Source organism: Lepisma saccharinum, chromosome 5 (assembly GCF_977018435.1).
Source record: "Lepisma saccharinum chromosome 5, izLepSacc3.1, whole genome shotgun sequence".
Taxonomy (NCBI): domain Eukaryota; kingdom Metazoa; phylum Arthropoda; class Insecta; order Zygentoma; family Lepismatidae; genus Lepisma; species Lepisma saccharinum.
In genome coordinates this window covers 84,713,594-85,290,309 of record NC_139233.1, presented here as the reverse complement: position 1 = coordinate 85,290,309, position 576,716 = coordinate 84,713,594, and the positions used below count along the sequence as shown (strand labels likewise).

General features: G+C 38.3%; 1 protein-coding gene across 1 annotated transcript; it reads right to left on the bottom strand.

Moving 5' to 3' along the window:
- Positions 1–300,101: 300,101 nt before the first annotated feature.
- LOC145988126 (cilia- and flagella-associated protein 70-like) lies at positions 300,102–510,384 on the bottom strand. Its single transcript, XM_083122956.1, has 20 exons — positions 510,262–510,384; positions 475,170–475,277; positions 456,098–456,281; positions 440,427–440,558; positions 420,096–420,346; positions 402,507–402,625; positions 394,952–395,104; positions 389,690–389,916; positions 386,389–386,534; positions 371,648–371,784; positions 369,962–370,277; positions 367,161–367,346; positions 363,593–363,726; positions 356,997–357,169; positions 353,800–353,942; positions 346,178–346,339; positions 325,244–325,374; positions 314,000–314,120; positions 312,638–312,787; positions 300,102–300,456 (listed from the first exon to the last, which is right to left on the bottom strand). Exons 1-20 carry the CDS (start codon positions 510,280–510,282, stop codon positions 300,343–300,345), a joined length of 3,108 nt encoding a protein of 1,035 aa, XP_082979082.1. The 5' UTR covers positions 510,283–510,384; the 3' UTR covers positions 300,102–300,342.
- Between the last annotated feature and the right edge of the window lie 66,332 nt (positions 510,385–576,716).

The window sequence follows — 576,716 nt, the reverse complement described above, 5'->3', positions numbered from 1 at the left end:
CTATTAATAATGGAAAGAGTAGTACAAAGAAGTAGAGTGCTAAAAACTAATGGAAAAAGAAGACAGGAAAAGCAAAATAAAATAAGAATAAAGACATACAAATTAAAAGATACAAAAGTTAAAGAAAAATATCAGCAACTAATAGAAGCAAAGATACAAGAGAAACATGAAAAGGAAGAAAGAGACGTAGATAAATTGTGGGATGAATTTAAGAAGATTTTGCTACAGTCTGCAGAGGAAAGCTGCGGGACAACATACATTGGAAACAAAATGAAAAGAACGGCATGGTGGACAGATGAGCTGAAAGAAGAAGTCACGCATAAGAAAATACTGTGGAAAAAGTACCTATCAATTAATGATTTAGAAAGCTTCGAAGAGTATAGGAGGCAAAGGGATATAGTTAAAAAGAAAGTGTTAGAGGCTAAAAAGAACTCGTGGAGAAAATTTGGGGAAAATATGGAAGAGAACAGCCGAGAAAATCAAAAACTATTCTACAAAGTTTTAAAGACCTTGAGAAAAGATAAAGAGAGCCCTTAAAATACATAAAAGGAAAAGATGGTAAACTAAGAACAAAACCAGAAGAAATCATGCAAATATGGAAGGAATACTTCGAAGAATTGCTGAAGGATGAAACACAAACTAACAGGACGGAGGTTCAAACAGGAAACGAAAGAACAGAAGATATAGAAATGGAGGATGAAGAAGAGGAAATAAATGATATCAAAGTAGAAGAAAATGAAGAAGTGTGAGTAAAGCAAAATGTATGCGTGTTTTGGTGAGAGTGCAGGAAAAGAGAAGTGAGGAGAAAGACTGGAAGAAGAACTACCGAGGGAGGGGAAGAATGTGTATATAGGGAACAAAGTAAGAGACAGCTTAAACGAAAACTAAATGTAACAAAATAGTGTAGAAAAATCAAAAATATGTAGTGCGTACAGCCTATGGCTCGCACAAAAAGAAAATATATCTAATCTAATCTATTCGGGGGTGGTCCCTTTGACAAAACATCAATATTCTCAAAATTCTTCGAACGGACTGTGTAAAACATTGCAATACTCCAAAAACTGAACCTGCTCTGCAACACAAGGAAAATGCCTCATTTAGCAATCAATGTGCCTTTGTTAAGTTGGTAAGTTCAGTATGTCACTACATTTTAAATAATGCTGATGGAAAAAATTAATAAAGTTTGTTAAATGACAACGACTCCTTACTACAAGAATATAATTATTCTTTACGGATATCCCCTATAACGGTTGGGAGTTCGACGTGCTGACCCCACGTCACCCCATTACTGGTTAAAGATCTCCACACCTCTAAATTTTTAGGTAGGATTGTGGGAGGGACTGGCAGTCGGGAGATAGACCAAGGCCCTTCCAGGGCTGTCGAACCACGGGTTATTATATATTTATAAATGCTTAAATATATGTGCAACCTCACATGTCTTTCCAGTGACGTATTGCAAGGGTTTGTTATTGTACTTGACTCAACAAAATAAGCTTACTGTGTGAGGCAGATTCATACGAACCAAAAATACCCAAAATAATAACAATAATAATAATAATTTACTTCAAAATTACAAAAATGTATTTACTTGTTCTTGTTTAAATTTTCGATTCTTCGAAAAGTTTGTTAAGGAGTTGAGTTGAGTTTGTGTTTTTAGTCCAATTTATGCACAGTAAGGCTAATCAGGACTGGACCTACAGTTTAAAGTAAGATCCGGACCACTGTGTACCTCCACCCATGTATCGAACCCGGGACCCCCCGATTACAAGGCAACAACGCTATCACTGCGCAATCGGGGAGGCATCGTTTGTTAAGGAGGATTCTCAAAATCGGTCTTCACGATATCGAGAAAAATATGTGACTCGAGAAATCGTACAGTTTGTGAAGATAATTACTTTTAACACGTTGTGTGTTTTAGACTGTTTCAATAGTAGAATAGATATTTGGTGCAAATAATACTACTTACCCAGAGATATGAGGCATCCTGCCACCATTATACTTATTTAGCGTGTATTGCGCTCTGATTCGGGACCAGTTGTAACTGTTTGCATATATGTGGTTTACCGCTGCACAAGCGGTCGTTCTTCAATCTACCAAGCTCAAAACATTGTTTGGACGCAACGGCAACACTAAACGCCCAACCCTGCCTGTTGTTGACCTGCGACTGCTAGGGGTGGAAAGATCGCTCCCTCAAAATTTCGAGAAACAACGAAGTTCTAGGTTCCTACACTGACATCCACTATAGCTAGAACCAGGAAAACGAGAAAGAAATGTGGTTTTGGGTTCGTGCCACTCAAATTAAGAACAGTGTTTCTAACTGAAACAAAAAATTACTGAAAAACTATTTTGCAATATTTGTCATGAAAGTAAAATTTTCAGCAAATGTAGAACAGTTTGCCGGGGCCACGTGAACGTTTCGGGGGGCCAGTGCTCCCCCGTGCCCCCCCTTAACGACGTCCCTGCTTATCAGTTGGTCTGTAATTGCTCTTTTGATGCTCTTTGACTTTAATTCTTTTTTTCTCTAATTTTACATTTGTCCACAACAGAATATGATCAATAATGTCGTCATCAAAAATTAGAGACCAAATATCTTCCATTTGAGGATTTTCACCTAAATTTCTAACAATCTTTGTCAAGCTTGGAATTCCTCGTATTATATTTTGACGAGGAACACGTCTAGTCTTTGTTGGTTCTTTAGATTCCCAAGAATATCCTTCCTTACCTTGAAAGAAAGCTGGAACGTCATTCTCTTTATTTGTCCTGCAACTTACAGACGAAATACTAGCTTCGATATTGCGACAATCTTCATCATCAGTGGAAGAACCATATGTCACAAGAATGAACATGGAGTCCACATCGGAATCATCATCAGAAAATAGACCTTCCATCTCCTCTTCTAGCCCGTCTTCTTCTTCCATTTCTTCCCACATTTTTTGAAACCTTGGCGCAAAAATTGGGTTCACCCACTTTCGCTACATCGCTTAGTTTCCTTTTCCTAGATGTAGAAGGTCCTTCCTCCATTATAACTAAGTTCTAATCATCAACATCAATAATACTTGTGTGCAAGAAAACTCCACTACTGGAAGTATGTGTCCAAGGGACACGCAAAAAACTTACGTTATTGGAAGTATGTGCCTCTCAGACACGGTAGGTTACAAAAAAGCTCTTATCAGCTAACACACAAGCGTGACCGACAACAATGAATCACACCACCAAACTAAGAAGAAAAAAATATGAAGGTATTGAGGAGCTCGCTTCACAGAAACATACAGGGATGCCAGCACAACGAGAGAAAAAAACCATGCGTGTCTGTCAGACACATACTTCCAGTAAAGGGTTAAAGATGAAAACTCTGAATGTGTAGGCAAGTTGTTTTCTGTCATATTTATCTTATTTGTCCCATCATCTTTACTTCTAGCTTTCGTTCGGTGTTACCTCTACATTTGTATTACACCCTCTTCATTAATCTAATAAGTCTTGTAAAATATAAAAATACAAAGAGAATGCCAAATGAATTCAAATTGAAACACATAGTGCAACACTGGAAGAGAGAAGAGCGTGATTCACTCCAGCTCGCTGGTGATCCTACGAACTGCGCATGTTCGTTTTGACGAGACGGCCTTCCTCCAGTCTCAGACTGCATGGATTTTCGCCATATGTACGCGTCGAGCTTCTGCTAGCCGTCCTAAGCTTTTAGCATGGTAGGGGTTGCCTTGCGGCGGTTCAGCGGAGACTTTGCACGAAACGGAACTAGAGGGGAGCTGAGTGGCTCTGGCCCGCGGTTTCTTCTTCTCACTAAGAGAATTTGCCACTCTACGCTTATGAACATCTCAGTTATTGTTTATTTTGTATATTACTGGAGGTTCACTGCACATTTGCGCTATACAGCCAACCGCGCCTGGGGAGCGGTCTTTCCACCCCTAGCAGTCGCAGGTCAACAGGCAGGATTGGGCGTTGAGTGTTGCCGTTGCGTCCAAACAATGTTTTGAGCTTGAGTAGATTGAAGAACGACCGTTTATGCAGCGGTAAACCACATATATGCAAACAGTTACAACTGGTCCCGAATCAGAGCGCAATACACGCTAAATAAGTATAATGGTGGCAGGATGCCTCATATCTCCGGGTAAGTAGTATTATTCGCACCAAATATCTATTCTACTATTGAAACAGTTTAAAACACGCAACGTGTTAAAAGTAATTATCTTCACAAACTGTACGATTTCTCGAGTCGCATATTTTTCTCGAGACCGATTTTGAGAATCCTCCTTAACAAACGATGCCTCCCCGATTGCGCAGTGATAGCGTTATTGCCTTGTAATCGGGGGGTCCCGGGTTCGATACATGGGTGGAGGTACACAGTGGTCCGGATCTTACTTTAAACTGTAGGTCCAGTCCAGTTAGCCTTGCTGTGCATAAATTGGACTAAAAACACCAACCCAACTCAACTCCTTAACAAACTTTTCGAAGAATCGAAAATTTAAACAAGAACAAGTAAATACATTTTTGTAATTTTGAAGTAAATTATTATTATTATTGTTATTATTTTGGGTATTTTTGGTTCGTATGAATCTGCCTCACACAGTAAGCTTATTTTGTTGAGTCAAGTACAATAACAAACCCTTGCAATAAGTCACTGGAAACACATGGGAGGTTGCACATATATTTAAGCATCTATAAATATATAATAACCCGTGGTTCGACAGCCCTGGAAGGGCCTTGGTCCATCTCCCGACTGACAGTCCCTCTCACAATCCTACCTAAAATTTTAGAGGTGTGGAGATCTATAACCAGTAATGGGGTGACGTGGGATCAGCACGTCGAACCCCCAACCGTTATAGGAGATATCCGTAAAGAATAATTATATTCTTGTGGTAAGGAGTCGTTGTCATTTAACAAACTTTATTGATTTATTCCATTAGCATTATTTAAAATGTAGTGCCATACTGAACTTACCAACTTAACAAAGGCACATTGATTGCTAAATGAGGCATTTTCCTTGTGTTGCAGAGCAGGTTCAATTTTTGGAGTATTGCAATGTTTTACACAGTCCGTTCGAAGAATTTTGAGAATATTGATGTTTTGTCAAAGGGACCACCCCCGAATAAATATCTGTGGATGTTTTACAGGTTTCATCGTATTTAAGAAGGTAATTTTTCCTGTACAACTTTCCTCCGTACAACATGTCTTTTGCCACTCAAGCTGAAGAGCCGATTCATAGGTGCAACGACCTTGGCAGAAAGAAACTCTGATTGGCACCATGTTGACAAAAGACTCAAGAAGTCCCGCAACCGACCGAACTCGAAGCGCTCGGATCCTACGGTGACATACACTTTGGTTGAACACAAACGGATGCATTGGTAGGAAACGCAGTGATTTTATGGGCCGTCCCTTTCTGGGAAGTCGGGGACCTTTTGAAAACACACTTTCCCTTCATGCACACCAGGGGGCCTAAGCCAGGTCACCCCCTCCCACAAAATCTTCTCTTCATCTGGCTCTGGTTATCGGCCGCGCCGAAACGCACTGCAGGTAGCTAGGACTTTCTGGGTTAATTACTTTATGGTTCACCATGGACATATGCTTTTCAAATTGCAAGAGATAAAATTCTACTGTTTGTCCCTTTTCTGGCGGGAGATGAATGACAATGATGTCGCGGTTCCTTCAGGTTCCCACACTCAACCCTTGTGCTCATAACATTGCAATGGAGGGAAAGGCCATAATAAGCCTTTGTAATGTATCCAGTTTATATCCTTCCTTGGTAACTTTCCACTCATTTTCAAGAAACATCTGCTTCTTTTTGCCCTACTGTGTTGATTGGTCGACAATTGATGACTGCCAACTAGTTCGAGGAACGGTTTGATCCTAGAAGTAGTTTCATAGTTAGCTTCTGTAAACGTGAGATTCCGGTAGGATCACGGAGTGCTTGAGATCTCATTTTCATGCTTTGCGAGTGAAATTTCGATTGATTTGGTTCATTTTACTTCGCTCTTCTGGCACATTTGGCTAATTGCGAAGATGGGGATGAGTGATGATATGATTACATTGATCAATGGACACAACAAACACCCATGCTCGATCCGGAATTCGAACCCGGCACACCTGGCATCGTAACACAATGTGCTAACCACTCCGCCACGGGGGTAGGCGAAGTGAAATTTCGAGTGTGAAGCTGCCAGCTTGTTTTCCTCTCGAAAAAGGTGAAGTAGGATCGACTGATCAAACAAATGTCCAACACATTGACTTTCTAAATTGGTGTCCGACTACCACACAGGAGACCGCGTTTGACTCCCAGGGCGGTTGATCTCATAAGTTACATTTCAATTAAGGAAGGAAACGAGGTATGTGGTCAACATTTTATAGTAGTGTGCATGCTCTAGAAATAATACGTTTCAAAATTCTGCTTATTTTGTGATTTTTTTTTATTTAGCCTCCACCAGGGTTGTCTACCCATAAGTTCTATGGGTTTTATTGGGTTCCGTTGCAGGACCGGAACCTTTCTGCTCGCACAATTTAAATTCGGTCCAAGTAGGGTATTGTTTCATTAAAAAAAGTTACTGGATCGTATTTAAATTGATCCGGAAAAAAAATCCTGCTCCGAACTTTAATTGATCCTGGAAAAAAAGTTATTGGACAGTGTTTAAATTCAGCCGCAAAACAAGGTTCCTGGACCGTATTTAAATTTTACCGAAAAAAGAGTTCCTGCACCGTATTTAAATTTATACGGAGAAAATGTTTCTGGACCGAATTGAGGCCTAGAACACATTTACACTTGCTGATTTTCTCTCCCGGATGTGAAATGAATTTATTTACAATACCTGAACCATTAACAACCCTGGGATTGTTAAAGATTAGGGAACGCATACATTCTAATCCCATTATAGGACCGGAATCTATTCTCTCGCACAATCTAAATTCGTACCAAGCTGCGAATTGTTTCATTTCAATACGGAACTTTGACCCTATTTAAACTGATCCGGAAAAAATGTTCCTTGACCGTATTTAAATTCATCAAGAAATAAGGTTCCTGGACCGAAATGAAATTCATCTGGGAAGAATATTCCTGGACCGAATTGAAAACTTTACAAATGAAAAGGTTCATTACGGTCCAGAACCCATTTACGCTTGCTGATTTTCTCTCCTGGACCGGAATTGAATTTATTTAAAATTCCTGGACCCTTAACAAACCTGGCCTCCACCCGCAAATGCAGACGCTGTGGCTGCTGCTTAGGCGGAAAAGTTGACTAGACGTACAAATAAAATTTGTCCAAAAGTATATAGCGAATAATAGTTGCTTACATAATAATATCATGAAATACGGAGAGCCAAATTACTTATCAAGCATTTTCTGTTATTTATCTATCCTAGTGGGAGCGAAAATCATTCGCCCTTGCTGGTGAACTCGGTTCCTGCAAATTCAAGACGGCGTTTTCTAATTTACATTTCTATTTGGGCCGACAACTCCATGTTGGAGTGGTTAGGAGGTTACGCTACGAAGCAGAATGTCCCGTGTTCGAATCCCGACCTGAGAATGTGTCTTCTTTGTGATGATCCTTTCATCAAGTTAATCTTAACTCATTGTCATCTTCACAATTAGCCAAAAAGTGTCAGAAAAGTGATCCAAGTCAATTAATAATTTCTGTTTCGTTATTTTACGCCGCTTTTCTACCTCTGTGTTAAATGCAACGATGAGACTGAATGATGATCCGAAGGAATAGCGATGCGAGACATGATGCAACCACACCTGTCCAAGGTCCGAACCTTGGACCTCTGGTTTCGTAGTGGGTCATCCTCATGCTTCGGGAGTGGAATCCTTTGAATGAAAACTATAAAAGTAGGGTGAAAGAAAACAACATTGTACTGTGCAAAAAAACCATGTTTAGGTCCTCTAAAGAAAACTCCAGTTATTCAGTAAAATTAATTTTGAAGGACAAAGCCTCCGAAGTGTTTTTCTATTCGGTGACGCGTGGTCATCACATCGAGTCCCATCTAGTTTTGAGAGTGGAATTCGCTTACATATTGATTTCAAGTAGCTTCTCAATTGTCCTCACTATGTTAGGCCATCAAAGAAATTTTGGAGTTTCTACCAGGGATCCAACCTTGAAAGACTAGAGCGCAATAATTTGAGCGCGCGGGAATTTTGTTGTTTCTATTGCCATCATATATTCAGTTTTGCACGCGCAAAGAAGATTACTTTTAAGAAACTAGATGTGAGCATAAAATTTCGTATATATCGTCATCATTCTCCAATGTGAACAGTACGACGCCACAAAAGACTCGTGCATGTCCCATAGAATAGTGGTTAAGGGTGTCGCCTTGCACTAAAGGCCGCCGGATTCGATTCTGGTATAAACAACATACATGGGATGTCTATCTTGAACTCATTACACAAACATTTCATTTTCGGACCGTTGTCATAATTGTACACCTGATTCCAGCACCCTTTTATATCTAAACCCACGGAAGAGAGTTTTCTCTACTTTTCAATTTTCTTCGAGCAAATTTACAAATCTAAGGAGTAACGACTAATGCCATTGTTCTTGCTATCTCAAATCTGACATAAGAGAAAATACATGGACTTTTAAAGACTGTCTAGATGCCATTAAGTTAATGCGTTCATTGTGCATTTAGATTCCCGAATAATGGCCGTGGATTTCGCGAGTCTATATTCGTAAATTTTAGGAGGCTACAGGAGAATATAATGTTCTCTTTCAACAATATATATGAATAAATAAAGCACACACACATACTGTACATATATGTAGGCCTATATGGTATATTAATAGTTTGTTAGTTTTTAATGGTTTGATAGAAAAAAATCTTAAGTTTTGCCCCCCCCCCCCGAACTAATCAGCCTAGCAACGTCCTCGTTTTACGCTAATTGGAGGGGCTCCCCATGAACATTCCTTTGTGTACTTCGGGTCCTGTTTTCGACCGCTCACCATTAACAACGTGTTTGACCTGACGGAACGTGTACCATAAAACTCAAGAACCGGGATACGAACTCAGTTTCCCCAGGGCAGTTTTGGGTCGGACAATAAACCCAACCTTCCCCGAACTGTACATCAAACTCAACACTTCAGGTTTTCGCGTGTGCATGGACAATTGACACATTTGGGCTGGACTTTCTTCCCCCAGGAACGAAGTGTTTCAAGATTTTGTATATAGTGACAAACAACCTCATGGCAAGTGAACATATCCTTTTCATATTCTTTATTATCTTCGTGTTGTTCTGGGTAGCAAATATTGAAAGTATTGAAGCGAACAGACATGGACGTCCGCAGGATTTTTTCCAGGGAGCGGGAAGGAAGGTATTTTTTTCCAGCGGGGGCAAACAAGTCACATTTTCCCCCAAAAGAGTGAAGTTTTCTAAAAAAACATTGCTTAAATTTGAATTTCTGGTGTTAATGCAATAATTAACACATATTATTGTGGCTAAAATGAAATTATATGTGTGAAATACAAAATTTTTGGTTGACTTTTATTTTCCAGGGGGGGCACGCCCCCCTTGTCCCCCCTTCCGGACGGCCATGCGAACAGAATCATCACTGGTAGGACCCGCGTAGCCATCTTGGAACTCCATACGCTTCGTCAGCACTAACGATAGTGCTCATACAGGGTGTTTCGTAAGTTCGTTTACAACGCTTTGGAGGTGATTGTACGAGTGAAAATAAGGTGGAAAGTTCATGTAACGAAATTCCGGAAACGGCTTTGTTGCCAAGTTATTGACGTTTGAAAACGTGGGAAAATGATTTTCCGAAGTGAATAATGGCAAAACGGGTGGAGAGAAGTCGTCGGTGTTGGGCGGTCCACTAAGAAATTGGGTACGCTCTTGTCAATAAATCACGCGGCAATGTTGTGCAATGTCGGCGCAAGGGATTCCCCAAAGGACGCGAACGAAGATGTTGACGGGAGTGGGGTGCGTGTGCGTTCTGCATGAGGTGGTATCGACGAAAATTGGCATGTGTTGAATGGCACCAAAAAAACAAAGAAAATTTCCTGAGCGAAGGGCACCATGACGTAAAAACGAAAAAAATGAACTGAGAACAAAATCCTCTCTCGAGTGTTGACTATGTGTCAGCATTTTGCTCAAAACACTACCAGCGTGTGTGACGAAGGAAATATTTTCCTTTCGTACAGTTGTGCCTTTCAAAATTTAATTTTTTTGGTGGAGGATTTAACCCACAATTTTTCATTTTATGTAATACTTATGCAATAAACTTCTACTGTTTCTTTTGGGGTGGGGGAATGGCAGCCCCTTTTTTTTAACAATTTCAATTTGGGAAATTGTTTTGTAAGCTGAGGATCATAACATTCCCGTCCGATAACGAATAAAAACCTGTCAGGACTTCCTCCTAGAATTCTATTGAATAAAGAGTTTTACACAGGAAGCGGTAAGGACGCTTACCTTTGTTGAGTAAGTGAAGTTCGGCGAAAGCAACAAAAGCAGGTGAGGAGAGTAGCAAGGGGTATTTTGTTGGAAATCATCTGGAGGAGCAAGAGCTGGAGCTATAGTTATTCGTTACCGAACGGGGTGAGTTACTCCTTCACCCTAATCTGCCATTCTCATTGCTCAGTCAGAAGTGTTTAAATCTAAAACATGGGTTATTGCATGTATTACTTAATGCTAAGTTAGGTATTCACACCTGGCCCTTTTATGGGCCGTCTTTACCATCAAGTGCTACAATTGGGGGTGGGGGAGTGAGTTACATCCCTTGGTTCGATTCCCGCGTTCTACAGGGTGGAACGCTACGAAAGGATCACATGTAAGAAATGTGCATACAATTCTTTACAGGGTATCTGATAATTTTGATAATATTGTTCACTGGCATAGAATTTAAATGGGTTTTTGTACATGAGGTTGGTTGTCAAGCACATAATAAACATAATGTCTTATGAGAAATTGCATTGCACGTGTTCTTGTGAGAGGAAAATACTGAAACTCTGGAGTTAATATATGGTTCACTGTGAAGTCGTTCGAGGAGCGGCGGCATATGATTCCAAGTAACTTCTTGAGGTGTTTACAATGTTTCACTACTTTCACACATACCGTCAGTCGATGCACTAAGGTGTCCTGTGCACATTTGGTACAATGGGAGTCGTCTGACATAAGGAATCTCTGCAATCGTACTCTGGTGACGATAGCATCGTGTACAGTTAAGTACCATATGGAGCGCACTCGATTGGGGAGGTGGGTCGCCGCTATGTTTCTCCACAAGATGTTCCAGCGCACACTGGGGAAAAATGGGACAATACAAGGGATATGCTTCATCCGGGTTAGTAGCATTTTTGATACATATTTGACTGTTACATCAGAAGGATCTACATTTGGAAAGAGCATCAACATGTAACAAATTTCCACTATGGTTGTTCGTAAATAGAGAAATTTAGTGGGTATAACACCTGGGTAAATTGGGGCACATAGTTCCACTTCATCTACCATGGAGCGTAGCACATGAGCAGTAATGCTATCTTGATGTTGGACTTTGATGGTGATATGGCGGTGCAAATATAAGGCTTGTGCTTGTCGAGCTATACTCAGCAGGTTTAGTCTTTCAAGGCGAGTTGGTAAGCATAGTGTGTTATGAGCTACATGGAACCGGTGACCGTGCCAGAGAAAGAGTGTGATCATTCTCAGGATTCTCGCAGCAGTTTGGGTACGCACGGGTAGTATTTGCGCCACATACCATAGTTTCGAGAGTGCATAAGTGTTGACATATTTGATTCCAGCGCTTGGTGACAGTTGGCGGAGTTGGTTCATGTATAATACCGCCTGTATTTTGGGCACTATGGCTTGAAATGTGTGGTTGGAAGTCTCGACCAAGGTTCTAGAGAAGGGGATCCCAAGTATGGTCAATGGGACCGATTCTGTCCAATTCCATGCCATTGTCCCGAAGGGCAGTATTTTTTTATTTTTTCAGGTTGAGACACAAGCCTATATTTACTCGTAATTGTTCCAAGATTTCCATTAGGTTAACATAAGCTTGGTGATCACGCACTGCGATATCGTCGACGTATGCAAAAACTCGGTAGGTCATGCCATATGCTTGTATTCCTCGTAGTCGTTGATTTATTTGGTGTAGGAAGGGCTGTATAGAAAGCGAGGAGTGCCTAACAGAGCGTTGAAGAACAAACGACGAGGGTAATGTTCCATTTACACACAAATGTACCCTGGCCTGGGTGTATAGGCTCTCTATCGCTTCTACGAAGGATTCTCCGCATCCAACGTGAGTTAAATGCCGAAAAAGATAATGATGGTACAATGAGTCACATGCTCCTTTAAAGTCCAGGGCCACTAGAGCTGCTTCCAAGTCAGGGGCTTCGTTCATTACAGTAATGATGTCTCGTATGTTAGTGAGAACAGTAGTTATATTACCATTAGTTCCGTGCACAAATTGATGTGATCCTAGTAAGGTAGGTACATAGTGTTGTAGTCAGCGCGTTAATACTCGAGAAGATATTTTATAATCGGCACATATCAAAGTTATGGGACGATAATATTTTGGTGTTAAGGGGTGTATTACTTTCGGGATTAAGACCATGACACCTGTCGAGCTTGTACGACGTATTTTCTTCTGCGCCAAACAGGCATTGAGCTACCGCATAAGCAAATGTGCCATGGTAGGCCAGAATGTTTGAAATAATTCAATCGGTAGTCCGTCTATACCCGGGATTTTTCCTTTTGGTGCTTGTTGGATGGCCGCATCCAGTTCTTCCTTAGTGAACGGTTGGTTTAGGATGGCTTCATCTTCACCTGATAGCGTGGGAATATCAGGGTATGACATGTGTTCGTCTTCCACCAGGGATGCCGGGGGTGCTTTAAATTTTGCTGCAAGGTGTTCATATAGGCATGCACGAATGTCAGGGTTGTGTGAGGCTCGTCCCCTTGTTGCAGTCTTGTTATGAGTTTTCTGTTGCCACTTCGCTGTTCTACGCTTACATGGGCAATACTGGCTTGTTTTTGGGGGTCAGCCGTTGGGAGACGACTTCTCACCACGAAACCTACCATTCGCTCGTGGTGCATCCTCAGTAGGACCGATTGTATACGTTTCAGTTCCTGCAGGACTGGGTCGCCCCGTATGAGTTGTGTCGTCAACGCGTGGAGTACGCGATAATAGAAGTTGTATTTCTTATAGAAATCCGTGTGCATCATACGTCTGAATGCTCTACAAAAATGCTTGATTGACGGCTTCAGGAACATGTCCCACCATGTAATGATGTCCGTTTGGCGCCTGTCATATTTTCTCATTCCTTCCACTTTTGTTTGAAGGCTGTTCGAAAATGTTCATCTTGAAGAATCCGACTATTAAGTTTCCAAAATCCCCGTCCCCGAACTGCAGTTTTGGCGTCTTATGCCATGGCTAGTTGCACACTGAGGTGGTCGGTGAAGCAAGTAGGAAGAATCTTTATAGATGACACTTTGGGTAAGGGTAATAAGTTCGTACTTACATAGAAACGGTCTAATCGGCTGGCTGAGTCTGGACTATGAAGGTGAATCCTTTCAGTTGTTGGTGCTTGGTTTCATAGACATCTTTTAGGTGAAAGGCCTCGACCAGAGTAGAGAGACTAAGGGATGAGTTAAACCCCTGGATATTGATCTTGTCGTCGTAACACACAGTTAGAATCCCCAGCAATGACAATATGTTGGTGGTTGTCCTCTAATGCTGCCGCCACTTCTGTTGCATGGAAAGTGTTTCGTGCCTCGCGGGCCACTGATCTTGAAGGTGCATAGATATTACAAAACTAGGTTTTACCTATTTCGACGCACGTAATTCGCCCAGATGGAAGCAGGAAGGTTTTGTTAAGAGGTATACCTTGTCGCACCAGGATGGCAGTACCTGTGGCGTTGTATGTGAAATTATTATATATAGTGTAGCCGCTTGAAGGAAAAGAAGATCGAGGGCACTATGTTTTATATAATCAGTTAATGCATGGCGTTTGGCTGTAGAGGATAGTTTGTTCAGTTTTAGTGTGGCAAAATGATACAAGGGAGCCGTCATATAACACACTAATGATATAAACAACCAAAACCTTGCGTGCACACAGGTTTTCTAAAGAGCCAGTATTTAAAGTGTTCGTCATCATAAGGTTGAGGGGGTGTTTCCGGAGGGTTGGGCACACTTTGGGCCAGGGTATACTTCATTGCCGATGATGAACGCTGGTCGTTCGTTTTCTTCGCCGGGTGGGTGTGATTCGGGTCTGTGCTGCGTGGCTTCTTCCTTTTGTTCTTTCCCTGTTTGGGTGAAGATACGGTCGGCAATGATGGGGGTTCTAGAGTCAGGTCCATGTTTGTCGTCTGCGAAGAAACTGCATCTACTGGTCCACAGGAATCATTTGCGTAGTATGGATACTTAGCGGAAAGATTGTAGTCTCGTCATTGAGAGATACTGGAACCTCCATGGTATCGACAGAATTTATATTACTAGGCGGGGTGCTGTTTTCTTCGGTCGGCATTAAACGGACGTCCTGTATTGTATCGGAACTGGCGTCTACAGTTGATTCAGTTTGCGTCTTGGTTATTGTAACTGGAAGTACTGTTTGCTGATTGTGTATCACTTGTTCAGGGTTGAATTGTTACAATGAAATATTTTATGGTGTATTAGAACGCCGCTATGCAATATCAACCATTACAATACAATTCCAGCCTTGTCCGGAAAACAAAAATCCTGCGTACGCTAGTGGCAGAAACTATCAACCTTGAGAGAAAATTCTGCATTTTTGCTGGGTATTACTTCTTTCCAGTCTTAGCTATAGTGAATCGATTTTTAAACACTATGAATTCTCCAACGAAGAAAGAGACTGAAAAACAAGTTAACAATGCTAAAAGGCAGAACGCTCCGTCGATGTGTGTGAAATTTAGAGGTCGGAGTGCACAGTCAAGATCACGCTCATAAGTCAATGGCAGTAGAAATTTCTTGTCTCTGAAGTTTCTGATAACTTCCCTTTCCCACTGAGGAACAATTCCCGAGTCACGAATCCACCTCGTGACTGAACTCACCTTCTCCACAAAAGGAGACCCCTTCTCCATCATCAAGCTCATGTAAAATGATTCTGTATTTTCCTTCATCAGGTAAAGATTCTTTAGCGAGTCCTCCTCTAGATAGTCTGCCATGCAAAAGTGACCCGTATACAGTTTCTCAATCAAAATTGCAAATTTACCATCTCTGGTAAGTTTATCGAGTTCACTAGTGTTTGCAAAGTATTTATATCTATCTTTCATTCTCACAACGTCCGTGTCCGTAGCATGGATGAAGAATTCCACCCAACTCAGATCGTCAACTCCCCATTGCAGTTCCGAATCAGCAAAATCTTCAAGTGTGTCGATTGGTTTCTGAAAAACGGGGACTGTTAGATATGAAATGAGATTAGAGTTATAAGCAGTTATTAGTACGATGCATATCACAGAGTGCCATGTTAGTATGTGCTTCAGAGGTGACAGTGTAGGTCTTCTAACCCCTACACCAGTAAGCAAACTCGTGAACTGCAACAGGAAGTAAATACATTGAAAGCGTCGCTTTTCCCCTGAGTATGGGAACACATTCCAATAAACCACTGAAAGAGCATATGAAATAATCGATGCAATGAGTGTGTAAGCAATTACAGCAATCCACAAGCTGTAGCAAAACGGATAAAATATCTCCCACATAAGATGTTCAGTTTTTGGTTTTGGTGTGAGGAATGCAAGACCAGATTGCATGTGAGATTCAGCCAGGTATACCATTTCATGGTTGAAGTGGGTGCTGTACACGGATGGTGCTGCAAAGTGGAACTCTCCACTTATTATCGAGCCAAATAAACCAGTTATGTTGCCTGGCACGAGTCCAAAACCACCATCAACAATTGCAACGTCCCAAGTTATGTTATATTTTCTACCCACTTCAGTTACAAGTCTGAAGTCTGTCCCTTCATAGAACTTACCTAAAACAATGGAATATGGACTGTACTCTATGAATGAAAGTTTAACTCTCGCACCTTGTAGATCGTGAAACTTATCAGGGAATAGGTTATTGTTCTTAAGAAATGTATCATCTTCCCAAATGTCTATTACATAAAAATCCTCTGATTGTAAGTTGTACCCTATGTTTCCTGTTATCAGTTTGTAAGCAACTTCATTTGAAATCTTCGAGTGTGTTGTTTTTCTCACAAACAAAGTTGAAGGGTACAATTGTAAAAACTTATCACTCAGTGCTTCTGAAATGTTGTATGCTGATCGATCTACAATGATACACTTTCTTGGTCTCCTTAGTTGAGTATGTCTCGCAGCTTCGACTAGAGCCGTGGTTTGAGTTGCAATTTCCTTGGAATGTATAATAATTGTACTGCAACCTTGATCCATTGCATCCAATATCAAGTAACTGTATTTTTCAGACTGATTGGAAACCAAGTGAACTAATGGAATATGTTCAGAAATACTGTGGATAGCTGGTCCAAGGGAATTGATATTCTCCAAGAGTATTATGCACAGGTCGTTGTTACTGTACATACTAATCAGTCGTTTAATTAGTGAACATAAGCTAGACATGTTCAAGTTAATTACGTCTGGACGTAGTAAATTTGTTTGCACAGTCCATGAAGTGCACATTATGATGAAAATTAACTCAGCGAATATCATGTTCCCGAGAAAGTCTGAAAAATAAAATGTAGGCATTCTCTAAATTACTTGGTAAGACCTCGGATTTTAAGTTTTTAACATATTTTTTTACTTTACACGTATGTAAGAAATAATACGATATGTCATCGTTTCTAGGCGTAGGGATGTGACGACCTCATCGCCCAGTGACTTCTTCACTGCAGTTAGTCAACCAACAGAGTGAAATGGTCAACATTTTGCACTGTTGGGATTTACAGAGCTGTCCTGCCATGGCTCTAAGAGAATCCCACAATCGGCAGAAGTGGGGTATGGTTGTGGACTACAATGTGATCCTCCCAGCTAGATCCGAGGGATCCGCTGACCAACGACAGTTGCGGTCCTCCATTCATATTGGGGGTTAGGCGTAGAGCTGACAACTCTGCACTGTAAAAAGACATGTCAAGATACAGCAATATGAGGCCATGGATATTCCCAAGGTAAAATATTCCGGAGGTAAAATAGTCTCCCATTCGGATCTCCGGACGGGGACTACTTTGGGAGGTCCCTGGACTAAGGATAAGATCTACATTAAGAATAAGGATAATAAATTTGGCACCTGGAATGTTCTGATCCTTTACCGGCCTGGGGCATTTCAGTGTACAGTTAATGAGATAGTTAAGTATAAATTAGATGTAGTAGCTGTCCAGGAAGTTAGGTGGCCAGGAGAAGGAAATTGTAAAACTAAAAATTATAGTCTTTTCTATGATGGTACTGAAAATCATAATTTTGAAACATGTTTTTCATAAATAATAAAATTATCTCGGCTCTTAAAACAGTAGAATTTATTAATGATAGGATATCATATGCAATTTTAAAAGGGTAGATGGTGTAAAATTATTTTAATAAACATACATGCACCAACGGAAGATAAAGATGATAATGCTAAATATGATTTTTATGCAGAGTTAGAACGGTTCTTTGATAAATTTTCTCAGTATGATATGAAAATTCTGTTAGGTGTTTGTAATGCACAGATTGGCAAAGAAGAGACATTTAAACCCACGATTGGTAAATAATTAAGTAATGATAATAGTATAAGATTGATTACTTTTGCAACCTCAAATAATTTAATTGTGAAAAGTACAACTTTTAAACATAAGGATATCCATAAATATACCTGGTCTTCTCCAGATGGCAAAACTCATAATCAGATATATATCATATTCTCATTGATAAGAGAAGGCATACTAGTATAATTGACGTTCGTACACATAGAGGTGCTGATTGTCCCAGTGACCATTATTTAGTAATTGCTAAATTAAGAGAAAGACTCTCGGTGATAAATCATAAGCAACAAAATCTAAAAGTTCTAAAATTTAATACAGAAAATTTGTGATGAAAGAATTAAGAAGGATTACAAAATTAAACTGTCAAATAGATTTGATGTTTTGCAGGATTTAAATGATGATGAAATTATAAATGAAACAGACGTAAATAAGAATTGGGAGCACATACGTAATGCAATAGAATAAGAACCTAAAAAAAGTGTAGGATACCATAAACCAAGAAAAAGTAAGCCATGGTTTGATAATAAATGTCATAATCTAATTGAAATATGAAATCAGACTAGAGTTAGGTTGTTAAATAACACTGTTGATACAAATCTAAGAAATTATACTAGAATAAAGCGAGAAGTTAACCGCACTTTTCGAAGTAAAAAAAGAGATTACTTGAAAAGCAAAATTAACGAAATTGAAACAAACAGCAAAAACAAAAATATCAGAGATTTATATAAAGGTGTAAATGAATTTAGAAATAAGTGGCAACCTAAAGTCAACTTGATAAAAGATAAAGATGGTGATTTTCTAGCTGACCCAAGCAATATTCTAAATAGATGGAAGAACTACTTTAATGACCTTTTAAATGTTCATGTAGGAGATAAATCAGAAGTAAATGAAGTGCACACAGCAGAACCTTTAGTTCCATTCCAGAACCTAACTTGACTGAAGTTAAAGATGCTATTAAAAGGCTAAAGAATAACAAAGCACCTGGCATTGATTTAATACCAGCTGAGTTAATTAAATATGGTGGAAATTCGTTAATATGTCAAATTCATAAATTAATTTGTTTAATATGAAATAAGGAAGAAATCCCTGTGTTTAAAAAAGGTGATAAAATGAACTGCAATAATTACCATTAAATTTCTCTACACTCAACAACATACAAAATATTATCTAACATTCATTTAACAAGACTAACCCCATATGCTAATATAATTAAAGGTGATTATCAATGTGGATTTAAACGTAACAGATCGACTACAGATCAAATTTTTCACATCAGACAGACACTTGAAAAAAGTGGGAATATAATCAAAATGTCCATCAGCTATTCATTGATTTCAAAAAAGCATATGATTCAGTCAAAAGAGATAAATTATATAATATATTAGTAGAGTTTGGAATACCTAAGATACAAGCTTTGTTAGTATGATAAGAGTATGCACCAGTGATACGGAAAGTAAAATTCGTGTGGGTATTAATGTGTCTGATAAATTTACAATTCATGATGGGTTAAAACAAAGAGTTGCATTATCTCCATTGCTCTTTAATTTTGCCTTAGAATATGCTGTTAAGAAGGTAAAAGAAACTAACGAAGGACTAAAATTAAATGGTGTGACTCAGTTGTTAGCATATGCAGATGATGTAGACTTATTAGGGGATGATATAAATAAATTAAGAATAATGCTAAAATGTTTATCAAAACTGCTAAAGAGATAGGTTTAAAAGTTAACTAAGAGAAAACTAAATATATGCTTACAGGCCGATACCAAGTGTTAGGTAATAATCAAAATCTAATTTCCAATTCAAATAATTAGGAGTAATATTAACAAGTGAAAATTATATTAAAGAGGAAATAAAAAGTAGACTTAATTCAGGAAATGCATGTTACTTCTCTCTTCATAAACTTTTGTCTTCTCGTTTAATATCTAAGAAACTAAAAGTTAAAATATAGAAAACAGTAATTGCCTGTAGTATTATATGGGTGTGAAACTTGGTCCCTTACATTGAAAGAGGAACATAAATAGAGAGTATTTGAAAATAAGATCCTTTGGAAAATCTTTGGACCTAAAGGGATGAGGAGACAGGTGAGTGGAGAAGGTTACATAATTTAGAACTACATAATTTGTATTTATGTCCAGATATTATTAGAATAATTAGATGGGTAGGTCATGTGGCCCGAATGGGAGAGGAAAGATGAGTTAACAGGATTCTTGTTGGGAAACCTGATGGTAAGAGACCAGTAGGAAGGCCAAGACGAAGATGGAGGAACAACGTTGAGATAGACCTAAAGGAAATCGGTAGGGATGGAAAAGAGTTTATAGATCTTACTCAAGATAGGGACAGATGGAAGGCCTGTGGTGCTGCAGCTTTAAGAAGGCTAGGGAGTTAGTTAGTTAGTTGTCAGCGTTTCTTTAAAGAATTCAACTTGTTTTAAGTCTATGTGCCTAAATCATTTTTTTAAGGTTTTAATATATTTTTAAAGGTTTTACAGGATTTTTATGTCACACAGAAGCATTTGCTTTGTTTGGGCACGAAAAAATTCAATGGCGAACGTGTTTGAAACGTAGTAAAAATATCTCTCTTAGTTGTTCAAACCAAATAAAAATCAAAGTTAAGTTTGCACTAAAAAAGGAAGTCTATTTTACTTCTTTGCAAACTAAATACTTATATTTCTAACATATAATCCATGTCACTCAAATAAATTAAACTTCTTATAACTCAACTTGATGCCTCTATTTCCTAAAACCGAGCCCGAACTTCCAAGTCAAGACAAAACACACTCGTAATTTCCATAGCAACAGCTCTTAACAAGATAAGTACATACCGGTTAGTCAATATCCTGACATTATCAGTAATAGGTAAATTACAGAAATTAAGAACAATAAACATTTGTACAAGAGAAAAGATAATTAATAACAATAAATATTAGTGCAATGGGAAAGGACGTGTCAATTGCCACCTCCGAAGAAAAATCAAAATCGACGACGAACTGGAAAACTTTAAACAGCCTAGGAGATTTTGGTCTCAATCTGTGGAAAACAGTTTACAATTCTTCATGTATTTAGTTCACAAGTTCCCAGATAAAACTGGACGCTTGAAGAAATATTAAACTATTTGTACAGCATTGGACATCTGATACAACATAAATAAACGATGACACTTCATACAAATAAGAAGACCAGATCAAATAAACATTCAACAGCCTATTCAAATATGCTCTCGTTCTACATCATGTCGTAACCACAAACTCATAGAGAAACGTTTCCAGTGCCAGGCCTTTCCAAATACACCTTCCTATGGATCGTGAAAATTTCAACTTAAATCGGTTCTTCGTTCCATTTTCAGTAATTTACTAGAATCAATCTTCTTTTTCATATCTTCTGGTGAAGGAATCCATTTCTAATGGCTAGCTTTAAATTTCCGTACCCTCAATTACTTGTCTACGGAATTTTTATCTTCTAGCTCCTTTTAAATCGACACTCCATCCACCATTAAATATAATATTCTATGTATAAGACTGATCTCAGTATTATATATCGCAAAAACGAATAACCTAACAGTAGATTTTTATATAAAATCTTTAACAATTAAGATTTCCATTAGAATGGTGCTTTCAGTAGTTTCGAGCACTGAGTTACGTATGCCTACAATTCAAGTTCTGAATTCTAGTTCTAGCTCACTGAAATTTTATATTGAACGATCTGCCTTAATGTACAGGTTAATTCCGGTTTGTTACGAATATCAGCATAATATCTTTCTCACCAGACTGTAAAATCTCTCTTCTTGTCACCAGCTCCCTCCGAGACTGCCTAACATATGGAACGTTTCTATGTCAAGCGAGGGGTGAAATTCCGCACCTGGTCCAGATTAGATCCGGTGTCCCAACAGAAGTTCCTCGTTACTGCCACACTAAGCTGTTGCTCATCGCTGGGATATGGTTCAACAATGTCTGTCTGCACGCCACTGTTCGTCATTTGAGTCCTTGGAGAATTATTGTTATCTCTCAAGAGAAAAACGTTGACTTGGCGAAGAAAACCTACTGTTAGGATACGGTCTATCGTAAGGATTACCTCTGGAAGCTGGATATTCTCGTCGTGACCTAAACCGACGCTGCTGATGATATCGATATCCATTTCTTGAATCTGAACTGTCAATTTGGTTGCTGCTGTTTTGCTGCTGAACTAGGGAACTCTTGAAATTATTTGGCCATCCCTGCTGTTTTGTTCAGCTCCAATATCTCGTCTCCATGTAGACCGCCAAGGATCTTGTTCCTCTGCTTGATCATATCTCTTGACAAAATCCGCTAAGAGATCCACGGTGTTCAGAGGATGAGCCAAACACAATTGCTTTACTTTCCAAGGAAACTGTCCGATGATTAGATTAACTACTTGCTGCTCGGTGTAATGATTACTCAGATTCCTATAGGCAGAGTACACGGACCAAACATATTCCTCCACATTGTTATCATTCTGCTTATTGTACCGCCTATTCCTCACAGACGCCAATTCTCTTTCGCTTCTGTTGAAGCAAAACGCTTTTTGAACTCTCTGCAGAAATCATAGTACGCGTAAGTGCGGAAATCATTCTTATGCGAATAAAACCAGTGATAGGCCTTTCCAGTTAACAAACGTGGAATGATTTCAAGCCTATAATGTTGAGGTATCTGTAGAATTTCAAGGTTTGTGTTCAATTCCTTTAAATATATTTCAGCTGAAGTAGCGATAATATTGCCGTCGAACTTTTTCATAGAATTGATGTCTGCCATCCTAGGAGTTACACAAGTGTGTACAATGCGTGAAGAAGGCTCTCTTCTGTTTCTTCTGCTGCGAGAAGTTGATTCACTGTTTGAATAGCTGGATTCGTTCATATTCTTGTACCTCTTTTTCCGTTGGGTTTTTCTTTTCAGGTTTGAAGCTTCATCTGAACAGGTGGGATAAAATGTTGATCTTCCAGAACCTTCATCAACACGATGGATTTTAGGATGATCAGAGTTCGTCTGGATCTGTAACCTATTCAGCTGATCAGAAATATGAACGATTTCACTACAGATATGACCAACATCTGAGGAAAATTTGTCATGTTTAGTTTCAACTGTTTTCTCCATTCTTCTTCAGCTTTTCTGTATTCCTCGGTTTCATTTATATTCTCAGCAAGTTTCTCTGCCACTTTTTGGTTAATGATATCTTCTAAGTTATCTGTATAAACAGTTACCTGATGATTCATCTTTTCAAATACTTCTTTCCTGAAACTGCTCTGTTCCTCAGCAATTTCCTTACGGAAGTTACCCTGAGATTGTTCAACCTCTACTCTCAACAGGGAAATTTCGTTTTGCATATTTGATTCCACTTGTTGAGTTTGTTTCACATGTCTGACGTAAGTTAACGATCTCTGTTTGAATGCTCTCTTTTATCTTCTGTTGATTTCTTCCATTTTTACAGTCAAATTGTCCAGCCTCTGTCCCATCTCCAAAGCAGATTCTGTGAGTTTCGAATAACCCTGTGAAAACTTTTCTTCTAAGCGCCTTTCTGATTCCACCTGATTTCTACCACTTTCCTCTAACTTTAAGTTCAAACTGCGTTCCAACATGGCTACATTCTCCTGAAACTTAGCTTCCAGACTTCTAGAGTTTTCTTGCGTCTTTGCTTCCAGCCCACTGGAGTTTTCTTGGATCTTTACTTCCAGATTGCTAGAATTTTCTCTAATGTTTTCCTGAATTTTAGATTCCAGAGCACAGGAGTTTTCTTGCATCTTTGTTTCCATAGCCCTTGTACTTTCCTTCAACATAATCCGTATTGAAGAAAGCAGGTCTGCTGTAACTGGAACTGACTGCACTGGAAATTCATTGTCCTCAGCCGACGATTTAGTTGCACTTCTCAACATCTTCTTATCCATATCCTTCTAGTACAGAATTTCCATCACAATCACAAATAAATTACACTTCACGAACACACAAAAAATAAACACTAAAAAAACAACATATTTCGAGCCCCGCGTTGTTGCGTGAAAATCTTGACACGTTCTTTGGTCAAAAGAACATGATTTAACTACCAGAGCAAATAATAAGTTCACATGAAAGACTCGAAAGCATACACGTGATGCCTCTCAGGGTGTAGGGCTAATATCATTAAATAAATTACAGAAATTAAAATTAAAGAACAATAAACATTTGTACAAGAGAAAAGATAATTAATAACAATAAATATTAGTGCAATGGGAAAGGACGTGTCAATCGCTGTCAATTTCCCTTCCTCCAAATCCATGGTGATTTTTTAAAGCTCTAAACAAAGCAAAATGCCTGGTGTAACTGTTACCTGTACAATACAAAGTGGTCTGATCTGTGGTCCTGCTTACTTTCGAGTCACTTCGGTGCTTTGTATCATTCAGGACTTGCAAACTAACATTTCAGCATTAAAGTTTGGACCACTGACTACGTTTTTGTAGAAATATTATTTTCAGCATATAAGATGATTCTCACAAAAAAAAATGTGGAGTTAGACTGTGGATAACATGAAACAAGATTTTTGCCTAACTATACGGCGAAGAGTGGATTTTAATACCAAATGTCCAATGGTAAGTTCTGCCATCGCCTTAGGGTTAGGCAACACACATAACGTTATACAAGATAGTGCGCATTTCAGTACATGGGTGTCCCATTTTCATTGCCAGTGACTATACCTAATCAGCATTTTTCAGGAGTTTTGAACTATTTTAAGATTTTCTGAACCAACTTTAAAATGTTTCGAGGCTACCTTAAAATTTAGGGTTTATCGAGCCTATTTTGGCATTTTTAGAGCCTATTTTAGGAACCAAAAAGCACACTTTTTAAAACCTAAAATTTCGAGGTCTACTCATGTATTAAAATGAAATACTTGAAATATATTTTGCACTGTGAACGAGTTGACTGAATAATAGATTTTAAATATTGTAAAATCTCCATAACATATTACATTATCTACCTATTGCACTAAGGTTTAGACTTCTAGCTTATGAGGTAAATTGCACAAAACAATAAAAAGTGAACTCTAATACGTCAGGTATATACATAGGGTGTCTACAAATGAAGCATATGCTATAATTTCGGATTGTAATAGAAATAAGACTTCAAGAATGAAGATAGTATATTTCTACAATACATATCAACTGTGGAAGTTTTATATAACATGGTCAGTAGACCTCCAACTGTGCTCTGTTTGTTGCACGGACGATATTTAGAAAATTTGGGGAAACACTGACCAATGAGTAATGCTCTTTCGCGTCGGTGGCTGTTTGTTGTACAATCTATTGAAAATATGCTTCACTAGAGTTAGAGCTTTTGTCTCTGCAAATCAAAAGACTCACGCACACTGCTTTGTACCGTGGAGACAACATATCTGTTAACAATACAACTAGCTCTGCCACTCACCAGGGTCTTGAACTAGCGCAATGTTGCCAGCCTTCAAAGAAACTCCCATAGTTACCAACTATTGTCTCATGACAAACAATTTGCTATATATTGCCATTTAATTTTTATTACACTCCGAAGTTGTATACTTTAGTTGTGGACACACTGTACACACAAACACACACAGACACACATTAGATAGATGTTACAGTAATACAGTACAAGAAGTGGGAGAAATGTATGGAGCTCTTGTCCTCCAGCTCTAACCCAGTTACTTTTTGTGATAACTGAACTGAGATCAATGGTTAATTTTCTCTCTTTATCAAAAGTGAAATATTTCAGTTGTTTGGATGCACGACTGTCAGCAAAACCCCGAAGTTTCACTGCATTGTCCTTTATCAGTGAAAGAGAAAAGGTCTCTCTTCCTCAGGATTTCCGTGACAAGGAGGTTGATTTTTCATTGTGCTTGAAATGTGTGATGCTTTTAGATAACATTGCTGGGGTATTTGATTAGGGCGTCCTATTTTTCTAGTATTATTTCCAGGATCCGGGAGGAATGAATATTCTACATTTTTTGTTTGTTTGTTTGATGTGGTTTATTATGGATTTTATGCCACTGTTGGCTAATCGCGATGATGAAGGTGAACGCTGATGATATGGTATGAGATGCGATCGAAGGACATCGCAAACACATATGAACAACACTACAGCAACCTCACAGAGATTATATTGTTAGTCTCCAAATTGCACTCCCGGGTGTACTGCATGAAAGAGAGGCTGATATTTGAGTCCTCAACTACACCCCTATGCTAAATTTTAACATCACATATTCTCTATCCCTGGAATCTATGGAGCAATGTTGCGCATAGCGGCAAAGGGGATCGAGTGGGCAAAGCGAAGCAGTACACACTGCTGCGAAGGCTGGTAACTTCAGTCGCTTTCCCATCCTCCACGCAATCCCGTTCCCTCTTGCGTGTTCATAGGTGCTCTCTGCGCGTCACTACCTGCGCAGAGACTTGTTTTCGTTCGCTTGCTCCAGGGAATACCGGGACGGAGTATAGTGTGTATTTGAGTTGGAGAGACAGAACAAAACGAACAGTGATATTACTGATATCTTGAAGTATACTTTTACCCACCTATATATACATTTAAGGCAATTGTAAAGGAACCACTACATGGTATGGGTATGTGGATGTAGGGTTCTACACATTCCCTATCTCGGTCATTGTGGAGGCGATGTGATCAACAGCACACTCTGGTAGCATTTACCCCAGGCACCTATTTATTAGTGGTTTTGGGAATCCCAAAATGACGTTGCTGGATAAATTCCCATCCGAAATCACCCGGTTCGGGAACTGAAAAAAGCAGTCAGGCTCCCTAACCGACTGAACCACTGCGGGATTTCCTAATAATTTAATTGTGTGTGTATGTGTATGTGTGTGTAGTACTGTTTAGTTATGTTATAGTATCTACAGCAGATACTCTATTGACTATGATTATGTGATGATTCTGTAAAAGATTTGTTATTTATTCAGTACTCTTTCAAATATATTAACTGATCAGAGATTTATAAATACCGTATATTTCGACCCAAAATGAAATTTTAAGATTAATTTGCTGCTCTGAGTTTTCTTCAAAACACATTTAATATTATTATTGAATATAGATTTGGGAATTTGTATTGAAGAATTTATTTAAATAAATGATTATATTGGACCGAATTTAAATTGTGCGATAAAAAAAGGTTCCGTTCCTGTTCCGTAACCCAATGAAATCCATTAGAATTTATGGGTTCCTGGACCTTTAACAACCCTTCGTAGAAGATAGAAAAAGCAGTTTTTCGAGGGTTTGTGGTGTGTAAGGGGCGAGCCTTCCACGTAGTAGACTCCATTGTCAACCTCACTTCCACGTAGTACACACTGGACTGCATTTTGCAGACTAACGAGGCTCTGGCGTCTGGAACTAAAGCCAGTATGATCTCATAGGACTGTGTGTGTGTTGTCCTGTGTTTTGTCTTTATATGTGTTGAGTGCCTTTTTACAGCCTCAGCTTTTTACCAAGGTAAGAATATTTTAATCCTCAGAAACATCTTTTATTTTTGTTATGATAAGGGGCTGGGCCCTGTATAGTGTGACGGGTGCAAATAGCCTATGTGCTGACGCACCCACAATTTTTAATTCAAATTCAAAATTCGAGGGTTTCTTAGCTTGTGAAAAAGCAAAGCACTACTGTCGTCCACCCTACATATATGCATGTACGTATGTACGCACACATTGGCCAATCTATCCAATTGTGTTGCTCATTTGTTCCCATTTTTGATACTGTAGCGCACATTCTGGCAGTTTTCTGAAAGTCTACTGTGTCTCTCAATAATTGACAATCTTCACTTAGAGTGAAGGAAGATGATTTCCTTGAGGAAAGTGAATAAACATGCAGATCACTGTGCTTTGGAACAAAAACAAAGACCATAAAATCAGTACTCTACACCTTTGGCTAGAAATCGCTTAAATCCGGTGTGCCAATAAAAGAAGAAGAAAAACAAGGGAGCTCAATAGAACGTTAATTTTTCTATTGAATTTATCCCTTAATGCTCATGTCACGAAATATTTGATCACCCCTTGTGAAACTCGTTAGTGTCAAAGGTATTAAAAATGTACTTTAACTTGTGTAAGAAAACGTTTAAAACTGGTTCTGAAACTAACACTCTCCCCCACCCTCCCGGACCATGGTCTGGAGAAAAACTGTAATGTTGCTAAAAATTGTTTCTTCTTGTGACATTTAGATAATTGTATGTAGGAGTTGCTATGCGGAGGGTTTCTACGTTACATGGTTTTGTTTACCCTTGGTAAATACCTCTGGATTAATATGTATTTTTAACTTTCTTACCTGCCCCCGTGGCGGAGTGGTTAGCACATCGCGCTACGACGCCAGGGGTCCCGGGTTCGAATCCTGGCCTGGGCATGGATGTTTGTAAGTGTCCAATCTTCAATTTTATCATCACCACTCTCCAGAAATTTGCCAAAAAAGTGGCACAAAAATCGAAGTAAAATAAAGCAAATCATTCAATCATCCATTCATTAACCTTCTTAAATACAGTATATATTATGCAGTAATTTAATACTTTTTAATTAAACCTAGTTGGATCTACAATACTTTGTTCACTTACCACCATATCTTTCCAGGCCATTGCACGACACATGTGGTAGTGTGCTGGGAGAATTATTGATATGCATGTCTGTCACACAACGAAAATATCGCTCAACAATTATAATTTTTTTCTCAACACAGAGCTAGTTATTACGTAGTTCGCATTATTTATGTTACGTGAAGTAGATATTGACATTGATAAATTGCACACGGCAAGTTGATATCAATATGATTGCTCTTGGTAACACCTTCGAAATATGGCTTGTCAGAATAAATATAAATTCATTCATTAATTCGGGTCGTGTCACTTGGAATTGCATGTCAAAAAGTAATGCTTGTTGGTTTAAGGCAGAAACTCGTAGGTGTAAGAAATATTGTACGACGCCGTTCTTACATCTGAAGTACACTTTATTTGTTGTTATTTCTGAACAACCCGTGGATTACTTTCCATGTTAACACTAGAACCACTGAGGCGATCAAATAACCCATTTTCACTTTTGTTGTTTTGTATTTCTGGTGTAGGTTGATATATTTGAATGATATCTCTGACTTTTAGTACGTTTTTATTGTAATCTTGAGACCAAATTTTGTATAATTTACATGCATACTTTCTATTAACCACCGAGGTGGTTCAACTGATCCAGGCCAAGTTTTGCACTCAAGAAGGATACTTCTCGCAAATGTACAAGGTCATTTTGACACATGTCTGCAAGAAGGAGATGATGGGGCTACAGCCCCTCCAGAAATTTTGATAAGAATTTCATTTTCAAATGAAAGCAGTAAAGAACCTCGGAAAATCATTTTTTTTAAAACGAAGGTTAAAAGTTCTAATTACGAAATATTTTACACTGTATCATCCCACCCCAGAACGCAGATATTTGCTAGCCTCCTCCGAAAAAATCCTGCGTACGCCAGTGGATGAATATGCAAGGTACGATGATAAATCTTAAAGATAAGATATAAGGTCAATCCGTACTAAATGACCCAGCACTGGTTGCTCGATAGATAGAAACTCAGCTGGTCCCGTAAGATGCTATGTTGTTCATGCGAGGAAGTCTAATTATAGGGGCAAGCATATATATAATATTCAAGATGTGTTTTCTACTAGAACGAACAGACTTCCTGGAACGTTCAATTCCAGACAGGGATAGAAACTTATTGCGATATATCATAAAACATTGTTAAGTTGATCTTAGCAATAAAGTTTACTTTCAAATTAACTTTTTATTGCTCGAAGTATAGTACATTTTTTTTGTATATTCTTGTTCCTTCAATAGCAATGATTTAATTTTAATTCTTTTTTCCCGTAACCAGGAACACAGGGAGACTACAGATGGCGCTTACGATGTGCATACCTCATTCGGCTCTTGCGAGTTATCCACGACTGCAGTCTCAATAAAACATACGGTCTCTGAATGCGATTTAACAGGTGGTTGGTTCCTTTCTTACAATGCAACGGTTCTTAACTCCAACCTGTAACCTATACTCTGTCCCGCCTATCTCTGGAGCAAGTGAAGGAGAAAAAAGTCTCTGCGCAAGTAGTGACGCGAGACCGGTCGACCAATAAACACTTGAGAGGGAATGGGATTGCGTGAAGGGGGAAAGCGACTGCAGTTTGCAGCAGCATGTAGGTACTGCTTCGCTGTGTCCACTCGATCCCCTTGCTTCCTCTGCCGCCATGTTCGGCCTTGCTCCAAAGAAAACGGGGACAGAGTATAGTTTGATTTCAACTTAGAAGAAAGATAAGAGTATTTAAGTTATCATGCTCCTGCTCGTCTGTGTTCCTTCGCCAGTCGCGGAATAAACTTTATCGAGGGAATCATCATTCAATGATTTACTCTGTAGCATGGTTTGGAATATGATCAATGTTTTAAAGGTTTCACTTTATACGCTGGGGATTGAAGAAATATAAGGCGTTGTAGTGTTTACCCAGTAAAAGTTATTTGTAATGTTCAACGAAAACGAATGCTTGATAACAGAATCGGTATTACAAGCTGTGTTAGACCAGCAAGCTAGGTGCATTCTGGGTACGCAAAGTATGCAATGCCTACCCACAACAATGTAAGAAAAAAAATATGTGTTTCTTCCGCATTCGATAGAGTAAAAAGTCAACTACTCGTACATTTCCGATCCGAGGTCACTCCGGTGCGGGGCCAGAAACTCACTTTCCGCACAAAGACGTATTAGCAAACAAGTTCGTCATCAAGTTTATTCTCTTTTATACTCAATGAGAGTTTCAAGAATAGAAACAAAACGCTAAATATGCTGCTAACACCATCTGCACCAGCATACGTAAAAATCAAGTCATTGAAAGAGAGGATGCAAGATAAAAGTTAACTAAAATAGTCAGGGACAATTTGTTGAGCAATACTTGTACATTCCACTGTACCTGGGTCTTCTGAAGGTAATGAGAATAATCCCGATCATGGTTTTGGTACGTTATAAGTGTCGGTGCCCCTCCGTGGTTTCTTTCAATGGTCAAAAATCACAGGGTACCAATGAATTATACAGCGTTTGAGAGGTTGCCAGGATTCAACAGATATGTAATGTGGACTAACGTCTCGCACCGTGGCCGTGCGGTCTATGGCGTCATGCTTTAAGCTCCTGTTATGGGACGTGCGCAGGTTGGAGTCTCCTGAGGTAAGCGTAACAGCTCTTCTCCTGAGATTTCGGCCTGTATGGGACCGGTGGCCACCCACCATCATGAGGAATGGATACCGTAACCCGGTCATGGAAACCTACAACAACGATCGGGATTCGTCGTGCTGACCACACCTCATCCCGTAGCTGGTTGGATGATCTTCCACCTCGGTATGTGGGAGTGAGGTCGGCAGTTGGTAGGTGGTTTGTGTCCTTAAGGTGTGTTGAGCCATGTGCTATTTATTATTAATTTTAATGTGGACTAACATTAGCCAGTCGTGGATATCAGCTTAGCGAGATCTCCAGAGACCAGTGGCGTCGCGTGCGGTTCACATACGGGTGTTCACAATAATTTTTTTATACTGAATGGATATTTACTCCTCTCCCCTTGTAACTTCATATTCAATTGAAAAAGTAAGAATAACAGTAGAACTTATTTTCAACTATTTCCCACAAAAATCACGCTATATTTGAAGTAATACAAGATTTTTTATTCAATTAACACTCTTTTAATTACGCAATTTAAAATTAGTAATGTCTAGTACAAATTAATTAGTATAACATGCAAATCTCAGGTATGTACAATGCAAGACTACCATACTTCGCAATCTACTTTCTATTTCACCGACCATATGTTAACCAACGACATTCATTCAGCATTGAAAGCACGTGCATCGTCAGCGGGACAGAGGGGAGGACGCATCCAGTCCAGAAAAACATATTTTGTGTATGTAAGATATTTGGGTATTATACAGAATGCCCTCGCCCCGCCCACAATAACTCGGTTGGGATGCTTATGATTGAAGTTTGGGAGTACTTACCTCTTGTACAATGCAGAGGTCCGGCTGGTGAGGGCCCATCCTTTTTACTTCCGTTCGTTCTGCTTCGCTCATTCGCGAAAATGAAGCTTCTTTCAAACTCCTAACAGTAGGTATTCATAGTGTACAAAACACAACACTACACTACACACACACACACACGACACAACACATACACACACACACATGCACGTCTAAAAGCCAATGCACATAAATTCATCGAACCGCTTGCCAATAGATTTCGCCCTCTCAACAGTGGACACCATTCTAACCGTGTTTTGCTGTTTCCGCCAAAGAGCATAGGCTTTTTTATTGCCCCGCAAAATGAACGGAACTTGACCTTTCCAAAAATAACGTGTCCCCTTTGCAGTTCTCGTGCAGCAACAGTGTTGCCAACAATTGAAACGCAGAAGTTGCTAAATCTTCAACATGCACTAAAAGTAACTGAATCAAATTTACAGGTGAAAAATGCAAAATATATTTTTAAAAAGTGCTGTAAAGAACAACTTACATCAGGTTTATTCCAAACAATAAATTAAATTTCAATGTTTGTGCGTTTATATGTAGATTAAAAAATAACTTATTTTCAAATAAGATAATTTTATGCATATTTCATTTTAACTTTCTAACTTCAAAGAAGAAAATATTATGTGTAGCAAAAATGCATCTCTAGTATTCTGAAAGTTATATTTTGTTCTTCACAATAAGCATATTCTAATAACGTAGAGAATAGTAAAAATAATTTACTAACATCAATTGATAACTGTTTTCGGTAACAGCTATTTAGGCCTAGGACTCCATACTATTCTGAGTATAGTTACCAGAAAAATGCGCGTTCAATTGATGTAAATATAGTCCGCACTTTCCTTTACAATTTAAGTTGGTGACCGTTCTTTTTTTTTTGCATTAAAAACGTCGATTACTAAAAAAAAGTTGCATAGTCTGAATGGCCCTTAGACGCACATGCGCAAATCATATAAACCTTGAAATATATGTAACTCAAGCAGACTAGTTTCTAAAGAAAAGTCCCTCGTCACTATTCCGTGAACTTTAGCGCCCACTAGAATTTAAAATCCGCCAGGTTTAGTGATTTCTCACTAAAGTTTGCAACTATGTAGCGCAGACCGTCTCGAGCACAGAGTTCGCCTAGACATGCCTTGTATATGTTGCACTCTGGTGCCGAATGCAAGAAGTATTGCCGCTTGAATCAGGGCTCCCTGCACCATATGTTCGCACAGCCCAGTGAACATTTTCGCGGTATAGTGGCCAACAGTCCCTTAGCTGTCAGTTTTGATGCGAAACGCACCGCAATTGTATTCAACGCAATCCGTGGAACACCGTGGGAGTCAGTGTTACCAACTTTCTAAAAAAGTTATCAGACGTGAAAGACGTCAACTCTGTGTAAATTGTGTGTATATATTCGAACATCACAGAGGCATTTTTTTCGAATAAATATATGTGTGTGTATGTGTGTGTGTGTGCATTTAATATGTACGTAATTTAAAACATTTATATGAGTGTTCACGTGCTCATGCAAACATTATCATGCGATGCGCCTGCCAGAGACGTATGCAGAATATGATACAGGATATTTACATGAAAGAAAAATGGACCTAAGATTCTTCAGAAAACATATTTTTGACACTATTTGCCTGGTAATCCAGCCACCGACCGTTTTGGGTTCGAGTACTGACAAAGATATTAATTTGTGTTTGATCCTTTGTCAATTTTATTTTATTATTTCTCATACTCACAAATATAACCAACAGAAATATAACTAAGCAAACAAGGAAAATGCTATCCATTTTGCATAACATTTGCAAACATTTTCACGAACATTTTGATAGTTACGAATTGATTGATTGATTGAGTTGGTGTTTTATGTCCCCTTTATGCAGAGTAAGGCTAATCGGGACTGGACCCACAGTTCAAAGTGGTATCCGAACCACTGTGTGCCTCCACCGGGAATCGATCCCGGGACCCCTTGATTACAAGGCTACGACTGCGCGATTGGGGAGTCACTGTTACGAATTGAAACAAGGATGAATACAAGCATCAGTTAGAAAATGATATAACTTTAATTTTAGTTGTATACAGTAAATAATAATGTGACTAGACAGCTAACATATCCTATGCTAAGATTTTTCTTGATATTGCCATATCATAAATTTATATACACAAATTTTTCGTGTTCGATTTGAAGAGTGTGCGAGGTGTTGTTTTCTGCGATTTTTCTTCATTTATGCAAATCAGACCAGTTAGCGGCATCCTTATTAAATGCCTATCCATTAGCAAGACTTGTCCGTTCCACGACAGCAGACCCTTCTGAGCGCGGGATGTTTCCCTTTTTGTTTTGTAGTTGCCACAATGTGCGTGGTGTTCCTATATGATCCATTTATACCGGATGCATCAGCAAAATCCGGAAAAAACAAAAGTGTATTATAAAAAAAGTAAAGTAAAGTGCACCCCTGTGCTTTGCATGACGCCATGAAGGCGTATAGGGGTGTGGAGTTAGGGCCCCACACTTTCTTGATCTCAGCCGAGCTGCGAGTGATGTGATCAGCACCACGCCCCTAGCCAACTTTACCCCCCAGAGTTTCCTTTACGTACCCACTTTATACAATGCTGGGTGGGCGCCGGAGCCGTTTGAACAGGTTGAAAAAAGTCCCGGTTCTTCCCCGCCGGAGATCGAATCCCAGTCACTCTTAAGCAGGCGCCTATATTCTAGGCTACCTAGGTTATTGCCGATACCCATATTCAAATACAGGAAGTAATCGACTCGAAATTTGACCGATGCTTCACTCTCAAGTAACGACCAAGGGGTAAGCACTAGTGTAAGGTCGTCTTTATTTATCGTCAGGCTTCTTCGTCTGAGGGAAAAGTCTTTGAACCAGCAGGCGGTCCTTTCAAACAATGACGTATTTGTGCTGGAAGGGACGACCTTGGTGATCCCTCGTGCTTGCTGCCAACCCCAAGCGCTGGAGACTGAAGGCTTCTCTGCATCCTGGCGATGTTGTAATGTGGCCAACAATGGAAATACGAAATTCGCTAAATCGCTGGAAAAAAAATATTCTAGGCAAGGGAACCAATGCAAATTATCCAAGCTAGGGAAATGCCTCATGAAAATTACATCACCTCCCCCCTCCATCCCTTCGAGCATTGCCCGTCTCTCTTCCAGTTCCATGAATTTCGTTACATACAGGCATTACAAATCCGCCAAATTTAGTGATTTTCCCCTGAAGTTGGCACTCTTCTCCTCGTTGGAATTCCTCTGTGATCGCAGCTATATGGGACATTCTGATGATGTAAGCCATGTTGCCGTCCTGTCTACTTCTGTTTCAAGCAACCCCCCTCCCCCCTGTCAAAATGTCAAAACCTTTGCGCTCGCGGTGGGGTTTCGGCCAGAGCCATCCCTTCTGAACGGAAATACGTTTGACAACATAAACAATCCTTGTTGTCATAGCAACTATTCACCGCACGTGTTTTCAACGACGCGGGTCGATGTTTTTAGCAAAGTGTGTACATATGGTCAAACGTGTCCGAGATCCGAGTTCCTTGTGTCGCCCGCGTAGAGTGTTCACCATTGATGGGTATGCTTTTTTTTTAAAAAAATTCAGTGACTGAGGCCGTTTTGTTGTGTTGTTGTTGACATGTGTTGTGTTGTTCTGTGTTTTAGTAATCTGGCTATTCATGGGAGGACACATTCTTCGATAAAGTGACCAAAAAATTCACGCAAAAGGAGAGAAGAATGGAGTTTACCTTCAAGTAAGGTAAGAAGTTAATAATTATTATTATTATTTCATACTCGCATGTAGATCCTCCATATTGCATGTTATAGCCCAGTCAACACACTAATGTTGCCACAACGTTGTACGCATGTTGCATTTATGATGAATGTTGTATGTAGGGGAACAACGTTGTGATAACGTTGCATCAACGTTACAAAAAAAAAAAACATTCCACTGAATGCGCTTTAGTTTGGATGGTCACCACCATGAGTACCCCAAGCGTCAGATCGGAGTGTTTTGTTTAATCTGAATTTGAGTTTGCATTGTCCACCAAATCTTATATTTCCTACAGCGTACCCTAGATGGCAGTGCGACTCAAATGCAAAAGAAACATAAGTTTTAGTAATACAAATAAGGATATCTTCGATTGTAATTAGTGCAAAAATGTGTTTTATTATCCTTCGAAAGATGTGTGAATATTGAAGTTGTAAGGAAGATCAGAAAATGAAATGTGGTGAATACAAGTGAAACTCCCATGATAAATATTTTTATCCCAGACTATATAATCAGGAGCTAAGTACTCCAAAACACACGTCAGTGCGTCGAGAGAAAACCCCCTTGGAACATTCGCTGTGACTGTAATTTCAGTACGTTTGGAACGGACGACTGGAGGTAATTGCAGTCTACACAGTGGTTTGGTGTTCCCGAGGTACTTTGTTGAACGCCTTGCTGCGAAGGGATATCTAGCTCGAACGACACTTTTCAGGTGGCCGCAACTAGGTTGTAGCCCCAAACATTCCCCGTTGGAGCTCTGGTCACAATAGCTAGAGATACCAATCCTTTCTTTCTTTCGTTGGCTCTGGTTTCTGTCCTCGTTTCTCATTGGCTGTTTAGTTCTAAAAATCTTGTTTGGATTTGCGTTTGTTCTATTGGATCATATAAACAACTCACGGTTGTGGTCTTCTGATATGCATCATGGTCTTCCTGCAACGCTGCTACGACAGCGAGAAGGGGTGAAAACCTTCACCGGAGGTACTAAACGGACGGACGGTCCAAACTCCGAGACGATGCTAGATTCACGAAGTACCAATGATCCAATGCAAACGTCCAGCTATTCCACAAAACACCGACGTCGCAATTCCTACGAAGGATTACCTCTACCTCAACGTCAACGATCTAGATCACCAATTAAACGAGATACAGGAAATACAGCTCATGCAACCCAACTAAAATCCAAACAACAGGATACCAGCTTATATAACTTCCTGCTCACCAACTACGACACCAAATTCAACACAGCAAAACATGTGTTCCAACAAACATCTAAGTATGTGCCAAGGGCACAAATTGCACAAATACTGTTCACCCGTAATGGCATCATATTGAAATCACCAGATCCAGACTTTGCAAAACTAATTAGAAACAAAGCTTCTTTTGAAATCTATGGAGCCAAAGCAAACATCCAAACACTAAATGCTTCCATTCAAAAACAACCACCACCACCACATAAATCCCCACTACTATCAGTTGTCATCAGGGGTGTAGAACCTAGTCTAACAGACGAAGAGATTTTTGAGGAACTGGAATGCGAAGGTGTACAAATCCGCAAATGTATCCGTATTCGCAATAACAACGGACCCACATACATGGTGCGGGTCCTAACAGACTCACAAAACGCTGTAGACACCCTACTACACAGTGGAGCATACATATACAGACGCAGGTACAAAGTTGAACCATCCCGTTCTCAACAACCTCTTCCATTGCGGTGCGAAAAATGCCAACAGTATAACAAGCATACTACTGCTGCATGTCCAAACCGAGATAAATGCGGATACTGTTCAGGACCCCATTCAACCAGAGAATGTCAAAACCAAACTGCTGCACCAAAATGTGTCACATGTACGGAAAACCATCCTACATACAGTTACAAATGCAAAGCCAAACCAGATGCAATACCTGAACACCCTGATCTAACAGTTCCCCTGCGCACCAATGACACTGCTACAGAACCTGACAATTCACTACGACATCCAGTAACAGTGGAAGATCTAATACGTTTCTTCACCCTGACTCTCCAAAATGTGCACCCATTTTTAAGAACGCACATATTAACCCAAGTAACAGCATCAGCAAAAACAATTTTCAACTTGCAACTCCATGCAACATACTCTGGTCCTCATGTGCATTTCCACATATCCCACTTGGAAACTGCGGTTTAAGGTTTTGAATATGGCAGTACGGAATATGTATAATTTTCTATTTTTAAATATCCGATCTGTTTCTAAACGAAAAGCTTTATTGCAACACCTGCTTTTGGAAGAATCTGTTCACTGCTTTGCGCTAAACGAAACCTATCTTGCTCCAAAAATGATCTGTCATATTCCACCATACAACATCTTACGCCACGATGGTCCGCCGGGATTAAGAGTAAACGGCGGCACAGCAATTGGAGTAGATAGAAAATTACCATATCGAACAGTTACCTTCCCACCAAACTTCCACTTGCCAGAACATACTGCTAGTACCATCTATTTTCCATCCCGGGTCGTTACTTTTGCTACCATCTATGTAAGACCAGGGGAGACTATTCCATACCAATTCTTTCAACATATCCAAACCCTTAGCAAACATTATATCATAGCAGCGGACATAAATTATCATAGTCGAACCATGCAAGACAAAACAAACTTTTTACAATTTCTGGACCAAAACACTACAGCAGAATTCCATGTACTGCCCAGAGCCACACGTCCCATAAGTAACACTACCCCTGACGTTGTAATAACATCAACATCTCTAAGTGCCTGCTTGAACATATCTGTGCTGGATTCCATCGGCAGTGACCATGACCCAGTGAAAATTACCTTAAATCTTGGTAACCGCAATACGAGCAGTACAATACAACCTCGAAAAATCTGGTGTTACAACAAAGCGAACTGGGAGGCATATAGTGAAAAGCTACAGAATGCTTTTTCTCACCCGCATCCACCACCAAACAATTCAGAGGAACTCGATACGGCGGTGGAACATCTTACTGCTCAGATTACCAGTGCGGCAACCACTAACATACCTACGACCACTCTGAATAGTTACAATCCAAAGCTACCTCCGCAATATCTTCACCTAATCACAGCATCACGACGAGCATACAGGGACTACCTCCAGACCAGAAATCCTGAATCCCTTAACTTACACCGTCAATGGCTGCGTTCCGTACAAAACTATATAAAAGCTTTTAAACAACGTCGATGGATTGAAACGTGCAACCAATTGAGTGATGAAAGCCATCCCACCAAATACTGGAAACGTTTCAAGGTGCTCACTGGACAATCCAGTAGTACTCCTTATCCAATAACAATCAAGGACGCAGCCCTAAACACCGACACTGAAAAAGCTTATGCCTTCGCAAATGTCTTGCAAGACACTTTCACTCCAACACCACAATTAGCTCCAAATCTCCGCCTCCAGACCAAAATTGACAGAGTCACCAACCCCAATAACAGGCAACTGCAACCCAGCAATACGCACGATATTGATCCTAATAATGCTCTAACTGTTCCTATTACAACAGACGATATTATCAATACTGTGCGTAGGAAGAGAAACACCGCTCCCGGCTTGGACAATATCACATATGTATTGATCAAACAAGCCCCGCTTGCATTGCTGTCCTTTCTGGCTATTATCTACAATTTTATCCTCCGCACAGGACACTACCCGACAGACTGGAAGATTTCGAAAGTTCTAATGTTTCCAAAGCCACGCAAAGATAGTACCAACCCCACAAACTATCGACCAATTCAGCTCACATCAACATTTAGCAAAATATTCGAACGCATCATTGTTCGACGCATACACATGCACTTACAAGCACACAGTTTACTTCCGTCGCACCAAGCAGGCTTTAGACCTCAACACAGTGTCCTTGATAATTTGTTAAAACTAACGACTCGCATCACAAATCACTTCAACACTTCCAAACCATCCTGTCTAGTACTATTCGACCTGGAGAAAGCATTTGACAAAGTATGACATACTGGACTCATTTACAAGCTCCATAAATTCCAACTACCGCTTTGCTATGTCAGATTAGTACACAGCTTTCTAACAAATAGGGTCGCTTATGTCACTGTAAATGGAGCGATGTCATACCCCATTTTCCCTTACTCTGGCGTTCCACAGGGTGCTGCTTTATCACCATTACTCTACATACTATACGTTGCCGATATGCCAAAACCACCACAAGTTTCTATCTACCAATTCGCTGACGACATCGCATTTCTCGCCTGTTGTTCAACCATCCAAGCTATACACAAAACTCTCCAACCAGCTATAAACTCCTTCCAAAGATGGTGTGACACATGGCGTCTCACAATTAATGCTCTCAAAACACAAGCATTGGTGTTTCTACAGACAGGCTGTCGCTCGAAGATCCAAAGGAACCCAACATTATTAAACATCAAAATACGGGGAACGCCAATTCTGCCTGCCACCACTGCAAAATACCTAGGAGTCATATTTGACTCCAAGCTAACATGGAAACCTCAATTGCTCAACATCGTCCAAAAAGCTACAAATCGTCTGAGCTTGCTCAAACGGCTAATTGGAACATCCTGGGGACTCAACCCCCAGGTTGTCCTACATACCTACAAGGCTTTCCTTCGACCAGCAATAATTTACGGCCACACTGCATGGATATCAGCGCCAGACTCATTCTATCACAAACTACAAGTTCTGGAAAGACATGCTCTTCGATTGGCCTTCAGAGTAGTCCTACCAAGTCCTACACGACTAGTGTACGAGCAAATAACCTTCCCGGAAATCACAACCCACATCGAAGCCATCCGTCACAAATATATAACTGGTCGAATGAACTCGCACCATCCACAACTTCTCAGCACAATGTACGAAGATGCTCTACACGACTGCCTTCCCACTTACCACTGCACACCATTACAGCATCTCTTAACCATGCATACCTTCCTGATAGATCCACAGCATCCTGATTATCAGCTGTATATAATCCATCATCCTCCGGAACTACGGCACGTGATATATCCAACACATGCCGCACCATAGCAAATTATTACTTTCCTAACAAGTAATTTTCCCACTACTGAATAAATACCATCTAAGTGAACTACCCCCAGAATAAGTAAATCTGTACCACTTCAATACTGAAAACACACTTAGACCATCACCTTGCAAGGGAAAACATTTATGAAAACAATTCACTTACCAAAGAGAAGGTGTAGCCTTCTAAATAAAAAACGAGGACAAAAAAAACTCCAAAAAACATCAAGGAACGTCAACACGATCCAAGGAGGGAGCCCCTGGTGTGGTGGATACCAAACCACGCCAGGGGAATACGGAAGACGTCGCCTAGTTGTGGAACCTGTGCCTAGATGTCGGACAAGCAGAAGATTTCATTAGACGACCGCATTCCTTCCGGTGTGCTGTTCATCTCTTCAGCCATGGGTACCGAAGGAAGACGCGACTGGTCAGACGAGGTCGAGATGGAAGAGAACCTATCAACAGAGACTGCCAACCAGGATGGCATGCCAGCAGCCCAGATGACTCCACATTTCCAAGATCTGAAATCCAGAAATATCGGCGCCATCCCTCGGCATCATCCCTACCCAAGAGGTGGTTTTCGTGGTGGCCCTGAACCCCAGACCGGTGAGTAGGCTAGATTTTGAAGAATCTCGCAAGAGAGAACGTCAACAGTCGATTTCCAGTGCAGACCAAGATACCAACTCCGATGGTTTTCAGTTAGTGAATCCAAGGAAAGCTGCGAAGCCTAGTCAATCTGTGCCGCTTGCTGCCTCAGTGCCAGTGTCCAACGCATACCAGCTTCTTCAGACTTATACCAAGGACTCTGATTCTATGGCAGGAACTTCTGCCACCAACGGACATCAAGATGGAATTGAATTCGCGGGTGAAACAACTTCGTCCAATCGCAAGATACCTCCGATATTTATTTACAATGTCTCGTCCCCGCACATTTGTGGCTACGCTGCACAATATTCTGAAATCCGAACCGCGAATTCGATATACAGCTAGCAGTATCCGAGTTCACTGTCAAACGACTGCTGACTTCGAATCTCTCGAACGCAACCTCACCACCAAGAAGATTGAATTTGCAAGTGCACCGGTTCGACAAAATCGTCCTCTGAAGGTCGTAATCAGGCAATTACCTATCGTCGTGCCCTATGATACTTTATTTGCGGAGTTGGCAAAGAAAGGCTACGATGTGCTAAATGTACAACGCATGACGCAGAGGGACCGAAAAACTCACGTCCGGAAGCAAATACCTCTGTATCTGGTCACACTTCGCAGGAACGAAAAGTCTGCTGACATCTATACAGAAGAGTATCTTTCCTATAATCGGATCAAGATTCTGGCATATCGACCACCCAGCATCCTACAATGCCACCGATGTCAGCACCTGGGCCACACCCAAAGTACCTGTGCAGCTCGACCACGTTGTGTGAAATGTGGAAGTGACCACCTTACCGCAGATTGTCCAAAGAAGGACAGAGAAACACCCGCAGTCTGCTGTAATTGTAAGGAAAATCATCGGGCAAATTACCGTGGTTGCCGATACTTCACCGCCATAGAGAAACGGCAAACAGTACAACCGACACAGTCTACACGTGCGTCGAATGCGAACACAAAGTCCTTGACCACTCCAGCCGTAACCTCCTCTCAGGATGCCACCAGCTATGCAAATACCGTGAGTGGTGTGGCAGACAACAGACGACGTCAACTTCCTAAGGCTAATGAAGAAAACGAAGAAGATGTGGGTTCCATACTCAAATCTCTACTGGATATGGTTAACAAAATGCACTTCGAGAAGATATTGAAGCACATTAATAGAGGACTCCAGCGAATGTCACGCGCTACAACCAGCATGAACTATGTCACGATTGTTCTACAAACACTCATCGAAATGCAAAGCGATGGGTGCTTTTAATCGCAATGGACTTCTACGTCAGATAAATTTGCTTGTCTTTAATGCAAATGGCATCGAAAAACAGACCTTATTGCTTCAACATTATTTATACTCACGGAATATAGATGTCGCTCTTATCAATGAGTCTCATCTTAAACCTCATATCACATGGACAGTTCCCAACTATAAAATATTTCGAGAAGATCGAATTGGTCGTCGCAAGGGAGGTCTGTTAATACTTGTTAAACGTGGCCTCACTGCTATCAAGATACCAGTTCCACCATTAGCTTCGTTGGAAGCCTTGGCGGTGAAGCTCCATGCACCAAATGAAGACCTAGTTGTTATTTCAGCATATAAGCCTCCACAAGAAGCCTCCACACTTTGGCTGGTATAATGGATCAGCTGACTTTTTCCATCTCTGCTCCTCACGAACCGACGCATTATCCACGCAATGGAAGTCGTACCGATGTGCTAGATGTCATCCTGACCAAAGATGTCGGCCTCAGCACTATGCCATTTGTAACTTGGGACCTCGATTCCGATCATCTCCCTGTCGCTGCTTCCATTGGATATGGTTTATATCAACATCAGTTCCGCACCTTACGAGAAGCTATTACTGATTGGACTCTCTTTACCGCTCGTGTCCACAATTCCGTTGACCTAACTACTCCATTGTCATCACCTGCAGACATCGACAGGGGTGTTACTATCTTCACCAACGTCATCACAGATTCCTGACGTCAATCCACGACATTCACAAGAGATCCACTCTCTACTCATGCTACTCCAGATTTGTACATATTAACACGACTTGTGCGTTGGGCTCGCCGACGATGGCATCGCTCCAGATCGCCCATCCACCGGGGAGACTGGATGCTCCTTCAGCGTCATCTTCATCAATACTTACACCGTGAACGAATCCACCAATGGGATCGCAAACTTGGACAACTGACAGAGCTTGATCCTACATTTTAGAAGATTTCTCGTAACTTAAACCAACGTCAACAGCCTACTATGACGGCCATAAATAGCCCTGCAGGCCCAATTATGGATCCCCAGAGGCAGGCTGATCTTCTAGCCGATCATTTTTACGATCAGTTTCAACCAAACAATGATCTGCATGACGCTGTTACAGAACAGATCGTCGATGCTGCTTTCCAAAGTCTTCAACGCCAGCCTCCGTCGTTGGATGTTCCACCTGTCTCGCCTCGCGAGGTGGCAAATGCAAAACAACTCTGCTGCCGGCTTAGACGGGATATCGCCAGCTGCACTGAAGCATCTGTCCCGTAAGGGCTACGTCTTTTTGGCGAAGTTATTTACAAACATCTTGAAGCTTGGTTACTTTCCACTTCAGTGGAAATTGGCGAAACTCATCGTACTACCAAAGCCTGGCAAGGATCCACAAAATGCCAACAATTATCGTCCCATCAGTCTGCTTTCTCATCTTAGCAAGCTTTTTGAACGAGTTATGCAACGACGACTTCATGAGCTCATAGAAGCTAACCATCTACTCCCAGATCACCAGTTTGGTTTTCGCCGTTCCCATGGGACGAACGAACAACTTGTTCGCGTCGTTGACTATGTAGCGATTCGTCTGGATTGGAAGCGCCGAGCATTAGGATTATTTCTCGATGTGCAAAACGCGCTCGATCGAGTTTGGCATGCTGGACTCCTGTATAAACTGCGACGAATGAGGTTTCCACTCAGCTATATAAAGGTCATAGCCAGCTTTCTGTCTAACCGAAGTTTCATTACGTCCATAAATGGGCAGAAATCGACGCCAAGACTGGTCCGTGCTGGGGTACCTCAAGGATCTGTGATTTCTCCGATACTTTACTCTTTGTATACTGCAGATGTACCCACCCCAGATAAAGGGATAATTGCCACATACGCAGACCACACTGCACTATTCACTACCGGCAAACGTGTACTTCAGTGTCAGAAACAGATGCAAACTTTCCTGCCGATCTTTGAACGTTGGGCTCAACGGTGGAAAATCAAGATAAATCCAGAAAAGAGTACTTCAGTCGTTTTTAGTCTATCCAATGCCAAAGAAGGGGCCAGCTTGCAACTATTTCAGCGAGATGTACCCAGCGCTGAACAAGTTAGATACTTGGGGGTGTTGATTGATAAACGCCTTACCTTCGAACCACACATCAATGCCCAGACTAAGAAGGCCAAACAGAGGATAGGATATCTATACCCAATGTTCCGGTCCATGGCACTCACACTCGAGACACGCCTGCATTTATATAAAATGATGGTGCGGCCGATATTACTATACGCCAGTCCCGCCTGGCAGCATGCAGCGAAGACTCATTTAATTAAACTGCAAAGAGTCCAAAATCGAGCTGCCAGAGCAATTGGAAGGCATCCTCCTCTTACTCGCATAATCCAGATACATGAAGATCTGAATTTGGAGCTTCTTGATGTAGCACTACGACAAGCCAAACTATCCTTTTGGAATAAAATAAGAGGACACACAAATCCACTAATTAGCAAGCTAGGGTCGGAGAGGCCTCGTCATTTCCGCACTAAACTCCCGAGATTGGAGTAAATTTTTTATTGTTGTGTTATGTATGTGGTGATTGTAATTGTTTTGTTCACTTTGGGAACACAATATTTTAAACTTCGAGCGACAGTTGCCGAAGCTTGTTCTTGTTATTATGTATATGAAGTTAATTGTTAAAGATGTTGTCTACAGAATATAACAGATTGGAGTCAAATATAAGTATGACACTCCATATCGATTATGACATATTACCGCACCGCACCGCTCCAAAAAAAACAGGCCAACCAGGAGAGGGAGTCCCTGGTGTGGTGGATACCAAGCCACGCCAGGGAATTACGGAAGACGTCGCTTGGTTGTGGATCCTGTGCCTAGATGTCGGACAAGCAGAAGATTTCATTAGACGACTTCATTCCTTCCGGTGTGTTGTTCATCTCTTCAGCCATGGGTACCGAAGGAGGACGCGACTAGTCAGGCGAGGTCGAGATGGAAGAGAACCTATCAACAGAGACTGCCAACCAGGATGACTCCACATTTCCAAGATCTGAAATCCAAAAATATCGGCATCATCCCTACCCAAGAGGTGGTTTTCGTGGTGGCCTGGACCAGACCGGTGAGTACGCTAGATTTTGAAGAATCTCGCAAGAGAGAACGTCAACAGTCGATTTCCAGTGCAGACCAAGATACCAACTCCGATGGTTTTCAGTTAGTGAATCCAAGGAAAGCTGCGAAGCCTAGTCAATCTCTTTTCTCACTGGCTGTTTGGTTCCAAAATCTTTGTTTGGTAAGTGTCTGTTCAGAGACTCTGACTCTCCTTCACGTGAAAAGTGCAGCTTCCACACTCGCCGATTGCAAAGTAATGTAAGCGAAGCGATGCATAAAGGGTTCCCCCAACAAGTTGGGAGTACTGTCCCTAGAGATGTCAGAGCCAGAGGCCGGAACAAGCTTGAAAACCCAAATTCCCGAAGCTTTTCCATGGATTCCCGCGATCGATCTAGGTCACCACTTGCCAACAAAAAGCAGAAACTTCCAGGGCGAACAGACTCCAGACAGAACAAGACCGAAGTAAACACACAGACACCAGTGCTGTACAATTTCCTTCTTTCGAACTACGACACCAAATACAAGTCGCCAAAACATATCCTAAATCAAATCCTAAAATATGTACCAAGAGCTTCAGTTAATGAAATAGTCTTCACCAGAAACGGAATACTTATAAAATCTACTCACCCACACTTCTCCACCATTATCAGAGACAAGGACTTCTACCAAATTTTTGCTACAAATGCCAATATGAAGCCACTTACCTCTACACGTCCAAAGCAACCTCCTCCGCCTAAACGAGCACCAATGCTATCGGTGTGCCCCCTGAATACACCGACGCAGAAATCGCTGAAGAAATTCAGGCTGAAGGACACACCATCCACAAGTGCATGAGAATTCGAAATTACATCGGACCAACCTATATGGTTCGCATACTGCCAGTAGATAAAGATACCGTGGACGAACTATTGCACAATAGAGCCTATATATATTGTCGAAAGCACAGAGTCGAACCTTCCAGGACGTCGACACCACTGCAAGTGCGCTGTGAACGTTGTCAAACATACAATCAGCACACTACAACCAACTGTCCGAATGCAGCCATTTGCGAATACTGTTCTGGGCCACATTCTACCAACACTTGTACAAACATCCAGAACCCGCCTAAATGCAACACATGCTCTGAAGGACATCCTACTACCAGCTATAAATGCCAAGCCAGACCAAACCCAGAACCAAATCACCCTGAGCTTGTTGTTCCCATCCGAACTATAGATAGCTCAACCAAACCGGCAAATTCACTAATGGACCCAATCACTGTGGAGGATCTGCTACGATTCTTTACTATTACAACTCAAAACATCCAGCCATTTCTGCGCACACATATTCTGGACCAAGTCATACTCGCTGCTAAAACACTTTACAAACTGCAGTTACACGCTACGTATACGGTACCACATGTCCATTTCAATATCAACCCTATTGAAAACACAAGTACATTCTAAAACAGCTTTCAGACTCTTCATAACAATCATGGGTTATTCTTTTCTCTTTTTAAATATTCGCTCATTAACAAAACACAAAAGTTTATTTGAAACTGTCTTGCAGGCAAAAAATATATCATCTTTCGCTCTCAACGAAATATTCTTAACGCCAAAACTCTAACCTAAGATCAGCGGATATATTATGATTCGACATGATGGGCCAACGGAAGCTCAACGTGCAAATGGAGGGACTGCAATTGGCTTTCGAAAACCATATCCTTATAGAGAACACACATTACCACCGCATTTTAACCTGCCGGAATACAGCATGGCAACAATATATCTGAGGAACAGAAGCATTACCCTACAACCATCTATGTTCGGCCTGGACATCCTATACCATACAACTTTATCAATTACATTGTAAACAGCTACAAGCATTACATAATCATGGCCGACATAAATGTCAATAGTCGACCACAAGCCGAAAAGCGACAATTTCACCAAAGTATAGTCAGCTGCCAAAATTGCCATTTCCATCAACTTCCGAAACCATCTAGACCAATCAGCAGTACTTCTACAGATGTTATGCTTACATCGACTTCCCTCCTTGCAAATAGCAACGTGGATATACTTGAACCCATTGGTAGCGATCACGCACCTATAATCTTTACAGTTGACACACCTGCACCAACTCCTCACAAACCCTTTCTCATAACAAGGTACTCCTACGATCAAGCAGACTGGGAAAAATATCGTAATGCAATCGAAAACGCTGTACAAAACGCAGATACGCCAACAAACGATAGGGATTTGGATGATGTAGTCCCATTACTCACTTCTGCCTTAACTGAAGCTGCGAAAAGTACCATCCCACTTCAAACCATCAATCTATTTATACCAAAATTACCGCCGAACTATCTGAAACTGAGTTCAGCCTCCAGGCGAGCCTTCCGAGAGTATGTTGTAACAAGCAATCCCGAAGCGTTACAGCATCATAGACAACTCCTCCGCACGGTACAAAACTATATCATTGCATATAAAAGAAGGAAGTCGATAAAAACGTGCAATACATTTCTGAAACATCCCATCCATCCAAATACTGGCAGCAATTTAACAAACTCACAGGGAAAAGGTCAAGAACTACATATCCCATTATAGTCGATGGAAAATCCGTAGACGATGACCAAGAGAAAGACAACGCCTTTGCACACCACTTCCAAGATATCTTCACACCACAAACTGAACCATTACACAAAAGAACCCTATCACGTACAGTAAAACGTGTCTCAAACCCACATAACCGAGCTCTCAAACCTAAAAATGACCATATTATGGATGAAAACGATCCTCTAACTTCCCCTACAACACCAGAAGATATCGCATGCGCCATATCTCGGAAAAGGAACACTGCTCCAGGCTTCGACTCGGTAACCTACCGAATCGCCAAAGAGAACTTTTCTTCTAATCCTAGCTACCATATATACCTACCTATATACTACGAACAGGCAACTTCCAGACAGAATGGAAAGTATCCAAAATGCTGCTCTTCACCAAACCCGGGAAACCTGTTCACGAAGTATCCTCTTACAGACCAATGCAGTTCACATCGACCCTCAGCAAAATCTTTGAAAAAGTACTTGTACGCAGATTGCACCAACACCTTTCATCCAAGAAGCTCCTTCCTGCACATCAAGCAGGCTTCCGACCATCCATCAGCCTCAACGACCAACTTCTGAGATTGATAACAACTATCACAAATCACTATAATAAGTCATTGCCATCGTGTCTTCTTTTATTCGATTTGGAAAAGGCGTTTGACAAAGTATGGCATTCGGGATTAATATATAAACTCCACAAATTCCAAATTCCACAATGCTACATTCGCCTTATCCATTCGTTCCTGGCAGGCCGCATGGCATACATCTCTCTGAACTCGGTAACATCCTATCCAATCTTCTTGCACACAGGAGTCTCGCAGGGGTCTGTTTTGTCGCCACTGTTATATTTAATGTATGTAACAGATATGCCGACCATGGATAACAACACACAGGTATTCCAATTTGCAGATGACACTGCTTTCCTAACTCTTGGAAAACCAGTTCAATCAATTAATAAAACACTCCAAAAGGCCGTAGACTCCTTCAATCGGTGGTGCAATCAATGGAAACTATTAATAAACTCTGCAAAAACTCAGGCAGTAGTTTTCCTAACTCCCCACTATCGCTCCAACGTACACCAAAAACTCTTGGAGATTAAAATAAAGGGGAGACACATCTTACCTTCAACTCACGTAACGTACCTTGGCGTTACCATAGATGAAAAACTGACCTTGCGTCCACACTTAGAAAGGATAAAGAAAAAGGTTAAGAACAGCCTAAATCTATTATGGTAACTTGTGGGTACATCTTGGATACCATAAAGGATTACCTGCCATCATGCCAGAACCACCTCCCTGACCACCATCTGGAAGTGGCGCCCAAGAGAAGCGTTCCCATTAAAAAAAACGTAGGAGAAGAGACTCAACGATCACTTGTGACAGATAGATCTCGATCCAAGTCCCCAACTAAGAGAGTGGCAACAGAAACCAACAACCCAGCCATCAGAAGACTTCCACTCAATACCATGAAAACCAAGTCAATCCCATTCACAACTTCTTACTCACCAATTACGATCCTAAATTTTCCAATCCAAAACAAGTCCGAATATCTACCACGAGCCATGATTGAACAGATAGTGTTCAGTAGGAACGGGATTATCATAAAATCCCCTGATGCAACCCTCATGACCACCATAAGGAACAAGGTCAGTTACGAAATATTCGGCCCTAAGGCCACCTTTTCTCAACTCAAGCAGGCTACACAAAAACAAGCTCCCCCACCAAAGCGGACACCAATGTTGTCGGTAGTCATTCGAGGAGTCGATCCATCCCTTGCCGATGAAGAAGTAACTGAAGAACTGAAACTTGAAGGACACACCATAGCTCGCTGCCTGCGAATCCACAGTAACCACGGTCCTACATATATGAGCCGGGTTTTAACACCGGATCAACACACCATAGATAATCTTCTTCAAAGTGGAGCTTATGTATATATATAAAGGAAAATATCGAGTGGAACCATCCAAATCACAAACACCACTTCCAATGCGCTGTGAAAATTGTCAAGAATATAATACTCACCACACCAACCAATGTCACAAACAACCCAAGTGCGGCTACTGTGCATATGACCATAGCACCAAAGAATGTAGAAACTTACAACAACCACCAAAATGCGCTACGTGTAACGACCAAAACCCAACGTACAGCTACCGCTGCAAATCCAGGCCGAAACCTGAAGAAGATCACCCAGAGCTGACGGTTCCAATTCGAATTCCAGAATCAAACACGGAAGACCTTCTCAACACACCAGTTACACTAGGAAAAATGCTCAACTTTGGGACGGTGACTCTTCAAAATATCCACCCATTTATAAGACCCCATATATCACAACAAATCACCTATGCCGTTAAGAGCATATTTAATGTTCAATTTCATGCTACCTATTCTGGTCCGTATGTGCACTTTTACTCGAACCAATATGAAACTACAGTTTGAAGCTGTTTATAATACATTGATAATGGATTTCAAGGTTTTATTTTTGAACATCAGTTCACTTCCATTCCATAAAATTCTATTTGAACAACTATTAGTAGAGGAAGGGATAACAGCATTTCTCTTGAATGAAACCTTCCTCACACCATGGACACCCTGTCGTATACCATATTATACGCTACATCGATGTGATAATCGACAACCAGGACTAAGGGCAAGTGGAGGTACTGCAATAGGTATCTCCCCAAAAACCCCCGTTCGACATCACCAAATTCACTTATGAATATACCAGAACATAATGTAACTACATTGTATCTAAAAAATATGAGTATTACCTTGGTCACAATTTACGTGCGACCAAAACATCCAATTCCTTACGACTTTTTGCAGCATGTATCACACAAATTTCGGAATTATATCATAATGGCTGACATCAATATACATAGTCGACCTCTCCTAGAACGAACGCAATTCTCTCAGTTCATTACCACTCAAACCACTGGAATAAAACATCATATTCCAGAGCATACAAGACCCATCTCTCAGTCAACTCCAGATATTGTTATCACTTCTGCAAACCTCGCACAGAAATGCACTATTAAAGTTCTTGGTACACTAGGTAGTGACCACATGCCAATAAAACTTACACTTCACTGCAGAAACAATGTAACCACTGGTCCATCACGGTCTCGATATGTTCTCCATTACGATAAAGCGAATTGGCCAGCCTACAGAGATCATATCCAAGAAGCGACATCGGATTTAATAATTCCTACCACAGAAGAAGACCTTACTACTGTGGTCGATTGGATTACCCAAAAAATTCAAACCGCAACTTCTCTGAATGTGCCACGGTCTAAAGTTCTTCCCTACAAACCAAATCTTCCTCCTCGATATCTAACCATGATAACTCGTTCCCGTCAGCTGTACAGGGATTATATTCGAACCGGTAACCTTGATACCCTGCGACATCATCGTCAATTACAGCGCACTGTGCACAATTACATCGTTGCTTACAAAAGGTTAAACTGGACTCATGCTCGCAACCAGCTGAATAGTTCTTCAAATACAACCCAATTTTCGTATCGACTCAAAGGTCTAACTGGGCAAAAATCATCCACCTCATACCCTGTATTTCTTCACGAAACACCTCTGCAAACTGATGAAGAAAAAGCTGACGCATTCGCTGGCAATCTGCAAGACATATTCACTCCGACTTCTCCAGAACCACCAATACGCCGTCACCTGGTGGTTTCCTTTAATTTCATTGATGATAATCTAAAACCTGCAAATAATCACACTCTACCAGACGATAATATATTAACCAACCCTATCAGTGCCGGAGATATACAACTGACGCTACAACACAGACGAAATACTGACCCTGGATTCGATACTCTTTCTTACCGACTTATTAAATAATGCCCCATTGCTGTCCTTACCATCTTGGCAGGGATATACATATTCATCCTTCGCACTGGTTTTTTTCCTATAGCATGGAAAGCATAAAAAACCTTGATGTTTCTCAAAGCCAACAAATCCCCACAATCGATAAACTCCTATCGACCAATACAACTTACCTCTGTGTTCAGTAAAATTCTCGAAAAGATTCTGGTAAAGAGACTCCATGCACACTTGACTACAAAAAACATACTTCCTCTCCAACAAGCAGGATTTAGACCTTCTTTTTGTATTAACGATCAACTCCTTCGACTTACTACTATGATTACCAATCAATACAATGCCTTAAAACCATCCTGCTTATTGTTATTCGACCTAGAAAATGCATTTGATAAGGTATGGCACCCAGGCCTCATCTATAAACTAACCAAATTTTAGTTACCTTCCTGTTATATTCGTTTGATTTATAACTTCATATCAAATCGAATATCCTATGTATCTATCTACAATACCTTATCACACCCAATATTTATCCACTCGGGAGTCCCACAAGGTTCAGTACTCTCACCGGTGTTATAATTACTGTATGTGGCAGATTTACCTTGTCCCCCACCTGATGTTCATACATTCCAATATGCTGACGATACAGCCTTTCTGACGTTAGGGCGAGCAATCCATCAATTGAATCAGCACCTACAAAGAACAGTCGATGTCTTCGTTTCCTGGTGCCGCCGTTGGAGACTCCTAATAAATTGTAGCAAGACAAAAGCAATAGTATTCTTGCCAAAGGGTTGTCGTTCACGGGTCCATACAAATCCAGATTTGCTAGCTATCAAGGTTCAAAACTCCATAATAAGATCTTCCAAAACATTAACGTACCTCGGTGTTGTTTTCGATCAACAACTTACTTGGAAAGCTCACCTTGACATTTTAACCAGTAAAGCCAAAATAAGACTAAACCTAATGAAACGAGTGTGTGGGACAACCTGGGGCTTGAAGGCTGAACTGCTTATCATGACATACAAAGCTATGCTCCGTCCAATTCGTACCTATGGTTTCACAGCCTGGACATCTGCAGCACCATCCTTCTACGAAAAACTTCAAATACTAGAAAGACATGCTCTTCGCACTGCCTATAGGATATCCTTACCCAGCCCCACCAGATTGTTGTATGCCAGGATGACTTTTCCACACATCCTGTTCCATCTAGAAACACTTCGCATCCGCTACATAACCTCACGGGTCGCACAGGAACATCCACTATTGCAGAATACGGTCTATTATGATGCTCTTCACGACAATCCACCCCGTTATTACCATACTCCGTTATCACTGCTCCTCACGCTTTATATTAATACCTTACCTCCAAATCATTCCTGATAGAGACCGCTTCGAGATATATAATGTTGATGCACCTCTTCCGCATATATACCCCACACTCGCCTAATATTCCATACGACCCTGTCTTCAAACCTGACAGGCTTAATATTTTTCCTGACTCAAATATATAAAATTACACATTAACTTACGATGCACAGTTTTATTTATTTCTTCACTCAACCACGTATTATTCAAAATACACATACATCAACAATCGTATTTTCAAACACAAAATCGCTAAATATCACTTCCCTTACAGAGGGCGTAACACTCTAACAGGTAACTAGCTTGGCTAGAAAGGGAGAAAAAAAACCTCCAAAAAGAAACTGATTACCAGGGTGTAGTTAGAGATTGGTTAATTCATTAAACTCTCCAAACTAACAATTGCCTATTTTTGTGGAGCAGGAAACGTTTTTATAAGCTGTACAGAGAAACTGTAACGTTGCTACATAATGTTCAGTATATGTTGCCACAACGTTGTCAACCTATGTTGCAGCAACGTTGTCAACCTACGTTGCAGCAACGTTGAAATAAATGACCCTTAAACGTTGACACAACGTTTTCACAACGTTGTATCAACGTACACTGAACATTGTAACAACGTTAGGTATGTTGTGGGCTAACGTTGCCACAACGTTGTGGTAACATTACCTTGTTGACTGGGAGACCGCTCCTTTATATAAATATGCATGAAATGGTTGTTTTGATTTGATTTGCTTTATTTTACTTAGCTTTTTGTGCCACTTTTGGCTAATTTGAGGAGATGAGAATGAGGGATGATATTATGAAATTGATGAACGAACACTCAGAAATATCCAGACCAGGATTCGAACCCCGGTACCCCTAGCGTCGTAGCACAATGTGCGACCTCTATATATATATATATATATATATATATATATATATATATATATATATATATATATGTAAAAGGAAAGCTCCTATGCGGAAGCTTCCCCCATCAAACGTCATTCACTGATACGAGGGGGGGCTGGAAAGTTCATGAAATCACCCAGAAGAAATAAAAATTGAAACAAATTGTTGTAGCCATTAGAAAGAGCATATATTGTAAACCTCTTATCCTGCATATGATCCTTTTTTCATTGTTATTTTTTTTGTTTCACGTTCAGTAAGAAGAGATGGCGGAGGACCTAAGGAAATTTGAGAAGAATGAGCTTCGCAGTGTCATCAAGTTTTTCGTGTTGCAAGACAAATCCCCCATGGATATCCATAAAACTTTGCATGAGACTTTGGGGGAACATGCCCCAGGATATACAACAGTAGCCAAATGGGTGAGGCGTTTTAGGACTGGACATGGTGAGACTGAAGATGAACCCCGCTCTGGCAGGCCTGCAAGTGCAGTGACTAGGGAAAACATTGTTAAAGTGCACGACATGTTCATGGAGGATAAGCGCATATCCACCAAAACCATTGCTGCGTATCTGGGGATATTGCGTGAGTGTGTGGGTGTCATAATATCAGAGTATCTGGACATGCGGAAGCTCAGTGCGAAATGGAACCCAAAATGTCTGAATGCTGACCAGAAGAGAACACGAGTGCAGATGTCACGGGAGATCGTGCGCAAATTTCAACACCCTTATGATTTTTTGCGCTGTCTGGTGACTGAAGATGAAACATGTATTCACCATTATGATCCACAGACTAAAAAGCAACCCATGGAGATGCGCCACAGTGGGTCTCCTCGACCGAAAAAGTTCCGAAGTCAAAGGTCAGCAGGGAAGGTTCTGGCATCGGTCTTTTGGGATAAGGACTGTGTCATCCTCATAAAATATCTTAAACAGGGTGAAAACATCAGTGCTGCTGTTTATTCCCAATATTTGATTGAATTGAAGGCGGCTCTGAAGGAAAAACGTCGGGGAAAAGTGAGCCGTGGTGTGCAATTTCTCCAGGACAATGCGCCCTCGCACAAGGCCCATCAAACCATGCAATTGCTGGCGGATCTGGGCTTTACCTGTGTACCCCACCCACCCTATTCCCCTGATATCGCCCCATCCGACTATCACCTCTTTCCAAACCTCAAAAAACATCTCAAGGGCACACATTTTCCGTCCGAAGAGGCACTGGTTGAGGAGGTGGAGGGCTGTTTTGCATGGCAGGACAAAACCTTCTATTTGAAAGGGTTACAAATGTTGAAACATTGTTGTGAAACGTGTATTGAGCTTCGGAGGAATACCTTGAAAAATGTATTAAAATGGTTGTTCCAGCTGTATTCCTTCTGGGTGATTTCACGAACTTTCCAACCCACCCTCGTAACATTTCATTCTAATTTCTATTTCAGGACTTTTCAGGACAGACAAACACAAATACCCATGCCTTCCCCGGGATTCGAACCCGGAACCCCTGGCGTTGTATCGCACTCTGCTAACCACTTCGCCACGAGGGTAGACACCACTCCATCACAGGGGCCGGCTATGAAATAGATTATGTCCATTGCTTACTTTGTTGTTTTTAATGGTAAGATTTCGATGTAAACAAAAACAAACCCAAAATGAATGAGGAAGAGTTTTTTTGCCGGACAGATTTTCATTTAAAATTCAAACACTACTATATTTGGAGATGGTCCTGGTGTTGGTCTCAGCATACGCCACTGCTCGTAAGGTAGTCAGACGCCCTAACGACTGAGCTACCGTGGATTGTATACAGTGTATTATAGCAAGTATTTATTCGTAAGTAACTTACACTTACCTTACCAAACAATATTTTATATAAATGTATGTATGTTACTGGAGGGACATTTCCTGAGTCCTGTCAATTAATGTAACCACTTGTCACTTCGATCGAAGTCTCGATTCTCTGTCTGAAGCAAGAGAGCACAATCTTTAACAGCTTTCTGGCCAATTCTGTGACTGTTGCCTCAATAAGTGGCCTAGAGTGATGCCTAGACTTGGGAGTAAGCCTTCCAATAACGCTCTTCACATAATAGTTTAGATCAGTGGTTCCACCTTGAACGATATTATTACTTCATGGGACCCATAAGAATGGGCGCCAGAAGAATTGCTTGTAGGGGTGTGCATCCAGTTTATAATCATATTTTTGCTAACATCGAGTATTTTAAAAAGCCTTCTTTTACGCTTGTTTAACAAATTAAACATACTGCATTCTAGGAAAGTAAATATGTAATTTAAAGGACTAATTTACACTAGCCTAACATCTAACTAAACACACATGCTGAAATTGAGACTCCCCATAGGTTGAGAAACGATGGTCTAGAGCAGGAATTCCCAAACTTTTTCGTTTCACGGCGTCTTAAGTGTTTCAAAATTTTTACGCAACGCCCAAGTCTGAATGTAGGTCTATCTAACACTTGCAACGCTCATTTAGTGTGGTTAGGTTGCTTGCTTTAAGTAAAAAATAAAAATAAAAAATTCAAATTCAGAAACATTTTATGTGTAAAAAGTACTAAATAAGCACATATTTGGAACGATTATATTCATTTCAATCATTCAGTGAAAATATTGCAACATTTCGCGGCGGTCCACACTTTGAGAGCCACTGGTCTAGAGTCTTTAAATCTATTCGGAGGCCAGAATTCCTTTGATAAAAACATGTCTACGTTGTCGGAGAACCAGTTTTGCATTAAATGACTTGTGGGCCGGTGCTCCATCCTGTTGCAAGCAAGATGTACCGCAACCCGGATGTCTCGGTTTCCATCCACGGCTTCACTACCGTCCTGAGAATCCGCGTAACGCTTCTGGGTCTTTAGCAATGAGCTTTTAGGCTCTATTAACAATTGCAGCAGTCCTTGCCGTTTTCTCCTTTCAATGCATTTTTTTCTCGCCGGGTTAGAACTCGAACTCACTAACTCGGCCACTTCAACGTTCTGAATGCCTTACACACACAACTGGTCCCTCGATTCTCAATAACCAACTACTGCTGAAGTCAAATTTAGTCTCATCAACAAATGCAATGCATGTCTATGGTCATGGGAATTATTTTCTTTTGTTGGAGGTCTTCGTCCATAGAGGACGAGGAGAATAACCACTTTATTCATCCAAATCATGGTATTCGAAAAATGACTAGACAGGAAAATATTGCAAACGAAATCCAAGTCGGCTATTGTGATTTACTTTTCTTTTTCTTTTTTACGGCTTCTCTTTCCTACACAGTGGAAAAGTCTGCACAGTCAAACATCTGTGACAATAGTAACAATAATAAATATTGGAATTATTATTCCCATGCAGCACGGAGAAAAGCAGAGCATTCCAAACACACGTGTCTTTAAGAGTGAATGTCTTGAAAATAAAAATATGATGGCACCTTTGATTTTAAATAGAAAAAAATATATTTGGTATCTCGGCTGCAACAATGTTCAATGAACATGCATTTTTTTTGTAAGAACAATGAGCAGCAAATGAAGAAAGTTTTTGGTTCATTGTAAGCGGCTAATGCAGACAAAGATTAGGCCGACAAGAATACATAATCACCAGTACACCTTTTCATTGTTTAACGCGGCCCGTTTGAATTTCTGAATTCGAACAATGAGCTTAACTATTGTGAAATGTTTTGTTGGTAAGATCAGCGAGACAATCCAGATGTGAATTATTGTGCACATGCATAGTAGATTTTGAGAGCGGCATTGGCGCGTTTCTCACTTGATCATAAATCTTGACAGAGTCGTTTGGGATTCGTCGATATGTTTACAGAATCTAAGCGACTGAATGGTTCAATTTTGCAATTTTCTTTGCAAACACCGCGTAGTGAGTGACTCTCGCGAGAATTGTGAAAATTCCACGCCATTGGAACGTGACGTTATTGTGAACGTTCTTCCCTGTACTGATTTCGCATCCTCTTGTGAATTCTCAAGTGATGCTGAATCGACATCTACTTCACTTCTTGAAGATGTGAATCACCTAGAAGTGATAAATGTGTTTCTCTCCAAACCGACTTTCGAACGAGGGCCTGCTCGATGCCATAGTGGTAACGTCATCATATTATCAAGGGCTTGTTGAGGCACATTGCACAATGTGCATAAAGTGCACTTAAAAGATCAACCCAAACTCAACACTTTTGAATGCAAAAATAAAGTCAGTGGAACTGAGCAACATGTATAGAGTGAATGTGAATTCTACATCGTGCCTCTTCATCATCCTGTGAGAGTTCCATACTTTGGTCATTTCAATTTATTTTTAATATATTTGCTTGTTCTCATGGATTTTTTTCACACTTAAAATGTTACCTATCATATACTGTTGACTCGAGAATTTATTTCTCAAAAAAGTTAACATGCTCAGTAGCGTACGTAGGATTTCGTCAAGGGGGGGGTTATTTCTAAAACTTTCTCCAAATTCACATTACCTTTGATTTATTATACTTTAATTAAATAATAATAATCACAATTAATTAATAATACTTATAGTTAATTAATTAGCTGAATTACTACTAATAATACTACTAATACCACTACTACTATTATGTAGTAGAGATCTACATAAATATACCATTTATGAAAACAATAGAAAGAAATTACTTTCTAATCATTAAATTTTTATCAAATCCTGGGTGCATTTTTTTTTTTTTTTTTTTTGTCTGGTCAACGAGGTGAGACATTTTAAGGGTGAAAAAATCCATAAAACAAGAAAATATATTAAAATATATTGAAATAATCAAAGTATGGAACTCATCCAAGGAGCTGCGGTGGTCTGGTCGGTAGAGCGTCTGACAATCACGCGGGAGATCCGGATTAGATTCCCGAAATTGGTTGAAATTTTTCCGGCTTCTTCCCCGCATAAATGTCCCCGATAATTCACATCTGGATTGTCTCGCTGTTCTTACCAACAAAACATTTTACAATAGTTAAGCTTCTTGTCATTTGAATAATTGTCTAGTCAACAAGGTGAGACATTTTAAAGAGAGACATTCAAACGTGCTGCGGTAAATAATACAATGGGAAAGCAGACTGGTGACTGTATTCTTGTCCGCCTAGCCTTTGTCTATACATTAGCCTCTAACAACGAACCAAGAACTTTCTTTAGTTAATTCTCATTGTTCACACAAAAAAAATACATGTTCGTTGAACACTGGCGTACGTAGAGGCATGGCCGATGGTTAGAGGCACATACTTTTGGTATATAAAAAAGCAAAATTTCAGTATAAAAACAGAGTCAATTTCGGGTTCAAAAGCTGTAAATAAAATGAAATTTCGCTGTTATAGCGGTGAAAAAGCGGTATATAAAATTACATTTTGGTTATAAAAATGTGAAAATAATCCCAAATTTGATTTAAAAACTGCACTATTACACAAAATAAACACATCCCTTCTAATAGCACATTAAATCATTAACAGAATATTAAGTTTATTCCTGTATAGAGGAGTCCATTTTTGTTTTTCAAATATTTACAGCAAAATTAATTAATTTTCCGTTAATTGCATAACACACAGGATACTTCAGACTTCAGAAAGTGTCGCGTAGGTATATAAACGGTAAATTTCGTGTTTAAGAGTCTATTTCGCATTTTGTAGTTCATTTCGCATCATTTCGTGACAAAACAGGGTAGGAAAATGCACCTCACACCTTTCAGAAACCTTAAAAATTAACATTGCAATGTGTTATTTCAAATTTCGTTTTCTTTTTGTCAAAAACGAAATATGCATGCCTCTACCGATGATGCTACAGCCCCTACCAAAATTTTGAGAAAATCAGAATTTTAAAATAAAAATCCGTTAAGAACTTTAAAAAATCAAAATGTGTAAATACGAAACCTCTTATAAAGTGAGTCCCGATTACCATTTTTGTCTTTGAATACAATTTTAATAGACTGAAAAGCTCCAAAAATACGAAATATTTTATTATGCATCCTGCCCTCCAAAACAAAGCCATGTGTTATCCACATTTACTATTCCGGCCCCTCCCCCCCAAAAAAAAACTGCGTACGCCAGAGTATTGAACATTGTTGCAAATGAAATACAAAACATTTTATTTCTCTTTTAAATCATAGTTACCCTCATATTTCACTTTCAAGAACTTGTGCTTATTTTCAAGGCATCACTCTGAAAGACGCGTGTGCTTGGAATGCTGTGCTTTTCTCCATGCTACATGGAAATAATAATTCAAATTATTATTATTATTATTATTATTATTATTAGTGGTAGTAGTAGTAGTAGTAGTAGTAGTAGTAGATGTAGTAATAGTAATAGTATTGTCCCAGATCTCTGACTGTGGTAAATTGGCCATTTAAATTATTTTTTCACAGCATTTTTCATAATATTTCACAAGATCAAGGGGGGGGTTTAAACCCCGTAACCCCCCCTTGCGTACGCCACTGAACATGCTCCTAGAATTTGTTAAAAATCAAAGCACTTGAAAGTAATTTCATTATATTGCTTTCATAAATACATTTATGTAGATCTCTATAACTTGATAGTAGTAGTGGTGGCACTGGTATTAGTAATATCAGCAGCATTAGTAGTAATACTAGTAGTAAGTAAACTAAAATAAAACACTGCTAAGTAATGTGAATTTGGATAAACAGTGTTAGAAATAACCCCCCTGATTAAATGAAATTCTGCTTACGCTACTCTTCCTACTTAATTATATTTTTTTCTAAATTGTAGCAGTGTTATTGGTTTTAGCTAAAAAAAAAATTGTAAGACAATTGAAGATATTATTTAGAGTATTCAATTTTTTTTAAAAAATGAAATCGGTTGATAAATAGCTGAGAAAGAAGCAATATAAAACTATGAAATTCACCATTTTGAATGTAATATGGCAAAGCAACCAAAATGAGACACAAGGTTTCTGGTAAGTCTTGAAGCTTTCTGGCGTCGAATGATGAATAAATTATCTTGGGAACTTAGTCAACAAGGTATCTAGTCAACTTGTATGTTCTCTCTCCAGTGATGCTAACAATGATTAAATTAGCTATGTCACAAATTTATGAACTTTTAGGGGGGGAGATTGTAAGTGTGCAGCACGGAGAAAAGCACATCCTTCTAAACACACGTATCTTTGAGAGTGAATATCTTGAAAATAAATACGAATGCTTGAAAAGAAAATGTGAGGGCATCTATGATTAAATAGAAAAAATATGTTTCGTATTTCGGGTGAAACAATGTTCAATGAGCATGCATTTTTTTGTATGAACAATGAGCAGTAAATATAGAAAGTTTTTGGTTCATTGTAAGCGGCTAATGCAGACAAAGATTAGACCGACAAAAATACACAGTCACCAGTCTACCTTTCCATTGTTTAACGCGACCCGTTTGAATTTCTGAATTCGAACGACAATGAGCTTAACTATTGTGAAATGTTTTGTTGGTAAGAACAGCGAGACAATCCAGTGAAATATTGTGCACATGCATAGTAGATTTTGAGAGCGGCATTGGCGCGTTTCTCATTTGCACAGTGGTTCGGATACAACTTTAAACTATAGGTCCAGTCCCGATTAGCCTCTCTGTGCATAAAGTGGACTTGAAAGATCAACTCAAACTCAAAATTTTTGAACGCAAAAATAAAGTCAATGAAATTGAGCAACATATACAGAGTGAGTGTGAATTCTACATCGTGCTAGAGAGAAAATTCTGCTTTGCTTCTCGGTATTACTTCTTTCCAGTCTTTGCTGCAGTCAATCCATTTTTAAACACTATGAATTCTCCAACGAAGAAACAGAGTGAAAAACAAGTTAACAATGCTAAAAGGCAGAACGCTCCGTCGATGTGTTTGAAATTTAGAGGTCGGAGTGCACAGTCAAGATCACGCTCATAAGTCAATGGCAGTAGAAATTTCTTGTCTCTGAAGTTTCTGATAACTTCTCTTTCCCACTGAGGAACAATTCCGGAGTCACGAATCCACCTCGTGACTGAACTCACCTTCTCCACAAAAGGAGACCCCTTCTCCATCATCAAGCTCAAGTAAAATGACTCTGTATTTTCCTTCATCAGGTAAAGATTCGTCAGCGAGTCCTCCTGGAGATAGTCGACCATGCAAAAGTGACCAGTGTACAGTTTCTCAATCAAAACAGCAATTTTACCATCTCTGGCAAGTTTATTAAGTTCACTAGTGTCTGCAAAGTATTTATATCTATTTTTCATTCTTACAGTGTCCGTGTCGGTAGCGTGGATGAAAAATTCCACCCAACTCAGATCATCAATTCCCCATTGCAGTTCCGAATCAGCAAAATCTTCAAGTGTGTCGATTGGTTTTTGGAAAACAGGTACTGTTAGATAAGATATTAGATTAGAATTGTAAGCAGTTATTAGTACGATGCATATCACAGAGTGCCATGTTAGTATGTGCTTCAGAGGTGACAGTGTAGGTCTTCTAACCCCTACACCAGTAAGCAAACTTGTGAACTGGAACAGGAAGTAAATACATTGAAAGAGTCGATTTTCCCCTGAGTATGGGAACACATTCCAATAAACCACTGAAAGAGCATATGAAATAATCGATGCAATGAGTGTGTAAGAAATTACAGCAAACCACAAGCTGTAGCAAAACGGATAAAATATCTCCCACATAAGATGTTCAGTTTTTGGTTTTGGTGTGAGGAATGCAAGACCAGATTGCATGTGAGGTTCAGTCAGATATACCATTTCATGGTTGAAGTGGGTGCTGTACACGGATGTTGCTGCAAAGTGGAACTCTCCACTTATGATCGAGCCAAATAAACCAGTTATGTTGCCTGGTACGAGTCCAAAACCACCATCAACAATTGCAACGTCCCAAGTTATGTTACATTTTCTACCCACTTCAGTTACAAGTCTGAAGTCTGTCCCTTCATAGAACTTACCTAAAACAATGGAATATGGGCTGTACTCTATGAATGAAAGTTTAACTCTCGCACCTTGTAGATCGTGAAACTTATCAGGAAATAGGTTATTGTTCTTAAGAAATGTATCATCTTCCCAAATGTCTATTACATAAAAATCCTCTGATTGTAAGTTGTACCCTATGTTTCCTGTTATCAGTTTGTAAGCAACTTCATTTGAAATCTTCGAGTGTGTTGTTTTTCTCACAAACAAAGTTGAAGGGTACAATTGTAAAAACTTATCACTCAGTGCTTCTGAAATGTTGTATGCTGATCGATCTACAATGATACACTTTCTTGGTCTCCTTTGTTGAGTATGTCTCGCAGCTTCGACTAGAGCCGTGGTTTGAGTTGCAATTTCCTTGGAATGTATAATAATTGTACTGCAACCTTGATCCATTGCATCCAATATCAAGTAACTGTATTTTTCAGACTGATTGGAAACCAAGTGAACTAATGGAATATGTTCAGAAATACTGTGGATAGCTGGTCCAAGGGAATTGATATTCTCCAAGAGTATTATGCACAGGTCGTTGTTACTGTACATACTAATCAGTCGTTTAATTAGTGAACATAAGCTAGACATTTTCAAGTTATTTACGTCTGGAGGCAGTAAATTTGTTTGCGCAGTCCATGAAGTGCACATTATGATGAAAATTAACTCAGCGAATATCATGTTACCGAGAGAGTCTGAAAAAGAAGAAGTAGACAGTCTATAAATTACTTGGTAAGGCTTGATTATAGAGTAAGATTACTCATGTATAGATTTCGGATTTTAGTTTTTTAACCTATTTTTTTTCCTTTACAGATATGTACAATATAATTAGTATTGTCAGCGTTTCGTTAAAGAATGCAACAACTAATGAAATTTTATAGTGCCTAAACATTTTATTTTGCTTGTTATAACCTATTTTAGGTTTATGCGCCTAAATTAAGCCTTTTTTAAAGGTTTTTATATATTTGTAAAGGTTTTACAGGATTTGTATGTCACTCAGGCATTTCCTTTGTTTGGGCACGAAAAAATGGCGAACGTGTTTGAAACGTGCTAACAGTCTGTTGCCATTGTTATCTGTACAATACAAAGTAATCTGATATGGGTTCTTGCTCACTTTCGAGTCACTTCGGTGCTTTGTGGCATTCACGCCTCGTAAACTGACATTTCAGCATTGAAGTTTTGCACCACTAACTATGTTTTTGTTGAAAGATTATTTTCAGCATATGACATGATCCTCACAAACAAAATTGCGGTGTTTGACTGTGGATAACATGAAAAAAGATTTTTGTGTAACTATACGGCGAAGAGTGGATTTTAATAGCAAATGTCCAATGGCAAGTTCTCCCATCGCCTTAGTGTTAGGCAACACACGTAACGTTATACTAGATATTGCGTGTTGCAGGATATAGGTGTCCCATTTTCATTGCCGGTGACTATATATATATCAGCATTTTTCAGGAATTTTGAACTATTTTACGTTTTTCTGAACCTACTTCAAAAATTTTCGAGTCTAACTTAAAATTTAGGGTTTTTCGAAAATATTTTATGATTTCTAGAGCCTATTTTAGGAATCTAAAAGCACACAGTTTAGAACGTAAATATAAGAGGTCTACTCATGTATTAAAATGAAATACTTGAAATATATTCTGCACTTTGATCGAGTTGACTGAATAATAGTTTTTAAATATTGTAAAATCTCGATAACTTGTTACATTGTCTAGCTCTTGCACTAAGTTTAGACTTCTAGCTTATGAGGTAAATTGCACAAAATAATAAAAAGTGAACTCTAATACGTCAGGTATATACATAGGGTGTCTGTCTACAAATGAAGCATAGGATACAATTTCGGATTTTAATAGAAATAAAACTACAAGAATGAAGAAATTATATTACTACAATACATATCAACTGAAGAAGATTCTATATAACATGGTCAGTAGACCTCCACCTGCGCTCTGTTGGTTGCACGGACGATAATTAGACATTTAAACTCCGACCTTCAAGAGACCATTTGTTCACGTACACTGCCTTGTACTGTGGAGACACCATATCTGTTAACAATACAACTAGTGCTGCCACTCGCCAGAATCTTGAACTAGCACAATGTTGCCAGTCTCCAAAGATACTTCCACAGTTACCAAAGGCGAAGCGTTCGGCCATCAGGAGATGCGGCGATGTCAAAGCAAGATAATAAAATTTCTATTTGAAATGTTTTTGAGAAGAAGTAAAAATAATAAGTCAGAATATTCGCATATTTGTGCAAAATAAGTCAAGAGACAGCATGAAACAGCTCAAAATACACAAGAGTCTAATCTTAGCACATCGAAATGAGGACTCAGTACTACCCCTTGCGCTGAACCCTCCCGTCAAGTTTCCTATTGAATGGAATATATATTTCTGATTAGAATATAATATTTAAAGTTTCCTATTGAAGGCAATGGTGTTAGAAGCCTCGGCTCATCGCAGAAATGGTGCGAATCCCTCTGTCTCTGCCGCTGCCGAGAACAGCCGAACGCTTCCAAACAGGCAGACCTGGGTCATAACAGGCCCTTTTTTAGGCCCCATCCCCGTATTCACATACAAGGCAGGGTTTATCTGGAGCCATCAAGATTATTCCGCGTGTCCAGTGGTGTGATCAAGGAAGGGTTGGTGAGGGTCATAATCCCTGCTTAGGCTCAATATTCTTAAAAACGAAAAAGAAGATCGTGACAGGCAGGATAAGATGGCAAAATGAGGAACTGAGGAATGACTATTAAAAAGTACATGTAACCGCCCCCCTTCGAAAATCCTCAGCACTCCACTGCGAATGTCTGCTATTTCAACTTGTTAAGAGGAAAAGCCCATATTGAACTTTAAACGAGACAATTGAGGAGTTTGCATTTCAGTTTCAATCATATTTAATAAATCTCTTCGTATGGGATAGAATTATGGCCTTTGGAGTCGTAAGGTCTGTGGTATGAGCTTTTACATTGAATTAGCAGTGACCTTGACGTTTATCACAGAGAAATATTGTGCCCCACCCCCCTCTCCGTTAAAGGATCGACCCTGACGTTTGGCAAAAAATGTCACACTTCGCCACTGACAGTTACCAACTATTTTCTCATGACAAACAATTTCCTATATTCTCGTATTGCCATTTAATTTTTATTACACTCCGAAGTTGTATACTTTATTTGTGGACACACTGTACACACAAACACACACTCATACACACACATTAGATAGATGTTACAGTCATACAGTGCACGAAGTGGGAGAATTGTATGGAGCTCTCGTCCTCCAGCTCTAACCCAGTTACTTTTTGTGATAACTGAACCGAGATCAATGGTTACTTTTCTTTCTTTTTCAAAAGTGAATTAATTCAGTTGTTTGGATCCGGGAACTTTTCTAACGGTGAAAGCGGCCCCGGCGCCCACCCAGCGTCGAATAACATGGGTACCTGGGGGAAACCCCGGGGGGTAAAGGCGGTCAGGGGCGTGATGCTGATCACATTACCCCCACTCACGACCGGATCAAGAAAGTGTGGGGCGTTACCCCCACACCCCCTATACGCCTTCATGGCGTGGTGCTATGCACAGGGGAACACTTTACCTTCTTTTTTTTTGGATACACGACTGTCCGCAACTGAAAATTTGTGGGGGTGAGTGCCTCCTTGCTCCCCAAGTGTCACTTGCGATTAACCCCACCTCAGTGCATTTTGAACTCATTCTGTGTGCTCCTGCTAAGATCGAGAAAGAGGTGTGAAGCACTGGCGTCCGGAATATGAATGCCAACCTAATATTTTACACATATTACATAATTTAAGTCCCAGTAATTTATGTTTATTATTATGTTCATGTGTCTTTTAGCTGGAGAGACAGAAAAATACGAGCAGTGATCGAAGTAGATTTTTACCCAACTATACATTTAAGGCAATTGTAAAGCACCTATTACATGCTATGGGTATGTGGATGTAGGGTCCCACACATTCACAATCTCGGTAGCCCTTACCCCAGGCACCCATTTATTAGTGGTTTTGGGAACCCCAGAAGGACATTACTGGAGAAATCCCCATCCGAAATCACTCGATGATACACGAAAACATGTCTAAATGACATCCATAGAATGTCCAAAACATGTCCAAAATGATCCCCAGGATCTCCAAATCACGAACAAAAATGGTCCAGGGAATCTGCAAAACATTATCTTTCCAGGATTTCCTATGGATGTTCTCTGGATGGGCATATGGATATCCAAGGGAAATCCAATGGATGTCTACTGTACATTCATGGATAAACTGTAGATATCCATAAGTTATCCTTTTGATGTATCCTGGATATTTGTTTGCTCTATGGGTGGTGTCGCAGGAAGCTGTGCTAACCACTTCACCACGGAAGCCGGCAGTTTGTCGGTGTTGTATGAGATGATGCTGTATACGTATATTACTAATAATATTATATATATTATAACATGAGGTAAAATACATACAAATATATAAATTAGTCTATGTCCTACATGTGACCGAACGAAAGTCACGGCACAAATGCTCCCTTAATAATCTTATGGAGATTTTCAGGGTGACATCTGACATAAAATAAAATTTTCTAATTTTTTGTGTTAATTTTTTGCACGGGTCCTACCATTTAATATTCAATACTCAAAAATAAATTATTGACGAATTCTATATGTTAAAATCCAATAATATATTAAAAACTATTCTTGTTCTAGTCTGCTCGAAGATATATTTGAAGACTTCGAAATTTTCTTAGCTCAAGCCATGGTATGCATGAAATTTCCATGTTTTGTAATCACGGAGGAAAACATTATGCGACATATCTGATAAATACTGATTTTTTTAAAAAATAAATCAGGGTAGTTTATAATTACTTCAAGGGTTTCGTAGTACAAGAACTGTAATGCATAAAGCATTAAGACGCATACCAGTACATAAAAAATCCCTCCAAGCTCGAAGAGACAATCAGTAACCTTTTCACTGCAATTCACTGTATATATCTACGTTGTATATGATTACTGTGCACATTACTTTTGAGACATAATTTATCAATGATTCATGCTATCAGCAGTATTGTTAATTATGTTGTTAGTAATGGATTTTGAGTGTAATAAATAATTCAATATCAAACATTACATATTGTCAAAATTGTAAAAGCAAATACAAGTAATATTCAGTGAAATATTTACTCACGTTATTGGATAACTCCAGTTTCAAAAGCCAGAAAATAGTGGTATGGGATTCAATGCACTGAAAAAGTGTTACACATTAGAAGCCACTTGTCAGACTTTAGTTGTTGTGTCACGGAGTTCAGTTTAGTTCGATAAGGGGTAAGGCTTAATTGTTTCTACGTGTAAAGCTGGAAATTTACTGCAAGCTTGTGAGATAATTTGTAAACTGAAACATTTTCTTAGGCACTTCCTTGGGAATACCAATCGACCGACCTGAAATGCTAACAACTTGTGTGAAGGTGTATCATGATAGCAACAGGCAGTGGCGCCATTTTGTTATTACGCATTCAAGAGGTAAACATCACGCAATTATCATGTTGCTCAATTTCAGAAGATATTTTCGTTCGATAAGACTCGAGGCCTCGTTGCATGTTTGCAAGAATAATGAGGAATATGAACAAATATATGTTTATAAAATATCATATTCACGAAACAATAGCACGCACAATCTTGAAAATGGTTTAGTTAGTAATAACTAAATCGATATATTCACGCAATAACTAAATCGATATATTCACGCAGGTTTTATTCAAAATTGAAGAAACCGTTTTCTAATGTGATTAAGGGCCTGTTTTTCAATGTTCAGTTAAGGTTCATGTTAGCACTTAACTGGAAGTTTGTGAAAATTTCGGTTTTTTCAATGTACAGTTAGCTCGTAACTGGAACACTGGTGGCGATTATCTTTACTGCTACTCCTTCTTGCAGTTACCAGCCTGACTGGATGCCTCACGCAGCTATCGAAGTTCCACACTCGCAACTTCACTGTCAGATTAAACAAGATATGATTCATAAAACTGTTAAATTGGTACAGAAAAATACTTGTTTTGTTTGGCAGAGATTACCAATATCCATGTTACTAACAAACTAAACTTTCTAGCCTTCTTAAACCCGAAGGTTCATGGCTGCAGCAACACAGGCCTTCCATCTGCTCATATCCTGAGTAAGAACTATATACTTTTTTCTATCCCTACCGATTTCCTTTAGATCAATCTCAACGTTATCCCTCCATCTTAGTCTTGGCCTTCCTACTGGTCTCTTAACATCAGGTTTCCCAACAACAATACTGTAAACTCTTCTTTCCTCTCCCATTCGTGCCACATGACCTGCACACCTAAGTCTTCTTGATTTAATCATTCTAATAATATCTGGACATGAATACAAATTATGTAGTTCTAAATTATGTAACCTACTCCACTCACCTGTCTCTTCATCCCTTTTAGGTCCAAATATTTTCCTAAGGATCTTATTTTCAAATACTCTCAATTTATGTTCCTCTTTCAATGTAAGGGACCAAGTATTGCATCCATATCATAATACAGGCAAAATTACTGTTTTCTATATTTTAACTTTTAGTTTCTTAGATATTAAAGCAGAAGACAAAAGTTTATGAAGAGAGAAGTAACATGTATTTCCTGAATTAAGCCTGCCTTTTCATTTCCTCTTTTCATTTGTTTGTATTACTTCTAAGTACTTGAATTTGGAAACTGGTTCAAACGAGTTGTTATCAATAATTAGATTTTGATTATTACCTAACACTTGGTTTCGGCCTGTAAGCATATATTTAGTTTTCTCTTTGCTAACTTCCAAACCTATCTCTTTAGCAGTTTTGATAAACATTTTAGCATTATTCTTAATTGTTTTTATATCATCCCCTAATAAGTCTACATCATCTGCATATGCTAACAACTGAGTCACACCGTTTAATTTTAGTCCTTCGTTAGTTTCTTTTACCTTCCTAACATCGTATTCTAAGGCAAAATTAAAGAGCAATGGAGATAGTTCATCTCCTCTTTGTAACCCATCATTAATTGTAAATTTATCAGACACATTAATACCCAGATGAATTTTACTTTCTGTATCACTGGTGCATACTTTTATCATACTAACAAGCTTCTTAGGTATTCCAAACTATACTAATATATTATATAATTTATCTCTTTTGACTGAATAATATGCTTTTTTTAAATCAATGAATAGCAGATGTACACTTTGATTATATTCCCACTTTTTCTCAAGTGACTGTCTGATGAGAAAAATTTGATCTGTAGTTGATCTGTTCCGTTTAAATTCACATTGATAATCACCTATAATTAAGGGCTGTAGCGCTGTGGGTTATAATCACCTATAATTTCATTAGCATATGGGGTTAGTTTTGTTAAAAGAATGTTAGATAATATTTTATATATTGTTGAGAGTAGAGAAATTCCACGATAATTACTGCAGTTCATTTTATCACCTTTTTTAAACACAGGAACAATTATGAATTCTTTCCACTGTTGAGGGATTTCTTCTATATTTCATATTAAACAAATTAATTTATGAATTTGACATGTTAACGAATTTCCACCATATTTAATTAACTCAGCTGGTATTAAATCAATGAAAGATGCTTTGTTATGCTTTAGCCTTTTAATAGCATGTTTAACTTCAGTCAAATTAGGTTCTGGAACCTGCTGCGTGCACTTCATTTACTTCTGATTTATCTCCTACATGAACATTTAAGAGATCATTAAAGTAGTTCTTCCATCTATTTAAAATATCGCATGAATCGGCCAAAAAATCACCGTTTTTATATTTTATCAAGTTTACTTTAGGTCGCCACCCCTTTCTAAATTCATTTACACCTTTATATAAATCTCTGATATTTTTATTCTTGCTGTTTGTTTCAATTTCGTTAATTGTACTTTTCAAGTAATCTCTTTTTTTTACTTCTAAACGTGCGGTTAACTTCTTGCTTAGATTTGTATCATCAGAGTTATTTAACCACCTAAGTCTAGCCTGATTTCTTATTTCTATTAGATTATGACATTCGTTATCAAACCATGGCTTACTTTTTCTTGGTTTATGGTATCCTATACTTTCTTTACCTGCTGATTCTATTGCATTACGTATGTGCTTCCAATACTTATTTACGTCTGTTTCATTTATATTTTCATCATCATTTAAATCCTGCAAAACATCAAATCTATTTGACAGTTTAATTTGGTAATCTTTCTTAATTCTTTCATCAGCAAATTTTCCTGTATTAAATTTTATAACTTTTAGATTTTGTTGCTTATGATTTATCACTGAGAGTCTTTCTCTTAATTTAGCAATTACTAAATAATGGTCACTGGGACAATCAGCACCTCTATGTCTACGAACGTCAATTATATTAATGGGTGTCCCACTCTAAAGGGAACCCATAAATTGTTACGTCATTGGGTAAGTATTTAACCGAATGGTATAAAATTTGGACAGATTGCAGTTCAGTACATGAGAAAGTTGACGTAGCAACACTGTACGTCGTAAAGACAGAAGAAGTGGGTCAACAGGCAGGTTCAGCGAGTCGCCGTGTTTCAGTGAAGCTTAAGCGGAGGAAGTGGCTTGATGTGACTTTGTCATTGCTCTTGAAGAACGCGTGTTTATTGTCAGACTAACACTCGGATGGTACCAACAAGACGGTGCAACGTCACACACCTCGGGAGTGAGCATGGCTGAGGTGGAATCTTTTTGCCCTAACAAAGTCCTTTCCAAAGGATTGTGGCCCCCAAGGTCACCGGATTTGACCCCACCTGACTTTTTCCTATGGGGGTAACCTTAAAGGAAAAGTCTTCAAGAACAAACCACGCACCCTCGATAAGCTATGGGAAAACGTCCGCCGCGAAATCCATGCAGTAACAGCCGAGGTTCTGACAGCTACATTCACAAACTTGCAACTTCGTGTTCAACTGTGTTTACAAGTTGGTGGAGGTCATTTCCAACAACTTTTGTGATGTAATTTCTTTTCCCACAAATACAGGTAGGTCATGTTCAAATTTCGCTTCCTTTACTCTTAATTTCTATTTTTTACAAAACAAATTGAGGGTTCCCTTTCGAGTGGGACACCCTGTAGTATATCTTCTCTTATCAATGAGAATATGATCTATCTGATTATGAGTTTTACCATGTGGAGAAGACCAGGTATATTTATTGATATCTTTATGTTTAAAAGTGGTACTTTTCACAATTAAATTCTTTGAGGTTGCAAAAGTAATCAATCTTATACCATTACCATTAAACCAATCGTGGGTTTAAATGTCTCTTCTTTACCAATCTGTGCATTACAGTCACCTAACAGAATTTTCATATTATGTTGGGAAAATTTATCAAAGACCTGTTCTAACTCTCCATAAAAATCATCTTTAGTATTATCATCTTTATCTTCCGTTGGTGCATGTATGTTAATTAAAATAATTTTACACCACCTACCCTGTAAAACTTCATATGATATCATATCATTAATAAATTCTACTGTTTTAAGAGCAGTGATAATTCTAATATTTATGAAGAAGCCTGTTCCAAAATTATGATTATCAGTACCATCATAGAAAAAAGTATAACTTTTAGTTTTACAATTCCATTCTCCTGGCTACCTAACTTCCTGGACAGCTACTACATCTAATTTATACTTAACTATCTCATTAACTGTACAATGAAATGCGTTAGGCCGGTAAAGGCTCAGAACATTCTTAATGTAAATCTTATCCTTAGTCCAGGGACCTCCCAAAGTAATCCCCGTCCGGAGATCCGAATGGTTGACTATTTTACCTCCGGAATATTTTACCTTGGGAACATCCATGGCCTCATATTTCTGTTTCGTGACATGTCTTTTTACAGTGCAGAGTTGTCAGCTCTACACCAGATCAGAAAAGACTGGAGACGAGAGGAGGGAAGATGTAGTTGGAGAAAATATCGTCTCGGCGTCAAGAATTGATGCATTGATCAAATTATAGACATGAAACATTCAATAACATTTTAAAATGTATTGGAGAATGTATTCGATGGGTGCGAAATGCCTTTTCGTTGGGTCAGAACAAGATAAAATCTTCCACGCAAGATCTTTCATTTTACCTGCGATTATACCACTAAAAACATTAATGTAATTTATAAGAATTATACAATTTTTCTCCACTTCTCGGTTCGTTGAAATGTAGATTTTGTTATTTCCCCTCCCCCATCGTTAATTCCAAACTGAATCATTCCGTTTCACACGGCGTGGACAATGAGCACGCAATGGGATATGTCTAAAACTTATGAAAATTTTCTGCCACCGGAGGGGTTTGAAACCACGACCGTCAGGTTGACAATCCTTAACGATATCCACTACCCTACAAGCTTACTCTCCTGAAAGCAAGTAGAAGCAGCTGACCAATGTGAAATGTAGATCAAACTCTCTTTCCTACATGTAATGTGCAATGAATACTTGTTTGTAAGAAACAAAACGAAGGCAGTACGAATCGGCGAAAACACTTAATGGAGAATTGCGCATGATGAAAACTTTTCATTCGATATTTGCGGAGGTATTCTTGCATTGCACTGGAGTGGGTAAAGGGGTCAAATTAGTAGTCCTGAATTGCCACAAACATAAATAGTTATTTCATTAATATTTGTCAATGCCTTTGAAGCAGTAAACAATTATCGTTAGAATATCATCAAGAACTCTGACCAATACACTACTCCCTTGGTTTCCCTTGGAGCAATATATCTTAATTATTCTGTCGCCTCAATATTGCAAACTTTATCGTGCAAGAAAAAAAAGTTCAATACTCTCATACAGATCTTTACTTAAAGAATTACTTTATACACATACATTTGAAATTTAAGTCTGAATTTCTTTCTTCGTGTTAGTATATCTAAGCTTGTGGATATTTTATTTGTAATTTTATTTCAGTTACATGAACATTTACGAAATAATTCCTTATAACTTGGAATCTAGTAAATATATACTATCAAGTCTTCAAATGAATTTTAGACCACTAGATTTTGGCAACAGAATTATGTATGATCAGTCATTCATTGCTGAAGCAAAGGTTTTAATACTCTCTGGAATTTTCATTCTGAGATAAGTTTGTTTACTTGCTACATGTATGCGAATTACACTCTGTCCCACTTATCTCTGGAGCAGGTGAAGGAAAACAAGTATCTGAGAAGCGATGAACACGTGAGAGGAACGGTATTGCGTGGAGGGAGGAAAGCCACAGCAGTTACCAGCCTTCCCATCAACGTGTACGGTTTCGCTCTGTCCACTCGATCCCCCTTTCCCTCCTCTAATTCACTTCCACTATGCGCGGCTTTGCTCCAGAAAGGCTGGGTCAGGGTACTGTTAATTGATTTCGCAAAAAGTGTCTCTGTGTGCCACACATTTAATTCTTACTCACATCAAAAAAATAAAAAAAGATTGTCAATTTGCATTCTGGGGTAGTTTCACCGTTACAAACTATTTTGGCCTTGATGAGAAGTTTACTGTAAATAGGCATTTTGTTTATAATTTTGAAATTGAGGTCTAAGGTTGAAATCCTCATATTTAGGGCTTGAACTCGTCACCTAAGATTTTGAAGACCCGTCCTGTTCTTCGTGCGTGACCTTTTTTATTATTTTTAATTCATTATTCATCCTCATCCACGCGATTAGCCAAAAGTGAAATAAGAGAAATCCTCCTCCGTGGAAATTTGGAAGCTACGGGTGAGTAGCGTAACCCGGTCTCGGAAATATCCTATGGTGGACGTTCCTGGGTAAACGAAAAATAATCGATCAGATAATTCGATTATCGAAGGCGATAAAAGAATATCCGGGTTGACCAAGTTTCCAATATAAGCAAATGGAATACAGATTGTCTTCGAGCTTGCTTTGTTAAAAAGGAGCGGATACAGGGACGTAGTTAGGGGGGACCCGGGGGGGGGGCTCTGGCCCCGGCAGTTGTAGCTCTGGCCCCCGCAAACAAAATTTGATCTCTTAAAAATTATCCTAAATTAATACTACGTATTATTTTCTGGTAAATTTGTAGCAGAGTTGGAAACACTGAGCGGGAACAAACCTGCTATTCCGAAGAAAATCTTCGGAAGCAAATGTAGGACAGCAAAATTCCACCCTTTCTTTGCTTACCAGTTTATAACCAAAGGCATAAAATCTGCCTGTTTTGAGGTTATTACCCTTGCCCTACCCTAAGTTCCTGAAAATCTTTTGCCTTTTGTTGCAAATGACCCTTCCAATACAGATGGAATCAAAGACTCCGCCGAGGCCGAGTGGTCAACAGTAGGGGGTCGAGCGACATATGGAGAGAGTTCTCCAGTACTGACATTGTTCTGAGATTTAAAATTGCTCCTTGCTTGAGCTTCAGAGCCACAGATTAGCTCTGTGTTCTTGCTTGCGAGAAGGTTTGCTATCGGGTTGCTACGGTCACTGAGTGTTTGTTCGTGTGTGGGAAGAGTTCTAGCATTGTTGTGCATTTCCATTTTGAATCGATAAATTTATCAAAACTGGATATTTTAAAACTATCTCAAAACATGTGGAACATGACGACAATGAAGATGATGTTGATCCAAGTTCTGACGTTCCAAAGTTAGACAAGACAAGTGAATGTACTAATGTGAAAATTATTACTGATCTTGGGGTAGATAATCCTAGGCAACCACTTTTGCAAAACTATCCAAATAGGCTACTACGTTCGGAAAGCGAAAGCGATCATTTCAAAAACACTGGTTTGCATCTGCGCCGTGGCTAGAATATAGTGTGGAACTTGACGCGTGCTTTTGTTTTCCATGCCGTAAATTTGGCGCAGGTTCAGCATATGCAGAATCAAGTTTCAGGAAAATAGGGATGCGCAACTGGAAGAAACCATGTGAAAAAATTAAGGAACACGGAGGAACGTCCTATCATCTAAAATGCATGGAACTGTGAGCGAATTACAAAGTGAGTACCAATCAGTTTTGTAAAACAATTATATGTGTGTGTGTGTTCGTAGTCTAACTTAAATAATGAAATATGTATATGTCTGTATCGAGTGTTCAAATTGAAAAAAATGCTGAGGAGAAAATTTTACAGCTTCCCTTTTCAAATTTTGAGATTTGTACCTGATAGGAAGCCAACTGCGTTGGGCAGAAATTTCTCTAGGGGAGGGGTTTCAAGAATCCCGTACCTAAAACATACGGACTGATGGTTCAAGGTAAATAACACAAATTTTCCAATTAATGTACAAGAGTTCAGTAATCACTGATCTCGTCTCAGCGGACTTTTATTTAATATCAGAATTATTTTCCTTAGAGGAAGGCAAATTATTCAGGAAATATTTTCTCATCAAATACATATTGTAATTTGCAAACCAACAACAGTATTAATTTTAATGTAAAATTCAGTACAGAAACTGACAATTTATATGCTGATATTAATGTAATATTTACTTGAAGTTGAAAGAAATGATTACGTCAAATTCTTAGCAATAGCAAAATATGATCGAGAATATTTAACAGGGAAAATTCTTTACCTGGTCAGGAGTTTAATAAAAAACTTCTCCCCCCATTTCAATTCGAACACTGGATGTACTTTCATTTTCGTTTCCTGATTTTACGTTACTTTACTGACACTTCTGGCTAATGTCAAAGATATGCAACGCTGATACAAGAAATTAATGAATGGACAGTAACAAAAGACACGCCTGCCTCTCCAGGCGAGGATATCGCTTAGTGGTAACGTCGTCACCATATAATTAAGAGGTCCTGGCCTGGGTTCGATATCTAGTGGACGCACATAATGGTTCGGATCCTACTTTAAACTGTACATCCAGTCCCGATTGGCCTATCTGTGCATGAAGAGGACTTGATACAAAAACTCACGGACTCGAACTTAGAACATTTTGGGACAAAATCGTAATTAGGTAGCTAACGTGCTCAGCCACTGAGGCGGCTAGAAATCAATAGACGGTGTTAAAGGCGGAGCTACTGCGGAGCATGCACACTCGTCTGGTCCCCCTCGAACATCCGCTATGGACGTTAATATGAAAGCAAAGTGGAGCAAAGTGGAGATTCTTTTACAAGGAAATAGGGTGTCAGCTGTGTAGCACAGTGGCGTACGCAAGGGGGAGGTTACGGGGTTTAACCCCCCCTTGAGCTTGTTAAATATTATGAAAAATGCTGTGGAAAAAATAAAATGGCCAATTTTTCACAGTCAAAAATCTGGAACAATAATATTACTATTACTACTTCTTCTACTACTACTACTACTACTACTACTAATAATAATAATAATAATAATAATAATAATAATTTGAATTATTATTTCCATGAAGCATGGAGAAAAGCACAGTATTCCAAACACACGCGTCTTTCAGAGTGATGCCTTGAAAATAAACACGAGTTTATGAGGTTAGGTTAGGGTGACTGTGATTTATAAGAGAAAAAAGTTGTTTTGTATCTCAGTTGCAACAATGTTCAATACACTGTCGTACGCAGGATTTTTTTTTCCGGGAGGGGCTGGAATAGTAAATGTGGATAGCACATGGCTTCGTTTTGGAGGGCAGGATGCATATTAACTAACTACTAACTCTCTAGCCTTCTTAAACCCGAAGGTTCATGGCTGCAGCAACACAGGCCTTCCATGTTTCCCTATTTTGAGCAAGTTCTATATACTCTTTTCCATCCCTACCGATTTCCCTTAGGTCCATCTCAACGTTGTCCCTCCATCTTCGTCTTGGCCTTCCTACAGGTCTCTTACCATCAGGTTTCCCAACAAGAATCCTGTAAACTCCTCGTTCCTCTCCCATTCGTGCCACATGGCCTGCCCACCTAAGTCTTCTTGATTTAATTATTCTAATAATATCTGGACATGAATACAAATTATGTAGTTCTAAATTATGTAACCTTCTCCACTCACCTGTCTCCTCATCCCTTTTAGGTCCAAATATTTTTCTAAGGATCTTATTTTCAAATACTCTCAATTTATGTTCCTCTTTCAATGTAAGGGACCAAGTTTCACATGCATATAATACTACAGGCAAAATTACTGTTTTGTATATTTTAACTTTCAGTTTCTTAGATATTAAACGAGAAGACAAAAGTTTATGAAGAGAGAAGTAACATGCATTTCCTGAATTAAGCCTACTTTTTATTTCCTCTTTAATATAATTTTCATTTGTTAATATTACTCCTAAGTATTTGAATTTGGAAACTGGTTCAAACGAGTTGTTATCAATAATTAGATTTTGATTATTACCTAACACTTGGTTTCGGCCTGTAAGCATATATTTAGTTTTCTCTTTGTTAACTTCCAAACCTATCTCTTTAGCAGTTTTGAAAAATATTTTAGCATTATTCTTAATTGTATTCACATCATCCCCCAGTAAGTCTACATCATCTGCATATGCTAACAACTGAGTCACACCATTTAATTTTAGTCCTTCTTTAGTTTCTTTTACCTTCCTAACAGCATATTCTAAGGCAAAATTAAAGAGCAATGGAGATAATGCATCTCCTTGTTTTAACCCATCATGAATTGTAAATTTGTCAGACATATTAATACCCACACGAATTTTACTTTCTGTTTCACTGGTGCATACTTTTATCATACTAACAAGCTTCTTAGGTATTCCAAACTCTACTAATATATTATATAGTTTATCTCTTTTTACTGAATCATATGCTTTTTTGAAATCAATGAATAGCTGATGGACATTTTGATTATATTCCCACTTTTTTTCAAGTGTCTGTCTGATGTGAAAAATTTGATCTGTAGTTGATCTGTTATGTTTAAATCCACATTGATAATCACCTATAATTTCATTAGCATAGGGTGTTAGTCTTGTTAGAAGAATGTTAGATAATATTTTATATGTTGTTGAGAGTAGAGAAATTCCACGGTAATTATTGCAGTTCATTTTATCACCTTTTTTAAACACAGGAACAATTATGGATTCTTTCCACTGTTGAGGGATTTCTTCTTTATTCCATATTAAACAGATTAATTTATGAATTTGATACAATAATGAATTTCCACCATATTTAATTAACTCAGCTGGTATTAAATCAATGCCAGGTGCTTTGTTATTCTTTAGCCTTTTAATAGCATCTTTAACTTCAGTCAAGGTTCTGCTGTGTGTACTTCATTCACTTCTGGTTTATCTCCTACATGGACATTTAAAAGGTCATTAAAGTAGTTCTTCCATCTATTTAGAATATCACTTGGGAGCATTCAGTCTATTAAAATTGTATTCAAGGACAAAAATGGTAATCGGGATTCACTTTAAAAGAGGTTTCGCATTTACAAATTTTGATTTTTTAAAGTTCTTAACGGATTTTTATTTGAAAATTCTGATTTTCTCAAAATTTCGGTACGGACTGGAACACCATCGGCCACCCCTCTACGTATGTCAGTGTTCAACGAACATGTATTTTTTTTGTGTGTGAACAATGAGAATTAACTAAATAAAGTTCTTGGTACGTTGTAAGAGGCTAATGTATGGACAAAGGCTAGGCGGACAAGAATACAGTCACCAGTCCGCCTTCCCATTGTATTGTTTACCGCAGCATGTTTGAATGTCTTCTCTCTTTAAAATGTTTCACCTTGTTGACTAGACAATTATTCAAACGTTAATAAGCTTAACTATTACAAAATGTTTTGTTGGTAAGAACAGCGAGACAATTCAGATGTGAATTCACTGTGTAACAAAGGTTTCTGGATGGTATGTAGTGACCATAATATCCCTAGGTACCCTGATGTAGGAGCACTAGTGCATTTGTTTGTATCAGCCTCCATTTTCCTGCAAATGGGAAAAAAGGGATTTTTAAAATACGAAATTTCCCTTTTTGAAGGTGGCAACACTTCCCCTTCTGGAGTTGCAACACTGCGTGAAAATCCGTATCAGACGCCGGTGGTACATTATTGAGAGTGTGTTTGTGTGTTGTTATTCATTGTTGTTCTGGATGTTTGTTCCGAGAACTCTTGTATGAGTTCACACAGTGTTAAAATGTACTGCTCAGAAGGTACTGAAAGCTGGACTTGCAGCACAAAGATTTCAGTTTCTTGCTACGTGTGACTGTTAGATATTCCTGTTCGGATGTAACAAGTATCTCCAGTTCTGACATTATATGTTTGATGTGTCTTTATTGTAAATCATGCCAAGAAGTTGTGTAAATAACCCAAACAAGTTCTGTTACATATGTGGAAGAGTGACTGTTAAGTCCAATCTGCTGTGAAAAAGGCTTATGAATTGTATTTTGTACTTTGCCTGCAAAGTCGGGGACCAGGATAAAAAATGGGCTCCGCACGTGTGTTGTAAATCCTGTGCTGTGAACCTTCGGGGATGGTTGAATGGAACACACAAGGCAATGCCATTTGCCTTGCCAATGGTGTGGCGTGAGCCACAAGACCACACCACAGACTGTTATTTTTGTTTAACAAACATTCGTGGAATAACTGCAAAAACAAACAAGCCAATCAACTATCCATGTGTACCTTCTGCTATTAGGCCTGTTCCACTCTGTAATGAGTTACCTGTTCCTGTGCCACCAAATGCTTGGATGTTGAGTGACTGTGATACTGAACGTGAATCCGAAAGTGAAGATCAAGTGTATATGTGGAACGCAAAGGAACCACATATAAGCAGAACTAAATGATCTCGTGAGAGATCTGCAATTGCCCAAATCACAGGCTGAACTACTAGCTTCCAGATTACAAGGTTGGAACCTTTTGGAAAAGGACACGAAAGTAACAATGTATCGCTGTCGTGGAAGTGATCTAGTGATTTTTTTCAGCTGTCAGGAAGGTTTGGTGTACTGTACAGATGTGTGTGGACTTATGTCTGCATTAAACATTGAGAATGACATGAATCAATGGCGTTTATTTATTGATTCTTCAAAATTCAGTCTTAAAGCTGTGTTATTACACAATGGCAATAGTCACCCTGCTATTCCAGTCGTCTATGCTGTAGGTATGAAAGAATCATACCAAAATATGAAGTTCTTGCTTGACAGAATGAAGTATGCGGATCATCCTTGGCACATTTGTGCTGATTTTATGGTTCTTGGTCTGCTTTGGGGAATACAGTCAGGATATACAAAACACTGTTGTTTTCTGTGTGAATGGAATAGCAGGGCGAAAGAGAAACACTATCGTGTGAAACACTGGAACACATGAAAGTCGATGGTTCCTGGACAGAAAAGTGTTAGTTACACGCCTCTTGTTGATCAAAAAAATGTGTACTTACCACCATTACACATAAAATTATCATTAATGAAGGTGTTTGTGAAGGCACTAGATAAAGAGGGTGGTGGTTTCCAGTACCTAAAGACAATATTTCCACATATCACAGATGCAAAGTTAAAGGAAGGAATCTTCGTCGGAAGACAGATTAGAGAACTCATTAAACATTCAACATTCGACGAAATCCTGCATGAAAACGAGAAAGGAGCGCGGGTTGCACTGAAGAATGTGATAACAAATTTCCTTGGAAACCGAAAATCTGAACATTATGCCGAACTTATAGAAGAACTGCTACTGAGCTTTCATGCAATGGGTTGTCACATGTCCCTAAAGCTTCATTATCTACACAGTCACTTAAACTTCTTCCCAGAAAACTTAGGTGTAGTATCAGATGAACATGGTGAACGATTTTATCAGACCATTCGTGTCTTGGGAGAAAGGTACAAGGGAAAGTGTGGGATTGCTATGTTAGCTGACTATTGTTTGAGCTTGAAACGAGAAAACGAGGGAGCTCAGTACAAACGGAAGCGCCGATAAGACTACCTTGAACATCTTTATATATGTTACTTTATGTATCATCCTTTCCATCCTTGGATGTATGTACATTACATAATTTGATCTGTATTGTTACCTATTGGAGTAACATTGAACATCTTTATATATGTTACTTTATGTATCATCCTTTCCATCCTTGGATGTATGTACATTACATAATTTGATCTGTATTGTTACCTATTGGTGTAATACATAACATATTTTGTTCATAATATATATTTGTAGTTCTTGAATTGATGTTAATTTCATTTAGGCATTTACATAGGTACCTTTGGCTCAGGGTGGGATAAGGGAGCAGCTAGGGATGTGGGACAGGGGTCGAGTAGGGTATATATTTCGGTACCGGTACTGGTATTCATGCAGATCGCTAGCATTGTCGTCATGTAATCTTTGCTTCTTGTACTGTGTAATTTCAAAAACGAATTACTTTTAGTTTCATTCTTCGTTACATCCCATGTCCTGCATTGCTTCAAATAGCATAGCATTTACATTACATAATAAAATTTTCAACTATTATTTCTCGAAATCAGAGGCTGATACAGAAATTTCAGTTACACCACTGTAATCAGCGTGACAAGTTCTATCGGAAACAGTTGCATTCATTTCGGAAAGAGAAAAAAGTTGTAAATTTGTTACACAGTGTTATCAGGGACATTTATGCGGGAAAGAAGCCGGAAAAATTCCGACTAATTCCGGGAATCGAACACGGATCGCCCGCGTGGTTGTCAGACGCTATACCGACTAGACCATCGCAACTCCTTGGATGAGTTACATACTTTGATTATTTCCATTTATTTTAATATATTTTCTTGTTTTAAGGTTTTTATTCACACTTGAAATGTCTCACCTCGTTGACCAGACAATTATTTCGTAACAAAGAAACAAAAAAATGCTCCCAGGATTTGATAAAAATCGAATGACTAGAAAGTAATTTCGTTCTAATGTTTTCATAAATACTATATTTATGTAGATCTCTACTACTTAATAGTAGTAGTAGTGGTATTACTAGTATTATTAGTATTAATTTAGCTAATTAATTAATTATAAGTATTATTAATTAATTGTGATTATTATTATTTAATTAAAGTATAATAAAACAATGGTAATGTGAATTTGGAAAAAAGTTTTAGAAATAACACCCCCCTTGATGAAATCCTGCGTACGCTACTGCTGTAGCATATTGTTGATCAGTTCGATCGGGAACTAATTTATTGAGTCAAGTATCACTTCGTAGGTTTCCGAAGGACGTAGAGACGAAACCTGTTAATACAAGCAGAACGAGAAAGGAGTTTTACCCGGAAAGGATGTTTACGACTTGCATTTTGTTATAAGCATGTTGATCGTTTATCTGCGTATTGTCTTGTGGTGAAAAGCACGTCTCTTAGTGAGGTTTCAAAATGAAGCGACACGCGACAGCAGTGGTTCGAACCGAAGTGACAAGCGACACAGGCCCATTTAGTCTATAAATAAGCATTTACCGCTCATGGGAAATCAAGTCTCAGGCGGCACAATACACGCCATTGAGAATCTGAGCGACACGTGTTAGCATGTCGTGTCGCTTCGATTCGAAAAATTTCATTGATCACTGACGATTCACTTTATTTTCAGTGGCACGGAGATTACACATCAAAGCGACAAGCAACAGCCCCTTTACTCTAAAGGAAACACTTCACCTTTCATACGAGTACAACAGAGTGAGACGACACGATGTATGGTACTGAGAAAACAACAGTCCAGTCCAAGCGACATGTGCATTTTCTCGTGGTGAATTGGTTCAAAAGGAAGCTTTCAGACTGCAGCGATACGTGTCTCTTGGAAACCAACATTAAAAAATAAACAACACCTTCCGATCGACAAATTGCAGGTGTCGCTCGGACTGGGCCGTTTTATCAATACCGTGCATTGTATTGCCCCGGCCTGTTATTTGCGCAAGCGTGATTGGTGAATGGTTTGCTTTAGATCGAATGCTTCTGTGCGAAATCGATATCGTTTGTCGCTTCAGTCTGAAAACTGCCTTGTTGCTTGAAGTAAATTCTGTTACCCTGCCCCCATGTCAGGGCAACAGTGTTTTTTTCTTTATTGAAATATTTATTAATATGTTAATTAATTGGGTAATCAAGTGTATACACATATATATGTGTGTTAGTGTAAATCAATTTATTATGCATTTTTAGGTTCGTATTATTCCATGTATAAATACCATGTAGCTCTCTGTTCTTTCTTCGTGTTTCGAACGTTCAAAAGAAAGGCGGGCAGTTAGCTGTTAAAGTAAAAATTTTGAAAGAAGACGCCAACAAAACGTATATAAACCAGTGGCGTAGCATGGACATTTCGGGTGGGAACGCCGAGTCCGAAGGAAGAGTCGGCCCTTCCTTGCTTAATAATTTACTTATGGTATTAGTCGCCACAGGTATTATTTGCCTGAAGTAAGATGGGTTTTCAATAAAACATCATCATTGCATGTTTTAGTTAGAAAATTAGATGCCTCACTATGCCACAGATGTTTTGAACTCTGGTGTTCTATACCTTTTTTATATCTTTCTGCATGACGCAAGTCATTAAAAACCTACCTGAATCACAAGCGCCTCTGCACAACAGTAGACGTCATTGTTGTGGATGATCCAACTACTGATTGATTTGGTTTATTTTATTTCGCTTTTCTACCACTTTTGGTTAATTGCGAATATGAATATGAGTGATGATATTGATGAAGGGACACTGACAAAGAACACCCGTGCTCACCCCGGGATTCGAACCAGGGACCTCTGTCGTCTTGGCGCACTGTGAAAAGCAGAGTGGATGATCCAAATATCGTACACTCTACTGACGTAACAGTGCCGATTAGTAATTCAGACCACTGTTTATTACATCTTGAGAATGTTGATAAACATTTTAAAATAATTTTCTCCAGAGACCATTCGATGTTAAGAGTTTTCAAATGAATGCTAAACATTTCCATTCACACAATATTAAGTAGTTAGATAATAACGAAAAAATACAATAAGAAAATAATAGTTTTGCGTGTTAAGTGGTAGAGCAGCCACAGGCTGAATTTCTATCACGAGGACTTCACCAACTTATTTGACAAAAACTGTGTTGATCTTTTAGTTTCTAATACACATCGCTGTTCGTGCGATAAATTATACAATGCAGTGGCCATTAAGAGGCAGTATATTTGAGATCGGTAAAGTTACGTCAGTCAATATTGCGTATTGTAGCATCACATAGCACGAGTTGCATGAGCGCGAAGAACGAAGAACCGGGTAGGAATTCTGCCGCTGTCGTCTCCTTCAGAAGGCAGGAAGGGTCACATGAACCAATCACGGTAGACCTCTCGTACGCTGGCGTAAGAGAGCCCATTTACGAGCGTGCTGTAGAAATGGAAGCTTTCACTCCATAAAGGCAGCAAGGAATATAGGAGTCCTGTACGCCGAACCTGCTCGGCGTCCGACCGGGAAAGGCATTGAAAAGAGATGCTAGAACGAGTGTTGAGAGTGGAGCGTTGCAAGCGGATCGCGAAAAATAGCCATTATAATGCCATGAAGGTCAAACATATATGAAATTAGTCACGTTTTACTTTATAATCACAGCATTTAAGCATTTTTGAAATTTTAAATCTGGGAACGCCGGGCGTACGGGCGTACTATAATGCTACACCACTCATAAACTCCCAGATGAGAGTGGGAGAGGTCGGCTGTTGGAACTGAGACTTGGAAGGGAGAGGCTGTTTTTGCTTCGGTCAGCTAGGACCGGAGGACAGGTCTCCTGAAACGGATGCTGTAAGATATTGGATTGCCGGGCAACCTAGTGCCTTGGTATCCAGTTTACAGGTAAAAAAGGTAGTTTGTACTGGATGTTATTTTGAAGTAATTACGGTGCGCCGGGCAGCCTAGTGCCTTGTCACCGTGAAGGTTGAGAAATGTACACGTCGGGCGACCTCGCGCCTGTTAAGACGTTTCTTGGAGTAACGCGAGTCTACCTTGTGTTAAGCGTACTCCAGATGTAATTCATGAAATGTAAAGCATCCAGGTATAAACAATAGAGATTTCCAACTTCAAAATTAGAGTTTTGGCCCGATAATTAGAGAAATGAACGTTCGGATACGACTTGTATATACTTCAAATTTTACGTTAATTAAACTATAGAAAATATCCAAAAATTCCGCTTTTAATTTCACAGATGCTGACAAGGTAATTTAGAAAGATACCTCTAGACAAATCTGAGCCGAGTACGAAGTGCACCGAACCTCGAGTGCGGAGGTAAAGTGTGGGGGTCCAGTATAGTAACAATTCGTGTAAGTGAAAGTGGCATGCCATATCATAGGTTTTTCCTAAATCCCTCAGGTGGAAAAGTAACGTTGAAAGCACATATATTTTCTAGCCAATGTTATGTGTCTTTACTTCTGCAGATTTGTTGGCAAAGATCACTTAAGCATACTTTATAATATAATAATAGCACTAGTTTTATAGAATTATCTTTCCCTCACTTTTCCATTTACAAAATATTTGAATATATCTAAACGTTCGTCGTTCGTGTACGGACATGAGATATTTGTATGTACGTACGTAGTGTGCTATACAACTGGCGGCCACAAAGACACGTCATACTTTAATAATCTGATCTGCAGTTGATCATCCGACGGATTCTAGACGTCCACTCCTTCATAGTAGAACTTTAACAAATACCTTTCTTGACTATCGTCGCAGACCTGATGAAAACAAGCGCTCATTTCTTACTTCGTCTGCCGGTGAATTTGCACTGGCAACAACGGGGACTGGCCTAAACCGGAAGTTCCGGGGGGACCGGGCAAGACCTCAGCAATGTTTATGTTTACATTTTTAACACGGTCTATAGGTTTTCATTTTGGCTATTTTACCTTTTTTGCTACCTCGTAGGTTAATTTTTACAAGTCGATGTGGATGGATGAATGATGGACGGATGGAAAGGAAATGGGAGCATAGACAAACAGAATGAGTAATGGTGGAGGTTTGAACATGGGATCTCTGATTTCGTAGCCCTTTACGCTTACCACTCCGCCACGAATACTGGAATAAATTAAATAAGTAATGCCATTGTTTAGAATGGATGTCGGGGAGAGTGAAAGCCTAGCTAATAACAATGTACACTAATGCATTGTTGGCATTGGTAGCAGATGTTAACGGTCTACCGATACCTCACACAACGGAGAAATAATCTTTACCTATATTTGCATTGTTTTAAAAAAAAATATGTATAGCACTGACGAACGAAGGAACAAAGCTAATCTGTATGGTCTAAAGCAGGAATTTCCAAACTTTTTCGTTTCGCGCCACCCTTAGTGTTTCAAGATTTTTCCACGGCGTCCAAATCAGAATGTAGGCCTATCAAATACTTGCTTTGATTGATTGAATTGATGTTTTAAGTCCATTTCATGCACAATAAGGCTAATCGGAACTGGACCTACAGTTTAAAGGGGGATCCGAACCACTATGTGCCTACACCGAGTAACGAACCCGTGACCCCTTTATTACAAGGTGGCGACTCTAACACTACGCCACCGGGGAGGCCCTATCTAACACTTGTAACGCTCTGTTAGTTTGCATAGGTTGCTTGCCTTAGATTAATTGAAACTGGATTTATAATTTAAATTTGACTCCGACCCATTGTGCAATGTCTCTCCATCGGGACTTGAACCTGGCACCCTTTGGTTACAAGGCAACGTGGTAAACCACACCGGGGAGGTCCGCCGTGGTAAACGTGACGTTATAACAAATATGCAATATAAAGCAAAAACGTAAACGAACAACAACAACAAGAAACAGAACATTTGAGTCGCCAATAATATTCTGCATATTACATATCAGAATATTATTTGATATGTATTTGTGTTTGTCTTCTGTAGTAGTTCCTCCATTCATATTGGGGGTTAGGAGTAGAGCTGACAACTCTGCACTGTAAAAAGACATGTCAAGAATCAGCAATATAAGGCCATGGATGTTCCCAAGGTAAAATATTCCGGAGGTAAAATAGTCCCCCGTTCGGATCTCCGGGTGGGGACTACTTTGGGAGGTCCCTGGACTAAGGATAAGATCTACATTAGGAATAAGGATATTAAATTAGGCACCTGGAATGTTCTGAGCCTTTACAGGCCTGGGGCATTTCAGTGTACAGTTAATGAGATAGTGAAGTATAAATTAGATGTATTAGCTGTCCAGGAAGTTAGGTGGCCAGGAGAAGGGAATTGTAAAACTAAAAATTATACTTTTTTCTATGGTGGTACTGAAAATCATAATTTTGGAACAGGCTTTTTCATAAATAATAGAATTATCTCAGCTCTTAAAACAGTAGAATTTATTAATGATAGGATATCATATGCAGTTTTACAGGGTAGGTGGTGTAAAATTATTTCAATAAACATACATGCACCAACGGAAGATAAAGATGATAATACTAAAGATGATTTTTATACAGAGTTAGAACAGGTCTTTGATAAATTTTCTCAGTATGATATGAAAATTCTGTTAGGTGACTGTAATGCACAGATTGGCAAAGAAGAGACATTTAAACCCACGATTGGTAAAGAAAGTCTTCATGAATTAAGTAATGATAATGGTATAAAATTGATTACTTTTGCAACCTCAAAGAATTTAATTGTGAAAAGTACCACTTTTAAACATAAAGATATCCATAAATATACCTGGTCTTCTCCACATGGTAAAACTCATAATCAGATAGATCATATTCTCATTGATAAGAGAAGGCATACTAGTATAATTGACGTTCGTACACATAGAGGCGCTGACTGTGCCAGTGACCATTATTTAGTAATTGCTAAATTAAGAGAAAGACTCGCAGTGATAAATCATAAGCAACAAAATCTAAAAGTTCTATAATTTGATACAGGAAAGTTTACTGATGAAAGAATTAAGAAAGATTACCAAATTAAACTGTCAAATAGATTTGATGTTTTGCAGGATTTAAATGATGATGAAAATATAAATGAAACAGACGTAAATAAGAATTGGGAGCACATACGTAATGCAATAGAATCAGCAGCTAAAGAAAGTATAGGATACCATAAACCAAGAAAAAGTAAGCCATGGTTTGATAATGAATGTCATAATCTAATAGAAATAAGAAATCAGGCTAGACTTAGGTGGTTAAATAACTCTGATGATACAAATCTAAGCAATTATAACAGAATAAAGCGAGAAGTTAACCGCACAGAAGTAAAAAAAGAGATTACTTGAAAAGCGAAATTAACGAAATTTAAAGAAACAGCAAAAATAAAAATATCAGAGATTTATATAAAGGTGTAAATGAGTTTAGAAAGGGGTGGCAACCTAAAGTAAACTTGATAAAAGATAAAGACGGTGATTTTCTAGCTGACCCAAGCGATATTCTAAATAGATGGAAGAACTACTTTAATGACCTTTTAAATGTCCATGTAGGAGATAAATCAGAAGTGAATGAAGTCCACACAGCAGAACCTTTAGTTCCAGAACCTAACTTGACTGAAGTTAAAGATGCTATTAAAAGGCTAAAGAATAACAAAGCACCTGGCATTGATTTAATACCAGCTGAGTTAATTAAATATGGTGGAAATTCATTAATATGTCAAATTCATAAATTAATTTGTTTCATATGGAATAAAGAAGAAATCCCTCAACAGTGGAAAGAATCATAATTGTTCCTGTGTTTAAAAAAGGTGATAAAATGAACTGCAATAATTACCGTGGAATTTCTCTACTCTCAACAACATATAAAATATTATCTAACATTCTTCTAACAAGACTAACACCATATGCTAATGAAATTATAGGTGATTATCAATGTGGATTTAAACGCAACAGATTAACTACAGATCAAATTTTTCACATCAGACAGACACTTGAAAAAAAGTGGGAATATAATCAAAATGTCCATCAGCTATTCATTGATTTCAAAAAAGCATATGATTCGGTGAAAAGAGATAAATTATATAATATATTAGTAGAGTTTGGAATACCTAAGAAGCTTCTTAGTATGATAAAAATATGCACCAGTGAAACAGAAAGTAAAATTCGTGTGGGTATTAATATGTCTGACAAATTTACAATTCATGTTGGGTTAAAACAAGGAGATGCATTATCTCCATTGCTCTTTAATTTTGCCTTAGAATATGCTGTTAGGAAGGTAAACGAAACTAAAGAAGGACTGAAATTAAATGGTGTGACTCAGTTGTTAGCATATGCAGATGATGTAGACTTAGTGGGGGATGATGTGAATACAATTAAGAATAATGCTAAAATATTTTTCAAAACTGCTAAAGAGATAGGTTTGGAAGTTAACAAAGAGAAAATTAAATATATGCTTACAGGCCGAAACCAAGTGTTAGCTAATAATCAAAATCTAATTATTGATAACAACTCGTTTGAACCAGTTTCCAAATTCAAATACTTAGGAGTAATATTAACAAATGAAAATTATATTAAAGAGGAAATAAAAAGTAGGCTTAATTCAGGAAATGCATGTTACTTCTCTCTTCATAAACTTTTGTCTTCTCGTTTAATATCTAAGAAACTGAAAGTTAAAATATACAAAACAGTAATTTTGCCTGTAGTATTATATGCATGTGAAACTTGGTCCCTTACATTGAAAGAGGAACATAAATTGAGAGTATTTGAAAATAAGATCCTTAGAAAAATATTTGGACCTAAAAGGGATGAGGAGACAGGTGAGTGGAGAAGGTTACATAATTTAGAACTACATAATTTGTATTCATGTCCAGACATTATTAGAATAATTAAATCAAGAAGACTTAGGTGGGCAGGCCATGTGGCACGAATGGGAGAGGAAAGAGGAGTTTACAGGATTCTTGTTGGGAAACCTGATGGTAAGAGACCAGTAGGAAGGCCAAGACGAAGATGGAGGGACAACGTCGAGATGGACCTAAGGGAAATCGGTAGGGATGGAAAAGAGTATATAGATTTTGCTCAAGATAGGGACAGATGGAAGGCCTGTGTTGCTGCAGCCATGAACCTTCGGGTTTAAGAATGCTAGAGAGTTAGTTAGTTTTAGTTATATTACATATCATAATTGTGATGGCGAATTGTGAGTTTTCCTTCATTAATTGCCATTCATGATCGTCAACATTCCGATTAACTAAAAGTAACAGAAAAGCGGCACAAAATTTAAAAAAATATAATATATGTAGAATAAAAAAATAGGTGTGAAACTGAAAAAGAAAGGTAATAACAAATTGATATTTACTACCTATTTTTTGTCCTTTTTAAGTTGTCAAATTTTATCAGTTTTGGCGCCAATTTACCTGTCTATTTAGCATGCTTTGTGGCTATTATAAATCCGCTCCCTACTGATAACACGAACTCAAGACAGAAATAAACAAAGTGTGAAAACACCTACTTCAGTGTCTTCGTGCGTGATACTTGCACAAACAATCAACGTCGTTTTGCGAGAATGCAGGGTGCAAGTTAAAAGGTGCACAATTTTCGAAATTGCCGCAAAAAAAGTGACACGCGTCTATTTTTCCTACTACATCTCGAGGCACTGGTGTACACATGGGGGAGCTGATGGGGCTATAACTCTCCCGAAATTTCTGTCTTTGAACATCTTTCAAAAGGAAGCTTAAAAGTGGTAATTATAAAATATTTTATACTGTCTCTCCTCCCTTCCCCTAAGAAAAAAAAAAAACTGCACACGTTAGAGTCTAGAGGAGAGTTACAAATCGCTCGCATAATTTAAAGTGCTGTTTGCGCTGGAATACTACTAAATGTGCTAGAATTTAAATTTGAAAATAATTTAAATCATTATTAATATTATTAATAATGTTTTTATAACGTCCTATTATTGTTATAATTACGTCCCTGCTTAAATTCACAGCCAGAAATAAGATTGATTGATTGATTGATTGAGTTGTATTAAGTCCACTTTGTGCACAGTAAGGCTAATCGGGACTGGACATACAGTTTAAAGTGGGATCCGAACCACTATGTGCCTCCACCGGGTATCAAACCCGGGACCCCTTAATTACAAGGCAACGACGCTACCACTGCGCCATCGGGAAGGCCCAGAAATTAGAATAAAACGCGATCTTCTTTCTTCAGGAAAGCAACATCTTGACAGGCGGCCCTAAGACCAGCACAAAGCTTGAATGTAGACAATACAACAAGCTTGTTCAACAAATGTTGGCGCGATGGTTGCGGACAACCAAAGGCGGCACTGCGTCCCAAATACTCTCTGAACTGCCTGTCATAAAATGTTCCTGCGAAAGGACAGTCGTCACAATCTGTGGTCGTCACTGTATGACTTAACCCCTTTGTGTCGAACCTGACAAATTGCAGGGAGCGGTCTTTCTTGCTTTAAGGGATCAAGGGAAGGAAATGGCAATCAAATGGCGGGGAAGACTTATCCCTGGGTTGAGTTATTGTACCCCTGCTGTTTCAGTGCACAGTTTCTGTAAGGCAATACGCAAATACGGTTAAATTTTCCCTTCCCCAGTAAACCTTTGTTTTCGATTCATTTTGTTCATTCTCATAGATTTTGCTTCTATCCAGGGTGCCAAGTACCAGAACGGTCCAATGACCTCGCTGCCCTCGAGCAAGCAATAACTTTACTGAGGAGGTAGGAGGGTTTGGGGGAGGGAGGAGGGGCAGATCAGGGGGGTGAAACTCTAATGCCACGAGCTGTGGTCTTCGTGACGTCTGCGATGTTAGCGACATCTATTGGCAGTGCACCCAAGTTATGCGCTTCTCAGTCGCGAAGTATTTCATAGTTCTACGCTAGATGTCACTCCATCGCCAACTAACAGTGAAACCAAACACAATATACATTTGCTGATCCTAGTTACATTGAACGTTTTTAGGACATCTACTTGAAAGTTCTCGCAGGAATATCTCCAGAAGAAGTCTTGAATTTTAAGTTTGTTTTATGCACAGATAGGCTAGTTGGGACTGGCCCAGCAGGTTAAAATGGGATCACACCATTAAATGCTTGAAATGGACAACGATGTGCGGGGTATCTCCAAGGTAGAAATATCTACGCAAAGCATCCCAATCTGTCCTATTTTATAATTTATTATTTGAAAATATAGGAGCATTCAACAACTGAACTGACGGCTCGAGCTAGCATTCCCTCATCTAAAAACTTCCATTTCGAACACACTCTCCAGTCTCCACCAGTGTGATATCGAACCCGACACACCTTGATTACATGGCAACGAAGTTACCATTACGCCATCCGGGATGCGACATGGTCTTATTCATCATGTGCATTATGTAATACAGTGTTGAACTTCTTTCCTTGAATAAGAAACTCGAAATCTGGCCCTGAGTTCCCAAAGAATACTGTAGACATCTTAGAACTAATTATTTATTAATTAGTATTAATTATGAATTATATCTAATCCTTGGTATTTGCTGCTTGCAATATGAAGCTTATATTACACAGCGCTTCACATTGATATTTATTTCCACAAAACATTTTTTTCTGTCATCCAGTGCTTAGCTCATTTTCTGCGGGTAGAGTTAGCAACACTCATTCAACGTTCGCCAGCCCCCGCGAGCTCAGCTTTGAATTTGAAACGGCCGCAGCGATGCCAACCCTAGCATAATGGTGCTAAACCTAGCATAATTTAACCGCCATTGGCACCTAGCACCCTGTGTTTGGCATAACAGCCAAATCTAGCATAATCAATAATCTTCTGTGTCTGAGCGGTGGAAGTTTAATTCAAAGGAAAGAACTCTGAAGAAGAAGAAGTAAAAAAGAAAAAAGTACCTCCACATCTCTATTTCAGGAGTGGACATGTTTCCAACAAAATAGAGTAAACCGGTCCAGATCCCACCACTTACCAATGTCTTTCATCTCTTCCGCATCTTCCTGTCGTAAAATCGTAGAAGAGGGTGGAGGAGGCTCACTCACTGGTTTGTCCTTTCTCAGCACCGACGCAAGGGATCAGCCATTTGTGGTGCCTTATTTTCCAGAGGAATATTTATGACAGGAAATCTTAGAAAGTTGGATTCGCAAATAAAGCTAATGTGCTGCCTTTCCTTGTCGGCGAATTTTGTGACAATGTTTCAAGTCGAGTGTTAGCAAATCAATTTGTCTTCTGCTGGTGTTCGGTTCGGTCCGCATCTTGCCATTTTGGAAACCGTTCTGTGCCATTGCCCCTTGCAGAAAAAAAGCGTTTAGCAAATATTGTTTGTGTGTGTGTGTGTGATTTTAATTTTTCATGTGAATTTTTTAGCATGAGTTTAAGTGTATCTGTGCTTCTTTTTTTCAGATTCTTTTTATTTGTGTTTGTAAATATATTTGGAAGAATTTCTAAACACGAGTACTAACACTCCTTGGTGCGCATCCCTATACAATGGTACAAAGTACCACTTGCCTGGAAACGAAACAAGTCAAGATTTCATGTACAGTAAGAGTGGCAGTTTTTTATTTGCTCTTTAATAATAATAATAATAATAATAATAATAATAATACCCTTATAATAATAATAGTATTATTATTAATAATAATAATAATAATAGTAATGAATGTTCTAGCACCATTGAGTACCATTTTGGCATAATTTCACTGTTCAATCAGCACTTTTCGCAGCTGAGAGGTTGGCAACGCTGAACGGCCGTCACCGCCAGTTGGACAATAGACGTGGATAGACAAGGGTCGAAGGTGCAGCGTGATGTATGGAGGATGCTTTGTTTTGGACTCGTTAGCAACGGCAGTGGGTGGATGCAGTTTAATGCACTGTTATTGTAACCTATAGCTGCAAAATTAGTTATTTCGCTCATGCTTTCACTGAAGAGAAGATGATATTAACAGTAGGATATTTAAAAGGTAAAAAGGAGAAACAGAAAAATATTTGAAATATATTTGTTGGTACAGTGTCTCTCAAAAGTTTTAGGACAACGACATTTTAAACTAGGCAACCCAATTTACACAAGTCGTTGGTGGGTTGCGTGCAGAGTTAGGCTCAATTTCAGGGTTGCCACATGCACAATAGATATTTATAAAATACGCGAAAGAAATATAAACAAGTATTATTGTATAAAATTATTAAAAATATCACTATTATATCGCAAATGACAAAATTCTTTCTGAAAGAAGAAAATAGGTTTTCTAGTATTTCATCGCTGATGAGTCTACAGTAAGGAAAAGAGGTGAGAGGAAACGAAAGGTTACAAAAGAGAGGAGATAGAGAAAGCGAAATGAGAAGAGGAAAAGTAGAGGAGAGAAGAAAGATAGGATAGACGAGGAGAGGAGATGTAGTGAGGAGAATGGAAAAAGATTCGAGGGGAGATGAGGAAAAAAGAACGAAGAAGAGAAAAGAGGAAGAAAACGAGAGGAGAGGAGAGGAGGAGACGAGAAGACGGAAGTGGAGAGTAGAGTAAAGGAGAGAAAAAGAGGAACGAAAAAAGAGAGAACAGTGCAATGGAGTCGGAAATCTAAGACAGGAAAGGAGATAAGAGGAGTGGAGAAGAGTGGGATGGATATAAGATGCGAGAAAAGTAGGGAAGGCGATATGAGATAAAAGCAGAACGGAAAGAGGGGAGAGAAGAAGGAGAAGGAACTGGAGAGAAGAGGTAGTTGCAGAAAATATCGTCTGAGCGTCAAGAATGGATGCATTGGTCAAATTATCGACATGAAACATTCAATAACATTTTGAAATGTACTGGAGAATATATTAGATCGGTGCGAAATGCCTTTTGGCTGAGTTCAGAGCAAATTAAAATCTTCCATGTAAGATCTTTGATTTTACCTGCGATTACACCACTAAAAAAATGAATGTAATTTTTAATATTTATAAGAATTATTCAATTTTTCTCCACTTCTCGGTCCGTTGAAATGGAGATTTTGTAATTCAATATTTCCCCTCCCCCCATCGTTAATTCCAAACTGAATCATTCCGTTTCACACGGCGTGGACAATGAACACAATGGGATATGTCTAAAACTTACGAAAATTTTCTGCCACCGGAACGGTTTGAACCTACGACCATCAGATTGACAATCCTGAACGGTAGTCACTACCCTACAAGCTTTAGCTCCTTAAACCAGGTAGAAGAACCACTACACCACGCCTTTACCTTCGAATGAAACAACAATTTATTTTAAGTATTCTGTCCCTCTGATATTGTAAATGCCGTTTGGTATACGTGTAGTTGAACTTTTACTTTAATTTTGATTTGCTTTCTTGTAGTGTAACCGATATCTTCGAGAAATAATTTTCGAAGTGATTAAAAACGAGAATATTGGTAGTTGTGAAAATGCGAGTTATTTCTTCTAACTTATTATTGTGATTAGACATTACTAATGGAAAATAACTAGAGGCTTGAACATTACAGGACGATGTTCTTTTCCTGTGATACTGTAACAGACAAAATGCTTGTTTACTGATGCAAGTCTTGTGTCCAGAACAGTCTTATGAAATGTATTTGCTGTTGCGTAAGATAACACGAAATAATTACACCGTGTGCGAACTACCAAATCTGTGCAACGTTATACGTAAACAGGCGGAAAATTTTATTCATAAAATCAATTCACATTTGACAGTGTTAGTCAAGAGAGACTCGTGGGACACTGTGTTAAGGTGCTGGACTAAATCCTTCTAATTTTTCTTCCTCGAAGAACAACAATTTCTAAGAAAGAGAAACAGTGATGATCTTTCTTATATCTTTTAAATGCTTACACTTTCCTTTAATTGGGTTAAAAATAAATAAGAATATTGCTTGCATTTCTGTCATTGACGTAGACCAGAGAGAGAGACAGACAGACAGACAGATATTACAAAATAGTTCATATAATGCGAGCGCCATTAAAAAGTCTCTCAAAAGAGCAAGAAAGGAAATTCGACCAATATTCTCCCGTCGTTTAAAACCAAATATTATCTATTAAACGAAAAGTTCACGATTGTCAATAAACGGTTTAACCTATGTGAGCATAAGGTGAATGTAAATACGAAATTTAATAGAAAGGTTCTCCAAAATTTCTCTTCCACTGTCTACGTAAGGTCAGTACCCAGGGGAGGGGCCATGTGGGCCATGCTTCCTCCTCGAACCCTAAAATATTTAAATGTGAACCTATAAATAAATAAATACGAAAATAACATCGTCGATTTTTTAAATGAGTAAAAATTTCAATTTTGCTTTTGTATAAATGAATCTGTTTCTTGCGCAAAAGTCTTCAAGCTGCAATATTGGGTGGTTTTAGTTTTATAATCATTGATGCAAGGCTACCAGACGTCCGATTCACAGATTTAGTCAGGACAGTGCGTTACTTTCAATCCCTGTACCTACATTTTCGAACTGCAATCGTGATGCGAGAATGTATCTTTATTATTGTTTTTTTTTGTTAACTCACAATTAGACATGTTCTTTATTGTATGAATAATTCTAAGTACGCAACATAGAATTATCATGACTTTTTAATGGCGCTCGCATTATATGAACTATTTTGTAATATCTGTCTGTCTGTCTGTCTCTCTCTCTGGTCTACGTCAATGACAGAAATGCAAGCAATATTCTTATTTATTTTTAACCCAATTAAAGGAAAGTGTAAGCATTTAAAAGAAATAAGAAAGATCATCACTGTTTCTCTTTCTTAGAAATTGTTGTTCTTCGAGGAAGAAAAATTAGAAGGATTTAGTCCAGCACCTTAACACAGTGTCCCACGAGTCTCTCTTGACTAACACTGTCAAATGTGAATTGATTTTATGAATAAAAGTTTCCGCCTGTTTACGTATAACGTTGCACAGATTTGGTAATTCGCACACGGTGTAATTATTTCGTGTTATCTTACGCAACAGCAAATACATTTCATAAGACTGTTCTGGACACAAGACTTGCATCAGTAAACAAGCATTTTGTCTGTTACAGTATCACAGGAAAAGAACATCGTCCTGTAATGTTCAAGCCTCTAGTTATTTTCCATTAGTAATGTCTAATCACAATAATAAGTTAGAAGAAATAACTCGCATTTTCACAACTACCAATATTCTCGTTTTTAATCACTTCGAAAATTATTTCTCGAAGATATCGGTTACACTACAAGAAAGCAAATCAAAATTAAAGTAAAAGTTCAACTACACGTATACCAAACGGCATTTACAATATCAGAGGGACAGAATACTTAAAATAAATTGTTGTTTCATTCGAAGGTAAAGGCGTGGTGTAGTGGTTCTTCTACCTGGTTTAAGGAGCTAAAGCTTGTAGGGTAGTGGCTACCGTTCAGGATTGTCAATCTGATGGTCGTAGGTTCAAACCGTTCCGGTGGCAGAAAATTTTCGTAAGTTTTAGACATATCCCATTGTGTTCATTGTCCACGCCGTGTGAAACGGAATGATTCAGTTTGGAATTAACGATGGGGGGAGGGGAAATATTGAATTACAAAATCTCCATTTCAACGGACCGAGAAGTGGAGAAAAATTGAATAATTCTTATAAATATTAAAAATTACATTCATTTTTTTAGTGGTGTAATCGCAGGTAAAATCAAAGATCTTACATGGAAGATTTTAATTTGCTCTGAACTCAGCCAAAAGGCATTTCGCACCGATCTAATATATTCTCCAGTACATTTCAAAATGTTATTGAATGTTTCATGTCGATAATTTGACCAATGCATCCATTCTTGACGCTCAGACGATATTTTCTGCAACTACCTCTTCTCTCCAGTTCCTTCTCCTTCTTCTCTCCCCTCTTTCCGTTCTGCTTTTATCTCATATCGCCTTCCCTACTTTTCTCGCATCTTATCTCCATCCCACTCTTCTCCACTCCTCTTATCTCCTTTCCTGTCTTAGATTTCCGACTCCATTGCACTATTCTCTCCTTTTCGTTCCTCTTTTTCTCTCCTTTACTCTACTCTCCACTTCCGTCTTCTCGTCTCCTCCTCTCCTCTCCTCTCGTTTTCTTCCTCTTTTCTCTTCTTCGTTCTTTTTTCCTCATCTCTCCTCGAATCTTTTTCCATTCTCCTCACTACATCTCCTCTCCTCGTCTATCCTATCTTTCTTCTCTCCTCTACTTTTCCTCTTCTCATTTCGCTTTCTCTTTCTCCTCTCGTTTGTAACCTTTCGTTTCCTCTCACCTCTTTTCCTTACTGTAGACTCATCAGCGATGAAATACTAGAAAATCTATTTTCTTCTTTCAGAAAGAATTTTGTCATTTGCGATATAATAGTGATATTTTTAATAATTTTATACAATAATACTTGTTTATATTTCTTTCGCGTATTTTATAAATATCTATTATGCATGTGGCAACCCTGAAATTGAGCCTAACTCTGCACGCAACCCACCAACGGCTTGTGTTAATTGGGTTGCCTAGTTTAAAATGTCGTTGTCCTAAAACTTTTGAGAGACACTGTATAACCCCCTCCCCTCCCTCTCCTCTACACAGCCTGCCATCTAGCGTGCCCACAGAGAAGCAAATCGGCAACGTAGTTGGATGCACTGCCAATAGGTGTCGCTAGTTTCGCCCTCGACGTATTAAGGCCACAGATTTTAACTTTGAGTTAACAAGTCTCTCCTAGTAGTTTGTCTATGGGGCAGATGCAAGATGACGAAGAAAATGTAGCCGTTTACTTACATGATGACTCGTGAAAGTATTTGTTATTGCCTGTTTGAAAGAATGAAAGGTATGAATTTAGTAACATTTTCATTGTTCGCTTCGCTCTCAATATAAGCGTTTCTAATAAGTAACAAATTATAATTGTTACCCCAAAAAACTGTGTATATGTGTGCGTGTGCGTGTATGTAATATGATTTGTTATTGATGACGTACTGGATACCAAATAATGAAAAAAGTAAAGTAATGTGTTCCCCTGTGCTTTTCGCCATGCCATGAAAGCGTATAGGGGTGTGTAGTTAGGGCTTCACACTTTCTTGATCACGGCCGAAGGTGGGTGTGATATGATCAGCACCACACCCCTGGCCGCCTTTACCTGCCAGAGTTTCCTCCATGTACCCACTGTATACGAACGGCGCTGGGTGGGCACCGGAGCCGCTCGAACAGGTGAAAAAAATCCCGGTATACTCCAGAATGAATAGGAAAGATCCTACACAGAATAATTTATCAGATGTCACGAAATCAGTTCCACTTCCACAGGGGATATAGTTTCGATAAAAAAAGAAGAGGCTGTCATTGAGACAGGCAGAAGGTAAAATACATTAAGGAAAACTGTAAAGTAATAGTTTAATAGTAATTACATAAATTGATTTGCTTCCTGAAAATTGTTGAACTCTACTTTTTTATTTGACCTCCAGTATTCACATATATATAATATAATATAATATATATGTATATATGTGTATGTATATATATATATATATATATATATATATATATATGTGTGTGTGTGTGTGTGTGTGTGTGGGTGTGTGTGTGTGTGTGTGTGTGTGTGTACATTACACACACAGAGTTATTTTACTGTCTGGTAATATTTACATAGGAACAAATTTCAGATTTGGCCCCCCCGAACTGATCAACCTAGCTACGTCCCTGAGCGGATACAATATGCATAACTTGTAATTTTTAAGTGACATAGAGAAACAAAGATACCTCGAAGAAATGGGTCAGTTCCCGGAGCCTTTGGACGAAGATTTATGGAACAATAGTAATCTTCTCCAAGACAATGTTGATCCTCTACCAACGGTTTCGTTGGTATATATACATGTATTAAACAAGAAAGTTCATTCGCTTATAGATTAAAAGATTTTTTACAATAAAAATGAAGTAAATAAGAATAAATTCTTAAAGGCAAAAAGAAGATTAAATACACCAACGCAAAACAAAGATATTCTACATAGTAGTTTTAAAGTGCACATTTAATTTCTCATTAGTAAAACTACAGATCAAGTTTTACATAAACGTGTATTTTAAGTAGGTTCTAATTTATGTTTGGCCATTTATCATTCTTCATAATTATCATTCCAATTAATCATTAACATATATATGCCAGTTGAAATCACGAAAACGAAAAAAAACAGGCACTTCCACACATATGCAGGTCGTTTACAAAAATTTACAAAACTAAATAAATGAATTGACACACGTTCAAAGGGATATTTTCCTGTATAAGATCATGAATTAGTATGATATTCTAATGATAATTGTTTACTGCTTCAAAGGCATTGACAAATATTAATGAAATAACTATTTATGTTTGTGGCAATTCAGGACTACTAATTTGACCCCTTTACCCACTCCAGTGCAATGCAAGAATACCTCCGCAAATATCGAATGAAAAGTTTTCATCATGCGCAATTCTCCATTAAGTGTTTTCGCCGATTCGTACTGCCTTCGTTTTGTTTCTTACAAACAAGTATTCATTGCACATTACATGTAGGAAAGAGAGTTTGATCTACATTTCACATTGGTCAGCTGCTTCTACTTGCTTTCAGGAGAGTAAGCTTGTAGGGTAGTGGATATCGTTAAGGATTGTCAACCTGACGGTCGTGGTTTCAAACCCCTCCGGTGGCAGAAAATTTTCATAAGTTTTAGACATATCCCATTGCGTGCTCATTGTCCACGCCGTGTGAAACGGAATGATTCAGTTTGGAATTAACGATGGGGGAGGGGAAATAACAAAATCTACATTTCAACGAACCGAGAAGTGGAGAAAAATTGTATAATTCTTATAAATTACATTAATGTTTTTAGTGGTATAATCGCAGGTAAAATGAAAGATCTTGCGTGGAAGATTTTATCTTGTTCTGACCCAACGAAAAGGCATTTCGCACCCATCTAATACATTCTCCAATACATTTTAAAATGTTATTGAATGTTTCATGTCTATAATTTGATCAATGCATCAATTCTTGACGCCGAGACGATATTTTCTCCAACTACATCTTCCCTCCTCTCGTCTCCAGTCTTTTCTGATCTTCTCTTCTTCTCTCCCCTCCTTCTCCTCTGCTTTATCTCATATCGCCCTCCCTCAATTTCTCCCCTCGTGTCTCCTTCCCACTCATCTCCACTCCACTTATCTCCTCTCCTGTCTTATATATCCGACTCCACTCCTCTTCTCCTCTTCATTTCGTTCATCTCTTCTTCTCTCTTTCACTCTATTTTCCACTCCCCTCTTCTCGTCTCCTTCTCTCCTCTCCAATCTCCTCTTCTCTCATCCGGATCGCCTTCCTCTCTTCTCTCCTCTTTGCTCCATGTTTCTCATTTCTTCTCGGATCTTTCTTTTGCCTTTATCCTCATTACTTCTTCTATCCACTTCTGTCCTTCATATTCTTCCCTCCTTTGCTTTTCTTCTTCTTCTTTTGCTTTCTCTCTTATCCTCTCTGTTGTCCCCTTCTGTTTCATCTCTCATCTTTTCCTTTGTGTAGACTCATCAGCTATGAAATACTAGAAAATCGATTTTCTTTCTTTCAGAAAGTATTTCTCATTTGCAACAAATGTAATACTGATATTTTTTTCTAGTTTTATACAATAATACTTGGATTTCTTTCTTTCGCGTATTTTATAAATATCAATTGTGCATGTGGCAACCATGAAATTTAGCCTAACTCTACACGCAACCCAACAACGCCTTGGGTTGCTTAGTTTAAAATGTCGTTGTCCTAAAACTTTTGAGAGTCACTGTCCAAAGCGTGCAGTCAAATGTACAATATTTATCCATAGTGTTTATATCAACAGACAGGTATTATTAATGTTTCGATTTTCGAGTACTTCACGCTTCTTCTACAAGAAAGTATCTGCGCTTGCGCCTCATAAAAGCATTTCCTCCACGATGAATTGTCCGTTATTAGAAGAAAGTCAAATTTGAGTGCTGGCTTTCGTTAATTTATTTTGTAAGCATACAGGCTGGATACGCAGTCATTGTTCTAGTCTTTTCCCAATCCCAATGCAATAACGTGCTTTCGAGCGCGGCGCGCTTGTAGTTCTGTATATTTAAACGGCAGGCTGAGTGCCAGTCGACGCGGTTTGAAACTATAGGCTACTAACAAATGGTGCGCAAATCGATTTGCTGTAATTTCCTTGCTTCAGAATTACCAACACACTGTTTTGGATTTGATTTGATTTTGATTTGATTTAGTTTATTTTACTTCGCGTTTTATACCTCTTGGCTAATTTGCGAAGATGGGGATGAGTGATGAAATGATGGAATTGATGAATGGACATTCACAAACAACCAAGCCCGACCGGGATTCAAACCCGGGACCCTTGGCGTCGCAGCAAGATGTGCTAACCACTCGGCCACAGGGTCGGGCGCACTGTTTTGGAGAACGAGCCATGGTTTAGTTAACTGGCAGTTACTTTCACATTGAAAAACCCGGTGCTGGTTAAGACTGTCTGTTATCTCCAACTGAGTGTAATAAATAATGCAATACCCAGCATCACATATTGTCAAAATAGTAAAAGCAAATAGAAGTAATATTCAGTGAAATATTTACTCACGTTATTGGATAACTCCAGTTTCAAAAGCTAGAAAATAGTGGCATGGGATTCAATGCACTGAAAAAGAGTTACACATTAGAATCCACTTGACAGACTTAGTTGTTGTGTCACGGAGTTCAGTTTAATTCGTTAAGGGGTAAGGCATAATTGTTTCTACGTGTAAAGCTGGAAATTTACTGCAAGCTTGTGAGATAATTTGTAAACTGAATCATTTTCTTAGGCACTTCCAAGAGAATGCTAATCGACCGACCTGAAATGCTAAAATGGCGTACTCAGTCTTTATCACAGACTAGAAACGAATACAGATTGTAATTTCCTATTAGTCCCGTGGAAATTCACTTGACGTCTGCTAGCTTCTCGTTACGTGATTTGCCATGTTTATAATTTCTTCCACAGTAGTGCTAGTATTACTGAGAGCGTGACGACACCTGCATACGTCAAGCCGTTCCCATGGCAACGCACAGCATACTGGGAGGGCGCTTTTCGTCTGCTCCGCTCGTTTCTTAGCAACGACTTTTATTCAAAATGTTTCTCGTTCGAGACAACGATGCAGGTGTAAATTCTAAAAAATCCCAGAGGTCTAGAATTCCTCCTAGAGCACTTGATGTTCATTTGTACCAGTGTTTGGAAGTAACTAGTGACAAGTAACTCAGTTACTAGCATGGACGTCCGCAGGATATTTTCCAGGGGGGCAACCAAGGTACATTTCCCCCAATAATAGTGTTCTTCCCTCAAAAAACATTGCTTAAATTTGAATTTATCATATTCATGCCATGGTAACGATAGTATAAGCCGGAGACGGATTTCTTAAAATTTACAGGAGAAAAGACGAGAAAGAACTTACGGAATTGCGTTCTTGAGGACTTTCTGAAGCCGGGGAAATTGTTTTTTAGAATCGTGCAACGTATTTTGCCTGTAAATACTGTATTTTTCGTCAATCATGCATCTCCGTTGTACGATAGCTCGTGCTGCCATTACCGTCGACTACGTGAATCAAATGTTCCGTGCGTTCGGTTATGTAAGCCCCTCGCAGTGTAGCAACCACGCGGAAGTTTGACAAGATGACGTGTGAGCGGTTTTTTTTTCCAACGTAAGATAAGACTCTAGTTTACGTCCTTTTCCTAAGGAATACGTGTCATATATCGTTGGAAAGCTTATTTTATAAGGAATTCAACAACGTAAATCCCAAAGCGAGCAAAAATTTCCTGAAGGAGTAAATCGAGAAAAACCGATGTTGTCCGGATGTGCGCAATTGAACGTACTGAGGAATTTTTTAGATTATGAAGCACATATTTAGGGGTGAAATGAGTGCTAATGGAACCTAACCTAACAGGCCTAACCTAACCTCGTAGGCATACCTCGACCCCGTGAATGGATAGTGGGGCTATCGTGAACAGAAAGTGTAAAAAGAAAAAGGTACTTACCCGACGAGATGCCGGGTGCCGGACCACGATCGGTTATACACTTGATCGAAAAAAATATGTTTTTTTGCAAATTAGCAAGGACATACATACGTAGGTTAGATTAGTCCGTAAAAGATCGTAATAAACACATCGTAAAGGGCTCTGTGCTTCGTCGAACACGTAGAGAAAGGGCCCACGAGGTTTAAGCACGTCGTGAAAGGTCATGAACATCCCAAAAATACATCGTAGAAGATTACTCTGAGGGCCCTTCTTACTTATGGTGAGATTCTTATAAATGGTTAATTTGAAAATACCATTATATACTACTACTCTCGTACATGGTGACTTTGAAGCGGGGTTATTTACGTACGTAAAAGATCTTAAAAAAAATAATCATGACCGGTTACAACTGGAGGGAAAGAGAACGATCTGTATGTTACATAACTCGTGAAAGATCGTAAAAAAAAAGGAAAAAGTGAATAGGTTAAGCTATATCACGTAAGATCGTAGAATACCTACAAAGGATGAGGTATGAAAAACAGAGTTGCAGTGAAAATTGTACTGGAACGTCGTCGAATGCCATAAAATCCAGAAACAAATCGTCATAATATGATACCACTGAGGCTAAATCCACAGAAATAGTGGTTGCCTACAAAGGATGTTGTGGAACCGGCTAAAATACACTACTTATGAAGGTGGACGGAACGTCAGGGTCGTAATCGGGCATGTACTTGTTGTTGGCCTTGACGTATCTGAGCGGTGCCTGGATGATACCTCCTCGGATGGCGTACTCGACGAAGAGGTGCTGGTCGTAATCGGTGATGAGACGGATCTCCACTTTCGTGGCTTTCAGCATGGCCTGCCATGACCATCCGGGGGTGGTGTAACTGTAAGCAGGATCCAGTCCGTGTGTGCTCATGCACCGACGTCTGTGGGACTCGAATACGTCCGCCAACAAGGTTATGTCAAGTTACAAATATATGTCGTGATAATAACGTAAATTCCGGCACCCGAACGCCACAAATACTTTCTTTGCTTGGAGGTAGTCCTCCAGAGGGCAAGCAGTACCCGTCAGGCGTCTGTTGAAAGCTTTTCGAGGTGGGAGTTGAGGCTCGTCGAACCTTGAAAAACTGTCCATGTACTCGTAGGGGTACACGGACTTCTGCTTGAGAAGGTCCAGATGATCGTCTCCAAAAAACTGCCTGGTGGACAGGAGTTCGTCGCCGGTCAGCTGCTTGGCTAATGTTGCCAATCTCGAAAGCAGAAACTGGTAGCTGTCCAGGAATCGGATCTCCACCGACATTTTTCGGCCCTCGACCCTCACCCATTTGCTGAAGGAGACATACTTCTCTTTTGTTTGAGGGATGACATGGATCCGTTTAGTGTCGCAGCCGAGCTCTTTCACGAACAGATGAGCGTCGTAGCATTTCAGGTTGTGCAGGAAAACCGGTACGAATCTCGAAGTCCTGATCTGCAAGTTACAACGGTTGCTGAGCGTACCGATGAACTCGACGCTCTGGTGGTTGTGCTGGCGAACTTTGCAGTTCTCCCTGGAGAAAGTGCACTCGCAGAATTCGAAAGTGGTAGCGAGATCGTGCTTTACTTCCTCCACCGACGTCAGAGGCAACATCGACACAATGCGATCCAGCAGAGGGGCAAGTTGCATAGCAAACTTTTTGAGCGTCTCCATAAACACCTTGGGTGCATCTGCGCCGAAATACAACGTAAATTCAGGCATGCTGGCCATGTCGTAGGAGTATGCATAGGCAGGTAGCACAGCAAAACTACATGGGGTGTGGTGACTGACGTGAGTCGACTTCGGCCCCGCCTCGATGGATGTTGGCCGTTCCAGTTGTGACGTCTTGTTCAAATAATTCGATGTTGTTCTTGACAATCCGTCACAACCCATTATTATTATTTTGGAAGTACGTGCGTTTTCCTCGGTTATCTCCCTGTAATAAAAAAAATTAAAAAAAACAACACACCCCCAAAAAAATACATAAGGATATATATATATATATATATATATATATATATATATATATATATTTAGTTTATCACAGGTGGTTCGCGTGCTGTAGGGAGAAAAATAAGGATCAGACAATCAAAATGGGCAAAAAGTCAAAACTACTAAATCCCAGGTTTTTTTTAAGGTATTAAATAGTGCGTCGCTTCAAGCCCTTCTCGCATATACCGCCATAAATATGGAAGTCCAGCGTCATCTTGCGAACAAAACAACGTAGAGCAACGCTCATAAGAACATGAAGAGTGCTGGAAATCTAGTCAAGCTTCGACCAAACCATGTCGAAGGAAACAAGACAATAATACACTTTCCAAAACACCATACTGAAGATCGCAACGACGAAGATGCGAAGATGCTTGATACAAGAACCAGGGCAAAAAGTTTGTATAAGTAGTACTGCCCAAAAACACAGGAGAAGGTGGAGTACCACCACGATCGAAGCACTAAATATTCACTTGTGTGACTCCAAGGAGAGTAAGAGCCAAAATTCACACACAAAAAAAAACACAGGCGTTCCTCAAGACATACCTGAATTCCCAAAATAATTCATCTGTTTGATGCAATCCATGAACACCAAAGTACCGTTGCAGTGGGAGATCCCAAAAATCCAGTCCAGATCCAAACATGCAATATCCATGCAGTATACCAGGAATCAGGGGCGTACAAATGTACTAAAGCAAAAATCCATAACAGCGACGAGAAGCAGGTGGAAATAGAAGGCGCAGCGTAGCATGCAGAATCTAGTGGCACTGGTCACTGACAACAGGTTGATAAGCCACATCATCAACAATCAAAATTCTCCAGGAAATGTACATGCAAAAAATAAAGTAACCAAAATTACTAAATAGAAAAGGGAAGAAGGAGGAAAAGATATAGAACAGACAGAGAAAAAATATACACTCTGGAAAACAATATTGAACAGATAGAAATGACAAGATTCTACAGAGCAAGACATACAAGTTAACAAAACTGCTCTTATCGTCGAACATTTTGGGGGGTTTCATTAGGCATACGAACTCTACAAGTAGCCTGTACATGTCCCCATTTTGAACAGCGACGGCACTGAACATTATGCCTAGACATACCATTTACATTATAATTACCACCTTTAAAATTGGTGCCTGAAGCCAATTGATTATTTGAAGTCGTCGCCATTAACCTATGTGTATTTGGATTCATAGTCCTTTCATCCGATGGCGGAGCGCTATAAAATTTTCGCTCCATGGGAGAAATATCCTCAGAAAAGGGTAAATAGAAAAGGCAAGCGGCCACATCTGAACCAGCTTCGGAAAGAACATCATCCAAAACATTCTCGTCCCGAGAATGATAAGCCTTGAGGTGCATAACATGCATTTTTCGAAGATTGACCTCAGTTTCTGGGTCAACTAAGAGGGCAGTAACTGGTCCTAAAAATTTTAGAATCCTTGCGGGACCTGCCCATCGTTCCTTTAACTTAGCAGCAACATGGTTTAAGGCATTACTTTTTGGAAAGACCTTGTATAAAACCAGATCACCCACTTTAAATTTAACAGATTGACGTTGAGGATCATATCTGGCTTTCCTTTTATGCCAAGCCTTAACTAAATTTTGAAAAACTTCAGCCCAAAGGGTAGCTCTATCTTGAGTAAGATTAGCGCCTAAATCATCCTCACCATGGAGTTCCCAATGGAAACCAAGCGGTCCATCAAGATCCCTTCCAAACAAGATTTTTGCCGGCGAAGTTTTAGTGCTTTCATGGACGGCATTATTAAAGGCAAAGGCAATTTGTTGGAAAGTTGTATCCCACTTTCGATGATCAGCCGAATGATAACAGATAAGGGAAGACTTTAAATTGCGGATGAACCGTTCAGCAAGTGAGGGATTTGGATAATGAACACTAGTGTATATGTGCTTTACAGACTGTTCAAAAAGAAAAGTATTAAAAATACTAGAACGGAAGTAAGACGCGTTGTCAGAAACTAATTCACAAGGACTTCCAAATAGAAGAAATAAGGTACGTAATTTCTCAATAACTTTTGCAGAAGTAGCAGCACGTAGGGGAGATAGAGACACCCATTTTGAAAAACTATCAACTACTACTAGAATGTAAACGTTGCCTTTGCAGAACGTACCAAGGGGCCTACAAGATCAATGTAAAGCCTTCTCCAAGGGTGACGGATAATCTCTGAAGATAAATAACCCGAAGGTTTTCCCACCGCCAACTTTGCACGTTGACAAAGATTACAAGATTTAACATAGTTGCGAATATCAGCCTGTGCTCCTTCCCACCAAAAGAAAGACATAATTTTACGCATTGTTTTGGCTATACCAAGATGAGCTCCTCTTAATGGAAAATCATGATAGTAACGACATATAATGTGCTGTAACATTTTAGGAAGAACAATACAAGCATGATTAGCTCGAGGAGGCTTCCATACTAACAAATTCTTATAAATAGCATAGTGTTTCACTTGCTGACCCTCCAAGAGATCATCTCTAATCCTCTTTAATACAGGATCATGAAGTTCAAGATCAACTATATCTGATGTACAGAAAGGAATAAGTGCTAATTTGGGAGCAGAACAAACCAGGTGAGAAGAACTGTTTAAATTCGAGGGACATAATTGGAATTCTTCAGGGGAATGTATCCTTGACAGACAATCCGCCACTGGGTTTTGTTTGGAAGTAATATGCTGAGTCTGAAAGGTAAAACGCGAAAGGTACAATATCCAACGTCCAAACTCGCCATACTGGTCTGGATGTTGCAATAACCAGGATAAAGCCTGGTTATCAGTCTGAAGATTAAATGGTTTACATGTAAGATAGATTTCAAACTTTTAAAACCCAAAAACGATAGCACTACATTCCGCGTCATAGATGGATTGGCGGCGTTCTAAAGGAGTACGCTTCCTGGACGCAAGGATCCATCGCAGTCTCGTTGGTGCAAAACAGCGCCTAACGCAAGCCCAGAAGCGTCACACTGCAAAACAAAATCCTTAGAAAAATCTGGCAAGGCAAGAACAGTATCTTCGATGAAACTCTGTTTTAAACGCTGGAACTTAACATTATCTTCTTCAGTCCAAACAAATGGACATCCTTTTTTCGCTTATCAGATAAGAAGGCTGTAAGGTCAGAATATGCGGGAATAAATTTACTGAAGTAACCCATTAAGCCAAGTATTTTCATTGTTCCTTTGACTGATTTTGGAGGCGGTAACTCTTGGATGGCCGCAACGCGGTCTGGATCCATCACAAGTTGTCCCTGCTGAATAATATATCCGAAATATTTAATACGTGGTGACATCCAAACACTCTTGGAAGGGTTAACTGTTAAGCCAGCCTCTCGAAAGGCCTGGATAACAAGGGTTAGATGATGCAAATGAGACTCGTTATCAGGGGAAAAGATAAGGACGTCGTCCGCATACGTAACTAGAAATTGATATTTAAATTTACCTAGCACTTCATCCAAAGCTCTACCCAGCAACTGGGTACCCAAATTAATCCCAAATGGAACCCTGGTATAGCGATAAAGACCCCACGGGGTACAAAACGCAGTAACATCCCTACTAACTTCATCCAGTTCCAACTGATGGAAGGATTTATTGAGATCCAAAACAGAAAAAATTGACGCATTTTGCAAATGTTGTAAAAGCAAATCAACGCGCGGAAGAGAAAATGCGTCATAAGAGATCAAGTTATTAAGAGCTTTATAATTGCAAACCAAACGTTTGGACCCATCCTGTTTATCAACCAAAAAACACGGGGAAGCGTAAGCCGACCGAGAAGGTTCCACAATATTCTCACGAATCAAGTCATCAATAGCTTCACGCATAAGCGTAAGGTGATTCGGATTTAATTGATAAGGACGAGAACGGATAGGTATATCAGACTTAGGGATATGAACTGGACCAAGACGACATTTACCCACACTCTCTGTAACCACATCATCAAACAATGCAAATAGTTTATTCAACCTAACACTAAAAACATCTAATTGCAAAGAACAAGATTCATTAACAGGATCGCAATATGCCAGAAGTATGAGGTAGACATTCTAAAAGGATGGATTCCGTATCAAAAATATTTAATTTAATTACTTTTTCAACAGTCAAAAGGAAAGGAAACAATTGACGAAAGTCCATACCATCAATGTACTTTAAATCCTGCAGTAAATACAAAACTGTATTGTAACGTAGTTTGTGTTGCACTTCCGAAAGGTCACCATTACACAAGGGCTGTTTAACAAAACCTGAAAAGGGACTAAGTTTAGGATTAAGTAAATGCGGTGATTGCTGCAGTGGCGAACTCTGAAAGGCCACCGGTGAAGGAGCAGGAGGGGCGTCTCAACAATTGGACTTTGAGGTAAGGTATCTAAAGATCTACTAAAACGCTTGGTACCAGCCAAGGTAGTGGGCATCTGAAAACTAAAGGTACTGGATTCAAAAATATGAGCCATAATAATAAAGAGGCAACGAAATGAACTGAAATTTAAACAATTTAAAACCCTGAAAAAGAAATTTTATTAATAATCAAAGATAGTGAGTATAGGAAAATTCTGCAATTCGGCAAGGCAATACATTAAGTTAGCAACAAATCTCTAATGAATTCAATTCCCCCCAAAAAATTTCACTGCAAACCTGTTTAACAGAACTAAACGCAGCTGGTCAAAGTCGGAAGTCCAACACTGTAGCTAAAGCACCTCGGGAAACGTGGCCGTGCCTGCTACCATATACGTAGTTTGTGACGTCTTGTTCAAATTCGATGTTGTTCTTGACAATCCGTCACAACCCATTATTATTATTTTGGAAGTACGTGCGTTTTCCTCGGTTATCTCCCTGTAATAAAAAAATTTAAAAAACAACACCCCCCAAAAAATACATAAGGACATATATATATATATATATATATATATATGTGAATGTTTAGTTTATCACAGGTGGTTCGCGTGCTGTAGGGAGAAAAATAAGGATCAGACAATCAAAATGGGTAAAAAGTCAAAACTACTAAATCCCAGTTGTTGTTTTTTTAAGGTATTAAATAGTGCGTCGCTTCAAGCCCTTCTCGCATATACCGCCAGCTGGTCCGGAGTTTTGTAGCGGGCTCGTCTAGTCCCACTCCCGACAAACTAACGTGTATATGACTGAAAACATGCAACTGCTTTTTTTTGGGCCCTTCAAAAAAATAATAATAATAATATCTGCTAGCCAAGAATAGTAGTCCAGTTTAGAGAGTTCTGAAACATCTTGTGGTGAGCTGAAGTGGTGAGCTCGCCTTAATGGATTTCTCTCGTAAGGCAGGAGCTCTATTTGATGGCGCAGTGTTGCTAGCTTCTTACTTGAAAAAATCACCAAGGTTTTTGGGGTAACCTAACCTAAAACAAGGAGCTGGCAACCTTTTTCTCGCAGTGTTGCCAACTCCTCACTCGAAAAAATCACCAAGGTTTTTGGGGTAACCTAACCTAAAACAAGGAGCAGGCAATTTTTTTCTCGCAGTGTTGGCAACACTACACCCGAAAGTAAAGCTCGGTGGGGCTTTTTTTAATGGTTTGCTCTTGTAAGGCATAAACCCCCCCCTATTTTCGGACACAGTATTAGCAACATCTTACTCGAAAAAAAATCACCAAGGTTTTTGGTCTAACGTAACCTAAAGCAAGAAGCTGGCAACCTTGCTTGAGGCTTGTTTTACAGTGCATAAAGCAAGGTTGCCAACCTGCTGGTATTTTTGCCATAGCCTTTTACAAAAAAGAGAGAGAGGAGAGAGAGAGGGAGGGAAGAGTTAAACGGCCGACAGCCTACCTACAGCTTTTTTTGTCTAACCTAACCTAAAGCAAGGGGCTGGCAACTTTGCTTGAGGTTTGCTTTACAGTGCATAAAGCAATTTTTGGTAACCTACATATACTAAACAAAGAGAGCCGGCACTGCCGTAAAAGAGAGAGATTTATGGCTGGCAACAGTAATGAGCAAATGCGCCATATCGTAATTTTCCAACTCCGTATATCGTGACCTTTGTAAACCTCTCTCTCTCTCGGGGGAACGACGTGTCGCGCACACACACACGCACACACACACACGCACGCACGCACGCACGCACGCACGCACGCGCGCGCGCGCGCGCAGGCCAAAATTTTTGAATTTACGGTTGGAAAAATGTTTTTCTATGACATGTTTTCGTTCGAGGCAAATTCGTAGGTAGATATTGTTAAATAAATATTAATATTGTAAATATATATCTATATATACTTATTGTATTTAGTTTTTCGGTACCGAAAAGCGACTGTCATATTGTATTTGAAAAAATATTACGCTTTTGCCTGTGGATATCTAGAAAAACGACAATTTTGTTCCCTCTCCCTCTCTGTATTTTATACGGAAAGTATCTCCCGTCAACTAGAAAGAGTTGCCAACACACACATGCTATTGTAAGAGAGATGGATGACTGGGAGGGGGGCAGTATTTCTGGCTATTCACAGTGGCGGATGTACTTCCTGTTTTTTAAAAGCTAACAATAATAATGTTGACGCAATAACACAAATTCAACAAATACGTTTGCTTGGTGGCAGAGAAAAAATACAATGAATTTTCCGGTTATTTATTTCATAGCCTTGATAGTCATTGCGTGCGTCACAGATTGCCATCTGCCGTTTGCTTGGTGGCAGAGAAAAAATACAATGAATTTTCCGGTTATTTATTTCATAGCCTTGATAGTTATTGCGTGCGTCACAGATTGCCATCTGCCGTATGCCTGGTGGCAGAGAAAAAATACAATGAATTTTCCGGTTATTTATTTCATAGCCAGTTAACAGCATAGGTAACAATGATGCGATGCATTAACTTGTGAATTTTCGAACACAACGCGCAAAATGATGTGGCTGAAATGTAGGGGGGAGGGAGGAGGGGGAGAATATTCTAGAGAATTTGGTTCTTGGATTTCTATTGGTCCACGTTGCGTTGGCTAACATATCATTTTTGACGTTATTAGAAAACCGTATAAAACTTAAAGCGCTGGTGTAGAAAGTTGTGTTTTATTTTCAGTGTTAGTGAAGAGCATTTCTGCAGAATTTCTAAAAGTAAGTAACTTTGTTTCTTAGCTCGCATGAGTTGGTTTTGATTTATAAGTATGGCAATGCTTTTGCGGAAGAAAATATACTCACAAAACATGCAAAAAGAGAGAGAATATAGAAGGTGTTTCATGTCTCTCTCTGCTTTTATATATTTGAAGCATGCATCTTGGTGTCGCTGTTGGTAGGTAGGAAATATGTGTGTGGGGGGCATATTTCAAAAAATAAATGTGTTAAATTGTTAGAGGAAGACATGAAAAATAGAGGAGAGTTGCGTGTTTTTGATATCTAGTGGAAGTACTGATTAATTGATTGAGTTGGCGTTTTTTTTGTTTAAGTCCATTTTATGCACAGTAAGGCTAATCGGAACTGGACCTACAGTTTCAAGAACCACTTGTACGGGTATCGAATTCTTGATTACAAGACAACGACGTTATTGCTACGTCATCGCAGAGGTTAGTGGAAGTACTGATTGATTTGATGTTTTAAGTCTATTTTATGTACAGTAAGGCTAATCGGGACTGGACCTATAGTTTCAAGAACCACTTATGTCCCCACCTGGTATCGAACCCTTCATTACAAGACAACGACGTTATCGCTACGTCATCGCAGAGGTTAGTGGAAGTACTGATTGATTTGATGTTTTAAGTCCACTTTATGCACTGTAAGGCTAATCGGGACTGGACCTACAGTTTCAAGAACCACTTGTACGGGTATCGAACTCTTGAATACAAGCCTACTGCTGTGCTAACGCAGAGGCTAGTGGAAGTACTGATTGAGTTAACGTTTTTTTTTGTTTAAGTCTATTTTATGTACAGTAAGGCTAATCGGGACTGGACCTACAGTTTCAAGAACCACTTGTACGGGTACCGAACCCTTGAATACAAGCCTTCCGCTGTGCTAACGCAGAGGCTAGTGGAAGTACTGATTGAGTTAACGTTTTTTTTTTGTTTAAGTCTATTTTATGCACAGTAAAACTAATCGGGACCGGACCTACAGTTTCAAGAACCACTTGCACGGGTATCGAACCCTTGAATACAAGGCTACCGCTGCGCCATCACAAAGACTAGTGGAAGTACATAGTTATTCGAATCTTATTTATTTAAAATATTTAGTTTTTTTTTTATGCACGCTTATTGATTTTAAACCTAAAATTAAATAAAATCCGGCAATTATATCCAATTATACTTATGGCTACAACGAGCATTGAGATTTTTTTTGCTACGTAAACAAAATGGCTGACATGCCAAATATGAACAGGCTATATAGATTTGAGAGAGATGGATAAAAAAAATTAATTAAAATTTAATTTGATGATTGCAACACGGAACTTAATGATTGATTTAGTTTATTTTATTTTACGTTTTGTACCTCTTGGCTAATTTGCGAAGATTGGGGATGAGTGATGAAATAGACATTCACAAACAACCAAGCCCGACCAGGATTCGACCCTGGGACCCTTGGCGTCGCAGCGCGATGTGCTAACCACTCGGCCACAGGGTTGGGCAAGTGTTGGTATATACATAGACCAAAGTTACATGGTTCTAGGCCCCATAGGAGCCGAGAAAATCAATGTCTTGGAAAATGTCTTAAGACAAATATCTCAATCTTTAAGAAAGTCGACTTCCGGTATCTCAAGATGTTACTTCCGGTCTGTCAAGAAAATTTTCTTAAGACAAAAATCTTAAGACGTTTTCCAAGACATTGATTTTCTCGACTCCTAATTGAGCTAGGATGATGATTTTAGGTTTGTTGGATAGGATTCGACGAGAACTATTCGACTAGCAAATAAAATCGATTCTACCCCCTCAAGTTTCGGAAATACAGACAATTTTTTATTTTTTTGAGAAACTTGATTTGCAGGCGTAGTTTTTACTCTAATTCGAAAATTTTAATAGCAGTCGATACAAAATTAGAAGTACTCTACAACTTATTGGAGGGGTGATGACTACTGCCTGCTGTTTTCGAGTTATTTTGGATTAAAATTTCAAGATGCAATTTCTAAGATGTTTTGTAATTCATCAACTATGGGTTGTACGAAAACGATTCTTGCTCTATCTGCTATCGCTCGACGAATACTATAAACATAAATAATGTTTATGGTTTGATTTTTAAAATGGCGAGCGGAAAATAACCATGTTTTCTGAAATTATGATTTATACTTCATATGCCGAGAGGGCCGAGGGTTAGAAAAAAAAATTGTTTGGTAGAATTATGCACACATAATATTTTCGCGTTTTCTATACACAAGCTTAATTATTTTTTTTCAATTATTTACAGGATTCATTAAGAAGCAAGAAGTAGCATAAATAACACACTCCCATCAAACCCAACACTATTGTGAATTATTGCACAGTATTTATTTTGTGGCACTCCACTATATATATATAATAACATACCCACAAATATTTTCAACAAGATGCAATCTGAGAAAAGTTGCCCTGTGTTCAAGATAACCATATCAAGCGCACATTTTGCAAGACATTGTCGTACCTGCACACCTGGTAAGCGTGTAACCGCTAAAAAACCATGTCCCAGGTGCGGTATACCTATTACCATTAATAATTTGAAGAGGCATATAACATCATGCAAAGTTGTCGTCGAAGCACCTGTCCCCCAAACGTCGACCAGCTCGACCAAGAGGAAAGCGGAAGCCGACTCGCCACCACCCGCCAAACGCGTCAAGCCTGTGACAAAAACAAACCAGTCTGCTTTCCAGCAGTTGTTAGAGGATTTTGTCATCACTTCGGAGGGCTCATGCGACGTGCGTAGCTTTTTGGAGAACGTGCGAGCCGAAATTATTTCCATCCTCGGCGATGCACTGGCTACGTACTCCACCAAATTCTACGCTTCGCTACGTTGCCAGTACAAGAAGCCGTCCGATGAAATTTACAGCTTCTGCCACAACACCAAGGCGAAGACGCTGCATCTGGCGGATGTCGACAACCTCGAGGTCATCTACAACCAGTTTACTGATGAGCTTGTGGCAAAACAGGAGGAACATCAAGCTAAAGGCTCGGGGGGTTCGCTGTGTGGCGAGCCTCACGAACTGTGCGTCAAACTTTGTAAGTTCGTGCCTCTCTCCGCCTCCAGCTACGTCCCCTTACCACCTACCATTGCGGCAAAGAAGGCCGTCCTGAACATCCAAAATAAAGATAACAAGTGCTTCGTATGGTCGGTGCTTGCAGCATTACACCCTGTCGACAGGAAAAACCAACCACGCCGAGTTAACCACTACCGACCCTATGAGGCAGAGATGGAAGTTGCGATGGCTGGGATCAACTACCCGGTGGCGCTTTCGGACATTCGAAAGTTCGAGGCTCGTACGCGGTTGGCCATCAACGTTTACGGTCTCACTGACGAAAATGCGGTGTACTCCATCCGGGTGAGCGACGTAGAGGACGATGGTGCGCAGGAAATTCACCTTCTGCTCATCAAGGACGAGACCAATCACCACTACACCCTCATCCGTTCCCTCTCCCGGTTGGTGTCGAGCCAAAAAAGCAAGCATCATGGTGGCATAGAAGTTTGTCGAAGGTGCTTGTCAACTTTTGACAATCAAAAACAGCAGGATTATCAGCACATCAAAGGTTCCAACATTGCTGTCGAGAAGCTCGCCAGCCACAAGATCTACTGCAATACCAACGAGCCGGGTGTGGCAGTCTTGCCCAAACCTGGCACCGTGGAGCGTTTCCACATGCACGGTGCCATGGTGGAGCATCCCGCTATCATCATCGCGGATTTCGAGGCCTTCCTCAAACCCCTGTCCACTTGTGATCCCGATCCCGAAGTTTCCTCCACCACCCCTTACCAACTCCACGAGGCATCCAGTTTCGCATATGTTGTGGTGCGACGTGACCAGCACATCGCCCCCAAGCCCTACGTGTACCGTGGCCCCGACGCAGCCAAACACTTCCTCGAGAGGATGGTTGTCGAGGCCAACGAGATAGGGAAGGTACTGTTGGCCCCCAAGCCTATGGAATCGCTGTCTTCTGACGACAAAATCAAGCATGAGGAAGCTACTACCTGCCCTGTCTGCGTCAAGGAGTACACCGCCAACAACCGTAAAGTCCAACACCACGATCACTTTAACGGTAGGTATGTTGGTCCTTGGTGCAACGGATGCAACCTCATGGCCCGGGACCCGCGATTTATCCCTGTGTTTTTTTCATAATGGCTCGGGATACGACTTCCACCACCTCGTCAAGCATCTTGGGTACGACGACATGCGAATCAACGTCCTGGCGCAGAACGAGGAGCGTTACATTAGCTTGAGCAAGTGGGTGCGAATCTCAGGATCACACTCTACCGTCGACTTCGCTTCCTCGACTCCCTGAGGTTCCTCCCGGCCAGCCTCGATGCTCTCGCAGGGAAGCTTAGCGACGAGCAAATGCCCATCACCTCCGGAAACTTTCCGAACTTGGACGCCGGTCTCTTCAGGCGTAAGGGGGTCTATCCCTACGAATACATCACAGACCCTTCCAAGTTCGCGGAGACGTCGCTACCTCCCCAGGCGAAGTTCTACAGCAAGCTGCGAGGCTCGAACATCACCGACGAGGAATATCACCACGCCCAGTCCATGTGGCGCGAGCTGGGCTGTCGAACTCTCGGGGACTACCACGACGCCTACCTCAGACTTGATGTGACGCTCCTCGCCGACGTGTTCCAGACGTTCCGTGCGATCGCCATGAAGATCTACCAGCTGGACCCTGCCTACTTCTACAGTCTCCCCGGACTGGCGTGGTCAGCCATGTTTCTGGTGACGAAGATCGAGCTGGAGCTTCTTTCGGACGTGGACATGATGCTGTTTGTGGAACGTGCCGTGCGGGGTGGAATGGTCCAGGTGTCGCAGCGACACTCGCGCGCCAACAATCACCACATGGCCACCGGTTACGACCCCTCACAACCGTCCAGCTACATCATGTACACGGACGTCAATAACCTCTACGGACACTCCATGATGCAGCCACTCCCTTTTAGAGGCTTCGAGTGGGCTGACCCTTCCAACTTCGACGTCGAAGCTTTCGACGATTCGGAACATGGGTTCTTCGCCGAGGTGGACCTTGAGTTCTCCGAGAAGCTGCAGGATTTGTTCTGCGATCTTCCCCCTGCACCCGAGTTCAAGTGTCCACCCGATTCCAACCAGAAGAAGCTCGTCATGGACTTCGAGCCCAAAGAGCGTTATGTCCTGCACTACCAGAATCTCCGGTGGTTGATGCAGCGAGGGGTCGCGGTCCACGCAGTTCACCGCATCCTCAAGTTCGAGCATTCTCCATGGTTGCGTCCATATATTGAAGTCAACACCAAACACCGCACCGCAGCCACGTCCGAGCTCGATAAGGATTTCTTCAAGTTAATGAATAATGCAGTGTTTGGCAAAACTATGGAGAATGTACGGAATCGCATGGACATAAAATTGGTAACGAGCAAAGCACAATGTCGCAGGCTCGTAGCAAACCCATTATTTAAATCGAGGACCATTTATAACGAGCAGCTTGCTCTGGTGCATATGAGGAAGAGTGAGGTGAGGCTCGACAAGCCAATTTATGTTGGTGCCTCAGTATTAGACCTGAGCAAGCTGCACATGTTCGAGACGTACTACGACATATTACGTCCACATTATAGCCACAACATCTCGCTTCTCTACACGGACACGGACAGCTTGGTGTACCACGTTCGCACGGACGATGCGTACGGGGATATAGCCACAGCTCCATCTTTGGTTAACCTCTTCGACACCTCGGGCTATCCCCAGCAAAACAAGTACGGTATCCTGCCCCGAAACAAAAAAGTGCCTGGCAAACTCAAAGACGAGAAGGACGGTGATGTAATTCTCGAGTTTGCAGGTCTTCGCGCCAAGGCCTATGCCATCAAAGCCGAGGGCAGCGTTACCAAGAAGGCCAAGGGTGTCGGCAGACAGGTGGTTCGGGAGCATCTCGCATTCGAGGACTTTGTCGATTGCCTCAAGACCAGGTCGTCGGTTCTAAGAGAAGAACAGCGCATCCAGAGCGTCGACCATATCATCACCACAAACAAAGTTAGAAAAATTGCCCTGGATCCCAACGACGATAAGAGGTGCGTCCTCGAGTGTGGTATTCACACATTGCCGTGGGGGCACTATCGCTTAGCAGAAAGCAAAACCTGCAACATATGTCCATCTTCAACAGAAGATTCATAAAAACAAAACAAAACAAAAAAAAGACAAAAAAAAAACATTGACTGTCATTACAAAAAACTTTGACCGTATTCTTAAATAACCAGCATGCCTATGAATTTGTTCGGTTTCAAAAAACAGATCATTATGGAAACCATACCAGATCATGAAGTCTTACCTTCCGTGTTACCTAAACTCAACGGTCTGTTGATCATTCACCTCAACAGCATTTGGACGAAACTGAATGACGATGTGGGCAAGATGTTTTATGTTTTTAATAACAATTTACATTTCTACGAAATTCCGATCGACGGGAAACTTCAAATCACCGTGAATCCGGAAAACGCAGGCGAAATCAAAATTTCTACCGGCAAGAACATTTTTCGAATTAAGCACGACAAGATGCTTTCTAACATTACGTACGATGTTTCCGCAGGAGATTATCTTTACATGGAACTCCTCGGAGATTACGACAAACTTATTCCTCTCTTCGTAGAATTACGAATCGTCTATCCTATTATAAATAACCGTTAACCAAAAATGCCTAACGACATTTTCGGCAACACCAAGCGTGTAAACCATGCAGAAGAGATTCTCATGTTGGACATTCGAGTTAAGAAGTTGAGGACCGATTTGATCGCTTTGCAGGAAACCTTAAACAAAAGTTTAGAGTCGGAAATCGCTACGCTCCAAACGCAATGTCTCGACCCCATTCTGAAAATCGATTCCGAACTGAAAACGCTCATAAAAAATTATGTAGACGTACCTTCTTACGACAGCGTTCAAAATATACAGTTGAGCGTGGATTCGCTTCAAAATGATTTGGCCAAATTACAGCAATTTCAATCGAAAAATGAAGATTTGGAAAAATTGAAACTCGAAATCGAAGAACGAACTTCCGCAATAGAAAAGAATTTCTCTGAACTTCAAACCGTTGTGAACGATATAGACGCAGAACGCTTGCATGTCGTTGTTTCCAAATTACAAGAAGAATTCACCAGCACGTTGGAAGAAATTAAATCCAAGTTGCAGACTTTGGAAGATACAATGACGAACCTACCATCGTCGGACGAACTGCAGGTCATCGGTAAAAGCGTCGCGAACATAAAAATTCAATTGGAGGCCTATCAAGATTTCGAACACATTCAAACCACCATCGCCACGCTTCAGGCGTCCTTGGAATTGATCAACGAAGAAATTAAAAATATTCACGCTGAAGCGAGAGCGTTGACGAGCATTCAAGACACGTTAAGCACGGTTCAGCAGAAGATCGAATATTTAGAAAATTTGAACGTCGAAACGAATCTCGCTCATTTTCATCACGTACTCGACAACATACAGGGTGACTTGGAATCGTTACGGACGAGCGTACCTTCGAGCGAAGATTTGGAAAAATTGAAAACGGCGGTGACGGCACTATCCGATTCGAGCGACATCAAAAGTTCATTGAGCGATCTCGAGAGTAAAGTGGCCAATCTCCCCACCTCCAAAGAATTGCACGTTTTGAAAAGAAACATATCTCGAATGCTGAAACGACTAGAAACGGAAACGGCGAACGTGGAACAGATTCGAGACGAAATCAGTTCGCTGGTGTCGACGCTGCCCACTTCGCAGAGCGTCGCCGACCTTCACACGCAGTTTACAGAGATGCGAAGCATCGTGAACGATCTTACCGAGAAGAGCTCGAAATTGAATCAAGTCGAGAACCTTCAGAACATTGTCGTCAACATCAGAGATCAAGTTGGAGTGCTGGAATCAACGCAGGAATCGACGCTGACCTCTTTCGGTGCCAAGTTGCAAGAACTCAACGAAAGCTACAAGCAGTTGAACGTGGAAGTGAAAATCAAACCGTCATTTTCTACCGTAACGGATACCATAGTCGAGCATTTGGTGCCCGTACAAAACACACTGGGTCAGCTTCACAGCAACCTCGTTAGCATCGATAGTAAATTCGCTAAACTGCATTCTCTGCAAGCCATCGAAATCAACAGCGTTCCCAATCAACAGAGAATCTCCACGTTCGTCGAAGGTAACAAACTGTACATGTTGCATCCTTATCATCCGTACTACAAGTTTCTCCTCGATGGCACGATTCAGATAAACGAATTTTCGTACTGGTCTCACGGCAGAAAAGCTAGCGTTCCCACCATGACCTTGATATCGAATCGTGGTGTCCAGAAAGCGGGAAACATTCCTCTGGCACGTTGGAACGAAACGCGCAACATATATGAAATACACGAAGACGAAGATCTCACCGTTTTCGACGTGAGTGCCGGCGATAAGCTGATCATTCAAAACACGAGCGAAGTGCCACCCTCTTTGAATCCCATCACGCTTGTGCTTCTCTTGAAACGTAATCTCTAAAAAATGTCTAGGCAAGCCATCGTCGAAGAATTGCATAAACCTGCACGCCGCAACTACGAACGTTTGGCTGTGGTAACCAAGGGCATCGACGACCTCTGGCAAAGTGACCTCGTGGAGATGAGTAGCGGCAATTTGAAAAACGTACATAAATTGAACAAGGGCAACAAGTACCTCCTCACCGTCATAGACACGTTTTCGAAATTCGCATGGGCTCTACCTTTGAAGGCGAAAACGGGAACGTGCGTCACGGAAGCATTCAAATTAATTTTTCGCGAAAGCGGCGGCAGACGACCACGGTTTCTGCAAACGGACAACGGTAAAGAATTTTACAACGCCGTATTCCAAAAGTTTATTCAAAAACACAAGATTCGACATTATTCGAGCTTCAGTCACATCAAAGCCAGCATCGTGGAAAGATTCAATCGAACCTTGAAAACACACATGTGGAAACGATTCACGCTTCGGGGAAATTACAAATGGGTCGACATCCTGCCGGAACTCGTCGACACCTATAATGATACGTCACACAGAACGATAGGCATGAAGCCAGTTGACGTTACCAAATCTGACGAGCAACGTTTAATTTCTACCGTTTACTGCCCAAAGTACACTCCCACGACAAAAAAAGCTAAATACAAAATTGGAGACCAGGTGAGGATCAGCAAATTCAAACGCACCTTCGAGAAGGGATTCACAAAAAATTGGAGCACGGAACTTTTTACGGTGGTTCGAGTTCTACCTGGAAACCAACACACGTATATAATAAAAGATAGTAGCGGCGAGATTTTGAAAGGAAGATTTTACGAAAAGGAACTCTCTAAAACAAAACACCCCGACACGTACCTCATCGAGAAAGTATTGCGTAGGAAAGGTGACAAACTGTTTGTCAAATGGCTGGGACTTCCGGAAAAGAGTTGGATCGACGCGGACGAAGTGATCTTGTGAGTACGTGGAACGTGGTGAAGCGTCTACCGGATCCGGAAAGTCAAACGAAGAAAAAGAACGGTGAGTTGCTCCCCGACAGCATCCGCTGTCTGATCGTAGGTCCTTCGGGGTGTGGGAAAACAACACTGCTCGTGGACAATTTTCTCCTCGCACCGAATTGGTTAGATTGGAAGAACAGGCACCTGTACGTGTTCTCGAAAAGTTTGGAGCAATCCAAATACCAGCAACTGATGAAACTGTACGATGGTCTGGACATTGCAACGTTTGCCTCGGAAATAAAACCACTCGACGATTGTCGTGAAAATTCAGTCGTTGTGTTCGACGACGCCATCCTGGAAAATCAAAATGAAATTCGCAACTTTTTCACGCAAGGTCGTCACAAAGGAATGGATTGCTTTTACCTAGCTCAAACGTTTTCCAAAATTCCAAAACAGTTAGTACGCGACAACGCTAATTTCATATGTTTGTTTCGTCAAGATCACACCAACCTCAAGCACGCGTACGATGACTACGTAGGCGGAGACATGAACTATAATCAATTTTCGGAAGGCTGCTCTACTTGCTGGAACGGTGACGATTTCGGATTTGTGACGATCGACATGACGAGGAAACCCAACGACGGAAAATACAGAAACAAAATCAACGACTTTCTAAACGTTGCAACGTTGTGAGAAACGACGTATATAAATAACGTCATGACGAAACGAAAAATCGAGGACGAAAATCTCAAGCTTCGCGATTACCTCGCGAAACGCTTCAAAGGTTGGAAATCCGAGAATCGCGGATTCTACGAAGAGAAGAAACGTCAGGATCAACCCGTGATCGATGCCATCAGCAGTCTAGGTAAAGAAATTAAAAGTGTCACGGAACAAAATAAAAATTTGATTAATGAACTCGTGCCGCTCGCAGCTAAAAGTTATGCTGTACCCACGCCCATTTCGAGCATTCCATCGACACCGTTCGAACTGAAGGATGCACCGGCACGACGTCGAGCCATAGGCAGCACGTCTTCGGATAAAATCGAGTTGGGACCTTTGGCACGAGACTACCTGAGCACGGGGAAATTCGACAAGGATGAAGTGTTCGGATTGTATCCCAGCATGGAAACCAACGAAGGCGGCGGTGTGGTGTGGAAGATTGGGAAATCGAAGGTGACCTTCGAAGGCAACGACATTAAAGTCAATTTAGGCGACAAGGACAGTTGGAACAGGTATCCGGGTACGGTGGGACTGTGGGAACTCGTTGCCAAAAAGCAGCCGAAAGATTACACCGACGAAGATTACCAGAGTTACAAGGAAATTCTGATCATGACGGATGCCTTGTACCAGAACAACGACGCCTCGCAGAATAGGGTGAAATCGAGCAGCGGCGAGAAGTACAGGAATCTCATCAAACCGATTTGGAACCAGGTCAAAACGGGCAGCGGCGTCAAACGCTACAACACGTTACCCAAAGAATTCGTTTGGGTGGACGACGTTAGGAAACTCGTGGACCGATTGTTGGTGATAGCCGGCGAAGAGAATGCAGGCAACCGTAATTTCTACAACGAGAAGGTTGGCATCGTGGACATGATCAGCACGAAACTTTCCAACTTCATCGTGAACGACGACAAGGGCATAGGTTACCTGATCAAAATCATCAACACGCTGCCTCCGAAATTTTGGAACGTGGCCGAAGGAAAGGGACTCGTGAACGACATCATCAACAAGTTACCTTTCGAGATGCATCTACCTGGCTACCAGTACTGCGGACCGGGCACCAAACTCGAGAAAAGATTGGAGAGAGGAGACAAGGGTGTGAATCCGTTGGACGCCGCATGCAAAGATCACGACATCGCCTACAACACCACGCAGACGGATCTGGACGCACGTCACGAAGCAGACAGAAAGTTAGAGCATGCAGCTTTCGAAAGGTTCGTGAGCAGAGACGCATCGCTGGGTGAACGGGTCGCCGCACTAGGCACCTCCATCGCCATGAACACAAAACAAAAATTGGGGTGGGGTATATAAATAACATACAGTAAAAAAACAACATGGCTTGCATAACTGATTTGCCGCACGAGCTACTATCTAAAATATTCAAGAAAGTAGTTAACGGAGATGTTAATAAACTTGTAAGCATGGCAAAAACAATGCCGGAATTTCGCATCCCTTGTGAAATGGTTCTCAAGGACCTTCTTCGGGAGATCAGCGGCCTGAGGTGCGGTGATCTCAACATTCTGCTTTCGGCTGCAGGGGAAAAATTAAACGATAGGTCGGACGAACTGTACGAGGCGATGCAGGGAAGAAGACAGTATACTGATGATTGGTACAAGTCTATGCAGGAGAAGGAAGATATCACTACGCACATCCTCGCGTTTTCCGAAGCACGAACTTTCTTCCTCTGTTAAAAAAATAATAATATATATACGTGTCAAAAAAAAAAAAACTTGATATATAAATAACACACATCGTGAAAAAAAAAATAATCTTCGGTATATATAAATAACACACATCGTGAAAAACAATTAAATTTCTCTCTAACACTCTGAAATTTTTTTTGATATGACGACCGAAAAAATAAGTGATCTCCAAGCATTAAAACAAATGCTAAATTTGTCAGTCGAGTATGTAAAAATTCAGGAATTGGAAGTCGACAAACCTTACACGATAACTTCCGGTTCAATCGTTTCTACCCAGTATGGCCCCAAGGTACGTCTGTTGCTCAACGCACAATACAGTCTATTTTTACCAGATCGATACGCTAACATGTTATCCGACGAGAAGCTATCTATTTTAATCGAGAACAAAACTCGAATCGTGTACAAGGGGACAAAGGAACTTCTTGGCAAGAAAACAAAGCACGTAATAGAATTTGTGTAACGACTGCGAGGCCTTGAAAATATATAAATAACATACCGTAAAAAACTACACAAAAAAAATCTCAGAATATATATATAAATAACATACCGTGAAAATAACACATAGAGCATCAACATGAAGCCCAAGGGTGTCGTGTACCAGATACCATACTCCAATCTAAAAAATCTAGGTGCCCTCGATGGGTTACTCACCAAGAAACAACGCGAGAAGAAACGTTCTTGCTTGTCGAAAGGACACGGAATGAAATTACTTCTCAGCACACCTCAATTGAAAAGATTGCAGCGTTCGCGGAAACAGCAAAAGATCGGAGGTTTCATATTCAGCATCCCGGCCATCCTGGCAGCATTGGGGGCCGTTGGAAGTTTGGCCGGCGGAAGTGCCGCCATCGCGAAAACCGTCATCGACTCAAAGAAGAACAAGGCCGAGTTGGAAGAACAGAAACGTCACAACCTGGCCATGGAGAAGAAGGGGAAGGGCGTGATGAAAAAGTTTAAAAAAAAGAAACAGAAGCACTCACCAACTGAGACATTGAATCTCTGATCGAACCGTTACAAATCAAACACTTCAGAGGAGTTTTCATGTCCGACTCGTTACCTTCAACCGTCAAAAGAAGAGAATGCGGCGTAGTCAACTTGGACGGTCAAGAAAATCCAGGCACGCATTGGATATGTTACCACAAAAACGACAATGATAAAGCATTCGTTTTCGATTCTTTCGGAGGTGTTCCACCTACAAATTTAATTCATTATCTGAAAACGAACAAAACCTCTATATACTACAACGACGAACGCATTCAAAATTTCGGAGACGTGAACTGCGGTCATCTCTGCCTCTCCGTGCTCGCGTTTCTCTCTAAAATAAATAACCCTACGATCGAGGATTTCCAGAAAGCATTGTGGAACCTCAAACAGCATCACTAGGATGGGCGTGTTTCATCTCACGAGCGAATCTTCAATCTTGAAACTCACGCTGCACGACGACATCGTCTATCCTAAATCCGTGGCTCTGCGTGCATTCTACAGCATGTACCTCATACCTAATGTTACGCATCACAACAACAAAATTAGCGTCGGAAGCGAACACATCGTCGTCACGCCAGGACAATACAATCTTTCCACTTTGCAAGCTCAATTACCCAAAGGCACGTAACTTTCTCAAAATTCGGTCACTCACAGAGTGGAAATCCTATCCGCGACGGAGACCGTGGACCTGGGCACCATGGGAGAACTTTTAGGTTTCGAGAATGACACCAAACTCGAAGCTGGCATCAAGCACGTGGCAACCAACATTCCTAAATTTTTGGCCATAGAGACTCTGAACGTACACTGCAACGTGGCGGAAGGCATGATCACGAAATCTTCGGACGGATTATTAGGAAGTCACAAGCAGACGGGAATCATAGCCACTTTCAAACCAAGTTCCGAGTTTATGGAACCGATCATCTACACGCCCTCTTCGCCGATCTATTTTCCAGTATGTCGCAACCGCATAGACGACATAGAGTTGGTGGTGACGAACGAGAAAGGAGACGTGGTAGATTTCGCAGGTGCAACGACCACTGCCATCGTGGAGATCAACATATAATAAATAACCATACATGTAAAATGGAGCAAATCGAAAGTTACGAATTGCAATCTTTCCCTCCCAACCGTCGCACGTTCGCCAATCTGAACGAAGCGAACAGAGAGATCGAATACGACGTGGACGTAGGCGACGGATTCGTTCATCCTCACAGAGCGGACCTCTACCTTCAATTCGACGTGGTGAAGAAGGAAAGCGGAGATGCGTTTCCCGCAGCAGCAAACTTGATACTCGTGGACAACTTCGTGCCTCACCTGTTCTCCCAGGTGGAGGTGAGGAAACACAACACCGTCATCGACAGAATCGATTATCCAGGCATCACGTCGACGGCAGTGGGAACATTGAAATTATCCAAAACGGACGCAGCGTACTATCAGGCCGGGGGATTCGAAGCAGGAACCAAAATATCGACGAAAAGTCACACGGTGCTCTTTCCCATGCGTCTGCTGCCTGGTTTCTTCTCGGACTACAAGGAGATCATGTGGAAGGGAGGACTGCGCGTTACGTTTCGAAGAGCGGCCAACGACAACGACGCACTGATGCGATACGCTACTTTGGGTCCGGACGGCACCACGCCGATAGCCAATACTTTACCCGAAGCAGCGAAATGCGTCATCCGGAGCATGGAATTGAGAATGCCGGTGGTGGAATACGAAACGAACTACGCCCTCAAGTACAAAGCGGAGATCTTGAAAAGTCCGCAGGTGGCGATTCACTTTCACGGTTACCAGTGCGTGCAGAAGTTGGCGTCGGGAAGTCACATGGAATTCGACGTGACGACGCAGTTCAACAACATACAGTTCGACATGCCAGATTTCGTCGTAGTGCTCTTTCAGACCGGGAGGGACAAGAATCAGGAAAAAGATTCCAGCAAGTTCGACGACTGCAAGATCAAGAACGTTTATCTGAAGAATGGACGCAACGAAGTGTTCCCGCGCGAGAATTACAACCTCGACGTGACAAAAAACGATTACCTCAAACTTTACGAAGCGTTCTCGGCTTACAAACGCGTGACCGAGGGAAGCGTGGACATGTACTACACGCCCAGCGAGTTCAAAACACGGAGACCCATGACCGTCATCAACACATCTAAGAGAAAGAAGGTTGTGGTCAACGATCGAACCAACATCAAGGTCGTCTGCGAGTTCCACGATGCCTTGCCCGAGGATACCCTATGCAGTGTCATCCTGATTGCAGAGAAGTCCTTCGCCTACGACGTGAAGAACGAGAGGGTCACAGAGCAGTTTTAACAAGTTTTTAACATCTATTTTCTTGCACAATAAGAAATTTTCTGCACTAGCACAATCAGTTACAATGGCACAATACGAATTTCACTAGTTCAGATCAGTTACAAATGTCAATTTCGTTAGCTATCAGTTACAATATCTTTTTGCACTATAGCACGAGAGACAATCAGAAAATTTGCACAAAAAAAATTTGTTGTTGTTTTTACACGTGAAAATTAACAATAAATTTTTTTTTTTATCGTTTCAGATGCTGTCGAAACATCAAAAACACATACACACACACTAGAAAAAAAGCATGCAACTTTATTTGTAACACGCACATATTCTCCATCTTCATCAAGAAAATATTATAATAAACATAATTATTTTTATCTATATCTCACAATAAAACTCTATATCCAAAAATATCACAACATCAAATAACACTAGAGTCGTTAGTACACGTTGCATGCATTACGGAGGTCCTCTGTAGGGTTTCATGGAAGTTTGGGGGAAAAAAAAAAACACGTGAAACTCTACAGAGGTGCGGTAATCTATAACCGCAGCCGTTAGAACCTTTTTGGGTTGGGCACCACGCACCCTGGCGGGGTTAGGGGCCAGGTATTCTAAAAAAACAACAATTATTATTTTGTTTGTTTGTTTGTGTTACAATACATAAGCGCGCGCGCGTGCGTGCGTGCATGCATGCGTGTGTGTGTGTGCGTGTGTGTGTGCGCGACACGTCGTTCCCCCGAGAGAGAGAGAGGTTTACAAAGGTCACGATATACGGAGTTGGAAAATTACGATATGGCGCATTCGCTCATTACTGTTGCCAGCCATAAATCTCTCTCTTTTACGGCAGTGCCGGCTCTCTTTGTTTAGTATATGTAGGTTACCAAAAATTGCTTTATGCACTGTAAAGCAAACCTCAAGCAAAGTTGCCAGCCCCTTGCTTTAGGTTAGGTTAGACAAAAAAAGCTGTAGGTAGGCTGTCGGCCGTTTAACTCTTCCCTCCCTCTCTCTCTCCTCTCTCTCTTTTTTGTAAAAGGCTATGGCAAAAATACCAGCAGGTTGGCAACCTTGCTTTATGCACTGTAAAACAAGCCTCAAGCAAGGTTGCCAGCTTCTTGCTTTAGGTTACGTTAGACCAAAAACCTTGGTGATTTTTTTTCGAGTAAGATGTTGCTAATACTGTGTCCGAAAATAGGGGGGGGTTTATGCCTTACAAGAGCAAACCATTAAAAAAAGCCCCACCGAGCTTTACTTTCGGGTGTAGTGTTGCCAACACTGCGAGAAAAAAATTGCCTGCTCCTTGTTTTAGGTTAGGTTACCCCAAAAACCTTGGTGATTTTTTCGAGTGAGGAGTTGGCAACACTGCGAGAAAAAGGTTGCCAGCTCCTTGTTTTAGGTTAGGTTACCCCAAAAACCTTGGTGATTTTTTCAAGTAAGAAGCTAGCAACACTGCGCCATCAAATAGAGCTCCTGCCTTACGAGAGAAATCCATTAAGGCGAGCTCACCACTTCAGCTCACCACAAGATGTTTCAGAACTCTCTAAACTGGACTACTAAGAATCTATACGGGGAAAGGGTGAACTTATCCTAAACTGCCCCCCAGCGCTCTGCTTAATTACGTGAACAGTAAGATTGGGTATTTTCTCAATAGCTTTTTATTTCCTTAACAAGTGCAGTTTATTTTTTTGATTTCTTACAACAACAATAGTAACAACGTGTTCTCTATAAATAAGTCGCTTCACAAAGAAATCTGTTAGCAATTACCCCCCTTGACAGATTTTCACAATGACGATCAACGTCGACCATTCATTTTATTTACTTTTTTTTGTTCCACTATCTCTTACCACACTTGTGCTTACAAAAGGATGTCCATAATCATTCCTTCCATTCACTACTTATGCATTTTGCAGGAATTAGCCCCGGCGATAGAAAATTTATTTGCAACTGAAGTCACGATCTATTTTAGACTTTTAAGTAAAAAAAAGGGGGAAAAGGGAGGTGAAAGATTCAAAATTATCAATTAAAGTAACGCGGTAAACTAAACACTTTTAGTAAAAATACTTAACTCCATATCCGCAAAGGTTCCACGTTCTAGACGACGTTCCAGGTGTACGGGAAGATAAGATATGAGTCACGCCCACATTGACTCAGGCGGCTATCACGTCGTGGAACGCCGTTGCTGGAGTTGATGTTATCGGGGTCGGCTGGGAGAGAACACTGGCTCGCCCAACAAGGAAAACGTCAACCCCGAGAAGCTCGCTAGGTGGCAGTCTCGTCGCCCCCATGCGAGTTTCTTAGGAAACAAACGAAGATTCACAGCGAACTGACAATCTCTAATTCCTCTATACAGGGTGTACCGAAGAATGTGGCGAAACGGGATAAACAAGTCCAGATTCACCACACAGTAGACTCTCGGAATCGGCGTAGAGCACCACAGGGTGCTTCACCATCGCGTAAAGGTTGTGAAATTTAATCGTTGCTTCTGAAGTTTTCGGCATCTTGAGCGTCGTGAGCGGATGCTTATTGCACCGCGTCAGGTGCTCCCGCAGCTGTTGGTCAGCCGACTGCCCTGGTTTGTAATGAAATTTTGTTGAACTTGGGTCCCAAAATTCGATTTTATGTTAATGCTTAGTCATTTGCCCCCGAATAAGTCTAGACATATTTTGTATCAGGCAATAGCGCTGGACTTTTTCCTTCTCAATAAGGAGGAGACGGTTGATCTTCTGCGGTTTGGCCACTTTGCTGACTCGAAGAATGCATATGTCGCACATGTCGTAGGTGAAAACATTGACTGTGATCTTGGAGTCGCATTGCCTCTCGAAACGGTCGTTGTCATCCAGGATGACGGGGTAATCGATTTCCACCATCATTGGTTTAAATTCTGCAATGTAATCTGGTTTATTGTAGTGGTACAATGTATCCCTGTGATTCCTCGCTGGATGGTGAGCCGCGATGACGCACCATAGGAAGCACTGATCATCCTTATTTTTTATGTTGAGGAGAGCTTTTTTCTCTATCCAAGAAGATAGCTTGACATAACTACTTCCGCGGAGAGTCTTATACTTGGCCACCTTCACGTTCAAGCAAACGAATGAAGAGTCCTGGGATATGTAAAGTTTCCAACCTGAACCTCTCTCCTCGAATGTTTCGTGCTTCGCCAGCATCGTCTTGTACAAATTTTCGACGATGTCGTCCAAATTTGCTGCATCGCTGGCGTACAAGCGTTCGGTGTTGGCATGATGATAGAAGGTCTCTCTCTCCTTACGGGGGTTCTCGTAAACCCCTGAGAGTATCAAACTCAGTTTGATAGAGCAGCTCAAAAGAAACTCTCGCACCTTGTCGATGACATTCTTCTTGATTCCGGTCAGGAAGGTGCTGAAATCGCTGCTCTCATTGGCTCAATAGGTAATATCAAACACGATGTTGAGAGCGCTTGGTACGCTGCAACCGTCCCTACTCTTCGATTTTTTGTTCGGGCTATGTGGTTGGAGAGCTTTCAGTTTGCGTTTCCCTCCTGGTTGGTGCTGGATGCACCCTCTTTGGCATGATTTACGATGCCGTGCTATATGCGATTTTGTAATTGCGGCTTTGCAATTCTCACACTCTATTGTACCCTCCACCGTAGCTTGTTTCTCCTTGCTCGGGTCGCATGTTCGAAGATGGCGGGACTTATTCGATTTTAAAATCACCTTGCCACATTTACAGCATGCAATTTTCGGGGATCATGACGATCTGTTATTTATATATAAATTTTTCCCCCTGTTGTGATCCTAAAAAATAGGAGCAATCAATAACAAAATTTTTAACCTTGCTGTAAAATTAATATTTTAAAATATTGTGTAATTTTTACAGTGTTTTTTTTAGGTTGGACTGCCCAAGAATACTAATTATATGTGTATTCCTAGTAAGGCTGTTCCGCCAGACGATTTGCTCACAAGTATCCGATCTCCTGGTGGGGTCTGTTCGGATTTTTTCGCCCAAAAGTTCATTCCCTCGCCGATCCAGCGAAGGTGAGGAAATTGGATAGTGCGATCACTTATAAGGGTGTTTCATAAAGTGCGCAGTTTTTACATCGCTTGTCATTTTTTGTTTGAAGATTTGCAACACTGTTCTTGTCATTTTCGTTATCACTGATCACTCCGATTATTACTTGAGCAATTTCTTGTCATTTGCTCAGTTTAGTTGCCATGGAGCGGTTCACTATGGAGGAACGCGTCGTTATCTTGAAAACACATTACAGAAACGGGGAGTCTTATGCACAGACAGTTCGTAAGCTTCGCGCGATCACTGACCTCACTGCAACAACAGTTAGAAGGTTGGTGAAGAAATTCGAGATATCTGGGTCAGTTGCAACCATAAATTCGCCTGGGCGAAAACGTAGTCGTCGCACATATGAAAACATTGCAGTAGTGCAAGACGGTGTGAATGTTAGCCCCGCGAAGTCACTTCACCGTCGTTCACAACAGTTGGGAATATCGGAATCCTCAGTAATACGAATACTGAAAGAAGACCTTCATATGCACCCTTACAAGATTCAGTTGACGCAAGAGATCAAAGCAACCGATCATGCGAAACGAAGGAATGTTGCACAGTGGAATGTGACAAAACAAGAAGAGGACGGGAATTTTGCAAGAAAAGTAATCTTCAGTAACGAGGCACATTTCCACCTCTCAGGTTTTGTTAACAAACAGAATTGACGCATTTGGGGTAAAGAAAACCCCCAGAGTGATCCAGGAAAACAAATGCATTCGCTACGTGTCACAGTTTGGTGTGGATTTTGGTCAGGAGGTGTGATTGGCCCCTTCTTTTTTGAAGATGGGAACGAAAATGCAGTTACGGTGAACGGTCCTTGATATCGGGTCATGATCAGAAATTTGTGTGACTTGCTCTGGATGAACTGGATACCGTGAGTATGTGGTTTCAGCAGGATGGGGCTACCTGCCACACGTCCAACGAGAGAATAACCTTACTGCAAGGAAAGTTTCCTGGCCGCGTGATCTCACTTCGTTTTGACCAGGAGTGGCCTCCGAGGTCTTGTAACCTCACCCCCATGTGATTTATTTTTATGGGATTGTGTGAAGTCACAAGTGTACATGAACAAACCTCAAACAATCCCCGAATTGAAGAGAGAAATCCAACGAGTAATTGGTTCAATCGACAGGGACGTCTGCACAAGAGTCATGGTGAACTTCCCAGATCGAGTTACTGCCTGCTTACAAAACGGAGGTGGGCATATCCCAGACATCATTTTTCACTTTTAAATCGCATACGGGGATATGCCGGACACTTTTCAATTATTAAATCGTAGTGAGTTTGTAAAATAATAAAAATAAAAATATCAACTTTTATGTAATTTTGGCTGAGTTATTGCATTTTCAAAAACTGCGCACTTTATGAAACACACTTATTACTATTGCATTAAAATCCCAGGATGTAGGGAAAGACGCTGATTGATTGGCAATAAATAGGGGGAGGTAGGCAATCGAGTATTGAAGATGAAAAAAACTTCATCAAAGTTACCATGGAGAGATTTACAGTAGAAGGATAAAAAAATTTAAAAAAATACGTATACCGTTTAAGAGATATACCCACATCCTGTCACCATATTGGATTTCCAAATATTGGATGTATTGAGAGTTTTACTCACATCTAAGTGCTTATTACAAATTCGCAAACACATTTCGCTTAACTTCTATTGTTTAAGAGACATACCCACATCCGGTCGCCATTTTGGAGTTCCGAGCATCGCTTGTATTGAGACTTTTACTCACATCAAAGTCTATAGTACAAATCCGCAACCAGATTCTGTCTAGCTCCTACCGTTTAAGAGATAGACCTACATCCGGTTCCATTTTGAATTCGAACAATCAACATCATGTTATTTTTATAGTGCTCATCGAGCAATAGCAGATAAAAAAATATTTTTTCTGCGACCCATAGTTTACGCGTTACAAAACATCTTAGAAATAACGTCTTGGATTTTAAATCTAAAATAAATCGGAAACAACAATTAGTACTTGTTGTCTTGTTGCTTGGTTATAGCCCATCTTTCCTCCTTTATCAAATAGAATTAAAATTTTCAATCTAAGGTTAAACCACAACTCACAAAATGAATTTATCTTAAAAAAGATTTTCTAGTTTATTTCCCTAAGTTGCATGGATGAAACCAAATTCCCTCGCTCGTCGAGTAGCTTTCATCAAACCCTATTGAGAGCAACACAAATTATCGCCCTAGCTTAATCAGAAAGCGAGATATTGGACTTCTTAGAAAACGTCTTAAGATTAAGAAAATTTTCTTGGTAGACCGGAAGTTGACTTTCTTAAAGATTAAGAAAAATATCTTAAGACGTTTTCCAAGACATTGATTTTCTCGGTCGCTATGGCATCTGGGACCCACAGCTTCGGGCTACATGCATGATAAGACCACCCCCTATTTGTCCACCCACCTGAGAACCCCCCGAACAAAAAAATCGATAGGTAAAGTTCAACCCTGTGCACATGTGCACATACACAAATTAAAAATGGGGAGGCCCAACTTGCAGCTATAAGCTACATAGCCAGCAGCGTGTGGTGCTGTTCACATCACATTTGTGTTTATCCAATTTAGTGTTATATACAATAGTTGCTTTATAATCAAAAAGTCCTAGGTTTGATACCCAGTAGAGACAATAATTAGTTCCCATTTTAAAAAACTATAATTCCAATCCCATTTAACTTCTCTCTCCATCTCTCACTCTATGACCTGTTCATATCCGGCACAGTCATCGCGAGTCGACCATTTTGTTTGCCTTGTGAGTTATGTAGCAATTGGATCACAGGGGACAAGGCCTCGAGCCACACCATCGCCATTTTGCAGATGCTCGTTGTGGCTATAACCATAATTGGATACAGCATACAGTTGTCATTTTGATCATATTAAAATTTATATATGGAATAATAACTATTAATTAGAGTTTTGCTATTTTGTTGATAATTTTCCCATTCTTTTAATTTTCTGCACAGAAAAGCTAAACAGGACTGGGCCTACAGTTTAAAATAAGATTCAAAGCACTATATGCCTCCTTTGTTTTGTTTAAAACATGTTTAAAACATGTTATTTTAACTCATGTTTAAAACTGTTTAAAACAAAAAAACATGTTTTAAACAAAAGACAGTTTGTTTTGTTCTTTTTTTTAAAAAAACACAAATTTTGCCAACCCTGCTCCAATTCCATCCCTCCCTCTAACAATTTATTTTCAAATAGGAATTTTATCAAACTTTTATCCATATCATGGTAGGATAGAAAAAATAGGCCTAATAGTGTGTCCCGAACACACACTAATTAACATAACGGCACACAGAAATAAGAAAAGAAACCTACAACCTACCCACAGAGGGGCATGAAAAAACACACTCAAAAACTTTTAAACCCTATCTCTCTTTGCGTGTTCTGTATGCACCTTTCTTCCACAATCCAACAAAGGCTGTTAGGCTTTTCATTGAGGTGTAATCCCCAATCCACAATCCTCTGTGGCTGTTAGGCTTTCATTGAAGAGGCCCCAGAACAACACAGAATAAAATTTACCAAAGCAAAAATATGCAGGCTAAAATAAGTTAACTTACTCCCGACGCTATTGATGTGTTCACTATTGCTGATCTAGATGAAATATGAAGCTCCAAATATCAGAACTCCTACATATATGATAATTCCAGCGATGATGTGAACCAATAGCAGTGCACCACGATCTGCTCTAGGGGTAGGTCGTATGAACCAACCACAAGCCGCCAGACAAGAAGAAACTTTTCCACATCTTCCGCCCTTTCCAAAATTCACAGGCTGGTGTACCGCTGATGTACGCTTCAGATTTTCGAATTTTCACCAATGCTCACCGATGCTTTCACCTGGTTAAACTGTGACATCATCATTTTGCATCACGTCTGGAGGCTGATGTGAAATAGCGAAATCAAGATGGCGTTGTCTGCACTGTAACATGAATTTTTGAACAACAAAACAGTGACGTCAAATTTATGTGTTCCATCAGAAAAAAAAGTAATGAATATTTCGAATATGCTGCATTCTCCCCTCCCTTCACCTGACACAAAGCCGGAAACTGTATTTCCGTTCCCCCAAGGAACATTTTGTCATGCAACAAACAAATTCATAGGCATGGTTATTTTATATATGTTCTGTGTGGAGCATGGGCGCCAGGTTTGGCAAAATTTGTGTTTTTTAAAAACAGAACAAAACAAACTGTTTTTTTTGTGTTTAAAACATGTTTTTTGGTTTTAAACATAGTTTTAACCATGAGTTAAAAAACATGTTTTAAACAAAATGAAGTCAACCTTTTCCAAGTAAATCATAGTTAAAGTCGTTAAAGTGAAAATACTCATTTTTGTACAGTGGTCGGCAAGGACAGTTTATTTCTCTTTGGAGATAAGGTTTACCATACTGCAGGGTAGGGGTATGCGGGACAGAAATTTTTGGGTCGGGACGGGAAATTCTTTAAATCCCGACATTCGGGACGGGAAAGATTCTCAATTTCACGACAAAGTCGGGAAATTTTCGGGACGGCATATGTTTGAAATTTCCCAAAGCTCTTGAAATCTCGAATTTTACACTTCTGGTACACATACTAACAATTTCCGATACGTTACAGACATTTACAATGCAGAAAACATCGTGAATTGACGACTTTTTAAAATGACCATTCGGCACTTCCCGACTGCTTGGGGGTGAGGGGGCTTAGTAGCGAGGTCATTTTCATCTCATCATTTCATCCATTCTTCCTGTCCATCTCTCACATTTTCACAATTCCATCTCATCATTCATCTCCATTCCGTTGACCTCCCTATAACTAAGGGTCCTGCTAGAGAAGACAGCCTCGATAAAAGAAACCTATCCCAAGGTGTTAGTTGCACGTGCCGATGAAACAGTGTTGGCTGCAGGAGAAGGTGCAGTCGCGAACGTTGGCCTCGGGGATTTCGGTTTGGTCCTCGAGTAGCCTTCATTTTTGGGGGTAGGCCTTCCTCGGCATAGAGGGCATGTCGAGGCGACAATTTATGGACCCTCCACACTAAATATTATTTGTGTATGGGTACAAAAAACAACAGAAATGGGGGGAAACCTCCAAAACGAGCGCGGCCTTCGAGCCCGCTTCATTTGGTGAAAAAGACAAGTGCCACGTTATCTCGTAATTAGCATAGTACAGAATACCGATAGTAACGATGATTCTGCAACAACAAAGAAACATGGAGCTGCTACATTAAAGGACTTGTCACCGTTTCTGATCAAGAAACAGCTAGACTACGCCGCTGGTTCAGATGTACCAGAAATAAAAAAGCTACGAAACGGGAGTCTACTTATCCAGACCAGCACAGATCGCCAGACAAACAACCTTTTAAAGTTAATATCTTTGGGCGACTTCCCTGTTAATGTTGAACCTCACCGTTAACTTAAGAGTAGTAAAGGTGTAATTCGCCACTGGGATCTGCTAAATGCTGAGGAGGAAGATGTTCTTGAAGCACTCTCAGACCAACATGTCACCACAGTGCAGCGAATAAAGACGCGAAAGTCCGGAGAACTTGCACCAACTGTTTCAATTATACTGACCTTCCAAACGAACACTCTCCCAGATAGGGTACGGGCTGGATATTTGAGACTGAACGTTCGGCCGTACATCCCTAACGCGATGCGGTGTTTCAAATGATAGCACTTTGGGTACACTCAGCCTTCCTGCAAGGCCACTACCGCCCTTTGTGGTAAGTGTAGTCAGCCTGATCATGGGACCGAGCCTTGTTCTTCTGGTCCGAAATGCATTAATTGCAATGGCGAGCACCCAGTCTTTCATCGTGATTGCCCCTCTTTCCAACAAGAGAAGAAAATCAGAGAGTTGGTCGTCACAGAGAAAATCTCTGCTGGTGAAGCAAAACAACGTCTCCATGAAAGTGTACGCACCTCTTTACCTGTGCCATTCGCTACAGTTGCTGCAGCTGCTCTTACCCGTCGCAGTGTAGGTGTACAAACCAGCGACGTGTCCACTCAAACAACAACGCTTCCCGGAGTAGCTCGCCCTGATTCGAGGAAACCAGCAACCACTCCTCGCTCCACAGAGAAGAAGTTCAAGCAGATACACACGAAATAATATTTTCTCAAGTCCAGTAGCTCTCCAGTCAGGGCGGCATTGACCACCCTGAGACTTAAAGCGCAGCTGAAAGCTGCCAGGCGGGCGCTCAAAGCACCCGCCACCACTTCCCCTTCCCCATCCCCTTCGCCCTCTGTATCCTTACCCGAGGACATGATACAGTACGAAGCTGCGGAAGAAGAATTTATCAAGGTGACAGGGCCTAGAAATAGAGTACGCCTCAAAAGGTAACTATCATACCTATTGTCTCCAATGGAACCTTAACGGTTTCCGTACACATCTCGAGGAACTGCAAATCTTAATATCTGAATTTGACCCTGCCATTATATGTCTCCAAGAGACACATTTTCGTCCAAATGAATCAGTGATTCTAAACGGATACACGGTTTACCGCACCGACAAGCTTCCTGAGGGTCGTCGTGCACACGGTGGTGTTGCAATCGGTGTTCGAGATACCATCCACTCAACACAAATCTTTCTCACCACCCCCCTCCAAGCTGTCGCCGTGCGGGTCCATCTACCTCAGCCAATATCTGTGTGCTGTGTCTACATCACGAGGTAGGAGCGATTCTCTCTTGAGGACCTCCTTTCTGTATTCGAACTACTTCCGTCTCCTGTAGTTCTTTTGGGCGATTTTAATTCTTACCATCGCTTGTGGTGCTCCGTTCGTACAGAGCCCCGGGGTCAAATCGTAGATCAATTCCGTGAGGCGTCACGTTTAACGTTGCTGAACGATGGGACTCCCACATATTTCAGTCCTTCCTCAGGCAAACACTCTGCACTGGACTTGTCCTTCTGCAGTCCAAATCTTGCTCCTACCACATCTTGGAGCCTTCACCCTGATCTCTGTGGGAGTGTTCACTTCCCACTCTTTCTTACTTTCGAACATCTTCAGCACTCACGTGAAAAACACCCCCACTGGCATCTCAGTCGGGCTGACTGGGGTGCCTTCGAGCCTGCAGTGGACCTTGAAGACGATCTTGCGTCGACTTTGCCAGCCATCGACGCCTTAGATATCTTTGTGTCACGAGTGCATGATGCTGCACACAAATCCATTCCACATCCCAGTGGACCTCCGAGACGACGCCCAGTCCCCTGGTGGACTGCGGAGATTAGTGCAGCCATCAAGGATCGGAATCATGCCCTAGATCGATTCAATAGTAACCACACTGGCGCAAACCTCGGGCAGTTCCGCATTAAGCGTGCTCGTGCCCGTCGGCTCATCCGAGCCAGTAAGAAGGCGTGCTGGGTCCAATACGTGTCTTCTCTGACGAAGCAGGCTTCGTCGAAAGCCGTTTGGAACAAAGTACGTCGCATCCAGGGGGTAGCATCTACTCCTCTGAGTGCTCTGGAGCACGATGGGACGTTATACACCGATTCCGGAGATATAGATAATATCTTGGCCACGCAGTTTTCTGATGCGCCTAGCTCGGAAAATTATGAACCACGATTCCGCCGTGAGAAGGACCGTCAGGAACGATGGCCCCTAGTTTTTGGAAAACATTACACCGAGTCATAAAACTCTCCACTCACTGAATGGGATTTCGATCAGGCGCTTCGAGATTCTAAGAATACAGCTCCTGGAGTGAACAAGATCCACTATGAGATGCTTCGTCATCTGCCCATTGGAGCATGAAATTTCCTTCTGGCGGTATTCAACAGCCTTTGGTTGGAGGACACTTTCCCCACATCCTGGAAAGAAGCTATTATTGTTCCCATCCTGAAACCAGGTAAACAACGCACCACAGCCTCTAGTTACAGGCCTATTGCCTTAACTAGCTGTGTGTCGAAGTTGATGGAACGCATGATCAACAAGCGTCTCACCTGGTTTTTGGAGGAAAACTCTTTGATAAGTAATTTTCAATGTGGTTTTCGCTCCAACCGTTCCACACTGGACCATCTGGTTCAGCTGGACACACATATTCAGGACGCATTCTTCAATAAGGAACATTTAGTTGCAGTTTTCTTTGACCTCCAAAAGCATATGACACAACGTGGCGCTTTGGCATCCTAAAGCAGCTCCATTCTTGGGGCGTCCGTGGCCATATGGCGTACTTTATTCAAAACTTTTTATCAGATCGTTTTTTCCGCGTACGTGTTGGGAACTCTTCACGAACAAGAAAACGGTATCCCGCAGGCAGCGTACTTAGTGTGACTCTGTTTACCATAGCAGTGAACAGTGTAATGGAAAGCATTGTTGCCCCTGTACATGATCTTCTGTATGTAGACGACCTCACGATCTTTTGTCGCTCACGGAATCTCGCGTCATCTTCACGTCAACGACAACTGACGATAAACTGTTTGGTTGAGTGGTCCTCCCAAACAGGTTGCACCTTCTCATCCGATAAATCCGTGTGTGTCCACTTTTGTCGTCAGCGTACATGTCATTTAGATCCTGACCTGTATATTGGGAAATCCCTCCTGTGCTTCGTAAATGAGGTCCGCTTCCTGGGCCTCATTTTCGATAAGAAATTAACATGGCTACCTCACCTTCGCCAGTTAAAGTTCTCTTGTCTTCGAGTTCTCAACCTTTTACGTGTTTTATCTCATACTTCTTGGGGTGCTGATAGGACGGCATTGCTTCGCCTGTACCGTGCACTCATCAGGTCGAAGCTCGATTATGGATGTGTTGTGTATTCTTCTGCCCGCCCATCTAGACTTCGCATCCTAGACACCGTCCACCATGCTGGTATACGTGTGTGCTCTGGTGCCTTTCGTACCAGTCCAGTCGTCAGTTTGTACGTAGAGGCATCTGAGCCGTCGCTGTCACTGCAAAGACAGAGGCTGGTAGTGAACTACTTCCTCCATCTTCGCTCGATGCCTTCAAATCCTTCATTTCACACCATCTCAGACGAGAGTAGGCTGGCAAAGTATCGGCTCCACCCTAGTGTCACTAGACCATTTGGTGTTTGTGCAGACGAGATCCTGTTAGCATTTTGTGTTGACAGTGATCTTCCTGGCGTCTCTCCACTCATTCCGCCTTTACCGACCTGGGAGTTTCCTGGACCTTCAATCGATTTCTCTCTGAGTGCTCTTCCACAGGCAGAAACACCAATAGTTGTATACCAGCAACGGTTTTTAGAACTTCGTGCGAAGCACCCCAATTTTAATGTGTTTTACACGGATGGGTCCAAGACAGTCGAATCAGTAGGTTGCACCTTCGTCCTAGACTCTCAAAGTTCCAGTTACTCGCTACATCCTGCCTGTTCCATCTATACGGCAGAGTTGTACGCTATTCTAAGGGCACTGGACTTTGCAGACGTCAATGGTCTGAAGAAAGTCCTTGTGTGCTGTGATTCGACCAGCGTGTTGCAGTTTCTGGATTCGCCGTATTCCAGGCATTCGGTGGCGCAACGCATATTCAGACGGCTTGTGTCGTTATCATCCAGCGCGGATGTACACTTCTGTTGGGTCCCTAGCCACGTGGGCATCCAGGGGAACGATGCAGAAGATGCTGCCGCCAAGTCTGCTGATGCAGATGGCGACGTTCTCGTCCACCTTTTGCCAGCTAGCGACCTGCAGAATGTATCCGTTGTTGCCTTGTTGACAATTGGCAGGCCGAGTGGGATGCGGAAACGAGGAACAAGCTTCACTCTGTTAAGCCCACCATAGGTGCTTGGCGTTCCTCGTCCCGTCCCTCTCGGCGAGAAGAAGTTATTCTTACCCGCATGCGCCTAGGACACAGCAGTCTAACGCATGGTCACTTGCTGCAAGGGCTGGACCCTCCGTTGTGTCGTGTGTGCAATGTTGTTTTAAGCATTCGACACTTTCTCGTTGAATGTGTTGATCTTGCTTACCTCCGGCAGACTTTTAACCTTTCCGGCTGTTTGTCATCCATCTTGGGTGATGACAGCAGTATTTTATCAAATGTTTTTAGTTTTATGCGAAGAGCAGGACTCTTCCACCGTCTGTAAGGAGGTTTTTAGTTTGTTTGTTCTGACTTTTTAATGTGTTGTGTTTGTCTCGTGTAGGTCTTTTTACAACCTTGCACTTTTAGTTTTTCCCAAGGGGCTATTTACACCCCTTTTTTAAGTTTTCAGTCAGAATTTTAGATAAGGGGATATTTCCCCGTATACATAGAAGGGTGCGAAATGGCCTTAAGTGCCGACGCACCCAGAAATTTTAAATCAATCAATCAATCAAACAAACCGACTGCTTGGGATCCCGAAGAGTCGGGAAGTCATTTCCCGAAGTCGGGATAGGGACGGGAATTTTTTTTCCCGATCTCGCACACCTCTACTGCACACTGTAAAAAAAAATACACTTCTTGTACACTTTTGGTACACTTTCTTGCCTATAATATGCACAAGATGTGTACTGAAGGTGTTGCAAAAGTGTACTTAAAGTGTTCTAGATGTGTGCGACCCGAAATGAGGAAATTTTGTACACTTGTTGCACACTTTGGGGACACATTCAAAGTTGTGTGCACTTCTTCAACGCTTTCTGTACACTTTTGTTTAAAGTAAGTCTGTACACTTCTTGTACACTTTTGTAGCACATTATTTCATTTTGTGTTGTTGGTCATATCGATTGTTATTTTATACTTTTTTGACAAATGAATATCTTATGAACATAAATCAATTTCATTATATAAAGCAGTAACACACTTGAAAGCAAGCAACATTAAACAATAACAAAATATAACCATTTTTTTCCTGGAACACATGGAAATCGCATTGCATCATGAAACTATCAATACTTTTTTGTTTAATGTACCAATTTGATAATTGGATAAATCTCATTAAAATTGAAGAAGGAGCAAGTTGAATGTTCCGAAGAAATTAATAGATTTTCTTAAATCGAAATATTCATCTTTAAAGCACACCAAAACAGATCGTTAACTTCGGGGGGCTGGTTGTTGCTGGAAACTTGTCATCATCATTATTATGTAACGCCACTTACTTCGCCTTACGGAATCGGGACGATGAGAAATTAAGAATAAATTTAAATTGCGGGGGTAACCGGAACAGACAATTTAGTCCGTGAAACAGTCTGTGCGTGCTCAACGACCATTGTGTCTGTATGTTTTTGTGTGACTATAGAAAAGAAATTTGCAGTATTAAAAAGAAGAACCAACTACAGAAGAAAAGGAGCAGTGAGTATCATTTTATTTTACTCTGGAATGTAATGACTTGTTTGTTTTAATGTACTGAATAGTAACTAATATTTTGTGTAATTTCAAAATAAAATCGTGATCTTAAGAAAAACACATGTATGACACTGTGTATTGCAACTTCAGGTTGCTTAACAACAATAAAGCATTCTATTCTAATATCTTTATGAAAAGTTTCAGAACGTATAGTTTGTTAGCAGCCATGAAACTATTTTCGCAAGAGTCGCTACGCGATTTTCTTGCTACAAAATTGCAAAATTTAGGAATAAATCAGATATTTTTATTTGTTTTTGGTTGCAGATAATGTTACTTTGTAATGGTGAAAAAATAAAATGAAAGATAGTAAAGGATACAAAAATATGAAACTACCAAATTTATATTGCCAAAATTCAAACAATTTGGTTTCCATTTCCTTTGGCGGGGATAAAAACATCCTTGGCAGGGATAACAAAAAAATATTGTACCCGGGTTTAATCACGGCATCCAGGCCCGTAGCTAGAGGGGGACAGGAGGGCAATTGCCCCCCCTTGAGACCCTTCTCTGCCCCCCCATGTGAAAAATCAAGGAAATGGTTTTCGCGATAACAATTACGAATTAGAAGAATGAGTTAAGATTGAATGAAGGAGAAAGTTACGGAAACTATTTATGCATGGACGAAGCTTGTTGCTTCGAACTAATGGGAAAAGTTCAACCTTTACTGAAAAGCAAGCCTTGGTGTCCGTGACTTGACCATGTGTAGCGAAACTTCCAAATGTTTGGAATGCCAGGATCTTTTGGGTCAAACTGAAGGCATCCTGTAACTTGCCCGCTCGCAACCTCCCAACCAAGGTCCGTTGACCTGTGTTTGCCGCTCGCTTTTGGGAAAGTTTCCCCCCAACCATTTCCACATCTGGTTCCAACGCTGACGAGAGCCGTTGTTGAGGGAGAGAAAGAGACACATTCTTCTTTGCACATTGATGTGCTACGGATGTCTTAGTGTGTTAGAGAAACTTGGAGATACTTTCTTCAGAAACGAGTTGCAAGGTAAGTTTGAGTTTATTTACCTCATCTAACATTAAGTAAAATTCTGTCATGTCACGTCAGACTGACTTTTCAATTCATAGTGGCATGATGGGGCCTCGACCGAAAGGAAGTAATTCCCACCATTTGCCGTCAGTGGCGAGCCCAAAGGGGGTTGGTGGGGGTTATAACCCACCCTTTTGGCCCAGTATTCCTAAAAAAGGAACATCAAATGCAGGAAAAGATGGCAAAATGAGGGCTGACTACTAAAAAATGTATACCTAAACCCTTCCTTTCGAAAATCCTGGGCACGCCACTGTTTGCCGATACCGATGCCGATGCTTGTATAATTCCAGTACAAAGTAACAAAGGCTAGTTACCGAGTCATATTAACTCGTCACATCACTTGGCACGTATCTAGAAATATATAATTTGGGGAGCCAGTCCGAGCCAAGTGTCTCAGAAATATAGCCTAATAATAGAAGTGTTTCTATTTAATACGTTAATAATTATTTGTAACATGAAAATTCATTAATTAGTACTTAATTTCTCCGTTGCGTATGGAGTATTGTTGTATGTAACGACAGGCTAAAAAACGGAGGAAAGACAACGTTTATACTTATTTTGTTCTTTCTATATCTTGACTAAAAATATTGTTATTACATAAATAGTAAAAAGACGCTATAAAATCAGAGATAAAACAGCAAATATTTATCGTCTGGCTTACGTGTAGTTAAGATCGCTAATATTTGTGTAATAACAACAGTCATGGCAAGGAAATTTATGTCAAAGAAGTAAAAAAAATTGAAATTTATTTAATAACAAAAAGAATGATGGTACGTCCATTTGATGAAAAGTAAAGTTCCTGGTAAATTTTTTATGTACATTATTGTAAGTGGTGGTGTACATAAATCTTTAGAAGGGCTTCTCCGATGGTGTTGCCATCTCCTTGTAATCAATAGACCGCAGGTTCGATACTCAGTGGAGGCACATAGGAGTTCGGGTCAAACTTTAAAATGTAGGCCCAGTCCCGATTAGCTTATATTTCTTAGTACTGTCATTCAAAACCGTATGTTCCCAATATAATCTCGGCGGAAATTATTGATTGATTTATTTGGTTTATTTTACTTAGCTTTTTGTGCCACTTTTGGCTAATTTGCGAAGATGGGGATGAGTGATGATGTGATGAAATTTTGAATATACACTCCCGAACATCCATGCCCAGGCCGGGATTCGAACCCTGACGTCGTAGCGCGATATGCTAACCACTCAGCCACGGGGCCCGGCTTTCGGTGGAAATAAATAGCCATCATTGGCCGATACTGCGGTGGGATTTTATCCAGTGTTTCTAGGAATATCTATGGAACTTCCTGTGCTGGTCTCCCAATCTGCCAGTAGGTGGAATGCTTCGTTCTGGGCCGGTCCTTTGACCTACTTTTGAAATGACAGTGTTGCCAACCCCTTACTCGAAAAAATCACCAAGGTTTTTTTCTTGGTCTAACCTAACCTAAAGCAAGGAGCTGGCAACCTTGCTTGAGGCTTCTTAATGCTTCGTTCTGGACCTGCTTTTTGACCTACTTTTGAAATGACAGTGTTGCCAACCCCTTACTCGAAAAAATCACCAAGGTTTTTTTCTTGGTCTAACCTAACCTAAAGCAAGGAGCTGGCAATCTTGCTTGAGGCTTCTTAATGCTTCGTTCTAGAACGGTTTTTTGACCTACTTTTGAAATGACAGTGTTGCCAACCCCTTACTCGAAAAAATCACCAAGGTTTTTTTCTTGGTCTAACCTAACCTAAAGCAAGGAGCTGGCAACCTTGCTTGAGGCTCCTTAATGGTTTGCTCTTGTAAGGCATAACCCCTATTTTCTCGCAGTGTTGCCAACACCTTACTCGAAAAAAATCACCAAGGTTTTTTTCTTGGTCTAACCTAACCTAAAGCAAGGAGCTGGCAACCTTGCTTGAGGCTTGCCTTACAGTGCATAAAGCAAGGTTGCCAACCTACTGGTATTTTTGCCATAGGCTGCGTCCGAATCGGCAGCAGATGTCACCTAGAACACCGTTCCATCCGGGGACTCAGCCAACCTCCGTTGTCCGAATTTGCGGCAGACGTGGAGTCGGAGGGGAGAGCAGAGAGGAGCGACAGATGCATGCTTGAACTTGCTGTGACGCTGCGCTTGGCAGCCATATTCTAATTTTCACTTTGTACAGACAATATTTACTGATTAGAGGATGTAAAACTCAGTTATACTTTTACATTTTATCGATAATACTGAATGCAGAAAAAATGTAAATGATGAAATAGCGTGTTACATTTTTAATATGATTAGTAAATAGGTGGAAATTATTGTCACGTTTGTTTGGCGTCTGCCTTCTGCTTCCGTGCGATGCGCCTGCGCCCCAGAGCGCGGTGGGTGAAGTTCGAGCTGACACCTGGCGGGAAAAATGACAACCGTACTACAAGGGGGGCATGTAGATTCGGACGACTTGGACGTGACTTCGACGGCACGCGAGAGCAACGGGAGAGAACTGGACGGTGTGCTTGCCAATCCGGACACGGCCATAGCCTTTTACAAAAAAAAGAGAGAGAGGAGAGAGAGAGAGGGAAGAGTTAAACAACCGACAGCCTACCTACAGCTTTTTTTGGTCTAACCTAACCTAAAGCAAAGAGCTGGCAACTTTGCTTGAGGCTTGCCTTACAGTGCATAAAGCAATTTTTGCCAACCTACACACACTGGGCAAGGAGAGCCGGCACTGCCGTAAAAGAGAGAGAGATGGATGGATGGCAACACTGCACGGGTTCAACGTCGGAAAATGGAGCTCGGTGGAGCTCGCCTTAATGGTTTTCTCTTGTAAGGCATGAGCTCCATTTTCTCGCAGTGTTGCCAACTTCTACCTACACCCCTTTTTTTTAACTTGGCAAGGGCTAGAGAGAGAGAAAGAGACCTATAGCTGGCAACAGTGGTGAGCGAATGCACTTTATTGTAATTTTCCAACTCCGGCAATGTTTATATATCGTGACCTTTGTAAACCTCTCTCGGGAACGATGTGCCACACACACACACACACACACATATGCGCGCGCGCAACAACAAATTTTGTGCAAATTCTGATTGTCTCGTGCTATAGTGATGAAAAAAAGATATTGTAACTGATAACTGATGAAATTGACATTTGTAACTGATCTGAACTAGTGAAATTTGTATTGTGCCATTGTAACTGATTGTGCTAGTACAAAAAATTCCTTATTGTGCAAGAAAAGATGTTAAAAAACCTGTTAAAACTGCTCTGTGACCCTCTCGTTCTTCACGTCGTGAACGAAGGACTTCTCTGCGACCAGGATGATGCTGCATAGAGTATCGGCGGGCAGCGGACCGTTGAACTCGCAGACGACCTTGATATTGGTTCGATCGTTGACCACCACCTGCTTTCTTTTCGTGGTGTTGATGACGGACATGGGTCTGTGGGTTTTGAATTCGCTGGGCGTGTAGTACATGTCCACGTTTCCCTCGGTCACGCGTTTGTTAGCCGAGAACGCTTCGTAAAGTTTGAGGTAATCGTTTTTGGTCATGTCGAGGTTGTAATTCTCGCGCGGGAACACTTCGTTCCTACCGTTCTTGAGATAAACGTTCTTGATCTTGCAGTCGTCGAACTTGCTGGAATCTTTCTCCTGGTTGTTATCGCGCCCGGTCTGAAAAAGCACTACGACGAAATCTGGCATGTCGAACTGTATGTTGTTGAACTGCGTCGTCACGTCGAATTCCATGTGACTCCCCGACGCCATCTTCTGCACGCACTGGTAACCGTGAAAGTGAATCGGCACCTGCGGACTTTTCAAGATCTCCGCTTTGTACTTGAGGGCGTAGTTTGTTTCGTATTCCACCACCGGCATTCTCAATTCCATGCTCCGGATGACGCATTTCGCTGCTTCGGGTAAAGTGTTGGCTATCGGCGTGGTGCCGTCCGGACCCAAAGTAGCATATCGCATCAGTGCGTCGTTGTCGTTGGCCGCTCTTCGAAACGTGATCCTCAGTCCTCCCTTCCACATGATCTCCTTGTAGTCCGAGAAGAAACCAGGCAGCAGACGCATGGGAAAAAGCACCGTGTGACTTCTCGTCGATATTTTGGTCCCGGCTTCGAATCCCCCGGCCTGGTAGTACGCTGCGTCCGTTTTGGATAATTTCAACGTTCCCACTGCCGTCGACGTGATGCCTGGATAATCTATTCTGTCGATGACGGTGTTGTGTTTCTTCACCTCCACCTGCGAGAACAGGTGAGACACGAAGTTGTCCACGAGTATCAAGTTTGCTGCTGCGGGAAACGCGTCTCCGCTTTCTTTCTTCACCACGTCGAATTGAAGGTAGAGGTACGCTCTGTGAGGATGAACGAACCCGTCGCCTACGTCCACGTCGTATTCGATCTCCCTGTTGGCCTCGTTGAGATTGGCGAACGTGCGACGGTTGGGAGGGAAAGATTGCAATTCGTAACTTTCGATTTGCTCCATTTTACATGTATGGTTATTTATTATACGTTGATCTCCACGATGGCCGTCGTAGTGGCACCTGCGAAATCCACCACGTCTCCTTTCTCGTTCGTCACCACCAACTCTATGTCGTCTATGCGGTTGCGACATACTGGAAAATAGATCGGCGAAGAGGGCGTGTAGATGATCGGTTCCATGAACTCGGAACTTGGTTTGAAAGTGGCTATGATTCCCGTCTGCTTGTGACTTCCTAACAATCCGTCCGAAGATTTTGTGATCATACCTTCGGCTACGTTACAGTGTACGTTCAGAGTCTCTATGGCCAAGAATTTAGGAATGTTGGTTGCTACGTGCTTGATGCCAGCTTCGAGTTTTGGGTGGTTGTTCTCGAAACCTAAAAGTTCTCCCATGGTGCCCAGGTCCACGGTCTCCGTCGCGGATAGGATTTCCACTCTGTGCGTGACCGAATTTTGAGAAAGGTATGTGCCTTTGGGTAATTGAGCTTGCAAAGTGGAAAGATTGTATTGTCCTGGCGTGACGACGATGTGTTCGCTTCCGACGCTAATTTTGTTGTTGTGCTGCGTGACGTTAGGTATGAGGTACATGCTGTAGAATGCACGCAGAGCCACGGATTTAGGATAGACGATGTCGTCGTGCAGCGTGAGTTTCAAGATTGAAGATTCGCTCGTGAGATGGAACACGCCCATCCTAGTGATGCTGTTTGAGGTTCCACAATGCTTTCTGGAAATCCTCGATCGTAGGGTTATTTATTTTAGAGAGAAACGCGAGCACGGAGAGGCAGAGATGACCGCATTTCACGTCTCCGAAATTTTGAATGCGTTCGTCGTTGTAGTATATAGAGGTTTTGCTCGTTTTCAGATAATGAATTAAATTTGTAGGTGGAACACCTCCGAAAGAATCGAAAACGAATGCTTTATCATTGTCGTTTTTGTGGTAACATATCCAATGCGTGCCTGGATTTTCTTGACCGTCCAAGTTGACTACTCCGCATTCTCTTCTTTTAACGCTTGAAGGTAACGAGTCGGACATGAAAACTCCTCTGAAGTGTTTGATTTGTAACGGTTCGATCAGAGATTCAATATCTCGGTTGGTGAGTGCTGTTTCTTTTTTTTAAACTTTTTCATCACGCCCTTACCTCCTTTTTTCTCCATGGCCAGGTTGTGACGTTTCTGTTCTTCCAATTTCGCCTTGTTCTTCTTCGAGTCGATGACGGTTTTCGCGATGGCGGCGCTACCGCCAGCCAAACTTCCAACGGCCCCCAATGCTGCCAGGATGGCCGGGATGCTGAATATGAAACCTCCGATCTTTTGCTGTTTCCGCGAACGCTGCAAGCGTCTCAATTGTGGAGTGCTGAGAAGTAATTTCATTCCGTGTCCTTTGCTCAAGCAAGAACGTTTCTTCTCGCGTTGTTTCTTGGTGAGTAACCCATCGAGGGCACCTAGATTTTTCAGATTGGAGTATGGTATCTGGTACACGACACCCTTGGGCTTCATGTTGATGCTCTATGTGTTATTTTCACGGTATGTTATTTATATATATGTTCTGAGATTTTTTCTCGTGTAGTTTTTTTACGGTATGTTATTTATATATAAATGTTCTGAGATTTTTTTTTTCACGGCCTCGCAGTCGTTACACAAATTCTATTACGTGCTTCGTTTTCTTGCCAAGAAGTTCCTTTGTCCCCTTGTACACGATTTGAGTTTTGTTCTCGATTAAAATAGATAGCTTCTCGTCGGATAACATGTTAGCGTATCGATCTGGTAAAAATAGACTGTATTGTGCGTTGAGCAACAGGCGTACCTTGGGACCATACTGGGTAGAAACGATTGAACCGGAAGTTATCGTGTAAGGTTTGTCGACTTCCAATTCCCGAATTTTTACATACTCGACTGACAAATTTAGCATTTGTTTTAATGCTTGGAGATCACTCATTTTTTCAGTCGTCATATCAAAAAAATTTCAGAGTGTTAGAGAGAAATTTCATTGTTTTTCACGATGTGTGTTATTTATATATACCAAAAATTATTTTTTTTTCACGATGTGTGTTATTTATATATCAAGTTTTTTTTTTGATGCGTATATATATTATTATTTTTTAACAGAGGAAGAAAGTCCGTGCTTCGGAAAACGCGATGATGTGCGTAATGATATCTTCCGTCTCCTGCTTAGACTTGCGCCAATCTACTGTGTACCGTCTTCTTCCCTGCCTTGCCTCGTGCAATTCATCTAACCTATTGTTTAATTTTTCCCCTGCAGCCGAAAGCAGAATGTTGAGATCACCGCACCTCAGGCCGCTGATCTCCCAAAGATGGTTTTTGAGAACCATTTCACAAGGGATGCGAAATTCCGGCGTCGTTCTTGCTATGATTACAAGTTTCCCTACATCCTCACAATCTCCGTTTACTGCGTGTTTGAATATTTTACATAGTAGCTCGGGCGGCAAATCGGTTATACGAGAAATGTTGTTATTATTATTATTTTTTACTCTATGTTATTTATATACCCCACCCCAATTTTTGTTTCGTGTTCATGGCGATGGTGGTACCCAGTGCGGCGACCCGTTCACCCAGCGATGCGTCTCTGCTGACGAATCTTTCGAAAGCCGCGTGCTCTAACTTTCTGTCTGCTTCGTGACGTGCATCCAGATCCGTCTGCGTGGTGTTGTAAGCAATGTCGTGATCTTTGCATGCCGCGTCCAACGAATTCACACCCTTGTCTCCTCTCTCCAATCTTTTCTCGAGTTTGGTACCTGGTCCGCAGTACTGGTAGCCAGGTAAATGCATCTCGAAAGGTAACTTGTTGATGATGTCGTTCACGAGTCCTTTTCCTTCGGCCACGTTCCAAAATTTCGGAGGCAGCGTGTTGATGATTTTGATCAGGTAACCTATGCCCTTGTCGTCGTTCACGATGAAGTTGGAAAGTTTCGCGCTGATCATGTCCACGATGCCAACCTTCTCGTTGTAGAAATTACGGTTGCCTGCATTCTCTTCGCCGGCTATCACCAACAATCGGTCCACGAGCTTCCTCACGTCGTCCACCCAAACGAATTCTTTGGGTAGCGTGTTGTAGCGTTTGACGCCGCTGCCTGTTTTGACCTGGTTCCAAATCGGTTTGATGAGATTCCTGTACTTCTCGCCGCTGCTTGATTTCACCCTATTCTGCGAGGCGTCGTTGTTCTGGTACAAGGCATCCGTCATGATCAGAATTTCCTTGTAACTCTGGTAATCTTCGTCGGTGTAATCTTTCGGCTGCTTTTTGGCGACGAGTTCCCACAGTCCCACCGTACCCGGATACCTGTTCCAACTATCCTTGTCGCCTAAATTGACTTTAATGTCGTTGCCTTCGAAGGTCACCTTCGATTTCCCAATCTTCCACACCACACCGCCGCCTTCGTTGGTTTCCATGCTGGGATACAATCCGAACACTTCATCCTTGTCGAATTTTCCCGTACTCAGGTAGTCTCGTGCCAAAGGTCCCAACTCGATTTTATCCGAAGACGACGACGTGCTACCAATAGCTCGACGTCGTGCCGGTGCATCCTTCAGTTCGAACGGCGTCGAAGGAATGCTCGAAATGGGCGTGGGTACGGTGTAACTTTTAGATGCGAGCGGTACGAGTTCGTTGATCAAATTTTTATTTTGTTCCGTGACACTTTTAATTTCTTTACCTAGACCGCTGATGGCATCGATCACAGGTTGATCCTGACGTTTCTTCTCTTCGTAGAATCCGCGATTCTCGGATTTCCAACCTTTGAAGCGTTTCGCGAGGTAATCGCGAAGCTTGAGATTTTCGTCCTCGATTTTTCGTTTCGTCATGACGTTTATTTATATACGTCGTTTCTCACAACGTTGCAACGTTTAGAAAGTCGTTGATTTTGTTTCTGTATTTTTCGTCGTTGGGTTTCCTCGTCATGTCGATCGTCGCGAATCCGAAATCGTCACCGTTCCAGCAAGTAGAGCAGCAGCGTTCCGAAAATTGATTGTAGTTCATGTCTCCGCCTACGTAGTCATCGTACGCATGCTTGAGGTTGGTGTGATCTTGACGAAACAAACATATGAAATTAGCGTTGTCGCGTACTAACTGTTTTGGAATTTTGGAAAACGTTTGAGCTAGGTAGAAGCAATCCATTCCTTTGTGACGACCTTGCGTGAAAAAGTTGCGAATTTCATTTTGATTTTCCAGGATGGCGTCGTCGAACACAACAACTGAATTTTCACGACAATCGTCGAGTGGTTTTATTTCCGAGGCGAACGTTGCAATGTCCAGACCATCGTACAGTTTCATCAGTTGCTGGTATTTGGTTTGCTCCAAACTTTTCGAGAACACGTACAGGTGCCTGTTCTTCCAATCTAACCAATTCGGTGCGAGGAGAAAATTGTCCACGAGCAGTGTCGTTTTCCCACACCCCGAAGGACCTACGATCAGACAGCGGATGCTGTTGGGAAGCAACTCGCCGTTCTTTTTTTTTCTCGTTTGACTTTCCGGATCCGGTAGACGCTTCACCACGTTCCACGTACTCACAAGATCACTTCGTTCGCGTCGATCCAACTCTTTTCCGGAAGTCCCAGCCATTTGACAAACAGTTTGTCACCTTTCCTACGCAATATTTTCTCGATGAGGTACGTGTCGGGGTGTTTCGTTTTAGAGAGTTCCTCTTCGTAAAATCTTCCTTTCAAAATCTCGCCGCTACTATCTTTTATTATATACGTGTGTCGGTTTCCGGGTAAAACTCGAACCACCGTAAAGAGTTCCGTGCTCCAATTTTTTGTGAACCCCTTCTCGAAGGTGCGTTTGAATTTGCTGATCCTCACCCGGTCTCCAATTTTGTATTTAGCTTTCTTTGTCGTGGGTGAGTACTTTGGACAGTAAACTGTAGAAATTAAACGCTGCTCGTCAGATTTCGTAACGTCAGCCGGCTTCATGCCTATCGTTCTGTGTACCGTATCATTATAGGTGTCGACGAGTTCCGGCAGGATGTCGACCCATTTGTAATTCCCCCGAAGCGTGAATCGTTTCCACATGTGTGTTTTCAAGGTTCGATTGAATCTTTCCACGATGCTGGCTTTGATGTGACTGAAGGTCGAATAATGTCGAATGCCATGTTTTTGAATAAACTTTTGGAATACGGCGTTGTAAAATTCTTTACCGTTGTCCGTTTGCAGAAACCGAGGTCGTCTGTCGCTTTCGCGAAAAATTAATTTGAATGCTTCCGTGACGCACGATCCCGTTTTCGCCTTCAAAGGTAGAGCCCATGCGAATTTCGAAAACGTGTCTATGACGGTGAGGAGGTACTTGTTGCCCTTGTTCAATTTATGTACGTTTTTCAAATTGCCGCTGCTCATCTCCACGAGGTCGCTTTGCCAGAGGTCGTCGATGCCCTTGGTTACCACAGCCAAACGTTCGTAGTTACGGCGTGCAGGTTTATGCAATTCTTCGACGATGGCTTGCCTAGACATTTTTTGTTTAGAGATTACGTTTCAAGAGAAGCACCAGCGTGATGGGATTCAAAGAGGGTGGCACCTCGCTCGTGTTTTGAATGATCAGCTTATCGCCGGCACTCACGTCGAAAACGGTGAGATCTTCGTCTTCGTGTATTTCATATATGTTGCGCGTTTCGTTCCAACGTGCCAGAGGAATGTTTCCCGCTTTCTGGACACCACGATTCGATATCAAAGTCATGGTGGGAACGCTAGCTTTTCTGCCGTGAGACCAGTACGAAAATTCGTTTATCTGAATCGTGCCATCGAGGAGAAACTTGTAGTACGGATGATAAGGATGTAACATGTACAGTTTGTTACCTTCGACGAACGTGGAGATTCTCTGTTGATTGGGTACGCTGTTGATTTCGATGGCTTGCAAGGCGAACAATTTGGCGAATTTAGTGTCGACGCCGAGCAGATTACTGTGAACGTGCCCGAGTTTATTTTCGATAGGCAGCAAATGCTCGATTATGGTATCCGTTACGGTAGAAAATGACGGTTTGATTTTCACTTCCACGTTTAACTGCTTGTAGTTTTCGTTGAGTTCTTGCAACTTGGCACCGAAAGAAGCCAGCGTCGATTCCTGCGTGGATTCCAGCACTCCAACTTGATCTCTGACGTTGACGACAATGTTCTGAAGGTTCTCGACTTGATTCAATTTCGAGCTCTTCTCGGTAAGATCGTTCACGATGCTTCGCATCTCTGTAAACTGCGTGTGAAGGTCGGCGACGCTCTGCGAAGTGGGCAGCGTCGACACCAGCGAACTGATTTCGTCTCGAATCTGTTCCACGTTCGCCGTTTCCGTTTCCAGTCGTTTCAGCATACGTGATATGTTTCTTTTCAAAGCGTGTAATTCTTTGGAGGTGGGGAGATTGGCCACCCTACTCTCGAGATCGCTCAACGAACTTTTGATGTCGCTCGAATCGGATAGTGCCGTCACCGCCGTTTTCAATTTTTCCAAATCTTCGCTCGAAGGCACGCTCGTCCGTAACGATTCCAAGTCACCCTGTATGTTGTCGAGTACGTGATGAAAATGAGTAAGATTGGATTCGACGTTCAAATTTTCTAAATATTCGATCTTCTGCTGAACCGTGCTTAACGTGTCCTGAATACTCGTCAACACACTTGCTTCAGCGTGAATATTTTTAATTTCTTCGTTGATCAATTCCAAGGACGCCTGAAGCGTAGCGATGGTGGTTTGAATGTGTTCGAAATCTCGATACGCCTCCAATTGAATTTTTATGTTCGCGACGCTTTTACCGATGACCTGCAGTTCGTCCGACGATGGTAGGTTCGTCATTGTATCTTCCAAAGTCTGCAACTTGGATTTAATTTCTTCCAACGTGCCGGTGAATTCTTCTTGTAATTTGGAAACGACGACGTGCAAGCGTTCTACATCAATATCGTTCACCACGGTTTGAAGTTCGGAGAAATTCTTTTCGATTGCGGAAGTTCGTTCTTCGATTTCGAGTTTCAATTTTTCCAAATCTTCATTTTTCGATTGAAATTGCTGTAATTTGGCCAAATCATTTTGAAGCGAATCCACGCTCAACTGTATATTTTGAACGCTGTCGTAAGAAGGTACGTCGACATAATTTTTTATGAGCGTTTTCAGTTCGGAATCGATTTTCAGAATGGGGTCGAGACATTGCGTTTGGAGCGTAGCGATTTCCGACTCTAAACTTTTGTTTAAGGTCTCCTGCAAAGCAATCAAATCGGTCCTCAACTTCTTAACACGAACGTCCAACATGAGAATCTCTTCTGCGTGGTCCACACGCTTGGTGTTGCCGAAAATGTCGTTAGGCATTTTTGGTTAACGGTTATTTATAATAGGATAGACGATTCGTAATTCTACGAAGAGAGGAATGAGTTTGTCGTAATCTCCGAGGAGTTCCATGTAAAGGTAATCTCCTGCAGAAACATCGTATGCCATGTTAGAAAGCATTTTGTCGTGCTTGATTCGAAAAATGTTCTTGCCGGTAGATATTTTGATTTCGCCTACGTTCTCCGGATTCACGGTGATCCGAAGTTTCCCGTCGATCGGAATTTCATAGAAATGTAAATTGTTGTTGAAGACGTAAAACATCTTGCCCACCTCCTCATCCAATTTCGTCCAAATGCTGTTGAGGTGAATAATCAACAGACCGTTGAGTTTAGTTAACGCGGAAGGTAGAAATTCATGATCTGTCGTCGTGCGGTGTACAGTCTCCATGTTGGTTTGCTTTTGGAAACCAAAAAGATTCATGTTGGTTATTTAAGAAAAAATTGAGATCGTATCTAATATAAATAACACCACAAAAAAATGTGCAATTTTTAGTAACTTCATCTTTTTTTTCGTAGCAAAAAAAAATGGAGAAGAAGGAAGCGAAACGTGCATGCAACCAATGTGGGAAATATATATCCATTTCTAACTTGAGAAGACATCGGAAGAATGTGCATAGCGAAGGATCAAGTAAGAGAGAGCTCGATGTTGACGATCAAGCGCCACGAAAGAAGCAGAAGAGTGCCGGCGAAAGTATTCGAAATATTTTAACCGAGGAGACTTTCCGATCTGAAGAAACATCTGATCTAAACAACTTTTTTCGCTCGGTCAAAAGCAAGTTAATTTCGTCTATCACCGAAGCTTTGTCGCAATGCTCGTTGAAAATCCACCTCATCGTTTCCGTCATTTACGAAAACATGAAAAAAGAGCGAGAAACTTTCCATCATTACACTGGTGTAAAGAGCCTCCACGCCGCTGACGTCGATGAGGTGGATGCCATTTGCAACCAGATGTTTGGCGCTTTGTTGAACAAGCACGAGACTTTCCAAAAACGTGGATCGGGTTGGACACTTTGCGGTTCGCCTCACACTTTAACTTTGAAGGTGGCACGATACAACCCGATGGGAGCATCCAGCTACATAAATTTGCCTCCGGAAATAGCCAGAAAAAAAGCCGTCATCAACATTCAAAATGAAGATAACAGATGCTTTTTGTGGTGCATCATTGCCGATCATCACCCAGCCAATAATCATAAGCATCGTTTATACCACTACAACAAGCCAGAATATCTCTCAGAATTTGAAAAACCTATGGCTGGCATTAATTACCCTGTAAATCTACGAGACATTAGTAAATTTGAGACACAGTACAAGACAGATAAAAACGAAAATATAGCCGTACACATATTCGGATTAGACAAAAACAACACCATCTACGTTCTCAGACATAGCAACATTAAAAGTAATCGTGTCATCAGATTACTCCTGATCGAAGATGATGATAATTATCATTACTGTCTAATTCAGAATCTTCCAAAATTAACAAGAAGTCAAATAACCACAGATCACCATAAAATTCGAGTATGCGACAGATGCCTGAGTATATTCTACGGTCGAGGAAAAAAAATGCTGATGAAGAACTCCGAGATCATCATGAAATGTGTAGTAAACATCCGGCTACGGCTATCAAAATGCCCTCTCGAGACATGACATTTTCCAACTACAAGGCATTACTCTGGCATCCCATTGTGATATGCGCCGACTTTGAAAGTTTCCAACTTCCAATCGCCATATGCGAACCGAATCCCAGCGTATCGAGCACTACCGAAATTCTACATCACGAAGCCTGCGCTTTTGGATTGATGGTCAACAACACAGGCAATGTTATTTTACATCGTGGCAATGATGCTCCACAAAAATTCGTTCAAACCTTGAAACAGATGGCCATACAATTCGCTCCTCTACTAAGAGAAGACAAAGCAATGGAGTCTCTTACCCAGGAAGAGAAGGAAGCATACGACCTTGCCTCTCAGTGTGGTGTGTGCGAAAGTAACTTCACCCTCGAAAATGTCAAAGTTCGCCACCACAATCATCACACGGGAAAATATGTGGCCCCCGTGTGTAACAACTGTAATCTTCAAATCAAAAAACCAAATTTTATTCCTGTATTCATTCACAATTTGGAGGGCTACGACGCCAAAATCTTCATAAAGGAGATGGGATGCGACGCTCAACCCATTAGCGTCATAGCTCGCACCAACGAGAAATTCATTTCATTCAGCAAGAAGGTGGACGTTGGAAATGGCAATCACGTAGAAATTCGCTTCTTGGACTCCTACAACTTTCTGTCTTCGAGTTTGGCGACACTCGCGTCTCAACTCACCGACGATGATTTGGTCGCCACCAGGAAATGTTTCGGCGACCAACATTTAGCACTGTTGAGACGCAAGGGTGTTTACCCCTACGAATACATGACGGATGCTTCCAAATTCTCAGAAACATCGTTACCACCGAGAGAAGCATTCTACAGTCGTCTTAGCGACACCTGTTGCACCGAAGAGGACTACCATCATGCTCAGCTCGTCTGGTCTACATTCTCTTGTCAAACCATGGCCGACTATCACGATCTGTATCTGAAACTGGATGTTACGCTATTGAGCGACCGTTTTCATCTCCATCGCTCGAGAGGAATGGCAGCATATGGTTTGGACCCCGCTTTCAGCTACACCACACCGGGTTATTCTTGGCAGGCGATGTTAAAATCCACGAAGGTAAAGATAGAACTCATCAAAAACGTCAATCAACTTTTGTTTGTTGAAGAGGCAAAACGTGGTGGAATCGTCCAGTGTCCCCTTCGATACGTCAAGGCCAACAATCCATATGTCGCCGATTTTGATGCAAAGAAACCGACAAACTTCTTGGCATACTGGGACATGAACAATCTGTATGGTTATGCCATGTCCGAGCCTCTGCCCATCGGAGAATACGAATGGATGAGCGAGCAGGAACTTCAAGATTGTTTGGAATGGAGCGAAGATCATGAAAATGGATGTTTCCTGAAAGTAGATTTGGAATATCCTGCATCGCTTCATCGAAAACACCATGGATTTGCGATGGCACCTGTGATGGAATCGGCTCCGGAGAAGAAGCTGATGCTCACCTTCAAGAGCAAAGAGAATTACGTGGTGCATTATCGTCTCCTACAATTCTACCTCCGGCATGGATTGGTTTTGAAGCGCGTGCACTCGGGATTGAAGTTTAGACAGACCAGGTGGCTAGCACCCTATATCGACGGCAACACTCAACGTCGAGCATCAGCTTCTTCTTCCGCAGACAAAAACCTATACAAATTGATGAACAACAGCATCTACGGCAAGAGCATGGAAGATGCGAGGAAAAGAAGAAATATCAACTTGGTCTCCAACCCGAAGAAAATAAACAAGCACGTCGCTCAGCCCACGTACAAAAACTTCACGATACTGAGCGACACGTTGGTATTGATCGAACGTGCTCTCCGCCACATAACATTCGACAAACCAATCGCCGTGGGAGTCGCGATCCTCGAGTTGTCGAAGCTGGCCATGTACAAGTTTCACTACGACATCATGAAACCACGCTATGGAGAGGCGATCGAGGTGGCGTACACCGACACGGACAGCTTCGTGTACAACATCCACACCGATGATCTATACGAAGATCTGAAAAACATGAGCCAGCATTTCGACTTCTCTAATTATCCGAAAAATCACGCTCTCTTCGACGACAGCCAGAAAATGACGATCGGGAAGATGAAGGATGAAGTTAACGGCCGCATCATCACAGAGTTTGCGGGTCTTCGAGCGAAAATGTATGCCATCAAAGTTCAGGATGAGACCGAAATAAAGAAGGCAAAGGGGGTGGGGCGTTCGAGCACAAACAAACTAACCGTAGAAGATTACAAGTCGTGCTTGTTCGACAAAAAAATCAAACGCATGACCGAACATCGGATCACGAGCACCATCGACCAATTGCGTACATCCACGATCAACAAAGTGGCGCTTGATCCCCACGACACCAAATTGAGGCTACTGGACTGCAACATCCACACCCGAGAATGGGGATACCATGACGAGGAAGAAATCTGCTCGCACCATTAGATTTCTACATCAAAAAAGTATGTATTATTTCTTGCACCACTTTTTATTTTTTTTTAAAAAAAAAACAATCATTCACACTAATTTTTTGCATTCACACTTTTTTTTTATATTTTTGCATTCACACTTTTTTTTAATATTTTTCTATCGTTTTTTTAAAAAAAACAATCATTCACACTAATTTTTGCATTCACACTTTTTTTTAATATTTTTCTATCATATTATGTACACTATTTTGAGGATATTTTTTTTCTTTCAGATGCTGCACCCTACGGAAACTTTTTTAGTTTTTACACATTCCATTCTTAACCAAATTTTTTTCTTCTCTTCAATCATAAAACACACACATTACACACGGAGGTACTCTGTAGGGAGTCATGGGGGGGGGGGTTAAAAAAAGAACCCATGAAACTCTACAGAGGCATGGCTTTGTTAGCCGTGGCCATTAGAACTGTGTTGGGCACCACGCACTCCTGGCGGGGTTATAGGGGCCAGGAATCCTAAAAAACAACAATTATTATTATTTTGTTTGTTTGCTTGCATCACAATACACGCGCACGCATGTGTGTGTGTGTGTGTGTGTGGCACATCGTTCCCGAGAGAGGTTTACAAAGTTCACGATATATAAACATTGCCGGAGTTGGAAAATTACAATAAAGTGCATTTGCTCACCACTGTTGCCAGCTATAGGTCTCTTTCTCTCTCTCTAGCCCTTGCCAAGTTAAAAAAAAAGGGGTGTAGGTAGAAGTTGGCAACACTGCGAGAAAATGGAGCTCATGCCTTACAAGAGAAAACCATTAAGGCGAGCTCCACCGAGCTCCATTTTCCGACGTTGAACCCGTGCAGTGTTGCCATCCATCCATCTCTCTCTCTTTTACGGCAGTGCCGGCTCTCCTTGCCCAGTGTGTGTAGGTTGGCAAAAATTGCTTTATGCACTGTAAGGCAAGCCTCAAGCAAAGTTGCCAGCTCTTTGCTTTAGGTTAGGTTAGACCAAAAAAAGCTGTAGGTAGGCTGTCGGTTGTTTAACTCTTCCCTCTCTCTCTCTCCTCTCTCTCTTTTTTTTGTAAAAGGCTATGGCCGTGTCCGGATTGGCAAGCACACCGTCCAGTTCTCTCCCGTTGCTCTCGCGTGCCGTCGAAGTCACGTCCAAGTCGTCCGAATCTACATGCCCCCCTTGTAGTACGGTTGTCATTTTTCCCGCCAGGTGTCAGCTCGAACTTCACCCACCGCGCTCTGGGGCGCAGGCGCATCGCACGGAAGCAGAAGGCAGACGCCAAACAAACGTGACAATAATTTCCACCTATTTACTAATCATATTAAAAATGTAACACGCTATTTCATCATTTACATTTTTTCTGCATTCAGTATTATCGATAAAATGTAAAAGTATAACTGAGTTTTACATCCTCTAATCAGTAAATATTGTCTGTACAAAGTGAAAATTAGAATATGGCTGCCAAGCGCAGCGTCACAGCAAGTTCAAGCATGCATCTGTCGCTCCTCTCTGCTCTCCCCTCCGACTCCACGTCTGCCGCAAATTCGGACAACGGAGGTTGGCTGAGTCCCCGGATGGAACGGTGTTCTAGGTGACATCTGCTGCCGATTCGGACGCAGCCTATGGCAAAAATACCAGTAGGTTGGCAACCTTGCTTTATGCACTGTAAGGCAAGCCTCAAGCAAGGTTGCCAGCTCCTTGCTTTAGGTTAGGTTAGACCAAGAAAAAAACCTTGGTGATTTTTTTCGAGTAAGGTGTTGGCAACACTGCGAGAAAATAGGGGTTATGCCTTACAAGAGCAAACCATTAAGGAGCCTCAAGCAAGGTTGCCAGCTCCTTGCTTTAGGTTAGGTTAGACCAAGAAAAAAACCTTGGTGATTTTTTCGAGTAAGGGGTTCGCAACACTGTCATTTCAAAAGTAGGTCAAAAAACCGTTCTAGAACGAAGCATTAAGAAGCCTCAAGCAAGATTGCCAGCTCCTTGCTTTAGGTTAGGTTAGACCAAGAAAAAAACCTTGGTGATTTTTTCGAGTAAGGGGTTGGCAACACTGTCATTTCAAAAGTAGGTCAAAAAGCAGGTCCAGAACGAAGCATTAAGAAGCCTCAAGCAAGGTTGCCAGCTCCTTGCTTTAGGTTAGGTTAGACCAAGAAAAAAACCTTGGTGATTTTTTCGAGTAAGGGGTTGGCAACACTGTCATTTCAAAAGTAGGTCAAAGGACCGGCCCAGAACGAAGCATTCCACCTACTTCTGCCACAAGGAAGGATGAACAAACTTTTAAAAAGGACAAATGTTGAGACGAACCGTTGCCTTTGCCCGCTCTTATAGCCACTGAAAATCTTTGGTATCGGATGGTATCGGTAAAAGAAAATCAACCGATACTCACCGATGCTGATACCCTCGGTATCGGCTCAGCCCTAGTATATGCCTACACAAAATAACACATTACAAATATTACTTCCATAGTACATAGTATTTTGAAACATTGCTCCTCCCCTACATACACAAAATACCGTGCGTCCATTTCGATCTTCAGCCGAGAGATCGGGAGAAGCGTGGCGGGCGGCGCTGGCTGAGAAGCCGACATTTGCGGCCTGTAATGCCCGATTATTTTTATGGACATATGCAGACATTTATATAAATATTGCAAAACGAGCACTAACCTGTGTTATAATTTATCATCTGTAATTCATCCAAGTTCTGCCCTTATATACACAAAAAATACGCTTTAGAAACGATGTTAAGAGCCACAGATAATAGAACATTTTAATCATAATTTTGACCAGTAACGTCCTGCTTAAGTTTATATCCTTGAAAGAGTTTTGTGGCGATGGGAATCGTTTGGAGGTTTCGAATGTGCAACACTGTATCAAGATTACGCTGCAGACGAAACCGTTAAAAGTGAATGGTTTTCGTAAGCTTCCTTGCAATCCGATATCTCCGAGCTCGAGTTTTTTTTGTTCCTTCGCGACTAGATGAAGACAGAGTTGTGAATATAGTGGCGAGCAATGTAAACCAAGAGCGTGTTAATTTCGTACTGTGCGCAAGAGTGTTATCCTTGGTTACTTACAGTTACTTGTTTGTGTTATTGCAGTGTGTAGGGTATGTGTGTTGTGTCAGTTAGACGATTGGAATGCCAGCCGCAAGGTTCACGTTAGAACAAAGATTTATTATGTATGACACGTACATGAAAACAGACTCGTGTCGAGACGTGTTTAGGCAATTTGTACAGAAATTCCCAGGCGTTTCAACTCTACATAGAGATACGGTTAGACACCTTGTCCTTAAATTACGAGAAACTGGATCGTTAAATATTAAAACACCTAAGCAAAAACGACGGATTCTAACCGAAGCAAAACTCGATGATATTGGTGCAGCGTTAGAACGTTCTCCAAACAAACCTCTACGCCGTGTTTCACAAGAGGTGGGCGTGTCAAAATCATCGGCACATACAGCCACTAAGCTACTAAAATTAAAACCGTACTCTTATAACACAGGTTAGTGCTCGTTTTGCAATATTTTTATAAATGTCTGCATATGTCTATAAAAATAAGCGGGCATTACAGGCCGCAAATGTCGGCATCTCCGTCAGCGCCGCCCGCCACGCTTCTCCCGATCTCTCGGCTGAAGATCGAAATAGACGCACGGTACATGGATTATAGCATTGCATCGAAAACAAGAAAGGATTTCAAGATTTCATTGAAAGTAATAATTTGATTCATTGGTTTATTTCATTCATTACTTCTCTTTCTGCCACTTTTGGCTAATCACGAAGATGAGGATGAGTGATGATAATAATGAGATGAAACTGGTGTAGGAACGCTCACAAGGAACACTCATGCCCAAACCTGGATTCGAACCAGCAAACTCTCGCGTCGCTAACCACTCTGCCGAGGAGTTCGGCAAGTGATAATTTGGCCAAACCTATACATTTATGTATTATTCCGTGTGCGCCTCTGTATTTTTTTTAAATGTAATATGTACCTATAGATCTTGTTCATTCTTATGGCGGGCACTCTACATGCTGGCAAGGGAAGCGGGGAGCGGGGAAGCGACCAATCCAGCACGACAAGAAACACAGCAGCCTGTAGAACGAGGTGCGCGTAGTACTCCCTCCCTCCCGGTCATATTTCAAATTGTAAGACAATACATTGTTAGGAAGACTTCTGAGTGGAAAAGCAAACAAGTCAACAAATATCTTGCACCTGTTAAAATTATTTCTGTGGCCCGTCAATTTCAAGCTTATTGTGTATCTCCTTTCCATGCTGTTGATATTTTCTATTCTATTTCAGTTCCTGTATGAGATGAAATTCTTGTTTGGCAACAAAAAGATGCATGAAATGAAACAAAAACTGAAGGAACTTGCATCATTCATTGTGTCAATTTATTGTGGACAAACCAGTGATGATTCTGTGAGTACCTACATATATGTATTTACACGTAAGATCATGCATATTTCATTTTTTTTATTAGAAACACAGTATTTGACATAATACATTATTAATTTTTGGATTTTTGAAAAGTGAGAGATAAGCAATGATATGATATCAAGGGCAAAAACTGGGATAAATTTCTAAACGCGAAGTTTTAAATTTAAATTTATTTACAGGCCCAACAGTTTCTGGAGTCTTCATTTTCCTAAGAATTATGTAAAGCAATGTAACATAGATTCCGAACCAAAATGTGTGATGAAAAAATCTACAAAAATCCAAGTATGCATGTTGGTAGGAATCGTTAAAAAAAAAATCTTCTTTTTCACTGAACTTCCTCAGAATAATCCAGAACGTTTCTTCAGTGCCATGAAAGCTATTTGAGGTGCTCTATTTAACATTAATTTTGTGTATTTTTTTAAAAACCAGATAAACTTAATGTATTGTGCGTTTCACAAAGGTGAAGATAAGAATTTCCATTCTAACAGCATATTCATTATCTTGTGTAATAACTGTGTATATTGACCCAAAATTTGAGATTTTTATGTTTTTATATTGGAGAGGATAATACAAGTTCATGAATAGAAGAATAGCATGCATTATCTAAATTAATTGTGATTATAATTTCCTCTTTCGTGTCATTATAATTTGCTAATATTACCTTTAACTTGTTGCATTTGGCTGATACAAATAAATTATTAAAAGTAATAATTGTCTGATTAGATATATAGCAGAGTGGCTGGGGACAGTTGATAGGAGTCCCTTTTGGCTAAATTCTCTTTGAAATAATACTCATCAATGCAGCAAAACTTGCCAAAATACAAGTCTGGCTGCTAAATAACAACTCATAGTATGGCCATATTACCCTTTCCCACTTGGTTTTGGTCTATTGTTTCCTACTCAGGGACTTCCAGAACTATGAACTTTGCTACTTTTACAAATGTCATTATTGTTGATTGCATTGGCATCATCTGTCCATCAACCATGTCAAAAATATGCTGAATAAAAAAATGTCTGGTATGTTTCATGGATAATTGATGTTATTGTTTTCTTGTGCAGCAACTACAGATGTTAAATGGGTTTCTGGGCCTGTGGAGAGAAATGCAACACAGAGAAGAATGCCTGCTTCTGCGATGCACGAAAAGTGAGTGCATACAAGAAATTTCCAATGTTGTTGTAGTTTGCATTAGTTAGTTGGCACCCAAAATGTTACTAAATTTGCCATTGAACTAAGAAAACATGCCTCCCTGGTGGCTGAGCACGTGATGTTTAATTCACTGTATTTCCCCCAAGAGTCCTAATTGAATCAAATTTCTAACCATAACTTACGCTTTTGTTTTTTTTTGTTTCATCCATATTGTATAAGCATGATCACATAAAAATATAGAGAGTAATGTATGAATCTGGAAAGAAATGAACCTTAGAAGAAGTTTTCATGGACAGAAACTGCTTTTTTAAACATGGTTTCATTTTGTTATATGCAAACACTTTGTGTACGTATATATTTATATATTTATAGTTGCAATTTGTACATTCTTATTGGTTCTTTTTCAATTATACTACAGCATTATCTTTTCACTGAGTTAGTGTTTATTACTCCCAGTGTTGTGTGTTTTATATTGTAACATTATAATGAAGTTTTTTGAAATTAATTTGTTGTCCATTTGAATCACACATAAGCTCTTAAAAGAATTACAGTTAAGTGTAATGTTATTTATATTTTGGACTACTACTAAGCATTTTTTGGTTGATTTAGATATAACTTAATATTCAAGTAATGTTTTCTATAAGAAACCTGGCATTTATGAATGTTACATGTACATATATTTCCAGGATGTATCAACTTTTCAAGGTGTTACAAAGGGTTTCGAAAACGAAGCGCCCTACCTTGCGCTGCTCATGGAGGGAAAGGAAGTGAAAGATGTGGTCCTCGTTGCAGGTTTCTTCAAAGTGAGGGACGAAGAAAATCACTCCAGCCTGCTGACATTTTTACTTGCACTTGTTGGTGCATACTACGTTCTTGAAGTAGAACCCCTTTGATGGCAGTGTTGGGGTTTATTTTGTTGGGACATAAATATAAAATGCCTCGGAAGGCTACAATTTTCTGCCAAAAGTTTGCAGATTGGCAAAGAGTGAATGTGTAGTTTGTAGCAATGTATGTTGATTGATTGATTTGGTGTTTTAAGTCCACTTTATGCACAGTAAGGCTAATTGGGACTGGACCTACAGTTTAAAGTGGGATCCGAACCACTATGTGCCTCCACAGGGTATAGAACCCGGGACCCCTTGATTACAAGGCAACGACGCTACCACTGTGCCATCGGGAAGGCTAGCAATGTATGTGTATGTGTGTGTGTGGTGTGGGTGTATAAACATATAAATGGAAAATATAACCTTTGTCTTGTAAAAGAGCTTTTTGTATAATTTGTCTCTATTAATTTCATATAATTACTCATACGTTGTCCATTGTCAAAGGCTTCCAGTAATTTTTCAGTGCCGGGTGTATATAGTTAAAGAATGTGTTTTTTTTACCTCCTCCTTGACAGTGTCTTTTCAATTCTGTAGCATCACACAAAATTTAAGGTTCACAGTTGAAAGTTGTTGCTTTTTCCTCCTTCAATTGTCAAGTTAAAGTGAGTCAACTGTATTTTTATTCTAGAAACTAAGTATGAGTACTGAATTGCGATATATCTCATGTGTGCAAGAAGTGTTTTCAATGTGTTCTGAAAGTGTCGCTCAAGTATTTTCACAAGTGTTCCAAATGTGTAAAGTGTACCAGAAGTGATCAAAAGTAGTTTCTGCAGCACACTTCTTACACACTTTTGGGACACCTTTATATTGGAAGCACTTCTTGCACACTTCCTGTACACTTCTTTTGCTGCACTTTTTGTACACTTCCTGTACACTTTTGAAGCACTTCCTGTACACTTCTTGTGCACATTTAATGTGTACAAGAAGTGATCAAAAGTAGTTTCTAAGAAGTGTTCCAAAAGTGTGCAGAAAGTGTATTTTTTTTACAGTGCAGGGACAAAAGTTGGGGGTAGAAGCCCCCCTTTTCCGCCACTGCTGAAGTAGGTTAGGATTCATATTCATCTAAATTTCAAGAAACTAAGTACTATAGAATTACTATCATCGTCCTGGAAAAATCAGGGTGAAATATTTCCTGGTGCCTTAACAGTTTATATAACAGAAAACAAACTGCAGTGTCATAATAGATTCTCCAGATCAATTTATCTTTCCAAGTACAAAATTATGTTACCAAAAGTAAGCATCTGCGCTTCGGTCAGTTATACAAACCAATGAATCGTATTTCAAGAGAAAAAAAAATCACGTCATGATCATGGACGTCTGCTGGATTTTTCCAGGAAGGGGCAAGGAAGGTATTTTTTCCCCAGGGGGGCAAACAAGGAAAATTTCCACAAAAATAGTGTTGTTCCCTAAAAAAATATTGCTTAAATTTGAATGTATGGTGTTCATGCAATAATTAACACATATTATTGTGCCTAAAATGATATTACATGTGTAAAATACATAATTTTTGGTTGACTTTCATTTTCCAGGGGGGCGACGGCCCCCTTGCCCCCCTTCCAGACGTCCATGGCCATGATCAAAATCACGCATCGTGTATTCAGATATTAGTTTCCAGCTTCCACCAGTCTCAAATTTATAGGACGGTACGAAACAAAGAACTGAGAAGTTTTTCGAATTCCACAGTAAAGCACGGGTCTTTCTTGTCGCACAACAGTTTTGCTACCTTGTGCATACATAGCTAGCCTGCCTAACCTAACAACGTAGGAATTTAGCCTAAAATTAAGAAACCTTCTCCTGTGACGTCAGAACATAAGGTTGCTCAAGTCTTGTGCGATAAGAGAAATCCGTAAAGCACAGATTAATTGACACAGATTCAATGAAAATAGAGGGTTGCCAAGCAAAAAAATTAACAGACTATAAAATATCAAGTACCAAAATGTGTTTTAAACACTTCTAAAAAAACATGTTTAAAACTCATTGTTTTAAACGTTTAAAACAAAGTGTTTTAAACACTTTTTGTTTTAAACATGCCAACCCTGATGGGCGCCAAAATGTTGCCTTAACTCGTAGAAGTGTTGCCAACCACTAGTTGCATGTTACAGATTAACCCATGAAAGATTGTACCTGGTAAACCACTGCCCCAGAGAACTACTAAGAATTAAATTTTTCTGTCACACAACATTTTCCATGATAAAGCAAACGCAAAAAAGTGTAGGAAAATAGAAGCTAATTACCAAATAAGTAAAAACCATACCGAGAATATAGAAAAAAACTATTTTTTATTTCATTTTTACTGTTTAAGCCTACTTTATACACAGAAGCTTATTGATGCTTGGACCTACAGTTTAAAAACATGAAGGCATCATCCGCAAAATGGCGACTTCGCGAGTTACGTTAGCTTATAGTCTCCAATGTTGCGATTGATCACATAATTCGCAAAATATTTTCAAAATAACCACTGTGCCTGCAGCTTGTTTCGGCCAATCGATGGCTCACGGCAATTATCGTCCACAAAATGGCGACCGCCGTCAAACAAGCCCTCTTGCACCTCATCCAATCAGGGACCTACTGGGGAGGTCCTTTCAGTTCTCATCTTTGACATCCTTCCAGGTTCTCGACCAATCAGGGGCCTACTGAGGGGGGGGGGGGGGTGCTGGACCATGCCCTCTCGGATCTCGTCTTTCACCTACTTCCAGGCTCTAGGCCAAACAGGGACTTTGTCTTTGAGACGTTCCCTTCCATCTTTGAGGTGAGAGGACCCCTCGACCAATCAGGGGCCTCGTCTTCGAGGCGAGAGGACCCTCTCGACAGGGCTCATGAGGTTTAAACACATCGTGGAAGGCCATGGGCTATCGGCGTAGCCTTCTACGATGTATTTTGAGGGCCCATGGCCTTTCACGATGTGTTTAAACCTCATGGGCCCTCAAAAATACTTTGTAGAAGGCTACGCCGAGGGCCTCATTTTCAGGGCGAGTCATTTTCATCTCTGAGGAGGGGATCAGAAAAAGATGTAAATAAGCCTGTTTGGGACGTTTTTGGCTCAATTTTGGCATATTTTTTAGAGATTTAGAGAGTGCCAAAAATAAGCCACACCCCCTTTGAGGGGCCAGAACCGCCATTTTCCCTCTACTCACATTGCTATCCATTTTGCATTATATTTGCAAACATGCTCACGAACATTTTGATAGTTTCGAATTGATTGATTGATTGAGTTGGTGTTTTATGTCCCCTTTATGCACAATAAGGCTAATCGGGACTGGACCCACAGTTCAAAGTGGTATCCGAACCACTGTGTGCCTCCACCGGGAATCGATCCCGGGACCCCTTGATTACAAGGCTACGACTGCGCGATTGGGGAGTCACTGTTACGAATTGAAACAAGGTTGAATATAAGCATCAGTTAGAAAATGATATAACTTTAACTTTAGTTGTATAAATAATAATCTGACGAGACAGCTAACATATCCTATGCTAAGATTTTTTTCTTGATATTGCCATATCATAAAGTTATATAAACAAATTATTCGTGTTGGATTTGAAGAGTGTGCGAGGTGTTGTTTTCTGCGATTTTTCTTCATTTATGCAAATCAGGCCAGCGTCCGTGACCAGTTAGCGGCATCCTTATTAAATGCCTATCCATCAGCAAGACTTGTCCGTTCCACGACAGCAGACCCTTCTGAGCGCGGGATGTTTCCCTTTGTTTTGTAGTTGCCACAATGTGCGTGGTGTTCCTATATGATCCATTTATACCGGATGCATCAGCAAAATCCGGAAAAAACAAAAGTGTATTATAAAAAAAGTAAAGTAAAGTGCTCCCCTGTGCTTTGCACGACGCCATGAAGGCGTATAGGGGGTGTGGGGTTAGGGCCCCATACTTTCTTGATCTCAGCCGAGCTGCGAGTGATGTGATCAGCACCACGCACCTGGCCAACTTTACCCCCCACAGTTTCCTCCGCGTACCCAATTTATACGACGCTGGGTGGGAGCTTGAACAGGTTGAAAAAGTCCCGGTTCTCCCCCGCCGGGGATCAAATCCCGGTTCCTCGCAAGGTAGTCACACGCCCTAACGACTGAGCTACCGTGGCTTGTATACAGTGTATTATAGGAAGTATTTATTCATAAGAAACTTACACTTACCAAACAATGTTTTATATAATTGTATGTATGTGTTAAGTCTTATTATTTATGACATAAACAGAAATAAACATCTCCGAATTGGAACTTCATAATTAAAATATATTAAACTTGTAGCAAGGTGGATTACACTATTAAAACTTAAAATCATCCATAAGACATATAAACAAGATACATAATCGTTGCTATGCACAGACTATGTACATTGGCCATAACTGCTAATTCACCAGTTATAAAAATATATTTTATAATATATATCAATCTTCTCCCTTTCAAGAGAAAACAAACTTATGGGGGGTAAAACACTCTTGTCCTTTTTACTCTTTGAGATTTCCTTCTTCCCCTCGAACTACGTCCTAGACCAAAACTATTCCCTTGCTTCGAAGACGAACTGGTTTCTGGATCAATATTAATTCCTCCCTTCGAAGACGAACTGGTTCCTGAAGCAAGTCTGTTCGCTTCCTTCGAATATGAGCTACTTTCTTGCTTCGGAGACGAACTGTGAGCATTGTGTTCTTCACTGTCGCTTAGTTCCTGCCGATGCATTTCATTTTTAATTGGAGGATATAAATATGCATGATATGCACTATCGTCATATTCCTTAGGTCTTTCTGACTGATTTCAATATCCTCCAGTTTCATGAAGAATCTTTTAAAATGAAAAGTGTACATATCTGTATCTGTCACTTTCTACATCCCTTACTTTTAAACAGCAAAACTGCATCTTTCAATAATTTCTCCTTTACGATATATCTTTCTTTCAGGGCAGTAATAATATACATTACTTACAATTGAAAATCTATCACATTCATAATGAACATTTTTAGTGTCATCTTTAATGATTATATTACTTGCAGTGTTGTAAGAAAACATTGATGAACTTGGAGATGTTCCAGTTGATGGCAATGGAGTATTGTTATGCCAGCGTATTACTGTACGCAGCAATGATTCTACTTCAATATTTAATTTTCTAACATCCCCTTTTGGAAAACTTCCTATGAGGGTTAGATACCTTTTCACGGTATTGACTGTTCTCTCAGCCAACCCGTTTCCCGAAGGTTTATATGGGCAGGAATGCTTTAGTTCAATGCCCAACCTTTGGCAGAACATCTTAAATTGTTCACTTGCAAAGGGTTGTCCATTATCTGAGACTAATTCTTTTGGAGAACCAAGTATGTAAAATTGGCTTTTTAAATATCTAGTTGCTTCTAGTGTTGCCCACGAGACGAGACTTTGATCTGTCTCGTCCCGTCTCGTGAAAATGCTGTCTCATCTCGTGTCTCGTCTCGAAAATATTCGTTTGTCCCGTCTCGTGTCCCGTGTCGAAGAGTTCTGTCCCGTCTCGTCTCGTCCCGTCTCGTTTTGTCTCGTCTCGTCTCGTAAAAGTGTTCCGGGATATCATGCCAACAAAAGACAAAAGTAGCAGAAACACAATATTTTTCCGGAAAGTGGGATAAAGCTCCAAATATTTTACCCATTGCGTGGTGAGAATAAATAAGGTTCGTTAATCATGAGGACATTAATATTAAAAATGCTGTTTCTTGGTTACTGATTGCTAGGTATCTTATGAAATCTACCTTGTGTTTTTTCTCGCTTCCATACAACTGTCTATCCTTTTGAAATGTTTTCCCCAGACCATCTTTCTATCTGAATGTCGAACTTTCGTGCACTATGAAAATTTACCTTTTTTCTTTAAATTCTAAATTATTATTATTATTACAAAGACGGTACAAGAATGGTAATATAACAGCACGAATATTAGCTAATATCTAGCTTACGTGTAGTTAAGATCGCCAAAATTTGCATAAAAACAGCTGTCCTGGAGAGAAAATTAATGTAAAAAAAGGAGATGAATTGAATATTTGCTGAATAACAAAAAAGGATGTTAAATCCAGTTGAAGAAAAAAAAGTTCCTAATTAATATTTCTGTACATAAATCTTCATTGATACTGTCATGCAAAGCCGTATGGTCGAAATAGAATCCTTGTTCGGCAGGAAGTAACCCTCGATTATGCTAAACAAATATATTTTTTGGTAAGCTAGATCAAGACCTCAGGCGGATGCAAGAAGCCGTTCCAGCAAAAGTGTCTTGTTTCACGAAGGGAAGAAACGTGATAAAACCATTAGCTACGTATGGAAGGCAAACCTGCATTTATTTTATATCGCATATTTTCAGACCCGTGTCTCCTGAAGTTATAAAAATTCAAACTTCAATGGCTTTTTTAGACATGCTATAGTTGAAAAAATATGTTTAGATGCACCAAAAGTGCATCATTATCAGATTATGCACATAACATGTTATTAGAATCAACATATTTGTGTAAATTGGATGCCTCCCCGATGGCGTAGTAATAACGTCGAGGTCTTGTAATTAAGGGTCCTCGCGTTCGATACCCAATGGAGGCACAAAGTGGACCGAACGCACTTTAAACTGAAGGTCTGTTTGCAATTTAGTCTATTTGTAAATCAAGTGGTCTTAAAAAAATACGATATCAACGTTAAGAATATTAGAATCCACTAATTCACCCGCAGGTAAGTCAAATTTCACATATCCCTCTTCATCCTTGTTCATTGACTTCCTGCAATGCTCTTTTGCATGTGTGTTGCATCCCATCAGGTGCGAGAAATGTGAAGAGTTATTTATTCTTTCCCTGTACTGCGTTCTTTCTTTTCATAAGAGTAAGGCTAAATTCTCGTTTTATCTGAACTTTTAAAAAACGTGCAAAATACTTCTCTATCTTTAAACAACAACCCTTTCTCATGTATGTGTAAAATAATCCCACTCTTTCTCAGAACCCTCTTCCTATGATCAAATCGCGGAAACAACTCTCAAGTCTCAACAATTATAAATGTATGCTTAAATTTCCTATCATTTATACAAACAGTGGCACATATCATGTCCTTTGGTGCAACACTGTCAACAGGTAATGTTACTGTACTCGTCCTAATAAATTTACTTCCAACCAGTGATGGCGCCAGGAAAATGTGCTTCGAAGAATTTAATTTCTTGCAAAATGAACATGACGTTGGAAGAAATTAATCTTCTTAAGTATTATAAACAATGAAAGTCACTTAGTGAAGTGCAATTCTCTTGTAGGAGAATTCTGCTCTATGTGTTTTGGAGAACACATTGCCCACCTTTGGAACGACCAGGACTTGACATTTCTTCTCAATGCCAAAGACAGCCAAATGAGACAGTTTTGCATCCAGCACCCTGTTTCGAGCAAGCCTTTTCAAAGATTTTAAGGACGAAAAGGTTCTTTCACATTCACACGCTGCATTGGAAACTGGAATTGTTACAGAGCATACAACTAGAGTGTGAACCTTGTGAAATGCCTATTTATATTTTCCTAGGATTTCAAAGAAATCCATTAAGTGGAGTACTTCAGTGCCATCTTCGTAACGCAGAAGAGTTTTGGGCAAAATTTGTGTTTCACATTTCAGGGAAATGTTATCACAGGATAAAAAAATCTGAAAAAGAAATATTCTGACCCTGGTATTACTTACTCTTACTCTGCCACTCCAACGTATGTCTGTGCTACACAATTACAGGCACCTATGGAGTTCGTGGGAAGATGTTCTTCGATTTTGATATGTACGAGAAAGAACGAACCTGCCCGCGATGTGTTTTGAATCGAATTCCAAGTGTAATTTGCATTTTAAGGTTCAAGTTCAATACATTTCCGAATAATATCCCCTCATTTTGAAATTAACTTCAAGAGTATCGAAGAAATTCCCTTTGTTAAGGTTTGCCTCAGGCTCATCATCTCGAAATTCAAGTCTCTGAATAGTAAGAAACCGCGATGAATCCACAACAACTGACATGTAGTGTCGGTTATTCTCCGATCGCCTTTGGTCCCGGGTTCGATACACAGTGGAGGCACTTTAAACTGTAGGTCCAGTCCCGATTAGCCATACTGTGCATAAAGTGGACTTAAAACACTAAATCAACAAACCAGCCAAATCTTGAATCAACTTTCAAGGTATTTTACTAATTAGCGTTGTCACTAACGACCCACGATTAGAATAATCTGCCCGTACTACAGATGATGTTTTGTGGTCCTCAAAATATCCGTGATGTTTATGAAACCATCCACATTCAACGCTTTCTCCCAGTTCTTAAAACTGGTTAAAACTTAGTTTAATCGCGACGATTACGGGACGTAAATGAATGAGAAATCACCTATGCCCAGGTCAGCGCTGGAATCTTGAACGAAAGGCGCACACACACATTCGAATATATACTAAAACAAATTTAGTCAAGTTGGTATTATAAGCAGGAAAGTGATATCATGCAGAATACACCACTTTGATAAGGTGAAAATTGTCATACTCTTATAAATGAACTCTCTTATCATTCGATTTTTAATTATCTTCAGTTGGGGGTCACGAGGGGGGGGGCGAAGTGTCTGACTTGAGGCGCCCCCTGCCCCTCTTCCCTTTGCCGTCGCCTCTGCTTCCAACCCTCTAATAACTTCACTGCTGAGAGCTTCAGCTTCGAAATGGAAGCCTGCGTGTCTGCGAATAATACAAAGGGCTTATTTATTTTACAAGGGGTTCACTGTCCTTCTTTCATTCAAAGTCTACCGTTTTCCATTTCTCTCAGCTTTTCCTAGCAGCTGAAAAGAATCCTATATAAGTGTCCCTCGTATTATTGTTCCTGCAAAACTTCCTGTCGGCAAGCAAAGCAAATCACAGAATTTTTACCCCCTCCATGTAGGACTGCCTTGACGGGGCGAGGGGGCTTAGTAGGGAGGCCATTTTCATCTCATCATTTCACCCATTCTTCACATGCATATCTCACGTTTTTCACCATTCCATCACGTCATTCATCTCCATATCTTTGACCTCCCTCTAAGAAACTAAGGTAGGGAGGTCATTTTCATCTCATCATTTCACACATTCTTCACATCCATATCCCACGTTTTCACCATTCCATCACGTCATTCATCTCCATATCTTTGACCTCCCTATAACTAAGGGTCCTGCTAGAGGAGACAACCTCGATAAAAAAAACCCTATCCCAAGGTGTGAGTTGCACGTGCCGATGGGACATTGTTGGCTGCAGGGGTAGGTGCAGTCTCGAACGTGGCCTCGGGGATTTCGGTTTGGTCCTCGAGTAGCCTCAATTTTTGGGGGTAGGCCTTCCTCAGCATAGAGGGCATGTCGAGGCGACAATTTATGGACCCTCCACAATAAATATTTTTTTGTATATGGGTACAAAAAACAACTCAAACGGGGGGAAACCCCCAAAACGAGCGCGGCCTTCCAGCCCGCTTCAAATAATGGAAAAGACAAGTAACGTGCCACGTTGTCTTGTGATTAGTATTGTGCAGAAGACCGAGAGTACCGATGCATCTGCAACAACAAAGAAACATGGAGCTGCTACATTAAAGGACTTGTCACCATTTCTGATCAAGAAGCAGCTAGACTACGCCGCTGTTTCAGATGTACCAGAAATAAAAAAGCTGCGAAACGGGAGTCTACTGATCCAGACCAGCACAGATCGCCAGACAAACAACCTTTTAAAGCTAAGATCTTTGGGCGACTTCCCTGTTAATGTTGAACCTCATCGTCAACTTAACAGTAGTAGAGGTGTGATTCGCCACTGAGATCTGCTAAATGCTGAGGAGGAAGAGATTCTTGAAGCACTCTCAGACCAACATGTGACAGCAGTGCAGCGAATAAAGACGCGTAAGTCTGGAGAAGTAGTACCAACTGCTTCACTCATAGTGACGTTTCAAACGACCACTCTCCCAGACAGGGTACGGGCTGGATATTTGAGACTCAAAGTCCGTCCGTACATCCCTAACCCGATGCGGTGTTTCAAATGCCAGCACTTTGGGCACACTCAGCCTTCCTGCAAGGCCACTAACGCCCTTTGTGGTAAGTGTAGTAAGCCTGATCATGGGACCGAACCTTGTTCTTCAGGTCCCAAATGCATTAACTGCCAAGGCGAACACCCAGTCTGGCATCGTGACTGCCCCTCTTTTCAACAAGAAAAGAAAATCAGAGAGTTGGTCGTCACAGAGAAAATCTCTGCTGGTGAAGAAAAACAACGTCTCCGTGACAGTATATGCACCACTTTACCTGTGCCATTCGCTACAGTTGCTGCAGCTGCTCTTACCTGTCGCAGTATAGGGGTACAAACCAGCGACGTGTCCACGCAAACAACAACGCTTCCCGTAGTAGCTAGACCTGCTTCGAGAAAACCAGCAACCACTCCTCGCTCCACAGAGAAGAGGTTCAAGCAGGTACATACGAAAGAATACTTTCTGAAGTCCAGTAGCTCTCCAGTCAGGGCGGCATCGACCACCCTGAGACTTAAAGCGCAGCTAAAAGCTGCCAGGCGGGCGCTCAAAGCACCCGCCCCCACCGCCCCTTCTTCATCCCCTTCGCCCTCTGTGTCCTTACCCGAGGACATGATACAGGACGAAGCCGCGGATGAAGAATTTATCAAGGTGACAGGGCCTAGAAATAGAGTACGCCTCAAAAGGTAACTATCATACCTACAGCTATGGCTTATTGTCTCCAATGGAACCTTAACGGTTTCCGTACACATCTCGAGGAACTGCAAATCTTAATATCTGAATTTGACCTTGCCATTATATGTCTCCAAGAGACACATTTTCGTCCAAATAAATCAGTGATTCTAAACGGATACACGGTTTACCGCACCGACAAGCTTCCTGAGGGTCGTCGTGCACACGGTGGTATTGCAATCGGTGTTCGAGATACCATCCACTCAACGCCAATCTTTCTCACCACCCCCCTCCAAGCTGTCGCCGTGCGGGTCCATCTACCTCAGCCAATATCTGTGTGCTGTGTCTACATCACGAGGTAGGAGCGATTCTCTCTTGAGGACCTCCATTGTATATTCGAACAACTTCCGTCTCCTGTAGTTCTTTTGGGCGATTTTAATTCCTACCATCGTTTGTGGGGCTCCGTTCGTACAGAGCCCCGGGGTCAAGTTGTAGATCAATTCCGTGAGGCATCAGGTTTAACGTTGCTGAATGATGGAACTCTCACATATTTCAGTCCTTCCTCTGGCACATACTCTGTGTTGGACTTGTCCTTTTGCAGTTTCAGCCTTGCTCCTACCACATCTTGGAGCGTTCATCCTGATCTCTGTGGGAGTGATCACTTCCCTCTCATTCTTACCTTCGAACATCTTCAGCAATCACGTGAACAAAACCCTCACTGGAATCTCAGTCGGGCCGACTGGGAAGCCTTCGAGCGTGCAGTGGACCTTGAAGTCGATCTTGCGTCGACTTTACCACCAATCGACGCCTTAGATGTATTTGTGTCAGGAGTGCATGATGCTGCACGCACCTCCATTCCACATCCCAGTGGATCTGCGAGGCGACGCCCAGTCCCCTGGTGGACTTCGGAGATTGGTGCAGCCATCAAGGACCGCAATCATGCTCTGGATCGATTTAATAGGAACCACACTGGCGCAAACCTTGAGCAGTTTCGCATTAAACGTGCCCGTGCCCGTCAGCTCATTCGAGCCAGTAAGAAGGCGTGCTGGGTCCAATACGTGTCCTCTCTGACGAAGCAGGCTTCGTCGAAAGCCGTTTGGAACAAAGTACGTCGCATCCCGGGGGGTGCATCTACTCCTCTGAGCGCTCTGGAGCACGATGGGACGTTGTACACAGATTCCGGAGACATAGCCAATATCTTGGCCACGCAGTTTTCTGATGCGTCTAGCTCTGTTAATTATGAACCACGTTTCCGCCGTGAGAAGGACCGTCAGGAACGACGCCCTCTAGTTTTTCGAAGTCATAACACCGAGCCTTACATCTCTCCATTTACTGAACGGGAGTTCGATCAGGCGCTTCGAGATTCTAAGAATACATCTCCTGGAGTGGACAAGATCCACTATGAGATGCTTCGTCATCTGCCCATTGGAGCAAGAAATTTCCTTTTGGCGGTATTCAACAGGCTTTGGTTGGAGGACTCTTACCCCACTTCCTGGAAAGAAGCTATTATTGTTCCCATCCTGAAACCAGGTAAACAACGCACCGCAGCCTCTATTTATAGGCCTATTGCCTTAACTAGCTGTGTGTGCAAGTTGATGGAACGCATGATCAACAAGCGTCTCACCTGGTTACTGGAGGAAAACTCATTGATAAGTAATTTTCAATGTGGTTTTCGCTACAACCGTTCCACACTGGACCATCTGGTTCAGCTGGAAACACACATTCAGGATGCATTCCTCAACAAGGAACGTTTAGTTGCAGTTTTCTTTGACCTCCAAAAAGCATATGACACAACGTGGCGTTTTGACATCCTAAAGCAGCTGCATTCTTGGGGCGTCCGTGGCTATATGGCGTACTTTATTCAAAACTTTTTATCTCATCGTTTTTTCCGCGTACGTGTTGGGAACTCGTTTTCGGATCTTCACGAACAAGAGAACGGTGTCCCGCAGGGCAGCGTATTAAGTGTGACTCTGTTTGCCATAGCAGTGAACAGTCTTATGGCAAGCATTGTTGCCCCTGTACATGGTCTTCTGTATGTAGACGACCTCACGATCTTTTGTCGCTCACGGAATCTCGCGTCAGCTTCTCGTCAACTCCAACTGACGATAAACCGTTTGGTTGAGTGGTCCTCCCAAACCGGTTTCACCTTCTCATCCGAGAAATCCGTGTGTGTTCACTTTTGTCGTCAACGTACATGTCATTTCGATCCTGACCTGTACATGGGGAAATCTCCTCTGTGCTTCGTGAATGAGGTCCGCTTCCTGGGCCTCATTTTCGATAAGAAATTAACATGGCTACCTCACCTTCGCCAGTTAAAGTTCTCTTGTCTTCGAGTTCTCAACCTTCTACGTGTTTTATCTCATACTTCCTGGGGTGCTGACAGGACGGTACTACTTCGCCTGTACCGTGCACTCATCAGGTCGAAGCTCGATTATGGATGTGTTGTGTATTCTTCTGCCCGCCCATCTAGACTTCGCATCCTAGACACCGTCCACCATGCTGGTATACGTTTGTGCTCTGGTGCGTTTCGTACGAGTCCAGTCGCTAGTTTGTACGTAGAGGCATCTGAGCCGTCGCTGTCTCTGCGAAGACAGCGGCTGGTAGTGAACTACTTCCTCCATCTTCGCTCGATGCCTTCACATCCTTCATTTGACACCATCTCCGACGAGAGTAGGCTGGCAAGGTATCGGCTCCACCCTAGTGTCACTAGACCATTTGGTGTTCGTGCAGACGAAATCCTGTCAGCACTTGGTGTTGTCAGTGATCTTCCTGGAGTCTCTCCACTCATTCCACCTCTCCCTACCTGGGAGTTTCCTGCACCTTCTTTCGATTTTTCCCTGACTGCCCTTCCAAAGGCAGAAACACCAATGGTTGTATACCAGCAACGGTTTTTAGAACTTCGTGCGAAGCACCCCAATTTTAATGTGTTTTACACGGATGGGTCCAAGACAGTCGAATCAGTTGGTTGCGCCTTCGTCCTAGACTCTCAAAGTTCCAGTTACTCGCTACATCCTGCCTGTTCCATCTTTACGGCAGAGTTGTACGCCATTCTAAAGGCACTGGACTTTGCAGACGTGAATGGGCTGAAGAAAGTCCTTGTGTGCTGCGATTCGACCAGCGTGTTGCAGTCTCTGGGTTCGCCGTATTCCCGGCATCCGGTAGCGCAACGCATATTCAGGCGGCTTGTGTCCTTATCTAGCAGTACCGATGTACACTTCTGTTGGGTCCCTAGCCACGTGGGCATCCAGGGGAACGAAGCAGCTGATTCTGCCGCCAAGTCTGCTGATGCAGATGGCGACGTTCTCGTCCACCTTTTGCCAGCTAGCGACCTGAAGAATGTGTTCCGTTGTCGCCTTCTTGACACTTGGCAGACCGAGTGGGATGTGGAAACGGGGAACAAGCTTCACTCTGTTAAGCCCACCATAGGTGCTTGGCGTTCCTCGTCCCGTCCCTCACGGCGAGAAGACGTTATTCTTACCCGCATACGTATAGGACACAGCCGTCTCACGCATGGTCACCTACTGCAAGGGCTGGACCCTACGTTGTGTCGTGCTTGTAATGTTATTTTAAGCATGCGACACATTCTCGTTGAATGTGTCGATCTTGCTTACCTCCGGCAGACTTTTAACCTTTCCGGCTGTTTGTCATCCCTCTTGGGTGATGACAGCAGTATTTTTTGCGAAGAGCTGGACTCTTCCACCGTCTGTAAGGAGGTTTTTAGTTTGTTCTGACTTTTTAATGTGTCGTGTTTGTCTCGTGCAGGTCTCTTTACAACCTTGCACTTTTAGTTTTTCCCAAGGGGATATCTACACCCCTTTTTTAAATCTCAGTCAGAATTTTAGATAAGGGGACATTTCCCCATATACACAGAAGGGTGCGAAATGGCCTTAAGTGCCGACGCAGCCATAAATTTTAACTCAATCAATCACAGAATTTTTATTGCCCCTCCCTTGCATCAACCTTCTCATAGGTCTGGATTTATGGCACTTACCCGCTACTGCAGGTCAACCTCGCCCCTGAAGCAACGGTGTCCATTGTTCAAAGCGAAACCTCTGTCAGTGGTGAGCGGCGAAAAATAGTCTCGGAATACACCCTGGCCGTAACCAGGCAAGGGGTGCGCTGAGCCCCCCCCTCTTCCTGGCATTGCTGTCAGCTTCCCTCTGAAGTTTGATAAAAAACTACTTTGTGAAATTTGTTTGGTAACGAGTGAAAATGTAGACAATAGGCACTACATGTATTTTGCTCAAAAACTTGGCTAAATTCACAGAATAAAAAGAACAGATACAACATTCGTTCATCTGATTTACAGAAAGGCTAATCGGGACTGGACCCACAGTTTAAAGTGGGATTCAAATCACTATGTGCCTTCACCGGGTATCATACCCGGGACCCCTTTATTACAAGGCGACGACGCTATCACTGTACCATCGGGGAGTCCTCTCATAGAACAAAGTTTCCTCCTACGACAATTATAAAGAACTTAGTTATCTTCCTTCACTTGAAATCTATTCTATTGTATTTCAGCCTCAGTATTTCGTTATTACAATCCAAGGAATAGTATTCTCCTTAAATAGAAATAAAAGCATTGGAAATAATATTCAAACGGACGTAAAATAATCGAATCCAACCACCTGTGGAATGCCTGAGGGAAACAGCAATAATTTTCTCAACAAAGACATTTCCAAAATTTCCATAACATTCTAATAATTTCGCAACCCGTGCAAATAATCATGTATTAAAATCTTGTCATGGTTCCCTGTAAACGCTAAAATCACCAAATTAGTTCTTTCCAAATTTCCCGTATTTTCTCCTCCTCTTGAGCTCTCAGCTGCTCGGAGTGGGATAATGCAAGATTATTTGTACCTAATTATCTCCTTCTCTTAGTCTTGCCAATATCTTGGACTCCCTAATAACTTTCCCAACAACTCCTCATCAATTTGTACTGGCATGTTTCCTACAATACTCGAAGGTAGAATTCTGTGTACGGTGTCAAGTGGATACGGTGACAGAGAAACGAAAATCGGAAGCGGAGGTAAAGCAAGGATGTGTTCTGTCACCTCTGCTCACTCTCTCTATATATTATATAGTGGCGTATATAAAGAGTGAACAAGCCGACACCCCCAAGGTGGGGACGACAAGGGTACCGGCGCTCCTGTTCGCAGATGACATGGTTCTCATCTCGGAGACAAATGCCGGCCTAGAAAGGGCTCTGGACGGGTTGGAAAAAAACAGCAGAGAATCCAAGCTGCAAGTAAATCTCAGAAAAACAAAAATCATGGTGTTCAAAAACGGATATGTATATGGAAAAGACGAAAGGTGGACTTTCAGAGGGCAAGAATTGGAAAGGGTAAAAATAATAAAATACTTGGGACTATACCTTTTCCGCGCTTAGAAGGGACTGCACTGTAAACACAAGGGCAAAGGTATTACTCCGCCAGGCTTCAGCGATTGGATGATCAAAAAGCTTCTGCTGCTTCCACCACGTGTGAGAGAAAGTTGGCACGAAACCAATGTTACAAGCAACGAGAAATTAAATAAAAAGGAAAACTATAACTCTTCACAAGATAAGCTGAACTTCTGTACTTAAGAATTTAATTTGAAGATATAAAAGTGTTTTACTTGCCTAAGCAGAGTCAGATAGAAAGTCGATACCTTCCATAGATTCCTCCCTTCACTGCTGGTGCCGCCGCTACTTATATCAGCTGGATTGATAACAAGGCGGTCAACAACCGTGTCGCACATGTAATCTGATTCCCAGAAGCGTTCCTCTTCTTTCTCCAATATGCAATACAATAAGGGTCTGCCTTTGCCGGTCGGGTTTCTTAGCCCTGTGGTTAATCCTGAGAGGAAAGCCTGTTTTTTTAGATTTTACGGCAGAATCTACCCACACCTTAGAAACAGTATGACCTTCATTCAGCCACGTTTCATCAAGGAAAAACAACTTTCGCCCCTCCCACCTGTATTCGCGTATTTTCCTCAGGTAGTTCCGGCGCCACAACCATATGTCTTCTCGGTCAACAATAATATTTTTCTGTTGAGTTGCATAAAGTCGAAGTTGATTTCTTTCAGAAGTGTGTGGAAACTTGCTTTCTTAAGGTTCGGCAGATCCGGATCACTATTCACACTCACCAACACTTTATTTATTGTTGGCGCTTCGTTCCTATCCAAAAAGTGATGAACCTTAAGACGGATCCTCGCAAACTCATCGCACTGAACTTGTAACACAGGCTTTTGACGTTGACGCTTTTTCCCTGGTGATGTTAAAATGCCCTTATTTAGAACCTCGCTGCGCGGAGATTTTACACTCTTAACAGACACACCAGTAAACTCAGATGTCAATTTCATCACGTCCTGGATAACCATAGTTGGATATTTCTCGCAAAACTTTCCGAACACATTAAATACAATTTGTTTCTCGCCGCTTTTCAACGGTTTCCTGCTGCAGTGTTTAACGTAGCCAACGCAAGCATCCATCTCGCACAAATTGAAATTCCCTCCCGCCTGCCCAACCTTTACGCATGCGTGTTGTACCCAGAGTAAAAATTGTCATGTCTTGTGTATTTATGCCAACCTGGAGTTCATTTACATACTAAATATTGGTTATGATAACACTGTGTAACAAATTTACAACTTTTTTCTCTTTCCGAAATGAATGCAACTGTTTCCGATAGAACTTGTCACGCTGATTACAGTGGTGTAACTGAAATTTCTGTATCAGCCTCCGATTTCGAGAAATAATAGTTGGAATTTTTATTATGTAATGTAAATGCTATGCTATTTGAAGCACTGCAGGACATGGGATGTAACGAAGAATGAAACTAAAAGTAATTCGTTTTTGAAATTACACAGTACAAGAAGCAAAGATTACATGACGACAATGCTAGCGATATGCATAAATACCAGTACCGGTACTGAAATATATACCCTGCCCGACCCCTGTCCCACATCCCTAGCTGCTCCCTTATCCCACCCTGAGCCAAAGGTACCTTCGTAAGCACCTACATGAAATTAACATCAATTCAAGAATTACAAATATATATTATGAACAAAGTATGTTATGTATTACACCAATAGGTATCAGAAGTAACAATACAGATCAAATTAAGTAATGTACATTCATCCAAGGATGGAAAGGATGATACATAAAGTAACATTGAGCACCCTCGTTTTCTCGTTTCAAGCTCCAACAATAGTCAGCTAACATAGTAATCCCACATTTTCCCTTGTACCTTTCTTCCAAGACACGAATGGTCTGATGAAATCGTTCACCATGTTCATCTGATACTGCACCTAAGTTTTCTGGGAAGATGTCTAAGTGACTGTGTATATAATGAAGCTTTAGGGACATGTGACAACCCATTGCATGAAAGCTCAGTAGCATTCATCTACAAGTTCGGCATAATGTTCAGATTTTCAGTTTCCAAGGAAATTTGTTATCACATTCTTCATTGCAACCCGCACTCTTTTCTCGTTTTCATGCAGGATTTCGTCGAATGTTGAATGATTAATGAGTTTTCTAATCTGTGGTCCGACGAAGATTCCTTACTTTAACTTTGCATCTGTGACATGTGGAAATATTGTGTTTAGGTACTGGAAACCACCACCCTCTTTATCTAGTGCCTTCACAAACACCTTCATTAATCCTAATTTTATGTGTAATGGTGGTACGTACACATTTTTTGGATCAACAAGAGGCATGTAACTAACACTTTTCTGTCCAGGAACCATCGACTTTCTTGTGGGCCAGTGTTTCACACGACAGCGTTTCTCTTTCGCCCTGCTATCCCATTCACACAGAAAATAACAGTGTTTTGTATATCCTGACTGCATTCCCAAAAGCTGACCAAGAACCTTAAAAGCAGCACAAATGTGCCAAGGATGATCCGCATACTTCATTCTGTCAAGCAAGAGCTTCATATTTTGGTATGATTCTTTTATAACTACAGCATAGGTGACTGGAATAGCAGAGTGACTACTGTCATTGTGTAATAACACAGCTTTAAGCCTGAATTTCGAAGAATCAATAAATAAACGCCATTGATTCATGTCATACTCAATGTTTAATGCAGGCATAAGTCCACACATATCTGTAGAGTACACCAAACCTTCCTGACAGCTGAAAAAAATCACTAGATTACTTCCACGACAGCGATACATTGTTACTTCCATGCCCTTTCCCAAAAGGTTTCAACCTTGTAGTCTGGAAACTAATAGTTCAGCCTGCGATTTGGATTGCAGATCTCTCACGAGATCATTTAGTTCTGATTGGCATATTATATGCGGTTCCTTTGCTTTCCCCACATACACAGGATCTTCACTTCCTTCACTTTTCGATTCACGTTCAGTATCACAGTCACTCAACGTCCAAGCATTTGGTGGCACAGGAACAGGTAACTCATTACAGTGTGGAACAGGTCTAATAACAGAAGGTACACATGGATAGTTGATTGACTTGTTTGTTTTTGAAGTTATTCCACGAATGTTTGTTAAACAAAAATAACAGTCTGTGGTGTGGTCTTGTGGTTTACGCCACACCATTGGCACGGCAAATGGCATTGCCTTGTGTGTTCCATTCAACCATCCCCGAATGTTCACAGCACAGGATTTACAACACACGTGCAGAGCTCATTTTTTATCCTGGTCCCCGACTTTGCAGGAAAAGTACTATTCATAAGCCATTTTCACAGCAGATGTCAGGTGAGTAACATTGGACTTAACAGTCGCTCTTCAACATATGTAACAGAACTTGTTTGGGTTTTTTACACAACTTCTTGGCATGATTTACAGTAAAGATACATCAAACACATATAATGTCAGAACCGGAGATACTTGTCACATCCGAACAGGAATATCTAAAGTAGTATAAAAGTATATACTACTGGGACACTTATAGCGTACAAAAGAAGAGCTCATATGATTAAACAGCCCGATTTGCCCACACTTGAAATTAAGCCAAGATGCCTATAAGCCCCAATTCTTCAAGTGTGATATGCTCTTAATTCTAAGAATTTTGAATCCTAGTGTACAAAAGAAGAGTTCATATGCCCCGATTTGCCCACACTTAAAATTATGTCAAGTACCCATATGATTTTATTGTTTATAGTGTGTTATTCTCTCAAAATCCCAAGAATCTTGAATTCTAGTGTAGAAATGAAGAACCCCCCTCAGACAGATTTGCCCATGTGTGTAAAAGCTACATCTGCCAGATTGTTGTCCATAAACTTGTCAAAAATATGCCCCTCTTGATATTGGTTTGGCTACACTTAAAAACTAAGGCAAAAAGTCACTCTCACCCACCCACACCCATTTATATTTACTTCCGGTCCGGAAATATGCAGAAATCTTCTAGAATTGCTCTGTGACTCTCTCATTTCTTACATCACAAACATATGATTTTTCACCTATGAGAATAACACTACATATAGTGTCATCAGGGAGTGTATTGTGGAATTCACAGATAATTTTAATGTTTGTCCTGTCATTAACCACAACTTGTTTCCTTTTTGAGGTGTTGATGACAAACATGGGTCTCTGTGCTTTGAATTCATCTGGTGTGTAATACATGTCAGTATTGCCAGTAGTGACCCTTTTGTATGCTGTAAATGCTTCATATAATTTAAGGAAATCATCCTTGGACATGTCTAAATTATAATTTTCTCTGGGGAACACCTCATTTCTGCCATTTTTAAGATATATGTTCTTGATGTTGCAGTTATCAAATCTACTTGAATTTTTTTCCTGATTATTGTGTCTTCCAGTCTGAAACAGTACCACCACAAAATCCGGCATGTCATATTGTATACTGGAGAATGAATTTGTAGCATCAAACTCATAATAAGTACCAGTGGCAGGCTTCTGTACACATTGATATGTATAAAATTGTAAAGGTACTTGTGGATTTTTATTATATCTGCTTTGTATTTAAGAGCATAACTGGCTTCATATTCAACAACTGGGATTCTTAGCCCCATAGTCTGAATAATGCACTTGCCCTCATCAGCTAGGGTATTAGGCATAGCTTCCCCTGTAGAGTTTAATGTACTATACCTCATCAAAGCATTATTATCATTGGCAGCTCTTCTAAATGTAATTCTTAAAACACCGTTCCACATTATATCTTTGTAATCTGAGAAGAATCCTGGCAACAGGCGCATAGGGAACAGCACTGTGTGGCTCTTAGATATAATTTTATCACCAGCCTCAAATCCACCTATTTTGTAGTAAGAAGCCTCGGTTTTGGATAATTTTAGTGTGGCCAAAGCTGTGGAGGTAATGCCGGGATAATCTACTCTGTTTATAACAACACCATGTTTTCTGATCTCATTTTCAGAGAACAGATGTGGCACAAAATTGTCCACCAATCTTATATTTGAATTTGCCGGATAATCTGTACCATCGAGCTTTACAACATCAAATTTGATGTATAGATCTGCTCTGTGGGGGTGTATAAAGCCATCCCCTACATAAAGATCAACCTCAATCTCTGTGTTGGGTTGATTTGAATTTGCAAATGTCCTCCTGTTTGGGGGGAATGATTGTAGTTCATAACTCTCAATATTTTCCATTTTTTTGTATGAATTTTTATTTAAATATTAATCTATATGATTGCAGTTGTTGTGGCTCCAGCAAAATCAACTAATTCTTCTTTTTCATTAGTGACCATCAATTCAATGTTATCTATTCTATTATGGCACACAGGAAAATATAATGTTGGGGATGGAGTGTAGATGATGGGCTCCATAAATTCAGAATTAGGTTTAAATGTTGCAATGATGCCAGTTTGTTTGTGAGTGCCTATGCCATTTGATTTGGTGATCATACCCTCAGCCACATTACAGTGAATATTCAGAGTCTCTATGGCTAAGAATTTAGGTATATTAATAGCAGTGTGTTTGATGGCTGTTTCAAGTTTTGTGTTGTTCTCAAAGCCTAACAGCTCTCCTATAGTACCCAGATCCACTGTTTCTGTAGCAGATACAATCTCTACTCTGTGAGTGACAGAATTTTGAGTTAATACTATACCTCTGGGTAACTGAGCATTTAAAGTAGATAGATTATATTGCCCTGGAGTGATGACAATTTTTTGATCACCAACTGCAATTGTGTTGTTGTGGTGTGTAATATTAGGAATCAAGTACATGCCATAAAATGCTCTGAGAGCTATAGTTTTGGGATACACTATATCATCATGTAATCTAAGTTTCAATATTGAATTTTGGCTGGTGAGATGGAATACCCCCATGATGTTTCAGATACCACAGGGCTTTTTGAAAATCTTCAATTGATGGTTTATTTATTTGAGACAGATATCTAAGAACAGATAAACACAGATGTCCACAATTAACATCTTTGAAATTTTGAACACGGGCATTATTGTAATAAAGATTAGTTGATTTTAGATATTTTACTAAATTTTCAGGTGGAATACCTCCAAATGAATCAAACACAAATGCCTCATTTTTTAAATATTTAAGATAACAAATCCAGTGAGTGCCCTGATTTTTGTACTTATCCAAATTAACTATGCCACACTCTTTGTTGAGTGGTTGCTCTGGCAAAGAATCAGACATGTACACACCTCTAAAATTTTTGATGCCCAGTGGCTTGATTAGAGCTTCAATATCTTGGTTTGTAAGCGGCTCTTGTTTTTTTTAAACTTATTTATGGCTCTCTTAACACCTTTGCCTTGTTTCTCCATGGCCAGGTTATGGCGCTTTATTTCATCTAATTCTGCCTTATTTTTCTTGGCATCTATTACTGTTTTTGCTATGACAGCTGATCCCCCAGCCAAGCTCCCCACAGCCCCAAGTGCTGCTAAGAAAGCCGGGATAGTAAATATGAAACCCCCTGTATGCAATTTTTTTCTAGATTGCTGTAATTTTTTTAATTGGGGGGTACTAAGCAACAATTTCATACCATGGCCCTTTGCAAGACAAGAGCTTTTTTTCTTGCGCTGCTTTTTGGTTAAAAGACTATCAATAGTTTTAAGATATTTAAGACCTGCATAAGGTATTTGATACATAACACCCTTGGCCTTCATTCTAGTTTTATTATATATATATATTCACAGCCCCCACCCCAGTTTTTGTTTGGTGTTCATAGCTATGGTGGTCCCCAATGCTGCTATTCTCTCACTCAAAGAAGCATCTTTGCTTACAAATCTACCAAATGCAGCCTCTTCTAATTTCTTGTCTGCAACATGTCTCTTGTCAAGATCAGAATGTGTGTTGTATGCTATGTCATGGTCTCTACAAGCAGCATCTAGGGGATTAACACCAGTGTCCCCTCTGTTTAATCTATGGTCCAATTTTGTACCGGGACCACAATACTGATAGCCTGGAATATGTAGTTCAAATGGCAGCTTGTTTATAATGTCATTAACCAACCCCCGACCCTCAGAAATATTCCAAAATTTAGGTGGTAGAGTATTAATAATTTTTATAAGATATCCAATCCCCTTAGTGTCATTCACTATAAAATTAGACAATTTAGTGCTTATCATGTCCATAATTCCAACCTTTTCATTGTAAAAATTGTGGTTGCCAGCATTTTCCTCCCCAGCTATCACCAATAACCTATCTACAAGTTTCCTGACATCATCAACCCACACAAATTCTTTAGGCAGGGTGTTGTATTGTTTGATTCCACTGCCTGTCATAATTTGTGACCATATGGGCTTGATTAAATTGTTGTATTTTGCTCCACTGCTAGACTTGACTCTTTTTTGTGTGGGATCATTGTTCTGGTATAGAGCATCTGATTTTATTAATATTCTTTGTAATGCTCATAATCTTGATCTGTATAGCTGCCAGGCCTTTTCCTAGTCATCAGTTCCCACAATCCAGGTGTGCCGGGATATTTAACAAAAGCACCTCTTTCTCCAAGATGAGATTCTGAATATACAATTATATCATCTCCCATAAATGTTACTCTGAAATTGCCAATTCTATGTATGATGCTACCATCACGCTCTGTGTCAGCATATAAGCCAAAGACCTCATCTTTGTTGTCTTTAGGTGTGCTTAAATATTTTTGAGCAAGAAGACCCAATTCAATAGAATCCTGAGTAGCTTCAATTCTTCGAGGAGCAACAGGACTAGGTGTATGGATACTAGAAAGTGGGGTGATTGGATAATCTAATATGTTCCTTGCAGCTACAGGTACAAGCTCTGTGATCAAATTTTGATTTTGCTCTGTAACAGTTTTGATATTTTTACCTAATTCACTAATAGCATCAATAATAGGCTGTTCTGTTTGTTTGTGTTGTTCATAAATTCCTCGGTTCTGTGATTTCCATCCCTTAAATCTTTTTACAAGATAATCTTTTAATTTAAGATCATCAATAATTGGCCTTTTTCATGTTTATTTATATATGTTTCAATGTCTAGAAAATTGTTGATTTTATTTCTGTATTTGCCACTATTGGGTTTTCTTGTCATATCAATTGTGAAAAACCCATAACTGTCCTGGTTCCAGCACCTACTGCAAAACTTGGAAAAATCATTGTAGCTCAAGTCCCCACCTACATATTCATCATGTATGTGTTTGAGGTTGGTATGATCTTGATGAAACACACATATAAAATTGCTGTTGTCTCGGATCAGCTGCTTCGGAATTTTAGAAAAAGTCTGTGCCAGGTAGAAACAATCAATGTTTTTGTGTCGCCCCTGTGTAAAAAAATTTCTAACCTTGTTTTGATTATCCAGTATAATGTCATCAAACACAACAACAGAGTTATCGGAGTGGCTTAACATCTGGTTCAAAAGTGGCTATATCCAATCCATCATATAGCTTCATCAGCTGCTGATATTTTAATTGTTCCAAGCTCTTAGAGAAGACATACAAGTGCCTATTTTTCCAGTCTAACCAGTTGGGTGCCAATAAAAAATGATCAATCATTAGTGTAGTTTTACCACAAGCCGATGGCCCAACAATAAGACATCTAATATTTTCAGGCAGCAACTTGCCATTTCTCTTAATCTGCTGTTCAGGTTCTGGCAGCCTTTTTATAACATCCCAGGTGCTCATATTATCACTTTGTCTGCATCGATCCAGCTGTGTTCTGGAAGTCCTAGCCATTTGACAAATAACTTGTTGCCTTTTCTGCGGATGATTTTTTCTATGAGATATGTGTCAGGCTGTTTAGTTTTGTTGAGTTCTTCTTCATAGAACCGGCCTTTGAGAATTTCTCCTCGGTGGTCTTTTATTATATATGTGTTAAGGGTCCCAGGTTTAACTTGAACCACTGTAAATAATTCAGTGCTCCAGTTTCTTGTAAAGCCTCTTTTGAATAAGTGCTTATATTTGCTGATTCTTACTTGATCACCCACCTTGTATTTGGCTTTTCTTGTTGTTGGCTGTTATCTAGGATAATAAACAGTCCTGATCAATTTTTGCTCATCAGATGAAGTTACTTCAGAGGGTTTCATGTTGGTTGTGGAATGGACCGAGTTGTTATATTTATGTAGAAGTTCTGGAAGAGTATTAAGCCATTTATAATTACCTTGAAGTGTAAATTGTTTATACATAAGATTTTTTAGGGTTTTGTTGAATCTCTCTACAATTGAGGCTTTGAGATCACTGTAACTCGAATAATGTTGTATTGACTGGCTTTTAATAAATTGTTGGAACACAGAATTATAAAATTCTTTGCCATTATCTGTTTGCAAATAGCGCGGTGATCTTCCACTCTGATTGATGATTGTCCTGAAGGCTTCTGTTACACATTTTTCAGTCTTGGATTTGAGTGGCACAGCCCAGGCAAATTTTGAAAATGTATCTATGACAGTGAGTAGATACTTGTAGCCCTTGTTGATTTTGTCTAAGTTTTTCAGCTGTCCACTTGCCATCTCAATCAAATCGCACTGCCATAAATCATCTATGCCTTTTGTGACTACTGGCAGTCTCTTATAATTATGTCTGGCTTGTCTGTGTAATTCATCAACAATAATTTGTCTAGACATAATATGAAAACAAGAATATTGCAACTATGGGGTGTTCAGCAGCTGATACTACAGGATTTTCTAAATATAATTTGTCTCCTATTTGTATATGAAATTCCAGAGAGCCATCATTTTCAGCATAAGATGTTTCTAATGGATTGGGATCTGTAAAATCCTCTAACTCTACACTGGTGATTTTTGGTTTGTTGTCAGCATTTGTTATTGATAAGGTGGGGTAGTGGTGTGCCTGTGGTTGAAGCCAATATTTGATCTTGATTGGTCTCAGTGTGCCCCCAACAAAAAACTGGTAATAAAATTGTGCAGGGGACAGCATATATATTTTGCCACCTGGTGTAAATGGTGAATCATATTCTTTGTTGGGTATGCTGTACAATTCAAAAATTATTATATGTTTAGGATTCTCGATTATGCCGGTTATTTCTTTTTCTGCTGTAAGCAATCTACTTGTTACAGATTCAAGGTGCTCATTGATGGTCCTAACAACATCATCATGGCCTGGCTTGATTTTTATGTCCACAACAAGTTTTTTGTATTGTTGCACAATTTCTTGAAGCTGGGTGTCAAAAACAGACAGAGCATTTGCTTGATTGGATTCCATGGTCCCTAGCTGTTGCTTGATATTAGCTACAATTTGCTGTAAATTTTCAACAACTGCCTTTTTTGAATTTTGAGCAGTAAGATCATGGACTTGTCTTCTGATATCCTCAAACAGAGCATGCAGTTCATTAATATGTTGATTAGTTGGTAGAGTGGCCACTGTCTGAGTAAGTTGTTTGATCTCTGTCTGGATATTCTTGATATCTTCTGATTTCAATATGCGATTCACAGCTCTCTTAATATTTTTAAGTTCCTGTGATGTAGGCAGATTTGATACAGTATTTTGCAAAGATTCAAGTGCCAATTTCACATTATTTAATTCAGAAGCATCAGCCACATTTTGCATAGCATTTTGGAGCAGGGCTATATCAGCCTGAGTGGGTGTTGATTGTTGTAAAATTTCAAGCTTTGTTTGGTTATCATCGATCAAGTGATGAAAATGAGATAGCTCAGATTCAATGTTGAGGTTTTCAAGCTTTGTGATCTGTTGCTGGACACTGGCAAGGGTGTCTACAATACCAGGCAGGCGAGATTCTAGAGATTATTGTACATTTGTCAAATCACTTTGCACTGCTGCTATTGTACCCTCAAGATGGGTTATGGTACTTTGAATTTTTCCAAAATCTTCATATGTTTCAAGTTGCAGCTTAATATTGGCAACACTCCGAGTTATTGCACTCAAAGCATCAGAAGATGGCAAATTGTTCATAAAATTTTCAAGTGTCTCAATTTTTTCTTTAACCTCAGCTATGGCATTGTTCAAGGGGTCCAGATTAGATATCTGGAGTGATTGAATCTGTTCCTTTAGAGTGGAAATCACTAGATCAAAATCTTCTTGTGATTTTATGCTTTTGACAATTGTTTGGAGCTGTGTCTGGACATTATTTATCTGCTCTTCCAATTGTTGTTTCAATTGCTCAGAGTTGGTGGCCTGGGTCGTAAATTTGGCTTGAAGAGCTGCTACAGCCTCTTCTAAACTTTGAAAATTATCTATTGTGGCCAAGTCAGTATATTTTTGAAGCAGCAATTTGAGTTCAGAATCAATTTTAAGAAGAGGGTCCATGCATTGTGATTGTAAATTTGTAATTTCTAGTTGAAGACTGGCATTCAGTGTGGTTTGTAAAGCTTGTAAATCACTTCTTAATTTCTTGACTCTGACATCAAGCATCAGAATCTCATCACTGTGATCTTCATGTCTTGTATGGCCAAATATATCATTAGGCATTTTGTTTTAGTGGTTATTTATTATTGAATATCTGATTCTTAATTCTATAAAAAAGGTATAAGCTTGTCATATGATCCCGGGACCTCAATATATAAGCAGTCACCAGCAGAAACAGTATATACAGTGCCAGAAACCATGTTTGAGTGCTTAATTCTATAAATATTTCTCCCTACTGAAATCTTGACATTACCCTCAGGGGTTGTAATAAATTGCAATTGACCACCTACAGGTAATTGGTAATAATTTAAATTATTGTTAAATATGTACAATGTTTTACCTGTTTCATCATCAACATCTGTAAGTATGCTGTTCAGATGAATAATTAACAAAGCACTTAGTTTAGATATTATATCAGAAGAGGGTTGTGGTGTTGGCAGGTTCATAATAGCCTGTTTTTTGAACCCAAATAAGTTCATAGGCATGTTTATTTATTTCAAATCATGCTCTGCAATTGGGCATTGATTACCACTTTTCAAATCACAATGACCCCATGGTAGAGTATGTATGCCACATGATAAAATGCATCTCTTATCATCATGTGGGTCCAGAGCCACTTTTCTTACAATATTTGTAGTCAACAAGTGATCCACACTCTGAATTCTGGATTCTGATGTTCTGATTGTGCTACATGATTTGAGGCAATTTTTGTAATCTTCAAATTCAAGCTCTTTGTCTACAGTCACTCTGCCAATGCCCTTGGCCTTTTTGGCAATAGCGCCACTACATGTTTCAAAACTGTACATCTTGGCCCTTAACCCAGCAAATGCCACAATAACATCACCAAGTGTCTCATCTTTTAACTTGCCAGGCACCTTTTTGTTGTGGGGTTTAATTTTTGAATGTTCAGTGGTATCAAAATATTTAAACAATTTCAGGCTGTGTTATATCTTGATAAACATCTTCTGTTTGAATATCAAGAACAAAACTATCTGTGTCCATGTACATCAGTTTTACACGATCCTTATAAAAAGGCTTCAACACATCATAATACAATTTTAACATGTGTAATTTGGCCAATTCCAATATCACAGCCTCTACATAAATAGGCTTATCAAACTTAATCTTTGTTTTTTTCATGTTGAAAAGTGCCATATTCTCATCATAAATTCTTCTGTAATTGAAGTTGGGCTTTGCAATCAATTTTTTGCTCCGGCTGGGGTCAGTAATTATTTTAACATCAATATGTTTTCTGACATTTTCTATTGTTTTGCCATACACAGAATTGACCATCAATTTAAACAAGGTCTTATCAAATTGGCTCATTGCAGATGTTCGAAGCTCTGTGTTTGTATCAATATATGGCTTCAACCATCTTGAGTGCCTGAACCTCAAAACTTTGCCAACTTTGGTCACTTGAACACCATGATTCATCAGGAAATGGAGGTTTTTGTAATATATGACATAATCCTGTTTCGGCTCTACAGTCATCATCAATTTCTTCTGTTTAGAGCCAGGTGAACACTTAACCTCAGGAATTGGGGGCAGATCAGAAAATGTGTTGTGTAAATCATCAGGAATTGTCAGATCAACCTCTAAGAACAGGCCATAGTTACTGTCATCAAAATCCTGAAGATCTTCAATATTAAAATCTTCAACCCACTCAAGCCCTGCATATGGCAGTTTTTTCATCATAGCATAACCATAGAGGCTGTTGGCATCTACATACAGTATATAATTTGATGGCAGTGCTGGATCATAATCAGGAATATATTTGTTATTTGCTCTGGCATATCTCTGAGAACATTGCACCATGCCTCCTCTTATACATTGTTCCATAAACAGATACATATCTTGATCCTGTATCAGATCCAATTGCATTTTAGTGTTTAAAAACATTGCAGACCATGCTAGGCCCGGAGCACTGTAAAAATACATTGGATCCAGCTTATAATTTTGAATGGAAGATTTTCTAAATGCCTGAAGTATATCAGCTAAGAGGGTCACATCAAGTTTTAAATATGCCTTGTGATAATCACCAAATTTCTGGCATTTTAAATTGTTCCACATCAACTGGGCATGGTGATAATCTTCATCAGTGATTCCAGATGCTCTGATTTTGCTGTAAAACTCTTGTTGTGGTGGCAGAGAACACTCATCAAATTTAGAAAAATCTGTAACATAATCATATGGATATATACCCTTCCGCCTAATTAATTTCAGCTCCTGATTTGGAAACAAAGCACATGTGATTTTGAATTGATCATCAGATAATTGAGTGGCCAGTGTAGCCAGGCTAGCAGACAGAATTCTGTATGAATCAAGAAATCTTAAGTGAATAGGAACACCATTAACTTTAATTATTTTGCTAATGGCAATATATTTTTCATTATTTTCAGCTAAAATATTTAAATTCTGCTTGTCAAACCCCTCGTACCTGATCAGATGATGAAAATCATAATTGGATGCACCATGGCAAAATATAGGGACAAATTTTGGTCTCTGGATCTTAATATTACAGCTATTACACAGGGCCATTAGGAATTTACCATCTGTATGAGAATGGTGTTTCACCTTGATATTTGTATATGAAAATTCAGAATCACATACCGGGCATTTTTCTGCATTGTTGAAATCTTCAATCTGTTTCTCTGTTAAAGGCAACATGGGTTTTGATTTTAATAAGATATTAGATGCTATGTCATGGCACTCATTTTCTATTCTATGTGCAAATTCTTTGATGGCATCTGCTCCCATGTATAAATATTCTTTACTAACATCACCATCCTGTACAATCACATAATAAAAACTAGAAGGTTCATGTAACTGGTATGATGTAATTGAAGGTTCATCAGGATCTGGGCTGCAGAATGCAAGGGGTTTGAGGTTTGATTCAAAATCACAGACTATATATGCTGGGTGTTCCAACAAGGCTTCAAATTTTTTGAATTTGGCATTTTCATTTGGGTTAGGCATAAGCATATGAACAGGTTTATGGTTGCCACAGTATTTCAGATGCTCAATTAACTTGTTTTTAGCAATTTCTGCATTCACTTCCCGAACCCCATTTATTATTTTTTTACCATCAAATACAGTCAAACATCTTCTGCACAACTTGAATATTCTATGAGTTTTGACTAGTTGTTTTCTGACTAAAGCTTCAAGATTATGTATCAGAGTATAATGGTGTGTATCATCCCCTTCAATTAAGAGCAGATCAATCGGAACAGCAGAATCATCATCAAATGTACTGATTCTGAGAGGTGCTATCAAGCAATTGCCACGGCCAGTAGAACAAATAAATACATTAATAGATAATTGTTTACCATTAATATCCCTGGCCTTTTTTTCAAATTTATCAATATTCTGAACAGACATTGGATATTCTAAACCCTCCATTGCTTCATCAAAATCATTTTCATGTGGTTTATAATAACTTATTCGCTCAGGATGCCTTGAAACTGGATACAAAGCAGCTAAAATACACCACAAAAAGCATTTCTCATCATTATTTTTTATATTAACCACGGCTTGTTTGTTTTTAATATTGGCAGGTAATGGCAAATATGTAGATCCTTGTAATGGGCTGAATTCAGAAATATTAACATAGAGCTTGTGTGGAGATCCGCATAGGCTCCATCCAGACTCTTTTCCAGCAAATTCAGAGTGTTTAATATTCAATTGATCTATCAAACTGCTTATTATTTTGTCTGAATTTGCATTTGAATATACCGGTACAGTTTCTGTTATGTGGGGCTGTGTAAATTTTGTGCCATTTGGCTTCTTATATTGTGTAAACAATTTGAGGGACAGCTTATAAGAGCCATTTTGTGCATTTAGAATTGCCTGCACATCTGGATTTATACTGTTCAAAAAATTCTTAATATCACATTTTGGCTCTGATACAAACCGGTAATCCCTAAGTTGGCCATCAAAACTGCTATGGATAGGTTCATAGCGTGGCTGCTTTGCCGGTCCAGCATTAACAGGTGTTTCATGCTTCCTTTTCAGACCAGATGTAGATGGTTGTGGGGGCAATGTTGATGACTGTGCAGAACAAATACACTTATGCCTTTTGTAATATGCCTTGCTTAATACTTTATGGCATCTTGAACACATTTTTGTAGCCTTTCTGCATTTCTTAGGGTCACAAATATGGCGATGCCTAGACCAATTAGAACTAGATATATTTTTTTTGCATTGATTGCAATATTTTTGATTTGGCATTTTTATTTTTTATTTATATAAAATTTCTTGGTCCAAAAAAACAGAACTATGGACAATATGCCAAAACAATTATAACAGCAGTTAGTGGCTGAGCTGGTGCTTTTATACCCAAACAACAGCAATAACTAGGCTTTGGTGAACCCCAATATAAAATAGTTTTGCTCTTTTATGCTGTTGTACAACACACTTTACCAGGTTTCAAACCTCAGCTGTATATCAGCTAGCAGTGAATATTCTCAAAATCTCACGTGTGGAGATATTATTTTGCCACATGTATTTCAATCTTTCACATTTTATCAGGACTCAAACCCAGAGCTCTTGTTTACAAGGCAACAATATTAACACTTTGCCATCAGAGGAGACCTCACATTTTACCAGGACTCAAACCCAGAGCTCTTGTTTACAAGGCAACAATATTAACACTTTGCCATCAGAGGAGACCTCACATTTTACCAGGACTCAAACCCAGAGCTCTTGTTTACAAGGCAACAATATTAACACTTTGCCATCAGAGGAGACCTCACATTTTACCAGGACTCAAACCCAGAGCTATGAACTCTATATCAACTAAATACAGTCAAAATTGGATTTTGAACTGTGCAATGAATATTCTCAGTTTCTCACTAGTGTTTATATTATCAGAACAAGGCAAAACCTGAAATGGGTTCAGGCATTCATGACAACATGCAAGCACAGACATATCAATAATTCCCCTTTTAGCTGTGTAGATTATATCTCATGCATGCTAGCATATAAAATCTCCCAGGCGTGTATAATTTATTGCTGGCCGGGACATGAAACTGATCAAAGATTAGAAAGAACATGAAACATTGTATTGATCTGTAAGTTGTATAGCAGGAGAATATATGCATTTTGCCTTAGTTTTTAAGTGTAGCCAAAACAATATCAAGAGGGGCATATTTTTGACAAGTTTATGGACAACAATCTGGCAGATGTAGCTTTTACACACACGGGCAAATCTGTCTGAGGGGGGGTTCTTCATTTCTACACTAGAATTCAAGATTCTTGGGATTTTGACAGAATAACACACTATAAACAATAAAATCATATGGGTACTTGACATAATTTTAAGTGTGGGCAAATCGGGGCATATGAACTCTTCTTTTGTACACTAGGATTCAAAATTCTTAGAATTAAGAGCATATCACACTTGAAGAATTGGGGCTTATAGGCATCTTGGCTTAATTTCAAGTGTGGGCAAATCGGGCTGTTTAATCATATGAGCTCTTCTTTTGTACGCTATAAGTGTCCCAGTAGTATATACTTTTATACTACTATCTAACAGTCACACCCTAGCAACAAACTGAAATCTTTGTGCTGCAAGTCCAGCTTTCAGTACCTTCTGAGCAGTACATTAACACTGTGTGAACTCATACAAGAGTTCTCGGAACAGACATAAAATCCAGAACAATGAATAACAACATACAAATACACTCTCCATAATGTACCACCGGCTTCTGATACGGATTTTCACGCAGTGTTACAACTCCACAAGGGGAAGTGTTGCCACCTTGAAAGAGGGAAATTTCGTATGTTAAAAATCCATTTTCTCCCATTTGCGGGAAAATGGAGGCTGATACAAACAAATGCACCAGTGCTCCTACATCAGGGTACCAAGGGATATTATGGTCACTACATATCATCCAGGAAAGAAAACCTTTGTTTCACAGTGTAATTCGAGTACGATAATTACAATTGTGTTGAAGGAATGTTCTATTCTTGCAAGTTAAAAGTGGACTATATTTCGTTGCGCGTGGCAGGGTCTCTTGTTCAAGCAGACTCGACGAGAAATGTTGCCAATCCTCCTATTCTTTTGCTAAAATTAGCTGTTTTGAACTTTTTGGTCCTGCATTGGTGACAATAATGGCTTTCAGATATTTGCACAGTAGTATCATACTTATTTGACTTCATTCAAAAATAGACACGGAAGTGACCTATTTTTCGTTTATTTATTTATTTTCTTTAACAGCAGTATTAATCCTTGTGGTATTGTTGCAGATGTTCCTATTCGAACGTTCTCTACGTCGCTGTTTGTAAATATGATGCTAGATTTTCAAAATTTTGAAAAATGGAAGAAATAAAGTGGCTGAAGTTCCATTTCGTTAGTAATTTTCGATTCGTCAAACCTCTTACGATTTTTGAGTAAATTAGACGAAATTCTGCACATCTATTCTCTACGTCCATTGCAAGACAGGGTCTACTTCATTTTTTGATAGCATAAAAAAAGAAAATCGCGGATCCACGATATTGGATTTTTTTTCAAATTCTCTTGCAATTTTTGTCCAATTTGCGTGAAATTTGGAAAACTCTAAAAATGTATGCAAAACTACTCCAGTTATGTGAATATGTTTATACTACGTATATATATATATTTAATAAACCTACGGATATACAAAGATAACACTCGGAAAGAACTGGCCATTCAAAAAATGGCTTTTCTTGTGAGGGAAGTGAGGAGGAAAATTTGTATTCTTTATTCTATGAAAACTAGCAACAAATAGGATATGACATGTCCACATTGTGATTATGGTGATTATCCATAACAAGCATTTCTACAATATAATGTAGAACCCTACACACTGTGAGAATTCGCTTTTTGCTATATTCTGCAGTTATTAGTTGGCAACACTGTATTCATACACGTGCATTTGTTTACAGTACAGTCCCTTCTAAGTCATAAAAAGAATTTCTACAATATAATGTAGAACCCTACACACTGTGAGAATTAGCTTTTCGCTATATTCTGCAGTTATTTGTTGGCAACACTGTATTCATACACGTGCATTTGTTTACCGTACAGTTCCTTCTAAGCGCGGATCCAGTATAGTTTTCACTATGGCAGGGACATGGACAAGACTATGCAAACGGTACAAGGAAAGACTGGGGCAATAACAAATGAAATAATGCGGACAGTATGGAAATTGGAGAAATGCGATATACATTTTGTGGAAGAACTATATCGTACATTATTAATAGCGTCAATTGGGTACGGGAGGGAGATATGGGGAGCAAAGGAGGGGGATGTACTAAACGGAATCTAATGCATATTTTACAAGAGGGCTTTGCATATCAGCATGGGCACTGCAAACTGCGGCGTACTCGGGAACTTGGATTGGTCAGGGAGCATACATGGGATATGTTGAGAAGGGTTAAATACTGGGCGACATTAATATCGAGAACGGAGAACTCGGTAAAAGGGCAAGCGCTGATGCAACGGGTACAAGGGGAGGAAATGAGAACATGGGCGAAAGACATCAGAGGTAAACTATACGAAATTGGACTGGGATGGATCTTGGAGGGGGACACGTCGACCAGGGGACATTGCAATTAGTGAAACAAAGATTAGAGGATATAGATAGGCAGGAAATAATAGCGGAATGTGAAACCAAGAGATCGCTCGAACTCCAAAGAAGGGGACCGCGGGAATGGGGACAAGTACCGTACATCAAGAAGGTGAGCATGGTGGCATGGTGGATGAGGCTGGGGGGATGGAGACACAATACAGTAAAAAACGAGGAAGGGAGATATAAATGCGTATTACGCAATGGTAATGATAGGCCAGAACATTTATTCTTATGTCAGGACACGCGCGTTCTGCAGGAGGAGAAGCTACGCAACATAAGCTTGGAGAGAGTGTTCGAATCAATTGTAGTGCAAAGGAGCATGGAACTACTGTAAAAAGTGGGGGTGTATTTACAAACATTTAGGAGTAGGGATAAAAAGAGAGTTCTGCAACAGAAAATGGTGCGTTTTTTGCAACCTTAACGGAAAATATCGTAAGGCAAACGCGAAAGTGGTGCGCTCGCAGTGTTGCAAGCCCACCTAAAGAAAATTTCACCATGTGATATTTTACAGGCGAAGCTAACCTACAAATATGAGTTGGCAACACTGACTAGTTGCTTCTCAGCGTCTTGGAAAACGTCTTAAGACAAATATCTTAATCTTTAAGAAAGCCGACTTCCGGTATGTCAATTCCGGCTTCAAGAGGCTAATCTACAAATAGGAGTTGACGGCGTAATATATTGTAGCCTTCTAAGATGATAAGTATGCAGTAAGATGAAGAAGAGTTGGTGACGCTAACTGGCAATAGTGGAGGTGGTGCAGTGTTAATATCCCCCCCACTTCCTCTATTTTTTTCTAGCATACTGATGTATTGCAAAGTAGTACAATCTACCCGCTTGACAAACTTCAAGTGAGTCTCAGTGTTGCCAACCCACCCCAAGAAAATTTCACCATATGATATTTTACAGGCGAAGCTAACCTACCAATAGGAGTTGGCAACACTGACTAGTTGCTTCACAAACCTTTTGTTTATTTTAAACATTTTGCCATATGATATTTCACAGGCGAAGCTAACCTGCAAATAGGAGTTGACGGCGTAGCCTTCTAAGATGATAAGTATGCAGTAAGATGAAGAAGAAGAATTAATGAACTTAAGGCTTAATTAATCTGCATGCATGCTTGATTTTTGACTAGTTCGACATGAGATACACACAATTTTACTTTTTGATTAATTTTACTGTCCCAAAGTGTGATCTATTGTAAACTAAACTAACCTCACTCACTCACCCACCCACATATAGCCTTACAGGTGACTCAAAGGCAGAAAGTGATGCATAGCGTGACAGGTGAACTAAACTAACCTCACCAGCTCACACACACACACACACACACACACACTATGCCTTACAGAGTAAGGCTGCTATTTCACTTGTAATGGTCAACACACAAGATCTATTGCAAACTAAATTAACCTACGACACAAGCCATGGACACGCCTTCCAGATAGGGTATAAGCAACTCACCTCTTGCAATTATATAACGGGGAAAATCAACCTACAGCTTGCAACACTGTTTGACCTGCTTTCGACGAGTAGTGTTACCAAACTTACACTTTGCAAATAGGCAAAAGCTAATGCTCTGCAGCTAGAGGCTTGAAAACATATACCCCTAGCAGAGTATGCTAACTTACCTCATGTAAAAATATTACCTAGTACGGGTTAAGCTGTGACATACAACTAGCGATCGACACGACCACCTGACACACAGACAGAGAGAGAGAGTGAGACAGCTTATACGCAGTTTTTTCCTACACATGTACTGGGTTTGAAAGGTAACTTGCAACAACTATTTCACTCACCTCCTATCATATAATAAAATATCCACAGGTTTTTGATACTTGGTGCCAGAACATGGTGGTTTCAGCCCGATTATTCTATTTGTGCATGATGCCTGCTCCAGTAACCTTGCAATCGATTCACGGAAGCTATGACGTGTATTTCCTGTTTTGCGAACATGCGAGAACTTTTCACAATGTCGCATCAGATAATATATTGCAAGAGCGAGTTGGTTGTGTATATAAATCTAGTCTTGGGGAATGGACATGAATGTAATGTCAAAATTATTGCATAACTTAAAACATTGACAATTTATTGCACTAGCAAAGGTAAATGTGGAATGCCCTGGCCCCTCAGCTGTTAGGTTAAACAGCATAAAAATTTCGTCACTGACAGCAAGCATTGTCATATGGACAAAACAGATCTAGTAATGAGCTGTCTTGCAAGTCTCTCGAGTGAAGGAATATGATGCCACTATAAACTGTACACAAGATATGCAGTCCCTGGCATGAGATGGACGAGGACCTATACAGTTGTACAATGCTTGTTCTCTTTATTAAAGCATAGCGCTTATTTCCATGTCAGCGCAACATGCATGCAAAGAAGGGGAGGGAGACCATAACGGATAATTCTTATTTCGATTTCAATATTTTTGCTAGTCACGCTATCTAGACGAACACTGGAAGATGGCTAAAAGCGAGGGAAGGAGAGAAATGTTACCTTTTTACCCCTTTGATTGTGTGTGATATACTAGTTTTACATGCATACGGCTGTATCGTGATGTGAGGCCGAAAATAATTTCGAAAGCAATCTCGAGCATCTTCGCGTTCAGCCAACAAGAGAAATAAAACATTACACATGGGTGTGGGGCGCAACAGCCACAGTACGGTAACGTGCATGGATGTTAAAACTTTTGGGTTTTTTCTGAATAGACATACATATCAGTTTTGCAGTCTCCAGATGGGGCCGGAGCTTACTCTTCTTTTGGACAAGGGGATTCAGATCAATGCATGGACTAAAACTTTTCTTCACATCAAGAATTTTACTCCACTGCTTACTTGTTCAATATTTTTATTATTGTAAAAATGGGGCCCCGTATAGTCTTCCAAGAGCACACCTCGGGGGCGTATATTTCTGCGTCTGCATTTATGCAAAATATAGTTAACTTCAGTTGTGAAGCGAATGGAGAGTTTGTTTTGCTGGTGTGATTAAATACTAAACCAAAACGGGGATCACTACGAAAATTGTAAAAAAGAAGAAGCGAGGCTATTTTGGCTAAGGGCAACGATGAGGATGAATAATGGTTGTTTTGATGAAATTGAAAAAATGGGGCACGTCTGCTTCGAAGTGGATTACCCCAACAACTACAATTGTCCCCCCTCACCCACACGAGGCGATTAACAGTGGTGTACTTTCGTCGGTCTACGACTCTGAGGGCTCAAGTTAAAATGTTCACCTATAGCTGTACATATTTAAAAAATGACCTGAGCAATTAAATATTACAATACCGATCCTGATCTTTGTCGGATGACGTAGGTTGCAATCCCACCCCCGATGGCGTATAGACTTCAATGTTTCCATAACATGAAATACTGTTAATGTCGTTTCTAATGTTCCATATAGAAAATCATATAACAAGAAAAAGAAGAAAAAAAATGTTGCGAACAAATACGGAGCCTCAACCCAAACACACAAATGATCAGTCAAGATGTCAACGGTGCGTTCATAACTTACATGTGATTATTCAAAAATTGAAATAGTGCAGTGGGAAACAACCAACTAACTCTCTATTTTTGTTTCCAGCTTTAAAACGAAGTAGGTGTGGCCAATAAGTTACCGAAATTTGTATTAATGAGCGCGGTGACCACTTTCTATTCGCCAGCACTTGCCCCTCCCCCCCAGCGCACGTGTTAGCTTCAGTGTCAGTATTTTCCACCTTTCGAAACTAGAGTGACTTTTAAAAATGAGTAAATATTAGTTTTTAAAATGAACACTGTTGTAAATACGAGAGATGAAGAAAATATAATAAAATAGAGGTAAACACTTACGATGTCAGTTCTCGTCAATGTAATATACCATGTAAGAAGAATTCACACAGCTGGCCGTCGTAGCGGAGTGGTTATCACTGTGTGCTACGACGCCAGGAGTCCCGAGTTTGAATCTTGGCCTCGGCATGGATGTTCTTTGTGAGTGTTATTGCATCAATTTTACCATATCATCACGCATCCTCATCCTCGCGATAAGCCAAGTGTGGCAGAAATGCGAAGTAAAATAAACCAAATAAACCATGCAATAATTTAACCAGCGTAGACAAACTCATATCCATGAAAAAAAGAAACATCACTTTCCTGCTGACGGTAGCAAGTACTAAATCGGCTAAAATGTGCCATCCGCGTTTTTGTTCGGCTGATTTTCCTTGCGGACCGCCTAAATTCTTGTTTTTAAGACACATGTTCAGAAGTTAACGATTCAACACAATACTCTGGATTCACCGCAATTTTGGTATCGCCACTTGTTGAAGGTTTCAAATGTAGATGTTTTGTAAAACTTGCTGTTGAAGCCACATCAACATTCAATGATACATACAACCTATAAACACTACGCAAAATCTCGAGAAATGTAAAGGTCTTATTACGTACACGCGTGTTGGAACATTAATAGAACATTGTGGTTGCGAAGTTGGCTATATAGCAATTAGATACGATAACAGCTTTGGAATATTACCGAATTGTAACGATGTTTCTATAAAGGTCGGGTAGCAACACTGAATGGCACAGTTTGCCCATCTGTAACTTGCGTCCTCGCCCTCTACGAATTTCTTCTTGGAAGCACTTGCCAGTGTATGCATCTGGCATATTTCTTTGACAAGCTGGGGGAATTCAGGTTCCTGAAATCTGAGCATGTTTTATGTGGGAAGTAAAGGAAAGGAAGCGTAGGTGGATCATTTAATAAATGCTAAAGTAACATTCCGTACGATTTTAAGCATCACTGGTTGTATTTGCACCAAGCACTTTGGCTTTTCTCAAAGGTTTCCCTACAATCTTTTGCAGTGTGTTGATTTTACCATTCTAGATAAAACGCATAAAGTTCAAAATAGTGTGTGCGTGTTTGTGATATATACATCAACACGTGTGTAATCTAGAGATTCCCATGTCAGTCACTGTCAGTCTAAATCATGTTTTCTGATTCTGTCTAGTCCGGTATTTCAAGATTATAGACTTGACTTAATATTGTGAATTTGCAACACTGCACAACACAGAGTAACGGACAAGTAGCGGGAATGTTGTTAATTTGAATGAGTAAATGTCACCGTAGGTGCTTTACTAAAGAATGGTTATGAATTCATAAGCAAGGATAAGGCTAGTATATGCTTTGAACAGCATACAATGCTGTATTACTCTAGTTTCAAGACGGCATTGAATGGACTATCTATCAGGGTGAAAAAGGTCTGCGGAGGGACTACTGCCAGAAACCACCAATAGGGCTGCACTGGCTTTCTCTAGAACACGTGCTTTTGTTTACATCCACATCGTAGTGAAAAAAAATGGACTTTAAGCTTCTTAATTCCAGAGAGGACAAATACAAACCCATCCTGATCTGTGTCTACTCACTCTTTTTTCCATCCTAACCGATTTTGCTTTTAGGTCCATTCAACCCCTCATGGTATACGAGAGTAGTTATGGTCCCGGATATAGGCCGATAAATCAATTGATTGGAAAAGATCGATGAAAGATCAATTGATGATAAAGGGCAGTGGACATGGAAGCATTGTTTGTATTTGGATGGAGGCCAGAAATGGGCGGGGTTTGAGATATGGGGATGGGTTTTGATTGGTTGTTTGGACGAGGAGATGATGACGTCATAGGTGTTTTGTGTTTTGATTTGTTGAAGAGTTTTTTGACCCCGTAACGGGAAATTCCCGAGCTTGATTTCGACAGGAAATTACTGAGACAGTTGAATGATGAATAAAGTGTTGTCTGAGAAAGGTGAAAGCTTATAGATAAGAGGTTGAGGTTTAGAAAATGCTATGTGAATCACGTGAAAATCACGTGATAGGAAATTGTTGATTCGGGTCGATTCTGAGAATTTCCCGCCAAAATCACGTGAAAGTCACGTGACCGGAAATTTCCTGCTCGGGTTAATTTTCGAGTGAACAAGCAGGCATTGTTATTATTTGGCAGGGTTCCAAAAATGTGTGGAGTTCGAGATAGATATAAGAGGTTAAAAGGTTATAGATAACGGATGGGGAATGTTGTACTGTTGTGTTTTATTTTATTTATTATGTTTGTTTTTTCGGTACAGAGGTTGATTTAGGTTTTCGAACTTAATGACTCATTCAGTATAGAGGTTAACAACCTGTCTTTGAGAAGCCGGGAAAATGTTGCTGACTCATTTGATTCAAAGATCGTTGTATTAATTTAAGAATACAAAAAGTTGTTTATTTGGATATGTTTAAGGAAAATGACGTAATAGGAAGAAGGGTATATATATGTAGACGGTATAAAAGAACAAGAGTGTGTCACAATGGCAGAGTATTGCATAACGTTACCGGAGAAAGCTCTGAATTTCTACGAGATAAGTTACAACGAGGTTTGGGAAGTTATAGAATCCTGCGGCGATGTCGATACCAATCGTGAAGCTGTACAGCGAGTGTTGAAACATTTCCCGTTTATGTACGTAGCACTACGTGAAGCTCCATGGTGCGGATGTTACCTGTTCAATAGATCGGGAGAAGCGGTCCATCATTCCTGCGAGACGTTGAAGGAGATAGTGGAAAGAAAAAAGTTTACGGATGGGAGAACAGGATTTCCTAGTCACAAATGTTCGTGTGAACTCATTCAGAGGAAGGATGAAGATGAGGTTGCTGAAGCTTTAAAACAAAGAGTGAGAGAGTGGCTCGCCGTGTTAGTGAACAGAACTATTTTGTGGTGTACTAACTGCAACCGTTCTCTACTACGTAAATTAGAAGGACATCCCTGTTTTCCAGTGGTATCTTCGAATCGTCTTGGTTTTTCCAGATCTTTGTTCGATAGTGATGTAGAAGATACTGTGCCGGTACCGTTATCACCAATACCTGAATCTCCATCACCTATTGTATCAGATTGTTTTTCTTTGGCTGATTTATGAAAGTGTTCAGTTACCCCTGCTACCGATTTTCGGGGCATTGTAATAACTACCTATCAGTCGATTCTCGATACAAAACTTACGAAAAGTGGCCTGTAGGATTACAACAGACACCTGAAGAGTTAGTGACTGCAGGATGTTACTATTCTGGCCACGGTGATAGAGTACTGTGTTCATATTGTTTTTATGGATTTTGTGATTGGACACCGGAAGATTGTCCTGTTGTAGGACATCTGGCATCAGTGCCCCATTGTAGTTTTATACGAAGTGTTGCATTACTACATTATAAGGCCGAATGTAAATATTGTGCTAATAGAGAAAACTCTGCAAAAAGAGTTATTGAAAAAATGCTGATTCTGTAATTATTTGTAAAATCTGTTTTTTGAATGTTTGCGATATAGTGTTTCTCCCGTGCAGACATTTTGTCAGTTGTCGATCCTGTGCCTCACAACTCGATAAGTGTGCTATATGTCGTGGATCTATTAAAAATACATTGACAGTTTTTAACTGTTGAACAATGGATGTATGTTTTTTGGACGTTCAAGGTTTACGAGGAAAAGACGGTGAATTTGTGTGGAAAGAAGTTGGAATATTCAAGTCTCCTTTTAAATGTACATTTGATTATTTAGTAAAACCTCCATACGGTCTACATTTGATAAGTGAAAAATATCGTCGTGTGAATTATTGGCTCCGTGCAAACAAACACGGACTCTCCTGGGAAAATGGTTGGGTACCGTATGAGAAGTTAGGAGATCTTTTATAATCTGTACTTGTAAATGAAAATGTGTATGTTAAAGGTACTGAACAAGCTAAATGGCTGGAAAAATGTATCGGAGAAAAACGTATGAGTACGTTAACCGTAGATAATATTGAAGAATTTAGGTGTCCAAAATTGGAGAGTGTGAAACTTTCGGTAGAGAAAAAGAAATGTAGAGAACATAGTGAATCAAAAAATGTGAACAAAACCTGTGCAGTTGAAAATGTTTGGAAAATGTACCTTTTCTACTGTAATAGAGAAAAATAAAAAATGTTTAACCTTTTTTCAAATGTTTTATTTACAATTTAATAATATACATATAAAGATATACATTTACAGTAAAAATACATAATGGATAATAAAGTTATTTATAATAACAATGAATGTCCAAGATTGTGTCGAAGATATATTTCAATCATCAATTCGTTGTACCAGAGAACGTGAAAATGGCTTATCAGATTTTCCGGTACTTCTTTTCTTTCTGAAAACATATTCTTTTCGATACAATGCACAAAAGTCTGTATATGTGGCTGTAATTTATGATAACGTTCGTTCATTAATTTTCTTAATTGTGTGAAAAGTTCACAAAAAAATAAATGTAGTTCCGGGGGTGTAAAAATAAAAGCATCCGGTGAGAAATGTTGATAGATGGAAATACAACGTTTTCCGAAAAAATTTACAGCACTGACAGTAACATTCCCTGTGACGAGATAATTAAATCGTCGACCTGTTTCGATGTAATTAAGTACATCAGATTTCAAAACACACAATTCTCTAATCTGTGAAGAATTAATTCGTACGGGTAATCTTCCTTGTTGCGAAAACTCCCATACCAGATTGAAAGGTGTTTGTTTTTCGAATCCTACTGCTACATATTTGGTTTTTTCGGTGTTCAGAAAGTATATATTTGCAAGATAAAGATCCAAACAGACATGTATGTTGTGTAGTTCCGAACATTCGGTTTTATTTTGGGAACAACTGTTTTCTTTACGTATTTTTATGAAATCACAATCCTTTGTCACATCCGGTTCACTCCCGATCGGTTCAGTTTTTATAACAGGAATCTCAATTTTGGTAGGGGGCAGACGTCTACGTTTTCTGCATCTAGAAACACCATCCTTATGAGTAATACGGTCTAGAAGCTGATCATGTTTTTCCATTGTAGAATTTTTGACCGGGTCCATCATGTTTTCACTAAAGGTGTCAAGATGATACTGAGAGTGAGCAGAATCATCATACATATTTTATATAGAAATCACCTTATACACTCCCGAACTGGTTTGATGGAACGACACACTTGTGCTCCTTTAGGACACTTTGAATGCGGTAAACATTTGAAGATCTGACGAAAACGGTGTAAAATATATTCATCTTTACTGACACCCGGTGGGAATATCCGGATGAAATCCCTGGTTGTGACGTGATGTGCTTTATAATAAGCATATACACAACAGTAATGTCCGCAAGTTGTAGCAAATATTCCTTGTAAGGGGGTGTTATTGTGAGTCCAGATAGAGGAATGACGGTTCAAGAATGTTATGAATTCTGGGTAATAGGGGTGGAAACCGTATGAATCAAAATATTCTGCCTTATTGTTTTTGTCGAAATAGAAAGCAACCCAGTGTGTTCCTTTGGAATCGGAAGTATCCGTGTTTGCGATTATCAAAGCAGGGGTGGAGAACGTTCGAGGCAGAAGATCTCTCGGGTAAACACCACAAAAAATTGTTTTGGTGGAACAGTTGTGAGATAAAATATGTCTGATCTGTGATGTGTTCATGTTGGATACATTTATAATAAAGTACACAAACACGGTAGTATTTTTCTATTACGATACAGGTAGGTTTCTGTGGCAGAAAACAGGAACACACCAAATTTATAGAGTGAAATTGCTAGGTTTATTAGTGAAGGATAACACCTCTGTCTTTTGTCACATCCAAGGCCACTTCGAATTCAGCATAGAGAAGACAGGTAACATTTTCCGACAGTTGTGGAGAAAACTGCATTCTACTCCTAAGGTACCTTGTTCCTGTAGACTGATGTGTGTATCGTTTCCTGAAAAATCTGGTGTAATGTCGTAAATCAGAAAAAATGATCCGTTTTCAAACATCTTCCTTGTTATCTGATGTCCATAATTATTGTGATGGATACCTGTGCCGGAAAAGAGAGTTTGGTAGGCACGTGTTACTAAACCGCCATTTACTCCTGTACTGATTCGTAAAGGTTCAGAAGGTGTGAGTTCTCCATTTTTTACAAGATGGAAAGAAGTCGAACGGATTTTTTTTACTGTCTCCGAGAAAGCTGGCGGTGGATACCATAGTAAAAAGAATAACATTTGGAAAAGGACCTTGAAAAGCATTGTCGATAGAAATCTGCTGCGTTCCTGCAACGTAAGAGTATGCCTTGATAATACTTCTTGTGAACGGATAATGTGCAGGAGCATAAGAAAGTGCTCTGTCTATAGCCAAACTGGTGCTAGGAGTAGGAATGACGTGATTTATTTCGAGAGCAGCTTTTAAAATTTTTATTTGTACGCTAGGTGAATCTTGATCTCCCCAGATATAAAAAGCATCACGTGACTTGATAAGTTCGATACGTACTTCCACACCATTGAGTAGATATTTAGGCTGATTGAAAAAATCTATGTGGAGTTTTCCCATAAGTTCCATTTCGGCTGTTACTTCCATAGGATTTCCTGATGACGGAACGTACTGGAAATTTTTTTTCGGGTGGTGAAACCTTCGTTATTGGTTGTGATTTTATCTTGGTTTCCAGGTGTGTCCAGGTACCATAAAGAATTAGTAAGATGTGTATTTGCAGCATCGGTACCGTAATTGAGAAGTACCTCAAAAATTGATTTGTATGCATAATTGTTGTCAGCATTTGTTACAGATATACCGTTGATAGCAACGTTACATTGTGAAAATATAGTATTTAGGAGATAATTTACTACCCCACAATTTTTTGTGGTTGCATTATCGGTCGGCAAAGCACTCATACGACTCCCATCTTGTTTAACCATCTCCACCTGTAAACGAAGATAAACAGATGCAAGATCCAGAAAATCTGTTGCTGTTGCAGGTATGAGAAATGGCATCACGTTCTGGTTATCGATGGATGCAATAGGTTTGTAGGTAACAGTGTAGGTTTTTTCGACATTTTGTTGAATAGGTTTTTTCCGGAAAAAAATCGAACTGTGAAATCATACACGTGTTGTCCTGCATCATTGTGTAAAAATATTTTTGACTTTGATATTCTGTCTGATTTTTCTGATCCTCGAGGTTCTAACACGGGTACCTGAATGTTTTAACATCGAATGAGTATTTTTTCTTGTAATTCTTCTTCTTATACCCGAACCTGTCAGAGAATCGATTTTTTATCGGACGGTAGAGTTCTCATACGACTTCCATCTTGTTTAATCATCTTCAGCTGTAAGCGAAGATAGACAGGTTCGAGAAACGAAGTAACATTCTGGTTATCGAAGGAAGCAATAGATTTGTACGGAATAGTATGTTTTTTCTGAAAAAGGTCGAACTGTGAAATCACCTAGGTGCTGTTCTGTATCATGATGTAAAAATATCTCTGACTTTGATATTTTGTCTGATTTTTCTTTTACGTGTTTTCCTAGATTTCGATGATGTTTTTCGACGTTTTACGGATGTACGTTTTTCTTGATTTTCGAGGTTCTAGCACGGCTACCTGAATGTTTTAACACCGAATGGGTATTTTTTCTTGCAATTCTTCTTCTTATACCCAAACCTGTCAGAGAATCGATTTTTTGTTGTGCTCTAGTTTTAAGATTCTGACCAGCTTCACGTATTCGCTGACGAACAATAGTTTTCGGAGTCTGCTGACTTGTTGCAATATCTGTAACAATATTAGCTCCAGTTTTTAAAGCTTCTTTTTCGATAGCTTTTGCACCACTCCAGAGAAGAGGTTTCATCATTCTGAAAAGTCCAGCAAAAAGAGAACCTAATCCTCTTCCTTTTTGAATTCTGTTAGAACGAAAAATGGGTCCGATTCCTCCATGTATTTGGGTTGTGTAATATTCTGCTTGCGAATTCATGATGACTCATTCCTTTACCAATATAGATTGAGAAAATAGTGTTATGTCGGTTTTTAAAAGGATTTTGTTTTTTTACGAAAATGTAAAACAGCGATAGTAGGAACGGAACCGTTTCTTAAAGGTAAAAAGTTTCCTTTTTGATCGTTTAAAGTAATTTCTATTGTTTCGAAAGAAGTTTTATCCAGAGAAACATAGTGAATCGGATTGAATGTGTGATGAGCTACAGGTATCGTACATGTGGTATCTACTTCTGAACATTGTTTTCGAGTAAGACGTAATAGACTATCATTTCTTCACCGACCAACTGTTGTTTTACAATATCTGAATATACAAATATGTAAGGATTTTTATCGACAACGTTACTAGATATTACGTGCGAAGAATAGATAGATTTTAATATATCATATCGAAATTTATCATAGTCGTCTGTTAAATCTATTGGTGTTATTGTATTGTCTACAGAGGCATCGAGTTCAGGGTCGAGCATTCCTGTTTCGGACAAGTGTTTATATACGGCAGCTTTAAAATAGAATCGAAGATGAGTAGGAATAGCTACATTTGCAGGGTTGGTTTTCAGGAAAAAATAAGATCATCTATTGTATAAGTAGCTGCAGGAAAATAAAACGGTTGATCGTTAATATATAGTGTGTTATCTGTAGAAACAGATGACTCGAATGAACTCCATTGCGGGTCGGCCAGAAGATGCCAGAATTTGTAAAGCACAGATTTTCGTATTTCTCGATTATCGGGAAGGGAAGTTACGATCGACGAAATCAAGTCGTCAACATTTGTATATGTTCGAACAGGAAATGTTAGTTGTGAAATACTAGAATCACCATTATCCTGGATAATAGGAATCTCTAATGGTTCTTTCGATTTTCGACTCAACCATAAATACTCATCCAATTCTTTTCTATAAAGACGCCATTTTTGGTCATCTGGTATACTTTTCATTTTAAAAATTTCGTTCATTTTTTTTATCCAGAATAGATAATTTTTGATTTATAGACTGTTCGAAACCGCGAATACGTGTCAATTGTTCTGGTGAAAGAACAATCATTTTCTTGTAAACAGGTGTCATTTTTAATGTGGAATGAGAGTTCCGAGAAGACCTGATAGTAGAGATCCTAAAAGTAGGGGTAGAAACCCTCCTCTCTGAACAAGAATTTTTCTTCGATTTTCGATATCTACTTTAGGTTTTACAAGTCTACGTAAAACAGTTTTGTAAGGTGTTAGACGATGTTTTACAGACGGTCGAAGTTTTATATTACCTTTTAAAACATTCAGACAACTTTCACTGATAAAACGGATTGTTTTTTTTGGAGCACTTTTCAGTAATGTTTTACGAACTTTTGTTGGGGATTTTTTCAATATGTGCAAAAAAGGTGAATGTGTTTTAAAAGAAATATTCTGTTTAGAACGTAAGTTGGTACGTCTCTTCCTCGTTTTCTTCATCTCGAGGTTTCAGGCATTCCTGAGGAAGATATATGGTTGAATGATCTGTATTAAAAATATCTATTTGATATCGTAAAGGATCCGGTGTTGACTGGGAAATATCAATATACAAATAACTGTGAGGTTCCATTGTTGCATCTATATATACTTTTTCTAGTTCCTTCATGCGATGAGGTTGAAGTTGTCGTGCAAAAACAGTAAATTGATTCATATCTCGTGGATTTTTAAATATAACAAAATGTTTTACGTTCAAAGAAATATCTCTACAATTTTTTCCTTGGTGAAAAAGATTCTGTGTTATAAAAACAACTGAAATATTTTTGTGGTGACTACCTTTCGTAAAAAGGTCTGCAACTTTTTATCCTTCAACAACCATCATAAGATCATCTAGCACTATAAGGGTGGGAGTTTTTCCGTTCCATGATTGCCAATTAACAATTCCTTTATGATATTCCACATCACCGATATTTTTTGGGATACTATTTTCCTGATCGTAACACCATACTATTTTTTTAACAGGTTTTTCGACAAATGAAAAAATAGAATTAACAAGTTTTGTTACAAAAGTGGTTTTTCCACTTCCTGATGCTCCACAAACCATCATCGTAAAAGGATGGATAAGTTTAGGAAACATTTTATGTTAAGCAAAAATTTTTACAGATTTGTATCCAGGAACTTGAAAGAAAATGACGGCTTACCAGACTATTAATACATTTTATATTTATTTTGTACAAGGTTATATAATACAAGTATACAATATAAAAACACTGGAACAAAAACTTGAACTTTGGACCTATAGGTTAAAACCTATTACAATACCTATTACAGATTAGGATTACAGATATATTTATAACCTAGTCTGTACGGTATCCGAAAGGAAATGATAAATGTTGGTGGTCAAAAAAACGTTTCATTAATACTGGCTGAAACAATTTCTTTTCATTTGTACTGATAACTTGAAACTGTTTTGTTCTTCTAATTCTAAAGATATTTTCTACTGTAACGTCAGATTTTTCATTGTTCATCATATCACACATAATATCAAAGTTGACCAATTTTGATGTGGAAGTGTTTAAAGTGATCCCTTTAACTTTACAGATATATTGGGGTTCAGAAAGAGTTTTTTTTAATTTTCATACTGTAACTTTTCGGTCCTGTTGAGACAAACTCTTCACAAATTGCATCGGGACCGAAATTACTCAATTCATCGGTGAGGTCTCCTAATTTATCACCTGTTTGGGGATGATATTCCATTTCAGGACTATCTACATAAATCACCGAATCTGTGTCACAATAACATACTCTGTCATCCAATTTTTCAAGAAGTTCATACAGTTTGAAACGAGCATGACATGTCGTAAAAGCAGCAATAGGAACGTTTATTTTCTGTTCAGGGTGATGGCCTCTTCAACATATTTCCAGTTTACTATAACAGTATCCTGATTGATAAATATAACTCCTCCAATAATTATATTAGGATCAGTCATTTTATCGAGAAAATCTTTCGACTCCTTGATAATTGATGTTTGGGAAAGGTTATCTCGTTGACAAAATTTGCCCCATAAAGAATTAAGACAAAGTTTAACCAAAGTACGTTTTCCAAGATTGATCTCAATATTGTCTTCCTCCAATAGAATTCCCTCTTTGTCAAAATAGTCCTGTAGGTATTTCTCTTTATCCGTTCTGTTTTGACACCAAGTAGGCCACCCACTAGCTTCCTGTTTTATTTTCAAAAATGTGTTGACATACTCAGCAAACAGTCCTCCAGTTTGTGTAACAGGATTGTACATATATGTTTCATATTTCCACACTTCCGACATCTCCAACATTCTGTAACCTAAACTACAAGCTTTACGTACTTCTGCGATAACCCAAGTTCCTGAAAGTGCACGCTGTTCATCTGAATGTTCACAAATACCTTCACATTTTAGCGTGATAGCACATTCTTTACATAATACAAACATCAGTTTTCCATTTATTTTGGAGGGTAAAACAGGGTGGAGAAGGGTTGTAGGGGGTAGAATTGTACATTTAACAAGTCCTTTCATGTTTAAAACTTCATCGACTGGAGGAATAGAATTTCCTAAAAATATGGTAGGATGTCTTACAGGATACGTACAATATTTGTTCACATAAGGGTACAAACTTGTAAAATCGTTTTATTGTGATTTCTCATTTTCCTTGATTCTGTAATAAGTTCTGACTGTTTCAACTCTTCCACCATATAAGGCATCTCTCGGATTTAAAGGAATACAGCAGTCAATAGGGTGTGTAGATAGATGTCTATCGAGTTCAGGATCAGTCTTTAATATTCTATCAAAATCGCATTCCCACATTGTGACAACACGGTATCCTTCAGAACGTAAAGCTGCAAGTTTACGACATGTTGTTTCGTATCCAAAAGCTGCAGTGTTTAGCATGTCACTATCGGTTTGATCGTCATTTTTCTGGGTGTTTTCATCTTCCGTGATATCTTTAGGATACATATCCCTGTTTGTTGATATGCATCGTCTGCAACCGTACCAGAAGCAGCCAAGCGCATCGTACACTGTATTTGTCTCCTCGTGATATCCATCTACTTTATAACGTCCTCCTAAAACATATTTTTCACGAGTACGTCCACCGTGGAGAAGTATTATGTGATTCTGTTCTTCAACATAGGTCAACCATATCAACGCAAATTTTGACATTTTATCTGCATGATGGTAACTTCCTTTAGGAATTATTCCTATAGTGTCAGCGGGCATAAATTTATGTCTGTAAATTAATGAACACGCTGATGCTATAGTGATACAATTTCTAAAAATATCTATTTTACATATATCCAGAAAATTCTGTCTCAGTTTCAGACATCCTTGTCTTAACAGAGTAACATCTTTAATACAATATTGGAGTAGTTCTGTTTTGTTGTTAAAAGGCATATTTTTTTGCATTCAGTATCATACCAAGACATGAAATTTGTTTGATCTTCAATTGTTTTCATATATTCATATCCGTATGCAGAAGGAGGAGGTGTAGGTCCTATGTAATTCCGATTTTTGTATGTGTTCCACAAATGCGGATAATATCCTTTCTGTACTGGTAGACCGAACAGTTTTGAAAACCCTGCAAGATTCGTCTGAACGTAGTTAAGACTGTCGATAAAGTAGAGATTTTGGTACGTCATACTGATGATTTTGGTTGCATCCAAGATTATACGAGGTTTCATCCCTTTTTCCAACATTTTTCTCAATAAAAACGTGCAATCATAACCTCGTGCATTGTGTGCACAAATAGTTATATTGGAAAACTTATGTTGCAGTTCGAGATAGGAGAGAAAAGTTTCTACAGGATCATCCCAGAATATAAACTGTCTTGTACCACAAACAGAACATGAAACTGTTAAATTCTCTTTGTCATGACATGCATTGCAGGCTGTCTGTACCACGATAAGATTCGGAACATGAAGAAAAGTTTTTTTCTTTATCGCAGTATGGAATATCAGTATAACATTCGAAATCATAAAACACAAATAGAAATTTCGAATTCTGTTCAGATTTTGGAATAGACATGTAACACATGTGATTTATAGGTTTCACAGAGTTACAGACAGTACAGTATTTCATGTTACATCTATGTACTTTCTCATACGAATTATTTGTGAGAACAATTCTAAAACTTCGAGGACACTGTTGGATTTCACTACATACTGTACCGTTTCGAAATAGCGTAGAAACATGATTTGTAAAACATTTCTTATTTTTTAAAATCCTGTGACATGTTTGACATGTTTTATAAACTCCTGTTTCAGGTACGCATGGAGTGATTGCGCGGCACATGGAACACATTTGTTTGCACTGATGAATATGTGGTTTACGAAATATAAGTTCGTTACATCCCTGACATTCCTGTTTTGCTGCAAAAGCTCCAACACGGTTCACAATAACATCGTAATGCTGTCGAGTACTGTCGTATAGAAGATATATGTATTTGGAGACGTTCTCGACCTCTCCTTCAAAAAGAATATCTTTAACATCACGAAGGTTATTGTACACAGTGATTTTATATTCTGTAAGAACTTGTTGAAATTTCTTGAGTTCAGGAATTCCACTTCCGACACACGTATTGTCTGTTAGATTTACACCTGCCTTTCGCATTAGTTCAAAAACAGGTCTAAGAAGATTTCTATTTTTTTTATATTGTGTATACGATGGATCTTTATCTACATAAGCTTTCCCTATAACCAGAGCTTCAGCTAATCAAAGAGGTTTTTTCTATTTGGTACACTGACAACACTTCTCTTCAGTGTACTTAGTATATAATTTGGTAAACAATAGGCACGTTTACCGTCTCCTCCTCCTCCGACAGGTATATCAACACGGTCAGCCCGTAAAATTAGATGGTCTGTACTTGAAAATGTTTTTGCACTTTGTAGTATTTTATGCATAACAGTCCATACCATATCACTATGTAACTGATCACTTCTATGCCATCCGATATAAATATCTTTGACATTTGGGTCGGATATGTTAGATAGTGTTAAACCTATTTTATCTCCGTCCTTAGCATTCTTTTTCACATAGGTGAGAATGTTTTCAACACCTTAACGAATCCAACTGTGAGGGTCAACATTTTCTGGAGGATGTGAGAAACTGAATTCCATACGTTGTCCCTTGGAACGAAATTTAGGGTATTCACGTTCCTGAATATTGTGTACCAATATATTTCCTATGTGTTCACGAGGCATTGTATCACGTTTTCTTTTCTTACCTCTTCTATTTGATTCAGAAAGATTCTGAGGTGGCTGTTCAACTGTCGGTAAGGGGTCCTCTCTCCAAGATGGTCCAGGTAGAGGTTCCGGGTCTGGTCTGGATACGGCATTCCTTGAAGTTCCTTGAGATGATGCAGTATCGGATGTGTGGATATTCGGTGGCGATGATGCTCCTTTTCCGAAAAGTTCGGGTGTAGTTGTTGTTGTTACTGCCCGTAGTAATTGATCATACTCTTCAACTAAAGAGACAGTCTCTCCTTCAATTATCCTTTGTGCAATGTACGCCAGCAGTTTTCGTAACTGGTCAGCTGTTTTGTAATACCCGTTACGATATAACACTAACAATTCGTCAGCAGATAACTGTAAGTCCATGATAGGAGGATAATACCATTCCAGAAACTACTCACGAAAGAGGGTGTCTATGTTATGTGCTTCAGCATCACAATACTGATTCTAACGGTTTTACTGTCTGATTTATAAGTTTCCAGGAAATGAGTAACAATCTTTCCGGTATCTACGACCCCTTTTTGTTTTAATGATTTATCTAACGGTTTACCGGCTGTATTGTAAACTTTCTAGAAATGTGTAACGGTTTCCTGGTTCTTATTTATAAACAAGGTTAAAGTCTTTGATAATGAAAAAATATTTCTAATAAAATAGAACAACAATTGCAGAGGTCGAATTGTCTGATAACCTAAAATTTGGCAAAATTTCAGAAAACCTAAACATTTCAAAGGGGCATAGTCGCGTTGCTGATCGAGTTACCCTGAAAACCGTTACAGATTTGGAATCTGCACATCGAGACTTTTTAGTAGAGTGGACTTTTCAACATACGTACAGGAATAACTTTACCGACGGTTATTAACCATTTTCCAAAGGGTCCGGGCCGGCCCTGGTTTTAACATACAGCGATAACTTCACCAAACGTTGTTCATCATTTCCTGGGGCCCGGGCCGGCCCCGGTTTTCAATATACGTACAGGAATAACTTTACCGACGGTTATTAACCATTTTCCAAAGGGTCCGGGCCGGCCCTGGTTTTAACATACAGCGATAACTTCACCAAACGTTGTTCATCATTTCCTGGGGCCCGGGCCGGCCCTGGTTTTCAATAAACATCATTTGACACAGAACCCGGTTCCATATTTTTAAAGTGTCTGTTCTGTGTAGTTTCGTAAAAGATCGACCGCAAATAACCTCCTTAGGGTTTATTCTTCTTGTAAACCTTTAACCCTCATCTCAAAACTGTTGATTACAATTTCATCCTTAACTTTTAAACATTACGTCTACCGTGATATTGAAACACAGAATTTATAAACACCGGAGAATGAAAAAGACTCGAGAGTTTATCGACTCCTTCATTATTTCTCAATACTCTCAAATGTAACAGAGAATCACTGTGAAATTCTTCTCGAGACTGTTAATTGCTACGTAACCCCTAACCTTTAGAATGATACATAGAGATACTTTCAGAGAACGTCAAAACAGCTTGTAAAATATGTTTCCCACTAATTGCTACGTGACCTCTATAACCTTTAGAATGTCAAAACAACTTGTAAAATATGTTTCCTGATTCCCAATTATAATTTGACCACTAACCTTTAAATGATACACGGAGGATGTTACAAAATTTGGATCAAACTATACCGTCAATATATATGGAATATTTATAGCAGCCTTTCCTCACATTTACCGTCTGCAGCAGAACAGAAATGGAGAACGGAAACTTGGTAAGTAATTTGCATGTTTTTCTGTTTCAAACTTATTTTATGTAAAAAGACTAATCACAACTAGACCTACAGTTTACACCGGGGTTCGAATTGCTAGACCTCCCCGATGACGCAGTGGTAACGTCGTCTTGTAATCAAGGGTCCCGGATTCGATTCCCGGTGGAGGCACATTTCGGATCCCACTTTAAACTGTAGGTCTAGTTCCGATTAGCCTTAATGTGCATAAAGTGGACTTTAAACAACCAATCAAAATCAAGAGTTTGAATTTCTGTGTATTTTTACCAGGTGTCAAACCCGGGACCTTAATTATGAGACATGTCACCATAGTGTCACGGAGACCGGACCTACAGTTTAAAATCGGATTCGAACCATTTTTATGGAATAGCAGATCCGGAACTCTGATTATAAAACAGCTATGTCACCAATGTATTATGAGAAAAACGTAACTAACATACAGGTATTTCATATTAATATAAAAATAACATATTTTCTGAATATATTTTATTATAAACATTTCATATCCATCTAGTTATATTTTAAAATATATACATTTCATTTACTAAATCACCTATACACTTTCTCATTTAATTTTTCGGGTGTAGACAAACGAAAATCGGACAAAAGTGTTAGTGTATTAGTGGTGTTAGTATTTATTTGTCCAATTTTCTTTTCTTTAGAAGTTCTGACATTTTACTCTCCATCTCCTTTTCATCGTTCTTTTTTTGTCTCCTCCGTTTTTTGTTTTCTAATATTTTTGAAAACTTCCATCATTTCGAAACATACACGAAGGGATAAATGAGATGGCACATACTGTGCCTGTTTTACATTTTCCAAAAAATCCCCAAATACTGGGGACGTGTTCTTTTTTTCTGATATGTAACTAAACATTTTAGTGAGCGTGTCGATTTGGACTTCCATATCACGGCAGACCTCCTCCAGGTTCTACATCAGGTTCTCTGCTAATCCTTTCTCCTCGCAGAAATCTATGTAGCATGCGATCTGTCTCTCCACTTGGCGAGCTTGGACCTTGCTCCACAGATTCCTTCGTTCCCCAGAATGTTCTGTATCTTTTAGATTCCCATGCAATACATTGAATTCAAATGGTAGGGATGCCATATCTGAAAATATAAAGAAAATATGTTAGATATATCGCACGTACACCTTGATTACAGTTATAGATTTTTGTTTTAGAACAATCGGGGGTTGGCTCTTTTAGAAGCCTTCCTTCTGTATGTGGCTAACGTCGATGTGCAGGAAGAAATCCTAAACCTGCAGAGGGCATTTCGCCGGTACACGGATAGAGTGGTAGGAGTCAACGTGGAGGAGCAGGCAACCGGTGACCGTTTAGGCGGTGAATTGGAGGGCGTAGGACAACGTTTGGTGGAAATACTCCAGCGTGTCGTTACCGCAAACAACGGATTCATCGAAAGGCGGGAACAGTTTAGGAGAGAGTTGGAGGCAGAGATCGACGAGATCCAGGAAAAGTGATATATTTTTTCAATTATATCTATTACATCATCACCCCCACGTATATAAATTCCGTAATTTTCAGATTTATGTGTGAATATGAAATATTATTATTCTAACTCCCTTCTTTTTTCAGGCTCCGTCGTACCCACGAAGAACGAGCTGCTCGGTTCTTCGGGTTGTTGCCGGAACCTCTTCAGGAACTCGTCCGGAATGGTGCTGCTGCACCACCACCTCCTCCTGCTGCTGTGCCACCCCCTCCTGCCGCTGTGCCTGTCCCTCCTGCCGTTGTGCCGGTCCCTCGTGTTGCTACGCCACCGTCCACTGCTGCTAGGCCATCTTCTCCTGCTGCGGCGTCACCGTCTCCTCCTGCTACGCCTTCTATTATAGATATCACGGATGAAGAGGATGGTGATTTATAATCTATCAATAAATATAGGTAATATTTTTTCTCACCTTTTATTTTTACACGTCTTGCACTTCTGATGTATCGGTTTCCTCGATGATGTCAGGGAATTCACGGTGAGGTGGGGTCAAAGTTCTGGTAAACTTTTCTTCTACTTTATGAAGGCTAGAAATAAACAAATATTTATTTCTTACATCATCTCGTCGTAATGGATTGTAACAATAATCCGATAACTCTTCCAGATCCAATGTAGGACCTTTTACCCCTAATATTTCACCTATCAGGTCCTCAGGGGTCACACTGTATCTAAACCAACGGAATATCTCCCCCAGTGTTAATACAGATTCTCGGTACTCTCTCCGAAATATCTGCATTAACGTTGCAACATCGCAATGATCTACCATCATATACTTACCGTGGCAGCCGACCCTATATAATTGAGGAATTTCGTTATTCAGCAGATTTTCCAAATTTTCGTACCGTGTCAATTCGACATCGGTACGGTCGCAATTCAGTCTTTCATTTGCCATCATGATATATTTTGTTGCCCGGCAACGTGGAGGAGCATGTAACTCAGATGTATCTAAATACTCCGAATTTAATTCCGATTCTGTTTCTATACAGATGCAATCTGATGAGGAAAGCCCTGATACTAAAATAAAAGGTCCTGCATTGTATCCGTGTGTCGCTATTTCACTAGCTACACGACTTGTCCACATACCGTACGACAGATGTCCGTATACAGGTGCTCTTTCGAACAGATAGTGTGTCTCACATAAACCGACTCTGCGATTATTAATGAAACGCATACTGATCGGAAAACCGTTATTTTCAACTTCCAAAAACGTTTCAGACACTAAATTTTGATTGTAGACGGTAATTAAAAAGGATTCTCTGAACCTGACAGGAGCGTCAAAAATAATCAATTTTGTATTCTGATTTCCAAATATTTCCGATTTACAACTTTTAAATTTCTTTAACCTATTAACTGTTACAGGATATGTCTGATACACAGTCTTTTCGGGAGAACACTCTGTATACCCATACATAGGATTGCACTTTACATTATTATACATATCACGTTTTCTTTTCCTCGACAATTCACCAGCATCATCGATACTGTTCTTTCTATAACGTTTAATTTTTTCGTACCCGTGTTGTGCAGCGTTCTTTTCTTCCCACACCTTTCGAAATTCATTCTCCGTAAAATATTTAGGGACATTCACATATGTCTCTTTTTTCGACAACATTCCTGACCGCATCGATGATCGTGGTGATTGTGGAGGAGTCGGTAACGGAAGAACTCTGTCTAGTTACCGGTTTCTGTAATCGATCAGGAGATGAAGTCATCCCGATCATTCCTCCTATAAATTTCATCATCCACGATACTATACCCATTTTATACTTACCTCCGGATACCGTTATATACCTGCTAAATCACTTCGAAATCGACTCTGAAAGGTAGTCTCTGGATCTCTGGAAGAAGACGATGGCCACACAGGGTGCTCACTGTGATGTAAACATAAACAGATCAATCGTCCTTATATACCTCATCCTCCCTGCTTATCACGCACCTATTTTCTCTGCGCATCCTCTCGCGCAAAGCGTCCAACGCCCACGTACCCCTCCTATCCTCTTCCCACCCCGGAATACTATGCACACTATCCTCTAACGCAAATTGTACTTTTTTTCTATTTACTTTATTTACTCCCTGTTTCTCCACAACTTTTTCCTTTTTCACTTCTCCCTCCATCGGTCGTTACCCTATACGGTCGTTACCCTATACCAACCACACACATACAATGACGCCACTATCGATAAACACGCACAAACATTTCCCGGAAACATACAACGAACTTTATCTCCAACCTTTACACCGTCCACAATACCTCCTTTGTTCTACACCACTTCCAAATCACCCAACAGTCCCACACTCACATCCTGATTTCGTCATTTCAAACTCTCATCTGTAACCTTTCACCTTTCTCAGACAACAATCTCACTCACCATCCCACGCCACCATCTCCCCATACCCCACAAACCAATCAAAACCCATCCCCATATCTCAAACCCCGCCCATTTCTGGCCTCCATCCAAATACAAACAATGCTTCCTTGTCCACTGCCCTTTATCATCAATTGATCTTTCATCGATCTTTTCCAATCAATTGATTTATCGGCCTATATCCGGGACCATAACTACTACGAGCTCCCAGTGCCCATCCTCCTGATGGTGGAGGAAGCGAATCTATTTGGACATGAAAGAGCATTATGTGTGGGAGACTATAATTTATACATGTGGTTGCTTGGATGCTTACAGAGGATGACAAGGTACCCAAGGATGCCATAGCTCGTGCATACCAACAGAAATGTAACTACTGATAACTAGTACACTTCCATGGAATTTGTAGATGTACTGTTAAAAAAACTGGGCTAACTATTATAGGAACAACAAATAAGAACAGAAAAATTTCACCACAATTTCAGGCTCAAAATAAAACGAAAAGTTGGAAATAGTATATACAGCTTTACGAAGAGTGTTACAATAGTTTCTCAAGTACCTAAAAAAAGCCGTAATTCTTATTTGAAAGTTTTGTGTTTTGTCTAACAATTGATTAAATTAAGTACCGAAAAGCAATTCTCGAAATATTATACTGAAATGTTTATATTATAATAAGTGTCCTTGCATAGCCGTTCCAGTCTTCAAACTGCTCCCAACACGGCTTCTGCTTGCTTTTCAATAAAATCTAAATTATGTGCAGTTCAATTTACGGTGCTAGCGTGTCGCACTGCTACACGGAAAATCCTACAGGCGTTTATTTTTCCTGGAGCTCTGAGACTCACCAAACCCTATATGGTACTGAGTATCCTCATTATTGTGATGTAAAAAAAAACAAAAAAAACGTGAGTGTCCGTGTTGTGAATTGAAGGGCATGTCACGGCTTTTGATGTTATCTGTAAAAAAGCATAACGAGAGCGAGGATCGTGTCGGAAATAAACATGTAGAGGGCGAGGCTTGCAGCATGCAGTTTCGAGGATGCCAGTTCCTAATAGCTCGGTATTAACCAACTAATTCTCTTGCTTTCTTAAAATCGAAGGTTTAGCAACAGAAGCCTTCCATCTCTCACCCTATCCATGAGCAAGATCAACCCAATTTTCTTTCTAATTCTGTGAAAATCACACGGCTCGAATCTTGCGTGTATTACCTTCACTGTTTATTCTGACCTTGACTATTGATCATGCATTTTTTTATTGCATGTTTCCCATGTCAGCACAATATATTTTTCTCTTGGATCAATTGTGACTACGAGGATGAGAAGATCAGAACAACAATATTATTTAACAAGAAGTATATATGTTAAATATTCCTAGAGGGGGTTGTACTTGACACAAGACTATAATTACCAGAGAATGATAGATTGAATTGCAGCTTTAAGTCTATTTTATGCACGGAAAAGCTAATCGGGATTGGACCTGTAAATCGAACCACCATGCGCCTCCAACAAGTATCAATCAAAACCTGGCACCTTTTGATTACAAGGCGACAACGCCATCGGCAAGGCAGTGAGAGGGGTCTTCATATTGTAAAGCGAGTTTATTTGCATGCTATTTAAAAAAAAATGCCGAATCCTGCAGGACACCGGGAAGCCTTGAACTGTTCTTGTTGAAACTAAGTGTCAGTACTGTGAAGTAAGTCGCTCGGTGGATTTTAATGTTCAGTCACCAAGCCCGTGGTAGCCATTCTAGGTAGTTGAGTCGATATTTAACTGGAAATAATATGTTTTCCATTGTTGAAAAAAAGCAAGCTTCCAGTTTTGTATGAATAAGCTATTTCGTCCACTCCTGTTTGGCCACCCAGCGAAAAACTAAAAAACTTTCTTGACGAGTAAAAGAAAAAGAACATATTGTTTCTTGTTACCAAGCGTACGTACATGAAGAATATACATGAGTTGATTTATTTCTTCTTCTCTCTTTCTGAAGGCATACGCGCTTCTTATTCAAGAACCGAAATATTTGTGCTTTTCGAATCGAATTTAAGGAGGGGGTACCATGACAAATATCTACTGAAGTTTTAAGATGAGCCCCGCAGAGTTTTTGCATGTCCTCTCCTAAGTTAGTGTCTCGTACTTGTGTTTTCGGTTTCCAATGTGGACAGGTTAGAAACGAGTGTAGTAAATAAAAATAGTGAATAAGAATCCCTTGGGCCTAATCCTTAATATATATAATATTGTCATTATTATCCTGCTGAAAATGATGTTATGATAGCCGTCGCCATTTCACAGTGGCAAATGTTTAACTCTATTAATTGTTGCATTTTATTTTAGGTTAGAGAGAACTGTTCTGCATATTCAACTAATTCTTTTTTGATTACAATGCAACAATATTTTACATTTGAACGTTTTCGAAGTCGTCTAAACGTTTGAGAAAACCTTTTTTTAATTACCGAGATGATAGAAGAAGAAGAGAGAGAGTGATTGAATAATTTTGAGAAGAACTTCTTAATAGGGGACAGTGTGTTCCTTTTTGGTATAACCACTATGTTGTCGATGGGAACGAGGCAAGAACAACATTACCACTATGCTATCGGGGTGAACGGCATTTTTCCATTATCATTTGTGTTCACACACAAAACTTCGTGTCTGTCTGCATCCATACCTAGATCGAGAAATTCGAACCATGCCTCAGGCTCTTGTGACTTATTTTAATTATTTACACTCATCAAAATATGTGCTTAATAAAATGCCTCAATCGCACGAGCTATGGCATCCTTGTGTACCTTGTCATCCTCTGTAAGCATCCAAGCAACCACATGTATAAATTATAGTCTCTCACACATAATGCTCTTTCATGTCCAAATAGATTCGCTTCCTCCACCATCAGGAGGATGGGCACTGGGAGCTCGTATACCATGAGGGTTTGAATGGACCTAAAAGCAAAATCGGTTAGGATGGAAAAAAGAGTGAGTAGACACAGATCAGGATGGGTTTGTTTTTGTCCTCTCTGGGATTAAAAAGCTTAAAGTCCATTTGTTTCACTACGATGTGGATGTAAACAAAAGCACGTGTTCTAGAGAAAGCCAGTGCAGCCCTATTTGTGGTTTCTGGCAGTAGTCCCTCCGCAGACGTTTTTCACCCTGATAGATAGTCCATTCAATGCCGTCTTGAAACTAGAGTAATACAGCATTGTATGCTGTTCAAAGCATATACTATACCGCGTTTGGTAGAACCTGTCCCGCTTCCCGCGCTAGGGAGCGCTCAATAGTTTCGGTGTCAATGAGAAACGAGGAAAAAATCGTCTGCTGGGCAGCGAGGAGCGAATGAAAGCCAGAAGAGAGGCGTTTACGTAGACGCTGTTGCGACGTTGTGTATTTTAATTGGCTGCCTGGCTTTGACTTTCCCCAGCACGGAAACTGTTGAGCGCTCCCTAGCGCGGGAAGCGGGACAGGTTCTACCAAACGCGGTATAGCCTTATCCTTGCTTATGAATTCATAACCATTCTTTAGTAAAGAACCTACGGTGACATTTACTCATTCAAATTAACAACATTCCCGCTACTTGTCCGTTACTCTGTGTTGTGCAGTGTTGCAAATTCACAATATTAAGTCAAGTCTATAATCTTGAAATACCGGACTAGACAGAATCAGAAAACATGATTTAGACTGACAGTGACTGACATGGGAATCTCTAGATTACACACGTGTTGATGTATATATCACAAACACGCACACACTATTTTGAACTTTATGCGTTTTATCTAGAATGGTAAAATCAACACACTGCAAAAGATTGTAGGGAAACCTTTGAGAAAAGCCAAAGTGCTTGGTGCAAATACAACCAGTGATGCTTAAAATCGTACGGAATGTTACTTTAGCATTTATTAAATGATCCACCTACGCTTCCTTTCCTTTACTTCCCACATAAAACATGCTCAGATTTCAGGAACCTGAATTCCCCCAGCTTGTCAAAGAAATATGCCAGATGCATACACTGGCAAGTGCTTCCAAGAAGAAATTCGTAGAGGGCGAGGACGCAAGTTACAGATGGGCAAACTGTGCCATTCAGTGTTGCTACCCGACCTTTATAGAAACATCGTTACAATTCGGTAATATTCCAAAGCTGTTATCGTATCTAATTGCTATATAGCCAACTTCGCAACCACAATGTTCTATTAATGTTCCAACACGCGTGTACGTAATAAGACCTTTACATTTCTCGAGATTTTGCGTAGTGTTTATAGGTTGTATGTATCATTGAATGTTGATGTGGCTTCAACAGCAAGTTTTACAAAACATCTACATTTGAAACCTTCAACAAGTGGCGATACCAAAATTGCGGTGAATCCAGAGTATTGTGTTGAATCGTTAACTTCTGAACATGTGTCTTAAAAACAAGAATTTAGGCGGTCCGCAAGGAAAATCAGCCGAACAAAAACGCGGATGGCACATTTTAGCCGATTTAGTACTTGCTACCGTCAGCAGGAAAGTGATGTTTCTTTTTTTCATGGATATGAGTTTGTCTACGCTGGTTAAATTATTGCATGGTTTATTTGGTTTATTTTACTTCGCATTTCTGCCACACTTGGCTTATCGCGAGGATGAGGATGAGTGATGATATGGTAAAATTGATGCAATAACACTCACAAAGAACATCCATGCCGAGGCCAAGATTCAAACTCGGGACTCCTGGCGTCGTAGCACACAGTGATAACCACTCCGCTACGACGGCCAGCTGTGTGAATTCTTCTTACATGGTATATTACATTGACGAGAACTGACATCGTAAGTGTTTACCTCTATTTTATTATATTTTCTTCATCTCTCGTATTTACAACAGTGTTCATTTTAAAAACTAATATTTACACATTTTTAAAAGTCACTTTAGTTTCGAAAGGTGGAAAATACTGACACTGAAGCTAACATGTGCGCTGGGGGGGAGGGGCAAGTGCTGGCGAATAGAAAGTGGTCACCGCGCTCATTAATACAAATTTCGGTAACTTATTGGCCACACCTACTTCGTTTTAAAGCTGGAAACAAAAATAGAGAGTTAGTTGGTTGTTTCCCACTGCACTATTTCAATTTTTGAATAATCACATGTTAGTTATGAACGCACCGTTGACATCTTGACTGATCATTTGTGTGTTTGGGTTGAGGCTCCGTATTTGTTCGCAACATTTTTTTTCTTCTTTTTCTTGTTATATGATTTTCTATATGGAACATTAGAAACGACATTAACAGTATTTCATGTTATGGAAACAATTAAGTCTATACGCCATCGGGGGTGGGATTGCAACCTACGTCATCCGACAAAGATCAGGATCGGTATTGTAATATTTAATTGCTCAGGTCATTTTTTAAATATGTACAGCTATAGGTGAACATTTTAACTTGAGCCCTCAGAGTCGTAGACCGACGAAAGTACACCACTGTTAATCGCCTCGTGTGGGTGAGGGGGGACAATTGTAGTTGTTGGGGTAATCCACTTCGAAGCAGACGTGCCCCATTTTTTCAATTTCATCAAAACAACCATTATTCATCCTCATCGTTGCCCTTAGCCAAAATAGCCTCGCTTCTTCTTTTTTACAATTTTCGTAGTGATCCCCGTTCGCCCCTTGGCTTTTCGTAGATTAACAAAAATTGTCTGAAGTTTGAACTCTCCATAACGTTGCAAGCTGTTTTTGTGATTGTTCGGCTCGATTATTCAAAGTGCCTCATGTTCGCATATTCAAATACACACAAGTAAAGGGGGTTCATATCACATCAGTGATTTTAAATTGTATTCTCTGGGCCATGCACACATTTCCTAACATTGTTGATTTGTTGTCGATGAGTTGCGCAGGTACAGCTGTGAAGTTGTTAATAAGACCCAACACAGACAATCATTGCTTTTCGACATAGTTGTTGACTATCAGTATATCAGTATAGAATAACATGGTGCCATTTTTCTGTTTCTGTTTGCCAACAAAGCAAATCTACAGGCCACAGGTTCGAGAAACAAGACATTTTTTAAAAAAATTCTCCTGTGCATAACATGGACCACCTATAGCGATGATATAATATAGATCGATTTTAACAAATATAATTCAAAGTTATGTAGTGAGATTTTGGTTTAGTATTTAATCACACCAGCAAAACAAACTCTCCATTCGCTTCACAACTGAAGTTAACTATATTTTGCATAAATGCAGACGCAGAAATATACGCCCCCGAGGTGTGCTCTTGGAAGACTATACGGGGCCCCATTTTTACAATAATAAAAATATTGAACAAGTAAGCAGTGGAGTAAAATTCTTGATGTGAAGAAAAGTTTTAGTCCATGCATTGATCTGAATCCCCTTGTCCAAAAGAAGAGTAAGCTCCGGCCCCATCCGGAGACTGCAAAACTGATATGTATGTCTATTCAGAAAAAACCCAAAAGTTTTAACATCCATGCACGTTACCGTACTGTGGCTGTTGCGCCCCACACCCATGTGTAATGTTTTATTTCTCTTGTTGGCTGAACGCGAAGATGCTCGAGATTGCTTTCGAAATTATTTTCGGCCTCACATCACGATACAGCCGTATGCATGTAAAACTAGTATATCACACACAATCAAAGGGGTAAAAAAGGTAACATTTCTCTCCTTCCCTCGCTTTTAGCCATCTTCCAGTGTTCGTCTAGATAGCGTGACTAGCAAAAATATTGAAATCGAAATAAGAATTATCCGTTATGGTCTCCCTCCCCTTCTTTGCATGCATGTTGCGCTGACATGGAAATAAGCGCTATGCTTTAATAAAGAGAACAAGCATTGTACAACTGTATAGGTCCTCGTCCATCTCATGCCAGGGACTGCATATCTTGTGTACAGTTTATAGTGGCATCATATTCCTTCACTCGAGAGACTTGCAAGACAGCTCATTACTAGATCTGTTTTGTCCATATGACAATGCTTGCTGTCAGTGACGAAATTTTTATGCTGTTTAACCTAACAGCTGAGGGGCCAGGGCATTCCACATTTACCTTTGCTAGTGCAATAAATGTCAATGTTTTAAGTTATGCAATAATTTTGACATTATATTCATGTCCATTCCCCAAGACTAGATTTATATACACAACCAACTCGCTCTTGCAATATATTATCTGATGCGACATTGTGAAAAGTTCTCGCATGTTCGCAAAACAGGAAATACACGTCATAGCTTCCGTGAATCGATTGCAAGGTTACTGGAGCAGGCATCATGCACAAATAGAATAATCGGGCTGAAACCACCATGTTCTGGCACCAAGTATCAAAAACCTGTGGATATTTTATTATATGATAGGAGGTGAGTGAAATAGTTGTTGCAAGTTACCTTTCAAACCCAGTACATGTGTAGGAAAAAACTGCGTATAAGCTGTCTCACTCTCTCTCTCTGTCTGTGTGTCAGGTGGTCGTGTCGATCGCTAGTTGTATGTCACAGCTTAACCCGTACTAGGTAATATTTTTACATGAGGTAAGTTAGCATACTCTGCTAGGGGTATATGTTTTGAAGCCTCTAGCTGCAGAGCATTAGCTTTTGCCTATTTGCAAAGTGTAAGTTTGGTAACACTACTCGTCGAAAGCAGGTCAAACAGTGTTGCAAGCTGTAGGTTAATTTTCCCCGTTATATAATTGCAAGAGGTGAGTTGCTTATACCCTATCTGGAAGGCGTGTCCATGGCTTGTGTCGTAGGTTAATTTAGTTTGCAATAGATCTTGTGTGTTGACCATTACAAGTGAAATAGCAGCCTTACTCTGTAAGGCATAGTGTGTGTGTGTGTGTGTGTGTGTGTGTGAGCTGGTGAGGTTAGTTTAGTTCACCTGTCACGCTATGCATCACTTTCTGCCTTTGAGTCACCTGTAAGGCTATATGTGGGTGGGTGAGTGAGTGAGGTTAGTTTAGTTTACAATAGATCACACTTTGGGACAGTAAAATTAATCAAAAAGTAAAATTGTGTGTATCTCATGTCGAACTAGTCAAAAATCAAGCATGCATGCAGATTAATTAAGCCTTAAGTTCATTAATTCTTCTTCTTCATCTTACTGCATACTTATCATCTTAGAAGGCTACGCCGTCAACTCCTATTTGCAGGTTAGCTTCGCCTGTGAAATATCATATGGCAAAATGTTTAAAAAAAACAAAAGGTTTGTGAAGCAACTAGTCAGTGTTGCCAACTCCTATTGGTAGGTTAGCTTCGCCTGTAAAATATCATATGGTGAAATTTTCTTGGGGTGGGTTGGCAACACTGAGACTCACTTGAAGTTTGTCAAGCGGGCTGATTGTACTACTTTGCAATACATCAGTATGCTAGAAGAAAATAGAGGAGGAGGGGGGATATTAACACTGCACCACCACCACTATTGCCAGTTAGCGTCACCAACTCTTCTTCATCTTACTGCATGCTTATCATCTTAGAAGGCTACAATATATTACGCCGTCAACTCCTATTTGTAGATTAGCCTCTTGAAGCCGGAATTGACATACCGGAAGTCGGCTTTCTTAAAGATTAAGATATTTGTCTTAAGACGTTTTCCAAGACGCTGAGAAGCAACTAGTCAGTGTTGCCAACTCCTATTTGTAGGTTAGCTTCGCCTGTAAAATATCACATGGTGAAATTTTCTTTTGGTGGGCTGGCAACAATGCGAGCGCACCACTTTTGCGTTTGTCTTACGATATTTTCCGTTAAGGTTGCAAAAAACGCACCATTTTCTGTTGCAGAACTCTCTTTTTATCCCTACTTTTAGGGCGAAAAGAAGTGCTGCAAAGAGACGGGATAAGGAAGAGGAATAAGTGTTAATTTACCAGAACTGCTATGTTAACATCTATACGGAATGTAACGGATAGTGTAGTCTGTAGGGAATCATATTTATGTAATAAGAATAGATGTAGTGCGCACAGCCTATGGCTAGCACACGAGATGAGCAATAAATACTTATATAATGTTTTTCCTACTTCCTAATAACATTAACTTCTGTACAACCTTTGATGTAAAAATTAAATAATAATAATAATAATAAACCCTATCCTGTCCGTTTATCTTTCCAACCTATAGAGCTGAGACTATTCTTACAAGATAAATCTCGGACTCAGATACTGCACGATGTTTTGGCCCCTCCTTCCACCTTCTCTACCTGCCTTTTTACTTGATGTTATTCAGAATTGTTTTAGTATCTGGAGTGCCATCGTAACATAAAATTATTAATCTGGAATATTTTTTTAAAAAAATGGGTAGTATTGCTGTGTTTCGAAAGAGTATTGAAAATAAGTTTAGGTATTCAATTCATTCATTATTTTCTTTTGACTTAATACACGCTTATCAACGTTTCTAATTAAATACTTTATTCCAAGCAAACAAGTATTTGCAACTGATTAAATATTTTGCTTTTATTTTTTCGAGACATTCGAGACGAGTAGAGACTTTTCAAAAGCCGTCCCGTCCCGTGAGCAACACTAATTGCTTCCTGAGCCGTTAAATTAGAACATTGCCAAACATTCAAAAATTTCGTGTGAGCATCAACACACAACAGGAATAAATAACCATTTAAATAGAAATGATCGACATGTACACGTTCCATGGGTTGTGATGTCGTTGTCCATGATATAAATTGTCCTTTTGCTGGAGCTCTTGCATTCGTCTGACAAGTATCACATTTTGCAACAAAACTTTCAATGTCAGAAATCATTTTAGGCCATCAAACTATATCTCTGCAAAGCTGTTTTAATCTCACTACGCCACTGTGCAGACCATGAAACTTGCATCGCAGTGTATCTGGCAATACAATTTTATTTCCCCACATCAACAATCCATCTTCTGTTGACAGTTCCAAACGTTTCTTCCATAAAGCTACTGCTTCCTCATTGATTTGTGGATCAATTCCTCTTGGAGAACCATTCTTAACGTAAATTATTACTTTAGACAACAAACTATCGCTTTTTGTATGCTCCTTGATCTCAGATATGCGTAATGGTTGTAACTTTTGTTCTAGATCTGCATACGGTGTCAAAACAAAATCTGGTTGCAATTCTTCAGGTAGTGGTAATCTTGACAAAGTGTCTGCTATTGGAACCTTCTTAGAATACACTATTTCATAATTCAGAGATGCCATGAATATTTTCCACCTCTTCCAACGTGCATTGTGTTGCACTGGCACCGGTGTATTCGAATCAAGCAATGATTTTGGCAGTCGTTGAATCAGTGTATATTGTAAATTTTTGACCTGCCAGATATAAATAAAAATGCTTAACAGACGAAATAATGGCTAATGCCTCTCTTTCTCCCTGACAGTAATTCCTCTGAGCAGGTGAAAGTGTGGCTGAAAAACACGCCACTGTTCGATGTTCACCATCTATCCTGTGTCCTAATCGTCCTCCAACACCGTAGCAAGAACTATCCGTTTCTATGATTATTTCTTTTGAAGGATCGAAAGGAATTATAGCAGGTGTCTGAACAATCTTATCTTTAACAGCCTTAAATTCCGATACACATTGATTAGACCACAACCATTTTTCGCCTTTCCTCAGAAGTCGATATAGGTGTGGTATTGTAGATGATAAGTTGTGTAGAAAACGGCTTTGAAATGCAACCATCCCTAAAAAATGTGTAGTTAAACCTTATCCTTTGGCTCTGGATTTTCTAAAATAGCACGTATACATGCTTTTCAGTTGGTGTGATTCCATTTGCCGTAAAACGTCTTCCTACGTAAATCACTTCTTGCACTAGGAATTCAGATTTACTTAAATTGACTTTAACATTATAATCTTTAAAGCGTTCCAGAACTTGTTTTGTTATTAGGAAACATTCTTGTAGACTATCTCCAGAAATGATAACATCATCAATAAATGCTGCAACTCTTTCCAATCCTGTTAAAATTGAATCAATTACCTGTTGGAAAAGCTGAGACGAAACATTTGTACCAAATGGTAAACGTTGCGTTCTGTACAAGTGAGAATCATAATTTAAACACAATATGTTTTGTGAGTCTGGATACAAACTAACTTGTAAAAATGCTGAACGTAAATCAAGCCTGGTGTAGTACTTTCCACTTCTAATAACCTTGGTACTTTCCCAGGGGGTGCTCGTTGCTATGTGAAGTACGTATGCATTACGTCATCTGGGAGGATCGGGTTTGACGGTGCTCATTGCTATGTGCAGTAAGTTTGGTGCGGGGTATATTTAGCTACTAACACGTCGCAAAAATCGGAACAAGCAGGTTGTTGATTTTGTAGCGTTCGATTTATTTTTATTGTATTTTTGTACTTCTAGACTGCAATCATGTCTAATTGTGCTGTAGCAAGCTATGAAAACTATAACCAGAAAACTAAAGGAACTGACATAAAATATCATAGATTTCAAGTCGATAATTGCGTAAGTAAACAGTGGATTCATGCTTGTAGACGAAATGTAAAAAATGCAAGTGTGCAGTGCCAATTATTGTGAAGAAGACTATGTGCAAGATCTAAAAGCAGAATTTCTGTATTTTCCACCAAAGAACGGGCTGAAGCCAACTGCAGTGCCATCGCTAAAATTACATCCAATTACTTTAGTACCAAATAATCGAGGAAATGGTGTAGTTCTCCTAAACACTTATCTTCACAATATGCTTCGCTTGTAGGACGTGCTGATAAGGTTTGCAGAGCTGTACGCTACGAAAGACACGCAATAAGGAAACGTGCCCTAAACAGGCTAAAGACTATGCTGCCAAAAAAGTGAAAAATATATAGATGTTGGTATATACACAAACTGCAAGCAATGTTTCGTTGTTGGAAAACATATTCGATCTATTACAAAGGAGAAATACACATCTGCATAATGAAGCAAATAAATTAAAGATTACAAACAACCTCTTTCAACCGCTTTAACCAAATAAAAAAGTTCAAAATCTAGAACGTAACCTCACCGACAGTACTACAAGAGAAGTCATCAATATCTTGAAACTAGTGCGAAGTACGTAGTGAGCCTAACTGATTTGTTAAGTGCATTTTATGTAAGTCGGATTTATAATTATTAACAATTTCATTTAACACAGACCGATGTTGATTGTGATTTGTATGTTCACATTATTGTGAAAAACGTTGTCGGAAATGGGCATTTCGAAGATCGTGTACTAACTTTCACGCTATTCGAAATGAAATTCACTTAGTACATCTTCAATTCGAGTTACATAGCGTTGTATGCACGATGGTAAATATTGCATAAGTGAATATTACACCCATCATTAAAATGTTTGCAACTTTGTTCAATTTTGGTATTTCACAAATATATTGTGAATAATTTTGTACCCTTGTACTCAATATAAACCAATGGATGTTACATTATTTCTTTGTAGTACATTTCTGTCAAAAAGAGCAAGATCTAAGATTAGTGTAATGCAAGTTACTTCGTTAATGTACAAATGTGTGTCGCATATCAGCCTTGGAGTATATTTTCGGGTTATACAACTCAGACACGCATGGGAATGGAAATGGAAAATCTGCGGACAAAGTCCTTTAACGAATAATGATTCGTACAGTTGCACGGTCAATCATTGTGAGTTCATGTAACTTTTCTCCTTTATTGTTTAATTAAACTAAGATATTTTCATCGATATTCTCAAAGCGTTTCATTTACAGTGTGATAATAAATCTATTTCTATAGGCTTGAATTAGTAGGTTAAGACATTTAAGTTTGATGTTCCTAGTAGGTACTCATCAAGTATTTCGAGTAGGTTAACTTAGTTAAATTAGTACTTGTACACTTTGACTCATCTTCTGCACGCGTTTGTATGTAAAGTTCTTAATGTAAAAAATACTTTTTAGAACTATGACAACGATAACTTGCAGCCAAATTTGAACCAGAGAAATTAAAAATATCTGCAAATTACAAACTGGAATTGCGTTTTCAAAGTCTGAAACTACTATCTTACAAACTATTTCATCATTCTTCCTCCACATAAAACTTTTCAAAAAATTTTTGCATGTGGAACTTTGATCCGTACGTAAATTATTGTACAGTAAATAAATATATGAAGAAGGTTGGGAATTCTTTCGAATTTAGAGTAAGTATCAAATGCAGAGTAAAAATTTATCTAGATTGTATATTGCTTCTTTCACTCGATAACTTCAAAAATAAAGTTACATTATGGTGAATGGTAAAGATTGGATTTTAAGTATATCAGTATAATTTTAATACTTTCTGATGTTATGTAAAATTTGAAATGTTCCTGGAAATGATTGCAACTTTCTGAATGAATAAGAAGGAACTATTTAGTCAGAAAACTAAATATTAGGCATTTGTACTGCGTTGTGTTAAATGTTGTAAATAGATTATACCGGACTACTATCGGATTAGAAATTACGGTTATTCAAGTTTGGACTCCAATTAAAAGTTAATCAGTAGAACCACATAAAAACGAGTTACATCAAAATTCAGCTTATTCAATTCTGTGTCAATCTATAGTTACCAATTTATTTTTTATTATGCCTTCTATTTTTATTATCGTGAGAACAAGATAGGATTATTTTTTAGTTTGGCAAACTATCGCTCTCTTTGAGATTCTATAAATAAAGAACGGGTGTTTTTTATTTATAGATTATATATTATATAATTTATTTATTTATTATCCAAACTCTAATATCCATAATTTATAATCCGATAGAACTCATGTGACTTTCTGTGAACCCGTAGTACCTCGGAGGCCTCTGTCGATCTCCTTGGCGTAGTGCTTAGCACATCGCGCTTCGACGCCAGGGGTCCCGGATTCGAATCCAATCGGGCAAGATATTGATTTGTCCTTAATGGGAAAATTGAGAATTTAGTAAATGTGATAGTATATGTGAAAACAAATTTTTTTGATTGATTTGCTTCATTTTACCATAATTTTACTTCGCTTCTTGTGCCACTTTTGGCTAATTTGCGAAGATAGGGATGAGTGATGAAATGATGAATGAACACTCACAAACATCCATGCCCAAGCCAGGATTCGAACCCAAACCTCTGGCGTTGAAGTGCGATGTGCTAACCACTACGCCAAGGAGGCCGGTTTGTGGAAACAAAGAAAGAGATCGAAAGGGGGGATTACCTCTTATGGGTTTTCCTTTCATATTTAAAAAAAGACAGAAAAGCAAAAATAAACCAAATCTATCAATCAATTCTTTCTTTGTAACTCTTTCACTATGCAATTCTTCTTTAGCATGCAACGTTTCTTATTAAAATCATAATACGATTTATGAAATGATGAAATCTGAAATTCTTATTAGAACACGGACAACCTTCTTTGTAATATATCGCTCATGTTTCAGAAAAATGAATTTTTACAATACTTTTGCATGTGCAATTTTCCCCTCTTTTAAAAGTAGCATGTTTTAATTATGTTACTAATCATTAGAGGAATACCTCAATACCATCCCGAAGTATGATAATTAATATTTACCCCTCAAAGTAATGAAACACTTTCCCTCTCTGAAACTCGCATAGAAATGATAGCGGCCGTTTGCTTCTGCCAAGCCCCGAACGAACATAACCGAAGGGGCACCGAGCATAACCGATCCTCCCACATGACGTCACGCGTTCGTGCATGATCGGCAATTTCGGATGGCGCTACCTTATAGTATATTAAGTTACCTTGGTACTTTCCTATTTTAACTTTTTGTAAAATATCAGGAAAATCTGGTAGAGGATACACTTAACCATCGGTTTGAAAATTGACCGTTTTCGAATAATCTACACAGATACGTATAGAATTATTTGATTTCTTAACTGGCACAATAGTGCTAGCCCATTCTGAATGTTCTACAGGAGCTATAATATTCTGTTTACACATATTATATATTTCTTGTTTTATTTGATCTCGTAATGAATATGCTATTCTATACGCTTTCCTGAACACAGGCCTAGCATTCTTCTGTAATGGTATTGATACCTTGAAGTCTTTAATGGGTGTACTAATATCCTCATTATACAATTCTGCAAAAGATGTCAGCAATTGTGAACGACAGTCTTCAATGTTCATTTGTTCTAAATTACTTGAATTATCTACGTCGCCCTTATGTTTGTTCAGAATCATGACTTTGCTATTTTGCCCTTGCACATTTGATGTTCCTGAACATTCACGCACTTCACCAATCTTCTGTTGATGTACCTTTCGAGTATCCATTATGCCTGAACGCTGAATTTTCGAACAAGTATGTGGTAGCGAATCTTTTGATTCCAGACCTAAGCAAGCATGTGTGGAATCTTCATTTTGAATGTAATCAGTTTCAGGAAACACATTTAGAAGTTTGCTGTCCCAATCACCAAATAATATGTTCATTCCAGCTCTCCAATTAATATATTTGTATTAATCTTATCGCCAGCAACGAAAGTCATCATGTACATTTTGCCCTGATAGTAAAGTTGTAAGCTTAATTCTCCTAATAAACACAGTCTTTCACCTGATATCGACGTATATGAATTTAATAACGGACTCAGTGTGAAGTTGCCTTTAAGATTAGTTAACAAATTTTTGGAAATGAAATTAGCAAAACTACCAGAATCGACAATAGCTTCTAACGATTGGGCTTGTATTATAATATTAATGTACAAAGGTAAACGTTCATTTCGCTATGAAATCTGATCAGATGCGTGTTGCAAATTAGAAATAGATTCGTTTGCTTTTTTATTGTACATTTGTTGCCTGTTTGTAGTTAAAAAAGTATATGTACTATCTTCTTTCACAGATAATAAGCTATTTTGAGAGTTGTATTCTCCATAACCATTAGCTTTGGTATCTAAATTACTGTTTCTCATTTCACAATTTCTCTTATACATAGTAGATAAATTGACTGCAGGTCCGTTCCATTGTTTATTTCTTTCGAAACATGCAGCCAAGAAATGTCCTTCCTTCTTACAGAAACTGCAAATAGCATTGAATGCAGGACAGTTCTCTTTGAATGTACAACCTAACCTTGCACAGCGCTTACATTTTATATCATTTGCCTGATTTTGCCGTGATACAAATTTTTGGCTAAATGCAGTATGGGGTTTAGATTGTGGCATGCCTTTGTATGCATTATTTGTTCCGAATCTTGATTCTCTTGTATCTTATTGATTCTTTGAAAAATGAGCTTTAGCAAAAGAATTGTTTGTACTGAATTTACGTGAGCCTTGTATTTGTTTATTTTCATCTACCAAAAATGCATTTTGGTTGAATTTATTTTTATTTGTGCGTATTATCTCATGTTGGAGTACTACATCACCAGTGGCGAAGATATAGTACAAGCAATGCAAGCACTGCTTGCACTATTAAAATAGTATTTAATGTTGAGTGTCTTATTTAGTTTCTATCGCACTCGATTTCGCGAAATTTTAGGGCCGCAAACTCTCTCAGCAGCCCGTTGGCAAGCACCAAACTCTCTGCTTGCAGCCACTGCGCGGGAAACCAACGCTTCTGAAGTATCATATGGCGAAGGGTAGATGCTGGTGAAGGTACGGTCCCCAAACCACTAATAAAAGCTCTGCTTTTCGGAGCTTTTCGGCTTCTCGAAAACAGCCGAGCCAAGCAGACAGCAGACACTACTAGCAGAAAGCATATAAGTGTTAACACGATATCGAAGATGGATATTTGCTTTATTATAAACACAGAATTATTGAAATAAATCATTATAACTGTTCCAATTCCACGTAAACATACTTTAAAGCATTACTTTAACTTTCACGATTTGTAAAACGTGCAGATAAACATGTTGTCCCCGGCGCTGGAGAGCACTGGAATCTGCAGAACAGCTGGCTATTGTCCGCCTCACACTCTCTCATCTCAAATTGCAACGCCACACCAGTGTTGACAACTACTACCAAATAATTTACACGATATTTTTCGTGAGTTTCCATACAAACAAATTCAATAAACTGATGTTTTTTCGATAACACTTATGTCAAGAAAGCAATGAAACACTCTTCTGAGACCTGCAAATAGCAAAAACGTTAAGTCCTAAATGCTATCAAACTCAAAATACTATTTTTATTAATATGATACATAGTCAAAAAAAAAGAACCGGCGTATTTTATTTCTGTTCTAATGACTTATTATTCCAATGCTTCATATAATTTTAAGCTTCAAGTCAGTTATTTTATTCTACCGTGAACAATAATTTTTACAACGAAGTTGGTATCACTTTTCTGTTAGTTTCGGAGCTTTTCGGAACATTTTCCATTTGTGTGGGAAGAACGAGTGGTTCAAGTAAGAGTTCTCTTTTGTTTGGTGTGCTGAGAATTTACCAAAACAAACATGGATATTTCAAATTGTGTACGGGAAACTCTAAGTAATAGCAAGTTATATCAATAACGTGACCAAGAATTTGAACTAACAAGCATGGCTGTTGAGAGAGGAGTTGGGGATTATTATTATTATTATTATTTAAAATGCCCTTTCTCTCCTAGAAAAACTGGGGCAACAACCCCCTCTCCCACTCTTTCGGAGTACTGCATTGCTTGCCTTCCCCTTAAGACCAAGCTTCGCCACTGTACATCAAAAACCTTTTCGAATGTGCTGGGCATGTCTGACAGTAATCTATCTTTTAGTATACTATCGGGTAGTCCGAACACGAGTTTTTCTCTAAGACGAGTGTCTAATTCATCTGTTGTAAACTCACAAGTTATTGCATCAACTTTTAAACGATTTATGTACGATGTAGCTGTCTCACCTTGCTCTTGCTTTATTTGCATAAAAGCGAATCGTTGAATCCATTTATTAACCTGTGGTGCATATATTTTTCGCAATGTAGCAAAGAGTTCCTCCAAGGTGCAATCAGGACCCTTGCACCGGCGGCAAAAAGCCGAACAAGGTAAATTTCAGAATTCATTTGTCTGTGCATGAACGAAGTCGCCACCATCGATGCCAAATCCTAATTTTCTCATTAAAAATTTAGTTTAAGTCTCTATTAATCAATAATAATCAATTGAACGTGATTTTGTATTTTATTAAATGCATTTTCCTTCTTAAACATGTATAAGAAAAATCGTACTTTTAAAGTCACTACTTCTACTTGAAGATTCCTGTGACGTAACATCGTTCCATATGATCTGTGATGACGTGCACTAACTAACTATAAGGAGCTAACATCACCGACGTCTACGAAAGCATCTTAAGTAATCGCTAAAACTTCGGAGTATGTGTTAACAGAAGTAAATCGAAATCGAACCATGTTAAAATTGTATTCGTAGCATAATGAAATTGCAATAAAACAAAAGGAACTTGGGCCAACCCTGACATACTTAAAACTTACAGATTGGTACACATAAGGATGAAAGTGTGATGAAACTAAAGTTCTGCAAATAAAACAAAGTAATCAGAAAACTTATAGACATGAGAATCCAATTAATGTTGGAATATTGGAATTTCATAATCAGTACCTTTCCCACTGATTGAGGTATGAAGTAACCGTGAATGTAAATTCACACCAGATTATATTGTTTTCTTTCCTGGTATCTTCTTCAGAAATACGTTGTGTCGTAACTTTTTTCTTGATAGCACTCCCAGGAGTAGTTTTCATGATTCATTCAATGACAAAAATTGCATTGTTAGCCAGTTGTTAGGTTAGGCAGTAAGGTTAAGTGACTTTCTAAAAAATAATGTGGTAAAACTTTGCTACATATGTTAGGAAGTTTAGTGCAATATCTATAATAATTTTTGTATTTGTATTGCCACACACTGTATGGTACCACAAGAAGGATGAATTAGTTAGGATGAGAATAATGTTAAAATTGAGTAAAAATAAATCAATTGAATGTTGACAAGCACATAACATTTTCCCCAATAGTTGAAGGAGCTATCGTAGAATGGACCCTTATACATTTGACACTACTCTTGTACTTTATTCAACAAATACAGTTAGTGATCTAATGCATATTCATTTTCAGTAACTTTTCTTTGTGATGACAAGCTTTGACCTTAGTTCGCAAACAACTCTTGCACCATGGAATTTATATTTTTTGAGTGACATAAAATGCATAATGCTTTGTCTTCCATAGTTATATGTTTCTAAAACAATTTCTCATCTTTTATGTTTCTCGTACAGCTGAGATATGGTTGGAGAAAATATGGCGACAAGACTTGAGGCACAAAAGATACAAAATTTCAGTTTATACTTTTACTTGCCTAATAAGCTCTTTCAATTTAAGTCTGTAGGACCTCGAAGAGATTAACATACCTTATGCAAAATATATTAATTACTAGTGATTCAATAAATATGTGTATACCTGAATAACAATATGTTTGTTTATTTTCCCTTACGTTTGTTATTAGCAATAGAATATAATGTTTTACTTTTCTACAGATTCATTAATAAATCATAAAGTGTAGTGCATTTATTGTGAAATTGTTATTTTCTTCGGGAATGTTTCTGAGAATTCCACGAGAAATAGAACATGTCATATCACCATAGTGAGTAGTAAATGGTTTATTTGATGGACTTTCATTAACAGTATTAATGTTAATGTATTTTCATTAACAACCTTGCTTGTATGACATATTCCTACTCCCATTCTACATTAAAAATTAGGGATGTTTGACAAATACTAAATGAATAAGAATGCAGTGATTAGTTAATAATATATCTTACAAACATTCACACGTTTTTAGAAATGAGTTGAAATTACTCTCATTCAAACCAGAAAAGTGAAATTTTATACAACTTTGAGATGAGGTGGTTGCTAATAGGCATTCTAGGTTAACTTGTGTAAGGCGTGACATTTCATAGTCTATTTTCCAATAACTATTCATTATCATCATCATAGTAGTTTTTACAGAGAAATAGACTGATACAATTAAAAACAATTACAATTAAATTCCAGAAATTATTCTGTTTGATAACTTCCCCAATGAGCTGTGTCACTCATAGCTATTATTTTATTCTATTCTCTCATGGCAGATGGCACTCAACTAGTTTCTATATTCTATTTTCCAAAATATTGTTTCATCTACAGAACACTGAATGTAAGTTATGATGGAAATTAACTGTAGTGTAAAATATTTACTTTCATGTACAGCATAGCATAACCCATGATTCTACAGAATAGTTTCTGAACCTATAGGGTGCGACCCACTCCTGGGTCCTGAGGGGACATTTAGTGGGTCAGGAAGTTGGGCTCAAAACTTAGTTAACTGGATCTTAAAAACCTATTACATTAAATTACTTAGAGATATTGTTTAAACAATTTAAATTCAGGCCGTGTTGTTGTAAAAGAGCAAATATATGAATATAAACTGGGTTCACACCGCTACAAAGTAATTCCGCTGGTGCCAATCTTATGGGTCCCATGAAGTGTAAGTAGTATCGATGTGAGATAGTGGCTGTCGCTATTTAATATTCGCAATTAATTTGTATGTACTTATAACTAATTTGCACGTACTTAGAACTAATTTGCATGTACTTAGAATTCATTTGCAGGTACTTAGAATACTTTACATTTAAGTATTTGCATGTTTATAACTTTTTATGAATATATAATTATTTATTTTATGAAAAATATGTATATAGAAGGTAATTAGAGGTACTAAACGCTATGCATATGTTTTTATATTCATTACTGCAAAGTATGTAACGTATCAATCGATAATATTAATGTTTATAATATTGAAAATAAGAGTTTATGGTTTATGAACCGCTATGAACGGTGGTAATGGCTGTAGGTACAGGTCCAATTACGATTTAGGATGGTCCCGGTACTCGAACCCGCGATATGTAACTGTAATAAACAGTTAGGCTTATAGTGTATACTACGTATGTAATAATGTATGTTATTATTGTATTGAAGACGATGGTACGAGATGCCAGACAGACAAGGGTGAACTCCGCTCTGAGGGTAGACGAGAAAGGAATTTGGGGAGTGTGCGTTCAAGGTCAAATGACGTCAGAACGTCAGAACAAAGGAAGAACCTGATTGACCAATCAGAGAACGCGTCGGTAGATTTTCAGAACCGGTTTTTCCAAGGTTAACCAGTACGCAAGAACAGGGGAAAGCTATGCAATACTGTAGGGCAGGGGAGGGATTGAACCAGACAACAAAGGATGTCTGGAAATGCGCAGCAAGGGCCAAATCTCTGAAGCTATGCATCGCTTGTAGAACTGGTTTCAGCCGCCAATTAATATTCTGCTCAGGGTTGCCCCCAAGGCACAGGACGCTTTAGCGAGGGTTTTAGGGTAGAAAGCTTGCATGTTAGAACAGGTTTCTGTCAAAGTAAGCCAAGTTTGCCCAGAACACAAGAAAAAAGGATTTTTGGATACCGAATTAGATTGGAGCGAGAACTTTACTTTGAACAAGGAGAACGAAGCGTAAGGGTTTATTATCTGTACTAGGAAGAAGGGAGAGCTCTCAGGGACTGGGCCTACAGTTTTCATCATTTGCTTTTATCACGGGGTAACGAACCTAGGACCCTTTGATTATTGATTTAGGTAGTAAATGTATGTTACTGTGTGCTATTTAACATATTATCGAGTTTATTTTTTACCAAACTTTGACTTTATGTCAAACATTTTACAAGTTTTTATGTATTTTTACCAAAATAACACTATTTATACTATTCAGGCAACATTTTTTATTAAATTTTGGACTCGCAAAGACATTTTTTCAACTTTTAATTTATTATTTTACAATTTTATGTTAATTTTTTTTACCAAAATAACACTATTTATACTATTCAGGCAACATTTTTTATTAAATTTTGGACTCACAAAGATATTTTTACAACTTTTTAACTTATTATTTTACAATTTTATACCTATTTTTAACCTAAATAACACTATTTGTACTATTCAGGCAACATTTTTTATTAAATTTTGGACTCACAAAGACATTTTTTTCAACTTTTAACTTATTATTTTACAATTTTATACCTATTTTAATCCTAAATAACACTATTTATACTATTCAGGAAAGACTTTTAGTTACATTTTCGACGCACTAAGTGTGTGTTCTCAACTTTTATCTGTTTATTAGGCTTATTATTACTCAAATAACAGAATTTCAGCTGTTCAGGCAACATTTTTTATTAAATTTTGGACTCACAAAAAGACATTTTCTAAACTTTTAACTTATTATTTTACAACTTTATGTTAATTTTTTACCAAAATAACACTATTTATACTATTCAGGCAACACTTTTTATTAAATTTTGGACTCACAAAAAGACATTTTCTAAACTTTTTAACTTATTATTTTACAATTTTATACCTATTTTTACCAAAATAACACTATTTATACTATTCAGGAAAGACTTTTAGTTATATTTTCGACACACAAAGTGTGTGTTCTGAACTTTTATTTGTTTATTTCACAAGTTTAGCCTAATATTTACTCAAATAACACGATTTGAACGTGTTTTTTATTACATTTTGGACACACACACACACACACACACCTACACACACACACATTTACACACACACACACACACACACCTACACACACACACACAGAGAGAGAGAGAGAGAGAGAGAGAGATTTCCAAGTTTAGGTTTCTTTCCACTCAAATAACACAATTTAGATGTGGTTTGAATTAAATTTTGTACACATGAAGTGTGTTTCGTCAAGTTTTACCCTTTTATTTTACAAGTTTAGGCTTAATATTATTCAAATAACACAATTTAATCCAGTCAGGAAGGATTTGTTATTATATTTTGGATGCACAACGAGATGTTTTCAACTTTTTTACTGATTTTTTGCAGGGTATGTATTAATTTTTATTTATTTTGTTTTGTATTATATATACATTTACAAATTTTTAACTTAGAGTTTAGTATTTACTTAAATCTTTTCAAAATCACTAAAGAAAAAGTACTTTTAGCTAAAATGTAAGCCACAGAATATATTATTATTATTATTATTATTATTATTATTAGGGTTTACTGATTTCCACTATGCTATTTTTGGTTCTGTATTTCTATATGTATTTATTTAGGTCAGGTTACGCCTGCTACGTAGGAAAGTTTGTTTATTTTAGAGTTTGCTGAGTATTTTGTTACTTTTATACTAGGTAAAGTTTCCTAAATATATCAGGTAGGGCTCCATCCATATACTTTTGTTTTTGCTGTTTGGAGATGATGCGATCAGCATCACTCTCCATCTGCTTTTTATTTTATGTACCCAATATTATTTTGAGGCTTAGTGAATTCTAGAGCCTATTTATGCAGGAGAGAGGGCTTGAAAATTTTGATCTCAGATAACCCACAACTATTTGTCAGAGTATTTTAAAGGATATTTTATATTTATTATGTGCCACTAGAATATCAAATATTGCTTAATTTTTATGTCTGTAACGCTGTTATTGTATTTCTAGGTAAGCCTTACTGGATAAAGTACAAGAAATGTTTATCATTTCGACTATTTACCTTTATACGAGGCCAAATTTTTAGTGTAACGAAAATTATTGTGTCTCTATAAAGACTGAAATTTCTTTACCGATGGGTCCATAACTGGACGCTTACCAACATTGTTCCTTTCTTTTTTTTAAAAAAAACAAACTATATATATATATATATATAACCATTTATCAATATATTGACAATTCACAGGACAAGACGAAGTTCACAGACGACTGACTATATGGACCATAGGTCCACTTGCTAAACTTTTTTTCTAAGCTAGAAGAATAATTTAGCCTTATAGCCTTTTTCAAGGTATTTTTGAAGTATTACTGGTTTTTTGGGTGCATCAACACTTGGGTTATTTCCATTTGGTTTATTACACTAGGCTACAATCACTATCTGAACACTGAAATCCTCTGATTGAAACTAAAAGCTTAGGCTGTAACTAGGGATTTAGTATGTATATCGACAATTTATAGGACAACACGAACCTTACAAAGGATTATAGGTGACGTAGGACCACACGCCTGAGCTTTGTTAATCTGCAAGAAGCACTTACAGCTAATATTACGAGGAAATGAGGTTGATTTTTACTGTTTCACAGGAATGATATCTTTTATACACCCAATATTTGTTTTTTCAAGTAACTACTTGTACCAGAAGCATTTACAGGCCAACTCTAACTAGACTTCGACTTATTCTATATCAGGTGCTAAATTTATAAAGAACTATGATTGTGTATATTTCTGAGGAAGTACGCAAAAGCAGATTACCCGATTAAAGTATCTGAAAAACAGATTTTTCTATGCAAGTATATTTTTATTGACTGGATTATTTAACAGATCAAACAGGAGGACTGCAAAATTCATTAAATGTAGTTCTATAGTATAGGTGGTTTCAGAGATATAAAAAAAACAAATATAAGATTTCGCTTTTTTTTTTTGCTTCAGAGGCTAATCGCGACGCTAAGGGTAAATGGCGAGGAAATGTAACGGAGGAGAAACAGTCCCAAACGTTATGGGCTGCATGTAAGTTAATACCACAGAGATATTACAGTAGGTGTAGGTTCTACCACCAGAACTTTTCTATCATAATAATACTGGTTATGCTGTACTGTTAGCTAAAGATGCTGATATTTGAGAAACTTGAAAGCTTATTTGCAAAATTATAAGATAAATAATAATCTGTTAGACTGTAAACATATTTTATATCCATTCTGCGCAAGATCCGATGACAAAATTTAAAAATTGTAATCGCCCAGACAGGGACTCGAACCCTGGACAGATAGGTTAAAAGCCTAACGCTATACCAACTAAGCTATCTGGGCACAAGGTATTCTTTTTTTGAAAAGTTAGTTATGTTAAGAAATATATTGAAACATTTGAGAACACTCTTGGTCTGGTTCGACAGTGAAGGAGACAACATTTCCAAATTTTTACAGACTGGGTGTATTTTTCCACTATAGAGGCCTTCACTATATGTAATTCGAAACGCTAAAGTTCAGCTAGCTTCCAAAATTGAGGCAAAGATTGTGTTTGGCGAGATTAACAAGTTACAATTATATCCAGTTACGGACAAATAAAGCTAAAACTCTCAGATTTACTGTACTAGCCAAGTTTTAGTAACATTTTCTTCACTTTAGTACAAATACCAAAGAAATAGGTATATTTTATTTATAATTTGACATAATGTACTAGTATTTAATTCACAAAGTTAGGTAAAAAACAGTATTTTTTAAAAATATTGTTACTGCCTTCAAATTTTATGTTATTTAGCCACTAACAACTGGTTTACACTGTTTGGCATCCTTTAAATAGGAAAAGAAGGAATTATTTGTTTAGTATTTTTATATTTATTTAAGAAAACAATTCTACAGTTTAACTTAATTTTAACAAATTGTTACTAATTTATATATCAAAGTTATGTTATTTAGAGTGTATGAAGGCGTATAAAGTTAATATTTGTACTTATCAGTTCAACTTACAATTATATTTTACACACAAAAGATAATGTTTACAGTTAAATTATTTGAATCAGAGAATAATATTTTACAGTAATTGATTCATTCAGCAGTAGTCAGTACTTTTATGCATCAGAAAGTTTTCTTAATTTTCTATTACGCATGCTATTTTGGGCTATTCTTAAAATGTATTTCTAGGGCAAACTGTTTAATTTTCTGCTTATAATGCAAAGTTGACAGTTTTCGCAAAATGCATTGTACATTTGTTATATTCTCTACTTACAATCCAAATATTATGCTTATTTAATGTATAACTAACTAACTCTCTAGCCTTCTTAAACCCGAATGTTCATGGCTGCAGCAACACATGCCTTTCATCTGTCCCTGTCCTGAGCAAGATCTATATACTCCTTTCCTTCCCTACCAATTTCCTTTAGGTCCATCTCTACATTATCCCTCCATCTTTGTTTTGGTCTTCCTATTGATCTTTTACCATCAGGTTTCCCAACAAGAATCCTGTATACTCTTCTTTCCTCTCCCATTCGTACCACATAATCTTGCAAAGGATTATTACTCCCTACATCTACAAGTCAATAACAATTATTCTAAATACTACAAACTTGGACAAAATATAGTCAAATACACAACACAAGAAGGAAAATAATTACAAGTAAAACAGCAGACACTCAATATCTCAAAACAATCCGGTAAAAATATTCTACAACAAACTGCCTCATAACATAAAACTGCTAAGTCCCCAAAACATATACAAATACAATCAATAAAAACTACTTGAAAAGGGAAAACTGACTACAGTCTCACAGACTTGATGTAAAATAACAGCAAAACTTAGAAGCATGCACAGTCAATAGTGCTCAATTTGCATACAGTTCACATGCAAACTATCATGAAAATGTTCAAAACAATCTCCCAGCTCAGTTCTCATCTATACTTGGACAACAAAATCTTGCAACAAATTCTCAGAATTCCTACCTTTCCTACCCTTGCTTAAATAGCTAAAGTGCAATCTTCATACTAAAATATTGAAAAAAGGCATATATATTTACATAAACGTGCGTACACATGTGTTTGTCTGCGTGTACTCTTAGATAAATTGATAAAAAAGCAATATAGTTATAAATCAAAGACTATAACTAATAATATTAATTTCAAAATAAGCTGATAGAAAAAGATATAATAACTACAGTATAAGCTTTTAATTTTTGTTAATTACAAAAAATAAAAGTTAAATACAGTAAATAAACCTGGTCCCTTACATAGAAAAAGGAACATAAATTGAGAGTATTTGAAAATAAAATCCTTAGAAAAATATTTGGGCCTAAAACAGATGAGGAGACAGATGAGTGGAGAAGGTTACATAAATTAGAAGTACATAATTTGTATTCATGTCCAGATATTATTAGAATGATTAAATCAAGAAGACTTAGGTGTGTAGATCATGTGGTACGAATGGGAGAGGAAAGAAGAGTATACAGGATTCTTGTTGGAAACCTGATGGTAAAAGATCAATAGGAAGACCAAAACAAAGATGGAGGGATAATGTAGAGATGGACCTAAAGGAAATTGGTAGGGAAGGAAAGGAGTATATAGATCTTGCTCAGGACAGGGACAGATGAAAGGCATGTGTTGCTGCAGCCATGAACATTCGGGTTTAAGAAGGCTAGAGAGTTAGTTAGTTATACATTAAATAAGCATAATATTTGGATTGTAAGTAGAGAATATAACAAATGTACAATGCATTTTGCGAAAACTGTCAACTTTGCATTATAAGCAGAAAATTAAACAGTTTGCCCTAGAAATACATTTTAAGAATAGCCCAAAATAGCATGCGTAATAGAAAATTAAGAAAACTTTCTGATGCATAAAAGTACTGACTACTGCTGAATGAATCAATTACTGTAAAATATTATTCTCTGATTCAAATAATTTAACTGTAAACATTATCTTTTGTGTGTAAAATATAATTGTAAGTTGAACTGATAAGTACAAATATTAACTTTATACGCCTTCATACACTCTAAATAACATAACTTTGATATATAAATTAGTAACAATTTGTTAAAATTAAGTTAAACTGTAGAATTGTTTTCTTAAATAAATATAAAAATACTAAACAAATAATTCCTTCTTTTCCTATTTAAAGGATGCCAAACAGTGTAAACCAGTTGTTAGTGGCTAAATAACATAAAATTTGAAGGCAGTAACAATATTTTTAAAAAATACTGTTTTTTACCTAACTTTGTGAATTAAATACTAGTACATTATGTCAAATTATAAATAAAATATACCTATTTCTTTGGTATTTGTACTAAAGTGAAGAAAATGTTACTAAAACTTGGCTAGTACAGTAAATCTGAGAGTTTTAGCTTTATTTGTCCGTAACTGGATATAATTGTAACTTGTTAATCTCGCCAAACACAATCTTTGCCTCAATTTTGGAAGCTAGCTGAACTTTAGCGTTTCGAATTACATATAGTGAAGGCCTCTATAGTGGAAAAATACACCCAGTCTGTAAAAATTTGGAAATGTTGTCTCCTTCACTGTCGAACCAGACCAAGAGTGTTCTCAAATGTTTCAATATATTTCTTAACATAACTAACTTTTCAAAAAAAGAATACCTTGTGCCCAGATAGCTTAGTTGGTATAGCGTTAGGCTTTTAACCTATCTGTCCAGGGTTCGAGTCCCTGTCTGGGCGATTACAATTTTTAAATTTTGTCATCGGATCTTGCGCAGAATGGATATAAAATATGTTTACAGTCTAACAGATTATTATTTATCTTATAATTTTGCAAATAAGCTTTCAAGTTTCTCAAATATCAGCATCTTTAGCTAACAGTACAGCATAACCAGTATTATTATGATAGAAAAGTTCTGGTGGTAGAACCTACACCTACTGTAATATCTCTGTGGTATTAACTTACATGCAGCCCATAACGTTTGGGACTGTTTCTCCTCCGTTACATTTCCTCGCCATTTACCCTTAGCGTCGCGATTAGCCTCTGAAGCAAAAAAAAAAGCGAAATCTTATATTTGTTTTTTTTATATCTCTGAAACCACCTATACTATAGAACTACATTTAATGAATTTTGCAGTCCTCCTGTTTGATCTGTTAAATAATCCAGTCAATAAAAATATACTTGCATAGAAAAATCTGTTTTTCAGATACTTTAATCGGGTAATCTGCTTTTGCGTACTTCCTCAGAAATATACACAATCATAGTTCTTTATAAATTTAGCACCTGATATAGAATAAGTCGAAGTCTAGTTAGAGTTGGCCTGTAAATGCTTCTGGTACAAGTAGTTACATGAAAAAACAAATATTGGGTGTATAAAAGATATCATTCTTGTGAAACAGTAAAAACCAACCTCATTTCCTCGTAATATTAGCTGTAAGTGCTTCTTGCAGATTAACAAAGCTCAGGCGTGTGGTCCTACGTCACCTATAATCCTTTGTAAGGTTCGTGTTGTCCTATAAATTGTCGATATACATACTAAATCCCTAGTTACAGCCTAAGCTTTTAGTTTCAATCAGAGGATTTCAGTGTTCAGATAGTGATTGTAGCCTAGTGTAATAAACCAAATGGAAATAACCCAAGTGTTGATGCACCCAAAAAACCAGTAATACTTCAAAAATACCTTGAAAAAGGCTATAAGGCTAAATTATTCTTCTAGCTTAGAAAAAAAGTTTAGCAAGTGGACCTATGGTCCATATAGTCAGTCGTCTGTGAACTTCGTCTTGTCCTGTGAATTGTCAATATATTGATAAATGGTTATATATATATATATATATAGTTTGTTTTTTTTAAAAAAAAGAAAGGAACAATGTTGGTAAGCGTCCAGTTATGGACCCATCGGTAAAGAAATTTCAGTCTTTATAGAGACACAATAATTTTCGTTACACTAAAAATTTGGCCTCGTATAAAGGTAAATAGTCGAAATGATAAACATTTCTTGTACTTTATCCAGTAAGGCTTACCTAGAAATACAATAACAGCGTTACAGACATAAAAATTAAGCAATATTTGATATTCTAGTGGCACATAATAAATATAAAATATCCTTTAAAATACTCTGACAAATAGTTGTGGGTTATCTGAGATCAAAATTTTCAAGCCCTCTCTCCTGCATAAATAGGCTCTAGAATTCACTAAGCCTCAAAATAATATTGGGTACATAAAATAAAAAGCAGATGGAGAGTGATGCTGATCGCATCATCTCCAAACAGCAAAAACAAAAGTATATGGATGGAGCCCTACCTGATATATTTAGGAAACTTTACCTAGTATAAAAGTAACAAAATACTCAGCAAACTCTAAAATAAACAAACTTTCCTACGTAGCAGGCGTAACCTGACCTAAATAAATACATATAGAAATACAGAACCAAAAATAGCATAGTGGAAATCAGTAAACCCTAATAATAATAATAATAATAATAATAATAATATATTCTGTGGCTTACATTTTAGCTAAAAGTACTTTTTCTTTAGTGATTTTGAAAAGATTTAAGTAAATACTAAACTCTAAGTTAAAAATTTGTAAATGTATATATAATACAAAACAAAATAAATAAAAATTAATACATACCCTGCAAAAAATCAGTAAAAAAGTTGAAAACATCTCGTTGTGCATCCAAAATATAATAACAAATCCTTCCTGACTGGATTAAATAGTGTTATTTGAATAATATTAAGCCTAAACTTGTAAAATAAAAGGGTAAAACTTGACGAAACACACTTCATGTGTACAAAATTTAATTCAAACCACATCTAAATTGTGTTATTTGAGTGGAAAGAAACCTAAACTTGGAAATCTCTCTCTCTCTCTCTCTCTCTCTCTCTCTCTCTCTGTGTGTGTGTGTGTAGGTGTGTGTGTGTGTGTGTGTAAATGTGTGTGTGTGTAGGTGTGTGTGTGTGTGTGTGTGTCCAAAATGTAATAAAAAACACGTTCAAATCGTGTTATTTGAGTAAATATTAGGCTAAACTTGTGAAATAAACAAATAAAAGTTCAGAACACACACTTTGTGTGTCGAAAATATAACTAAAAGTCTTTCCTGAATAGTATAAATAGTGTTATTTTGGTAAAAATAGGTATAAAATTGTAAAATAATAAGTTAAAAAGTTTAGAAAATGTCTTTTTGTGAGTCCAAAATTTAATAAAAAGTGTTGCCTGAATAGTATAAATAGTGTTATTTTGGTAAAAAATTAACATAAAGTTGTAAAATAATAAGTTAAAAGTTTAGAAAATGTCTTTTTGTGAGTCCAAAATTTAATAAAAAATGTTGCCTGAACAGCTGAAATTCTGTTATTTGAGTAATAATAAGCCTAATAAACAGATAAAAGTTGAGAACAAACACTTAGTGCGTCGAAAATGTAACTAAAAGTCTTTCCTGAATAGTATAAATAGTGTTATTTAGGTTTAAAATAGGTATAAAATTGTAAAATAATAAGTTAAAAGTTGAAAAAATGTCTTTGTGAGTCCAAAATTTAATAAAAAATGTTGCCTGAATAGTACAAATAGTGTTATTTAGGTTAAAAATAGGTATAAAATTGTAAAATAATAAGTTAAAAAGTTGTAAAAATATCTTTGTGAGTCCAAAATTTAATAAAAAATGTTGCCTGAATAGTATAAATAGTGTTATTTTGGTAAAAAAAATTAACATAAAATTGTAAAATAATAAATTAAAAGTTGAAAAAATGTCTTTGCGAGTCCAAAATTTAATAAAAAATGTTGCCTGAATAGTATAAATAGTGTTATTTTGGTAAAAATACATAAAAACTTGTAAAATGTTTGACATAAAGTCAAAGTTTGGTAAAAAATAAACTCGATAATATGTTAAATAGCACACAGTAACATACATTTACTACCTAAATCAATAATCAAAGGGTCCTAGGTTCGTTACCCCGTGATAAAAGCAAATGATGAAAACTGTAGGCCCAGTCCCTGAGAGCTCTCCCTTCTTCCTAGTACAGATAATAAACCCTTACGCTTCGTTCTCCTTGTTCAAAGTAAAGTTCTCGCTCCAATCTAATTCGGTATCCAAAAATCCTTTTTTCTTGTGTTCTGGGCAAACTTGGCTTACTTTGACAGAAACCTGTTCTAACATGCAAGCTTTCTACCCTAAAACCCTCGCTAAAGCGTCCTGTGCCTTGGGGGCAACCCTGAGCAGAATATTAATTGGCGGCTGAAACCAGTTCTACAAGCGATGCATAGCTTCAGAGATTTGGCCCTTGCTGCGCATTTCCAGACATCCTTTGTTGTCTGGTTCAATCCCTCCCCTGCCCTACAGTATTGCATAGCTTTCCCCTGTTCTTGCGTACTGGTTAACCTTGGAAAAACCGGTTCTGAAAATCTACCGACGCGTTCTCTGATTGGTCAATCAGGTTCTTCCTTTGTTCTGACGTTCTGACGTCATTTGACCTTGAACGCACACTCCCCAAATTCCTTTCTCGTCTACCCTCAGAGCGGAGTTCACCCTTGTCTGTCTGGCATCTCGTACCATCGTCTTCAATACAATAATAACATACATTATTACATACGTAGTATACACTATAAGCCTAACTGTTTATTACAGTTACATATCGCGGGTTCGAGTACCGGGACCGTCCTAAATCGTAATTGGACCTGTACCTACAGCCATTACCACCGTTCATAGCGGTTCATAAACCATAAACTCTTATTTTCAATATTATAAACATTAATATTATCGATTGATACGTTACATACTTTGCAGTAATGAATATAAAAACATATGCATAGCGTTTAGTACCTCTAATTACCTTCTATATATATATTTTTCATAAAATAAATAATTATATATTCATAAAAAGTTATAAACATGCAAATACATAAATGTAAAGTTTTCTAAGTACCTGCAAATGAATTCTAAGTACATGCAAATTAGTTCTAAGTACGTGCAAATTAGTTATAAGTACATACAAATTAATTGCAAATATTAAATAGCGACAGCCACTATCTCACATCGATACTACTAGTGTAATATCCCTCAAGGTGGGTCCCCGCCTGATTAAGGTTGATATCCACTGCTCTACAGCCCTGGAAGGGCCTTGGCCTATCTCCTGACTGCCAGTCTGCCTCCCACAACCTTACCAGAGGTGTGGAGATCTTCAACCGGTAATGAGGTGACGTGGGGTCAGCACATCGAACCTTCAGTTGTTATAGGAGATTTCCCAGACTGGGTTACGCTACTCACTTGTAGGTCTCCAATTTTCTCAGGATGGTGGGTTGCCACCAGTCCTATACACAGGCTGAAAACCCAGACACTGAACCCAGGTGGACTCAAGCCAATAAGAAAAATCTATGTGATGAAAGTCCACTTAATATATTACATCACATTTTAAGTTTGGAAAACAAGTGCAGGCTATATGTATATACCTTTTATTCCAGTATATTTCATACCTACAAGCCCCCAGCCGATTTGTAATGGTTTCGTAATATGAATAGTGCTAATGTTTCATCAGTAGTTTTTATAATACATTTTATGTTTTATTCTTATTTCCTGAGACAAAAACTTCGAATCCTGTCTTGTTTCCCTGGCATTTTCAGCATCAAATCTCCCCCCTCTCAGGGTACTCCACTGATATCAATTGCAGAGAAAGTGAAAGCATTTGACTTTCGTTTTATGAGGCCATAGACAGATGAATGGAATTTTCTACGTTGGTAAATCAGAAGTGTCTACATCTTGCGATTGAATTTGGTACACAAGGGAGAAAATTACAGCCGATCCCCCTATAATACTAGACATTCGGTGACGGCACCAGAAACAGTTGCTGATATTAAGTATGCTGTATCCTGCAGATTGCCACCCACATTAAACTGCGTAGCAATTGTTATGAACAGAAAGAGACAATTTGGGAAATGTTGCAAGATGGCTCGAGCACCCTTTAGAACGCTTTGGGTAGCGCAATGATCCGCTCATCCCACCCTTCCATTCCTGCTTTTATTTTCTGCTAATAATTCGGACATATCTCGTAAGGTCGTATTAATTATTCTATTTAAGTGCATAAAAATGGAGTAGGGGGGATATTAACACTGCACCACCACCACTATTGCCAGTTAGCGTCACCAATTCTTCTTCATCTTACTGCATACTTATCATCTTAGAAGGCTACAAAATATTACGCCGCCAACTCCTATTTGTAGATTAGCCTTTAGAAGCCGGAATTAACAAACCGGAAGTCGACTTTCTTAAAGATTAAGATATTTGTCTTAAGACGTTTTCCAAGACGCTGATAGTCAGTGTTGCCAACTCCTATTTGTAGATTAGCTTCGTCTGTAAAATATCACATGGTGAAATTTTCTTGGGGTGGGCTGGCAACACTGCGAGCGTGCCACTTTCACGTTTGCCTTACGATATTTTCCGTTAAGGTTGCAAAAAACGCGCCACTTTCTGTTGGTGAACTGTCTTTTTTACCCCTACTAATTTATATCCTGGCTTGGGTCATAAGCCTCAAATGCAGGTATAGAACTTATGTGTTTTTCCATACTGGCTCACTTGGACTTAATTACTATAATTCTACTTACAGTAGTAATTATTTATCTTCTTTAATCCTCGTTGCCATTTTGTTATGTCTTATTATTTATGATATAAACAGAAATAAACATATCTGAATTGGAACTTTATAATTAAAATATATTAAAACTTATAACAAGGTGGATTACATTATTAAAACTTAAAATCACCCATAAGACATATAAACAAGATGCATAATCGTTGCTATGCACAGACTATGTACATGGGCCATAACTGTTAATTCACCAGTTATAATAATATATTTTATTATATATATCAGTGGCCGCGGTGGCTCAGTCGGTAACGCGTCTGACTACCATGCTCAAGGTCCCGGGTTCGATCCCCGGCCGGTTCAAATCCGGGAACTTTTCTAACGGTGGAAGCGGCCCCGGCGCCCACCCAGCGTCGAATAACATGGGTACCTGGGGGAAACCCTGGGGGGTAAAGGCGGTCAGGGGCGTGATGCTGATCACATCACCCCCACTCACGACCGGATCAAGAAAGTGTGGGGCGTTACCCCCACACCCCTATACGCCTTCATGGCGTGGTGCTATGCACAGGGGAACACTTTACCTTTACCTTTTTTTTATATATATCAGTATGTTACTGGAGGGACATTTCCTGAGTCCTGTCAATTAATGTAACCACTTGTCGCTTCGACCGCAGCCTCGATTCTTTGTCTGAAGCACGAGAGCACGATCTTTAACTGCTTTCTGGCCAAATCTGTGAATGCTGCCTCAATAAGCGGCCAAGAGTGATGCCTAGACTTGTGAGTAACCCTTCCAATAACGCTCTTCACGTAATAGTCTAGATCAGTGGTTCCACCTTGAAGGATATTATTACTTCATGGGACCCATAAGAATGGGCGCCAGAAGAATTACTTGTAGGGGTGTGCATCCAGTTGTAACGACCCTGCGTGGTCGCCACACTTAACGACCCTGCGAGGTCGCAATATTATATTTTCTTAAGAAGGTATGGATGAAGAATGCATGCTAAATGTTTAAATGTGTTAACGGATCCACCTCTACGGTTATTAGTTTCGCTTATTATTATTTGACCCTGCGTGGTCGCTGTATTCTGTAAATGTTAACGGGTCCAGCTCTACGTTTATTAACTTCGCTCATTATTAAACCCTGCGTGGTCGTTGTATTTGGTAAATGTTATCATTTATTGTCATTTACACTGTTCAACTCGATGTTTAGAATTGCAGAGTCCTGCGAGGCTCATTATTAATTGTATTGTATGAATGCACACAGTTTTAGTTTATATTGACACGTGCAACTAGTGGTTTTCCCACTAGTGTTTTCTTAATGTTACTTCTTGGATGTTTCTCAGTACGAAGTTTGCTATATGTAAAAAAAAAAAGAGTTAGCAACGCGTACTTGTAGTTAAAATTTTCACCACCCATGCGCCACCGCGAGTATAAAGCCAGCACAGCGAGGCCCGGAGTTCCTCTGTCCGAAGGGACCTGGAGTGGAAACCTCACGGTGCCCAACGAAGCTCCAGACCATCGAACGTCGAGATCGCCGCGGCATAGACACGCATTCGCGCGATGTCAGTGAGGAACTTCAACCTACCCGACCCCGTCCAGGGAAATAATGGAAGACGTTCAACAACCCAATCATGCGATAGGCCAACGAGCTCAACCATTCAGGGGGGACAATTCGTGTTCCCAATTCCTCCGTCTGATAGGCTATCGAGCCAACCAATGGTAGATACAGAACGCCTTAGCGATTCTGAAATGAACAATATCGACAACCGGGAACCTCAGGGCACTGCATCGGAGTACGGTTACACATCAGATTCTGTTGTAAATGAAGAGAGAAGAGTATCCGCTCACACGGGAGCCATCCCCAAATCGCAAGGAGGGAAAATGCACCCACCACGACGAGTATATTCCAGATCTTCCGAAAAGTTATTTATGAAGCCAACGGATAGAAGAGAACGTTATATGCAATCCACACAAAACAAGACCGTTGATCCCGATGGGTTTCAACTCGTACCTCCAAGAAAGACAGTTCCGGCCAGTACTGTGACTGCTGATCCACCATCAACAATTGAAACATCAAATAGATATGATGCGTTCAGATCAGACCAACCGGAATTACCACCTGAAAATATGCAGATTCAAACAGAGGGAGAAAACGAAATACCTTCCATTTCCACACCAAAACCTACCAGAGAACCGTTGATCTATGTATATCATCAACCGGCACCTAATAATTTTGTCATGAAAACTATCGAAACTACCAAGATTAACCCAAGGGTGCGTTACACAATGGATAGTATACGTTTCCAATGTACTTCATCAAATGATTTCAACAAATTGAAAACATATCTTCAAACAAACAGAGAAAGATTCGCCATAGCTCCGAATCGTCAAAATCGTCCACTTCGGGTTGTCATTCGACATCTTCCTATAGATCTAGATATGAAGTTCATCATGTCGGAGCTTATTGATTATGGATTTGAAGTTATGACTATTCACCAAATGAGCCAGCGTAACCCAAAAGGTCCCGGAAGGAAGAACATACCGCTATTCCTGATTACTCTCAAGAGATCACCAGCAGCATCAACGATCTACGATTTGGAAAGTATTAACATCTATAGGATTGAGGTCGTAGAATATCTGCCCCCAACAGTCATACAATGCCATAAATGCCAACGTCTAGGCCACACCCAGCAACAATGTTTTACCATACCACGCTGTGTTAAATGTGGTAAACCACATGAAGCATATAAATGTCAGAAGAAGAGGGATCATCCCCCCACGTGTGCGAACTGTGGGGGAGAACATCCCGCAAACTTTAGAGGCTGTTGGATCTTCACTGTAAAAGATCAACAACAGAGAAAACCTCAGATGATAACTGCCAGTCAACCTGTCAGAACCAGCACTACAGCTCCAGCAGCTTCAGCTCCAGCTTCAACATCTATCAGGCCCACTGAAGCAGCACGTTATACATCTTATGCATACAGAGCTGACCCACAGTCACGAATGGGACGTCACCAACCTACAACAAATACTGGGCAAGCTGGCCAAGGTCTTCAAATACTCCTGGATCTGGCTAATACATGGAACTTTACCAAGATATTTCAACATGTATCCCGAGGACTACAAAAGATCTCCCAAGCAACCTCGGGAATGTCTATAATACCAATCATAATACAAATACTGATGGAAATGCAATCTGATGGCTGTTTTTAGTCAACATAATTTTCTTCAACATATCAATTTGCTGATATACAATGCCGATGGCATAGCAAATCAGACACCTGAACTCATACATCTACTTTGCAATAAAAATATAGATATTGCACTAATTAACGAGACTCACCTCAAACCACATATGAAATGGACCATCTCTCGTTATAGAATTTTCCGTGAAGACCGACTCCAACAAAGAAAAGGCGGACTTCTCATATTAACAAGACAAGGAATCAACGCGGCAAGAATAGCACTACCCACATTTACATCAATTGAGGCAATTGCAATTAAGGTGCATACTACTTCAGAAGATCTGATATTAGTTGCAGCGTATCGGTCTCCAGCTACAGTGCTGGATTATCAAGGCGTACTACAATTGGACACACTGGGATCCAACGTTATTGTTGGAGGCGATCTTAATGCCAAGCATCCTATATGGCACTCCAGAATATCTAACCCGTCTGGAAATATTCTACTGCAAGCGCTGCTAGATACTGAATTTTCTATATCTGCTCCACTGGACCCTACTTTCTACCCTAGGGGTAGAGGAACACCTGATGTCTTAGACGTACTTTTGAACAAAGGAGTAGGCATTAGTACTGCACCACATGTTGAAGACGCTCTTACCTCGGATCATCTCCCTGTTATCGCAGCTATTGCCTAGGGCATCTACTATCATAGGTTCCAGGCACTACAGGATTGGAATGCTTTTCGCCGGCAATCACATATGAGACTGAACCTCCATCAATCAATGAATACGGCTGAGGAGATCGATGAAGCAGTAAACAACTTTACAGAGGTTATTAAAACATCTTGGAGCCGAACAACGATTACCATGTCTACTTTACATACGCCAAACACTTCTCCAGTACTGGAAATTTTACTTTGTTTGACACGATGGGCCTGACGTCGCTGGTATAGAACTCAATCACCCCACCATCTTTACGAATGGAAGTTGCTTGCCAAAGAATTACATAATTTCCTAGTAAGGGAGCGGACCTCCCAATGGGATGAACGTCTACGAAAACTGGAACCACAAGATAGGCAATTTTGGAAGTTAGCGCGCACTCTCAATGCAAGAGATAAGCCAACGTTGAATTCCTTAAATTCTCCAGAAGGACCTATAGTGAATCCTCAGGAAATAGCGGAAACTCTTGCAGACCAATTCCAAACGCATTTCAAACTTAATGCAGAACTTAATGATCAAGAAACAGAGCAAGAGGTTCAAAATATATCCGACCAACTTCTACAACTTCCATCGATTCTTGATGCTCCACACGTAACACCTCGTGAAGTCCAAAGGCTGACAAAGAAGCTTAAACCAAAAGCAGCACCTGGCCTAGACGGTATTCCACCTGCGGCACTTCAGAATCTCACAAGAAAGGAGTTTGTGTACCTTGCGAAACTTTTTACTAACATTATACGACTGGGCTATTTTCCAACACAATGGAAAATGGCAAAGATCATAGCTATTCCAAAAATGGGAAAGAATCCGCACGAGAAGACAAACTATAGGCCTATTAGTCTATTATCTCATGTTAGTAAGCTTTTCGAAAGGGTGTTGTGCCAGCGTCTCACAGTTATTATAGACGAACATCAGCTAATACCAAACCACCAATTTGGCTTTCGGAAAAATCACGGTACTACTACCGAACAACTTGTCAGAGTCGTTGACTATATTGCTGTTCATAACAACAGAAAGCATCGTGTCGCTGGTCTATTTCTGGACGTGCAGCAAGCATTTGATAGAGTATGGCACGGTGGACTAATGCTCAAATTACAACAACTTCCGCTACCTAAGTGATACTTAAAAGTTATGATGAATTATCTGCAAAACAGAAAGTTTATAGTAACTGTGCAAGGGCAGAAATCTACTTCCAGATCTATTGAAGCAGGGGTGCCTCAAGGCTCTGTCCTTTCCCCTACGTTATACTCATTATATACGGCAGATATTCCATATCCGAAAGAAGGATTACTAGCAACATATGCAGATGATACTGCATTGTTAGTACATGCAAAATTACTGTCCACTTGCGAAAAACGAATTAACAAATATGTGCCAGAATTAATGAAATGGACTCAGAAATGGAAAATAAAAATAAATCCAACAAAAAGCAACACCATAGTTTTTGCATCGAGTGGAGCTAGGGAGAAAATCAAACTCCAAATATTCCAGACGCCAGTCCCTACGGTCAATAACATAAAGTACCTAGGAATAAGCCTTGATACAAGACTGACTTTTGGCCCACATCTAGATGAGGTGGCAAGAAGGGCAAAACAAAGAACAGGATACCTGATGCCTCTACTAAGATCATCAGCGTTGTCAATTGAAACAAGACTCCATCTGTATCAAATGATGATTAGACCTATATTATTATATGCCGGCCCTACATGGTTACAGGCAGCTACAAAACATTTACAGAAATTGCAATATGTACAAAACAGAGCACTCAGATACATTGGACATTACCCGTTAGCGACACGTATACAACAACTCCACGAAGACATGGACCAGCCCAGGATTGAAGATTTACTACATATTGCCCGGGATAACCTGTGGAGGCGGATTACGATGCATCCAAACCCATTAGTGCAAGCTATAGGTCAAATAAAACCCAGAGTAGAGAGGGTTTCACTTCCCCGTCCATGACTGTTTTATATAAACCAGATAAATGAAATGACAATCAAGTTAATGTAATGATTGTGATTGTGAATGTTCATATATATGTAGTAGTGAGTAGATTTTGGGGATTTTCTGGGAACATTGTATATTGTACAGTGGGATCCATGAGTATTACCGTGCAAATTGTCCATGACTATTTTCATTATTATTTTTTTTAAAACCTATGTGTTTTTAAGCGTTGGATTTTTATGTATGCTGGTGAAGAAGTTGTCAACAGCTTGTTTTGAGTTTTCTTTTAATTCTTGAAGCTGTTATTGCGGTCAAATAAAGTGCACGAACATGGTGATGGACAATTTGCAAGGTAATACTCATGGATCCCACTGTACTAACGCGACAGTTGCGTTAGTTTTTGTAAAATATTGATGTAAAGAAAAGTAATTATTGTAACAGTATTGTAAATTATTGTCCATTCCAGGTAATGTTAAATAAACAATATGCTGGGATACGCAAATCCTGACGTCAAATCCAAAATAAAAAAAAAGTAAAAAATCCCGGAGTTCAATTGGTTTTCAGGTCGGCTCCCGATAAGATCTCTCTTACCAACGGACCTGGAAGAAGGATAACTCCGCTCTTGCGAGAGTCCAAGCATCCTAAGGAAGGAAGGAAGGAAGTTGCACTCCGCTCTTGCGAGAGGCCAAGCATCCAAGAGAAGTTGTCCTCTGCCTGCGGGCGAGAGAAGCCGCACTCCGCCTTCCAGCGAGAGAGGTTGAACTCTGCCTTTGGCAAGAGAACCCACTCCACTTTCGAGTGAGAGATACCCCACTCTGCTTATTGGCGAGAGAGAACAACTCCACTTTAGAGTGAGAGGACCCGCTCCGCTTGCTGCGAGAGGTTTCCTTCCCCTATCAACCTGCGTCACCCTGCCAGGGTAGTGTGGCGTTGGGTTTCCAGACAACCTACTCTCTCTTTCAGGGGAACCCGTGACGACTGCGGCGACCAGGCCCTAAATAAAATTAGGTCCCCATTCTCCTCATTGGCGCCTCACTGCGAGGAATGAATTGGATGTTCCCTGCTCCCCCCCCCATCTCTTCGAGTCTAAAGGTGGTACAGGCAAATGCACGTGAGTGGTAAGGGTAAAGGTAAAGACACGTGTGTAAGTGTGCTAACGGACATCCTTGTGATAGGATTATAATAAACTGTTACATCTATATATAAGCCTGGTTTAGTCTTTCTTTACCCCCAGCAAGCCCTGAGATATTTCTGAGTCTTTGTACTACGACTGAATCAGTTAGCACATATGGGTAAACTTTTGCCGACCACCCAACTGCAGTGTTTAGCATGTTGAACGCAGCCAGTACCAGTACTCCTGCGCCGTGGTGCTGAGCACTGAGTGGGTGGACGTTGCATAAAGTTTTTGGCACCCAACGTGGGGCCCGATTGTGCAAAGCAGAGAGGTCGCACGATTGTGAAAGTACTGTGAGCACCAATGCATAAAGTTTTTGGCGCTCTTAACGTAGGGCCACGAATGTAAAGACTGAAACCAGCAAGCCAGTGGGGGCCTATTAGCTACAAGGACTAGAAAGGGCTCATAAGTGTCTGTGTTAGTGTTCGTCCAAAGAATTCACGAAGGAGAAGATATAGTGTTGTGTTGTAGAAGAAACCATAGACGGTGTGCCAAAATGGAAAGGGACGCGTCAAGTATGAACTTAAGAAGAAGAGGGAGGAAACCCGTAGATGAAGAGACTGGGTTTGGATGCTGTGAGGATACCGGAGGAGAGATTTAGTCTTTCCAGTGTTGCCAATGTCTCCAGAAGTTCCATTGGATATGTGAGGGTCAAGAAGATACCTCAGTGTCCACTGCAGAGTCTAGATGCAAGACTTACTCATCAGTACCCTTGAAGGATTCCGGGCAAGAACCAAGTGCTCCTAGTACGACCCCATCGGACCATTGGTTATTAGAATGGCTGATGAGAGATAAAGAAGAGAGAAAGAAAGAGAAAGCGGAAGAAGCAGAAAATAGAACTAGAGAAAAGAAAGAGGAGGAAGAGCGTAGACTTATGGAAGAGAAACAGAGAAAGAAAGATATGGCTCAAATAGAGAGAGCTAGAAAGAAAGAGGTAATGGAGCTAAGACAAGTAGTGGAGTCCATTGAGGAGAAAAGGCTTCATGAAAAAGCAGAAGAAGAAGCTAAAAAGGCACTTGAAAAAGCAGAAGAACAAGCTAAAAAGCCACTTGAGAAAGCAGAAGAAGAAGCTAAAAGAAAACTAGAGACACAAGAATTTAGGTCTCTAATAGAGTCTCTTGAAAAGAAAAGGGAAATTGAAAAACGAGAAGCAGAAGAGAAAAGAGAAATTGAAAAGAGAGAAGCAGAAGAGAAAAGAGAAATTGAAAAACGAGAAGCAGAAGAAAAAAGAATGAAAGAAAAAGAAGAGGAGACTGAGAGAAGACAGCAAGAAGCTGAAAGAAGCAGAGCAGAATTACAGACTCTTTTCTCCCAACATAAGACAGACCAGTTAGAAAGTCTTAGGGAGGAATTAGAGAAAATTAGAATCTCTTGTCAGCTGGAAGTAGTGAAAGTAGTGGAAGAACAATTAGAACCTTTAGGTGCCTGGCGTGGTGAAATGGAGCAAGAGCTGGAACAAATGAAGAAAAATTTAGATGTCTGTCTACAATTGGTAGCACAGTCTACGATGGAAAGCGGAAGTGATGAACCAGAGAGATTGAAGCAGATAGAAGCATCGGTAGAAACCATAAGTTCAGCAGTAAAGTCTCTGAGTGAGCAGGCCGTAGTTATGGAGAAGGCAGTCCAAGAACAGAAAGTAACTGCAGAAACAATGGCCAAAGCAACCGGTGAAAAGGTGAACTCTCTTCGCGGAGAGACACAGAAATTGGAAGTATCTCTTCGGCAAGAAATACATGAGCAGACTGGGTCTATAGTCAGAAGAGTAGGCGAACTGCAAGTTAAATTGAACGGTTGCAGCTACCACCGGGAGTCTCTTCTGATGTTCTCCCCAATTCCATTGAACGGGATAGAAGTTTGAATCCTGAAGCAGCCTCTTATGAACCTCCTAGAGCGGTGCAGAATCCTTTCTATCTGGGAACCATTTAATCAGATAAGCATAAGCGGCCTAGAGAAGCAGATAGTTCGGACGGGACATCTCCTCGGCGAAGAACCGCATTTAAGATGCCTAGAATGGCTGACATCGCACACATCCCCAAGTTCAAGGGCGATATCGAAGCTCAGTCAGCTGAGAAATATCTTCGTGAGCTCAATGTAAGCTTCGAGCTCATGCAAGTACCTGACAATTACAGACTCGAATTGCTACCTAGAGTATTCACAGGTAAAGCTTAACATTGGCTGGCAGGTAACATAGACAGTTTTGCTAGCTATGCTCATTTCTGCATACAGTTTAAGGAAGAGTTTGCCTCCGAGAAGGCTAAGCAGAGACAATTAGCTGCAATAAGAAATAGAAGATATTCCCGTCCCGTACATGAAAATATGGAGAGCTTCGCTTGGAGCATTTACGCCGGCTATAGGAATCTAAGTGACAACTTCAGCGAGAGCGAGGTGCTGAATTTAATCATAGGTCAGTTACCTTATAGAACTCGAAATCTCTGCCTTGCGCACTCTCCCAGAACAGTCGATGAATTGACCAGCTTCCTCAAGGACTTTGAAATATACGATGACCCCGACTTCTGGAGAAATAAAGAGGACTTCAAAGGTAAAGAACTTCCCAATAAGAATTTCAAAGTGCGAAGCATTGAGACCAAGGGTGACACTAAAGAAGAAAACTCTTGGAGAACTCAAAATTTTAATAGAGGTGGAGGTAACAGAGGACTGAACAGTAACCCGGATGGTCGATGGGAACCTTATCAATCAAATACAGGGCGAGACTTTCCCAGGGGCAATTTCCAGAGAAACCAAGACAGAAATTGGAGATCCTCGGTCGGAAGAGAAGGAAGTCCAGTCCAACATAGTTCCAGAAGGTACTTTTCTAGAAACCAAGATCGCAGTAGTGAACCCCCTGATCCTGGAGAAGTGCAGATTGTGGAGCAGCTAGACCCTCTGGGGACAGTTCGAGTTGGTTTGGTTTTGGTTTGAGTTGGTGTTTTAAGTCCACTTTATGCACAGTAAGGCTAATCGGGACTGGACCTACGGTTTAAAGTGGGATCCGAACCACTGTGCCATGTGCCTCCACCGGGTATCGAACCCGGGACCCCTTGACTACAAGGCGACGATGCTACCACTGCGCCATCGGGGAGGCCCTGGGGACACTTCGAGAGTTTACCAGTAACCAGAGGTCACAAAGTTGCCAAACCAACTAGTCACTCTCACAGTGACTCCCCCATTTTCCATAGCCAAGCAGCCATCCCAGAAGGAAGAAAGGAGGAAGAAGAGAAGTAGTAGGGGAAGAAGAGGACCAAGTGACTGAAGTGTAGAAGAGACAGAAACTCTTACCAGTTTGATCTTTAATATTTCCAGTAAAATTTTTCCAGAAATTGTAAGTTTTAAATTTCTACCAAAATTTTTGCCCGAGGAAGGGGCGTATGTAACGACCCTGCGTGGTCGCCACATTTAATGACCCTGCGAGGTCGCAATATTATATTTTGTTAAGAAGGTATGGATGAAGAATGCATGCTAAATGTTTAAATGTGTTAACGGATCCACCTCTACGGTTATTAGTTTCGCTTATTATTATTTGACCCTGCGTGGTCGCTGTATTCTGTAAATGTTAACGGGTCCACCTCTACGTTTATTAACTTCGCTCATTATTAGACCCTGCGTGGTCGTTGTATTTGGTAAATGTTATCATTTATTGTCATTTACACTGTTCAACTCGATGTTTAGGATTGCAGAGTCCTGCGAGACTCATTATTAATTGTATTGTCTGAATGCACACAGTTTTAGTTTATATTGACACGTGCAACTAGTGGTTTTCCCACTAGTGTTTTCTTAATGTTACTTCTTGGATGTTTCTCAGTACGAAGTTTGCTATATGTAAAAAAATGAGTTAGCAACGCGTACTTGTAGTTAAAATTTTCACCACCCATGCGCCACCGCGAGTATAAAGCCAGCGCAGCGAGGCCCGGAGTTCGACGTTCGGCATCATCCAAGGAGGGAGTCCCTGGTGTGGTGGATACCAAGCCACGCCAGGGGATTACGAAAGACGTCGCCTAGTTGTGGAACCTGTACCTAGATGTCGGACAAGCAGAAGATTTCATTAGACGACCGCATTCCTTCCGGTGTGTTGTTCATCTCTTCAGCCATGGGTACCGAAGGAAGAGGCGACTGGTCAGACGAGGTCGAGATGGAAGAGAACCTATCAACAGAGACTGCCAACCAGGATGGTACGCCAGCAGCCCAGATGACTCCACATTTCCAAGATCTGAAATCCAGAAATATCGGCGCCATCCCTCGGCATCATCCCTACCCAAGAGGTGGTTTTCGTGGTGGCCTGAACCCTAGACCGGTGAGTAGGCTAGATTTTGGAGAATCTCGCAAGAGAGAACGTCAACAGTCGATTTCCAGTGCAGACCAAGATACCAACTCCGATGGTTTTCAGTTAGTGAATCCAAGGAAAGCTGTGAAGCCTAGTCAATCTGTGCCACTTGCTGCCTCAGTGCCAGTGTCCAACGCATATCAGCTTCTTCAGACTTATACCAAGGACTCTGATTCTATGGCAGGAACATCTGCCACCCACGGACATCAAGATGGAATTGAATTCGCGGGTGAAACAACTTCGTCCAATCGCAAGATACCTCCGATATTTATTTACAATGTATCGTCCCCGCACACATTTGTGGCTACACTGCACAATATTCTGAAATCCGACCCGCGAATTCGATATAGAGCTAGCAGTATCCGAGTTCACTATCAAACGACTGCTGACTTCGAATCTCTCGAACGCAACCTCACCACCAAGAAGATTGAATTTGCAAGTGCAACGGGTCGACAAAATCGTCCTTTGAAGGTCGTAATCAGGCAATTACCTATCGACGTGCCCTATGATACTTTGTTTGCGGAGTTGGCAAAGAAAGGCTACGATGTGCAAAATGTACAACGCATGACGCAGAGGGACAGAAAAACTCACGTCCGGAAGCAAATACCTCTGTATCTGGTCACACTTCGCAGGAACGAAAAGTCTGCTGACATCTATACAGAAGAGTACCTTTCCTATTATCGGATCAAGATTCTGGCATACCGACCACCCAGCATCCTACAATGCCACCGATGTCAGCGCCTGGGCCACACCCAAAGTACCTGTGCAGCTCGACCACGTTGTGTGAAATGTGGAAGTGACCACCTTACCGCAGATTGTCCAAAGAAGGACAGAGAAACACCCGCAGTCTGCTGTAATTGTTAGGAAAATCAACCGGCAAATTACCGTGGTTGCCGATACTTCACCGCCATGGCAAAACGGCAAACAGTACAACCGACACAGTCTACACGCGCGTCGAATGCGAACACAGAGTCCTTGACCACTCCAGCCGTAACCTCCTCTCAGGATGCCACCAGCTATGCAAATACCGTGAGTGGTGTGGCAGACAACAGACGACGTCAACGTCCTAAGGCTAATGAAGAAAACGAAGAAGATGTGGGTTCCATACTCAAATCTCTACTGGATATGGTTAACAAAATGCACTTCGAGAAGATATTGAAGCACATTAATAGAGGACTCCAGCGAATGTCACGCGCTACAACCAGCATGAACTATGTCACGATTGTTCTGCAAACACTCATTGAAATGCAAAGCGATGAGTGCTTTTAATCGCAATGGACTTCTACGTCAGATAAATTTGCTTGTCTTTAATGCAAATGGCATCGAAAAACAGACCTTATTGCTTCAACATTATTTATACTCACGGAATATAGATGTCGCTCTTATCAATGAGTCTCATCTTAAACCTCATATCACATGAACAGTTCCCAACTATAAAATATTTCGAGAAGATCGAATTGGTCGTCGCAAGGGAGGTCTGTTAATACTTGTTAAACGTGGTCTCACTGCTATCAAGATACCAGTTCCACCTTTAGCTTCGTTGGAAGCCTTGGCGGTGAAGCTCCATGCACCAAATGAAGACCTAGTTGTTATTTCAGCATATAAGCCTCCACAAGAAGTTCTGACCACCAACGATTTCCTTGTACTAGAAACACTTGATGATAGACTTGTACTGGGGGGCGATTTGAACGCCAAACACGGTGACTGGCATTCTATTATCACCTCCAACACAGCCGGGAACGCTTTGGCTGGTATAATGGATCAGCTGGCTTTTTCCATCTCTGCTCCTCACGAACCGACACATTATCCACGCAATGGAAGTCGCCCCGATGTGCTAGATGTCATCCTGACCAAAGATGTCGGCCTCAGCACTATGCCATTTGTAACTTGGGACCTCGATTCCGATCATCTCCCTGTCTCTGCTTCCATCGGATATGGTTTATATCAACATCAGTTCCGCACCTTACGAGAAGCTATTACTGATTGGACTCTCTTTACCGCTCGTGTCCACAATTCTGTTGACCTAACTACTCCGTTGTCATCACCTGCACACATCGACAGGGGTGTTACTATCTTCACCAACGTCATCGCAGATTCCTGGCGCCAATCCACGACATTCACAAGTGATCCACTCTCTACTCAGGCTACTCCAGTTTTGTATACATTAACACGACTTGTGGGTTGGGCGCGCCGACGATGGCATCGCTCCAGATCGCCCATCCACCGGGGAGACTGGATGCTCCTTCAGCGTCATCTTCTTCAATACTTACACCGTGAACGAATCCACCAATGGGATCGCAAACTTAGCCAATTGACAGAGCTTGATCCTACATTTTGGAAGATTGCTCGTAATTTAAATAAACGTCAACAGCCTACTATGACGGCTATTAATAGCCCTGCAGGCCCAATTATGGATCCCCAGAGGCAGGCTGAGCTTCTAGCCGATCATTTTTATGATCAGTTTCAACCAAACAATGATCTTCATGACGTTGTTACAGAACAGATCGTCGATGCTGCTTTCCAACGTCTTCAACGCCAGCCTTCGTCGTTGGATGTTCCACCTGTCTCGCCTCGCGTGGTGGCAAATGCAACGCGGAAATTGAAAAACAACTCTGCTGCCGGCTTAGACGGGATATCGCCAGCTGCACTGAAGCATCTGTCCCGTAAGGGCTACGTCTTTTTGGCGAAGTTATTTACAAACATCTTGAAGCTTGGTTACTTTCCACTTCAGTGGAAATTGGCGAAACTCATCGTACTACCAAAACCTAGTAAGGATCCACAAAATGCCAACAATTACCGTCCCATCAGTTTGCTTTCTCATCTTAGCAAGCTTTTTGAACGAGTTATGCAACGACGACTTCATGAGATCATAGAAGCTAACCATCTGCTCCCAGATCATCAATTTGGTTTTCGCCGTTCCCATGGGACGAACGAACAACTTGTTCACGTCGTCGACTATGTAGCGATTCGTCTTGATTGGAAGCGCCGAGCATTAGGATTATTTCTCGATGTACAAAAGGCGTTCGATCGAGTTTGGCATGCTGGACTCCTGTATAAACTGCGACGAATGAGGTTGCCACTCAGCTATATAAAGGTCATAGCCAGCTTTCTGTCTAACCGAAGTTTCATTACGTCCATAAATGGGCAGAAATCGACGCCAAGACTGGTCCGTGCTGGGGTACCTCAAGGATCTGTGATTTCTCCGATACTTTACTCTTTGTGTACTGCAGATGTACCCACCCCAGATAAAGGGATAATTGCCACATACGCAGACGACACTGCACTATTCACTACCGGCAAACGTGTGCTTCAGTGTCAGAAACAGATGCAAACTTTCCTGCCGATCTTTGAACGTTGGGCTCAACGGTGGAAAATCAAGATAAATCCAGAAAAGAGTACTTCAGTCATTTTTTGTCTATCCAATGCCAAAGAAGGGGCCAGCTTGCAACTATTTCAGCGAGATGTACCCAGCGCTGAACAAGTTAGATACTTGGGGGTGTTGATTGATAAACGCCTTACCTTCGGACCACACATCAATGCCCAGACTAAGAAGGCCAAACAGAGGATAGGATATCTATACCCAATGTTCCGGTCCATGGCACTCACACTCGAGACACGCCTGCATTTATACAAAATGATGGTGCGGCCGATATTACTATACGCCAGTCCCGCCTGGCAGCATGCAGCGAAGACTCATTTAATTAAACTGCAAAGAGTCCAAAATCGAGCTGCCAGAGCAATTGGAATGCATCCTCCTCTTACTCGCCTAATCCAGATACATGAAGATCTGAATTTGGAGCTTCTTGATGTAGCACTACGACAAGCCAAACTATCCTTTTGGAATAAAATAAGAGGACACACAAATCCACTAATTAGCAAGCTGGGGTCGGAGAGGCCTCGTCATTTCCGCATTAAACTCCCGAGATTGGAGTAAGTTTTTGATTGTTGTGTTATGTATGTGGTGACTGTAATTGTTTTGTTCACTTTGGGAACACAATATTTTAAACTTCGAGCGACAGTTGCCGAAGCTTGTTCTTGTTATTATGTATATGAAGTTAATTGTTAAAGATGTTGTCTACAGAATATAACAGATTGGAGTCAAATATAAGTATGACACTCCATATCGATTATGACATATTACCACACCGCACCGCACCGCACCGCACCCGGAGTTCAGTTGGCTTTCAGGTCGGCTCCCGATAAGATCTCTCTTACCAATGGACCTGGAAGAAGGATAACTCCGCTCTTGCGAGAGTCCAAGCATCCTAAGGAAGGAAGGAAGGAAGTTGCACTCCGCTCTTGCGAGAGGCCAAGCATCCAAGAGAAGTTGTCCTCCGCCTGCGGGCGAGAGAAGCCGCACTCCGCCTTCCAGCGAGAGAGGTTGAACTCTGCCTTTGGCAAGAGAACCCACTCCACTTTCGAGTGAGAGATACCCCACTCTGCTTATTGGCGAGAGAGAACAACTCCACTTTAGAGTGAGAGGACCCGCTCCGCTTGCTGCGAGAGGTTTCCTTCCCCTATCAACCTGCGTCACCCTGCCAGGGTAGTGTGGCGTTGGGTTTCCAGACAACCTACTCTCTCTTTCAGGGGAACCCGTGACGACTGCGGCGACCAGGCCCTAAATAAAATTAGGTCCCCATTCTCCCCATTGGCGCCTCACTGCGAGGAATGAATTGGATGTTCCCTGCTCCCCCCCCCCCATCTCTTCGAGTCTAAAGGTGGTACAGGCAAATGCACGTGAGTGGTAAGGGTAAAGGTAAAGACACGTGTGTAAGTGTGCTAACGGACATCCTTGTGATAGGATTATAATAAACTGTTACATCTATATATAAGCCTGGTTTAGTCTTTCTTTACCCCCAGCAAGCCCTGAGATATTTCTGAGTCTTTGTACTACGACTGAATCAGTTAGCACATATGGGTAAACTTTTGCCGACCACCCAACTGCAGTGTTTAGCATGTTGAACGCAGCCAGTACCAGTACTCCTGCGCCGTGGTGCTGAGCACTGAGTGGGTGGACGTTGCACAGTTTATAATCATATTTTTGCTAACATCGAGTATTTTAAAAAGCCTTCTTTTACGCTTGTTTAACAAATTAAACATACACAATTCTAGGAAAGTAAATATGTAATTTAAAAGACTAATTTACACTAGCGTAACATCTAACTAAACACACATGCTGAAATTGAGACACCCCATAGGTTGAGAAACGATGGTCTAGAGCAGGAATTCCCAAACTTTTTCGTTTCACGGCGTCTTAAGTGTTTCAAAATTTTTCCGCAGCGCCCAAGTCCACTTGCAACGCTCATTCAGTGTGGTTAGGTTGCTTGCCTTAAGTTAAAAAATAAACACATATTTCAAATTCAGAAACATTTTAAGTGTAAAAAGTACTAAATAAGCACATATTTGGAACGATTATATTAATTTCAATCATTCAGTGAAAATATTGCAACATTTCGCGGCGGTCCACACTTTGAGAACCACTGGTCTAGAGTATGTTTCATTCGTCCTTTATTGCCAGTCTAAACTCTTCACAGGTCATGTCCACATTGAATTTCACTTTCATTACCTACTTGTTCGAGAGTACTTTTTTCCTCTCGCCCATAAGTTTTAATAACACTGAAAGTGTCTTTCACAATCAACATTTGTACCAGGCAGAGTAAAGAAAAATTTTATAAGAGGCACAATCACTTTTAAATTTGACCCAGCCTGTACTGACCTCCACTTACCCATCATTGTTTCTTTTCTTTCCCCCAATCTTCAAGATGTTTTTCATTTGCTTTTGAAATTGCACAGTAAGTGTCAAAAATATCATTATCATTAAATTCCAATGTAATATGTTTTGCTTGTTGATTGAATATGAAAATGACTCTTGAAATTGTTCATAGGAAATTCTTGAGTCAAGGAGTAAATACCTCAGTTTGTTGACATATTGACATTTTTCGTTCTGTGGATTTTAACGCATATTTAAGCGTAAAATAATGAATGAAATTAAATAGCAAGGAAAAGAGTATATTTGGGGATTTTTGCAAATTGAAAAGAGTATAGAGTATATGAACGTCTAAAAGAGTATAATACTCTTAAAAAGATTGTCTGGTCACCCTACTTTTTACGGCTTCTCTTTCCTACACAGTGGAAAAGTCTGCACAAGTAGAGGGATAAGCACCTTTCAAAATAATACTTGGTACGAGGCCTATTATTTTTATTAATTTTAGCACAGTGGAAAACCTATTTTCATGATTCTTTTGTCGATTTTATACTATTGCAAATCTGTGATTTTTCATCTCATACTTCGTACGAGTGTCATAATTTCTTTCGAGTTAAAGTACATAACGCCTACACCCACCCACACCTACACCCCCCACACCCACACCCACCTACACTCACCCACACCCACCTACACCTATTTACTTCCGGTCCACTTCCGGTCTACTTCCAGTCCACTTCCGGTCTACTTGACAAACACCTGTGAGTTTTTCCAGTTTTTTTTTAAGTATACAAGTACATATATTTTAGCGGTTCAAACTAATACTTGGTACGAGGCCTATTGTTTTTATTAATTTAACAACAATGGAAAACCTATTTTGACGATGTTTTTGTCGATTTTATACTATTGCAAATCTGTGATTGTTTACCTCGTACTTGGTACGAGTGTCATAATTTCTTTCGAGTTAAATTACGTAACATTACATAATATTGTGATGCCCTCATATTAAGCTTCTTTTATTGTATTTTATAAGGGTTAACTATTGCATCATGTTTATGCAAGAGGCTATTACATAACATTATGCAACATTACAATGGCACAGAAGTTAACCTGTTTGCATCATGTATATGCAAATTGGCTATTACTTAATATTATGATGACTTGTATCTGACGTGGTGTCTTCTGTTTTTCAACATGGTTTTGCGCTTAGGCTACTTCAAGAGTTTTCGCATTACAGATTAGTCAGTATTGTGAGAGTAGTTGAAGGGTACGAAGGTGTTGTTGCAGTGCTCTTTAGTTTTTGATAAAAGCTAAGTTTTTAACTTATTTTAAAGCTACATACTATTTATTATTTTTAAGTTTAAAAAATGTATCAAGTGATTTTTTTTCATAGTAATTTCGATCAGATTGAGTTTTGATGTGATCAGATGTTACTTGTTGTCTCCCGAAATTCTGTATAAATAACATAGCTGAAAATTTTATCATAACAGCTACAATTATTTTATTTTGAAGGTGGTTCAAGTCGTTTTCACACAGATTGAATTTTTATGAATTTGTATTTGTTTTGAATTTTGTATTTTTTCCCGAGAAAATTTATATATAAATACCAGAGCTGAAAAAAATTATTATAATTATAATTATTGTTTTTTTAAAGTTACATTCTAATAATTATCGTAAGTTTAAAAGTGTTTTTTTTAGTAAATAGAATCTTATTGAATTTTGAGTTGATTGTGCATCTTATTGTTATTTACTTAAAGTATATTAAAAAAATGTCATCTACCAAGTTAATCGAATGTGCTATTTGTGGGAAATTCATGTCGAAAACTAATATTAGCAAACATAGGGCAAGATGTAGCGAAACAGGTTCAACAATAAATCGTTCGTTACGTATTAAGCCTTGTACTCAATGTGGAAAAATAATTAGCATTGCTAATTTAAGTAAACACCTGAAAATTTGCATTGCATCAACTGGACATGGAACATTAAAAAGAAAAATTGATCATCCTGAAACTGAAGCTTCTACTTTTAAACAAATTAAGATGTCTAATGACCAAAAGCCGATTAGATCTGCATTCAACAACCAACTCCTGGATTTTGTTTTTACTTCAAAACCAGGCTGTGATATTTCTAGTTTTTTGAGTGAAATTAAAACATCTATCATAAATATTTTGAAAAATAAACTGGAAAACAACTCCATAAAAGTAAGTATATGTTGATCTAATCTGTAAATATAAGAAAACCGATGTACAAGAAATATTTTTTTTCACAAAACAAAAAACCAAGTTCTTTATTTGGCAGACATTGATAATTTGAATGTTTTCTATTCTAATCTTACTAGTGAATTGATTAGGAAACATGATGAATTTGAGGCTAAGGGATCAGGTTGGCCTTTATGTAGAAGTCCTCACAGATTAATCGCTTATGTAAACAAATTTACACCTTTTTCTGCTTCGAGCTACGTTCCACTTCCGGTAGAAATTCAGCATAAGAGAGCTGTGCTGAACATTCATAACACTAACAATTAGTGTTTTGTGTGGTGCATTTTAGCGGCACTTCACCCGGTTCATTGTTCAAATAATCCACAACAGGTTAGTCATTACACACAATATATCGATGAGATTGAATATTCTATGACAGGCATCAAATACCCTGTTGCTATTTCTGACATAACAAAGTTTGAAAACAGGGTACGAAATGGAGAAGCAAAACAATTAGCTATAAATGTATATTCGTACACTTCAGTTAAGAATTGTGTGCATCCCGTTAGGATAACTAATATTGTTGATGACGAAGCCATGGAAATCAATCTGCTTCTCATTGCTGACGATGATGATCATCATTACACGTTAATTTGTTCACTCTCCCGCTTGGTCAGAAGCCAAACAAACAAGCTTCATGCACACATCGAAGTTTGTCCAAGGTGTTTAACCGTATTCAACGATCGTGATCAACGTAATTACCAACATTTCAAAATCAAGAAATTGCCAAGCAAAAACATGCTGAACATACAATCTACAGGGTAAGAAATAACCTTTTGCTAGGGGTCCACAGTAAAAAGTAACAACAATTAAGAAATTATGGCAATAAAAAATGTTTACTACGACAATTGTGGTTACAAAAACAAAATTAAAAGTTAGTATGTCCACCGTTTGCTTCTCTCACAGCACGAAGACGATCATGGTAGGAGCTCAGAAGATTCGCAAACAGTCCGTATTCCATTCCATGTCACGGAGAACTTGTTCCAGACGTGCAAGGAGTGTTGGCTGCGAATAGCGGTCCGGTCCGCGTTCCACTATCATCAAGGACTCAACTGCGTCCTTCAGAATAGCCCCAAAGTGCTCCGCTGCATTCAGGTCCGGGGATGCGCCCGGCCATTCAGAACTGCTGAAGAAGTCAATGCCACTTCGCCGAAGAAGGTCTTGGTTTTAGCATTTGCCTTGAAGCAAGGTGGTTTGTCGTGAACTAACTTTTAATTTTGTTTTTGTAACCACAATTGTAGTAGTAAACATTTGGTATTACCATAATTTCTTAATTGTTATTACTTTTCCCTGCAGACCCCTAGCAAAAGGTTATTTCCCACCCTGTACTGTGGAGTCAACAGACCGGCTCGCATGTTAATGCCCAAAGCAAATGAATTCGAAGAATGTAAAATGCACAAGGCCTTGTTGGAACATCCGGCTATCATCATTGCAGAATTTGAGGCTTTTCTCAAACCATTGTCCTATTGCGATCCGGATCCCGAAATTTCTTCCACAACATCGTACCAGTTTCATGATCCAAATAGTTTTGGGTATGTTGTTGTTTGGCAGGATAGGATAGATAAACCATATATATATCGCAGACCGAATGTTATTGAACTCTTTTTTAAAAAGATGGTGGAGGAGGTTGAGAAAATTGGCAGCTTCGTATGCCAATGGAAATCAATGCTTCCATTATCCAGCGATGAACTTCAATCTTACAATAACATTGAAACGTGTCCGGTGTGTGATCAACATTGCACGGATGAGAATCGGAAAGTATTTCACCATAATCATTTCACCGGAAACTACATTAGTGGAATCTGTAACACCTGCAACCTCAAAATCCAGAAGCCTAAATTCGTACCAATATTTTTTCACAATGGATCCAATTACGACTTCCATTTTTTAATTAGGAATCTTGGATACGATACGCAAAAAATAGATATTCTTGCTCAAAACGAAGAACGTTATATTTCTATAAGTAAAAAAGTTAAGATTCCAGGAACGAATGAAATCATAGAGATGAGGTTTCTAGATTCTTTTAGATTCCTATCGGCAAGTCTCGATGCTTTAGCGAGTAAATTTACTGATGAACAATTTAATATTACAAAAGCTAGTTTTCCCAACATACACATAGAACTGATTAAACGTAAAGGCATTTATCCTTACGAATATGTAACCGATGAATCTAAATTTGACGATGACACTCTCCCACCTCAAAAAGCTTCAGTCAACTGAAAAAAACCGGAATTACGAATAAAGAATACGAACATGCGAAATTAATATGGAAGGAATTGAGATGCAATACTCTCGGCGATTATCACGATGCATATCTCAAATTAGACATAACAATACTTGCTGATGTATTTCAGGTATTCAGAAAAACAGCAATAAATATTTATAATTAGATCCAGCATACTTCTACAGTCTTCCTGGTTTGGCGTGGTCTGCTATGTTGCTCCAGACCAGGATCAAGTTGGAATTGATATCGGATGTGGACATGTTACTTTTTATAGAAAGGGGGATACGTGGGGGGATGGTGCAATGCTCTCAGAGACATGCAAAGGCAAACAATATTCACATATCTGAGAATCAATATGATGCAAATCGACCATCGAATTACATATTTTACGCTGACGTAAACAATCTCTACGGATTCGCAATGATACAAAAACTTCCCTACGGAGGATTCGAGTAGATAGATCCTATTTCAATTGATATTAATCATTTTGACGATCGTGAATTTGGTCTGTTCATTGAGGTGGATATTGAATTTCCAAATAATTTGCATGATACTTTTTCCGATTTACCTCCGGCTCCAGAAATTAAATGTCCACCTGATTCTAATCAAAGCAAGCTTTTGTTAACTCTGGAGAGAAAAGAGAGATATGTCGTCCACTACAAGAATCTCCAGTTTTTGATTGGGAAGGGTGTTCAGGTAGTAAATGTGAGAAGAATTCTCAATTTCAAACATTCTGCATGGTTAAAATCTTATATTGAAACCAACACGAGACACAGAACAGCTGCCATTTCAGAATTAGATAAAGATTTTTATAAACTAATGAATAATGCCGTTTATGGAAAAACGATGGAGAACGTCAGAAAGGATATAGACATAAAATTGGTTTCAGATAACAATAAATGTAGAAAATTAGTATCTGATCCTAGATTCAAATCGCGAAAAATTTTCAACGAGAATTTAACACTTTTTAATCTAGATATAAAATTAATACAATTCAGAAAACCTATTTACGTTGGTGCAACAGTTCTCGACTTGTCAAAACCGCACATGTTCGAATTTTCTTATAATATTATGAAACCTTCTATAATAATAAGCTGTCAATTTTGTACATAGACACCGATAGTTTTATTTGTGACACCTAACCACTACGAAGGTCTTAAACATCCTTCCATGCTTGGGTATTTCGACACTTCTTCCTACCCTCAACCTAACAGATTTGGAATTCCTTCCCACAACAAGAAGGTTCTCGGTAAGTTCAAAGATGAATGTAACGGTGATATTATTGTTGAGTTTACTGGTTTGCGTTCGAAGATGTATACATTCAGAACAGAAAGCATTGTCACGAAGAAAGCAAAAGGAACGTGCAAAGATACCGTGGAAAACAAACTAACATTCAAGGATTATATTGATTGCCTTTCTTCACAGTCGAGGATACTTCGAGAGGATAATAGAATACAAAGCTCAAACCATGAGATTACAATGAATAATATAAGAAAAGTAGCCCTGGATCCACACGACGACAAGAGGTGTATTCTCGAGTGTGGAATCCATACTTCGCCTTGGGGACACTTTAGTTTAGAAGTAATAATAATTTCACTGAACACATGTGAAAAAAATGAACCTAACATCAAACCAAAATTTTGAAAATAAGAAGAAAAAAATCCTAGACGTAGTCTAATTTTTTATATATTATTCTCTCCTATTATCTTTCATTTTTTACATCATAAATATATGATTTCTCCACAATTAAAATTGCACTGCATATTGTATTTTCAGGTAGAGTTTCATGAAATTCACATACTAATTTAATATTAGTTCGATCATTTATAACTACCAATTTTCTTTTTGATGCATTTATTAAAAACATTGGTCTGTAAATTATGAACTCATCTGGATTATAATACATATCTATGTTACCTTCAGTTACTCTTTTAAAAGCAATAAATGCTTCATGTAATTTTAAATAATCTTGTTCTGTAATGTTTAAATTGTAATTTTCATGAGGAAATACTTCATTTCTGCCATTCTTCAGATACACATTTTTAACTTTACAATTACACTGGTCAACATGAAATTTGTTAAAAGGAATGTGAATGGTGTTCTAAGGTAAGTCAATGGTGCTGAATTCGAAAATGAAATCAGTTTTTTCCTATCGTGCTCAGTTTTCTTGTTACACACTAACCTGTACCTAACGCAATTCATGAAAATTCTGCCATTATATGACCATAGAATGACCAGCACGTTCCTAAGGCCAGGGACCTTCCTCCAATTGCAACAAACCAAATTGTGAATAAGAGAGGCATGGCAACACTGTCGATGAGTCATGCCCGAACACGTAGAATCGCAGTGTTGTTTGTTGTCACGCGCATCTCAGCATTGTGAGTTCTGACAGAGTGGGAAGTGACTGCCTATGATTAGGTTGTGATTCGAAGTTTCAGAAGTAGTGTGTAGTGTTAGTGCATAAGAAAATGCCTCGTAGCTGCGTAAATAGCCTCAATTCATTTTGTTAGTTTTGTTATATATGTGGAGAGTTGACATTTAAGTCACAAAAGCGACGGATTACCCCTCTTATAAAGAAGTGCTATGAACTTTATTTTGGGTGTAAAGTTGGGGACCAAGACAAAACGTTGGCTCCCCACATATGCTGTTTGACCTGTGTTACACTTCTGACAAGCTGGTTAAAAGGATCACGTCACATGTCGTTTGCTGTTCCCATGGTTTGGAGGGAACCATCAGATCACACAACAGACTGTTATTTCTGCCTGACCAAAATAGCTGGAATCACGTCGAAAACAAGGAACACTGTGCAGTACCCAAATTTACTATCAGCCATGAGACCTGTATGTCACAATGAAGAATTGCCGATACCAAAGCCTCCTGAGAATGTGACTGTGAGTGAAGATGATTGTCGTGACCAACACAGGGAAGAAAGTGCAAGAGGTGAAGAAACTGCCGACCCAACATTTAAAGTGTCCGGTTCATCAATGGAGCCACACTTATTGTCACAAGGGGATCTGAAGGATCTTACACAGGGTTTAAATTTGTCTAAGCAACAGTCTCAACTTTTAGCTTCGCGACTGAAAGGTTGGAATCTCCTCGGTTGCGATACGAAAGTGTGTTTTTTTCGTGACCGCTATACTATTTTCTCAGAATATTTCTCCCACGAAGAAGGCATGGATTTTTGTAATGACATCTCATCCGTTATGAATTGTCTTGGCCATAAATACAGTTCACACGATTGGCATCTTTTCATTGATTCCAGCAAAGTTAGTATGAAAGCTGTACTTCTCCATAATGGAAACAAATTCCCAACAGTACCAATTGCTCATGCTGTTAATATGAAGGAGACGTATGAGAACTTGAAGCAGCTTCTGACAAATATCCAATATGAGAAATACAAATGAAATATATGTGGAGATCTGAAGTTAATTGCAATTCTGCTTCGCATGCAGCTTCGGTACACAAATTATTGCTGCTTCTTATGCAAGTGGGACAGCAGAGACAGAAACAATCACTATTGTGGGAAAAAATGGCCTCTTTGTAGTGAATTAGTGCCTGGACAGAAGAATGTGGCGAACACTCCTCTTGTTGACCCCAAAAATGTGAATCTCCCTCCTCTGCACATAAAATTGGGACTAATTAAAAACTTTGTGAAAGCCATGGACAGAACTTCATGTGGATTCATGTACTTGCAACAGAAATTCCCAAGAATCAAAGATGCCAAAATTAAAGAAGGAATATTTGTAGGGCCTCAAATAAGGGATTGATGAATGACGAGAATTTCATTCAACAATTAACAGATGTTGAAAAAATGGCATGGTTGTCTTTTACAAGGGTATGTAAAAACTTTTTAGGCAACCATAAAGCAGAAAAATATCGCGATATTGTACATGGACTTAATTAGTATGGGATGCAACATGTCTCTAAAATTACATTTCTTGAATGATCACCTGGACTTCTTCCCAACTAACCTTGGTGCTGTTAGTGACGAACATGGTGAATGGTTTCACCAAGACATTACTCTAATGAAAAAGCAGTATCAAGGCAAATGGAGTGCTGCAATGCTGTCCGACTACTGCTGGACCTTACGAAGAGATGTTCCTGAGGCAGTTTTAGTAGAAAATCGGGAAGGAAACATTTTTAGGTATGTTTATACACTTTCATGTTGCTCATTTACTTCATTCCTTTGTATACTGACACAGATTTATTACCTTTTACGTTTGTAGCACTTTTGTGAAAGCGAGTCCTTACGACCAATACATATAGAACATAGGCTGAGGTAGGAAAATACAAAAAATATTTTTACAGGAAATCTGAGCCCGATGGAGAAATTCTGAAATGAGATCTGCATTCAGGGGCTCAGCAACTTCTAGAAAGAGGTTGTTTTGTTCTTGTAATATTCACAAATATTTTTTTTGTAGACCAGTGTTATCAAACTGGCTGCTATCTTTTTCCTGATTGTAATCTCTCCCTGTTTGAAACAGCACAGCTACAAACTCTGGCATGTCATATTGCAAAGATTGGAACTGATTAGTAAGGTCAAATTCAAACAATTTACCCTCCACAGGCTTCTGTATGCATTGATAAGTATAAAATTGAATCGGAATATGAGGATTTTTCAAAATGTTGGCTTTGTATTTGAGAGCATAATTCGATTCATATTCAACTATAGGCATTCGTAACTCCATAGACTGGATCACACATTTCGCAGCTTCGGGTAAACTAGCCTCATTAGCTGTTCCAACTGCATTCAAAGTTTTGTATCTCATGATGGCATTATGATCATTGGGTGCTCTGCGAAATATGACACTCAAACCACCTTTCCACATAATTTCTTTATAATCAGAGAAAATATTTGTTTTACAATATCAAATTTTATATACAGATCAGATCTATGTGGATGAATAAATCCATCCCCCACCGTGATGTCATACTGTATCTCTTTATTAGGCTGATTCAAATTTGCATATGTCCTCCTGTTTGGAGGGAAGGACTGTAATTCATAACTCTCGATATTTTCCATCTTGGTATTTATTTATATATTTTAAATATTAATTTCTATTATCGCAGTGCTATTAGCACCGGCAAAATCGATGACTTCATTTGTCTCATTCGTCATTGTTATCTCTATGTAATTAACTTTATCAATAGAAACAGGAAAATAGACTGGTGGGATTGGAGAATAGAAGATAGGTTCCATAAATTACGAATTCAGTTTAAATGTAGCAATACCTGTCTCCTTGTGACTGCCACTCGAATTTTCTTCTGCTTTGATAATCATACCTTTGGCAATGTTAAAGTGAATATTCAATGTATCAATAGCTAAGAATTTTGGTATAAATGTACCTATGTGCCTAATACCTGGTTCTAATTTGCTATTGTTCTCAAATCCTAAAAGTTCTCCCATGGTAGATAAGCCCACTGTTTCATTGGTAGTTACAATCTCTACTCTGTGTGTTACAGAATTTTGAGAAAGCAAGACAGTGGTTGGAAGTTCAAATTGTAAAGTAGATAAGTTATACTGTCCAGGAGGAATAATTATTTTTTCATTACCTACTAATATAGTATTCTTGTAGGTAGTTACATTCGGAATCAGATACATGCTGTAGAATGCTCTTAGAGCTATGGATTTTGGATAGATAATATCATCGTGAAGATGTAGTTTCAAAACCGAAGTCTGGCTGGAGATATGAAAAATTCCCATATTTAATATATAATACAGCTTTTTGAAAATCTTTTAATTGGATGTTTGGTATTTTATTTAAAATTCTGTGCATCGTAATGCAAACATGGCCACATATAATTTGATCGAAATCTTGAATACGATCGTCATTGTAATAAATTTTAACATGTTTCAAGTAACGAATTAATTCTGTAGGGGGGTACCCCTCCGAAAGAATCGAAAATAAAAGCATGGTCATTTTGTTTACAATAGCATATCCAGTGAGTATCAACGTTTTCGGACTTGTCCAAATACACCACGCCACATTTTCGACAGTAAGGACTACCTTTAGGGAGAGAATCAGACATGAAAACCCCCCTGAAGTATTTAATTTTAAATATTTTAATTAAAGAAACAATGTCTTGGTTGGTAAGAGCTTCTTCTTTTTTTTTAATTTTCTGAGTGCTCTGGACTTCACACCTTTGCCTATTTTTTTCTCCATGGCAAGATTATGACGCTTTTGCTCTTCTAGTTTTGCCTTATTTTTTTTCGAATCAATCACAGTTTTGGCAACTACCCCCAGACAAGCTCCCAACTGCCCCCAATGCAGCCAGGATAACTGGAATGCTGAATATAAATCCTCCACTGTGTGTTTTCTTTCTTGCATTTTGCAATCGTTTTAATTGTGGCGTACTGAGTAATAATTTCATTCCATTCCCTTTGGCTATACATTGCCTCTTTTTTTCTTGTTTTTTAGTTAAAATCGAATTAAGTTTTATATTTTTAAGATCATGATATGGTATTTGGTATACAACTCCTTTTGGTTTCATGTTGTTTTATTAATATTATTATTTTTCAGGGTATTTATATTACAAACCCCACCCTAATTTTTGTTTTGTATTCATAGCAATGGTTGTACCCAATGCTGTTATTTTTTCACCAAATGATGCATCTCTGCTTGTTAATCTTCCAAAAGCTGCCTCTTCCAGTTTTTGATCAGCCACATGACGATCATTCAGATCTTTGTGTGTGTTGTAAGCAATATCATGTTCTTTACGAGCTGCATCCAGAGGATTAATACCGCTGTCCCCTCTTTCTATTCGTTTCTCAAGTTTTGTACCAGGACCACAATATTGGTAACTAGGTACGTGTAACTCGAACGGAAGTTTATTAATAATATCATTTACTAAACCTCGACCCTCTGATATATTCCAGAATTTAGGAGGTAAACTATTGATAATTTTAATTAAGTATCCTATACGTTTAGGATCGTTTACAATAAAATTAGCTAATTTGTCACTAATCAAGTTTACAATACCCATTTTCTCATTATGAAAATTATTGTTCCCAGCATTTTCCTCTCCTGCTATAACCAGCAACCTATCTATAAGTTTTCTCACATAGTTTATCCATACAAATTCTTTAGGTAGAGTATTGTATTGTTTTATGCCACTACCGGTTTTGAGTTGATTCCAGATAGGTTTTATCAAATTTTTGTATTTATCTCCACTGCTCGATTTCACATGCTTTTGACTGGCATCATTATTTTGGTACAAAGCATCAGAGAGTGTCAAAATTTCAGAGTAACTTTGATAATCATCTTGTGTAAAATTTTTTGGTTGTTTTTTGGTAATGAGCTCCCATAGCCCTACAGTACCAGGATATCTGGACCAGCTGTTTCTCCCACCCAAATTAATTTTTATGTTGTCCCCTTCGAATGTAACTTTAGATTTGCCAATTTTCCATACTACACCTTCATTACCCTCCATAGTTGGATACAAACCAAATACTTCATCTTTTTTCGAATTTTCCAGTACTCAAATAATCCCTTGCCAGGGGACCCAACTCGATTTTCTCTGATTCTTCTATAGCTGCTTTAGCAGCTGGTTCCTTAAGTACCAGGGTGTGTGTGGATACTAGATAATGGCATAGGAGGGAAATCTGCATAATTTTTAGCAGTAAGAGGTACCAATTCATTGATGAGGTTTTTATTTTGTTCTGTAACACTCTTAATCTCTTTACCAAGACCACTGATTGCATCGATAATAGGTTGGTCTTGACGCTTGTGTTGTTCATAAAAACCTCGATTATCTGATTTCCAACCTTTGAAATGTTTGGACAAGTACTCTCGTAATTTCGAATTATCTTCTATTTTATGTTTCATCATATTTTTTTTTTTTTTGATAAATGGTTATTTTATATCGTTTCAACGTTTAAAAAGTCATTGATTTTATTTCTAAACTTACCATTGTTAGGTTTCTGAGTCATGTCAATAGTAAGAAATCCAAAATCGTCGCTGTTCCAACAAGATGAACAGAATTTTGAAAATTGGTTGTAATTTAAGTCTCCTCCTACATAATCATCGTATACATGTTTCAAATTAGTATGATCTTGACGAAACAAACAGATTAAGTTTGTATTATCTCGTAGTAATTGTTTGGGAATTTTGGAATAAGTTTGAGCTAAATAAAAGCAGTCTATTTCTTTGTGACGACCCTGTGTAAAAAAATTTCTAATTTGATTCTGATTTTCCAGAATAACATCATCGAATACCACAACAGAATTTTTTAAACATTGGTCGAGAGGTTTTATTGTTGATGCTAATGTAGCTATGCCCAGTATCTCTTACAACTTCATGAGTTGTTGGTATTTCGGTTGTTCTGAACTTTTAGAAAACACATACAAGTGTCTATTTTTTCAATCTAGCCAATTGGGGGAAGCAAGAAATTATCAACCAGCAAAGTGGTTTTTCCACAACCTGATGGGCCTGCAATGAGGCATCTTATGTTATCAGGTAACAACTCTCCATTTTTTTTATTAGTTTCCACTACATGTGGTAAACGCTGTACCACATTCCATGTTGGTGTCAAAGAATCACCTGGTTTGCTTCTATCCAACTTTTGTCTGGCAGACCTAGCCATTTCACATACGATTTATTATTTTTCTTCTTCAATAAATTTCTCGATTAGATATGTATCTCGATATTTTGTTTTACTAAGTTCTTCTTCATAGAATCTCCCTTTCAATATTTTGATTGATTGATTGATTTAGTTTATTTTACTTCGCGTTTTGTGCCTCTTGGCTAATTTGCGAAGATGGGGATGAGTGATGAAATTGATGAATGGACATTCACAAACAACCAAGCCCGACCGGGATTCGAACCCGCGACCCTTGCCAATATTTTGTTATGATTATCTTTTATTATATATGTATTTCTATTCCCTGGTAAAACTTGAACCACTGAAAAGAACTCCGTATTCCAATTTTTAGTAAAACCTTTTTCGAATAACTGTTTATATTTACTGACCCTTACCTGATCCCCTATTTTAAACTTTGGCTTTTTGGTAGTGTATGTATATTTTTTACAATAAACAGTAGAAATCAATCGTTGCTCATCAGATTTGGTTACCTCAGCAGGTTTCATGTGAATAGTACTGTGTACTGTATTGTTATAATCATGGACTAGCTCAGGTAAAATTTGCACCCACTTATAATTACCCTGTAGAGTGAATTGTCTCCACATGCGATTTTTTAATGTTGTGTTGAATCGTTCCACTATACTAGCTTTCAGATCACTGTATGTAGAATAATGTTTAATATTATGTTGTTGCATTAACTTAGCAAATGTAGAATTGTAAAATTCTTTCCATCTGTCTGTCTGTAAATATTTTGGAATCCTTCCCTTCCTAAATATCGACTTAAAAGCCTCGGCAACACAAGTACCAGTCTTGGATTTTAAGGGAACAGCCCATGCATATTTGCTAAAAGTATCAATAACTGTAAGCATATATTCATAACCATGATTTATCTTATCCAAATTTTTTAAAGTGCCCCTTGGAGGGGCCATCTCAATCAGATCAGCCTGAAACAAATCATTTACACCTTTTGTTACTACACTTAATCGCTTGTAATTGCGACGGGCTGGTTTGTGTAATTCATGAACTATATCTTGTCTTGATATCGAGTTCATAGTGAGAATATCGCATAAAATGGATTGTCCTCAGGGTATAACCGTTTTATGTCAAATACTAGCTTGTCACCAATTATCAAAAACTGATAATTGTTCATCGTCATGTACTTTATATTTATTGGTAGACTCATCCCAGTATGCAATAGGTATTTGAACTGCCTTGTGTATACCATCTTTTCGCACTATAGTAAACTGAGGAACTTCAATATGTTTTCCATGTTTTAGAAAACTAAACTTCAGAAATTGTAAACTACCATCAACAAAAAATTCATGTACCTGAGTGTACGGATATAATTTGTAAACATTGCCAGCATTGGCGTACGTCCAGTGCCCTCGAGCATTTGGAACACTTCGTAACCTAACAATTTCCATAGAATAAAATTGAGGAGTATCTACGTCATCTAGTCTGCTTAATACCGGTTCCAAGTGTTCGTTGATAGTACGAACCAACTCATCGTAGCTAGGTTTGATTTTTTACATCAACATGCAGTTGTTTATATTCCTCTTTGAGATCGTGAAGTTGAGTAGCAAAACCTGATAAAGCAGATTCTTGACTTGCTTCAAGAGTAGTAATTTGTAACGTAATATTAGAAATAATGTCCTGTAAATTTTCTACAAGTTTCAATTTAGAACTCTGGGTAGCAAGATCGTGTACTTGACTTCTGATTTATGTAAATAATGCATGTAGTTCGTTAATTATTTGATTGTTGGGGAGACTAGCAACAGTTTCTCTGATTTCCGCAATTTCTGCTTGAATGTTTTTGATATCCTCATATTTTAAAATTCGATGTACTGCTCTCCTCTTAGCTCTGATTTCCTGAGAAGTAGGCAAAGCAGCTTCAGTATTCTGAAGTGTGGTAAGAGTTAATTTTATAGCATCGAGTTCTGTTGCATCAGCTGCATTTTTCAAAATTTCTTACAGTTGCGTTATGTCATCCTGCATAGGTGTAGACTGTTGCAGTGTCTCTAATTTACTCTGAATGTCGTCAATAAGATGATTGAAATGCGATAATTCTGATTCAGTATTCAAGCTTTCATGCTTAGTAACTTGCTGTTGAACTATAGCTAGAATATCAGTAATGCCAGGCAGTTTCGATTCCAGAGTTTCCTTTACACTTGTTTGCTCATTTCTCATAGTTGCCACAGTATCTTCTATGTGAGCTATGGTACCTTGTATCTTCCCAAAATCTTCATAAGTCTCCAACTGTAATTTGATGCCGGCAACGCTCCGAGCAATAGCATTTAATTCAGAAGATGAAGGTAAATTATTGATAAAATCTTCCAATGTCTGTAGTTTCGATTGAACTTCTGTTATAGCTGTATGCAGTTCATCTGTCTGTAATTCAGATTTGATACTTTGCAATGTAGGAACTTCGAAAGATTGAAACTGTTCTTACAATTTAGAAATACTAGCATTTACTTGCTCATATTCTTCTTGAGTTTTGATATTCTGGATGATGGTTTGCAGTTCGGTAAGAATACTATTTGCCTGGTCATTGTCTAAATTTATCAAGTTCATTTTTCAAGTTGGCAATATTCTCTTCTAAGTTCTGAAGATTATCTATTGAAGCTAAATTAGTATATTTCTCAAGCAAAGATTTGAGTTGTCCATCAATTTTTACTATAGGATCAATCAGTTGAGTTTGAAGATTTGTAATCTCTGCTTGAATATTTAGATTTAGTGAATTCTGTAATATGAGTAAATCTGATTTCAGTTTCTTTAGACGTACATCTAAACTAGCAATCTCGCTGGAATTATCTAGAATCTCCTGTCGCCTTCTATTACCAAATATATCCATGTTTTTTTTTGTTTTTAGGTATTTATATTAATAAGAGGATAGATTATTCTTATTTCGATAAACAGAGGAATCAATTTATCATACTCTCCAATTATCTCAGCATACAAAAATTCACCAGCTTCCACATCATAAGACGTAACAGGAAGTAATGTACTATGTTTAATTCTATACAAATTTCGACCTATGTGCAAAACTGCCGCATTTGGTGAAGAAATGTTTATTTGAATTTTCCCACTAACAAGTAACTTATATGATGATAAGTTATTATTAAATACAAATAAGTGCTTTCCAGTATCATCGTCAACATGAGACCAAATACTATTCAAGTGAACAAGAAGTAACCCTTTCAATTGATGATAAATTTCTCTAAATACATCCATGTTTACTGGAATTCTCTCTACAGGCAGATTATGTTGTCGCTTTTTAAACCCAAAAATATTCATGACGTTTTATTTTATATTAGCTATTTTTTTATTATATATAAAATATATATTTGTACTAAGTATAAAAACATTAATAAATACATATAGTAAAAAAATATCACCCTGTGCTTAGCACATGCAAAAATGTATAGAGGAGCACTGCAACAACACGACCGTACTCTTCAACTGATCTCGCTAAACTGACTAATCTGTCACGTCACATCTTATCATGACAGGTTAATATTTTATTGAGTTCCAGTTTTTTGTAAGACTATGCCTCAGTATGTTTGGTCTTTAGTGTTATTTTTCAGGTTGGTATATATTGTAAAATGTCAGGAAAATGTCAGACTCTGCAACTGTCGCAGAGTATTTTGGTGTAGTATTTAGATAGGTTGCATAAATTCAAATAATGTAATGCAAAAAAACTTTTTAAGTAGCCTAAAAACATCTAAGACAAAAAGCTAAACAGAAGACACCACGTCAGATACAAGTCATCATAATATTATGTAATAGTCTGTTTGCATAAACATGATGCAAACAGGTTAACTTCTGTGCCATTGTAATGTTGCGTAATGTTATGTAATAGCCTCTTGCATAAGCATGATGCAATAGTTTACCCTTATAAAATACAATAAAAGAAGCTTAATATGAGGGCATCACAATATTATGTAATGTTATGTACTTTAACTCGAAAGAAATTATGACACTCATACCAAGTACGAGATAAAAAATCACAGATTTGCAATAGCATAAAATCGACAAAAACATCGTCAAAATAGGTTTTCCATTGTTGTTAAATTAATAAAAATAATAGGCCTCCTACCAAGTATTAGTTTGAATCGCTAAAATATATGTACTTGTATACTTAAAGAAAACTGGAAAAACTCACAGGTGTCTGTCAAGTAGACCGGAAGTAAATAGGTGTAGGTGGGTGTGGGTGTGGGTGAGTGTAGGTAGTTGTGGGTTGGTGTCGGTGTGCATGGGTGTAGGCATTACGTACTTTAACTCGAAAAAAATTATGACACTCGTACGAAGTATGAGATGAAAAATCACAGATTTGCAATAGTACAAAATCGACAAAGACATCATCAAAATAGGTTTTCCACTGTGCTAAAATTAATAAAAATAATAGGCCTCGTACCAAGTATTATTTTGAAAGGTACTTATCCTTCTACTTGCACAGTCAAAGATCTGTGACAATAGTAACAATAATAAATATTGGAATTATTATTCCCATGCAGCATGGAGAAAAGCAGAGCATTCCAAACACACGTGTCTTTAAGAGTGAATGTCTTGAATATAAAAATATGATGGCACCAATGATTTTAAATAGAAAAAATATATTTGGTATCTGGGCTGCAACAATGTTCAATGAACATGCATTTTTTTTTGTATGAACAATGAGCAGTAAATGAAGAAAGTTTTTGGTTCATTGTAAGCGGCTAATGCAGACAAAGATTAGGCCGACAAGAATACATAGTCACCAGTACACCTTTTCATTGTTTAACGTGGCCCGCTTGAATTTCTGAATTCGAACAATGAGCTTAACTATTGTGAAATGTTTTGTTGGTAAGATCAGCGAGACAATCCAGATGTGAATTATTGTGCACATGCATAGTAGATTTTGAGAGCGGCATTGGCGCGTTTCTCACTTGATCATAAATCTTGACAGAGTCGTTTGGGATTCGTCAATATGTCTACACAATCTAAGCAACTGAATGGTTAAATTTTGCAATTTTCTTTGAAAAACCGCGTAGTGACTCTCACGAGAATTGTGAAAATTCCACGCAATGGGAACATGCTTCGTCGCAGTGTGGCGACGTTATTGTGAACGTTCTTCCCGGTACTGATTTCGCATCCCCTTGTGAATTCTCAAGTGATGCTAAATCGACGTGATAAATGTGTTGCTCTCCAAACCGACTTTCGAACGAGGGCCTTCCCGATGGCATAGTGGTAACATAATCATATTATCAAGGGCTTGGTTGAGGCACATTGCACAATATCCATAAAGTGCACTTAAAAGATCAACCCAAACTCAAAACCTTTGAATGCAAAACTAAAGTCAGTGGTACTGAGCAACATGTATAGAGTGCCTCTTCATCATCCTGTGAGAGTTCCATACTTTGGTCATTTCAATTTATTTTTAATATATTTGCTTGTAGTCATGGATCTTCTTCACACCTATCATATACAAATAACTGTTGACTAGAGAATTTATTTCTCAAAAAAGTTGACATGCTTCTAGAATTTGTTAAAAATCAAAGGACTTGAAAAAGTAATTTCCTTCTATTCCTTTCATAACAGTGTTCGGAAAGTTACTTTTAAAAAAGGTAACTAGTTACAGTTGCAGTTACTTGCTTAAAAAAGTAACAGTTACAGTAACTCATTTCAAAACGTAACTCAGTTACATGTACTTCAAAAGTAACTGTAAGTTACTCTTACAGTTACTTTCTGCTGAAAATTTTCTTGCAACCAAATTTCACAAATCGATCATTAATTGTAATAAAATATTTTGTGAAGACTAACAGGTATTTTACTTACGTTACTGGAATATAAGTCTTCGTATATTTTAAAATAAAGTTTTCTCCTGTGCGTGATGCCATGAAGGTGTATAGGAGGTGTGGAGTTAGAGCCCCACACTTTCTTGATTATGGCCGAAGGTGGGGGTGATGTGATGAACACCACGTCACCTGGCATCCTTTACCTTCCAGAGTTTCCTCCAGATAGGTTCTGGAGCCACTTCAACGGGTGGAAAAAATCTCGGTTCTCCCCTTCCGAGGATTGAACCCGGGGTCTCTCGCATAGTAGTCAGGCACTCAAACGACTTTTTTTTTTAAGGAATACCCTATGCGGTAGTATCCCCCGTTATTAACATTTTCTCAGTTTTCACGTACGTCAATTTTCTGTCTTCCGTATTCTCATTGGAACAAACACAACATCCATGTCCGAAACGAACTAGAATCCGGGACCCCTGACATATAGTGCTTTGTGCTAACCACTCCGCCACGGAGGTTGACCTCAGCTACCGCGACTTAAATATTTGTATTTATTATCATTGTTGTTCTTAAGGAATGTCCATTGGAGTGGGGGGGAATCTAGACACTGTATAGAAAGAGAGAGAGAGAGATCATTCACGTACAGAGGTCTGTTTCGCATAAAGGGCGTGTCAGAGAGAAATAAATTTGTTGTACAGTTTCAAGTGTCCGTGAACCAGAAAATGATAAAAAATATAATGTAGTAGCCTATAATTGGAGGTTATCAATGAAGGTGAAAATTGCATTTTAAACTTACCCCTTCAGTTCTCTCTGAGACCATTACATAAACAAGCGAGAATGATCGTTAGGGTCTTCCTGATTGTTTCGTTTTCCACCTGAGTGTTGTAATTCACTATTGTATCAATAATAATGGTGAGATCTGTCGTATCTGTTATTGCAAGAAAATGGGTTCTCCTTTAAATCTTAAACGAATAGCACTTACCAAAATGTATTATTTTTTTCAAAATGTCCAGAAATGCTGAATAATAATAAATAAATGAATCCTAACTGGAAATATTTTTATATCCATTTTTAAATTATCAGGAACTGAGATAAATGAAATCACATGGAGACAATTACATTGTCTTCCATCTGTATGTGCTTTTGCTAGCTCTCGTCTTCTTCAGTTTCATTCATACTACCAGTATCGTTGAATTCTTTCGTAAAAACACTGAAATATTGCAAAACGTCCCTTTTCAGCTTAATCCAATATTATAGCAAAGAAAAGCTATCGGATGCTGCTTACAGAATTGGGAAGTTACAAGGTAACAGAGGAACACTACAGAGGAACAAATTAGAGAAACAAGATACGCTTCACAACCAGACAACTGATAATTGCAAACTGTCAGCAATAGGAAGGAATTTTCATCCTAGAGGCTTATCTTCCTGCTTCTGCGAAATCCACCCCTCTTCCGAGGTGTGTACATTGCTTTGGAATTCAGGTCTACCAAACGAAAGATGAAACACAGGATAAACCTTGAAATTCCTGGCACATGGCTGGAGCCTATCGACTGACCACCGCCAGGAGATAAATTTAGTACAACAACTTTCTCTTTTCCTCTTCATCTATTGTTTGCAAGAATGTCTCAAAGAATGGGTTTTCATATCACAGCAGAAACTAAATTCCGGTTCACTTCGAGTCCAAAATCGCCAATAATTTATGACACTTACATAACGATTTAAGTGTCGCAAAGTAACTTTAAAAGTAACTGTTAAAACATTACTTCTATCATAAAACGTAACACAGTTACAGTTACTCACTTTTAAAAGTAACTAGTTACAGTTACATTTTCTCAAAAAAGTAACTGTTACTTGTAACTGAGTTACTTGTAACTAGTTACTTCCAAACACTGTTTCATAAATACATTTATGTAGATCTCTATAACTTCATAGTAGTAGTGGTGGCAGTAGTATTAGTAACAGCAGCAGTATTAGTAGTAATGCTAGTAGTAAGTAAACTAAAATAAAACACTGGTAAGTAATGTGAATTTGGATAAACAGTGTTAGAAATAACCCCCCTTCTTTAATGAAATCCTGCGTACGCTACTGTTCCTACATAATTTTATTTTTTTAAAATTGTAGCAGTGTTATTGATTTTAGCGAAAAAATTATAAGACAATTGAAGATATTATTTAGAGTATTCAAATTTTTTTAAAAAATTGAAATCGGTTGATAAACAGCTGAGAAACAAGCAATGTGAAAATATAAATTTCACCATTTTGAATGCAATATGGCTAAGCACCAAAATGAAACACAAGGTTTCTGGTAAGTCTTGAAGCTTTCTGGCGACGAATGATGAATTAATTCTCTCTAGAATTTAGTCAACAAGGTTTCTAGTCAACTTGGATGTGCTTTCTCCAGTGATGCTAACAATGATTAAATTAGATATGTCACAAATTTATGAACTTTTTTGGGGGGGGAGGAGGTTGCAAGTGTGGATAACTCATTAAATATTTGAGCATGCAGCTTATCATTTAAACAGTTGTACGACATGCTCATGGCCCATGAACTTGAGAAACGACTGCCTCTGAAAGCAATTTTTTCAGTAGTTTCAGGTTGCTAAATTTTGGGTGAATTAATTGTAACATTCGCATTTCCTAAAGCATTAAAAAGTGACCTTCACAGAAGCAGCCCTGGCGTCACAACCAAACTTTGCAGGTATCCATGCAGCAGAATTTATACATACATACACAACCTGTAGAAGTTTCATATTCATCAAATTTGAAGAGACTTGAACAGGCACCCCCAGACCACTTGACATGACCCATCTTCTCTTTGTTTCACAATTTTGGGTCTGCCCCCCACCCCTCGATCCAAATCCTGGGGTTTTAAAAGAATATTCTAGAAATTATCAACAATGAATGCATATCAGCAAGGAGTCGAATTTGTTGTTTTTCTCAAGTAAACATTATAATCTTACTAATAGTCCTGAGATCAGAACATAAATAATAAAATTTGATTAGGAAATCCAGCAGAGGCATTGCCTGAAGGTGTTAATGTGCATTCCTAAAACTTAAAACTCGATCAAGATATTTCAGAGCATAACTCATCTTCGTACTTGTTAAGGAAGGGCATTCACTGTACCATGAAGGTCCTCAACTAAAGCTATATGTGTAGAATGAAAGCTCAGAACAAGATCTGTGAAAACCTAATATTATCATCGTTGGCAGCAAATCAGTTTTTAAGTTAAATAATAATGAACTTCAATCGAGCATTCAATATTGCTGTCCTTAAACAAGTCTCGGTATCTACCAATCTTTCATCCAGACACAGTTCATCAAAATTATGTTTTACAGTTTTACATGTTGAACTGCTCAACTTTCAAATTTTGGTTCAATTCCTTTTGTTTCAGCTAGCAATTTAGCAGCGCTTCCTGAAAATTCTCTCTATTTATGGATAAAAAAATTGAAGCACTTTCAAGGAGGTGCGAAGCTTTTCCAAAACAACATTTTCTGATTGCAGAACTTGAGTTCCTGTTTCAACAATTTTTGTTTGCAACATTATTTGATAAAGTAAATTATATTTTTCTGTTCTTTTTTCCAGTGATACAGCTTGCTATCTCTCATCGCCTTATCTGCATTCTAATATTATTCTTGAAAGTGCCTTTAAGAGACCTAAGCATAACGAAATTCATCTGATTGATTGAAATGTAGAAGAAAATGGGGTTGGGTAAAGTTTCTTAAGTGTACCTCAAACTAAAAGTTGCTATTGTTTTCCACTTTTGACTAGTAAAATGGTACAACTTTTTAAGGGTTTCATAAAAATGTCTTACTTCAGTGATTTGATTTGACATGTATCAATCATCATTCAAAGTAGTTTTAAATTATGGGCTGCTCAGAGAATGTATTTAATCATTTTCTGTTTTAACCTTATTATAAATCACAGCACCATCAGAAAGACACTTATTTAATGAAAGCCCCTTTTCCTGTTATAGCATTTCTTTCCAATCCAGATGTGCCTCGATCTTTAATTTCTCAGAAACCAAGAAAGTTTTCATTCACATTCATCGCAAGAAATTGTCAATTGATCGCTTATTGGCTACTTTATAAACAACAATATAGGCTTAGGTCTGAACTATGAATGAGACAAACTTTTCATTATCACAACCTTCTACTTCAAAGTCTTTGCAAAAGCGATAATTGTTCGTGCCAAAAAAAACAAGAAAGATAAAAATGTATTAATAGTTTCTAGAGTTTCTGAAGAAATGTTGTTAACAGATTAATGTCGATAGTACAAAGCAAAGAGGAAAAAAATAAGAACAGTGCCTTTTTTCAAGACAACATTAAATGGGTTAAAATGTCCATGTAATTCATCTTCAAAATTTGTGTAAATGTTGCACATGAAAAATAAGAAAATAATTTGTACTCTTCTTTGGTCTCCCTTAGGCTTTGAGCTTACCTGCATTGCATACACTGGGGCCTGTATATGCCCCTGCCAATGAGACTAGTAGTAACAAATTGATTCAGTGAATTTTATTTATGATCCTCATTCAAAACAAACACATTAACTATAGGTGGTACAATTTTCCTTTTTAAAATGAATATTGAAATTAATCAATTAGAAATAAAACAATTTTTCATTAAAAGCATACTAGCATTTCACTAAAAGCATACCAATGTACTGCTGTAGTAGGATTATTTTTAACTGTGCATTAGTATTCTTGTAAAATGAATATTGAAATTAATCAATTAGAAATAAAACAATTTTTCATTAAAAACATACTAGCCTTTCACTAAAAACATACCAATGTACTACTGTAGTAGGATTATTTTTAACTGTGCATTATATCTTTTTTTAAAGATAGTAATCATTACTGTGAAGAAAATGGAAATTATTAATTCATTATATTGTGACAGACAGACAGACACGAAGCTAACTATTTATGGTGTATTTGTTGTTTCATTTTCATCAAAGGTCAAAATCTGATCTTTGTATCCCAATTTCTTCCTTAACTTAATTATTTGGTCCAGTAACTGTTTGTCTCGAAGTTTATACTGCAATGAACAAAACAAAATTTCACTTTATAAAAATAAACTGTAAAATAAATTTAAAATGTGAAAACAACAAATGTATTAATGAAGGTATTACATAGACACAAAATTATTGCATATTAAATTTATATGTTCAATGTTCAATGGTGGAGAAAAGTACTCCCCAATAGGTACCAGTAGCCCTATGGGAAAAGTATTTTATTCCACCACTTTACAGGATATTCTAATATTTTTCAAATATTTTAGAACTAGAAACAAGTTGAAGGAAATAATGTCAGTGTATAATGTTCTCAAATTGGACATAGTCTCCATTCCAGTTATTCATGATTGTGTGTTCATCATGCACTTCTTCTTTCTGTGTACATTAAATTACATGGATTAGAACAATTGTTAGCAAAACGTTTTAGTTTGTTTACACAGTGTCCTCCAAATAAAAATGAAACCATCTAGTCATGAAAGTTCAAAAGAATATTTGATAAAAATATAGTTGATGCAATGATATGGTGTAAAGATAATTGCTAAAAACCAGAGTCTGGCAGCAGATATTGTAAGAAACGTGTCCTTGACTTTAAAAGAGTGAAAAGTTGAAATAGCACACCCATGGACACTGTTGCTTGGACAATAAAGCTTAGCCTTCATGAATGTAATTTGCAAAGGAAGAATTCAGACAAAGTTAATAGCCTTGTCATAATTTCATCACATTGTTTTTCTTTTTAATAAATTCTATTTCCCAGGAATTTAACCATATTTCTTTTCTTACTTTCTTCTCAAGATATTTCTCATTTTAATACCATGTTGCTGTTCCACAATGTGATCGAATAAACCTGCTTTTAAATTGGATTTAACAATATCCATACAAATCTTGTGACATATCTCTACCCACATACTTTTGTGAGCATCTTGCCAGCATAAGCCTAACTAGCAGGAGGGTTAGGGTATCCAGACCCCCTTTGATCTAAAATTCAGCTACCTGTGCTTTCAGAGTTGAGGAGTCCAAAATAATGATTATGAATCAAACTCATCACTACTTCGAAAGACGAATGCATAGAAGTAGAAATCTGGGAAATGACATCCTAAACTTTGTCTACCTTGAGATCACCTATTTAGCCTTGAAGCAATTATTCAGTTTCAGGACGAAGGTCACTTACTCTGTGCCAAGACAATGCATTAGACACATTCGGCATTATTCCTTCTGTCTCTTCAGTCCTTGTGGAAAATCTCTCTTTTGAATCCCGCGCAGACAAGAAGGTCTGCCTTGTGAAAAGTTCCGTGTAGGTCAGACATAGTTCTTGGAATTTCAAGTATCTGCGCTAATCTCGACTTCCCTTTGTAAATTTAGAATTGGTCAAGTACACAATTATTGACCAAAGTAGAGCAGTCTGAATTATCTCATGTTTTGGTATCAGGGAACTCGAGGGAATCATTTTATTTGCATTAATTTGCAATAGAAAACGTTCACCAAAAACATATAGCCTATAGAAAGCAAAGTCATGCTGAAGATCACTGTACTGAAGTTTGTTGCCTGATTACGTATTAATACACTAGTAAGTTTTACCTATCTTCATTCTATTTGTGATGTTGTCCATGTTAAAGGACATGCTGCTGTGAGGCTAGTGGCAGAGTAACAACTTCTCTCGAGTGAAAGTAGAGAAGGGGGGGATGACGATCTCTTTAGTTCCTTATTTTCTAGATGCCAGAGAAACATGTCTGTGTATATTCTTATGTTCACGGATGATTTACTGTTAGTTTAAAGACATGTACAATTGAAAGGGATGAGAAACACCGGCATAAAGCTTCTGGTGTAACATTTTTTTCTCACATCAAATTTTGAGTTTCATCAACAATGAAGAATATTGTATTAGATTTTTGCATGGGTTAAAGTTGGGGAAATTGTGATAATACATGCTCTATAGCCAAGGAGAGCAAAATGTGTTTGGACTTGACACATGACTGTAGAAAGTGTCTACAAGACAAAACTATCTGTAGTATCTAGATCAGATAATTATGTGCACACTATTTGTCAATGTACATGCATATTATTTACACACCTGTTATTTTTTAAAATTGCCATACATGCAGCACAGTTTTGGAGAAGGTTATATAATTTAGAACTACATAATTTGTATTCATGCCCAGATATTATTAGAATAATTAAATCAAGAAGACTTAGGTGGGCAGGCCATGTGGCACGAATGGGAGAAGAAAGAGGAGTTTACAGGATTCTTGTTGGGAAACCTGATGGTAAGAGACCTGTAGGAAGGCCAAGACGAAGATGGAGGGACAACGTTGAGATGGACTATAGAGAAATTGGTAGGGATGGAAAAGAGTATATAGATCTTGCTCAAGATAGGGACAAATGGAAGGTCTATGTTGCTGCAGCCATGAACTTTCGAGTTTAAGAAGTCTAGAGAGTTAGTTAGTTATGCAGCATAGTTTTGTTGAACCTGTGTGTATGAAGTTGTTGCAAAAGACATGTTTCAACAGATCGTTGATGTCAGCCTTCATAATGATGATGGTCGTTGACCGACACGGACGGGCCTGACAACTGGAGAGACAGCATCACTGATGGGCCCCAGTGGAAGCAGATCAGGCTTATGACTTTGTAGATGGTGTTATTGACTAGCTGCTGAGGTATATGGTCCTGACAGGCTCTTCATCTCTTGGTGGCAGTCTTCTCTGCACGCAAGTTCACACAGTGAATGACACCTGATTTCAGCAAGATGAGCAGCCTGCAGCATGGAGATGTTGGTTCTGTACTCTCTCTTCAGGGGGTTTGATTCTGTACTAATTTCGGTCTGTACACTAATTGCACACTCACCACAGCTATCTAGTCCCTATATTCAGGATGCACTCACCACTTGTGCAGTTTGTATGGCTGTACTATGTTCATCATATTGCAGAAATCGGTGTTGGTTCTTCTGCATATGGGTGACTGTCCAGGTTGATGTCCTAGGACAGGAATGTTCAACGCGAGATGCGAGAAACGTCGCGAGACGTTTTGTGGTCGATCGCAGTTAGCTATAGTAATTATACGAACATACGTTATTTGAATTCAACTTCTATAATGTATAATGGATTGATTCATTTTCAATGCAAATAACAGATTCTAAATATTTATCACTGCTATTATTTCCCTATTTTTTTTTAATTTTTTTTTTTAAGTGGCGCAGTTTTGAACTTCATCGTGTTTTGTTCCCTTACTGGTGCCAGCATGTATGACTCAGCCATACAGGCAAAGATTAGCGCTGACTCCCAGTCGCCTTGCTGTGCTCACAGGTTTAGAGTGAGTCTGTGTGACTGCCTGTCGAAGAGGTGAAAACAGTGTGTTTTTGCGAGTGTGTGACAGTGTGATTGATGTTCAAATGTGTTTATACATATGTGCGTGTGTAATGTCGTTGTTTGAACAGGTAGGAATAATAATAGAAAATGAGTGCTCCTAAAAAGAGCAAAAGCTGCCATTTTCACAATGAGTGGGAAAGCCAGTACTTTTTTGTAATAGTAAAAGACAAAGGTTGTTGTTTAATTCGTAACGCCTCAATATCATTGCCAAAAAATGGTAATTTAGAGCGTCATTGTAAAGCACTGCATAGCAATAAATACGATGCCGATTTTCCGCCCAAAACTGACATTCGTAAAGCTAAACTGAAAGAACTTATATCAAATTTAGTTGCTCAATAACAATTTATGATGAAACCAACTTCACAATCTATCAAAGCTACCCTGTGTTCCTTCAAAGTTAGCCACCTGATAGTTAAAAATTGCAGATCGTTTATCGCAGGGGAATTCGTCATAGAGTGTTTTCTAGAAATAGCTGATAATCTTTTTGAGGGAAATAAGAACCAGAAAGAGATCTCAGCTGCTGTTAAAGATGTTCAATTATCAAGAAACACTGTTGTGTGGCGAATCGAGAAAATGAGTCAAAACTTAACTGAACAATTGTTGAAAGATCTTTCTATTGTGTTGCTTTCTCACTCAAATTGGACGAATTTACGGACATCAGAGACACAGCTCAGTTACTAGCTTTCATTAGGATGGATTTGGTAGATTTTAAAGTTAAAGAAGAACTGTTAGGAATGATATCTTGTTTCCATTACTACTGATGGGGCAAAATCAGTGACCAGGCATGTTAATGGCCGAGAGCATGAAGACTTCCCTGATTTCCTTGCATACCACTGTATTATCCATCAACAAGTTTTGGCAAGCAAAAGGCTTAACACAAAAACAGTCATAAACGTAGCTTTTAAAATAGCAAATTCTATTTGTGGAAAATAACTTCAAAGGCTGCTATTTAATCTCATTCTTGAGGAAGGGCAACCTGATATCATTTCTCACATTGATGTCAGGTGGCTGAGTAGGAACACATTTTTGCAAAGATTTCGTAGTTTGCTGAGTAAAATTAAATCTTTTCTGAAGGAGAGGGGAACCGAGAAACCAGAATTAGAAAATGATGAAAATTAGAAAACGAAAACCAAAAGGTAAGCCATTTCATTTCAACACATATTACTTTTATTGTATATTTATTGTGTTATTTGTATATTTTCCTTATAGTGCTTGACAATTAATAGTAGCTCACTACCTGTTGAAACTATAAAAAGTAGATCACTACTTGATTGAAGTTGGAAATGCCTGTCCTAGGATATATGTAAATGACTTTTTGTGGGCTTCTTCCCTTCAATTTTCCTGAGCAAGATCTATCCACTCTTTTCCATCTCTACCGATTTCCTTTAGGTCCATCTCAACGTTATCTCTCCATCTTCATCTTGACCTTCCTACAGGTCTCTTACCATCAGGTTTCCCAACAAGAATCCTGTAAACTCCTCTTTCCTCTCCCATTCATGCTCATGGCCTGCCCACCTAAGTCTCCTTGATTTAATCATTCTAATAATATTTGGACATGAATACAAACTATGTAGTTCTTAATTCTGTAACCTTCTCCACTCACCTGTCTCCTCATCCCTCTTAGGTCCAAATATTTTCCTAAGGATCTTATTTTCAAATACTCTCATTTTATGTCCCTCTTTCAATATAAGGGACTGGGTTTTGCATCCATATAATACTACAGGCAAAATTACTGTTTTGTATATTTTAACTTTTAGTTTCTTAGACATTATGCGAGAAGATAAAAGTTTATCAAGGAGAAAAATAACACACATTTCCTGAATTAAGCCTGTTTTTATATACCCTTTAATATGATTTTCATTTGTTAGTATTATTACTAAGAATTTGAATTTGGAAACTGGTTCAAACAAGTTGTTATCAATAATTAGATTTTGATTATTACCTAACACTTGGTTTTGACCTGTAAGGCCAGCCGCACAACGGATCTGACACAACGAGACGTGACAAGTCAATTTTGTTGCAAACCAACTTGGCAGATGTTTAACATGGGACCCTTATGAGCTGCCACACGCGTTGCGACAGTCTGTGACAAAACAGTGAAGGTCGCGGGAATTTGGTTTTGAAGGAGCACGATGCGACAAAATGCTCTGCCCATGTGCGAATCCTTTCTTCTCAGCGGACCACCTGCATGTGACTCATCACTGTATTGCTTGACAGCACATATACAGGGTGATTCAGAATTCCTATTACACACTTTTAGGTGTTGTAGAGGGGACTTAGGAGATCAAGTTTTGATAAGGAACACATGTCCGGAAACATACCATTTTGGTACTACACAGATGACAAGATCACATAATTTCACATGTCACGCTTCACGGTAGGCAACCCACATTGACAGAGGGTGTCGTCTTCAGTCACCTGATGTCATGTGTGCTGCTTCCAACATCATCTGTTTACAATCCGGTGTGCTTTGACCTTCACATCAGTTGCTATTCAGTCATTGCAGAAGACAGTACAGTATGGTTGAATACATGTTTGCCGAGAACACCGACATGTTGTTCATTTACGGCAAAGCTGGACGTAGAGCTGCGCAACGTCTGTATGCAGAGCGTTTTCCACATCGTGTCACTCCATGACATACCATTTTTGTCCGATTAGAGCAACGGCTGTGAGAAACAGGTAACTTCAAAGTTGACAGGGTCGACTGTGGTGCTCCATGGACATGCTGCACTATTGACGTTGAAGAGGAGGTCCTTCATCGAACTGACGAGAACCCATCGACGAGTACTCACACCATTGCACTTCACATGAATGTGTCTCAGAGTGGCATTATGGCATATTCTTCATGACCAGCAGCTTCACCCTTACCACCCCCACAGGGTACAGGCAATGGGTCTGGCAGATTTTGTGCCACGTGTCAACTACTGTGCATGGTTTCTACACCATTGTGTGAAAGTTCCCCAGTTTCCTCAGCTTGTTCTCTTTACGGATGAAGCGCATTGCACCAGGGAAGGTGTTTTCGACAGTCGGAACAGGCATATTTGGGATGATGAAAATCCTCGTGCCATACATTATCTTGGATTTCAGCAACAGTTTGGCATCAATGTATAGGCTGGTATCATCGATGGTCATCTGATTGGGCCGTACCTACTTCCAGGCTGCCTAATGGGTCCGAGGTACTTGACCTTCCTGCAAGAAGTATTGGCGCACATTTGCCAGCACATGTGGTCCCAACATGATGATAGCATACCAGCACACTTTTCCCATGACGTCCGACAACATCTCAGTCAAACATACGGGGACATTTCACGGTGGACCAACTCCATGGCCACCACGATCGTCAGATCTAACTCCTATTGACTTTTTCGTATGGGGCCACATGAAGAGTCTTGTGTATGAGACTCCTGCAGTAGCGTACGCAGGATTTCATCAAGGGGGGGGGGTTATATCGAAAAATTTCTACAAATTCACATTACCATTGTTTTATTATACTTTAATTAATTAATAATAATCATAAGTAAATAATTAATAATACTTATAATTAATTAATTAATTTAATTACTACTAATAGTACTACTACTGCAGCTGCTGTTACTACTTATATCACTACTATTATTAAGTAGTAGAGATCTACATAAATATATTTATGAAAGCAATAGAACAAAATTACATTTTTTTGTTTCTTTGTTACGAAATAATTGTCTAGTCAACGGTTATTTGTATATGATAGGTGAGACATTTCAAGTGTGAAGAAAATCCATAAAAACAAGCAAATATATTAAATTCATTGAAATAATCAAAATATGAAACTCATTCACGGAACTGCGCTGGTCTAGTCTGACAACCTCGTGGGAGATCCGGGTTCGATTCCCGGAATTGGTTGGAATTTTTCCAGCCTTGTCTCCGCACCCAGCCTCATATCAATGGGTACCTGAGAGCAACCCTTGGGGATAAAGGCTGTCGGAGCATGGTGCTGATCACATCCCCTGCAAAATGGCCGAGATCGAGAATGTGTGTGGCGCACCACACTACTACGTGTGCCTTCATGGCACGGTGCTTTATGCACGGGGAAATTTACATTACCTTTACCTGCGACGAAGCAAGGAATTTTCACAATTCTCGCGAGAGTCACTGCGCGACTTTTTTGCAAAAAAATTGCAAAATTGAATTTTGCGGCCGCTTAGATTGTGTTTGGAATGTTGTGTTTTTCTCCATGCTGCATGGAAATAATAATTCAAATTATTATTATTGGTAGACTATTATTATTATTATTATTATTATTACTGTCGCAGATCTTTGACTATGATAAATTAGCCACTTTTAATTTTTTCTACAGCATTTTCCAAAATATTTCAAAAAATCAAGGGGGGGTTTAAACCCGGTAACCCCCCCCTTGCGTACGCCACTGGACTCCTGTAATGTCGGAGGAAGACCTGGTTGCATGAGTTCTGGCTGCAGCCGACACAATTCAGCACACACCAGGTATTTTTGAGCGTGTTTATGCAAACATCCTTCGGAGGTACACTGTTTGCAACGAACTTCAGGTTCGCCACATAGAGCAGCTCATTTAGTGATGCAGCTAAAGTAAGAGATGTGAAATTATGTGATCTTGTCATCTGTGTAGTACCAAAATGGTACATTTCCGGACATGGGTTCCTTATCAAAAATTGATTTACTAAGTCCCCTCTAGAACCCCTAGAAGTGTGTAATAGGAATTCTGAATCACTCGGTACATGTAAGTTTGACAGTGGGGTCAGGGATAAAAATAATAGAGTTTGATCCAGAGCAGCTAATCGTTTTTGGTGGGGTGCAATGCTTAAAGTTAGCCAGGATGCACCAGAACTCCATTTTGGCAAAGCTCAGTTCCTGCTGCGATATTGGACATCCATTTTATTTATTTAATGCACCATACAAAAGTCCATTCCTTGTTACATAATTCTTGTAAAGAATAGATGAAAGGGATAAAATAAAGTTATTGTTCTAAATTTGTCTCCTGTCGGTGGGCGAACCGGTAATGTAGAAAACAATATATATATTGTGGTGAGTGCTATTCATTTAAGCTGGAAATGAGAACCTAATTTCCTGATATGACAGATGTGATAGATCTTGTGTTTATAAATTTACTTTGTATGTAATACTAATAAAAATGAGTGCTATTTTCAGTTGGTATGCAATAGCATGCTGTACCGGTAACCTTTTATATGTGAGAATGAAACTAAAAACTAAAATAATTTTATTTTAACGAAAGAAGTATGTTTGTGTGTGTGTACATATATGCATGATCATTTATATACCACAATATTTAGAGCAGTTTTTATGATAAGACATAATAACAACAAACCAACTTGTAGAGTACCAAAAACTGTCTTTCCAAAGAAAAGCAATGATAACAATAATAAAAATTTGCTTTGTTTTGTCGGAAGCAAAGTAAATCATCATATCGTGTTGCTTTGTATCCTGTCGTGTTGTGATTCGTCATGCCTCATCATGTTGCATCGTACCATGACTCGTTGTGACTCATCGTATCAGATCCAGTGTGTGGCTGGCCTAAGCATGTATTTAATTTTCTCTTTGCTAACTTCCAAACCTATATCTTTAGCTGCTTTTAAAAATACTTTAGCATTAATCTTAATTGTATTTACATCATCCCCTAGTAAGTCCACATCATCTGCATATGCTAATAACTGAGCCACACTATTTCATTTTAGTCCTACATTAGTTTCATTTACTTCCTAACAGCAAATTCTAAGGCAAAATTAAAGAGCAATGGAGATAATGCATCTCCTTGTTTTAACCCATCATGAATTGTAAATTTGTCAGACACATTAATACCCACACAAATGTTACTTTCTATTTCACTGTTGCATACTTCTATCATATTAACAAGCTTTTTAGGTATTCCAAACTCGACTAATATATTATATAATTTATCTCTTTTAACTGAATCATATGCTTTTTTAAAATAAATGAATAGCTGATGAACATTTTGATTATATTTCCAACTTCTTCAATTGTCTGTCTGATGTGAAAAAATTGATCTACATTTGATCTTTACAGTTATGTTTAAATCCACATTGATAATCACCTATAACTTCATTAGCATATGAAGGTAGAGTCATTCCATGCCAAATCAACACAAATATGTGGAATCTCTAACCTGACCATCTCCGATTTTCATGAAATTTGGGGATTTGGAACTATGCATGGAACTTAGTAACATAATTTCTGATTTTGAGTCATGTGCGTCTTTTAATTGTTAAATTATTCAAGGTCAAATTTGCATAAATTGCCCTTTTTGAGCCTGCTTAGTTATACTAAATGTGATGTAACTGCGCCCCTATTTCTCCTAGGAAGCTAAAATAAAGTTTATCGTACAGGGAATTGAACAAGCTTTCCAGTGATATATAATAAGTCTATCTGTGGATAAAAATATATTCGGGTCACATGACCTTGACCTTTGACCTTCAATATCTCAAAACATGTCATCAGCAATAATCGGGAAAAACATATATTTGCTCCCTCATGCCATACTCTAAAACATATCAAAACATCATTCTGTTACTGCAATGGAATCATAAGATACAAAATAATATGTGTAACTATGTGACTGATAAAAGCCTCATTACATCAACTATGATGAGTCAAATGTCCCTTATTACCACTTACAAAATGTAAAGGAGTTATCCTGGTCATGAAAGAAATAGGTTAGGCACAGGGAGATCCCTAGCTGTGTGTGTCAAGAGCAGGTCCGGCATATTCTTGACCGCCATGTTGAATTCAATGCTAACATTTCAAAGGAAAGGGGGTGATGTGATATATCAAATCAGTCTAGAATTTCATGAGAAATGAAGCGGTGAAGTAGAATGCTCCTAACGTGTTAGGAACTCATCGAGATCATGCTGACATCTCAGGAAAGAAAGAAGTATACGCACCTTTGCATATGATTTTAATCAGCGACATTCACCAAATAGTTGAATAGTGAAGAATATTGGAAAAAGTATCTCAAACAATTACGTGACACTTCCTTTGAGATGAAAAATTCTTCAGTGACAAGGCTAATTTTTATGTTCACAGTAAAGTTAATAAATAGAATATACAATACCTGTGATTTGATAATCTACAGTAGACAGATCCCAGTCGAATGGTTGTTGCTGGTAAGCTAATGATGTGGTATAGTGTATGGAGAACGAGAATGGTTGGTCCATATTCAACAACAGAAACCTTAAATGGTGAGGGTTTCTTGGATTTGTTACGTGAACAGGTTTTTCATCCTTGCTTATGGGATATGGCACTTTTCCAGAGTTTTGAAATAGGACAGATTGTGACCACACTATGTGGACATTGTGGCAATTTCATCATGGTAAATTTCTAGGTAGATTGATGAGCAGACGGGGATCTATTAAAAGGCCTGCACATTCCCCAGATCTAACATCTTAGGAGGACTTTTACCTTCAGAAACATTTGAAGAGAATGGTGCATGCACTAAAGGTCTGTGATACCATCTGAGAGAAGGCATAGTTGCTGCTTGCGATAATGTTGCACCTGCTACATTGCCAAATGTTATATGTGAGTGTGAGAGATGTCAACGAGTGTGCTCATAGGAACATTGACAACATTATAATGTGCATATATCGTAAGTGAAGGATATGAGGATAATTTTTTGCTGGCTAGAGATACTTTGGAAAAACCTTCACAGCTTCATTTCTCGTGAAATTCTAGACTGATTTGATATATCTCATCACTCCCTTTCCTTTGAAATGATTGCCTTGAATTCAATATGGCGGTGAAGAATATGCTGGACCTGCTCTTGACACACACAGCTAGGGATCTCCCTGTGCCTAACCTATTTCTTTCATGACCAGGATAACTCCTTTACATTTTGTAAGTGGTAATAAGGGACATTTGACTCATCATAGTTGATGTAATGAGGCTTTTATCAGTCACATAGTTACACATATTATTTTGTATCTTATGATTCCATTGCAGTAACAGAATTATTTTATGATATGTTTTAGAGTATGGCATGAGGGAGCAAATATATTTATTTCACGATTTTTGGTGATGGTCAAGGTCACGTGACAAAATTATATTTTTATCCAAAGGTAGGCTTGTTATATATCACTGGAAAGTTTATTCAATTCCCTGTACAATAAACTTTATTTTAGCTTCCTAGGAGAAATAGGGGCGCAGTTACATCACATTTAGTATAACTAAGCAGGCTCAAAAAGGGCAATTTATGCGAATTTGGCCTTAAATAATTTAACATTTAAAAGATGCACAACACTCAAAATTTTCATAGTTACTAAGTTCCTTGCAGGGTCTCAACTCCGCAAATTTCATGAAAATCGGAGTTGGTCAGGTTGTGGGCTGTGTTAATTTCATATGGAATGACTCGTTAGTCTTGTTAAAAGGATGTTAGATAATATTTTCTAAGATGTTGACAGTAAAGAAATTCAATGGTAATTATTGCAGTTCATTTTATCACCTTTTTTAAACACAGGAGCAATGATCGATTCTTTCCACTCTTGAGGGATTTCTTCTTTATTCCATATTAAACATATTAATTTACGAATTTGACATATTAACAAATTCCCACAATATTTAATTAACTCAGCTGGTATTAAATCAATGCCAGGTGCTTTGTCATTCTTACCTTCATATAACTAAATAAGTTATTCTTTTAAATTCTCAAATTTGGATTATGTTCACCATGTGTACATCTTTAAAATATTTCAAAATACTCCTATATTTATACACAAAAAACCTTAAGGAGAAAGCAAGCTATTTATGTAAGTATTATATGTAGTAATTATTTAATGTGAAAAAGAGTACTTTGAAAGCTTACTTTGAGGGCTTGTTTGTAACACTGTTCAGACTGAACTTTTCTCTCCAGGCGTAAATTAACCAGGCACAGATATGCCCAAGTAATGCTATTTGTTTTATCCAGCATATTAGCCTCTGCTAAAGCCTCTTCTGCTTCTGAATATTTCTGCAACTAACAAAATAAAACTTAATTGAATTCAGGCTGCTACAATGTACCTAGGTAGTATGTATTAGGCACGTACATTTGTTTTAATTTAAAATTAGGAAATTACTTCTGACACTCTCATGAGTTTAAGTTACTCATTCAAAAGCTTGTGTGAAGTTATGGCTTAACTAGTGTTTGATATCATGATACTGGCAGCCTCTAAAATTTCTCAGCCAAATTCTGTTCTCATCAAAATTTTCACTTATTGATTACTCTGTGTATGAATTGAGCTTGCTCTTGTTCGTTGTAATAATCATTATCAACAGAGTAATTGGTTACATGCTTAATTTTAAATCAAATTTTATAACTGATTACCAAATCTAATTTTAAAGAAACAATAATCTAATTAAACTGTAAAAAATATTAAAATATTGCATACAATAAAAAAATACTACATATTAAGGAAACCAACATAAAACTGGTGCAAAATCTCAGTTATGGAAACTTCAAAACTGCTGCTAAATGAGATGATTTACGTTGATATTTTCAGAGTTACTTAATGTTTCTGGGTGTCGCTCATGCATTGCTGACTGAAAAAACAAACTAAACATGTCATGCCTCTGGCGAAGATGGGACCAAGCTAAACTCATTCCTGAAAAAAATGTCATTCATATGTGGGTTTGTTTGGAGTAAAAAATAATGTTAGCACATCTTTAAGAGAAGGAGAAAAACAGGGACAAATACACTGCTGCCAATAGACACTAGTTTGAGAACTGCAATCTAAACCACAAAGGTAGAAAACAATGCTCTAAAAACAACAAATAAATAAAATATGTCATCCTTCATTGAACAGATCTCATACACAGTGCATTTACTAAGTTTTTTGGCTGGCAATGTACAAAGTATTTGTGTGAAAGATTGTCGGTTTATTTCACTATCGTTTTCTGCCAGTTTTGACTAAATGTGAAGATGAGGATGAGCGATGGAATAATGAAATTGATGAAGGAATAAAATAAAGAACACCCATGCCCAGGCTGGGATTAGAACCCAGGACCACTGGTATCATAGCATGCTGTGCTAACCACTCCACCTCAGAGGTCAGCTATTTGCATGAAAGAAATTATGCTTTTATTGTTTAGCCTTTTACACACATGCCTTGTAACAATGCCAGTCTTAAAACTTAGAAGACACCCTGTGGAGTTATTAGAAGTAATATTTAAAATTATTCAAATACTCTACCTCATAACATGCCTTGCCAACTCCCAGCCAACTCTCTGGTGAAGGTGAATGCTTGCATGCTTCCAGATATGTCTCCTCGGCTAATACAAAGTTCCTATTCAATAAGTAGAAGTAGCCTAATCTGGATGAAAAAAAATGTCATAGTTACTTTTTGATGCATTCATTTGGTTTATTTTACTTCATTTCTTTGCTACTTTGGCTAAATTCAAAGAAGGGTGATGGTATGAGGAAATTCATGAAGGGACACTCACAAAGAACATCCATGCTCAGGCCAGGATTTTAACCCAGGACCTCTGGCGTCGTAGAGGTCATCTAGTTACTATTTGAGTGTCATAGCTTACTCCAATTTTTACTGAGTAGCTCAAGCAAAAACGAACACTATTTCAACTTTATTTCATTTGTGTGTGTGTGTGTGTGTGTGTGTGTGTGGGTATGGGGGAGGGGGGAGCAAAGGGGTCAATTGCACCTTCTAATGCTTTCAATTATAAATTTAATGTAGAGGACTCTTATCGCCATTCTTAAACAGTAATATACTCTTTAAAGGAACCAGCATTTCTAGCTAATGAAAGTTTCAACAAATGAGAGGGCATTATTTACTATGTAATTGGAGTATTCCACTTCCTTCATTATCAAATTCTTTATTGTTAACATGCTCACATAATTTCTCCATTATCTCAATCCATAGGTGCATACAGATTATTTTTTTTTGGGGGGGGGGGGTCAGCATGTGGAGTAAGATATATAGTATGTGAGGGGTGGAGTGCATGTGTGTAAGTTATGCATGGGGTGGGAGTGGGGTGCATATATACAGGATGCCACCATTGATCACTGATAAACTTACACAAAGTGCCGAGGAAAACATTTTGTAATGAATCTTTGCTGATTTTGCTACTACGAATTCTTGAAAAGGCACACTGTGTATACTGTATATATGGAAGGATATATCAGATAATCATGGTTGCTGCTGACATTTACTTTTCCTTTTGGAAAGTGAAAAAAATTGTAGTATGATACAGTTAAACAAGACATTCTTGAATTGAAAATATCTGTTACAAATCTTTCAAGTTCCTTCTTTAATGCAAAGGCATGAAATAAGCAACATACGTTCATGCTATGATAAATGCTTTACCTGAAGGAAAAGGGTTAAATAAAACAGTGTCAAATAAGCAGTCCCGGACCGAGGCGGTAGTGCTATCAGGGTCTGGGGAGGATGATCCCTGGCAGGATCATCCCCATAAAAGCCCAATAGCAGCACTGCGACATGGCGAAAAAGTGCCACCATTAAATAAGCACTGCTCCTGCTGCCTTACAGGAAGGGGAGGGATCCACAAAGGCTAGGGGAAAGTTACACCAACAAGGCCAAAGGGTAGAAGGAACTCTTTAGGCATAGGCAAATCCTTCTACAGATAGTAAACCCTTATCAGAAAATCCTGGTCCTCCAAGGAAGTGGGGGTTTGACCTAGGCCAGCAACCTATCTCTGGAAAAAATAGAACTGCTAAAAAAACTCAAAGGAATAATGTGCGGACTGCTACTTTATGACGACCAAAGCATGTTGAAAGGACAAGAGATAATGTGTTACAGATAGGTTCATGGAATGTTAAAACAATGCTTCAAGCAGGAAAGATGCAAATGATAGCTGAAGAAATAAGAAAGACACAAATAAAGATTACAGTAGTACAAGAAATACGCTGGCAAGATTTTGGTAAAATAAAAAGAACACATCTTTTTATTTTACAGTTTACACATATACAGTTTACTACAGTTGCTCAAATGATAGAATCAGACAGTTTGGTACTGGCTTCCTAGTAATGAATAAAATTACAAGAGATGATTGATCGCATACCAAAGCATGATATAACCATAGTCGTAGGAGACTTTAATGCACAAAGAGGAAATATAGATAGATATAAGCAGATTGCAGGAAACCATTCGTTACATGACAAAACAAATTAAAATGATGATTTACTAGCAAACTTTGTTATAACAGATAATATGATTATATCGAGTACAATGTTCCAACATAAATTAATTCACAAAGGAACTTTGACTTCCCCTGACGGCGGAACAATAAATCAAATAGACCATGTACGTACTTAGAAATCAAAATAAGGAGCAAGTAATACAAGATGTAAGATCAATGAGAGGACCGGATGCTGAAACTGACCATTTTCTAGTTAAAACAATAGTTCTGCAAAAGTTGATATGTCAACAACACAAAGACAAAAATGGCATTAGATGGAATCAGTCTAACATAAATAACAGTTTTAAGAGAAGAGAAAATAAAATAATAGTTAACACAAAACTAAGAGAAAAAGCAGAAAATAAAGATATAGAAAAATATTGGGAAAATATTAAAACAGCCATAGTATTTGGAATGGAACCAAAAAGAGACAGAAATGAAAGGTGGGATGAGGAGTGTCAAAACTCTATTAAAGCAAAGAATGATGCTAGGAAATAGTGTTTGAATAGAAATACAAGAGGAAATCGAGAATATTATGAATAGAAAAAAAGGGAAACAAGAATGGTATGCAGAGAAAAGAAGAGAGATTGGCTACAAATGAAAATTAGTGAAATAGAGAAAGCAAGAAGGATTCATGATACAAGAAAATTCTATAAAGATGTAAGAAATTAAAGCAGAGGATTCCCAGCCCAATCCACAATTTGTAAAGACAAAGACGGAAATAGTTTATCAGAAAAAGAAGAGATTTTTAGAAGATAGAATGATTATTTTCAAGATCTGCAGCAATCCAGATATATCTGGCGAAGTAACACCAGAAAGAGAAATAGAGACAAAAGAGAATTTAAGCCCACCTACTTAACAAGAAATTGACTCAATAATTAAAAACTTCAAGGGAAACAAAGCACAAGGGTCAGATAATATTATACGTACCTGAATTAATTAAAATTGGTGGAATAGAATTGAAACGTAGAATCTATAATTTAATTTTAAAAGTATGCGAAAAACAAGAAATGTCACAAATATGGTCAGAAGGGATAATTTGCCCTATCCATAGAAAGGAGGACTGAAGTATTTGTGATATTTACAGAGGAATCACTTTATTAAATATATCATATAAAATATTTTCTGTCCTATTGTACACTTCGCAACATCTTATTTGACTGCCCTGAAAAATTTCAAAGTCCGGAATTCGTAAATTTGGCAGCATAGCACTTCAGAGCCAACTAAGAGTAGCCAACTTTGCAACATTTCTTTTTCCTGAATGAAACGCTCGTGATTTTTTTTTCATTCTTTCACATTCCATAAAGTAAAGATACCCTAAAGCAGTAATAAAATATATCAGTAGACAAAAAATGTTAAGTAGAAATACGAATGTTGAAAATATTTCAAGATTCTTCGTTCTGAATTGAAAATAGGAAAATGTATGTGCATTGTGAAACACTGAACAGGTTCTCATCCACCTGGAAAGAATTGCAGTCACATTTGAATGCAAGAAGGCAAATTTATGATTATTTTATGCGAAATGTTTACTAAAGATACCTTGCACAACACCAAACGATTCTGCAAAGTGTGTCTTTTCCTTGGTTCTTGGCGAAAAATGATTCGAAGCTCCGGCACAATGTTGTTTCAACTGAGATTAACGTGTTTTACTGAGCTCTCTGTTAGCAATCTCCTGGAGTAGTTGGTTAGATGACAGCACTTTCGTTTTTTTACTGTTTTCGTCAAGATCGAAACATCGTAGGTTCAAATCCCACCCTTTCCTTATTTTTTTCCTTTTTATTTACCGAGTACGAAGTGTTCTAATAACGTAATATAATATTATATGATATTACTGTAAATATTTATGTGATGCATGCTCAGTGGCGGCGATTGGGTATCAAAACTGATGGGGCAAGGTGGGGGAAGGGGGAGCAAGGACTGTTCCTTTCGCTTGGTAGATAATGTTTAGCATAGTGCTGGGTCATCTGCCCCTCCACACTCCATAATCGTCGCCACTGTGCATGCCTCAAGTAGGCCTAATGCTTCTACTAATGTTTTTAATCTTTCAGTGATTGGCAGGATTTTAGGAAATACTTTTCCTTTCATTCAGCTGTTATAAGTTAACACATATTAAGAACTTACATGTCAACTTTCTCCATCCGGAAATGCTGGACATAAATCGCATAAATATCAACGGAAATATCCAAGAAACGTAGATAAGCATTCTCGTCCAAAGCCGTTTACTTCCCGGAAAAGATTTTGCAAAGAAGTAGGTTTGAACCCATGACCTTCCATTCCATAAGCAAACGATCCCCCTACACCACACGGTTCACGTTATTTTGTGCACTCGGTTGGGATCCCACTTTAAACTGTAGGCCCAGTCCCGATTAGCCTTTCTATGCATAAAGTTGACTTAAAACACCAAATCAACCAATTCATCTCCTTCTATGATACTGTAGTCGGCCAGCATCCGAAAATACAGTTCTGCTTCGTGTATACCAGAGTGTAATTGCACTTAATATTGTGACTAATTTTAATTTAAAACTACAGATTAAAGCGATAATAGTGTCCAGAAAAAGAACCTCAAAGTAGATCTTCACACAAAGTATTTTAATCCATTGCCAAACATTTCACTTAAGAATAATATTATGCTTTTCCATTGACCGTATTTTCAATTCATGGTGAATTTTCTAAATGGACCATGTCAAGAAATCTAAATATGTAAGTTTTATTAGTAAATGCATTTAAAATGCACGAAACAACAGGGCAGGAGAAAAATAAACCTCAAAAATAAGTAAAAATGCAACAAAAACTGTTAAAAATACTGACAAATAAACTAAAAGCCAAAAAAGGCCGAAAAATGCAAAAAAAAAAAAAAAATGTAAAATAGAAAGTGTTTTCCTGCTCTAACTGAAGGGAAACGGACATGATATCAGGTTTAGCATTGTTTTTAAGGGTCAGAAAAAAAGTTGATTTTTCATCAACTTCCGGACCCTAATTACTAATTATGACCATTGAAAATGTTGGAGGTAGCTTACTTAAAATTATCTTTCTGATGGATCGTATCATCCATTATCTCCACTTCATAATATAGAAAATCATCAAGTTCATATTTCGAAAATGACTTGGAGTTTTCCACCACGAAAATATGTTTTTCATTGTTTGAAGTTTGTTAGTATTATCTTTCAAGGTTTCCATTGTTTTAATGTCACACATATTTTATATTTCATACCTTCCTCTCTCTTTTCATACAGTCTTTGGAAAAAGAGCTGAAGTTTCTTGTCAAACGGGGTCTGGTTCAAATGACTCCTTTTCGCTCTCCTGTTCCTACTTTAAAGAAACAACAAAATACTTCTCAAAACACGGAATTTTTACACAATTTACAAAATTTGACAAAACAACAATAGATATGTTCATCATTTTTCCCTTTCAGCGTTTCTCGATTTTATCTGAATTCATTTCCTCATGAAAATTGCAATAAGGAAATTATAGATATGACATTATGTGTGAATTGGTTTCTTGAAACTGGTAGCAAATTTTAACATGAGCTACCTGGAGAAGAGGTAACGTGCTTGATTCTTATGGGGAAGGTCGTAGGTTCGATTCTCCACGTAGGCAGGATTTTTTTCAGGAGTATATCGTTGGGTGTAAAGTTTATCCACCATGCTAAGAAGTTAACATTGGTCTCTGTATTTCACGAGGTGAAAGGAAATAGTAAGAGAAAGTTATTTCGATGATAGGAGGAAGTCACATACCACGTGGAATGCGCAGAATCAAGTTACGTAGAGCTAAGTCTGTAATGGTGGTTTCGAATATTGCAAAGTTAGTGCGGAAAGTTTGTTATATATGATACTCGTACTTTCTGTTCAAAGAAGACAAACATTTTAGATACAAAGCAGTGAGGAATTAACGATCATTATGAGGTTTTGAATTTTTTGTTTGTCACTCACTATATAAATACTAATTAGTAGTTTCTTATCGAATCGGCCTACGTCGCAATAACCATTTATTTATGTTAATTAGTATTGACAACAGTCATTACGAAGGAACGGACATAAAATTACCAATCTTAGCAATTTGAACTCATTAAACTCTCTCATTCATTACAGCACTGCACTACATCACTACTTAACATAACTGTATATCTTTTTTAGTATATCGAAATCAAATAATCAATATTTTAGGTGTCAGTGAAGAACAAACAATACATAACTTAAATAACATTACATTTTGCATCCTGAATATATATATATATGTGATTTGTGAATTAATCATGATGTGTGTGTTAACACAACATATGAACAATAACTAACAAAGAAAAGTTTTAACTTTAAATCCTGGAAATCTCCAACTTCTAAGGGGAAATATGTGCAGAAGGGACGTCCCTCAAGTGTGCATCAGATTAATTTTTTTAAATATTCTAATATCAACGGTATCTGTTCAGCAAACAAAAAAAGAAAGAGGAAAGGATGGGATTTGAACCCGCTACCTTTCACGCTTGATGAAAAATAAGGATAGCAGCACCTAACCAACTGCTCTACGTTAACTTAAGGACGTTATACCCTTAAAAACATGTTGACGTTTATGAAGACTCCCACCTTCCTGTGTTTCAAGCACATTTTCTCGACAAGTCGTGTAAAATATATGTTTTTGAGAACTGTTCGATATTATGCAAGGTATTGTAAATAAAATGTCGCATAAACTCCTCACACATTTGCTTCTTTCTGCACAAACGTGATGGCAATTTCCTCCAGGTGGAGAAACACTCAATTCAGTGTTTCAAAACCCCCAAATTTCAAGTCGAGCAAGCAGAATCGTAAATATCCTTCAAGGTTCTTTTTCCAATTTATTATTTCTGTTTGATTGCGTATTATAATAGCGATTTATAGTTTCTAAGTTCATGGAAAGTGTTAAATTGAAAACCTATCACCGCAGCATTTTTCGTCTAGTGGAAGGACCTACTCTAAGTTGGCTACTCTCACCTGGAGCTGAAGTGCAATGTTGCTAAGTTTACGATTTCGGGACTTAGAATGATTTCGGGGCGGTCAAATAAGATGTTGCGAAGTGTACAACCAGCTTACAGAAATAGTGGAAAAACAATTAGGAGAATACCAAATGGGTTTGAGACCAAACAGATCCACAATAGATAATATCCATATAATCAAACAAATATATGAAAAATGTTATGAGCACAATCATGGACGTCCGCAGGATTTTTTTCCAGGGAGGAGCAAGGAAGGTATTTTTTCCAGGGTGGGCAAACAAGGCACATTTTCCCCAATAATAGTGTTGTTCCCTAAAACAAAATAGCTTAAATTTGAATTTATCATATTCATGCAATAATTAACACATATTATTGTGGCTGAAATGAAATTATATGTGAAAAATTTATAAATTTTGGTTGACTTTCATTTTCCAGGGTTGGGCCATGGCCATGAACACAATATCATATAATAGTGTAAAGAGGACAGTTATTCTTGAGTGCCTAAAGGAATATTGAGTACCAAATAAACTAATCAAACTAATTTAAATGATCTTAACAAATACAATTGCTCAAGTTAGAATAACAATGAAACTACAGGAAGATTTAAAGTTAATATTGGGGTAAGACAAGGAGATCCACTATCAGCTATGCTTTTTCAATAACAATTGATAGAATTATCAAAAAGCAAGATGTGAGAGGCACAATGGCAACAAGATTAAAACAAGTATGTGCGTATACAGATGATATAATAATATTGTCCAGAACATGGTAAATGATGGAAGATACCTTGAAAAAATTAGTAGAAGACTCGAAGAAAAGCTGGCCTGATAATAAATACAGCTAAAACAAAATACATGAAATGCTCAAGAAATCCTGCAGTTGAAACATCAGTTAAAATTGAAGAAAATAAAATTGAAAATGTATTTTAAATATCTAGGTTCTGTAGTAAACATAGACAATACTATGGAAGAGGAGATTAAAGAAAGGATAGTGGCAAATGCACATAAAAACTTGTTCACCACCAAGTTAATAACTAAGATATCTAAGTTAAAACTTTATAACTCTATAATAAAACCATCTGTTATCTATGCAGACTAAAGAAAAAATCGAAGAACAGCTCCTAATCTTTGAAAAAAAAGTTTTGAGGAAGATATTTGGACAAAATAAAGAGGAAATGCATATTTGAAAAACAAATAGAGAACTGAATATATTGATAAAACTAAGGAATATATTAAGAGAAGTAAAATCTCGAAGGATAGTTTGGTTAGACCATATTGAAAGGATGGAGGAAGCTTGAACATTTAAAAGAATAACAAAATGGAAACCATTTGCATCTAGATTAAGAGAAAGACCAAAAAAGAAATGGGAAGGTGATGTAGAAGAAGATTTGAGGAGAATGAAAGTTAGAAATTGGAGACAACAAGCAAAAGATAGAAAGCAGTGGCACAATATTGTTGACCTGACCAAAACTCACAGAGAGTTGTAGCACTGTATAAAGAAGAAGTATACTGTATATATGGAAGGATATATATCAGATATTCATGGTTGCTGCTGACCCTTTTGGAAAGTGAAAAAATGTAGTATGATACAGTTAAACAAGACATTCTTGAATTGTAAATATCTGTTACAAATCTCACAAGTTTCTTCTTTAATGCAAATGCACGAAATACTATACGCAACATATGTTCATGCTATGATAAATGCATATTGTTCTTCCTATATTCACACGAAAACAGCAAAAAATTAATTTAAATGAAGACCTGACCCTCAATGCTTGAAAAATCAAAACAAGCACACACTGTTGACTATGTTGATCAAAAAATGGATCCTGTCTGCAACTGCATTACACAGATATAATAATAACCATGGAAATTCCATGCTGAAAAAAAAAAAACAACTGATGTGATCATATATTCAAACTCCTAGCTGCTTTAAAGTTGAGTTCTTTCTTAAGAAAGAATTGCAGTAACTTATTCATTAAGATATATCTGACTTCAGTAGTATTCATTAGAAAAACAGTAGAAATTCAGTTCATGTATTGTTTTTCCAATTTACTTCAAAATCACTGAAAATATGACGTCAAGAATTAATTTGTCTATTCTTGTAGTCAATAAATGATTTTATAATGTATTGTAGCAAGTATTATGCATTATTATTTACATTGTTTTTTTTCAATACAGTAGCCTTACTGCACAGTACAGTAGTCATACTGAAGAGTACAGTAGCTGTACAGTAGATCTATAATAGGATTGCAGTACATTTCACAGTACACAGTAGAAGACATTTGAAAACAGTAGATTTTGTCTACTGAAAACAGTAGAAATTTGCAGCAGGGTTACCTGAAGAAAAAGGGTTAAAATCAGTGTCTCAACTTACATGGTATTTTTTTCACAGTATACTATCATTTTTGGAATCTTATCTTTTAGCAAAAAATGAATGCCAGTAACAGCCACAAATCTTTCCTTAGAGATGCATACATTTATGAGAGACAATGCCATTTATCAACCTCTCACAACATCAAGACAGGTTCTTTACAAAGGAAACCATTACCAAGAAAACTTGCTTGATGTTCTTTACACACTGTGAAAATTGTTGATGTTGTATAGCAACACCATATGTATTTATGCTCAAAACAATTACAAGTTTGCAAGACATTTCTGTGATATAAATTCTGATCGACAGAATCTTTTAAATTATGTTCTACTTATTTCTTATGTTCATATTACACTATGTAAATAGGAAATGGCATTGTCTTACAGGACTGCAGGACACAATCTCCTAAATTTTGAACAAAAATTATTTCAACTCTTCATTTATTCATTCTAAGTGCCTGGCAGAATCAACATTGATTGCATAGAAACCCTGATGTTCGGGAAAGAAAATGAGGTTTGCAAGCTTCTGCTCAATGGTGGCCGTAAGAGCCTGAAACAAGTAGAGGTAATTCATTCTTCTTTTCGAATAACTTTTGTTGCATTACCTTTCCTTACTCACAAGAGAAAATCTGTGTCTATAAGTGCAAAATTGTCAAATTTAGTGTACTTCTATTGGTACTTGACCCACAACCATGTCTTGTAATTCTGTGAGGGGAACAAAAATAATTGAACCTTGATAATACATAATAACTGGTGGAAAATATATTTTTATAGTTTATATGTCACTTCTGTTTATCTTTGCACAAAAATGTGAGGAGGAATTATTATTGATTAGTTAATGTTGTTTCTCTACTTGTTGGTTAATCATTACAATGACGATTAGTGAAAGGTTAATTAAATGACGATAGATCACACACAGATACCAATGACTTGTCCAGGATTCAAATCTGGGACCCTTGATTTTATGGGGAATTCCAGGTTTGAATTCCAAGGTGTAAATATTTGTAGGCACCTTTCATCATTAATTCATTATACACAGACTAATACATTTCCATAGTCTGGCTACAATTTTTTAAAAGGAATTTAATTCACCAGTGTTGTAACCAAGACACTGACTGGTGGCTGTTTGCCATTCCTTCCATGCAATATATGTACATGTTAACAAAGTCAACAAAAGTGTATCTAAATTGTCAATTTTAATAAACCTAAAAATTTGGAGAGTGGTCACCCCTTCCCCCCACCAAGTTATACCTATGGTTTGGATTGATTGGATTAGTTCAATCAAGTATCTTGCAAAGGAATTTCTAGCTTTCAGGGAACATTTATATACTGAAAGAAATTTTGTGGAACAGTTAAAAGGTAACTTTGAAGGAATGACTCACTAAGTCAAGATAGGGGAAAGAAAACCTGTAAAAGGACCAACATATTGAATTCAAAGACTGTTTCCTTGTTTTTCATATTAACCTCTTACCTTTTGCAACTATTTTACAATAAGCTCATATTTTGAAAATAATTTCACAGTACTTGGAACCAATCCAATCAAGCAAGGAGCCACTGAAGCAGTTGCAGCTTCCCACTAATAGTACTCTGCTTGCATGTCTTAATGTGTTCAGACAAACTCTTATCTATCTCTCGCATACACACCTTTCATTCATAATGTTTAGTAATTTGACCCCACTTGCATGATGTAATTAATAAACACAATAATTGGAATTACATGATGATAAAAGTAAATATTTATTTGTAATAATAAAGCAAATTTCCCTGTTTTTGACTGACTTTCCCCTGTTGTAACTTTTTATCCATTGCATATGATAGTATTTTTTTAAAGTACCCTCAGAGGATAATATCAGAGAATAATAATTGTTGTTATGATATTTGACACTCTTCTATTGAATGAAAACTTTCCCAGAATAGATAGTTTGCAAGTTAAGTTCATAAAACTTACCTCAAACATACTAAGTGGATGTCGTCTGGCCTTCTGGTCATATCTACAACACATGTGTAGCATTCCATGGCTTCATGCATCATATTTAGCCTGTAGTACACATGACCCATCAAACACCACAATTCATAGTCCTGTAAAAAAGGATACCATTAAAATTTTACTGTTGTAATTTGTCCAAACATGCCAACACCCCCTAACACCTGTAAAATTTATATTCCCTATTTTCTTTATTTTTCTGCCAAGTCCAATTTGTGCTCATATTGTACTAAATTTATATTTATAGTACCTTAAAAACAACTCTATCCTCCAGAAAATCTACTTAGCCATTTGTGAAAATATGTATAACTGCTGCTTAATATACAGGTTGGTTAAAATTATGTTCCCGATTTCAATAATTTTTATTAACATTTTATGAGCAGAGGTAAACACAATTACTACTTATGAAAGGAAAGCAGTAAGTACACTTTACCAAATTACAAAGTTACAGCATTCATGGCAAAGTTATAAAATTACAAACACTAGAAACAGTGAGTGCGCATGTGCAATCCAAACAGTGAATCGAATACTTCTTGAATCTCCTAGTAACACATCAGAGTCAATTTCTACAATGTGCACACACTGATTGAACACTGTCTTTGTGTGTAACAGAAATTGAGTCCAACATGCTATAAGGAGCTACAGGAGGAATTTGATTAGCATGCAGTGTTAATTGGGCATTAACCATTATCTAGTGCTTTTAGAGTAGTTGGTTAGCACACTGGATTTGTAATAAATGCACAGGTCTGTCCTAGAAGAGGTACTCTCTGGAAATGTGGTTGATTAAATTGCAGCCGGCGGCAACTATGACGGGTAGTGCCAATGTGATCAAGAAATCGAAAAAGAAGGAACAAAAACTTGCCCCTTGCCCCCTCTTTGAGGTTGTGCCATTGGTCAAGATGTTTAACTTTTAATTTATCCTTGATTGATAACGTGGAAAAAGGTGTATGTAATAAGCAATAACTAGACCTCAGGTATGTAAGAAATAATAAGTTAAGTCAGTGTTTCGTTAAAAGTGCAACAACTGATGAAGTTTTGTAGTGCCTAAAAACCTATTTTGCTTCTTAGAACCTATTTTAGGTTTATGCACCTAAATCAAGCCTTTTTTAGGTTTTATATATTTTTAAAGGTTCTACAGGAATTTAATGTCACACAGAGTCATTTGCTGTGTTTGGTCACAAAAAAATTCAATGACAAATGAGTTTGAAATGTAGTCAGTAGTGGTATTTACGGTAGGGACAGTGCGGGAAAGTATGAACCCCCCTCAAGCAGATTTGCTTACACTTAAAACTAGCTCAACATGCCCATATGAGCTTTTTGCTCAAGTGTGGAACCCCGCCTAATCCAAGATTTTTGTAAAAATGCCCTCATGGATTCCATGAGAAAGTATGACCCCCCTCAGATTGATTTGTTTACACTTACAAAAGGCACTTCTGTGAGATTGTTGTCCATAAACCTGTGAAAAATATGCCCCTCTTGATATTTTTTTTGGCCACACTTAATATTAGGCCACCCACACCCACCTACACCCACCCACACCCACCCACACCCACCCACACCCTCATATATTCACTTCCGGTCCACTTCCGGTCCACTTCCGGTCTACTTCCGGTCTACTTCCGGTCCACTTCCGGTCCACTTCCGGTCTACTTCCGGTTTAAGTTTAATTAGACACCAGGCTTATCTTGCATATCTAGTACTAAGACAATGCAATATGCAGAGACTCCTCTAGAATTGCTCCGTGACCCTCTCATTTCTTACATCATAAACATATGATTTTTCCCCTATGAGAATAACACTACATATGGTGTCATCAGGTAATGCCTCATGAAATTCACAGATAATTTTAATATTTGTCCTGTCATTCACCACAACTTGTTTCCTTTTTGAAGTGTTGATGACAAACATGGGTCTCTGTGTTTTAAATTCATCTGGTGTGTAATACATATCCGTATTGCCTGTAGTGACCCTTTTGAAAGCCGAAAAAGCCTCATATAATTTGAGGAAATCATCCTTGGAAATGTCTAAATTGTAATTTTCTCTAGGAAATACCTCATTTCTGCCATTTTTAAGATATATGTTCTTGATGTTGCAGTTATCAAATTTGCTTGAATTTTTTTCCTGATTATTGTGTCTCCCAGTCTGAAACAGAACCACCACAAAATCAGGCATGTCGTATTGAATACTGGAGAATGAATTTGTGGCATCAAACTCATAATAAGAACCAGATGCGGGCTTCTGTACACATTGATATGTATAAAATTGCAGAGGAACGTGTGGATTTTTTAGGATGTCAGCTTTGTATTTAAGAGCATAGCTGGCTTCATATTCAACAACAGGGATTCTTAACTCCATAGTCTGAATAATGCATTTGCCTGCATCTGGTAAGGTATTAGGCAAAGCTTCTCCTGTAGAGTTTATCGCACTGTACCTCATCAAAGCATTGTTATCATTGGCAGCTCTTCTAAATGTGATTCTTAAACCACCCTTCCACATGATATCTTTGTAATCTGAGAAGAATCCTGGCAACAGGCGCATGGGGAACAGCACTGTGTGGTTCTTGGTTAATATCTTATCACCAGCTTCAAATCCACCTATTTTGTAGTAAGAAGCCTCTGTTTTGGATAATTTTAGTGTGGCCAAAGCTGTGGAGGTAATACCGGGATAATCCACTCTGTTTATAACAACGCCATGCTTTCTGATCTCAATTTCAGAGAAAAGATGCGGCACAAAATTATCTACCAATCTTATATTTGAATTTGCCTGATAATCTGTTCCATCGAGCTTTACAACATCAAATTTGATGTATAGATCTGCTCTGTGAGGGTGTATAAAGCCATCCCCTACATCAAGATCAACCTCGATCTCTGTGTTGGGTTGATTTAAATTTGCAAATGTCCTCCTGTTTGGGGGGAATGATTGTAGCTCATAACTCTCAATATTTTCCATTGTATGTATTTTTATTTAAATGTTAATCTCTATGATTGCAGTTGTTGTGGCTCCAGCAAAATCAACTAATTCTTCTTTTTCATTAGTGACCATCAACTCAATGTAATCTATTCTATTATGACACACAGGAAAATATAATGTTGGGGATGGATTGTAGATGATGGGCTCCATAAATTCAGAATTAGGTTTGAATGTTGCAATGATGCCAGTTTGTTTGTGAGTGCCTATGCCATTTGATTTGGTGATCATACCCTCAGCCACATTACAGTGAATATTCAGAGTCTCTATGGCTAAGAATTTAGGTATATTCATAGCAGTGTGTTTGATGCCTGCTTCAAGTTTTGTGTTGTTCTCAAAGCCTAACAGCTCTCCTATAGTACCCAGATCCACTGTTTCTGTAGCAGATACAATCTCTACTCTGTGAGTGACAGAATTTTGAGTTAATACTATACCTCTGGGTAATTGAGCATTTAGAGTGGACAGATTATACTGCCCTGGAGTGATGACAATTTTTTGATCCCCTACTGCAATTTTGTTGTTGTGGTGTGTAATATTAGGGATCAAGTACATGCCATAGAATGCTCTAAGAGCTATTGTTTTGGGATAAACTATATCATCATGTAGTCTGAGCTTCAATATTGAATTTTGGCTGGTGAGATGGAATACCCCCATGATGTTTTAAATACCACAAGGCTTTTTGAAAATTTTCAATTGATGGTTTATTTATTTGAGACATATATCTAAGAACAGATAAACACAAATGTCCACAATTAACATCTTTGAAATTTTGAACACGGGCATTATTGTAATAAAGATTAGCTGAATTTAGATATTTTATTAAATTTTCAGGAGGAACACCTCCAAATGAATCAAACACAAATGCCTCATTGTTTAAATATTTAAGATAACAAATCCAGTGAGTGCCCTGATTTTTGTACTCATCCAAATTAACAATGCCACACTCTTTGTTGAGTGGTTGTTCCGGTAAAGAATCAGACATGTACACACCTCTAAAATGTTTGATGCCCAGTGGTTTGATTAAAGCTTCAATATCTTGGTTTGTAAGCGTCTCTTGTTTTTTTTAAACTTATTCATGGCTCTCTTAACACCTTTGCCTTTTTTCTCCATGACCAGGTTATGGCGCCTCTGCTCATCTAATTCTGCCTTATTTTTCTTGGCATCTATTACTGTTTTTGCTATGGCAGCTGATCCCCCAGCCAAGCTCCCAACAGCCCCGAGTGCTGCTAAGATGGCCGGGATAGTAAATATGAATCCCCCCACATGTGATTTTTTTCTTGATTGCTGTAATTTTTTTAATTGGGGGGTACTAAGCAACAATTTCATACCATGCCCCTTGGCAATACAAGAGCTTTTTTTCTTGCGCTGCTTTTTAGTCAAGAGACTGTCAATAGTTTTAAGAGATTTGAGACCTGCATAAGGTATTTGATACATAACACCCTTGGCCTTCATTGTAGGTTTATTATATACATATTCACAGCCCCCACCCCAGTTTTTGTTTGGTGTTCATAGCTATGGTGGTTCCCAATGCTGCTATTTTTTCACTTAAAGAAGCATCTTTGCTTACAAATCTACCAAATGCAGCCTCTTCTAATTTCTTGTCTGCAACATGTCTCTTGTCAAGATCAGAATGTGTGTTGTATGCAATATCATGGTCTCTACAAGCAGCATCTAAAGGATTAACACCAGGATCACCTCTGTTTAATCTATGGTCCAATTTTGTGCCTGGACCACAATACTGATAGCCTGGAACGTGTAGTTCAAATGGCAGCTTGTTTATAATGTCATTAACCAACCCCCGGCCCTCAGAAATATTCCAAAATTTAGGTGGTAGAGTATTAATAATTTTTATGAGATATCCAATCCCCTTAGGGTCATTCACTATAAAATTAGACAATTTGGTGCTTATCATGTCCATAATTCCAACCTTTTCATTGTAAAAATTGTGGTTGCCAGCATTTTCCTCCCCAGCTATCACCAATAACCTATCTACAAGTTTCCTGACATCATCAACCCACACAAATTCTTTGGGCAGGGTATTGTATTGTTTGATTCCACTCCCAGTCTTGATCTGTGACCATATGGGCTTGATTAAATTGTTGTATTTTGCCCCACTGCTCGACTTGACTCTTTTTTGTGTGGGATCATTGTTCTGGTATAGAGCATCTGATTTTATTAATATTTCTTTGTAATATTCATAATCTTGATCTGTATAGCTGCCAGGCCTCTTCCGAGTCATCAGTTCCCACAATCCAGGTGTGCCGGGATATTTAACAAAAGCACCTTTTTCTCCGAGACGAGATTCTGAATAAACAATCAGATCATCCCCCATAAATGTTACTCTGAAATTGCCAATTCTATGTATGATACTGCCATCAAGCTCTGTGTCAGCATATAAGCCAAACACCTCATCTTTGTTGTCTTTAGGTGTGGTTAAATATTTTTGAGCAAGAAGACCCAATTCAATAGGATCCTGAGTAGCTTCAATTCTTCTAGGAGCAATAGGACTAGGTGTATGAATACTGGAAAGTGGGGTGAATGGATAATCTAATATGTTCCTAGCAGCTACAGGTACAAGCTCTGTGATCAAATTTTGATTTTGCTCTGTAACAGTTTTGATATTCTTACCTAAATTATTAATAGCATCAATGACAGGCTGTTCTGTTTGTTTGTGTTTTTCATAAATTCCACGGTTCTCTGATTTCCATCCCTTGAATCGTTTTACAAGATAGTCTCTTAACTTAAGATCATCAATGATTGGTCGTTTCATGGTTGTTTATATACGTCTCAACGTCTAGAAAATCGTTGATTTTATTCCTATATTTGCCACTATTGGGTTTTCTTGTCATATCAATTGTGACAAACCCATAACTGTCCTGGTTCCAGCACCTACTGCAAAACTTGGAAAAATCATTGTAGCTCAAGTCCCCACCTACATATTCATCATGTATGTGTTTGAGGTTGGTATGATCTTGATGAAACACACATATAAAATTGCTGTTGTCTCGGATCAGTTGCTTCGGTATTTTAGAAAAAGTCTGTGCCAGGTAGAAGCAATCAATGTTTTTGTGTCGGCCCTGTGTAAAGAAATTTCTAACCTTGTTTTGATTATCCAGTATAATGTCATCAAACACAACAACAGAGTTATCGAGACATTCATGGAGTGGCTTAACATCTGGTTCAAAAGTGGCAATATCCAATCCATCATATAGCTTCATCAGCTGCTGATATTTTAATTGTTCCAAGCTCTTAGAGAAGATATACAAGTGCCTGTTTTTCCAGTCTAACCAGTTGGGTGCCAATAAAAAATTATCAACCATTAGTGTAGTTTTACCACAAGCAGATGGCCCAACAATAAGACACCTAATATTATCAGGCAGCAAGTTGCCATTTCTCTTATTCTGCTGTTCAGGTTCTGGCAGCCTTTTTATAACATCCCAGGTGCTCATATTATTATTTTGTCTGCATTGATCCAGCTGTTTTCCGGATGACCTAGCCATTTGACAAATAACTTGTTGCCTTTTCTGCGGATGATTTTTTCTATGAGATATGTGTCAGGCTGTTTAGTTTTGCTGAGCTCTTGTTCATAGAATCTGCCTTTAAGAATTTCTCCTCGGTGGTCTTTTATTATATATGTGTTAAGGGTCCCGGGTTTAACTTGAACCACTGTAAATAATTCAGTGCTCCAGTTTCTTGTAAAGCCTCTTTTGAATAAATGCTTATATTTGCTGATTCTTACTTGATCGCCCACCCTGTATTTGGCCTTTCTTGTTGTTGGCTGGTATCTAGGATAATAAACAGTCCTGATCAATTTTTGCTCATCAGATGGAGTTACTTCAGAGGGTTTCATGTTGATTGTGGAATGGACCGAGTTGTTATATTTATGTAGAAGTTCTGGAAGAATATTAAGCCATTTATAATTACCTTGAAGTGTAAATTGTTTATACATAAGATTTTTTAAGGTTCTGTTGAATCTCTCTACAATTGAGGCTTTGAGATCACTGTAACTCGAATAATGTTTTATTGCCTGGCTTTTAATAAATTGTTGAAACACTGAATTATAAAATTCTTTGCCATTATCTGTTTGCAAATAGCGCGGTGATCTTCCACTCTGATTGATGATTGTCCTGAAGGCTTCTGTAACACATTTTCCAGTCTTGGATTTGAGTGGCACAGCCCAGGCAAATTTTGAAAATGTGTCTATCACAGTGAGTAGATACTTGTAGCCCTTGTTGATTTTGTCTAAGTTTTTCAACTGTCCAGTTGACAACTCAATCAAGTCGCTCTGCCATAAATCATCTATGCCTTTTGTAACTACTGGGAGTCTCTTAAAATTATGTCTGGCTTGTCTGTGTAATTCATCAACAATAATTTGTCTAGACATAATATGAAAACAAGAATATTGCAACTATGGGGTGTTCAGCAGCTGATACTGCAGGATTTTCTAAATATAATTTGTCTCCTATTTGTATATTAAATTCCAAAGTGCCATCATCTTCAACATAAGCTGTTTCTAATGTATCGGGGTCTGTAAAATCCTCTAACTCTACACTGGTTATTTTTGCTTTGTTCTCAGCATTTGTTATTGATAATGTGGGGTAGTGGTGTGCCTGTGGTTGTAGCCAATATTTGATCTTGATTGGTCTCAATGTGCCTCCAACAAAAAACTGGTAATAAAATTGTGCAGGGGACAGCATATATATTTTGCCACCTGGTGTAAATGGTGAATCATATTCTTTGTTGGGGATGCTGTACAATTCAAGAATTACTGTATGTTTTGGATTCTCGATTATGCCTGTTATTTCTTTTTCTGCTGTAAGCAATCTGCTTGTTACAGATTCAAGGTGCTCATTGATGGTCCTAACAACATCATCATGGCCTGGCTTTATTTTTATGTCCACAACAAGTTTCTTGTATTGTTGCACAATCTCTTGAAGCTGGGTGGCAAAAACAGACAGGGCATTTGCTTGATTGGATTCCATGGTCCCTAGCTGTTGCTTGATATTAGCTACAATTTGCTGTAAATTTTCAACAACTGCCAATTTTGAATTTTGAGCAGTAAGATCATGGACCTGTCTTCTGATATCCTCAAACAGGGCATGCAGTTCATTAATATGTTGATTGGTTGGTAGAGTGGCCACTGTCTGAGTGAGATGTTTGATCTCTGTTTGGATATTCTTGATATCTTCTGATTTCAATATCCTATTCACTGCCCTTTTTATATTTTTAAGTTCCTGTGATGTGGGAAGATTTGATACAGTATTCTGCAAAGATTCAAGTGCCAATTTCACATTGTTTAATTCAGATGCATCAGCCACATTTTGCATAGCATTTTGGAGCAGGGCTATATCTGCCTGAGAGGGTGTGGATTGTTGTAAAATTTCAAGTTTTGTTTGGATATCATCTATCAAGTGATGAAAATGAGATAGCTCAGATTCAGTATTGAGGTTTTCAAGTTTTGTGATTTGTTGCTGGACACTAACAAGTGTGTCTACAATACCGGGCAGGCGGGATTCTTGTACATTTGTCAAATCACTTTGCACTGCTGCTATTGTACCCTCAAGATGGGTTATGGTACTTTGAATTTTTCCAAAATCTTCATATGTTTCAAGTTGCAGCTTGATATTTGCAACACTCCGAGTTATTGCACTCAAAGCATCAGAAGATGGCAAATTGTTCATAAAATTTTCAAGTGTCTCAATTTTTTCTTTAACCTCGGCTATGGCATTGTGCAGAGGATCCAGATTAGGTATCTGGAGTGACTGAATCTGTTCTTTTAGAGTGGAAATCACTAGATCAAAATCTTCTTGTGATTTTATGCTTTTGACAATTGTTTGGAGCTGTGTCTGGACATTATTTATCTGCTCTTCCAATTGCTGTTTCAATTGCTCAGAGTTGGTAGCCTGGGTCTTAAATTTGGCTTGAAGAGCTGCTACAGCTTCTTCTAAACTTTGAAAATTATCTAATGTTGCCAGGTCAGTATATTTCTGAAGCAGCAATTTGAGTTCAGAATCAATTTTAAGAAGAGGGTCCATGCATTGTGATTGCAAATTTGTAATTTCTAATTGAAGGCTGGCATTGAGTGTGGTTTGTAAAGCTTGTAAATCACTTCTTAATTTCTTGACTCTGACATCAAGCATCAAAATCTCATCACTGTGATCTTCATGTCTTGTATGGCCAAATATATCATTAGGCATTTTTGTTTTAGTGGTTATTTATTATAGAGTATCTGATTCTTAATTCTATAAAAAAGGGTATAAGCTTGTCATATGATCCAGGGACCTCAATATATAAGCAGTCACCAGCAGAAACAGTATATACAGTGCCAGAAATCATGTTTGAGTGCTTAATTCTATAAATATTTCTCCCTACTGAAATCTTGACATCACCCTCAGGGGTTGTAATAAATTGCAATTGCCCACCTACAGGTAATTGGTAATAATTTAAATTATTGTTAAATATGTACAATATTTTGCCTGTTTCATCATCAACATCTGTAAGTATGCTGTTCAGATGAATAATTAACAAGCCACTCAGTTTAGACAGCATATCAGGAGAGGGTTGTGGTGTCGGCAGATCCATAATAGCCTGTTTTTTGAACCCAAATAAGTTCATAGGCATGTTTATTTATTTCAAATCATGCTCTGTAATTGGGCATTGTTTGCCATTTTTCAAATCACAATGACCCCATGGTAGAGTATGTATGCCACATGACAAAATGCATCTCTTATCATCACGTGGGTCCAGGGCCACTTTTCTTACAATATTTGAAGTCAATAAGTGATCCTCACTCTGAATTCTATTTTCTGATGTTCTGATTGTGCCACATGATTTGAGGCAATTTTCATAATCTTCAAATTGGAGGTCTTTTTCAACAGTTACTTTGCCAATGCCCTTGGCTTTTTTGACAACAGCACTACATGTTTTAAAACTATACACCCTGGCACTTAACCCAGCAAATTTCACAATAACATCACCAAGTGTCTCATCTTTTAACTTGCCAGGCACTTTTTTGTTGTGGGGTTGAATTATTGTATGTTCACTGGTATCAAAATATTGAAACAATTCAGACTGTGCAATATCTTGATAAACATCTTCTGTTTGAATATCAAGAACAAAACTATCAGTGTCCATGTACATCAATTTTATATTATCACCATAAAAAGGTTTCAACTTATCATAATACAATGTTAACATATGTAATTTAGACGATTCCAATATTGCAGCCCCTACATAAATAGGCTTATCAAACTTGATCTTTGTTTTCTTCATGTTGAAAAGTGCCATGTGCTCATCATAAATTCTTCTGTAATTGAAATTAGGCTTTGCAACCAATTTTTTGCTCAGGCTGGGGTCAGTAATTATTTTAACATCGGTATGTTTTCTGACATTTTCAATAGTTTTGCCATACACAGAATTAACCATCAATTTAAACAAGCCCTTATCAAATTGGCTCTTTGCCGATGTTCGAAGCTCTGTATTTGTATCAATGTATGGTTTCAACCATTCTGAGTGCCTGAACCTCAAAACTTTTCCAACTTTGGTTACTTGAACACCATGTTTCATCAGGAACTGGAGGTTTTTGTAATATGTGACATAACCTTGTTTTGGCTCCAGAGTCATCATGAGCTTCTTCTGTTTAGAGCCAGGTGAGCACTGAACCTCAGGAATTGGGGGCAGATCAGAAAATTTATTGTGCAAATGATCAGGAATTATCAGATCAGCCTCTAAGAAGAGGCCATAGTCACTGTCATCAAAGTCCTGAAGATCCTCAATATTGAAATTTTCAACCCACTCAAGCCCTGCATATGGCAGTTTTTGCATCATGGCATAACCATAGAGGCTGTTTGCATCTACATACAGTATATAATTTGATGGCCGTGCTGGATCATAATCAGGCATATATTTGTTATTTGCTCTGGCATATCTCTGGGAACATTGCACCATCCCCCCTCTTATACATTCCTCCATAAACAGATACTTATCTTGATCGTGGATCAGATCCAAATGCATTTTAGTGTTCAAAAACGTTGAAGACCATGCTAGGCCCGGGGCACTGAAAAAATATAATGGGTCCAGTCTATAATTTTGCATGGAAGATTTTCTGAATGCCTGAATTATATCAGCTAAGAGAGTGACATCAAGTTTCAAATATGCCATGTGATAATCACCAAATGTCTGGCATTTTAAATTGTTCCACATCAACTGAGCATGGTGATAATCTTCATCAGTGATTCCAGATCCTCTGATTTTGCTGTAAAACTCTTCTTGTGGTGGCAGGGAACACTCATCAAATTTAGAAAAATCTGTAACATAGTCATATGGATATACACCCTTCCGCCTAATTAATTTCAGGTCCTGATTTGGAAACATGGCACGTGTGATTTTGAATTTATCATCAGATAATTGATTTGCCAATGTAGGCAGGCTAGCCGATAAAAATCTGTAAGAATCAAGAAATCTTATGTGAATAGGAACACCATTAACTTTAATTATCTTGCTAATAGATATATATTTCTCATCATTTTCAGCTAAAATATTTAAATTCTCCTTGTCAAACCCCTCGTACCTGATCAGATGATGGAAATCATAATTGGATGCTCCATGGCAAAATATGGGGATAAATCTTGGTCTCTTGATCTGAATATTACAGCTTTTACACAGGGCCATTAAGAATTTACCATCTGTATGAGAATGGTGATGAACTTTGATATTTGTATCTGAAAATTCACAATCACATACCGGGCATTTTTCTGCTTTGTTGAAATCTTCAATCTGTTTCTCTGTTAAAGGCAACATGGGCTTTGATATTAATAAGATGTTAGATGCTATGTCACGGCACACATTTTCTATTATATGTGCAAATATTTTGATGGCATTTGGTCCCATGTATGAATATTCTTTAATAACAACACCATCCTGTACAACCACACAACAAAAGCTGGAAGGTTCATGTAGCTGGTATGGTGTAATTGCAGATTCTTCAGGATCTGGGCTACAGAATGCAAGAGGTTTGAGGTTTGATTCAAAATCACAGACAATATATACTGGGTGTTCCAACAAGGCTTCAAACTTTTTGAATTTGCAATTTTCACTTGGATTAGGCATCACCATATGAACAGGTTTATGGTTCCCACAGTATTTCAGATGCTCAATTAACTTGTTTTTGGCAATTTCTGCATTCTCTTCCCGAACCCCCTTCACCATTTTTTGACCATCAAATACAGTTAAACATCTTCTGCACAACTTGAATATTGTATTGGATTTGTCTAGTTGTGTTCTCACTAAAGCTTCAAGATTTTTTATCAGAGTGTAATGATATGTGCCATCCCCTTCAATTAAGAGCAGATCAATCGGAACAGCAGATTCATCATCAAGTGTACTGATTCTGAGAGGTGCTATCAGGCAATTGCCAGTGGAACAAATAAATACATTAATAGATAATTGTTTGCCATTGATGTGCTTGGCTCTTTTTTCAAATTTATCAATATTCTGAACAGACATTGGATATTCTAAACCCTCCATTGCATCGTCAAAATCATGTTCATGCTGTTTGTAATAAGTTATTCTCTCAGGATTTCTTGAAGCTGGAAACAGAGCAGCTAAAATACACCACAAAAAGCATTTCTGGTCATTATTTTTTATATTAACCACGGCTCTTTTGTTTTTGATATTGGCAGGTAATGGCAAATATGTAGAACCTTTTAATGGGCTGAATTCAGAAATGTTAACATATAACTTGTGTGGAGATCCGCATAGGCTCCATCCAGACTCTTTTGCTGCAAATTCAGAGTGTTTAATGTTCAATTGATCCATCAATCTGCTTATTATTGTGTCTGCATTTGAATTTGAATATACAGGTACAGTTTCTGTTATGTGGGGCTGTGTAAATTTTGTGCCATTTGGCTTCTTATATTGTACAAACAATTTGAGGGACAGCTTATAAGACCCATTTTGTGCATTTAGAATTGCCTGCACATTAGGATTTATACTGTTCAAAAAATTCTCAATTCCACATCTTGGCTCTGATTCAAACCGGTGATCTCTTAATTGGCCGTTAAAACTGCTACGGATGGGTGCATAGCGTGGCTGCTTTGCTGCTCTGGCATTAACAGGTGCTTCGTGCTTCCTTTTCAGACCAGAAGTAGATGGTTGTGTTGATGATTGTGCAGAGCAAGTACCTTTATGTGTATATGTGAAATATTCCATGCTGTATTTTCTTTTGCATTTGGGGCAAATTTTTGTGGGAGTTCTGTATTTGCCCGGGTTACAAATTTTTTGGTGCTTGGCCCAATTGGGGCTGGATATATTTTTATTGCATTGATTACAATATTTTTGACTTGGCATTTTTGTTGTTGTTTATTATATACAATTTCCTGGGATTCAATTCAAAACTTTATACTGAATAAAAAATATCAGGTGGATTCAACACTGTGCTGTGTGTGTGTGTGTATGTGTGTATACACTTAATATTTTTGGCTTTGGTATTTATATACAATTTCTTGGGGTTCAAATCAAAACTCTATGCTGGATAAAAATATCAGTTGGATTCAACACTGTGCTGTGTGTGTGTGTGTATGTGTGTATGTGTGTATACACTTAATATTTTTGGCTTTGGTATTTATATACAATTTCTTGGGGTTCAAATCAAAACTCTATGCTGGATAAAAAAAAGCAGAAATAGGGCACAACTTGGCCACAAGTGGACCGGAAGTGGACCGGAAGTAGACCGGAAGTAGACCGGAAGTAGACCGGAAGTAGACCGGAAGTGGACCGGAAGTAGACCGGAAGTGGACCGGAAGTGGACCGGAAGTGGACCGGAAGTGAATATATGAGGGTGTGGGTGGGTGTGGGTGGGTGTGGGTGGGTGTAGGTGGGTGTGGGTGGCCTAATATTAAGTGTGGCCAAAAAAAATATCAAGAGGGGCATATTTTTGACAGGTTTATGGACAACAATCTCACAGAAGTGCCTTTTGTAAGTGTAAACAAATCAATCTGAGGGGGGTCATACTTTCTCATGGAATCCATGAGGGCATTTTTACAAAAATCTTGGATTAGGCGGGGTTCCACACTTGAGCAAAAAGCTCATATGGGCATGTTGAGCTAGTTTTAAGTGTAAGCAAATCTGCTTGAGGGGGGTTCATACTTTCCCGCACTGTCCCTACCGTAAATACCACTACTGTAGTCTCTGTCGTTTTCCCTTCCTCCAAGTTCATGGTGATTTTTCAAAGCCGTAAACAAAGCAAAGTGTCTGGTGCCACTGTTACCTGTACAATCCAAAGTGGTCTGATCTGTGTGGTCTTGCTCACTTTTGCATCACTTTGGTGCTTTGTGACATTCACGACTTGCAAACTAACATTTCAGCATTGATGTTTGCACCACTGACTATTTTGATTTGAATTTAAAATTTGGGATGCATCAGCACTAAGGCTATTTTGCACCCATCACATTATACGGGGTCCAGTCCCTTATCGTTACACATAACAACTCTAATGTTGCATAACTAAAATCATAAAATATTAAAATCTTCTGACTTTCGTTAAAAGCTGAGGCTGTAAAGGAGCACTCAGCACAAATAAGGACAAAACACAAGACAACACAAACAAAATTATACTGGCCAGGGAGCCAGTCGCCAGAGCCTCGTTAGTCTGCAATCCAGGGTGTACTATGTGGAAGTGAGGTTGACTATTGGGTGCACTACGTGGAAAGAGCACCCCTTACACCCCCACTGACTATGTTTTGGTTGAAAGATTATATTCAGCATACGTATAACATGATCCTCGCAGACAAAATTGCGGAGTTTGACTGTGGATAACATGGAAAAAAATTGTTGTCTAACTATGCGGCGAAGAGTGGATTTTAATAGCAAATTTCCAATGTTAAGTTCTGCCATCACCATAGGGTTAGGCAACACAGATAACGTTATGTAAGATAGTGCATATTTCAGAATATAGGTGTCTCATTTTCATTGCCAGTGACTACACCTAATCAGCATTATCAGGAATTTTAAACTATTTTAAGTTTCTTGAACCTACTTCAGGATTTTTCGAGTCAAACTTAAGATTTTTAGGACCTATTTTAGGATTTTTAGAACCTATTTTAGGGTTTTTCAAACCTATTTTAGGATTTTTGAGCCTATTTTAGGAACTTAAAACCACACTTTTTGGAACCTTAAAATCTGAGGTCTAGTAATAACGCTAATCCGATTCATGTTCACTCACTATCCTATCTTTAATACACTACAGGACACTTTCCTAAAAACACAACAATTACAAGAGGAATGGAAAAACAAATCCTCTCACCTTCTCCTCCCCTATGCACATGTATTCTAACTGCACATCGAACATATCCTAGACATTTATTGTAAAAGAAATTGTCGAAATGTCAATGGAAACTCACATCACCCTAAGATTTATTACTTTTATATTTTTAAAAAAGTCTGTATTGCCCTTTAAGCGCATCTATCTATTATCTTAATGTTCATTTAACTTTGGAAAAATACTACCTTCGTTTCTCCAAAAGTAGGCACAAAGTAGATAATACCTTTCTCACGAATTACTTCCCCAACGGGTCTTACAAATCAGTCATATTTAGCGACTTATGTCTGAAGGTGGCAACTATGTCAACACTGCGAAAGTTCCCTCATTGCGCCAAGCAAAAATGTGCTCGGCTGGTGTCTTATGACCAGCATGGCTACCCCCCCCTCCCCCATCCATGTTCCCCACTAAGACTTCTTCAACCCTCTGCACCCAATCTCTTTGCTCTGCACATGTGTGGTCATGAATAGGGCATGCCACATTTCTTTGTGTAACACCCTTCATGGCAGTCATATGGTTGGTCGTTGTGCCACTATTTCCTTGTAAACATAATTTTCGCAGTTTTTCCTCACTTCAATAAATCCGAATGGGTGCCGTTTTCGGCATTTCAACACATGAACTTCTGCGTTTATTTTCCCTTGTAGAATCACATCCTACACGTTGGAAATGAACTTTAGAAATACCCTGTATATTGCAATATAATAGTACAATGAAATACAATATATGTACACATGAAATATAGTAATATATAGTGACATATAATCAAATGTAATGAAATACTGTAATGGAAATGTTACCAATTTGCTTCCACATTATTACAGTGGAATATAATAAAATATCATGGAGTATAACAATCAAATACAATATATGTATACAGTGAAATAAAAAGAAGAAGAAATAAAAAGATAAAAATAATTAAAAAGAAACATTTTTTTTATTATTATTGCATGCTTACATGTTCATCAATTGAGTAAAAGCAATGTTCCAGTAAGTATTTGTATAGTTCTCTGTTAAACGTTTTGCAGGTTTTGATTGTTTTTAGGTTTGGTAGGTTGTTATACAAGAGAATCCCTGTGTACCTAGGTCCTTTTTCATATAAGATTGTATTGTGTATAGGTATAAGTAACTTAGTTTTATTTCTTGTGTTATAATTGTGTATGTCATGGTGGCACCTAAACGATTCATAGAAATTTGCTTTTACAATAATGAATTATTAAATATGATTATATCGTTCAATATATGTTTTTCCTCTTAACAAGTGGAAATAGCAGACATTCGCAGTGGCGTGCCCAAGATTTTTGAAAGGAAGGATTATGTGTACTTTTTTTTAGTAATCATTCCTTATTTTGCCATCTTTTTCTACCTTTGACAATCTTATTTTTATATTGAACCTAAGCAGGGATTATGACCCTCACCAACCCCTTCTAGAGCATGCCACTGGGCACTAGGAAGAATCTTGATGCCTCAAGAGAAACCCTGCCATGTGGCTGTAAACATGGGGATGGGACCTGGAAAAAGGCCTGTTATATGACTCAGACCTTCAAGAGTGGGGGGAAGTAGAGCTTGTTGGAAGATGTCGTAGAGTCTGCCTGTTCAGAAGCGTTCGACTGTTCTCGGCACCGGCAGAGACCATAGAGATTCGGTGCGAGGGGTAGTGCCGGCCCTCATTTCGATGTGCTAAACTTAGTGAATCTCTTTTGCATATTTCGAACTGTTTCATGCTATCACCTGGCTGAATTTGCACACATATGCGAATATCCTGACTTTTTTTTTTAGTTCTTCTCTCAAATTCTTAAAATGCAATATTTTTAATATTTAGCTTGGTCATCGCCACATCTACCGATGACCTTTGGTCTTCCCCCCATCATGATTCATACAACTTTAATTTGTAAGATAAAGATCTGCCTAATGTTGTATACATTACCCCGTATTTTAACAAGGATTGAAATAGGCTAAAATAAATTATTTTCATTGTCTCCAAATTTGTGGTAGCCTTTATTACTTTGACAGCATAGATCACTTTGCCTGCCAAATAGTTGATTTGTGATTCCCAACTCAGATTTTCATAGATCCACAGCCTAACAAATTTAACAGATTTTTCATAGTATACAACATTATTTTCTATTTTGATGGAAGGGTTACCTTCTGATTTGCTCCTTGCATGATGAAAATTTACTGCTACAGTTTTGTTAACATTGAGTTTTAGTTTGTTTGTTAAGAACCACTTACTGAGATTGTCTGTTGTGTAACTATTGTTGGAAAGAAGTAAACTGTTTTAGCCAGTTATCACCACACTTGTATCATCAGCGTATAAGACAGATCTCGCAGAGCTTAGGCTTATTGGTAAGTCATTTATGTATAACACGAACAGTATTGGTCCCAGTATAGATCTGGGGAACTCCACATCAGTGGCATCTCGTGGCCTCAAATTTGGCCGGGGCTTATTTTTTAAAGACTTTAAAATATAATGACAATTCACATGAATTACAAAAAACAGGTATTTTTTTCTTCTAGACTACAAAACTGGACTTACTTTTTTGAAAGAATTTAAAATGTAATGACAAATTACATGAATTACAAAAAAATGGGTATTTATCTTCTAAACTACAAAACTGGGCTTATTTTTTTTAAAGAATTTAAAATATAATGACAATTCACATGATTACAAAAGAAACAGGTATTGTTGTGAAACATACCTTTCTACGAACGTTGACTCCTGTTCTTCTGCTCAGCAAATTTTGTTATTACTTTTTACTCTATGTTTGAAATGTATTCTATCTCTATTGTAAGCAAGTGCCAAGGCATTTGGTCTGTCTTGTCCCATTGCATTTCTTAAGCAGGTTTTAATATGCTTCAATGTGCTGAAACATCGTTCAGATTCAGATGTTGCCACTGGAGTTATTAAAACTATGTTTGGCATTTTTTACTGTTTTTGAAATGGTACCCTCTAAATAATTTTAAATAAAAAATGAATGCAATCTATTGATAGAGTTTATGTTTTTCAACTCTTCACTACAATAAAGAACACGAAGTTACCTCTTCTGTGAAGGGATAATAAATCTGGGAAGATGCCTCTGTTTAAAGATTGTTCTCTTTCATTATGTCCTCGTAGAGCAAATTCATGTCGACCACAGAATTTTAAGCAATCGATAATTCTATTTAATATATGCCTATTTTTCCAGACAAATTCATTGTGTCTTGTAATTGACAGCCTATGTCCTTCATCAATTTGTGTTCGAACATCAACCCTGCCAAACTCACTCAAACATAGCGAATGAAAGCCACCAAAACACTATAGAACAACACACGAGATCGAACGCGACGCAACGGAAGTATCCCCGAATCAGCACTCAAATCCATTGCACTCTCCCCTCCTCTCTCTGCTAGCACGTGACCTTCACTGTAGCATAGGTGGGTGTAGGCCATGCCTTCCTTTGCGACGTGCCCCGGAAAGCGATAATTGACATCAATGCCGCTAGGAGCTCTGTCGTATCCATTGCAACAGACGATGAATTTACGTTGGTAAAAATCGCCTTTTAAAAGACTGTGTGATAGTTATGCGTTATGGTGATTGATAATTACGTGAATATGTTCATTTTTCTGTAGGGGCTAAGCCCTGGAAGCCCCAAGGGACGAGACGCCACTGCTCCACATGTTATTTTTACATTGTTCTGAGACACATGTTGTTGTGCATCTGCTTTTTTTTTCATCTACCTACCTGATCTGATACGGTTTTGTAAGTACGATCAAAACCAATCATTTCCTTTGTCTCTTATTCCATACTGATTTATCTTCTTTAGAAGTTGACTATGAGGCACTAAGTGGTGGTGTGGTGTTAGAATAAGTACAGTTAAAAAAGAACTAGCAGTGGATAATGGCGATGATGAAGTTAATTGGTGATTAGAAGCAAGTGATAAAGAGTTAAACACATACACACAAAGATACTCAAACACAAAACCGACAATGGATTATCTTGACTGAGGTTCCAGCTGCCAGAGACTCATTGGCCTGCGACAACGCAGTTTCCAGGGTGTAATAAACAGGAAAGAGGTTGACATTTGGCTCTGTTCGAATACATCACCCTTACAGCCCGAGTAATCTGTGTAAAAGAGTCAAATTACCAAGTTCAATTATCAACTTTAATGAATTGCTTGTGTCCAAATCAATTTCTACAAAAGGCAAAAGAAAAATGTGGAGAGTGTGGAGAGAGAAAGAGGGGATAGGATATGTGGTCTGTTAGGAAAGTAGTGAGACTGATTTTCTGAAATGATGAATTTTATTATTTTTACAAACCAAGGTTATCTGCTTCAAAATAGTTCCCTTTGGCAGCTAAACAACGATGGAGGCGTTGTTTCCATTGTTCATAGCAGTGCTGGAAGGCTTCTGCTGGAATACCTTTTAGCTCGTCGGTTACGCTCTTCTAGATATTATCCAAAGCATCAAAATGGCATCCTTTCAAGTGGTTTTTTAGCAAGGGGAATAAAAAAAAAAGTCACATGAACTGAGATCCGGCGAATAAGGAGGCTGAGGAACCACAGGAATGCTTTTTTTTTTGCCAAAAATTCATTGATGGAGACTGCCGTGTCACATGCTGCATTGTCGTGTTGCAGCATCCAAGTGTGTGCAATGTCTGGTCACACATGTGCAACCCTTTTCCTGAGTCTTGCAAGGACTTCATTCGGTACACACGTTCAAATTTAACTCATTAATGATCATTCTCACCGTCAATCGAAGCTCTGACCTTACAAGAGACCTCACTCTTTCCACATTGTCATCCGTTTTTGAGGTTGAAGTTCTTCCCGCACGAGGTTCGTCTTCCACTTGTTCTCGGCCTTCTAAAAAGGACTTGTGCCATCTGAACACTTGTGCCCTAGATAGTGCATGTTCTCCATAAGCCCTCTGTAACTTTTCCTAAGTCACAGTGGCAGATTCACCAAGGTTAACACAAAATTTTATGGCACAACGTTGTTCAAACTTTTGCCAGTCCATTTTCATAATGCACCTCACAAACACAACTTCACTTCAGACGCTCTCAACAATCGTGTAGCAACTGTAGCAAGTTGAAACTTGTACTGAGTCAACGGCAAGCGTTCACCTACCTGCCGTGTGAAGGTGGGGGCAGCAGCGTTGCCGGCTCGTGCACAGTGTTGCCAGTCGCATTACTTTCCTAACAAACCACATACATATTCATAAACTCATAAATAATGTATTACATTTATGCTGCCCACCTGATTTATCAATTTACAGCTTTTGTTCACCTGGTCGAAAATTTTTGGCATGGCTCATGTTGTCTGTGTATTTCAGTTTAATACCCAGAAATTTACATCTGTCGCTAGTGTTAAGTCTGCATTTTGATGTTTAGGCACTTCTTACTTTGGTAGGCTGTAAAGTTTATACAGTTTGTTTTGTTTGTACTGAGAATGAAATTGTTTCTTTGAAACCAGTTGTCTAGCTTCATCAGTGGTATTTACTTGTGATTCCATAACATGTTTGCATTCATACATTATAATGACAATGTAGACCACATCTTTTATGCATTTCCTTTGAACTAATCATGTTACATGAGAAGAAAAGTTCAGTGCATTGATAAAGAACTTGAATGTATTACAACTTACATTATCTCCATAGTCTCTGTTTTTGACAGCTTCTTGGATGTGGACAAGAGCATCCTTGTATCTTTCTTCAAGGTAGTGGCTGACTGCCAGGTAGTAGGAATACGAAACAGAGCTTCTGCCCTGAATGTTGAGAAGCTCTTGTGCCAGTGCACTTTCTACAAACTGAAATTTAAAAGTTGTAGAGGTAATTGAGGTAAGGTTACCACAACAATAATTAACTAACTAAATACATACATACAACCAAAACCAAGTAGTAGGTAATTATCAAAACCAGTGGCGAAGCATGACATTTTTACGTATTCATCGCAAGACTTATCAAATGTCAGGGTTTATCTTTCCAACCTGGTAGGTGGGGGTGGGGGGGTACAATATTTATCTGCAGTAAACGTGAAGGTCATTGCCTATTCGATGTAAAATATCACTGCAGTACCATAGACCTTACGACTACAAAAGACAAATGATGCTATTCCATACAATGATAATTTTGAAATCTGATTAATGAAAGTGATGTTAGCTCTCTAGAGCTTTGAATCCTTTCCACAACTCACCTGGTCGATAGCCCAAGAGAATCTTTTCATCAAAGGAGAAAATGTCTTCAGTAAAAATATTGTTTGAAAGCATTGCAAAAGTACACAAGTACAAGTCCTTATGCTGTGCACACTTGCCTGGTCCCTTTCAGTTGTCATCAAATATTAGAAAGAAAGTCAATTATTGGCTGCCTGTACTGTTCAATTCTGTTAACTAAGCGTGATTTATAACACTACCTTGGTTGTGAAAAGGATGAGATTGCTTTCTTTTAACGTTCTTGTGTGGCAAAGTATATAAGAAAGAATACATGGTATTTCATTCATTCCCTGGGACAGCACTAAATCTATACTTGAACGTAGCAACTCATAAAAAACACCTCATCCTCATCCTGGTACTCATCCTGGACCTTCTTTTACAAATCTGCTAGATGTCCCGACATAACTGCTGCCCCGTCATAAATTTGAGCAATAAATTTATCCTCCAGTCTGTACTTATTGACAATTTTTACATGAACAAATAACCGTCAAATATACAATCGGCACTCACATCAGTAAAACCAATAAATTGTTCCTTCACACAACCCTCGTCCTTATGCACAGATCTCAAGACAGTTGACAATTGGGACCTACTGTTAACGTTAAATGGTACGTCTAACATAATTGAAAGAAAGTTCGATTTTTCAGTTTATTTAAAATTTGTTTCACTCACAACATCACTAATTATGTGTATTAGATCACTGCATTGCATGCTTTACAATGATGGAAATAGCACTTGGGAAAATTTTAATCCTGATGACGTCAGAGAAACCCTGTCATAAACACGTGAGCTGGAAAAAAGGCCTTTTATGACCAGCCCTTCAAGTGGTCGTTGTGTGTCTTCCAAACAGGTACAGAGATTCGCACATTTTCTGCTATGACCTGAGCCTGTGAACCCATAGTTCTCAATAAGAAACATAGCGGGAGTGTGGTCTATGGGGAATAGTACTGGGCTGTCATATCGATGCACTAAACTTAGTGAATCCCTTGCATATTTGTAGCTGTTTCATGGTGTCGCTTGGCTTATTTCACACAAATATGAGAATATTCTGACTTATTTCTTTTCCTTGTTAGTAAGATAAAAGTATGCACCAGTGAAACAGAAAGTAAAATTCGTGTGGGTGTTAATGTGTCTGACAAATTTACAATTCATGATGGGTTAAAACAAGGAGATGCATTATCTCCATTGCTCTTTAATTTTGCCTTAGAATATGCTGTTAGGAAGGTAAGAGAAACTAAAGAAGGACTAACATTAAATGGTGTGTCTCAGTTGTTAGCTATGCAGATGACGTAGACTTATTAGGGGATGATACAATAAAGAATAATGCTAAAATATTTTACAAAACTGCTAAAGAGATAGGTTTGGAAGTTAACAAAGAGAAAACTAAATATATGCTTACAGGCCAAAACCAAGTGTTAGCTAATAATCAAAATCTAATTATTGATAACAACTCGTTTGAACCAGTTTCCAAATTCAAATACTTAGGAGAAATATTAAAAAATGAAAATTATATTAAAGAGGAAACAAAAAGTAGGCTTAATTCAGGAAATGCATGTTACTTCTCTCTTCATAAACTTTTGTCTTCTCGTTTAATATCTAAGAAACTAAAAGTTAAAATATACAAAACAGTAATTTTGCCTGTAGTATTATATGGGTGTGAAACTTAGTCCCTTACATTGAAAGAGGAACATAAATTGAGAGTATTTGAAAATAAGATCCTTAGGAAAATCTTTGGACCTAAAAGGGATGAGGAGACAGGTGAGTGGAGAAGGTTACATAATTTAGAACTACATAATTTGTATTCATGTCCAGATATTATTAGAATAATTAAATCAAGATGACTTAGGTGGGTAGGCCATGTGGCACGAATGGGGGAGGAAAGAGGAGTATACAGGATTCTTGTTGGGAAATCTGATGGTAAGGGACCTGTAGGAAAGCCAAGATGAAGATGGAGGGATAACGTTGAGATATACCTAAAGGACATCGGTAGGGATGGAAAAGAGTATATAGATCTTGCTCAGGATAGGGACAGATGGAAGGCCTGTGTTGCTGCAGCCATGAACCTTCGGGTTTAAGAAGGCTAGAGACTTAGTTAGTTAGTTAGTTATTTTTTTTCCTTCTTCTCTAAAATATTTAAAATGCAGTATCTTTATTATTTTGTTAAGTCATCATCGCTTCTGCCTCTGATTAAAACCTAATTATGGATAATAGTACGTTTGAGTCAGTTACTAAACTCAAATATTTAGGTATAATATTTACTATTGAAAATTGTATTAAAGAGAATATTGAATTTGTTGATTGATTTAGTTTATTTCAGTTAGCTTTTCTGCTAATTTTGGTTATTAATAGCAGTCTTTTTCATGTAACTTTATAAACTTATTAAAGAATGTAAAGGTTAGATATACGAGGGTTGGTCAAAACCTTAGAGTACTGTCAATTGCATTGGAATAAAATATGTTAACAAGTTTCAAGATGGTAGATTCTAAACTTAAAAAAATTCGAAAATACTCTTGATGTCACTGATATGTGGTTGATTGATTAATTTACCGTACTTTGCTTTTCTGTTACTTTTACTAATTATGAGAACGAGAATAAATGGTCATAAAATGTATTGAATGAAGGGACAATAAAATACACAAGTGGGCAGGACAGAATACAAGCTCCACAGAGGATTATATTGGCTGTGAGTCCAGAAAGCAGAGCCTTGTTAGCAGTGGTGTCGCGTGCGGTTCACATACGGGTATTCACAATAAAATGTTTATACTCAATGGAGATTTACTCCTCTCCCTTGTAACGTCATCTTCAATTGAAAAAAATAAGAATAACAGTTCAACTTATATTCAACAATTTCCCCCCCAATATCACACCAATTTTAATTACATAATTTACAATTAGTAATGGCTAGTGCAAACTAATTAGTATAACAAGCAATCTCAGGTATGTACATTAAAAAGACTACCATACTTCACAATCTACTTTCTATTACACCAACCATATGTTAACCAATGACATTCATTCAACATTGAAAGCACGTGCATCATTAGCGGGACAGAGGGGAGGACGCGTCCAGTCCAGAAAAAATGGATTTTGTGTATTAAGATATTTGGGTACTATACAGAATGCCCCTGATCTTAATAACTGTTACGATGCTTATGATTGAAGTGTCAGTCAATGTAATGTTGCTCATATTCCTTCTTTCCTCGTGTTTCGTATTTTTCCTCCAAGCATAATTTTGTCATGGTTCATAGAGATTCATTTTCAACCATTTAACGCAAGTGTTCCCAAACTTATTTGCTTCACAGCACCCTTAAGTGTTTCAAGATTTTTCTGCGGTGCCCAGAATGTACCCCCCCCCTAAACACTTGCAACGCTCAGTTACTTGTAAGATTGCATGCCTTAAGTTAAAAATTAAACACTTATTTCAAATTCAGAAACAATTCATATTTAAAAATGTACTAAATAAGCACATATTTGAACCTGCATAGCATTGACTAACAATTCAGTGAAAATATTGGAACATTTCGAAGTGCCCCTGTAAGTCAACCAGCACTCCTGTAAGTTAATCACGGTGCCCCAGGATGCCGCAGCATAAACTTTGGGAAACACTGATGTAAAGTGTATAGTAACATCTGTTCATTAACATATTTACCCATCATTGCCTTGTAATTGAGGGGTTCTGGGTTTGATACCCAGTGGAGGCACTTAAAACTGTAGGCCCAGTCCCGATTAATCATGCTGTGCATAAAGAGGACTTAATACACCAAAGCAATCAATCAAATGTATTCACCATCCTTGATCTTATGCATTGCACGAAACGAATCATTCCAGAAACAGGCTTTTGGAAGTGAGTCGCTTGTACATGTGCCAATGGTACATATGACCAGGATGTGTCCTTTACCCATCCATGCATTCGAGTGAATTGATCAATTACATGAACTGTTCGATGAAAATAGAATAACAATTATCTTTTAGATATATTTATATATATTTTTAAATGTATCAATTGCAAACAAGACTACTTACAGGTTTGCAATAGATATATTGGCTACAGAAATTGAATGTTTAGTGTGTGTTCTTTAGCCACTTATTTGGGCAAATCAGTAAGTAGTCTTATTTTCCTGTAGTTTACGGTTATTACAAGCATAAGAAAACAGTTTTTCTTTGTGACGTTTCAGGAGAACAAATGCTCCTTTCATCAGACATTTATTTTCATTTTGACTAAAGATACAGTTATAACAATGGTTAGTAATTTTTTAAACAAAAGGAATCAGTTATATAATGGATGTTGTCAATGTTACATTGTTGTAATATAGCAACTTAACTGTGAAAAAAGCAGTCTGTTTTATTTTTATTTCAGATTTTTTAAAATTATGAATCCCAAATATCATCAGGTAATTCATCATTGTTTTCACAAAGTTTCTTGATGTTTTCTGTTACATTAAATTTTAAAGATGGTGGCTTACTCCATTTGTGAAAAAGAAAACTCCATACTGGATCTATGTTACCATTTTCATTATTTAATTTATTCCAGTGTTCTTCTGCAATGAACGAAGCTTCCCAGACATTCAACTCTGTGTTTCCCGTTAATCTTTTTAAAAACCCTTCTCTTTTTAATCAAATGCTTCTCTTCGATGATATGAGTTGACAAACCTGTTCTTGGGTTTAGATTCATAATGTCCAAATCGTGTTCGTGCCATCTTATTGCCATTTTCCTTGCTGTTTTTCACACATAATCCTTTGAACATGAACAACTTATATTATATATTCCTGTGCTTTCCACATCTGGTAGAGAGTTTCTCATTTTGAATTCATTAAATGTACATTCCAAACTTCTTGGTGATTTAAAAACAATTTTGAAATTAAAACTTCTAAAAATTTTTTGCAATTTTATGTGGAATGGAATGCACACACATTTCTTTTCAACAGATTTTTTATCTTTGTCTGTATTTCTCTTTTCCTTTAGTTTTCTTGCGACTTGTTTTTTGATTTGGTTTATTCTGTTAGTGTGAAAGCCATTTTCTCTTGCTATATTAAAAAGCCTTTCTTCTTCATTTTTGATATCCTCATTATTAGAACATAGTCTTTGTGCTCTCAGGAAAAAAATTAAAAATATGTTATCCATTGTTATACGCGAATGTTCTGAATTGGCATGAATGTATTTTTCCCCCGCTATTTTTTTCCTATGGACTGATGTTTGAATTGTTGAGTCAGTTGCCTTAATTTGCAGTTCAAGGAAAGAAATTACATTGTTATTCATGGATTCGCAAGTGAATTTTATGCGACGATGTGATTTATTTAACAATTTAAATACGTCCATGATGGTGTTCTCATTTTTAGCAATAATTAGCACATCATCTACATATCTGATGTAGAGTTTGATATCCGCACCTATCGCATTAACAATTGGAGATTCTATGTAATGAAGGAAAATGCTGGAGATGATTCCGGATACTGGGTTTCCCATTGATAGACCATTACTTTGCTGATAGATTTTGCCATCAAATATAAAGTAATTGTAATTTGTACATACAGTAATCCATCAAACCATTTCCCATGATTCTACTGGGTTAACCTTCATCTCAATAAGCCATCTGTGTAATGCATCTGTGGTACCTTCTATTGGGACACTAGGATATAAATTTTCAACATCAAAACTCATTATTCCAAACAATATTTTTTAGTTTCTGTTTCACTTCATATGCATTTTTAACACTGAATGGTGTTTGTTGTTTAATTGTAGCAAGTCTTTCAACTAAATATTTGGATAGTTTGTAAACCGTAAACTACAGGAAAATAATTCTATAATGCAAGCAATGCGTACATACAAGAAAAACTATTAGTAAGTAGTCTTGTTTGCAATAGATACATTTGCACACAAACTCGCTCCTGAAGGATGACTGGCCGGCCGAAGCCAATAATTGAGCTCTAGATATTACACAGAAAATAAAATTCTCACTTTGGGTCAAGTAATTGAACACTACACACTGACACACAATGCACTTAATAACGATATCAAAGAAATAAGTAAAATTAAATTCTACATATGCAACTATGTAGTGCAGACTGTCTCGAGTCCCCCTAGATATGCTTTGTATATGCTGTGCTCTGGTGCCGAATGCAAGAAGTATTGCCTCTTGCATCAGGGCTCGCACCACCGTGTGCGCACAGCACAGTGAACATTTTGAGGGTATAGTGACCAACAGCCCCTTAGCTGCCAGTTTGATGCAACACACACACACAGCAATTGTGTTCACCGCAATCCATGGAACACTGTGGGAGTCAGTGTTACCAACTATCTAAAAAAGTTATCAGACTCGAAAGACGTCATGTCAGATTAAATTGTGTGTATATACTCGAACATCAAATAAGGATTTTTTTCGAATAAATATATATGTGTGTGTGTGTGTGTGTGTGTGCATTTAATATGTACGTAATTTAAAACATATACATGAGTGTTCACATGCTCATGCAAACATTATCAGGCAATGCCCCTGCTTGTTAGTCTGCACAATGCAGTCCATGATGCACTACATGGAAGGGAAGTTGACAGTTGAGTGTCTTAAAATGTCACTCCTTAACTCTTATTAATATGCGGTAAATAGGTAAAGGTAAAGTTCACCATGCCCATAGCACCTTGCCATGGAGTCACATTTAGGGGATGTGGGGGTAGGGCCCCCACATATTCTCGATCTCAGTAAATTTTTAGGTGATGTGATCAGCACCATGCTCTGGCCACCTTTAATCCCCAGGGTTGCCCCCACGTGCCCATTGATTTGAGGCTGGGTGTCCCTCAGAGCTTCTTAATGAGGGGACATGGTCAGAAATACCTTGCGGGAATTGAGCCTGGGGGTCTCCCACATGGCTGTCAGACACACAACTGACTAGACCTGTTATGTCATAAAGTGAAACATTTACAAAATTATTTTAAGTTTAAATAAATAATAATATTTCAAAGAAAATGTAAATTGTTTTAAATCATGGTTACCTTAAATTAATCTATGCTCTAAATAAATATTCTGATGTACATATTATATTACCCGGAAGAATGGCTTTCCTACCTTGTAAGCATTAAGTGTAAGAAGCAATGTAGCTGCCAGAATAAACATGCTCTTCTCTTCATTCAAACAACTCCAGCTCAAAGCCTTGTCAAAAACCTCTGGATTTATGATTTTATCTTGGATGTCTTCATAGCAATATTTTGCTTTGGAAAACATAAAAAAATTAATCAAGTACATGTGTATTGCTTTATAAATACTTGTTAAACATTAATTTTGTGTGTGACTACATAGCTACACTCATAAATCTATCATTGTATTCAAAGTGGTATATTGGGCTTGAGCCCCCTCTGAAAATGTAGACACTTAAAATAAAAAGAATGCTAGAAGTTGGAAAACTGACAAGATATGCATTAAATATTCACTGAAATTCACATTTAAAATGTGTATTGAAACTCATTAGTACAAGGATTATTACCCCTAAAAGCCTACATGTGACACGTGTGTCATGTTTACCGTAGGTGAGGTCTCTAACACCAAGATGTGGATGCCACATTTGTTTTACTTTCTGGAACATACTGTGACTCAGATAATGTTTGGAGATACATGCTTTGAGTGAATCACGAGACTTAAGCCATCATATAATAATTAGTAAAGTTTAATTTTATTCTGGATATATTTGGGAGGGGGCATAGAGGATTTCCCAGTGAAAGCAAGCGTGCTCAGCTGGCTATATCTATGGGTTCAAATTGAAATTTCAATTGGTTTGAATTTGTTTCAACTGGATTCAATTGGATGACCAATAAAGGTATCAGAATGAATTGGGTTCAATGATCCACAGAATCTCTAAAACGTATTAAAAAAAATTCCACAGAATGTCCACAATATATCCAGAGAACATCTACATTCCTTCCTTGATATCAAATGGTATTCTCTAGATGGACATAATAGATGTCTACTGGACATTCCTGGATATTATATGGATATCCAGAACTTCGACACAAATATCGAGAAGATATCCATTGTTGAAAAACATTGGAAGAAATTAAATAATGAGAATGGCAATATAGAGTTCATTTCTTTATAAGTGGGTTAAGCTGCCATCTTGGAAATTTAATCGAACTGAAGAGATCAAGAGACTTTATGGAGTAAAAGATTTTGTACTGATGGCACTTGTGATTGATTATTAAATTTTGATTGACCTTCAGTAGAGAAACGTTGCTTGGTTCAAAGTTGAGTTGTTAGGTTCAAACAATGTAACATTATTAACCCTTCGTCATCCACATCCTCATTGCAGCACAAATGTCCTGCGTGCAACACTCAGTGACGCCTCATCAAAAACAAAGTTATTTACGTGAATTTTTTATGCAAATAAAGGTTGAATTACACTAGCACTTACTGGAAATCAGGCGAAATATACATGAATGCAAACATGTCTATTTCAGACATTTTTATCAGCTATTAAATGAAAAGTAATAAAATGAAAGTGTCTCTTAGACTCTTGAAGTAAATGCACCAAAATATTATTCTATTAAAACTTTGGCATATAATGAAAGCACTACAAAAATAACTCACCATTCACAAAATTATCAAAGAATTTTCCAAAAATGTTCACCTTATTTTTCAAAAAATTTCAACGTATTTCTTTCAAAAATTTTCAACGTAATTTACAAATCAAATTGAAATCGTACAATTAATATGGTTGTAGATAGGAACAATTTGTTCCAAAACTTTGTCAAAAACTTACTGACTCACAAAAAAAGCAATCAAATGTAGAAAACATACCTCAAAGAAACTTACAAAATATTTTTAAAATTTTCAAATATAAATTTGTTTCTTGTACTCTTATGAGGTATACGTAAGAAAAGACATACTGACTAAAATATAAGGAACCATATGTTGTCACTTTTCAATATCGATATTTTGACAACTCCGATATTTCGTATGGGTACTGCAATGGTTTCTGCATACAAATAATTTGCATTTCGAACTTCGTACCGTTGTTTTATTATTATTTTTTCCCCCAAAATTAATGGCTGGCATGCTGTGATTTAAGATATGAAATGTTCCCTCACGCAGTACTGAGTGCCACCAAAGGGGGACCAGTCACTTCAGAGGCGTGTAAGCAATTGAAAGAATGACAAAAAAAAGGCGCCAACAACTCTATATTTTCAGGGGAATAGTGAAGTTAAGTTACCTAGTGCTTTCAAGGCCATTATTACGCTGGTAACGAAAATAATTCAAAATTTTAAAAAAGGGCGGTACTCAGTGCTGCCGCGTGGATTACGAGGGTTAACAAGATTGTCTTTTTGCTTAATTCCTTCTTCATGATGCGTGATGCATGATGGTATAAAAATGTTCATAGCATGTTGCTTACTTTCTTGACAGGTGATGGTAGATGTCAGTAACCTGCAAGATGGAGAAGACTGAGGCTTGTAGTGTGATTAAGTTCCTGCATTTGAAGGGCAAATTCATGATGAAATGAAGGATGTCTATGGTGACGATTGTCCATCATATGACACTATTGTAAGGTGGAAGAGGAATTTCCAAAGTTGCAACATGTCGCTCACAGACTAGCCAAAAAAAGTGGATGACCATTACTCACGAATAATGTGGCTATAGTGAAGAAAGTGCAGGATCTCATCCTGAAGACTGACAAGTAACTCTGCACATAATCATGCAAGCAATCTTAACTCAAGTGACTTTTCTTGTACTTTGAAATGAAAAATTCACTGCGGGGCAGAGATTCGACAACACAAATGTCATGCAAGAGGTAGGACACCAGTTTTCCATGCAATATGAGGACTTGTACTACAATGACGGCCTGTGGAAGGTCAAGAAATGCTGAGAGAAAGGTGTGCATCTGCACGGTAACTGTGTAGAGTAGTCTTAAGGATCACAACTTAAAATAAAGTTTCTGTTTCATATAGTCCATGGTGATAATTAAAACTTTACAGACATACAAGAAGAATCTTAAGTAAACGCAAGTAAAGTAATCTTTGAAATGATAGATCTTAAGCAAAATTTCTTGATTCTTGAGGAAAATGTATACACAGTGCATTGCAATACTGAGAGTAAGTTGAAGAAATTTAGTACTGAGGAAACAAAAGTTCTCTTAATAATATCAATCACAAGTTAAATAAATACACAGTACATTGCAATGCTAAGAGTAAATTGAAGGATTTTAGTTACTATGAAAGCAAAGTTAACCTAATGATATTAATCACAAGTTAGATAAATATACATGCCAGTTCAATTACCTTCTTTTAAAGTAATTTCTGCTCCAATTCTATTCTCCACCAAAAGGTAATAAATATGAAAGCAAACCCAACCTTCGCAGAACTCTGGAAAATTGGTTGTCAGGGATTCAAAGAAAATTTCTGATTTGTAGTAATCATTCTGAGCATGCAGTAAAATTGCATACAGCAATAATCTAAAAATAAAAGAGCTTATTTTTCAAACATTTTGTAAAAACCAATACGAAAGCAAGGTTTAAATAGTGAGTGAAAGTTTATGTATTTGTTATTTAAAAATGTGATGGTGTGGATTGCTCATTCTTGTCACTACCATTAAATTCAATACAAATAAAAACAATAAAAATGTTTCAAATTGAATCTATCGATATTTCATATTTGCATACAGAGCTTCCATCAGGCAAATTGAAAAATATTTTGCTTGTCTTATTTGTATTAAATTAAGCTGCCATTTGTTTGGTATTTTTGATATGTTGATTCTGAAACCTATAGCTACGTAGCTACATTCATTTGCGTGGTCGGTGAAAGCAGGAGGCTCCCCTTCTGCACCCCCCAGGCATAAGATTCCGCTGTGGAAGAAAACGCCGTGGGACGCCGTCCGTCGAGCCATTGACCTTTTCAACTGGAACCTGCTTTCCGAAGGGTCCGTGACCGAGGCTGTCGAACTGTTTACAGACGTTATTCATGCCCTAATTCAGGACTATGTGCCACATAAAACAATGAAAAGTAAAAAGTTTCCCCCGTGGTTCGATAAAGAGTTGCAGCATCTGTTGCACAACAAAAAGAGAGCATGGCAGCTGTGGAAAAGTTTCCCCAATCCCCACACACACAACACTTTCAAAACACTTCGTAAGCATAGTAAAGACCGTATGAAACAGAAATACACAGAATATGTAAACACAGTCACAAATGAACTTCTTACTAATCCAAAGAGATTCTGGACATTGATAAATTCATGGAGACAAACCAAACGCATCCCTTTGGAAGCAACACACAATGGCATTTCAGCTGTTGGTAATGATAGAGCTGAACTATTCAATCAAACATTTCAAAATAATTTTGTTTCAAATTATGTTTTGGATCACCCGCCTATCAAATCTATCTGTTTTCACTCTCTTTCTACCGTCTTTACAGAGCCAGGTGAAGTATTGCACTTCCTTACCTCCCTTTCTTCTCACCGAGCATCTGGACCAGACAATATTCCTACTATTTTCCTTCAAAAAACAGCTCACTCACTAGCTACTCCTCTTGCAATGTTATACAATAGGTGCTTCTCTGAAGGCTGCTTTCCCACTCAATGGAAGAAAGCAAATATCATTCCTATTTTTAAATCTGGCAATGCAAACGATACTACACGTTACAGGCCCATTTCTCTCCTTTCCACACTTGCTATTGTCTGTGAAAAGGTTCTAAAAAATAGACTTCTGAAATTCACATCCCCTTACATTAACCCAGCACAACACGGCTTTCTTCCAAATTCTTCATGCCTTACCAATCTGTCTTGTATGCAATCCTATACCATAAAAGCAATTACTAATTGTAATCAGTTGGATGTTGTGTACTTTGATCTGTCCAAAGCTTTTGATTCAGTGGATCACCATTATTTATTGCATAAATTAGCTAACAGATTTAATATAACTGGAAACACGTTAAAAATAGTGAAAGACTATCTAAGAAATAGACAACAACGTGTTATACTTCCTGGAACTAATTCTAACTGGCTTCCTGTTATATCTGGTGTGCCGCAAGGAAGCATTCTTGGCCCTCTGTTATTTGTATTATATCTGGATGATCTCACAGACCTCTTTAATTCCCCAATCTCAAGCACAATTCTAATGTTTGCTGATGATTGCAAGATTATGAGAGAAATAAAACAACCATCAGACATGCAACTTCTCCAAAATGACATAAATAGATTCTCTGAATGGTGTAAGCGATGGAAACTGACCACAAACCCTTCGAAATGCTCTTACATAACAATTTCATTGAAGCAAAACATTCTTGAAGGTAATTATACACTCACCGACATCACTTTAACAAAAGAAGCACAACACCGAGATCTAGGTATCCTCATAGATTCAAAACTAACTTTCGATAATCACATATCAACCAATCACAAAAAGGCAATGCGTATGCTAGGCTTACTTTACAGGTTCACCGAAATCCATAACCCGAAAGCACTTTCCATTTACTTCAAAACTTTTGTGTCCCCCATTCTAGAATGCTGTTCACCCATCTGGAACATGGCTGCCCCTTCTCATACCTCCAAGATCGACAATGTTCTTTTCCTCTCCATCGTTCGATACAGAGTGCCGGCCCTGAGACACCGACCTAAGAGAGATCTGCTTATAAACTTAAACGTAAATGCTCCAGAATCACGTAGATACGTTGCAGATATGAAATTACTACATAAGATAATTAATGGAAACCTAAGATGCAGCATCCCACTCCACGAACTCTCCCTCAGAGTGCCCAGACACAAAACACGGAGCAAGGAAACTTTCCACACTGCAACTCCAAGACTCTCACTCATTCAACATTCACTATTTCATAGGCTACCAAATCAGTTCAATGTAATCTCAAACCAAACCGATATATTCAGTTCATATCCATCTTTTATCACCAACATAGAAAAAATTGTATATAAGTAATGCTTTTGTGAAACACATCTGTTTACCTTGGAACTGTCTCGACTTGTTTATGTTTATATTTATATTTTGTTTATTTTATTTTATTTTATCTTGTTTCGTGTGTTCATTTTAACACTAGTGTACTGTTTTACTGTTGTTTCTTTCCGGTTTAAAATGGCTTCTGCTGTACTGGAGATCAATAAATAAATAAATAAATAAATGCACTCTGTAGTTCACAGTTTGTAATTGGAATGTATGTAAAAACAATAACAATGTGTCAACTTATTCAAAAAATATTTAATTATTTAAGTTTCATTACTTTAACTCAACATGAATTAAATTTTAATATTTCTAGTGTTTCTCATGAATTTCACCACATTTTACATTTTTATATTTAAACATACCACAAAATTTGAACATTTTGCAGCTAGGCATGATTCAATAATAAATCTGTCAATGAAATAAATGTGGCAGCTTGAAATTACATGTTTACGTGCTTTCAATAGTTATTTAGTAGCTAGTTTGCCTGTAAAAAGTTTTAAAATATAAATGGAATGACAGCCTTTGAATCCAAGACTCGACAGCCAGTTGGACTGGTGAATGTTTTCTTGCTTTCTAGACTGTAGTGTTTACGATTGAGGGGTTCAGCGCAACAGTGGTCTAAGCCACATTTTTAAAAAATAGAGAAACTGCAAGTTAAAGTTAGACAATTGTGTTTTTTCTTGCAATTTGGAAATCCCAATTTTTTTGGTAGTGGTGTGTGCCATGATGCTTGGTTAACGTAACTACAATGATATAGTGTTTTGTTAAGTAGTTTTAGATATATTGTAATTTTTATGAGGAACCTGCAACATCCTTCCTTGGTTAGACCACTGTTACACTGACATGTGTTTGTACAAGAGAAGGAAGAAAAAAATATTTGAAGAAATATAGTGCAAAGAAACATATTCTCATCCTAATATTTTGTTTATAAGTTTCAATATTATTTAAGTGATTACATAGTACACAATGTGGTTCTGTTAATAAAATGTTTAGAGTATACACTGTATCATTACAAGCAAAAGCTTTGCATACTGTTCCAGTATGTTTTGTGCATGATTACACAGTACTACACATAATCAGGAATGTCAAACATATCTTCACTATCATCCTCAATCATATGTTCTATATTTTCATCTTCCTCAGTTCTATTTTGAGATACCAGACTATTGTAAAATGAATAGTGAATCGGTGGAACATATTTCAAAAGGTCATGAATATCTTTAAGTTTGTTTGGGTTTATTGGTCTTGGATTGGAATATTTTGGTATTAGCTGAACATGTTGTAGTTCAAGAGTGTGTTTATCCCTATTCTTTGGTCCTTTAACAATATTCACATATGTACCTTGCTCTATAGCATCTGAATAACAATACTTGACACAAAATCCTGAACGTCAACCATCTTTGATGTTATTACATTGACCTCTCATTGGCAGTTTGAGGTTGGATCAATTTTGCACTCAAACAACACGGAATTTTGTTCGGGGACAAAAATAAGTGGTTTCTAACCAGGATATATGTGGTGAATTGGTCTAATCCACATGGTAGGAATATAGTACACCTTGATTGCCAACAGATGGCAGCATTATCTCATTTTGCCTGTTGGAGTGGCTTAGAACACTGTTGCACAGACCCCCTCAATTGCTTTCAAATATCACCTCACTTGTCGTCGTGATGCTTGGCCAACAGCAAAAGCCTGGAGCTAGCACCAGGGATTGATTATGAAATGACTTATATCATTCGGCTAATGAAAGCTCAAGTTTACATAAAAAGTGATTTTTAAATCTCATGTAAAATTGTTAGATCAGCTAATTACGTTTTTATAGCCATTAATCTTGCAATAAAGGAACAGTCTCATGATTCTCATTGAGTGTTTTGTGAATAACTTAAATCAGGTTTAAGTAGAATAGAAGTACTTTCCACACTGTATTTGTAAACAAGGCTTTTTTTAAAGTTCCAGAGCAGTTTTATGTTGATTAATTTAGGAATTCTGTTACTCAAGTTCTAAAGTGTATACAAGAAATTAGAAATGAACATGGATTCTGAATTCAGGTCTTTTTTTTAGAAGATGCAAATCTTCCGAGAAATAAGAAAATTGACACAGGGCTTTGCAATAAATAAATGCAAGAAATTCAAGTCTCTGCTTGAGTTCTAACTTGTTGAATTGGAAGACTAATTCTCTGAATTTAAACTATTCATACAAATAGAATATTTGACAGCAAATTTGTTAAATGGAGCAAATGCTATGAACACTGGTATTATGAATAACATAATTATGACAATTTTGCACCTTGGATGCTTCACAATTGCACCTTTAATTTCAGCAGTGTTAGATTCTATGAATAAAGTTTCTGCTGTATGTACCAAGAAGGGTTGAAGATTCTCGGTCCGGCCAGGAAGAAAATGATCTGGAATCATGAAATTTATCTGCTTCCACATATTCATCCCAAAGTTCAACACACTTGGCACATCATATCTCAAGTTTCTTTTACCCTCCCAAAAATCATTATTTTGTCTAATCTGCTAAAAACTGCTCTGTTGCAGCTATCCCCTCTTAATCCTTGTAAAATTCCTGTTCTTTCAGTGTCTTTCTAAGGTTTAGGAAATAGATAATAGTCAGACAGAGCAAAATCTGGTGAGTGTGGTGGATGATCTATGCATTGCAACCCCAGCTCCTTCAAAACTGCTTGTGTCTTGCCAAGCATGTTTCAGGGAGCATTGGCCTGCAAAAACAGTACACCTTCCTGGCTTTCCTTGCCACATTTCTCCCAGTGCCTACTTTAATTTACCTAGCAAGGTACAATGTTAGTCTGCATGTACTTTACTGTTTGCTCCTTTTAAAGATAGTATGTTTATAAAATACCTTCCTTATTCCAAAAAGTTGTGGCCATGGCATTTCCTGCTGATTTCTGGGTCTTTGACTTTTTTTAAGATGTGGAGAATTCGAGTGACACCTCCTAAACTGTTTTTGGTCACTGGATGATAGTGGTGCAACAGCAGTCATCAAAATGATCTTGGAATTGTTATCTTGTTGGTATTTTTGTCATTGAAACATTTTGGTGTCCACTTAGTCGAAAGCTTGTGCATATCCAACTGATCATGAATGCAACATGTTTCTATGATGTCTGTAAATTCTCATCAATTGTTTCGAGTGAGATTTACTGATTTTCCAAAATCATATCATGAACACAGCAAAATCAAGATTTGACGCCATTATGGGCCTCTCAGATCTTGCAGCATCTTCAGTCGAAAAATTCCCCTGCTGAAAGTTGGCATTCCATTTCTTCACCATTCAAAATTATGGGCAATGGTTACCCAAGGTTTCAATCATAATTCATGAAGTTTTGTGTGAGTATTTTTTATGTGCAAATAGGAACTGCATGATTCCTTAGAGTTCAATACTGCAAAATTCCTCTGTATTCTACACCATCAATGAAAAGTACTTCTATTCTACTCAAAACCTGATTTACGTTACTCACAAAATGCTTAGTGAGAATTATGAGACACACTGTTCTTTTATTGCAAGATTAATGACAATCATTGAAGGAATGAAATGTGAATTTATTGAAAAGTACACTTTCCATCTTCCTCAACAATAAGTTTGTGTAGTATAAATTAAGTTAAATGATTTAGAAGACATCCCCATGCATCCCATCAAACCTCACTTTTTTTGCATTTTATTGTATTTTGGCCATTTGTTTATACTTTCTGCCTTGTCAGGCCAATCATGATATTCAGGATGAATGATGATTAATTGAAGTATACAAAATAATCAATGCAATCATGTGTTGGGTCTTGAACCCAGAACCTTCCAAGATATGATCATGAGTGAACCCTTAATGTGAATGCACTCTGTTACCAGAAGAATTCAGCTATTCTTAAGTTATTCGATGAAAATCCTTAAAATAAATAAGGAAAATTTCATTCCACAAACCCTTTCTTATGGTTTCTATCTATGATTAGAACTTCCTTTAAGCACTCCATTGCTTTCTCATTATTTTTCCTTCTGACAAAGTACACTGCAATATCAAACCAATAATCTGCATTCTCCTTATCTCTGGCAATTCTCTGAAAAACATGCAAACATTAAGCTTCATTAGATTAAGAAAAGTTGCTTTATTTGAAGTAAACATGCATTTATCTATGGTATTTTATAAAATCGTGTAAATTTTAACGGAATGAGATATATGTAATAATTTTGGCACATTTCAACTTTCTGAAAGATTACATGAGAATTATGATTCAATCAGAGTGTTCGATGGCAGTGCTCTACAATTGAGCTACTAATCCAACCTCTGTCTCTCTGCAAATTCCACATCATGTAAACTTTACTTTATGTGTGTACAAGAAGATACCCCTAGGATATTAGGTAATAATCGGGCAAAATTATAAGATACAATATTGTTTAGGATATAGAAGAATATTTTCTGTACCTGCAATTTGGCCACAACAAACTAACCACTATAATGACTCTTATTTTTGTATGGCAAATTCCAGGGAAAATATCGGGTTGATGCTTAAGTTTATAGCATTTTTATTTACCATGGCCAAAGCATTTTATTTGATACTCAGTGTATCACACCATAGTGTTGCCACACTGAACACAAATGCTATGAACTTATGGGTCAACCCAATAAATGTGAAATGTTGCACGTACCTTGTGCAAATTTTTTGATCTATTTCTTTAAATCAGTGTGTTGTACAGAATAAAAGTTTAAAATTTTTTGGGTAGTGTAATTTTTATAGTTGATAAGCAGTGGTGCCTGGTGGTCTGGGTCTATGGGTGTGCACCTGAGCCTTCCATCCAGAAGAAGTGTTGTTACTCCCACCCAATTATTCCCGCCAGTTTCTGCTAATCGTATTGGCAATGTAAGTTATGATGCACCTTCCCCTGATAATGAGATGATAGTAGAGTTATATTTAATGAAAATTTATAAAAATAACGTTTATTACAAATTTGTAACATGTAACACCCCAGTGACTTCTTCAATTGATCACGAGAGAACGTGTGTAATTTGGTCACTTTCATGACTTGCAGAAAATTAAGTATTTGAAGGCCTGACAATATAACTCACAACGCTATACCGATAAACTGCTATGGTTGTAAGGGATAATAATATCGCCAGTATTTTGTGTAATATCCGTGTTTTAACAACATATATTATCTTTCTTTAATAAAAATGTGTTTCATCAGAAACCCAAGTTTAATGCCACATAAACATTTCATCATACACTTAAGTTAATTATCATTTTTAATGTAGTTATTCAATTTAGTCATTGTCATTATGATCCTTGAAACCCTAATCAAATGCAACTAGTTGTTGACAGCACTTTTACAAAAATTATGTCAAATCTGATTCTCACATGCACTGAATAACACTGTTCTGTGACAAAAATACAAGATTGAACTCTGATTATTTGAAATTTTCGTTGAACTTCCAAATACAGGTCAGAGTGTCTAAATGACACCAATTCCTAGGACATTATGAATGTTTTTAATTCAGACATTTTTTAAACTATTTTTCCACCACCTGTATCAACGTATTCCACTCATCGCATTTGGTCTTGCATCAATGAATACGCTCGTTACTACATGCCACACCCTCTCCTTGATGCTATGCTCAGAACAGCGTGAGGTGGGAGAGTTTGAAATTTGCTGAAAAAAAAATCCCTCAATGCGTGGGTTGTTCTCAAATCCATCACATGGCAAGCAATGGACAGATTCCAACACTACACGGTGAAGTGGGAACAGCGCATGCCCATAACTACTATGTCTCAATTCTTGGTGCGAAGAGAGTCTGTGTGCACTTCTCAATTTTGTTCATGTACACTCGATGCATGATGTTCAGATAGAAAAACTGTCATAAGGAAGTAAGTGAAAAGTGATGTGGCGGAAGAACATTTGATGTTTTGAAGAATGAATAAATATAATAAAAGTTAATTAAATTGCACATTTATTTGGGTGTGCATGTGCAAGTATGCGAATAGGCAGCAGCTGCTACTGTTGATAAGTAGCTTTAGTTTTTCAGAGAATACTTATATTTTTATAACATTTCAGTATTTTAATACTGTCTCATATTCAGGTATAATATTAGGTGAATCCAGAAAGTAAGTTTCCCTGGGGTCGTGCACAAAAAGGAAACATTATTTCATTCAATGATTTATTGCCACAGATACAGCACTTGTCCAGTTACTTGTCATCATAATTCCCGCCAGAATTCAGGCACTTGTCATAGAGTAGGATCAACTTTTGTATACCTGCATCCTAGAAGTCTGCCGCCTGGGCACCGAACCACTGTGTGACAGCCGTCTGAACCTCTTCGTCGCTGTGAAAATGTTGACCAAACAGGAACTTTTTCAGGTGCAAGAACAAGTGTTAATCACACTGGGAGTGAGATCCGGGCTGTACGATGGATGATCAAATACCTCCCAACCAAACCTGTCCAGAAGGGCTGCAGTGCACCTAGCCATATGCAGCTTCGCATTGTCATGCAGCAAGATCACCCCAGCACTGAGCTTACTGCGTTGCTTATTCTGAATGGCTCATCGCAATGTCCCCAGTGTTTCACAGTAACGGTTAGCGTTCACAGTCTCACCTCTGGGTAGAAACTCGATGAGCAGAATGCCTTATCTGTCCCAAAACACTGTGCACATCACTTTTCGTGCCGACACAGTCTGTTTGAACTTCGTCCTGCATGGAGATCCACTGTGACGCCAATGCATGGACTGCTGCTTCCTTTCTGGTGTGCTGTATGCAACCCATGTCTCATCCCCTATGATGATCCGGTTGAGAAAATCGTCATTATCATGTTAACGCTGCAGAAATGTCAGCGCCGTGCCCATGCATTTTCCTTTGTGTTCGTGCATCAGCTGTTTCGGCACCCACCGGGCACAAAATTTTCAGAACAAGAGGCGTTTGGTAACAATGTTGTGCAACAACGACCGAGAAATCTGAGCGAATGGCTGCTGAGTTCCTTGATCGTGATGAGACGATCCTATAATATACGCTGCTGCACCTGCACCACAAGCTCGTCCATTACGGCCATTGGCCGCCCACTGCGCTCGTTGTCTTGCACATTTTGCCGGCCTTCAGTAAATGTCCTACACCAAAAATGGCTGTATGTTTTGTGTGTTCAAGAACTTGATCACCAAACGAACCTCACACGCGGCGGGAGATAGAATAAGAGTCGCCACGTTTCATCGCTGCCGTGACGCTACTGAGGACTTTTGGAAGGCATCTTCTAGGATATTCACTAGCTAGGGCATGTGCCTCTCATGCATACGCAAAACCGGTTTCAATATGTATGGCCTGCCACTTGTGGGCGAGTGGGAAACTTACTTTCTAGATGCGCCTAATATTATAACCTTTAATATCTTCTTGTAGACATTTCACACAGTGAAAACACACAAGCATACATACATACATTCTATACAAGAATAAAACTTGCTACTCAAATATCAGGGATCCAAATTGACCCATATAGAACTAATGTCTCATTTACCTCTAGGTACAGCTTTTCAGCACTGTTGAAGTTATCATTTTCTGTGGCTTCCTTTGCAAAATATGCTAAGTCATCACATGTAACAAATTCTAACTGTGGCTCAGTAATATCTTCCCCAGCTACACGAGTATTTAGCACTCTATGCATTACTTCAATTAGGAATATATAAATATCTGATGTAAACTTCTGAAATGTAAAATTACCATGAAGTTTGTACAAACTAAGCATCTGATAAATATTTTAGTTCGAGTTAACTCTAATTAATGAAAAAACTTTTTTCTTTTACGATGTCCACAGCAGGGAAAAGTTTGCAGTTCAAAATTGTCTTGTTTCAAATAGTGTTAAAAATATAGATTTAAGAAAAATATTTTTTTTATTCTGTACTTTCACTAGTTATTATTTTTCTATTGTATACTCAATGCTGATAATACATTTCACAGGAAATGAAGTAATTCCTGAAATTGTATTATGTGAATTCAGCAATAATTAGAGGCAGAAATTTTTTGTAAATAAAAAAGCAAAATTTTGATACAAAAAGAGAGTTAATTTCGGGTTTAAAAGTGGTAAATAAAATAAGATTTTGGTTTTATAGTGGTGAGAAATCGAATCAAAGACGGTATATAAAATGACAAATATATAAAATTTTATATATTTAAAAATCTTGGCTGACTAAATTTAATTTAAGAACTGCACTTATTACACAAAATAAACATATCCCTTCTAATAGCACACTTATATAGTTACCAGAGTATTAACTTTATTCCTGTATAAAGCAATTAATTTTTTCCTCTCAAATATTTACAGCAGAATTTATGAATTTTCTGTAAATTGCATAACTCATAGGATAATTCAAATTTCACAAAGTGTCGGTTCAGTAAATAAACTATAAATTTCGTGTTGAAGAGTCTATTGCAGTCACATCATTTCATGACAAAACAGGGTAGGAAAATGCACCTCATACCTTTCAGAAACATGAAAAATTAACATTACCATGAGTTATTTCACATTTCGTGTTTTTTTTCAAAAATGAAATATGCATGCCTCTAGTAATAATATGTAGAATAGGCAAGAGTACATGCACACACACATATATATAGCACAATCTATCAATGCCACCTTGCAAAGAATAAATTAGGTGAGTGTAGAGGTGATATTTTGAATGTATGTGGTGTCCTGCTAGGGAGGAGCTGAGAGTACCTAGAGCATTGTAATAGGCAAAGGTAGTCGAGTTAGATCCTGTTTTGTAGAACTACTTATTAAACAACTTTTGAAGCAATTACTACTTTTTGTATAGACCATCTTGTTTGTATAGGCAAATAAAAAGTTATTTAAGCTTTCTAGGCATATTTAAATTTGTGATATGATTCAGAAAAAGAGAATATACAAATTATTAGTTCTTTTGTATTTTGTAATCCCTATGATTGCCTGTCCAAACTCTCATAATGCATAGGCCTCCTTGATGGAGCAGTGGTTGTATCATCTCCTTGTAATCAAGAAGTCCCGGGTTCGATACTCAGTGGAGGCACATAGTGGTTCGGATCCCACTTTAAATTGTAGGTCCAGTCCCGATTAGCCTTACTGTGCAGAAAGTGGACTTAACACATCAACTCAATAAATCAATCTTATAATGCATGTTATAATAATGTTATGAAGTGCTCATAACATTATATCTGTATGAAGTAAGTCCTGGCGACAAATGATGAAAATATTTTCTCAGGCTATATTGGTCTCATCTGGTCAATATCTGTAGGTTTCAAAATCATAACAATGTGATTGTGGAAAAGTACTTTTGAGTGCTCAATAAAATACAGTGGACAACATTAAAGAAAGATGTTCTCATTAAGAAACCTATCCAACAAATTGCCATAACGCCCTTCCCTATATAAAATTTTGGAGGAACTTTGAAGGCACGCCTCTTCCATGGAGATCCATGAATTATAAATAATACTGCCATTGGACAGCTTCTATGATGGCATACAATTGTTTTATACCTACCCCTCTGTTTTTGTAATATTAGACAGTTTCTAAATAAGAAACACCTATTAAAACAATAGAGCAGTTTTGTGGGTGCCCATTCAAAAATTATTCTTATTCCGCTAGTAAATACAGGAAGTATTATATATTTAAAAATCTTGGCTGAACGAATAAAGAAAATGTTTTCTACAAAAGTAATTTGAAATTTAGTAATTTCAAATAAGCTTCTGGGGTGTAAGAGGTGATCCTTCCACTTAGGACACCCGATTGTCAACCTCACTTCCACATAGTACACCCTGGACTGCATTTTGCAGACTAACGAGGCTCTGGAGTCTGCGTTTTGTCCATACGTGTGCTGAGTGTCCCTGTACAGCCTCAGCTTTTAACCGAAGTCAGAATGTTTTAATATATTAATAAACGACATTACAGTTAATTTAGGTAAGATAAGGGACTAGACCCCGTATAACATGGCAGATGCAAAATAGCCTTTAAGTGCTGATGCACCCAAAAATTCAAATTCAAATTCAAAGAAACTGCCACTCGACCCCTTCAGCATTTGTAATTTCCAAAATACCTTGATATTTAAATTCAATGAAAATTGCAAAATACGATATCCTATTTGTAGCATACTGGGATATGATGGGATAAGTGGTGAGACTCCTTACAACACGTTCAGAATGTTGTTATGGATTGTTTAGTGTTTTCGGGTGGATGTTCTGGTTACTCACAATATCCACAAATCTTTCTTCTACATATTTTTATAATCTGTGTAACTTCTCTACATTGCAGAAGCAGTTTCTAGTAAATTCAAAATATACTTCTCTTACCTGAAATTCATATTCTGAGTTAAACTTCAAGTCATGACCACACTTTTCCCTCAGGACCAAAGCAATTTCCCTTCTGATGGTTTGCTTGATTGCCTGATAACTTCCTTTGTGTACGAGAAAATTCAGAAATTCATTCCTCATTTTATCCACAGTTGGATATGGTATATTCTTTGAAAGCCTATGCTCATATTTTTTAAAATCTTCACTTATTACATAAGAGAGTTTGCGGATGCATCTTGCAAAATGTTCTTCAGCAAAAGCTGCCGACATCACTTTCTCATTCAATTTTATTCTTTCTGGAATATAGTCTGAAATTCTAAAGAAAATTTTTTACTTGCAAACAATTTAAAAGCAAACTTTTTTTAATCTATTTAACTAATACTTGAATTGCTCTTCTCATTAAACTCAACCCATTTCAATATTGATCTATTTTTATGTCATGCACAGTGAGAAACTTAATTTTTCTCAGTAGAAAGTAGCTTTTAAAAGCAGCATTATATCAGGACTGCCATTACGAAATTAGAGAATTTTTATTATGATGATAAGAAAAATCTCTGATGATTGTTATGTTTTGAAAAACTTAAAAGGACTTAAATAATTCCAGTGGCACAACCACAGAGGTGCATCCCCCCCCCCCAACCTTGGACTGAAATGAGTTCTAGGGGGGAGCAAGGGGGCAAATATTGATGGCCAAGTGTACCTGCAAAGGGCAATTACCACTCACAACTTCAAATTTTATGCAAATAAAAATACTTTTCGTAAAATGTTCTTACTCACTTCATTCACAATGAATGCTTTTCTTAGTCTTATCATGTTCAAAACTGTAGCTCGGGGGTGGCAGGAGTCGGCCCTGGGCACCGAACGATCTAAATTAAAATAAGTTGTAAGATTGATTGATTGATTTTTGTTTTAAGTCCACTTGACACACAGAAAGGCTAATCGGGACTGGACCTACAGTTTAAAGTGGGATAAGAACCACTGTGCCATGTGCCTATCTGGAAATCACCTGGCTGATTGCCTGTAAAACTTCTTCAATAAAAGCGACTTGTTTTGATTTCTTAAAACCTGATCTGAAAATAGAAGTAGACTTATGCTAGAAGTAGATTAGCAAATTAGAATTAAGATTACTACTTCCAGCACTGAATGCAGTTTTGATGAGGTTCAAATCACATTTGCTTTTACTTGGAATTGATTCTATTAATATGTTTGAATATTCTGCTTTTTCTGCAAGTTCAAAGCACGCTTCATGAGATTTACAAAAAAAACAAAAAAAAAAACAATTGTGTGAGTATTTTTGGCTTGGAACATTCGCCTTGGCGGTATTGCCTCACTGAAAAGATTTATCTTTGGGTTGGGTTCTTTGTGTGTTTATTACACATCTTAATCTTAATCAGATTGATATTAAAACAGCTGTTCTTCCATAGTCTGCATTGTAGGAAAAGCAATTTTCCTCCGTCGTTTTTATTGATGCTGATAACTTGCATTTTTTTTTTTGTATACCTGCTGCTTGGCTTTCGTAATGATACCCACGTGTTTGCCACGGAAAAGCAAGCAGCACAAAGCACAGGTAAGTAAATTAATCTTAGTTTGTCATGGATATTTTGTGTTTCCCTGTCATAATTAATTCACATTCAGTTTTATATACATCTTGACATGTAGCACAATTAAAAATATTATCAAACTCACATTTCAGAGAGTTCTTCACGTGATCTTTTTAGAACAACAGACCTATGAAGCTCAATATCTACCACAATGAACATTGGATCTCCTTGATTTAACTCAGACGAACTCAAAATTAATTCCACAGATTTTGCTGATGATACCTGAGGAAAAGAAAAATGTTTGTATTATTATACAAAAGTTTACCTTGTTGCATTTATCAAGTATCAGTTCTATTATCCTATTTTTGGTTGTAGCAAATTTCTCAATGAATGTGTCTTTTCTGTTGAATAAAATGCATGGAATACAAAAAAAAGGAATTAGCTACAGAACACCCGCATATCCATTTCCACTTTCATATACTGTATATTTTTATTAAATTTTCTGTTGCATGTTCTGTTTTTATCTTAATCTTTGAACACTTCATTTAGGCAAAGCTGTGGTCTTGGTAGGCTGAATTATTTGGCCAACAATCGGTCTTGGTGATATAGAATTTAAAATTTGACTTTGCAATCGTATAAAATCCAAGGTAGATTTTGGGTATCATTCCTTATGGCTATGACTGACTGAAGCTACTCACTTGCTTAGCAAAAGGGGGTGACACCCCAGATAAATGATGGAACACCAATAATAATTAATATAAGTCTCTACTGACTGGGCAGGGAAGGGTGAGGATATGATAAAGGAATGTTCATACCTGTAGTTCTGTAGAGAGGCTCTTTTCTGCTGGTCGTAGTAGATGAGGTCCTGTCCTGAAATAAAACGTTCTAGGGAGCACAACTCTGTGCTCCTAACACTAGCGCAGTCCAGTATTCTCAGTAACTTTCCGACGAAAACTCTTTTGTTTTTAACAACAACAACGAGAGCTCTATCGCAATTACTACATCGGAGGTAAAACTGAAAGCAACTGAGAGGGAGATGTTCTCACGCAAACTATTTGAAGGGAATACACAATATCAGCATGATACGCAATATCATTCATTGATATCATTCATTCAATATGATTCATTTTGCTGTAACTTCATGTGCACAGTAACTCGTCAGTAAAGGCCTCACCAGCTTATATAAACTTTTCAAAGCACATCAAACCTTGAGAATAGTTCCCCACCTCCTTCTTCCCAAGTTCCATCCTTTCCTTTTGTTCGGTAAGGCATGGCAAATGGACCCAGCCACCATCTAGCAGGGATTCGTAAAACAGCACCTCAAGTGTTGGGTCTCAGCAATATTGTGACCATGAAAATGAGATCTAAGGGTAGAACCGTGCCTTGTTATAATTGTACAAGAAATTATCACAAAAATTTAAAACAATGAACTGGTTTGTGGATGAAATTTATTAAAATAGTCACTTCTGTCTCAGTATGTCTTTTTAACAGTCAGTCCCTTATGTTTTCTCTCCCTGAAGCTTTGACTGAAACTGCATACACTGGCCTCAATATTCCTGTTGTAGGACTTTTTATCAAGTGGTGTTTTTTGCTGCTTTGCACACTTATTTCATCTCACTAGTAGACTGAATAAATTTATTTGAACACTAAGAAATAATACAGGGCCTCACCGATGGTGTAGTGATATCTTCGTACTTTGTAATCAAGGGGACCCAGGTTCGATACCTGGTGGAGGCACATTGCACAGTGGTTTGGATCACACTTTAAACTGTAGGTCCAGTCTAAATTAGCCTGTCTGTGCACGAAGTGGACTTAAAACAATAAGTCAACCAATAAGAAATAGTACAAAATAATCTGCTTGTTTTGATGGCAAAATAATATTAATATGTGGGAAAATGTTTGAGAGCTTTGAGCGACTCCTAAATATTTTTCTACTGCCACAAAATTGTGTACATAGTAAATTTGTACCCATAGGTGATCTATAATTTTTTTCTGAGAGGGGCATAGATTATGCTGTAAGCATATTGAAGCCACTTGCACATCACAAAGGTCAATTCTTTGAGAAAGAAATGAAAATTCTTCATTTCCCAGGAGTAAAGGGAGGAGGCGTTCTCATAGTATAGGATAAAAGTGACATCATGCGACTTGGCTGTTCTGGACCTCACTCTCCTCTGATGTAGACTCTAGATTACTCCTCCTTCAATTCCCTTAGGTTTATGAGGATTTGGTAATGTATAGTTGGGTGAAGTGTCTTATGTATGTGGCACTTACTTGTTTTTTATTTATTATAATTAAGAGGGTAAAGGCAGTTGGAACGTAGTGCTGATCACATCACTTCCAAAATGGCCGAGATCGAGAATGTGTGGGGCCCTAGCCCCCTCCCCCATCCCCTACATGTGCCTTCATGGTATGGTGCTATATGCACGGGGAACCTTACCTCTTTTATCTTTTACCTTACATGAACATATTATATTATTATTCCTGTGGATTCCTCATCTGGCATTGGTTTTCTCATTTTATAATCATTAAATGTACGTTACAATTTCTTGTCGATTTAAAAACAATTTTGAAGTTGAATTATCAACATTTTTTATAATATTGTATGAAAAACCAGATTACAGATTAATTTCTTTCCAACTGGTTTCTCATCATTGTCCATTTTCCTGTGTTCTTTAGTTTTCTTGTAATGCACTTTTTAATTTAGTTTATTCCATTCATGTTAAAACCATTTTCTTTCACTATATTGTAAAGTTTCTCTGCTTCTTTCATACGATCTTCATTAATTGAAAACAGTGGCGGCAATTAGGGGGTAATTTGCCACTATTGCCCATGCACTATGCTAAACCTTATGTACCAAGAAAGCAAACTGTCCTTTCCCCCCCCCCCCAATTTTTGCACCTTGCCCCTCTAGATTTGGAACCCAATCGCCTCCACTGATTGAAAATAATCTTTGTCCACTAAGAAAATAAATTAAAAAAACACATCCATTGTTATAGAAGATTGTTCTGAATTAAGATGATTGTATTCTTCCCCAACAATTTTTTTCTGTGGCTAGATGTTTGAATTGTTGTTTCAATAATTGTCTCAATTTTCAGATTTAAAAAATAAATTATGTTCTTCTTCATATATTCACAAGTGTATTTTACGTGAGGGTGTGCTTCATTAAATAATATAAGTACATCATGAGTGATGACATTCTCCCTTTTAGCAATTATATCTACATATCTAAGGAAGAGTCTACACCTATTTGATTGACAATTGGAGATTCAATTTAATAAAGAAAAATGCTTTAAATTATTCCATAAACTGGGTTTTCCATTAACAATCCATAACTTTGCTGGTAAAAATTTTTCCATTAAACATAAAATATTTGTAATTTGCATACAGCAAACCATCTCACCATCTCACATGCTTCTACCTGGCCCCACATGTGATGCAAGTAGATTTTTTATGAAATAGAAGTACAGGGTGCGGCAGAACCGACTAAGCAGTTTCTATCGATTACCGCGGGAGCTGTGGTGGGGGTAGGCAGTTGCACGTGGTCTGCCTTTGTTCAGGCGTTGACCCCATTTCAGTAGCTAAGATGGTCTGGACCGGTGCACATCGTGGTTTTGCCGTTCGTGCGTATTATGAAAACAACAGATCTGTGATCGCTACACAACGAGCTTTTCGGCGCCAGTTCAACATTCCACGCAACAATGCCATTCCTAATGCAAACACAATTCGGTCCTGAGTTCGGCACTTGGAGGAAACTGGTAGCACACTAAGATGAGATACACATGGCCGACGCAGATCCACCAGAACGCCAGAAAATGTGCAGCAGGTGAGAACAGCAGTTCAACAATCGCCGCAACGTTCTGTTCGATGACATGCTGTTGCATTGGGGATTTCAGACCGCAGTTTGAGAAGGATTCTGCACTGCAATTTGAAGTTCCATCCTTTCAAAATAATGATTGGTCAAGAATTACGCCCAGCAGACTACGCCAACCGTAAAAATCTGTGTGAGCAAATGCTTGCTCAGATCCCTCCGAATGCAGCTTTCTTCAGTAGTGACAAGGCACATTTTCATCTTTGTGGGTGCGTGAATAAGCAAAACTTTCGCTACTGGGCTGAACGTGTGCCATATCACAATTTGGCGTGGTAGGCCCTTACTTTTTTGAGGAGGAAGGAGTGACAGTGACTGTGAATTCCACACGTTATGTTTCAATGTTGCAAAATTTTCTGCAACCAAGAATGGACGAGATTGTTGAAGAACATGGACTGGGGGACTTGTGGTTCCAACAGGATGGAGCTACTGCTCACACAGCTCGAATTTCACTTGATGTTTTGAGAGAAATGTTTCCGGGACGCCTCGTCTCTTTGAGGGGTGATGTCCGGTGGCCTGCGCGGTCACCAGATTTCAGCATTTGTGATTACTTTCTTTGGGGATATCTGAAGGAAAAGGTTTTCAAAAGCCGCCCTCACACCCTACCAGAGTTAAAAGAGCGGATTGTTGACGAAGTGAATGCCATACCCCGCGATATGTGTGCAAGAGCTGCTCGGAACTTCATGGATCGTCTACAACAATGTATTGATGCTGACGGCTGCCATCTTGAGGACATTATTTTCAAAACTAAATGAATGTAAAATGGTATATTGTACTAATTTAGAAAACAAATACATTTTTCTCTATATATCCAGATTAACTTTTTATTGCTCCTTAAAACTGCTTAGTTGGTTCTGCCGCACCCTGTACTTCTACATTACATATTTGTTTCATTTGTTTATTTGAGTCCACTCTATGCACAGAGAGGCTAATCGGAACTAGACCTGCACTGTAACGTGTGATCCTACTTTATTTGTATTAGCAATGATTACAGAAGGAAAGAGATACAGTGCTGTGCAAAAGTTCAACATCATGTTTATCCGTGATAATGTTTTTCTAACATCCTATATTCAAGTGAAAATTTTATATGTTTGGCAGCAAGGTAGGTACATCTGTATCAACAGGTGGTAAACCTGACTATTTACAAGATTATTAAAAAAAATTGTTCGATTTTTCAACCTGGCAAAGGAATGACACTTTTATTCTTATCACCGTAATGCATGAATGCTTTGAAGAGCAATCACCAAACTAGTCACCGGTATCAACCCACTCTAGTACTTGATTTCAAAGCCCTTAGCATCAATCACAGCCTTTCACCCACATGGTATAGTCGATCACTGAAGGAAGGTTCCTTCTCCATTCTTTCTTCAGCTCGAGAGGCTGCTTGGCATCTAAAGATCGTTCATCTGTGGATTTCTACAGTGCGCCAAGGTACAAGAAGACATTGTTAAGATGTCCACATCCAGGCAGCCATGTGTGATGGATTCTCTGTATGATCGGAGCATTCTGTGTGCTACCCATGCTTATCTCCCTCGATCTTCCAAGGACATTACTTGAGAAATAACAGTGCTAGGAGTAAACTCACCATTCGTGGACACTGTGAAGAAGCAGCTGAGGACGGGGTGACTGTTCACATATCAGGCTGTGAAGAATTCATTCATCTCCCTCAAGAAGAAAAAGGCCAGACTGAAGTGGGTGAAGGAACAACTGACATGGACACGGACCAAGTGAAACAACATGCTGTTGACCAATGAGATCAAGTACCTTCTCTTTGAAACAGATGGTAGGGAGTTGGGACAATGTCCCAAAGCCAAAAGCATTATTGACCCCAAAGAACCAACTGTCCACCATCGAGTATGGCGGTGGGATTGTGATTGTGTGAGGGTGCTTCTCTACAATTGGGATGGGTCCCCTCCACCATATCGAAGGCAACATGGACCGGTATATGTATAGAGACATTCTACAAATGTTATGTACCCATTTGCTCTTCATCACCTCGGACACGGCTTCATCCTGCAGGAGGATGAGGACCCGATAAACTGATCGGAGGTCACGCAGGAGTGGATTGACCACCATGACATGACTCGTACCAAGTGACCAAGCTGGAGTCGGGACTTGAATCCCATAAAACACATGTGGGATGCAGCAACTTTTCAAGCACAATACAGCCACGAATGCTCAGGAGAAGTTCATCCACCTGAAGGAAGAATGAGGCAAGACCCCTCAGTCGGTGATCAACACATGGATGAACTCATGTCATGCAAGTGCCAGGCTGTGATTGATACTAAGGGCTTTCAGACCAAGTACTAGAGTTGGTTGATACTGGTGACTAGTTTGGTGATTACTCCTCAAAGCATTCATGCATTGCGGTGATAAGAATAAAAGCGTAATTTTTTTGCCAGGTTCAAAAAATCGAATAAAGTTATTAATCTTGTAAATAGTCCAAACTTTTCTATCACCTGTTGATATGGATGAACCTATCTTGCTCCCCAGCATATACAAATTTCACTTAAGGAAATTTGAAAAAGTTGTAGGCAAAAAACTTGATGCTGATAAATTTTGCATGGCACTGTAAGCTTGAGAATTCATTTCCTCAGTTGAAACTGTCACAAACATGGGAAATACTTGGCCTAGAATGATCTTACTTTGTGTGCATCAGTTAAAGCTATTATTCATGACCCCCTCCATGTAGGACTGCCTTGACGGGGCAAGGGGGCTTAGTAGGGAGGCCATTTTCATCTCATCATTTCACCCATTCTTCACATGCATATCTCACGTTTTCACCATTCCATCATGTCATTCATCTCCATATATTTGACCTCCCTATAACTAAGGTAGGGAGGCCATTTTCATCTCATCATTTTACTCATTCTTCACATTCATATCTCACGTTTTCACCATTCCATCACGTCATTCATCTCCATATCTTTGACCTCCCTATAACTAAGGGTCCTGCTAGAGGAGACAACCTCGATAAAAAAACCCTATCCCAAGGTGTGAGTTGCACGTGCCGATGGGACAGTGTTGGCTGCAGGGGTAGCTGCAGTCGCGAACGTGGCCTCGGGGATTTCGGTTTGGTCCTCGAGTAGCCTCCATTTTTGGGGGTAGGCCTTCCTCGGCATAGAGGGCATGTTGAGGCGACAATTTATGGACCCTCCTATAACTCTCTAGCCTTCTTAAACCCGAAGGTTCATGGCTGCAGCAACACAGGCCTTCCATCTGTCCCTATCTTCAGCAAGATCTATATACTCTTTTCCATCCCTACCGATTTCCCTTAGGTCCATCTCGACGTTGTCCCTCCATCTTCGTCTTGGCCTTCCTACAGGTCTCTTACCATCAGGTTTCCCAACAAGAATCCTGTAAACTCCTCTTTCCTCTCCCATTCGTGCCACATGGCCTGCCCACCTAAGTCTTCTTGATTTAATTATTCTAATAATATCTGGACATGAATACAAATTATGTAGTTCTAAATTATGTAACCTTCTCCACTCACCTGTCTCCTCATCCCTTTTAGGTCCAAATATTTTCCTAAGGATCCTATTTTCAAATACTCTCAATTTATGTTCCTCTTTCAATGTAAGGGACCAAGTTTCACACCCATATAATACTACAGGCAAAATTACGGTTTTGTATATTTTAACTTTTAGTTTCTTAGATATTAAACGAGAAGACAAAAGTTTATGAAGAGAGAAGTAACATGCATTTCCTGAATTAAGCCTACTTTTTATTTCCTCTTTAATATAATTTTCATTTGTTAATATTACTCCTAAGTATTTGAATTTGGAAACTGGTTCAAACGAGTTGTTATCAATAATTAAATATGGACATATAAAATTATTTTGTATATGGGTACAAAAAACAACTCAAATGGGGGGAAACCTCCAAAACGAGTACGGCCTTCGAGCCCGCTTCAATTGTTGGAAAATACAAGTAAAATGCCACGTTATCTTGTGATTAGTATTGTGCAGAAGACCAAGAGTAATGATGAATCTGCAACAACCAAGAAACATGGAGCTGCTACATTAAAGGACTTGTCACCGTTTCAGATAAAGAAACAGCTAGACTACACCGCTGGTTCAGACGTACCAGAAATAAAAAAGCTGAGAAACGGGAGTCTAGTTATCCAGACCAGCACAGATCGCCAGACCAACAACCTTTTAAAGTTAAGATGTTTGGGCAACTTCCCTGTTAATGTTGAACCCCATCGTCAACTTAACAGTAGTAAAGGTGTGACTCGCCACTGGGATCTGCTAAATGCTGAGGAGGAAGAGATCCTTGAAGCACTCTCAGACCAACATGTCACCGCAATGCAGCGAATAAAGATGCGAAAATCCGGAGAACTTCTACCAACTGCTTCAATTATACTGACCTTTCAAATGACCACTCTCCCAGATAGGGTACGGGCTGGATATTTGAGACTAAAAGTCCAGCCGTACATCCCTAACCCGATGCGATGTTTCAAATGCTAGCACTTTGGGCACACTCAACCTTCCTGCAAGGCCACTACAGCCCTTTGTGGTAAGTGTAGTCTGCCTGATCATGGGACCAAACCTTGTTCTTCTGGTCCCAAATGCATTAATTGCCAAGGCGAGCACCCAGTCTGTATCGTGACTGCCCCTCTTTACAACAAGAGAAGAAAATCAGAGAGTTGGTCATCACAGAGAAAATCTCCGCTGGTGAAGCAAAACAACGTCTCCGCGAAAGTATATGCACCACTTTACCTGTGCCATTCGCTACAGTTGCTGCAGCTGCTCTTACCCGTCGCAGTGTAGGGGTACAAACCAGCGACGTGTCAACTCAAACAACAATGATTCCCGTAGTAGCTCGCCCTGCTTCGAGGAAACCAAGAACCACTCCTCGCTCCACAGAGAAAAAGTTCAAGCAGGTGCATACCAAAGAATATTTTCTGAAGTCTACTAGCTCTCCTGTCAGGGCAGCATCGACCACCCTGAGACTTAAAGCGCAGCTGAAAGCTGCCCGGCCGTCGCTCAAAGCACCCACCCCCACTCCTCCTTCTTCATTCCCTTCGCCCTCTGTGTCCTTACCCGAGGACATGATACAGTACGAAGCTGCGGATGAAGAATTTATCAAGGTGACAGGGCCTAGAAATAGAGTACGCCTCAAAAGGTAACTATCATACCTACAGCTATGGCTTATTGTCTCCAATGGAACCTTAACGGTTTCCGTACGCATCTCGAGGAACTGCAAATCTTAATATCTGAATTTGACCCTGCCATCATATGTCTCCAAGAGACACATTTTCGTCCAAATGAATCAGTGAGTCTCAACGGATACACGCTTTACCGCACCGACAAGCTTCCTGAGGGTCGTCGTGCACATGGTGGTGTTGCAATCGGTGTTCGAGATAACATCCACTCAACGCCAATCTTTCTCACCACCCCCCTCCAAGCTGTCGCCGTGCGGGTCCATCTAACACAGCCAATATCTGTGTGCTGTGTCTACATCACAAGGGAGGAGCGATTCTCTCTTGAGGACCTCCTTTCTATATTCAAACAACTTCCGTCTCCTGTAGTTCCTTTGGGCGATTTTAATTCTTACCATCGCTTGTGGTGCTCCGTTCGCACAGAGCCCCGGGGTCAAATTGTAGATCAATTCCGTGGGGCGTCATGTTTAACGTTGCTGAACGATGGGACTCCCACATATTTCAGTCCTTCCTCAGGCAAACACTCTGCACTGGACTTCCTTCTGCAGTCCCAGCCTTGCTCCTACCACATCTTGGAGCCTTCACCCTGATCTCTGTGGGAGTGTTCACTTCCCACTCTTTCTTACTTTCGAACATCTTCAGCACTCACGTGAACAACACCCCCACTGGCATCTCAGTCGGGCTGACTGGGGTGCCTTCGAGCGTGCAGTGGACCTTGAAGTCGATCTTGCGTTGACTTTGCCAGCCATCGACGCCTTATATATCTTTGTGTCACGAGTGCATGATGCTGCACGCACCTCCATTCCAAATCCCAATGGACCTGCGAGGCAATGCCCAGTCCCCTGGTGGACTGCGGAGATCAGTTTAACCATCAAGGACCGCAATCATGCCCTAGATCGATTCAATAGGAACCACACTGCCGCAAACCTTGAGCAGTTCCGCATTAAGCGTGCCCGTGCCCGTCGGCTCATTCGAGCCAGTAAGAAGGCGTGCTGGGTCCAATACGTGTCTTCTCTGAATAAGCAGGCTTCGTCGAAAGCCATTTGGACCAAAGTACGTCGCATCCAGGGGGTGCATCTACTCCTCTGAGCACTCTGGAGCATGATGGGATGTTGTACACCGATTCCGGAGACATAGCTAATATCTTGGCCATGCAGTTTTCTGATGCGTCTAGCTCTGAAAATTATGAACCACGTTTCCGCCGTGAGAAGGACCATCAGGAACGACGCCCTTTAGTTTTTCGAAGTCATAACACAGAGCCATACAACTCTCCATTCACCAAACGGGAGTTCGATCAGGCGCTTCGAGATTCTAAGAATACAGCTCCTGGAGTGAACAAGATCCACTATGAGATGCTTCGTCATCTGCCCATTGGAGCAAGAAATTTCCTTTTGGCGGTATTCAACAGGCTTTGGTTGGAAGACTCTTTCCCCACTTCCTGAATGTGGTTTTCGCTCCAACCATTCCACACTGGACCATCTGGTTCAGCTGGAAACACATATTCAGGACGTATTCCTCAACAAGGAACATTTAGTTGCAGTTTTCTTTGACCTCCAAAAAGCTTATGACACAATGTGGCACTTTTGCATCATAAAGCAGCTCCATTCTTGGGGCGTCCGTGGCCATATGGTGTTCTTTATTGCAGACCCTGGATTTGCTGTATTCCCGGGATCCGGTAGCGCAACGCATACTCAGACGGCTTGTGTCCTTATCTGCCAGTGCCGATGTACACTTCTGTTGGGTCCCTAGCCACGTGGGCATTCAGGGGAACGAAGCAGCTGATGCTGCCGCCAAGTCTGCTGATGCAGACGGCGATGTTCTTGTCCACGTTTTGCCAGCTAGCGACCTGCAGAACGTGTTCTGTTGTCACCTTCTTGACACTTGGGTGGCCGAGTGGGATACGGAAACGGGGAACAAGCTTCATGCTATTAAGCCCACCACAGGTGCTTGGCATTCCTCGTCCCGTCCCTCTCGGCGAGAAGAAGTCATTCTTACCCGCATGCATCTAGGACACAGCTGTCTAACGCATGGTCACTTGCTGCAAGGGCTGGACCCTCCGTTGTGTCGTGTTTGTAATGTCGTTTTAAGCATTCGTCACATTCTCGTTGAATGTGTCGATCTTGCTTACCTCCGGCAGACCTTACCGGCTGTTTGTCATCCCTCTTGGGTGATGACAGCAGTATTTTATCAAATGTTTTTAGTTTTTTACGAAGACTCTTCCACCGTCTGTAAGGAGGTTTCTAGTTTGTTTGTTCTGACTTTTTAATGTGTTGTGTTTGTCTCGTGCAGGTCTTTTTACAACCTTGCACTTTTATTTTTTTCCCAAGGGGCTATTTACACCCCTTTTTAAGATTTGAGACAGAATTTTAGGTAAGGGGCTATTTCCCCGTATACATAGAAGGTGCAAAATGGCCTTTAGTGCCGACCCACCCAAACAATTTTTAAATCAATCAATCAATATTATTCATGAGCATAACTTCTGGCCTAACTTTTTTTTATTATTGATTGATTTGGTGTTTTAAGTCCATGTTATGCACAGTAAGGCTAATCGGGACTGGACCTACAGGTTAAAGTGGGATCCAAACCACTATGTGCCTCCACCGGGTATCGAACCGGGGACTCCTTGATTACAAGGTGACGCTGGCCTTACTTTGGTGAGGTAGAATTGATAAGTTTTATATCTCATAAAAATAGTGTCAACGACAATTTTCCTACATAAGTACCCCATTTGCTAAGTGATAGAAATTACTTTGCTTAAGTAATGCTCATCTCAACATACCATTTTAATTCAACACTAAAAAGCATTATTTATTGGAAAATTAACAAGCGCAATAGAAATTTTAAAAACACAATAAAGTTTGACTTGTGTAAGAGACACAATTTATAAGCTTGAATCTGAAGTTTGTCCAAAATACAAGTTATTGTATGTTTAATTAAGGCAAGCATGACAGATACCACATTATGATGTACAAGTGTGATTGAAGCTTCTAGTCCAAATGAAGTTGCAGTCTTTAGTCTCTTCGAGATATCAGTACATAAAACAATCAGGTGGTAAAATCTTTCTTGTCCAATAGTGCTGCCTCTACAAGTCCTGATTCTTCGGAGACAATAAAGGAGCACTAAAAACTTGCTGAATTCACAGGGACTGTCAAGAATTTTTCGAAGATTATTATTTAAATTCGAAAATCAGTAAAATAACCTTCCACAAAGAAAAAAATTGGGTTAAATCATCAGTGTGGCTAATTGCACTCATTCAAGACAACATCCCTGAAGCACTTGAGGGCAGGTTGTATTTTATTTTTTCTTATAATAAATAATTACTGATAAATTACAATTTGCACAGTTGGACTGAAATGCAACACACATTATGTCATTTCAAGGCATGCACAAGCACAGATTAAAGGGGGATAAGAGGGGTCTCATGGGCGAAAGCCTTAGAAGGGCATTACTTTATTTTTCAGATGTTGGTAAATAATTTGAAATGATGGAATGAATGAAAGCAAATGACAAACTAAGACACTTTGCAACACACATGACCAGGTAGCAGTTAGGAACAATATGAGGCAATTGCCATGGAAGCTGAGGCGTGAAAGATGGGGGGGAGTTGAGAGATGGCATTGCTGGGGGAAGTTAAAAATACTTTGTTGAAGGACTAACCTTACTCGGCCTTTTGGTTAAGATCAAAGTGTAAAATGCCTGTAGCGTGGTTATTATAATAAACGTCTGGCTCCAAAAATGGATTCAAGTTGTCTGGAAATGACCTACCTCCCCCAAAAGACCTTGGGAATGGTGTAGGGAGAAACTGCCCAAGGCTTTTTTTTCTTTTTAAGGTATTGGTAAATAATTCACACAGATGGAATAAAATCTAATTAACACTGAAGCATTTTACAGCACATATGCAAAAACAGTGACAGCCCCTTGGAGCAGGAAGGAAAACACCAATCAACCAACCTGTCCCCTTACCATCCCCTCCAGCGAACAGTAAAACTACATAAATAAATGCTCTTTAAGGCCAACGGACATTTTTGTATATTATTTAGAGCTATACTAACTGTAACTAGCTCCAAGAAACATTCCTCACACCTCAGCCTCCTGACTTTTGTTTCCTTTCCACATCATAGTTCTGGGGCAGCAGGGGGCCTGTACCACAGGTAGGGGTATAGCCAGAATTTTATTTCGCATGGGGAACCCCCGACTAAAAAATATATGTTTTTGGAAAATTTATTAAGTAAGTGCTGAAACAATGTCTATCAATGTATCTGTCACAATACACACTATACTAACTATTAATACAATTCCACACATCCCTAATTTCAACTGTAATTTTCAAACATTTAAAATTATGCTCCTTACAAAGGTATGCGCTTTGGCTTTTTTTTTAAATATATTCAACACTTCCTCTGGTGTAATGCATGCACAGTTCTCATTGTTAGGTACCTTTTCCTCCTCAACTTTCATCAATATAGGATGGAGATCAATCTCTCCGAGTGGTGAAAGAATGAGCTACAAGAGTCCGTAAAGCATTTGGTCAAAAATTGTCTGTTGCACTGAACAAGATTTTGCATCAAATTAGTTGGTTTCTCCGCTATGATGTTTCGCCAATTGTTGGTTTCATTCAGATGGAAATTGTCATGATCTGCACTGTATGTGAAACAGACATTTGGGCAAGTGTCTTAAATGCATCCATCAATATTTCTAAATAACTCGGCAAAATTTTAGGAAAGATCCAGGATGGGTGAGTCAATGTGCACCGAACCGTTTCATATTGAAGAATAATTTATGCAGTTAGAATGAAAAATAGCAAACATTTTGACATTTACAACATGCATGGCGAGGTTGCAGCTAAATGGGCATAGCTTGCGCCATGGGCACTGAGAGATATGGGAGGGGGCAAAAAATCGGGATACTGAAAATAACTTTAGACAAGGAATAGGGATTGTTGAGGACAAGAAATATATTTCTTTTTCTTAGTTTGGGAGCTACAGCACAGAAGCATCTGCCCTTCTGAGAGTAAGTTGTTAATCTGCCACTATTTTACAGGTGGCACAAACCCCTCTCTTTTATATAACACCTGAAAATTTTGGGGGCTAGTACTCCCCTTTCCTCTACCAAGTTACGCCTATGCTTTTATCTTGTAACCAAGAAATCAATGATTCAATTTCCAGTATAGACATATTTAAGTGTCTAGTAAATCTAATCCTGATACATTTGATTGTCTTTGATTTTTGTTATTTAGCTTTACTTTTCTGACACTTTATGCTAATCCCAATAAGAATGAACAATGATATGATGAAATTGATGAAGACACTCACAAAGAATACCAATGCCCAGGGTGAGATTTATGTGCTAACCACTCTACCACAGAGGTTGCCTAATATATTTTTGGTAGACTTTGTTCTATTCTTTTGACACGTGGAAAAGGACTGCTCAAACATTTTTCATTATTGTAGTATAATATTTAGTCATCCCTTTTGAGAAGGGCACATGCCCCATGCTCCTCCCACTAAATTGGCCACTGTCCGTACCAAATAGAATAAAATTAGCAACTTTACATTAGAATTGAAGCAAAAAAGATCCCCATGTTAAGGTGGGTCATCCTAGTATACCATGTGAATATTGATATCAATCTCACAAATATTTCAGAAGTACAAATAAAAATGTGATATGTTTATGTCAAAAGTAACAGTTACTTCCAAGGAATGTATATGTATTCTTAATTAGGGAATTGTTTATATCTATGAAATGTTTATACAATAACAATAAAAATAAATATTCCACATAATTCTATATATAGCCAAGTTAATTAGATTCATTATTCTCTAATATACTAATTTTCATGAGAAATAATGAAACGAACCTTTGTTCCAGATCGCAAATCTTTTCTTGACACATCATCACCTCCAGAAGTCTCAGTGTAGAAGACTGCTCTACGAATCCCAGTTTTCTGGAAATAGTCTTCGTGGTTATAAATGAACAATGGACTCGCTACTCTCACTTTTGTTACTGGAAATAGATTTAAATTTTATATACTGTTTGAACAAGATATATCAATTATTGTGTTACATGCAAGTGTACGGGAACATAAATATTATGTGAGAAAAATTGCAGTTTAATAATCATGAGCATATTGGTGCATAAATGTTCAGCTGGATTGAATAACTGAAAGTTTGTATGTGTTTTGAAAGATTAATTAAAAATTCCGTGACAAGGAATTTTTTTTTTGCTTAGTTATATAAATCATGCAATAAACATATTATTAGCCTTGTGTTAGACATGTCATTTTCTATAACATGCATATGTGCATGGGGTACATCCATCCTCCACACTTTAATGTGTGAAATAAATCATGAATTATACTGTGCATGCATGCTGAACATTCTTTGTCTTTGTCCTAAGATTAGCTATAATTTTCTGCTACACTTTCGAAATGATGTCATACTATGAAGTTAATATAGGTCACATGCATGGGAGACAGTGATCCCCCATTTGCCTAAATTCACAAGAACCTAAGCAGTGTCATGTTCACTTTCAGTCACTTCATCGCTTCGTCACTTTCGTGTTCACTTTGTCACTAACACATACCTATGTGTCCTCTTCTTCCTCACTAACCCACTTCCGTATAACATCTGAATCTTCTGTGTGCTCTGTCTTTCTCGCTTTGATATTTTTCTTCTGATGTATTTTGTCTACCAAGTATGCAACTGACGTTACCTCCTGTGTGGCTTAGAAGTACAACAGAACAACACAGCTGAGCTTACAACAAAGATAAAGAAAGAATGTTCAGCTACACAAAAAAACACCCATATGCAGTATAGTTCACAGTGTTGCAATCTCACAATCAATATGGATGTAGACGCTGGTACCCCATGTATCTAATAGAGGGTTAACTGTATAATAACTGTAAGAAGACATTGTAAATAGCTATATGGTAAATAAAATATCACAGTAGTTGTACTTCTAGTTCACAGTGTTGCAATTTCGCAATTAATATTGATGGAGACGCTAGTACCCCATGCACCTAATAAAGGGTTTACTGCATAATACATCTACAAGGCACACAACTGGAAGACAAATTCACAAAGTTTTATTGAAAAAAAACATACTGTGTGCACAATTTATGTACAGCTACACAGATTTTAATTTAATTACATGGAGTACATCTAGATTGTAATAATTTCCTGCCTATATTCTTCACCATCTTCATTGTTACAGTGTTCGGTATATGTGCACATGCAGTGGGTGATCTCAGGTGGAAAACGTTCACCCTACATGCAGTGGCTCTGACATTCTTCCAGTATGTAATAAATGAATATCTGGGGGGGGGGGGGTAAAAGTGACCGGCAGCATGGTGCTGAATATATAATCTCTACAAATAGCTGAGATTGTGAATGCATGGAGCTCTATCTCCACCTTCTTGTATTTCTTTGGCAAACAACAATTGTTTTGGCATATGGAAAGGAACGAAAAGGCAGCTCGACATATTTGCCAAAGAAATACAAGATGAAAAAAGAGGGATATTGTTGGGAAGAAGACAAGATAAGCTACCTAGATATATTGATGAAAGGGAAGAGAGGACAAGAAATTGAAACCGCTTGGCATCAGAGGAAGTGTGCAGCAGGTTCATTCTGCCACAAATGAAGTGATGTAAGTGAGGTGACAAAAATAAATTTTATAAAGGATATGGAGGACAAAATCAAGAAAATATGCACGAAAGAATGTGAAAAGGAAGGCAAAATAAATAGCGTATGGGAACAGCTGGAAAAGGAATGGCTACGAGAAGGAGGATAGACTGCATAAACAGAAGGAGGAAAAGTGGCAGGGGAGATGAGGAAGAGAAAAAAAAGAGGAAGAGAAAGAAAAAGAGAGGAGGTTTGGAATAAGGAGTATGGGAAAGACCACAGAAAAGATATGCAAAGTGCTTAGGAAAGCAGGTATTAAAACTTACAGGAAGGGAGGGAGAAGCATCTTAAGATTAGCGAAGAATGCAAACAAGGAAAACAGAGAAGAGGAAGAGAAAGGGATTATCTACGAAGTGAAATGTAAAGAATGTCAGAGTGTGTACATAGGAGAAACGAAAAAGAGGCTGAAAGACACGTTGAAACAACATAGGGATGATGTACGACTTAAGAGAGAGAGAAATGCTGTATTTAAACACACAAGAGAAACAGAACATGACATAGAGTGGGATGAGACTAAGCAAATAGGAATAGAGAAGAGAATACTAGTGAGAAAATGGAAGGAGGCCAAGGAAATAGAGAAAGATGGTGAAGAAGACACAATGAACTGGAATGGGGTACTAAAGATGAACAAAGAATGGAAGAAGGTGTTAGAAAGAGTGGAAAGGACAAGAGAGAAAGAGGAGGGAAGAAGGAAGAAGAATGAAGAAAGAAAGGAAAACAGGAAAAAGAGCGTGAGATAAAGAGTCCAACCACCTTCCAGATGAAAGAAAATGTTTAGCTAAATCGCCTGTCAGGTGAAAGTACAGTTGACAAGGGAAGGGCACCTGCTGGAATGTTCCAGGAAAACAACTTTCTAAAAGTCTTGTGTCTGGAGGGGAGTAAATTTTGTGTATATATATTTCGTCCTGCTTGTACCTTGTTTCATTTGTACTTGGAGCAGAGTCTGAAGAAGACCTTGCTAGAAGGTAGAAACGTTATGTTTAGTTTATGTTTTATAATAAAATAAATTTCTGCCTTGGTCAACATATTGAGGTTTCATATCATGGAAACAAGGCTTAATGGTGTTATAATTAATTTGTGTATTTGTTTTCAATATTTTTTCCTTTTTTTTTTTTGAGTGTGTAGACGAGGCTTTGTTCTCACTTTTGCATTTGTTCTTTTTGTGTCTTCTTGTTTCTTTCTTCCTTCATTTTTTGTTTGTTTGTTTGTTATTTGTACAAACATTTAGTATGTAGAATGCATTTAGTATGTATATGTATGTATCCATTGTTGTTAAGTGGTAGAACAGCTGCAGGCTGAACCTTGCCCTTTAATAAAGGAAAAATTGAAATTGAAATTGAAATTGAAATTGAAACTAGCACAGAACATCAGGGCCTCAGGTTAAGATCCACAATTTTGTCATTTCTTCATTAACTTGTTTCAGTTTCTCTGTGTACTAAAAGCAACTTCTAATTAAAAAATATTAAAGCTTCCTCTTACCTCCTGGATAGAGAAGTGGTGTTAAATCTAAATAGGCAACAAAATGAAGGTAGTGGTTAGCTGGCTCTTTTTCCTTTTCTTTGTCTTTCTCCTTGTCTTTCTCCTTCTCCTTCTCCTTGTCTTTGTCCTTTTCCTTCCCTTTATCTTTTCCTTTGCTTGCCGATTTTGGTGATTCAACAACCTGTCCTGAGGATGTCATCATTAACTCCACAGGCCAGCAGTTGAACCTGAAGTAGAGAGAAAATGATTTTTATTCATGGAGTGAAAATGAATAATCAATAATCATAATATTCATTTGGTCGTTTTCTTTGACTTGCTTAACCAGGAGTACTTGAGCAAAGCCTGTTTCTCATATCCTTCCAGTGTTGCAGTGTTGCAACAAAGGCATTTTATACTCATTTCTAATGTAACTTCTTAAAAATGACCTCCCCTTGATAGTTTCATAACTTTTAACGAAGACAGGGTCAAAAGGCAAATGTTTCCAGAACAAAACACTGCATGAAAGTGTTCAATGTATTAAATATTTTAGCTACATCATTTGTAATGTACAAAAAATAAATTGAACTGTAAATGAAGCATTGAAACTTTGATAATGAAATTTCCAGTGATTTGTTTCTTGATGTTTCATGGTGGCATAGGTAGTGACTTTGGAGGAACAAGGTACCCTCTCCCAGTATATTTCAGTGGGGCATAGCACATTACTGCATCTCCAATACGAACTCTGAAGGGCCATTTTAATATGAAATTCATAGACGAATTTGTTAATATATATATATATATACACTGGTCAAAACAATTAGGGGAGCAAGCAAGAAATCCCAAAACCAAAGTTGGAAAGTCAAAAGTAGCAATGTATGTTGATGAAGTGAGTGTGTCCTCAACCAGTACAATTCATCTGTGATGAATCATCAGCATGAAGAGCTCTCTAGTGACACCATAAGGCACGTGGCAGAATTTGTGATATGAGGAGCAATCACGAGGTCACTTGGGAACACCGGTTGTTTGGTGTTGGCAGACCGTAAGTGCAGGTGGGATTCAGTTGAGTAGTGTTGAATAGGAACGATGGCAGAACAACACGATTTAGGGGAATCTAGCGCATGGAGAGCCATTGGGAGGATGGAAGCAGGGCAAACACAACGTGAGGTGGCTGCAGCCCTTGGTGTGTCACACAGTGTCATTTCCAGGTTGTGGACACGATTTCAACAGACAGGTACAGTACGAAAGAGGCCTGGGCAAGGTCGCCCACGGTCAACAACAGTTAGGGAAGACCGGTACTTAGCATTGTCGGCTCGCAGGAATAGGCAGCAAACTGCAACTGACTTGCAACGCGGCCTTGTTTTGGCAACAGGACAAAGAGTCTCGAGCCAAACTGTAGGAAATCACCTGCAGGAAAAGGGTCTTTATGTAAGAAGACCAATGGTGTGTGTCCCTCTGAATGCCCAACACCGTAGGGGCCGCAGACAGTGGGTGGAACATCGTGAGTGGGGACATGGAGAGTGGAGTTCATTTCTCTTCTCGGATGAGTCGCGTTTCAGTCTCCAGTCAGATAATCGACGCATTCTCATCTGGAGGGAACGTGGTACTCGCAATTATCCCGCACATTTGCGCGAAGTGTCTCAGTATGGTGGCGGTGGCTTAATGGTATGGGCAGGGATCAGTGTTGGTCAACGTACCCCCCCCCCCCCCCGGAATGGTACTTTGACAGCCTTACGGTACCGGGATGAGATCCTCAGGCCTCATGTTGTCCCAATAGCTGCAGATATCGGTGATCGTTTCATTTTTGTGGACGATAATGCCCAACCTCACCGAGCACGTCTGGTTGACGCCATGCTACGGGATGAGGGTATCGAACGAATGGTATGGCCAGCATCCTCCCCAGACTTGCATCCCATTGAACATGTGTGGGACACAATTGGAAGACACATTGCTGCTTGGCCAGCGCCGCCTACAACGCTGCAACAGTTGGAAATGGCCCTTCTGGACGAATGGGTGAATATCCCGCAGGCTGTCGTTGATAACCTTATTGGTTCCATGCAAAACAGATGTGCAGCTGTCATAGCAGTTCATGGCGATCACACGCCTTATTAGAGGTATAGATCTGTTGCGTATCTGTCCATTTCTGTTGTCTTATCACCGTGCTGTTCTCCTGATTTTGTGCAGTACCTTGCAGAAATCACCCCTAGAACTCTGTTGTGCTAATGACTCAATAGACATGTATTGTACTGGTTGAGGACACACTCACCTAATCAAAATACATTGCTACTTTTGACTTACCAACTTTGGTTTTGGGAATTCTTGCTTGCTCCCCTAATTTTTTTGACCAGTGTGTGTATATATATATATATATATATATATATATATATATATTAAAAAAATTCAATCTTTTGAAATGAGGTTCTGCTTACTGTATGGCTAGTACTTGTATATGTACAAGTGGTCTGAATGTCTTGTCATTCTCATAAGTTTACATGAAGTTATATATTGTCATTTATTTCAGATGACCTACACAAGCTCCTACAGGGTGGAAGAGCAGCAATGGCAAATATATACGTCCGTGAACATCAATAATTTGCTGCACCTCCTATACCATAATACTGTAATTTTTCATGTACTTGATCATGAGAGACAAGGTCGAATAGAATGCTTTTGATAAGCATAAACAAGAGATCGACACAATGTTCTCTGATGCCCAATATCTTGTTCTATACAGTGGCGGCTCATGGTGAACCAAAGTGGAGGGGCGATTGCTCACAAATTTGCTCTATTGATTTGCATTATTTTACTTCACCTTTTGTGCTACATTTGGCTAATTTGCCAAGATGGGGATGAGTGATATGATGAAATTGATGAATGAACACTCACAAACATCCATGCCCAGGTCGGGATTCGAACCTGGGACCCCTGGCGCCATAAATGATGAATTTCGTATAACAGCCAAAGTGATAAGAATTTGATACGTTCGTGTTTACCGAATATCATGCGTTTGCACATATTATAATAAATTAATAATTATTTAACAGTAATGCGAAGAAGATGTAAAAAGAAATAGAATTCTAACAGATTTAGTCGTTTAACAGAGGGGAAAATTCAGAAGAAAGGATATTAATTTATTAACTAATTTTTACCCAACTTGATAAGCACAATGACGAAAATTTACGTGCATTGATCGTGAAAATTTCTAGTAAGAAAGTTACACAGAAAAAGTTCCTGTCCAACATGACTAATTGATATACACCAAAATTAATATCTCACTGGGAAGGTGGTATCTGCATTACCAGAAGCTCTACAGTAAAAACTTCAAACTTACCAGAAATCTTCTTCAGACATGCTTGTAATTAATGCTTTTGTCTTTCAACGCGAAATTTGAGAGTGAACTCACGACCTCCCTTCTTTGACACTTGTTCTAGATTCAAATTCGGCCTAGGTTTTTTTTATGTTTATTTTTTCATCCAGACTTCAGACTTCTGGAAGAAAAACTTCGCACCAAGAATTTCTCAACACTGTTCATCGCGACGGCGACAAATGGACAACTACAGCACACAAGTACCGAAAAAGCTTCACTTTCCCATGGAAAACCAAGAAACAACAAGTGTCAATACTATCGTCTTCCCATCCGGTCGTTTTATTGCTTTGGGGTTGCCAGATAATTTTGCCAAATTTTAAGAAATTTGTAGTTCACAGGTTCCTGTAGCAGCTCTTGGTGAGTTTAGATGACGAGTTTTTAATTTATTTAACGACCGTCTTGAAAAGAAATTGGACAACTTTGTCACATTATCAGGATTTTTTCAAACGTGCTAATCAAAACATGTAATTAAATCTACATGAGGTACTCCACATCATTGTAGTCCAAATGTACTTTTCACTAAACTCAGAAAAAATACAAGGCATATATATGATAATTTTGCATGTAACAAGAATCTATAGCCGACTTCCGTGGCTAGCATACCGCATTACAAGCCAGGGCTCCTAGGTTCGAATCCCGTCATGGGTATGTGTGTTCTTTGTGAGTGCTCTTCAATTAATTTCATTATATCATCACTCATCCTCATCATCGTGATTACCAAAAAGTAGCAGAAAGCGACAGTAAATAACAAAAATCAAGCAAGAATCTGTACATTTTCAGTTACCGATATTTTCTTTCCTCATTGGAAATTGCGTTATTCATTGCTCTACTCTTATGTCATAAGTGAATAACATTATGGAATACAGAATGATTTTTTTCAACGGTTGGTAATTTTCTTTCTTATGTTAACTTCATTGCTTCTGGCAACTCTTCATTGTTTACCATTGTCCGGAGAGAGGGCCAGTTTTGCCTAAGGGGTGGGTTTCGGACGACAAACCCTCCGTCCTCCCAGACACAGATCTCGCACGTGTTATTCAGCCAGTTCCCTCGCCTCTAACCCCTCGCGACCGTGCCAGAGAATGCTCTACGTCTTGTAAAGTGGGAGGACGGCGCCCCGCCACATTTCTCTCCAAGTTCCGTATTCCCCTGCACGGTGGCATGCAAACATCGCAATTGTCGCGGAAGAATGAATACAGAACCGTCTAACCAACGATCTATAAGAAATGGAATCTTTACAATTCAGACAATGTAAAAGCTAAAATATAAATGTGAATGTAATGTTTGTTCACTTGTGGTTACACACGGCAGTGCGGCTTCCGTATTGTCCTTATGAGCGGCCGCCCCTGGTTCTATATGTTCAATACATTTGAATATTGCTTTATAGGAACCATGTTGGTATTTGAAGATTATGTTTTGCTTATTAATTATCATGCGTTCAGTTTCATACATTGATTTCCAAGAACAGGAATTTGCTTATAAATCCATAGCAAAGAGAAATATAGTTGTGCAGTAAAACAAGATGACAAAGTTAAAGAAGTCCATCTACGTCTACATAATGTGAGTTTCCATTATTTATTAATTACATTCCTATATAAGAATTTATTACACAAGGAATAGAACTGATTACTGAAAGCTTATTTTAAGTCTTGAATTTCTCCAACATTTGTTGCAAATCATGTCTTCTGAAATTAGGCTACATGGCAAGTTCTTTCTTTTTTTCATTTTACTCCTTGCACTTCAAAATCTTTTCTTACTATTACTATTTTGTCAATGAAATTGTTGCACTGTTGTTGAATAAGTAAATAATTAAGTGTACATTGAAAAACTTACTTTAAGCTGATAATGAATAACAGCAAGTTTGAAAATTCTTATGTATATACAGCATAATGCATTCTAGTAATAATTTCCTGTTCACTTACTTTCCCAAAATGGCCTGAAATTTTTCAAGAGCTGAAGGCTGAAGCCAGCATCTTCTAAAATAGTTCCACTCTACCCTGGGAGCATCAATGTTCATTTTCTCCTCTGCACGCAGTTCTTGAGAAAATCTTAAATCACAAGCATCCTCAGCAATTCTACGAAAAAGGAGAATAATGAATTATTAAGGATGTATAGTGTGTAGATATTATATTAGTTGATAACAAAAAATACCATTACCCTATTCAACCATGAAATGATGACATCATATTTTAAAATTAATGAAAGTATTGACATTGTATTGTGTATTAAGATAGTTGTGGTTCTTTATTATACTTGATATTGTCATCTGTTTTATATATATTTGTTATGTTTCATACATTTCTGCATGTAGCAATACATTAGTTTCTTCACAAGTTGCTATTAAAAACAACAAAGTTATATATATCTACCACATTTCGGTACAAATTTTCATTGACACTGAATAAGTTTACAATTCATGCACATGAACACTGATTATTACAAGCATACTGCTCCATTAGAACAGAACCTAACACTTAAAATCTTGAAGCTCAATCTCTTCAAAGAACTGCATTCCTAAACTATTCATAAGTTCCAGATAATCTCCATCTCCTGAAGAAATATTGAATGAGTCAAAATTTGAGAAGTGCTGCAGTACTGGTAACTAATAGGTGAACATACATTTTCCCTTTCCATGTTCTAAAACAGGAATATCTTGTCAATCTGCATTTCAAACACATTACAATTCAATTAAAATATGTAAAGACCAGGGGCGGCACTAAGGGATGCAAGGGAGTGCTTGCGCACCCCTTAATTTTCTTCTGCATCCCCTTTTCAAAACCTATTTTCAACTGAAAACATTATTTTCTCTTTCATTGCCATAAATTGTGTTATGACTTACTGAAACGATGTTGTAATATTGCTCTTAGGAGTGTCGGATCTACAAATCTTGGGTCACCTGCAAAATATTACCAAAGGCCCCCTCTACTTACCTACCTTTACACACACACACACACACACACATACAAAGTAATGGAATTAGGCTGGATACAATTGGTGATGATAAAAACAGGCTAGAGTAAGGGGGAACCAACCACATTGGTGTGTTCCAAGAAGATGTCCGCCATAATGAATTCAATTCAAAATTATTAAATGGGAAACGGATGATGTGATGTTTACATGACACATTTTTTCTCACACCTACATTTGTTACAATCATGCAAACATAAAGGTTGAAGAAACCTTCACCACTACATTTCTCGTGAAATTCTAGCCTGACTTGATTTTAGTCTGCCTGCCACGCTGGAAACCCAGAGTAGGTGATCTAAGGTCGGAATCTTTTCCGGCTTGTCCCCGCATAATGCGGCTCTAGGATGGCTGCAGCATGGTGCTGATCACATCACCTCCAAGATGGCTGACATTGAAAATATGTGGGGCCCTATCTCCATATACCCTAAATGTAGGCTTACCATATTTTTTTGGGTCCAACCCAGGACATATTCACGATCAACTCGTTACTGCTGAATTTGATTTTTTTTTTTACAAAAATAAATTGAAATTATTTAAAAGCCTTAACATTTTATTGGAATATTAAACTATAAATTGAACAAGAAAAAATATTAACATCATTTTCTAAAATCAATCAATTAATTTTCAAATCTTTAATTGAATAATACATTTTCTGATGTTTGGAAAACCTCTCTGTTTCACTAGACATGACTTTTTTTTTTCAGAAATGGCTTGTTTGTTTTAATAACATCAAAGAATTCACAACATGAAAGTTCTGAATTAATTTTGACATTCAGCAGATCTTTAACAGTGGATACTAAAAGTCTACCTCTTTCTGCAGACCAAATATTCCCCATAATTGAAAATACTCTCTCAACTGGAGCAAATGTTCCTTGTATCAAAAACGTGTAGACGAGTTACTTCACATGTTTGCAAGACCACCAAGACACTCAAGGAAGTACCAAAATGGAAATGCTCAAAAGTAGAAAAGGTATAATCGATCCTTATAATCGATCGATCCTTACCAGTCATAAATTCTGGTCGTGAATATTCAATACCCGTAGCTACTTTCACGTTCAGATTCTCAAAATCCCGGACATTTTGCAATCCCGGACATCACCCCGAACAACACTAAAAAAATAGGACTGTCCGGGCAAATCCCGGATGTATGGTAAGCCTACCTAAATGTGCCTTCATGGCATGGTGCTGTATGCACGGGGAATTTTAATTTTACCTATTTAGATTTGTTTCTGTACCCCTGAGTAACTACATCTAATTTTACATACGCACGTATGAACTCTTTACTAAGTCAATGGCAGAGGGCTCCCTAAAGGCTTACTTGTCTCCGGGGTTTTGTGGCTTGTAGATCCAACACTGGTTCTTAGATTCTTTGGTATTGAAGTGACAGCTGTTATTGTATACATCAAACTAACCACATCAATAACACAGGCTTGCATGTTTCAGGGGGTTGAAAAGTAATGGTGGTATTTTAGTATACCCGTGGTGTTGAACATGAAAATGACACCCGTTTTATTCCTTCGCCCATAGTTCTTGCTCTACAGCTATCATGTCATTAATATGTAGTACACGTATATTCATTTTGTCTTGCCTGCAATGTATTGTTTTGTGAACTTTCTGTTGAATATAGTTCTGTGTTTTGTTGTTGTAAGTATATAAGTGTAGCAACAATGCTTTCCTGATGCTATGTCAGGAATTTCAGAAGCAGGGGTGACATAATTAGCAGTGACCCAGTGAATGTTTCTAGTATCTCCGCAAGAAATTTGACAGTATCCTTCGCCAAGGTGAAATAAGTTGTATTTTAGGCACAGATATAAGAATGTTAATCAAGGATGAACGATTTTTCCAAAACAAAAGGGCTCGTTACTGAAGTGTACTGCTGACTTGAAACATACCTGACAAGTGAACTGTGATTTTTGTATTACCCTATCTTATGGAGGCACATAGTAGTTCGGATCATACTTTAAACTGTAGGTCCAGTGTCGATTAGCCTATTCGTGCATAAAGTGGACTTAAAAATAAACTCACTCACTTTATCACATCTCATTAACATAATTCCAAATCTAATATGTTGTATAGTTTGTAATGTACTCAGGAACATAATGTCATTATTTGTAATGTGGTGCATATTTTGTAATGTAGTGTCTTATCTGCTTTCCATGATACTCTTTATGTTATTTGCTGTAAGAGAACCAAACGTATTTTCAAAGGAACACTTCAACTGTATGCTTTTCCGTGAAAGAAACTTTTCACTCCAACTGAACACTTGTACAAAAGTTATTGTGTGAACACTTCCTATTATGAAAGAGAATAGGCACAGTAATGACGATGATGATGACTATGACTATTGTAATGATACTTCCTGAGGTTCTGGTTAAATGTAACTTCAATATTTGTTTCCTGTGCGTTTGTTGCTGTATTAGATTGAATAAAAGTTACTTATCAGCAGGCGCATGCCCAGGATTTTCGTAAGGGGGGGTTATGAATTAAACACATTTTCCAGTTCACAGGTCAAATTTCTTGTAATAAATTAGATAATTAATATACTTGGATTTTACCCCAATGAACGCAATCAATGTATTTGCTATGGATGCTTCATGTTTTTATTGCATCATATAAAAGCACCTGCTTGAATATTTCCAAATTATTAATATTTTATATTTAATTGCTCAAATATAATTTTTAAACAAAAAATATGTACACTCAACATTGTAACAACATTAAAGAGATTAAGACTACTTGATGTCTTAAAGACAGTAATAAATAAGGTACCACAGTTCAACAATTTAAATTCTGAAATTTAGGGCTCGAGGTTTCTGTGCAAGTTCTGACAATATGTCGCCATAAGTAACTTTTATATCCCAGTGAATGTTCAGAGCAGCTAACCCATTTAATCTTTCTTCGCAAATGGTATTTCGAAGATAGGTCTTCAACCGCCTCAAAGTTGGGAATGATTTCTCATTTGATGTTGTTGTTACCGGGATTGTACATGATATGCGCAAACGTGTTTACCCAGGGAAATATTACTTCACTGCACATATCAATTGCTTCAAGAGCATTTACTGGACATGTTTGCATTGCCACAGTTACATTTCAGTGGTAGCGTCGTTGCCTTGTAATCAAGGTGTCCTGGGTTCGATAGCCAGTGGAGGCTCATAGTGGTTCGGATCTCACTTTAAACTTTAGGTCCAGTCCCAATTAGCCTTATTGTGCATAAAGTGGATTTAAAATATCAATTCAATCAACATTGTACTTGTTGTGGAGATGATTTTGCTAAATATTGTGTACATTTTTGGCATTGTATTATTATATTATTGGTCAAAACATTTGTTTGACAGCCGACAAACAAATACGAACCCCTTCAGTAATTAACATTTTCTACTACAGTGTCATTAATGTGTCACATTCATTTTCATATTAGGTCTATGGAGAGGAATTTTGTATGTTGTTAACGTTATGGAACTGCAAAACCAACTGTTGGAGGAGCCACTCCCCCCACCCCTCCGAAGCCCAGCACCGCACCGCAATATCTGTCACTGAGCCCGACAAAATCTTGCCAGACAGTGCTCGAAATGGAAATTCCTAGCCGGAAAGGGAGGGTATGTTTGATAGATTTTGGAGATACGAGGGGGTACACCCTTGTATGGATCAACAAGGAGACAATACAGTAGGTGGAGGATGCTCAATATGCAAATTATTCTAATTGGGGGTATGCTTTGTGAAACTTTCTTAACTGGAGGCAGCATCCCCTACTTCAACCACTGATGCCAGAAAAGATGCTTTCGGAAAATGAATTTATTACTGCACACACATATTACTTATTGTATTTGTTGCGTTTGTACAAGAGAAATATTCAGAAGATTTGTAAGGAATATTTACAGTTAATAGGATGCCAACCTAGTCTATCCCGTGTCCTAATACAAATTTTATCCCTTTCCTACAAAATAATAAAACTGTCCATGGCAACCGTGATTTTATAATGTGGTTGCATACATATATAGTAGCACCAAGCTTTCTGGGACTTCGGAAAATACGTGAACCATAGGCTTCCCCGTGGCTTTAACCAGCGACACTAGTGCCACTGCTCCGATGCCATGGTTTCAAATGCCTTGGTGGATCTATAGGATAGGTAATATCGTTTTCCGAGGGTTCGTGAACAAAACAAAAAATAAATTGTTTTAAAGTCCATTTTATATACCGATACATTAATCGGGACTGGACTTAAAGTTTAAATCGGGATATGTACCACTGTGCAATGCACCTTCACAGAGGATCAAACCCAGGACCTCTTTGATTACACCACCATCGGTGAGGCCCCTAAAATCATTGAGGAAAATTGTTCATCTTCATGTTCTCTCGCCATGTGAAAGTTTATTGGTGATATAGGGTGATATCCTACACACGTCTTCCAGACATACACATGCGGGCAACCCCCTCCCCTGCACACACACGTTTGTAAGCTTACAGCACATGCTGTGCCCTCCCAGAAAAACAATTCTAAATCCGCCTATGGATATATCTGCTATCAAATAATGAACATCACTTACCTCGTGAGTTCCTTGACATAATTTTGCAACAAGGTTTCCAATATCTTCTGTTATGCCTTTCTATTTTTTTTTAATATCAGAGTCTGAAAGTTTGCATGTTTCACTCTTGCAATTTGGATGGAATTCCTCTGAACTTAAATCTACCTATTCTGACATTCTATTTGTGGAAGGTGAAGCTTCAACTTCCATTTTTTGTTTCTTTTGGAAATAATCTAATAATGTATTTCTCCTCTTTTCTCTATCCATCTTTAATTCCACGTCAAAAATCTATTACACATGCAGAAACGTAACACACAACACGACCACTTCGACTTGCTACCTAGCAGACTGCAACTCGATACAAGCCCAGTGAACACCAGGACTTGGGACAAAGATACGGGGAGAGTGTTTGTGGTTCCGGGAAGTTGAATGCCTGAACCATACATCCAGCTTGGTCCAGCTCAAATTACGTCACCAGTGTTGACAGCAACCAGTAGTGTCAGTGTCAGTAGTGTTGGCAACTGCTAAATTATTTACGCAGAAATTCAAGTGAGATCTTTCACAAATGTTACAAGAAAATTCAATAAACTGAAGGCTGGAAATTGGTTGAGAAAAAAATATCTAATTTGTAAAGAGCACAAGAGTAAATCGTATAATATTTTGGCATATTAATTGTTTTTATTTTGTTTATGAAACTGACTGGGCCAGTTGGGCTATATAACGCATCCCTCACCCCTCCCTTCCTCCCGGCATGCTATTGTACAAAACATCGCTTGCCTCCTTCGTAAAACCATGCTTTGTTACTGCCTGCAACAATTATTATTATTATTATAATTATTGATATTTTGAAATAAATATGCATCCAGGTGTGATATAAGATTTTGACTTAGTTTGCCAACCTATTGTAGTGATTCAAATCTCACAGAACTTTGCTCTGCTGGCATAAATGGTATAAGAAGGGGAAAGAAAGAAAAGGGAAGTTAACAGCACTGTCGTAACAGGAAAGAGAGGGTCATTCTCCTAAGAGGGTCATCGTGGGTGAAAGAAAGGGGAGGAGTGATTCCTTCAGTTTGCATTCCAATGGTTACGGCTCTTTTCTTGACCATACTGAGAAGGAAATTCTCCTTCCTTTTCTGTGACTAAAGCATGAATGAATGCCTGTGCATTGCTGTAATTCAACTCCAATATTATCAAAAGTAATTGAAGAAGCAAATACATTTCTCATTTCCAAATGTAAACATTTTACAATATTGGCGATTTGGTACTCAAACACATTTATGAAATAAAATTTATTTTTGCTTTGAATTTTTTTTAAATGACAAAACAAATGTTTTTTTTTAACCCCCACCAAACCCCCCTGGGCACGCCACTGCTTATCAGCTTTGACAGTAACCTAATACTTAATTTCATGATGATGATGATAATGATGATTGTGAAGAAACCTTACGTGATGGAGAGAAAAGGATGTCATTTTCGAACTCAGTGCTGTCTAATTAGTAAATATCACCAATAATTTTCCAAACCCCAGACATAAAATTAAAAAATGCAGGCCTGTGTAATCTGCAAGAGAAGTCACATTTACTTTTCATACTGGGTGGGGGTAATCTCGATCATCAGGTGCTGTTGTCTTCCTTTTGTCGTTATACTTCTTATGAATTGTTCTTTCTTTTGTAAAAGACAATATATGACATTGGCCTGCCTAAACAAGCTTTGTTCATTTCAAATTACAAAACATGTGGTTGTTGTAGTCAAAGCAAGCAAAAATAATTCAACTCAGCATAGTAGCCTTCACTTTGATTGACATATTTTCATAGAAGCTTACTAGAAGTTGATTGGTATTTGATGAAATGGCTAATGCATGTTTCAGGTTTTCTTTATTTCAATATCACACCCCCAAAAATTTCATTCCACACCCCCCTTAACACCCCTAGATGATTTATCCTGACACCTCAGCTGGTAAAGACATTATCTGTAGAAGCATATGTACCTGTATTTAGAGTTGCATACTCTGCCTTCAAACTGAACCAAACTGCTCCACTTTTTAATCTTCTCCACATCTCTTTTGTCTACACGAGTTCCAGGAGGAAATAAAATATGTTCAAAATTCTGGAAGAGATTAAGCAAGCATGAGGAGGGGAATTTTAACTGATACAAACTTTACTAATATCCACAACCAATAATGTTAAATATTTATTAATAACCTGAATAATGTATACCCTTTCTTACTTCATACATGCAGTCTCTATTCTGCAAAATTTGTTTTGGAAATTAATCCATATGTATCAGTTTATTTCTTATAAACACAGTATATAAACAGAACAGAATTGTTCTTTGCATTACATATTATTTGTATAAGGCAAGCAAATTTATTAAAAATATATACACACTTTAGCAGCTGATAACTCACATAATTATCTGACCTTTTCAGTTTTAATAAATTTGAAAAGATGGATGAAGCCAGACTAAGCTTTAAACAAAGGAAATTTATCCTAGTGTGTTACTGGAAGTTTGAAAATGCAGTTGAAATGCAAGGACAGTTTAGGAAAGAGTTTCAAACAGATCCACCTACATGTATTACCTTCTCTATAATTCAAGCAGATGGAACTATTCAAAATGTCAACAAGAAACATTCTGGAAGACTGTGGATATCAAAGGGGCTCCATAAGGAAAGAAAGGGTGATGGAAAGGTTTCACAAGAGTTCAAGAAAATTTGTGTGGCAAGCATGTTGTGAGATAGGATTTTCACAATCGAGTGCTCATCGCATATTGAAGCTTTGGCATAGAAGAATTACATTTCAAGGGGAGTCCATGCTCTCTCAGTGAGCATGGATTAAGTTTTGTGAGAGACACTTGGCAAAATGCACCAAACAAATGAATTGGACAGAAGAATACTCATGCCATTCACCAGACCTTTCATCACTATATACATATATTTTTTATGGAGATACAAAGAAGATACAGTTCATTGTACAAAACCAGCAAGAGTCAACAAATTAAAGGCAACCATTAAATGAGAATGCACACACACACTGAATAAAGTGATTCTTGTTGTAATTCCATTGCTTTGTGTTTCCAGCATTGCCTCGGCTGTTTAGTCATTAGTTTAGAAACAGACTTGACAAAAAAATATTGATTCCTGTAAATTCATTTCAATTTTGAAAATGCACTGTATGTTAATAAACACTGACTTTATAATAATTTAAAGTGTGTATACAATTTATTGGGACACAATGTATATTCTATTATTGGTCACTACAATTTTTTGATTAGTTTTTCTCATTAGAAGGATCAATTTCATAATAATAAAAACAGCAGGTATAGTGAAGTGGTGTTAATAACCTCCCCTATTCTCCCCATACACAAACAAACAAATATAAATAAGTGCATATGTGTGTGTGTGTGTGTGTGTGTGTGTAGGGTAATTCAAAATAAATGGTGTAACTTTACACAGTTATTACAATGTTACTATTTATGAGAGAAAATCAGACAAGGTCTCAATATAAAGAAGAACTCTGGACGTTTTACTCACATGACTCACATTATAAAGATTCTACTTGGAAACCATGTGTAACATGGAAAAGGTCCAAACGATAATCAAGTACTTGTTATGCACAAGACAGCAATTCATTGTCAATGGTTTCGAAGGCACTAACAATTTGCAGTTGTAATTTTGGCAAATCTATCGGAAGGGTGAAACATATGGATTACTACCAAAATACATGAGGAAGTGTCTTTGCACCATTGTGATTAAATCAGTTATCGATAGCTCCAGCACACAATACGCCTTCTACTGGTAATTAACAATTTTGCAACACTGGCGATCCTGGTGGAGCATTGACTAAGCAGAATAAGCCCGCTAAGTGGGAATAAAACTTCCAGTTTTTTTCTTTATATTGATGCCTTGTCTGATTTTCTATCATAAATAGTAACATCATAATACCTGTGTAAAGTTGCACCATTCATTTTGAATTACCCTGCATATATATAAGGGCCTCCCCAATGGTGCAGTGGTTGCGTCGTCACCTTGTAATCAAGGGGTCCCAGGTTTGATACCTGGTGGAGGCTCATGGCACGGTGGTTCGGATCCCACTTTAAACTGTAGGTCCAGTAACGATTAGCCTTACTGTGCATAAAGTGGACTTAAAACACCAACTCAAACTGTATATATATATATATATATATATATTAGGGTGGTCCTTAAAATCCAACTTCTAAAATATTACCAGGGCACCAAGCCATTCCTTTCTCCTACTTGAAAGATGAGACCCAGTAAAATTTTATTACATTTCATTACGTTTTAGAGATTGCTACTGTGGATCAAAGTTTTTTCATAATTAGTAATTTTCACTTGGGCCGAACACATCTAACTGCTACTCTGACAGCACAGAGTATTGCTTGGGTCTGTTACATAACACTTTGTTCATTTGCTCTTCCTGGCTCTCCTATAATAAAGCTAACATAATGCCAATGTGCGATCACATTATTACCCCTCCCCCAAAAACTACTGTTGCGCTCTCAAAACTTGTTTCCTTTTCCTCAGTTACAATGAATTTCTAAAATCTCAAGTAAAGATTTTTCAGTGGAACATTGTGATTTCCCAGCTACAAAAGGGCACCCTGGTAAAATTGGAGGCTTAGATAAACCACTCGCAAAGAAAGAAGCTGAGGCTGAAAAGAAAGAGGATCGTATGAAAAAGAATGCTGGAGAGAGAGGAGCAGAGTATTTAATCAATTACTAAGCAAAATCAGATTTATCAGATTCATATTCAGTTCCAGGTCCCTCAACCTCCGAAGAGCCTCTGAAGAAAGGAAGTAGAAAGAAACTTATTGACACTAATTTGGCTGTTAGTCTCAATGTTGCAAAATTAAGCAACCAAAAGGCAGCTGTCATCCTCACAACTACTATTAAATGCGTTGGGTGTGATCCTTTGAAACACAATGTTAACAAGTCTTCCATTCGTTGAGAAAGAATAAAGTTTCGACAGAAGATTGCATAGTCTTTAAAAACATGTGTTCAAACCAAACGTGCCACTTACTATTCACTGGGATGGAAAATTATAGATATGTGTGGACATGAAACTGTGGATCGTCTTCCAATTCTAGTGTCAGGTAAGAGTATGGATCAGCTACTTGCAGTGCCAAAACTAGCTTCTGGGACAGGAGAAGCAGCTGCTTCAGCAGTTTATGAGACATTATTAGCGTGGAGACTTTGCAATCAAATAAAATGCATGAGCTTTGACACTACATCAGCCAATACTGGTCCAAGGAATAAAGCATGTATTTTGTTCGAGCAGAAGATGGAAAAGGACATGTTATGGTTGGCTTATCGCCACCACATTATAGAAATTATGCTAGAAGCAATAGTTCTTCAGGGACTTGGCCCATCCACTGGTCCAGAAATATTAATTTTCAAAAGATTTAAGAAAACTTGGAGCACAATAGTGAAAACTGACTTTAAAACTGTTACCACTGATACTTCTGCCATAAAACAGATTGGAAATATTATGACAGTTATGATATCCTTTGCCCAGTATCAGCTTGAACAATTCCAGCCGCGAGATGACTAACTAACTAACTAACTAACTAACTCCCTAGCCTTCTTAAACCCGAAGGTTCATGGCTGCAGCAACACAGGCCTTCCATCTGTCCCTATCTTGAGCAAGTTCTATATACTCTTTTCCATCCCTACCGATTTCCCTTAGGTCCATCTCAACGTTGTCCCTCCATCTTCGTCTTGGCCTTCCTACAGGTCTCTTACCATCAGGTTTCCCAACAAGAATCCTGTAAACTCCTCTTTCCTTTCCCATTCATGCCACATGGCCTGCCCACCTAAGTCTTCTTGATTTAATTATTCTAATAATATCTGGACATGAATACAAATTATGTACTTCTAAATTATGTAACCTTCTTCACTCACCTGTCTCCTCATCCCTTTTAGGTCCAAAGATTTTCCTAAGGATCTTATTTTCAAATACTCTCAATTTATGTTCCTCTTTCAATGTAAGGGACCAAGTTTCACATCCATATAATACTACAGGCAAAATTACTGTTTTGTATATTTTAACTTTTAGTTTCTTAGATATTAAACGAGAAGACAAAAGTTTATGAAGAGAGAAGTAACATGCATTTCCTGAATTAAGCCTACTTTTTATTTCCTCTTTAATATAATTTTCATTTGTTAATATTACTCCTAAGTATTTGAATTTGGAAACTGGTTCAAACGAGTTGTTATCAATAATTAGATTTTGATTATTACCTAACACTTGGTTTCGGCCTGTAAGCATATATTTAGTTTTCCCTTTGTTAACTTCCAAACCTATCTCTTAAGCAGTTTTGAAAAATATTTAAGCTTTATTCTTAATTGTATTCACAGACTTCCGAGAGTGACGCGAAGGAAAGCAGACGTACGTGCCCGACCTCCGCGTTTCTGCGCCTTTTCGTTCCGAGATAACGGCTACTTATGCGTTTCAGTGTACTGGGAATGAGTATATGTGAGTGTGTGTGAGTGTTCGTGTGTTGGTGAAGGGTGGAGTGATACTCTCCCAGAGAATTCTGGTAAGTACTGTGTTTTTACACACTTTTTACTTATGTGAACTGCCCTCCATATCTTCCCACGTTCGAGGAAGCTAACGCGAAGCACTTTGAACAGTCAGCAAAACAGCCGCGTGCTGTTATGCGATATGGTTTATTGAACCAGGACGATAAATTCTGAATTTTACTAAAGTGAAAAAACTGCAAATGCCCCAAGAAGGGGGCTCGAAGCATCAAACATCCCAAAGTCAGAAATCACAACAGAATGACACTCCCTCGTTTGTAATAGGAGGCCCGGTTTCGGACCGATCCGGTTTGAACTTACTCGTGTGTAATGCGATAAACGATAAAAGGAAACGATCCCCAGAAACTCTAGAGGATCCCAGGAAGAGAAAAAACTTATTGAGGAGTGACGGCTCCCAGACCCCCCCTTCCCCAAGTGCTGGTGCTCCTGCTGGTCAAGATACGATGAACGTTGCAATGGATAATATCCCGGATACAGCTGATATCCAACTGGGCTTGTTTATCAAGCTGTCCCTCGAATTAAATACCATTATAGCTAAAGATAGAAACATTCCTCCTGAAAATAAATCAACAATCCTCGAAATAGTAGCCAAAATGGGTCAGGTTCATCAAGAGATGGTGGCTGAAAACAAATCGTTAAAAACCGCCTGCAACTTACTTCAAAGTGCAGCAAAGACAGAAGGTAACGCTAAACCATCCTACGCACAAACAGCGGCGTCACCAGCTATCGTGCAAACAGGAAGGGCAGCTCAAATTCAAAAAACTGTTCAAAATTTGAAATACACTGTCTTCATTTCAGATGAGAACAGAAATAAAGATGCAAAAAAGGTTCAAGAAACATTCACAAAAGTGATAAATCCCATCAGAGACGGGATAAGGATTAATCAAATGAGACAAACAAACAAAATGCTGATTGTGGAGACAGATACAAAAGAGGAGGCGGACAAAATAATTAACCATGGGGAACTAGCCAAACATAAAATCAGGGCAGAGCTCCCCAAAAAAAGGCACCCATTATTAATACTATACGAAGTCGCTGCACAAAAGGAAGAAACTGATCTGTACGAGGAGATATATTTATTAAACTTAAAAGACAAGATGTCCTGGGAGGAGTTCATTAAAAAGTTTCACTTGAAGTTCAAGACTGGTCCACGAAATAGGGCAACCTGCCACTGTGTTTTCGAGGTGGCTCCAGATTTAAGAAAAATCCTTTTGAAAAATGAAAAAATCTTCGTCGCATTCCTGTCCTTATCCCTTAAAGATTACATTGTCGTCCCAAAGTGTAATAAATGTTGCGACTATGGACATTTGAGCCGGTTTTGTAAAGGAAAGGAAATCTGCGCCCAGTGTGGCCTGGAAAGCCATTCTAAGGAGGAGCAATGTCCTAAAAAAGATGGTCCAAAGATATGCATTCCTTGCATGAAAAGAAAAAAAGAATGTAATGGCAAGGACTGCCCCACTTACAAGTTACAGTTACAAAGGTTAATAGAAAGGACAGATTATGGATTGTAAATCGACTGTGAATTTTAGAATGACAAAGAAAAACAAAAATAGGAAAACTCCCAGCTGTCTTCGCCGCGACGCGGCTAGAACAGCAGCTTACAGGGAAAGGAAAATAAAGGAAATTAAGCTACTGCTAGCCAAAATTGAGAAGAATAAAATGGACAATTATCAAAACATAAAACTACCAGAAACGTTTTTCGAACATATAGAATCTTCTGCCTTCACGACGCAGGGAAATGAAAGAACCATAAACTTCATATTAAAGAACAAAATATATCTAGATTCGAACCACATTAAAACACCAGTACAGCCATGAGAGCCTCTACTTAGCTCAAAAATACCCAACCTTCCCCCAAGTGTTTTTACCTATTTACCTGATGGCATAACTCTGCACAACCCCTTTGTAACCCCCCCAGAATCGCCTCTTAATGAAAGACTCTTTAGATACCCAGTAGTTCCCGAACCACCCTTCCCGCTCAATAACGAAATTGAAAACGAAATTGAAAGTGGGATACAAGAGGAAATAATAGTAACAAGCACAGAGAGAGATCAACATCCAGGAGTGAGCGACGCAGGCCCCACTTACACTAACATGTCAGAGAAGAAAACGACGAAATTAAATCCGAACGCCCGTGCCTTTCATCCGGAGATCAAGTATAGTAATTTCAGTAAACCGCAGACTCTTCATCCGCCATTCTCTCCGGCGAGTGCTGAACCGCCTTCGGGTCTGGTCGTGGAAGAGAAATGTAAAATAAATCCAGCAAAAATCTACAACAACTTTGAAGAAGCGCTGAGACTAAGCAGGCTCGAGGAAAAAGAAAATTTGGTCACGGCTTTGAGGATTTTGATTAGAAATAAGCACGAAAAGGGAAAATCTATCACCTTCCCGTACCCGGAGGCGGTTGACATGATAACTCTAAAGTCTAACAATATTCCTACTGAAACGGAGGAATTATCATCATTGCTGGAAAAAGTTTTTGCTCGCCGAGGCGTCTCCCTGGATATAAACGAAATTTACTCAGACTTCGCGAGGGCTCACGGGAGGGTGGTGTTTATCCCAAGAACAGAATGGCCGCAGTGCTTTCAGATAGCGAGACACCCTTAATGGAAAGGTACGTAAGCGTTGCACAGGCAAACCTAATGGGGGCAAAACTGTCAACCGTGGAAATTTTTGACTTCGCTAAAAACAAAAAACTGGATATTCTGGCCTTGCAGGAACCATATATTTTTAAAAACAAAATTCCATCTGCACCGATAGGGGCGAGAATTATAATGCATCATCAAAATGCCAAATCTGCAATAGTTATTCTAAACAGAGAGATTGTACCAATTAAAATCGCTCAATTTTCTACCAGTCACATTAACTGTGTAGAATTATCCTTGGAAAATTTATCATTCATAATTATAAACTGCTATTGCCAATATAGCCATAATATCGAACAGTTTCTGGAAAAATGGGCGACGTGTGCAACGTCTGTAGCAACAAAGGTCTCCTAATAACAATGGATGCGAATTCCTCCTCCCCGTGGTGGCACGGGGTGTGAGACGAATCCCAACGGAGAGCTGGTGGAGGAATTCGTGGCAGGAAATAATCTGTTTGTGGAGAATCTACCAGACAATCCTACAACTTATAGAGGCAGGGTGGGGGCATCCTGTAACATCGACGTAACTTTGTCCAACAATAGATTACTGGGAAAAGTAAAAGAATGGAAAGTGAATGACATGAAAACTACCAGCGATCACAATGTGATTACTTTTAAAATATCCAAAAATTCAACTGAAGAAGAAAGATCACCAAAAATAAGATATGACTGGGGAAGAACAAATCAACAACTTTTAATTGAATCAATACACCTCCCCCAACAGGCGGACTCCACGAAAACGATAAACGAATGGGCAAGAGTGGTGACAGAAACTATACAAAACGCAATAGAAATTGCAACGCCTAAAAAACAGATTAAACATAACAACAAGCCGTGGAACAAGAAGCTAACTAAGCTCAGAGCATTCATGAGAAAAACACGGAAAATTTATCAAAAAACAAATATTAATGAAATGAGAATTAAAAACTTGGAATTATACAGGGCGGCCAAAAAAAGATATGAAAATGAACTAAGATCCTACAAATGTAAACACTGGAAAAATTTCGTTACAAACAAATTAACAATTGATAAATGGGGACTGCCGTATAAAATCGCGTCTGGGAAAATTAAATTAGGAAAAGCTCTCTCAACACTAGAGAAGGAAGATGGAACACACACAATAGATTTGCGAGAGACGACAGAACAATTCCTGCATGGACTCCTGCCGGACGATGCGATGGAGAATGAGGACGACTACCACACAAATACAAGATTGAAACTCCAGGAGACTTACAACAACGATCCAATTCTACCTTTCGTGGAGGAAGAAGTAGCTCTCCAGATAATGACGTTGAAAAGAAAAAAATCGCCGGGTCCGGATAACATTCCAGCAGAAATAATCCAGATGGTGGCGCAGAAGCTCATTCCAAACCTAACGTCCTTTTTTAACAGATGCTTGGAAGTTCAAAAATTTCCCACGCCCTGGAAGGAGGCTAACGTTATTATAATACAAAAGGATGCTGATCGTGACGAAACGCAGTCGAGATCGTACCGCCCAATCTGTCTCATAAATGTTCTGGGAAAGGTCTTTGAAAAAATGATAACAAAAAGATTATTAGAATTCCTTGCTTTGAAACCAAATACAGGACTCCAATACGGCTTCACAAAAGGGAGATGCACGGAGGATGCAGTAAATACTTTATTAAACACAGTCGCTTTGAACGAAAACAAATACGTGGTGGCAACACTGGCGGATATAACTGGGGCGTTTGATAATCTGTGGTGGCCTCACTTACTCTGTACTCTCAGAGAAATGAAATGCCCGGGCACCCTGTATAGAATTCTGGAGGACTATTTCAGGGATAGAAAAGTCACCCTACATATTCCGGACCAAGATATCGCTAAAACAATGACAAAGGGTTGCCCACAGGGTTCCGTTTTGGGACCCCATCTATGGAACGTGAACTTCGAACCTTGCATCAAGACCTTGCAAGAAACACTGGAAGTAGTTAAGTGCATAGCCTACGCCGATGATCTGATAATTATCACCACAGGAAACTCAAGAGCAGAAATCGAGAAAAATACTACCACCGCGTTACAAAAATTGACACAATGGTGTGATAAAGCTAAATTAAAATTATCGGATACAAAGACCAAATACATAGTTTTGAAAGGAAAATTTAGCCAACATCGGAATCCATTAATAAGAATGAAAGGCAAATCAATAAAAAGGGTAACTGAGATTAAATACTTGGGAGTGACACTGGAAGAGGGCTTGCTTTTCAAAAGCCACATTGAGAACATAACCTCCAAAGGGGAAGCTCTCATGAACAAAATAGCTACCATTGCATCCAACAGCTACAGACTTCCTCCGTCAGTTATTAAAACTTATCTAGTGTCCATCTACTTTTCAATCATCACTTACGGGGCATCGGCGTGGGCCTCATCGTCATTGCATAAAATAACGTACGTTCGTAAGCTAAGATCTTCTTACAGGAAAGTAATTCTCAGAGTTACCGGGGCTTTTAAAACTACTTCGTCGGAAGCGCTGTTTGTCATGATGGGAACTTTGCCAATTGATTATCAAATTAAGCTGAGGGCAATGACTTATCACTTCAAACGTGGGAACGAGAGGGAGATAACCGAACAAATGGGAGAATTCCTCCCCACCGTCCAGGAGATCAAGGCGAAGATTCATCGAGACTGGCAGCGAGAATGGGACGAGTGCGAGAAGGGTAGAAGACTGTATAACTTCCTCCCCTGCACGCAGGAGAACGTTTTTAACAGGGACGTCACGCCATCCAGAGGGCTGATACATCTTCTAACAGGGCACGGACCATACGGGAGTTACCTCACAAAAATAGGTAAAAGGGAAACCGACGTATGCCGAGACTGCCGGATGGAAAGAGACACGCCAGAACATAGAGTTTTTTCCTGCCCCGCCTCTGATGAACATATAATATTGGCCAGAAGAGACCTGCCGAATAACAACATCTTCGAACTGATAAGTTATGCGACCTCGCAGATTTAGTGTCCAATATCGAGTTGCGGAGGTACCTGACGGAACCAGAAACCCGGCGTCCACCAGCCACCCCTCCTCAACAGGAGCCCCGCAGAAGCAGCAGGATACGAAACCAAGTCCCCACACCCCCTCCCCGGAGACCGTCACGATCGCGTCGGGAGCAGATACCACAGGAAGAAGAGGAGTCAGCACCGGAAGATTCAACCCGAAGGAGAAACTTCAGAGTGTCCACTGGGAGAAGAGGAGCCGCCGCCAGGAGAGGGTTACCCCCGTCCAATCAGCCTGGAGAGAGCCATGAAGGTTGCCCGGAGAGAAGTCGTCGAAGATGAACATGACCTAAAAACCATCTCTAGGGATAAAATAATACAATAGCATAACAACGAAAAAAAAAAAAAACATCTTTAAAAGTAATATCAGAACCCCACATTAAATCGTGACTAAAGTTTCTTTAATAATACATCCAAGATGAGGGGCCATAAACTCTTAAAAATTTAACTTGAAAATTGCTAGACTTGGAATCTGCTGGAATCCAGTAGGCACCAAAGAGACTTAATATAAAAGGAAATTTCGAACAAACAAATTAAATTAAAAATAATTTTTTAACAATGTAAGTGTAGTAAAAACCATGAACATATATTTATATACTTATTATTAATTAATATAATCTAATATAAAAGTTTGTTTATCTTTTTCCTTTTTAAATTTTTTATTATTATTATTATTATTATTATTATCAAGTCTACATATAATTATTTGCGTTTTTTATGTCATATTTATTTATCTATTACATATCTAACAATTACAGTTTCCGCATAATTAGCATTCTATCAAAACTTAGTACCCGTTAATTCACGTTAAATTGTGCGGCTGTGATTTCATTCTGAGATCTCATAGCAGCCTCAGTCTGCACGGACATTGAACCTCGCACGGCCACTGTCGCTCCCGTGGAATGCAGAGTCAGCTTCGTGTCGCATAACCAAGTTGACACGGAGTGCTGACGCCAGTATCTTATCGGGCGTGTGTCCTCAACACATAAATGAAACAACGGCGAGATAAATAAGGAACTACAAAACCTCTTACAGTAAGTGTATATTAGGAATCGACATCCACTAAATTAATGAACTAGCCCAGTATTTCAGTGCATTTAACTTCCAAATAGCAAATTCTCCCCATACACTACAATAAAGCCTGATCTGGAAACCAGACAGGGAACTTGCGTCCGTGCAGACTAATCCAAGCAATCATTCACCCCAATCTAAACTCTCACCCCATCATACTATCCCCTCAAGCTTAAAACAGTTCTGGATACCAGAATGGTTGTCCCTCCTGTACGTAGCATTTCCTATAGTACTATCTATACGATAACTAAAACTAACCAATAAACTAACATAAACTAATCCATAACTACTATTAACAAATTTAATTAACTACCAATCATACAAATGCACAGTAAATTTACAAGAAATCTTTAAGACTTGTTCCAGTCACCAGAACGGTCTATTAAAATAATACAAACTAAAAATTATTAAATGTAGCTATGTATAGAATCTCCATGTATTTTATTTCATTTTTTTGTAATTGTATTTTATGTATGAAAATAAAGATGAGAAGAAGTAGGATAAAAAGGCGGGGGAACCGTTTAAATTCAGGAAACTGACGTCCTGGTTTATTTAAAGGTACCAGGACATTGAGAGCATACCCTCGAAAGTACGCGGGTGGAGGCGGGCTACTTCGGGAGGTTTCCCCCTTTAGATATGTATATGTGCTGTATGTGTATATGTGTATGTATACAGGGTGTTTCTAAAGGTCGTTTACAACGCTTGGGAGGTGATTCCTCCATTTTTACGACTGAGGCTTCGTTTCCGAGATAGGAGGCTCGCAAAAGGTGACAAAGTGAACGTCACACTTAACTGGGACGAATACTATCACAGATAGAGAGGTGGTTTCAAGGGAATCATAAAGGAATCGTATGTGCTCAGTCCGGAAGTCACTATGAAAAGTTCACTGCACGCATGCGCAATGGAGTCCTCAAAGGAATTGGGGATTTCCAGCATGGAAAAGGTATGTAACGCAGCAAGAAGGACCGTGACAATGAGAAATGCGTTCAAGACAACACATCCCGACCTCAAACATCAAAACATGACCACCGAACACAAAATCCGAAAAGTTGAGCACGGTTGCATACCCCAGTTACACGCGAGGAATGAACGAATCATGTCATGTGGCATACGAGAGACAGGAGGAGGGAAAGAAAAACACAATATCAGATGATTGCGACAACGTGTATTTTTACACGCGACAACTGCGTAATATCCCCCCCCACACACACACAACAAACAACAAATGCTACAATATCTTACGCACAGACAGTCCGTGTCACTGTACACCAACTGAAGATGTCACTTTCACCACACAAAGGGGGTGGGGAGCAATACCAAAAGTGTTCTCACTGGTATTTGCCGAGGGCAATAATCACAGACGGTTTTCAAAATGTCTGCCGTTTACTTCTACGCAGAGATGACAGCGACGAATCAAGGATTGTCGAGTACGAGCAAACAAGCCAGGTGTATCTGCTACCGTCGCGGCGGCGACGTTGATGCGAGCAACGAGGTCCTCAGCTGATGTGACAGGTGTGTCGTATACGAGGGTTTTCATTTCTCCCCAGAAGAAAAAATCGAGAGGGTTGAGATCAGGCGACCTCGGTGGCCAAGGCACAGGCTCATCCCTACCAATGAACCTATTGCGAAACACGTCATGCAGGAAATGTCGTACATTACGATCGAAATGAGCTGGTGCACCATCGTGTTGGTACCACATTTCTTGCCTCAGTGCCAAAGGTACGGTCTCCAACAGTTCAGGCAGAACCTCACTAAGAAATGCATGATACGTGCGACCATTCAGGCGAACAGGGAGAATGTATGGTCCAATTAAATGATCATGTACTATCCCGCACCACATATTCACTGAAAACCTGTGCTGGTGATGGGCCACAAAAAGTGCATGTGGGTTGTCAAAGTCCCATACATGACTGTTTCTACTATTGAAGACATCCATCCTGGTGAAAATGGCTTCATCTGTCCACAATACGTTTGCCCCGAAGTGAGGGTTTGTGTCCAGCTGATGCAACAACCATTGGCAAAACTCCATACGAGGGCGAAAGTCACGAGGTAACAGTTCTTGTACTTTCTGCAGTTTAAAAGGGTGCATTCCTTCATCTGACAACACTCGCCAAACATTCACATGAGACGTGTTTCGTGCCCGAGCGAGCACTCGCGTACTGGTGCCAGGATGTTCTGCGACCGCTGTTAACACATCTTCTGCAAACTGATGTGTGCGTACACTTCGGGGTCTTCCAACTTCTTGTCGCGGTGGTAACACTGACCCTGTTTCACGCAGTCGACTGTCCACTACCTGAAAGAAGGTGTGAGACGGTAAATGTCTATGTGGAAATCGTTCTCCATAAAGACGCCTTGCCTCACGGCTATTACCACGTGCCTCCCCATACATGAGATGCATGTCTGCTAGCTGCTGGGTCGTATACGCAGCCATCTGTGTAATAGGGAGCTGGAACTGCAAAGTATTGTTTTTGTTTAACACTGGCACACTGCACAAATTGGCCGTATCACCGTACGAACACCACAGACCAATTGTTGCGATACTTGACTTGCCCACTCCACCACGTCAACTTCTTTCAATGCAACATACTAGTACTCTTCAATGCGTATGACAACCTAGAGCGAACTGCTGATCATATCCCAGCACCTGCAACACGATTGGGACGACTGCCGGAGAGAACCAACCCTTCGAGCTCCTCTCGCGGGAACAGCAGTCATGAAGGTCAAACGTAGACTACGAGAGCCAGACTTGCCTGTGCAGCGCTTCCAAAACTGGTCTCTTTTACGTCACAATGATCGCGTGCGAACACTTTTGGTATTGCTCCCCACCCCCTTTGTGTGGTGAAAGTGACATCTTCAGTTGGTGTACAGTGACACGGACTGTCTGTGCGTAAGATATTGTAGCATTTGTTGTTTGTTGTGTGTGTGTGGGGGGGGGGGGGATATTACGTAGTTGTCGCGTGTAAAAATACACGTTGTCGCAATCATCTGATATTGTGTTTTTCTTTCCCTCCTCCTGTCTCTCGTATGCCACATGACATGATTCGTTCATTCCTCGCGTGTAACTGGGGTATGCAACCGTGCTCAACTTTTCGGATTTTGTGTTCGGTGCTCATGTTTTGATGTTTGAGGTCGGGATGTGTTGTCTTGAACGCATTTCTCATTGTCACGGTCCTTCTTGCTGCGTTACATACCTTTTCCATGCATTGTTCTTGCTGGAAATCCCCAATTCCTTTGAGGACTCCATTGCGCATGCGTGCAGTGAACTTTTCATAGTGACTTCCGGACTGAGCACATACGATTCCTTTATGATTCCCTTGGAACCGCCTCTCTATCTGTGATAGTATTCGTCCCAGTTAGGTGTGACGTTCACTTTGTCACCTTTTGCGAGGCTCCTATCTCGGAAACGAAGCCTCAGTCGTAAAAATGGAACTTAGACTTTTTGCTTGTTTTCGTGTGAGGAATCACCTCCCAAGCGTTGTAAACGACCTTTAGAAACACCCTGTATATGTATGAATATGTATGTGTGTATACATTCTAAAGGCCAATAAAAAAATTGTGGCTTAAAAAAAAAAAATTGTATTCACATCATCCCCCAGTAAGTCTACATCATCTGCATATGCTAACAACTGAGTCACACCATTTAATTTTAGTCCTTCGTTAGTTTCTTTTACCTTCCTTACAGCATATTCTAAGACAAAATTAAGAGCAATGGAGATAATGCATCTCCTTGTTTTAACCCATCATGAATTGTAAATTTGTCAGACATATTAATACCCACACGAATTTTACTTTCTGTTTCACTGGTGCATACTTTTATCATACTAACAAGCTTCTTAGGTATTCCAAACTCTACTAATATATTATATAATTTATCTCTTTTCACCGAATCATATGCTTTTTTGAAATCAATGAATAGCTGATGGACATTTTGATTATATTCCCACTTTTTTTCAAGTGTCTGTCTGATGTGAAAAATTTGATCTGTAGTTGATCTGTTACATTTAAATCCACATTGATAATCACCTATAATTTCATTAGCATATGGGGTTAGTCTTGTTAAAAGAATGTTAGATAATATTTTATATGTTGTTGAGAGTAGAGAAATTCCACGATAATTATTGCAGTTCATTTTATCACCTTTTTTAAACACAGGAACAATTATGGATTCCACTGTTGAGGGATTTCTTCTTTATTCCATATTAAACAAATTAATTTATGAATTTGACATATTAATGAATTTCCACCATATTTAATTAACTCAGCTGATATTAAATCAATGTCAGGTGCTTTGTTATTCTTTAGCCTTTTAGTAGCATCTTTTACTTCATTCAAGTTAGGTTCTGGAACTAAAGGTTCTGCTGATTTATCTCCTACATGAACATTTAAAAGGTCATTAAAGTAGTTCTTCCATCTATTTAGAATATCGCTTGGGTCAGCTAGAAAATCACCATCTTCATCTTTTATCAAGTTTACTTTAGGTTGCCACCCCTTTCTAAATTCATTTACACCTTTATATAAATCTCTGATATTTTTATTTTTGCTGTTTGTTTCAATTTCGTTAATTTGGCTTTTCAAGTAATCTCTTTTTTTACTTCTAAACGTGCGGTTAACTTCTCGCTTTATTCTATTATAATTGTTTAGATTTGTATCATCAGAGTTATTTAACCACCTAAGTCTAGCCTGATTTCTTATTTCTATTAGATTATGACATTCATTATCAAACCATGGCTTACTTTTTCTCGGTTTATGGTATCCTATACTTTCTTTAGCTGCTGATTCTATTGCATTACGTATGTGCTCCCAATTCTTATTTACGTCTGTTTCATTTATATTTTCATCATCATGTAAATCCTGCAAAACATCAAATCTATTTGACAGTTTAATTTGGTAAGCCGCGAGATGACTACAATGAACTATTAAGCTTTACAATTATATTCCTAGGAGGGATACCTAAAGGAGGAATATCTTTTAGAGCACCTGTGGGACTACATCGTGCATTATGGATGGCAGGGAGTTCATGATATTTGTGTATTTACAATAAAAATTTACCTGAGATACTGGTTTCAAGCTGTCTCTAGTTGTTGCACACTTAGAAATGACCTGCAGCTTCTAAAAGATTTAAAAGGGTACAAAAAAATCAATCAAACGATGGCCAAAGTTTCTCTAAAGAAGTTTACAGGCCATCATCTGTGGTACTTGTCAGAAGAGTTGGTTGTGCTTGCTTTTTTCGATGATGAAGTTACTCTCGAAACGAAAGAGAAGATGGTAGATGCCTTGCATGGCGAAGGACTCGATCATCGTCCAAAGTGTATAACACTAGATGTCGATCTCATAGATAAGATGAGTCTAGAAGATTTTGTCTCTGCCAATACGCTCTGATTTTTCAACATCACAGGTATTTCCTCAGAGATTCTCAAGAATAATGTAGACTTATGGGAGGAAGATGAGAAATATCAAGCAAGTAGAGAACATGTTCGTTCTATGAGAGTTGTCAACGATATTGCAGAGCGAGGAGTGGTGTTGATGGAATAATACAATAAATTGCATACATCAGATGAAGAATAGAAACAGTACTTGTTGCTGGTGAAACAGTACAGACAAAAATACCCTGATGCGCGCAAATCCACCTAGCTATTGTAATGTATATACATCTACATACTATGATTATTATATACATATATTTTAAGTTTATAGTTTTGTACGTAACAGTTCCAGTAAGTTTAAGTTTAAATTCTGATGTTTTTACTAATTCAGCTTACAAATAATCTTTAATATTGTTGTTAAGTTGCTTATAATAAAGTTACGAACAGCCGTATTACGTCATTTGTAATACAAAATTCCATGATGTGGTAGCAACTTCTAGAACCTTTATAAAAATTATGAAAAAAATACCATACTACTTTCTCTTGACAAAGAATCTAACCACAGGGTGCCTCACTGAAAAACTAAAAAAATAATTGTTGGTCCCGATAAGGACCACCCTAATATACGCTTGAAGTAGAAAATGTTAGCTGGGGGATGTTTGGACGAGCCTTGGTGACAATGAGCCAACTGAGGGGATGGTTTGTGAAAATTTTGCTAGCTGGGGGATACCATCCCCCCTTACTTCGAGCACTGTATATATTCAATTACAGTTGATTATACTGGCACTTCTATGTGTGCGTGAGTGTGTGTTAATGTGTGTTACTATATACCTCTCTGAGAATGTTTATAATCTGTCCATTTACACAACCCACAAAAATATGTAAATTCCTTCATAAAAATCTAGCTGTTTCTTTCATTTTAGCATAAACATACCTGTGAATTTATGGGCAATGGCATCCCAGCAGAATATGCATATACATCTGTCATTCTTGGTAAGATATTATACAGGGATTCAATTGTTATGGAAAATACATCACACTCCTTCACAATTGGAGGTGGAATCAAAGGTCCTTTGGTGTGAATTTCCACATTTATGCGTGCTAGGTCTGGCCACACTGTGATTTCATGAGACAGAACCTTTTTGTCTTGTTCAATAATAATGGTCTCTGCAAACCAACTTTCACCTAAAAAGAAAGAAAGTGACAAAATATATCTTGAAGTATCCTTCTGGTGTGATTAATAAAAAGATTTTTGCTGGATATTGGCCAGGTAAGTACTGATTAAGTTTCTTAGCTTTCCGGAGCTAATGTCACTCACATCTTATACATTGCTACTAGTATCTGATTTGAATTACTCATGATCATTACGTGCAGGCCCATACCCAGGGTTTTTTGTAATATATAATATATATATACATATATATAATTATCATGAAATATATGTCAATTATTAAACAATCAAGTAGTATTATTAATTAATTAATTTATATATATTTATATACATATATAAACAAATTAATTTTGCTACACTTATAAACTAGCAAATTAATTCCTTTAACGACTGGTTCAAAATGTCAAGTAAGTGAAATTTTTTTAATAAGTGTTAGATATTATTATTGTTTTTTATTAAAGATTATAATTAAATTTGCATACTTTTATTGTGTTATGTTTTTATAATGGTGTAAATCTATGAATGGTCTCCCGAAAGGAAATATATCCGTATCAGAGTTGTAGCTAGAGATTTCAGCACCCAGGACGAGAATGATTTTCGCACCGCCTGCACTGAATTTGCACCCCCCCCCCCACCTAGATGTAGCTGGCATACTTAGACATTGTAGAAATTTTACATACTTACTCTTTTCCGTTGAATCCGAGAATTTAGCATTCAAGAAATGTGTCTAATAAAAGGACAGTCAATTGTGCATCCCACACATTGAAGCACATCTGCAAAATTGCTTGCAAATTAAAGATAACTAGGTGGATGAACACAAAATGAGAAACTTTAAGAATACATTAGTTTCCTATTAAATTAACATGCAAGTGCTCTGTTTTATTCCCGACAAAATTAGGTGAGAAATGGAGGGGAAATGACAGGTCAGTCTAATTTCTATGTTCCAGGGGTCTAGGGTGGCAATGACGACCACCTTCTCAGCTACGGTGCCATTTCTTACTAGTCCAATTTGATATAATTTTAAAATCTTATCTATGACTGTAGAAGTACGTTTTTACCCCATGCTGTTACCAACTCTAAAGAAAGAGAGAGAGAGAGAGAGAGAGAGGGAGAGATAGAGAGAGAGGGAACAAGAGATGTATGCAACATTCACACACAGACTGAAGACATTCTTTGTTATTCCGTCTTTGTATGTGTTTATGATGTTATTTTTAGTAAAGTATGTTTGAAGTCCAAACTAATTTCTTATCTTTGTTGTTATAACACAAACTCTTACCCTTGGAAAATTTAATGGGGGAAAAATTTTAATAGAACATGATCGTTGGTGGGAAGGGAATTCCACCATGGGAATACGTACCCTGAATGTGACCACCAACGCTATGGAATTATCCTTATAATGAAAAACATGTCTGAATGTGAATTAACCACAAAAAGAGGACATTTTCTCATCAAGACTGCAGTTCAAAAAAAGTCAAAACAGGTAGTAAATATGGTGAACTGTCCCAACGAAATTGGAACATTTAGTAGCTGTGCATAAATGGTTATAACATACTGAAGGAGGGCATACCCAAAACAGGATTATCTGAACACATATTGGCTAACCGACATAAGATTGCTAAAAGGGAAGTTATTAGGGAGGTTAACAATAAATTGGACAGAAACGTATATGAAGCTGCCTATATATGCGCGAAAAATTGGAACAAACTTAATAGGGACGATGGGAATTTAGAAGACGGCTGGGTTAATTTCTTTAAAAAATGGGATAAAGCCGCAGTGAATAGGGACGAGATGGGCTTCCGTGTTACTCCTGAGGTTAGGAAAGCCGCCGAGGTGGAAGTCGACTTCTCCTTGGATTGGTGACTCCCGAGCCCCAGTTTGGAAGGAATGAGGAGGGGAAGTTTTCTTTCCCCGGTATGGGCTGACACCGTGCATTCGCCTACCCCGAGCACTGGTCCCTAGTCCCCCATATTTTAAGGGGGTCTCAGAGAAAATTGAAAAGTCCGTGAGGGGTTACGGAATAAAATGTGGGGTAAGAGCGCCCCGGAGTATTGAAAAGCACTTTACGTCCTATAAGAAAGGGAGAGGGGATAGGCGCAATAACCCTGAAGAGCGGAAGGGAGTGTACAGGATAGTGTGTGAATGCGGAAAGGAATATGTGGGACAGACCGGGAGAAGTATGCAAGTTAGGTGGGGAGAGCATGATAAGGACGTAAAGGAGGGCATACCCAAAACAGGATTATCTGAACACATATTGGCTAACCGACATAAGATTGCTAAAAGGGAAGTTATTAGGGAGGTTAACAATAAATTGGACAGAAACGTATATGAAGCTGCCTATATATGCGCGAAAAATTGGAACAAACTTAATAGGGACGATGGGAATTTAGAAGACGGCTGGGTTAATTTCTTTAAAAAATGGGATAAAGCCGCAGTGAATAGGGACGAGATGGGCTTCCGTGTTACTCCTGAGGTTAGGAAAGCCGCCGAGGTGGAAGTCGACTTCTCCTTGGATTGGTGACTCCCGAGCCCCAGTTTGGAAGGAATGAGGAGGGGAAGTTTTCTTTCCCCGGTATGGGCTGACACCGTGCATTCGCCTACCCCGAGCACTGGTCGGCAGTTCGCCGACTTCAGCCTTGGACGTTCTTTTGTTTTTTATAGTATTGCGCGGTTTTAGATGTGTAATTTATATTCTTTTTTAGAAAGTGTCCTTCATGCAACTTTTTAACCTAAATCCTTAACCTTCACTTTCACGACGAGGCACCATGTCAGGTGTCTGAATAACATCGTTTCAACCTGAAGAAGGAGGTAGTGTAACCTCCGAAACGTAGTACGAAAAATCTCATACTCACACACGTAAGTTGCTGATTTTTTAATCTTCTAGCCTAAAGTTTATAAATGGTTATAAAACTAAAATTACTAAATATAGTAGACTGCAGACTTCTGCAGTTTGCCTCTCTCCAGAGACAACCCATTCATTTATATGAGAAGAAAAATCTAAATTCTTGCAAAATCTTAAAAATTATTCATGTTATTTTTGTAGGTTTGCATCAAAATATTTCATGGCTCGAGGCGAGGCATGGCCCCCTTGGTCCCCCATTGGTGCGGGCCTGATTACGTGTATAACTCTCTATTTCATCTATTGACAATTTGGTAAAGAAATCAAATGAAGAAATAAATACCTATAATAAAATTATTGTTTTGCGACAAACAGAGTTAATGTGCAATACTTGTAATTTTATTTTGTCACTTAAATGTCACTTTTTCATTTATCCATGGAATTTCCAAACTCATAAAGTGCTGCAAATGAACCTTATTGGTCATAATTCACAGGTTAGCAAGCTATCAGTAGAAAATTTCAAATTATGGCCATAAAATTAGCCTTCTCGAAGAAAATTGTCTTGAACCATTAGTTAATTTCTGGAACTTCCATATGGTAAATAAACCATTGAAAGTTTTTGAAAATATTTCAATGGATAAGTTATTATAATGAAGAAATATTATTTAAACATCTCATCCAATTTTCATATTAGAAGGAATCATATTTTATGTTGTTTGACTTTTGACACACTCTGTGCATAAATATATTCAGAATTATGGAACCCTTGCAGACTTTAAACAACTGAAATTTCGGAAACTTATATCAAATAAGTTTCTTGAACAAAATATAACTTACTCTCTGGCATTCTAAACCTAGAGATTTATTGCCACAGCCACACAACTCTTCCATCTATCACTATCCCAACGATCCCGGTTTGTCCGGAATTGACCAGGAATCGTTTACCTTCTTCCAGAAGATTTTTTTTATATTTCTGGGATGCAAGAAATCCCGCAATTACAGTAATTAGTAAACGAGATTTTTCAAATGATTTTTTTCTTCTTGCGGTAGGTGATCCTCATGCGCAGCATGTTGCAACACTGTGTACATTCCCCCCTTGATTTTATCAACAACGAAGCATTGTCAGCGTCATCTCACAAATGTGAAATGAAGAAACAAGAGAACGCGACTGGCCAGGCTTGTTACTACGCAGTGTGTGAGTGCCAAGAACTGGACTATTATTATTGTGATTTGCGAACTATTTCTCTTGTGTACAAGTGTTTTTTTATCGTCAAGGGTGTCTCTAAGGCCGGTATCAGATTCGAGTCCATTGCCCAAGGAAAAGAAACTTAAAAGGCATTGTATATTTAAGGACGACTGGCTAAAAGAAAAAGAGGAATGGCGTAAATGGATTCGGAAAGTGAACGATTACACTGCTGACATTTACGCTGCAGTGACAGAAATAGTATCATCATATCACGGTGTTTTTCACGGCATAAGCTATAATGCACAAGATTGTGGAAATAAACTGCTACCGAAACTCACACCAGATTCAGAAATTCCAAGCAAAATTCTTGTGGTCGAACTAAAAGTGCAAGCATTATTGAGAATGTTTTGAGGCCCCATTCTCAAGAATGTCTCATTCAAAATTTAAAAACCTAGAACGGTTATTTTAGCATTAGTTCGGATGCCTCAAATGTAGGAAATAAAAAATTCTTTCCTCTAACTGTTCAATATTCCAATCCAAAAACTGGGGTGAATCATGGGGTTCTAGATTTTTACCAAGATTCAATTGAAAGTAGTGAAGGTATTTGTAATCACATCACAACCATTTTAAACAACAATGACTTGGATATAACCCATATTTCTGCATATTCGGCTGACAATGCCTCTGTAAATTATGGGAAACATGTTTCAGTTTATCAGAAGTTACTGTTACATAACAAAAACATTATACAAGCAAACTGAAAGTACCAAATTTTAAATAATTGCGTAAAGTCTGCCGTAAAAGCATTTAGGTATATTGATATCGAAGCATTTGTCATTAAAGTGTATAATGAATTTTCCTCATCTGCCAAACGAAACGAGGAGCTAAAACAATTTATTGAATTTGTTGATGTAGAATATAAAACAGTTCTAAGACACGTGCCTACACGTTGGCTTTCATTGTATTCTGCTATTGAACGACTTCTGTTAAACTGGAAAGCTCTTAAGTCTTACTTTTCATCCCAAGGGGAAGGAGAGTGCAGTAACATGCTGTGGACGTATTCGGTGGAAGTGAGGATGATGATTCCATTCATTTGTGTACTTTATGGTTTATCCATAATGTGCTTAAATTATTCTATACCAGCATTCAGCATTTAGAAAACAAATCTTTAAAGTCCACTGAACTGCATACCTTAATGAGTAAAGTGAAATCTGAGATTCAATGCAAACAAAATGATAAATTTTATGGCAGTGAAGCAAAAAGAATGCTAAATAATATGAAAAATTAAGGCAAAAGGAAGTTTGAAAGAAGTGCAAATGCTTTATTTGAAAAAGCGCTAATGTACATTTCAAAGTGGTATAATTTTGAAGGTGGCTGCGGTGGCTCAGTCGGTAACGCGTCTGACTACCATGCTAAAGGTCCCGGGTTCGATCCCCGGCCGGTTCAAATCCGGGAACTTTTCTAACGATGGAAGCGGCCCCGGTGCCCACCCAGCGTCGAATAACATGGGTACCTGGGGGAAACCCTGGGGGGTAAAGGCGGTCAGGGGCGTGATGCTGATCACATCACCCCCACTCACGACCGGATCAAGAAAGTGTGGGGCGTTACCCCCACACCCCCTATACGCCTTCATGGCGTGGTGCTAAGCACAGGGGAGCACTTTACCTTTTTTTATAATTTTGAAGATTCAATTTTTAAGAAAATGGCTGTTTTACTTTACGCAACCACCCACATGGGAAGAAATTGAGGAGTTGATTAACTGCCTGCAGATCATCATAAATTTAGATCAGCTGTATGAAGATTTTTGTGTTCTGAGAAGAACAATAGACTCCCTCAATAAAGAAACTGTGGAAGAAAAGTGGATATCTTTCTTTGAAAAAGCTCCAGAATGGAAAGAACTTCTAAAATTAGTATCATTTGTGTTGTCAGTGCCTGTTAGAAAATTCATTTTGTGAGCAAGTGTTTAGTGTAATGGGTATACGGAAACGAGAAACAGATTAAGTGAGAATCAACTAAAAGCTGAAATACAGGTAAAAATAAACTACAACATGACCTGCATCAGGGTAGGCCTGACTTAGTGAATGAGCCAAATCTCAAGATAAATACAGGTTTAAAGTATCAGCTGTGATGGCTGCCTCTGCCACATCCAGTACGAGTGATGCAACATGCAACTGAAGCATTGCTGTCCCTGCATTTTTTGTAAGTATCGGTATCAGATTATTAAAATAGCTTAAAAATGCATTCAGACTTTTTTTTTAATACTCCTAAGATTTGGGGGGGGTGACCTTTTCCAGGAATTGTTCAGCTCAGAGTTGGGAACCCTACTTGCAATGCATTTTCTGTTCTGTGGATTTTAACGCATTTTTAAGGGTAAAATAATGAATGAAATTATTATAAATAGCAAGGAAAAGTGTATATTTGGAGATTTTTGCAAATTGAAAAGAGTATAGAGTATATGAACCTCTTAAAGAGTATAATACTCTTAAAAAGAGTATGTCTGGTCACCACCAGATTTAACTTCACAGATTGCAGTTTCATGGATATTGCTAACAGTGTTCGAAAAGTTACTTTTTAAAAGGTAAGTAGTTACAGTTACAGTTACTCATTTTAGAAAGTAACTCAGTTACAGTTACTTTTACAGTTACTTTCTCCTGGAAATTTTCTTGCAAACAAATTTCAAAATTCGATCATCATTAATTGAGATAATTATTTGTGACGACTTACATGTGTTTTACTTATGTTACTGGTACATAATATAAGTCTACATATAATATATTTATATTTATTGTCGTTGGGGAGGAATTCTAGAAACTGTAGAAATAACGATTTTATACCATCTAACATACCAATTTCTCTCACTCGCTCACATGTGTGTGTGTTTGTGTGTGTGTGTGTGTGTGTGTGTGTGTGTGTGTCTGTGTCTTTGTGTCTGCTAGAGGTATGCAGGGGGATACGGGCACCTCAAACCACATTTCCGTTTTACGAGTCACTTATCTTCAAAAGTAGCTTCCTATGAAACAATTACATAAACAAGCAAGAATGATGGTTAAGGGTCGTCCTGATTCGTTGGTTTGCCGCACGATTATTGTAATTCGTTGTTGTATCACAATCACAATGCCGTTTATTATTACTATTATTCATTCCAAGAGCGTCCGCAGGATTTTTTCCAGAGAGGGGCAAACAAGGTATTCTTTTTAAGGGGGCAAACAAGGCACATTTCCCCACATAATAATTTTGAAACAAATTTCAAAATTCGATCATCATTAATTGAGATAATTATTTGTGAAGACTTACATGTGTTTTACTTATGTTACTGGTACATAATATAAGTCTACATATATTTATATTTATTGTCATTGTTGTATTTAAGGAATTATCATTGGGGAGGAATTCTAGAAACTGTAGAAATAACGATTTTATACCATCTAACATACCAATTTCTCTCACTCGCTCACATGTATGTGTGTGTGTGTGTGTGTGTGTGTGTGTGTGTGTGTGTGTGTGTGTGTGTGTGTCTGTGTCTTTGTGTCTGCTAGAGGTATTTCCATTTTACGAGTCACTTATCTTCAAAAGAAGCTTCCTATGAAACGATTACATAAACAAGCGAGAATGATGGTTAAGGGTCATCCTGATTCGTTGGTTTGCCGCACGATTATTGTAATTCGTTGTTGTATAACAATCACAATGCCGTTTATTATTATTATTATTCATTCCAAGGGCGTCCGCAGGATTTTTTCCAGAGAGGGGCAAACAAGGTATTCTTTTTAAGGGGGGCAAACAAGGCACATTTCCCCACATAATAATTTTGAATTTGAATTTATCATGTTCAAGCAATAATTAATACATATTTTTGTGGCTGAAATGAAAATATATGTGTGAAATATAATATTTGGTTGACTTTCATTATCCAGAGGGGGACGTGGCCCTCCCTTGCCCCCCCTTTCTGGATGTCCATGACTGATTCCAAAGTAAAGATCTGTCATATCTGTAATTTCAGCAAATTGGCTTCTAATTAACATCTTAAACGAACAGCACTTACCAAAATATATTATTTTTTCAAAAATTTCAGAAATGCTGAAGAATCGTAAATTAGCGAATTCTAACCGGAAATAGTTTTACTCCCGTTTTAAAATTACCAGGAATTGATATTAATCAAAGCAAGTAGAAGCAATTACATTATTTTCCATTCATATGTCCACTTGCTGGCTCTCGTCTTCTTCAGTTTCAATCATAGTACAGTCAATGGCAAAGATAATGGTAAGCAAATTGTCCACCGCTATTTCCATTACTTTTTTATACTACATCCTGTGTTGTTTTAAAAAGGTAAAAAAGGTAAAGTGGTCCCCTGTGCATAGCACCACACCATGAAGGCATATAGGGGGTGTGGGGGTAATGCCCCACACATTCTTGATCCGGTCGTGAGTGGGGGTGATGTGATCAGCATCACGCCCCTGACCGCCTTTACCCCCCAGGGTTTCCCCCAGGTACCCATGTTATTCGACGCTGAAGGAATAACATGTTGTTGTTTTAAGGAATTAAACTATGTTGGTTCGAAGCAGGCATTGTTCTCTGCTTATTGACGTCTTTAATTCAATTCATTGTCAACACATTGTGTAACTCAGATCAAATGAAAATGGTGGTGGACAATTCACCTGCTGTTTCTTTTGTTGTTGGCTGTACCAGTACCATCTACATATTTATTTCGTAAAAACATTGAAATATTGCAATATGTTCCTTTTCATTTTATTCCAGTAAAAAAAAAAAAACTAACAGATGCTGCTTACACAAGGGGGAAAATTATAAGGCCACAGATTAACAAACTACAGAAACAAGACTCGGGTTCGATTCCTGGTGGAGGCATATAGTGGTTGAGATCTCACTTTAAACTGTAGGTCCAGTTCCGATTAGCCTTACTGTGCATAAAGTGGATGCAAAACACCAAATCAATAAATCAATCAATACAGAAACAAGAGACACTTCACAGCACACAACTGACAATGGCAAACTATCAGCAATAGAAAAGAATTCTCCTCCTAATCTCATCTTCCTGCTTCTGGGAAATCCACCCCCCTTCGGAGGTATGCATATCCTGTGTGCACAGTGCATATCGCTTTGGAATTGAGGACTACCAAATGAAAGATGAAACATCCGATAAACCTATCACCCGGAGCCTGCCGTCTAGCCATCGACAGGGGACAAATTTAGTTCAACAACTTTCCCTTTTCCTCTTCATCTATTATTTTCAAGAATTGATGTAACAAAGGATGGACATTTTTATTGCTGCAGAAAGTAATAGTTTATCGATGGTTCCGGCTCATAAGTCCTAAGTCACCAATAATATATGACATTTATTTAGCAACTTAAGTGTCATGAAGTAATTATAAAAGTAAGTGTTGAAACGTTACTTCTATTGAAAAAAAAGTAACTCTGTTACAGTTACAGCTACTCGACTTCAAAAGTAACTAGTTACAGTTATATTTCTTCGAAAATAGTAACTGTTACTTGTAACTGAGTTACTTGTAACTAGTTACTTCCAAACACTGATTGCTAATTAATAATTTAACTAGGTATATATTTAAAATTTAGGCTACACTGACACACAATACTACTATTTTCCTTGGACCAGGCTTTGAGATGTCTTCTATCTCTCTAGAAACTGGCATTTTTCTTATTTAACGTCTCTTCTCTCTGCCACTCTTGCCCAGCCGCAAGTATGAAAATGAACGATTGTTGGGTGAGGTTTGTGAAAGGGCACTCCCGATGGACATGCCTATGTCCAAGCTGAGACTCAAACCCGGAACCTTCGTTGACGAGATTGTGAAGAGACAACTAAGGCAGCAAAGGTTTTTGTTATTTTATACATCGCTTTTCTATCTCCCATGTTAATCTCAATGATGAGAAAGGATAAATTGATGGAATGACGATAGCACAAAGACATTCATGACTGATCAGAGTTCGAACCTGGGACTCTGGCTTTGCAACACATTACGATGTCCATTTGTTTTCAGATGTCTTGGTTTAGCTCTAATTCCCCTACATTAGTTGTAATGAACATATTATTTGTAACAAGATCAACACGTCCAATGCTGTTTTCAAACTGACACTAACTCATCTAAGAGATTACGTGGGTGTGTGAACGCACACAAAAACACCAAATAAACACATTTGTCATTATCATATAGAAATTCTCACTCCCACAGGTAGATTCATTTCCGTGTTCCATTTGTAAAGCTGCGCTTCTTTTCCTAGTATGCTAACATTACAGTGAAATGATCCTGTAATTAACTGTAGATAAGTCGCGATTAGTAGATCTGCATGAAGTTGTCTTAAGGTAAAGAAAATGGTGAACATATATAAATTTCATTTTGCGTGTGCACACCCGTGAATGTGTTCTGATTTTATTCATGCGTGACGGCAACAATACATCAAGTATAACACCATTTTTTTGATGGATAATAATTAGATGAAATTGACGAAGGGAACTAAAAAATCCATGTACAGGCCGTGAATCAAACCCAGGAACTTAGGTGGCACGATCGAAAATCGACCACGTAATGCCTTCGGCTATTGAAGAGAAGTCATGCTTCTCAGTGAACATCAGCAAATCTAAGCACCCCCTCCCCCTTCTCCTGTTGGTTGTGTCTATCATGATCATTCAAGGTCTTGTTTGAATCGTGTTCAAGCAATAAGCAGGTAGCCAGTGTGGGTGGAAATGAGGCCTCGGACATGTTTTCTTACTAGCTAGCATAGCACAGCATTATCAGATTAGATGCAGGACTACTTTCTGAGGTGTCTGTACACCGAACTTTTTGAGCTGGACAAAAAATCTCTACATTGCAATTACATAATTATGTAACATAATATTTTATATGCAACTCTTGATTGAAAATTTGATTATCATAAACTGTTTATATACTGTACCTTCTCCCACAATCCTTTATGGGAGTTTAATATCTTCGCACATGCTCACACATATATATGCGTTCATTACGCATTGTATAAGTGACACTACCCACAGTAATGCAGTATGAAGTAGCACACTTATGTTTACTGGTATCACGTAGAAGTAACAAATTTACTAATCCTAATTAAATAAAACAGTCGCATTTTGCAAAACAGAATATTTTCAACTGCTACCCTACTTTTACAAAGGGAAACAACAATCAATGAAATATTTCATGATCCCTTTAGTGTCAGTATTATCCAGTTTTTTCCTTATGCACTTGATACAGTGCCACAGAGTTAAGAAGCTTTTGGTCCATCGTTCTTCGTAAATAGCTCTTGAGGCAATGCAATGAACAAACTACTTTTAGCCTCGGAAGAAAAATATAACATAAAAGCAAAGCATACTAGTCTTACTGCTTTTCTTAAATAATAGCAGTGGGTATTTGCTACTGGACTATCCTAGACAATACCTATGGGCCGCTAGGCCAGGAAGGGGCTGCATAAAAATGAGACGCTGAAGAGGCAGAAGTGACAAACAGCATTGTTATTGAATTCCTTAAATTTGTAATAATAACGAAATAAATCAACATGTCAAATCTTTTTACTTGTTTCTACATTAAAAAAGGCAGAAGGAAGGGCTTCTAGCATTTAAATAACGTCTCTTTATAGTACTGCATATAAACCCATACAAGTCTAAATTCGTCAAATATTTTACTCAGATGTGTGTATATTACAAAGTTTAAAAGTGTTATTAACACAGATTATGCAATTAATGGAAGTAATGATGATGATAATGATGATGATAATGTCAGCAGGGCCCAAAATAAAGGATAGCCTAGGGGCCTAAATTTTATAAATCCCTCCTGAATAGTTGCCCTAACTGTGCACCATGGGTACTAATCGCAACATGGAATATCTACAGGGTATCATTTATAGACCTGTTCAGAACTAAATGAGGATAATATCCAGCAGAGTGAGGTGACCATTTAGATAGCCGAAGCACTGAATATATAATTTCTAAGTAAACAATAGTACATCAAGGTGCAGGCTTGCCTTGATAAAAACACCGCACGCCACTGCTTTGCGTCATTTTAGTCTTTCACGGCCTCCGCAAAAATGCCTCTCGACACTTTTGGTATCCTGGGAATTATGCAAAATTCGAATTGCATGCCGAAGCAGTGTTTCGGTAGCTTACCTTGTATGCACGCCACTGATAATATCATAATAAATTAAAAACATATATCATCCATTATTCATTTTACCATCCTTGTTGGATAATAGTTCAATTTAGATAATTAATATTCCACCAAATTGTTATCTTACTGGTATTTCCACAAAATACTTTAGTTCTCTGAAATAGGGACAAGATTAGGCCACTTTAATGCCGTTTGCAGGTGCGAAAACATGTTCCTTGTAGTTTTATATCCCCATTCGTAACTTCTGCCTGCCGTCCTCCCTTGCAGCATTGTCAAACATAAGGCCAGTCTGTTTCTCCTCTCTAACGATGCTTGCCACTACCCCCAATGAGGTGAAAAATCTGTTGTCCTCTCTTTCTGCTCGCCGTGCTCTAGGATAGGATGATTTCAACACTGTGTTCCTCAGGAAAACATTAGAATCCCTGTGCTATCCCCCTCAGCACTCTCCTGAACAGATGTTTCTCAGAAGGTGTCTTTCCTCATGCTTGGAAACAAGCCAACATCACACCGATTTACAAAAGTGGTAACAAAAATCTTGTTTCTTCTTACAGACCAATCTCCTTACTCTCTCCTCTGTCCATCATTTCAGTAGCAGCTACTGCCTATTCGCACATTCGCACGTGCACACCCAAATAAATCAGCAATGCAATTAATTTTTATTATACTTATTCACTGAACACCATCGCCTTCAAAACATCAAACGTTCCGAAGCCCAATCACCCCATCGGATTCGCATTACCAATGCCTGCCGCTGAGATACGTTTGGTCGGAACACAAATGGCCCTGTGCTTATTTGCTGCTGTTTGCAGCATGCAAGAAAAGAAAAGTGATTCCCTCTTCTGGATCGCAGCATTTTGGGCTTCACTCACACTGCTAGCATTGTGTTCACGATACAGCAGTGTTGCAATCCTGTTCAATTCGAGATCGTGTAGCGAGCAGAGTAGAGGCAACCCACACAGCGTCGTAAATCAAGGGATTTTTTTTTGGAAAATGGAATTTCTATGGTATTTTCGTCCACACTGTTTTCAGCAGGGAGAATGGAAAGGGAGGACTGAAAGCGAAACGCATGCTTTAAACAATGTATTGCATTGTTTTTGTTTAGTGCAGCTTAGTCAAAATAAACTGCCCTTGTGGCGCTGTAGTCGAATTATCAACCCACGCAGGAGAACCGTGGATCAGTCAGCTGTGCCTGCTCGTGTATTGCAAAATTGTTGCACTGTCAAAAGCTCGTTCCTCTTTCAGTGGAAAATGTTTGCTCTCATAATGAAAGGAAAACTGTACATAGCGAAAGCAGAGACGTAATATTTAACATTGTTGAATTTTTGGAGGGAAATTAGCTACAAAGCGTGCAGCAACTGTAGTAATAATACGGATAGCGGAAGGGAAAGGAAAAGTTTGAAGTACAAAGAGGGCAGTGTGGAGTGGACTGAGTAAGTACTGTTATTTTCTTTAATATTTATTATTCTCTTCATTTCGCTTGCTTCTGTCGGTCATTAGAAGTACACAACTGCTAGATAGATTACAACTGATTTTCTGGATATCACCTTTCAAGAGTGGCTCAAGATAAAATTTTCACCCAGGTAAGGTGGAACTTTGGCACCCCCTACTTCCACCTTCCTCCAATATAAATCATAACCATGTTATATATTTACGGATTTAATGACAAAAAATAATAACCATATTTTAAAAACACTTCAATACTGTGGAAGAACATGTTTATTGTAGGTATGTGTTTAATTAATATCTACATAATGACATCAAATTCAACAAAAATCTGTTAGCTTAAATTGCTACATGATTTTGCAATATACTTATTTAGATATTCAGCAGTAACTTCAATTAATTCTTTTCAACAATAAATCCAACTGTTTTGAAAACAAAAAGCCACGGGCATGGTGGAGGCTCATAGTGGTTCGGATCCCAATTTAAACTGTAGGTGTTCTCTATTTGCATTTCTGTGCATAAAGTGGATCTAAAAAATAAACTCAAACAAAGAATCAAATAGCCACGGTTAGGATTTGCCTCTAATCAAGGAGGATCCTCGGTTTGGCACCTCGGATAATTGACTGGCCCTGCTTGTTTGGTGTATGCAAATTATGTTATTCTTGTTCACTATTATCAGTGGAGCGAAGGAGAAAAGTTTTACAAAATATTTTGCAAATCAATAATAATATTGAATATTATAGATTGGTATTTCTATGTTTATAGTGACTTTGTCATGTTATTGTATATTGAATTATCTATACCCAATAACATCGCTCTTCTCGTGATTGACAGAAAATTCACCGAGTATTTCCAATTTATATATATTAATATTTTTTATATTTTTCATGAAATAAAACTCTCTCATAGCCTCATTTTCAGTAAAAGGTGGTTATAACTTGGGTTGCAAATACATTTAGCATCATTATGTACGCAAAAACGGGTGTGAGTATTTGAGAGGGTTGATAAAACTTATTCTGGACACAGGTCTGAAGTGCACACCCATAAGGTCACACTACGACCCGCCACTGCATCATTTGTGAAAAATTATCAAAGACAGACTCTATAAATTTGTTTCTCCTTACTTAAGCTCAAACCAACATGGTTTTCTTCCTGATAGCTCCTGTCTTACACACCTGTCTGTTTTTTTTTTTCTCACATGTTATGAAATGCATTTCAAATAATTCACAATTAGATGTAATATATTTTGATCTGGCCAAAGCCTTCGACACTGTTAGTCATCGTTTTCTGATTCACAAATTATGCAATAGATTCAACATTCATGGCAAATTTCTAACCCCTCTCACAGATTACCTTAGTGATCGCCAACAACGTGTCATTCTTTCAGGAACTACATCTAGCTTTCTTCTTGTGCTCTGTGGAGTTCCACAGGGAAGTGTTCTAGTAGTTGTTCATATTATTCGTCAACGACCTTGCCGACCACCTCACAGCTCCCACTAGTAATTACCTTCTTTTTTCGTATGACTGTAAAATTTTCAGAGAAATCTCCACTTACGACGATACTCATTTACTGCAGAATGACATAACAACATTTACTTCCTGGTGTCTGACATGGGGCCTTACATTATATCCTGAAAAGTGTATCACTCTCACTATCTCTCTCAAGAAGAACCAGTTAAAGTCATCTTACTCTATCTCTGATCTCTGGCAATAACATCAAAGCAGTATGTTCTCACAAAAATTTAGGCATTGTTTTCCATGAAAAGCTCACATTTCAGCAGTGAGGTGCACTGAGGAGTAGCTAGTCTAGCAGAGATAGATTAATCAATGTCACATCTCTAATTATTTTCAAATCACAATATTTATTGTCTTGTTAAAGCCACAGTTCAAATGCAACATTTTCTTTTTCACTCGCTTCTCTTTCCCCGGTGTGATCCGCGGGCAAAACTGGCCTAGCTCGCTCTTCTTCAGCCTTAGCAGTTCCAGGTAGAAACGGGTTTCCTAAGGAAAAGGGAAGATTTCTGCCTCTCCCTCCCTTGCCCCTGCTGCAATGGTTGAAAGCCCGTGCTTTCAGGTCCCTCAGTCTATCTGCTATAGGACAGATAGGGGATTGGTTTCCATTCGATTCCTTTGTAAATCCTCTAAAGAACTCAAGCGAAAATTTTCTGCAGTACTTATGTTCTCTGTATTTACACAACATTTTACACGTTGTACAATATGTATGTATAATATGGTATGTAGTTTTATTATTTATGACATGGGAACGTGTTACGTGTAGACAATAATGTTATGCTTCCTTTATTTTTTATTTTTTATTTTTTTTTTCAAATATGGAATATATAATGATTAAATTACAAATATTTGCTCAGGCTCTCTCTGGCTCTCGTTTTAGTAGTGTTTTTTTTTTTTAAATATACTAATCTCTTGGCCTCCAACGACTGAATTTACTTGTGCAAGAGAACGCACATTCATATTGTTGTTGGTTTGGTTTATTTTACTTCGCTTTTCTGCCACATTTGGTTATCGCGAAAATGAGGATAATGTGATGATGTGATGAAATTGATGAAGGGACCTCATATGAACAATCCAGGCCAGGATTCGAACCGGATGAGCACACATTCCTGTTCCTATATGTTGTACTCTGCAGTGAATAATGAAATAATTTGAAATGAAAAATATATCTCAGAACTCAAGAAGCCAAATGAATATTATTGAAGAAACTACAAAAAAGTGTGTTTTGTTACCTGTTTTGTTTCTGTGCATAAAGTGGACTTAACACCAAATCAAACAACCGTGGGGGAGTGGTTATCACAGCACGCTACGATACCAGGAGTTTTGGGTTCGAATCCCGACCTGGGCATGGGTGTTCTTTGTGTGTGTCAATTCATTAATTTATCGTATCATCTTCGCAATTAGCCAAATGTGAGAAAAAAGCGACGCTAAGTAACAAAAATCAAGTCAAATCATTGATTGATTGCTTGATTTGGTTTAATTTACTTCGCTTTTCTGCCATTTTTGGCTAATCGCGAAGAAAATACAATATAATTGATGAAGGGGCACACTCAAAGAATAGCTACACATGGGCAAGCTGAGATTCGAACCCAGGATCTCTCGCTTAGTAGTCAAATCAAATCTTTTTTATTTTCAAATGGTGGTGGGGGTTACGTGTACTTTTTTTAGTACTCATTCATCATTTTGTAACCTTTTCCTGTTATTGACGTTCTATTTTTAGGAATACTGGACCCTAAACAGGGGGAGGGGTATGAGCCACACCAACCCCCCCCCCCCCCTCCTTGAGCACGCCACTGATTGCTACCCCAAGTGTCGACGTCACCGCACGTCACTGCATTTCAGGAACATATTACAGGCACCACAAAAAAGGCAATGCATCTCTTGGGTTTACTGTACCGTTTCACTGAAATTAGTGACATCTCAGCCCTCACTTTATACTTCAAGTCATTCATTTCTCCAATAATAGAATACTGCTCTTCCGTCTGGTCCATGGCTTGTCTCACTCAGATCTCTAGAATCGATTCAGTCTTTCACTTCTTCCTGGCTATAGTTTGTTACAGGGTTCCCTCTTTACACAATTTTTCAATTTTTCTTGTCTTTTCCAAATTTACAGACTGCATCTCAACGCCGTTTGAGGAATGATTTCAGTTATTTATACAAAATTCAATGTAACACACTCCTTGAGGAATTCCACTTTCGTGTACCCATGCGCACAACACTCAACACAAGTTTATTTTTTTAAAAAAAACAGACTACAAATTCAAAAAAGATCTCTCTTTTAAAGACTTGACACACAATTCAATGATCTCTCCTCAAGTATGAATATATTTTCCTCCAAGCTTGCCTTTCGGTCTTCTATTAGGCAAAACATTTGTTAATAATATCAAGTAGTGCAATCTTTTACTTATTTTTTGTTAATTTGCTAATCATTCTTGTGTTATTTTGTTACTTTTAATTATTATTAATAAGTCAATTAAGTTTTATATGCGAGTTTGCAAACCAAGTTACTACTCATATTTTTGGATTTCTTCTTGAAATAGTCAAAAAGTATTCCAGTTTTTCTTTCTTCTATTCTCCTTTTTCAACTCTGAGCTCAACAACACCATCCACCACAATTCACTGCTATATACTGAACTAAGATAATCAATTTGTTTTCTCATTCTTTTCTTTTATCTCTTTAGAATTCAAGTGATAGCCAAAACATTCTAAATTTTGGCTCTTCATAAGATCATAAGGTGAGGTAACAGATGAATCAACAGATGCTCACAATTGAAGTTAAAAGTAGCTTACATTCATGTGGAAAACCTACCTAATTTTTCGATCACTCAAGAACATGAGGACTACAGTATTCCCAGTGGCGTATGCAAGGGGGGGAAATATTATGGAAAATGTTATAGAAAAAATTAAAAATGGCTAATTTATCACAGTCAAAGATCTGCGACAGTAATAATAATAATAATACTACTAATAATAATTTGAATTATTATTCTAATGCAGCATGGAGAAAAACAACATTCCAAACACAATCTAAGCGGCCACAAAGTTCAATTTTGCAAATGGTCGCGCAGTCTCTCACGAGAATTCTGAAAATTCCTTGCTTCATCACAGTGTGCCAACGTTATTGCAAACGTTCTTCCCAGTACTGATTTTGCATCCCCTTGTGAACTCCCAAGTGATGCTGAGTCTACATCCACATCATTAAATAATGTTGAAGAAGTGCTTTGTGAATCACCTAGAAGTGATAAATGTGTTGGAATGTCTACTTTTGAATGAAAACATAGACTCAGTGGAATTTGGCAACATGTATTCTCGTGCCTCATCATCATCCTGGGTGAGTTCCATAGGTAAAGGTATTGTAAATTTCCCCGTGCATATAGCACCGTGCCATGAAGGCACATGTAGTGATGTGCTGGGTCCCACACATTCTCGATCTCAGCCATTTTGCAGGGGATGTGATCAGCACCATGCTCCGGCAGCCCTTATCCCCCAGGGCTGCTCTCATGTACCCATTGATATGAGGCCGAGTGCGGAGACAAGGCTGGATAAATTCCAACCAATTCCTGGAATCAAACCCGGATCTCCCACGAGGTTGTCAGACTAGACCACCGCTGGCCCTTGAATGAGTTTCATATTTTTATTATTTCAATAAATTTAATATATTTTCTTGTTTATGGATTTTCTTCACACTTAGAATGTCTCACCTATCATATACCTAGGCACAAATAACAGTTGACTAGACAATTATTTTGTAACAAAGAAACAAAAAAAATGTAATTTTGTACTATTGCTTTCATAAATATATTTATGTAGATCTCTACTACTTAATAATAGTAGTGATATAAGTAGTAACAGCAGCTGCATTAGTTGTATTGTTAGTAGTAAATAAACTAATTAATAATTGTAAGTATTATTAATTAATTAAAGTATAATAAAACAATGGTAATGTGAATTTGTAGAAAGTTTTCGATGAAATCCTGCGTGCGATACTGAGTAGTCCCATGCTTCTTTCTCTATTCTTGTACCTAATCATAACACAGAATGCATTTTTCTTAATTAACTGTGTATTTGGGAAAGTAAATACTGCGATATCCAGCTGGAAATTTTTCCAATTGGTTCCGATAGCCAATATGAGTTTTTAGACACTCAATCGGAACCGATTAGTCTATCGGAACCGATTGGTGTATCGGAACTGATTGGTCAATTGTAATGAATTGGTTTCCATTGGAAAGTATTTTATTGTTTTCAATATATTGCTTATGAAAAATTCTTATCTATACAACTGTAAATGCAATGCAGAAATGATATAAAACAACTAAAAAAAATCTCTGGTAAAGCATGTGGAATTTGTAACTTAGAAAAACATTCACATACAAAACTTTTTTAAATATACGTCTTTAACGTGTTTTTCATTATGATTAACACACTTATAGAAAATCGAAAAATATACTTCTTCAGTCATAAATTGGCATGTTGTTCTTCCTTTATACATGCAAAAACAGCAACAAATTAGGTAAAACAAAGAATCTCACCCACAACACTTGACAAAGTTATAAACAAACAAAACACTGTCGACGTTGACTTAGTTGATCAAAAGATTGCTAATTTTTCCAATTGCATTACATACACATAAGAATAACCATGGCAATTTCATATTGCAAAAAATAGAACTAATATGAACATTTATTCCAACTACTAGCTCCTTTAAGATCGAGTTGGTTCTCAAGAAAGAGCTCTTGTTAGGTATTTATTAAGATAAATCTGACTTCAGTAGTATGCATTAGAATTCAGAACAAATTCAGTTCAAGTGTGCTGTTTTTCCAAAGAACTTCTAAATCACCCCCACTCACGACCGGATCAAGAAAGTGTAAGGCGTTACCTACACACCCCTTATATGCCTTCATTGCATGGTGCTAAGCACAGGGGAACACTTTACCTTTTTTTTATCTGTACAAATAATAAGTTGCTCATACACTTACCTAAAAGAATAGGAAGTAAATCCATGTTACACCTTCCTATTATATTACTTTGCTCTTCCTTTTGTGCTGGTGGATGTTGGGATTTCTTGTCCTTAACACTTACAGGCATTCCTAGGGCTTCGACGACAGTGACTGGAAGTGTGCACAAATATTAACTTCACTAACAAGCACTTTAACTAATATTAAGTCAAATTAGACTATCATTTCAGTTTTTAGTTGTATTTGTATATCACCTAACTTACATTATCGAGTACCAATTATTAATTTGATATGTGTATGCATGTCTGTTTGTTTGTGAGTGCAGACATTATATGTCAGGTAAATTAGTATATTTTCAAACATAAGGATAGGAGTTGATATGTTCATACCTGACAGAGATAAAATTAGCCTGCTGTAGCCAGGAAAAATTTTGAAAGTAGGTGTGACATGATAATGCTCAATACATTTGTAAGTTAAATGAGTGTAGGGTGATTGCCTCATCCCTAACCTATAACACATAAAAATTAAATTAAATCTTGAATTTGAATTCAAACTACAGTAAGAAGCGATTACATCTAGAAGTGAAGCCAAAAATAAATGTTCAATGAACTTAGCAAATTGAAATGAGAGGCACATTAGTTATCCCCAGTTGTATTTCTCCTTCATAGGTTGCAGTATCTTCTTCAGCAGTAGTATGAAAGTATATAATATAAGGACAAAAATTGTACAAATGAAGAGCTTATATGATTAAACAGCCCGATTTGCCTACACTTAAAACTATGCCAAGATGCCCTTATTCCCCATTTCTTCAAGTGTGATATGCTCTCTATCCCAAGAATCTTGAATCCTAGTGTAGAAAAGAAGAACCCTCAATAGACAGATTTGCCTACACTTAAAACAATGTCAAGGGGGGCTTATACCCCAATCGGCCATGTGTGTACATATTTAAATCTAAAGAATTTTGAATTCTAGTGTAGAAAACAAGAACCCCCCTCAGACAGATTTGCCCATGTGTGTAAAAGCTACATCTCTCAGTTTGTTGTCCATAAACTTGTCAAAAATATGCCCCTCTTGATATTGTTTTGACTATACTTAAAACTAGGGCAAAAATGCTTATATTCTCATCCTCTACAACTTACAGATCAATACAATAGGACAAGGGCAGGCAAGCAAAATGGTTTCATGTTTTTTCTAATCTTTGATCAGTTTCATCTCCCGGCCAGCAATAAATTATGCACGCCTGGGAGATTTTATATGCTTGCATGCATGAGATAAAATCTACACTGTGCCCTTTCAGGGAAAATTCCCCATACATGCCATCATGTCATTGACTCCAAGGGAAATTCTTAGTAAAAAGAACATTGGCCTCTTGCATGTTGTCATATATGCCTGAATTGGATTCAGGTTTTGCCTTGTTCTGATAATATATACCCGAGTGAGACTTACAGAATATTCATTGCACAGTTCAAAGTCCAACTTTGAATTGTATTTAGCTGATATAGAGCTCATAACTCTTGGGTTCTGATGCTCAATAGAATATGGACATAGTCCCATGGCTTATTGCCTTGTAAACAAGAGCTCTGGGTTTGAGTCCTGGTAAAATGTGAGGCCTCCCCTGATTGCAAAGTGTTAATATTGTTGCCTTGTAAACAAGAGCTCTGGGTTTGAGTCCTGGTAAAATGTGAGGCCTCCCCTGATTGCAAAGTGTTAATATTGTTGCCTTGTAAACAAGAGCTCTGGGTTTGAGGCCTGATAAAATGTGTAAGATTGAAATACATGTGGCAAAATAATATCTCCACAAGTGAGATTTTGAGAATATTCACTGCTAGTTGATATACAACTGATAGCTCCCAGATCTGAAACCTGGTAAAGTGTGTTATACAACAGCATAATAGAGCAAAATTATTTTATATTGGGGATCACCAGAGCCTAGTTATTGCTGTTGTCTGGGTATAAAAGCATCAGCTCAGCCACTAACTGCTGTTATAATTGTTTTGGCATATTATCCATAGTTCTGTTTTTTTGGACCAAGAAATTTTATATAAATAAACAATAAAAATGCCAAATCAAAAATATTGCAATCAGTGTAATAAAAATATATCTAGTTCTAATTGGTCTAGGCATCGGTTAATTGTGACCGTAAGAAATGCAGAAAGGCCACAAAAATGTGTCCAAGATGCCATAAAATATTAAGCAAGGTTTATTACAAAAGGCATAAGTGTACTTGTTATGTACAGTCATCAATATTACCCTCACAACCATCTACATCTGGTCTGAAAAGGAAGCATGAAGCAGCTGTTAATGCTGGACCGGCAAAGCAGCCACGCTATGCACCACCTATCCATAGCAGTTTTAACGGCCAATTAAGGGATCACCGTTTTGTATCAGAGCCAAGATGTGATATTAAGAATTTTTTGAACAGTATAAATCCAGATGTGCAGGCAATTCTAAATGCACAAAATGGCTCTTATAAGCTGTCTCTCAAATTGTTTACACAATATAAGAAGCCAAATGGCACAAAATTTACACAGCCCCACATAACAGAAACTGTACCGGTATATTCAAATGCAAATTCAGACAAAATAATAAGCAGTTTGATAGATCAATTGAATATTAAACACTCTGAATTTGCAGCAAAAGAGTCTGGATGGAGCCTATGCGGATCTCCAAACAAGCTCTATGTTAATATTTCTGAATTCAGCCCATTACAAGGATCTACATATCTGCCTTTACCTGCCAATATTAAAAACAAAAAAGCTGTGCTTAACATAGAAAATAATGATCAGAAATGCTTTCTGTGGTGTATTTTAGCTGCTTTGTATCCAGTTTTAGATAATCCAAAGAGAATAAGTTATTATAAACAACATGAAAATGATTTTGATGAAGCAATGGAGGGTTTAGAATATCGAATGTCTGTTCAGAATATTGATAAATTTGAAAAAAAGGCCAGGGATATTAATGCTAAACAATTATCTATTAATGTATTTATTTGTTCTACTGGCCATGGCAATTGCTTGATAGCACCTCTCAGAATCAGTACACTTGATGATGATTCTGCTGTTCCGATTGATCTGCTCTTAATTGAAGGGGATGATACATATCATTACACTCTGATACATAATCTTGAAGCTTTAATTAGAACACAACTAGACAAAACTCATAGAATATTCAAGTTGTGCAGAAGATGTTTGACTGTATTTGATGGTAGAAAAATGGTGAATGGGGTTCGGGAAAAAAATGCAGAAATTGCTAAAAACAAGTTAATTGAGCATCTGAAATACTGTGGCAACCATAAACCTGTTCATATGCTTATGCCTAACCCAAATGAAAATGCCAAATTCAAAAAATTTGAAGCCTTGTTGGAACACCCAGCATATATAGTCTGTGATTTTGAATCAAACCTCAAACCCCTTGCATTCTGCAGCCCAGATCCTGATGAACCTTCAATTACATCATACCAGTTACATGAACCTTCTAGTTTTTATTATGTGATTGTACAGGATGGTGTTGTTAGTGAAGAATATTTATACATGGGAGCAGATGCCATCAAAGAATTTGCACATAGAATAGAAAATGAGTGCCATGACATAGCATCTAATATCTTATTAAAATCAAAAACCATGTTGCCTTTAACAGAGAAACAGATTGAAGATTTCAACAATGCAGAAAAATGCCCGGTATGTGATTCTGAATTTTCAGATATAAATATCAAGGTACATCACCATTCCCATACAGATGGTAAATTCTTAATGGCCCTGTGTAATAGCTGTAATATTAAGATCCAGAGACCAAAATTTGTCCCTATATTTTGCCATGGTGCATCCAATTATGATTTCCATCATCTGATCAGGTACGAGGGGTTTAACAAGCAGAATTTAAATATTTCAGCTGAAAATAATGAAAAATATATTGCTACTAGCAAAATAATTAAAGTTAATAGTGTTCCTATTCACTTAAGATTTCTTGATTCCTACAGAATTCTGTCTGCTAGCCTGGCTACACTGGCACTCAATTATCTGATGATCAATTCAAAATTAAATGTGCTTTGTTTCCAAATCAGGACCTGAAATTAATTAGGCGGAAGGGTGTATATCCATATGATTATGTTACAGATTTTTCTAAATTTGATGAGTGTTCTCTGCCACCACAACAAGAGTTTTACAGCAAAATCAGAGCATCTGGAATCACTGATGAAGATTATCACCATGCCCAGTTGATGTGGAACAATTTAAAATGCCAGACATTTGGTGATTATCACAAGGCTTATTTAAAACTCGATGTGACCCTCTTAGCTGATATACTTCAGGCATTTAGAAAATCTTCCATGCAAAATTATAAGCTGGATCCAATGTATTTTTACAGTGCTCCGGGCCTATCATGGTCTGCAATGTTTTTAAACACTAAAATGCAATTGGATCTGATCCAAGATCAAGATATGTATCTGTTTATGGAACAATGTATAAGAGGAGGCATGGTGCAATGTTCTCAGAGATATGCCAGAGCAAATAACAAGTATATTCCCAATTATGATCCAGCACTGCCATCAAATTATATACTTTATGTGGATGCAAACAGCCTGTATGGTTAAGGTATGATGGATAAATTGCCATATGCAGGGCTTGAGTGGGTTGAAGATTTCAACATTGAAGATCTTAAGGATTTTGATGACAGTAACTATGGCCTGTTCTTAGAGGTTGATCTGACAATTCCAGATAATTTACACAACACATTTTCTGATCTGCCCCCAATTCCTGAGGTTGAGTGCTCACCTGGCTCTAAACAGAAGAAATTGATGATGACTCTAGAGCCAAAACAGGATTATGTTATTTATTACAAAAACCTCCAGTTCCTGATGCATCATGGTGTTCAAGTGACCAAAATTGGCAAAGTCTTAAGGTTCAGGCACTCAAGATGGTTGAAGCCATATATTGATACAAACACAGTGCTTCGAACATCTGCAATGAGCCAATTTGATAAGACCTTGTTTAAATTGATGGTCAATTCAGTGTATGGCAAAACAATAGAAAATGTCAGAAAACATATTGATGTTAAAATAATTACTGACCCCAGCCGGAGCAAAAAATTGATTGCAAAGCCCAACTTCAATTACAGAAGAATTTATGATGAGAATATGGCACTTTTCAACATGAAAAAAACAAAGATTAAGTTTGATAAGCCTATTTACGTAGGGGCTGTGATATTGGAATTGGCCAAATTACAAATGTTAAAATTGTATTATGATGTGTTGAAGCCTTTTTATAAGGATCATGTAAAACTGATGTACATGGACACAGATAGTTTTGTTCTTGATATTCAAATAGAAGATGTTTATCAAGATATAACACAGCCTGAATTGTTTAAATATTTTGATACCACTGAACATTCAAAAATTAAACCCCACAACAAAAAGGTGCCTGGCAAGTTAAAAGATGAGACACTTGGTGATGTTATTGTGGCATTTGCTGGGTTAAGGGCCAAGATGTACAGTTTTGAAACATGTAGTGGCGCTGTTGCCAAAAAGGCCAAGGGCATTGGCAGAGTAACTATAGACAAAGAGCTTGAATTTGAAGATTACAAAAATTGCCTCAAATCATGTAGCACAATCAGAACATCAGAATCCAGAATTCAGAGTGTGGATCACTTGTTGACTACAAATATTGTAAGAAAAGTGGCTCTGGACCCACATGATGATAAGAGATGCATTTTATCATGTGGCATACATACTCTACCATGGGGTCATTGTGATTTGAAAAATGGTAATCAATGCCCAATTACAGAGCATGATTTGAAATAAATAAACATGCCTATGAACTTATTTGGGTTCAAAAAACAGGCTATTATGGACCTGCCAACACCACAACCCTCTTCTGATATAATATCTAAACTAAGTGCTTTGTTAATTATTCATCTGAACAGCATACTTACAGTTGATGATGAAACAGGTAAAACATTGTTCATATTTAACAATAATTTAAATTATTACCAATTACCTGTAGGTGGTCAATTGCAATTTATTACAACCCCCAAGGGTAATGTCAAGATTTCAATAGGGAAAAATATTTATAGAATTAAGCACTCAAACATGATTTCTGGCACTGTATATACTGTTTCTGCTGGTGACTGCTGATATATTGAGGTCCCGGGATCATATGACAAGCTTATACCTTTTTTTATAGAATTAAGAATCAGATATTCAATAATAAATAACCACTAAAACAAAATGCCTAATGATACATTTGGCTATACAAGACATGAAGATCACAGTGATGAGATTCTGATGCTTGATGTCAGAGTCAAGAAATTAAGAAGTGATTTACAAGCTTTACAAACCACACTGAATGCCAGTCTTCAACTAGAAATTACAAATTTGCAATCACAATGCATGGACCCTCTTCTTAAAATTGATTCTGAACTCAAATTGCTGCTTCAAAAATATACTGACTTGGCCACATTGGATAATTTTCAAAGTTTAGAAGAAGCTGTAGCAGCTCTTCAAGCCAAATTTACGACCCAGGCCACCAACTCTGAGCAATTGAAACAGCAATTGGAAGAGCAGATAAATAATGTCCAGACACAGCTCCAAACAATTGTCAAAAGCATAAAATCACAAGAAGATTTTGATCTAGTGATTTCCACTCTAAAGGAACAGATTCAATCACTCCAGATGTCTAATCTGGACCCCTTGAACAATGCCATAGCCGAGGTTAAAGAAAAAATTGAGACACTTGAAAATTTTATGAACAACTTGCCATCTTCTGATGATTTTAGTGCAATAACTCGGAGTGTTGCCAATATTAAGCTGCAACTTGAAACATATGAAGATTTTGGAAAAATTCAAAGTACCATAACCCATCTTGAGGGTACAATAGCAGCAGTGCAAAGTGATTTGACAAATGTACAAGAATCTCTAGAATCCCGCCTGCCTGGTATTGTAGACACCCTTGCCAGTGTCCAGCAACAGATCACAAAGCTTGAAAACCTCAACACTGAATCTGAGCTATCTCATTTTCATCACTTGATCCTTGATATCCAAACAATGCTTGAAATTTTACAACAATCAACACCCACTCAGGCAGATATAGCCCTGCTCCAAGATGCTATGCAAAGTGTGGCTGATGCTTCTGAATTAAATAATGTGAAATTGGCACTTGAATCTTTGCAAAATACTGTATCAAATCTGCCTACATCACAGGAACTTAAAAATATTAAGAGAGCTGTGAATCGCTTATTGAAATCAGAAGATATCAAGAATATCCAGACAGAGATCAAACAACTCACTCAGACAGTGGCCACTCTACCAACTAATAAACATATTAATGAACTGCATGCCCTGTTTGAGGATATCAGAAGACAAGTCCATGATCTTACTGCTCAAAATTCAAAATTGGCAGTTGTTGAAAATTTACAGCAAATTGTAGCTAATATCAAGCAACAGCTAGGGACCATGGAATCCAATCAAGCAAATGCTCTGTCTGTTTTTGCCACCCAGCTACAAGAAATTGTGCAACAATACAAGAAACTTGTTGTCGACATAAAAATCAAGCCAGGCCATGATGATGTTGTTAGGACTATCAATGAGCACCTTGAATCTGTAACAAGTAGATTGCTTACAGCAGAAAAAGAAATAACCGGCATAATCGAGAATCCTAAACATACAATAATTCTTGTATTGTACAGTATCCCCAACAAAGAATATGATTCACCATTTACACCAGGTGGCAAAATATATATGCTGTCCCCTGCACAATTTTATTATCAGTTTTTTGTTGGGGGCACACTGAGACCAATCAAGATCAAATATTGGCTTCAACCACAGGCACACCACTACCCTACCTTATCAATAACAAATGCTGACAACAAACCAAAAATCACCAGTGTAGAGTTAGAGGATTTTACAGATCCCAATACATTAGAAACATCTTATGCTGAAGATATATCTGGAATTTCATATACAAACAGGAGACAAATTATATTTAGAAAATCCTGTAGTATCAGCTGCTGAACACCCCACAGTTGCAATATTCTTGTTTTCATATTATGTCTATAATCTTACCTGGAGAGAACACGTAAACTCCGTGTGTAAAAGAGCTTTCGGTGCACTACACTCTCTTTACCAGCTTAAAAACTTCCTCCCCGAACGTATAAAAACCAAACTTGTTCAATCTCTTGTTTTCCCTATTATTGATTACTGTGACACTGTTTACTCGGACGTAAATTGTGAGCAAGCTAAACGCCTTCAGCGAATCCAGAACGCCTGTGTCCACTTCGTTTTCGACATAAAATATTCAGAACATTTGACACCGTATTATGCGAAGGTCGAGTGCCTGAAATTAAGTGATAAACGGATTTACCACAACCTTGTCCTACTGTACAAAGCCCTAGAAATAAAAGATCCAAAATACCTTTCCGGGCGGTTTCAATATCTTTCGGACTTTCACTCCCGCAACACCAGATCACGTGAAAAATCTCTGTTATCCATCCCTATCCACAGATCTAACTTCTACGCCAATTCGTTTACCGTTACCTCTGCAGGACACTGGAACAGACTGCCCCCGAAATCCAAGCCTCCTCCTCAATTGTAACATTCAAAAGACAATTAAAATTATTCATGCTAAACAATTGGACCTAGATTAAATTCCCAGAAAGAAATACGTTATATATTTAGCCCACGAAATATGCTTTCTATGTAGGTACTTGATTGTGAATGTGTGTTTGTGTGTGTGTGTGTGCATGTAGAAACTGTATTGCTTTTATTTTTAATTTCTTCTAAGCTACTTTTTTTCATTGTGTTAGTAAAAATAATGAGCAATGTACGTAATTAATGGTTAATCCAGGGCTTGACTGCTCGTATTCAAACTGTATTGCTTTCATTTTTAGTTTCATTTTACTTTCACTACTTTACTTTTCTTTTATTATTTTATTTCTCATTTATCTTTTTTAATTTTTTAATTATATACAATTTACTGCAAAGAAAAAAATGATCCCTGTAATTAATGGTTAAGTGGAAGAGAAGGCATTAATGCCTTAACTTCGCCATGTAAACAAAGTCGTAAATAAATAAATAAATAAATGTCTAGACAAATTATTGTTGATGAATTACACAGACAAGCCAGACATAATTATAAGAGACTGTCAGTAGTCACAAAAGGCATAGATGATTTATGGCAGTGCGACCTGATTGAGATGGCAAGTGGACAGCTGAAAAACTTAGACAAAATCAACAAGGGCTACAAGTATCTACTCACTGTCATAGATACATTTTCAAAATTTGCCTGGGCTGTGCCACTCAAATCCAAGACTGGAAAATGTGTTACAGAAGCCTTCAGGACAATCATCAATCAGAGTGGAAGACCGCACTATTTGCAAACAGATAATGGCAAAGAATTTTATAATTCTGTGTTCCAACAATTTATTAAAAGCCAGTCAATACAACATTACTCGAGTTACAGTGATCTCAAGGCCTCAATTGTAGAAAGATTCAACAAAACCCTAAAAAATCATATGTATAAACAATTCACACTTCAAGGTAATGATAAATGGCTTAATATTCTTCCAGAACTTCTACATAAATATAACAACTCTGTCCATTCCACAATCAACATGAAACCCTCTGAAGTAACTTCATCTGATGAGCAAAAATTGATCAGCACTGTTTATTATCCTAGATACCAGCCAACAACAAGAAAAGCCAAATACAGGGTGGGTGATCAAGTAAGAATCAGCAAATATAAGCACTTATTCAAAAGAGGCTTTACAAGAAACTGGAGCACTGAATTATTTACAGTGGTTCAAGTTAAACCTGGGACCCTTAACACTTATATAATAAAAGACCACCGAGGAGAAATTCTCAAAGGCCGGTTCTATGAAGAAGAACTCAACAAAACTAAACAGCCTGACACATATCTCATAGAAAAAATCATCCACAGAAAAGGCAACAAGTTATTTGTCAAATGGCTAGGACTTCCAGAACACAGCTGGATCGATGCAGACAAAGTGATAATATGAGCACCTGGGATGTTATAAAAAGGCTGCCAGAACCTGAACAGCAGATTAAGAGAAATGGCAAGTTGCTGCCTGAAAATATTAGATGTCTTATTGTTGGGCCATCGGCTTGTGGTAAAACTACACTAATGATTGATAATTTTTTATTGGCACCCAACTGGTTAGACTGGAAAAACAGGCACTTGTATGATTTCTCTAAGAGCTTGGAACAATTAAAATATCAGCAACTGATGAAGCTATATGATGGACTGGATATAGCCACTTTTGAACCAGATGTTAAGCCACTCCATGATTGTCTTGATAACTCTGTTGTTGTGTTTGATGACATTATACTGGATAATCAAAACAAGGTTAGAAATTTCTTTACACAGGGCCGACACAAAAACATTGATTGCTTCTACCTGGCACAGACTTTTTCAAAAATTCCCAAGCAGCTGATCCGAGACAACAGCAATTTTATATGTGTGTTTCATCAGGATCATACCAACCTCAAACACATACATGATGAATATGTAGGTGGGGACTTGAGCTACAATGATTTTTCCAAGTTTTGCAGCAGGTGCTGGAACCAGGACAGCTATGGGTTTGTCACAATTGATATGACAAGAAAACCCAATAGTGGCAAATACAGAAATAAAATCAACAATTTTCTAGACATTGAAACATATATAAATAACCATGAAAAGGCCAATCATTTATGATCTTAAATTAAGAGATTATCTTGTAAAAAGATTTAAGGGATGGAAATCACAGAACCGAGGAATTTATGAACAACACAAACAAACAGAACAGCCTATTATTGATGCTATTAGTGAATTAGGTAAAAATATCAAAACTGTTACAGAGCAAAATCAAAATTTGATCACAGAGCTTGTACCTGTAGCTGCAAGGAACATATTAGATTATCCAATCACCCCACTTTCTAGTATTCATACACCTAGTCCTATTGCTCCTCGAAGAATTGAAGCTACTCAGGATCCTATTGAATTGGGTCTTCTTGCTCAAAAATATTTAAACACACCTAAAGACAACAAAGATGAGGTTTTTGGCTTATATGCTGACACAGAGCGTGATGGTTGCATCATACATAGAATTGGCAATTTCAGAGTAACATTTATGGGAGATGATATCATTGTATATTCAGAATCTCATCTTGGAGAAAAAGGTGCTTTTGTTAAATATCCCGGCACACCTGGATTGTGGGAACTGATGACTAGGAAAAGGCCTGGCAACTATACAGATCAAGATTATGAGCATTACAAAGAAATATTAATAAAATCAGATGCTCTATACCAGAACAATGATCCCCCACAAAAAAGAGTTAAGTCTAGCAGTGGAGCAAAATACAACAATTTAATCAAGCCCATATGGTCACAAATTAAGACAGGCAGTGGAATCAAACAATACAACACCCTGCCTAAAGAATTTGTCTGGGTTGATGATGTCAGGAAACTTGTAGATAGGTTATTGGTGATAGCTGGGGAGGAAAATGCTGGCAACCACAATTTTTACAATGAAAAGGTTGGAATTATGGACATGATAAGCACAAAATTGTCTAATTTTATAGTGAACGACACTAAGGGGATTGGATATCTTATAAAAATTATTAATACTCTACCACCTAAATTTTGGAATATTTCTGAGGGCCGGGGACTGGTTAATGACATTATAAACAAGCTGCCATTTGAACTACATATTCAAGGCTATCAGTATTGTGGTCCCGGTACAAAATTGGACCATAGATTAAACAGACGGGACCCTGGTGTTAATCCCCTAGATGCTGCTTGTAGAGACCATGACATAGCATACAACACAGATTCTGATCTTGACAAGAGACATGTTGCAGACAAGAAATTAGAAGAGGCTGCATTTGGTAGATTTGTAAGCAAAGATGCTTCATTGAGTGAGAGAATAGCAGCATTGGGGACCACCATAGCTATGAACACCAAACAAAAACTGGGGTGGGGGCTGTGAATATGTATATAATAAACCTACGATGAAGGCCAAGGGTGTTATGTATCAGATACCTTATGCAGGTCTTAAATCTCTTAAAACTTTTAACCAAAAAGCAGCGCAAGAAAAAAAGCTCTTGTATTGCCAAGGGCCATGGTATGAAATTGTTGCTTAGTACCCCCCAATTAAAAAAATTACAGCAATCCAGGAAAAAATCACATGTGGGGGGTTTCATATTTACTATCCCGGCCATCTTAGCAGCACTTGGGGCTGTTGGGAGCTTGGCTGGGGGATCAGCTGCCATAGCAAAAACAGTAATAGATGCCAAGAAGAATAGGGCAGAATTAGATGAATTGAAGTGCCATAACCTGGCCATGGAGAAACAAGGCAAAGGTGTTAAGAGAGCCATGAATAAGTTTAAAAAAAACAAGAGCCGCTTACAAACCAAGATATTGAAGCTTTAATCAAGCCACTGGGCATCAAAAATTTTAGAGGTGTGTACATGTCTGATTCTTTGCCAAAGCAACCACTCAACAAAGAGTGTGGCATAGTTAATTTGGATAAGTACAAAAATCAGGGCACTCACTGGATTTGTTATCTTAAATATTTAAAAAATGAGGCATTTGTGTTTGATTCATTTGGAGGTATTCCACCTGAAAATTTAGTAAAATATCTAAAATCAGCTAATCTTTATTACAATAATGCCCGTGTTCAAAATTTCAAAGATGTTAATTGTGGACATTTGTGTTTATCTGTTCTTAGATATATGTCTCAAATAAATAAACCATCAATTGAAAATTTTCAAAAAGCCTTGTGGTATCTGAAACATCATGGGGGTATTCAATCTCACCAGCCAAAATTCAATATTGAAACTCAAATTACATGATGATATAGTGTATCCCAAAACAATAGCTCTCAGTGCATTTTTGGCATGTACTTGATCCCTAATATTACACACCACAACAACAAAATTGCAGTAGGGGATCAAAAAATTGTCATCACTCCAGGGCAATATAATCTATCTACTTTAAATGCTCAATTACCCAGAGGTATAGTATTAACTCAAAATTCTGTCACTCACAGAGTAGAGATTGCATCTGCTACAGAAACAGTGGATCTGGGTACTATAGGAGAGCTGTTAGGCTTTGAGAACAACATAAAACTTGAACCAGCCATCAAACACACTGCTATTAATATACCTAAATTCTTAGCCATAGAGACTCTGAATATTCACTGTAATGTGACCGAGGGTATGATCACCAAATCAAATGGCATAGGCACTCACAAACAAACTGGCATCATTGCAACATTTAAACCTAACTCTGAATTTATGGAGCCCATCATCTACACTCCATCACCAACATTATATTTTCCTGTGTGCCATAATAGAATAGATAACATTGAATTGATGGTCACTAATGAAAAAGAAGAATTAGTTGATTTTGCTGGAGCCACAACAACTGCAATCATAGAGATTAATATTTAAATAAAAATACATACAAAAAAATGGAAAATATTGAGAGTTATGAGCTACAATCATTCCCCCCAAACAGGAGGACATTTGCAAATTTAAATCAACCCAACACAGAGATTGAGGTTGATCTTGATGTAGGGGATGGCTTTATACACCCCCACAGAGCAGATCTATACATCAAATTTGATGTTGTAAAGCTCGATGGTACAGATTATCCGGCAAATTCAAATATAAGATTGGTGGACAATTTTGTGCCACATCTGTTCTCTGAAATTGAGATCAGAAAACATGGTGTTGTTATAAACAGAGTGGATTACCCCGGCATTACCTCCACAGCTTTGGCCACACTAAAATTATCCAAAACCGAGGCTTCTTACTACAAAATAGGTGGATTTGAGGCTGGTGATAAAATATTATCTAAAAGCCACACAGTGCTGTTTCCCATGCGCCTGTTGCCAGGATTCTTCTCAGATAACAAAGATATTATGTGGAAGGGTGGTTTAAGAATTACATTTAGAAGAGCTGCAAATGATAATAATGCTTTGATGAGGTACAGTACATTAAACTCTACCGGGGAAGCTCTGCCTAATACCCTACCTGATGAAGGCAAATGCATTATTCAGACTATGGAGCTAAGAATCCCGGTTGTTGAATATGAGGCCAGTTATGCTCTTAAATACAAAGCAGATATAATAAAAAATCCACAGGTACCTTTACAATTTTATACATATCAATGTGTACAGAAGCCTGCCACTGGTACCTATTATGAGTTTGATGCTACAAATTCATTCTCCAGTATACAATATGACATGCCGGATTTTGTGGTGGTACTGTTTCAGACTGGAAGACACAATAACCTCGAAAAAAATTCAAGTAGATTTGATAACTGCAACATCAAGAACATATATCTTAAAAATGGCAGAAATGAGGTGTTCCCCAGAGAAAATTATAATTTAGACATGTCCAAGGATGATTTCCTTAAATTATATGAAGCATTTACAGCATACAAAAGGGTCACTACTGGCAATACTGACATGTATTACACACCAGATGAATTCAAAGCACAGAGACCCATGTTTGTCATCAACACCTCAAAAAGGAAACAAGTTGTGGTTAATGACAGGACAAACATTAAAATTATCTGTGAATTCCATGATACACTCCCCGATGACACCATATGTAGTGTTATCCTTATAGGTGAAAAATCATATGTTTATGATGTAAGAAATGAGAGAGTCACAGAGCAATTCTAGAAGATTTCTGCATATTACATTGTCTTAGTACTAGATATATGAGTTGAGGCTGGTGTCCAATTAAAATATTGAGCTTATTCCAGGTAACAAGTATTTAAGCATATATTACATTATATTATTGTGTAAGCAAAAGCTCTTATAAGCATTTTTTGCCCTAGTTTTAAGTATAGTCAAAACAATATCAAGGGGGGCATATTTTTGACAAGTTTATGGACAACAAACTGAGAGATGTAGCTTTTACACACATGGGCAAATCTGTCTGAGGGGGGTTCTTCTTTTCTACACTAGAATTCAAAATTCTTTAGATTTAAATATGTACACACATGGTCGATTGGGGTATAAGCCCCCCTTGACATTGTTTTAAGTGTAGGCAAATCTGTCTATTGAGGGTTCTTCTTTTCTACACTAGGATTCAAGATTCTTGAGATTGAGAGCATATCACACTTGAAGAAATGGGGAATAAGGGCATCTTGGCATAGTTTTAAGTGTAGGCAAATCGGGCTGTTTAATCATATAAGCTCTTCATTTGTAAAATTTTTGTCCTTATATTATATACTTTCATACTACTTTCAGCTATTTCCACAACTGTCTGTTTTAGCAGCATCATATTATCGTGATTGATTATAGGTATCAATATCTGAAACCAAAATCCCAAAAAGTAATTTGTCCTTTTCCAAGTAGCAAGCTTCATGTCTACTGTCATGTCTCATTATCATCATAATGATCATCCAAAAAATATTGACATTTTCATTATTATATACACTACAGTTCTATTTTATTTATGATCTTCTGAGGAAATTATATTGAATACCTTCTGAATCTGTAATTGTCATGTTATTTTAACATGTCATTTCATAGTAAGGACAATAGAGGCACATTCTTTAACATACCTTCTGTTTATTACATTAACCAAATATTAGTATGATTTTTGTTTACCTTCACAATTGAGCCCCATTTTTGTACTTACTACTTACAAATAAAATTAAACTAGTTGTCTATCCATTACTTACTTAGTAGAGGATTTGCAGTAAGTTCATCGAAGCAACCAGTTTTACGAACATCAAACTTCAGCACAGTTTCAAAATTGACTTCAGCTTTCATTTCCTGGCATTTGACACGTGGTGACATTCCAACTAATTTCCCCATGAATTCAACTTTCACTCGCACATCAAAGATCTGATTACCTTTTTCTTTCTAAAATATGAAGAAGACAAAAATTGTACATGAAGGTGACATTAAATGCAGCAGTCAATTCAATTACAAAAGTTCAAGTGTAAGCCCCTGTTACTCTTGCAGGGATTTACCCACACATCCTCAACACCCCCTAACCCTCCCTCCTAAAATTTTAGGCAACACCCTAGAATACAATGCCATTGGTGTTGTAGTATTGAAGTATGAACCCTCTGCCATGCCACCATTCACTAGTTATTCTAAAAATAAAATAAAATTTATGCTATATGAATAAGATTGAATTTATAACACTAAACCTACTGCCAGCTGGACATGAGTTAGAAACTTAATTACATTTAATTCTAGGGTTGCCAGATCGCTATAAGGAAAATGTAGGACATGTCAAAAAATGTAGGAAATTAAGTCAAAATGTAGGACACAAAACATTCACAATAAATAATACATATTTCTATAGAACATGTTACAAAGTAATTTAAAAATTACACTTTTCAGTTTAAAAGAATGAATTCTTAATGAGTTTTTAAATGCAAAATTTCAAAACTTGCAATCATACTAAACAATGTACCTCTTACTACATGATTTAAGTGGTACTTCTCAGAGGAGCCAATTTTTTTTTTCAAAATTTCAGGTTTAGTCAAAATGGGCAGTCAAACTCTTTGAAATTATAGGGACCAGTACCAAACATTTTACAGGCTTTATGAAAAAATCATTTCGCTCATGAGTCTGTTGTGCTGATGGTAACAAAAGTACTCTCTCAACATTTTCATTATGACCTGTAATGGCAAACAAATATTCAGCACTTACGATAATTTCAAGTGGTTCCAGAGTTTCATCTTGAGTAGTTTTTAGTTCAATTACAGGGTTTCTACCAAAATGACAAATCCAGAATTCTTGACTTTTCTGGACTTTTCTTGACCTTTTTTTCGTTTTTCTTAACGTTTATTTAAACGACTCCGACTTAGGTAAAGTTGGAAATTTGCAATTAAGAAAATAAATATTTATTTAATGAAAGGCCCAGTTAAGATGAAAATGAAGCTGTATTTAAGAAGAGAATTAAACCTGCTTTATCTGTTAATGCATCCTGTACTGTATTTGGCAGACCAGCGAGGCTTTAGCGTCTGGACTCACAACCAGATGGGGCTTTGTGGCGCTTGTCCCTATATGTTTGTGACTGTCTCTTCATCCATCTTATCTTACCACCTTTCAACCTCATCTTTGTCATTACCCAAAGGAGCAGAAAAGTAAAGTTAAGTAAAATAAACTAAATCAACCAATCAGTCATTGTGTTAGTAAAAAATATTGACCACAAGAATAATTTATTGCCTTTTTATTGACTTCTTGACCTACTTCTTGATTTCTTTACTTTTCCTTGACTTCCATGACTTTCTTGATTTGCAAACACCCTGAATATCTTTGTTCTCTATATTCCTGCTTTACAATCTAAATATTGAGTCAGTATAAACCCTAAGGCAAAAAATTCCACTCAGGCATTGAACAGTGACATCAGCAGTAAGTGGTCCCAAAACTTTGTTCATTAATTGCTTCCGTTTTCCCGTTAGTAGTGGGGTTTATGCTACGGACAGGACCGGAAAGGAAGAGCATCCCCTCAAGCAGCTTTGCTATACTTAAAACTTGCTTAACATGAGCATATGAGTTTTTTGAGCAAGTGTGGAATCTTGTCTAATCCAAGATTTTTGTAAAAATGCCCTCGGGAATTTTTCAGAAACGAAGAGCTCTCTTAGATTGATTTGTTTATACTTATAAAAGTTGCGTCAGCCAGATTTTTGTTCATAAGCTTGTCAATTTTTGGCTACACCAGAAATTAAGCTTATAGTATGTTTTTCTGTCAAAATCCCAGGAATCTTGAATTGATATCTATTGGGTTCTGAGACCGAGTGGAGTGTGGTGCATCGCCTTGTAATCAAAAGGTTCGGGTTTGAGTCCTCATAAAATCTGATGGCAAAATGTTAATATTGTTGTTTTGTAAACAAGGGGCTTTGGGTTCGAGTCCTGAGAGATGTGGCATTCCATACGTGAGATTTTGCCCTGTTGATAGCTCCCAGATCTTAAATTTGGTAAAAAATTCTCTATTCTCTATTAAGAATCGCCAGAGTTTTCTTATCTGGGTAACAACAATACGGGGCAAAACTGCATAATCAATACAATAGAATGGAGGTCAAGTAAACATTGCATGTTCTTTCCAATCTTTTGATCAGTCCCATGTTTCGGCCAACAATTAATTATGCATGGCCGGGGGTTGTATGCCAACAGATATAATCTATACTGCGTCTTTTCAGAGAGGAATAACATATTATTCATCGTTATTAGATTATATCTGTTGATATTACCTCTATTGTGCCGTTTCCGAGGGAAATTACATGTCATTTGTCATGGAACTCAAAGAGAAATTCTTATCTATACTATATACTCTTTCAGGGACCATCCATCATATTGAGGAAAATACTAATATTGTCTTCTGGATATTGTCATTGCAAACTGAATTGCATTTAGGTTTGATCTTGTCGCAACAGAATAATTGCAATGGCAAATGTGCTGTGTTAGTAGGTAAAAGCTTTTCTGCTCGTAAGCTATAAAATGGGTAGGTAATATATTTTCTGACGGTAAAGTATTGTTTTATATCCAAAGGGTTTCTGTGTTTAAATCGTGTTTCTAGTTCGAGTTGCTGTTTTAAGTCCATTTTATGCACAGTAAGGCTAATCGGGACTGGCCCTACAGTTTTAAAGTGGGATCCAAACTACTTGTGCCTCCACCGGGTATCGAACCCGGGACCTCTTGATTACAAGGCAATGACGCTACCACTGCGCCATGGGGGAAGCCCTGAATCGTGCTTCTAGAATTGCTCTGTGACCCGCTCATTTCTCACATCATAAATATATGATTTTTCACCTATGAGAATAACGCTACATATGGTGTCATCTGGTAAAGTCTCGTGGAATTCACAGATAATTTTAATGTTTGTTCTGTCATTAACCACAACCTGTTTTCTTTTCGAAGTGTTAATTACAAACATGGGTCTCCGTTCCTTGAATTCATCTGGTGCGTAGTACAGGTCAGTATTGCCAGTAGTGACGCGCTTGAAGGAAGAAAAAGCCTCATATAATTTAAGAAAATCATCCTTGGACATGTCTAAATTATAATTTTCCCTAGGGAATACCTCATTTCTGCCATTTTTAAGATATATGTTCTTGATGTTGCAGTTATCAAATCTACTTGAATTTTTTTCCTGATTGTTGTGTCTTCCAGTCTGAAACAGTACCACTACAAAATCGGGCATGTCAAATTGAATACTGGAGAATGAATTTGTTGCATCAAATTCATAATAGGTACCAGTGGCAACCTTCTGTACGCATTGATATGTGTAAAATTGAAGAGGAACCTGTGGATTTTTTAGGATATCTGCTTTGTATTTAAGAGCGTAACTGGCCTCATATTCAACAACGGGGATTCTTAGCTCCATAGTCTGAATAATGCACTTGCCCTCATCAGGTAGGGTATTAGGCATAGCTTCCCCCGTAGGGTTTAATGTGCTGTACCTCATCAAAGCATTATTATCATTGGCAGCTCTTCTAAATGTAATTCTTAAACCACCCTTCCACATAATATCTTTGTAATCCGAGAAGAATCCTGGCAACAGGCGCATCGGGAACAGCACAGTGTGGTTCTTAGATAATATTTTATCACCAGCCTCAAATCCACCTATTTTGTAGTAAGAAGCCTCGGTTTTGGATAATTTTAGAGTGGCCAAAGCCGTGGAGGTAATGCCGGGATAATCTATTCTGTTTATAACAACGCCATGCTTTCTGATCTCAATTTCAGAGAACAGATGCGGCACAAAATTGTCTACAAGTCTTATATTTGAATTTGCCGGGTAATCTGTTCCATCGAGCTTTACAACATCAAATTTGATGTATAGATCTGCTCTGTGGGGGTGTATAAAGCCGTCCCCTACATCAAGATCAACCTCAACCTCCGTGTTGGGTTGATTTAAATTTGCAAATGTCCTCCTGTTTGGGGGGAATGATTGTAGCTCATAACTCTCAATATTTTCCATTGTATGTATTTTTATTTAAATGTTAATCTCTATGATAGCAGTTGTTGTGGCTCCAGCAAAATCAACTAATTCTTCTTTTTCATTAGTGACCATCAACTCAATGTAATCTATTCTATTATGGCACACAGGAAAATATAATGTTGGGGATGGATTGTAGATGATTGGCTCCATAAATTCGGAATTAGGTTTGAATGTTGCAATGATGCCGGTTTGTTTGTGAGTGCCTATGCCATTTGATTTGGTGATCATACCCTCGGCCACATTACAGTGAATATTTAGAGTCTCTATGGCTAAGAATTTAGGTATATTCATAGCAGTGTGTTTGATACCTGCTTCAAGTTTTGTGTTGTTCTCAAATCCTAACAGCTCTCCTATAGTACCCAGATGCACCGTTTCTGTAGCAGATGCGATTTCTACTCTGTGAGTGACAGAATTTTGACTTAACACCACACCTCTGGGTAAGTGAGCATTTAGAGTGGACAGATTATACTGCCCTGGAGTGATGACAATTTTTTGATCCCCTACTGCAATTGTATTGTTGTGGTGTGTAATATTAGGTATCAAGTACATGCCGTAAAATGCTCTGAGAGCTATTGTTTTGGGATACACTATGTCATCATGTAATTTGAGTTTCAATATTGAATTTTGGCTGGTGAGATGGAATACCCCCATGATGTTTCAGATACCACAAGGCTTTTTGAAAATTTTCAATTGATGGTTTATTTATTTGAGACATATATCTGAGAACAGATAAACACAAATGTCCACAATTAACATCTTTGAAGTTTTGAAGACGGGCATTATTGTAATAAAGATTAGCCGATTTTAGATATTTTATTAAATTCTCAGGTGGAACACCTCCAAATGAATCAAACACAAATGCCTCATTTTTTAAATATTTAAGATAACAGATCCAGTGAGTGCCCTGATTTTTGTACTCATCCAAATTAACAATGCCACACTCTTTGTTGAGTGGTTGTTCTGGTAAAAAATCAGACATGTACACACCCCTAAAATTTTTGATACCCAGTGGCTTGATTAAAGCTTCAATATCTTGGTTTGTAAGCGGTTCTTGTTTTTTTTAAACTTATTCATGGCTCTCTTAACACCTTTGCCTTTTTTCTCCATGGCCAGGTTATGGCGCCTCTGCTCATCTAATTCTGCCCTATTCTTCTTGGCATCTATTACTGTTTTTGCTATGGCAGCTGATCCCCCGGCCAAGCTCCCAACAGCCCCGAGAGCAGCTAAGATGGCAGGGATGGTAAATATGAATCCCCCCACATGTGATTTTTTCCTGGATTGTTGTAATTTTTTTAATTGGGGGGTACTAAGCAACAATTTCATACCATGCCCCTTTGCAAGACAAGAATTTTTTTTCTTCCGCTGCTTTTTGGTCAAGAGACTGTCAATAGTTTTAAGAGATTTGAGACCTGCATAAGGTATTTGATACATAACACCCTTGGCCTTCATTGTAGGTTTATTATATACATGTTCACAGCCCCCACCCCAGTTTTTGTTTGGTGCTCATAGCTATGGTGGTTCCCAATGCTGATATTCTCTCACTCAAAGAAGCATCTTTGCTTACAAATCTACCAAATGCAGCCTCTTCTAATTTCTTGTCTGCAACATGTCTCTTGTCAAGATCAGTATGTGTGTTGTATGCTATGTCATGGTCTCTACAAGCAGCATCTAGGGGATTAACACCAGGGTCCCCTCTGTTTAATCTATGATCCAATTTTGTGCCTGGACCACAATACTGATAGCCTGGAATGTGTAGTTCAAATGGCAGCTTGTTTATAATGTCATTAACAAGGCCCCGACCCTCAGAAACATTCCAAAATTTAGGTGGTAGAGTATTAATAATTTTTATAAGATATCCAATGCCCTTAGGGTCATTCACTATAAAATTAGATAATTTTGTGCTTATCATGTCCATAATTCCAACCTTTTCATTGTAAAAATTGTGGTTGCCAGCATTTTCCTCCCCAGCTATCACCAATAACCTATCCACAAGTTTCCTGACATCATCAACCCAGACAAATTCTTTGGGCAGGGTGTTGTATTGTTTGATTCCACTCCCAGTCTTGATCTGTGACCATATGGGCTTGATTAAATTATTGTATTTTGCCCCACTGCTCGACTTGACTCTTTTTTGTGTGGGATCATTGTTCTGGTACAGAGCATCTGATTTTATTAATATTTCTTTGTAATATTCATAATCTTGATCTGTATAGCTGCCAGGCCTTTTCCTAGTCATCAGTTCCCACAACCCAGGTGTTCCGGGGTACTTAACAAAAGCACCTTTTTCTCCGAGACGAGATTCTGAATAAACAATTATATCATCTCCCATAAAAGTTACTCTGAAATTGCCAATTCTATGAATAATGCTCCCATCAAGCTCTGTGTCGGCATATAAGCCAAAAACCTCATCTTTGTTGTCTTTAGGTGTGGTTAAATATTTTTGAGCAAGAAGACCCAATTCAATAGGATCCTGACTAGCCTCAATTCTTCGAGGAGCAACAGGACTAGGTGTATGAATACTGGAAAGTGGGGTGAATGGATAATCTAATATGTTCCTTGCAGCTACAGGCACAAGCTCCGTGATCAAATCTTGATTTTGCTCTGTAACAGTTTTGATATTCTTACCTAAATTATTAATAGCATCAATGACAGGCTGTTCTGTTTGTTTGTGTTTTTCATAAATTCCCCGGTTCTCTGATTTCCATCCCTTAAATCTTTTTACAAGATAATCTCTTAACTTAAGATCATCAATGACTGGTCGTTTCATGGTTGTTTATTTATGTCTCAACGTCTAGAAAATCGTTGATTTTATTTCTGTATTTGCCAGTATTAGGTGTTCTTGTCATATCAATTGTGACAAACCCATAACTGTCCTGGCTCCAGCACTTGCTGCAAAACTTGGAAAAATCATTGTAGCTCAAGTCCCCACCTACATATTCATCATGTATGTGTTTGAGGTTGGTATGATCTTGATGAAACACGCATATAAAATTGCTGTTGTCTCGGATCAGTTGCTTCGGTATTTTTGAAAAAGTCTGTGCCAGGTAGAAGCAATCAATGTTTTTGTGTCGGCCCTGTGTAAAGAAGTTTCTAACCTTGTTTTGATTATCCAGTATAATGTCATCAAACACAACAACAGAATTATCGAGACATTCATCAAGTGGCTTAACATCTGGTTCAAAAGTGGCTATATCCAATCCATCATATAGCTTCATCAGCTGCTGATATTTTAATTGTTCCAAGCTCTTAGAGAAGACATACAAGTGCCTGTTTTTCCAGTCTAACCAGTTGGGTGCCAATAAAAAATTATCAACCATTAGTGTAGTTTTACCACAAGCAGATGGCCCAACAATAAGACACCTAATATTATCAGGCAGCAGCACTCCATTTATCTTATTCTGCTGTTCAGGTTCTGGCAGCCTTTTTATAACATCCCAGGTGCTCATATTATCACTTTGTCTGCATCGATCCAGCTGTTTTCCGGATGACCCAGCCATTTGACAAATAACTTGTTGCCTTTTCTGCGAATGATTTTTTCTATGAGATAAGTGTCAGGCTGTTTAGTTTTGCTGAGCTCTTGTTCATAGAACCTGCCTTTGAGAATTTCTCCTCGGTGATCTTTTATTATATATGTGTTAAGGGTCCCGGGTTTAACTTGAACCACTGTAAATAATTCAGTGCTCCAGTTTCTCGTAAAGCCTCTCTTGAATAAGTGCTTATATTTGCTGATTCTTACTTGGTCGCCCACCCTGTATTTGGCCCTTCTTGTTGTTGGCTGGTATCTAGGATAATAAACAGTCCTGATCAATTTTTGCTCATCAGATGAAGTTACTTCAGAGGGTTTCATGTTGATTGTGGAATGGACCGAGTTGTTATATTTATGTAGAAGTTCTGGAAGAATATTAATCCATTTATAATTACCTTGGAGGGTAAATTGTTTATACATAAGATTTTTTAAGGTTCTGTTGAATCTCTCTACAATTGAGGCCTTGAGATCACTGTAACTCGAGTAATGTTTTATTGCCTGGCTTTTAATAAATTGTTGGAACACAGAATTATAAAATTCTTTGCCATTATCTGTTTGCAAATAGCGCGGTGATCTTCCTGAATGATTGATGATTGTCCTGATGGCTTCTGTAACACATTTTCCAGTCTTGGATTTGAGTGGCACAGCCCAGGCAAATTTTGAAAATGTGTCTATGACAGTGAGTAGATACTTGTAGCCCTTGTTGATTTTGTCCAAGTTTTTCAACTGTCCACTTGACAACTCAATCAAGTCGCTCTGCCATAAATCATCTATGCCCTTTGTGACTACTGGGAGTCTCTTAAAATTATGTCGGGCCTGTCTGTGTAATTCATCAACAATAATTTGTCTAGACATAATATGTAAACAAGAATATTGCAACTATGGGGTGTTCAGCAGCTGATACTACAGGATTTTCTAAATATAATTTGTCCCCTATTTGTATTTTAAATTCCAAAGAGCCATCATCTTCAGCATAGGCTGTTTCTAATGTATTGGGATCTGTAAAATCCTCTAACTCTACACTGGTGATTTTTGGTTTGTTGTCAGCATTTGTTATTGATAAGGTGGGGTAGTGGTGTGCCTGTGGCTGATGCCAATATTTGATCTTGATTGGTCTCAATGTGCCCCCAACAAAAAACTGGTAATAAAATTGTGCAGGGGACAGCATATATATTTTGCCACCTGGTGTAAATGGTGAATCATATTCTTTGTTGGGGATGCTGTACAATTCAAGAATTACTGTATGTTTTGGATTCTCGATTATGCCCGTTATTTCCTTTTCTGCTGTAAGCAATCTGCTTGTTACAGATTCAAGGTGCTCATTGATGGTCCTAACAACATCATCATGGCCTGGCTTTATTTTTATGTCCACAACAAGTTTTTTGTATTGTTGCACAATCTCTTGAAGCTGGGTGGCAAAAACAGACAGAGCATTTGCTTGATTGGATTCCATGGTCCCTAGCTGTTGCTTGATATTAGCTACAATTTGTTGCAAATTTTCAACAACTGCCAATTTTGAATTTTGAGCAGTAAGATCATGGACCTGTCTTCTGATATCCTCAAACAGAGCATGCAATTCATTAATATGTTGATTCGTTGGTAGAGTGGCCACTGTCTGAGTGAGATGTTTGATCTCTGTCTGGATATTCTTGATATCTTCTGATTTCAATATCCTATTATATTTTAATATATCTTATCTTATTTTTATCTTATTATTATCTTATTATCTTATTTTTATAATATCTTAATATTTTTAAGTTCCTGTGATGTAGGTAGATTTGATACTGTATTTTGCAAAAATTCAAGTGCCAATTTCACATTGTTTAATTCAGAAGCATCAGCCACATTTTGCATAGCATTTTGGAGCAGGGCTATATCTGCCTGAGAGGGTGTGGATTGTTGTAAAATTTCAAGTTTTGTTTGGATATCATCGATCAAGTGATGAAAATGAGATAGCTCAGATTCAGTGTTGAGGTTTTCAAGTTTTGTGATCTGTTGCTGGACACTGACAAGTGTATCTACAATCCCAGGCAGGCGAGTTTCTTGTACATTTGCCAAATCACTTTGCACTGCTGCTATTGTACCCTCAAGATGGGTTATGGTACTTTGAATTTTTCCAAAATCTTCATATGTTTCAAGTTGCAGCTTAATGTTGGCAACACTCCGAGTTATTGCACTCAAAGCATCAGAAGATGGCAAGTTGTTCATAAAATTTTCAAGTGTCTCAATTTTTTCTTTAACCTCGGCTATGGCATTGTTCAGAGGGTCCAGATTAGGTATCTGGAGTGACTGAATCTGTTCTTTTAGAGTGGAAATGACTAGATCAAAATCTTCTTGTGATTTTATGCTTTTGACAATTGTTTGGAGCTGTGTCTGGACATTATTAATCTGTTCTTCTAATTGTTGTTTCAATTGCTCAGAGTTGGTGGCCTGGGTCTTAAATTTGGCTTGAAGAGCTGCTACAGCTTCTTCTAAACTTTGAAAATTATCTAATGTGGCCAAATCAGTATATTTCTGAAGCAACAATTTGAGTTCAGAATCAATTTTAAGAAGAGGGTCCATGCATTGTGATTGTAAATTTGTAATTTCTAATTGAAGACTGGCATTGAGTGTGGTTTGTAAAGCTTGTAAATCACTTCTCAATTTCTTGACTCTGACATCAAGCATCAGAATCTCATCACTGTGATCTTCATGTCTTGTATGGCCAAATATATCATTAGGCATTTTGTTTTAATGGTTATTTATTATAGAGTATCTGATTCTTAATTCTATAAAAAAGGGTATAAGCTTGTCATAGGATCCAGGGACCTCAATATATAAGCAGTCACCAGCAGAAACAGTATATACAGTGCCAGAAACCATGTTTGAGTGCTTAATTCTATAAATATTTCTCCCTACTGAAATCTTGACATCACCCTCGGGGGTTGTAATAAATTGCAATTGACCACCTACAGGTAATTGGTAATGATTTAAATTATTGTTAAATATGTACAATGTTTTACCTGTTTCATCATCATTATCTGTAAGTATGCTGTTCAGATGAATAATTAACAAGCCACTCAGTTTAGACATTACAGATTGTAAATCAGGAGAGGGTTGTGGTGTCGGCAGGTCCATAATAGCCTGTTTTTTGAACCCAAATAAGTTCATAGGCATGTTTATTTATTTCAAATCATGCTCTGGAATTGGGCATTGTTTCCCACTTTTCAAATCACAATGCCCCCAAGGTAGAGTATGTATGTTACATGACAAAATACATCTCTTGTCATCATGTGGGTCCAGAGCCACTTTTGTTACAATATTTGAAGTCAACAAGTGATTCTCACTCTGAATTCTATTTTCTGATGTTCTGATTGAACTCTGTGATTTGATGCAATTTTTATAATCTTCAAATTGGAGATCTTTTTCCACAGTCACTCTGCCAATGCCCTTGGCCTTTTTGACAACAGCACTACATGTTTTAAAACTATACATCTTGGCACTTAACCCAGCAAATTCCACAATAACATCACCAAGTGTCTCATCTTTTAACTTGCCAGGCACCTTTTTGTTGTGGGGTTGAATTCTTGTATGTTCACTGGTATCAAAGTATTGAAACAATTCAGGCTGTGACATATCTTGATAAACATCTTCTGTTTGAATATCGAGAATAAAACTATCCGTGTCCATGTACAATAATTTTACACGATCACCATAAAAAGGTTTCAGCACATCATAATATAATATTAACATATGTAATTTGGACGATTCCAATATCACAGCCCCTTCATAAATAGGTTTATCAAATTTGATTTTTGTTTTCATCATGTTGAAAAGTGCCATGTGCTCATCATAAATTCTTCTGTAATTGAAGTTGGGCTTTGCAACCAATTTTTTGCTCAGGCTGGGGTCAGTAATTATTTTAACATCGGTATGTTTCCTGACATTTTCAATTGTTTTGCCATACACTGAATTCACCATCAATTTAAACAAGCCCTTATCAAATTGGCTCTTTGCAGATGTTCGAAGCTCCGTATTTGTATCAATATAAGGTTTCAACCATTCTGAGTGCCTGAACCTCAAAACTTTGCCAACTTTGGTCACTTGAACACCATGTTTCATCAGGAACTGTAGGTTTTTGTAATATGTGACATATCCCTGTTTCGGCTCCAGGGTCATCATGAGCTTCCTCTGTTTAGAGCCAGGTGAGCACTGAACCTCGGGAATTGGGGGCAGATCAGAAAATTTATTGTGCAAATGATCTGGAAATACCAGATCAACCTCAAAGATGAGACCATGTTCACTGTCATCAAAATTCTGAAGATCTTCAATATTGAAATCTTCAACCCACTCAAGCTCTGCATATGGCAGTTTTTGCATCATGGCGTGACCATAGAGGTTGTTTGCATCCACATAAAGTATATAATTTGATGGCCGTGCTGGATCATAATCAGGCATGTATTTGTTATTTGCTCTGGCATATCTCTGGGAACATTGCACCATCCCTCCTCTTATACATTCCTCCATAAACAGATACTTATCTTGATCGTGGATCAGATCCAATAGCTTTTTGGTGTTGAAAAACATTGCGGACCATGCTAGGCCCGGGGCACTGTAAAAATACACTGGGTCCAGTCCATAATTTTGCATGGAAGATTTTCTGAATGCCTGAAATACATCAGCTGAGAGGGTCGTATCAAGTTTTAAATATGCCATGTGATAATCACCAAATGTCTTGCATTTTAAATTGTTCCACATCAACTTGGCATGGTGATAATCTTCATCAGTGATTCCAGATCCTCTGATTTTGCTGTAAAATGCTTCTTGTGGTGGCAGGGAACACTCATCAAATTTAGAAAAATCTGTAACATAGTCATATGGATATACACCCTTCCGCCTAATTAATTTCAGGTCCTGATTTGGAAACAATGCACGTGTGATTTTCAAGTCATCATCAGATAATTGAGAGGCCAGTGTAGCCAGGCTAGCAGGTAAAAATCTGTAAGAATCAAGAAATCTTATGTAAATAGGAACACCATCAACTTTAATTATTTTGCTAATAGATATATATTTTTCATCATTTTCAGCTAAAATATTTAAATTCTGCTTGTCAAACCCCTCGTACCTGATCAGATGATGGAAATCATAATTGGATGCTCCATGGCAGAATATGGGGATAAATTTTGGTCTCTTGATCTTAATATTACAGCTACTACACAGGGCCTGTTTATATCGACCATCTGTATGAGAATGGTGTTTCACCTTGATATTTTTATCTGAAAATTCAGAATCACATACCGGGCATTTTTCTGCATTGTTGAAATCCTCAATCTGTTCCTCTGTTAAAGGCAACATAGGCTTTGATTTTAATAAGATGTTAGATGCTATGTCACGGCACTCATTTTCTATTCTATGTGCAAATATTTTGATGGCATTTGGTCCCATGTATAAGTATGGCTCACTAACAACACCATCCCGTACAACTACATAACAAAAACTGGAAGGTTCATGTAGCTGGTATGGTGTACTTGAAGATTCTTCTGGATCTGGGCTACAGAATGCAAGAGATTTGAGATTCGATTCAAAATCATAGACAATAAATGCTGGGTGTTCCAACAAGGCCTCATACTTTTTGAATTTGCAATTTTCACTTGGATTGGGCATCACCATATGAACAGGTTTATGGTTCCCACAGTATTTCAGATGCTCAATTAACTTGTTTTTAGCAATTTCTGCATTTTTTTCACAAACACCATTTACCATTTTTTGACCATCAAATACAGTTAAACATCTTCTGCACAACTTAAATATTCTATTAGATTTGTCTAGTTGTGTTCTGACTATAGCTTCAAGATTATGTATCAGAGTATAATGGTATGTATCATCTCCTTCAATTAAAAGCAAATCAATCGGAATAGCAGATTCATCATCAATTGTACTGATTCTGAGAGGTGCTATCGGGCAATTGCCAGTGGAACAAATAAATACATTAATAGATAATTGTTTGCCATTGATGTGCCTGGCCTTTTTTTCAAATTTATCAATATTCTGAACTGACATTGGATATTCTAAACCCTCCATTACATCATCAAAATCGTGCTCATGTTGTTTGTAATAAGTTATTCTCTCAGGATGGCTTGAAACTGGATACAAAGCAGCTAATATACACCACAAAAAGCATTTCTGGTCGGCGTTTTTTATATTGACCACGGCTCTTTTGTTTTTGATATTAGCAGGCAAAGGCACATAAGTAGATCCTTGTAATGGAGTGAATTCAGAAATATTAACATAGAGCTTGTGTGGAGAGCCACATAGGCTCCATCCTGACTCTTTTGCCGCAAATTCAGAGTGTTTGATATTTAATTGATCTATCAAATTGCCTATTATTGTGTCTGAATTTGCATTTGAATATACCGGTACAGTTTCTGTTATGTGGGGCTGTGTAAATTTTGTGCCATTTGGTTTCTTATATTGTACAAACAATTTGAGGGATAGCTTATAAGAGCCATTTTGTGCATTAAGAATTGCCTGCAGATCAGAATTTATACTGTTCAAGAAATTCTCAATGCCGCATCTTGGCTCTGATACAAACCGGTAATCCCTAAGTTGGGCATTAAAACTGCTACGGATAGGTGCATGGCGTAGCTGTTTTGCTGCTCTGGTATTAACAGGTGCTTCGTGCTTTCTTTTCAGACCAGATGTAGATGGTTGTACAGAGCAAGTATCTTTATGTGTATATGTGAAGTATTGCATGCTGTATTTTCTATGGCATTTGGGGCAAATTTTTGTGGGAGTTCTGTATTTGTCTGGGTTACAAATTTTTTGGTGTCTGGCCCAATTAGAGCTGGATATATTTTTATTGCATTGGTCACAATATTTTTGATTCGGCATTTTTGCTGTTGTTTATTATATTCAATTTCCTGGGTTTCAATTCAAAACTTTATACTGAATAAAAAATATCAGTTGGGTTCAGCACTGTGATTTGTATGTATGTGTATATGTATATATGTGTGTATACACTTAATATTTTTGGCTTTGGTATTTATATAAAATTTCCTGGGATTCAAATCTAATCTCTATGGATTAATATTATTAATATTAATCTTATGACAGGTTGTAAAGCCAATAGCTTACAAGTGGAAAATCATTCACACTGACCCTCCGCAAATGCCTGCACGAACATGCTTATCTTGAATAGCAATAACCTTGTTATGTATAACAGGCTGGGACAAATATAAGCTTGACTCTAAATATGAGTAGATTACAACAAATATCAGATTTTATATTGCTCAATATGAATTTAAACCAGTAAGTATGAGAAGCACTGTATCAACACGTCTGTCCCCCTCAGTCAGTCTCACATAACTGGCTGATGCAATATTCAGGAATTTCTGTAAATACTTGCGCTGAGGAAAAAAATCAATACTACCGTCTCGGGAATTCCACACACTGACGCAGAGGGGGAAGGAACATGCAAACACGGACCAATTCTAGAGGTAGGCTCTGCATATTGCATTGTTTTAATATTAGATAATCAAATTGAATGGTATCCAATTGAACTTAAACCTGAAGTAAATATGTATAGGTTGGTATGGATACAAGTTTATAGACTGGCTGATGCAATTTTTGTAAATCTGCTTGAGGAGAGTTAATACTTTCCGAATTACAAAACTCTTTGGGTTAGGCAGGTGCTACACTTAAACAAATGAACATGTTGAGCAAGTTTTAAGTATAAACAAATCAATCTAAGAGAGCTCTTCGTTTCTGAAAAATTCCCGAGGGCATTTTTACAAAAATCTTGGATTAGACAAGATTCCACACTTGCTCAAAAAACTCATATGCTCATGTTAAGCAAGTTTTAAGTATAGCAAAGCTGCTTGAGGGGATGCTCTTCCTTTCCGGTCCTGTCCGTAGCATAAACCCCACTACTCCCGTTTATTTTCTAGTGGGACAAACATTTATTTTCTTTTTTGGCAATGACTGAATATCTATGTTCTTCTTAAAGGATCACATAACCACGTTTTGTAGATGCAAAATAATCAAACACAGTTATTTTTAGTGTTTTTTTATTTTTTATCTGCAATGTTTCGTCCTGATTTCCCAGAACCTTTTCAAGCTACAGCAAGATATACATACAACAACTGATGAATGACTGAATCAAAATAAATTTCACTATTGAGTTTGGAAGTGCAGTAATTGAATTGTAAGTTACATGATTTTTTTCGTGTTACATATTTTCCTAATTAATATTATGTGATGCTCAAAATGTAGGACATTTATGATATTTTTCAAATTCCTCCCGGACGCCAGACATAAGGCTAAAATGTAGGACATGTCTGGGAAAAACTGGACGTCTGGTAACCCTATTTAATTCTGTAATTGTATTTTTAGTTCATTTTAGAGTTCAGAGAGAACTGTCATTTATAAGCTACAAACCAAACACTACAACCATTTAATAGCTCATACTTCTCTCTGTCAGACATTCTGGGTTTCCCTATACTCCAAGTCACTTCAGTATTTCATTGTCATTGTTCTTACTTCTAATCCAACAATCATTCATCCTCATCATCCCAATTAGCATAATGAAGTATAACATTAAATAAACAACAAAGAACAGTCAAATATATATGCATTTGTGGTGCATCAATATTTTATGATGATTTACACTGACTTCAAAGAAGAATTTGTGTTTTCTTTACAAAATGTAATATCAGGTTCAGTATATTTATAATGCTCATTTCCCTTATAAGCATGACTGAAGTAGTAATATGACCATGTAGTAGTTACCATACTCGATTTGCAATCTAATGGTCGCAGGTTTAAATTCTCATGGTGAAAAAAAAATCCTAAGTTTTAATCATTTTCATTTTTATGGAATGAAACGATTCTGTTTGACATTAATGATGAAATATTGAGAGCAAAATCTCTTAATTTCAGAGAGGAATTTGTATACTGTGTTTCATACCAAGAAATGAACTTCAGTAAATCGTTGACCACATATATTGTATACACTGTGGTATGTATCAAAATGCTTTAAATGTTTCAAATTATTTTCCATAAATGACAGCATGTGCTGGTAACTAAACAGCAGTGATGTGGGGCAAAAGGTCTCATATCACAATGGGGCAAAATTTTGTGCAGAAAACTGTGCAAACTATACCTGCATCTATCTGTGCAAAATTTTTCAGATTCTGATTCAGATTCTGTGACTGATTCATCAACTATAGCATCAAAAGTACATTTTCGCCATTTGTAATTTGAGGCCTAAGGAAACTGAAAGAAGAATTCATGATGGATGCGGTAAATGTGGTTTGAGTGTTACCTATGTGCAGTTTTGTGTTTCTCTGTTGCACAATTGGATATTTTTTTTTCGATTATTTTCGAAGGCTCACTGCCTTCATTCACTAAGGATATGGCATCTGGAGAAGAGACGATAGTGCATCACTTCCTTTTTAGTTCCTGGGCCAAAGAAGTGACGTGCTACCATCTGCAAGTAGCATGTCATGGAAGAATTATAACCCCATCCTCCAAGTAGTGGTGCCAGGATTAATCATCTATGGGTTTTGAGGGGGTGTGGAATGAAACTTAGGGGATGTGATGTTGAATATAAAGAAAATGTGAAATCTGCATGCACTACATCAAATTGTATTGAACTACTGTATGCACAGAAAAGCAAAGAAAAGCATTATTTTTTAAAGCACACTTTTTGAACTTTTGCCATACAATCAATTTGAATTACAATGAAATCAAATATAAATACATACTAGTGCTAAGCAGTGATTTATACACACACCCCCAGCACCCCCTAACACCTCTCCCAAATTTCCTGAACACATTCTTTAATTTTGTTCACAAAGGCCCAATATATGACATTCTTGTCTCTAATTTAGCCTTACACCTCTAAATACAAACTTATCACCGCACCCCCCCCCTCCTCCCATTGAAAAATTCTGGAGTAACTCCTGCAGGTAATAACTGCTGAGGGTTCAATTTGTGCGGATTGGGTAAACAACATTAGCTATGCAACCTGAAGTTCTATTATCACACAAAAAATATAATATATTTGCTGACATACAGGGTGAGGCAGTCAAATGGGAAGATTTAAAAAACTGACAAAAAATAGAGTGAGCAAATATTATTTATTTTTTGAACATTAATGTACTGTACATGAATGGAAATTACTAGTGTACCTGAAAAATGTTCATTTTTTGAATATGGTGTTGCACACATTGTCGGAGTCTCAGAGTAAATCTGCCCATGATGTTGCATAGCATCTCCAATGGAATGTTGTGGATCTCTTGCCAAAATTGATCCTTCAATCATCCATGGTTCTTGGAGGGTTGTCCTTGAATAATTTGGATTTGAGATAACAACAAAGGACCCTCAAGTTGGGTGAACGGGCAGGCCACGGAATATCACCAAATCTGCTGATGAGACGAGCAAAAAAATGCGAGTCTAAGCACATCCATAGACACTCTGGCAGTATGGTTAGTTGCACCATCTTGCTGGAAGAGTGTTTCTTCATCTGGGTCATAGTCATTGAGGGCAGGCAGGAAAAAGGTTACCAATATGTCAGCATAACGTCCAGCACTTACCGTCACCATGTTACCGTGTTCATTTTCGAAAAAGTAGGGACCAATGATTCCATGAGATGATAAAGCACACCACACTGTTACTTTTTCTGAATGGAGAGGCGTTTCATGGAGAGTGTGTGGAGACTCCGACAATGTGTGCAAAACCAAGGATGCCATCTTACTGACACCATATTGAAAAAATTAATATTTTCCAGGTACACTAGTAATTTCTACTTATGTACAGTACATTCATGTTCAAAAAATACATAATATTTGCCCTCTATATTTTTTGTGATTTTTTTTTAATCTTCCCGTTTGACTGCCTCATTATGTATAAGACACACATTTTTTCCTTTTCAGACCTATTTTTAGGTCTGTAAAAATGCTCAACACTGACACTCACTTTTTTATTACCTTCATTTCTGGATATTTTCTCTGTTCTGAGTTAGACAATTTCTTTCTTGCTCCATTTCAGTGTGCGACGAAGAAGATTAAAAAGCATTCTTTCCTAGTTAAATGAGGTAAGTTATTTGTTGAAAGTAGATCTACATATTACTTTATGTTTGAAATACTATTAATTAATTATAAATTCAGTGATTAAGCTTTTTCCACAAAAATGTGTACAAAAAAAGGCAAATTCAGTATTAATTTTTTCTTTGCACATGGTAAAAGATTTCCTAAATCAAGATTTGAATGAAGCTAGATATTTTCACACTTACCAAATTGTCAATGTCACATATTTTAATAGTTATTGAGGAATTCAGGTCTGCTGTTTTCTGTGTGTCTTCTTCATCATCAAACTCTTCACTGAGAGATTTCCTCTGTGGCTAAAAGTGATAAAATAAAAATTCATTACTTGCAAATTAATCTATCTTTTATTATAACAATGTGTTCATTGACTTTTAAACTTGTTGACTTTTAAACTTGATAATCGTCATGCTAACATATTCAAGGAATATTTATAAATAACAGATTTATGAATTCTCATAGTAGCATCAGAAATATTTCACAGTTGTCTTTCTATTAGGTGAAAGTTAACCAGAGGAGATCAGTATTATTGAACAATATAGAAAAGATAGAAAAGCCACTAGCTCAGAAATTATAAACTGATAACTCACTACATGATACCTGTAAGAGATTCTGAACAGACCCATTTGCAAGTGTAATATTCCTAACATATTATGCAACCCATGCAACAAACTCACTTAACTAGTTACTCACATCACTCTTGTCAGCTTTTCTCAGTTCACCAAATTCACGCAAGCCTGCTCAAACTAGGTAAATATATTTGAGTCTGTTCAGTTGGATTCACATTCAGTCACACTTCTCATCTGATATAGTTCATTCATGCAGAATGGAAAGCAGTGGCCGCCTGGGGTGGCTTATGATTCAGGCGACCTGAGCTACTGCCCAGGTTGCCACACAACAAAACCCTATTTCTGATTACATAAGCATAGTTATTTGTTTATTTTTAAGTCCACTTTATGCACAGAAGGTTAATCAGGACTGGACCCACAGTTTAGTAGGGGATCTAACTGGGTGGCGACTATTTGTTTTTAAAAGAGTTGGATTTATTCTTGACAAGGATTAGTTGAAGCTATTGCTGCATAACATAACACGTATATTGCAAAATTAGGTATGAATGTAAGCTGAGAGATTACTAACATTTTGATGTCATTACATAGATGTTAAATAAACACATACCTACAATAAACATGTTTTTAACAGTAAAGCTTGTAGTATTTTTGAAGTAAGGCTATTATTTTTCATCATTAAAAAGGTAAATACATAACATGATCATGTTTGTTTTTGGAGGAAGGTGGAAAGTAGGGATAGAAAGATGGGGAGGGAACCAGCTAAATCCATCTTGCCTGGGTGAAAATATTATCTTGAGCTGCTCCTGAGTGACAGAGCTTTCATGAGTTTCGTCAACTGCAATGAAATACAACTATGAACAAAGGAATTCAAAGCTGCATGATTCCATGGGCATAGACAGAAAAAAACTTTTGGGATTGGCGGTTGACCCATAATTAATCACATATTTAACAGTATTATATACAGTTACTGTGCAATATACAAGAAGAACTTTCCTCTCTGGTTCATGTATCCATTCCTCCGGTTATTCATTTTTGGTTCTTATAGTAGTTATATACATAATTTATATAATATCCCGTTTCTATAGTAGTTACCTGAATTCCTTCTCCAAAGTTTTCAAATACCACATACTACATGCACCACTGTGAGGAAATGGTGAGTGTAAATGCATCATGAAGTCAAAGTTCCCAGGTTCGAACTCTTGTGAGCACCTGATCGAACAATACAGGGAATTTTCAGTCTGAAGCAGGAACAACACCGATAGGAGGATGGTCAGAAGTGAGAGTGAAAAATTGATCACAAATTACCTGTTTTTCCAAGAATAAAACCAGTTTTGCAAAAGTTTCACAAATTCCAAATGTTTGAAATTTCTGCCTTGAGCTCAGCATTTTATACAACTGGTCTCCCCTTACATAATTTTGTCTGGCTTTGAGTTAAATGACAATTATTTTCATTTCTGAACTTCCATTAATTATATATGCTAGAGTTTGTGGGTAAAGTTTGACCCCTAAAAACCCATACATGCTTCATGAGAATATTTAGTACATAATAACAATAATTATATAAAACCAAATAATGCATAATCTATAAATTCGTTTTCTGAAATATATTCCTCATTGCGTGCATTTGTATTTTTCTTATTTGCATGACTTTTATGACATTTTTTGTTAATTTCAATGGTTAGGATAAAGTTGTTGAAGAGATACCCACAAGGAACATCTGCATCCACATCAGGATTGAACACAGAAACTACAGTTGAGATCATGAGAGCTCACTACCCAGGCACTTATCCAGGAATTCCTTTCGGAGGTGGGGGGGCTCAACAACATTTTTTTAAGGGGTATAGTAAGAACCTCACAATTGTATGTTCAAGACCAGTGGTGGCAATTGGGTTCCAAAACGGGGGGGGGGGGGTGCGGAGGGCGTTGCAAGGAAAGTTTACTTTCTCTTGGTAGACAAGGCTTAACATTAAGAGGCCATAATGTTGAGGCAAGAAAATAAAAAATGGGGAACAACTATCTCTTAAATCGTCGTCACTGCAAGGCTGTCATTTTAATCAGAACGTGAAATTGGAACATTTTTTACCACTCGACTCCTCTGTTTCCATGCATTAACATTGTGTGTCGGAACCATCTCAGTATGTATGTTTGTCCATTTCTTCTCATCAGGCATAAAAAACATCTACGGTGTCTTTGAGTGTTTTTACGAAGCTGTTACACATGCACAAGATGGACAATCCATTCGACAACACGATATTCAAATTTTGGGCTGCGAACTGGATGCAGACAGCTCTCGAATATTTCTATCTGATTCGAGCCTAAACACCACTAACGTGTCTTGTCCTCCCATGTTTGCAGCTCTTATAAAAGCCGAAACCCACCAAATTGTTCAGATTCAGGCCTTAGCACTCACAAGTGTTCAAAAATGCCTGTCACAGTTTCCGCTGTCTTGTCATATATTGGCACGAAACAAAGGAAGTCTTCTCGAATACAGGTGGATCACGAAACAATTAATGCACAGTGAAAACCCTTCCGTTCCCAACACATCTAATGTTTCGTCTCCCAGTATGATCAAATGCTTACTCATTTATCTCCAGTGACGTGCCCAAGGGAGGGTTGGTGAGGTCATAACCCCATTTGATCCAGTATTCCTTTTTTTAAAAAAAAGGAAAAAAAGAGGACCATCAAAGACAGGAAAAAAAATGGCAAAATCAGGACTGACCACCAAAAATAGTATGCGTAACCCCTCTCCCTTCCGAAAATCCTGGGCACGCCTCTCTTTATCTCGGACACATTTTTTAAAATCAACTCACCAGAAGTTTTTATCATTCCGTATTGGAGATTGAAGTAAGATGCGTTCTTCCTGCAGGTTTGGATATGATCCTTTAGAGTGCTGTCGTCTGCCTGCTTTCACACCTAACCTTAACAAGGCCCTAATTTCCATCCTTGTGACTTGGATTTTCAAGACTTAGGAAGGTTTCAGACCGAAGGGACACGCAACACATGTCGATTGGAATGGGCCAATCAACAGCAACGTTTCACACCGTAGCGACACAAATGGCCGCACAAACCTAATCTGCAGGCAACACGGTGTGAAATCTCCCGTATTAGGCCACTGTAATTATTACCTCGAAGTAGTAGCTCTTGATGACCACAGAAAAAAATTCTTCTCAACCGGTGCGAATGCTCCTCAGTTTTCTTCTCTCTCCTATATTTTCTGTACTTGTTCACTATACAGGCAACACCGTACGATTTGATATACACAGGACATGTACTATGTAGACATTTTAACGAAAAATCGGTTGAAGTCAAGGATGGCTAGGTGGCTCAGTTGGTAGAGCCTTGATTTGGGTCCTGGTAGAGCCTGCAATTTCCACCTAAAATGTCTACATATGCAACATCTTGCTTTCTCTTCTCGACATTCATAAAATTTTCGGCTGTCTCTTTATGGTAGTTAAGTGTTTGAATGTGTTTCGAACCCAGTAGGCTTAAACAAAAGTATTTTTTATACCATGAAATTCTCGGACTGTATATACGAAATTCAATTCTGGCAAAACTAAATCATCACTCAAAACTTCGATTTTCAGTTGATCTATGCAGCTTATTTCTGTTTTAATAAACCACTCCAATATCCGATACTGCTGAAATATTCACTTTAGAGAGAGAGACAGAGAGAGAGGCCATGATCTCTTCGGCTCTCGAATCGAACTAGCACTACACTGAGTCCCCGGAAGTTCTGCTGTCGTCAATGTCTTCATTTTCAAATCACTATATCTTATAAAGGAACCAGAGGACGCTGACTGATCTGATCACCAATCGACTGTATGAATTGTCACACTTACCTCTGAAATCTCATTAACCGATTCTTTGTACAGATAACAGAAAAATTGAATCTGCGTATTTATATCCTCATTATATTCTAGAACGTTCCGCAGATAAAAACGATTCGTTAATATTGCCAGTAGTTGACTCATTCTCTCATTCAAGAACGTACCCTCTCCCGCCTTCCAGAGATTAGAAATTACAACGAATCGCCCTACGTGTGGCGCTACCTTTGTTGTGCAGCTTCCAAATGCTGACAAGTCTCTACATAGTGATCAAGTGCGCTGCGGCAACACCAAAAGCGCAAGAAAAGTTTACATGCAATATTATCAACAACAGGGTTATAGAACATTCTCCGTCTTGCCTCGATAATTGTCTATCTCCTTAAATCATCGTCACATTATTCAAAAAGCCAAAAACCTAATTTTATCTAGTGTAAAATAAAATAAATTCCTGGAGGAGGGGCTCGAGCCACCTCAACCCCACCTTGGATACGTGCTATTAACAATAACAGGGTTATTACGTGTTAAAAACCACAAGTACGGCGAAATTCCCAGCATGACGAACATGCCTTCTTTTACCCTATACTATAAATGATTGATTTGGTTTATTTTACTTCGCTTTTCTGAAACTTTTTGGCTAATCGTGAAGATGAAGATGACAATGAGTGATGTGAAATTGATGAGAGGACCATCATAAAGAACACACACGCCCAGTCCGGGATTCAAACCCAGGACCCCTGGCATCATAATGCACCTTGTTAACAACTGCACAACAAATAGAAACAGAAAATGCTTGATAAGTTATTTGCTTCTCCATAACTCATGATTATATTATAAGTATTATTCGCTGTATGACTAGGGATTAATTATATTTGTATGTCTAGCCAACCTAGCCACCTAAGCAGCAGCAGCTTCCGCATATGCAGGTGGAGGCTAAATGAAGAAAAATCACAGAAAGTCAGAAATATATAGAAATTTTGTAACATTATACTTATAGAGCATGCAGACGGCTGTAAATACAATTGCTACATACCTAGATTCCTTCCTTAATTGAAACGTGGTTTATTCTTCATTATACATGAGATCAACCACCCTGGGAGTCGAACCCAGGATCTTGTGCGGTAGTCAGACTCTATTTTAGAATGCCAATATGTTGGATATTTGGTCGATCAGTCGATTCTGATCCATTGTTTCCAGAGGAAGACAATCTGGCAGCGTCTCATTCGACATTTTACTCGCGATGTAGGAAAATGAGATAGTAGTTGTATTTGTGATATAACCAGTGCCGGAAAGTATGAGCCCCCCTCTGGCAGATTTGTCTACACTTAAAACAGGCTCAACATGCCCATATGAGCTTTTTGCTCAAGTGTGGAACCCCGTCTAATCCAAGATTTTTGTAAAAAATGCCCCTCGGAAAGTATGACCCCCCTCAGATTGATTTGCCTATACTTATAAAAGGCACTTCTGTGAGATTGTTGTCCATAAATTTGTTAAAAATATGCCCCTCTTGATATTTTTTTTGGCCACACTTAAAACTAGGCCACCCACACCCATACATACACACCTACACCCACCCACACCCACCCACACATATTTACTTCCGGTCCACTTCCGGTCCACTTCCGGTCCACTTCCGGTTTACTTCCGGTCCACTTCCGGTCCACTTCCGGTCCACTTCCGGTTTGCCTACTTCCGGTCCACTTCCGGTCCACTTCCGGTCCACTTCCGGTTTAAGTTCAATTGGACACCAGGCTCATCTTGCATATCTAGTACTAAGACAATGTAATATGCAGAGACCCTCTAGAATTGCTCCGTGACCATCTCATTTCTTAAATCATAAACATATGATTTTTCACCTATGAGAATAACACTACATATGGTGTCATCAGGTAATGCCTCATGGAATTCACAGATAATTTTAATGTTTGTCCTGTCATTCACCACAACTTGTTTTCTTTTTGAGGTGTTGATGACAAACATGGGCCTCTGTGCTTTGAATTCATCTGGTGTGTAATACATGTCAGTATTGCCAGTAGTGACCCTTTTGAATGCCGTAAATGCCTCATATAATTTGAGGAAATCATTCTTGGACATGTCTAAATTGTAATTTTCTCTAGGGAATACCTCATTTCTGCCATTTTTAAGATATATGTTCTTGATGTTGCAGTTATCAAATCTACTTGAATTTTTTTCCTGATTATTGTGTCTCCCAGTCTGAAACAGTACCACCACAAAATCAGGCATGTCATATTGTATGCTGGAGAATGAATTTGTAGCATCAAACTCATAATAAGAACCAGCGGCAGGCTTCTGTACACATTGATATGTATAAAATTGTAAAAGAACCTGTGGATTTTTTACTATATCTGCTTTGTATTTAAGAGCATAGCTGGCCTCATATTCAACAACAGGGATTCTTAGCTCCATAGTCTGAATAATGCACTTGCCCTCATCAGGTAGGGTATTAGGCAGAGCTTCCCCTGTAGAGTTTAATGTACTGTACCTCATCAAAGCATTATTATCATTTGCAGCTCTTCTAAATGTAATTCTTAAACCACCCTTCCACATAATATCTTTGTAATCTGAGAAGAATCCTGGCAACAGGCGCATCGGGAACAGCACTGTGTGATTTTTAGATAATATTTTATCACCAGCCTCAAATCCACCTATTTTGTAGTAAGAAGCCTCGGTTTTGGATAATTTTAATGTGGCCAAAGCTGTGGAGGTAATGCCGGGATAATCTATTCTGTTTATAACAACGCCATGCTTTCTGACCTCAATTTCAGAGAACAGATGTGGCACAAAATTATCTACAAGTCTTATATTTGAATTTGCCGGATAATCTGTTCCATCGAGCTTTACAACATCAAATTTGATGTATAGATCTGCTCTGTGGGGGTGTATAAAGCCATCCCCTACATCAAGATCAACCTCAATCTCTGTGTTGGGTTGATTTAAATTTGCAAATGTCCTCCTGTTTGGGGAGAATGATTGTAGCTCATAACTCTCAATATTTTCCATTGTATGTATTTTTATTTAAATATTAATCTCTATGATTGCAGTTGTTGTGGCTCCAGCAAAATCAACTAATTCTTCTTTTTCATTAGTGACCATCAATTCAATATAATCTATTCTATTATGGCACACAGGAAAATATAATGTTGGGGATGGATTGTAGATGATTGGCTCCATAAATTCAGAATTAGGTTTAAATGTTGCAATGATGCCAGTTTGTTTGTGAGTGCCTACGCCATTTGATTTGGTGATCAAACCCTCGGCCACATTACAGTGAATATTCAGAGTCTCTATGGCTAAGAATTTGGGTATATTCATAGCAGTGTGTTTGATGGCTGGTTCAAGTTTTGTGTTGTTCTCAAAGCCTAACAGCTCTCCTATAGTACCCAGATCCACTGTTTCTGTAGCAGATACAATCTCTACTCTGTGAGTGACAGAATTTTGACTTAACACTACACCTCTGGGTAATTGAGCATTTAGAGTGGACAGATTATATTGCCCTGGAGTGATGACAATTTTTTGATCCCCTACTGCAATTTTGTTGTTGTGGTGTGTAATATTAGGGATCAAGTACATGCCGTAAAATGCTCTGAGAGCTATTGTTTTGGGATACACTATATCATCATGCAATTTGAGTTTCAATATTGAATTTTGGCTGGTGAGATGGAATACCCCCATGATGTTTCAGATACCACAAGGCTTTTTGAAAATCTTCAATTGATGGTTTATTTATTTGAGACATATATCTGAGAACAGATAAACACAAATGTCCACAATTAACATCTTTGAAGTTTTGAACACGGGCATTATTGTAATAAAGATTAGTTGATTTTAGATATTTTACTAAATTTTCAGGTGGAACACCTCCAAATGAATCAAACACAAATGCCTCATTGTTTAAATATTTAAGATAACAAATCCAGTGAGTGCCCTGATTTTTGTACTTATCCAAATTAACAATGCCACACTCTTTGTTGAGTGGTTGTTCTGGTAAAGAATCAGACATGTACACACCCCTAAAATGTTTGATGCCCAGTGGCTTGATTAAAACTTCAATATCTTGGTTTGTAAGCGGCTCTTGTTTTTTTTAAACTTATTCATGGCTCTCTTAACACCTTTGCCTTTTTTCTCCATGGCCAGGTTATGGCGCTTCTGCTCATCTAATTCTGCCCTATTTTTCTTGGCATCTATTACTGTTTTTGCTATGGCAGCTGATCCCCCAGCCAAGCTCCCCACAGCCCCGAGAGCAGCTAAGATGGCCGGGATAGTAAATATAAATCCCCCCACATGTGATTTTTTTTCTTGATTGCTGTAATTTTTTTAATTGGGGGGTACTAAGCAACAATTTCATACCATGTCCCTTGGCAATACAAGAGCCTTTTTTTCTTGCGCTGCTTTTTGGTTAAAAGACTATCAATAGGCCCAAGAGATTTGAGACCTGCATAAGGTATTTGATACATAACACCCTTGGCCTTCATTCTAGGTTTATTATATACATATTCACAGCCCCCACCCCAGTTTTTGTTTGGTGTTCATAGCTATGGTGGTTCCCAATGCTGCTATTTTTTCACTCAAAGAAGCATCTTTGCTTACAAATCTACCAAATGCAGCCTCTTCTAATTTTTTGTCTGCAACATGTCTCTTGTCAAGATCAGAATCTGTGTTGTATGCTATGTCATGGTCTCTACAAGCAGCATCTAGGGGATTAACACCAGGGTCCCCTCTGTTTAATCTATGGTCCAATTTTGTACCGGGACCACAATACTGATAGCCTGGAATATGTAGTTCAAATGGCAGCTTGTTTATAATGTCATTAACCAGGCCCCGACCCTCAGAAATATTCCAAAATTTAGGTGGTAGAGTATTAATAATTTTTATAAGATATCCAATCCCCTTAGTGTCATTCACTATAAAATTAGACAATTTTGTGCTTATCATGTCCATAATTCCAACCTTTTCATTGTAAAAATTGTGGTTCCCAGCATTTTCCTCCCCAGCTATCACCAGCAACCTATCTACAAGTTTCCTGACATCATCAACCCAGACAAATTCTTTAGGCAGGGTGTTGTATTGTTTGATTCCACTGCCAGTCTTGATCTGTGACCATATGGGCTTGATTAAGTTGTTATATTTTGCTCCACTGCTCGACTTGACTCTTTTTTGTGTGGGATCATTGTTCTGGTATAGAGCATCTGATTTTATTAATATTTCTTTGTAATATTCATAATCTTGATCTGTATAGCTGCCAGGCCTTTTCCGAGTCATCAGTTCCCACAATCCAGGTGTTCCGGGGTACTTAACAAAAGCACCTTTTTCTCCGAGACGAGATTCTGAATAAAAAATCAGATCATCCCCCATAAATGTTACTCTGAAATTGCCAATTCTATGTATGATGCTGCCATCAAGCTCTGTGTCAGCATATAAGCCAAACACCTCATCTTTATTGTCTTTAGGTGTGGTTAAATATTTTTGAGCAAGAAGACCCAATTCAATAGGATCCTGAGTAGCTTCAATTCTTCTAGGAGCAATAGGACTAGGTGTATGAATACTGGAAAGTGGGGTGATTGGATAATCTAATATGTTCCTTGCAGCTACAGGTACAAGCTCTGTGATCAAATTTTGATTTTGCTCTGTAACAGTTTTGATATTCTTACCTAATTCACTAATAGCATCAATGATAGGCTGTTCTGTTTGTTTGTGTTGTTCATAAATTCCTCGGTTCTCTGATTTCCATCCCTTAAATCTTTTTACAAGATAATCTCTTAATTTAAGATCATCAATGATTGGCCTTTTCATGTTTATTTATTTATATTTCAATGTCTAGAAAATTGTTGATTTTATTTCTGTATTTGCCACTATTGGGTGTTCTTGTCATATCAATAGTGACAAACCCATAACTGTCCTGTTTCCAGCACCTGCTGCAAAACTTGGAAAAATCATTGTAGCTCAAGTCCCCACCTACATATTCATCATGTATGTGTTTGAGGTTGGTATGATCCTGATGAAACACACATATAAAATTGCTGTTGTCTCGGATCAGCTGCTTCGGTATTTTAGAAAAAGTCTGTGCCAGGTAGAAGCAATCAATGTTTTTGTGCCGCCCCTGTGTAAAGAAATTTCTAACCTTGTTTTGATTATCCAGTATAATGTCATCAAACACAACAACAGAATTATCGAGACATTCATGAAGTGGCTTAACATCTGGTTCAAAAGTGGCAATATCCAATCCATCATATAGCTTCATCAGCTGCTGATATTTTAATTGTTCCAAGCTCTTAGAGAAGATATACAAGTGCCTGTTTTTCCAGTCTCACCAGTTGGGTGCCAATAAAAAATTATCAACCATTAGTGTAGTTTTACCACAAGCAGATGGCCCAACAATAAGACACCTAATATTATCAGGCAGCAAGTTGCCATTTCTCTTATTCTGCTGTTCAGGATCTGGCAGCCTCTTTATAACATCCCAGGTGTTCATATTATTATTTTGTTTGCATCGATCCAGCTGTGTTCTGGAAGTCCTAGCCATTTGACAAATAACTTGTTGCCTTTTCTGCGGATGATTTTTTCTATGAGATATGTGTCAGGCTGTTTAGTTTTGCTGAGCTCTTGTTCATAGAACCTGCCTTTGAGAATTTCTCCTCGGTGATCTTTTATTATATATGTGTTAAGGGTCCCGGGTTTAACTTGAACCACTGTAAATAATTCAGTGCTCCAGTTTCTTGTAAAGCCTCTTTTGAATAAATGCTTATATTTGCTGATTCTTACTTGATCACCCACCCTGTATTTGGCCTTTCTTGTTGTTGGCTGGTATCTAGGATAATAAACAGTGCTGATCAATTTTTGCTCATCAGATGAAGTTACTTCAGAGGGTTTCATGTTGATTGTGGAATGGACCGAGTTGTTATATTTATGTAGAAGTTCTGGAAGAATATTAATCCATTTATAATTACCTTGGAGGGTAAATTGTTTATACATAAGATTTTTTAGGGTTTTGTTGAATCTCTCTACAATTGAGGCCTTGAGGTCACTGTAACTCGAATAATGTTGTATTGACTGGCTTTTAATAAATTGTTGAAACACTGAATTATAAAATTCTTTGCCATTATCTGTTTGCAAATAGCGCGGTGATCTTCCACTCTGATTGATGATTGTCCTGATGGCTTCTGTAACACATTTTCCAGTCTTGGATTTGAGTGGCACAGCCCAGGCAAATTTTGAAAATGTGTCTATTACAGTGAGTAGATACTTGTAGCCCTTGTTGATTTTGTCTAAGTTTTTCAGCTGTCCACTTGCTATTTCAATCAAGTCGCTCTGCCATAAATCATCTATGCCCTTTGTGACTACTGGGAGTCTCTTAAAATTATGTCTGGCCTGTCTGTGTAATTCATCAACAATAATTTCTCTAGACATAATATGAAAACAAGAATATTGCAACTATGGGGTGTTCAGCAGCTGAGACTGCAGGATTTTCTAAATATAATTTGTCTCCTATTTGTATATGAAATTCCAGAGTGCCATCATCTTCAGTATAGGCTGTTTCTAATGTATTGGGATCTGTAAAATCCTCTAACTCTACACTGGTGATTTTTACTTTGTTGTCAGCATTTGTTATTGATAAGGTGGGGTAGTGGTGTGCCTGTGGTTGAAGCCAATATTTGATCTTGATTGGTCTCAGTGTGCCCCCAACAAAAAACTGGTAATAAAATTGTGCAGGGGACAGCATATATATTTTGCCACCTGGTGTAAATGGTGAATCATATTCTTTGTTGGGGATGCTGTACAATTCAAGAATTACTGTATGTTTTGGATTCTCGATTATGCCGGTTATTTCTTTTTCTGCTGTAAGCAATCTACTTGTTACAGATTCAAGGTGCTCATTGATGGTCCTAACAACATCATCATGGCCTGGCTTGATTTTTATGTCCACAACAAGTTTCTTGTATTGTTGCACAATCTCTTGAAGCTGGGTGGGAAAAACAGACAGAGCATTTGCTTGATTGGATTCCATGGTCCCTAGCTGTTGCTTGATATTAGCTACAATTTGCTGTAAATTTTCAACAACTGCCAATTTTGAATTTTGAGCAGTAAGATCATGGACCTGTCTTCTGATATCCTCAAACAGGGCATGCAGTTCATTAATATGTTGATTGGTTGGTAGAGTGGCCACTGTCTGAGTGAGATGTTTGATCTCTGCCTGGATATTCTTGATATCTTCTGATTTCAATATGCGATTCACTGCCCTCTTAATATTTTTAAGTTCCTGTGATGTGGGAAGATTTGATACTGTATTCTGCAAAGATTCAAGTGCCAATTTCACATTGTTTAATTCAGATGCATCAGCCACATTTTGCATAGCATTTTGGAGCAGGGCTATATCTGCCTGAGAGGGTGTTGATTGCTGTAAAATTTCAAGCTTTGTTTGGATATCATCGATCAAGTGATGAAAATGAGATAGCTCAGATTCAGTGTTGAGGTTTTCAAGCTTTGTGATCTGTTGCTGGACACTGACAAGGGTATCTACAATACCGGGCAGGCGGGATTCTTGTACATTTGTCAAATCACTTTGCACTGCTGCTATTGTACCCTCAAGATGGGTTATGGTACTTTGAATTTTTCCAAAATCTTCATATGTTTCAAGTTGCAGCTTGATGTTTGCAACACTCCGAGTTATTGCATTCAAAGCATCAGAAGATGGCAAATTGTTCATAAAATTTTCAAGTGTCTCAATTTTTTCTTTAACCTCGGCTATGGCATTGTTCAAGGGGTCCAGATTAGGTATTTGGAGTGATTGAATCTGTTCCTTTAGAGTGGAAATCACTAGATCAAAATCTTCCTGTGATTTTATGCTTTTGACAATTGTTTGGAGCTGTGTCTGGACATTATTTATTTGCTCTTCCAATTGCTGTTTCAATTGCTCAGAGTTGTTAGCCTGGGTCTTAAATTTGGCTTGAAGAGCTGCTACAGCTTCTTCTAAACTTTGAAAATTATCCAATGTTGCCAGGTCAGTATATTTTTGAAGCAGCACTTTGAGTTCAGAATCAATTTTAAGAAGAGGGTCCATGCATTGTGATTGTAAATTTGTAATTTCTAATTGAAGACTGACATTGAGTGTAGTTTGTAAAGCTTGTAAATCACTTCTTAATTTCTTGACTCTGACATCAAGCATCAGAATCTCATCACTGTGATCTTCATGTCTTGTATGGCCAAATATATCATTAGGAATTTTTGTTTTAGTGGTTATTTATTATAGAGTATCTGATTCTTAATTCTATAAAAAAGGGTATAAGCTTGTCATATGACCCAGGGACCTCAATATATAAGCAGTCACCAGCAGAAACAGTATAAACAGTGCCAGAAATCATGTTTGAGTGCTTAATTCTATAAATATTTCTCGCTATTGAAATCTTGACATCACCCTCAGGGGTTGTAATAAATTGCAATTGCCCACCTACAGGTAATTGGTAATGATTTAAATTATTGTTAAATATGTACAATATTTTGCCCGTTTCATCATCAACATCTGTAAGTATGCTGTTCAGATGAATAATTAACAAGCCACTCAGTTTAGATATCATATCAGAAGAGGGTTGTGGTGTTGGCAGCTCCATAATAGCCTGTTTTTTGAACCCAAATATGTTCATAGGCATGTTTATTTATTTCAAATCATGCTCTGTAATTGGGCATTGATTTCCATTTTTCAAATCACAATGACCCCATGGTAGAGTATGTATGCCACATGATAAAATGCATCTCTTATCATCATGTGGGTCCAGGGCCACTTTTCTTACAATATTGCTAGTCAATAAGTGATCCACACTCTGAATTCTAGATTCTGATGTTTTGATTAAATTCTGGGATTTGAGGCAATTTTCATAATCTTCAAATATAAGCTCTTTTTCAACAGTTACTTTGCCAATACCCTTGGCCTTTTTGGCAACAGCGCCACTACATGTTTCAAAAGTGTACATCTTGGCACTTAACCCAGCAAATTTCACAATAACATCACCAAGTGTCTCATCTTTTAACTTGCCAGGCACCTTTTTGTTGTGGTGTTTAATTATTGTATGTTCACTGGTATCAAAGTATTGAAACAATTCAGGCTGTGACATATCTTGATAAACATCTTCTGTTTTAATATCAAGAATAAAACTATCCGTGTCCATGTACATCAATTTTATATTATCACCATAAAAAGGTTTCAACACATCATAATACAATGTTAACATATGTAATTTGGCCAATTCCAATATCACAGCCCCTACATAAATAGGTTTATCAAACTTAATCTTTGTTTTCTTCATGTTGAAAAGTGCCATGTGCTCATCATAAATTCTTCTGTAATTGAAATTAGGCTTTGCAACCAATTTTTTGCTCAGGCTGGGGTCAGTAATTATTTTAACATCGGTATGTTTCCTGACATTTTCAATAGTTTTGCCATACACAGAATTAACCATCAATTTAAACAAGCCCTTATCAAATTGGCTCTTTGCAGATGTTCGAAGCTCTGTATTTGTATCAATGTATGGTTTCAACCATTCTGAGTGCCTGAACCTCAAAACTTTTCCAACTTTGGTCACTTGAACACCATGTTTCATCAGGAACTGGAGGTTTTTGTAATATATGACATAACCCTGTTTCGGCTCCAGAGTCATCATGAGCTTCTTCTGTTTAGAGCCAGGTGAGCACTGAACCTCGGGAATTGGGGGCAGATCAGAAAATTTATTGTGCAAATCATCAGGAATTGTCAGATCAACCCCTAAGAATAGGCCATAGTCGCTGTCATCAAAATCTTTAAGATCTTCAATATTGAAATTTTCAACCCACTCAAGCCCTGCATACGGCAGTTTATCCATCATAGCATAACCATACAGGCTGTTGGCATCCACATAAAGTATAAAATTTGATGGCAGGGCTGGATCATAATCAGGCATATATTTGTTGTTGGCTCTTGCATATCTCTGAGAACATTGCACCATCCCTCCTCTTATACATTTCTCCATAAACAGATACTTATCTTGATCGTGGATCAGATCCAAATGCATGTTAGTGTTCAAAAACGTTGCAGACCATGCTAGGCTCGGGGCACTGAAAAAATATATTGGATCCAGTCTATAATTTTGCATGGAAGATTTTCTGAATGCCTGCAATATATCAGCTAAGAGGGTGACATCAAGTTTCAAATATGCCATGTGATAATCACCAAATGTCTGGCAATTTAAATTGTTCCACATCAATTGGGCATGGTGATAATCTTCATCAGTGATTCCAGATCCTCTGATTTTGCTGTAAAACTCTTCTTGTGGTGGCAGAGAACACTCATCAAATTTAGAAAAATCTGTAACATAGTCATATGGATATACACCCTTCCGCCTAATTAATTTCAGGTCCTGATTTGGAAACAATGCACGTGTGATTTTGAATTGATCATCAGATAATTGAGTGGCCAGTGTAGCCAGGCTAGCAGATAAAATTCTGTAAGAATCAAGAAATCTTATGTGAATAGGAACACCATTAACTTTAATTATTTTGCTAATAGATATATATTTCTCATCATTTTCAGCTAAAATATTTAAATTCTGCTTGTCAAACCCCTCATATCTGACCAGATGATGGAAATCATAATTGGATGCTCCATGGCAAAATATGGGGACAAATTTTGGTCTCTGGATCTTAATATTACAGCTATTACACAGGGCCATTAAGAATTTACCATCTGTATGAGAATGGTGTTTCACCTTGATATTTGTATCTGAAAATTCAGAATCACATACCGGGCATTTTTCTGCATTGTTGAAATCTTCAATCTGTTTCTCTGTTAAAGGCAACATGGGTTTTGATTTTAATAAGATGTTAGATGCTATGTCACGGCACTCATTTTCTATTCTATGCGCAAATATTTTGATGGCATCTGGTCCCATGTATAAGTGTGGCTCACTAGCTACACCATCCCGTATAACTATATAACAAAAGCTGGAAGGTTCATGTAGCTGGTATGGTGTAATTGAAGATTCTTCAGGATCTGGATTGCAGAATGCAAGAGGTTTCAGATTTGATTCAAAATCACAGACAATATATGCTGGGTGTTCCGACAAGGCTTCAAACTTTTTGAATTTGCAATTTTCACTTGGATTGGGCATCACCATATGAACAGGTTTATGATTTTTACAGTATTTTAAATGCTCAATTAACTTATTTTTTGCAATTTCTGCACTCTCTTCACGAACCCCTTTTACCATTTTTTGACCATAAAATACAGTTAAGCATCTTCTGCACAACTTGAATATTGTATTGGATTTGTCTAGTTGTTTTCTGACTAAAGCTTCAAGATTATGTATCAGAGTGTAATGATATGTGCCATCCCCTTCAATTAAGAGCAGATCAATCGGAACAGCAGAATCATCATCAAATGTACTGATTCTGAGAGGTTCTATCGAGCAATTGCCAGTGGAACAAATAAATACATTAATAGATAATTGTTTGCCATTGATATTCCTGGCCTTTTTTTCAAATTTATCAATATTCTGAACAGACATTGGATATTCTAAACCCTCCATTGCATCATCAAATTTGTGTTCATGTTGTTTGTAATAAGTTATTCTCTCAGGATTTCTTGAAGCTGGAAACAAAGCAGCTAATATACACCACAAAAAGCATTTCTGGTCGGTATTTTTTATATTAACTACGGCTTGTTTGTTTTTAATATTGGCAGGTAATGGCAGATATGTAGAACCTTGTAATGGGCTGAATTCAGAAATGTTAACATATAACTTGTGTGGAGAGCCGCATAGGCTCCATCCAGACTCTTTTGCTGCAAATTCAGAGTGTTTAATATTCAATTGATTTATCAAGCTGCTTATTATTGTGTCTGAATTTGCGTTTGAATATACCGGTACAGTTTCTGTTATGTGGGGCTGTGTAAATTTTGTGCCATTTGGTTTCTTATATTGTGCAAACAATTTAAGGGACAGTTTATAAGAGCCATTTTGTGCATTTAGAATTGCCTGCAGATCAGAATTTATACTGTTCAAAAAATTCTTAATGTCACATCTTGGCTCTGATACAAACCGGTGATCTCTTAATTGGCCGTTAAAACTGCTATGGATGGGTGCATGGCGTGGCTGTTTTGCAGGTCCAGCATTAACAGGTGCTTCATGCTTTCTTTTCAGACCAGATGTAGATGGTTGTGAGGGCAATATTGATGACTGTGCAGAGCAAGTATCTTTATGTGTATATGTGAAGTATTGCATGCTATATTTTTTATGGCATTTGGGGCATATTTTTGTGGGAGTTCTGTATTTGTCTGGGTTACAAATCTTTTGGTGCTTAGCCCAATCGGGGCTGGATATATTCTTATTGCATTGATTACAATGTTTTTGATTCGGCATTTTTGTTGTTGTTTATTATATACAATTTCTTGGGGTTCAAATCAAAACTCTATGCTGGATAAAAAATATCAGTTGGGTTCAGCACTGTGCTGTGTGTATGTGTGTATGTGTGTATGTGTGTATACACTTAATATTTTTGGCTTTGGTATTTATATACAATTTCTTGGGGTTCAAATCAAAACTCTATGCTGGATAAAAAATATCAGTTGGGTTCAGCACTGTGCTGTGTGTATGTGTGTATGTGTGTATACACTTAATATTTTTGGCTTTGGTATTTATATACAATTTCTTGGGGTTCAAATCAAAACTCTATGCTGGATAAAAAATATCAGTTGGGTTCAGCACTGTGCTGTGTGTATGTGTGTATGTGTGTATACACTTAATATTTTTGGCTTTGGTATTTATATACAATTTCTTGGGGTTCAAATCAAAACTCTATGCTGGATAAAAAATATCAGTTGGGTTCAGCACTGTGCTTTGTGTGTGTGTATATATGTGTGTATGTGTATGTGTGTGTGTATGTGTGTGTGTGTATGTGTATGTGTGTGTGTGTGTGTGTATGTGTATGTGTGTATGTGTATGTGTGTGTGTGTTGATATTTTTGGTATTGGTATTTATATACAATTTCTTGGGGTTCAAATCAAAACTCTATGCTGGATAAAAAAAGCAGAAATAGGCCACAACTTGGCCACAAGTGGACCGGAAGTAGGCAAACCGGAAGTGGACCGGAAGTGGACCGGAAGTGGACCGGAAGTGTGCGTGGGTGGGTGTGGGTGGGTGTAGGTGTGTATAGGTGGGTGTGTATGGGTGTGGGTGGCCTAGTTTTAAGTGTGGCAAAAAAAAATATCAAGAGGGGCATATTTTTAACAAATTTATGGACAACAATCTCACAGAAGTGCCTTTTATAAGTATAGGCAAATCAATCTGAGGGGGGTCATACTTTCCGAGGGGCATTTTTTACAAAAATCTTGGATTAGACGGGGTTCCACACTTGAGCAAAAAGCTCATATGGGCATGTTGAGCCTGTTTTAAGTGTAGACAAATCTGCCAGAGGGGGGCTCATACTTTCCGAGAAATTCCCGAGGGCATTTTTACAAAAATCTTGGATTAGACAGGGTTCCACACTTGAGCAAAAAGCTCATATGCTCATGTTGAGCTTGTTTTAAGTATAGCCAAATCTGCTTGAGGGGGGTTCATACTTTCTACACTTGTAAGTGGTGCTGGTAATACAGTCAATCCCACTACTTGAGATCACAAACACTTCGAGGTGCTATCTTCTCGCGTTTACAGAAGTTTACCTTACCACCGCTCGGACAACAAATCCTACTTCAAACTGACAGATATCAACTGTCCACCAAATCAACAGATGAACCGACCGCTTCGATGTTTCTCCGAATTTTCAGAAAGTGGCCTTTCCCTCCTTGCAGGGCAGCTCATTAGCAGGAGGGTTGAGTGCATGTGAGAAGAACCGCTATGTCATTCATTCCCGTGCCGAAAAAGGGACAAGCAATAGAATTCTGTTCTTGGAATTTGAAACGCATGGGGATATCTTTTCTGAACCATAAAATAATTAACGCAGAAAGTTCTAGCCACCCGTAGCTAAATCTCCCTGTTTGTGTCGTCCTTTCGGTGCCCATGGAGCCTGTGCAGGGTCAGATGAAGAGAAAGTGCGGGTTTTGGGGGGATCCTGGATCTGGTGTGCAGCAGGAAGGAAAAGTCAATTTTCAATAGGTCTCAGACTTTCCTGACCGAGGCGGACCACAAAACCATTAACTGCATCCCTCCCAATCATCTGTTTGTGTTCAACAAGCAAGAAACAGGGAAATAAGAAAGAAATGCCTTGCTTGATTTCGTGCTACTGAAAATTGAAGAAGTGTTTCAAACTGCAAGCAAAATTTACTGAAGAATTATTTTGCAATATTTGTCATCAAAGTAAAATTTCCAGCAAATACAGAACAGTTTCCCGGGGCCACGTGGACGTTTGCCGGGGCCAGTGCCCCCGCGTGCCCCCCCTAACGACGTCCCTGGTTATTGAACATTCTCCATCTTGTCTCGATAATTATTTCTCCCAAATTATCATCACATTATTCAAGACGCCAAAAATCTAATTTTATCTAGTGTAAATTGAAAAATTTCCTGAGGGGGGGGGGGGCTCGAGCCACCTCATCCCCACCTTGGATACGTGCTATTAACAATAACAGGGGTATGAAACATGCTCCATCTTGCCTCGATAATTATTTCTCTCCTTACATTATTTTCACATTATTCAAGAATCCAAAAACCTAATTTTATCTAACATAAACTGAAATATTTCCTGGAGAGAGGGTCGAGCCCCTGTGCCCCATCTTGGATACGTGCTATTATCAATAACAGAGTTACGGAATATTCTCCGTCTTGCCTCGATAATTATTTCTCTCCTTAAATTATTGTCACATTATTTTATTTCACACCACAAGAAACCAAAAACCTCATTTTATCTAGTGTAAACTTAAAACTTTCGGAGGGCTCGAGCCCCCCAAGCCCCCCCTCTGGATACGTGCCTGTCACTACCCAAGATGCCACCACTCCCTTTAAATATATGATACCTTGTATTATGTGGGAAATTGTTCCTCTGGAAAAAAATACCTTGCTTGCCCCACAACACAACACGAACCTGGGTTTTGTGAGGACCTTCTCCTCTCATCTATGCTCTCTCATTCCTGTCTCTAATCAAACTCCCTTACTCCCGTCTTCTCCTTCGACCATTTGCCTTTCTACGTCAACACCCTTAGCACAACTTGCTCTCGAACCACTCTGCATTCCAGCTCATATAAAAGGTTAGTGTTTTTATTTTGGGATTTTTTCTCCTCCTCTCTTTTCACAGTCTCTCCCCCCTTTCCATTAACAAGGGTCCAAAATTTTGTTACTCGTAATGGTAAATCTCTGTTATATCGAAGACACATTAAAATCGGATATTTTGCATTTCGGATGGTTCGTGCTTACCAATTGTGTATTGCGGAACATAGTTGAAGGTGCCATTATGCTTTTTACACGAAAATAACTTCGATTTTCACATTACGAGTAATTCTTTTGGTTCCTTTCTTCCATTGCGGAACATGCAATATGGCGCACACAGCTGTGGATCATCACGCGTCGTGCTTGTGTTTTTTTTTATTTGGAGTGGGTATGCAATGTTTCCACCTTCTTAACCGAAAAATATCTACATTCGTGTTCATTATGTCATCAGTCACAAACCATTGATGGATAGCCCAAAAAACCATTCACGATAGCCCCACAAACCATTGATGGATAGCCCCAAAAACTATTCACGATAGCCACACGAACCATTGACGGATAGCCCTAAAAAACCATTCACGATAGCCCCACGAACCATTAGTAGTGCTATTGGGGCGCTTCAAAATAGTACTTAGTAGGTATCCTCTTTTTTTATCAATCGAATATCACTTTTTGACATACTTTGACAATTTTTTGTCGATGTTTTAGCGTTTAGCGATGTTTTAGTACAAATTTTCACCATACTCATTTTTTCCCCACTCGTACTTGGTAGGTATATCATGATGTTACGTGATACAACTTAACCTATCCTTTTTTTACGATTATTTAATTTTTTTATGATCCTAAGTGATATAACTTAACCTATCATTTTTTTTATTTAGGTACTGTTTGAACGTTATTATTTGAGGATCATATTTTGTAGGTATCCTCTTTTTTTATCAATCGAATATCACTTTTTGACATATTTTGACAATTTTTTGTCGATGTTATAGCGTTTAGCGATGTTTTAGTACAAATTTTCACCGCACTTATTTTTTTCCCCACTCGTACTTGGTAGGTATATCACGATCTTACGTGATACAACTTAACCTATCTTTTTTTTTACGATCCTAAGTGATATAACTTAACCTATCGTGGAACTCGCAAACACCCACTCTACAAAAATTCTACTATATGATCTTTCACTGGCTAAGCTAACCTACAAATAGGAATTGGCAGCACTGACTTATAAACCCACTGGGTCTTCTTGGCATGTTTTTTTCATGATGTGTTGCCAGGCTATTGGACATCTTGGCGTATACAATGTATATATTTTTGAGGGGGAGGGGTTATAGCTTTTTATGCTGTACGAATACTAAAAACTTGACAGTGACAACCAACAGAGTAGGTAAACCTACATCCAGGAACTGGCAACACTAGTTTCTGACAGTGAATTTGAAATAAAATATTAAACAAAATACATGAGTAAGCACTGTGATTACAAATAGTACCAGTGTTATGCCCCCAACTCCAACTGGGCAACTGGGGGAAATAATTGTACAACAATTTGTACCTAATTGTACAATACTTGTACCTAATTGAGAGAGCCTTCCCGCAACTTACTTCATGCACAATTTATATGATTTTACAACTGTGAAAAGAAAGCATATGTGTTCTGTATGCACACATTCATTCTTATTTTTCGAAGTTGAATGGAAGCATATGTTTTTACGCTCTCGTAATACTGACCTTGCCCCAGTGATTTTAAATTGCTTCCATCCGGTTTTTTTTTTCTGTGTTATTTCCGCATGCACGCAACATTCGCTTTCAATAGACAGAAGGAGTTTTAGTATAGCAGGCTCCGAGTTTTACAATTTATTAAATTAAACAATAATTTATGTAAGAATATACTTGTACTTACCGAACACAAAATAATAAAAAGCACATGTGAATCTTTGCGTGCGTTCATGTTATATGACGGCTGAGTAAAAAATAATGTTGACTCCCCGAAAGATAAAAGTTCCTGGTTCGACATCAGATGCATGCAAATTTTATGTTTTGCTCTCCAAAATCTTGATTTTTATGTTTGTGCTATTTGTCATACAGCAGAGGAGAAGAGGGGAGAGGGCAGGGGAGGGGGTACTATTAGCGCCATCTATTAGCAAACAATAGAAATAAAAAGTAGCGTCAAACTTTTTCAACACCCAAAAATTTTAAACGTCCTCGCGTAGTAATACGATCTAGCTGAAGATGTTTGAAGGAGTACTCTTAGTCGACGAAGCTAATTGCTAGGGCCCATATATTGCTAAAATGTTCTTTGATTTGCATATTTCTCATACCGCCATATGTTGTTCTAGTTGACTTCTTCCAAAAAAATGCTAATTAGCGAGAGTTAATTAAGCAAGGCAAGTAAAAGAAGCAAATAGGACAATATGTGGTGGCGTGGAAATATGTAAAAATTCGATTCAGAGGTGGATCGAATTAAAATTGGGGGATATTTTGCATTTTTTCCCTATAATGTACAAAACATTTACCGTACATAATTTTTTCTATTTACAACAGTATAAAATAAGAGGAATGTGCGACAATATCCATATTAATTAGGAAGGTGTGTTGTATGCTAGGTTAGCTAATTGTGTCTTCTACAACTTCACTCTATAGAGGAAAAATGGAAAAAGAGAGCTCTACAAAAACTAACGCTCTTAACAATATTGTACGCCCCGTGAAAATTATATATAAATAAGGCATAAGCGCATTATCTACTTTCATGTCAGATTTTCCCGACCTGTGAGCTGTAGTGTTTAGACGACAAGCGGCTCGCTCAAATATAATACCGTTGACAATATTGAATGCCCCGTGAAAATTATATATAAATAAGGCATAAGCGCATTATCTGCTTTCATGTCAGATTTTCCCGACCTGTGAGCTGTAGTGTTTAGGCGACAGGCGGCTCGCTCAAATATAATACCGTTGACAATATTGTACGCCCCGTGAAAATTATATATAAATAAGGCATAAGCGCATTATCTACTTTCATGTCAGATTTTCCCGACCTGTGAGCTGTAGTGTTTAGACGACAAGCGGCTCGCTCAAATATAATACCGTTGACAATATTGAACGCCCCGTGAAAATTATATATAAATAAGGCATAAGCGTATTATCTGCTTTCATGTCAGATTTTCCCGACCTGTGAGCTGTAGTGTTTAGACGACAAGCGGCTCGCTCAAATATAATACCGTTGACAATATTGAATGCCCCGTGAAAATTATATATAAATAAGGCATAAGCGCATTATCTGCTTTCATGTCAGATTTTCCCGACCTGTGAGCTGTAGTGTTTAGGCGACAGGCGGCTCGCTCAAATATAATACCGTTGACAATATTGTACGCCCCGTGAAAATTATATATAAATAAGGCATAAGCGCATTATCTACTTTCATGTCAGATTTTCCCGACCTGTGAGCTGTAGTGTTTAGGTGACAAGCGGCTCGCTCAAATATAATACCGTTGACAATATTGAACGCCCCGTGAAAATTATATATAAATAAGGCATAAGCGTATTATCTGCTTTCATGTCAGATTTTCCCGACCTGTGAGCTGTAGTGTTTAGGCGACAGGCGGCTCGCTCAAATATAATACCGTTGACAATATTGTACGCCCCGTGAAAATTATATATAAATAAGGCATAAGCGTATTATCTACTTTCATGTTAGATTTTCCCGACCTGTGAGCTGTAGTGTTTAGACGACAAGCGGCTCGCTCAAATATAATACCGTTGACAATATTGTACGCCCCGTGAAAATTATATATAAATAAGGCATAAGCGTATTATCTACTTTCATGTCAGATTTTCCCGACCTGTGAGCTGTAGTGTTTAGGCGACAAGCGACGCACTCAAATATAATACCGTTGACAATATTGTACGCCCCGTGAAAATTATATATAAATAAGGCATAAGTGTATTATCTGCTTTCATGTCAGATTTTACCGACCTGTGAGCTGTAGTGTTTAGACGACAAGCGGCTCGCTCAAATATAATACCGTTGACAATATTGAACGCCCCGTGAAAATTACATATAAATAAGGCATAAACGTATTATCTGCTTTGATGTCAGATTTTCCCGACCTGTGAGCTGTAGTGTTTAGGTGACAAGCGACGCGCTCAAATATAATACCGTTGACAATATTGAACGCCCCGTGAAAATTACATATAAATAAGGCATAAGCGTATTATCTACTTTTATGTTAGATTTTCCCGACCTGTGAGCTGTAGTGTTTAGACGACAAGCGGTTCGCTCAAATATAATACCGTTGACAATATTGTACGCCCCGTGAAAATTATATATAAATAAGGCATAAGCGTATTATCTACTTTCATGTCAGATTTTCCCGACCTGTGAGCTGTAGTGTTTAGGCGACAAGCGACGCACTCAAATATAATACCGTTGACAATATTGTACGCCCCGTGAAAATTATATATAAATAAGGCATAAGTGTATTATCTGCTTTCATGTCAGATTTTCCCGACCTGTGAGCTGTAGTGTTTAGGCGACAAGCGGCTCGCTCAAATATAATACCGTTGACAATATTGTACGCCCCGTGAAAATTCCATATAAAATAACATACCTGAAAATTATATTCACAGTAGATTCATTTTTTGAGTTTTGTAATTACCCCAAGAAATTCTATATAAAATAACATACCTGAAAATTGTATTTACAGTAGATTGAATTCTTGAGTTTTTGTATTCGCACACAAGAAATTCTATATAAATAACATACCTGAAATTCTATTTACAGTAGATTGAATTTTTGAGTTTTGTAATCACTCCAAGAAATTCTATATAAAATAACATACCTGAAAATTGTGTCGCTATATACTAGACTTTTTGATTTCTGTGATTTTGGAGAAAGCAATGGCATCCACCACCAGTTTCAATCGTAAAAATGATAAAACTGAATGTGTTACTTGTGGGAAGCTAATCTCAAGGAACAATTTATCGGTACACAGGGCAAGATGTAGCGAAACAGGTTCGAGAATTAATCGTTCGTTACCTTCTAAGCCCTGTGCTCGATGCGGAAAGATGATCAGCATTACAAATTTAAGTAAACATCTCAAAATTTGCAAACCATCGACCGAACAAGGAACATCGAAAAGGAAAATTGATAATTCAGAAACGGAAGCTTCCACTTCCAAGCAAATTAAATTATCTAATGAACGCAAACCAATTAGATCTGCATTTAACGACCAACTCCAGGATTTTTCAATTAAGTCAGAACCAGGTCGTGACATCCTTAGTTTCTTGGATGAAACGAAAACATCTGTACTAAATATTTTAAAAGATAAACTTGAAAACAACTCTATAAAAGTATACGTTGTTCTGTTTTCTGAATACAAGAAAGTTGATGGCACAACAAGTATTTTTTATCATCGTACAAAAAACCAGACTCTTTATTTGGCGGACGTCGAAAATTTGGACAACTTCTATTATAAAGTTTCCAACGAGCTGGTTAAGAAACATGACGATTTCGAGGCTAAAGGGTCGGGATGGTCTCTATGTGGAAGTCCTCACATGTTAACTGTTTACGTGAATCAATTCTCGCCTCTTCGCGCCTCCAGCTACGTTCCTCTTCCACCGAACATTCAACACAAGAGGGCTGTGTTAAATATACAGAACAGCGATAACAAGTGTTTTCTCTGGTGTGTGTTGGCTGCACTGCATCCTGTTCATTGCAAAAATAATCCACAGTGGGTTGGACATTACAAACAATACGAGACCGACTTTCAAAGTGTAATGTCTGACATCGAATACCCGGTGACATTGTCGGATATAACAAAGTTCGAAAATTGTACAGGAAAACGCATCGCTATTAATGTGTATTCCTTCACGTCAGATAAATATCTCGTGCACCCTGTCAGGATAAGCGATATCGACGATGACGATGCCTGTGTAATAAATCTCCTTCTAATTTCAAACGAGGATGTTCATCACTACACGCTAATTCGTTCACTATCACGTTTGGTCAGAAGTCAATCAACCAAGCATAAACATTGCATCGAAGTTTGCCCGAGATGCCTAACCACGTTCGACGATCGTGACCGACGTGATCATCAAAATCTTCATAGTCGTCAAATTGCTATCGAGAAACTTGCTGAACATAAAATTTATTGCGGCGACAACAGACCGGCTAGAATGTTGATGCCCGAAACGAACGAAGTCGAAGAATTCAAAATGCACAAGGCATTGTTGGAACATCCCGCAATCATCGTCGCAGATTTCGAGTCTTTCCTGAAACCACTCTCCTACTGCGAACCGGATCCTGAAATTTCCTCCACAACGCCGTACCAGCTTCATCAACCTAATAGTTTCGGCTATGTTGTTGTGCGACGTGATAAAATAAATGAAGCATATATATACCGCGGGCCAAATGTAATCGAACACTTCCTGGAAAAAATGGTGGAGGAGGTTGAGGTAATTGGTAGCGTACTGCTTACATCAAAACCGATGGCACCTTTAACTGAAAATGAACTTCAAAATTACAATTCCACTGAGGTGTGTCCGGTATGTGATCAAAGTTTCACTGATGAGAACAAAAAAATATTCCACCACGATCATTTCAGCGGAAACTACATAGGTGGAATTTGCAACACGTGCAATCTTAAAATCCAAAAACCTAAATTCATCCCCATATTCTTTCACAACGGAAGCGGATATGATTTTCACCACCTGGTGAGACATCTTGGCTACGATCCGAAACGTATAGGTGTCTTGGCCGAGAATGAAGAACGCTACATTAGTCTCAGCAAGCAAGTGTCGATTCCGGGAACGAAAAATACAATCGAGATGCGCTTCCTGGATTCGTATAGATTTCTCTCTGCAAGTCTGGATGCTTTAGCGAACAAACTCACCGACGATCAATTTAAAATAACTAGAGCTAGTTTTCCCAACGTAGACGTAGAACTCGTTAGACGTAAAGGGATTTATCCTTACGAATATGTCAGTGATGGTTCTAAATTTAACGACGACGCTCCACGTGTTGTAGCGTTTGACGCCGCTCCCTGTTTTGACCTGGTTCCAAATCGGTTTGATGAGATTCCTGTACTTCTCGCCGCTGCTCGATTTCACCCTATTCTGCGAGGCGTCGTTGTTCTGGTACAAGGCATCCGTCATGATCAGAATTTCCTTGTAACTTTGGTCGGTGTAATCTTTCGGCTGCTTTTTGGCGACGAGTTCCCACAGTCCCACCGTACCCGGATACCTGTTCCAACTATCCTTGTCGCCTAAATTGACTTTAATGTCGTTGCCTTCGAAGGTCACCTTCGATTTCCCAATCTTCCACACCACACCGCCGCCTTCGCTGGTTTCCATGCTGGGATACAATCCCGTGCTCAGGTAGTCTCGTGCCAAAGGCCCCAACTCGATTTTATCCGAAGACGTGCTGCCTATGGCTCGACGTCGTGCCGGTGCATCCTTCAGTTCGAATGCTCGAAATGGGTGTGGGTACGGCGTAACTTTTAGCTGCGAGCGGTACGAGTTCATTAATCAAATTTTTATTTTGTTCCGTGACACTTTTAATTTCTTTACCTAGACTGCTGATCCTGACGTTTCTTCTCTTCGTAGAATCCGCGATTCTCGGATTTCCAACCTTTGAAGCGTTTCGCGAGGTAATCGCGAAGCTTGAGATTTTCGTCCTCGATTTTTCGTTTCGTCATGACGTTATTTATATACGTCGTTTCTCACAACGTTGCAACGTTTAGAAAGTCGTTGATTTTGTTTCTGTATTTTCCGTCGTTGGGTTTCCTCGTCATGTCGATCGTCGCGAATCCGAAATCGTCACCGTTCCAGCAAGTAGAGCAGCAGCGTTCCGAAAATTGATTGTAGTTCATGTCTCCACCTACGTAGTCATCGTACGCGTGCTTGAGGTTGGTATGATCTTGACGAAACAAACATATGAAATTAGCGTTGTCGCGTAGTAACTGTTTTGGAATTTTGGAAAACGTTTGAGCTAGGTAGAAGCAATCCATTCCTTTGTGACGACCTTGCGTGAAAAAGTTGCGAATTTCATTTTGATTTTCCAGGATGGCGTCGTCGAACACAACGACTGAATTTTCACGACAATCGTCGAGTGGTTTTATTTCCGAGGGGGGAACGTTGCAATGTCCAGACCATCGTACAGTTTCATCAGTTGCTGGTATTTGGATTGCTCCAAACTTTTCGAGAACACGTACAGGCGCCTGTTCTCAAAAAGTGACAAGTTATCTTTTCAGATGCATTTACCTGGCTACCAGTACTGCGGACCGGGTACCAAACTCGAGAAAAAATTGGAGAGAGGGGGCAAGGGTGTGAATCCGTTGGACGCCGCATGCAAAAATCACGACATCGCTTACAACACCACGCAGACGGATCTGGATGCACGTCACGAAGCAGACAGAAAGTTAGAGCACGCAGCTTTCGAAAAGTTCGTGAGCAGAGACGCATCGCTGGGTGAACAGGTCGCCGCACTGGGTAGAGTCCAGCGCAGATAATTCTGCCGTGCGATGCGCGAAACAACTAAAGAAGCAGTGTTGGTAATGGAGCAGATAGAAAAATCGCTGCAGTGCGCCGATGCACAGCTGTTACGTACAACAATAAAATTAGAGAATTCAGGTCTATCTAACGTTGAGTTTTAAACGTCATGCATTATACCAGGACTAGGATTAATATGTACTAACAAGTAACTTTGTATGTAGCTACATACATATGGACTAAAAATTCGCAAAATATGAACTAACACATAAGTAAAATTACCAAAAATGCTGCAAAGAAGACTTCTTCATACGATTCCTTATTTGAGTGATTTCAAACAAAATAAAAAAATATATATATTATTTTTCATTGCATTAATGGCACTGGTGGCGTTCTAACTTTTCACTTCCAAAACCCGTATACACTGGTATGGAACTGCAACGGCAGATAATAACATGCCAACGTGTTAAACCGCTACAATTGCACCATAACACTCCTCCTGAAGCAGTATTATTATTTCCTCTCTGAGATCGGCGACAGTCGGTTGCCTTTGTTGTACATTTACAAAAAATGCCGGCTTCCACAACAATAACAAGTACATATACTGCCACTAGACGATAAGCTGCGCGGCTTTTTCTTTTGTTATGAACCAGGGCCGGCACTAGTCATTTTGCCTCCCTGGGAGGTAGCGGCAGATGCCGCTCTATTTCGACCCCCCCCCGGTCATTACGCAGCAACAGAAAATTGAAAATCAATATATTCCTAACTAAAACATCAAAATATAAAATAAATAATAAGACTTCTTATGCTATTTCAATACTATTCAGCGCAAAAAAATATCTCGCTCGATCACAGTTTTCAATAGGCTTATCACCCATCAAAACATGGCAATTTTAACACAGAAAACAATATGTATCGCATTAAGCAGCAAAAATAACAGCCTCCTCTATGCAATTTCTACAAGAACACGTGCCGGAGCCAGAGTTGAAATAATGTTGGAGCTACATAATTTATTTATTTTGAATAATTCCAAAATTATGAAATATGAACAATTTGTTGCTGCTGTTCGCTGCTCTCTTGCCAAAATGCTTTATTGGGATGCTAACACCATGACTGGCTTCCTCCTTCATGAACTCGTGCACGTTGCTTAAAATTTCCCGAGCTTGGCTATGCAAGGTTTTTGATTTCAACTTCGACAGAACTGGAGGCATTATGGAATTTAACGTTCATTAGCAAACACACACTTTTACATACACACACGCAATACACGCACACAACGTCAAACCGGTCAAATACTTAGTATAAAATAAAAATATGGTGCTTCCAATCCAACAAAACTCACCGCCACTTTACCTGCCTTTTCCCCTTCCATGACAGAAATAGTGCTTCATTATTACAGTTGGCAACACTAGTTACTAGCTAGCCAATGAACATGCACTGCATAAAAGAAGCAAGCACTACGCCGTGCTATATTGCCACATTAGCGTCCCTACCGAACGGTGGGGTATCATATTTGAGCAGGTCGCTTGTCACCTAAACACTACAGCTCACAGGTTGGGAAAATCTGACATGAAAGCAGATAATACGCTTATGCCTTATTTATATATAATTTTCACGGGCATACAATATTTATCAACAATATCATATTTGAACAGATCGCTTATCACCTAAACACTACAACTCACAAGTTGGCAAAATCTAACATGAAAGCAAATAATACGCTTAAATCTTATTTATATATATAATTTTCACGGACGTACAATATTGTCAACAATATCATATTTGAGCAGGTCGCTTATCACCTAAACACTACCGCTTACAAATTGGTAAAATCTGACATGAAAGCAGATAATACGCTTAAATCTTATTTATATGTAATTTTCACAGGCGTACAATATTGTCAACAATATCATATTTGAACAAGTCGCTTATCACCTAAACACTACAACTCACAGGTTGGGAAAATCTAACATGAAAGCAAATAATACGCTTAAATCTTATTTATATGTAATTTTCACAGGCGTACAATATTATCAACAATATCATATTTGAGCAGATCGCTTATCACCTAAACACTACAGCTCACAAGTTGGGAAAATCTGACATGAAAGCAGATAATACGCTTAAATCTTATTTATATATATAATTTTCACGGGCGTACAATATTGTTAAGAGCGTCAATTTCCGTAGAGCTCTCTTTTTCCATCTTCCCTCTATAAATCGTATTAAAAATGTAAACATAAACATTGGTGAGGTCTTACCCGGTCCTCCCGTAACTTCCGGTTTAAGTCAATCCCTATTATTGCCAGTGCAAATTCACCGGCATACGAAGTAAGAAATGGGCGCTTATTTTAATCAATTGTGCGACGATAATCAAGAAAGGCATTTGTTAAAATTCTACTATGAAGAAATGGACGTCTAGAATCCATCGAATGATCAACTGCAGAACAGATTATTAAAATATGACTTATCTTTGTAGCCGCCAATTCTATAACACACTACGTACATACAAATATATCATGTACGACGAACATTTATACAGTATATTAAATTATTTTATAAATAGAAAAGTAAGGGAAAGATAATTCTATAAAACTAATGATACTATTATATGATATAAAATATGCTTAAGTGAATCTTTGCCAACAAATCTGCAGCTGTAATGACACATAACAAATGCTAGTAAATATATATGCTTTCAACGTCTCCTTTCTGCATAAGGGATTTAGGAAAAATCTATGATATGGCATGCCACTTTCACCCGCACGAATTTACTTCAAGCAACAAGAGAGTTTTCAGACTGAAGCAACAAGTGATATCAGAATTTCGCACAGAAGCATTCGATCTAAAGCAAACAATTCATCAGTCACATTTGCACAAATAACAGGCCGGGGCAACACAATGTAAGGTATTGATAAAACGGTCTAGTCCGAGCAACAAGCGACACCTGCAATTTGTCGTTCGGAAGGTGTTGTTTATTTTTTAATGTTGGTTTCCAAGAGAGACGTATCGCAGCAGTCTGAAAGCTTCCTTTCGAACCAATTCACCACGAGAAAATGCACTTGTCGCTTGGACTGGACTGTTGTTTTCTCAGTACAATACATCGTGTCGCCTCGCTCTGTTGTACTCGTATGCAAGATGAATTGTTTCATTTAGAGTAAAAAGGCTGTTGCTTGTCGCTTCGGTGTGTAATCGAAGCACGACAAGCTGCACGTGTCGCTCAGATTCCCAATGGCATGTATTGTGCCGCCTAAGACTTGATTTACCATGAGTGGTAAATGCTTATTTATAGACTAAATGGGCCTGTGTCGCTTCGGTTTGAAGCCTCACTAAAAGGCATGCTTTTCACCACAACACAATACGCAGATAAACGATCAACATGCTTGTAACAAAATGCAAATCGCAAATATTCTTTCCCGGGTACCAATCCTTTCTCGTTTTGCTTGTATCAACAGGTTTCGTCTGTCTACGTCCTTCGGAAACCTACGAAGTGATACTTGATTCAATAAATTTGTTCCCAATCAAACTGTACAACCATATGCTACGCAGCTGACACCCTATTTCCTTGTAAAAGAATCTCCACTTTGCCCTTTCATATTAACATCCATAATATTGTAAGCATAACCGGATGTTCGAGGGGGGGGGCAGACGAGTGCGCATGCTCCGCAGTAGCTCCGCCTTTAACACCGTCTATACAATAAAGCTGTAGAAGACACAATTAGCTAACCTAGCATAGAACATACTTTCCTAATTAATATAGATATTGTCACACATTCCTCTTATTTTATACTGTTGTAAATGGAAAAGATTATGTACGGTAAATGTTTTGTACATTATAGGGAAAAAATGCAAAATATCCCCCAATTTTAATTCGAATTTTATCGAATTTTTACATATTCTCACGCCACCACATATTGTCCTATTTGCTTCTTTTACTTGCCTTGCTTAATTAACTCTCGCTAATTAGCATTTTTTTTGGAAGAAGTCAACTAGAACAACATATGGCGATATGAGAAATATGCAAATCAAAGAACATTTTAGCAATATATGGGCCCTAGCAATTAGCTTCGTCGACTAAGAGTACTCCTTCAAACATCTTCAGCTAGATCGTATTACTACGCGAGGACGTTTAAAATTTTTGGGTGTTGAAAAAGTTTGACGCTACTTTTTATTTCTATTGTTTGCTAATAGATGGCGCTAATAGTACCCCCTCTCCTCCCCTCTCCCCTCTTCTCCTCTGCTGTATGGCAAATAGCACAAACATAGAAATCAAGATTTTGGAGAGCAAAACATAAAATTTGCATGCATCTGATGTCGAACCAGGAACTTTTATCTTTCGGGGAGTCAACATTATTTTTTACTCAGTCGTCATATAACATGAACGCACGCAAAGATTCACATGTGCTTTTATTATTTTGTGTTCGGTAAGTACAAGTATATTCTTACATAAATTATTGTTTAATTTAATAAATTGTAAAACTCGGAGCCTGCTAAACTAACACTCCTTCTGTATTTCATTAAACTATTGAAAGCGAATGTTGCGTGCATGCGGAAATAACACAGAAAAAAAAACCGGATGGAAGCAATTTAAAATCACTGGGGCAAGGTCAGTATTACGAGAGCGTAAAAAACACGTGCTTCCATTCAACTTCGAAAAATAAGAATGAATGTGTAATAACACTGGTATTATTTGTAATCACAGTGCTTACTCATGTATTTTGTTTAATATTTTATTTCAAATTCACTGTCAGAAACTAGTGTTGTTAGTTTCTGCATGTAGGTTTATTTACTCTGTTGGTTGTCACTGTCAAGTTTTTAGTATTCGTACAGCATAAAAAGCTATAACCCCCCTCTCAAAATATATACACTGTATACGCCAAGATGCGCAATAGCCTGGCAACACATCATGAAAAAACATGCCAAGAAGACCCAGTGGGTTTATAAGTCAGTGCTGCCAATTCCTATTTGTAGGTTAGTTTAGTCAGTGAAAGATCATATAGTAGAATTTTTGTAGAGTGGGTGTTTGCGAGTTCCACGACGCGCTGCCTGCCGATACTCTATGCAGCGTCATCCTAATTGCAGAGAAGTCCTTCGTCCACGACGTGAAGAACGAGAGGGTGACGGAACAGTTTTAAATTCATAAAAAATTGCCACATACTAAAAATCAACATCCAACACATTTTAGGTTATATAAAATTTGTGAAAACCTTATAATACTGAAATATTAAAACAAACAGAGTCCCCCCTGTAGGTTAGTTCGGTGCATAAATAAAAAAAATGATAGGTTAAGTTATATCACTTAGGATCGTAAGAAAATTAAAAAATCGTAAAAAAAAAAGATAGGTTAAGTTGTATCACGTAAGATCGTGATATACCTACCAAGTACGAGTAGGGAAAAAAAATGAGTGCAGTGAAAATTTGTACTAAAACATCGCTAAACGCTATAACATCGACAAAAAATTGTCAAAGTATGTCAAAAACTTATATTCGATTGATAATCGTAAAAAAAGGATAGGTTAAGTTGTATCACGTAACATCATGATATACCTACCAAGTACGAGTGGGGGAAAAATGAGTATAGTGAAAATTTGTACTAAAACATCGCTAAACGCTAAAACATCGACAAAAAATTGTCAAAGTATGTTAAAAAGTGATATTCAATTGGTAAAAAAAGACCATACCTACTAAGTACTATTTTGAAGCGCCCCAATAGCACTACTACCATTGAAGGATAGCCCCAAAAACCATTCACGATAGCCCCAAAAACCATACACGATAGCCCCACGAACCATTCACGATAGCCCCAAAAACCATTCACGATAGCCTCACGGACCATTTCCGGCAAGGTTAGGTTAGGTTGGGTTACGTTAAAAAACATAGTTTAAAAAAGCGTTTTCTTGTAAAGAAAAAGGCACGTTTGGAAACACTGGCAAGACAGCGTGACTTTCGACATTCGCGCCATCTGCAGGTACATAATGGAAACAACAGCGTAATGTTGTCGCTTTGCACAAAATGCAAGTTTATTATATCAAAAGTGCTTATTTCTTGTTGTGCAGCAACAGAAAATACCTCCACGAACTTTCAAAATGCTACAGAAACTCATTTCCGTAAGTAGTTTCTTCTGTAAAAATGAAGAAATGTGTTTGCCGTATAACAGACATTTACCGGTAATAATATTTCTAAGTATTCTACTAATAAAATTAACGTTGAAAATTAATAAGCTCATGTATTTACCAAAATTGTCCTCGGCAGCATCCTATCCTTTCTCGATGTTTTAGTTTATAAAGAATAAATATGAGTATTGATTATTTTCTTTCTTCATGTGAACACAGCTTTGAGATATGTGCTCATTCACAATAGCCTTAAATTATATATCATAAATGCCCAAGGTGAAAAATAAAGGTATGGTCATTCATGTTTGACATTATGCTGAGATAAGTTCACTCAATGGCATTTAGGTAAAATAATTTTCATTCATGTATGATTTTGAAAACAAAAATAAGAAATTACCCAAAATTTTCTTTTTTTAGAATCCCATATTTTCACAATTATGAGCTTTCGTGTTAACATGCATTTCCACTTTCAACTGAAGTAACTTTCAAACATCTTCAACTTCTTTTTTATTTTTTAATTTGGCCCAAGTTCTAGAATTTGAAGAAAAGAGTAGTATATTAATATTATAATAATAATAATAATAACTAATAATACAACTCACTTATTATTTACTTGTAATCAAAGGCGAACACAGAACTAAGTGCATGAGGTTCCACGTTCAATATAGCATTATATATCTTAAATGATATGTGATAATTTAGATGTCATATGTGTATGGGGAAGGTAAAGAAATTAATAAATTAATTCTACCTTTTGAGTATTTTAGAGTCAGTGGCGCAGGAAATGGAAGTTCAGAAGTACAGTCACGCATAGGTGTAACTCTGAGTTTATCTTCGGGGGCAGGGGGTCAAGTTCATCAAGTTAACCCCCCCCCCCTTGAGCTAGTGAAATATTATGAAAAATGCTGTGGAAAAAATTAAATGGCCAATTTTTCATAGTCAAAGATCTGGGACAATAATATTACTATTACTTCTACTACTACTACTACTAATAATAATAATAATATAATTTGAATTATTATTTCCATGCAGCATGGAGAAAAGCACAACATTCCAAACACACGCGTCTTTCAGAGTGATGCCTTGAAAATAACCACGAGTTTATGAGGTTTTGTTAGGGTAACTATGATTTAAAAGAGAAATAAGTTGTTTTGTATCTCAGTTGCAAGAATGTTCAGGCTGGAATAGTAAATGTGGATAGCAAATGGCTTCGATTTGGAGGGCAGGATGCATAATATAATATTTCGTATTTTTAGAGCTTTTAAGTCCATTAAAATTTTATTCAAAGACAAAAATGGTAATCGGGATTCACTTTAAAAGAGGCTTCGCTTTTACATATTTTGATTTTTTAAAGTTCTTCACGGATTTTTATTTGAAAATTCTGATTTTATCAAAATTTCTGTAGGGGCTGGAACACCATCGGCCATCCCTCTATGTACGCCAGTGTTCAACGAACATGTATTCTTTGTGTGTACAATGAGAATTAACTAAATAAAGTTATTGGTACGTTGTAAGAGGCTAATGTATAGACAAAGGCTAGGCAGACAAGAATACAGCCATCAATTCGTCTTCCCATTATATTGTTTACCACAGCTCGTTTGAATGTCTCTCTTTAAAATGTCTCACCTTGTTGACTGGACAATTATTAAAACGACAATAAGCCTAACTATTGTAAAATATTTTGTTGGTAAGAACAGCGAGATAATCCAGATGTGAATTATCGGGGACATTTATGCGGGGGAAAAGCCGGAAAGATTCCAACCAATTTTGGGAATCGAATCCGGATCTCCCTCGTGATTGTCACTTGTCAGGCGCTCTACCGACCAGATCACCGCAGCTCCTTGGATGAGTTCCATACTTTGATTATTTCAATTTATTTTAATATATTTTCTTGTATTTATGGATTTTCATCACCCTTAAAATGTCTCACCTCGTTGACCAGACAATTATTTCGTAACAAAGAAACAAAACAATGCTCCCAGGATTTGATAAAAATCGAATGACTAGAAAGTAATTTCGTTCTATTGTTTTCATAAATACTATATTTATGTAGATCTCTACTACTTAATAGTAGTAGTACTGGTATTTGTAGTATTATTAGTATTAAGTCAGCTAATTAATTAATTATAAGTATTATTAATTAATTGTGATTATTATTATTTAATTAAAGTATAACAAAACAATGGTAATGTGAATTTGGAAAAAAAGTTTTAGAAATAACACCCCCCTTGATGAAATCCTGCGTACGCTACTGCCATAATATGTTGTTAACCATATATAAAATTAGTAAACCTGAATGTCCATGTCTTCCTGTAGTATTCAAGCTAATAACTTGGAGAAAGCTATGAATGTGGCTTGTGGCTATATCCGACCGAAAGGTTTGCGATGTGTTAAGAACGTGATAGGAAGGTAGACCTAAATTAAAAGCACCATGATTTTTTCCGAAAGAGAGCATGTTGGTACGTACCACGTACAGTGGGATCGATAAGTATTTCCAAGCAAATTGTCCATCACCACGTTTACTCCCTTTGTTTTACACAATGAGAGCTTCAATAACTGACACAAAACATCAAAAAAACTGTTTTCAACCTCAGAACCAGGATACGTAAATATACAGTCCTTAAAAATACGTAGGATGAAGATAAAAACCAACGAAAATAGTCATGGACAATTTGCTGAGCAATACTTATGGATCCCACTGTACAAGGTGCGGCAGAATTCATCAGACAGTTTGCAATTCCAAAACTATGTATTATAATATAAACTGATGATCAAACACTTATATTGCTGGAAGGTACATTCAAAAGCATTTCATTTGGGGTTTACGATTTGTAAAATTATGTCAGTGTCTGGAAGCATATCTCTGAACACTGCATAACATATTCCATCATTTTGCGCAGCATCTCAAGTGGAATGTTCTGAATTTCAGCTCTTATGAATTCCTTCAGCTCTTCAGTAGTGTGGGGTCGATTCACGTACACCTTTTGTTTTAAATATCCTCACAAGAAAAAAATCGCATTTAGATAATATATATATGACAGGGTGTCATTTTAATGGCGCCCACGGACCACAGATTCGTATAGAGGACATTAAAACAAACAATTTTTCTCAGTAACATTTTTATCGTTGGTGCGTCGTTTCGGCTCTACAGTCGTTAAAAAAAGCCCGTTTTGCCGCCTGGATGCTGGCAACCCAACACAACGTTTAATCGTATCTGTGACGTCATTTCCTGCTGCAAAACAGCTCACGACAGGGTTGCAAGGAACACACAAATTTTGTGAAAAATTTCAAACTCCCAATCACATTATTAGCTGTAAAACGAAGCAAGAAACTCGTCCAGTAGACCGAACATCATAGCCTACCAGCCAGAAGATCAGCAGTCGTCTCAGGGGAAGGAGGAAGTGAACCAACGATATGATTCATTCATTCATACTTTATTGGTTTTAGCTGTTATACCACAGATTAATAAGATCGCTTACTTCCTATCTCTCCTTTGTAATTTGTGCGTATACCAAACCGGACATGTGGATCCACCCTACGGCTGTTTCGAAACGTAAAGCGTTGTCATAGCAACCTCTCCGCCAATCATATCTTAATCTTGGCAGTGACAGTTGAATGCGTCTCAGCGCAATGATCCGCTCACCCCACCCTTCCATTCCTGCTTTTATTTTCTGCTAATAATTCGGGACATATCTCGTAAGGTCGAATTAATTATTTTATATAAGTGCATAAAAATGTTCTACAAGGATAAATACCATTGTTCAGTTAATGCACGTTACGTTTGAATGATTTCTATATCTAAGTTACGAGATATACAGAATAAGTAGCCCAGAAGCACAACATACGAAAATAATTTCAAGTTCCTGAAATTCCAGCACGTAAATCATTCCGTTGTGCATGAAAAATGGTCCGTGTATTATCTGTGGTAATAAGTATTTTTATGTCGTATTCTCCCTATTATGCGTTGCTTTTCTGACATTTTGGGCAAATCGCGATTTTATCTTGTGTAAACTCTACGGCGATTATTTTGTTCGTAGATCAATGCGTTTGACCCCTCCCTCGTCGTTGTTCATTTAGCATCGCATTCTTTCAATTTTAGGCTAATCGCGACGATGCTATGAAAAATTGATGACACAAAGAAAGCTCTAACAGGGATTCGAACCCAGGACCCCTGCATTAACCGAACAATGGTATTTATCCTTGTAGAACATTTTTATGCACTTAAATAGAATAATTAATACGACCTTACGAGATATGTCCCGAATTATTAGCAGAAAATAAAAGCAGGAATGGAAGGGTGGGGTGAGCAGATCATTGCGCTACCCAAAGTGTTCTAAAGGGCGCTCGAGCCATGTTGCAACATTTCTCAAATTGTCACTTTCTCTTCATAACAATTGCTGCACAGTTTAACGTGGGTGGCAATCTGCACGATACAGCATACTTAATACCAGCAACTGTTTCTGGTGCCGTCACTGTAATTTTCTCCCTTGTGTAGGCCTACCATATTCAATCGCAAGATGTAGACACTTCTGATTTACCAACGGAGAAAATTCCATTCATCTGTCTATGGCCTCATAAAACGAAAGACAAATGCATCCACTTTCTCTGCAATTGATATCAGTGGAGTACCCTGAGAGGGGGGGGGGATTTGATGCTGAAAATGCCAGGGAAACAAAAGACAGGATTCGAAGATTTTGTCTCAGGAAATAAGAATAAATCATAAAACATATATTAAAAACTACTGATGGAACATTAACGCTATTCATCTAACGAAACCATTACAAATCGGCTGGCGGCTTGTAGGTATGAAATATACTGGAATAAAAGATATATACATATAGTCAGTCAGTACTTGTTTTCCAAACTTAACCACCATCCTAAGAAAATTGGGGACCTACAAGTGAGTAGCATAACCCAGTCTGGGAAATCTCCTATAACAGCTGAGGGTTCGATGTGCTGACCCTACGTCACCCCATTACTGGTTGATCTCCACACCTCTAGGTAGGGTTGTGGGAGGCAGACTGGCAGTCAGTTGATAGGCCAAGGACCTTCCAGGGCTGTAGAGCAGTGGATCTCAACCTTTTTCAGTTGGGGACCCACCTTGATATTACACTTCATGGGACCCATAAGATGGGAACAAGCGGAATTACTTCGTAGGGGTGTGCACCTAGTCTATAATCATATATTTGCTCTTTTACAACAACACGGCCTGAATTTAAATTGTTAAAACAATATATCTAAGTAATTTAAGGTAATAGGTTTTTAAGACCCAGTTAACAAAGTTTCAAACCCAACTTCCCGACCCACCAAATGTCCCCTCAGGACCCAGGAGTTGGTCGCACCCTATAGGTTGAGAAACTGTTCTGTAGAACCATGGGTTATGTTATGCTGTAGATGAAAGTAAATATTTTACACTACAGTTAATTTATATCACAACTTACATTCAGTGTTCTGTAGATGAAATAGTATTTTGGACAATACGACATAGAAACTAGTTCAGTGTCATCTGCCATGAGAGAATAGAATAAAATAATAGTTATGAGTGACACAGCTCATTGGGGAAGTTATCAAACAGAATAATTTTTGGAATAAAATTGTAATTGTTTTAATTCTACGAGTCTATTTCTCTGTGAAAACTACTATGATGGTGATAATGAATAGTTATAGGAAAATAGAGTAAGAAAAGGTCACACCTTACACAAGTTAACCTGGAATGCAACCACCCCATCTCGAAGTTGTACCTATATGGAGACGCATAGTGGTTCAGATTCCACTTTAAACTGTAGTTCCAGTTCCGATTGGCCTTACTGTGAATAAAGTTGACTTAAAACACCAAATCAATCAATCAATCGAAGTTGTATGAAATTTCACTTTTCTGGTTTGCATGAGAGTAATTTCAACCCATTTCTAAAAACATGTGAATGTTTGTAAGATATATTATTAACTAATCACTGCATGCTTATTCATTTTAGTATTTGTCAAAAATCCCTAATTTTTAATCTAGAATGGGAGTAGGAGTATGTCATACAAGCGAGTTTTGTTCGAAGTTACTTACTGGAACCACTCTACATATTGACTACAATTTCATCATATGGCATTACATATTTCATAGTTACACAAAAATCTGGACTAGAAATATGAATGTCTTAGAATAAAAATCAAAGCAGTCATTGAGTATGTAGGATCAAGCTAGATAAGCACACTCCCAGCCCCCCACTCCTAAACACACACACAATGGAATTAAAAATAAACCACTGAAAGATCTTATCCTGCACAGATATGTATTTTATATATTCATATACTTAATACAGTACTGAAGATGATACAATCCATGCATTCAGAATAAATATTGCACATGAATTTTTTAAAGCTAATTAAAAAACAAAAGAAATTTGCAAATTTCCAGCTGATGACAAAGAAACCAACAGTATTTTTTTGCAATTTAGAGAGATTTCACACCAAAGTGACATGTGACATATGCCACTTGCAAATGAACCAATGAAAAGCAACATTTCACTCATAGTGGATGCCATATTGACAAAATCCCTGCTACTTCTAAATAATGTCACACATGTTTCTAGTCAGTCTAAAAGAAAGTGAACATAAAGAGTTAATAAATAATCATTCTTTCAAGCTTCACACTATCAGGTCGATCATTGGTGCATGTTTCTCATATCATCCCTTCCATCAAGAAGTAAATTCAACTTGGCCTCGTATTGAACATAGGTGTCTCACTCATGATGTTTTTCTGCAAGGGCTAGACCATCCAATGTGTCATGTCTAGTAAATGGTAAGTGATTGGCTTATTCCTACCTAATGTGTAGATTATACTTTCCTCAAACTTTTGATCTTACCAATTATTGACCAGGTTGGGAGATAATGAAATCACTTTAAGATGTCATTACCTTTTTGAGAAGAGCTGGGCTCTTATACTGCCTCTGAGGAAGTTCGTAGTTTTGTGTATATTCTTTGCAAGTCTTTATAATATTTCACTTTCAACCTTTCTCAAGGGGCTCTTCACACCCATTTTTTAACTCAGGTATGGGTTCAATAGTGTTTCGGATCCCACTTTAAACGGTAGTTTCAACCAAATTAGCCTTTCTGTGCATAAAGTAGACCTAAAAGATAGTTCGAACTCAAGTAAGGATATTAGATAAGAGGATTCTTCCTCACATACATTGAATGGCCCAATATGGTCATTGTGCCTACAAGTCCCAAAATTTATTTCAAGCATCTTACTTCCAATTACACATATAAATTATATTGTTAGCATTAAACATATGGAATATAAAGTAAAAGACTATAAGAAATCCTTAAAACCCTACATCAAATAATTTCCACTGTATTGAATATTATCATAATATTGTTAATGAAATTCCATTAGACAAACCATTGTATCATACTGATAGGTTTCTTGGTCGGACACTCACTATGGTGACATGTTATACTTCACCAAGAATGAATTTACATGTTGAAATACTCCAGAAGAAGAGAACAGTTTCAGAGTAAGTTACTGAAAATGATAGCTCCTTCCTCTTAATGATTTAATACTCATACTGTGGAAATGTAAAACATTATATTCTATTGCTAATAACAAATGTAAGGGAAAATAAACAAATACGTTGTTATTCAGGTATATATATATTTATTGAATCACTAGTAATTAATATATTTTGCATAAGGTATGATAATCTCTTTGAGGTTCTACAGACTTTCACTGGAATAAAAGTTACTGAAATTATTAAAGCATCGTTAACACACTCAACACACATTTCCATAGTAGGTTCACATATGTACAGTCTCAAACAGAAAAATATGTGCATTTTATTTCCTTTAATCAAACTTTTCAAATATTTTACAGGACTGTTTAGCTGAAAATCATATCTTTTTCATCCATCCTGCTTGGAATATTTAGTGAAACATTAAATACATTTGTTTAAAACATCCTCAAGCAATGTATCGTGTTGTTAGGTGTTATGTACTTTAAGCAAAATTTATGTCTAAAGCACATATTTTTTTAATGCAGAAAAGGGAAAATACAATTTCTTATGCATGAGCCACATAACTGATGACAATGTTATTCCATAAGAAATGCAATATACTTACTTGGTTCTACATCTGGGTATGCATCATGCACTAACTTATTTCTATTAGAATTCATAAACATTTTCTCTGAAAAATTGTCTCCACAAACTCTATAACTTTTGTATGTTTTGTGCCTTAAGTCCTTTCGCCATATTTTCTCCAACTATATCTCAGCTCTACGAGAAAAATAAAAGACGAAAAATTATTTTAGAAACATATAACTATGCAAGACAAAGCATTCTGCATTTTATGTCACTCAAAAAAGATAAATTCCAAGATGCAAGAGTTGTTAGTGAGCTAAGGTCAAAGCATGTCAACACAAAGAAAAGTTACTGAAAATGAATATGCATTAGATCACTATCTGCATCTGTTGAATAAATTATTGTCAAATGTATAAGGGTCCATTCTATGATAGCTCCTTCAACAATTGCGCAAAATCTTATGAGCTTGTCACCATTCAATTGATTTATTTTTACTCAATTTTCACATTATTTCTCATCGTAACTACTTCTTATGGCACCATACAGTGTGTGGTAATGCAAATAAAAAAAATATTATAGATATTGCACTAAACTTCCTAACATATGAAGCAAAGTTTTACCACATTATCTTTTAGAAAGAGTCCCTGAAGCTTACTGCCTAACCTACAACTGGCTAACAATGCAATTTTTGTCATTAAATGGATCATGGAATCTATTCCCGGGAGTGCTTTCAAGAAAAATGTTATGACACAACATATTTCTGAAGAAGATACCAGGACAGGAAATATGTCAACAAATCAAAATCACCCATACCATCTAGTAGATCAAAGCCCATGACCAACAACAAGAGCTATTACAGCAATAATATTAACTGCAGGTATAATTAGATGATTCCATCAACAAAATATATTATTATTAATAATAGGAGTAACATCCATAATTATGTAGGGTTGGATTAAAGCAGATAGATTAAAATGCGATTTGAAACACAAAATCTTCCTCCCGTGGCACCAGTGCGAAAGGATTTTTCTTTACAGTAACACATGTGTAAATGTTCGTAAAATATTTTGCATATATTGCACATGTAGGTTAGTTACAATCATTTCGTTTCCAAAACTAGTAATTACTTATGATTTGGTTCAATGTATGCTTTCGTAGTTAGGTTAGGCAGGCCAGGTTTGGTTCTCTTAGCATTATAAATAAATTACCTAAATTCATTTTACTAAGGTTCCGATTTACTTCTACATTAATTCCCACTAGTCTACGATACGTACAGTCCCTTGTCAATGGAAAATACATTGTCCTTGGGAAGCGTGCAAGCTTGCGTAAGGTAATTTTTAAGTTGTTTTTTCAACATAAATATTTTTTTTAAAAAATCCAAAGAATGCTAATTACTTTAAGGTTCAAATTTCGTGCGACAATGATTGCTAATATTCTACGATAATTAGTCTTCCTGCTAAGAGAATTTTTAAAAAAATCATAGAACGATAGGAACCGTTACCTTTGGTTTCATTGCTTTAATATTTACACGCTTTTTTTCATCTCCTGTACATGTTGACAAAGTTTTAAATGCTAGAAGAAATAAACTTCATGCAGAAGCGAATAGGAGCGCGATAACTTGCAACTTTCTGCATTATAACATGCACAAATGAGCTTTTCCGAACTTCAAACAAACTTCAAGTCATTCCTACTATTCTTGTTGGCTTCCTATCCTCCTGTGTAACTTATAAATAATATTAAGTTACAAAATCGAACCTTTAATCTTTCAGACGTTTTTTTTAACACATGTCCTTTTACTTAAATGAAGCAAAATACGAAGACATGCTAGGAATTATTCTCCGTGGAAACTAACTTTATGGAAATTATTTTTACATAAAGAGCGAACAGAATTCATAAATAACTAACCTTTCAGGATATGACAGAACACGAACACAGCTCTGGATTCCTCTTCTGACAGTTTTTACAATAAAAATCTGCTCAATAAGCCATTGTTTTTATTTTTTGTTCTTCTACATCCTTATTAAAATAGTTAGTGTACGTCCATGACAGATCATATGGAACGATGTTACGTCATGTAGAACTATTTAGTGACTTTAAAAATACGATTTTTCTTATACATGTTTAAGAAGGGAAAGGCATTTAATAAAATACAAAATCACGTACAAGTGATCATCATTGATTAATAGATACATAAACTAAATTTTTAATGAGAAAATTAGGATTTAATATCGATGGTGATGCCAACTGGTAGCTGGTTAATTCATGCACGAACAAATGAATTCGGATTTTTGCACCAGTGCGGGAGGCCTGGTTATACCAACTCTACACCAAGTGTCCTAAAAATATGTCATATTTGATACTGTTACATCAAATTACAAATTTTGAATATAGCTATATACAGTTTTCATATACATCATATCATGCAAAATCTAAAGTTGATTATAAATACAATTGTTATATCTGGTGACTATATCAAGTTACACATTTTGAATATTTACAATTTTCATATTTCTATATTAGTATTATGAAAAATCTAAAAATGATAAATACAATTGTTACATCTGGTGACGACGATATTAAAGAGGATAAAGAAGTTGGGAGAGGTAATCCTTTTTTTATTAAATTTTTGAATAAGATCTCCCTTTGAGTGGTATAAAGTGGACATTGAAATATAACATGGTTAGTATCTTCCTGGTCTAGATTGCACTTACACATAGGTGAATTAACTACATTAATTTTATATAAATGGTGATTTATACGTATGTGACCTGATCTCAATCTTAGTATTAAAACTAAAAACTTTCTGGGTATATTAATTGTATAAAACCACGAAGTCTTATTTTTTAAATTTAGTACATTTTTTTATATGAATGACCCATATATGTAAATTTTTGTTTGACCCATATCTCCCAATCTTGTTGAATTTTGTTTTTTACTCTTGCTAACATATCTGTATATGATAATTATATATATTCGTTCTGTGATCCATTATTCTTGCTTCTTTAGCATTTTTATCTGCCACTTCATTATAATGGAACCCTGAATGTGCTGGTGTATATGCAAAATGAATTGTCCTTCCCTCTGTAGTTAACTTATCATATAATCTTATTATGTAAAGCACCAATGCTGATGCCTTATATAACTTTTTATATGATGATTGTACACTGTATAAAACACTTTTAGCATCTGTTAATATTAGTATTCTTTTTTCTGGAATGTTGTTGATGTACATCAATGCACGATATATTCCATATGCTTCTGCCGAGAAAATAGAACACTCTCCAGGCAGTCTAAACTTTATAATATTTCCATTAGAAGAGTCAATAAAAGCACTTCCTACTTCTTCTTTATTTTTTGATGCATCTCTGTATATGAATCTATAATTCTCCCAATTTTATAAATATGATTGAATATTTGTATAACTTGTTAATGAAACATTTCTTACTGGTATTTGGTCATATGAAATATCATAAATTGGATGTTAGTATTGTTGAAAATAAATCTTGAAATTCTATTTTACATTGTAGGAAAGTTGAATATTGTCCCTTTATTTTGTTCTCTTGATATAAAGTCCATTGGTCTTGCATAGGTTTATTAACTGGGTGTTCTTGTGTTATTTGTAATCCATTTGCATCTATACTTAAAAGGTTTCTCTATGGATTCTAAACAAACTCCAACATTGGGAGCTGAATTCATGAGTCCCAATGATCTCCTCAAGACTTTCCTTTCTAAACTATCTATCTTGCATAGAATTCTTTCTGTAGGATTTCCATATATGCTGCATCCATATTCTAACTTAGGCCTAAAAAAGTTTTTGTAAAATAACAGCATTATTCTTGGGTGAGCACCCCAATTAGTATTTGCTAAAATATTTAGCATGCTGAAAATTTTTTCACCTTTAGCTTGTAAATACCTTATATGATCCATCCACATCAATTTTCTATCAAAATTAATTCCTAAATATTTTATTTTATTTTGAAATGGAATACCAGCAATTTGTGTCAACGTATTTGGAAATTTATGTTCACTTTTGTTATTAAAACATACAGCTGCTGACTTGTTCTGTGATATGATAAAGTTCATTCCCTCTAGCCAACATTTCACTTCATAAAAATTATTTTCTAGTTTCTGAATACCTTCATATGGATTACAAAATGATTCTAATATACACAAATCGTCTGCATACTGAATTATTTTTATTGTAGAATTATGAAATTGAAATATTCCTCTCATATATATATTAAATAATAATGGACTGAGTGGGCTTCCCTTAGGTAATCATTGTGAAGTGGTACGAGGCCCACTAAGTGTATCCTGAAACCAAAACAATATATTCCTATTTCTCATCAAATTCCATATTATCTTCATAATTATTTTTGGAGTATTTGTCTGATTTAACATATCAATTATTATTTGAGGATCATGTATATCTATAAAGTGAGTAAACGTATATTGTTTCATATACATTGCATTTTGAACATGCAATGTTAATGTTGCTAATGCATCAATACAACCCTTGTTTATCCTAAAACCAAACTGATTTGGATAAAAATATTGTTCTTTCTCAAAATACTACTCTAATCTTTTTAGTAATACTTTCAAATATCTATTCAATTGTAGGAGCCAACGTAATAGGTTGATATGATTCAGCTTCTTTTGGATCTTTATTTGGTTTAAGTATAGGTAGTATCATAAGTGTATTCCAGTTTTGTGGTACATTTCCACTTCTCAGAATATTATTATAAATATTTAAAAGTACATTTAATGCATTATCCGATTGATGTCCTATCATTTCATATGTTATTCCATCGTATCCTGGGCCAGTTGATTTTATATTATTTAGGGTTTCTCTTAATTCTTGCAATGTTATTTCCGAATAAAATTCATCACTGGAATATATATTATTTATAATCTTGGGTTTTTTATTTCTTACATAACAAGGTGTAAACTTGCTTTCAAAATTGTCTTGCCAAATTGTTGTTATAGATGAAACTCTAGTTTTATGTCCTGTCCTAAGATTTTTTTTTTTTCAAATTGTGTTTGTTTTAACAGAAGGTGATAATGATTCACAGAATTCTTCCCATGCTTGCGTTTTTGCATGATTAAATATACGTTTTGCTTTAGCTATTGCTTGTTATAAATTTATCCAATTATTTTACAAAGGTTGTTCAGCAAATATTTCAGACAATCTTATTCTTTCTTCTTTTGCATCTTGACACTCATCATTCCACCAAATTACAGTAGGAAAGTTGTTTTTATTATTAATTTTCTTGGGTTTAGCTACAATATCCATTGCATACGTTATTAATTGTAAATTACGTTGACACGTTATATTTTGTTCCTGTTTAATATCTTCCATTGAGATATAAGAGTCTAAAATTACAGAATATAATTCACAATCAATGTTTTTAACCTGCCACCTTCTAATTGGTAATGAATATATTTTAGGTACTGAGTGTACATCATTTAACAGTGTAATGAAAATTGGCAAATGATCACTACCCCTATTCACAAAATCTACTTCCAAAAATAATTTATTTATTATATTATTTGACACAATAGTTAAATATATGGCTGTTGGTGATTAACCATTCCATGGATAATGAGTAGCTGACCCATCGTTCATGAAATGTAATGATCGATCATCAACCCAGTCCCAAATACTACATCCTAATGCATCTCTATAGTTACAACGCCATGCTTCATGATTCATATCACCTGTGATAATGACATTATCCTGGACATAATATAATAATTCATTAAAGTACGTTACTTTAATATGTTGAGATTTGTAACTCGATGGAATATAAATTCATACTATTGTACACTCTAATGTGTTCATCTTAATTTTCACTGCTATTAATTCTACATTAAATAATTTTATCAACCTTAATGATTCTGGTAATGTTACTATCTTAAAATTTTATACTTTCATTTATATATAAACCTACACCTCTCGTATCTATAGTATGTAAATTAGATATTAACTCGTAATGAGGTATTTGATAATATTGATGCTGTCTACCACGAAATTCGGACAGACTCAATATACCTGAATGATGCTCATCTATAATTTGCAATACTTCTAAACTTCTAGCTGTAAATGAATTTATATTCCATTGCACTATAAAAGACATATTCTCTCAAATATACTGGATATTTGTATTTTATTTGTTCTTTTTCTGTGTCTGATGAGGATGAAGAATCTACATTCACATCCTTTTCGTTTTCCCGTGGGAGTTGCACAATACATCTTGTAGCCGTCTTCATAATCTTCTTTGGAGGTGATGTAACAACTTTGTTGTATTGTACTCTCATTTTTTGACCATTATTCTCTTATGATATTTTCTTTCGTTCCGCCATTTGAGTTACAGAACTCGCACAATAACTCTCTCTCCCCTCTTTGCAACTATCACTTGTAGGTGCATTCTTCTCATTCACATAACTCTTTTTGATGGGAGGGAATTCCAATCCGTTTCTTCGAACAGTTTCATGTTGAAATTGATCCCTATATAATTTAATTTTTTGTTCACATGATATATTTCTTGAATTATTTCCCGTCACCATACCTTTTGCTTCAAAATATGAGATGTTTTTCTCGGCCATAATAATTTGAATTTGCTTTGATCCTGATATTTTGAGCACATTTTGTTGCAAGCGTTATGATCTCCTTTGCAATTTATACATGTTTCACTCATTTCACAGTTTCCTTTGTGATAATCTTGGCCACATTTATAACACAATTTTTTACCCTTGCACTGTTGAACTGTGTGGGCAAATCTGAAACATCTAATACATTTCAACACTGGTTTCACACGTGACACTACCTCAACTATTTGTTTTCCAACTGCTATGTATTGTGGTAAAATTATCCTCTTAAAAGTCACACATAAGACTAGAGTAGATTCAAGCTTAAATGACAAATCATTCCGCCATATTTTCTTCTTCATTCTTTTCATCTTAATCACTAGCATTGGGCTTTCTATACTGCTTTCCAAATACTGCATTTCAAACTCTGTGGGTATTTCAAATACAAGACCTTCCTTCTCCACTAAAGATTTAGGAATTCTGGCATTTACTCCTAACTTGTCTAATAACACTTTATTTTTCACAAAGTTATTAGCTTCTTGTGACGTGTTGAATAATGCTCGAACTCTATTTCGTCCACTTTGATCTACATACTTTACTTTCACATTATTATCCATCAACATATATCCAACTTTAACTGCAAGAAATTTCTTAACTGTTGGTTTCTACTTTCTATTATCACTAAATAGGGTTCATTGGCACCTATGTCATATTGGTATATTTTGTCTTCATGATTGGAAGTGTGTTCCATCCTAGAACTTTTGTTACCCATTTCATTTTGTGTTGTATTGTTCTTTCTTTTATTCGGCCCATTTACTTTGTGTGAAGTGTCCATAACATCATTTCCATCATTTTCTTCTTGTTTTGAATCAGATGATATTATATCCATATTATCACTGGTTATAGTATTATTGCATATCGCACTATGTCCGTCCTCAGTAATTCCCTTTTGATCCATTATGATAAATAAATGAGACAGTTAAAGCACATATCTATACAATCCAAAGGGATATTGAACGTTTAAAATTGTAATTGATTTGATTATTATCAATCAACTTTGGTCCTTTTCTTTCACAATAGATTATAATCTAAACACTACTTATTCTTACTACACAAGTCCTTCAATTAAATTCAAACAACACTCGATCCAATCTAGCGAACAATCTTGCTTATTGAACCAATACGCCATTTTTTTCCCCCGATCTCCCCAACGATATGAGAAATGGTAAAAAAGCGTATTCAAAATGAAGTGTCAATATCGGATTTTGTCTCAGCCTACATGTCAAATATCAACAACAATAATTTTATTGGACTTGCAGCTTACATGTGGCTGTTTACGCCCAGCTACATATCAAATATTTCCAAATCTTATTGCAAGGTTGATATATACAGGTTTGTGTCCAGATGCCTTGTGGTACTCGTGTGCTTATAACGGAAGTATCCGAGGTTCACGTTGTTACATTACGGCTAAGACACGTACAACCACAGTAACAATCTAATGATGAATCAGTAGCGAATATACTGCCCTGTTCACAGTTGCAAACTATTACATGTGTATCCGGTGCATAGATAAACACAGTCGTCGAAGAGCTTGTTTTACTACTATTTAAATCCCTGTATTTTCAACCATTTTTGTCCCTTGCCTCATAATGCCCTGAATATACATTATATTATGTGTTGCTTACCTTTGCAATTTTGAGTTATTTCATTTCTATTTTGTCATCTGTTCAGTGTGTCACAGACAACTAGTATCAGGAGGACAAAGTGGATAGACTAAATCGTACGTGCCAACATGGTAACTAGATTTGCAAATATTTGGCATGCAAGCTGAGACAAAATTCGATATAACCACTTCCACTTGAATTCTATTTTCTTTCTACAATTTTTCGTATCGTTTTTTACTTCCTGTTAGGTTACACAACGTGTTTTCTCATTTTGTTTTAAGGGACATAATGTGGCTGATTGTAGCTATGTCATTTTTCACAGAATATGTGTGTTTCTGGCAAACCTGGAATGCATCGCTTCACGACGGAATATGACGTCACAAATACAATCAAATGTTGTGTGTAGTTGCCAGCATTGAGGCGGCAAAACGGGCCTTTTTTTAACAACTGTAGCGCCGAAAAGATGCACTAACGAGAAAAAAATTACTGAGAAAAGTTGTTTGTTTCCATGTACTCTGTACGTTTCCATGGTCCGTGGGCGCCATTAAAATGACACCCTGTATAATATATATATATATATATATATATATATATATATATATATATATATATATATATATATATATATATATATATATTAGGGTGTATCGAAAAAAACTTTTTTTCGAAATGTTAAGGTGGCTAGTGCGGAAAAGTGGCCATTTGTGACCAAAAACATGTCTGATTTTTTTTCCCGTCAGTTATCGATGGTTCCTTCTTGATCCCAAACCACACCGGTGCGTACACCTTCATTATGTAGTATGTGTTGTTTGGGAAGGAACCATCGATAACTGACGGACCCGACACCTCTGGAATTTGATCCACTTGTCCCGATTCTCCCACACCACTTGAGAGATCTGATTAATAGGGTCATTCAACGCATTCTTCGCCCATCCTGAAAATCTCCTGCTGGCTTTAATAACCGACCAAAACCCAGAAATAAGAAGTCTTGGTTGGCAAAGAATTAAGAAAGCAAGAGGATTGAAAAAAGGCAAAATAATTTGCACTTTTGTTTTACTAACCATCAATTTTAATGCAGACCAATACTATGACATGGTTGATTGGGCTTCATGCTCCCTCCACGAGCCTCCGTTGACCAATAATATTACAAATGAAGAAGTACATGACTACATTAAAAACAAAAAAATTGCAGAAATTCAAGACTTCCCCTGCCACACACAAGGAGTGGAGCGACTTGTGAAAATCATCACAGAGGCTGCTTCTTCCGTTTTCGGCGCCAGCTCACGTGATGGCTACATCAAAGCGAAATTGGAATCTAGAGAACATTAGCCGACATTTCGAACGAAAAGTGACTTTAAAGTTCAAGAAGAAAACTAGAAGAAAACCTTGGCCTGCCCCTTTGTAAAATTATGTTTGCCAACATAATTTGGGTGGGTGTTTGGGTGGAGCTCGCAGTCCAGCCACCTCCTCGTGGTGAGCTCTGGGTTATTTTCAAAGCATAATAAGCTATGAAAATAAGCGAAGCGCTGGACAGTAATTGAGGAACTGTTAGCAATTAGTAAGCCAAAATATTTTATTTAGTCTTTTATATCGGAAAACTTTCGAATAAAACACAAAGTCGAAACCAATCGGAAACCATCAATAGAAAAAATGGCATTTTTAGCCTCAAATTGACAATTTTTGACCAAAAGCATACGTAAACAGCATAGGCAACTACCCCTAAGGCACGAATGTAACATATTTGTCATAAACAAAACAATAAATGACCATAATGCAGAAAAAAAGACATGAAATAGCCAAATAATGACATTTTTGTGTAATTGTTGTGCGTTGCATAACCAAATCACTATCAAAAACTTCAAGGTTGATACGTGCCACTTAAACAACCTCCAAAAAATCTGAAAAAAATCAGACATGTTTTTGGTCACAAATGGCCACTTTTCCGCACTAGCCACCTTAACATTTCGAAAAAAAGTTTTTTCGATACACCCTAATATATATATAAATATATATATATATATATATATATATATATATATATATATATATATATATATATATATATATATATATATATATATATTCACAACACACAACACAGCAATTGTGTTCATCGCAATCTGTGGAACACTGTGGGAGTCAGTGTTACCAGCTATCTAAAAAAGTTATCAGACGTGAAAGACGTCGTGTCAGAGTAAATTGTGTGTGTATACTCGAACATCAAAAAAGTATTATTTCGAAGAAATATATGAGTACGCAGATATATTCTTGTGGGAACCAGCGTATGTTTAAACACCTTTCTTAATGGGACCAAAAAAATTGTTGGGACTTTTTGCCGTTCCCAACAAAGAAAAGACCATTGCGAGACTCCTGAGACCCCTTTCGACATGTACGCGAAGTATTTCGAAGGTACCAAAAAGTCGCTATTTGTTCGATTTGTGTGTTAAACTCTGCCAGCTCTGGGAGCTTCACGTCTGTGTAAAAGTGTGGTGTTTAATCGCATCTCTTGGAACCAGGAAGTGTGGGTGTGTAAAATCTTGGATCTATTTCGCATGTATTGGTACCGAACATCGCAGGGGGTTGAGAGGCAAGGAAAGGTACGTGCGGATGCCGACGGGCTTCCCCTCTCGCCTGGCCATCTTGTTGCTTCCGAGCTGTCAATGTTGCCAACTTAAAACTTTGGAACCAGATCTGTTTTTCTATTATCTTCTAACCCTCCAAGTGTAATTGTAATTGATTTGTTTTATTTTACTTCGCTTTTTGTACCACTGTTGGCTAATTTGCGAAGATGGGGATGAGTGGTGATATCATGAAATTGATGAATCGACTCCCACAACATCCATGCCCAGACCGGGATTCGAACTCGGGAACCCTGGTGTCGTAGCGCGATGTGTTAACCACTCCACCACGGGGTCGGCTTTAATCCTGCAATCAAACAAAATGCTACAATAGAATTTATTCCTCCAAATGTGACCCTTCTATATGTGACTATAACAAATTATTAGTTGGGTTTTACTATAATACTGGTAAACAGAAATCCATTTGTAAAGCTCATTTTCTTCTATTACCAGGAAACAAAGAGTAGAGTTATCAGATGTTATCAGTAGAAACTCGTTACTTGTCTCCGTTCGGCCATGATGAGGATAAGAATGGAGATTTCTGACCAAGGCGACAAGCGATCCCGCAAAAGGGAGGGGGTGTTCATATCGAAGTGACAAGTGACACGAGTGTAAAATACAATATTATAAACCCGAGAAAGTATGAGCCCCCCTCAGGCAGATTTGGCTACACTTAAAACTAGCTCAAGATGTGCATATGAGCTTATTGCTCAAGTGTGGTACCCTGTCTAACCCAAGATTTTTGTAAAAATGCCCTCGGGAATTTCCCGTGAAAGTATGACCCCCTCGGATTGATTTGCCTACACTTATAAAAGCTACATCTGAGAGATTGTTGTCCATAAGCTTGTTAAAAATATGGCCCTTTTGATATTGTTTTTGCTACACTTAAAACTAAGCCAAAAAGCCACCCACACCCACCCACACCCACACATATTTCCTTCTGGTTTAAGTTCAATTGAACACCAGCCTCAACTTGCATATCTAGTACTAAGACAATGTAATATGCAGAGGCCTTCTAGAATTGCTCTGTGACTCTCTCATTTCTTACATCATAAACATATGATTTTTCACCTATAAGGATAACACTACATATGGTGTCATCGGGGAGTGTATCATGGAATTCACAGATAATTTTAATGTTTGTCCTGTCATTAACCACAACTTGTTTCCTTTTTGAGGTGTTGATGACAAACATGGGTCTCTGTGCTTTGAATTCATCTGGTGTGTAATACATGTCAGTATTGCCAGTAGTGACCCTTTTGTATGCTGTAAATGCTTCATATAATTTAAGGAAATCATCCTTGGACATGTCTAAATTATAATTTTCTCTGGGGAACACCTCATTTCTGCCATTTTTGAGATATATGTTCTTGATGTTGCAGCTATCAAATTTACTTGAATTTTTTTCCTGATTATTGTTTCTTCCAGTCTGAAACAGTACCACCACAAAATCTGGCATGTCATATTGTATACTGGAGAATGAATTTCTAGCATCAAATTCATAATAGCTACCAGTGGCAGGCTTCTGCACACATTGATATGTATAAAATTGTAAAGGCACCTGTGGATTTTTAGGATATCTGCTTTGTATTTAAGAGCATAACTGGCTTCATATTCAACTACTGGAATTCTTAGCTCCATAGTCTGAATAAGGCACTTGCCTTCATCAGGTAGGGTATTAGGCAGAGCTTCCCCTGTAGAGTTTAATGTACTGTACCTCATCAAAGCATTATTATCATTGGCAGCTCTTCTAAATGCGATTCTTAAACATATTCTTCCACATAATATCTTTGTTATCTGAAAAGAATCCTGGCAACAGGCGCATGGGAAACAGCACTGTGTGGCTCTTGGATAATATTTTATCACCAGCCTCAAATCCACCTATTTTGTAGTATGATGCCTCGGTTTTGGATAATTTTAGTGTGGCCAAAGCTGTAGAGGTAATGCCAGGGTAATCTACTATGTTTATAACAACACCATGTTTTCTGATCTCAATTTCAGAGAACAGATTTGGCACAAAATTGTCTACCAATCTTATATTTGAATTTGCCGGATAATCTGTACCATCGAGCTTTACAACATCATGTATAGATCTGCTCTGTGGGGGTGTATAAAGCCATCCCCTACATCAAGATCAACCTCAATCTCTGTGTTGGGTTGATTTAAATTTGCAAAGGTCCTCCTGTTTGGGGGGAATGATTGTAACTCATAACTCTCAATATTTTCCATTTTTTTTTTGTATGTATTTTTATTTAAATATTAATTTCTATGATTGCAGTTGTTGTGGCTCCAGCAAAATCAACTAATTCTTCTTTTTCATTAGTGACCATCAACTCAATATAATCGATTCTATTATGGCACACAGGAAAATATAATGTTGGTGATGGAGTGTAGATGATGGGCTCCATAAATTCAGAGTTAGGTTTGAATGTTGCAATGATGCCAGTTTGTTTGTGAGTGCCTATGCCATTTGATTTGGTGATCATACCCTCGGCCACATTACAGTGAATATTCAGAGTCTCTATGGCTAAGAATTTAGGTATATTAATAGCAGTGTGTTTGATGGCTGGTTCAAGTTTTGTGTTGTTCTCAAAGCCTAACAGCTCTCCTATAGTACCTAGATCCACTGTCTCTGTAGCAGACACAATCTCTACTCTGTGAGTGACAGAGTTTTGAGTTAACACTATACCTCTGGGAAACTGAGCATTTAGAGTAGATAGATTATATTGCCCAGGAGTGATGACAATTTTTTGATCACCAACTGCAATTGTATTGTTGTGGTGTGTAATATTAGGGATCAAGTACATGCCATAAAATGCTCTGAGAGCTATTGTTTTGGGATACACTATATCATAATGTAAACTAAGTTTCAATATTGAATTTTGGCTGGTGAGATGGAATACCCCCATGATGTTTCAGATACCACAGGGCTTTTTGAAAATCTTCAATTGATGGTTTATTTATTTGAGACAGATATCTAAGAACAGATAAACACAGATGTCCACAATTAACATCTTTGAAATTTTGAACACGGGCATTATTGTAATAAAGATTAGTTGATTTTAGATATTTTACTAAATTTTCAGGTGGAATACCTCCAAATGAATCAAACACAAATGCCTCATCTTTTAAATATTTAAGATAACAGATCCAGTGAGTGCCCTGATTTTTGTACTTATCCAAATTAACTATGCCACACTCTTTGTTGAGTGGTTGTTCTGGCAAAGAATCAGACATGTACACACCTCTAAAATTTTTGATGCACAGTGGCTTGATTAAAGCTTCAATATCTTGGTTTGTAAGCGGCTCTTGTTTTTTTTAAACTTATTCATGGCTCTTTTAACACCTTTGCCTTGTTTCTCCATGGCCAGATTATGGCGCTTCAATTCATCTAATTCTGCCTTATTTTTCTTGGCATCTATTACTGTTTTTGCTATGGCAGCTGATCCCCCAGCCAAGCTCCCAACAGCCCCAAGTGCTGCTAAGATGGCCGGGATAGTAAATATGAAGCCACCTGTATGCAATTTTTTTCTAGATTGCTGTATTTTTTTTAATTGAGGGGTACTAAGCAACAATTTCATACCATGGCCCTTGGCAAGACAAGAGCTTTTTTTTCTTGCGCTGCTTTTTGGTTAAAAGACTATCAATAGTTTTAAGAGATTTAAGACCTGCATAAGGTATCTGATACATAACACCCTTGGCCTTCATTGTAGGTTTATTATATATATATTCACAACCCCCACCCCAGTTTTTGTTTGGTGTTCATAGCTATGGTGGTCCCCAATGCTGCTATTCTCTCACTTAAACAAGCATCTTTGCTTACAAATCTGCCAAATGCAGCCTCTTCTAATTTCTTGTCTGCAACATGTCGCCTATCAAGATCAGAATGTGTGTTGTATGCTATGTCATGGTCTCTACAAGCAGCTTCTAGGGGATTAACACCAGGATCCCCTCTGTTTAATCTATGGTCCAATTTTGTGCCTGGACCGCAATATTGATAGCCTGGAATGTGTAGTTCAAATGGCAGCTTGTTTATGATGTCATTAACCAGCCCCCGACCCTCAGAGATATTCCAAAATTTAGGTGGTAGAGTATTAATAATTTTTATAAGATATCCAATCCCCTTAGTGTCATTCACTATAAAATTAGACAATTTTGTGCTTATCATGTCCATAATTCCAACCTTTTCATTGTAAAAATTGTGGTTGCCAGCATTTTCCTCCCCAGCTATCACCAGCAACCTATCTACAAGTTTCCTCACATCATCAACCCACACAAATTCTTTAGGCAGGGTGTTGTATTGTTTGATTCCACTACCTGTCTTGATCTGTGACCATATGGGCTTGATTAAGTTGTATTTTGCTCCACTGCTAGACTTGACTCTTTTTTGTGTAGGATCATTGTTCTGGTATAGAGCATCTGATTTTATTAATATTTCTTTGTAATGCTCATAATCTTGATCTGTATAGCTGCCAGGTATCTTCCTAGTCATCAGTTCCCACAATCCAGGTGTGCCAGGATATTTAACAAAACCACCTCTTTCTCCAAGATGAGATTCTGAATATACAATTAGATCATCTCCCATAAATGTTACTCTGAAATTGCCAATTCTATGTATGATGCTACCATCACGTTCTGTGTCAGCATATAAGCCAAAGACCTCATCTTTGTTGTCTTTAGGTGTGCTTAAATATTTTTGAGCAAGAAGACCCAATTCAATAGGATCCTGAGTAGCTTCAATTCTTCGAGGAGCAACAGGACTAGGTGTATGAATACTAGAAAGTGGGGTGATTGGATAATCTAATATGTTCCTTGCAGCTACAGGTACAAGCTCTGTGATCAAATTTTGATTTTGCTCTGTAACAGTTTTGATATTTTTACCTAATTCACTAATAGCATCAATAATAGGCTGTTCTGTTTGCTTGTGTTGTTCATAGATTCCTCGGTTCTCTAATTTCCATCCCTTAAATCTTTTTACAAGATAATCTCTTAATTTAAGATCATCAATGATTGGCCTTTTCATGGTTATTTATATATGTTTCAATGTCTAGAAAATTGTTGATTTTATTTCTGTATTTGCCACTATTAGGTTTCCTTGTCATATCAATTGTGACAAACCCATAGCTGTCCTGATTCCAGCACCTACTGCAAAACTTGGAAAAATCATTGTAGCTCAAGTCCCCACCTACATATTCATCATGTATGTGTTTGAGGTTGGTATGATCTTGATGAAACACACATATAAAATTCCTGTTGTCTCGGATCAGCTGCTTCGGAATTTTAGAAAAAGTCTGTGCCAGGTGGAAACAATCAATGTTTTTGTGCCGCCCCTGTGTAAAAAAATTTCTAACCTTGTTTTTGATTATCCAGTATAATATCATCAAACACAACAACAGAGTTATCAAGACAGTCATGGAGTGGCTTAACATCTGATTCAAAAGTGGCAATATCCAGTCCATCATATAGCTTCATCAGCTGCTGATATTTTAATTGTTCCAAGCTCTTAGAGAAGACATACAACTGCCTGTTTTTCCAGTCTAACCAGTTGGGTGCCAATAAAAAATTATCAATCATTAGTGTAGTTTTACCACAAGCCGATGGCCCAACAATAAGACATATAACATTATCAGGCAGCAGCTTGCCATTTCTCTTAATCTGCTGTTCAGGATCTGGCAGCCTTTTTATAACTTCCCAGGTTTTCATAGTATCACTTTGTCTGCCTTGATCCAGCTGTGTTCTGGAAGTCCTAGCCATTTCACCAGTATCTTTTTGCCTTTTCTGCGGATGATTTTTTCTATGAGATATGTGTCAGTCTGCTTAGTTTTGCTGAGTTCTTCTTCATAAAACCTGCCTTTGAGAATTTCTCCTCGGTGATCTTTTATTATATATGTGTTAAGGGTCCCAGGTTTAACTTGAACCACTGTAAATAATTCAGTGCTCCAGTTTCTGGTAAAGCCTCTTTTGAATAAGTGCTTATATTTGCTGATTCTTACTTGATCACCAACCTTGTATTTGACATTTCTTGTTGTTGGCTGGTATCTAGGATAATAAACAGTGCTGATCAATTTTTGCTCATCAGATGAAGTTACCTCAGAGGGTTTCATGTTGATTGTGGAATGGACCGAGTTGTTATATTTATGTAGAAGTTCTGGAAGAATATTAAGCCATTTATAATTACCTTGAAGTGTAAATCGTTTATACATATGATTTTTTAGGGTTTTGTTGAATCTTTCAACAATAGAGGCCTTGAGATCACTGTAACTCGAGTAATGTTGTATTGACTGGCTTTTAATACATTGTTGGAACACAGAATTATAGAATTCTTTGCCATTATCTGTTTGCAAATAGCGCGGTGATCTTCCACTCTGATTGATGATTGTCCTGAAGGCTTCTGTAACATATTTTCCAGTCTTGGATTTGAGTGGCACAGGCCAGGCAAATTTTGAAAATGTATCTATGACAGTGAGTAGATACTTGTAGCCCTTGTTGATCTTGTCTAAGTTTTTCAGCTGTCCACTTGCCATCTCAACCAAGTCACACTGCCATAAATCATCTATGCCTTTTGTGACTACTGGCAATCTCTTATAATTATGTCTGGCTTGTCTGTGTAATTCATCAACAAAAATTTGTCTAGACATAGTATGTAAACAAGAATATTGCAACTATGGGGTGTTCAGCAGCTGATACTACAGGATTTTCTAAATACAGTTTGTCTCCTATTTGTATATTAAATTCCAGAGAGCCATCATCTTCAGCATAAGATGTTTCTAATGTATTGGGATCTGTAAAATCCTCTAACTCTACACTGGTGATTTTTGGTTTGTTGTCAGCATTTGTTATTGATAAGGTAGGGTAGTGGTGTGCCTGTGGTTGAAGCCAATATTTCATCTTGATTGGTCTAAGTGTACCCCAACAAGAAATTGGTAATAAAATTGTGCAGGGGACAGCATATATATTTTGCCACCTGGTGTAAATGGTGAATCATATTCTTTGTTGGGGATACTGTACAATTCAAGAATTACTGTATGTTTAGGATTCTCGATTACGCCAGTTATTTCTTTTTCTGCTGTAAGCAATCTACTTGTTACAGATTCAAGGTGCTCATTGATAGTCCTAGCTTGATCTTTATGTCCACAACAAGTTTCTTGTATTGTTGCACAATCTCTTGAAGCTGGGTGGCAAAAACAGACAAAGCATTTGCTTGATTGAATTCCATGGTCCCTAGCTGTTGCTTGATATTAGCTACAATTTGCTGTAAATTTTCAACAACTGCCAATTTTGAATTTTGAGCAGTAAGATCATGGACTTGTCTTCTGATATCCTCAAACAGGGCATGCAGTTCATTAATATGTTGATTAGTTGGTAGAGTGGCCACTGTCTGAGTAAGTTGTTTGATCTCTGTCTGGATATTCTTGATATCTTCTGATTTCAATATGCGATTCACTGCTCTCTTTATATTTTTAAGTTCCTGTGATGTAGGCAGATTTGATACAGTATTCTGCAAGGATTCAAGTGCCAATTTCACATCATTTAATTCAGAAGCATCAACCACACCATGCATAGCATCTTGAAGCAGGGATATGTCTGCCTGAGTGGGTGTTGATTGTTGTAAAATTTCAAGCTTTGTTTGGATATCATCGATGAAGTGATGAAAATGAGATAGCTCAGATTCAGTGTTGAGGTTTTCAAGTTTTGTGATCTGTTGCTGGACACTGACAAGGGTGTCTACAATACCAGGCAAGCGGGATTCTAGAGATTCTTGTACATTTGTCAAATCACTTTGCACTGCTGCTATTGTACCCTCAAGATGGGTTATGGTACTTTGAATTTTTCCAAAATCTTCATATGTTTCAAGTTGCAGCTTGATGTTGGCAACACTCCGAGTTATAGTACTCAAAGCATCAGAAGATGGCAAGTTGTTCATAAAATTTTCAAGTGTCTCAATTTTTTCTTCAACCTCGGCTATGGCATTGTTTAGAGGGCTCAGATTAGGAATCTGTAGTGATTGAATCTGTTCTTTTAGAGTGGAAATCACTAGATCAAAATCTTCTTGTGATTTTATGCTTTTGCCAATTGTTTGGAGCTGTGCCTGGACATTATTTATCTGCTCTTCCAATTGTTGTTTCAATTGCTCAGAGTTGGTGGCCTGGGTCTTAAATTTGGCTTGAAGAGCTGCTACAGCCTCCTCTAAACTTTGAAAATTATCCAATGTAGCCAAGTCAGTATATTTTTGAAGCAGCAATTTGAGTTCTGAGTCAATTTTAAGAAGAGGGTCCATGCATTGTGATTGTAAATTTGTAATTTCTAGTTGAAGACTGGCATTCAGTGTGGTTGTAAACTTGTAAATCACTTCTTAATTTTTTGACTCTGACATCAAGCATCAGAATCTCATCACTGTGATCTTCATGCCTTGTATGGCCAAATATATCATTAGGCATTTTTGTTTTAGTGGTTATTTATTATTGAATATCTAATCCTTAATTCTATAAAAAAAGGTATAAGCTTGTCATAGGATCCAGGGACCTCAATATATAAGCAGTCACCAGCAGAAACAGTATATACAGTGCCAGAAATCATGTTTGAGTGCTTAATTCTATAAATATTTTTCCCTATTGAAATCTTGACATTACCCTCGGGAGTTGTAATAAATTGTAATTGACCACCTACAGGTAATTGGTAATGATTTAAATTATTGTTAAATATGTACAATATTTTACCTGTTTCATCATCAACATCTGTAAGTATGCTGTTCAGATGAATAATTAACAAAGCACTTAGTTTAGATATTATATCAGAAGAGGGTGCTGGTGTTGGCAGGTCCATAATAGCCTGTTTTTTGAACCGAAATAAGTTCATAGGCATGTTTATTTATTTCAAATCATGCTCTGTAATTGGGCATTGATTACCACTTTTCAAATCACAATGACCCCATGGTAGAGTATGTATGCCACATGATAAAATGCATCTCTTATCATCATGTGGGTCCAGAGCCACTTTCCTTACAACATTTGTAGTCAACAAGTGATCCACACTCTGAATTCTGCATTCTGATGTTCTGATTGTGTTACATGATTTGAGACAATTTTTGTAATCTTCAAATTCAAGCTCTTTGTCAACAGTTACTCTGCCAATGGCCTTGGCCTTTTTGGCAACAACACCACTACATGTTTCAAAGCTGTACATCTTGGCCCTTAACCCAGCAAATGCCACAATAACATCACCAAGTGTCTCATCTTTTAACTTGCCAGGCACCTTTTTGTTGTGGGGTTGAATCTTTGTATGTTCACTGGTATCAAAATATTCAAGCAATTCAGGCTGTGATATATCTTGATAAACATCTTCTCTTTGAATATCAAGAATAAAACTATCTGTGTCCATGTACATCAGTTTTACACAATCACCATAAAAAGGCTTCATCACATCATAATAGAGCTCCAGCATGTGTAATTTGGCCAATTCCAATATCACAGCCCCTACATAAATAGGCTTATCAAACTTAATCTTTGTTTTTTTCATATTAAAAAGTGCCATATTCTCATCATAAATTCTTCTATAATTGAAATTAGGCTTTGCAATCAATTTTTTGCTCCGGCTGGGGTCAGTAATTAATTTAACATCAATATGTTTTCTGACATTTTCTATGGTTTTGCCATACACAGAATTTACCATCAATTTAAACAAGGTCTTATCAAATTGGCTCATTGCAGATGTTCGAAGCTCTGTGTTTGTATCAATATATGGCTTCAACCATCTTGAGTGCCTGAACCTCAAAACTTTGCCAACTTTGGTCACTTGAACACCATGATCCATTAGGAACTGGAGGTTTTTGTAATATATGACATAATCCTGTTTTGGCTCTAGAGTCATCATGAGCTTCTTTTGTTTAGGGCCAGGTGAACACTTAACCTCAGGAATTTAGGGCAGATCAGAAAATGTGTCGTGTAAATTATCAGGAATTGTTAGATCAACCTCTAAGAACAGGCCATAGTTACTGTCATCAAAATCCTTAAGATCTCCAATATTGAAATCTTCAACCCACTCAAGCCCTGCATATGGCAATTTATCCATCATAGCATAACCATACAGGCTGTTGGCATCTACATACAGTATATAATTTGATGGCAGTGCTGGATCATAATTGGGAATATACTTGTTATTTGCTCTGGCATATCTCTGAGAACATTGCACCATGCCTCCTCTTATACATTGTTCCATAAACAAATACATATCCTGATCTTGGATCAGATCCAATTGCATTTTAGTGTTCAAAAACATTGCAGACCATGCTAGGCCTGGAGCACTGTAGAAATACATTGGATCCAGCTTATAATTTTTCATGGAAGATTTTCTAAATGCCTGAAGTATATCAGCTAAGACAGTGACATCAAGTTTTAAATATGCCTTGTGATAATCACCAAATGTCTGGCATTTTAAATTGTTCCACATCAACTGGGCATGGTGATAATCATCATCAGTGATTCCAGATGCTCTGATTTTGCTGTAGAACTCTTGTTGTGGTGGCAGAGAACACTCATTAAATTTAGAAAAACCTGTAACATAATCATATGGGTATACACCCTTCCGCCTAATTAATTTCAGGTCCTGATTTGGAAACAAAGCACATGTGATTTTGAATTGATCATCAGATAATTGACTGGCCAGTGTAGCCAGGCTAGCCGATAAAATTCTGTATGAATCAAGAAATCTTAAGTGAATAGGAACACCATTAACTTTAATTATCTTGCTAATGGCAATATATTTCTCATTATTTTCAGCTAAAATATTAAAATTCTGCTTGTCAAACTCCTAGTACCTGATCAAATGATGAATATCATAATTGGATGCACCATGGCAAAATATAGGGACAAATTTTGGTCTCTGGATCTTAATATTACAGCTATTACACAGGGCCATTTTGAATTTACCATCTGTATGAGAATGGTGTTTCACCTTGATATTTGTATCTGAAAATTTAGAATCACATACCGGACATTTTTCTGCATTATTGAAATCTTCAATCTGATCCTCTGTTAAAGGCAACATGGGTTTTGATTTTAGATGCTATGTCATGGCACTCATTTTCTATTCTATGTGCAAATTCTTTGATGGCATCTGCTCCCATGTATAAATATTCTTTACTAACAACACCATCCTGTACAACAACATAATAAAAACTAGAAGGTTCATGTAACTGGTATGATGTAATTGAAGATTCATCAGGATCTGGGCTGCAGAATGCAAGGGGTTTGAGGTTTGATTCAAAATCACAGACTATATATGCTGGGTGTTCCAACAAGGCTTCAAATTTTTTGAATTTAGCATTTTCACTTGGATTAAGCATAAGCATATGAACAGGTTTATGTTTGCCACAGTATTTTAAATGTTCAATTAACTTGTTTTTAGCAATTTCTGCATTTTTTTCCCGAACCCCATTCACCATTTTTCTACCATCAAATACAGTTAAACATCTTCTACAAAATTTAAATATTGTCTTAGATTTGTCTAGTTGTTTTCTGACTAAAGCTTCAAGACTGTGTATCAGAGTGTAATGGTGTGTGTCATCCCCTTCAATTAAGAGCAGATCAATCGGAACAGCAGAATCATCATCAAGTGTACTGATTCTGAGAGGATCTATCAAGCAATTGCCACGGCCAGTAGAACAAAGAAATACATTAATAGATAATTGTTTACCATTGATATCCCTGGCCTTTTTTTCAAATTTATCCATATTCTGAACAGACATTGGATATTCTAAGCCCTCCATTGCTTCATCAAAATTGTGTTCATATTGTTTATAATAACTTATTCTTTCTGGATCCCTTAAAACTGGAAACAAAGCAGCTAAAATACACCACAGAAAGCATTTCTCATCATTATTTTCTATGTTAACCACGGCTTTTTTGTTTTTGATATTGGCAGGTAAAGGCAGATATGTAGATCCTTGTAATGGGTTGTATTCAGAAATATTAACATAGAGCTTGTGTGGAGTTCCGCATAGGCTCCATCCTGATTCTTTTGCTGCAAATTCAGAGTGTTTAATATTCAATTGCTCTATCAAACTGCTTATTATTTTGTCTAAATTAGCATTTGAATATACAGCTACAGTTTCTGTTATGTGGGGCTGTGTAAATTTTGTGCCATTTGGTTTCTTATATTGTGTAAACAATTTGAGGGACAGCTTATAAGAGCCATTTTGTGCATTTAGAATTGCCTGCACATCAGGATTTATACTGTTCAAAAAATTCTTAATATCACATTTTTGCTCTGATACAAACCGGTAATCCCTAAGTTGGCCAGCAAAACTGCTATGGATGGGTTCAAAGCGTGGCTGCTTTGCCGGTCTAGCATTAACAGGTGTTCCATGCTTCCTTTTCAGACCAGATGTAGATGGTTGTGGAGGCAATGTTGATGACTGTGCAGAACAAGTGCCCATATGTTTATATGTGAAATATTCCATGCTATATTTTCTATGGCATTTTGGGCATATTTTTGTGGGTGTTCTGCATTTGTCTGGATCACAATTCCTTTGGTGCCTAGCCCAATTAGGGCTGGATATATTCTTATTGCATTGATTACAATATTTTTGATTTGGCATTTTTGTTGTTTATTATATAAAATTTCTTGGGATTCAAATCAAAACTCTATGCTTAATAAAAAATATCAGTTGGGTTCAGCAGTGTGCTTTGTAAACTTTGTGTTTGTGTGTGTGTATGTGTGTTAATATTTTTGCTACAGTTTCAGTTATGTGGGACTGTGTAAATGTTGTGCCATTTGGTTTCTTATATTGGTCCCTTACATTAAAAGAGGAACATAAATTGAGAGTATTTGAAAATAAGATCCTTAGGAAAATCTTTGGACCTAAAAGGGATGAGGAGACAGGTGAGTGGAGAAGGTTACATAATTTAGAACTACATAATTTTTTTTCATGTCCAGATATTATTAGAATAATTAAATCAAGAAGACTTAGGTGGGCAGGCCATGTGGCACGAATGGGAGAGGAAAGAGGAGTTTACAGGATTCTTGTTGGGAAACCAGATGGTAAGAGACCTGTAGGAAGGCCAAGACGAAGATGGAGGGACAACGTCGAGATGGACCTAAAGGAAATCGGTAGGGATGGAAAAGAGTATATAGATCTTGCTCAAGATAGGGACAGATGGAAGGCCTGTGTTGCTGCAGCCATGAACCTTCGGGTTTAAGAAGGCTAGAGAGTTAGTTAGTTAGTTAGTTTGGTATTTATATAAAATTTCTTGGGGTTCAAATCAAAACTCTATACTTAATAAACCTATGACAGGTTGTATAAAGCTGATAGCCTACATGCACAAAAATAGAATAAGTACAGAAGCACTGCCCTAGCACAAATGCATGTTTACACAGGCATGTCCTAGAAAAACAATAACCTAATACCATGTGTCATGTATAACAAACTGGGGCAGATATAAAACCTTTGTTCAATATATTACAAATATGTTTGATATGAATAATAAAAAAATCTGTATATTAAATCAAATAGATTTGTAATTCAATTTATACAAATCTGCTATATTTTTGTGTTTAAAAAAATATGAGGAGCACTGCAACAACATACCCTTACTCTTCAACAACTCTCACAATACTGGCTGATATGTAATGCAAAATCTCTTCATATAGCCTAAGCACGGACCGCATTGAAAACATCTGATACAATAAGCCAATCAGAATATAACACATCATCACATTATGTCATAACCAACCAATCAGAAAACAACACATCCCTAATAATTTATTGCATAATATTGGATAATAATTTGTTGCACAACATGATGCAATAGAAATAAACCAGAAATAGGCCACAAGTGGGCCGGAAATGTTCCGGAAGTGAACCGGAAATGGACCGGAAGTCACCGGAAATAAGCCGGAAATGTGCCGGAAGTGTACCGGTAAAAAATTATCGATTTTTTCAAAAACTTGCAAAACTGCTTGCAGAGTTCAAATATCAGACCCCCGCACTTGTGATATGCACCACTCTTGACTTATTCAAGAATCTAGGCAATTACAAGTTTTTTGAAAAAATTATAGAGAGCATAAATCTGCATTTTAACATGCCCATGTCAAATCACCAAGTCCCATGTCTCCAGCATTCATAGTTCCATAGATAATCAGAAGACAAAAAATTATTGATTTTTTTTCAAAATTTAAGTATGTTGTTCAGTAGGGCACCTCAAGTTCATATTTCCCTGTTGGAGTGCTTCAGCATGCATAGTTTTCAAAATATTAACAACTTTGTTAATATTGCACTTTTCCTAAAATTCTATTTATAGAACAGACACAAATTAGGCATTTGCAGCTTAAATATTGCTTCTATCAAAAAAATTATAGAGACCTAAAATATAGAGAATCATGAATAGAACACACCTGAACATGAATAGAACACACCTCTATGGGACATGCCAAGTGCTTTGGCAAGGCTATTTAAATAAATATGTGTGGGTGGGTGTGGGTGTGGTTTTTATGAGCATTTTTGGCTTAGTTTTAAGTGTAGCCAAAACAATATCAAGAGGGGCATATTTTTAACAAGCTTATGGACAACAATCTCACAGAAGTGCTTTTTGTAAGTGTAGGCAAATCAATCTGAGGGGGGCTCATCATTTCACGGGAAATTCCCGAGGGCATTTTTACAAAAATCTTGGATTAGACAGAGTACCACACTTGAGCAATAAGCTCATATGCACATCTTGAGCTAGTTTTAAGTGTAGCCAAATCTGCCTGAGGGGGGCTCATCATTTATCGCGCCAGTATTAGGGTATTTTACACTACTGACACGATACCTCTGTCTACAAGCAAGCGTTTTTCTCAAATGCTCTAACAGACCAAGGCGACACGCTGCATGACATCCATGACTTTCAGAAGCGGAAGCCGAGAAGCGACACGTTTCGAAACGAAGAAGCAAGTCTCGCCTGTTACTTCCGTTTGTCAATATCCTGAATTGGGTCGCCTAGGTCTGGTGTTCGGGCTTTAACAGTGAATGCTTACTTGAAGACTGAAGTGGCTTCGTATCAATCCCTAAGATTGTATGTTTATTTTATTTAAGTGTCTCTGAACGCTTCACGTTGACCAGGGCATTCACTTGTTTTTCTCAGCTGTCTCAAGCCTCTTAGGCATGTTTACAATGCATTGTGTTGTGCCATGCAAACCTCTTGAGCTGTAGTCTAGTTCCTTAGTGTAACTTTGTACCTTTCGCATTGCCAAGCGATAACTCGCCATGCTAATGACGAGTGGTCTCATCAAGGATGAATGATGACCAATTTACATCACCCCAGCAATTAATTGCATAAACAACTGGTTCAGATCCCTTCATTCTTTAGAATGACACGTGGTAGAGGTGCTGGGGTTTTCATTTATTTCATCATGAATTAAATGAAAATTGAAAGATTAAATTATATAGCCAGTTTTAAATTCAACCCCACACCAAATTTTGACACGTAGTGGAGTGCTTGAGGCCTTTTCATCTTTTTTTTAAATGAAAAGAGTTTGTTAACCAGTTTAGAATTCAATACCACCCCTAAGTTCGTTACCCACCCCAAAAATTTTGTTCATTTGTTTAGTTTTTTTAGTATGTCCTTGCCATATTTTATTTTGAAAATACATAGGGCTTAAAGGTTTTAAAATTAATGGGGGAGAAGAATTTACTTGTGCCATGATAGATGTCGAGCTTTCACCTTGCTGATGAACTCGATGAAACAATTGATCAATTATTAGATATAGCACGAGGGACTACAAGTTTTAATTTAGATGTCAGCGGTCCAGCTGCAAGTTCCGCCCCCAAATTTAAACGTAGCCCAATCTTAACTAGACGCCTTCAGCGACAATTATTAGAAAAACAGAAATGTGAACAGCAATTAGAGCAACAAGATCAGGATATTAGAGATTTAGGCCCAACACAATTAGCAACTATGGCTCAGTCTCAGTTTGTTCCCCCAACTATTTTAGAGGGTATCCCATTTCAGGGGATAGCCGGGGAAGATGTATCAAAATTCTTAGATAAAGTGGATAGCCTTGCCATACTAAATGGATGGAACAGTACCCGTAAGCAGGAATTATTTCCAGCCCTTCTGGCCGGGCCAGCGTTACGATGGTACCAGATTTGGAAAGATGGTACAGAAAATCAAGACGTTTCTTACGAGGAGATACGGCAGAAATTTAAGGATGAATTTACAGGGTCCTTGGATCAACTCCAGATCGAGGAACAAATTCGATACAGATTACACAAGGAAACTGAGCCAGTTACGAATTATGTTCGGGACAAACAGTTACTTTTACTTAAGGCAGACCCCAAAATGAGTGTTCAACAACAGATCAAACAAATTATATTAGGATTACAGGTGGATTACATGAAAGATATCCACCATAAAGAGTATGAGTCAGTGCATGGGTTACTTAAGGATTTAAAATCCTTTGAAAAACTTCAGTTCTTGATGAGGCAGCGCAAGCTGAAAGAACTGAGGTACGAAGATCAAAGGGACAGTTTATTCTCTCCTTTGCATCATGCACCAGCACTTTCGCAACAGCAGCAGATTTTACTGCAGAGTAACAATCTGGCTACTGCTGAGTCTGCGCAATCGCGACCCACTTCAGACATTGAGGCAAGATTCAATGCCTTGCAAAAGGAGGTTGAGCAATTAAAATTATCTAATAATCCTCAAAATATCAAAGCTCAAGTCCAGGCTCAGGAAACTGGTTTGGAAGCGAGATTAGCCAGTCTCACTTTGAGATTGGATAGCATGGAGGATCAAAAACAGAACCCTGGCACCGACTCATCTACTCCAAAACAATTTAGAGAACCTTATTATAGGGATAGCTATCAGTCATGTAATAATTATAGAGGTTCCTACCGGGGTAACAATAATAGACGACAGTACAATAGGGGGTACAGGAATGGACGCAATAATAATAATAACAATTCAGATCGCAATAGGCGATATGGCAATACCCAACAATGGCGAGGACGTGGAAACTTCCGCGGACAGAACTCGCGGGGTTCCTCGTCTTCAGCAGGGCGAGGCCAGGAAGACAGGGAAGAGCAACGGGGGAGACCACGCTGCTCTATTTGCAACTATCCTAATCATTCTGCAGCCACGTGTTTTCAGAACAAGGAGACTTTAAACGAGCGGTGACTGCCCATAGAAGAGACGTATGCGCAGATTTCGTTGGAAAACAAATATCAGTCTCTACTTTCCCCTATGAGGAATTAATTTACATTAACGCAGTGTTAGGGGGACAACGTCAGAGGTTTCTCGTGGATTCCGGAAGCCAAGTATCTGTTACCAGTGATCGAGGTATTCCTTCAACCGCCAAACGTTTTAAAATTCATACGGCCATAAGGGGAGTAGCAAAAGAACAAATTGAAATTAAAGAGATTGTCCTGTTAACATTTGCAATAAACGGCCGCAATTTTACCCATCCTTTTCGGATGATTCCAAATTTTGAACATGGGACAATTTTGGGAAATGATTTTTTAAGAGCTCATAAAGCAAATTTGGATTTTGATCAAAATCGACTCACATTGAGGAGATTTGGTACTCCTCCGCGGAACCAGTTAAGGACGGAACACAGAAAAACCTTTGACTTATCCATAAAAGTTGCTAGTCTGATCAGGGATTTATACGTGCCGGAATTTGTAACTTCCAGACAAATTAGAATCAAACCTAGATCTCATTTGTGTATTCCTGTCAAATTGTCAAATTCTAGTAATCAGAAGTTAACTTATTTAGAACCAGATTTACAGTTTCAAATGGACACAGGCTTAATGGTGCCTCGAGGCATTGTAAATCCGGAGTCACTTTTAATTTGGATTACGAACCCAAATTCTTACAAAATTAAAATTAGGAAAGGGGCACGCTTAGGTACCGCAGAGGCATGGCAAAATCCAGTACCAGCTTCGCGTCATATTGCAGATGACGAAGGACCTAACGTTATTGTGACCAAGGAGACTGGCACCGTGACAAAACCAGTGCACGACATTACTATATTTGACATTAATCCAGCACTAGAGCCCGATCAGAAGTTGCAACTTAGACAATTATTAGAGAGGTATGTAGATGTGTTTTCTTGGTCCGAGCAGGACATTGGTTGCGCCACTAACTATACGCATCGTATAAAGTTAAAGGACGATTCTGAATTTCACGTCCCAGCCTACCCTATACCTGTACACCTGCGTAAGGAAATTAATCAGCAAATTGACAACTTGCTAGAAGCAGGCGTCATCAGTCCTACGACATCAGCCTACAATTCACCAGTTTTTCTTGTTAAGAAGAAATCAGGAGCTTATCGCATGGTGCAGGATTTTCGATTACTTAATGCTAGGTCTGTTTTCGATGCAGTTTCTATAGGAAACATTTCAGAAATATTGCACAATATGGCCGGTAAGAGCTATTACTGTAGTGCCGACCTGAAACAAGGATTCTTTCAGATACCATTAGCAGAAGAATCGAAAAAATATACTGCCTGTACTATACCAGCCAGGGGACAATTTGCCATGAATTTTACACCTATGGGGCATGTGACATCTCCCGCGGTGATGACCCGATGTGTTCAGCTCTCTACAGCAGGGATGAATGACAATAACTTTGTCTTTTATATCGATGACGTGTTTGTTTTTGCCAATACATTTAAGGATATGTTGGTGAATTTAGAGAAAATGTTTCAATGTTTACGATCTGCCGGATTGAAATTGGCTGTACCTAAATGTTCATTTGGATATTACGAGACAATTGCCTTAGGCCACAATGTGGGCAGATTTGGTTACCGTATCAGCGATAGAATACTGTCATCCATTAAGAATTATAAGGTTCCTACCACCACAAAAAAGGTTAAAATGTTTTTAGGTCTTTGCAGCTACGTAAGGAAGTACGTCAAAAAATTTTCTGACATTGCATCACCATTACAAGGTTTAATCCGTAAGGGCAAGAAATTTACATGGGGTCCTGAACTACAATCAGCATTTGAGAAATTAAAGGAAGCACTAATTACTGCACCTGTTTTGTTACCTTACGATCCAGCGAAGAACACCAAGGTTTTTACCGATGCTTCATCTCATGCGGTCAGTGGCGTATTAATGCAGCCCAATGCAGAAGGAGAGTACTTGCCATGTGCGTACTGCAGTAGAACGTTGACGGACACTGAAAAAAGATTGAGTGTTATTGAACAAGAACTAACAGCAATTTTATATGCTCTCAAATCATTTAGATTCTTGTGGGACGCCATTTTGATTTACACACGGACAATAAAGCAATTACGTATATTAGGACATCCCGTAATTTAAGCTCAAAGCTTCTTCGATGGAGTAACCTTTTGGAGGATTTTTCATTCACTCCTATCCATGTCAAAACTACGGAGAACATCGCTGATCACCTTAGCAGAGAATGTGGAGAAAATGTGGAGGATGGCAACACTGAAGAGGACATTCCCGAACCCAGGACACTTACATTATTTGATGCAACCACAGATGTTGCGGAACATCAGAGACAGGATTCATTTTTTGGCCCAATTATTAAAGTTTTGGAAGACCCAGACAGGGACGATGGAACACAACTTTTATCCATCCAAAGGCAGGTTTATCATCATGTGTTGGAAAATGGTGTATTATATAGACAACAGAAATTAGGAGCAACTACCAGGAAATTGTTATGCATTCCAATGACGTTACGTGATTCTGTGATTGAGACACTCCACGCTTCACCCATAGGAGGTTCTCATCTTGGATTTACCAAATGTTATAACGTTGCATTGTCACGAATTTATTTTCCAAATATGAAATTATTTATTCAAAGGAAAATTAGGGAATGTATTACATGTCAGCAGAATAAACGCCGTCCAGGTCTACCATCAGGAGAATTGTGTACTTTTTTACAAAAGGGCAATTTTAGTACTTTATGCACATAGAGTAATCAGATTTGTTAGCAACAGGCCCGGGCTAAGCCTCGGCGATTAGCACAGGCATGTGCAGCAAAAGTCGCCACGGCACCGTTAGCCTTTCCAAATTTAAACAGTGTGGTTTACCACAATGTTATAATTTGAGAAATTATTATTATTATTTTTAGTGTTAGGAAAAGTTTGATCACTCACCCTACTCCACGATCTCCACGAACAGGTACCATTCCCTGCAGTTTAGGAATAGGTTCTTTAACCACAGGAAATCCTCCTCTACCAAAACCAGTTCAACCTGGAGGGCGCCCAATCTCCTCTCCAGGTTGTTGGAACAGGTCGCTATTAGCCGTTTCAACGTTTGTACTTGGGCCCAGTACTCGCGCACTAGTTCTTTTAATTGGGACAAGGTGTTGATCTCCCTACAAAACCTATCCCTAATGGTGTAAGTCACCAGGTGGCGTATTGGCTTTAGAATCACGGTATCTTTCCCATCTTTCCAATGATATTGCTGATGTGTTATTTCCCACCCCCTCCTTAACACCGATCAAGTTACTTATCTGATCCCATACTTAGTTATTACATCAGCACAATTTTAGCTTTACTAAGTCTAAGGTATATATCCCAACTTCAAGCTTTACTGATGCAGGAATTTTTTTTATTACAGAAGCATGGCTACTAGCAGAATTACTTTCCTACTTTGGATTTTAATCCTACTCCTATCCCTCATTAATTCTATTGCATCCCTACCCAACAATGAACAGTCGCAAGACATATTTTTTAAATCATTAGGCTTATATTATGAGAGACAAGGGTTAACCATTCATAGCAGTAAGAATATTTTTACAACTGTGAATATATTCATCGATGCGCATATTCAGGCTGACAATGACTCCGCATGTGCGCAATGGAAAGTCATTCATAATGATACTAGCACCAAAATTAATGATTATCTTACCGAAATTTCTCAGTATTTCCCATGTAAATTTACAGTAGGAGACGTAAGGCCTAATTGTCAAAATTTATATCGGAATGTTACTAATACCCATAACAGGGAGAAGAGGCAGATATTTCTTAATTTAATAAATTTGTTTAGTGCAGGACTTTCTGTTTTCAATACCATGTCAGTTCATCATTTATCTCAATCAGTCAAGACTTTAGCAGCAAATCAACATCATATAATTCAGGAAGTACAAATTATGAAACAAAGTCAAGTGAAGATGGTTAACATTGTTAATAGAATTCTGGTAGTGTTAAAGCAATCAGTTTTGCATTTGAAGGAAGAATTACTTGCTAAATTTTGTTATGATTATAATGAAGAGAGACATATAGTTGCTTTATTGCACGCCTCTGAGATGATTGAGCGTTTAGATTTTATAATTATGGAAATAGCTTCAGGAAAATTATCTTATCATATTTTAACTCCTAATTGGCTCCGTACATTTATTCAGCATCATCCCGATTGTTTGCGTTCCGGACCGTACAGGACCAAAACTGAATGTAGAACCTGTCCGGCTGTGAAGGACCAGAAATGAATGATGATCCAAACCGGTAGGATCTAAATGTAAGTGAAATTGTAGGTACCACTTACATCTCTCTGGTATGGATTGTGTCGCTACAGGGCAAAGTTCACCGCGATCCTCTTGGTAGTTGTAAAGAAAACACAGGCACACACACTGATAACTATAACTATGTATTATAAGGTATATGCACATAACACTTGATTACACTTCCCATGCACTCCTTTCTAGGGGAAACTGTTTACACGAAGTTGCAGCTGGGGTTACAACAACGCGCCACTAATGAAACGTAGCCACGTTGGGCTTACGGTATCCATAATTGTCCGCGACGGTTTCTGGCTGTGTCCCGAGTGGCCTCTCTACGCACACTGGCTGGAAGTAACTACCGCGCTAAGATGGCGGCAACTAGACACCGCGCTAAGATTGAATTAGCCAATGGGAGTGCAGGTTACTTAAGGCATTTGAAATACACAAATAAACAATTGAAGCTATATGCAATATAAAATATATAAAGAAAGAATAAACATGGTTACTTTTATTGATAAATCTCCAACATACTCCCCCCCGTTGGAATGTTCACATCCAACCTAACACTAGGGGATACATTGTCAATGTTTTAGCTCATGGAGCGTCTTCTTCCCAATGTGGTAAAGGCACAATTTTGATTAATGCTCTCTTGTAGACTCCGTCTCTAGTACGAACGGTGACTACGCGCACTAGGTTATCCCTTCCCGGAAACACTTCTTGGATGACGCCGACTCTCCACGAGAGTGGTGGAAGATTGTCCTCCTTTAATAGCACTGGTGTGCCAGGCTTCAAATTCGACTGAACGGCTGTCCATTTCTGTCGCTGCTGCAGGCTATGCAGGTAGTCCTGAGACCACTTCCTTCATACTCGCTGCTGGAACTGCTGTATGCGCTGCCATCTGGATAATCTGTTGGCAGCCAGATCTGTAATGTTTGGTTCAGGAAATGAGGTTAGAGGACCTCCAATAAGAAAATGACCAGGGGTAATGTAGCTGAATTCATCATGAGAATCAGGGAGTGTGGAAAGAGGACGGGAGTTGAGGCAGGCCTCTATTTGGCATAGCAGAGTTACTAGTTCTTCGTATGTTAGCACGGCGTTTCCTGCTACTCTTCGAAGATGGTATTTCATAGACTTCACTGCACTTTCAAAAATCCCGCCGAATGATGGACTGCGTGGTGGAGAATACTTCCATTGGAAATTCTCTTCTGCTGCAAATCTGTTAATGTCCTTGTTGAATTCTTGTGATTGAAAGAGTTTACGTAATTCCTGCAATTCATTTTTAGCACCATGGAACGTCGTAGCATTGTCGCTAAAAACACTTGCACACTTTCCTCTTCTCGCGGTGAAGCGTAGTAGAGCGATGAAGGCTTGTGATGTCAAGTCTGAGACAATCTCTAGATGAATTGCCCTTGTGGCAAGACAAGTGAAAACTGCAATGTAGCATTTTCTTGTGGATCTGCTTCTTGCGGCTCCGGTCTTGATGTGGTATGGCCCTGCGTAATCAACGCCTACGTGATGGACTGCCTTGCTGGGTCTCACTCTACTGGAGGGTAACTGCCCCATCAGCTGCTGGGCGGCTGAAGCCTTCAAACGATAGCATATGTTGCACTGATGAATGATCTGTTTGACCACCTGTCGTATGCGAGGTATCCAATATTTCTCACGAAGTGATGATATGAGAAGCTGTGGACCAGCATGCATAAGTCTCTTGTGTTCTGATGCTATCAGAATTTTCGCGAAATGACTCTTCGGATGAAGAATAATTTGATGTTTGCTTTGAAACTCCAATTCACTGTTTTCCAATCTTCCTCCGACACGAATTACTTTTTCATTGTCGAGAAATGGATGAAGGTTCCTCAAAATGCTTTCGTTGTGTACTTGCTGCTTGTCAGACAAATCTTTGATTTCTTGAGAGAAGAATGCATGTTGTGTTATCTTGATGCAGGCAAGTGTGGCGCCGTGAATTTCAAAGGTGGTAAGGTCTTCACTCCTTTTCTCTCTTGAGTTTCTGCAATTGCTGTTGAACCTTTTGCAGAGTGACACTACTCTCAGCAGCTTGGATAAACTTGAATATCTAGATATGATTTCTTCTTCAGTTGTTACATGAGTGACCAATGTGGTAGCTGCTACCTTACGCTGCTCTGGAATAGTGTTGTCGTCTGGACGGAATGCTAAACTGGATGATGGCCACTGTGTCTCCTCTTCTTGGAGTCAGGTGGGTCCGTGCCACCAAAGCTGAAGTGATCTGATAGTTTTTGCATCGACTCCTCGTGAGATCAGATCTGCAGGATTGTCTTTTGACGGAACGTGCTTCCAATCACTGACCTGTGTGAGTTCCTGTACCATAGCAACCCGGTTGGCAACAAAAGGTTTCCATTTACTGGCTGGTGACGCCAGCCAAGCTAGGACGATTTTTGAGTCGGTCCATAGGTGAATGGTGTCTATACATAGACGCAGTATGGACAATGCTTTGTGTACCAGTTTGGCTAGTAGAACTGCCGCACGTAATTCCAAACGTGGAAGAGTGGTTCTCTTCACCGGAGCCACCTTGGACTTTGAACACAATAAGTTCACACTTATGTGACCCTCTGAATCAATTGATCTTACGAAGAGAACACTGCCATAGTTTCTCTCTGATGCATCAGAGAAACCGTGAATTTGAACTTTATGGATGTCTCCTGGAGCCAAAACGAAGCGTGGTACTTTTACTTCGTTAATACATGTGAGCTGCGAATGAAGACAACGCCATGTTTTCTGCAAATCTATAGGAAGCGGATCATCCCATCCTACATTGTGGAGCCATAACTGCTGCAGGAATGACTTGTATGTTATCACCACTGGCGATATTAGTCCGATTGGATCGAACACTTGTGCAATTATGCTGGCAACTTGGCGCTTTGAGAAGATCTTCAACGAGCCTACATCCACTGTTGTGGAGACCTTGCTGTCCATGAGAAATTCGTCCGTGGATGGGCGCCATGAAATTCCCAATGTTTTTGTGCCTTCTGTGTCGAATTGCACTAGATCCTGTACTGCCTTCAATTCTTCTGGAATAGATTGCAACACTGCCTTGCTATTGGAGCACCATTTACGTAGATTGAATCCTCCCTTCTGGAGTAATTCTGTGAGATTTTCACGCAGCTTTATTGCACCTTCAATGCAATGATTTCCTCCCAGAAAATCGTCAACGTAGAAGTCATGTGTCAAGACATGAGTGGCTACTGTGAAATTTGATGATTCATCTTCTGCCAACTGCTTGAGGCATCTTGTGGCCAAGAATGAACTTGAAGTTAATCCATAAGTGACTGTGTTCAAACTGTAAAAATGAATTGGTTCGTCACGTGATGCTCTCCATAAGATGCATTGAAGTGGTCTGTCTTCTGAATGCATGTTAATTTGCCTATACATTTTAGCCGTGTCTGCAGTCAGTGCGATTTTGTGACTACGAAATCTGAGCAGGATTGAAAACAATTCTTCTTGAATCGTGGGACCAATCATTTGTATACTGTTCAACGATTCCCCCGTAGTTGTGGGCGAGCTTCCATCAAAAACCACTCTTAAACGTGTAGTTTTGCTTGATTCCTTGATCACACAGTGATGTGGAATGTAGTACCTTGTCTCCTTGTCTCTGGATACATCTTCCAATGTCCCAATTGGTTGCATGTGTTTGAGTTGTTGGTACTCGACCATGAATTCTGTGTACTCTCTTTTCAATTCCACGTTCCGATCAAGTCTTCTTTCTAATTGGTTAAATCGTGAAATCGCTGTTTGCAGAGAATCCCCAAGAACGGATCTGTCCTTCTTCAAGGGTAGCTTGACTGTGTATCGACCTTCTCGATCACGATCCAATCCTGGAAATGTTTTTCACAGGCGATTTCTTCTGGTGAAGGCAACTTATCATGGAATTCCTCCAAATCCCAAAATCTCTGTAAATGGAAATTGACTGTATCTTCTTTGCGAACAAAGAATGACTTCGAAGGTCCGTTCGTAGATGGTACATTGGGAATCCTTCCGGCTACAATCCATCCAAATTCAGTGTTTTGCAACGCTGGATAGTTTCCTGGTCTTGAAAGTTTTTTCTGGCTTGAGAATCGTGTAGAACACATCTGCAGACAGAAGTAGGTCAATGTTGCCAGGTGTATGGTAGCTAGGATCTGCTAAATGTATGTCACTCGGAATTCCCCATGTGGAAGTTTCGAGCCTCTGCGCTGGCATCGAACCTGTGATGTTTGGCAAGATGGGACAAGATATATCCATGGTGAATCCACTTATGCTGGATTTAATCTGCGTCTCCATGGTGTGAAAGGCTTGGACTGTAGCTTCATTTATCCCTTGGATAGGTATTCGGCGTTTTTGTTTCTTGATGCGTAGCTGCTGAGCAAGATGCTCTGTCATAATATTACTCTGCGAGGCTCCATCCAAAAGTGCACGAGATGGGAGCCACTCGCCGTATGCGTTCTTGATTTTTATGACTGCTGTGGCTAGGAGAACTTGCGAAGTTTCTCTGTTCTTGACAGAACAATATGTTGCTTTAGTCTGGGCATCATTATCCTGAAAACGAGTATCATCGCCTACTGCCGATTTACTTCTGGATTTACTGGACTGCTTCTGAGTTTGACGTTCTCTGTTGTTCTTATCTTCATGAAGAAGGGAATTATGTTTCTCGCCGCAATATTTGCAAGATCCTGCCTTGCATCCTGACCTAAATCCCTGGTGATCTGACTGTCCAAGACAATTGAAACAGATCTGGTTTTCTCGAAGAAATTTGTACTTCTGACCTATAGTAGCTGCTTTGAAAGAACTGCACGCAAACAGCGGATGCTTATTATTCTTCATAGTATCCTTGCAATACAGGCATGAAGGAGATACGGTAGAAACATATGATCTTGAAGGAGAAGGATGCGCAGGTTTGTGACTTTGTTGTTTGGTGTTGCCACTAAACTGTGGTTTGAATGTTGATCTTTCATTGGAAATTGGTTTGAATTTCTCTAAAGCCTTGGTTCTGTGCTCTAGAAATTGAAACAAACTGTCAAGAGTGGTGAATTCAGAATCATTCACTTCTAATTCAAAAGCTTTTCGTGTGGTGGCATCAAGCTGAGAAGTAAGATGTTGAACTAACACTATATCTGATAGTGAACTATCTCCTGCTAATAATTTTAACGCTGAGATGGAACTGATAGCTGTGTTTGTGAACGCTCGCAACTCTTCTGCGTTTTCTCTCGACACTGGTTTTATATGCAAAATATCATTGACGTGTGAAGCAGCTATGAGACGCTTGTTGTCAAAACGCTCTTGGAGTTGTTTCCACGCTACACCGTAGTTGGATGCTGTAATTGGTATGCTTTCAATGATTTGCAATGCCTCACCCTTCAGTGCGACACGTAAATACTGGAATTTCTGAATATCTGAAATATCCGAATTATCATGTATGAGCGAAGAAAATGTGTCTTTGAATGATACCCATTGGGTGTAATTTCCACTGAAATGCGGAAGCTCTATTAATGGCAACTTGACTTGAGACTTGCACGAAGCCCTGTGTTCATTTTCCGCGCCGTCTGTATTTGAATGATTTCCCTCAATTAATGTTAGCATCTGCGACTTGAGATCGAAATATGAAAGTTCGATTGTCTCTCGAACTGCCGTGTGTTCATCGTCTGTGGCTTCAAATTCAATGCAATCCTGAATTTCTTCTATCTTGGGCCATAATGTGTTCAGTTGCTCCAGCCGAACCTTGATCTGTTGAACGTTCGGCGCCTCTGGATCAACACTGCTAATGTACGACTGCAATCTCGTTATTTGACCCCTGTAGGCGGCACGTTGCTTTAGAAGATGTGCTAAGTCTGCCATGCCTCAAGGTGGGAGGGACAAGCAATGCGTATTGAAATGAAAGGAAAAAATGAGGAAATATTGAACCAAACACTGTTGTACTCACCGATCTGGCATTCACTGGACCATCTGGGCATCTGAAATCCTGGTTAGGCTGCAACACTGCAGGTAGTCGTTGACACTGACGAGTACTGGAACAGCTGATGCACGGTCGCCATGGTGATGTCACGTCTGCACGCGTGGGCTGCTTGATGCAACTCTCCGCGATACGTTTCTCCTCGCTCCCGCACGAAAACGAACGAAAAGCCAGTCCCGTGAAGGAACAGAAAACTGCAATCTAAAAATAACTCAGGGACACACCACCGGTGTATGACGTCATGTCACTGGTCGCCGACCGAAAGTCCTCGTACAGCGCGAGGGGCGAAGGGAGCGGAGTGTGAAACGTCACTGACAAGCGAACAACGAGAGCGCTGGCGGTCGGGGAAGTCCCGATCGTCCTTCAGCCACGTGGAAAATATTTCGCGCGCTACAACGAATGACGTAATGCTATCAATAACTTGTAGTTACTGTACTTGAAAATAATGTTTGCAAAACACAATGTCACTAAAATCACTGATAGTAACGTACCTCATGTTCAATACAAAGGAGATCGCGGCCTGCGGAGGACCAAAATGTTTGCGTTACGGACCGTACAGGACCAAAACTGAATGTAGAACCTGTCCGGCTGTGAAGGACCAGAAATGAATGATGATCCAAACCGGTAGGATCTAAATGTAAGTGAAATTGTAGGTACCACTTACATCTCTCTGGTATGGATTGTGTCGCTACAGGGCAAAGTTCACCGCGATCCTCTTGGTAGTTGTAAAGAAAACACAGGCACACACACTGATAACTATAACTATGTATTATAAGGTATATGCACATAACACTTGATTACACTTCCCATGCACTCCTGTCTAGGGGAAACTGTTTACACGAAGTTGCAGCTGGGGTTACAACAACGCACCACTAATGAAACGTAGCCACGTTGGGCTTACGGTATCCATAATTGTCCGCGACGGTTTCTGGCTGTGTCCCGAGTGGCCTCTCTACGCACACTGGCTGGAAGTAACTACCGCGCTAAGATGGCGGCAACTAGACACCGCGCTAAGATTGAATTAGCCAATGGGAGTGCAGGTTACTTAAGGCATTTGAAATACACAAATAAACAATTGAAGCTATATGCAATATAAAATATATAAAGAGAGAATAAACATGGTTACTTTTATAGATAAATCTCCAACACCGATTTTAAAGATTCACTTTATAAAACAGACATAGGATTATTTTATTCTTTGACCAAAGTATATTTGATTAATTATGAACCCAGTAGTAGATCATTTCATTTACTTTTAGAAACACCTTTAGTACAGATGAATGACATCGCACCTATTTTTAGAGCAGTTAACTTAGGCATTTTGCATAACAATTCATGGTCTCGCATTAGAATCCCAGAGTTAACTTACAGTATGCAACATAAGGGAAGTCCACGATTAGTGCAAATTGTGGAAACTGCATGCGAGCTTAAAAACTTTTTTTTATCTCTGTTCGCATAGTGAAGTTACCATCGATAGAGATGTACAGTGTTTGGAAGATTTACTTTTACACAATAGATCAGTTTCTTTTAATTTTGAAGTGAAGTCTATTACTGACAATAAATTATTTCAGTTTATCAGAACACGTAATGGTATTTTAATATCAGGCTCAGGTCAATTCATTGTCATTCAGAATTTGAATAATAATTTGAACACCCACAGATCTATTCAGATTAACGAAGGGCAATCTATATTTTTTAATTATCAGGATTTTTCGCAGATTATTGTGGATCAACAAATTTTACATACAAGAATTTTAGCTTTCGAACAAGTAAAAATGAAGAAAATTGAATTATTACTTAATATTCCCAAGAATTTATCTGATTTCACTATTCCCCAATGGACTCCGCTTGAACTTGCCTTAAAGCAACTTAATCAATCGATTAGTAAGGGCATTTCATTTCAGGAATTAGTTTTAAACCCTTTGCCCATGTCTATATTAGTATTTGTTATTTAGAATTTATTGCTAACGATAACCCTGGGGTATTATTTGTATAACCACTATCAACTCACGAGACAGGTTCAATCAGAGCAGCACAGTAATAATTAATAATTAAGGCAACACATCAATCATGGACATTAATATTTTAATTACGGTTGGATATTTTATTTAAATTTTCCTTATTTATTTTCAAAGAGTTATGGCAATTATTTATTCAATTTATTTTAATCATATTTTATTTTGATGAGGCAATTTAATTTAATTTTAAGAAAAGGCAATGGAAATGAGTTTGGTTTTCTGTGCAAAAACGTGAATTATATCCACCCATCCTTTGCAATTTCCTTTCTTTATTATAATTTTCCCTTTTAACCTAACCTATCTATACGGGACGACGTGGACAAGCAATGCCTACACCATCCATGGGCATTTTGATGACGGACATTCGCAGGCAGTCTATTACTACACAGAAAGATTCATCACCATTCTACGAGGGAGACGTGCAGACATTTCTAATTACTACTTCACGGAGACTACCTTTTACAGGAAGGATGCAATTAACCAGGAATTTCCCAGTCTAGCGGACTATACAATATCAACGACACCTAGTGAAGGAACCAGATAATAATTTCCCTCCACTCTGTTTGCAGTTGGCACAACATTTTTTCCCATTTCCCAAGTTCTACGGGTAATTTCCTACATTTTTACACTGCCCTACAATAATACAAGAAGAGAAGCAGCAAGAAGATATATCTCACAAGCAGCAGTTTTGTTACAACAACAACAACTACAGAGTTATGATTCAAGTTGTGCTACAGTGGTTTTCAACATATACACATGCATTATGGGAAAGAATAGTTTTTCATAGCCCTTCTTCCCATGTTCAGTGCAGTACCATGCATGCTAGCCAGTCTGTACATGCATTATAGTTCTTATTTTACTACAAGGAGGCGACAAGCGCCAGTTGTGTCCATTAACTAGCGCTAGCAACGACTAGTGTAATTTTTTTAAGAAGAAATTTTGCACTTTGAATAAATAAACGGACATGCAAGCAATAAAAAACATAACTACAGCACTTTCGAACATTTTAGAAAGCATGCTTTAGTGCCAATGTTTTATGCATATGTTTATCCCAAGCAGTATTTTTTTTTTCACCAATATGGAATATCAAAAGCGACACATTTGTTCGCAGAACATTTTCTGATATTTATAATTCGAGAACACAGTTTTTGACACTTGCAAGATTTTTTTTTCTTCTTTGTGCAGTTATATATCAATATGTTACAAGGCTATATAAATGCAAGGCTATATTACAGTATATATATTAACATAATTGAGAAAACTGAACGCTATATTTATGTTTTTTTTCCAGCGACAGTTTTCAGTGTAACTAATTATATGCATCGAATATTGTATAATAATACATCGGAATGTGCAACATAGCCAGTGAAAGTTCATATATTTGACGACGTCAGGAGTGAAGTGGCTACGCAGTTAGCAAAACATATTACACTTTGGTATAACCAGGCTTTCACACAGACAAAACAGTGAGATGTGTATATTGTGACAATGTTTTACATTCCTACTTACGTTTCTACTTACTTGTGCACCTTTTTAAGGTATGGTAGTTTATTTGAAGGGTCCATTACGGGCTTCAATTTCTAAAAGCATTGGGAACGAGTTTTCTTCTTCTTCTTCTTGGTTATGTCCCTTATCACCTGAACTGCGGCGATCTTGGACAAGGGTACTGAAGGGGAGGACAGACCATGTCTGGCAACCCGCACTAAGAGATCTGTTCCAGATCCCTCTTCTGCTTATTCCAAGATCCGTTTTCATCCGCTCCCGGCGGACACGCTCTGGAGATCTGCTTGCTTTTCAATGATCGCTCGACCTTGAGGGTAGGCAATGTTGATCAATAAATGCGTGTTTACAACCTGTTGTTGTGTTTACGGATGAATCCGTATATAAACCACAGGACTGCAGGATTGGGGTTATGTAGTAAGGTCGAAATGGACAAAGGGAATGGTGTTCCTATTCTAGCCAGGCACTGATAAAGTGTGGTTCGTGCTTGCTCTCGTAACGGGCACTGGAAAAAGATATGATTGATAGTTTGGATATCGGTGCCGCAGCCGCACGTTGGATTGGGTGCGATCTGCAATCTCGCCAGGTGTTGTCGAGTTTGTACATGGCCTGTGCGTAGGCGGATTGCAAGCGTTATTACTTCTCTGGGCAAGGTCAGTGAGCGGAACCAGGGGTTCCTGGTACCGATTTGTGCTACCCCTTTGTAGGTGGTGGTTTGGCAAGTGCTTGAACAGACCAAGCATCCCAATTTGATTGGATTTTTTTCCGTACGCGTGGGAGTAGATCGGTGTATGGCAGTCGTAGTTGTCGTAGTTTTCCTGGTAAGAACAGCAGCCATTTCAGGTTTTGTTTACATGGCAAGTCACGCCTTGCACAGACTATTGACGGAGTGGTCGCGGAATGAACAATTCTACATAATAAACATTACGTACACACAAATGTGGTACATTGAGAGTTATATCGCTTAACTACACGAATTCTTGTGATTCCTAGTCATACAATAGTACATATTATTGTGTTTTATATCATATAAACATACGAATTTGTTATTTTTAATTGTCATGTTTAGGGAATGGAAATTTTTTTCTTTCGGGATTCGGCAAACAAGAGAAAGTTATGTTTGGTGGTTTTTATTTTGTATATTTGGTTTTTCTAAGAAAATATATGGAATTGGCGAACCTGGGTCATGTCAAGCTTTGCGATTTGACTTTTAAATTTTCAATGGGGAAAATTTTTCTCCGCGGAGGCGAACGTATCAATCCCTAAGATTGTATGTTTATTTTATTTAAGTCTCTCTGAACACTTCACGTTGACCAGGGCATTTACTTGATTTTCTCAGCTGTCTCAAGCCTCTTAGGCATGTTTACAATGCATTGCGTTGTGCCATGCAAACCTCCTGAGCATTCAGGAAACAGGTAATACTTCTGGTTATAGAGTCAGCGGTTTGCATGGTAGCAATTATAATAAACACGATTCGGCATAGAGGAAGAGCTCGATGGTCTGGGAATATAGAGGGGAGACAAGCTGAGAGATGACTGACTTTTGGGATTGAGTTGAGAGAGGGAAGGTGGTCAGCAAGGCGGTAGGTCAGAGGTGGAAGGACGCTTTGGTCAGCATAGGAGAGAAGCTTACAGAGGACTTCGCTATTTTGATTCAGCTAAAGACTTCAGATAGACAGGTAATTATCCTACACCCAGCCATGATTCAGGTTCAACGGTTCGCAAAACCCAACGAGTGACCATTGTCTTTTCTGTAGTCTAGTTCCTTAGTGTAACTTTGTACCTTTCGCATTGCCAAGCGATAACTCGCCATGCTAATGACGAGTGGTCTCATCAAGGATGAATGATGACCAATTTACATCACCCCAGCAATTAATTGCATAAACAACTGGTTCAGATCCCTTCATTCTTTAGAATGACACGGCTTGTCTTTCTTTTCGCTTGTCACTTCGGTATGAACTTCAGTGTCATTTGCAGCCGTCGTTTGCTACTTGTTGCCTGTCGTTTCGGTTTAAAATCTCTCTGCAAGAAAGCAATCAATGCGTAGGCATGACCACCAGACCGAAGCAACACGATAACGCCCCCAGTGCGTGAAACATGCAAGTGGCACGTGTAGTTTGTCATATCACATTTGTTAGAAAGTTTTATTTATTTAAGAATTTTTGTTTCCAAAGCCATTTATCGCTTCGGTACGAAAGTTCCATTGGGACGAAGCGACGAGCAACGAGGGGTTTCTCACTGAAGTAACACTACCCGTGCAGCATAGCATATATTATTGAGTGTTTGTTTCCAAGTGACACGTGTCGCTTCTCGCTTCGGTCTGGAAGCATCCCAAGACTCGTACGGTATTCGAACATAGGATCCCAATTCGTAGAACACGAAGACAAACTTTTATACTTTTCAAAGTTAACGGCTTGATTGCAATCCTTAACTACATTTAATTTCAATGCAGTTCTTTTTTTAACAGTCGTGTTTGGCAACACTGATAAGTGAAGCGAAGTTTTCACTCTCGCCTCTGCAGCCGCGCCGAAACCGTGGACAGAAAGCTGTGGATGTCTTTTTGCGACGTTGCATGCTACACGTATTTGACGTCTTCTGTACTCGCTCGCTCTGTTTAACGTGCGACTAAACGAGAGGGGAAAGTCTTCACCCGACAACGTCGCAGGGGCAAAACAATCGATTCCCTGCTTGTAGTAAGTTCACCGCGCATTTTCCCCCTGTCTGTTGTCACGGTATCTTACGCTTGATCTCTCCATTGCGTTATTTTCACAAAGTAGGAACTGTGTCCTGCTCGTCACTTCGGTTTGCGTGTGTTTCTTCATAGTTCAAATGTAAAAAGATAACATACAAATGCTTACGCAGAGATATTCGCATTATTATATGCTTATAATGCATTTGCTTATACATAATTGATTGACTGATTTGGTGTTTTAAGTCCACTTTATGCAGAATAAGGCTAATCGGGACTGGACCTACAGTTTAAAGTGGGATCCGAACCACTATGAGATTCCACCGGTTATCGAACCCGGGATCCCTTGATTACAAGGCAACGACGCTACCACTGCGCCATCTTATGCATAAAACAACCGAGAGAACAATGACATGTACATTTGATAATGTTCCCCACCAGAAAACTTTGAGGGAAAAAGCTCGAGTTGAAGACATCGATTTAATTTTTTATATAATGCCTGGAAACAACATATTTGCCTTCTATGACCTTAACGAAAATATTAAATCCACTGTAGTAAACATTACTTTCTAGATGGCAAAATAAAATGTAAACGACATAAATACTCTTCCCGTTTCTAAACCTGATAATTTATAGCCGTGTATTTGATTGCATTTTATAATTAATAATGCAATGAAGTAAATGGTCACACAGTATTCAGATTTAGTGAAAGATAGCGTATTCTTCCCTCAGTGTGGTCTTTATATAACAATATTTACAAAGTTACAGAAGCAAATGTACTTGAAGGGACAGCGAAGATTTTATGCCATCAAAATATATGTGGCGACTGCTACAAAAGGTAAAGTTCTCCCCTGTGTATGGCAGTCTGCCGTGACACCATTCGAGCAAATGATATGGCTCCACACATTCTCGATCTCTGCCGTAGTGAAGGATACATGAATGATCAACACCACGCTCTGATGTATCTAGGGGTCGCGGGTTCGACACGCGGTGGAGGAACATGGCATGGTGTTCCCTTGACGGTGCCCTTCATCAATTTCATCATATTATTACTCATCCTCGTCGTTTGGATTAGCCAAAAATGAAAAAAGCGACGCTAAAAATCATCTAATCAAATGTATTCATTACTTACCTTCCAGCCTCCATGAAAAAGTGGCTACGAAGCCAGAAGCCCTACTTTTGAATCCTGGGTGAGGAATGAATATATGTATCATCGTGTTCATTCTGATTCCACCATTAATGCTCATTAACGATTAACCTACGACGTAGAAAAACGCTTAAAATTAACGTAAATATACGTTCCATTCTTCAGTCGCTTCATTAATGTGGATCATTTCACTATCCTAGGGAAAAATGTTAGTTTAGCAACGTAAAGAATATTCACTTTCGAGGCAATCCAAGGCATTGAGAGGCAGGGGTGTAGCAAGGGGTTGAAGAAGTGCGCGACCGCACGGGACTTTGCGCTTGAAGGAGCTTGATACGAAACATGTTATAAATAGAAGTGGGGGGGGGCATGGAAAATGCTATTTTTTGTGGGCAGTAATATTAAAATATTCTGTATTTATCTGGTTTTAAATTCTAGTTAAACGTTATAATTTGAAGTAATACGTCAAATCAGAGGCATAACATACAGGCAGTCAGGTCTTAAGTCTAAGGGGCACGAAAGAAGTAAAAAATGATCGTCGTATTTCTCATGTGAAACAGTTAGGAAAAATTTACGATAACTTGCTTAGACATTTTTACACATTTATTCTTTCATTGAATAGAACGTCCTTTGTCTTGTATTCTCTTCAATCTCTTGACCTTGCACCCCCGATTTTAATAAGTTAACAACTAACACCTCTAACTGGCACGAAGCAAGCGCGAGACATTTAAACGCTTGCGTTGTTTCCTTCCTTCCTAGAACTGGCCCGTATCCAGAATTTTTTTGAGGAGGTTGGAGACAGATCCGAAAATGTGGAACAAAAGAGAACATCCGAAATGCTATTGGATTTGTTGAGTTAGGTTATTTTACATCGATTTTCTGACACTTTTGGCTGATCGCGATGATGAGGATGAGTGATGATATGATGAAAATTGATCACGGAACACTCACAAAGAACGTCCATGCCCAACCCTGGATTCGAACCCGGAACCCACAGCGTCGTAGCGCGTTGTGCTAACCAGGTGGTCGACCCTGGTCGGCGAAATGCTGTTGGGAGTCCTGGATGTGACCACCAATGTTTCTTTAGTATTATTGTACGAGCTAGTGCTACCTCGTAGCTCGTATAGTGCTAAGTGTACACCCAACGGTAAAAGCAATATGTCCATCTCCACTGTATTTTCATTCAGTCTGTTTTCCAGTGTCATGATAATGGGTTGAAATAGAAACGCAGTCAACATAAGCTTCGCATCAAAAGAATCAATGACCCCTTAGAAGAACACAGGATAGTAATAAGAGAATTAAAATGGTGGTGAACAATTTACCTACTATTATCTTTCCTAATTGTAGAATTGTAGAGTTGCAATGTTAAGGTCCAAAATATCGAGAAGAAATCATTATTAATTATTAATTAATTAATTATTAATAATTAGCAATCATTATTAAAATGAAGAACATGTCTAAATGGGGGTTAACGCCCTCCAAAATAAAACCTCGAAACATTTAGTCAAATTACGACTTGAGTTTGAAAGAAATTGGGACAGGGATTTGAAAGAATAGACTGTTCCGACTAAATTGGAATGTCTTGTAAACACGCATCAATGATTAGAAAACAAAAATTACAAGGTCAGTTTAGTTTCCCTTGGCAGATAAGGTTTAGCACAGTTCTGAAAAAAGAGGGGAGCGACTGCTCACCCCCACTTCCATTTAATTTCTGCCATTGGATTGGGGCCTCGCATTCTAATCTCAACCAGGGCTTCGCTATATGTTGCTACGCCACTGTTGAGAGAGGATTACTAAATTCAAAAATCCATATTTCGAAGCGTCATGCATGTTTTGTGCAATTGTTTTATACTTATTGTTAGTTTATTTAGTTTATTTGACGTCGCATTTCAACCACTTCTGGCTAATTGCGAGGATGCAAGTGAATGTCAGAAATGAATGAAGGGTCTTAGCAATAGCAACCAATTTTCGCGACGTGTACCTTCTCCCCTCTCTCTTGCTACTCATGTGTGCCGTGTTCTTTGACATTCTGACATTGTCCTCGGTTTTCTTATAGCTTTTCTTTCAATCAAAATATGTGCACAATGACAACGTGACTACTGCTGCAATTGCAAACTGGAAGTAACAAAATGCAAGTCAATGTATACTGCTATAATCTAATATTGTATTGGTATAATTGTTATTTTCGCTTGTCGATCGCTACTCCTCGCGGACTCGTGTCCATATTTCGAGGCGCCATGCAATGGAAACAGCCCGCTGCGTTTTTCCCAGGCTTGTTTTTCAATGAAGTTCAAATGCTATGGAAGAATAAAGATTTGAATTCAAAGCGTTTTGAAGGAAAACTAAAGTAAATTTTACATTTAATTCTAACGATTTTAATACAAAAGAATACCGTAGACTATGTAAACATGTGAAGAATTAGCAAATTAGAATTCAGATCGACAAGTTACTGTTCCTGGATATTAAGGTAAAGAGATAATGGGTTGTTGCAAGTCTGATTTGTGAACAGATAGACTAATCGGGACTGAATGGGATCCGAACCAATATGTGTGTTTACTAGACATCGAATCCGGGACCCCTTGATTACAAAGCTTGATTGGAAATTGAGGCGTTCTTAGTCCAGCATTAATATATGTATAGAAAAATTTCAATAGTGGGAAATATACAATATTGCAGGATTTATATATATATTGCAGAAGTATAAAATCACTGTAAAATTTAAGAGCGAAAAGGAGTTACGAATAATATATATCCTATATTTTGTTAATGTTTTGGACCTAAAAGCTTAGAAGAACCAGTTAAATTGATTTCAGGTTTTATTATAAATCCACTTTATGTACAAATAGGTTAGTCATGGTGGACCTAGAGTTTAATGTTGAATTATAACACTACGTGTCTCCATCGAACACAGGACCCCTTGCTTACAAGGCACCGAGATTGCCACCATCTGGGTGGCCCTACAGACATACTGTCTGGCTACCTTAGCTGAGACCATGGACGAAAGTGCGCATTGGCAAAATAGGGGCACTTTGTTCAGGAAGCGGGTTTCGTGAAAATCGTCAGCTGTTGAAAAAACAATGAAGTTTCAAAGGTAGTAACATCGCCGCCAAAATACGTATAGATGTTTACGAATTATGTAAGGGTACAGAATTAAAAAAAATAACCATCCATATACTATATAAGCAAACTGAACATATCAGGAAAGTATTCATTACGTCACATTAGTAGATAAAATTGTTTGTAAACATGGAACTTCATTTTCGGTCATTCAATTAAATTGGTATCCTTAGTAAATCGTATAATTAGCACAAATGTACACAGCAGTAATCAGAATAGTATCAACAGTATTATTATGCAAACTATTATAAATACAGTAAAGAACATGTAGTAACTGATTGGTTTGTGGCATTGTGTATTATATCAAGGGTGTTTTGTAGAATGTGCAACAGGGACCAATGCGTCTTTGTTTTCTTTGTTCCACTTCGAAACGGTTTGTTACGAATTGTAAGAGACATCACAAACACAACACAGAAAGCAGTAATGAACACAGCAAGCGAACCCTACAGAGCGACCACAAGGAAAAAAAAACCATGGACGAAATGTCCCAGCGCAGCTTTCCCTTCTTCCCTTCAGCTCGTGCCATAAGGAAGCCTGGTCCACTCTCCCCCTCCTCTCCTCGCAGGAGTACGGTGCACAGTCTTTGCTGGTCTGAGCAGGTTTTTTTGCTTGTGGGTTTACTATAGCAAGCAAGAGCCACAGGGTGGTGTTCTACCTGCTTCCCTTCTCGCGTTTGGAATCGTACTTTCCAGCTAGTTTCGTTTCCCTTGGCCGGACTGTACCAGTCAAATTATAATTTAGAACTCCAAGTTACTTGGTGACAAAACAAATACTACACTGACCCCCCAAAAAATACCTTACTTCACAGAATATAATACTTTAACACGGAATTATCATTACCTGCAAACTATATGAGTGTTTCCAAAGATCTGCTGCATATACCCTTTCCCTCATAACAAAGATCAACTAAAAATTTAAAAAAAAAACAAAAAAAACGAGCGTTTCTCTATTTGCAGTCCGTCTTTGTTTACGTGTAGCTCGAAAGTTTAAAGTTTTAGTGTTTGAAACCCAGAAAAGCATGTTTTTGCACTTGTCCTTTCTTGCATCATGATAAGATGTACAAATGCCTCAGCTCGATATAATTCAACTTCAGAGCTCTTCTGCTGCTTGCAGGAGTGGATGTTATCTGCTTCAGTAATCTACACTCCCTTGTTCCACCTGCCAGGCTGCGAGAGTAGTAGTGCTTTCAATTATTTTGACTGGTATGTAATTTTCGCTGCTGGCTGCAAGCAATGTGTAACAAAATTATACCTCATGTGTTATAACATGGCGATTATTATTATTATTAAAGATTAATTAGTGAAATAGTTTTCTCTTTCGCTAAAATTAACATAAAGAAGATAGCAAAGAATGAACTATGAATCAACGAAATTAATAACAGCGTTTGCTTTTCTTTGACGATTTAGTTAGGAAACAGACCTGTGATCCAATATTTCGTTATTATATATTATATTATTCTTCTTTAAATCTTGTATCTACAAGGAAAATCAAACAAAGAAACATAAGGACGTCTTATTTGAAATTCTTAACCCCGTAGCGTGAAACGAAAGGTGGGAGGGACTTCGAAATGCAACAGTTAACTTTAGTACTTGGTTCTTGGAGAGAACGTGCGTAATATTAAGTTAACGAATGGTTTGTCCAATGAATGATTAATAATTGCGACAGGGACGAAAATCCCGTGGATAGAACGAAAGTACTATTTACATTGGGAACCATCAAACGTGATTTAGTTACCTAACAACAGCTGCATACCCAACCCAAATCTCGACAAATTAAAAGTAAAAGCGAGCAAATGCAGAAATATTATGCAATAGATATTGGTCCATCATTCCCAGCTGAATTGTATCCTTAAACATCTCTCACAAGTGACTTATCGAAAGTTTCATCTGCACATGATTTTGCCAAACACTACCTCTCCAATTCTACCTCCCTCTACAGAGGTATACCATGTTAGATATCCGGTGGAGGCACATAGTGGTTCGGATGCCATTTTAAAACTATAGGTCCTGTCCCATTTAACCGATCTGTGCAAAAAAGTGAACTTAAAACTATACATTAAAAAACTCCAGAGATATTCCGATCTCCGCACGGACTGCTTAGCACAGAGTTTACGAAGCCAATGGTTACGGTTCGCATCTCCCCCTGGACGTGGGTGTACTTTGTAAGTGTTTCTGCATCAATTTCCTAATTTCATCCTATCATCACTCATCCTCATCGTCGCGATTAGCCAAAGTGGTAAAAAAGCGATGCTAAATAACAAAATCAAATCTTTGCAGACACACGCAAACAACATACATAAATAGAAGAAACTGAACAGGAGGAAATGTTTTATCATTTCCTTTCACAAGTGTGTTTGTTTTACATTCAAGGCAACTTAAATAATGCTTTGCGATGGGCCAAAAATATGTAGATTCGTCACTGACAGTCATTTGTTTTCTCCTCTCCACATCGTTTTTAGCCGAGTACCGCCTTGTTGCCAGTTTCCTTCATTGCTACGTTGTCAAAAGCTTGAAAAAAGAAAAATATTACATCTCTTATTTCGATGTCTAAGGTTCATGATGATACAAATGCTTAGCACTGAATAAAGGCGACGACCATCTGTTCAAGAATGCTTAACATTTTGACAACGCAGGGGTAACATGACATTGTAAAGAGCTGCTTGCGTCACCCACGCTCCGACCGCTCCCTTACTGTTGGACTTACGCACGTTGTGGTTCGGATACCACGTTTAATTATAGGTCAGCACCGATTAGCCCATCTTTGCATAAAGTAGACTTAGAACTCAATTTAGCGTGATCACAGGTTCCATTACCGAACATTTCGGTTTCTTGAAGGCAATTTGGGAGCTACGTGAAATAGAGGATAAACATAACAGCGGCAAAGGGATTCGATGTGCTGACCACGTGTCAACTTATAAGGAAACCACTTAAGAGGCCTTTGTTATTCATGGCCGTTTCGCCACGGAGTTTTTTCATCGTAGCTGTTATGGAGATGATTAATTTTATATAAGATTGGCGTGAAAATATTAACAAAACATGCTATTATTGTGTTTCACGCTAATCGGAGGTGAATTCTGTTACTGGGTGATAGATGGGTGTTATGATATGTCAGATGTAAAGTTAAGAACAGTGGCGTATTTAGAAGGAAGTTTAGAGCTAGGTAGTCTTATTTTTGCTCAACTTTCCTTAAAATAAAATAAAAATCAAATTTAGGAAAATATGGCATGATCTAGGAGTGGTAAGAAATATCTGATAACCCCTTATGATTTGATTTGATTTGATTTGTTGTTTGAAGTCCACTTTATGCACAGTAAGGCTAATTGGGACTGGACCTACAGTTTAAAGTGGAATCCGAACCACTTGTGCTTCCACCGGGATTCGAACCCGGGACTCCTTTATAACTCCCTTATGTTCACATCCCTTTACTGCATTTATGAGTACGGCACTGAAAGCGTGGGGAATACTGCCCGCAAATAAAATGGAGAGGGTTCCTTAAATAACGATAACAGAAGCGGGGTGTAATGCATGGCTTTCCTGCAAGAGCCTAAATGTAAACCTCTCTTCCACGTCCTGGACTCAGGGAGGAAGGGGGGTTGCCATTAGGCTATCCTAGGCTATAACCTAGGGCCAGACAAAAATGAGATGCTGAAGGGGCAGAAGTGAAAACCATGGCAAATTGAAACATGCCAAATCCTTTTACTTGCTTATTTCGTTAACGAAGGACTATCTAGCAATTAAATAAGTTATTTCACCATGGCCTATTTTCAAACGTCACCTAGATCATACAAACAGTATGTACAACTCTATTGTTCGAATATAAGTAATTGTTCCTCGAAAAAAACTAATGTAAACATTTTGAATGCCAACAAATAAAAGTCAATTGGGGGGATATTGGCGACCAAAATCAACATTATTGTTTACCGATTTACCGGTTCGCGTGCAGTGTGGCTACCATAAGGTAGTGTTGATTCGTTTTCCTTTAGTGCGTGTGCGATATTAGTGTTGTCTGGCGAAATATATATTGAAAGTGGCTGTTTCAAAGGAAAACGAAGTTTAATGAGTAATTTTGAATCAGATGTATCAATGTTTTGAACTTTACAAGTGTTATTAGTACAGAGCATGATGCAGTTAGTGAAAATTAAGTACCATGAGAACAAATTATTAATAAAAATGTCTACAGTGCCCAAAATAAAGGATAGTCCAAATTCTATATATCCCGCTCTGGATGGGCTACATTTTGCAGACAATCGGTGCTTTCGCGTCTAGACTCAGATTCAGTCTGTTTGTTGCGTACTGCCCATACATTCTCGTTATCGCCCTCGCATCAATTCCATCCTAATCTTAGCGATTGACCATAAGAGACAAAAGCGAGAAGTAATTAATCTCTATATAACACCAGCAAATGGCTGTGTCTTCCTCAAATTGAGGATTCCTCTCGCAAATATCCCATAAAACATGAAGGTTAGGATGAATGATGAAACAGATTGTTGGAACAAAAATAATTTCATGTCCAGGTTTTCCAGGATGCGAACCTAGGACACCGAGTTTTGTTGCACGCTACGCTAACCATTCAGCCACAGAGCCGACCTGAAATACTTTGTGCTTGCAGGAGTGATTCTCGAGACGCACACGATATAAGTGGCAAGATGAATAAGACTTGCATTGGCGCCTTCAGGTCTCTGCCGAGCATTCAACCATATCGGTATCAATACCTCAACTTGATGTTGTTTCAAGGTGAATAGTATGTATGCCCCCATACTTCAAGTTGTTGTATTTCTGCCGTCCAACTTACAGATATGTATGTGTAACACAGTGTTAATGACCAGGGACATATGAAAAATGGGACAACCGTAAAATAAAAGAAATGATAATTGCATGATTGTGGATTTAAGGTGTTGCTTTGTTAACTGACTTTCACAGTTATAGCTAGCGAAAATTAAATATTTGTGGTTAAACTCGCCTAAAATCAATTGGTAAATTGTTTTACATTTTCACACAAATATCAAGTTAATGTACTTGAAGCTAATATATATTTTAAGTTGGGGACATCACAGAGGGCGAAGGGGTGGTTGTTGAAAGACTGCTGAATTCGCCGCATTGTTGCTTCAAGGGAAGAGGGGAAACTCGTTCAAAACGTAAATACTCTCATCTAAAACTAGAAATGCTAGTAGCAACAAAGAAAGAGGGGAGAATTGTTTTCAGCACTCTGTCCTCAATATTTCGCATGCATGTACTATATGAGAAGCAGCAACTTGAACTTTAATAAAGGATAAATGAAAAATCTGCTGCTACCAGGGGCTCTAGTTTCTACACTAACTCCGTGCTATTAATTCGAGGAGACGGTTGTTTTCCCATATTGACTCACATGCTAGTCATTTATGAAAATCCGCGCTTTTGGTAGATCATTCCCAATCAGTAACATGAATAGATATTGATACTTTTTAACATTAAAATTCAAGAAGCAATTTTTTAATGAATAATTTCTTCTTTTGTTGCAAATAATAAAATTATCATCATTAATAAATAGGGAATGAATTCTTTCACGAGTGTTACACACAATGAATCGTCTGTGCCTAATGTACGTATGCCAATAAAATTGCTTAAAATGATAGGTTTCATTAGATATATTTAATTCGCTTACTTTCAGTTAACCACAAAGAATTTGGATCGAGTGTCTTGAGCACGTACTGCAGGGTCCATGGTAAATATGAAGTTAAGGAAACCGTCCCGGAATATTTCCATTGTACCAGAAAACACACCAGGAAAAATAGGGATACAGAAGGGTGTGTATTTTGGGGACAGAATATCATTGGACATACCCATAAAAACATATGAAGATAAAATATATGGGTTTGAAAGATCGTTTATTGATTGTACTTATGTTGAACTTGCTTTCAGTGAGGTGAGAGGTTGTATAGAACTCATCCCCTTTATGTTGTCGCCGAAGTACGCCGTGCAATTTTATATTCTGCCGTTGTCCTCGGTCTCCTTAGCGATTTTCTTTCAATCCTTAAATTTTGTATTGCATATGGCATAGTTATAAACATAGTGAAGGACAACTTGCCTGCTGGTGCAACTGCAAACTTAAAATAAGAGAATGCAAGTAAAAGGATGCTACTACAAGCAGTAGCGTGCCCAGGAGTTTACAAAAGGAGAAGTTACGTATACTTTGTCTTGGCAGTCTGCCCTCATTTTGTCATATTTTCCTACCTTTGACATTTTTCTTTTAGGAATGCTGGGCCAAACGGGGGGTTATAACCGCCACTAATCCCCCCCCTTGGGCACGCCACTGACTGCAAGTTTAATTTGTGGAAGCAAACGTTATCTTTCTCCTTCCTTGATTCCTACTCTTCGCCGACCCTTCTCCAGACTTCCAGGAGCCATGCACTGACACAGCTTGCAGAAGCATTCTTCCCAAACTTGTTTCTGTCCGACTCAAATGCTAAGGGGAATAAGGCATTGGATCGCATCGTTTCTCAACCTATGGGGCGCGACTCACAGCTGGGACCCGAGGGGGTGTTTGGTGGGTGGCGAAGTCGGACTTGAGAATGTATTTACTGTCTTACAAAACTATTACGTTTAAAATACTATTATATATTATTTCAATATTTAACCCGTGTTGTACGTAGTGTAAGCTATACATTTCTGTTCATCGTAACCTAACCTCTGGCATTCAAGGCGCCTTGCTGTTGGACGCGCTCTTCTTTTCTCAGTTTATTGTTTCCTGCCCTTGCGCACAGTTTCATGATGGAAATGGACAATTCCGTCTTTCATACAATACTGGTAAAATACCTTTAACCCAAATAACGTAGTTCAGGACACCACATTATTTGTTTATTTATCTAGTACCTACAGTACTGTGCGCCTATTTTACACCGATTACAAAAACGAAAACAAAGGAAGTTTGGCACAAAATATTTACACGTAGATTGTTATTTTACAAACACAGACGAAGCATAAGGTGAGGTCAGGGCTCGAAATGGACCGTAGCCGACCGGAACGGCTTCCGGTTCGTGATTATCTGGAACCGTTCAGTTCCGTCTCGTCAGTTCAGTTTCTTAGATATTTAGACATGGCTACTCTTTACGCATTGAAAACAATTGATTCACCTTGAAGGACGATAGTTTCGGAGTTAAGGATAACCATGTTCCAAAGCATTTTCTTTTTTCGTGAATAATATGAATAGCCGGTTTGAAGACTCAGGTATATTTTCGCATACAGTCCCATAAAACGCAAATACATGGTATTTAGATAATTGTGAAGGTGTGTGAGATGTCAGGCAAACTTTGTAAGCGAAAGGATGTGTGCGTCAGTAGTTAAAAATCTTCGCACCTACAAAGAAACTCCACAACACATTGCCACGTCACTCAAAGTTTATGTGAATTATATCAAAATTGTTCCAATATCTACAGCTGAATATGAACGATGGTTCAGAGATTACATCTTTTCTTGGATCATAGAATAAGCTACATCGCTGTAAGTCAATTTCGATAATGTCCCTTTTTTTATCAGATATGAGCTCCAAATACGATTTTAAACCTTCGTTTTAAAAGTTATTGAAAGACAACAATGGTTATCGGGGATTACTTTAATGGGGGGTTCCCGACTTTTCTGCTTTCATTTTTTTATTTTAGAAAAATATCGGGGACTGTAGCCCATTTAGCCCCCTCCTTGTGCGTACGCCAGTGGCCTGAAGTGACTACACCAAACAACAGAAAAGCTTAGTCAGGCTGCAGCAGATGGGACCTTATCAAACTATCCCTCAAATACGAACTCGTTGAGCCTCTCGCAACTGTTATTCGATTCGGACAAGACGGCGCCACGGAATCACGATGCGTAGGTTACAGTGTTCTCTGTTCCACCCTTCTTTCTCCCTCTTCTATCTGTCCTTACATTTTTCCCCCATGTGTTATATTATAGAATTAATAAATAGATTTGTAATTCCCATACATTTACAGCGTAATTGCCCTTACAATTTTGAGAAATCTTTACGTGATTCTGGGATTAAAAAAGGTAAAGTGCTCCCCTGTGCATAGCACCACGCCATGAAGGCGTATAGGGGGTGTGGGGGTAACGCCCCACACTTTCTTGATCCGGTCGTGAGTGGGGGTGATGTGATCAGCATCACGCCCCTGACCGCCTTTACCCCCCAGGGTTTCCCCCAGGTACCCATGTTATTCGACGCTGGGTAGCCGTTGGGGCCTCTTCCACCGTTAGAAAAGTTCCCGGATTTGAACCGGCCGGGGATCGAACCCGGGACCTTGAGCATGGTAGTCAGACGCGTTACCGACTGAGCCACCGCGGCCACCACCGGAACGGCTGGGATTAGTCTTTCTGATTAGCCAAATTTGTTTCAAATTCACTTTATTCTCAAATGTCGGATTCAAATCACGGTTCAATCTGTCTCGCTAGGAATCGTACCTGGTACTCATTTTTTACAAGGCGTCCGCGTCCTTCCCGATTGGAATTAAGTTATATTGTAATAATACATAACAACCTTTTTAACAGACCCTCTGTTCGTATCTCTGTCTAGTTGAATAGTTGAAAGGATTTTGTAACGTAAAGGTAACTTCCCCGTGCATACTGCACCGTGCCACATTCAGGGGAACTGGGTTAGGGTTCCACACATTCTCGATCTCGGCCATTTTGGAGGTGTTGTGATCAGCACCAGCGCCGCCTTTAACCTGTAGGTTTGCCTCCAGGTACACTTCGCAACATCTTATTTGACCGCCCTAAAAAATTTCAAAGTCCGAAATTCGTAAATTTGGCAGCATAGCGCTTCAGAGCCAACTAAGAGTAGCCAACTTTGCAACATTTCTTCTTCCTGAATGAAAACGCTCGTGATTTTTTTCATTCTTTCACATTCCATAAAGTAAAGATACCCTAAAGCAGTAATAAAATATATGAGTAGACAAAAAATGTTAAGTAGAAATACGAATGTTGAAAATATTTCAAGATTCTTCGTTCTGAATTTGAAAATAGGAAAATGTATGTGCATTGTGAAACACTGAACAGGTTCTCATCCACCTGGAAAGAATTGCGGTCACATTTGAATGCAAGAAGGCAAATATATGATGATTTTATGCGAAATGTTTAGTAAAGATACCTTGCACAACACCAAACGATTCTGCAAAGTGTGTCTTTTCCTTGGTTCTTGGCGAGAAATGGTTCGAAACTCCGGCACAATGTTGCTTCAACTGAGATTAACGTGCTTTACTGAGCTTTATGTTAGCAATCTCCTGGAGTAGTTGGTTAGATGACAGAACTTTCGTTTTTTTTTTACTGTTTTCGTCAAGATCGAAACATCGTAGGTTCAAATCCCACCCTTTCCTTATTATTTTTTCCTTTTTATTTACCGAGGACGAAGTGTTCTAATAACGTAATATAATATTATATGATACTGTAAATATTTATGCAGTGACGGCGATTGGGTTTTAAAACTGATGGGCCAAAGTGGGGGGAGGGCAAGGACAGTTTCTTTCCCTTGGTAGATAATGTTTAGCATAGTGCGGGGTCATCTGCCCCTCCACACTCCATAATCGTCGCCACTGTGCATGCCTCAAGTAATGCTTCTACTAATGTTTTTAATCTTTCAGTGATTGGTAGGATTTTAGGAAATACTTTTCCTTTCATTCAGCTGTTATAAGTTAACACATATTAAGAACTTACATGTCAACTTTCTGCATCCGGAAATGCTTTACATAAATCGCATAAATATCAACGGAAATATCCAATTAACGTAGATAAGCATTCTCGTCCAAAGCCG

Coding starts and splice junctions, on each gene's coding strand:
- LOC145988126 (XM_083122956.1), bottom strand. CDS start 510,282: ATGCTGCCGAGGACAATTTTG. Junction 353,943..356,996: donor AGAAATTACTTTAAAAGAAG/GTAATTGAACTG, acceptor TGTTTTCCAAAG/CAAAATATTGCTATGAAGAC. Junction 325,375..346,177: donor ACAGAGACTATGGAGATAAT/GTAAGTTGTAAT, acceptor CCTTTTTTACAG/GACTATGAATTGTGGTGTTT.